At 42.0% G+C, this 520439-nt stretch overlaps 1 protein-coding gene and 2 long non-coding RNA genes across 14 annotated transcripts; 1 reads left to right on the forward strand and 2 right to left on the reverse strand.

The window, feature by feature from the left end:
- Positions 1 to 39163: 39163 nt before the first annotated feature.
- LOC115835084 lies at positions 39164 to 47474 on the reverse strand. Its single transcript, XR_004030002.1, has 4 exons — positions 46890 to 47474; positions 45857 to 45902; positions 39566 to 39598; positions 39164 to 39239 (listed from the first exon to the last, which is right to left on the reverse strand). It is a non-coding gene; the product is annotated as an uncharacterized LOC115835084 (long non-coding RNA).
- Positions 47475 to 53713: 6239 nt separating this feature from the next.
- Positions 53714 to 465161, reverse strand: DISC1 (DISC1 scaffold protein). Of its 12 annotated transcripts, XM_030812687.1 has the most exons (13): positions 465020 to 465161; positions 394832 to 395811; positions 387598 to 387667; positions 335051 to 335201; positions 318005 to 318134; positions 314201 to 314436; positions 290856 to 290910; positions 285773 to 285875; positions 267592 to 267780; positions 133139 to 133199; positions 84066 to 84342; positions 66604 to 66721; positions 53714 to 54749 (listed from the first exon to the last, which is right to left on the reverse strand). In XM_030812687.1, exons 1-13 carry the CDS (start codon positions 465087 to 465089, stop codon positions 54610 to 54612), a joined length of 2580 nt encoding a protein of 859 aa, XP_030668547.1. In that variant the 5' UTR covers positions 465090 to 465161; the 3' UTR covers positions 53714 to 54609. The 12 variants fall into 12 exon arrangements, with proteins under 12 accessions (XP_030668547.1, XP_030668536.1, XP_030668539.1 ...); XM_030812676.1 differs by lacking the exons at positions 53714 to 54749; positions 66604 to 66721; positions 133139 to 133199; XM_030812677.1 differs by lacking the exons at positions 53714 to 54749; positions 66604 to 66721; positions 84066 to 84342; positions 133139 to 133199; positions 267592 to 267780 and adding an exon at positions 273157 to 273233.
- A 14600-nt stretch (positions 465162 to 479761) lies between these two features.
- LOC100581718 lies at positions 479762 to 499820 on the forward strand. The gene is made up of 2 exons (XR_001115699.2): positions 479762 to 479849; positions 499312 to 499820. It is a non-coding gene; the product is annotated as an uncharacterized LOC100581718 (long non-coding RNA).
- The last annotated feature ends 20619 nt before the right edge of the window (positions 499821 to 520439 follow it).

The following is a 520439-nucleotide window of genomic DNA, read 5'->3' on the forward strand; positions in this document are numbered from 1 at the left end:
CGGTGGCTCACGCCTGGAATCCTAGCACTTTGGGAGGCCAAGGTGGGTGGGTCACCTGAGGTCAGAAGTTCAAGACCAGCCTGGCCAACATGGTGAAACCCTGTCTCTACTAAAAATACAAAAATTAGCCAGGCATGGTGGCGCATGCCTGTAATCCCAGCTACTTGAGAGTCTGAGGCAGAAGAATCACTTGAACCTGGGAGGCAGGGTTTGCAGCAAGCCAAGATGGTGCCACTGCATTCCAGCCTGGGCAACACAAACAGACTCCATCACACACACACACACACACACAAAAGAAGAAAAGAAATACCACATGTACCCTGTAAATATGAACAATTATTTTGTGTCAGTTTAAAATAATGACATTTAAAAAAAGTCCCAGGAAGAGATTGCCAAGAAAACAAATACTTTATCAAGAAAATGACACAAGAAAAACCCCTAAGCACATGAAAGACACAAATCTCTCAATGGAAAGCCATATAAATGAAAAAGACCCACGTCTAGAAACATCATATGACATCCCAGGACACAAGGGATAAAGATATGATCATAAAAGCCTTGAGAAAGAGAAAAAGGGAGGTAAAAAATAGTTCTATAATTATAGAGAAATAAGAATCTAACTGATGTTTGCTAAAAGATGTTGGACAGAATCAGAATGGCATCAAAAACTGAGGAAAACAACAATGACAAACTAAGAAAGATAAGGTCTAAATATCACATGGTTTTCAGCAAATCAGGAAGAGTAGGGAAAGGTCCTTTTTAGCATCCTGGGGCATAGAATGTTGACAATGGAAATGCCAAGATGTGCACATAAAATCGTGCAAACAATTTCAGAAAGCAACTGCCATGCAGAAAGCCATACCAAGGTTCCAAGATAAAGCCTCTGTCACAAGAAGACTCCAGGAGGATGGAGAGAAGGAGGCTGTTATTGCAAGTCACTTATTATACTGCAATTTCCTTACACAGGCACATGGTCAAGTTTTAAAAATCTCTTTGTAACTATACTGCAGGGAATTAAGAGTAGTATGTATTTCATGCCTGACAGTGCTAGAGTGAAAAGCAGCTTTCTCTCTCTCCTCTAGGTTCAACTATTTGGGATCGATGTTAGAGAAGGTCCACTGCCCTCCCTGAGGCCTCCCTGATCCTGAAAGAGTTAGAGGTCAGAAGAGGAGAGTGCATTTAGTCTGGAAATTAGCAGCATACTATCACTCTGTATCCCTGTAAGGACATTTTTTTCCCATTGCCAACCATGAAAGTACAGGTTTTCACGTTTTTTAAAAAATTATTTATGCAACCAGACTTTGTTGAGTAGCTACTATGCACCAGTAGTGTTAGGCACGAGAGGTTAAATACTGAAAAAGACAAAATTCCTGCCCTTTTGTAGATTAAAGAAGAAAAATACTATAATTATCCCAAGGATATGGAAAAAGTATTAAATAATATTCAAAACTCATTCATTTATTGTAAAAATTCCTTGCAAACTAAAAGTGGAAGGGAACTGTCTTACCATGATAAATTATATCCATCAAAAACCTATGAAAACATCATGCAGAACAGTCAGACTTAGAGGTCGGGAAGACAGAGACCGCCCCCACATCACCACTTTGATTCAGCACTGCCCTTGGAGATTCCAACTGTACAGTTAGAAAAGAAACAAGGGGTAAAGCAAGAAAAAGAAAAATATTGTCCTTATTTTCAGTTAAAATGTTATCATAGATAATATGAGAAACATTAGGCAATTTATCCAGATTAATATGAGAGTTTAGCAATATGGTTAAATGCAGTTTGATGGTATGCAGTAGGGAACCCGGAAACTGACCTAAGAATACACTGAAATATGATACAGGGATAAAAGTAGCATTATAACTTATAGGTGAAGAATAGATTTTATAATAAAGATGCTGTGATAATTGATTATCCATGTGGACTAAAATAAATTTAGATTTCCTGTCTCACACCACAAAATCCTAAATATATTAAAGACCAAATATGAAACATATAACTTTAAGCTTTTGAAGAAAATACAGGGGAATATTCTGTCACTTCTAAGTAAAAAAAGTGTTTCTTAAACAAAATGGAAAAGACTGACATATTTGAGGGCTTTAAAATTTTAAATGTCCTTATATTAAAAATCATCGTAAAGCAAAAAGATAAGCCAAAGCTTGTAATAAAGTATTCTCATACAACTGGCAAAAGATTAGTACTTAAGACATATAAATATACCCATATATAAGATATACACATAAAAATTTAAATATATAAGGTGTGTAATTGTAGTATTTAAGAAGTATATAAAATTCATCTTAGATATATATGTATGTATGTATAGGTACATATAATGGGAAATGAGCAAACCTAATAGAAAAAAAGGGCAGAACAAATATTTCACAATGAGAAAGCCCAAATGCCAATGAGGATGTGGAAAACTGAAAATTCTCATGCAAGTAGACCTGTAAGCTTGCTCAAATCAACATTGGAGAGTAATTTAGCAATACCTAGTAAAGTTGAAATACGAATATTCTTCAACCTAGCAGTTCCACTTGTATGTATATGACCTAGATAAACACTTGCACATATGTACAAGGATATGCACAAAACTGTTTATAGCAAAGCATTGGGAAAAATCTAAATGGCCATTCCCTCTTCATAGATTGCATAACTAAATTCTCAGATATGCCTATAGTGGAATACTATACAGCAATACAAATGCGTAAAGAGAAACTGAAGCTGTAAACATAGATAATTCCAAAAAGAGAATGTTGAGTGTAAGAAGCTAGTTGCAAAATGTCAAACATTGTATATAACATTTATATAGAGTTCAAAATAAAGCAAAACAATCTATATTATTATTATTATTATTATTATTATTATTATTTTGAGATAGAGTTTTGCTCTTGTTGCCCAGGCTGGAGTGCAATGGTTTTATCTTGGCTCACTGCAACCTCCGCCTCCCAGGTTCAAGAAATTCTCCTGCCTCAGCTGCCCAAGTAGCTGGGATTACAGGCGCCCACCACCACGCCCAGCTAAGTTTTGTATTTTTAGTAGAGATGGTGTTTCACCATGTTGGCCAGGCTGGTCTCAAACTCCTGACCTCAGATCTGCCGCCGCGGCCTCTCAAAGTGCTGGGATTACGAGCGTGAGCCACCGTGTCCGGCCTAAATTATTTTTGATACTTATATACAATAATAGTATAAAAGCTGTGTGGAAATGCAAGCAGCAAAGTCAGTTGCCTCTAGGAAGAAAGACAGGGGCATCTTCAAGGCCCTTGAGACTTCTGCCAACCCGTTTTCACTAAAATTCTTTTCAGGATCCTTTAATCCTTGACAGTCTCCTCAAGGCTGCCTGGTCTCAAAGCCAATGCTACAATGTTTTAGCTTTTTTTTTCTGGTCACGGTAGCACCCCAGTCCTGGTACCAAAATCAGTCCCAGTTACTGTTGTCATATAACAAGCCACCCCAAAACCTAGTGGCATAGAGCAATCCCTTTATTATGCCCATAGGTTCTGTGGGTCAGGAATTCAGCTAGTGCACTGCGCTCCACAATGTCTTGTGCCTCAGCTGGGAAGGGCTTGAAAGCCATGAATGAATCAATGGCTGGAGGCTGAAGTCCTCTGGAGGAGTCTTCACTCCTGTCTGGCAGTTGATGCGAGCTGTTGCCTGGGACCTCAGCTATTGGCTGGAGCAAGTTCACACGGCCTCTCCACGTGGCCTGGACATCACAGCATGGCAGCTTCAGAGTAGCTGGACCTCTTACTGTGACAGAAGACTACAAAGACATGGGCCTTAAAAGAACCAGGTAGATTCTCAATAAATATTTGCTAAGTTGGTAACTCTCATTAAGATATTTCATCTGCTTTTTCTTTGAACAAAGTGACATTATTTTATTGAGTTTACCTTTAAAGATTTGATTTCTCTGGATCAAGATCTTGCTATTCATGACTTTGAGAGAGGGGCTGGCCAAGAAGCAACCTAACACAGTAACAATCCAAAAATGTGTAATGTCTTCAGGGAGAAACAGTGTTAAATAGTTAAAATGATATATGGTAAAGGATCGTGAGTAGTTTAATTTATTTCAATTTTCTTTCAATAGTAACAATAACTCAGGTATAAAATGCCATGAAGTGAAAGTCCTCTAAGAACCTACTATAATGAAAAGCAAAAATGCATGGTAATTAGAGTTTGCATAGAGTTTCAAAAACATTTGTTCTCCGAATGGATGGATATTTTCCTTAAACTTGTATGAATATTATGTGCTTCATAAAGCTTTGCTTTTGCTTAGCATTTTAACCAGGATCTCGCTAGAATTATTTCATATCCAGACATAGCAACTGGTGCAGAACCACAGCAAGGCAATGTCCTACAAGAGAAATGAAGATGATTATTACCGTGTAGCGCTAGTCTATTATTTCATATCCTACTTTCTGTATTAATCAAGGAATGCTAGGTTCTTATTGGCAGTCTAAGCCTTTGACAGAATATTTTTTTAAAGGAAAATTGGAAAATATGAAGAGAACTGTGAAACAGGATGAAATGAAAAGTTGGCAGGAAAGAGAATCTGAGGGAAGAACAGAATAAAATAAAAGAATGGGGAAAAAGATGAAGGGAGAGTGAAGGGAAAGAGAGAGAAAGAAAAAAGCAGGTAATTGAAACATGATTATAAAGGTGTCAAATTGTTTCTGGCAATGTTTGAAGGGAGAAACATCTGTCTCCTTGTGACAGAATGTACTTTTCAGAATGCCCTCTGTATTAAAATTAAAACATGACTGCATGTCATTGCAATGCCCCATCAGAAATATTCTTTGGCGATAACAGTTTATTGGACTAGAGAATCCCACTAATCCTCTCACATCCACAAAAGCATCTGGTGAAAAACAGCCTCAAAAAACATTCAGAACAATCTGATATTTCTACATAAGCTCCATGAAAGGGAGTCTTTCAATTAGTGACAGGAATTACATTTGTGTTACTGCAGATTGTATTCACAGTGTGGAAGTGATTACAGTGTAGTATATGTCCCTGAAAGCCAAATGATCTGCTCTTTTTAGTTTCTGGTATCAGAAAAAATAGCAAAACTGTCCAACAGATAATCCCCAAATCATGACGAGTAATAAATCTGCCTGCTGAAAAATCTTTAAGAAAACTTCCTCTGGAGGGGAAGGAGGAACGTGGGAGGTAAAACCACATGTGCAGAGTCGCTGATATCAAAATTGTAATATTGCTTCCAGCTCAAATTTCATATCTTATCCTTGTTAAAATACAGAAATGAGACAGTGCCGTGAAGGCATCTTTACCAAACTTGAATTTTTAATGCAGCATGGCCTGTGAACCAGACTGAAAGATAACAGCTGGAAGCTGGTACATTCTGGGCAATTGTTATTTTTGAAAAATAGTGGAAGCAATAAGACATCAAAATGGTCTTTTAAATTCTGTCTTCAGCATGAAGCTTCTACCCTAAAGTGGGGGAATATAAAACTCCAACTGACTTTGTTGATTAATGGAAATTTATAATCATACTCCATCACCCCTAGGAAGAACGGGCCCGGCTTTGCGGATAGCAAAAGGGAAACTCAGTTAACCAAATGGGGAAGTTTCCTGCTACTTATCGCTGGGGAGGTAATGTGGGGGGGAAACAGGGGGTATTGGTTTATGGATATAAAATATAAGTACCCACCCTTTAAGGATTCTATCTCTGGTACTTCCTGACACAGATTTGGGGTTGGGTAGGGAAAATGGAACAGGGCTGTACCTTATTTAACCTCTCTGTTTTTCTTTTTTTTTTTTTTTTTTTTTTTTTTTTTTTTTTTTGAGACAGTGTCTTGCTCTGTCACCCAGGCTGGAGTACATTGGCATAATCTCTGCTCACTGCCACCTCTGCCTCCCGGGTTCAAGCGATTCTCCTGCCTCAGCCTCCTGAGTAGCTGGGATTACAGGCACGCGCCACCACACCCAGCTAATTTTTGTATTTTTAATAGAGACGGGGTTTCACCATGTTGGCCAGGCTGGTCTCGAACTCCTGACTTCAGATGATCTGCCCGCCTTGGCCTCCCAAAGTGCTGGGATTACAGGTGTAAGCCACTATGCCTGGCGTCTGGATCTTCTCATGAATCAAATCTTTACCATGAAGCCTCATAGTTAATTCTTATGCTTACTCTTAAAACAGTTCTTGGGGCTCGGCGCAGTGGCTCACCCCTGTAATCCCAACACTTTGGGAGGCCAAGGTGCATGGATCACCTGAGGTCAGGAGTTCGAGACCAGCCTGGCCAACATGGCAAAACCCCACCTCTACTAAAAATACGAAAATTAGGCCGGGCACAGTGGCTCACGCCTGTAATCCTAGCACTTTGGGAGGCCATGGCGGACAGATTGTCTGAGCTCAGGAGTTCAAAACCAGCCTGGGCAACGTGGTGAAACCCCATCTCTACTAAAAATACAAAAGTATTAGTCAGGTATGGCAGTGTGCACCTGTAGTCCCAGCTACTCGGGAGGCTGAGGCAGAACTGCTTGAACCCAGGAGGTGGAGGTTGCAGTGAGCTGAGATTGTTCCACTGCACTCCAGCCTGGGCGACAGAGCAAGATACCATCACAAAAATAAAATAAAATAAAAAAATAAAACCACGAAAATTAGCCGGGCATGGTGGCACGTGCCTGTAGTCTCAGCTACTTGGGAGGCTGAGACAGGAGAATCTCTTTAACCCAGGAGGCAGAGGTTGCAGTGAGCTGAGATGGCGCCAGTGCACTCCAGCCTGGATGACAGAGTGAGACTCTGTCTCAAAAAAAAAAAAAAGAAAGAAAGAAAGAAAAACAGTCGTTGGGCTGGGTGTAGTAACTCACACCTGTAACCCCCACACTTGGGAGGTTGTGGCGAGAGGATCACTTGAGCCCAGGAGTTCAGGACTAGCCTGGGCAGTATACAAGTGAGACCCTGTCTGTACAAAAATATATTTAAAAAAATTAACTGGGCATGGTGGTATGCACTTGTGTTACTGCAGCTACTTGGGAGGCTGAGGCGGGAGGATCACTTGAGCCCAGGAGTTCTAGGCTGCAGTGAGCTATGGAGTGCCACTGCACTCCAGCCTGGGCAGCAGAATGAGACTGTCTTGCAATATATATATATATATGTATTTTTAAAACATATTTAGAGTAAGTCTACAATTACATCCATGTGAATCTGCAAGTCTCACACTTCAAAGAAAAGAATAAAAATATATTTTCTGCCTTACAAACCCTGTCCTCTTCGCCACTACTCCTTGTCCCTCTCTCAGACACACCTCAAACCTGAGGCGTCCCTTAAAGTCCTCTCCTCTTTCACACCATTCACCATTTTGTTGGGGGTTGCCTGAAGTAGCACCCACTGTATCTCTTAAATGTTTTTGCTGCACAAAATTGACATAATTTCCTCATTCTTTGAGTAGAATTAATCTATTTTACTCAGTTTTCCCCAGGAGAGTGTGGCATATCTATGCTGCTGATTTGATTTTTCTGGAAACCCTCCCAGGTCCCCCTCATGTCTCCATGCTGTAGTTTGAAAAATGTAGATTTAGGTAACTCTTTGTTCTAAAGATGGCGAAAAGACAACTAGACTAAGATCCATATAACAATCAATTTTCTGAGAAAATTCAGGTAGGATACATCCCTTAGTAAGTAAATGTTTATAATGCTTCCAAGGATGGCAATCGGTACAGACTCTTACTAGCAAATACTCACTCTAAACCCAAGGCTTGAGGCGCGAGAGTGAGGAGTACTGGTTACTGCAGGGAAACCGGAGGAAGGAATTGCTTTTTAATTGTATAATGTTCACTCTACCAATAATATCTATGGAGCCTCTATTACTTACCACACACAGAAAGTTCATGAACATTTTCTCATTTAGAAAAAAAACTTGCAAATTAAAATGAACCTGCCAATTATTTTTATGCACAAAGTGAAGGGCAGTATTTAAACTCATAAAGATGGATTTGTGTATTCTACTTCCCCTGCACTTACATACACACACACACACACACACTATTACCTTCTATTATTCTCTCTTATGGGAAAGACAGGTATGCTAAGACCCTAATGGATGCTTGTTGATGTTAGAGATTCAGAGGTCAAGGTGGTGGTCATTCCTGGTGTCCTACAGCCAGCTGCCGTGGGGAGAGACGGCAAGGCATGTCTGCACCAGGCAGCCTTTGGGCTTTGTCTGGAAAGCAGCGAGGGAATCCTGGTAGCTTCTCATTCTGTTGCTGCCATAAGGCATCCCTCATGGGTCTGGAGTAGTGACCCTGAGTCGCTGTGGGGCCCCACGTGGCTTGCTTCAGTGAGAGATTTGGTGATGCAGAGAGTCTTCCATGCGTGGCTAAGCAGTGTGAGAAAGTGTTCTCTCCTCAAAAGCCACAGCTTGCTGATACTGTCCTGTCCAGCAGCCACATCCAGGAGAAGGAAAATGAAGATGTCTTCTGATTACAAACCACCACCGTGGTCCTGCTGCTTGAGCAGAGCGTTGACCCAGACATGAGGCTCCTCCTAAGACAGAGCGCGCACACCAAAGCTTGCCTGAAGCAGCCAGGCTGGAGACAGGGGCTCAGAGAGGGGCAGAGTCATCGCATGACCTTGACACCTGCTGAGGCTGAACTAGAGCTCAAGGGACTTGAGTTTGGAATTAGAACTTCCTGGCTGAAAAGGTCAACAAACATTAAAAGTGGCTGTGGTGTATCCTTCTCTAGAGATTTTGGGAAAAAAGACCATTTTTTTTTCTGGGGAATAGCATGAATTATAATCCAGCCCCAAATATGGGAAATGCCTTTAAGGTCTCTTCTGCCATTTTATTTCTACCCTCAATGACTTACCCAGGAGTACATAAAAACAAATCTGAGGCTGCCCAGGTCTCTGTTGCCAAGTCTGAGGACTAGGCACATTGATTTGTCTAGGAAGTAATGAATTCCCACTGTTTTGAAATTTAGACGAGGCCAGGTGCAGTGGCTCACACCTGTAATCCCAGCACTTTGGAGGCCATATTGGGAGGGTTGCTTGAGCCCAGGAGTTTAAATGTTTTTGCTGCACCAGCTTGGGCAAAACAGGAAAACACCTAACTCTACAAAAATAAAGAAATTAAAAAATCAGCTGGGTGTGGTGGCATGTGCCTGTAGACTCAGCTACTTGGGAGGCTGTGCCAGGAGACTGCTTGAGCCCAGGAGGTTGAGGCTGCAGTGAGCCATGGTCAAGCCACTGTACTCCAGCCTGGGTGACAGAGTGAGACTCAGCCTCAAAAACACAATGAAATTAAGAGGATTCTCATGTGCTGTGAATTGTACTACAACAAACTGTACCTTTTAATAACAGAAGATCTGCAGGCTTGGAGTGTTTTGAAAGAGAAGAAAGGTAGAAGATGAGGTTGGAGAAGGGCTTGGGGCTAGATTATGAGGACTATGGAAGGGACTTTGAACTTGAAACAAGGAAAGCAGTCCAAAAATAAAAGTCCAGGTGGGAAATATTTTGGCTTGGACTAAGGTTCCTGCCAGAAGATGAAGAGAAGAGGCTGCATTTGAGATAGTTTTTGAAGTTAGAGCATTCCTGAACTGCCGGTGGATTGGATATTGGATATGGGATATGGGAAGTGAGGGAGAAGAAGGAATCAAGCATGGCTCTAGGATTCTGGATTAGGTAACAGTGTGGACATGTGTACCAGAGACAAATGGAGAAATGGGTGTGCTGTGAGTGTGTGTGCAAACATGTATGTGTGTTGGGGTTAGATTGACAAATCTAATGACATGTCAAGTATGTGATTGGGTGTGGGAAATGCCACCCCAAAATGTGGTGCCTTGGAAATTGAGAAAACAGCAGAAGCTGGAAGGTCCCTCTGACCTTCTCTCACTCCTTTCTCCCTTGAAGTGGGACATAGAAACTAACATTCTCCTCACCCCTTCTTCCCTAAAGCAGACCATCAAACCTAGGAAGGTGACTCTGATCTTCCCCTTTCCTCTGAATACCCTCACGTGTCAGGTATCCTGTTCTATCCCTAGAGGAAAGGAATGTCACTCAGGGACCCCAGGAAGAAACTGAACAAATAGGCCTTTCTAAGTTCCCCCTTTAGATCATACTTTTTTTTCTCCAGTCATACTTCTGCACCACTGTCCATAAAAATACATGGATCTTCCCATTCCTTTGGGAATGGAAGGTACTCTTGCCACATAAGAGTAATGGAATGGAAGGTACTCTTGCCACATAAAACTAATAAAATAAATTTATATGCTCTTCTCTTTTTAACCTGTCTTCTGTTATAGGGGTCTCAGCCATTACTCTCATATTGGGTGTGGAAAAGATACACTTTTTCTCCCCTACATATGCAATTGTATTTTCTGATCTGAATATAAAGGAAGAAATTTAGGCGGGAGGTGAAGATAGGAATAGACTCTGCTTATCTATAATACCTGAAATCTAAGGTATTGATGAAATTGTCCAAGCGGAGACTAAGGAGAGAGAAGAAAAGGAGTAGCTGGGTCAGATCCAAAAGAAAATACACGAGGGATGGAAGCAGAATAGAAGACCCCATATGATACTAAGAAGTGGTCAGAGTGGAAGAAAGAAAGTCAGGAGAATGTAGGCTCACAGGTGAAGGTAAGAGAGTGTTGAGAAGGAGAGGTGATCAGGAATGAGGGTACTGGGAGAGTCCAGAGAAGTAATAAGGAACCCAGTGAGAACTGCTGCAGAGAAGTGCAGTGGGGAGCACCCTGGGCTTCAGTGGAGTTGGGACAGTGTTAGCATGAAGGGGCAGAGATGATGCTCTCTGGAGGGGAATGTGTAAAAGCATAACTGCAGGCCTGGACACAGTCAAGGGGAGAAGAATACATGTTGACTGAGTTCGACGAGATTCCTTTTAGAAGCACAGCTGGAGCTGAGCCTTGAGTGATGTTTAGGATTTCACTTAGCTGAAGGGGAGGAGAGAGATTTTACACATGGGGAATGAACGTGAACAGAAGACTAGACCTACACTTCCAGCACCGTAGGCACAAGCCACATGTAACTCCGGGTTCTAGATGTATGCCTAATTCAAATGCAGATGCACCCTCAGTGCAAAATACACGCCAAATGTTAAGGATTTACTATGAAAAAAAGATTGTATCTCATTTATAATTTTATGTGATTAATCTTGAAAAGGTAATCTATTGGATATGCTGGGTTATATAAAACAGATTATAATAATTAATTTTATCATTTTCTTGTTTTTACTTTTTAAGTGTGACTATTAGAAAATTTAAAATTACATTCACAGCTTGCCGCCTGTTTCCATCAGACAGTGCTGGCCAGAGATGGAATGAGGTCGCGTGACACGAGGACCACCAGAGGAGAGTGTGTGCTCCAGCATAAAAGAAGATGAGTTTGGATCATTTCAGTGGAGTCTAAGTGGAGAGAATTTCCAAATGCAAGCAAAGAAATGCCAGGAGAAGGCTGTTAGAAGTTCCTAAGCAGGAGAAGGGCTCTAATCTATGGGAAATTCAGGCATAGGGGAGTCTGTGTTTTTAAATAATGAGAAAACTAACCCCTTCAAAACCAATCTAAGAAGTCTTCTGTGGAGGGGTCGCCTCTAAGAATAAGCAAGCAGAATGCAGGGGTCCCACGAGCCTTCCTTCTATTCAGTTTCTTTGTCTTCTAGCACTTCAGTCGGCAGACGATCCAGAGCTTGATGTCAGAGCCTGGGGCCTGGAGTCAAACAGTGAACTCACTAGAAGAGAAAGGAGAGCTAAGTCTGTTGGTCAACTCCTGTGCACAAAGCCTGGCAGGAGGTGCCTTATGTCACGGAGTGAGATGATCAGGTGCAAGGACTTGGGAGCCAAGCAGCCTGGGACAAAATCCCAGCTGCCCCTCTTACCTACTGGGTGACTTGAAGTAAGTCAGAGAGCCTCTCTCGGCTTGGTTTTCTCTTTTGTTTAAGGCCTTGAATACTGCACATAGGGCTGCAGTGAGTTCTAATGAGGTCATATATGGGAAATACATAGCCAGGTATGTATGTACACAGGCGCACTGTGACTCTCAGTTAACATTCATTGTTATCATGGTTGTATCCGTTTAACAGCTCTGCAAGGGGAGGTGTTGAGATACCCATTTTATAAGTGAGGGTGCTGGACAAGGGCTATAATCAGAGCATCTTGATTTCAGGCTCTCCTCAGTAGCACCATGGACAGATCACAGGTCGCTATGAAGTTTAACCTGTGCTCACACACATTGGGCCAGCTTGGGGGTGACAGCGGGCTGGTCCATCCCTTCCAGGGTAGATAGCTCCCGAGAAAGAACTGCACTTCCAAAAGAGACTTCCTTGCATCTGAGAACGTCCCCTCCCCACCTCTCCACTCCTCTCTCTCTTCTCTCTCCCTGAAGGCCTAGAACCCAGTTTCTTAAAAACTGGTAATACGTAGATCACGTAGATCGTGTCTTTTTGTTCCTTCATTACTTTGTACTTCACATCTGATGAGTCAGCACAAAGCTTTTCAGTGCATCAGGAGATGTTTATGTTACCCCCTCTCTATGGGAGATTAGGGACAAAGAAGGCAAGAGACTGGCCTTTTTGTGCATTTCTTAGACACTCCTTCTAACCAGAACCTCTGCAGAGAGTGTGAGGCTCCCCATCTTTAAACCTGTATGGTAAGATTTGAGAGAAAGCAACTTTTTTTAGTGTAGAAGAATAAGTATGGCAGTGAGAGTGAAGGCAGTGTGTAAGAAGAGAGAATGACCAAGGGCAATGTAAGTGTGAACAAACCTGCTAGCAAGTGAGTTCCTGCTTTGTGGGCAGTCCCTGAGGCTCTGAGAACGACCCACTAAAGACAGCCAGGCCTGTGGGAGATCCGGTTTTCAAAGACACAGTGTGCAAGGGGGGTTGAAGTCACCGAAGAAACTCTCACCCAACTCTTTATCTCTCCCCACTTGCATTGTATCTGAAATCTTAGCATTACAGCTTTGTAATGCTGGTAAGGTTTTCTTGTTACTTACGAAGATTTGTTAAAAAGCATCAAACTGCTGGGCGCGGTGGCTCACGCCTGTAATCCCAGCACTTTGGGAGGCCATAGTGGGCGGATCATGAGGTCAGGAGATAGAGACCGTCCTCGGTAACAAGGTGAAACCCCGTCTCTACTAAAAACAATACAAAAAAATTAGCCTGGCATGGTGGCGGGCGCCTGTAGTCCCAGCTAGGTGGGAGGCTGAGGCAGGAGAATGGCATGAACCCGGGAGGCGGAGCTTGCAGTGAGCCGAGATCATGCCCCTGCACTCCAGCCTGGGCGACAGAGCGAGACTCCACCTCAAAAAAAAAAAAAAAAAAAAAAAAAAAAAAAAAAAGCATCCAACTGTTCACACTAGCAGATAAAAGAGGGCCAGCTTAGTGATGTTGGTTATATAAAGTATGACACATCCCTCCCATGGCATACCACACATGCCTTAAAGATAGTGATGATGGAGATCTCTGTTGACATGGAAAGATGTTCAGGATATATTGTTTAAAAACAGGTATGGAAGCAAGATTCCACTTTTGCTTAGGAAAAGTCTTTAAATACACAGATGTACATGAGATGTAATTCAATTTACTGTTGAATTACAGATTTTTTTCTTTTTGCTTATCTGTATCTTCCAATTTTTCTATTAAGAACAAAGATTTATTCTGTGCTTTAAAATATTTTAAATGCAAGCCATCTAGTGGTCATTACTTACAAGTTACTTAGTAGGCATTAATTAATAAATTATCCTATTGAGTTCTTGTTTAATTGGCATAGAGTTTCAGTTTTCCAAGATGAAAGAACTTTACAATATTCACTGTACAACAACCTGAATGTACTTGACATTTCTGACTTGTACACTTAAATATGGTTAAAATGGTAATTTTTGTTTGTTTTTTTGAGATGGAGTTTCACTCTCTTTGCCCAGGCTGGAGTGCAATGGCGCGATCTTGGCTCACCGCAACCTCCGCCTCCCAGGTTCAAGCGATTCTCCTGCTTCAGCCTCCTGAGTAGCTAGGATAACATGCAGGCGCTACCATGCCCGGCTAATTTTGTATTTTTAGTAGAGACGGGGTTTCTCCCTGTTGGTCAGGCTGTTCTCAAACTCCCAGCCTCAGGTGATCCGCCCACCTTGGCCTCCCAAAGTGCTGGGATTGCAGGCGTGAGCCACCATGCCCAGCAGATAAATTTTATGTTATGTGTTTTCTACCATAATTAAATATTTTTTAAACCTAAAAAAATGGGGAATAAAGATAGCTGAGAGAAGTATAACAGGGCCAACAGTGGCATAAAGGCCCCCCATTCTCCCAGCACATCTGCAGAAAAATCTTGGCCATAATTCTTTTTTTTTTAACTGGTTTATTGAATGGTCTAAACATCATGGACTTTATTTTTCTTAAACCATAAATTAAAAAAAAAAATTTATTATACTTTAAGTCCTAGGGTACATGTTCACAATGTGCAGGTTTGTTACATATGTATACACATGCCATGTTGGCGTGCTGCACCCATTAACTCGTCATTTACATTAGGTATTTCTCCTAATGCTATAACTCGCCCCCTCCCCCTACCCCACAACAGGCCACAGTGTGTGATGTTCCCCACTCTGTGTCCAAGTGTTCTCATTGCTCAATTCCCACCTATGAGTGAGAACATGCAGTGTTTGGTTTTCTGTCCTTGTGACAGTTTGCTCAGAATGATGGTTTCCAGCTTCATCCATGTCCCTATGAAGGACATGAACTCATCCTTTTTTATGGCTGCATAGTATTCCATGGTGTATATGTGCCACATTTTCTTAATCCAATCTATCATTGATAGACATTTGGGTTGGTTCGAAGTCTTTCCTATTGTGAATAGTGCTGCAATAAACATACCTATGCATGTGTCTTTATAGCAGCATGATTTATAATCCTTTGGGTATATACCCAGTAATGGGATGGCTGGGTCAAATGGTATTTCTAGTTCTAGATCCTCAAGGAATCGCCACACTGTCTTCCACAATGGTTGAACTAGTTTACAATCCCACCAACAGTGTAAAAGTGTTCCTATTTCTCCACATTCTCTCCAGCACCTGTTGTTTCCTGACTTTTTAATGATCGCCATTCTAACTGGTGTGAGATGGTATCTCATTGTGGTTTTGATTTGCATTTCTCTGATGGCCAGTGATGATGAGCATTTTTTCATGTGTCTGTTGGCTGCATAAATGTCTTCTTTTGAGAAGTGTCTGTTCATATCCTTCACCCACTTTTTGATGGGGTTGATTTTTTCGTGTAAATTTGTTTAAGTTCTTTGTAGTTTCTGGATATTAGCCCTTTGTCAAATGGGTAGATTGTAAAAATTTTCTCCCATTCTGTAGGCTTCTGATGGTAGTTTCTTTTGCTGTGCAGAAGCTCTTTAGTTTAATTATATCCCATTTGTCAATTTTGGCTTTTGTTGTCATTGCTTTTGGTGTTTTAGTCATGAAGTCCTTGCCCATGCCTATGTCCTGAATGGTATTGCCTAGGTTTTCTTCTAGGTTTTTATGGTTTTGGGTCTAACATTTAAGTCTTTAATCCATCTCGAATTAATTTTTGTATAAGGTGTAAGGAAGGGATCCAGTTTCAGCTTTCTACATATGGCTAGCCAGTTTTCCCATCACCATTTATTAAATAGGGAATCCTTTCCCCATTTCTTGTTTTTGTCAGGTTTGTCAAAGATCAGATGGTTGTAGATGTGTGGTATTATTTCTGAGGGCTCTGTTCTATTCCATTGGTCTATCTCTCTGTTTTGGTACCAGTACCATGCTGTTTTGGTTACTGTAGCCTTGTAGTATAGTTTGAAGTCAGGTAGCGTGATGCCTCCATCTTTGTTCTTTTGGCTTAGGATTGTCTTGGCAATGCAGGTTCTTTTTTGGTTCTGTATGAGCTTTAGTTTTTTCCAGTTCTGTGAAGAGAGTCATTGGTAGCTTGATAGGGATGGCATTGAATCTATGAATTACCTTGGGCAGTATGGCCATTTTCATGATATTGATTCTTCCTATCCATGAGTATGGAATGTTCTTCCATTTGTTTGTGTCCTCTTTTATTTCATTGAGCAGTGGTTTGTAGTTCTCCTTGAAGAGGTCCTTCACATCCCTTGTAAGTTGGATTCCTAGGTATTTTATTCTCTTTGAAGCAGTTGTGAATGGGAGTTCACTCATGGTTTGGCTGTCTGTTTGTCTGTTATTGGTGTATAGAAATGCTTATGATTTTTGCACATTGTTTTTGTATCCTGAGACTTTGCTGAAGTTGCTTATCAGCTTAAGGATATTTTGGGCTGAGACGATGGGGTTTTCTGAATATACAGTCATTTCATCTGCAAACAGGGACAATTTGACTCCCTCTTTCCCTAATTGAATACCCTTTATTTCTTTCTGCTGTCTGATTGCCCTGGCCAGAATTTCCAACACTATGTGGAATAGGAGTGGTGAGAGAGGGCATCCCCGCCTTGTGCCAGTTTTCAAAGGGAATGCTTCCAGTTTTTGCCCATTCAGTATGATATTTGCTGTGGGTTCGTCATAAATAGCTCTTATTATTTGAGATATGTCCCATCGATACCTAGTTTATTGAGAGTTTTTAGCATGAAGGGCTGTTGAATTTTGTCAAAGGCCTTTTCTGCATCTATTGAGATAATCATGTGATTTTTGTCTTTGGTTCTGTTTATATGATGGATTACGTTTATTGATTTGTGTATGTTGAACCAGCCCTGCATCCCAGGGATGAAGTCCACTTGATCTTGGTTGATAAGCTTTTTGATGTGCTGCTGGATTCGGTTTGCTGTATTTTATTGAGGATTTTCACATCGATGTTCATCAGGGATATTGGTCTAAAATTACCCTTTTTTGTTGTGTCTCTGCCAGGCCTTGGTATCAGGATGATGCTGGCCTCATAAAATGAGTTAGGGAGGATTCCCTCTTTTTCTATTGATTGGAATAGTTTCAAAAGGAGTGGTAGGTACCAGCTCCTCTTTTTACTCCTGATAGAATTCGGCTGTAAGTCCACCTGGTCTTGGACTTGTTTTGGTTGGTAGGCTGTTAATTATTGCCTCAATTTCAGAGCCTGTTATTGGTCTATTCAGGGATTCAACTTCTTCCTGGTTTAGTCTTGGAAGGGCGTATGTGTCCAGGAATTTATCCATTTCTCCTAGATTTTCTAGTTTATTTGTGTAAAGGTGTTTATAGTATTCTCTGATGGTAGTCTGTATTTCTGTGGGATTGGTGGTGATATCCCCTTTATCATTTTTTATTGTGTCTATTTGATTCTTCTCTCTTCTTTATTAGTCTTGGTAGCAGTCTATCAGTTTTGTTGATCTTTTCAAAAAACAAGCTCCTGGATTCATTGATTTTTTGAAGACTTTTTGTGTCTCTATCTCCTTCAGTTCTGCTCTGATCTTAGTTATTTCTTGCCTTCTGGTAGCTTTTAAATGTGTTTGCTCTTGCTTCTCTAGTTCTTTTAATTGTGATGTTAGGGTTGTTGATTTTAGATCTTTCCTGCTTTCTCTTGTGGGCATTTAGTGCTATAAATTTCCCTCTACATACTGCTTTAAATATGTCCCAGAGATTCTGGTATGTTGTGTCTTTGTTCTCACTGGTTTCAAAGAACACCTTTATTTCTGCCTTCATTTCATTATGTACCCAGTAGTCATTCAGGAGCAGGTTGTTCAGTTTCCATGTATTTCAGTGGTTTTGAGTGGGTTTCTTAAGCCTGAGTTCTAATTTGATTGCACTGTGGTCTGAGAGATAGTTTGTTATAATTTCTGTTCTTTTACATTGCTGAGGAGTGCTTTACTTCCAACTATGTGGTCAATTTTGGAATAAGTGCGATGTGTTGCTGAGAAGAATGTATAGTCTGTTGATTTGGGGTGGAGAGTTCTGTAGATGTCTATTAGGTCTGCTTGGATGCAGAGCTGAGTTCAAGTCCTGGATATCCTTGTTAACTTTCTGCCTCGTTGATCTGTCTAATGTTGACAGTGGGGTGTTAAAGTCTCCCATTTTTATTGTGTGGGAATCTAAGTCTCTTTGTAGGTCTCTAAGGACTTGCTTTATGAATCTGGGTGCTCCTGTATTGGGTGCATATATATTCAGGATAGTTAGCTCTTCTTGTTGAATTGATCCCTTTACCATTATGTAATGGCCTTCTTTGTCTCTTTTGATCTTTGTTGGCTTAAAGTCTGTTTTATCAGAGACTAGGATTGCAGCCCCTGCCTTTTTTTGTTTTCCATTTGCTTGGTAGATCTTCCTCCATCCCTTTATTTTGAGCCTATGTGTGTCTCTGCACGTGAGATGGGTCTCCTGAATACAGCACATTGATGGGTCTTGACTCTTTATCCAATTTGCCAGTCTGTGTCTTTTAATTGGAGCACTTAGCCCATTTACATTTAACGTTAATATTGTTATGTGTCAATTTGATCCTGTCATTATGATTTTAGCTGGTTATTTTGCTCATTAGTTGATGCAGTTTCTTCCTAGCCTCGATGGTCTTTACAATTTGGCATGTTTTTGCAGTGGCTAGTACCAATTGTTCCTTTCCATATGTAGTACTTCCTTCAGGAGCTCTTCTAAGGCAGGCCCGTTGACAAAATCTCTCAGCATTTGCTTGTCTGTAAAGGATTTTATTTCTCCTTCACTTATGAAGCTTAGTTTGGCTGGATATGAAATTCTGGGTTGAAAATTCTTTTCTTTAAGAATGTTGAATATTGGATCTTGGCCATAATTCTGAGTTGAGCTAATCTTAATAGTTAGGCAATGAGCCACCCCTATCAGAGTTACAGTGGGTTCCTGCATTTTGGCAAAATTTACTTAGATCCACAACTAATACCAACTTACAAACTTTCCTCCACAGTCTGCATTGCTCTCTAAATGGCAAAGCTGTTTAACTTATGCTAGAGAAAATTTGATTTGGTGTATTAATGTTGATCTGCTTCATTGATTATTCAGCCTTCTTTCTCTAGAGCCACTTTTCTTCCTGGAGCTTTGTAATATTACCCATCATCATACACACTTTGTTAATAAGCAATATTCTCCTGAGCCATTATTAGAAACAATAGTATGAAATGAGTAAATAATTCCAAAATTATACTAAAAAGCCAGAGCAACTGCTAGTACAGAACCATGTGTATTTACATGGAAAGTAAATCGCAGAGCAGTACATGAGTATGGGGAGATGAATGTTCTTGTTTAAATCAGGTGTTACTGAATTGCTAACACTTCTGTGTTACTAACTTGCTAACACTTCTGTGATCACGTGGTCCCATAAATGGATTCCCTCCAGCACTACCTTACATTGAGGCTTCCACACCACATTTTTCTCTTCGTCTCTGGCTGGTTTTAACCGTTCTCTAAACCTATTGGTTAAGCCTTTAGAACTTTATTTTGATATGCTTCCCTTTGCCCTACCCTCCCATTTCAAATTCTGAGTAAGAAGAAAACAAATAAATAAACAGAACGACTACAAAATAGCTCTGTAGATAAGTTTGGTCCCTGATGAGTGCACATTCAACAATACACCTGAACTCTATCCAGCAATTATCATTCTCAAAGGCTCCTAAGCCTTAACGAGCCATCCTCAAAACTCCACATGATTTGTCCTTACTAATGAAATTTTAAAATTCTTCCTTTCTGTTTACTTATCTGGTAATGTTTCTGAAAATTCAGAGCCCTGGCTGTTCAACATTCTTTTCAGTGTTGAAACCAGATGCTCACTAAACTCCATCTCAGCTTCTGTAACTTAAAAGTGTATAGGAAAAAAAAAGTGTTCATCTAATAAGATACTTTGGGAGGCCGAGGTGGGTGGATCACCTGAGGTCAGGAGTTTGAGACCAGCCTGGCCAACATGGTGAAACTCCCCATCTTTACTAAAAATACAAAAACTCAGCCAGGCTTGGTGGTGGGTGCCTGTAATCCCAACTACTTTGGAGGCTGAGGCAGTAGAATCGCTTGAATCCAGGAGGCGAATGTTGCAGTGAGCCAAGATTGCACCATTGTACTACAGCCTGGGCAACAAGAGCAAAACTCAGTCTTAAAAAAAAAAAAAGATACTTGAAATTAGATGGAAAAAAAATCTTCCAAATCCTATCAAACTTAACAAAGTTACTTTAGTTTGTATACATCTTGGGATATTTTGCTTGCTTGCTTGCTTGCTTGCTTTTTTTTCTTTTTTGTCTTTCTTTCTTTTTTTTTTTTTTTTTGAGATGGAGTCTTGCTCTGTCACCCAGGCTGGAATGCAGTGGTGCAATCTCGGTTCACTGTAATCTACACCTCCCGGGTTCAAGGGATTCTCCTGCCTCAGCCTCTCAAGTAGCTGGATTACAGGCATGCACCACCACACCTGGATAATTTTGTATTTTTTAGTAGAGACGGGGTTTCACCATATTGGTCAGGCTGGTCTTGAACTCCCGACCTCAGGTGATCCACCCATCTTGGCCTCCCAAAGTGCTGGGATTACAGGCTTGAGCCACCACACCTAGCTGATATTTTTCATATGTAGATTTTTTATAACTATAATCAGAGTGTACAAATAATTTAATGTCTCTTTTTATTTAATACTATATGAACACTTCTCATGTTGTTTCAAAGTTTGTGAAATATAATGTGTAATGACCAATGTATTGTTTCATTAAGTGAGTTAACTGTAATTTACATAACTACGCCTATATTTCAGTTATTTGGGTGACTTCTAACTTTCATTTGCTACTATAATAACTTGGTACATGTATATTTTTTCTACATTAGATGACTTGAGTAAGATGCATTCTTATAAATAATATTTTTTTTGGCTGGGCACGGTGGCTCTTGCCTGGAATCCCAGCGCTTTGGGAGCCCTAGGCAGAAGAATAGCTTGAGATCAGGAGTTCAAGACCAGCCTGGGCAACATAGCAAAACATTTCCCCCCGAGCCGACATCTACAAAAAATTTTAAAATTATCCAGGCTTGGGGGTGGGTGCCTGTAGTCCTAATTACTTGGGAGGCTGAGGCAGGAGGATCAGTTGAGCCCAAGAGTTCAAGGTTGCAGTGAGATGTGATCATGCCACTACACTCCAGCCTGGACAACAAGGGACACCCTGTCTGTAAAAGAATGAAAACTAAAAATAATAATATTTGGGGGGCAATAAGAGAGGCTTATTTTTGTAGCTTTTGATAGACCTTATAAAACTTTTCTAAAATGATTGTACCATAAGCCATGAGTAACTAATATGAGTTTATCCCCCTTGTCATTTATAAATTTACAACTGAAAAAATATGAAATGCCATTTTTAGACCTTAGACAACAGGCAGCATAGGTCTGTGATTCCTAATAGAAGGGGGCAATTGAGGTGAGCCTCACAATCACTCCAACCTCACTTTCGGAGATACTTTCTGGATGGGAGTGAATAGGAAACAAAGCTTGAACAGAGCACAGTGATTTCACTGAACTGAGAAGACAGATATTGGAATTTGGAGTACTGAAGCAGCTAGAATTTGCAGAGGAGAGTAAGAGAGAGGAGAGCTGTGGGAAGACTGAACTCTAGAAACCTGTACAGGAATATTCCTGAAGCTTTGGTTAAATACTAAGTATTCATGTACAGAGCAAGAAACTACTAGTTCTAGCAAGTAACAACCTTTTGAGATGGAACCACTAAAGAGAGAATATCTACTCGGAAGCTGTGAAATGAACATCTGCTAGATTTTGCACAAGCAGGGAGACATTCAAGACCTCCAGCCAGAGTGTAGTACCTCCTTGAATGCCATGAGCGTTCAACAGAGACTCCAGCAAGATCATGTCATAGAAGTAAATTAATCTAGCTCTAGGGAAAAAGTTGTTTTAGACCCACCCTAACAAAGTTTTAAAAGCACTCCTTAATAGGATAAAATTTATCTCCAAGAGTAAATTAACAGTCTGCCAGAATGAAAGTTGACACTTATTAAGGATAACAAAAAAAACCTGGACACCAAACAACAGAGCATTTATAATGCCCAGCATATTACAAAAACACTGTCAGATATGTTCAGAAACAGTTAAAGGTGGAAAAATAACAAGAAGAAAAAAATGTGTTAATAAAAAATTATCCTGAAATGACAGAAGTGTTTAAATTAATAGACAATATTATAATTATGATAAAGGATTATTACAAATACAATAAAGGATTTAAATGAAAATGTAAAAATAATAAGAGAATAAATAGGACTCAGGAGAGAAATGAGACCCATAAAAATAGAAATTTTAGAACTGAATAATACAACATTTAAAATAAAAATTTATTTCATGGGCTTAATGGCAGATTAAACACAGCAGAAAGAAGGAACAGTGAATTTGAACTCAGGGTTAGGAAAACTATCCAAACTAAAGCAAAACTAAAGCATTGATTTTTTTTTAATGCTGGTTAAACAATGAAGAGGGACTAATTAAACTGTAGGAAAATAGAAATAAGATTAAAATACACGAAATTGGAGTACTAAAAGAAGAAATAGGCATGAGAGAGAAAAATATTTGAAGATGTAATAATCAAATTATTTCCTAATTTAAATGAAAGATTCAAGAATATCAACAAAACTCAAGCAAGATAAACATTGAAAACCACACCAGAGCACATCATACTCAAACTGCTAAAAACCAATCATGAAAATTAAATATTAAAAGCAACTAGAAGAAAAAAGATGCATTAAACTCACTTGAGACACAGTAAGAATGGTTGCTAACTTATCAGAAAAGGGCAAGTCAAAAGGTGATGCAGTGATATTTAAATCGCTGTAAGGAAAAAAACTTTCAATCTAGAAATCCAGCAAAAACATCCTTCAAAAATGAAGGTCACCAGACCAAGATGTAGTAAATGCACTTCTTCCTACTCTTCCCACCAAGTTCTTGTAGAACCCAAACCGAGCAAAAAACCCACCCCCACTAATAACAAAAACTCTGAATATCACATATAAAACAAATATGAGAAGACTTTGAAAGGTGGAGAGAAGAAAACAGATCAGCACGAGATCTCAGACCCTAAATAATGACATGGTAGTGAGTCCTTGGTTTCGTCCCCCACTTATATATCCTACATCAGGTGCTGAAGAAGTAGGTAATGTGAAAACATAAAACTAGAAAAGACAAAAGGAGCCTCAAGAAAAACCTGCTGTGTCTAGACAAAGGATCAGGAAAGGGGGAACATAGGAAAACAGAAAACCTTTAGACAAAAATTGCCTCCTACCCCTGCTGGAGTGCTCTCAGAATGGACTGAGTGAGGAGCCAGTAATTTCATTTCTATCAGCAGTAATCAAACACCCCCATACCTGATATCACTGGGGAGCATTATGGGGATTCTGAACCCTCAGTCTGCAGTAACGAAGTGCCCCTTCACCATCCTTGCCTGGAGTAATGTCAGAGGAGGCCATGTGGGAAGCCAGAACTTTCACCAACACCCAGAATGTTCCTGAACAACCACCCTTGTGTAACTGACATTACGAAACACTGCATCCAGCAACTGTAGAAAACAGTCTTTCCAAGCGTATGTGAAACATACACGAAGACTGACCATATGCTGAGCCATAAAATAAGTCTGGCCATGCCTAAAAAGATTGAAATTAATCTTCCTCAATCAAAAAATTAAATAAGAAATCAGTAACAAAAAGAACTCCAGAAAAATTCCCAAGTATTTGGAAATTAAGCAACACACTTCTAAACAACAAATAGATCAAAGAAAAAATTAAAAGGTAATTAGAGAATATTTTGAACTTAATAATAATAGCACATATCAAAATTTATAGATTGCAGTTGGAGGGAAATTTATAGCTCTAAATGCTTATATTAGAAAAGATGAAGGAATTTAAACCATAGGTTTAAACCATAAGTTTAAAATCCATCTTTAGAGGCAAGAAGAAGAGCAAATTAAATCAATGTAAGCAGAAAAATGGAAATTAAAAAGAAATCAGTGAAATAGAAAACACAAGATCAATAGAGAAAAGTAACAAAACCAGTTATTTCTATGAAATTGTTAATGAAGTGATTAGTAATCTCTTACTTAGAAAGAGAAAAAAACATAGAAATAAAACCTAACACTGGAGGTCCCAGATTTAGAAAACAACTACTACTAGACCTAAGAAATGAGATAGACAGCAACACAATAATAGTGGGGGACTTAAATACTCTACTGACAGCACTAGACAGGTCATCAAGACAGAAAGTCAACAAAGAAACAATAGATATAAACTATACCCTAGAATAAACAGACATATATACTTACAGAACATTCATCCAAACAACTGCAGAATATACATTCTTCTCATCAGCACATGGAACATTCTCCAAGATAGACCATATGATAGGCCACAAATCTCCATAAATTTAAGAAAATCAAAATAATATCAAATATCTTCTCAGACCACAGTGAAATAAAACTGGAAATAACTTCAAAAAAATCCTCAAAACTATACAAATATATGGAAATTAAATAATCTGCTCTTGAATGATCTTTGGGTCAACAATGAAATCAAAATGGGAATTTAAAAATTCTTTGAACTGAAAAATAATAGCGACACAACCTATAAACCTCTGGGATACAGCAAAAGCAATACCAACAGGAAAGTTCATAGCATTAAATGCCTACATCAGAAAGTCAGAAAGAGCACAAATAAACACCTTAATGTCACACCTCAAGGAACTAGAGAAACAAGATCTAAACCCAAACCCAGCAGAAGAAAAGAAATAACAAAGATCAGAGCAAAACTAAATGAAATGGAAAACAAAAAAATAAAAACATAAAAAAATAAATGAAACAAAAAGCAGGTTCTCTGAAAAGATAAACAAAATTGATAGGCCATTAGTGAGATTAACGAACAAGAGAGAAGATCTGAATAAACTCAATTAGAAATGAAACTGGATATACTAAAACCAATACCATAGAAATACAAAAGAGTGGCCGGGCATGGTGGCTCATGCCTGTAATCCCAGCACTTAGTGAGGCTGAGGTGGGGGGATCACCTGAGGTCAGGGTCGAGACCAGCCTGACCAACATGGAGAAACCCCGTCTCTACTAAAAATACAAAAAATTAGCCAGGCATGGTAGCATATGCCTGTAATCCCAGCTACTTGGGAGGCTGAGGCAAGAAAATGGCTTGAACCCGGGAGGCAGAGGTTGCAGTGAGCCAAGATGGCACCATTTCACTCCAGCCTGGGCAACAAGAGCGAAACTCCATTTCAAAAAAAAAAAAAAGAAATACAGAACAGCATTTAAGGCTACTATGAACACCTTTACATGCACAAACTAGAAAATCTAGAGGAGATGGATAAATTCCTGGAAATATAACAACCCTCTAGATTAAACTGGGACGAAATAGAAACCGTGAACAGATCAATAACAAGCAGTGAGATTGAATCAGTAATAAAAAAAAAAATTGCCTCCTGGCTAACACAGTGAAACCCCATCTCTACTAAAAATACAAAAAATTAGCCAGGTGAGGTGGTGGGCGCCTGTAGTCCCAGCTACTCGGGAGGCTGAGGCAGGAGAATGGCGTGTACCCTGGAGGCAGAGCTTGCAGTGAGCCAAGATGGCGCCACTGCACTCCAGCCTGGGCGACAGCGAGACTCCATCTAAAAAAAAAAAAAAATTGCCAACAAAAATTCCAGGACCAGATGGATTGACAGCTGAATTCTATCAGACATTCAAAGGAGAATTGATACTAATCCTACTGAAACTATTCCAAAACTGCAGGCTATCAAATTTTTAAAGTATGCTTTTCATCATTCTTGAGGATAACAGAGATTCTGAACCCTCATATTGTCATCTTTCAAATAATGATGAAAAATGACAAAATTATTTAGATAGGTGGTATTAACTCACAGATTTGTTTTGTACACTATCCATTATCCAAAACTTCCCCTTTTTAACTTTTTTATTTGGATTTTTTCTCTTTAGCTATTGCTTCATAATACTTAACAATATAGATTTTGAATACAGATAATAAAAAAACGTAACTGAAATCTATCTACTTGGAATTGAAGATTTAGCCAAAGTAGTTGGTTGGAAACCATCAAAATGAGTTTAGAGGAATAGCATTAGATGTCATTTCTTCACAATGTTCCCCATTTCTCTGCATTTCCATGAAAATTCTGTCAATGGTTAAAAGTTTCAAAGGCCTAGCATTGTTCATTGTCTCTATTTTTCTGAAACGTAAATTAATCACCTGGTATGAAAAAAATCACTAAGGAGGGAGCACTATTGTGGTGGAGGAAAAATTGACAGTTGAAGAAGAGGAGGATAATTTGGAATTCAAGAATCAAAAAACCCTGGGTACGGTCAGAAAAATAACTTCATAAAAATTTAACTTTGAATTGTCAATCATTTCAGAATTGGAAATAACTTTTTTAGCCTGGTGTATATAGCAGATGCCAATAAATGTTTTATTCCCAGAGAGCTAAAAAAATATTTTAAGTCACTATTTACGCCACACACACTATATCTATAGTAGCTAACACAATGACTTTTGTTTCTTTCCTTATCACTGGCATGCGATTGACTGGCTTAAGTCTAATAAACATCTCGCTGAGGCTGAAGACTTCACACTTTGACGCTCTATCTTTGTACCAACTTAATTAGTCTTCTCACCACTAGAACCACCACTTTCATATACCCATTTTTTACTCACTTTATAAATGAGAAATGGCAAAATGCAAAAAATAAAAAATAAAAATAAAAAAAACGCATAAGCTGAGACAATGAGCAAAGATGACAAAGGTGCCCAAATGGAGCCACTGGCTGGCAGACACGACGCCCACAGCACCACCGCACCGAGGGGTCCCGTTTTCTGCTAATGTGTCCTGGGACTGGCAGAGTCAGTGTTCTAAAGATTGTTTAGAATTTGACAGTGCACTATTTGAAGTCCTTTTGTAATTACGTGCTACCTTTTACCCTCCTCATTTGAAGTATATACAAATAGGAGAGGCAGGGGAAGCAGCAGTCCAGGTTAAAAAAAGAAGTAATCAGTAAGAAAGAACATAGAAACCAGTAAGAAAGAGGTAGGGCTAGGAAAGTACCAGTGAACTGAGGAAGGAGGCCTTCAGCTGTGATTTAAAAGCGGGGAGGATTTTGGCTTTAGCAAACTGAACCTAAATAGGTGTAGATATATAGATGTACATATAAATATACTTATGTACTTATGTTCACATACATGAGTGTATACATACACACATACATGGGGGAAGGGGAGAGAAACAGTTGAGTTTTTCCATAGCTTCTTCATAACTCTGTGTTCCAAAATATTAAGTATTCCCACATAACAAGAATTCAGGTGTGTTTTTTAAAACATCCTCCAACTTTTTCTCTGAATTTTATGTGCAATGAACAGGTATTACTCACGAGGTCAGGAGTTCGAGACCAGCCTGGCCAACATGGTGAAACCCCTTCTCTACTAAAAACAAAAATTAGCCTGGCGTGTTGGCATGCACCTGTAGTCCCAGCTACTCGGGAGGCTGAGGCAGAAGAATCACTTGAACCCAGGGGCTGAGGTTGCAGTGAGCCGAGATTGCGCCATTGCACTCCAGCCCCGGTAACAGTGTGAGACTTCATCTCGAAAAAAAAGAAAAAAGATTTAAATAGAATTATAAAATCATTCATGAAAAATAAATATAAGTAGGGAATGTGTTATGTTTATGTTTTCAAGTAGGAAGACCGTGTTAGGGGTGGAGAGGTCTTCTCTACCTACACAAATACCCCACAGGAGTCTCTACTGAAGCTCATGGGCCACAGAGAAGCCTGATTCACAGGAAGTGCCGATTGCTCCAGGTCAGCACATTATTTAACTTATTCATTTTGAATCCAGTTATATCTGGCTGTAGGCCTGTGTTGCATATTGTTTCAATTTTTCTGTATATTATGTCTTGACATGTTGAAAAACCTTTACGGAGGAGAGAGACAGCCCTCCCTGAGCCAGCTAATTGTCAGAGCCCAGTCCAGCTCCAAAGAAGCCTCTGATATGCAAACTAACCAACATACAGCCACACCTCCTCTATCCCACCCTTGCTCCGCAGGAGGCAATATTCCTCTGCCCTAATCATCCCAGGGCCAGGTGCCAGGCAACTCCCTAGTGTGCCACCCCTATAGCTTAGGGCCCTGTGAAATTATGCAAAGCAGCCAATCCTAAACTGTTCACCCACCTTGCCTTTTCTCTCCCCGAAAACTCCAGAGAAGGTTCTGGCCTATACCTTCCCCTCACTCTTGCCTTCTTCCTCCTGACCATCCTAGCATCTTCCCCACGTGGTTCAGCCTGGCATGGTGTACTTCCTGTCTCTAGAACTGTGAGTATCATAAACTTGTTTTCCTCAGGCTCTCCAGTGTCTCCTCTTGTGACCAGAGCTGGCTGACCATCTCATAAGAGAACAAAAAAGGCCAAACACAGTGGCTCATGCCTATAATCCCAACTCTTTGGGAGGTTGAGCAGTGAAGAACACTTGAGGCCAGGAGTTTGAGATAAGCCTGGGCAACATAGCAAGACCCTGTCTCTACCAAAAAAAAAAAAATTAGGCACGCATGATGGCATGCCTGTAGTACCAGCTACTGGGGTAACTGAGGCAGGAAGATTGCTTGAGCTCATGAGTTTGTTACCATGAGCAATGATTATACCACTGCACTCCAGCCTGGGTAATAGAGAGAGACTGTGTCTCTAAAAAAATAAATAAATTGAATAAATAAATACTTTTTAAATAAAAATTACAAAACAAAACCCTCATTTGTCAAGTTTGGTAAAAGATTCAATCTTGACTACTTTTTGGGGACCCCTCCCTGCTTCCTGCCCCCTTGGGATTTCATGAAAGCCTCCCAGCTAACACAGCCAAGGATACTAGAGAAGGGCTTCTGCTGTTCAGGCCTCAGAGGCTGCACTGCCAGTGCTCAGGCTCTTGGGCATGTGAAGTTGCGAGAGGGACACCTGCTAGTGCTCCCCCTCCCCACTCTCCACTGCCAGACTCTGTCATGGGGACATCACTGACTCCTGGCACCCACCACAACCACCCCACCTTGAAGCCCTGCCATCTCCAGGTTCACAGATCTTCCACCTTCTCCAAGAGAATCTGGAAATCATAGTTTCTGGGAAAATCTCCTCAATACCTTAAAGTTGGCCACCAATTAAACATCTTATGTGCACTGTAGCTGTCTACATGGCCAGGGGTTGAGTTGGCTTGAACTCAGCCCCCAGTGGCCTGGCAATGCTTCCCATGAGCGTGTTGTGGCAATTCCACATTCTCTCTTTTCTGCTGATAAGCTGACCCAGCAAAAGCAGCAGCACTGTTAATTTTTCAGTAACTCATCCTGTTGTGAAAGAAGTATGGGTGCTAACTGCGTGTGTTTGAGGTGCCAGGGAACACCAAAGTCATTATTTCTAAAATGGGAATAACAAAGCCATTGCCTTCTAGACTTTACAAGGTTGTTGGGAGGTCAGACAAGTTGGGATGCTGCAATGCTCTAGATGAATGCATATAAGGTAAAGAAGTTGGGTAGTACCAGGTGGAAGAAGAGAACAGACAGGGAGTACAGGGAGAGCTGCTGGGACTATTGTTGCTCAGAGCCACCCTTGTTTCCTTTACATTTATGATACCTGTTTGCAACAGTGAGCACTGCCATGCTATGTAGCCAAACGGGAAAAGGACAGTCTTTTTCCATGTCATGTAGCTTCAGAATTGCCCCTGTACATAAATGGGATGCATTACCCAGAAAGAACCAAACAGTTCTACGTATCAGCATCATGCTTTATAAATGATGATACACTCATGTCTAATATCCTCTGTTCACTATGGAAGGTCAGGCAGCCATTGTGTGTTTGTCCGTTTTGCATTGCTATGAAAGAATGCCTGACGCTGAGTAATTTAAGAAAAGAGGTTTATTTGGCTCATAGTTCTGCAGGCTGCACTAGCATGGCACTCACATCTGCTCAGCTTCTTATGAGGCCTCAGGAAGCTTACAATCATAGCAGAAGGTGAATGGGGAGCTGTCATGTCACCTGGGGAGAGAGGGAGCAACAGGAGAGAGGAGGAGGTGCCAGGCTCTTTTTAAACAATCAGCTCTTATGTGAACTAACAGAGTGAGAGCTCACTCATTACCATGAGGACAGCAACAACATATTCATGAGGGATCTGCCCCCATGACTCAAATGCCTCCCACTGGGCCCACCTCAAACACTGGAGGTCACGTTTCAACATGAGATTTGGAGAGTCACATTCAAACCATGTTACTGAGTGCGTCCATTCTAGAGTAGAATGCACAGGAGCAGAGACATGTGGCTGATCGCAGAGGAGAGGACCTTGTATCTGTGGCTTAGCCCTCTGGTGCTCAGACAGATAAATGGAACAGAACTGGAGAAATTAATAAAAGAAATTCAGGATATCATATGCACAGAGGCTTTGCTGGCCATAGTACCACTTTGCGTTTCCCGTTCTTCTTTGTTGTTCTGCTATCATTATTTATTCATGATAACAGGGAATTAGATTGTGTCCTTCAGGGGCAGCCCAACAGACGTGAAATGCAGCAAATGCGAGGGTGTGTGTGTGTAAATGTACCTGAAATGGGTATGGGGACATATAAAAGCTTCACAAATCACAAGACTACCTTATATGTTTTATAAAACTTTAACATGTGCAAAGCGCTTTTTTATGTGTTCTTTCATAAATTATGCATGTTGATGAACATCATAATTCTGTGGGATTGGGCAAGGGGGGAAAGCCCAAGGTGTCTAGAGTTTCACATTGCAAGCACTAGCTGAAGGAGTCTGCTCTTTCTGGAAAAGGCCATCAGACCCAAAGAGGATTCTTCTCTGTGCTGCTTCTACCAATCTACTCTAGATCTGTCCCTTCCCCTGAGAAGTGCTGCTGAGGATGAATGGGCCTGTCCGAGGGTCTAAGAAGGACAAGCACAGCAGGCTGGAGGAAGCCGCTGATATTGCAAGAGGCACAGATAATGCTGCTTTGGACAACTGCCCAGAGTGGTGCAACCAGCCAGGGCCAAGGAGCCTCTTGCACCAACTGACGTGAATGGCACCTGTTGGAAATTTGCCGATTGTGCATAAACATGCTTCATGCAAACCAGGCTGGCTGGAACCACTTTACGCCCTCCTCTTCCCCTCACCCTGCTTCCACAAACACACCCAGACACACACCGACTCACACACATGCAAACACATTCAGGCCCTGTGTCCTCCCAAAGCATCACCTGGCATGGACAGCTGGCTAGCTCTCAGGAGGGAGAGTCAGAATAGAACAGAGCAGATGCTAGCCATAGGAAAATGCTGAAGGAGAAACACAGGGCATGCTGAGCCACGGGGGGAAGAAGGAAAGGTGCTTTAGAAACTGCAGTAGCAATCGTGAAGTAGTGCCTGAATCGGGATTGTATACAGCTTTCAGCCAGAGATCTCAGAGAGCTTTACTAGCATCATTAGAGAGGTTATCATTTCCATTTTGGATGTGGGAATGCACCAAGGGAAAGGGGCTGGATCCATTTGACCAAGGGCGAGGAGAAATCCTGATGGGTAAAGAGCTCAAGGTTGTTTCCCCATTAGACTGGTTCAGATGGTTGAGAATCCAGGCTGCACAGCAACCTCAAACATCCCTACCCTGGGCACTCTCAGTGACCCCAGGTTGCAGGACTTTCCTTTCCATTAATAATGGATCACATGCCACAGAAGGGAGGTCTCTAGTCAAGGGTTTTGTCCTTGGTCCCATCCTGCTAAATATTTTAAACAATTTTTTTGTGAAAATAAAACCAACCTGATTATCAAATTGGCAGCTGCCAAAAGTTAGGGGAGATGACACATTTCTTGGATAACAGAATTGCTTTGCAAAAAACCTCTAACAAGCTGGAACGATCGACCTGAACTAACTTGATAAAATTTAAAAGGAATCAATGGAAAGTCCTAAACTCAGGTTTAGAAAGTCAGCTGTACTGACACATGACATGGAAAACTAATAATAGCAATCTTTTTGAAAAAGACTTGACATGTTTAGTTGACTCTACAGTTTAGAGAAAAACTTCTAGGAAAGCTAATGCAACCGAAGACACATTCATAGACATATAGGGTCGTGTAGTCATAGAATATTATTACTGAAGGTGACATTAGAAGTCATCATTGCATGATGGAGCAGAAGTTCTTCAAGGTTAAATGTAAGACTAGATAGAAAGGATATAACATGGGTTCTATCTTGAGCACAAACTCTAATCAATGGGAAGCTGCTGCCTGGAGAACCACTTTTGGGAAGGATTCTGACTTCTTATCTGGGCTCAGCAGAGAGGAGGGCTGGGAGAATTGAGTGATTCTGTCGTGGTCTAGAGAGGGAGTCCCAGGGCTACAAATGTAGGAATAGAGAGCTCCATGGGCCTTCCTGCTCAGCCCCATGGAGCTCTCTATTCCAGTGTGTCCTGTTGCAAGCACCTGCAACTTCTGCCTAGGCACTTTCTCCTGATCTGCGCATGGGGGAGGCTGGGAGTGCTGTGAAGTAAATCCCTCTGATAGATGACAGTGGGAAGATAAATATCCCTAACATCCTCGCCCCTTAGAGGGAAAAATTCTCAGGTGTGCTCTGCAGCCTCTCTCAGAGTTCACCAGCAAATTAAGTCTCAGTTGCCCATGGCAGTCACCATTGGATGCCTTTCTGGTCTGTCTCACCTCCCCAGTCCTCCACAGATGTTTCCAGGAATCACCTCCCAAATAAACCACTTGCACCTAAATCTTTGTCTCAGGATCAGCTTCTGGGGACACTCACCCAACACAGCTTCCTGTTTGTCATTGTTGATAAAACAAAGAAAACAATAATCAACCCAACACTAGCTGGGCGACATGATCAAGTATAGTGTGAAGCACTAGATCACTGAGAACCTGAGGAGAGAGATCAGGATTATGAAGGGTCTGGTGTCTCTCAGCCAATAAAGAAGAACTCACAGAAAAAGGGTGATGATTCTGGGAAGCAGAGAGGGCAGAGGGCAGGAGGCAGTGATTCAGCTACTAGAGGCAGTTGAGCATTGAGGTTATCAACACTGAGTTTGGTTTCACAACCCTGAGTATACAGCTCAGAGGTGCCACCTACTAAATGTGTAATCTTAGTTTTTTTTTTTTTTACCTTTTTAAAACTTCTCTAAACCTTTGTGTCCTTATCTGTAATATAGACATTGTAATCATGTCTACCTCTTAGTGTGACTTTGTGAATTAAATGTGATAATGCCTGACTCATAGTAAGCACAAAATAAACACTAGCTACGTAAGACAAGCAAGACTTCTTTTTAAGCACTTGAAGGCATTGTTAGAGCCAGTGTTTCAATATTAAAATCAATCAGATTCACATTTCAATTAATCAGATCATTATTTTTAAATCATACCGATAATGTGTGTTGTCTGGCAATGAAACTGGCTTCCTTGTGAATGGCCAGGAGGAGGCGAGAGTTGGCTGTGGGTGGGTTTGGGATAGATGCCCCCCTCCCTTGCCCTACTGCCTTCTCTAACCTCTTTCCCCAGCTTTCTTCCTTACCTCCCCCATTTCCCACCCAAGGCCCTAGACTGTTTAAAATCTCCAGGGACTCCTTTGTTTGCTTTCCTTATAAACATATTCCCGGCAAATGCGGATCTCAAGAGGCTAATTTGGTGCCATCTGGAAAGAGCACTTTCGTCTTCCCCAGCACTTCACTTCCAAGATGCATTTGTACTGAGCCCCAAGGCAAGTGGCTGGGCAGCACAGCTTCGGAGGAACATATGGTGGAGGGAAGCCACCCACGGGGATCCTGGAGAGGAGCTGAAAGCGGACTTCCTCTCTCCACTGATTGGGGTTGTGAACAAAAGGTTCATGAAGACTCCTGCAGCAGGATTGAATAAAACCAGTGTCAGGTGGTCACCCTAGAGCAGGACCCAGCCCATCAGGACTGGGAAGCTCACACTGGCTAGATTGTAAAGTAGACAAGAAACTACCTTTCTTCCTAATCCTCATCCATGCCCCCTCCTCCATGCAGTCTACTTTCACAGTCTCTACATACTCCACATTGCTACAAGGCCATTAGAGAGAGGACACACACAACAAACTGTTACTTTATGAGAATATCTAAAATACGAAAAAAGTATTAGTGCTAGATCATACACAAAATACTCCCACCAACATCAAAATTAACAAAGGATTATTGGCACACCATGATGTCAATTCCTCTACACATTTATTACTTATTTAAAAATCACTATATTTGAAAGTAATTTGCAGTTTAGAATTTATCACTTCACAAGAATTCCTGAGTAGGCCCAATGATACTAGATAAAACACAGTCAAACATAAGGGCATTACTTCCATGCTTCCATTGCTAAAGTAATTTTTTTCCATTTAACAAGCATTGATTGATTGTCTACATGCCGGACATTGTTTTACGTGCTGGGGATTCAACCTTAAAAAAGACAAAGTTGGCAGAGCACGGCGGCTCATGCCTGTAATCCCAGCACTTTGGGAGGCCGAGGTGGGCGGATCACGAGGTCAAGATCGAGACCATCCTGGCCAGTATGGTGAAACCCCGTCTCTACCAAAAAACACAAAAATTAGCTGGGCATGGTGACGCACACCTGTAGTCCCAGCTACTCGGGAGGCGAGGCAGGAGAATCACTTGAACCCGGGAGGCGGAGGTTGCAGTGAGCTGAGATTGCACCACTGTCCCCAGAGCAAAACTCCGTCTCAAAAAAAAAAAAAAAAAAAAAAGACAAAGTCTTTGCCCTATGGGAAAATTATTTCAAACATTAAAAAATAATAAATAAAAGTCACTGTGGAATGCAATCCCCTAATGATATATTTGCAATGATTCGGGTGGAAACTATCATAGTCAGAGTACCAACTGGGCCTGCAGAACTCCAAATGCACCAGCCCCAAGTGGCTGCCTTGTCCATTATGTACATTGTTAACTCATAATTAAGGAGAAACAACAATGTAGGGAGAATGTGTGAATCCATGCTTTGAGGCCATGTAAAGAAAAGAGTAGAGACCACAGAGGTAGCGCACCAAGTCATAATACCCTGGAACTCAAGGATGTGTCTTAATTATTTTTATGTTTCCTGCCCCTTGCATATCATAGGAGCTCAACAAGTATTTATTAAACTGAAAAACCTAACATATAGGGCTGGCATTACAGCCAATTTTGTTTTATCCTTGGCTTTTACTGTTGAATATTGTTTAATTCACTGGTTTGCTCAAATTCCCTTGATGGTGCTTGTGCATGAAAAATGCTTACCTGCAGTGAGGCATCCTCTTTTCTCTAGCTTTATTCTTCCTCATTTTATCCTTTTAAAACTTATTTTTAATTGTAAGATAAGTCAGGGCTATTGCAGAAAAATCAGCAAAACTCAGCACAAAGAAGAAGAAGAAAAAATTCTCTTCTTTTTCCTGCCACCTGGCAATAATCTGTATAAACATTTTGGTAAGTCCACTTCTATACCTTTTGTGATGTATAATTGGAGGAAGAAAAAAATATATATCCCCTTACCAAGTGCCATTGTCAATTTACAGGGATGAATGGGGGACTATATCCCACTGGGGGTTTATCTGGCTCTGGGCCATTTCTGTTTGGCCAGATCTACCTACTGCCCAAAGTTGACCACTGAAAGTCGACGGCTGTGTTGTTGAAAAAGGCACAATGTTAAAGGCTGTTTCCTGTGGATCAGGGGAGCTTGGGCTGAGCCTGAAAGCAGGAGGCTGAACAAGGCAGAACTGCCATTCTCCCTCATGAGCGTTATCTCCATTACAGGCAAGGGAACTTCTGGAAATTATGTTGCATTGAAGAAAATATTTTTTTAATTACTGTGGATTTAAATTGTGAACTCTGTGATGCAAGCCGGCATGTTTTATCTAGTAGATGTCCATTGGAGGGTCACAGAGAGAATCAAGTTGCATAGGTACACCTCAGTGCAGGTGAGAGAGCTCACAGGGTTGGAGGGGGAGGTGGTCAGTGCTGAACTTGAAGTGACAAAGCCCAGCTACTTTAGTGAAGATCCCACCACCCCTATTTACCTCCAATGATGGTATCTTCACTGAATTGTTTAGAATTGGAGACTAGAGTGGATTACTGAGCTAGGCAGTAGAAGAAAGTAGGGTCCTAATCCTATGAGGTGGCAGGATTTTTCCAAAAGAAAAAAATAATTTTTATTACTTAAGATAGAGGAAAGTGGATCTCTTTCCAAGAAAAAAAAAAAAAGAGGGCAGATTTCAATACAGGAGGCAAGATTGTGAAAGCGCCCCCATACAAATTTTAACTTCTTGTTTTTCTTCTCTCTTGGACTCCAAGAATAGTCATATTTAGCACCCAGGATAACTTAGAGCTACAATCATTCCCTTTCATTTTTTTTTAACCCTACAGTCACTCAGGTACAGAGTCACAGGACTTAATGAAGGAGCAGTAAATGAAAATGTGTCCTCCCACATCACCCCTTTGCCGAGGCCAGGGCAGGGTGGCAGTGTGTGCAGAGTTGGTCTCTACTCCCAGAGTTCCAGTGATCTCAGATCTTTCTATCCAAGAATACAGTATGACTTTCCATCTGTTTAATTTGGTCCTCATGTCTTCTAGGAGTGTTTCCAAGTTTTCCTTATATAGTTATTAGACATTTCTTGTTAAAGTCATATCTAAGTATTTTATACATCTTTTTGTTATTGTAGATGAGGTCTTTGTTTTCATTATATCTTCTAATTGGTTACTATTTCTGTGTATAAAGACTATTAGATTTCTATATGTTAAATTGTTGGCTAATACTTCAAATACAATATGAAATAGTAGTGACTTTATTGCTCCTGACCTTAGCAGGAATGTCTCCAGTGTCTCTCCATCAAATAAGATGCTAGTCTGGGGGCTAACATGGACAGATATTCAGATACTGTTATATTTTTTTATTTAAGAAATATCTGACTTCTATTTTTTTCAGAGTTTTGAATCATAAATGGGTGTCAATTTTGTCAAATATTTTTTCAGCATCTATGGCTACTTCATATAGTTTTTTTCCCTCTCAGATCTAATAATATGTTGAATTACATTAATGAATTTACTGATATTTAACCAGCCTTGCATTTCTGGAATAAGTTCCACTTGGTCATAATATATTATTCTGTATTATTGAAACTAGTCCATGGTCATAATTTTTCTGGAAGCAAACAGTAAGAAGCGTTTTACTATGTAAATTTATCCATCACACTAAAATAAATGAAAAAGGAATTAAATGATATGCAATATATTTTTCTCCTTTTATATGCTTGTCCTTTATAATTTTCTAAAGATTACCTCTATGGCTCTTGGATAATTTCAGCTAGCGCCTTGAGCAACCTTATATATAAATGATTGGGTTTTGGAGATTTGAGCACATTTAATTAATCTGAGCAATCTCTAACTATATTCTTCCCTCACTCAGTATGTGTGGTTTGCAGAATGTTGCTTTTGACATTAATTAGGTTGCTGATATCCAAGGGGGGGTCTTTTGAAAACTCCTGTATTTTCAGTCCCAAAAGTCTCTTTCTTTTTCAGTTAAGAGGAGTCTTTCCTTTTAATCTTGTCCTGAGTCTAATGCATGAACTGACGTATTTCTATTTTTTTGTCTTTTGGGAAACACCTTTTACTTTTCAATTTTGCTGTTATTGTACTTGTTCCTTGGCTAGTTTGTTTCCTTCATTTCCTGTTATTTTTTGATACATTACTGCAATCAATTATTTTCTGTTTCCAATATTTACTTCCCACTTTTCTTTCTCTTTTTCTTTACTTTTTTTTTCTTTTTACAGAATCTCACTCTGTTGCCCAGGCTGGAGTGCAGTGGGGTGATCTCAGCTCATTCCAACCTCCGCCTCCCAGGCTCAGTTGATTCTTGTGCCCTTAGCCTCCCAAGTAGCTGAGACTGCAGGTGTGTGCCACCACACCCAGCTAATTTTTTTGTGGGTTTTTTTTTTTTGTATTTTTAGCAGAGACAGGATTTCACCGTGTTGGCCAGTCTGGTATCAAACTCCTGACCTCAAGTGATCCACCCGCCTTGGCCTCCCAAAGTGCTGGGATTAAAGGCGTGAGCCACTGTGCCTGGCCACTTCCCACTTTTCTATACTGCCCACTGTTACAGGACTTGTGTACCTCCAATGAGGAGTGGCCATCCTATTCCATTGATGTTGGCCTTGAGATGTACTTTGACCAGTGGAATGCAAGCAGAGATGCTATATGTCATGTCTGAGCAGAAGTGTTGAGCTGTTGCAAGTTTCATAATTCATACAGCCCCAAAATGGTTCTAACAGCCTGGGAAGCCTTTTGTTTTTCCCTAATGATACCACTGTAATGCAAAACATTTTTGGAGCTCCTCTTTGGGAGTTCATTTCAGAACCATTTTTGAAAACCTTTAATAGCTTCATATCTATTTTTTGAAGGCATATGTATTCATTGAAAACAACCTAAAGTCAATCGCAGCCAAGTACATTTTAATGGGAGCATGAGCTTGGACTAGGGAAGCTCTGTATTCAAAGCATGGCTGTACTACTTAATTTCTGTGGCAATTTATTCAGGGTAATCACCTAAAAATGGGAGCAATAACAGTGATAAATATTTTTGGCCACCAGCTTTCATTTCTAATCTCTTCTAATATCTTTCCCATATCACAGGAAAGAACATTTCCCAGGTTACCTTGTCTCCAGGCTTCTTGGAAATGGAATGAGATGCTCTGATGTGAAATTTGGACAGGGAGACTGAACCCATGTTAGCTTGCTGGTGGTGTACAGTAGTGCAGAGATGTGTGGAGCCCAGGCATTACGAGGCTGCACCGTGACCTCAAGGCACTCCCCTTAAACCCACTCACCTTTGTGCTGTAGGTTGATTATGACCATTGGTGAAGGCTTCTTATAATTTCCTAACATGAGCAGTAGCAGCAATTTCCTGGTTCCTCAGGCCACATGGTGAACCTGAAAGTTATTGGTGGCCTTTCCTAACATTTTGTTCTCTAGCCCTTCTCAATTGGAAATTCCTTACATTAAATCACAATCTGTTTAGAACACTTAGCAAGGTTTCCATTTTTCTGACTGATTACTTTTGTCATAGGATTGCTGTCATAAGACTGTCACAGAATTAAATAAAGTAATACATTTAAAATGCTTAAGACAGGGTCTGAAAATATTCTATAGCTATTATTACTATTAGGAAGGTGATCAAAATGAACAATACACCCTGAAGTCAAAAAAGGAGGTGACCATTTAGATGAGATTGGTACTCACAGGTGGTATGAAAATTGGATCTGAAGACAATTTCAGAAGAGGAATTAGGCTCCCTAAAATAAGGCTGCCATCATCTGAAAACTCTAAAAAGAAAGATAGTTATTTAAGTGGATGTTTTGATATATTGGTTCTTAAATAATATATTAATTTTTATTTATTTTTGGAGTATTTTGCTCAGGTTTCCCATCTATGCGAGGGAATGTGAAGGTTGTGAACCAGAGGAAGAGAAGCACCTCCTACCTCCTCCTCCTCCTCTGTCTCCTCCTTTTCCTCCTCCTCCTCCAGAAACCCCAGACACAAGGAAGAACTGAATTGACCAACACCTTCTTGTATTTCCATGAATTTTTCCTTAGGTCCAACAACACCAGACAAAAATCCAACATCACTGACATTTTAGGAAGGGACTTACCTTATTCACATTCCAGGTGGGTCTTCAGGCTTCCTAGACAATAAGGATAGATATATGAGAAATCAGATTGCAGCAAAAGTACTGGGTGTCTAGGTTGAAGATTGGAAGTGCTTAAAGGGAGAGAAAATAATGTAGAAAGAAGGAGGATCCTAAATATAAATGTTCAGGAAGTTGCAGCCTTGTCAAAGATGGACTTTGTTGCCAAGTACCAATTAAACAATTCACAAATTAACAGTGTGATGCTCATCAGCTCAGACTGCTTCAAGGACTGCCTATGAGAATTCTATCATGTTAAACACAAGCTAGTTCTGTTGATGTCTTCTTTCTGTGTCTATCTAAATAGTGAATAATAATACAAGGAGAAAAAGATTAGCTTGAGCATTAGCTAAAAGGTGCTCTATTTTAATCACAAGCACCAAGAAAAGGGAAGAAATATGTTTCTATTTCCTGTTAACATTACTTGGTTTGATATCTGGACTGAAGGAATCCAACATATCCTACTTCTGCGTAGTGATCCATAAGTTTAAGTCTTCTCACCCGTAGAAGGGAGATATTAGTAACTACCTTGGAGGGCTGTTGTTAGGATTAAGTTGATTTGTGCAAATTATTTGAAAGCTTGCTGACCCTTGATCAAAACTCCTCCCAAAAGTGGTTAACACTTGCTGCCTCCCATGATTTCCTCTCCTGTCCTGTGTCCACACAGTCAGGCTTCAGTCCCACATGCACTGGAGCTGCTGGCAAGAACCCATTGCGGCGTCTCTTCCCATTTTTGGGTTCAGTGACGTCATGTTGCTAGCTTGAAACCAGCTCTTTGGGAATATTTATTTCATGGAAATTGGCAAATGCTATAAATCAGGATTTTGGTTTTGTGTTTTGGAGAGCCAGATTACCAGCACACTAACCCCTGCTTTGTCCCACTTTCCCACTGATTCTGCTCCTACCAAAGTCATTGATGACCTATGTTTGGCTAAGGTCAGTAGTCAGTACCTTATCTCCTCTTATTCAAGCTCCCTGAAGCATCTAACCTGGTCAACCACTGCGCTTTCTTTGATTGTTTTCTTCTCTAGAACTCTACAAACCCACTTGGTTTTCCTCTTACCTTGTCAGTTGTGCCTTTTCAAGGTCATTTGTTGGATTTACCTCCCCTACAGACTTCTAAATGTTAGAGTGGCCATAGCTGTGTTCATTGGCTTTCTCTCTCTGTTAAATACTCTTCTATCCTTATTTGGTCTTACAAAGTCCTGTGACTTTAAATATAATCTATAAAACTCCCCAGATCTATTTATTTATTTATTTATTTATTTATTTATTTATTTTTGAGACAGGTTCTTGCTCTGTCACTCAGCCTGGAGTACAGTGGCACAATCACAACTCACTGTGGTCTCGAACTTCTGGGCTCCAGTGATCCTCCCACTTCAGCCTCCCAAGTAGCTGGGACTACAGGCATGCATCACCGTGCCCAGGCATTTCTTTTTTTTTTTCTCTTCTTTTCTATTATTATTATTTTTTTTAGAGACAGAATCTAGCTATGTTGCTCAGTCTGGTCTCAAATTTCTGGCTGCAAGCAATTCTTTCATTTTGACCTCCAAAAGTGCTGGGGTTATAGGCATGAGCCACCACGCCCAGCCGCAATTCAATTTAAACTCATACTGCCTACTCAGCATCTCTGCTTGCATGTCTAATCAACGTCTCACACTCAACATGGCCAAACTACAGATACTCCCCCTCACTCCCACCTGCCCTCCGCAACCTCTGCACAAGTATCTTCTCTTTGCTAAAACCTTCTCTGTCTCAGCCAATAGTTTTGCCATTTGCCCACTTCCTCAGGCCAAACACCTAGGGCTCATACTTGACTGTTTTCCCACACACTCTTAACAAATGAGCGTAATTTATATGGGTAAAGACCAAGATTCAAGGCTAACAGCACAGCTATGAACAAAGGTCCATGTGAAAACAGATGGAAAGTTAGGAATGCAGAGTCATCCCGAGCAATTGAAAGGAGGTATTCGGCCTGGTGCGGTGACTCACGCCTGTAATCCCAGCACTTTGGAAGGCTGAGGCAGGTGGATAACGAGGTCAGGAGATCAAGGCCATCCTGGCTAACATGGTGAAACCCAGTCTCTACTAAAAATACAAAAAAATTAGCTGGGCGTGGTGGCATGCACCTGTAGTCCCAGCTACTCAGGAGGCTGAGGCAGGAGAATCACTTGAACCAGGGAGGCAGAGGTTGCAGTGAGCCGAGATGGGGCCACTGCACTCCAGCCTTGGTGACAGAGCGAGACTCTGTCTCAAAAAACAAACAAGCAAAAACAGAAAGGAGGTATTCAAGATGAATCTGAAAGTATAGTTTGATGACAGATAATAATTGTTCTCTAAAAAAACAATTATTCTTTAGGCAATAGAAAAATCACTGGAGGTTTTTGAGCCTGATCTGATCATTGGTTTAGAAAGATAACTTTGACCATGAATTTAGATGAACAGAAATTTAGAGACAGGGAAACCATTTAGAAACTTACTGTGATTGCTCAAGTAAGAGAAGATAAGAATCTGAACTACAGAGTAGACAGAATGAGAGATAAAAACTTCAACTGCTAAAAGCACTAGGACTTGACTGATTGAATATGAGATGAGGAAGAAGAAACAAAAGGTAATCGAGAGGGTTCCAGTTAGTATCTCCTGGAAAACGGAAATGCTGAGAACCGAGGTAAGGAACAGATGAATGGGTAGGCAGATTGTGGGGAAAAAGAACAAAAATGAGGTTGGTTTTAGACATAATGTGTTTGAGATGTCTATGAGGCAGTGAGATGGAACAGGAACTCCTCTTAGGGGCCTGCTGGGCATGCCCCACCAAGCTTGGAAGTAAAGGAAAATCTTGAGTTCCTTCATGGGAAATGCAAGGCACCTTATCCTTGAGAAGTAAGCGAGCAACCTGAGAAATAAGAAGGTAGTAGTAGCTTAAAACAATTGCCAAGAAAGTTAGTCACAAAATATTTGGTTCCCTACAGAAACTAAAGATAGCATCTTAACATGTCCTCGAGTTATTTTTCAGAAACCTGGACCCCCACCACATGAAGGATGGGGCCTGCTGGTACAGAGACTTCAGATGAGGGAAACTGGGTTCTTCCTGAGGGGCCTGGAGGAGGTTACACCCAGGAGCCAGACCTAACACATCTTCCTACTGACCCCAGATTTTTAAACAAAGCTTTTCTTCCTTAACCAATTACAATTCATAAAATCATTAAATCCACCTATAGCCTGTGGATCCCCACTCTAAGGTATCCTTGCTTTTTAGGTCAAACCAATGTATACCCTCCATATATTGATTTACAACTTTGCCCGCAATCTCTGCCTCCCTGTCCTTAAAAATCCTTATTCATAGCCTGGTGCGGTGGCTCACGTCTGTAATCCCAGCACTTTGGGAGGCCAAGGCAGGTGGATCATGAGGTCAGGAGTTCGAGACCAGCCTGGCCAACATGGTGAAACCCCATCTCTGCTAAAAATACAAAAATTAGCCAGGTGTGGTGGTGGGTGCCTGTAATCCCAGCTACTTGGGAGGCTGAGGCAGGAGAATCACTTGAACCTGGGAAGTGGAGGTTGCAGTGAGCCGAGATCACGCCACTGAACTCCAGCCTGGGAAACAAGAGCAAAACTCTGTCAAAAAACAAACAAACAAACAAACAAACAAACAAACAACTCTTATTCATAAGCCATCTGGGAGTTGGAGTCTTAAGCATGAGCTGTCTGATTCTCCTCACCTGATGCTCTGCAATAAATGCCTCATGTTGTCTCCCTGCAAATCCCAAAGTCAGTGTTTGACTTTGCTGCCCCAGGTTGTTCAGTTCAGTAACAGTGGTGATGGAAATGTCCAGCAGAATCAAAGCTCAGAAAAGAGGGCATAACTGGAGAATGATTAGAGGGTACTGAACCATACACAACTTTGAATTTTGGGTTCAATCCAGTACCTAACATGTGGTGAGTGTCCAATCAATATTGTCAATGAATATTATATCTTTGGAAATAATCGCTATGGAGATGTCGTAAAACTTGTTAAAGCAGATTAAATTGCCCATGAGAGAAGAGATCTAGGACAGAGACTTGGAGTATCCATCTTTTAAGCACAAGAAAGAGTAATCATGCAGAAAGATGGATGTAGGATAAGACTATTGGGAATGGAGTGTCACAGAACCCAAGAGAGAAAGGAGGTTCAACAAGGAAGAGATTAGTTTCCACACTGCACATTTCTACTAAAATGTAGAATGGAATGAGGGCAGATAAAATGCTGTTGGATTTGGCAGATCATGTGTGAAAAGAATTTTAATGAAGTGATGGGAACAGAAACCATACCATGGAGGCTATGGAGTGAGTATGTGATACAAGAGCCCAATGGTGCAGTCATGCCTGAGAGTACTGGGTCCTTGTGAAATATCACAGATGTCTCCATAGTCAAGTTTCATAGTTCTGTGGTAGTGGTATAGACAATAATGAATCTTTCAGCCCTTCTGTCCATGCATATAACCCTCTTGTCATGGGCATGTGGAAAATGCCCATCATGACAGTTCTGTCCAGCTTTCTGTCATGTTTCAAAACCAAACCATACATTTTACCCCAATAACTTTGTGTGGCTGACATGGGGGCATGACGTGTCTGCCTCAGGCAATGTCTGGGGAAGAAAGCTTTCATTCTGACTGCCTTTGTTAATGTTTTTCCTGATTTGGAAAGTCTTTCAGTAATTCAAGAAAATCCTTTCCTTCCTCTACAGGAGAGAGGGATCTCATTATGATTGAGAAAAAATATCAAGGAAGAGTGAGTCATATTTTCTTGATAGCAAAATAAAATGAAAAATAGGGTGTAGGCAGGTTGAGAGCGATTATAGCAATCTTCTTACTGGCTAAGAAGATTTCCCATGACCATCATGAATGAATAATGGTTCTACAAGGAAGAGATTTAACAAGAGAGGGAAAGGGGGAGTAGCGAGAGGGTGGGGCTGGGGAGAGCACCTAAATGATTTAATGTTGGTCCCTACCCTCCCCCACTGAATCAGTTTTTAATTCCCCATGTGGCTGCTCGAATTAATCTCCCCCAGTGATACTTGCTTGAGATCAATCCTTCCCTTGCCAGGGCCATTTTTCACATGTATCTCTTAACTTGGGGGTTTCTGGACCACAGAGTCAGTAAATTTGACCCCAAGCCTGTCTGAGAGAAGGCTATTAATTCTTAGGGCAGACTTTTTTTTCCTCCCAAACCTAAAATTTGGGCTGAGATTTTACTAAGGTTGAAACCTTATGGAAGGAAGGGGTGCCCTGCCTGCCTTTGGAACTTTGTACTGGATATCTGGCATAGGGCTGACTCTGAGGACAAGGACCAGGCCTAAGACGCTGACACTGCCTTGCCCCAGAGCCTCCTGCCTGCTAGTGGGACATAAGGAGTGCATTGGAACACAAAATAAACAAGTTCACTGTGACTTTGCAGACTAGCTGAGAATCTCCCTCGCAGCTCCCTCATTATCAGGAAGGACTCAGATCTTCCTAGGCACAAAATATCCAGATGCCTTTACTCAGGCCAAATCTTAAGGCAAGCATCTCCCTGGTAATTGCCAGCTACTCAAGCCAGGAAGAGATGCCTTTCTACGCTTGTCCTTAAAAGTCAAAACCCTGCCTAGCAAGACAACCCTTTAACGCATGCCTTCTGCATTTCTCAACTTCCCTCATGGGAAACTAATAAATCAGAGATGGTTTTCTGTGCATTGTGTGGTACACGACATTACATAAAGACCTTGTTAATTTTTTTTTTTTTTTCTCACGGGTTGCAACATGTCATTTGCCTCCCTCTGGCCTCATTGTTATTTTCTCATTCTCTCCTCCCATATTTTGTAAGAGTGCATTGATTTATTGCCATTTTCATTTTTTAAAACATCTTCCTCCTACCTCAACAAGCATTTTTCCCAAAGCGAGTATTATCAACTTCCTTCCAGTTCTCCTTGTGTTCCTCTGTCGAGTGTTCTTATTCATTCTATTTATGAAAAAAGGAATTCTCTGGGCCAGACAAAGCATCTGCTGCTTCCATCCAGGCAAAGAAAGACGGTGGCATGGGGTTTTTATTTACTGAAGGCTGGGACGAACGCAGAGCTAAGTGTGCATTCCTGGTGCTCCTGGCTTTGTAGTTGTTACAGATGTTGTTGTCCTGCTAGGAGCAGAAGCCCTTCACAGAATGCAGAAATCAATGCCTGTGCCTCAGCCTTGCTCTTAAGGGTTAGTAAATGAAGAGGGTGTTTTAGAAGCACTATGAACTCACCCTGAAGTTCTCAAGTAATCAGGAACTGCCGCTCTCCCCTTCTCTTCTACAAAAGACATGCAAATACATGAGGTAAGAAAAAGACATCTAAATAATAAAAGCCCCAAGTGGAAAATATTGGTAAAAATTAGGGAAAAGTCATTAAAGTTAGGTAGAGGCAAAAGAGAATGGCAAATCAAGGGGGTTCATATTGAAATGCACCTTTGGGGAATTCACGAGGGACTGGAATCTGCTTTGCCACATTGCTTAGGGGCGGAGGATGTGAAACAGGCAGGGGTCAGGCAGTGGAAGGAGGACTGTGGCTAAGGCCATCCCAAGCAAGCTGTGGCTGGTGTGCAATTCCCCAAATTGGGGAGGTTGCTCTAGACAAACCCTTGAGTGTTTTTGAGTATTTACCCTCAGCTTTGCTGAGCTGAGCAGATTAAATAGAAGTTACCCAAAGCACTTTGCATCTCAAGCATTCAAGTTCTCCCAAGTGTCTGGGACCATCGTGAAGATTGGGGAAGGTGGGTCTACAGAACCAGAAATTGAAAATGCTCCTTTTTATATTAAGAAATCTACCTGAATTACCAGGTACCTCTTGAGAGTCACTTTTTTAGGTTGAGTACAGTGTTCTCGCTTGACTGGGTTGCATCCCGCTTCAGATTGGTTCTGTTCACTCCGTATAGCAGAAATTTTTTAAAAATTTTGAAGTATGTATGTATATGTTGATTTAAAAAAAAAAAAAAAAGATTTTCACATGTATTGACTCTTTTAGAGTTTTTCCACAACCCTGAAAGGGAGGCTTCATTTTGCAGCATCAACAAGGTAATGATCAGCTTAAAATCATACAAATGCTAAGTAGAAGACAACTTCAGTCCAGACCTCTAGTCTTTAAATCCTGGATCCTTCCATGACTCTACACTTTTTATCTGTAGACAAAATAGGAGGAACACAGACCAACAAGAGCAGTATCGAAGGAGATCAATAAGATATAGCTGTAGGATTGACATTGCTCATCGTAAATGTTAAGAATTGTCCAACAGTGACTCACCTGATGTGGTTATTGTGGCTATATTCATGATGAGCAGGAACGCCACAAAATCAATTAAACCAGTCAATATCTGGTTGAGAATTCTCCCTGCAAAGGAATGGGCCCTTGCTGGGGTGGTCATTGTCTTCAATTCTGTTCCTAATGCTAATTTCATCTCAACTATACCACTCTTCTTATCTTTTAGTAGTTTCACTCCTAGGAATCTCTTCACAGGACATAATTTAAAGGAAAGGAAAAGCTACACATATGAAGTTATCATAGCAGCATTACCTGTAACAACAAAATATCGGAAGGATTTAATGTCCAATAATGTGGGAATAGCTAAGTTATGGTAGATCAGTTTGATAGAATATTATGCAGCAATAAAACAATGATTATAATGATTATATAGCAAAATGGAAAATACCATAATATTAAACACAAAAGAAGAATAAAAATGTGCTGGCTACAGTTTGTTGAAAATATAGTTTTGTATGAACAAGGGCTGGAAAAGTGAGAATAGTGGGCTATGCATGAATCTTTAAAAATGATTATTTTATGTTTTCTTATCACAAATAAAAATCAAATAAGAAATAATTTTTAAAAACCTGTTGCTCAACATTAATTAAACTGCTGTGTGTGTGTCTGTTTGTGTGTAGTTTAATGATTTATTGCATGGATTTAAAACCAAGAGTCCCTGGAGTCGACACTCAAAATTTTCATTGCTTGATGGATAATTTTCACTAAGCCTTTAACCTCTGTAGCTTGAATTCATTCATCTATAGGAAGGGCAATTCTTATAGTAGTATGAGTTCAATGTTTCTTGAGTAAATAAATAAATAGACAATGGGAAAAGGTCTCATCTCTGTAGTAAAGGCTTTGTTTCCAATGGACTCAAGAAGCTGTTTTGTCCTATTGTAAAGATGAGGGAGGTCAACTGGGCTGTTCTTCATGCTGGTGTTTGTGGTTGTGTCTTTCCCACAGTGGAAAAGTGTATGTGATACGTACATTTAAAAGCACACCTAAAACTGGATAAAATGATGAGTGCATAAGTAGTTCCTGAGGGACAATGAAGGGCAGAATGTGACTCCGTTTCCCAAGTCTCCATTCTGCCCACACAATCCATCACCTCTCAGATCTCTTTGATCCAGGGCTCAAAGGAAGGAGACTTGATGTTATTCCCTAATCCAGAAGGGAGGGAATGTGGGTTCCAGAGAGTGCTGAATTTTCAGTACTACACCCCCAGATGTAGTTGTTCAAGAAAATGGTCAGAACAAAATCAATCTCTTGCCTTTAAAATGATAAAAGTTTCAGTGATAATCATTCATTTCTGTATTAGTCCATTTTCATACTGTCATAAAGAACTGCCTGAGACTGGGTAATTTATAAAGGAAAGAGTTTTAATTGACTCCCAGTTCAGCATGGCTTGGGAGGCCTCAGGAAACTTACAATCATGGCGGAAGGCAAAGGGGAAGCAAGGCACCTTCTTCAAAAGGCGGCAGGAAGGAGAAGTGCTGAGTGAAGGGGGAAGAGCCCTTTATAAAACCATCAAATGTTATCAGAACTCACTCACTATCATGAGAACAGCATTGGGGAAACTGCCCTGGTGAATCAATTACCTCCACCTGGTCTTTCCCTTGACATACGGAGATTATGGGGGTTATGAGGATTATAATTCAAGATAAGATTTGGGTGGGGACACAAAGCCTAATCATATCAATTTCCTTCTCAACTTAAAATCACCTGATCACATTATGTCATAGGTCATACTTGCCTTTTTATCACCAATATCAGGTGCATACCCTAGCACAGTGCTGGGCACACAGTAGGCAAATAAATAGCAGATGAATCCTGCATGAGCCACAAAAAGACCTGGGCAACCATTCAACAGCCTGTGTGCCCTGCCCTACTTGAGGGTCTACTCTCAGGCTCATTAATTATGATTTTTTTCTTAAAGAAATTATTTTATTTTTGAATAGGTAAATATATGCACACGGTACCAAATGTTTAAAAGAATAGTATAGAGCAGAAAAGTAAGCCTCCTTCCCATTTTTTTTCCACTAAGTTGCCTGGATCCCTTTCCAGTGATAGCTCTGCAGAGACAAGCACATATGTACACAAAGATTTTTTTAGCAACTGTAAAGCATTCCATAGTGTGAATGTACAATAATTTATTTAACCAGTCTCCAACTGATGCAAATGAAAATGTCGGTTGTTTCTCATTTTTGTCATTATAAACAATGCTACAAATGCACACCTGCAATTCTGCACACATGTACTTCTGCAGTTTAAGTGTCTAGACACAGAACAGCTAAAAGGATGAACGGGAGAATGCATATGGGGGCTAACTAGACATCTATTGTCCCATTTGGGATCAGGAAATATTTATAAATTGACTGATGGGAATTTTTAAATGTATGATGCCTTCCTATCCAAAAGCTTAATGTGTCTTTCCACGTATTCAATTCTTCTCTCATGTCCTTTATCTTAAAATTTCCTTCATCTAAGGCTTATGCATTTCTTATATAAATATATTCTTAGCCATTTTCTCTTGCTTTATGTTGCTACTGAAAATGGGGTCTTATACTCGATCTTCCAATTATTGTCTGCAGATATGAAGCCTGTTGATTTTGGTTGTGTTGATTTTCATTGTGTTAATCGTGTAAAAGTTTTTCTACTGATTCTCTTAGGTTTTCAAGCTTACAATAACATCATCTGTGAATATGAAAGCTTTATTTTTTCTTTTCCAAATTGTAACCCTTCTATATTTTTCTTGCCTAACTAAATTAGCCAGTATCTCCAGTAAAATGTTTTCAGTGGTATTATGGGTATCTTTGTCTTGTTTCCAACTCTTAGTGGTAACGTTATTTTCAATTTCCTTAATCTAAGAGTCTGGGAATAGAATATTTCATGATTTTCTGATTTGCTGATATCTGAAAGTAAACACGTGCAATTCTAAAGCATGGCTTTATTATAAATGTTTTGTGTGATGTAAGTAACTGTACAATTAATCATCTTGTAACAGAAAGATGAGATGAATAAACCTGATACATTTTTCTATCATCCATACTTCAAAGGACAAAAAATCATCAAGGTGCACCATGGCTTGGATATCAGCTTTTATTCCGTATAACAAAAAGTAACCTTAATGAAGCAATAAATTATATGACAAAATTCAAAGATTAGATAAGGTGAGGATATTAAAAATAAAAGTATTGAATTACATATACAAGAAGGCATTGACCAGTAAATGCATGCTTGCTTTTCTCCACAACACAGAATTCATAATACTGGAACACTTCTGAAAAACACCAATTGGATGAGGGTCTTCAAGAAAGTCAGCCCAGTGTCAGGCTGTGAGTGGTTGTTCCTAGGATGACTGGGGAATGGTTAGGTTAGGATGATGGTGGGGTGAACAGGTTTGTTGAAGCCTGTCTGAGCCTAGACTTCACAGTGAGGCCTCCCTGGCAGTGTGGAAAGCCTCGTTTGCCCCAGGCTCAGTTTCTTTGACTCCCCAGCCAAGATTTCCACAGTGGCCATGAGTTCTTAACCAGGTGAACAAATAAGTTCCATGGCTCAAAATCTCAAAAGGACATTAAAGGAACTTTAGGAAGAGCACTAGTTAAGAGCATGCTGCCTGTCTCTGACTGTTAGGTTCACTATTACTTCACATTTTACCAGCTCTGTGCCTTAGAAAAAGGGAATCAGTCCTCTTAAGGCTCAGTTGCATCATCTACAAACACCTTCCTTATAAGGTTGATATGGGGATTATAGGATATGACTGTAAAGGCTTAGCATGGTACCAACCCTTACATGTTTCTGGGGTGGGGAAACCAGCCTTACTGCAGGGAAAGACAAGTTTCCAATATTACATACTAATTTGGAGAAGGATCAATTCAGTTTTGAAATTTCAGAAAGTTGTCTGGGTGCAGTGGCTCACGCCTATAATCTCAGCACTTTGGGAGGCCAAGGTGGGGGTGGATCGCCTGAGGTCAGGAGTTTGAGACCCTCCTGGCCAACATGGTGAAACCCTGTCTCTACTAAAAATACAAAAATCAGCTGGGCCTGGTGGCAAATGCCTGTAATCCCAGCAACTTGGGAGGCTAAGGCAGTAGAATAGCTTGAACCTGGGAGGTGGAGTTTGCAGTGAGCCGAGATTGCGGGGCCACTGCACTCCAACTTGGGTGACAGAGTGAGACTCCATCTCAAAAAAAAAAAATGAAATTTCAGAAAGTTGGATGGAACTTGGACTATTACTGATAGACAGCATGTCCTAACTCAGGCCAGTGTAAGAGAAATGGGTGACCATTTGAAAGCCAGCATTCCAGCAAGGCAGACAGTATAATATCACACTTATATTCTCACACCACATCCCAGTCAAATCAGATTCTAACTCATTTTCAGTAGGTGCTTTTGCTTGTGGTCTTGGCTATCTCCAACATAAATTTCTACTATTGTTGTTTTGATAATTTTAAATCTAAGCCCTAACCTCTCTTGGATATTTTTATGTTCCCCTGACAAAAACTGCTGTATAGTATGATTGAGCATACACAGTCCTGTGTCTCCCAGGGTCAAAGTGGCTTAAGACAGTGGGGTTGTCCTGAGAAGGTTGTGTAGCCAGAAGAAGCACTCTGGCCCTTAGCAGACTTTCTGAATGACACTCTAAGACCAAGCAAAGACAACAATGAGTTACAGCACGTGGTTAAAACATTACTCACCTGCCCAAATACTTCAAAATTTGCAGCAGGGAAATGAACACATTATCTACTAGAGGTACCAAAGAACCCTTATTTGGGGTTCAAATAATTCAAGGCAGTTATTAACTTGCAGAATTTTCAAATACATTATGACCTCACAGAATTATTTCATGATGGTGTCTGAGTAATACAAAACAGTTGGGCTAGTGATGGTTAAGATGTCTTGTGTCTGGGAGGCTTTTTAAAAAGACATATGTTGAAGTAGGAATTTGTTATTGGCAATGTGGCCAATCCTGACTTCCCAAGTTTTGCTTCACTGGGATTAATTCAAGGATTCCAAGTGCCATGTGACCAGTTCATAATTTTCTTTAGACACGATTATAAATAATTCAGGAATTTGGTTCATCATTGAAAAATGAAGTCCAGGAACAAGCTAATTATACTTATTATTAAAATATGTAGAGTGTATTTTGCTTGAGATAAAGCCGTAGGGAACACAATCAGCACATTCACATATTGTGTTTTTGCTTTGTTTCCTGGACCCCAGCCAATTGCTGGCTTAAGCAGGGCCATCTCCTTGACTGAGGACAGAAGTGCTGCACAGCATGGAAGGCTGAGCAAAGCACCAGACGCCTTCTGGAAATGCCAGTGTGACTTCAGGAAATGATAAAAATGGTCTCATATCCATGGATCCTAGTGAAGGCAGGAACATCACTATCCCTAAACACATAAATGAGAACAGAAGCACAAACAGAACCACCACTGGATTAAATTTACCAATCTGTGGCAGGTAGTTATTAAGCTCAACACTCTGCAAAAGTGTGAGTGTGGTTTCCAAAGTGATGTAAATCAGCGTTTGGACTGGGACTTCCTCAGAGAATGCAGTGCTGTACAATACTAGATCTATGGGATATGAATAGGAGTTACATGAAAAAAATTCACGATCCATTAAACTTGGGAAGTTTGAGGTTAGATAAAATCAAGTGAGTTTCCTTACTATAAGTTCTCTCTCAGACTAATATTCTAATGTGCATTGTGGTTCTCCAAGCAGATATTATGGTATGGTGTATTTACCAAAGGTACCTGACCGGAGAGGGCACTCCTTTGTTTAGAGAGCATCTCTTGGGGCCACCTTCCTCAGTGCACTTTGGGAAGTGCTGCCTAATTGAAATCAGCCTGTTTTGCAGCTGTCTCAATAGGAGTCCCAGCTGGGCCAAAGAAGCAGCCCAGCAGGAGCCTGAAATACCGTTGCATTACTGAGTACTGCAGTGATTAACTGAGTACTACATTGCCTATATAAGTACTCAGTACTTACAGTACTGAGTACTAACTGCCCCATGTTACTGAGTACTGTGCTGTCCTACTGAGTACTACACTGTGTTACTGAGCACTCCATTGCCTGACTGAGCACTGCACTGCCTTACTGAGCACTGCACTGTGTTACTGAGTATTGCACTGCCTTACTGAGTACTGTACTGCCTTGCTGAGTACTATACTGTATTACTGAGTACTGCACTGTGTTACTGAGTACTGCATTGTGTTACTGAGTATTGCACTGCCTTACTGAGTACTGCACTGCCTTACTGAGTACTATACTGTATTACTGAGTACTGCACTGTGTTACTGAGTACTGCATTGTGTTACTGAGTATTGCACTGTCTGAGTACTGCACTACCTTACTGAGTACTGTACTGTATTACTGAGTACTGCACTGTTACTGAGTATTGCACTGCCTTACTGAGTACTGTGCTGCATTCCTGAGTACTGCACTGCCTTACTGAGTACTGCACTCCCTGAGTACTGCACTGCCTGAGTACTGTATTGTATTACTGAGTACTTCACTGCTTTACTGAATACTGTACTGTATTACTGAGTACTCCACTGTGTTACTGAGTACTACACTGTTACTGAGTATTGCACTGCCTTACTGAGCACTGCACTGCCTTACTGAGTACTGCACTGCCTGAGTACTGCCTGAGTACTGAATTGTGTTAGTACTGCACTGCCCAACTGAGTACTGTATTTTATTACTGAGTACTTCACTGCCTTACTGAATACTGTACTGTATTACTGAGTACTTCACTGTGTTACTGAGTACTACACTGTTACTGAGTATTGCACTGCCTTACTGAGCACTGCACTGCCTTACTGAGTACTGCACTTCCTGAGTACTGCACTGCCTGAGTACTGTATTGTGTTACTGAGTACTGCACTGCCTTACTGAGTACTGCACTGCTTTCCTAAATGCTGCACTGCCTGGCATCGAGTGAAACAGGTTCCACGGGAAAATGGAACAGGCTCAAACATTTTATACAGGTCCCCTGATCCATCCACAGCCTCATTGTGGGTAAATTTCAGAATGTCCTCATGAAACAGAGACTCTCAGGGATCCTTTCTTCAGATGCAATCATTGCCACAAAAGGAAAATTGAAAGGTGGCATATCACTGAGAGGCTGTTGTCTTACCAAAATATCTTCTGGAAATTGCATATTAATTTTTCTAAGATAATATTAGATCACAGGAGAAGTAAGGTGAAAAGCTGTTAACTCCAGACTCTGAGGTTAATTAGCTCTCTTAGATCGTGCACCTGTAGGAATGTGTAACAGGTATGACGACAGTCTTATGCTTGGTTTCCTTTTTATAGAATCTTGAATCAGGAAATATTTTAGTTGCAGCAGAAGGCAAATGGTGCAGGAAAAAGAGACATTTTTCCAGAATTCACCCCAACTTCTCTCTAATGGGGGCTGAGATGAAACTATTCTCAAATCCTGTGCAAGACATTCCCAAGAATGACATGGCAAAGAAATTTTTGAGTGACATTTAGAAGGAAATTCAGCAAATCAGTCTCTCTCTCCATATTCCAATTTGCAGACTCCTCAGTTTCAGACTCATGAGAATGAACATGAACCACCTTTCCACTGAAAGACCTCAAGCCTCTGTATCTCCGTAATTGATTCAGGCACCTTAGTTATGCAGGGGGAGGGGAGAGCACCCCCCCAGGTCCAAACATGGTGGCCCACCTCCCTCCCCCATCCCGTCACTCCTCAGGCTTGTGCTTCCCGGACACCAGCTGTCATGCAGGAAGCTGCAGCTTCTCTTTCCCCCGCCTCCTTTGCTGGCTGGAGCTGCAGGATCATGGCCTGCAGAGTTTCCTTCACCATCTGGAGCTCCCTCTTGAGAGACTGTGGGCACGTTGTTAAGGAGCACATTCGAAGGTGATGGCAGCCCTCTGGGGCCTCCGAGGGATCGAAGAGCGTGTGAGCCTGCTGGAAGCAGATGGGCACTGCCACCTAATTGCAGTTTCAAGTTCTTTCCAATTGTATGAATTAAATATTAATATAAATTTTACACTTTTTCTTTTACGAATGACCGCAATTTTTGCAATGCCTGAGGTATTGACTCTCTCAAGTCAGGTCTTAAAAAGGAAATGGAAGAGTCAGCTCTTAGCCAAGACAGATGGCCAACTCAGATGCTCAATGATATGCGGTTGGCGTGACCATAACTCCGGCTAAGCCCCAAGTTGGGGTGGGGCAACTGTCAGATGCAAATACTCTTGACAGTGGAAAGGGTAGAATGCTTGAAATCAAAATCTCCTTGAGAAATACAGGATTTGGGGTTGCCATAAGTAGGGAGAGGCATACTGGACCAGACTCAGTTACTAACATGGTCTCTGTTCACCATTAACCAGCCTTGTCACCCTATGCAAACCAGTTAAAGCCTCAGTTTTCTCTTGAAATGATGACTTTGAAACCCCTTCAGGCTCTAACCTGCTGTTATCTGTTAGTATATTCCCAGGGACTAGGAAGGGCACTCAAGACTAGATAGAGTCCATCAAAGGGCAAAGAGAGCTTGCTTTTTCTGGGTTGGTTGCTTGGTTCTTTTTTTTTCTTAAGCTGTCGGGCTCTTAGTTTTCTAACCTATAAAGTTATTTCTCACATGGAGAAAACAATCATAGAGAACTTAGCAAACAGTAATAGATAAGGCTGTAGTTCTCTTAAGAAACAGGTTCTCGTCTGGGTGTTCAAGCATGGGAATGTTTAACCAACAGTGGTTTTTCTGTCCATACATCATCCAGTTCATCCTTTCCCTTTTTACCTGTAGTCAGAACAACTCTAAGGCAAATGCAAGATGAGAGTTGGGTTTAACAAGCAAATTGATCTACTTTCATCCAACAGGGACCAAGGGGGAAAGTAGAAATATGTTGACACCACCTAAATATGCTGAAGTCATCACATGAAGCCAGACCACTCCAACAGTACTAGATCAGACGTGGAGGGAATGGGGCTTTGGGAAAGGGAGTCTGACTGTTTACAGACCACCTACACTAAATGTGGTTTTCCCAAAGTGCAATGTCAATGCAACAAAAAGAGAAAAAGACATCCTTACAAACCACTGTGGAAAGCTTTCCCTTTCTTTTTTCTTCTTTTTTTTTTTTTTATGAGACAGAGTTTTGCACTTGTAGCCCAGGCTGGAGTGCAATGGTGCGATCTCGGCTCACTGCAACCTCTGTCTCTGAGATTCAAGTGATTCTCCTGCCTCAGCCTCCCAAGTAGCTGGGATTATAGGTGTGTGCCACCATGCTAATTTTTGTATTTTTAGTAGAAATGGGGTTTCACCATGTTGGCCACATTGGTCTTGAACCCCTGACCTCAGGCAGTCTGCCTGCCTCGGCCTCCCAAAGTGCTGGGATTACAGGCATGAGCCACCATGCCCGGCCTACTTTCTTTTTTGAACAAGGAACTCTAGAGGATCCTGGGAATGATGCAAATGAACCTCTTCTAAGCAAACGTGCTGAACCACCCTGAAAAGTTCTGGCAGTTTTTCACCCTCCTGAAGCTTCACCAGACTCTATCATTTGCGTAATTCACATGCATTTACTACTAGGGTTCTCTCCTTGCATTTGAACTTGAGGAAAATGGGAGTTGGGTAGGAGGGGGCCCAGGGGAGGAAAGAATCCAATATTTACCTTTCTTTCTTTTTTTTTTTTTTTTAAGAGGCTTTGGTTGCTTCCATTTCTTGCATAGTTCTGCTAATCTTTAGTGAAAACATATACCACTTTATACAAGCAAAAGCATAAGTGGTCCCAGACTGAATACCAAACTGGAATTTAATCACAAAGTCATGCTACATCTATGAAGAGCAGGCATGGAGCTTAAGCAGTTTATGAATCCTGACAAACTCCTGAGATTTAATTACCTTTGACATGCAGCCTGGGACTACATGCCACTATTTGTAATGTGCTAAATGATGACAAAGGTTTTTAGAGAGAGAACTTGAACCAAAATGTGATGTTTCTTTAAAAACTCATAAAACTTCTGGCACTGGCAGAACCCACTGAAAAGGTCAAAAATAAGGAGTGAGAAGTTACAAAAGCAAAGGATGAAGTTAGTCTATAACTAAATTAACACATCAGCCGCTCATACAAAAATCACTAACACAGAGAGGTGTCAGAAAACCAGCATTTGAGGAGATAACTAGCTATGGTAAGCTCAGAAAATCAATAAATGCTTAATTATTCTACTTGTAAAATACTGAATCTCGTACCTTCCTCATAGGGTTAGGGTTCAAAGAAATATTTTTTCCTTGTGAGAGTATAGTATCTTTTGTGAGTCATCATGAAATTTAAGGTTTATTTCTTAATATAACAGATGTAACAAATAACAGGCTCTGTCAAAGCAGGGATAGACATCAGAAATCCTAGAAACCTCATTTAATGAGCCTGTGGGGGTCATAATCATTAAAATAATAATTAAAATCACATTTTATTTGCAAAGTACTTCTCTCTAACCAACCTGCCTGTATGATCCCTTACAAAATGTGAGTTACAAAGCATTCTGGATGTACTGAAATGGAAAAGTCCCCAGAAAAAAAAAAATGCAAAATGGGGTGGGGGAAAGCACATTGTAGAATAATTTATATGGAATGATCCTAATTTTGCAAACAAAGACTATTGAGATAAGCCATTTATAGGTCTAGAAAAAGGCTTCAGGAGGACAAAGTAGTGACCTCTAGGAAGAGGCATTGGGAGGGAAACAGCTTTTTTATTTTCCATATTTCTGTGATATTCACAATGGAAATGCATTGCTTTCATATTTAAATCAATATGTCTATAAAAGAAACCACTGGAAACATTTCCCTGTTAAGCAGTTGAGAGAAATGAAAGTGCAGAGAGAGATCCTCATTCTTTCTTTCATTCATTCAAACATTCAAATGTTTCCTGAGTTTCTACTGTGTGTTAACAAATGTTAGGGACACAGCAGCACAGGATTGCATCAAAGTCACTGCCATCATGGATGGCATAAATACCTATGAGTGCAGCAGAAAGTAAACAAGCACCATGTTGATAGTATGTCCAGCTGTGCTGTGTTCACAGTGAGATGGGAGGAGCCATAGGAGGACCTGGAGCAGAGGGGTGACATCGTCAGTTTGGCTGCTACGCTGAGAATGGATTTAAAGGGGTAAGGGCAGAAGCAGAGAGTGACCAGTTAGGAGACCACTGCAACAGTTCGGGCAAGAACCAATCATGGCTTGAACAGGGCAGTGGCAGTGGAGGTAGGGGAGGTGGCTAGATTCTGGATGTGTTTTGCAGATACAACCAAGAGCATATGGTGATAGACTGGATGTGGGATATGGAAAATGGAAAAGGCATCAGGAAGGATGCCCTGATTTTTCATCTGAGCAAATAATTAGAAAAACATATCTGTATTTTATTGAGAAGGAGAGGACTAGGAATGAGCGTTTGGTGTTTTTGGTAGAGGAGGGAAGGAATTGGATTTTAGACAGGGTAAGTTGGACAAGCTTATTAGCCAAGAGAAGATGCTGAGTAGAAAATAGATATAAGTCTGGCATTCATATTCAACCATAAATTTAAAAAAAATGTTTTACAACATTTTCTCACTGACTTACAGAAAAATAAGCTATCTCATTTGATACATCTAAGCAAGATCTTAAGGCTAAGTAGTAGCTATAATCAGATTTTCTGATCACTAATCCAATAAGCTTATAGTTGAAGCCCATTGAAACACTTGACCTTGACCTCAATTGTTGTCAAAGAGCTGAAAAACAATTGGAATTTTAAGCAAATTGAAATTTTAGGCAAATTCCAAAACTATTGAAAATTTAGGCAAATTCCAAAACTAGAATAGAGGTGCTAACTGCACCTAACTGCAAGAATAGGCCTCAAAAAAGGAGAATAATTCTTATGAGGCCTGCGCCTTAGGGACCTGAGTAGCTAAGTGTCTGCCCCCCGTAACAGACATGCCATCAAGTACCTGTGGTATCTAAGAAAATTCGCAGATTCATTATAACAACGTCACAAGGATGAACATCCTAACATCATTAAAACACCTTTGGAACCCAAGGCCATTCTTTACCTCCTTGGAATAGACTATCCACATGGTAGGTAAGCATGTAACTTGTAAAATTGTCTGTGTTTGCAATTAGCAAAGGAGGAAGACAGCAGGACAGGTGCCTTCAGGAATAGATGATAAGGCAATATTGTCATTTGGGGCACCATTTGCAAAAGATTCTGGAATTCTTTAGATGGAGTCTTCTGTTTTTATAAGAAAACAATTGAGTATTTTACTGTCAATGAAGTGTCCAAGTAAGCCTTTCAAAGGCTTAGCCAAATTTAGGTCTTCGGTTCATCTGACCTAGTTTGATTCAAAAAGAAACAACAGTACAAGTTGAGCATCCCAAACCCCCAAATCCAAAATTTGAAATGCTCCAAAATCCAAAACCTTCTGAGCACTGACGTGATGTTCAAAGGAAATGCTCATTGGAACATTTCAGATTTGGGATTTTTGGATTTGGTATGCTCCACTGGTAAGTATAATGCAAATATTCCACAATCTGAAAAAAAGCAGAACTTCAAAACACTTCCAGTCCCAAGCATTTCGGATAAGGGACCCTCTTATCCTTTGAAAGTGCTGCTCCTTTGCTACATTATTTCTTCTTACCACCATTCCTTCCTGGGTAGCCACTACAGCCCATAGTGCTGGAGAATTTAGTACTGGAGACTCTCATGGAAAAGCCATGAGGATCACAGTCTTTTAAGAGCAAAGAGGAAAACCTTGACTATACCCAAGACTTGATTCAAAGGATTTGATGCTTGCACACGGAAACTCTGTGTTGCCTACCTTGTGCCAAGCCCACCTTGTGCTCAGCCAGCAGAAGGACAGCCCTGTGTCTACGCCCTTGCCCTCCCCCACCCACTGTGGGGCTCCAACTCTTCCTCGTCCCACTCCAAAGCCAAGTGAGAGCCTAAGGAAAGAACTGTGACTACTATGTCTGCACCAGCCCATCACACACAAAGCTTTAGATACTGCCATCTTAGGTTCTGGGTTTTCTTTCTTTTCTTTCCTTTCCTTTCTTTCTTTCCTTTCCTTCTTTCCTTCCCTTTTTCTCCCTTCCCTTCTCCCTTCCCTTCTCCTTTCCCTTTTCCCTTCCCTTCCTTTCCCTTGTCTCTTCTCCCTTCCCTTCTTCCCTTCCCTTCCCTTCTCCTTTCCCTCTCCCTTCCCTTCCCTTTTCTTTCCTCTTTTCCTTTTCCTTTTTTCTCTCCTTCCCTCTCTCCCTCCTTCCTTCCTTCCTTGCTTTCTCTTTCTTTTTCTTTTTTTCTTTTCTTTTTCTCTCTTTCTTCTTTCTCCTTCCTTCCTTCCTTCTTCTCTCTCTCTCTCCTTTCTCCCTTCCTTCCTTCCTGTTCTCTCTCTCTCTCCTCTCTCCTCTCTCCCTCCTTCCTTCCTTCCTTCCCTCCCTCCTTCTTTGGCAGTGTCTTACTTTGTTGCCCAGGCTGGAATGTAGTACTGTGCAATCTCAGCTCACTGCAACCTCTATCTCCTGGGTTCAAGCAATTCTCATGCCTCTGGAGTAGCTGGGACTACAGGTGTGCACCATCATGCCCAGTTACTTTTTGTATTTTTAATAGTGGCAGGGTTTTGCCATGTTGCCTAGGCTGGTCTCAAACTCCTGGTCTCAAACAATCCACCCACCTCAGCCTCCCAGAGTGCTGGGATTAAGGTGTAAGCCATCGCACCTGGCCAGGCTCTGGATTTTCTTATCTATAAACTATGTGAGTGGAGCTCCATGATCCTCATGATCCCTCCTCCAGCCCCTCAGCTCTAGGAGTGGAAAACATCTCCAAGGAGGCAGGACAATCTCCCAAAACTCTCGTTACCTTTGTCTGTTCAAGCTAAAATTTGGAAAGCTGAACTAAACAAGGGTCCTACGGAGCTGTGGTGTTTGTGCACAAACCTGGATGTATTTAGAGCACGCCCTCAAGCACCACCAAAAGTAATCAATTGGGCACCATGCACTCCAAATAAGCAGAGAAATAGAATTCCATAAGGGCTTCCCAGACATGGATGTAAATACAACCACGAATAGAATCAGAGTGTCTCTACCTCGTCTATGACTGAGGGGCAGGCAGAACTGCCCTGAGGGCTTTGAAATATCCCAAAAATGTACATATCACAGGTGTACTTCTTTTCTTTTGAAAGTGTGTTGTAGAAATTGAAGGAGGAAGAAAATGAGAAAATTCCTGCTTAAAAATCCAGCTTAATTTGGGAGGTTTTTGGTTACAACATTTGAGCGTGGAGGAGACATTGCACACAGCCAAAATGTTTTTCAAAACATCCTGCTAATTAGGACCCCAGATGATTGTGAAAATGCACTAGAGACTCACACTAATGCTCCTGGAAGTCCCGACTTGACTGGCCGTGAAGTCACACCTCCTGTCCCCTTCTCAGGCACTAGGCATGAGCCACCTCTCCACCACCAGCTCTCCCAATTAATGGTGCAGACTCTTTTCAGACACTCGCTGCCACAGTAGCTGATGGGTTTGTGTTGTTCTTTGGTCATGCTACATGTAATTTGGTGAGCCTGTCAGGACGAGGAAGAGGCACAGGCTCTTTCCTCTCCCTCCTTGGATTTGTCAATCAGTGTCTTCTTGATAAAAGTAGGAGACGCCCATGAGGCTGCCCATAACTCGGATATTAAATCAGGAGGCCACAAGGACCTATTTGGGAACTCAGTCCCACTGCCCACCCCTAACCTCTGTTGATGCCACACTAATAGCCCTTATGCACACACATGGTTTATGCAAAAATTGAGTGTTTTCCACACAAAGAATAAACATCCATGGTAGCATCTGTGGCTTGAATCTTTCTGATGTGGACGTTCAATGTGGGCTTACATTAATCACATTCCAATGTGGACTTAGATTAATTGGGTACCCTCTACCTCACATGCACAGTAGGTTCTGGCAGCGTGCTTAATGGAATCAAACAAAACACTTCACTCACTGTGCAATCCTTCTGTACTGTTGACAACAAGCTGTTTCTCTCAGCCACACTCAGCATTGTATCTTTGATCAAACATGGAAATACAAACCAGTCAGAGTTTGGCTGGAGGATTCTGGCAGCCTCTCTGAATCTCTAGATAAGCTCTAATTTGAAACAACAGCTTTGGTTTGTGTAGGGGACCCTCCGTAGAGCCTTGTAAACATGTCTTTCTATCTTAGGGCGTAATGTTCCACTCAAATTTAAGTGCACTTTGTATGAATTCAAAGACACCTTCTGTGTATTTATTCTCAATCAGTGACAGAACAAAAGACTGGGATTCGAAGAAAAGTCTGGGTTGAAATCCATATCGTGGTGTAGATTTTATCGGAGGGAGGGAGAGAGCTGACTTCAGTACCTAAACCAGTGCTTCTCCGCTTATCACAACAGAGATCAGTGAAATTCTCAAAAAATGTAACATCAGTAAAATACTTTTATTATAGCTTAAAAATTTAAAGTAATTGTGTGTTCCATGGAACAGACCTGTCCATTTACTTATAGGCAATGGCTGCTTTCTGATGGGCCAAATAGGACCATGGGGCTTGTGGCTGCAAAATTCTGCTACTCATCAGAAATGACCTTGTGTCAGCCAAGTCATTCCCAAGCCTTGTTTTTTTTCGACTGTCAAGTAAGGATAATAATCCCTATCTATTTATAGAAGTTTTATTAGAATTAAATGACTTTTCTTGCCATTGCTTTTGGTGTTTTAGACATGAAGTCCTTGCACATGCCTATGTCCTGAATGGTATTGCCTAGGTTTTCTTCTAGGGTTTTTATGGTTTTAGGTCTAACATGTAAGTCTTTAATCCATCTTGAATTAATTTTTGTATACGGTGTAAGGAAGGGATCCAGTTTCAGCTTTCCACATTTGGCTAGCCAGTTTTCCCAGCACCATTTATTGAATAGGGAATCCTTTTCCCATTGCTTGTTTTTGTCAGGTTTGTCAAAGATCAGATAGTTGTAGATATGCGGCATCATTTCTGAGGGCTCTGTTCTGATCCATTGATCTATGTCTCTGTTGTGGTACCAGTACCATGCTGTTTTGGTTACTGTAGCCTTGTAGTATAGTTTGAAGTCAGGTAGCGTGACGCCTCCAGCTTTGTTCTTTTGGCTTAGGATTGACTTGGCGATGCGGGCTCTTTTTTGGTTCCATATGAACTTTAAAGTAGGTTTTTCCAATTCTGTGAAGAAAGTCGCCAAAATTGACAAATGGGATCTAATTAAACTAAAGAGCTTCTGCACAGCAAAAGAAACTACCATCAGAGTGAACAGGCAACCTACAAAATGGGAGAAAATTTTCGCAACCTACTCATCTGACAAAGGGCTAATATCCAGAATCTACAATGAACTCAAACAAATTTACAAGAAAAAAACAACCCCATCAAAAAGTGGGCGAAGGACATGAACAGACACTTCTCAAAAGAAGGCATTTATGCAGCCAAAAAACACAGGAAAAAATGCTCATCATCACTGGCCATCAGAGAAATGCAAATCAAAACCACAATGAAATACCATCTCACACCAGTTAGAATGGCCATCATTAAAAAGTCAGGAATCAACAGGTGCTGGAGAGGATGTGGAGAAATAGGAACACTTTTACACTGTTGGTGGGACTGTAAACTAGTTCAACCATCGTGGAAGTCAGTGTTGCAATTCCTCAGGGATCTAGAACTAGAAATACCATTTGACCCAGCCATCCCATTACTGGGTATATACCCAAAGGACTATAAATCATGCTGCTATAAAGACACATGCACACGTATGTTTATTGCAGCACTATTCACAATAGCAAAGACTTGGAACCAACCCAGATGTCAACAACGATAGACTGGATTAAGAAAATGTGGCACATATACACCATGGAATACTATGCAGCCATAAAAAATGATGAGTTCATGTCCTTTGTAGGGACATGGATGAAACCGGAAACCATCATTCTCAGTAAACTATCGCAAGGACAAAAAACCAAACACCGCATGTTCTCACTCATAGGTGGGAATTGAACAATGAGAACACATGGACACAGGAAGGGGAACATCACACTCCGGGGACTGTTGTGGGGGGGGGGAGGGGGGAGGGACAGCATTAGGAGATATACCTAATGCTAAATGACAAGTTAATGGGTGCAGCACAACAACATGGCACATGGATACGTAACAAACCTGCACATTGTGCACATGTACCCTAAAACTTAAAGTATAATAATTATAATAATAATAATAATAATAAAGAATTAAATGACTTCATCTAAGCCACTGTGGAGTTACTGATTGATTCCTTCAAGCATTTATTACAAAATAGTTGAATCAATCTACCTTGAAACTTTTTGTGTATAAATGGGGTGTTCTTGGAGCTTGTGACTAACATACTAAGAACTGTGAGACAAATGGACTTGGATAACACTTTTGTACCTAAAATCATGCACTTACCCATGGCTACATTAAATGTACATTGTGAATATAGCCTTATTTAACCCCCATAAAAACCTTAGAGGTGTATGTTATCCTGACGTTACATATGGGAACCCTAATGCTTAAAGAGGCATTATCACTTGTCCATGATCCCACTGCTACTAAATCTGGCTTGGATCAGCTATGGAAAAACTAAAAGGATCTTGTTTAAATACTGCTTAACCCCTTTTTTCTCAGGGATCTTTAGAGCTGCCTCCCAGCTCTAGTAAAAATAAGATCCAATTCCCCAGAATCAAACTAACCTTTTAGAAAATTTCACAACAAGAGACCAGCACAGAACCCTGACTGCAGCCCTCAGAACTGCTACCTGAAGACAGAGGTACATCCCGCTCGGGAACTGCCCATCTGCGGGGCTGGGGAACCGGAAACTCCTTCACATCCATTGACTTTCTGCAGCGGGTTGCTCCTCTGTGCCCTGTCATCTGCCCATTCATCTAAGCCACTGTGGAGTTACTGAGTGATTCCTTCAAGCATTTATTACAAAATAGTGGAATCAATATACCTTGAAACTTTTTGTGTATAAATGGGATGCTCTTGGAGAACATCCCATATGGGGATCCCATAAGGGGGTATGGGGAAGCCATACCCCCTTACACATGCTCAAAGATTTGTGACCCCATGAACATGGAATAAATAAAAACGCCATCCTTATTCTATGTTTCTATGCTTCTTTGGGAAACTTTCTGATAATAGCTTAAATACAAGATTTTTAAGAGGCAGGAAATTATGAAGAACAGAATATCTGCTCTTCAAAATCTACCTAAAGCAATGTGAAAATCATTGCAGATTAAGCTGAAGAAATTTTCTGCCCAGCTTAATAAACAAGGTCGAAAATGTAAAGTTATAACAAGGAAGGAAGCGTAGCATTGGATCCATCATTAAATCGCAGATCTGAGTATTTGTGACTAAGATTAATCCTTGGCCATTCAACGCTACTTACACACACACACACACACACACACACACACACACACACACACACACGGCCCACAAAGTATGGTAAAAACTGGAATTCTAAAAAGTAAGACAGCAATGACAAGCAAAGACCAAAATAGCTAAATTTCCCACAAACGCATCCAATAAAAGACATTCTACTGAATAGAAAGATGAATGAATAGGGAAGTGTTTTTAGCTAGAGAAGTGTCAACTTGTGATTAAATAACTAAAAGGATAAAGGGCTGCATATCCCTTCACCCATTGTGTACCCACCTGTTTGCTCTCAGCAGAACTAACCAGTGACAAACTGCGTCCACAGATCAACATAGAAGGGAGTGCTTCATACGGATGCATACCTAAGCCAGTATGTTCTCAGGCCATCTTGCTAAATTAGCAGCTAGTTTTGATGAAGGTGTTTGTAGGTGTGACACGAAGGATATTAAGTCTGGTGCAAGAAATTCTATCACCAGGAACCAGAAAGGACTAAATTGAGTTCAACCATGTGTACGTGGTTAGAAGTTGAAAGGAAATAATCTAAAGTCCTGTTTGCTTTGTTACTCTACTGCCCATTACTAGGTAGAGTTGCTAGATAAAGAAATTCAGAGGTGGATTTAGGACGCTTGGTATTGAAAAAGCTCGCAGGAAAACGAGCCAGGCAACTGTTTTCCTTCACCAGGGCCACACAGAGCCGGCTTTACACTCACTGGAAACTGCATTTTGCTTTGGCTTCCTTGTGTGCACGTCTGAACTTAATTTTTAGTGGTTGGATTTAGCAATTAAAAATACTGAATTGCGGCCGACTGCGGTGGCTCAAGCCTGTAATCCCAGCACTTTGGGAGGCCAAGGCGGGCGGATCACTTGAGGTCAGGAGTTCTAGACCAGCCTGGCAAACATGGCAAAACCCTGTCTCTACTAAAAATACAAAAAATTAGCTGGGCGGGCTGGCGGGCGCCTATAATCCCAGCTACTCAGGAGGCTGAGGCAGGACAATCGCTTGAACCCAGTAGGTGGAGGTTGCAGTGAGCTGAGATCACAGCATTGCACTCCAGCCTGGGCATCAAAAGTGAGACTCTGTCTCAAAAAAAAAGAAAAGAAAAAAAATAACTGAATTGCTTACTGAAAACTAGAGCGAAAACTTTTCATACCTGATAATCTCAGAGATCTGAGGAGCTCTGCACTATAAATAACAGCAGCATCTATTTGTTGCCATCTTCTGAGGCATGAAAAAACTACCTTTTAAAGACTTTCTTTTATAAAATAACTTCGCCTTGCTTAATCTGCAAGATGAAAAGGATATGAATGAGATCTTCATCGTGACTGTGGATTGCTGTGTGAAGTTGATCTTCCAAGTACAATAGCTTCTTGCCTATGTCTTCACACTTTTCTCCAAGTTCTGCAGAAAGGATGTAAGATTCCTGGCGAGAGCGGGGAAAACAAGATCACCTGTTAGAGCCGTGAACACAGACAGTACACAAAGGGAAGCTTCATGGAAAGAGCTCTCCCAGTTTCTGCACCTCAGTCAGAATTGTGCTAGGGCCTGTGTCTCTCCTGGGGATCAAACTTGAGAAGCTGTGAACTGATTTCAAGTTATGACCAAAGAATGAGCTTTGTCTACACAGTTCCACAGGCCACCTCCCTTGTTTGGTCATTTCAAAGTGCTGCTTCCAGTATGTCAAGTCCCAAAGTGGATTTATCAAACAGAAACCCTGAATCTTCCAGCTGTATCAATGGGCAAATTCAAAATTTAACAGGGATTCTGAAAAAGGGGGGAGAGAGGTCACAGGAGCAACTAGGCTAACCTGTAAGGACAAAGGGAATATTCCTTCGAGGACACAGGAATTGATTAGGGCACTGAACATTTGTTTACGCACTGACCACAGTCCCTGAATGTTAGAATTTAAGTGCCATGAGGTGTATATTGCATATACAGCCGCTGCTACCACCACCACACACAGGAGCTTAAAGCCTCGTAAGAGCAGGATGATGCAGCACTTTGGGAGGCCGAGGCGGGAAGATCACAAGGTCAGGAGATCGAGACCATCCTGGCTAACACGGTGAAAACCTGTCTCTACTAGAAATACAAAAAATTAGCCGGGCGTGGTGGCGGGCGCCTGTAGTCCCAGCTACTTGGGAGGCTGAGGCAGGAGAATGGCGTAAACCCAGGAGGCAGAGCTTGCAGTGAGCCGAGACTGCGCCACTGCACTCCAGCCTGGCCGACAGAGCAAGACTCCGACTCAAAAAAAAAAAAAAAAAAAAAAAAAAGAGCAGGATGATGATGTCTTTTTGCTGCTGGCCCTAGAGCCCCTGGCATAGTATCTGGCACATGAGGCACGTAGTTTACATTGATCGATTTGATGAATGAACAGTTAAGTCGTAGAGCTCCTTCCTTCTCTCACTTTTTCCCTTCAAACTTATTTCTATGAGCCAGAAAAGGGCCTTCTTTATGTCACTTTCCTGCACGAAACCACCACAGAGCAGAATCTAAATATGTCTTCATATGACCTCGCCCAAAGCCCATGTTTCAGCTGTATCCCTTCTACTCTCCTAAAGGCAAGCTAAGCTTTGCCAACCGGACAAACCCCGTTGCCCTCTCTCATGCTGTTCTTTTTGCCCATGCATTCTTCCCCACTCTTCTCTGAAACCCAACCTTTCCTTCAAAGGCCCCAGATAATAGTTTCACCTTGTAGTGCAACCATTCTGATAAGTTCTGTGTCCACTCAAGTGAGGTAAGGGCCATGGGTTAGTCATTCATCCCAGGGCCCCAAGTTGAATGCTGGGCATGTAGAAGGCCACAGACTTGTAAAGGAAAACAGTAAACAAGGTTAAGAAAATGAGAACAGAAGATAGAGATTCTTAGAATAAAGCAGGGGGAGAAGCAAGAAATGAGCTCAGAATTAAAACTTAAATGTAAAGGTAATATTTCCTTAACTAAGAGTGAAAAGCTTAGAAGATACACTAAAAAATTTTTGCAGACCAGACGCAGTGGCTCGCAGCTGTAATCTCAGCACTTTGGGAGGCTGAGGTGGGTGGATCATGAGGTCAGGAGTTTGAGACCAGCCTGGCCAACATGGGGAAACCCCGTCTCTACAAAAAATACAAAAATTAGCTGGGCGTGGTGGTGGGCACCTGTAATCCCAGCTACTCAGGAGGCTGAGGCAGAAGAATCACTTGAACCCAGGAGGCGGAGATTGAGTGATCCGAGATCGCGCCACTGCACTCCAGCCTAGACAACAGAGCAAGATGCCATCTTAAAAAAAAAAAAATTGCATAAGGGAAACTATTAAGATATGTATTCAGCTTAAACTACAAGTTTACTACAAAAGCTACAATGAATATCCGACAATAACAACAAAATGCCCAGGTGCGGTAATAGTCACTGTTAAAAAGTCTTTGGGGATTATGCATTATATATTATAATCAGAGTCCACAAATAACAATTAAATCCAGGTATATAATTTGACTTTTGCTATATTAGCTTTAAAATTTACATGCCAATGGCCAAGTACCTTAGAATAAAACAGTGCTAATGGGAAATGCAAATAACTATTGTAAATATTGGAGAAGTCTAGTATATTGAAGAATGAGCTACAAGCTACAGAATGAGCTCTACACATTTACTGCAAGTAAGTGTATATAGAAAAGAAATCTAGTGGCAATAACATACAACTGTGGGAACATACGGACACAATTAAAGGAAGTTTAATGTGAAGCACCCATGAAGGTTTACTCAAAATTGATCATAACAGTGGTGAGAAGACAGCAAATACATAAAAATCACAAATAAATATATATATATATACACACACACATACATATATATGTGTGTGTGTATATATATATATATATTTTTTTTACTGATCCTAAAATAAAATAATCAGTCAAAGATGTGAAATTGAGGGTAGGATATCACATGGAAGTGTAGACACTGGATAATGAGCAACACCATCATCACACATGAAATAAATGAGACACTAAGAAAAACAACATCTGGGAAAAAATGATTGACAGTCATGAAACCACAAATCATACAGGAAGGAGAAAAATACAGTGTTAGCAGGAAAATATATATGACTGAAAACACATTTAAAGAGAGAAAAAGCATAGACTCAGAACAGAAAACCAAGGAATTTAAAACACCCTTAAACGAAATCAAATGACTCAATCTTCATCTTACAGCTACAACAAATATGAAATCAAAGCTAAATTAAACAAATTTAAAATACAGTTTTACGTTTCTCTCCCAAACATATAATTCCTGCCTGTTTTCCTTTTTAAATTATGTGCAGATTGATAGTAATGGCATAAATTTTGGAAAGCAATTTCAGACCACATAACAAGTGCTTTAAATTGTTCATATCTTAGGACCCAATAATTTCCCTTCCTGGAATCTATCAAAAAGAAATAATTTGTTCATTTAAATTGAAATAACTTTTATTAAGCCCTTGTAATAAGCATGGAATAATGCCTATCACATATATATCAAATAGAAATATAAGATTTTTCATGCAAAGATGATGGCATTAAAAGTACAGGAAAGAGGAAATAATTGTTGAACAATAAAGGGAATAGTTAAATAAGTTCTGGTACATTAGATTTGTATTCAGCCATTAAAGTCATTTTTAATAAAAGAGCATTTAATGATGATGAAATAACTCAAATAGGCAAAGCATCAAAATATTTATAATTATTATTTTGTGGGGCACTATTATGGGAAATTTTTATTTTCTTCTTTATACTTTCCTGAACCTTTAATATCTCTAAAATTTGGAAAAAAGTTACCAAAAACCCTAATTCAAACCATATTGAAAAAGGAAGAAATTTACCTGAAATTTTTTTAGTTTTTTTAGAGATTAAAAAACAATGTAGCATAAGGGAACAAATTCAGAGAGCTCAAGTCACCATGTTTGCTAAGAGAAGATCTGACTGGCATTCTTTTGTGGGGCTGTTTTTCCAAGGCACAAGTTACAGGATCTCTCTCAGGCTCGTGCAGCAACCACTAGTTGTTGGTCTGTAAGCTTCTGATTCTGAACTGAGAGGATACTGAATGTGAACCAGGTGGATATGACTTAAGAGATGTATTACTTTACTATAATGCTCTCACTTGGAATCTTGAGAATAGAATTAGTATAGACCTAACCTGAGAATTGGCAGCTGATGAGAGGGTAGATTAATATATTTCTATCAATCTGATGAAAAATTCTGTTCTGTCCAAAGAAATCTGTCTGTCCAGAGAGAGCACGGTGGGATCAGAACCATGGGTATTGGCTGGGTGCGGTGGCTCATGCCTGTAATCCCAGCACTTTGGGAGGCCGAGGCAGGTGGATCACAAGGTCAAGAGATTGAGACCATCCTGGCCAACATGGTGAAACCCTGTATCTGCTAATAATACAAAAATCAGCTGGGTGTGGTGGTGCAGGCCTGTAGTCCCAGCTACTCAGGAGGCTGAGGCAGAAGAATTGCTTGAACCCAGGAGGCAGAGGTTGCAGTGAGCCAAGATCGCACTACTGCACTCCAGCCTGGCAACAGAGGAGACTCCATCTCAAAAAAAAAAAAAAAAAGAACCATGGGTACCAGCTCTGCAAAGTTGCCCAGGTCCTGCCTATTAGCCCATAAATCAGGGACTAGGCAAAACTTCCTTGGCCATTTCCATGCCATGCCCAGGTATGGCAGAGTGTAGGTGTGGTCAGAGCAACACACTTTTCTGGAATATTGCCTCTCCACCATCAAGAAATAGAGTTTATTACTTCTCCTGTTAAACCTGGATGGCCCTTGAAATTCCTTCAATGTATAGAACATAGTGAAGGTGACACTGCCTGACTTGCAAAGTCAGATCATAAAAGGTGACATGTCTTTACAGATCACCCACCCTTCCTCCATGTTGTGAGGAAGCCCAAGCTACATGGACGGGCTGTTTATAGACGTCTGGATGAGAGCCTCAGCTAAAGCCCTAGTCAACAGCCAGGCTTGGGAAGGACTGAAACTTCAGATGGTCCCAGCCCCTGTCTTCAAGTCATTCAGCTAACACCCAGACATTGTGGAGCAGAGACACCCTCCTCACTGTGCCCCACCCCAACTTCTGATCTACAGATCCACGAATATCATAAATAGCTCTTTTAAATCACTAAGTTTGTGGTGATTTTGATGCAGCCATAGTAGCTAAAACAGGGGGCTTACATGGGTTGTCCCTACACAGAACCTCACATGAGTGGATAAAACTACTGCAAAATGCTAGCAGGTAGTGCATCTTCACTAGTACCTAGTTAGGGAGTTGGCTGACTAGATTTTTGAAGCTCACTAAAGTGCTAATGCCCAGACTTGTCTCAGGGAGGGGAGCTCTTACCCATGCAGGGCACTATGGCCATGAGGCTGGGAAGTGCAACAAAGACATTATAACGAGTGGCCACCGCCACTGGTCAGTAATCCCAGATCCCTGACTCCTAGTTCAATGTGTAAGTTATTGAACAGTACAGGCACATATTCTGAGGGGTGTGTGTGTGTGTGTACACCAAGCACAGTCAAAATTTCCTAGAAAATTCCGCAGGAAGACATACCACAGTGAGTCCAACATATCTGACTGCAATACGACCCACAGGGCCTCACTTTCTTCCAGCTTTGGGAGAAGTGGCTTTTTCTTCAGGGGACACTTAGCAGAGCAAGCTGCTCAAATCATGAGAGGCAGATAAGAAATATACAGATTCCTGTCTCCCGGGCCCTCACACTGGCCTTGGGGCACACCCACTGCCTAGACTGAAGGACAACATTGCTGTCTATTTAATGATCATGTCCTCCTGGTATGTGATGTTTATATGTTATGGTCACACGGGATGGCATAGTCTCTGCAGGAAGCATCAAGTGTATTTCACTACTTCTAGTTTTTCCCTTGCTTTGAAAGCACCTTGCTGGAGTATGTTCTCTCAAACCAGTGGGCTTTAGGCCTTATTCTGCAGAGATCCCCTGGTAGGAGGAAAAGGGTTTTTACTGTCAACCCTACCCCAATTTCTAATTTTATCTGTTTTATTTGCTAAGCCTTCATAGAAAGCTATGTAAATAAATAAATAAATAAATAAAGGGAGCTGTTGAAGAGAGTTTGTTTGTTTCTTTTAAATTAAAAGAAACTTTTTTTCAAAGAAGGTGTCTCAGTGAAAGCTTTGGAAGCACTGACATTTCTGTTTAAGCCAAAATAGTAAGTTGTAAGCCAGGTGTATTAATCGCGAGGCTCTGCCTTGGGTTATAACTGCAAGAGAAATGGAACTTCCTTATCTTAACACCATCTTGTTTCCCAGGACAGCAAATGCATTTTCAAAGATCTGCCTCCTTTAAGGCTACTAAGAATGTCAGAAACGTTCCCTGAGAATCTTAATACCTAGAAGCAGAGAGTGCTGCTGGATTTGGTAGGGGTCTTAGGAACCATCCTCAAGATTCAATTCCTTCTTTTACATACAAGAAAAAAGGCTTGAAGAGTCATTTTATTTATTTATTTATTTATTTTTTGAGACAGTTTCGCTCTTGTTGTCCAGGCTGGAGTGCAATGGCATGATCTCGGCTCACTGCTACCTCCACCTCCCGGGTTCAAGTGATTCTCCTGCCTCAGCCTCCCGAGTAGCTGGGATTACAGGCATGTGCCACCATGCCAGGCTAATTTTTGTATTTTTAGTAGAGGCGGGGTTTCTCCATGTTGGTCAGGCTGGTCTCGAACTCCCGACCTCAGGTGATCTGCCCGCCTTGGCCTCCCAAAGTGCTGGGATTACAGGCGTGAGCCACAGTGCCTGGCCAAAGAGTCATGTAACTTGGGCAAAGTGGTGATGGAAAGAAATCAGAGAAGCAAACAGTGAGCGCCTGTGGACATGGTGTTCTCTTCCCTTCTACCCTCAGAACTCTGCAAAGTCTCAATGCCTGGAGGGTTCAGTCTTATTCAAGGGATATGCTCCCTCCGGGACTCAGAGGCATACTGAGTGGAGGTGACAATGATGACAACCATGACAATCTGGGATGCAATGATGGGCACAGGACCCCCCATCCACAAGTCCATAAAATATCAGGCTGGAAGCAGAGAAAAGCTAGCAGGCACATGGGAAAGGTGGCGAGAATGTCTCCTTTCCGAATAAGAACATGAGTATCCAGTCCCATCTCTCCCATCACCTCAGTGGATTCCAAATGAACATATTCTGAACCATGTCCACAACTTCACACACTGAGTGTCTCTCTGTGTGCAATTTGTAACTTTTGCTCCCATTTGTACTTTAAATGTGACAAAAAAGGGAACGCCTGCATGACTGATACTTGATAATTAAAAATACTACCCACTACAAAGCCACTGGGATTCCTAGCAGAAATGGAGTTTTGTAGGATTTGCAATTCTGAATGGATCATTTAAAGTACAGGTTGCTTGGCATTTCAAAGTGTCTTTGAAGACTCTCCAGTAATTTGTCTTGTCAGGTGGTCCTTTCAGCAACTCAAATTATTATTTTTTTCCTTTCTGAACATCCATCCCATCATTTAACCCTAGGAATAATTGTTTTCCCTGTGGGTCAGAATGAAAAGCAGTTACAACAGGTAAATGGTCTGACTGCTACACCTAACACCCCCTCTCTTCAAAACTCTGCAGATTCTACTTCTTCCAGGAACGCTTCAATCCCGAATCTCCAACCCTGCCTACCTCTGGGTAAGAGGAATTCCTCCCTGTGTGTGTAACCGCCCGTCTCCCTCACCAGATGATGAGGTCCTGGCCCTACCTCCGTCGTCCTGCCTTGCTCATAAAAGGTGCTCAGTAATGCTTTTTGAAGTAATGAATGGAGACTCCTGTATCTTAGGAGAACTTGGAAGAAGCTATGCTGTTTTTCAGACTACACTTCCAAGAGATCATTTCACCCAAGTATAAAGAGCCAGGAAGGAAAACCAACAAGAAGAACCTTTCTGGATGCTGAACACATGCCTTTGCCTCAGTGCAGCCAAGAACAGCCTTATCTGGGATAATTTTCTTGCCACAGGGACAGCCATGGGGTCCTGGGGCCCTCCACAGTACTGCTGTACACACATGGCTTTTATTGGCCTCCAATAAAGCCCTACCATCTTCCCTGCTGTCCTTCCACACGGGTATGATTCAGTAGCACCGACTCAGCCAGGCAATATTTCAAATATAATTTGCTTAACTCACTTCATGATCAAAACCCGTAGGCCTGAATGTTTGGGCAGAAATTTTCAGCTGTGTTGAATTAGAGCTGATGTCAAATTTCTGTCCTGCTCACCCAACTCAGGGAGCATGATTTAAAAACAGAAAATAGGATTTCCTTTGTTGGGCAGGATTTTCCCATTAAAGTGACTTTCAAAACACATTTTTCTATAAAAGTGTATACCCAGAAAAGCATTCAGTTGCTAGCCTGGGCAGATGCCTAAACCACACGCCCCAGTGGAAGAACAGTCACAAATTCCATGACCAGGGTCTCCAAGGACATTTTTTACTTAGTTATAGTTCCCATAAACAAGGCTTAAGTCTTTCCCTATGACATGTGGAAGATACCAACATTTAAAATATTAGAACTGGAGCTTATATTCAAAGGGTAGAGAATATATTATGAAATAATAATGGTTGTTTTGATAAGAGAAAGTATCTGGTAACAATATCTCATCAGGCTGTATCTAGAGTGATGAGGAAATCATATTGGAAGAGGAAACTGTTTAAGTTAAATTACTAGGTAGGCAGGTACTACTGTGGCTGCCAATTCTACTTAGGAAAAGCTTCCACACCTAACAGAGCATACATTTGCAGAAATGTTATCATCAGTGGAGATTTGCCACAAATTTGAGCAGACGGGCTACACCTTGGGTTGAGTCACTGGATCAAGATGATTTAAATAGTCTATTTCTTAAAATGCTGTCAAGAGTTATTCTAAAGTGAGGGGCTATGTGAAGTCTGTAAGAGTATCAAGAAATAGAATAAGAAAAATCTCCAAACTGAAGTAAGAAGTACTGCTAGGATTCTAAGATTAATCTGAGAATACAGGCAGTTACCCTTTAGGTCTCTCTTTCAGACACTGTGCTGGGGGCTGTGCTGAGAAGTCCTCAGTTACTTCCACCCTTGCTAGGGATCAGTGGTGCAGGGGAGGGGTTAGTACCTGTAGCTCTAGCATGAACCTCCACCTTGGATACAGTACTCTTTGCTGTGACTCAACTGCTTACCCAGATCCTTATTTCCCTCGGCTGTGTAATAAAGCATCAGCAATACCTATCCACAAAAGTATATTTGCCTATCCACAAAAATATTTAATTCCTGCAGTGAAAGTCACAGGCTACACAGTAAAAAAAAAAAAAAAAAAAAAAAAGGACAGGTGTTCCCTTATGGCCATCAAGCCAACTGTTTACATATTTTACATATTTTGGGGCTATAGCAGTATTTAAGTTTTAAAAAAAATTTTAAAACATAAAATTGAACACAGCACACATACATGCTTACAAGCCAAAAATGCTACTTGAGCCTCATAATGGTTGTTACATTGTGAAGTCTCACTCCTTCTCCTCCGGCTTGAGGTAAACCAGATGTGATTACCACCATTAGTGAGCTTAGCTGATGCATCAAACTATTTCCTTAGTTTAGTATTAAAATCACTGCCTTAAATATGTTCCTTTGGGCTGTTTTCCAAAATATATGCTTAGCAAATACATTCCAGGAATGCGATATGGTTTTCTCTTTCTTTTTAAAATATTATCTACAAAAAGAATATTTACTTCAAACAAATGCCTGCCCACAACACAAAGAATATATTTCACATGTATTTGACATAGATTTTATGGTGTTTGTCTTTTCATATAAATGCCAAGTTCTACAGTCGTGTAAATGCCAATAAGCAGAGAGGCAAAATTGAGACACTAAGGGTCTATCTTTATTACTCTATCTGATACGAGTATTCATCCAAATATTCAAATTATACGGTTACCCCTTGAGTAACTGCGTATTTCTTTGAAAAGCATCCAGATGTCATCAGTGGTAAAGAAAGCATCTGAAATATTTAATCTCTTTAGGTCAGAGCAAGCAATGAATTGTCTTCAAGTATCTGCATGCTTGTTCTGAAGGTGGCTCGGAGAAACAAGCTCTAAATAAAAGTAATTAACAGAACCAAACAAATTGTTAGAAGAAGAAATTGCTTGCTAATTGGCATATGTTAATTGGCCTGTGGTTTCTAGTTTACTTGAAGGGCAACCTTTGAAAAGCTACAGTTCATATTACACGATCATGCAAGAGGATGTGAACTGCTTTTCTATAAGCACACTGAGCTTGATCGTTAAATCTGAATAAAACCAAACTTCATTACAACCCTCTGAGAAAATAATCCATTTGAATCCAAAATGAGATTCATGGCACCGGCTAGTACCTAGAGACAGTCCATTTAATAAAAGGATTCAGATTCTGGGGATAGGGACATCCAACCCTAAGGCCCTTTTGTATAAGAAAATAAAAATGACAAGTGGTTTGAGGGATTCCTTTTAAGGAAATGTGTTCTTTGAGCTAAGAAATATTGAACTATAAAGGGAAACTATGAAGACAGAATCAAATCCCAAACTCCATCCAGGTTCACTTTATAGTAAAACAAATTTGAACTTTAAGTGTTTTTTTGTCAACTGTGAAACTATGAGACTATCATAGTTACTGTTTTTAAATGTCAGCGTTTAATCCTGGTTCTGGATGTCACCCCTTCCAAGTGAGAGCTTGCTTCCCACCCTAAAGTCTCAGGCACCCCTGTAGTTTGCTGGAAAGAGATAGGGATGCTATGGTTGGTGGTATCTACTCTTTCCCTCAAAAGGCACTCAGACAAAGAACAAAGGACCACTCTTCTTTTCTCTCACTGTTACCCAAGCTTGTTGGCCTGAGGTTCCTAATCATATCAGCAAAATAAGATCTGCTCTGCCATAATCAATGGTTCCAGGAGATACCTGGGGGCCAGGTGGAGGAGGGAGTGTGGAATAACCAATGGCTGGCAAAGCAGAAACACCAGCATATTCAGAATGGAAGGCATTAAATGATTCACTGAAAAAGGCAGTGCAATAAGTCTCGGGCAGAGGTAAGATAATTTCACACAGGAGTTTCGTGGAACTCCAGTCCTCATCTCCTGCCTGCTCCTAGGTAGGAAGGGCAGGAATAGCTCACGACCAGCTTGTGTGGGGACCAGAAGCTCCTGGGGGCCAGAAGCTCCTGATTTTAACTGCCCTGGCTGCCCAGTGGTGGGGAAATCAAATGCACTGTAGCTATGATGAGGGGGCAGGGTACTATTTCATTTTCCACATTACAAAAATTCTCAGCTACTCCCAGAACACCACTGAGGATTCAATGGGTAACACCTCCTCTGTTACAAACGCTGAAAATGAGTCCTTGCCATTCAGGCAGAGGCCAGCCTACTATCGATCCCTCAGTCTGCACCAGTGAATGACAAGGAATTTCCAAGGTGAACGGCATCACCAAGAGCGCTGAGGTTGTTTTCCTCAGAAGCGCTGAACTATTTTTTATTAGTGGAAAAAGGGCCACCGTGAGACCCTGGAGCATGGAGCAAGCTTCCACCGTATTCCGAAAGAAGGAGAAGCCAGCAGATCAGAGGAGTCCCCTTCCTTCCCTTGGGCAGGTGAAGGAGGCTGACAAGCTGATGACAGTAATTAACTGAGAGAACCAGCAGGAGCCAGCTCACTGAACAGAAGAAACACCTCTCTTAGCCACCTGCCAGCTTGTCCCTGGACTCTGCTTTCTCTCTCAAATTCAGTGGCCAGGGCCAGGCCAGGGGCAGGGTCCTGGTAAGCCTGTGCACTTCTGTTTCTATTGGTCAAGTTGCCTTTGTTTCTTAACATCTGTAGGACAGTTGTATTTAAAAATCCTAATTATACAATCTAAATAAATACTATGTAGAGCAATGAAATAGTGTGAAAAAAAAGTGCTTGTTTCCATAAAAAGCAAGCTGGAAACCTTGGAAAGACTCAATAACATTTAAGAGAGAGGGAGAGGCTGAGAATTGTTTTGCAAGTGCTCTTAACGTTTCCAGCCCACTTTAAAGACACCAAAAGTGGAAATTGTTAATGATGCATAATAGATGAGGTTTAAACAAGGAGAGTCATGTGAAAAGCCAATCAGCAGGCTCTACAAACAGAAATCCCTGGTCCTATATCGAATGAATAGCAAATGAGAGGGCACATTTTCAGCTAGAAACAAAAAGGTTTAAAATACACATGTATCATCTTTTATGATTCTCTGTCTTTTCTGACTTTGTAATTAACCAACCAATTACCAACCCTGGTTGCATCCTGGTTGCTTCTACTGCTCTGCTCTCGGGAAAGATGGCTGGGTTTGCAAAACTTCAAAATGTAGTGGAGATAGAACTTTTCTTCATGCCCTAGCTCTTTGCTTTCTCCCCAAAGACATTAAACAAAAAGAGCAAAACCAGCTGATGGGTAAGTGAATATTTTTCCCTTGTCAGTTCTTTTCAAAAGTGGGAGAGATATCAAGAGATCACACATTTAGGGATGTGCTCCTTGGAGAGTCAAAGTGAGTTTCCAGCTGTCCCAGGGCCAGTAAGTGTCAGAGAAAAGAAAGAATCAGATCTGGACCCATTATGGCTGAAGAGGAAGCACTTTTGACCAATAGAGACATTTCTAGATATAGAAATCAGTTTAAGACAAGGAAGACAAACATCTTCACTGTGGATCACCTTTTCCAGCTTTTTTTCATGTGAAATTGAGTAAAAAGGAATGGAGATACTTACATTGTGGCTCACAGTGTGATGCCCCGAAGTGTGATACTTTGATATGCTGAGTACTTTGAACCAAAGGAGATTGGAAGGCCTCAGAAGCAAGGTCTCTCTGACCTTCTCTTGCCCTCCTCTCTCACACTCCTTTTTCTCCCTGGATGCAAGCCATAGAAACCAGAATTCCTCTTCCTCAAAGCCAGTCTTAGAAAGTAGGACTCCTCTCCCCCAAAGCAAACATAAAACATAGAAAGGTCACTCTCCTCCTTCTCCCTTGAAGACCCTCCATTTAGAGGAGTCCTGCCCCATACCCAAGAGGAATAAATACTACGCAGAGTGTCCAAGAAGAATCTGAACAGACAGGACTTGCTGGTCCGCTCACCCCCCCAGTCTATAACCATTAGATCACACCCATTTTGTCCAATCACATTCCTTCATAGCTGACTATTCTGCATTAAACCTGAGCATAAAAATAGTTTTCCCTGGGTCTTTGGGTCTTCATTTCTGAGGCCTCCTGTGTCATGTAAAACTCTGATTAAATAAATGTGTTATGTTTTTGTCTTGTTAACTTGTTTTTGTTACAGGAGTGTTAGCCCTTATGATGGCTGAGGAAAGGTATCACACCTTTCCACCCCTAAACTTACAATGCTTTTTGAAGACCTCAGTCTGAACAAATGAGGCTACATGGTTGCGTTGTGTCTTATTGCTAATTCCTTTCATTGCAGCTGTGTTCACACACTGGCTACTCACATACTGCACGCGATGACTCAACATTGCCAGGTCCTCTTTTGGCCTCTTTGGTGAGAGCTACTGGCTCAGAAAGGAAGCAGCTGGGATGAGAAGTCTGGGAAAGTGATACCGTCCAGGGAGCCCATTATGTAGAAAAAGTAGTGGAAACAGAAAGCACCCCGCCGGCTAGGTTGCAGACAGGAAAGAAAAAAATTACACAGGTATTATGGCCATAACAGCCAGTACAAAAGAGCCACTTCACAGCGGAGGAAGCCTGTCTCACTGATTTCCCTGGCTCCTGTCTGGCCCCCATACAATTTCTGTAACATCTATGAACCAAGGCCAACAGCAGCTGATAGTTTCCAGAGTCCTCAGAAAGGCTTGGAGGAGAGCTGTCTTGAAACTGGAAAAGAAAAGGGCTCTTACAATTCGAGGAAGTTCATGCTAAGATTGGCACTGAGCCCTGTTGCTGACTTCCTCTGTAACAGAGTTCAAAGCAAATTGCCTCACCTTAATGGGCCCAGCTGTAAAATGGGGGAATGGTGCTCGGCAGCCTGGCAAGGACGGTAGACCCAGGAAGGTGTTAATCAACGACAAAGCCCTTGTGATAACAAAGTATCACCAGAATGCACATCACCACGTTGGCCAGATAAGCACAGAAAAGGCTTTGAAAACTCATCTCCCTGTGGACCTCTATAAGAAGTCAGTAATTTTTCATGGAAGATTTGGGTCAAAAAGAAATCGACTGCCTTCAGGGCATCAAGCTTCAGCAGAGAAACCAGTATAGGATGGTCAGACCCAGCAGGGAGTTCCAAAGCAAAACCAACCCAGAGCTGCAAAGTGAATAGACATTTTAGCCACAGGATAAATGCAAAGTACCCAGACTTCAATGGCTCCCTAGAAAGCACAGGCAGGAAAACAAAAGCACCTTCCTGATGAGACCCTTGTTAGCATTTCCCTATACCTTCCATAGTCTAAAATCCTGGACCCGAATACAAACGAGATTTTTCCTTCGTTAAACCTTTCTCTGACTGGGTATCTTCCACTAACTCATTGCTCATGTCTACTTCTTGACAAAAAGTGAGTATATTATACATGTAAAGGAAAATTTAAAAATCTCAAGCACCCCCAAACTCCTTATGCAAAAGGGAAAGTTAAGCCTGGAGACTGAGTCATGCAACACCCTCTTCCAAACAAATAGCTGTTAATAGCATTATGCATACAAAAAGCATTCTGGAGATGCTTGTGACTGCCAGAAAGAGTGATAGAAACAAAAGTTAACACAAATTAGCCACTTCTATGTATGCATCTCTCACTTTGAGATGCATCCTTTTATTTAAATCTTCATCACAGCTTCATGAGATAGTTTTCATTATCTTCTCATGTCGTGGTGGTGTTTTTCTTAACAGATGTGGAGATGCGGCCTGTAAGAGGCCTAACTGAGGATCACACCAGACTCAGACTCGAGCCTTGTGCTCTTTCCAGCAGGCCAAACTGCCTTTTGGTAGTCCTGAGACAAAAGCACTGACTCAAACATCTATAGCCCGGTTTTTAAATAGGTAGACATTTAAAAAAACTTTTTAAAATCATTGTTGTAAAGTCATACACAGTAAAATTCACTCTTTCTGATGTAAAGTTATGGATTTAGACATATGCACAGTCACGTAACTACCACCACGATCAAGAGAGAGAATACCTCTATCATCCCGCCCCCAACTTCCACACACCAAATTCCTTCCTGTTGCTCTTGTAATGAGTCCCTTCCCCTTTCCTGGCAACAATGTATCTGTTTTCTGGCCCCATAATTTTGCCCTTCTCAGAAAACATCGTCTTAAAATCCATGGCATTCATGAATTCAAAGAACGGCTGCCCTCTCTGTGAAAATAAATCCACCACTGCGATACAGGAACAGGGAAATGATACCGAAAGCCAGCAAAAGCTATAAGGTCCCCTCTAAAGCATCCACTCACCCCCAAGAAAGCAACAGATAAATATAGGACATCCTCAGCATTTCAGTTGGTGGAGACGATCTGGGAGGCTTTCTGGGGGACCCCTGGAGCACCCAAACAGCAGCCACCACAGGACCTAGGATAAGGCTCCACTCTTTATTCATCCTTGACCCCGAGCTTCCTATTTTTCAACAAACATAGCTCTGTGTTCTTATAGCCAGATAGTCAAATTGACAGGTGCTTATAATCTTATGCAGGAAAACGAATCCTCCTATGCTTGGGAAAGTCTGTCCCCAGAGAGCCTGGAGGGCTCAGGGCTCAGTGGGTAGGGCAGAGGAGGAGGGAGAGAGGCAGGGAGAGAGTGATGGGGTTCAGACTACACTACCCCAAAATATGGCACCTTGGCATTTGAGGAACAGCAGAAGCAGGAAAGTCTCTCTGATCTTCTGCAGCCATCCTCTCCTGAAGCAGGCCATAAATAATTCTCTGACCTTCCTCTAAAGTAGATTATAACACCCTCATCTTTAAAGTGTACAACCTATACCCAAAGGAAAGGAGTATCCTTATCTCTGAAGACACAGCGATGAAGTGAAGAATCCGAGCAAACAGGCCTTGCTAAGCTCCCCCCAGTTTATTGCCATTAGATCGTACTCCTTTTGTCAAATTATACTTCTCCACATGTCTGCTATTCTTCAAACTTAAGCATAAAAATACACTGGTTTCTGTTGCTTTGGGTCTTCATTTTTGCAGGCTCCTGTGTCGTGTAAATTTTATATTAAGCACATTTGTACATTTTTCTCTTGTTACTCTGTCTGTATAGGTGCCTCAGCTGAGAACCTTTAGATGGGTAAAGGAAAGATACTGATTTTTCTCCCCTACAGGAGTAAGGGATCTCTGCTGAATCAGTCCTGGCCTCCAGCAGAATCAATGACCCAGGGAGTCCATCACATATCTGGTGTGGCTTCTGACTGCTCCAAATCGAGTTCCTCTTGGTAGCTCACTTTGGAAAGCCAGACACACCTTCAAAGACTCATCCCCAGAGCCTGCAGTTTCTTCCACCCAGGAAAAATCCCTTGCTTAGGTGGCACTTCCCTCCACCCCAGAATATTCTTTCAAGCCATCCACTTGCAGCAGGTGGTAACTTTTCAACACCTCTACCCAGAGCATTGGAGGCCAGGCTTTGCTGGAGGATTCCACCTGCAGCACCTGGGTTAACAAAAGAGTTCAGATGTCTATAAATTAACGTAGAGCCTGTGACTGGGACAGCAAGGATGCAGAGTGACAGTGGTTGCTTTCTTATAAGACCACGGAATCCGAATATAGGATCAAGGATCAATTTTCCAAGCAGTCCAGAGGCAGTGACTAAGAACACAAATGTCTGCTCTCTGAAGGCCGTGGTCCTGCAGATGGGATGTGAGACTGGCAGGGCTGGCCTGGGGAGGTGGCAATTTCCCCACCCACCAGTGGTGAGTCCTGGCAAAGACCCAGGGAGGAAGCACAGCTAACATCTAACATCAACCATGAGACTTGAAGGCCATGTGTCACATTCCTCCAGCCTCTCCATGCTATTTCCTTTCCACACTCAGAACACCTGGGAACCCGGGCCAACAAAGAGCTCTAAAGACTCAGGTCATGGCACTGAAATGAGGAAAAACTTCCTAGGGCCTTTTTATGGAAAAGACTCTTGTTAGGGTGGGAGGAGGAAAGTGAGGAGTGGAAGGGGAAGGGAGAGAGGAAAGAGGGGAGAGAAAAAGAAAGTTAAATAAAACCATATTTTAATTTGTAATACATATATCTCAGGCCAAACTTTAGTTGTGTTTATGAAAGAAGAACATTATAAACATTCATTATGATCTGGTTTTGGTAAAAACAATTAAGGGGATAAATACATATATTTGAATGTTTCATTCAAATAAATAATAATATATTGTAATATATAGATTCTAAATATATAATTAAATATCATATATGATATATATGATGTATAGTATATATGTTAAATATCATGTATGACATACATAATCTATAGTGAATATAATAACTATATTATATACGACATATATAATGTATGCTATATATGGTAATTCTATATTAGACTGCATATTCTAATTCTAGCCACTAAATTAGAATGAAAATGGAACTAAATATGCCAAAAGTTGGGGTTTTTTGCTCTTCTACATTTCAAACTTCTACAAAAATTCTACTTTATTTTGTAATCATATTCAAGAGTTATTAAAACTTTTAAAAGTTTATATGCTCAATGGGAAGCCCTCCCAATATTTATTGTTCCCATTTGGAGCATGGTCCCAAAGCACCCCTTAGAATAGGGGTCCCCTCTGGAAGGCCATGTGGGAAGGACAGACCTCTTTCTGTTCGCCTCCAGCACAATGCAGAGAGGGGATGAGGTGAGCCTTCCATTCTTCCAGTGCCTGCAAAGGGGTCTTCCTTTTATCCTCGGAGTGGAGCCTGGGGGGATTAGGAGGAGTAGCTATAGAGACAGCTCCCTCTAAGTCATCCATCTGCCTCTCATCTTCTACAGACAGGCTTCCCCTGGCTTCCTGGAGTTGTAGGCTCTGGATAAGCAATCGACAAGCTTCCAAGTCAGCTTCCCACACTTTCCCAAGCAGTGGACACTTGCAGCTGAGACAGAGAGGAAACAAAGACATAAAAATGAACTCAGTGATGTTTCATCATACCAGGTCAATAGCTTGTCTACCTGGCTAAAAGTCAGCTAGTCATCTTATACTTGATGACTTAATTTCACAGTGATAAATTATTTCAACTAGAAGATTCATCAGAGGGACCAAATTCGCACACCATCAAGTCACCATGAAATGTGTTGGTCCTTAGCTGCTTGGTCTGCAAAGGCATCCAAAATCCTATGTATTTTTCCAGACTCAGCAGCCCAATACAACACAATTTCTGCTCATATATGTGTTTCCAGCCCTACTGACTTACTTTGAATCCTCAGACCTGTCCAACTCTTCTAGGCTAGATCATCTCTCTCTGTCCATTCCCCACCAACACACATATACCCAGGCCTTCATCTGACTAAATCATATTATCTTCAGAACTCGGCTTAAATAACCTTTTTGGGAGAAACATTCCCTGCCTTCCAACTGGAAAATATGATGGATCTCTTAGCATTTTTTACTTTTATTTCAGAGTATTTATCACAATTCTAATTATTTATGTGATTATTGTTTTCTTTTCCCTGAGAGCAGGGCTCGTAACTATGTTGTTCTCCACTCTATTGCTAGACTCTATTGTATTAGTCTGTTTTCATTCTGCTAAAAAGAACTGCCCAAGACTCATTAATTTACAAAGGAAAGAGGTTTAATTGACTCACAGTTCAGTGTGGCTGGGGAGGCCTCAAGAAACTGACAATCATGGCAGAAGGTGAAGGGGAAGCAAGGCACCTTCTTCACATGGTGGCAGGAAGGAGAAGTGCAGAACAAAGGGGGAAAGAGTCCCTTATAAAACCACCAGATCTCGTTAGAAGTCACTATCCTGGGAACAGCACTGGGGAAACTGCCCCCATGATTCAATTACCTACACCTGGTCTCTCCCTTGACATTTGGGGATTATGAGGATTACAATTCAAGATGAAATTTGGGTGGGGACACAAAGCCTAACCATATAATTTCACCCCGGCCCCTCTCAAATCTCATGTCCCTTTCAAATTTCAAAACCAATCATGCTTTTCCAACAGTAGCCCAAAGTCTTAATTCATTCCAGCATTAGCTCAAAATTCCAAGTCCAAAGTCTAATCTGAGACAAGGTAAGTCTCTTCTACCTAGGAGCCTGTAAAATCAAAAGCAAGTTTAGTTACTTCCAAGATACAATGGAGGTACAGGCATTGGATAAATGCTCCATCCCAAATGGGAGAAATTGGCCAAAACAAAGGGGCTACAGGCCCCATGCAACTCCAAATTCCAGCCGAGCAGTCAAATCTTAAAGATCTGAAATGATTTCCTTTGACTCCATGTCTCACAACCAGGTCATGCTGATGCAAGAGATGGGTTCCCATGGTCTTGGACAGCTCCACCCCATGGTTTGGCAGGGTACAGTCCCCCTCCCGGCTGCTTTCACGGGCTGGCATCGAGTGTCTGCAGCTTTTCCAGGTGCATGGTGCAATATATCAGTGGATCTACCATTCTGGGGACTGGAGGATGGTAGCCTTCTTCTCACAGCTCCACTAGCCAGTGCCCCAGTGGGGACTCTGTGTGGGGGCTCTGACCCCACATTTCCCTTCCACACTGCTCTAGCAGAGGTTCTCCATGAGTGCTCCACCCCTGCAGCAAACTTCTGCCCGGAAATCCAGGCGTTTCCATACATCCTCTGAAATCTAGGCAGAGGTTCCCAAACCTCAGTTCTTGACTTCTGTGCACCCACAGGTCCAGCACCACATGTAAGCCTCCAAGGCTTGGGGCTTGCACCCTCTGAAGCAACGGCCTGAGCTGTACATTGGCCACTTTCAGCCATGGCTGGGGCACAGGGCACCAAGTCCTGAGACTGCACAAAGTTGCAAGGCCCTGGGCCCAGCCCACAAAACCATTTTTTCCTCCTAGGTCTCCAGGCCTGTAACAGGAGGGGCTGCCATGAAGACCTCTGACATGCCCTAGAGACATTTTCTCCATTGTCTTGGGGATTAATATTTGGCTGCTTGTGACTTATGCAAATTTCTGCAGCCAGCTTGAATTTCTCCTCAGAAAATGGAATTTTCTTTTCTATTGTATCACCAGGCTGTGAATTTTCTAAAATGTTATGCCCTGCTTCCCTTTTAAACATAAGTTCCAATTACAAATCATCTCTTTGTGAATGCATAAAAATGAATTCTTTTAAGAGCACCCAAGTCACGTCTTGAATGCTTTGCTACTTAGACATTTCTTCCACTAGATACCCTAAATCACCTCTCTCAAGCTCAAAGTTCCAGAGATCTCTAGGGCTGGGGCAAAATGCTGCCCATCTCTTTGCTAAAACATAACAAGAGTCACCTTTGCTCCAGTTCCCAACAAGTTCCTCATCTCCATCTGATACCAGCTCAGCCTGGACTTCATTATCCACATCACTATCAGCATTTTGGTCAAAGCCATTCAACAAGTCTCTAGGAAGTTACAAACTTTCCCACATCTTCCTGTCTTCTTCTAAGCCCTCCAAACTGTTCCAACCTCTGCCTGTTACCGAGTTCCAAGTCTCTTTCACATTTTTGGGTATCTTTATGGCATCTTCAACATGGATCATGAACTCAAATACACAGCATGCCCAGCATGCAATGTAAATGTGTGGAGCAGGGAAGGGATAATATAAACCATGACAACTAATATTCAGCCTCAGTGGTAGAAGATAATAGAAAGGAGTGACTTTGGCTAGTTGGGAGTACATATCCCTGTATACGGAGCACATCATCAACTCATCAGCTCAGGTACACTGAAACTATGAGGAATGTAAATTCAATGCTGGCAAAAATTTTGAGTTTTTCTTGGAAAACCAAAAATCAGGAATTTTTAATGAAAATATATATTTTCACCCATCCAGACAGCTTCATGCTAGATATTTTCTACAGACCTATCTTCCATCTAATAACCCTTTCTTCTACTGTCTCGAATCTGCTATTCAATCCACTATTGTGTTCTAAGTTTCAGTTACTTTTAATTTGATTTTCTTTTATATATTCCAGTCGTCTGTCAAAATTCTCCATCATGTTCCCTATTTTCTTGGACATATTAATTAACATTCTCTCAAAGCCCATGTCCATAAACGATGAGATCAGAAGGATAAAAAAGGAATTAGGCAGAAGTAATATTAGAAGAGATTATCAGCTAAGAATATCATGTATTGACAAAGAACATCACACCACACATTTAGGAAACACTACAACTCAGAATAGGAAAAGACCAAAGAAAACACATACCTAGGCCAATCATAATGAAACTTCTAAACATCAAAGACAGAACAAAACTCTTAAAAGCAGTGAGAGAAAAGAAGGCACATTAACTTCAAAGGAACAAAAATATGGATGACAGAAATAGTGAAAGCTAGGAGACAATAAAACATCTTTAAAATGCTGAAAGAAATTCACTGGCAATCTAGAACCATGCAATTATTTGAATTTTCTTCAACAATAAAAGTAAAATAGGCTAGGCATGGTGGCTTACAATGGGAGAGGCATAATGGGACTTCTCATGTACAAGAAGCATTTTATTTCTTGATGGTAGTGATTCCATGAGTGAAAAGTCATCAAGCAGTACATTCATGATGTATGTATTTTATGTCTATGCCAATATAAAATAACAAAACGAGAAAGAAAATATAATAAGAAAAGGAGGAAGGGAGGAAGGGAGGAGGGAGGGACAGAGGGAGGGAAGGAAGGAAGAAGGGAGGGAAGGAAGGAAAGAGGGAGGGAGGGAGAGAGGGAAGGAAAGAAGGAAGGAAGGAGGGAGAGAGGGAAGGAAGGAATGAAGGAAGGAAAGAAGGAAGGAAGGAGGAGAGAGGAAGGAAGGAATGAAGGAAGGAAAGAAGGAAGGAAGGAAGAAGGAAGGAAGGAAAGAAAGGAAGAAGGATGGAAGGAAGGGAAGAAGGAAGGAAGCAAAGGAAGAAGGATGGAAGGAAGGGAAGAAGGAAGGAAGGGAAGAAGGATGGAAGGAAGGACAGGAAGAAGGATGGAAGGAAGGAAGGAAGGGAGGAAGGGAGGGAGGGAGACAAATATATTTGTCTAATATCTACAAAGTGTGAACAATTGGTCTTAAGAAAGCAGACAAAAGGCGCAAAATTAGTATTACTACAGAGAAGCATTCATGCTATTTGGATTTTATAAATATTGGAGTGGCACAGTAAAAAATAAATTAAGCATTCAGCAAAAACCGGGTATTTCATTTTTTCCTTGCTTTGTATTTTGGTCACTCCTTTGACCTCATGTGTAAAGGCTAAAGACTGAAATTTAACTGAAACCATGGAATATTTATGCAGGCGCTATGTATGTTTTAGTCACAGTGCTTTCTTGCAGAGTTTGGAGGGAGGGAGGGAATAGATTTTCTGAGAGATGCACTGGAGCAGGAGTGCAGGAATGGGGTCTGGTTCACACTAGAAAAAACAGTCCTTAGTTGGGGGCACTTTGGTATTTTTCATTTTCCTAATTTTAGCCAATCTAATAGGTAAAAGGTGGGATCTCGTTTGAAGTTGCATTTCTCCACTAGGATCATTTCATAGCCACTCAGATTTTCTTCTGTGAATTATCTTTTTATATTCACTGCCTATTTATTCCTTTCTTGGGTTCCCTATCCTTTTCCCAAGGGTTTTGTTGAAGGAGACATTTTATTACCACTTCAATATCTTTTACACTCTATTCAAGTTTTCCATTTATTCTTCTGTCCATTTTAATATTTTATATCCTTTATATAAATTAATCCTTTTTAATGAATTTCAAATGTATTGGTACATGTTTGTTCATATTTTAAAAAACTATTTAAAAAATTACTTGTTTGCAGATCTCCTTTTCAGTATGTGTTTTACTTATTCTTTTTCTGATTTATCTTATTCAGTCTTATCAAAGGTTTGGTATCTTATTACTCCTTTCAAAGAACTAATTTTTCCTTTGTTAATCTTCATATTGATCTTTGTTCACTATTTCACTGATTTGTTCTTATCTTATATTTCCATTTTCCCCATTTCTTTGGATTTATTATCTGTTTATTAGCTTCTGTAAACACTTAACTCATTTGTTTTCTTTTTCATATTTCCCTCTTTTGAAATTTTAATGTTATAATAAGCATATTTAAAGCTCTTAATTTTTGTCTGAGTAATATTTTAACCATGTCCAATATATGTTTATTTAAATTTTTAATTATTATTTTAAATATACAGAAAAATATGGAAAATAACAAACACTTGTGGGCCTATCACAAAATCTATCAATTTGAAATATTTTTCTGTAAATGCATTATATATATTTTTAGAATTTACAGCATTGTTGTCCAGCAGATTTTACAGACAGCCTTTTCATTATCTTTCCTAATGGTTCCCTTGTTAATTCAAGGGCTGTATAGTGATATGTTTTCTCGTTTCTAAATAGAATAAATTTTTTTCACCTCCCTTTTTGTTAGATTAATATCTAATTTTATTGCATACTGGTTGAGAATTAACTCTATAAAATTATCTGAGGGTTCTCCTATCACCTAGTACTTCATTGATTTTTGAAAATTTTCCATATGTGTCCAAAAAGAATGAGCATTGTGTTCACTGAATGGAAAGTGAAGGCATATTATATTAAACTTTTTATATATGTTTTTCTTGTTGTTTGCTTCATCTATGAGTTTCTGAAATGAGTGTGTTAAATTTCCAACTATAATTCTTGATTCTTCTATTTCCTCCCATAGTTTTATTGGTTGTTTTATGAGTCTCAGATTATGATGTTAGATACCTAGGGGTTCCAATCATTAAATTTTCTAACTGCTTCTTTTCTGTATATGACAATTTTCATTGCTGATATGATATTTTAGCCTTAAAGTCTAAATTGTCTGATATTAAAATTGTTATTCCAACACTCTTTTAGTTCAATTTTACCCAGCTTATCTTTTTACCATTCTATGTTTTCAGTCTATTTGCATATTTTTAAAATGAGTCCAACACAAAACATTTGCTGAATTGTATAAAACCCATTCTAAGATTTTATCTTTGGATTGCTGGTTTTAACCCATGTACTCTCATTACTGTGTAATTATTGGTGTGTTCTCATTGATTTTAGACAAGTCTTTCAATTAAAAAAATTCCCTTTTTTCTTTTTTTCTATTTTCCTTTTTCTTTTTATTAAATTCACATACAATTGTTAAGAAAGAGTATAGAGAGATCTCATGTACCTTTACCCAGTTCTTCATAACGGTAACTCTTTGCAAAACAATAGTGCAATATCATGCCAGAGTACTGACATTGATAAAATCCATTGATCTTCATCAGAGTTCCCATTGTGTGTGTGTTTTCATAGTTTTATACAACTTTACCACTTGTGTAAGTTCAGGTCCCCCTTACCACATTCAAGATACAGAACAATTCAATTATCACATGAATCTCCATGTCCCCTTTTATAACCACACCTGCCTACATCCCATGCCTCCCCCTCCCTAGTCCCTGGAGACCACTAAGTCTGTTACTCCTTTTTAAAATGTTGTCATTTCAAAAATGTTATATAAACAGAATCATAAAGTAGATACCTTCAGGGATTGGCTTTTGTGTGTGTGCATGTGTGCTCAGCATAATTCCCTGGAGATTCGTGTATCAACTGTTAATTCCTTTTTAACTGCTGAGTAGTATTCCATGCTATGTATGTACCACAGTGTGTTTAACCATTCACCCACAGAAAGACATCTCGGATACTCCTAGTGTGGGGATATTCTGAATAAAAGATGCTATGAACATATGTGCCTAGGTGTTTGTGTGAAATTAAATTTTCATTTTTCTGAAATAGTTGTCCAACAGCACAACTGCTGGGTTGTATCACAGTCACATGTTTAGTTTTGTAAGAAACTGCCAAACTGTTTTTCAGAGTGGCCAACCATTTGCATTCTTATCAAAAATGCATGAGTGATCTTGTTTCTTTGCATCCTCACCAATATTTGGTGCTATAATACTTTTTTGTTTTTGCCATTCTGAGAGGTGTGTAATGTTATCTCATTACAGCTTCAATTTCCATTACCCTCATGTCTAATGATGTTGACTACCTTTTCACATGCTTCTTTGCCATCCATATAGCCACTTCAGTGAGGTGTATTTTATGGTTTTTGCCTCTTTTCTACTAGAATTAATATTTTTTAGTGTTGGGTTTTGAGACATTATATATTCTACATATTAATAAATTTGTCAGATATATATGATTACAAACATGTCTCCCAGTCTCTAGCTTGTCTTTTCATCTTCTTCACATGAATCTTTACAGAGCAAAAGGTTTTACTTCAAAGAGGTTCAGTCTATCAATGTTTCCTTTTACTTGACCGTGCTTCTAGTGTTGAGTTTTAGAAATCTTTGCCTTGCCTTAGGTCTCAAAGACTGACTCCTTTTTTTTTTCCTAAAAGTTTTATAGTTTTATATTTTACAATTAGGTCCTTGATCCATTTTAAATTAATTTTTGTATGAAGTATGAGACTTAGTTTGAGTTCATCTTTTTGCCTATGAATGTTCAATAGCTCCAGCTCCATTTGTCAAAAATTCTATTGTTCCTTCATTGAATTACTTTTATACCTTTGCCAAAAATGATTTGAGCATATTTTTATGGACCTATTTTTAGGGTTTCATCTCAATTTATTTATAATATGTTGGATTATATCTCTTTGTATATTTTGCATAATAATTGCTCTGTGTATTACAATATGCTGGTGGCATCACCAACAACTGGCACCAATATTTTACTACTTTAAGTATGCAAATAAACTTCCCTTCCATTTCAGTCTCTACTTTCTGCACTTTAAAATATTATTGCCTGGAGTGGTGGCTCACGCCTGTAATCCCAGCACTTGGGGAGGGCGAGGCAGGTGGATCACCTGAGGTCAGGAGTTGGAGACCAGCCTGACCAAAATGGTGAAACCCCGTCTCTACTAAAAATGCAAAAATTAGCTGGACACAGTGGTACATGCTTATAGTTCCAGCTACTCAGGAGGCTGACAGGAGAATCGCTTGAATCTGGGAGTTGGAGGTTGCGGTGAACCGAGATCGCGCCACTGCACTCCAGCCTGGGTGACAGAGTGAGACTCTGTCTCAAAAATAAAATAAAATAAAATATTATTGTCTTAAGTATCAGATGACATTAAAATTTTTTTCTCAATCACCATAATACAATACATAAAACACATGAGGTAAAGGATAGTCTACTGTGTTTCTACTCTTTCCATTATTCTATATTCCTTTCTCTATCTCCCAGAGAATTTCATCTAGCTAATCTTTAATCTGCTAACAACAAATACATGGTAGTTTCTTCGTCTGGGAATATATTTATTTCCTCTTCATTCTTAAAAGATAATTTTGCTGGATGTAGGATTCTAGGTTAACAGTTCTTTTCTATTATCATTTGTTAATTGTGCCACTTCTTTCCGGCTTCCATAGTTTCAGATGATAAATTCACTGTTATTGAAATTTTGTTTCCCTATAGGTAGTAAATCTCTCTGGGTGTTCTCAAGGATTTTTCCTTGTCTTTAGCTTTCAGAAATTCAATTCTTATGTGTCTTAGTGTGGATTTATTTTTATTTATTCTCCTGGGGATTTGTGTAGCTTCTTGAATCTGTAGGATTGTGCCTTTCACCAAATTCGTGGAGCTTTTAGCCATTGTTTCTTCAAATATTCTTTAGCCTCACTCTCCTTTTCTCCTTTTAGAATCCAATGATATAAATGGTGAATCTTTTGCTATGTCCCACAGAGCCCAGAGGCTCTGTTCATTTTTTTCAGTCCATTGTTTCTTGTTCAGATTGGGTAAATTCTATTAATCTGTTCTCAATTTCACTGAATCTACTCTCCATCACCTTCACTCTACAATTGAGCCTATGCAGTGAGATTTTCATTTCTGTTTTTGTATTTTTAGTTCTATAATTTACATTTGGTTTATAAAAAAATTTCTGTATCTTTGCTGACCTTTTCTAATTTTCTCATTTGCTGTAATAATGAAGCATTTTCATGATGACCATACACAATTCTTGTCACATAATTCCAACATCTGATTCATCTCCATGCTGGTATCAGTTGATTGTCTTTCCTCATCCCAGCTGTGATTTCCTTGGTTTTTGTTATGATGAATGGTTCCTAATTATATCTTGGGCACGTGGGTCATTATGTTAAAAAACGTTGAGTTCCATGTAATTTTTTTATTTTATGAGGGAATTCTGTTTAGCTTTATCATGCAGGTCCCGTCCTACTTTTGTATATGTGGTTCCAATGGAATTTTTATTTTTGAAGCCATTGCAGTGTGGTTCCTTTCGTTTGTTTGCCTTTGAGTTTTGTTTTGGAGTTGGCTGTTTTGTTGTTGTTGCTGTTGTTGTTGTTTGTCTGCTTGATTCATCTGGGTCTATGAGAACTTCCACTGGTCCCTGATAGTGCTAGCTGAAGGGGCAGAAGGGGCCTCCCCTCAGGTCAGATAACTGAATGTCTCTTGGTGGGGGTGTAAAGTCTCAGGCTCTGGAGGACAAGCAGACTTCCCTGGCTGGGTGCCTACTGTGGCAGAATTCCCCTTGCCCCTGGTGGGGCAGGGAGGGGAGAGGAGAACTCTTCCCAGGCTGGGCATCTGTTGTGGCAGGGTCCCTCTTGCCAGGGGCTCCTGGCAAACCAGGTGTCTCTGGGAGGGGAAGGGAGTTGGAGGCCAGCAGGGAAGGAGAGCTCTCCCCTGGCTGCTTATTGTTAGCAGGGCTCCAAATCCAGGGCAGGAATAAACCTAGCTGAGCTGCCTTTGGTTGCTTGGTTGGAGGTCAGGAAATCCAGGTCTAGGTCATCTTCTTTAATGAGGAAGGTATGTAGGAAGCCCTGAAGCTATGTTTTCCCTCTAGTCCTACAGTCCCAAGGCAGATTTCTGTCCTCTCTCACGGTCTTTCAGAGTTCTCATTCAATTAGCTCTTGCATTATTTTCAGGATTTAAAATTGCATTTAGTGGGAAGAAGCAGAGAGAAATGGTCCATGCCTTTTTTCCCAGACCAGGAATCCTCTCTTACTTTTTAAACATTTTACTTTTTTTCTCTTTTCCTACTTTCCACTGGGTGGATCAGATCTTCTTCTATTGGTCTAAAAATTATAGATTATATTTTTGTCTTCTGGTAGTTTCCTTTGTATCTGTAAGATCATATTTATGTTTTTCCATATAAATTTGCTGAGCTTTTCCATTTCTACATCTTCCTCGCAAACAAGAAGAAAAGTGCTTTAGTATATTTTCACCTCACTCTGATTCTACCCCATCCCACCTCTGAATAATATAAACTATATAAATATATAAATATTTACATTTTTATATTTTATAAATATAAAATATATAATATAAAATATATAAATATATAAAATATATAAATTGATATATATTTTGAGGCTGTATTTTAGTTCCAGATTTTTATTAAGATATATTTTTGTTGTTTGTTCTATTTGTAAGTTCTCTATGTCATCAACAGTAAAAAATTTGCTAAGCTTTAGTTGCACACTCTGTGACACAGCTCATACTGTCCTCCTAGACTTTTCATCTTCTTGAAATACTTCCTCTAAGAATATTCCCAAGAAGTTTGTACATGATAAATCTTTTAAGTATTTCCAGGTCTCGTAGCCCCATTTAAATAATGGTTTTATTTAATATTCTTGGTTCCACATTTTGAAAGTATTACTTGATAGCCTCTTGTATTATGTGTTCTATTGAGAAGTCTGAGGTCGATCTAGTTCTCATCCTTTAACAATTAATGTGTTCTTAGAATGTTCTCTCTATCATTGTTTTACACAAATGTTATTACAACCTATTGAGGTATGCCTGTCACCCTTTTTTCTATCCTGTTTTGCACTCTACTAAGCCCATTGGTCCGAGGTTTTATACCTTTTCCTTTTTCTGGGCGCTTCTCAATCTTTCTCTCATGTTTCCTTCCATTTTTCTATTGATTGTTTTCCTTCCTTCTGGGATTCTTTTTATAGGAATGTTGACCAAAAAAATGCTATTCTTCATATCGCTTCACTTATCTTTTAAGTTTTCCCTCTCTCTGATTATTGCTGATGTCCTCTGAGAATTTCTGAGATCTTCTGGCTCGCCAATTGGTTTTTCAGCTGAATCCATTTGGCATTCAATGCATTTACTGAAACTAAAAAAAAAAATTAAACTTTGCATTCTTTGATTTTCCATTTGACTCCTTTTTAGGGCTTCATATTTTATGTCATGTCAACATCCTTCCTTATCTCTGGAGAATATTTGATATGTGTGTTGAACACCTTGTATGTCTACTTCAATAATCATGCTTCATCAGGTTTTAGCCATTCCATTCATTATCGTTCTTTTGTAACAGTTGTCCTCCAAAGCAGTCTTGTTTATTTTCCAAATGAGTTCTTATTTCCTTAGGCATATTTACTACTTAGGCTGGTCTTGGGTCTTTGGAGAAGTGGATACTGCCAAGGCCCTAACTTGTGCAGGTCCCAGTGGGTTCAGGTGGTAGGAGGGTGCAGGGAAAAGAGTCTCTGGGGGAATCATCTGTGCTCCCAGAAATATAGTCTCCCTCAGTTGTAATTACCTACCCCTTGGGGAACAGGGAGGACGGAGATGCTGAAATCCTGGCCATCTGCTTGACCGCCTCCCAGGCAGTGCTCCTCTGCTACTGCTTGTCTAGCCTCAACACCCCGAGCCTCACTGTCAGCAGGGGTTTGTTTCTCGAAGCACCTAGGTAGGATTGGCCTTCCTCAGCAATGTGAAGGAGGAAGAATAGGTCATGTCTGAAAACTCCATGCTGTCATGTGTTTCCTCCCCACACGTGGGCCAAATCACCTTCAGTTACCTGAGGAGTTCTCTGTTATTTTTTATTATGAACTTGACAGATCCATCAACATCTCTCTGGCTTCCATGGTGTGTGCAAGGCTGGATTCAAAGGAAAGAGCCAGCAGCCTAGCTTATCACTTTCCTAAGAAAGGTTTGCTGCTTCTGTAAATAATTTTCTGCAGTATAATGACTGGAATATTGTGACTTTGGGTCTATTTGCTATTTGATGGGACAGAGTATGTGTACCCTGAGTGAGGGAAGTCCCCCAAACTTCTCTTAGAATGCACATGTCGAAGTTTGGAAGCCAGTTTGAGGGGATGCTATGCTGAGTGCTGAGGAAAATATGTAGTTGTAAAATTAGAGTGTAATTTCATAATACATAATAATTTCATCAAGCTTTAGATTTTTAAGATACCTGCTTATTGATCTGTTTGTACTAAAGAGAGTAGTGGTTGATTTTGAAGTCTTGAGAAGCTTTGCTATTTCTGCCCAGGGAAAACAATTAGGTCATTAGTAATAATTATTGAAGAGAATGACTCGTAGCTACTTGAACTGTGTGAGATCTTTGGTGATGTTTTCACAACGAGTAATGAGGCAGCTAGCAGATACAGTTTCAGTGTTTGGGGGTAAGTTCTTGAGAACAGAATTGATATTCACCATTCCTGTTATTCCTGCCAGCTGGAAGTAAAATGGGGTCTAGGAGATTATCTGAGTGTGGCTTGAATCCTCCTGAGACTCAGGCATGTTTATGTTTTTCTGTGGGGTTTTCTATGGGGAACGGTGCTGTGGGAGAGGGTAGGCAGTGAGTTTGTAGCCTTCTACCCATTTTAGGAGAGGAAATACTGAGTTCTGACACGGATGCCTAGAGTTTCAGCTCTTATAACCAAACTCTCTTTCCTGATTTATTAATATGTTCACTTAAAGGGCATTAGTATTTTACTTCATTTCTTGGAAGCTTTGAAAACAACCAGGTCTTTTTATATGATGGTGTAAAATATCTGATATGTGAATGGCCAATAGTACTAAATTTTCCACTGCAAACTGATGAAGGTAGAATAGTCCTCATGTGTCTGTAAGCATGTTATTCCCTGGGCAACTTAATCTACAATTCAGAAAAAAAAAATGTTTTTATTAGAAATGTTTAAGTGTTATTCCTTTGTCTTTTATTTTCCAAGAAAGAAAAAGTAACATTATTTTCCACTGAACTTTTGGAAATTTTAGTCTTCTTCTCCAGTGCCATTTCATAATATGAAAGGAAGAAATGTAATATAAGAAAGAGTATTTAACGAGGAACATGTAGAGGTCATTGTTGGTTGAAACTACCCTCTCTTTCTTGTTTTGCCTTTCCTAATAGAATCTGGTTTATATTCAGGTCTCCCTTGGAACAAAATGGATAGCAACCCCTCCCTGGATTCTTAGTTAGAATGTGATGAGATTAAGGCAATTAACTGATGACAATCCCCTTCATAGTTATAGGAAATATAAATTAGGCAAAACCATTCTTTTCAAAACTCAACCTGCCAGACAACAAGGGACATTTTGCAGAAAGGCAGTGCAGCTATTCATCATCATCCTCATCATCCTCATCCCCATCCCCACTCCCACCACCACCATCATCACCATTGTTAATAATTTTTGGTCAGGTGCTGTTCTAAGGGTTGTACATATATTACTTCATTTAGTCTTCAAGACAACCTCATGAGGTAAGATGGTATTGCTACATTGTAGTGTTTTAAAAACATTACCTTTACTCTTTTGACATTCCTATAATAAAGAGCTGGTGTCTATATCCTCCTCTCTCGACTCTGGGCTGACCTTGGTGCCTTCCTTGGAGTAACCAATGGAACAGAGAGGGAGTAATGCCATCTAACTTCCAAGGCAAGGTAGGAAAAGGCCCTGTAGCTTCTACCTGGTTCTCCTGGGACACTTGCTCTGGGACAAGCCAGCTGTCACGCAAGGAGTCTGTCTAGCCCAAGATTGTCATGCTGGAGGGACTACACGCTTGGTCAGTGGCCCCCTCTGGGATCCCAGCTGACAGCTGTTGCCATTGCCAGCCACACGAGTGAGCCACTGTGCACATTCAGCCCTGGCACAGCCCCGCGCAGAGAAATGCCCAGGCAAGACCTTCCCAAATTTATGACTCACCAAATTGTGAGCAAAGTACAAGGACTGTTTTAGGACAGGTCTCTATTTCACAGGTGAAGAAACTAAGATATCATCAGAAATCAAAGATCTATTCTAATCATTAGTGTAACAAACTTCCCTTTCCTGTTGTGGATAAGCCAATCAGCCTCAGATTTTAAAGTGCTTTCCAACTTTGCAGCCTATTTAAAATTCGAATAATAATTTATTTTCCTGTATCACTCCATAGTATACCAGTGTGAAGAGAGAAAGAGAACACCACCAGGAATAATTAAATTGATAATTATCTGAAGCAAGAATTGAAGTTTTAAGACACAGAATCAAAGTTATCAGGGCTCCCCATCAAATAAGCCCTTCTTGTTAATTTCTCCATTTTTATTCATGGTTTCCTTATACCTGCCATCATCCTGGCCTGTTTGTTGTCTGTGGCCCCTTGAGAGCAGGGATCCTGTCTCATGCCAACTCCTCAACTCCTCTAGTCCAAACGCCCAGCGCTTTGCTGACATAAAGCAAGCGCTCCATGCATGTTAAGAGAGTGAACCAAATGAAGGCTAGAAATCTTGGTCATTTTTAAGCTTTTTCTTTTCCTCAGCCCCAGTACCCTCTTATAGATTATAAACTGAGAATATTGTTCAGGTCTGCTTTTCCCCATTTTCAGTACTACCCCAAATTAAGCATTTTATTTCTTTACTCCAGGAAAACTGCCATTAGTGATGGGCCTTTCTGCCTTCAAATATTTCATACTTCCAATCTATCCCATCTATTATTGCTCCAAAAAATGTGAATGCCTCTTATTCCTTGTGAAATGGAGAGCAAAATTCTCAGAGGCCTTTCCCAAGATGGCCTCAGCCCTACTCTGGACTCCTCATTCATTGCACCCCTGTGAGTTCTCCACACACCCACAAAGTGGACCTCTCACTCTTCCCAGAACAAATGCACAGGTTTCTAATTACAGATGCCTATTTCTTATGCCCTTTCTCCAAAATCCACACCCATTGAAATCCAAACATTTCATCAAGGCCCATCTCAAGGCTCATGTCACTTTAATATAAAATTCTTCCCTGACCTCACAACCACATGTGATGTCACCTTTCTCTGAACCACATGGCATTTTGTAGTACTCTCAAGAGAGGTGTTACATTCTGCCTTGATCTCTGGGTTTTGTCTACAGATGCCTTCTTCTACTGTATGTAATTAATGAGGTTTGAGAATATTTCGTATTCATTTTTTAAAACCCTATGAAGCCTATAGACTAGCAAGATGTCATCCACTATAAGAACTCAATAACGAGCGAACTGAATGAACACTCAGGGAAGCTACGTTCAAAGGACTCCTACAATGAGAAGCACAAAAAAATTAAGTTTAAAAATACCCATCCTGGTAAAGATTAATAGGGTAAAACCCTTTTTTATAAGTGATCCCAGTGGATTCACTGCATTAGAAACTAAAGTCTCAGGGTAAGTCTCAACATGCCACTCTATTTGGCCAGTCTAATATTGGCTTCTAAGCTGCCCAATATCTAAATGAAAATGTTTACATCATTTGACTCTGACTTGAAGTGGGGAAAACCTTTCTAAGCAAACACAAACCTGAAACCCAAAAGCGAAAAACAGTGAAAAATCTAGATACATATCAATTTAAACTCTTATGTGGCTAACGTGCCATAAATGAAAGTCAAAATACAAATGACATATTAGAAAAAAATATTTCTAACATGTTGCACAGTCTATGAGTCAGATTTCTTAACCAGCAAAGAGTTTTGAAAGTCAAGAAGTAAGAAAGCAAATATGCCAAAAGAAAATAAGCAAAAAAGGCAGAGGAAGAAAAATGCCCAGCCAATCAATATATGATTTGCATCCAATACAAAGATGCGCAGATTCGGAGACAAAGGTCTGGGAGTTGTGTAGTTTGCTGTTTTAAAGGTGAGGGATACATCAGCTGCCTTTTTTAGGAAAGTAATTCAGCAATATTGGTCAAAATTTAAAATGCACATGCCCTTTGCACTAGCTATTCCTTTTCTAGGCATTTACTCTACAGGAATATTCAGACAAGGTAAAAGAGACATATAAAAAAGGATGATCATTGCAGCATGAGAAATAACTGGAAACAACCAAATGGAGAAAATTAGAATCAGCCACACTTATTGTTACATATCATACAGCCATTTTTACCTCTTAAAGTTGAAAGACCTCCAAGAAAAATTAAGCAAAAAAGGCAAGGCACAGAACAAAATTCTGTTATGATTCCATTTGAATTTTCTAAAAGTAACAAAAGGACATATATGTCCATACATGAGGGAGATATTTCTGGAAGGAAGCACTTAAAACTGCTAACAGCTTCCTCATGGATGGAGGACAGCAAAGGGGCTTTTCCTTTACATTTTACCCCTTTCTGTTGTGTTTTTTTGTTGATGTTCAAACAAACCACACACACCCTATAATAATAATAAAAAAGTAACATACTTTGTCTACTTATTTTCCTTTTGTAATTCTGCCAAAGCATGCACAGTCCTTAACTTTGGTGCTAAACATCCCCCCTTTGCATAGATATCCCTGTGATGGTTTGTGGGGCTCCCCGTTTTGATCAGTGCAAGCTCAACGTCAGGGAGGATGGGCTTCCTAAGAAGTGCCCTTCAGAAGTACAGGAGCTCCATTGAGTCTTGAGAACTATAGGATAAATGGAAACACATGACACACTAAGGGCAGCCAAGGAATTTTAAAGGGAAGCAGGAGCAAGACAAGGAGAGAGCACTCCGTGTAAATCACCTCTCAGCTTATCCCCTGAATATATTCCAGCGGCTCAACCCAGAAAGAATAGGCGCTGGCCAGACCCTGCACTATAGGTAAAATGCGTTATTCTTCCTGCCTCTCAGAACACACGGCTTCCCGAAGAGGCTCGCTAATAAATGCCAAGAGGGTGGGATGGAAATAGATCTGCTAACGAGCTCTCACCCAAAATATTTTATCTGACAAATGTGTAGGTCAAAGAGTTACAGAGACAATAATTATGTGCAGCTAAGTGGACACATATATCTGGCTGTTGGAGAAAAAAACATATAAATGCCCCCAAACTATTCTAGAACTATGTTCTAGAGAGGACAATGAATAAGCCATGCTGCTATGCACACAGGTGCCACCTGGCAAGGCTGATGGCTTACCATGAGAACTGCAGGACATACAGGCAGGATTGGGGTCAGGTGAAGGCCTTAGGGATGCTCTCCCTCATATCTGGTATTCCCTATCCACAAACCAAAGAAGGGGATGATGTTACCTCCAAACATAGTAACTGCAGTTCAGGACATGTCTATGCCAAAGTTAGGAGCAGGAGAAGGGAAATGTCCCAGCAATGGTCAGCCTCTGTTTCTGATGTTGAAAAAGGAGCAGAGCTAGTGGCCTGCAGCCTCATCAGGGTGTGTCTGCAGGGGAAGCAGAGTCATTTCCGGTGCCCAAACCCAAAAGATGTAAGCCATGCCTACTTCTGGCAAAGAAAGCCCACGCGTGACTCCTTTAAGAATGGCAGCCCACAAGTGCGAGACGGAAAGGCAAGAGGGAAGTAATCTGGGCTTTGTCTGACCTCACAGGCTGTCAGACTGTCACCCCAAGTACACAGAAGCGGTGAGGAATTTGACAACAGTATAAAGAGCAGTGCAAACCAATCACATATGTTTCCTGTCCAAGCAGCCTTATCATCCCTCATCTCCCGCCACCACAGCGTTCCTACAGCATAAACACCTTTAGCTGTGGAGAGTGGTGCCTGGGTCGGGGGGCGTGCAGGAGGACTCTTGGCCGGAAGGAGATGTCTTCAGGCTGCCTGTGCTTCTGCTTGCCTTCCCCATGTCTTTCTAAGACCTTAGTGGTGGCCAGGACTCTCTGATCTATAACAGGGTGTCAGGCCTTCTCTGAGACTGATGGTAATGCCTTGTGTCTGCAGTGATCTGGTTTCCATGAACTGTGAGATAACAGAACCACCAGATAATACTAAGAAATATCCATTTCTCTTTTCCCCCATAACTCAGTGGCCCTAAGTATTACACATACACATAGTGATGTGAGGATGGACATGGCTCACCGATGAAGTGGAAAGAGTTGGAAAGACTGCAGAACCAGTAGGGGAGGAGAAAACAGTGCCTCTTGAGTCCTAGACAAGGCAGTGCTGCAAGTTTTATCCCAGAAGCACAGGGAGATGCTCTCTGCCTGGAAGTCTAGTGTAGAAGCCAGAATGCATAGGTTCAAAGCCCAGCTCCACCGCTTGCAGTCGCACAGCGTTAGGTAAGATACTGAACTCAGTGAGCATGAGTTTCCTCATCCGTAATGGAAGGATTGTTGGACTGTGCAGAGAACTGCACAGGTACTTGATATAACGCACTTAGACCTGTGCACGTCCTACAGCAAGCAGGGTCTAAGTGCTAGCTCTTATTCCTACCAGCTGTCTCACTTCTGCTCATATGCCTGTCTCAACTCGATCTTCCCAACTCTAGTTTCTCACAATAAGCAATTCTATAGCTCTTGTCTCAGGCAATGTCTGCTTTATCCCTTAAAAGCCAGCTCTCTTTGATGCTCTCCCTCACTGCTCTTGGAAAAGCTATTTATTCTTTCCTTTGTAGCAACATAGCATTCTGTACCTGTATTTTGACATGAAGCATTTATTTTAATCATCCATGTACATGTGCTTCCCTCCCAGAGCAAGGACTCTTCAAGATCAGGGCATGCCTATGATAAGCAAATCAGCCAGTAAGTGAACAAATTTCTTAAAGGGTTTTCTTTAGCCTGCATTGCATTATCCTTATGCCATCACCAAAGATTAGAAGAAATCAAAGCACAGACCAGAACACAGAAGTGAGCTTCCAGCAGGACCTGCAGCATGGGTGGACCGTCAGCCGAAACAGCAGGAAGACCTATTTTCTCCATCTCATCTATTTATGGGCCTGACCTGGGTAGGAAAGAATCTTGATAGACATGTTTCAGCTAACTGCTATTACTTCATGGTCATTCTAAAATGTTTGGTACCCACCAGTCCCTAAATTGGGGAAGGAGAAAGCAGAAGACCAGAGTAGCCAGGCAAGGAAAATGATAGCAAGGACTGGCTAATGAGAGCCACACGGATGAAAGGGACTGCCGAGGCTGACATGTGACACCCCAGAGGCTGGTGCTGCTTACATAGACAAGGTCTGGGCATGAAGGTGAAGACCTGGTCAATGTGACAATCAAGGAGCAGTATGGGTCAGCACTGTTGGGGGCACATGGCACTTGGGGGCTCCCCCAGGCATGCTCTCTGCTTCCAATGAATGGAAGTCTCATTGAAGTCCATGGAACTTGCACCATTGAAATTATATGCAAATTGTGTGTGTAGGTACATTTTTTATGGGAAAAGGTTCCATAGATTTTATGGGATTCTGTCTTAGTCTGTTTCAGCTGCTATAATAAAAATGCCATAAACTGGGTGGCTTATAAACAAAAGAAATTTATTTCTCACAGTTCTGAAGGGTGGGGAGTCCAAGATCAAGGGGCCAGCAAATTTGATGTCTGGTAAGTTTCCGATTTCTTGCAGGTGGTGCCTTCTTGCTGTATCCTAACACAGTGAAAGGAACATGGGAGCCCCCTGGGCCCTCTTTTATATGGGCACTAATCAGCACTCATGAGGGCTCCACCCTTGTGACCTAATCACCACCAAAGGTGCCACTTCTTAACATCATTGCACTGGGGATTAGGTCTAAATATAAGAATTTGAGGGAGACAAAAACATTCAGATCATAGTAGATTTTTTAAAAGATTTGTGACTTAAAAAATAATTAACATGCCTATGAATCACTTGGGGAATCTTATTAAAAGGCAAGTTCTGATTTGTAGGTTGGGGAAGTGCCTGGGATTCTGCATTTTTAAATACACCCATGTGATATCAATGTTGCCAGTCTGCAGTCCACACTTGGAGTAGCAAGGACCAAATTGCGGTTCTTTTTTATTTGAGACAGGGTCTCACTCTGAATTTTAACACATGTGGTAACATACACATCACAAGACAAGCTCAGACAGGTATTACTGGCACTTTCTTAGATCCCTTTGAAGTTTAAGACCAGCTCATTGCTAATACCAAAGAACTAGGAAGACTGCTTTAGTTCACAGCCTTCCATCCCAGCTGAGAAAAAGATACCTGGAGTCCCAGGTACCTGGGTCCTTCTTGTTTGTTCAGAAGGAAATCCAGCAAAGAAATATTTTTTTCTTGTCTGGCTTTCATCTATCACCTCTGGAAAACTGTTTAGAGAAGCAAGAATGGTCAATAAACTCATTTTGTTCATAGAGAATTTGTATGGTGCTGATTATTTATGCATATAAAAGATCGGATTAGGCCTTTACAGGCAAATTGCAGACTTGGAGACTGCTGGCAGCAAGTTCCATTGGCAAACACTGTCAATACAAAGTGCATCTTAACCCTATTGTCATGGCTCAGCTTTCAGCTGACAACGAAGGCAATGTGACTGAATAGTTCTAAGGCATTCAGGCTAAGCAAAAAAATCTATCAGGGGCAGGTAGAACCTAGAGCATCTCACAGCTGAATTCTGTATCAACAGCTCTATCCCCAGTACACAAAGTATCATAAAGGCTGCAATCTAAATTGAAGTCTAAAAATAGCACAATAAAATTATTTTCTTCTTTCACTCCACCAGAGAGCAAATAGGCTGACATCAATATCTGCAGGGCACAACCGACTTCTCAGAGTTGACGTAGGGAGAATGATTACACAACCGCCCTTTCTCATGAACAGACCGACTGTCCCAGAAAATAAGGAAGAGAAAGTAATTACCCTGTTGCCGAAAACCAATAATGGATATTTGATTATGATTATTAATGGGGGGAAAAGGAGACAGACCGCTGAGCAGCAACCAACCACTAAGTGAATCAGTATAAGGTTCCAGGAGGGGGATTAATTTTTGTTTTCTTTTCATCTTCAGCCAGTCATTTGAATGAGCCACCAAACTTTAAGCATGGCCTGCCACATCCTTATCAGTATTCAATGCCACTGCACTGTGGTCACGTTATCTTTACTGGATACACCAAGTGAAGTGACAGGCTCCTTGCTATGGGGGATTGTTTTCCTTTGACTCTAAATGTGAAACGGATGAAGCAGGGTAACTGACATGTCAGATTTAGGAAACTCATTTTCAAGGCAGCAGAAAGACATTTTGTAGCAAATATTTACTTCTCTGTTTGTTTCCTACTGATATTGAACATACATGATCTAATCTGAAAGATGCAGGATTTACAACCTCTGTGAACAAAGGGATGTTATGGCTCATTCTAAAGAAAACAACTCCATCAATTCCTTCAGCCCCTGGTGAAAACACTACTGTAGCTTGAAGTAACATTTGTCATAAAAGAATAAAAGGGACCACGAGGAATGTAAGTAGAGATAAGAGTGTGCAATTTCTCTGACTTCATATTGCTCCCTAAAAATCAGTTCCCCTACACTGCCTTACCCATTCATTGAATTCCCAATAGAATATCTGCCTCTAAGTCCACATAAACATGGCAGCTTCATCCAAAGATGACCATTCCCAACTTGAGATCCCCAGACAGGAGAAGCTGGGGACAGGGAGGGGTGAATTAGAAGATGCCGGATGAGGGGACTGATGTGTATCACCCTCTCTGTGCCCGGCAGGGTACGAGGCACTTTTTATGCATTCTTTCATTCTAGTGTACAACTTCACTGTGAAGTGAGTATTACTATTATGATCTCAACTTTACAGATCAGGACACAGGCTGAAGAGCATCTGGTGTTTGCTCAGAGTTGCCTAGCTAACTGGTTGATGGATCCAAGAGTGAATCCCATCCCGATGACAAAACCCATGATCTGATGGCACCAGATTTTCACACATTTTATAAGAAAGATTTCAAAGTCTCCTTTCCTACCTGGGAAACACAATCTCCTATTCTACACTGAAACCAAACACAGCACTTAGGAATTCATGTGACGAGCCATTTTGGTGTCAAATACACAGCAGGGGACCCATAAAGTCACCCTTACCTGATAATTTTTTGTGGTAGGTCTTGCTCATTTTTGTGAAAATACAGAAACACTTTACTGGAGATGACAGAAACAACAATAGTAGCTATAAATGGCTAACAGACATAACAGATATTCATTATTATGTGCAAAACTGAACATTTCCCTGTGCTACTGGTTACAAACAAAGGTTTCAATTGAAAACTATTTCAAAATTCTGTGTACCCACATGCATACACACAAATATGTCACGACACACTTTCTGATATCTAATCCTTATTATTCTTTCCAGAACTCTAACCTTTAGCCTTTTCAATACTCCTCATCCTACTGGTACGAATGGCAGGAAAATGTTAACTGAGCATGTGCCAGTAATGGTGAAAACATGCTTTTCATACCATTCAATCTGCATAATAGCATACTGAAGAGGGTACTGCTTTATTTTCTGTTGTTTTTTTTTTTGGTGGGTGGGGGAATGGAGTTTCGCTCTTGTCGCCCAGGTTGGAGTGCAATGGCACAATCTCAGCTCACTATAACCTCCGCCTTCCAGGTTCAAGCAATTCTCCTATCTCAGCCTCCCAAGTAGCTGGGATTATAGGCATGCACCACCATGCCTGGCTGAATTTTTTTTGAATTTTTAGTAGAGATGGGGGTTTCTCCATGTTGGCCAGGCTGGTCTCGAACTTCTGACCTCAAGTGACCCAACCGCCTTGGCCTCCCAAAGTGCTGGGATTACAAGCATGAGCCACCACGGCTGACCTACTTTGTTTTCTTGTATAGACAGAGAAATTGAAATTTAGAGAGATTAAATAATTTGACCAAGATCATGCAACTAGAAAATATTGAGGAGGCCAGAATTAGGTAATCTGACCCCAAAATCTATGTTCTTGACCCCCTGCTATGCTTTTTCCTCAAACCCCCTTCAGTTCATGTCCTTGCCAACCCCTTACTTGTGTCGGCCCCTAATCTACATCTCCCTTTCCTCAGCTGTCTTGGCCAGTTCTTCATCCAGCTCAAATGCTACGCTTTCTTGGGACCTTCCCTTGACTTCCCCCTTGGGAAGAACTAGTTCTTCCTCCATATATTATTCCTTTAGCTCTTCATGTATGTCTGTAGTGATGTCGTTATCGTGTCCCAGCCATGAGACAACAAGCTCCTTAAGGGAAGGCCAGATGTCTTACTCATCCTCGTACCCCTGGTCCCCAGCCTGAGGTCTGGTGCATGGTAAAAGCTCCATATAGAATTTCCTAAAAGCCCATCACTGGTTCCATGTTTTGTTTTGTACCTTGCCACCTGCGCCCCCCATCCACTAGGGATGAGGAACATTTTATCAAGATCTTCTGAGTGACATCTCTTCAAATCCATAATAATATTTTTGAACTTTCCCCCTTTTCTGTTTTTGTCAAGCTGAAGGAGCCTGAAATCCATCAAACTATACTCAAAATATTATTTTCTAATTACCTCAATCACCCAATTTCTCTACTTTCCTTTGAAAGGTGTTGTATTCTCCACATGTTTTATTCTAATTTGTATTTCCTGGTAAACTTGTACTTTATTTTAAAAGTAACTAAAATTTCTGAATTCATAAAATCTATAAAATAGAGGTGGCTGATTTAATCACAGGACTGACTGCAAAGTTATTTTAAGTATTTATCTTTCCTGATACATTTATCTGTCTGTTCAAAGATCAGCAATGACTTTATGGAGTCTGGGGACAGATTTGGAGTTAGACTGACCGCTCACGTTTGAATCCTGGTCCCATGTCGCACTAGCATGTGATTGTGGACAAGCGATTTAACCTCTCTAAGCCTGTTTTCTTGTCTGTAAAGTGGGAATGATAAAATTATCTATTTCACTGGAATTGGACGAAAAAATTAGTTAAAATGTCAAGCACTAACCACAACCAGTAACTAAATGAATACGATCATCACCACCACTGTGAGGCCCTCAGAGATCGGAGCCATTGCTACTTCTCTATGCCAATTTATTGCCTCTCAGCTCCAAATGTACACTGACTGCTCAGCAAAAAATTAGCTGATCCCTTTAAATATTTTCTTTGCTAGCTGACACAGTATTAAGTTTTGTCAGCAGAGGGAGCTAGAAAGACCTTGCAGGAGGAAAAGGTCCCACCCCATCAACACCCCCCTCCCCCCAACCCTGACCCCCTCTCCCAACCCCCCAACCCCCTCTCCCCCACACCCCCACCCACTACATCCCTCACCCCCACCCCTCTATCTCCCCCCACCCCTCTATCTCCCCCCATCCCTCTATCTCCCCCCCACCCCTCTACCTCCCCCCAACTCCTCTACCTACCCTCCACCTCCACCCCCACCCCACCCCCGGGCCCGAATCAGTGTCTTCTCAGCCAGCTCCTGAAACACAGATGGCTTCTCTAGGCCCTGCTCCTACAACATGCACAGGCCTCTAGCACCCAGCCCCTGAAGCATGTGTTGTTTCCTCTGCTCCCAGCTCCTGTGATACAGTGGCTTCTCCAGCACTCACCCCCTGACTCCTGCAAGCATACGGCTTCCCCAGAACTCAGCTTCTACTGTCTGGGCAGCTTCCCCAGCATCTGGATGCCAGCATTTCCCAGAAGCCCCTTTCGTAGCAGATTGCCACTGGTGAAACAACTCCCTATGAACAACTTTCCTTGGCATCATGGAGGGTGATGAAGAACTTTCAGAAAGTTCTTCCAGAAGGCACTTCCAGCAGGTTACACTGCTGCAGCATGACACTGACTTCTTGGCTATCCAGTTTGCCATGGTCATGCCCTCTCTAACCAGGTCTGGTCTTATCTTGGGGGCAGGAAACCCTGTATCTCAGCCCTGTGGGTGGTGGCTGCTTCGTATATCTGCTGCTCTTATATTTTTTAGACTTGTCCTTACTTCGTACTGGTGAATCCCTCATGACTCCAGTTCTCTGTTAAAATTAATAATTATTTGTATTAGACCACCCCTGTTTAAATTACTAGGTGGTTTCTGTGTCCTGATCTGCCCTTGACTGAAACACACTTTGCCCTCATCTCCTTGCTCTTACGATGTACCCTCCCATGCCCTCAGCTTTCATTTTTTTCTTCACACACTCCAAGGCTGTTCTTATCTTTGAATACGTGTTTTTTTCTGCCTGCAATGACCTGAAATGTCACCAGATCTTCACATGGCTGACACTTGAGTGTTTCCCCTAAGTCGCTTTCCAGAAGCTCCAATCTAAAGTAGTACTGTCCAGTCCCTGCAGCCTCAATCACCAGCTAGCACATAAGCCTATTTTATTTTCTTTGTAGCACCATGATTCTCTGAGTTATCTTGTTCTTTTATCTGCCACTCTCCCTAATGAAATGCAAGCTTCAGGAGAGCAAAGATGGTGTTTCTTTTGTTTATTGGTACCAGAGCTCCAGGGAATAGAATAGTTGCTAAATCTAAAAGTACCTAGTGATGTAAAGATGAGAATAAATAAAGGAGGAAAGGAAGGAAGAGAGGAAGGGAAGGAAGAAAAGAAAGAGGGAAGGAGAAAGGTAAGGAGGAAGGCAGAGAGGGAGGGAGGCAGGAATTCACTATATCATCCCCCTCCCATTCTAATCTAGTTCCCAACCCTAATGCTGCTGATTTAATCAATACTTTGCATTGCCCATTCTCACAATCACCGACGCTTAAAATCCTGGAATCACTACTCTGTTATTTCCCACACTCAGTCACTAAGACTCATTAATTAAAGAAAAAATTGGCCTTACTTCTCTTCTCTCTTCTCTAATAGTATCATCATTCTGGTCAGCTTTCCATGGAATCATGACTTTATTATCATAATAGGTTCCTTTCTGGTCTCTCTAATTTCACATTCCTTTTCCTTTTTAATCTACTCTTAATAGTATTGCCAGCCATCTTTCTAACATACTGCTTTTCATCAAGCCCTTCCACACTTCTCTACATACCAATTGTTACTTGTTTCATCACACTTAAAATATATTTGTCTACCTTCTAACACTCTCCTATGTGGCCAAAGGCCACCTAACAACCTTCACCGACCATCAAACCACAATAACCCTTTCTGTCTGGTCAGACTAGTTCTCCCCAGCCCCATGAACAAGTCATGTCATCCTTGTTCTGGGGCCTTCACTCATAAGCATCTCTCTCCCTCCTACTATTCTGGATAGGCACAGTTCAAACTCTATCCCACAGAACCTTCATGGACAACCACAGGCTCACTGGTCAGCTCCTCTTAACTCCTACAGTCCAAAAAACCTCTGGAATTATTTTTAATTAACGTATGTTTTCTTTTCTTCATCTTATCAAAGGAAATATGTAAGCTCCATCATTCTCTGTGGCTTCAAGTAGAATGCTGAACAAGCAGGGGAAAATGATAAATGAGAAACCATTGTTAGCCCCCAGTTGAGGATCAGTATGAACTCTAAAACCCAGGGGATCTGCATGGTGATTAGCTAAGATTCTGTTCTACTAGAGCAGTCTATGACAGTCATCTGTCCAAAGTCACATTTTCCCTCATTATTCACATATTAAATCTGATATGATACATTTTGCATGCCACTGGTATAGACAACTTATTTTAAAAAAGAAACAGCAATGAAATTTTTCATAAAGATCTTTGTTCTTTTAAACAGCCTCAGGCCAGGCACAGTGGCTCATACCTGTAATCCCAACACTTTGGGAGGCCTAGGCAGAAGGATCACTTTAGCTCAGGAGTTCAAGGCCAGTCTCAACAACATTGCAAGACCCTGTCTCTACAAAAAATTTTAAAATTAGCCAGACATGGTGGTGTGTGCTTGTGGACCTGGACTCGGAGGCTAAGGTAAGATAATTAATCGAGCCCAGGAGGTTGAGGCTGCAGTGAGCTGTGATCATGCCACTGCACTCCCACCTGGGTGACAGAGCAAGACCCTATCTCAAAAATTTAACCTAATATAAAAGGCGATTTTCCCTTCTATCTTCATCTTTTGTACTTTGCATATTTTTCTTCTCTTGAAATTGTTGAGTAAAAGGCTTTCTTTGGGTTGAGAAGATCTCTGTCTTTCCTCACATTTCCACCCCTCAAAAAAAGGACCCCAGGAAAGTAAGAATAAGATATCTTTTAGCTAAATGGTGTCAGTCCCCATCAGTTCAAAGCTTCAGGGCTCTTGAGCAAAGAGAAATTAGTGTTTTAAACTATCATATAACAAAAAGTTAGAAACCAACCAAATGCCCTTCAATGAAATATGGTAAGAAGTTATAGTATGTGCACTTACTGGAACATCAATTACTATTAAAACCATGTTTATAATTATCATGTAGTAACATAGAAAAATATTTTTTTGGCAAACCATCTGGCTGAAAAAAAAGCAGTGTTTCCAAAATCAGTGCATACAATTAATTATGACTGTTGTTCGTTTTGGGGGATCTTGGGGTAGTATACTGCAACTATAACGAGTCAAACATTAATATCATCACAGTGTGAGTCACAAACAGACCCCTGAAAAATCTAAAATCTAAAGAGGATTCTGCTTTCCCATTTTTGCAGGACTGACCCTTTTCTGATAGAATGACTGATAGGTCTACAGTAAGAAAGTAAATAATGGTCTATTTCCCAAGCCTAGGGAGTTTTACTTTCTAAAGCTGTGGTGCCAGATGCAGAATAATGTGTTTAATCCCACACCTTTTGCCTAACCGGGGATTATGAATATATATGGCTAAATTATTAAAAAGCAGTAGAAGGATAAAAATTGAATAAAAATGGTTTTCTACAGGTGGAAGGTAGAAGAGAGAATAAAAGTCAGGTTGGAGACAGAATAAAAGTCATAGTTCTCTGAATGCATCTTGTTTTATACACTTGACTTTGAACCATAAGGTTAGTATTACATATGCTTAAAAATAGCAACCACTAAGTAGAAGGCAAAATAAAACTAATAAGCCTATCGGTGCTTTGAGCTAACTATGCATCGAGTTGGTGGTTTAACTACACTAAGGGGAATTAATTAAAGTGATTTTAAAACTCTGCGATTTAACTGTACATCTCTACTAGAATTTATGTTAAGAACAAAAGAAACTGTAGTTAAATCTTAAGTTGTTTTTAGTTATAGTATTAATAACATCACTATTATTCTTATAAAACTATATGTATCTATATATTACAGTATACTACTAATATACTATTACATGTGTATTTGCATTAGGATATTATATATATCAGTATACTATTACATATACAGAGGATATAATATTTCATATATAGAGAGAAATATGTACATACATATGCTTTTATATATATATATATATTATATATGTCATTATACTGAGGATATTTGGAACCAAAATTTTCAGCATAAGAGAAAATAAATATAAATATAATATAACATAAATTAAGTAAAACCATGTAATATTAACTTTGAATTGAAAATAACAATCTAAACCTGTGATATCAGTTCTTTTGGTAAACAATTTTCTAGATTCGACTAATGATAAGGCCAAGTAGCTCTGAGCATCTACAGCAGTGGTCCCCAACCTTTTTGGCACTGGAGACTGGTTTCATAAAAGACAATTTTTCCACAGATCAAGGGGGTTAGGGATGGTTTTGGGGTGATTCAAATGCATTACATTTATTGTGCATTTTATTTCTAATATATTATAATATTTAATAAAACAATTATACAACTCACCATAATGTAGAATCAGTGGGAGCCCTGAACTTGTTTTCCTGCAACTAGATGGTCCCATCTGGGGGTGATGGGAGACAGTGACAGATCGTCAGGCATTAGATTCTCATAAGGAGCAAACAACCTGGATCACCGGCATGTGCAGTTTACAACAGGGTTCGGGATCCTATGAGAATGTAATGCCACCGCTGATCTGACAGGAGGCGGAGCTCAGGCAGTAATATGAGCAATGGGGATTGGCTGCAAATACAGATGAAGCTTCGCTTACTCACCTGCTGTTCACCTCCTGCTGTGCAGCCCGGTTCTTAACAGGCCGCAGACTGGTACTGGTCCATGGCCCAGGGGTTGGAGACCCCTGATCTACAGGACTTAGAGTATGGTCTCTAAATACCATTTCCTACTAAAAGAAACAAGGGCTTTTTTGGAGTAAACACTGATTTGATATTTGGGACAGTAAATATACAAGATGAGTCTAAAACATTTTGTTACATCAGAAAACAATGAAGTTTCTAGGTTAATGTCAAAAGAGTCTGTAGCCAATCTGAAGGGGCTCTCACTGGCCAAAGATGGGGAAATTTGAAAAAGAATAACTTCTGCAAAGAACTAAAATATCACGAATATATGAAACCATGACTTCCTACTAATGCACATACATTCATACACAAACACTTTTTCATCCTTGTAGGATGCTAGAAAACCAGTTATTATTCTGCAAATGGATGCATTAGGAGAAAGAATTAGACATTTCTCCTGTCTTTCTTTCATAAATTATACCTCAAGATAATCAAATAGAGGAAAGTTTATTTTTTTATATAAGAATTCTGGCTAAAAATGAAAACTGAATGACAGAATTAGATTATGACTATTTTGTAACCCCCCTCATGAAGTAATGAATCTAAGCCATAATCACCAATGTAGGTAAAAAGCTGATCGGGAATTTGATACAAGAAGGATGGAGTGCTCAACACCTCAACTCAGCAACCAACCTTAGCATCACAGGAGGGAGACAACAGACATTGGCTTCCCCGTGTGGTACAATAGAAAGTCACACTATTGATGAAGCATTCTTGGCCATAAAATCAAATTCTCGGCCATAAATATGACCAAGCCTCAAGACCTAACTACCAGTTTATGGAAAATACAGGAAAAAAAAAAACACATGTGAATGACCACAGGAACACATTTGCCAAATTCTGTAGGACAAACAACCTAGTTCTCTCAATATTACAAAGAAGGAAGTAAAGGAAAAGGAGAGGGAACTGACAGATTAAAAGAGACCTAAGACACATTTCTCAATTTGAATAAACCATTTGTTAAAATAAAATTATGAGACAATTAGGTAAAACTGAAACACTGACTAAATAGCTGATGATATTAAAGAATTCTTATTAATGTTTTTAGGTGTGATAATGGTATTGCAGTTATTTTTTAAGTCTTTATCTTCTTGGAAGCATGCACTGACATATTTATGGATTAAATAAAATGTCTGAGATTTGTTTCAAAATATTCCTGTTGGTGCCAGGGTAGGGGTGGTAGATTCATGGCTCCCCAGATATGTCCATGTTCTAATCCCGAGAACCTTTGAATTTTATCTTACATGCCAAAGAGTGTTTTGCAGATGTGACAAGTTAAAGATCTTGAGATGGAGATGATCCTGGATTATCTGGTGGATCTGATGTAATCACAAGGTTCTTATAAGAGGGAAGCAGAAGAGTGAGAATCGGTGTCAGAGGAGACGGTGATGCAATGAAGAAGCAGAGACTGGAGTGAGGCACTTTGAAGATGGAGGAAGGGGCCATAAGCCAAGGAGTGCAGGTGGCCACTAGGAGATGAAAAAGGCAAGCAAATGGATTCTCCCCTGGAGCCTTCAGAGAGAACCAGCCCTGTGGACACCTTGACTTTATCCAATGGACTTGATTATGGATTTCTGGTTTCCACAACTAGAAGAGAATAGCTTTGTGTTGTTTCAAGTCATGAAGTTTGTGACAATTTGTTACAGCAGCAAAAGAAAACTAATAAGGTAGGAAAGCAGGTGGGAGGATAGCTGAAACTAGTTTGGCCACGTATTGAAATTTGTTGAATTTATAAGGTGCATACATGGGGCTCATTATAATTTCTCTAGTTTTGCATATGTTTGGAAATTTCCACAGTAATCATTTTTTTAAGCCTTGCTAAAGGAACTCCTGTTGGACCTCTGGCAAGGTGCTGAATCTCTCTGAGTCCCAGTTGCCTTACATATTCTTGTTAATAATAGCGTTCACCCCTCATTGGGTTGTTAGGAGGCATACAGGACATAATCCCTTTAAAGTATCTAGCAGATTATCCGATGCACAGATCTCTTGATGAAGGTTAGTTATTGATATTATCACTGCCTGTCATTTTCAGACAGTTCCAACAAACATTTGAAAAATGTCTGAATCAGTCTCTCTACCATGATCATTGCAATCCTCTAAAATGTATTTGTGCCGTAAGTATTAAATATTCCATTTTTAAAAGCTCTTGTTTCTGTTTGATTGTTTTGATGGTTTCCCCAGATAGTGAACAACTTTAGCGCCAAAGGTATGGAGTTAAGCCCAATACGGGGGTTATAAAAGAAAGCTCTATCCTAGGAAAGTAACTGGCTGGCCTCTCAGGTTCCAAAGATTCCATAGTCTTTTTCCCCAGGATGAGTGTCTATGCTCCTTGTTTGTTCTTCAACATGCAACTAAGGATCAGAACTCTTATTATCCTATGTAAACTGGGCAGAGATCTTCCTTTTTCTGTCCCAAAGTGACATCATCCTCTGAAGCAGCCACAAGAAAGGTCACCCCGGCTTTTTCAGGAACACATTAGCGGTGACTGTTCTGTGCCCCATTCCTTCACAGAAGCACTGCATTTTCTGCTCAGTGGTGGCAACAGGATCCCTAGCGGGGCTTAAAGTGAGATTCACGGCTGACACCCAGAGGCTATGAAATAATCAGCATTTTCAAAAACATCCCTTTTCCTGTATACTGTTCTCAAGTTAACGTTAGGCCCTGGAGTCATGCTGGAGCTGGAGGTGGGATTCACAGACCCATTAATGAACACTTTGCACCAAAATAGTTAGGTCCTTTGCTCCTGGCACCTGTCCTGGTGAGAAAGGGAAGCACAGTTGCCCGCTGCCTGGCCTCACCTCCTGCCTCAGAAGTCAGAGAACTTAGGAAGAAAGTGCAGTGAGCCAAGTAGATGCTTCATAAGTAAACTAATGAGCATAGGCTAAAATATTTCATTTTTTATTTGAATAAATGTATGCGGTACAAGGGCAATTTTGTTACATGCATAGATTGCCTAGTGGTTAAGTCAGGGCTTTAGGGTACCCATCACCCAAATTATGTATATTGTACCCATAAGTAATTTTTCATCATCCACCCCCTCTCACTCTCTCCCTTTCCAAATCTCCATCGTCTATCATTCCTCTCGCTACGTCCATGTGAACACATTTTTTAACACCCACTTAGGAGTGAGAACACACGATATTTGATGTTCTGTGTCTGGCTTGTTTCACTTGGGATAATGACTTCCAATTCTATCCATGTTGCTGCAAATGACAAGATCTCATTCTTTTTATGCGTTTGTATTTTATGCATTTTATGGATTTCATTGTGTATATATGCCAAATTCTCTTTATCCAATCACCCACTGATTCTATATATTTGCTGTTGGAAATAGTGCTGTGATAAACATACAAGTGCAGGCTTTTGATACATCGATTTCTTTTCCTTTGGGTAGATTTCCAGTAGTGGGATTGCTGGATCAAATGGAGGTTCTATTTTTAGTTCTTTGAGAAATCCCCATACTGTTTTCCACAGAGGTTGTACTAATTTAAATTTCCGCCGACAGTGTATAAGAGTCTCCTTTTCTCCACATCTTCATCAAAATCTGTTATTTTTTGTCTTTTAGATAATAGCCATTCTGACTGGGGTACAATGATATCTCCTTGTGGTTTTAATGTGCAATTCTCTGATGATTAGTAAGTCGAGCATTTTTTCATATACCTGTTGGCCATGTGTATGTCTTCTTTTGCAAAATGTCTTCTCATATTAAAACATTTCTTTGTTGTTTTTTTGTTGTTGTTGTTTTGTTTTCTTTTGAAATTGAGTCTCTCTCTGTTGCTAGGCCTGAAGTGCAGTGGTGCAATCTCAGCTCACTGCAACCTCTGCCTCCCAGGTTCAAGCAATCCTCCTGTCTCAGCCTCCCGAGTAGCGGGGACTACAGGCATGTGCCACCACGCCCAGCTAATTTTTTGTATTTTTAGTGGAGACGGGGTTTCACCATGTTAGCCAGGATGGTCTTGATCTCTTGACCTCATGATCTGCCAGCCTTGGCCTCCCAAAGTGCTGGGATTACAGGCGTAAGCCACCACACCCGGCCTAAAATATTTCTTAAATTCCTCCATAGGCTTTTGAATTTCTTGAAGACAATTACTATATAGATTGGTATTATTGATTCCTTTTATTATAATACTAAGCTAGACTTAAAGAAACTGGCATAAAAAGCACTGGTTAGCAAATCATAAAGTTGACAAAATTAAGTGTGGGTATAAGAATTTAAATTCATGCTTCCACCCTTCTGCTAATTATCTCCAGGTTTTTCTAGGGATTCTTAGTACGGAAGTTAAGCAAACGGAAGCATCCACTAAAGTGCAGATAAACCAACTTTCTCTCTTAAAATCTATGTGAAAAGATCTGGTTATGAGGTGGCTGATGAAACCACATCTCTTGCCAGATTTTTACTAGGTTTATTTTCACATTTTTTGAGGACCTGCACATAGGCTTGTATTTATTTTCCTGACTTAAGAAAAAAGACCAGTAAAATGGTCCAATTAAGAAATAATGTTAATTTTTAAAGGTTGTTGGGTTTATTTTAAATGATATCATATTTCGGCATATTTGTTATTGTGGTTGTTTTCAGTTAAGCTCAAACTCTGAGGTGATGCTGAGCTAAACATCCAGGGAGGGACTCACACCTCCCACTCTTGAGGCCACGGGAAGGCCAGCCCCGCACCCGCGCATGCTGCCCTCCCCATTCTGGTCCCAGACACCCCAATCATGCTTCTCTCCTGCTGCTTTCACTCACTTGACCCTGTTTAGTGTGTGAGCTTTGGAGATGGTGACTTGAGGAGTATGGCTGCAAGAAATACCATGTTGCAAACATAAACATGTACCTCTGTAAGAAAAAAAAAAATCCCCATCAACTCAGAACCACAGAAACAGCCACAGCTCTTCAGAGAAAGATGACATTAGTTTAGAGTGGGAGTGAGAAGGGTCTTCCATATCATAACTTGCCTGCCAATGCTTAAACAGCTGGCTTTTCTAGCTTTTCACTTTTGAGCCCTGAAAACAGAGTACTATCTAGATGGTCTCCTTGCTATTATTATTAATACGACTATTTATTTAAAAAGGATGTCCCACTCCCAATTAGAATTTTACAATCTTTGCTTGTAAATTAAAAAAAAATGCTAGCTCTACTGTTTGGGGCATGGGGAGGGAAACTATAGGCCTAGGAAAAATGCATGTGATCACACAGTGAATACAAATCTGAATGCAGGACAGCCACAGACAAGACGAAACAACTGATGCTTCGGTGGGTTGTTGATGATGTTTATCAACCACATTGTCGAAGATGCTTGTTCTTATGTTTTGAAACCAGATCAACAGCATCCATGATCCAAGTGATGTGGTCGATTTGAAGGACATGGGAAAAGCCTTCCCTGCCTGAAGTTACTCCTGGACCAGCAAACCCTGTCCCTCAACTTGCTGCTTCTAGACCTTTGCATGAGGTTGTAGCCATCTTCCAAATGTGTATTTATTCTTCCTTTAAAGAAAAAGACATTGGCAGCCAGGTGCGGTGGCTCACGCCTATAATCCCAGCACTTTGGGAGGCCGAGGCAGGCTGATCACGAGGTCAGGAGTTCGAGACCAGCCTGGCCAATATGGTGAAACCCCCATCTCTACTTAAAAATACAAAAATTAGCCAGGCGTGGTGGTGCACACCTGTAGTCCCAGCTACTCAGGAGTGTGAGGCAGGAGATTACAGTGAACCCAGGAGGCAGAGGTTACAGTGAGCCAAGATTATGCCACTGCACTCCAGCCTGGGTAACAGAGTGAGACTCCATCTCAAAAAAAAAAAAAAAAGAACAAGACATTGGCATACTAGTCTTACAATTCTCAACATTACAATTGACTGGAATCCATCAAATGAGGCAATGGGGTCAGGTTGTAGAGGAAAGATGAGACGCAGCCCAATATTACGGGTTTCACATAGGGCCTGTGTACCCTATAACTACCATATGGTCACCACTCTCAGTAACAGCTTATTTGCCTTTTCCTAAACCTTATAACCAGTTTCATTTGTTTCTTACTTTTGAGTTCAGGTAGTGCTAGTTCATCAAAGACTGGCATAGCAACAGGCTGAGACATCAATTGCCATTTTCTTTATCTGCCTCCAAAATCCTATGTCATGAGGTCTAGTGGCTGTGATTAACAGTCAGAGTTGGAGATTTATGCATGGAATCTGAAGCCAAACGAGCAGTCAATTTGTTTTCAGGAGTCTGTCTCTTGAGATTTGTATCTCTGGATATTGTCCCACTGAATTCTTCTTAGAGAAGAATCCTTCTTCCTAGGTAGACTAACATAGCTGGAGATGAGAAGCCAAGCTCTCATCATCACAGCTGCTATATAATGCCCTAAACACTCACCACCTGGGAAACAAAGATGGGGCCACATTCATTCTGAAATCATACAGTTACGCTTGACTAAACTCTTCCAGTTGAAAGGCTTCATAGTCACTTACAGATCTAAGGAACCAGACGAAACATACTCCAAGTGAGCCCCTGTCCCTCTGGCAGGCAGAAGGGCAAGACATCTTACAGAAGCACATCTCTCCTTCATGCTCTGATAAGCCACACAAATGAGCACACTTATGCCAAAGCAACCCTCTAGAACAATTTCCATTTGGTAACTACTAGAGCTGACAAATGCCATCAACAAAATAAAAGTAAATTCTACTGAGCAGCAATAAATCAAGAAAATTCTAGAGACAGAGAGTCAATTAAAAGACAGGCTTCAGTTCATTTGCAAAGTGAGACCAGGAAGCGTCATTACCACTCTGCACCGGTGGAACGCATACATTGCAAAACCACAGCTGATAACCAGCATGTTCATTATTTTCCCATTTACAGAATAATAAAGGAAATAACTCAGTCAAATGACTCCGTGTAATTGTCACAGGTCATCATGTTGGTGATTCTCTTCTTTTTCTTAGCCCGCTAAATCACTGTATGATTTCTACTGGGGAATTTTTTTCTGAAAGAAGCACAACTGAAAGGCCCTGCTTTTGTGATGAATGGGAGCTACAGAATTATCTTCTGAGGCTTAGCATACAATACGATCACATAAAATTCTCTCAGCTCGAGAAACTTCATCTTTACATCAGCAGCAACAGAAGGAAAAAAAAATGTTTTCCGCCTGAGGCAGTTGTGATAAGGGATTTAGAACCCATCCTGGTGTCAGCTTCCAGATATAATGGGATACAGCCCAGCACCTAAAGTGTCTCCAGCTCGCTCCCTGGTAACTAATGTTCTCACAGCTGTTGTATGACTCAGGGTGGCTGGAGGGGAAGGGGAAGAGGGAAAAAGGAGCAAAATGAATCATAGAAAATGTTGCATGTAATATTTTGTCTAACCTACATTTGCCACGGCTGCTGCAGAACCGTCAGTAAAGTGAGATAAGGACATTGAGCAAGTCACAAAAATGACTGAACGCTAGAACTGAGCATCTGAGAAATTCCAGGAGGGGTTTTACTTTTATTAATCATGTGTCTGAAGCTAACAGGTTCATACCATGTTAGCAAATTAAACTATCACACAATCTTGACGACGCTTCCTCGAATCATTAAAAAGTCTTCTCATTTAATTAATGACAAATTTGTTATCTACCTACTGGGGTTTCCATTGATACGGCAATTAATTTTTCTTTAAGATTTCCTAACTCCCAGCCAAATGCATCAAAAACACTCAAGCTGTAATGGTTTATCTTGAGTTTATAAAAATCATCTAAGATTGAAAATTCACCATTAATTAATTAAATTGTCTTTTTAAAACTGTGACAGGTGCCTTGAAATGTGCACACTGTGAAGCACGTTGACATATCTGGGGATAATGGGTGCACAGGCTCATAGAGCACCACGGACATAACCTACACAAGATACTGCCTTCCTTAGCTCAGTCTCTTCCTTAGCTCAGTCCATGTAAAAATCACAGCTGAATGTCTCTCTGCCAACTTAAAGAGAAACCCTCTTTCCCCAGTCACTGGGCACCTTGCCAAGTCTCAGACCTTCTTAAATATTGGTTGATTTCTCAACTGATCTCAGTGGGCAGAGTGATCTTATCATTGCTTTACAGCAGAGAAACTTTGGGTTGAACTGCGCAAACCACAGTGGAACCTGTTTAATGAACCCTTTTCTTTTAAGTGATAATCAATCTCCTGTCTATTTTCTATTCCATTAGTGAAAGTCACGGTCATCTTTTTCTTCAGGCTTTCAAAAACACCATTGCATTTGATTAAGTGTTGAATTATCAATGACAAAGAAAATGATGACAGGCAACTAAGACCCCACGGATTCCATCCTTGTAGTGGTACCCAGATTCTTCCCATGCTGCTAAGTCCTGGGAAGAGGGCCCTCACCAGACAAGCCCACGGGGCTTCACTTCTAATCTTCCTTCTTCTTCTTTTCTGTCCATGCCATTCTCTAGGGCAATATTTTTGCTTTCTCCAAGGAAAATACCAGAAAGAAAGAAACAAGTCATCATCATCACTGCCCATCAGAGAAATGCAAATCAAAACCACAAGGAGATACCATCTCACACCAGTTAGAATGGTGATCATTAAGAAGTCAGGAAACAACAGGTGCTGGAGAGGATGTGGAGAAATAGGAACACTTTTACACTGTTGGTGGGACTGTAAACTAGTTCAACCATTGTGGAAGACAGTGTGGCAATTCCTCAGGGATCTAGAACTAGAAATACCACTTGACCCAGCCATCCCATTACTGGGTATATACCCAAAGGATTATAAATCTTGCTGCTATAAAGACACATGCACACGTATGTTTATTGCAGCACTATTCACAATAGCAAAGACTTGGAACCAACCCAAGTGTCCATCAATGATAGATTGGATTAAGAAAATGTGGCACATATACAGTATGGAATACTATGCAGCCATAAAAAAGGATGAGTTCATGTCATTTGTAGGGACATGGATGAAGCTGGAAACCATCATTCTCAGCAAACTATTGCAAAGATGAAAAACCAAACACCGTATGTTCTCACTCGTAGGTTGGAATGGAACAACGAGAACACTTGGACACAGGAAGGGGAACATCACACATCGGGGCCTGTCGTGGGGTGGGGGGAGGGGGGAGGTATAGCATTAGGAGATATACCTAATGTAAATGACAAGTTAATGGGTGCAGCACACTAACATGACACTGGTATACATATGTAACAAACCTGCACGTTGTGCACATGTACCCTAGAACTTAAAGTATAATTAAAAAAAAAAAAGAAAGAAACAAGTATATTGGAGTATCTTCCCCCCAAAATGCTGTCTCTGAGGTCAAGATGATTTTCTTTTGAGCTCCACTGAGGGTCAAGAGGAGAGGCCTTGGAGCTCCCCAAATCTCAGAAGCGATGGGAAACCCTCCCCAGCACCTGAGCTCTGGAGCCTGGGAACTCTGAGCTCTGTCAATCTCAAAAACCCCAGAACAAGCCAGATCCGTTCTGAGAGCAGCAGTGTGCTCTAGGATCCCTGCCACTTGATGGTAGGAACCACTGAAGGCTCTAAATCTTCTGTCACAGCCATTAGCAAGAACTCAAATTACCTCATTTCTTTTTCTTCCCACCCTCTGCAGGAGGTGCTAACAGCTGGCCAAAGGGCAGACAGAAAAAAAAAAAAAAAAAAAAAAAAAAAAAAAAAAAAAAAAAAAAAAAAAAAGCTGAGTGTTTGGATAATCAGGAGGTTTGGCAGATCCTTAATGGAGGGTATTCGCTACAAGCAAACATCTCTCTGCTCCCCACAATTTCACCAGGAAGATAAGGGATTCTCTTCTGTTTTTATAAAATAAAACTTGTTTTTTAATGTAGAGTTTCTTGGTTTCATAATTTCCATGGTGCCATAATTCCTACTAGTACATACTGGTGATCATTGATTAATCCCTTATTATATATAAGAAATAGTTTTTATTTTATTCTACTGTTGTCCCGTTGTTATGACAGAAAATCAAGTCTTTAAGAACTGCATTAACCTGGTAAAGGCCCACAGCTCAGAAGTGGCCACCCTTGAATCTAGACTATCTGATTCCAGAGCTGGTGCTTGAAAATAACAATCCTCAGGAGAGGGGTTACTCAAGAGGCCCCTTCATGAGCCCCTCCCTATATGAAGCTTCCAGATCCACCACAGGGAGTTGGCGGTGGACAACACGGCTGCCAACCTCAGGGGTCTTCACTACATAGGGAAACAGAAACAGGTTTTTGTGTGTGTGTGTGAGGGCTTCTTGTTTTTGTTTTTGCTTTAAAAGTGATGCCTCAAGAGGAAGGACACCTTTTATGTTAATTACTGTGACTGGTACTTCTGCTCAGGGTACCGAGAAGGGAAGAGTCGTCTCCGCCTCCCATGTTGTGGTCTAGATGTGAAGAGGCCAGTTCCAATTCGGGGTTGGTGGCTTCTTTTCTTGTTCTGAAGGAAAGACTTTCCTAACATGGGGAGCTGGAATTCTAGAAGATGGAACTCTGCTTTCTGTTTCTGAAGAACTGCATGCAGATTTTTTGAATTGATCTGAGTACTCTGGAAACTAAATTCCGTCACAAGTGAACATTTCCTGGGAAAGTTATTTCTGAGTTAAAATTCATTACATGGGTTCTTATAGAATGGAAAGTATTATAATGACCAATAGGCCAATGCAGAAAAGTTAATTATAAATTATATCATTTACATTTTACATTGTAAAATGTTACTTAGTTTTATATACATATCAGTCAATACTTGAGTATCTAGAATAGTGAACTACTATGGTGTTGACTCTAATCCCCATCAAAGTGTTACTAATGTTTTTCCTACCTTTGTTTTCCTTCCTTTTTTACTCTTTCTAATTCATGCCATTTTGTTATATTTTATGCATTTTTTTTCTCTGTGCATGTTTAGTTTATGCATTATTATTTTAAGCATACTTAAGATTTTTCTGATGAGATAAGGTAAAATTTAAATGCAAAAATCAATGATTATAAAATTAATGATTTCATTTAACTTTGTAGAATTAAGTGCTTTATATTTTCTTACAGTTTGCATTTCAAACTGACAAGGTAATGTAAATCATTGTTTCTCTTGTAAAATTGGTCAATATAGTCAAATAGCTTCAAAGTTCAAAAGTGTATAAATCCAACAATGAATATTTTATGGAGACTGCTATGGTTTAATATTAGAACATAAGTAAATGAATATTTTTTCAACACTCTCTAAACTGTGTGCACTCATCAGTAAGAAAATTATGAAACTCCAATATTTCTTTCACAAATGGTGTACATGTATTACTACATACATATAAAACATTTTCGAAGATAAAATATAAATAGATGAAATTGAAGCATAAAATAGAAATTATAATATGTTCTTCCCACACTCCAGTAAACTGTTTTGTGTGCAACTGTTTTGGAAACAATTGCTCCAATTTTTGACCCCAGTTCCCATCCTCATTAGATTGAGAGCAGTTGGCAGTTGATAGTCTTTTCTGGCCATGACACACAGGCTCTGGGAGCCTTGGGTGAGGGAACAGACCTTGGTCTTTGAGGTGCTGCTCACCCTGCTGGCCACCTCTGGACATTCATTAGCAGGGTGAGTTCACCTGGCTATCATTCCACATCAGGCTGCCCTATTGGAATTTTAATAATTAAAAAGTGAACATTAGTTTTTAAAAAGAGAACTGGATCATCTTTGTAAAAATACATCAATCTCTAAATTTCAAAGCAAATTTCAGATAAGACCATTGAGTTCTTGATAGTTCCCTCTAAAGCTAAGACGTGCCTCCAAGGAGGTATCCAACTACTTTCTTCTATGTTCAAAACAGAGTTAAAAGATTTTTTGTTTGTCTTTTCTGATGATAAAAGTGTGATGCACACTGGAAACAAACACTTGAGGAACACACTAGAGGACAAGGATGCAGACATCACCTATAATCCACCAAGTGCTCAAGAGTTTGTGGTAAAGCTTCACTAGAGGACAAGGACGCAGACATCACTTATAATCCACCAAGTGCTCAAGAGTTTGTGGTAAAGCTTCACTAGAGGACAAGGACGCAGACATCACTTATAATCCACCAAGTGCTCAAGAGTTTGTGGTAAAGGTTTTATGTTCAACTTCAGAAAAAAAAAAGTAGAGTTAGAGTGAAGAGATTCTAGAAAGAAGAGAAATGTTCACATTAGTCATGCATACAAGAGATTCCATCAGTTAAATGGAACCACTACACCCATCCTCAGGGGGAGGGCTTGGCCCACTTGGTCCAGAGACATGAGTTTGCCATCAGGCAATAATGAATTTCTCCTATACAATGGTTAGAGATATAAGATCCATTTAAACAGGGACCCATCTATAAAGTAAAGACTTCTGAATATTTCATTTGACCCTTTAAAAAAGACAACAGATAATATGTAATAATTGAGAAAATAAAAACTAAAGCAAGGTTTGGCCATAAGAGAAAACAAGCTAGGAGAAAATATTACACTTAACTACTCACCTCTGGAAACAATAACCCTGAAGGAGTGAGAGTAAGTGAGTCAAGGTCTTTAAGAGTCATTTTTTTCTGTTCTATTATATACCACTAAGATTTGATGGCAAGACAAATGGATTTGGGCACTGTATCTTCTCAGATTGCCTTGACTTTCTGAATGTAATAGTTGAGAATATAGTGTCAAGATAGTCAACTTGCAAATAAATTTTCAATGAGGAACAAGATAAAATTGCGATTTATCCATTCATTCTTGCATTAAATACAATTTGTCTGTTGACTACACGCCAAATAGCATGCCAGCCACCTAGAATACAAGGAAAGTAAGGCATGGAAACATTAGAATACCACTTAGAATATAAGAAAAGTAAAGGCTCCATCTACAAGGCGCTCACAGTCTAATAAAATTAGACAGACTGAGTGAATGCAACACATTCGTGTAGGTGGCTACCACTATGGGTACCATGCAGGAACTAGCAGGAGGCCAGAAAGGCTTTAGAGAGAAGGACAACTGTGCTAAGTCGTAAGGGTGAGTGTGAGCACAGGGGCTAGGTCGGGGAGGGCTCTGCAAAGGTGCTGCTGTGGAGTGCAGCTAATGTAGGGAAATGGGCTAGAATGGAGCATCGGTCACCTGGTGCAGGTGAGGATTACAGAGATAAGGTTGGACCAGTAGGCTGGAACCATCTCATGAAGAGCCCAAGGGGCAGAGAGGAGGAGGACATAACAAGGACTGTAGAATTTATGCTGGATGCGAAAGGAGCCTAACAGGATGGTAATAAAGGCATTCTGGCTGTGGGAGAAGAGCAGACTAAACTGTTGTGAGCCAGGAGGGAAGAGAGGCTGTTAGGAGATTATTTAATGGGCCAAGTTGCAGGTAGTAGTGATGGGAATGCAGAGGAAAGCCTCTATGGAATGACCAGGTAACTGACTGCAGCCACCCTCCTGGATATTTGGCTATAGATAAGGAGAAGGAGGGATATTCCTAAAACAGGTGGAAATTGGAAAAAAAAAAATCCACAAATGGAATCTCTCCTTTGTGGAAGGAGGAACACGAATACATGCATCTAACTTATAACTCAGATGATTACAAGGCAAATCCTTATTTAAACATACACTAAAAGTCCTCATGTAATATTTGTCCACTTTTTGCTTTGAGTTATGCAAGATGTGCTTTTGAACCACTGCCAGCATCAGATACTTCCTAACTTTCTAATTCACTTGACATGCTTGATAGAGAGTGGATCGTGAGTCCACCTGAGTTTGCCTCAATATCTGGGTCTTCAGGCCTCTGTATACTTTGAAAGAGTAACAAAGATAGTGCTATCATTTGAATTTGTCCCCAAAATGGTTACTAGCCAGATCTAGGTTTCTTAGCTCTGATCTTTAAGTATATGCTCTCCAGCATTCTAATGGAAAAGGAGCAATCCATTCTGTTCTCAGCTGCTTCCTCTCTAAAATCCTGTAAGACCAAGAGACACTAAACAGTGGGAACAGGTAAAGATTTTCATCTTCTTTAATGGATAACTTGAGATGTTAATCAAGCAGTCACTAAGACGCACCACTGTGTCAGGTGTTAAAATTGTTTTCCCATTGTAAAAGGTTGATCCTCTTGGAAAGGAACTGTGAAGGTGACGGCTTATCAGTGGAGCCCACAGAGTGTCTGAAAACAACCATAACTACTGGGCTCTGTCACAGAGGTCCTGAAGGTCACCAGGCTTTTGCAGCATCCACTCTGGCCTCCTGTTCTGAAGTGGGAATAGAATTGCCTAGTGCCAGAGGGGTTGCAGACTCCCAGCTGCTTTTTCTCCTCCCTGTTCCATTGTTTCCACCATATCAGTTCACACAAATCTGACCCAGGCCTCCTAATAGCTTGAAATAGCATGAAAAGAGCCCTCCAGAAGCAGGCTACAGGAGGGGCCAGCTACCATCATGGTCATTTGAGACTGTGGCAGGATCCTAGGTAGCTAAGGTATGTGAGTCAAGAGGCCAGGTGCAAGGTGGCTTTGCAATGTCAGCATGGCTGGAGAGGCAGAGAAAGAGGCTGGACATGACAAAAGATGAGCCTAGGATGTTTACAAATTATTTGCATTAATTCACATATTTATTCAATCATTCATTCAATACATGTTCATTGGGAACCCCTGTACCATCCAGCACTGGCAATCACTGAGAATACAGTCCTGAACAAGGCAGACTTAATCTTATTGAGGGAGGAGACCACCTCTCATATTGTCTTATGCCCAATCTCTGCCTCCAAAGAAAGAAGAAGTAAAAACTAAAAGGCAGAAATGAAATCCACAAGCAGACAGCCCAGTGCCACACCCTGGGCCTGGCAGTTAAAGATCGACCCCGACCTAATCGGTTATGTTATCTATAGATTTCAGACATTGTATAGAAAAGCATTGTGAAAATCCCTGTCCTGTTCTGTTCCATTCTAATTACTGGTGCATGCAGCCCCCAGTCACGTACCCCCTGCTTGCTCACATCAATTATGACCCTCTCATGCGGATCCCCTTAAAGTTGTGAGCCCTTAAAAGGTACAGGAATTGCTCACTCGAGGAGCTCAGTTGTTGGAGATGTGAGTCTTGCCGAAGCTCCTGGCCGAATAAAGCTTTTCCTTCTTTAACTCAGTGTCTGAGGGGTTTTGTCTGTGGCTTGTCCTGCTACATTATAATACCTGTCAAGGAGCACTTGGAAAGTGAGAATAAATCATTGCAAACACATTACTCAGTCTTGGTGAGTCAGGGAGGGTTGCGCAGAGGAGAAATCTAAACCTTGAAGGCTGAATGGGAAGGCCTGGTGAGGGTGAGGGGTGGGCTGGGAGAGGCCCACCAGGGCACATGCAGAGGGGTAGGGGAGCAAACTATGCCTATGTGTCACGGGCAAGGAGACCAGCCACAGCATCTGACCCTTCTGAAGATGACTTCAAATCCCTAAATATTGGGTTAACTATATGAAATTGTCATTTTTCTAAGTCAAAAATGGTGAAATACCAGCAATTTCACATGGTTCAATCGAATACTTCTCTGGATGATACCCCTTAACCATGTCCCCTTCTAAATTAGTTTCTTTCCAGAAAAAAAAAATGCAATGGCATTGGGAAGCATAAGGGAACAAGTATCAGCTGCAATAGGGTGATGATGGGGTAGTGATGGGTGATAATCAAGTACATGCAGAGGCCACATGGAAGAATGCCATGAACCATGGTAAGACATTTAGGCTTTATCCTTAGGACATCAGGCAGCCTTGTGCAATGACCAGATTGGTATTTTAAGACACTTATTCAAAACCATCTGGAGAAGGTGGTAAGAGGGCAACAGTGGAACAGCAAAGCAGGAAAAGTTGCTATTATGATCAGAAGAGGGGCCCACACTGTCAGTGTGATAAAGGCAGGCAGGCTTGTGAGATACTAAAGAGGCAAGACTGACAAGACTGGGAACTGAGTGAGAAAGGAGGCGGGAGAGCCAGCATGAGCCCATGGCACCCGCCCACCAGGCAGCCAGGTGGGTGGTGGGCTGTGCATTGGGCTGGATGAACAGGAGGAGGAGCTGACATGGAGGGAGAGAGGATGAGTTCCAGGCATGACTGTTGTAATTATGTATATAGGTTTTCATCTACAATTCCTGGCTCGTAACTCCCACACCCACTGTTATTTCTCCCCTAGGCAGTTCATAAAAACTAAAAATATACCCTAATCTCCCCCTGCCTTTCTGTCTTGGAGCTGACCATAAAGAAATTCTCAGCTTTTATACCGGCACCCTGATGTTTTTGTTACTGTAGCCTTACAGGTTAGCCTGAAGTTGGGTAACGTGTTGCCTCCAGCTTTGTTCTTTTTGCTCAGGACTGTTTTGGATATTCAGGCTCTTTTATGGTTGCATCAGCCTTGGGAAAGAATATATGCCCACAACCTCAAAAGCAATTGCAACAAAAACACAAATTGACAAGTGGGACCTAATCAAACTAAAGAGTTTCTGCACAGAAAAAGAAACTATCAACAGAGTAAACAGACAACCTACAGAATGGGAGAAAATATTCCCAAACTATGCATCCAACAAAGGTCTAATATCCAGAATCTATAAGGAACTTAAACAATTTGACAAAGAAAAAACAAATAACTCTATTAAAAAGTGGGCAAAAGATATGAACAGGTACTTCTCAAAAGAAGACATACAAGCAGCCAACAGAAATACAAAAAAAGTTTAACATCATTAATCATCACAGAAATGTAAGTCAAAACCATAATGAGATACCATCTCACATTAGTCAGAATGGCTATTATTAAAAAGCCAAAAAACAACAGATGCTGGAGACGTTGTGAAGAAAAGGGAACACTTATACATTGTTGGTGGTAATGTAAATTAGTTCAGTCACTGTAGAAGCAGTTCTCAGATTTCTCAAAGAACTTAAAACAGAACTGCCATTCAACCCAGCAATCCCATTACTGGGTATAGATCCAAAAGAGAATTAACCATTCTACCAAAAAGACACATGCACTCGTATGTTCATCACAGCACTATTCACAATAGCAAAGACATGGAATCAACCTAGATGCCCATCAATGGTGAAATGGATAAAGAAAACATGGTACATTTATACCACGGAGCACTATGCAGTCATATAAAGAATAAAATCATGTCCTTTGCAGAAACATAGATGCAGCTGGAGGCCATTATTCTAAGCAAATTAATGCAGGAACAATAAACCAAACACTGCATGTTCTCACTTGTAAGTGGGAGCTAAACACTGGGTACTCATGGATATAAAGATGGGAACAATAGATACCGGAGACTGACAGAGGAGGAAGGGAAGCAAGGGTTGAAAACTAATTCCAGGTTACTATGCTCACTACTTGAGTGACAGGATCAATCATACCCCAAACCTCAGCATCACACAATACATCCATATAACAAACCTATACATGTACCCCCTGAATCTAAAAGTTGAATTTATAAAAAAGAAAGGGGGAAAGAAATTCTCTGACCTACCTCGTCTGACTGTAGGTCATAGACCCTCATGTAAGGAGTCTTGCCCCATACCTGAAGGAAGAAACGCTGCACAGAGAAGCTGGGAAATCTGAACAGACAGGCCCTGTCGGGTTTTCCCACTCAGTCTATTTGTGGTAGGTCACACTTTCTGTCCAATCACATTGCTATATGGTTGTCCATGCTTCAATCACGCCTATCCAATGATGTCCCCATAAAAGGCCCAAGAGGAGGGGGTACAGAGAGCTTCCGGATAGCTAAACATGTGGAGGTTCCTTGAAGATGGTGTGCCCAAGGAGGGCAGGAAAGCTTGGTGCCCCTCTCCCGTACCTCACCCTATGCATCTCTTCATCTGTATCCTATGTAATCTCCTTTATAATAAACCAGTAAATATAAGTGTTTCTCTGAATTTCATGAACCAGTCTAACAAATTAATCAAACCCAAGGAGGGGGTCATGGGAATCCCAATTTCTAGTTGGCTGGTCAGAAGCCCAGGCAAAACAACCTGGGTTTGCCATTGGCATTGTAAGTGGGGTAGTCTTGCGGGACTGAGCCCTCAACCTGTGGCATCTGATGCTGTCTCTAGGTAGCTGGTGTTGGAAATGAGTTAGAGGACACCCAGCTGGTATCTGCAGCAGAACTGATTGCTTACTTTTTGGTGGGGAGAAACCCTCACGTATTTCATCACAGAAGCCTTCTGTGTTGATTATTGCATTGTGTGAGAACAGAGGAAAAGCAGTTTGTGTTTTTCCACTCAGAAGTGTTCAACTGGTTCTAATGATAAAAAGAAGGAGGTGGGCGGGCGCAGTGGTGCACATCCCAGCACTTTGGGAGGCCGAGGCAGGTGGATCACCTGAGGTCAGGAGCTTGCGACCAGCCTGACTAACATGGTGAAACCCCATCTCCACAAAATATTAAAAAATGAGCCGGGCATGGTGGTGCTGCCTATAATCCAAGCTACTCGGGAGGCTGAGACAGGAGAATCGCTAGTACCTGGGAGGCAGAGGTTGCGGTGAGCTAAGATAGTGCCATTGCACTCCAGCATGGGCAATGAGCGAAACTTCATCTCAAAATAAATAAATAAATAAATAAATAAGAAGAAGGTAAAGGAAACTAATGCGTGCCTACTACCAATCACATGAATGCTTTACATATGGTATTCAAATTCGCACACCAGCTGGGGAGGTAGGTAGCCTTCCTCCAGTTACATAGCTAAAAAACAAAACAAAACAAACAAACAAAACTGAAGGTGAGCACTTACCTAAGGTTAGGCAGTTTTTATGTGGGAGAGCTGCAATTTAAATGGGTGTCTCTTTACCAATACCCAAGTGCTTATGGCTACAACTTGCTGCCCAATAACCTAATTTAACTTATGGTGTGTGCTGTGCTGATGGCTAAAACAATGGCAGCTGCAGTTGAGATCAAGAAGGATGTGCCAGAAATCTGCCCCGAACACATGGGAGAGGAGGAAGGCCAGACTCAGAGCGGAGCACCTGACCCAGGTGCAAGCTCTCCTCATCCCGCTCACCTCTGCTGACCACCTGTGTCATAGATTCTTCCCAAGTCTAGGAGCATGGGAAGCAGGGAAAGATCAATCAGGAGGTTATAGGACTGCTTTCCAAGGATGAGAATAAATCCTGTAGCAGGCCCTCTCAACATCTCTTAAGGGAAAAGCAGCATTTTAGCTCGCAACAGTGTCCTAGCAGACAAAGGCTTAAGGCATAGCCTATCTAAAGAGTTACTTAACAAATTCCAAAATAGTAGCAAAATGGTCTCCATAAAACTAAATGACTTCCAGGGAAGAAAGCGCATATTCCACTCTAGTACTTGTTGCCTTAATTAGGAACAGATTCTGATGACTGGGATTTATTTTCCTAAGCACACATCCACAAAAGCCAGAAACATCTTGTCATGCTGCAGCATCCCTGACATTTCTCAAAGATGAATTCCTAATTGGGTTTTAAAAAAAGCAACCAGAAATTTTCATGCTGGTTTTGATTCAGGATTCAAAACAGAACCTAAGACGTGCATTTCTATATTATTCCAAACCATGTATAAAGTGCCTTAAAATCCTTAAGACCCCCTTCGAACACTAAAGTTTAAAATAGGGAAAAAACAGACTAAGGAATGAATTCTGAATTTAATATAGTAAAGAAGATTCTTCTCTTTCTTATGGAACATGAAAACTATCCTGTGATCTCTCCAAGACACTTTTAAACATCTTAATCTACTTACTTTTTAAAAGACAAGATGAGGGCTGGCACCTGCTCTTTCACTTATGGGGTTCAAAAAGATTTTTGTGTCTTTCTTTGTTAATTTATTAGAGAAATTGGCCAGCCTTTTTCATTGATTTAACTAAATTCTGTTATAATAAAGAATCTAGATGTGCCACAGAGTCTGAAATACAGAAATTATTATCCTTACCTGCACAGTTTATTCTTAAGTGTTTCCATGTACTTCATAGTATTTTCCTTCACATTTGTTTCTAGGGAAAAAAAAAGGAAATCCAAAGTGAATGCAACTGCAGTCACAATTGAATAAAAACCATTCAACTAAAAGCTCAAAGCCAAAGGATTGAGGTCAAGCCACTAGTAATCATAACATTCTATGTTTGGAAAACACTCAACTCCACTGGAGTGGCTGCCTGAAGTCATGAGTTGGGGAGGATTCTGGGGCTCTGAGTGTCTCTGCAGGAGAAAGTCAGAGGCTGGAGCAACACCGCTGAGCCGGCCTTGCTGTAGTCTTTCAAAAGCAGCTCACTGATAGTCTACCACTGGATGACATGTGCTCTATCTCTTACCTTTCCCAACTGATAGCCATTGGCTCGGTTATCCAATACAGGGAAAGAGAACCTAACAGTGTAATGATTCCCATCCTACAGATGAACAAGAAGAGCCTCACTAGGGGTAGAGGAGGATTGTGGACCCTTTCATTGAGAAATAAACATAAACATGGGATTCTGCCAGTAACTAGAAATCAATTGCTCAACCTCCAATGAGTGATGAGATCAACTACTCTTTGAGATAAACTCAGTGCTTCCTAATTACCAAATGTTGAAGGAATGAATGACTGCTATGGTTCAGCAGATCAAAGAGGCACTTTACGGATAAAAGAGATTTGATATACTTTGAACAAGCTCTCCCCTTTTGCTCATCTGAGGAATGAAGGTGCCTTTCTCTCAAGATGATAACTAACAGACGTGCACACCAAGTGCATGGAAGAACACCTGCAGCCAAAGGGTTTCTAGCAAATGGTGGCTGGAATTATCAATGGTGCTGCCATGTCTGTTATTAGTAGTATTATTGCTATTGTGGGTTTTATCACTGTTTTTATTCCAACCTTTATTCTGAAGGGTTATTTATGCTGAAGGGCTCATGTACTCTAAAGTTGGGGAATGTGGAAACACAGAGGCCAGGCTGCCCAGATTCATGCTACTGGAGTGTCTGGGGATTCTTGGACTTCTATTTCAGTCAGTGTGTATGTGTAAGGTGAGGGACTGTGAAACTGGAAAAAGTACCCTGGCATTCCTCATAAAGAAACTAAATATTTAGATGGAAATTAAAACAATTAAACATTCTGGTTCATTAGTCCATAAAAGGTAAAAAGAGACATTTACACAATGAAAACAACTGTTTAAGTTGGTAACTCTTTTTATTGACTTATGCTGGTCTAACACACAAACTTAGTTGTGCTAGCTGGAGTAATTATTGCAAGTTCTGAATGCCCCAACCAGAAACGCCCTCTCTGTTTCACATCCCATACATATTTATGTGCCACACACTGTTCTAGGCATGTGAGATAGCTCAGTGGACAGAAGAGGTAAAGATACCTGCTTCTGTAGTGCTTCCATTCTGGCAGCGAGGGATGCTAAAGAATAAACATAAAAATTCCATAGAACATTAGAAGGTGGTAATGACAATAAGGATTTAGAGGAAAAAAAAAAAAGACAGCAAGTGAAATGGGGCTGTAGAGTAGTGAGGGAAGGCATCACTGGGGAAATGACACTGCATAAAAGTTTGCAGAGGGAGGGAAGAGGGAGTCAACAGGCATCCTGGGAAGAGGGAGTTAACAGGCATCCTGCGAATGGAGTAGGCAGTCTGAAGGCCCCAGGGCAGGAGCACATCTGTGTGCTCCAGCGAGTGTGGCCAGAGCTGAATGTTCCATGGGGAGAAAAGATGAAGGCAGAGAAACAACCCTGGTCCAATCACACATGCCACTGTGGTAGACTATAGTCTCAAAATGGCCACAGCAATATTTCTGGTACCACACACTCTTCCAGAACCTTGCCACTCCCTATCAAGAGGTAAAGTCTATTTCCCTCTTCTTGAATGTGGACAGGCTGTGACTGCTCCAACCCACTGAGTATGATGCAAGGGATTCTATAACTCTTCTGAGGCTAGAGTCCAGTTTCTGCCCGGCTCTCTGTCCTGGGAACCCAGCCGCCATGTTGTGAGGAAGCCCAAGCCACATGGAGAGGCCCTGTGTAGGTGTTTCAGCTGAAAACCTGGGTGATGGTCTTAGACTACATCCAGCACCAACCTCCAGATACCTGAGTGAATGAGCTTTCAGGTGGTTAATGTCTTTGAGTCTGAGGGACCCAGACATCACAGGATGGAGACAAGTCCCTCACACTGTACACTGTCTGAATTCCTGACTCACAGAATTTTGCACATAATAAATGGTGATGTTAAGTCAGTAAGTTTGGGGATGTTTTGTTGCACAGCTGTAGTAACTAGAAAGTCACCGTCAGGATTTTGAGTGTTCTGAGTGGAATGGAAAAACACTGTAGAAGAAAAAAATGAGATTGACCTACAGCAACTATGTTGAGAATACACCATAAGGGAGGATGGGGTGGAAGCAGAAAGACATGGAGGAGGTTAGTGCAATCATCCAGGAAAAGATGATGGAGATGTGGAGGAGGAGAAGTAGAATATTTTTTCTCACCCATCACCAGGGTCATGGCTGACACCCCTAAAACAAAAGACAGGTTAACAAGAGAAAGGCATGACAAATTTATGTGACCAAAGTTTTATGTGATATAGGAGCCTTCAGAGATGAAGATCTCAAGACCCAGAGAAAACTGTCTATTTTTGTGCTTAGGTTCAATGAAGCATATGAAAAATGGACAGCTGTGTAGAAACGTGATTGGACAAAAACATGATCTAATGGTGATAAACTGGAGCTTAGCATGACTGTTTGTTCAGAATCTCCTTGGCCTCTGTGTAGCATTCCTTCCCTCCATGTTGGAGGGCAGGGCAACTGTCACATAAGGGTCTTATGCTCACCTTTCAGGGAAGGTAAGCAAGAGAGTCCCTTAAGATCAGCTCACACAGAAAGACAGCAGATGGTCGGAGTGACCTTTCTGCTTCTGCTGTTTTCTCAGTTTCCAAGGTGCTGTACTTTGTAGTATCATGTTCTATGTCCCAACAGGGACTTAAACTAGAGCATTAGCAGAAGTTAGTGATAAGTGGGCAGATTTTAGATATATTTTAAAGGTAGAGACAATAGCTTTCCTGGTGGGTCGAATGTCAGGTGTTAGAAAAAGAAAAGTTGGCTGGGCACGGTAGCTCATGCCTGTAATCCCAGCACTTTGGAAGGCTGAGGTGGGTGGATCACCTGAGGTCTGGAGTTCAAGACCAGCCTGGCCAACATGGTGAAACCCCATTTCTACTAAAAATAGAAAAATTGGCGGTGGTAGGGGGGGGGGCGGTGGGTGGGCGCCTGTAATCCCAGCTACTCAGGAGGCTGAGACAGGAGAATCGCTTGAACCTGGGAGGTGGAGGTTGCAGTGAGCCAAGATGGCGCCACTGCACTCCAGCCTCGACAACAAAGAGCGAAACTCTGTTTCCAAAAAAAAAAAAAAAAGTCAAGAATGACTACAGATTTTTACCCTAGGCCACCAGAAAAAAACAGAAATTGCCATCAACTGAGATGGGAAGAATGAGAAGTGAAACGGGTTTGGGGAGACAATAATTTGGCTTTCGATTTGTTAAATTTGAGAAGTTTATAGACATTCAGTGGAGATGTCAAGTGAGAGGTTGGATATCTGAGTCTGGAGTTTGGGAAAGTTCTGCAACAGAGACATTTGGGATTGGCATTTGAAGCAATGAGACTGGACAGTATCACTAAGGAAGTGGGAGTAACTTAAGAAGCCCTTGCTGATCATACGTGATGCGCCATTTATATTGTGATAGCACCTTCTATCAAATGGACAAAAATGGACACACCCCCTGAGGAGAAGAAAGCCATATTCTTATGTTTAAAAATAATCTAGATGTCTATCAAGCTAATCACTTTGTTAAGCAACTGAATGCTAAGTATTTGCCTCATCTCAGTGTCTGAAGCACCAGTTAGTGACACGCTGGACTTGCACAAGAACTTCCAAGCAAAGCCATGGGCTTTTCCACTTGCCTGGAGGCTGCCATCTAAGGAGAATGCTATGTTGAACTATTACTTTCACTGGACCCAACCTCTCTCCCAGCCAGACAGCCTAAAAGTACCTCGCACATATTCACTAAGTTGACTCACAACCTTCAAGACAGGCCAAGACTGTAGACAGGGAGTTTAGATTTTAAACTTCCTAATCAATACACCCACAGACACACTGACTGAGAATAGAGCTCACCTTTTCCTCTCTTCTTACTCCCCTCCTCTTCCTTTCTTCCCTACCATTTTAGGTCCAATAGAACAGGGACCTATGAGAATGGTAATGGTAGTAAGGCGAGGTTCCAAGAAGCAAAGAGGGCACTCAAAGAAATGCTGAATACAAAAGGAAATGCTATGAAACAAACAAGACCAGAGGACTGCAGGCCTCCTGATCCAGAAGAAGCAGGAACACATTCACTGCTTCTGTTTATTAAGGGAATCTGATATTCAGATTCAGGCCATAATAACAGAGTGGAATTCATACAATTAGTTTGATGAATCCAATTAAACGAACACTTGGATTAACAGATTGATAATTAAATGCCATAAATCAGTGAAAACAGTAGAGTGCATGAAACACACATCACGCTACAGGAGTTCAATCTGGGTCCTCCTTCATGCAAGACCCTATACTTGGCACTAATTAAATAGAAAAAGGACATGGCTTCCAGGGACACAGAGCTAGCTGTGGGACCAGCCTCTTTAACACTGATTTCTCACTGGAGTGCACAGCAACATTTTCCATAAATATTCATCATAACCAATAATCCAAAAATATCCCTATGAGTCTGATGGGAAAAAAAAATAACCAAGCTACCCAGCAACAGCTTTTTCAGGGTAAACACGGAAGTTGGAAGGTAGAAGAATGTCAACACGGAAGGTAGGAGAATGTTAAGTGGGAGGAAGTCCAAGAGGTTTCAATGAATTGTATCCCTTGCATAAGGGGACAGCAGTATTTGACATGAAAATAGCACGGGAAATGAGTAACACCCAGGCAGACTTGTTATCAGATTGAATGGACCAGTGATTTGAAGAAACTCCACCACCCTCAATTAATAAGGAAAGCATCCTCAGACGGGATCAGTACGATACGATCTCACCTTTGAAAATGGAAGCCAAAGGGACCTCCCCAGTTTAGCATTAATGGCAAAGTTTGTCAAACATTAGCCACGTTATTGGAATTTTCTAAATTAACATGAAGTACCAAGTGAGACCTGGCCTACATTTATGAAAATAAGTCATCAGACTTCAAAGATCAATATTCAAGAATCAATTTAGATAAAATTAACTCCCACTTAGTAAAATCTTTCAGAAGGAAGATGTGAAAGACAAAGGAGAAATTTTAGAACTCTGAGAAATTTTCAAATATCTAAGGTATTATGCTGTCTTCGAGTGAATGAAAGAACCTTTGTTCGGATAATTAAATCATGCATGAAGATGAAGAGGTAACATAATCCTGAAAAGACCCAGGAAAGTCAGCAATACAGGAAAATGGACTTGAAGCTGGAATGTCTTGGCAGGTAGGATGGCATAAGATCGTGTAAGTCCTTGAAAGATGGTAGATTCTTTCCATGAAGTCCTATGTGAGTGGAATTTCACACTGAAGGGCAAAATGGAAATATCAACCATGAACCCCTAAAACCTAGAGTTTTGTCTGCTCATACGCACATGATATTGACTGTCACATTGGAGACCCAGTGTGTGGACACACATGATATCAATTTAGCTACCATTTTACTGAGCACTTTCTTTTGCAAGACCTGTTTTAAACACCTTATTCTAAACATGAACTAAATAATAGTATCAATGAAGCAGCTCTATCATTATCACCATTTTACAGTTAGTTAAACGGAGCAGCAGTAAGGTTCAAAGTCACACTGCCAGTAAGGGATAGTTCCAGAGCTCATTGTTACAAAACACATGACTTCAATTTTATATAACATGAGAGCAGTCAGTGCACACTGAATGAATGCATGTGAAATCTCAGCACCAACAAAATGAAGCAGGTGTTCAAAGACAGTAAATTCAGTAGAGGCCAAAGGCTGTGCTGTAAAAAGTCAGTTACAAAGAGTACTGACCATTGCAAAGACCAGCCATCAATAAATGAAAATCTCATTGTTTGTAAAATGTAGGGAAGAACACTACTAATATATCAGCATAAAATAAATTAACATTGCGTAAAATAAGTTTATATATATATATAAAAACATATATATATGAGAGAGTGAATAGGCCAAGGTGATTTCAAAGTAGGTTGCAATGAGAAAATGATTAACAACTTTCTAGAGCATATATCTACATTGGCTCATTCTCCCCAGTGAGAGGTTAATTGTGTGATTTTACTAAAAGATTTTGATTTGCATGTATAAATTTATTTATTTGCAGCATTTCTCTGCTATCACCTATCTGTGGTAGTTCTAGTTTAGCTAGAACTCTCAAGAGAGGATTTCTGAGTTCAGCAGAGTTCAGTCCTTCCCAGGCTTTTGACTACACAATATAAATTCTCTAGATCCAGAGCCAAATAAATGCATCATTACCAAATTAGCAAGGGATTCATTTCTCATTGCCAGGGCATCGTTCAGTATGTTGTTGTTAATTCTCTGTCTTTTTTTTCTCTGATGTTGATAAGACGTTTACAGAGAGAAGGAAAATTAACAGATATGAGTCCTACTGATTTAATAAGCAGTAACAGGGAAAGGGTTTCTCTTTGGAGTTATACCTGACTGTCATTCATACATTCATCTAATGTTTTTTTTTTCTTTCTTTTTTTTTTTTTTTTTTTTGAGACATTGAGACAAGGTCTTGCTCTGTCACCCAGGCTAAAGTGCAGTGGCGTGATCACAGCTCACTGCAGCCTTGAACTCCTGGGCTCAAGTGACCTTCCCACCTCAATCTCTTGAACAGCTGAGACTTGAATAGCTGAGTCAGGTGTGAGCCACTGTGCCCAGCTAATTTTTTTTTTTTTAATTTTTTTTGTAGAGATGAGGGTTCACTTTGTTGCCCAGGCTGGTCTCGAACTCCTGGCCTCAAGCAGTCCTCTCACTTCCACTTCCCAAAGTACTGAGATTACAGGTGTGAGCCACCGCACCCTGCCTCTAATGTTCCTTAAATGCCTAACACATGCCAGATTCCATGTTAGGCACTGGGGCCACAGAGGTGAATATCATGCTGCCCGTGGGCTTAAGAAAATCAGGCTTGGTAACAGAAAGAGTCACATCAGTAGATGACTAATAAAAGCAACAAGTTAGATTCAATGATAAAAGCAGCAGCCATTCTCAGAGCGTCATGGAGGGAGATTTGGCCCAGCTTGAGGGGGTTTAAACATGACTCCCTGAGGAAGTGACTGAGTTAGAGATCTTAAAGGATTTTCCATGCTAGCTGATGCAGGAGGAGGCATGGATAATCCAAAACAGCAGTTGCACATAAAATAAGATTTGTGTTTTAGAATAGCAGGCATTTCATGTCATATCATTTTACCTTCCCAATTATTTCCAAATCATTTCCCTCCAAGCTTACATTGTGATTACTAGATATACTACATGATCCCACACCAAAGGAAGACAGAGTAGCTACAGGAAATCCGCCTGTCCAAAAGCACAGGCTCTGAGCTTCCATCACTGCCCTAATAGCCACATTTGAACGTGGAAGTAAGATTAACTCATTCTTCCAGCTTTTCACCTTTGAGTAACACGAGTGAGAATGTTGAGTTATAGTAAGTAACTTCATGCTGGCAGAGGTACCCAAAGAACAGAGAGTGAGAAAGTGTTTTCAGAACTGAGACATCATCCTGTGACTCAGTTGTCCATGAAAAAAGTAAAATCAATTATTCTGAACTATGTTGATGCCTCCGCTTCCACTGTTTTGTCCTGTGGGGTGGTGTGTGGCTGTTGCTTCCCAGCAAGTCACCACCCTCAGAGAGTTCTGCCCCATTGCCCTTGAACCCTGGAGCACATCTCAAAGACTCGTCTGTCTTGATACTTATGTAGGTAGACACAGCTCCTTGCTTAGACAGGAAGAGAGAGTGGGCAGGAAAAAGGAAAGGAGAAATGAGCAAGGAAGCTCCACCAGGTTTAAAAATGTTTGCTATGTGGCGAGTGCTTATAGTAGATAAAGCCCAGTTACCGATTTTACCTGCTGTGCCTGTCACTAGTTAATTGGGTATCATCTAATATGGTAATTCTCACTTTCCCAGTTCAGACCTGCTCCTACATGCAATCTCCTGATGCCCTTGAAGCACACAGCCTAATAAATCCACACGAGTCAATGACAAAAGAAAAACCAAATGCTTGCGGTATGGAAAGCAGGTCAGTAAAAAGCTAACACTATCAGTTCCAAGCAGGTTCATTTCACAGCCTCCCACTCACGTGCCCTTGTCAAATGCTTTTTCTAAATGGAAAGACAGGCTAAGTTTTCTCAGCAATCCCTGCTGACAGCAGCAGGCATATTTGGGTTTGCTTTCTTGCTTTCTGGCGCATATAACTGAAAGAGTTGTGACCTGGAGATTAATTTAAAGTATTTTAAAAATTGCTTAGAATGCCTATTTACTGCCTTACCTAGTAGAGTGCAACTGAGAATATGCAGTCTCATTCTTTGATTCTTTCTCCTGTTATTTCCCTGAAATATGGGCATAACACACACACACACACACACACACACACACACAGAATTTTTTTTCATTCTTTTTGATAGACAGAAGAAGGAAGAAAATTTGGGACTTTGTTTTAAAAGTGGAATACTATCTTCTTAAACAACTTGTGTTTAAAACAAGCCCCAATCCACATTTGATCTTCTTAAGCTAGGAAAAGTCAGCTCACACTGAGTGCTGGCAGGATGCTTCATGTGCATCATTATTTTGTTTAATTCTCACAATAACTCTCTAAATCCCTTTTGAGGATAAGGAGACTCGGGCTGTGAGAAGTTATTTCAAGGAGTAAATAAAAAATTCAGACCCACTTGGGTTTTATGCCAAAGGCTCTGTTTTTATAAATACACAATATTGTTGCCCAGTTGTGATGAAACATAATTTATGAATTTCACTGAGGGAATTTCGCAAAAGGAAAGAATTTACTTTTCCCTCTAAAGCAGAGGCTTTTCATATGCAACTGTTAAAAGACACACGAGCTTGTGGGTCTGATGGTTGGTCTGAGCTGTTGCTGTTGGGAGAGATGCTGCGACACTAGCAGGAAGATGTAGTTTGTGCTCAGTGGCCAAGGATGGTGCCCCCGTAAGGCAGCCAGATCCGGACTACGCAGTGTTTTCCAGGCTGGAGGTGCCCTCCTCAACTGTCTTACGAAGTTCCCAAGTAGCCAGCCCAAATACGGACTGCTCCTTACGCCAAATGGATTTGGCAGGAAAAAGGCCATATTGGCCACGCAGAGGCACAAAGTGAGGTCAGAACAACTTCCCATTTGACGAAAGCCTTTCGTTGGCTATAAAGTTCCATTCATCACTCCAGGCCTTACTCCCACCTCAAAATACACACATGCTGTCCACATCCAGGCACTGGCCCTCACCTCCACGTGGCCTCACGATGCCTGACTGGGCACCTTTTGCTTATAAATGTAGTCTCATTAGAGGCCAAAGATGCTAAGACAACATGCCCCGGCTAGTAAGACACACACAGAGGTCTCCTCTCCTTTAATATGCAGGTGACAGATACATGGGTGATGAACAAGTATGTGTAAAAAATTAACACAGGAAGGCCAGGCACAGTGGCTCACGCCTCTAATCCCAGCACTTTGTGAGACCGAGGCGGGTGGATCACGAGGTCAGAAGATCGAGACCATCCTGGCTAACATGGTGAAACCCCGTCTCTACTAAAAATACAAAAATTAGCTGGGCGTGGTGGCATGCACTTGTAATCCCAGCTACTCAGAAGGCTGAGGCAGGAGAATCGCTTGAACCCGGGAGGCGGAGGTTGCAGTGAGCCGAGATCGCACCACTGCACTCCAGCCTGGGAGACAGGCTGGAGTCTCAAAAAAAAAAAAAAAAAAAATTAACACCGGAAAAATACAAATGATTGAATATCTGCTTCAATCTAGAATAGCCCTTGGACCTACCCAAGAGGGGCCCCTGCCCTGGGCATCATGATAGAGAACCCTCACTTCCAGATTCCTCCAGACTGCCCCTCTGCATGGTGAGGCAGTCACATGGCCAAAAGATTTGCCCCTTCAATTCTGGTCTGTGTTCTTGGTACCCAGAACATGGGAATTTCCTGCCCAAATGTCCCTGGGAGCACTTCTTTTTTTTTAAATTATACTTTAAGTTCTGGGGTACATGTGCAGAACATGCAGTTTTGTTACATAGGTATACATGTGCCGTGGTGTTTTGCTGCACCCATCAACCCGTCACCTACATTAGATATTTCTCCAAAAGCTATCCCTTCCCTAGCCCCCCACCACCTGACAGGCCCCGGTGTGTGATGTTCCCCTCCCTATGTCCATGTGTTCCCATTGTTCAACTCCCACTTATGAATGAGAACATGTGATGTTTGGTTTTCTGTTCTTGTGATAGTTTGTGGAGAATGGTGGTTTGGAGCTTCATCCATCTCCCTGCAAAGGACATGAACTTATCCTTTTTTGTGGCTGCATAGTATTCTGTGGTGTATATGTGCCACATTTTCTTTATCCAGTCTATTATTGATAGACATTTGGGTTGGTTCCAAGTCTTTGCTATTGTGAATAGTGCCACAATAAACATACGTGTGCATGTATCTTTATAGTAGAATGATTATAGCAGAATGATCCTTTGGGTATATACCCAGTAATGGGATTGCTGGGTCAAATGGTATTTCTAGTTCTAGATCCTTGAGGAATCGCCACACTGTCTTCCACAATGGTTGAATTAATTTACACTCCCACCAACAGTGTAAAAGCGTTCCTATTTCTCCACACCCTCTCCAGCATCTGTTGTTTCCTGACTTTTTAATGATCGCCATTCTAACTGGCATGAGATGGTATCTCATTGTGGTTTTGACTTGCATTTTTCTAATGACCAGTGATGATGAGCATTTTTTCATATGTCTGTTGGTTGCATAAATGTCTTCTTTTGCAAAGTGTCTATTCATATCCTTTGCCCACTTTTTGTTGGGGTTATTTGTATTTTACTGGTAAATTTGTTTAAGTTCGTTGTAGATTCTGAATATTAGCCCTTTGTCAGATGGATAGATTGCAAAAATCTTCCCCCATTCTGTAGGTTGCCTGTTCATGTTGATGATAGTTTCTTTTGCTGTGCAGAAGCTCTTAATTAGATCCCATTTGTCAATTTTGGCTTTTGTTGCCATTGCTTTTGGTGTTTTAGACATGAAGTCTTTGCCCATGCCTAGGTCCTGAATGGTATTGCCCAAGTTTTCTTCTAGGATTTTTATGGTCCTAGGTCTTACGTTTAAGTCTCTGAACCATCTTGAGTTGATTTTTGTATAAGGTGTAAGGAAGGGATCCAGTTTCAGTTTTCTGCATATGGCTAGTCAGTTTTCCCAACACCATTTATTAAATAGGGAATCTTTTCCCCATTGCTTGTTTGTGTCAGGTTTGCCAAAGATCAGATGGTTGTAGATGGGTAGTGTTATTTCTGAGGCCCCTGTTCTGCTCCATTGGTCTATATATCTGTTTTGGTACCAGTACCATGCTGTTTTGGTTACTGTAAGCTTGTAGTATAGTTTAAAGTCAGGTAGCGTGATGCTTCCAGCTTTGTTCTTCTTGCCCAGGATTGTCTTGGCTATGTGGGCTCTTTTTTGGTTCTGTATGAACTTTAAAATAGTTTTTTCCAATTCTGTGAAGAAAGTCAGTGGTAGCTTGATGGGGATAGCATTGAATCTATAAATTACTTTGGACAGTATGGCCATTTTGATGATATTGCTTCTTCCTATCCATGAGCATGGAAAGTTTTTCCATTTGTTTGGTCCTCTTTTATTTCCTTAAGCAGTGGTTTGTAGTTTTCCCTGAAGAAGTCCTTCACATCCCTTATAAGTTGTATTCCTAGGTATTTTATTCTCTTTGTAGCAATTATGAAAGGGAGTTCATTCATGATTTGGGTCTCTGTCTCTAATTGGTGTATAGGGATGCTTGTGATTTTTGCACATTGATAAAAACCTGAGACTTTGCTGAAGTTGCTTATCAGCTTAAGAAGATTTTGGGCTCAGATGATGGGGTTTTTAAATATACAATCATGTCATCTGCAAACAGAGACAATTTGACTTCCTCTCTTTCTATTTGAATACACTTTATTTCTTTCTCTTGCCTGATTGCCCTGGCCAGAACTTCCAATACTATGTTGAATAGGAGTGGTGAGAGAGGGCATCCTTGTCTTGTGTTGGTTTTCAAAGGGAATGCTTCCAGTTTTTGCCCACTCCGTATGATACTGGCTGTGGGTTTGTCATAAAAAGCTCTTATTATTTTGAGAAACATTCCATCGATACCTGGTTTATTGAGAGTTTTAGCACGAAGGGGTGTTGAATTTTGTCGAAGGCCTTTTCTGCGCCTATTGAGATAATAATGTGGTTTTTGTCATTGGTTCTGATTATGTGATGGATTATGTTTATTGATCTGCATATGTTGAACCAGCCTTGCATCCCAGGGATGAAGCTGACTTGATTGTGGTGGATAAGCTTTTTGATGTGCTGCTGGATTCAGTTTGCCAGTATTTTATTGAGGATTTTCACAACTATGTTCATCAGAAATATTGGCCTGAAATTTTCTTTTTTTGTTGAGTCTCTGCCAGGTTTTGGTATCAGGATGATGCTGGCCTCATAAAATGAGTTAGGGAGGATTCCCTCTTTTTCCATTGTTTGGAATCATTTCAAAGGAATGGTACCAGCTCCTCTGGCTGTGAATTCATCTGGTCCTGGACTTATTTTGGTTGGTAGGCTATTAATTGCTGCCTCAATTTCAGAAATTGTTATTGGTTTATTCAGGGATTCCACTCCTTCCTGGTGGGAGGGTATACGTGTCCAGGAATTTACCCATTTCTTCTACATTTTCTAGTTTATTTGCATAGAGGTGTTTATAGTATTCTCTGATGGTAGTTTGTATTTCTGTGGGATCGGTGGTGATACCCCCTTTATCATTTTTTATTGCAGCTATTTGATTCTTCTCTCTTTTCTTCTTTATTAGTCTGGCTAGTGGTCTATCTATTTTGTTGATGTTTTCAAAAAACCAGCTCCTGGATTCATTGATTTTTTGAAAGGTTTTTCTTGTCTCTATCTCCTTCAGTTCTGCTCTGATCTTAGTTATTTCTTGTCTTCTGCTAGATTTTGAATTTGTTTGCTCTTGCTTCTCTAGTTCTTTTAATTGTGATGTTAGGGTGTCAATTTTAGATCTTTCCTGCTTTCTCTTGTGGGCATTTAGTGCTATAAATTTCCCTCTACACACTGCTTTAAATGTGTCCCAGAGATTCTGCTATGTTGTGTCTTTGTTCTCATTGGTTTCAAAGAACATCTTTATTTCTGCCTTCATTTTGTTATGTACCCAGTAGTCATTCAGGAGCAGGTTGTTCAGTTTCCATGTAGTTGTGAGGTTTTGAACGAGTTTCTTAATCTTGAGTTCTAACTTGATTGCACTGGGGTCTGAGAGACTATTTGTTGTGATTTCCATTCTTTTGCATTTGCTGAGAAGTGTTTAACTTCCAATTATGTGGTCAATTTTAGAATAAGTGTGATGAGGTGCTGAGAAGAATGTATTTTGTATTTATGTGATGGATTACGTTTGTGATGGGGTGGAGAGCTCTGTACATGTCTATTAGGTCGGCTTGGTCCAGAGCTGAGTTCAAGTCCTGAATATCCTTGTTGATTTTCTGTCTCCTTGATCTGTCTAATATTGACAGTGGGGTGTTAAAATCTCCCACTATTATTGTGTGGGAGTCTAAGCCTCTTTGTGGGTCTCTAAGAACTTGCTTTTTGAATCTGGGTGCTCCTGTGTTGGGTGCATATATATTTAGGATAGTTAGCTCTTCTTGCTGCATTGATCCCTTTACCATTATGTAATGCCCTTCTTTGTCTCTTTTGATCTTTGTTGGTTTAAAGTCTGTTTTATCAGAGATTAGGATTGTTCACTTCTGCTTCTTAAACTCAAGCAAGCCTCTTCACCAGCTTAGGCTTCTGAGTATGCACAGTATGGCCAGTCTGTGCATCCCTAGGCCTGAGGATGCAGGGGGCTGGCTGTGTTAAGCGTATGTGGAAGGAAAGCGGGTGGAAAGGGGCTGTGGTGGGTGGGCTTCCCCAGAAAGCTGATCCTGAGGTAGAGTTTAACACACTGGATGTTTATTAGGAAGTCTCTTCCGCTTACCACCTGTGAAAGTGCAGAGAAGAGGCAGGATTGCACAGAGCTGCAAAGCATACCTGACAAATGCCCCAGCCAACCCACAGGGAGCTCAGGAGCCAGGGAGCCCTTCTTCCGAGTTAGCACAAGGGACAAGGCTTTTATGCCTCTGCATTGATTGGATACTAGATCCAGATGCAACTTTGGACAAGGCCATTTTCTTTAGCACCCACAAACCTGAAAGAGGCTGACAGCTGGGAGTAGCTGCAGAAAGCAGACCCCTCCTTCCAGAAGAAGGATCTGGGCAGTGCATCCAAGCCCCCACTGCAGAGCAGGCAGACAAAACTCAGACACACATGTTAGAGTGTCTGTGCACAAATCTGCAAGACAGTCATGGTGAGTGACAACAGAGATGTGCAAAAAATAGAGCTGGAGGCTGGGTTCAAGGGACCAGTGCTCTAGCACCTCTGCTTTCTAATATAGAGTCCAAGGAACTCAAGCATTCTAAACTCATACCTGGTCTCCTAATCATTCATCATTAAGAAGTCATATTTGTGGCCGGGTGTGGTGGTTCACACCTATAATCCCAGGACTTTGGGAGGCCAAAGTAGGTGGATTACCCAAGGTCAGGAGTTCAAGACCAGCCTTGTCAACATGCTGAAACCCCATCTCTACTAAAAATACAAAAATTATCCAGCCGTAGTGGCACGTGTCCATAGTCCCAGCTACTCAGGAAGCTGAGGTAAGAGAATAGCCTGAACCCAGGAGGTGGAGGTTGCAGTGAGCCAAGATTGCACCACTGCATTCCAGCTTCTGTGACAGAGTGACACCCTGTCTCCAAAAAAAGTCATGTTGTCAAGTCATATTCTTTGTCAACAATCATGTTCCATTTCATTTTCAGTATTTTATGATGCTTTGACATCTTGGGGCCTTGCTGACTCTAGAGGGACTGCTCCTCCCAGGGTTATTCCTAGAAAGAGTAAACAACTAACCTGTGAGCACGCCCTTGCTAGGATAACCAAGAAATCCAGAACCCACACCCATAGCCACCTCCTGTACTAGGCTCTCACACGCTGGGCCACTGTCCTTTGCCACTGGCGTTAGATAACTAGGGACATCCCCTATACTCCAGAGTCCACTGAAATTATTCAAACTAGTTAATCCCAGGCCTGGTTGTCCTGCCTTTCCCATTCCTTCTCACAGAAACCGCAATAAAGACTCTCGCCCACATCTTCCCCTTCACTCTCTCTACCTCCTCACCAATGCTGGTGCATCACCATGTGGCCTGGCATAGCATGGCATGTCCCAGCCCTTGGAAACTGTGAGTAACAAACTACTCTTTTCAATGGCAGCTGTCTCCTGATCTGTTGTTCTCATCATGCCTGAATAATACATTTTAAAGCATCAAAGTAGGACAATAGAACATGCTATATTTAGCCATTTACTAGACTGATTTATCTCTGAAAATATGCAGATATATGGTACAGGGGCCTTGGGCTGTATCATGGCCCCAGCCCCACATGTGTTAGTGGTGAGCCTGCTTTTACCAATATCTGCAGTTGATTCTAAAATGGACAAAGGAAGAGAAAAAAGCAAGCCTTCTTAGCTACGAGCATGACATTATGAAGGGGCTGAATTTCAACCTTTTCAAACTGGTCCACAGGGAACATAATCCTTGATCTCCCACAAACCCCAGCAATGTGTGTCATGAGGCTCCCAGACAGCACTTTTCCTGGTAGAAGCAGGAAGGAGGCAATGCCCGATGCTCAGCACAAGGACCTATGGGTGGCTGGGAGTGTCCCTGCTGGTACCACTCAGAGTATTCAACATAGTTTCCTGATGCTAAAACGTGGCATCTCTGGCCATGGCGTTTTCTTTTCTTTTTTTTAATTTCATTTTATTTTTGAGACAGTCTCACTCTGTTGCCCAGGCTGGAGTGCAGTGGTGCAATCTCAGCTCGCTGCAACCTCTGCCTCCCAGGTTCAAGCGATTCTCCTGCCTGGGCCTTCTGAGTAGCTGGGATTACAGGCATGTGCCACCACGCCCGGCTAATTTTTGTATTTTTAGTAGAGACGGGGTTTCACCATATTAGCCACGGTGTCTCAAACCCTTGACCTCAAGTAATCTGCCCGCCTTGGCCTCCCACAGTGCTGGGATTACAGGCGGAAGCCACTTCCCCTGGCCTGGCCATGCCATTTTCTGTTTCCATGCAGCACAGCTGGGAAATAGAGAAGGTTGAATGCAGAGCTCTGATGGAAACTATGAGTGCTGTCTTCTCCAGGGCCACCCAGCAGGTTCCCTCTTAGGGGAGAAGCCTACACCTCTCCTGCACCTTTTTATACTTGTCCTTCTTCCTGGAAGTAGATCCCAGAAAAGCCTGCTTGATACCTGCACTGGCTTTCCCTAGGTCTTGAATAAAATCCAAATCCTTCCCAAGACCTTCAGGTGGTGCATGGTCAGCCTTGCTTGTTTGTTCCCTCTTTCCCTCATCCCCTGGTTACCTCGTTCCCTGGCCCCCAGATCACAGGTCTGGTTTTCTCATCTCCACTGCGGGAGCTCTTTCCCCATCCTCTGTCTGGCATGCTCTGCTCCCTCCCTGTGGGGGCGGCTTGCTTATCCTTTAAGCCTAGTCTTAAATGTTCCCGCCTTAGAGGGCACTTTCCCCTACAGTTCTTGGCTGGCTGCCACCCTGATAATTTGCTCTCTGATCCTTTACTGGTACTTCTGCAGTCCTTTTAACAATTACATATTTTTTGTTTTTTATTTTTGTCTTTCCCATTGGAATTCGAGTTTCAGACCAGGTGCGGTGGCTCATGCCTGTAATCCCAGCACTTTGGGAGGCCGAGGCGGGCAGATCACGAGGTCAAGAGATCGAGACCATCCTGGCCAACATGGTGAAACCCCATCTCTACTAAAAATACAAAAAATAGCTGGGCATGGTGGCGTGCACCTGTAGTCCCAGATACTCGGGAGGCTGAGGCAGGAGAATCGCTTGAACCCGGGAGGCAGAGGTTGCAGTGAGCCGAGATTGTGCCACTGCACTCCAGCCTGGTGACAGAGCAAGACTCCATCTAAAAAAAAAAAAGAAAAAATTGAAGTTTCATGGGGAGAGCACCCCATGATGGGCTCTCCATACAAGTTTGTTGGATTATCTATGAGCTCTCCTACCTCGCTTTGCTGGCCTTGCTCCTGGAATCTCACTGTTGCTTTATAAAGCAGAAAAGGGAAGGTAAGAAAGCCTCCTGGGGATGAGCACAGGCAGTGGGAATGTGGGAGCTGGCTGAGTGTTATGAATCAGCAGAATAGGGGTCACTGGTGTCTTATACGCCCAAGCTTTGGTGTGAATACTCAGCACCTCCTGCCTGCAAGAAGCCCAAAAACTCTCATTGCAGGCATGCAGAGCAGCCCAATGTAGGGATATCTGTGCAATCTGAAGGCTGCCGTACCAAATCCTAACCCAAGAACTCAGATTCAGGACTGTGGGTGAAGGGGAGCCTCCCACCCACCCATCTGTTCACCTGCATGCCTATGAGAGCAGGTGTTTGTAAGCCAGCGTTCTGTGCACCCTGCTAATGCCCATGTCTTAATCTGCTCCCCACCTGCCGTCTGATGGGTGTGGCAGAGCTGGAGGAACATGTCAGCTGGAAAGCAGAGGGAAGAATGTTAAAGCTCCCCACTGTGATACACCCGAAAGCTGGCCACGGCCAGCCTCTCACTGCAATCAAGAACGTCATGGAGCAGCAAATGTTGAGGCAGAGTCTCAATTTCAGTCTTTGGCTTTAGAAATTGTATTTGGGGTAATGCTAATGTGAAAACTGCATGTATTAAAACAAAGTGCAATAACACGCAGCATCTCTAACAGCTTACAATGAGTGTCTTCTTTCCTTTCTCCCCCACCCCCTTCCTTCCTCTCAAATACACCCTAAAAGAGCACAGGGTCTAGGAGAATTTAAAAATAGACTCACATGGATTTCAAGTGGAGTAAACTAAATGAGTCCAATTTTCTATGCCTTTCATTTTAAATTATGTGCTGAATGTCGGGAAGCATAAGATGTAAGTGAGGAGAATACGACATTTAAAATCTAATTTTCAAAAATTGGGTCCTAAGGCAGAACAGTGCAAATGCATTTACACATATAATTGCGCCTGCAAATCAATACTGGCAGAACAAGTGTCCCCCTTGGCTCGGGAGAGTGCCTGGCCAGGGCTCACCAAGCCATGGGAAACCAATTCACTCACTCAGCAGGTATGTGCTGAGTCCCTGCTAGGTGCCAGCTGGTGCACTTGATGCCCAAGTGGATCGTACTCTCCAGCTCATGGCCTCAAGAACCGTGCAAACTAGCGAGAGAATTGCACAGGTAAAGCAGTCTTTACCACACACAGAGAGAGGGAAGGACAGAGGCCAAGATTGAATAGCAGTGAGCACCAAGAAAGGCACTTTCTCAGTGGAGGTAGAGGTCAGGGAGGTGTCCTGTCATGGAGGAGGGAAACAGCGGAGTTGAAATATTAAGAATAAGCGGAGAAAGCCGGGCGTGGTGGCCCATACCTGTAATCCTAGCACATTGGAAGGCTGAAGTGGGTGGGTGGATTACCTGAAGTCATGTGTTTGAGACCAGCCTGGCCAACATGGTGAAACCCCATCTCTACTAAAAATACAAAAATTAGCCAGGCACAGTGGCACATGCGTATAATTCCAGCTACTTAGGAGGCTGAGGCAGGAGAATTGCTTGAACCTGGGAGGCGGAGGTTGCAGTAAGCTGAGATTATGCCACTGCACTCCAGCCTAGGTGACAGAGCAAGACTCCATCTCAAAAAAAAAAAAAATAGAATAAGCAGAGAACAGGGCAGGTAGTAGGAAGGAATGTCAATGGTAAGGAGCTCATATGCAGGGGCTTGGAAGAAGAGGGAGGATGGGACATATTAGGGAAGTTGACTGTCCAGGCTGATTGAAGATTAGCATGTAAGGAAGGCAAGAGAGGATGAGAGGGGAGTTTTGAGAAATAAAGATGGAGGCAGAAAACTGAGGGCATGACAAGAAACGTGTGTGAATCCCTGTAGAAGTGTGGATTTTCTCCCACAAACAAAGGGAAGCCATTCAAGGGTCCTACAAAGGAGAATGATATGGTCAGTTTCTTAGTTAATTACAGATGGAGAAAGCGGGTTGTTAGGAAAGGTATTTAGGAAATAGAATTGACAGGACTTCGTGTTAGGCTGGAGTCATTCATTTATTCATTTATTCACTCAACAACCACTTATTGAGCAACTACTATGTGCCAGGCACTATTCTAACAGCTAGAGCTATGACAGTGAAAAAACGGTATTAGATAAGTGGATATTTGTAAAAATGCTTAGAGCAGTTCCTGACACTTGCAAACCACTATATTACTACTTGTTAAATAGAATTAATACAATAAAACACATATGTGCTGACATTCCAAGAGGGAAGACAGCTAATAATAAGCAAAGTGGTAAGTAAACATATGATACGCTGATGCTGATAAGCATAAAGGACAATTACATGTAGGAGGGGGGCTGTCATTTTAAATTGGGTGGTCAGAGGGGACCCATTTGAGATGCTGCCATTTCAACCAAGACCTGATGGAGTTGAGATTACACAATGAATAAAACAGAGAGGAAAGAATCCAGACTGACTCGAGGTTTCTGGCTTTGTCAGCTGGCAGAGTTTCTAACATGTAGGGTTAGATGTGTTTTTAACACAGCCAAGCAGAGTTGCCCAACAGAAGAAAGTCGTGAGGCTTTGGGATTCAGCAGAACGGGGAATAGGGACCGGCCGTCAGTTTACAGGGTTAATTGAAGCTATTAGAATCATAAGACCATTGGTGGCGGGTGGATTGGTTTTATCGCTGTGGTACTGCACTGCCACACATTTAGCAGGTTAAAACAACACAAATGATTGGTTTCATGGTTCTGTAGGTCAGAGGTCCAACACAGAAGGACTCGGCTGGCTCTCAGCTCAGTCTCACAGGTTGAAACCATGGTGAACACAGGGCTATGTTCTCTTCTGGAGGCTCTGGGATTCAAGCCATTTCTGAACTCGGTCAGGTTGTTGGCAGAATCCAGTTTCCTGTGGCCCTAGGCTGAGGTCCTCTTCTTCTTGTGTGCTGTCAAGAGGCCGCCCACTTGCCCTGGCTCATGGGCCCCCCTTCACCTCCAAAGCCTGCAGTGGCATGTCATCCAGCAATTCACACACTTCAAACCTCACTGTCACTCCCTCTGTCTCATGGCTCCTCCTGTGCCCAGCCTGAGAAAGTCTTCCACTTGTAAAGGCTCATGTGATTAGATTGGGCCCATCTGGATAAACCAGGATGCTAGGATGCTCTCCCCACCTCGGGATCCATAACCTTCCTCACGTCTGCAAAATCCCTTTAGCCTTGTAACATCCATCTTCACCGGGTTCTGGGGATCAGGGCATGGACATGTTTGGGAGGGTCATTATTCTGCCTACCACATCAGGCATGTGGAGGGAAAAGAAAACCTGGGTGGGGAAAGAACCAAAAGAACAAAACCTTAAAACGACAGGATGAGAAGGAAGGACCAGTAAAGAGAACAGAGATGGAGTGGTCAGGGAAGCCAAGAACCCCTGGGAGGAGATGTCTATAGAAGCCAATGAAGAATGAAGTGTTTCCAAAGCCATCAACTGGATCAGATGCTGCCAAGAAAGCTCGAAGAATTGAGTGGGATTTGCAATAAAAAAAAAAGATTATTTGTGATCTACAGCTGCTTTTATGCACACATGCACACATACACGCGTGTTTAGGAATCCCTCTTTCAGGTCGTTCCCTACCAAGCTGCTGTGCTTCCCCATCCCATCGAAGCCAGGTCCCCTTCGGTCCCCTTCAGTCCCCAAGCCTCCCCTGCCCTCTGAGATCTCCAAGTGCCCTGTCAGCTGCAGCCTGGACATCCCCCAGTCCACTCGCCTCCACACAGACCCAGCCAGCAGAGCCGCACAGAAGAGACCACATTCCAGTGCTGTCACCATGGCCGGGGGCCAGGACCTTATCAGTCAAATAGATGTGAGCCTGGTTTTGAAATAATCAGCCTGGCTTTATCCCACATGCATGCTGGCCCTCGTGTTGCATAAAATGAAAGCTCCATGTGCAGAGGAAGCAGAGAATCAAGTCTTTTCCTACTAAATCCTCTGAGATCGATCCCCCTGATCTCTGAGAGCACTAAATGCCTACGGAAAATCTATTCTCCAACCCCCACAGTTTCCTGGTATTTGTTTTAAGTATTTAAAAAGCATTAGGCTTGACACCGGTATGGCTAATAAGTTAATGTCCTAGATATTTAGGAGGAGCTAGGTATAAAATTATTGGCTTAAAATGATCCCAGAGAAACCATTTCTTCTAACAAGATCATAAAATGCACTTTCCCAGTGAGTCATATATAACTGGCTCAACTATATAATAAAATGGGGATACAGGTTTAATGGAAGACAGAACCTGTTCAACTGCAGATTAGAGTGTAATTTTTGTCTCACACCGCTGTGTGTTTAAGGGATTGTAGTATCTTTTTTTCTGATACTCTTTCTGTCATGAGACTCAGAGATAAGTGAGTAGTTTCTTGTTATCACAGGGACATGTTATAAATATGTCAGTTGGAGGGTGACTCCTTTGACCAAAAAGAAGAAATTATAGGAAGTTCAAGCTCAGTTTTTGATTGTACAGGTAATATCACAAAGGCCTTCGTTGCTACCTTGGAATCTCATTAAGGTTTAAAAAGGAAGAGAGTTTCAAAGGATTGTGAAAATATATTTATTCTGCTTAAATATCCAAAAATAAGATGGATAAAACTCCTATGGGCTCCTTCTTAATTACAGGTATTGAGATTCAGAGACATAAAGGGCAGTGTCCTCAGCCACCATCATATGCTGTCACCATGTGACAACAGTTCCCAGGATCTTTAGAGACAGGTTTGTCATCCTGTATGTAAACCTAGCCCTGAAACTCACTTCTCTGCCAGTTTTTCCTCTGTATTAGTTTAATTATGCAACTCTTCATGACATCTACCTTCCACAAATAAAAACATTCAAACCTCTTTCAAAATGAAGAATGCAATGCTGTTGTCTCACTATTTTTCACGGTGTGGGTAGAGAGAGTGCAGGGGTATGCGACCTACCCTACGCCGTCACATGCCACCTCACCTGCAGAGAAGCAGCGCTATATAACTGACCAGCCTAGAGCAGGGGCAGCAGAACTAGGAACTGGGGCTGGATGCTGGGAGAACTAGGTATTGGCTGGATGCTGGGAGAATACGGGCAGGATGAAAATGGTGAATCTATGAGAAAAAAAAGTGGAGTGGAAAGTGGCTGGGCCGAACGTCCAAGGTCAAGGCCAAAGAGGTGTAGATGACCCCAGGGCCGTGAACCAACCAGGGTCTGAGCCTGAAGAGTGGGAACCAGAATGTTGGGAGGTCAGCTCAGGGTGGTTCCTGGGGTCAGACTTTCACAAGTTCAGGACGTTTCCTGCAGCTGCCTCTCCCCAACATGGACACACTTTCCTCTCTTTCAAAGGGGCAGCCGTCTAAACCTGGGATGGCCAGTTTCCTCCTGCAGTTTAATTACGTTGGGAAGAATATAGGAACCACTTAGGTGCTAGAGAGGAGGATGCAGTAAAAAGTTCTATCCACAACTGCAGTCATATCACATGCACATGTAACTTCCATACGTTCAACCAGGTGCACTCTATGTGAATGTTTTATGCAATAAAAATTCTGGATAATTCTATTTTGCATGTGTGTTCTATTAAGTGTTGTCCATTGTGCACTTCCACATTTATATTACTGAAAATACCCAAACACACAAAACCTTGTGTACTTTATGGGCAACTTGAGGAATTTTCAAGGGCAATTGTAAATGTGCTTAATTTATGCCTTAGGTGTTAGCTTTAGACGCCAAACCCTGTATAAGGTACGAGTCCCTCTACTCACTGAACTGGCTTTTTAAGCCCATCCCCTTAACACCAGGATTATATAAGGATGCAATTGTTTAAAAAGTGTTTGCGTGGCTTTCCTCATCAAACAGTTTACACTGATTATGTTTCCTGAAGTCATCTGTTGCTGAACAATTTTATATCACAGGTAGAGGACAATATGTACATTTGTAAGACATTCCCAACTTTCAGTGTAAGCTTTCCTGCTTTGGAAATTTTAGTCTGTCAATTTTGAGAAGCACTCTAATAAAATTTAGTGCTTTCCTCCTTCCTCACCACGCCCCACGCCCCCCACACCCAATCTTTTGTGAATTTACTTCCTTTGTATATACGAGATTGTTGGAAAAAATCAGTGCTGAAAAATGCAGGGGACCCACCCCAACCAATGGCGTTTCCAAATGTCTTGTTTTCCCCTGTTAGATGTCACTTGCATATTAAACACTCACAACATGCCACAATCCTCTGAGGCTTGGCTCAGTGCTCCACAGAAAGTCCATGGAGCAGACTGTATCATCCTGCTGTATTAAGATGTTCAGAAATCTCTTTAACACAATCCTTCGTTGTCCCATTTGGCAAGAGCTCCCTCGGAATGTGAGCACACAAGGGCTGTGTCATTTATCTCTCTGGCTCAGTCCCAACCACAAGTTAATCCCTGCAGCCTGTTCAAACAAGAGCAGGAGGCTCTGAGATAAACCCTTTCTTCGGTTTTCACCAAACCGCTCTCTAAATCAACTCCAGTGGAGGATGCACAACCCAGAATTAAGCTCTGCCCCTCAAATGAGGGGAGGACTGGGATGCCCTCTGTTACCACCAGTAACCTTTGGGTTATCTCTTCAGAAACGGAAGTCAGGGTGTAATTATGAAATGGAACAATTTGTCCACCTGATCAAAATGAAGAACATGCATTTTCAATAATTTTATTAAACAGATCATTCACATTAAGAAACCTAATAATCATTGATTTAGCTGTTTTTCATCCAACTAGGTAACAATATATACGTTACATATCTTACAACTACAAAGGATTCCTATTTAAGAAAAATTAACACTAAAAGGATTTTGCTTTCATAAGTTTCATATTTCTACCGTGATTTGTGTTACTTAAAAATGATTATTTGTTTCTTCACTTATCTGTGCCATGTGGTGTCCACTAAACCACAGCACAGACACTTTAAGAGCCGCTGTTCTTGGGCTACAAGGACATTAACACGCAGTCTCCACAGCATGGCCTACACACCCTGGATACACACGGAAGCTGAACAGTAACTATTCCCATAAAATACAATGCTGAGTAGCTGAGACTTCCACACATTGTAAAGGAGTTTATTTCAATATTTAACTAACCAAAGTAGAATTGGATGCTGGGTCAAAAGGAGAGGAAGGAGATGCAGACAGAGATGACGACCCTGAAGAAAAGGGTGTGTCTAACGCTGCTGGGAAGCCCTCACAGCTATTGCTGCACAGTCACCCCCCTTTTCCTGCCTGAATTCTCTCTCCCTCTTCGCACTTTCTTCGCTGTTGACTCCCTCTGCCCTTCCTTCCAGTGATATCGTGGGAGAAATTTCAGCCTTGTCGAAGGTTGAAAAGGTGAGTAAATATTGGGTTCTTGGCTTCAGCCTCCTCTTCAAGTCCTATGTTCACAACAATAATTTTGTTGGAGCCTGGACCAGGGAGCCTGTAGCAGAAATAGCAAGTCATGTTTCCAAGTAGTGCCGGTCTCAAGGGAGGCTCTTGGTGTCCCACCCTCACTCAGATTTGTGGAGGACAGGAGGCTGGGCCAGTGACAGAACTCTGACCAATGAAGGAACTGCTCCATTTTGCCCCATACTTTCGGGTTGTAATTTTATCCCTACTTAACTCATGACACCAACTCTTCCCCACCAATATGTTTGGAGAGACATATTTAACTTTAAAAGATGCCAGGTTAAAATGAGGTTGGAAATTTTTTTTTTCTGGAAATTCACGAATGTCCTTATAAAAATCAGAGATATGATAGAATGTCACAATACTAGGGATGAGAACAAATGTTTTAAGAAGAGGTAGCAAGTGTGCCATAATCAAAATGGCAGATGCTTTACTCATACCACACCAGGCATGTGGAGCGAAAAGAAAACCTGGCTGGGGACAGAATCAAAAGAACAAAACCTTAAAACAACAGGATGAGAAGTTGCCTTAGAGGTTGTGATAAGTGGCTGGATTATTTATTTTGTGCAGGATAATTATTAGGCATATTATTATCACTAGATATTTGTTTCTACTTTCAAAGCAAAAACCCAAAGCTCCTCTTGCAATTGAAAGGCTGTTAGTGTAAGTGGTTAAGAGCAAGGCTAGCCGAAGTTAATCTAGCATAGCCTGTGAACTCAGGCTAACCTAGGTTAACTTCACAACTTACCAGCACAGTCAACTGAGCTTGGGTAAGATAATTAGCATCTCTACACCTCATCTCCTCTGAAAATTGGGACAATACTATTACTTCCCTCATAGAGTGTCTATAAGGAGTCAAGGAAATAATGGGTACTCGACAATGGTTAACTATTATCATCGCTGCTGCTGTCATTGTCATCATTTTTACCCTCAACACCATCACTGTGGTGATGCTGGGGTGGTACAGGGCCATTAGCCTCCATTTCACATATGATTACATTGGATGTTTTTATTGGGAGTATAAACTGGGCTTCATTTTGAAAGCAACTACACAACTAATTGGCGCTCTCCAGGGTTGACAATTAGAGGCAAAATATGATTTTTTTCATAGGCTGCCAGATTAAAAATTTTGAATTTTAGGATGCCAACACTAGCTAAACAGTCAATGCATCTACGACAGGATACATTATTCAATTTTAAATTTCTTCACGGCCCCAGTCACCCATTGAGCTTAGAAGAGACATAAATGATTGACTCCTGGAGAGGCAGTGGGCATGATGGAAAGAGGATGGCTGCACAAGTCACACAACCCCAGAAATGCCATGTACACTGACTAGAATGTGAATGGTACCCCTGGAGTAACACAGTACCCTTGAAGCAGAGTGAAAGAGCATAGCCTTTGAGGTCAAGCAAATTGAGATTCAAACCCAGCCCCTACCATGAACTCAGGCATGTTACTAAACCAAAGCTCCATTTCCTAATTTGTAAAATGGAAATAATAATCCCTATGTGTTAGGTTATCATGAGGATTAGAAACACTAAATATACAGGGTCTAGCAGTGTGTTCACAGGTCCTCAATAAATAGGAGCTATTAATAGTACCATAGCTATTACTTCTATCATTCTATTGGTTCTAATATCAAATGTGGGACAAATATTGGTCTTAAACTAGATCAGTAGTCTCCATGTATTTTTAAATAATGGCATTTCCCACTAGCACCTTTCCTCTTGCAGCTAAATCAGATGGTGCTGATTATGCAGCCCTAAGAGAAGACAAGAGACTCATTGTCATTTGGTAGGTTATTTTGCAAGATTACATCTTCCCCGGTAGGGCTACTTCTCTCTGCATAACTCCAGAGGCTCCATTTTTATGATCTGCCACACCAAAGTCCTGACACTGAGTTAATGCTAGAGACTGTGCTTGCAATTTAGGACACTGCCACCAGGTGTCAGTATTGAGCAAAAAACACGTATACAAATAGTCTGGCTCCCCACGGCCATGAGCTGGTGAAAAATATCACAAGTGGGACCAGGGGTTGGTGGCTCACACTTGTAAAACCAGCACTTTCAGAGGCCAAGAATGGAGGATTGCTTGAGGTCAGGAGTTCAAGACCACCCTGGGCAACATAGTGAGACCTTATCTATAAAAAAATTTTTTTTTAATTATCTGGCATAGTAGCACACACCTTTAGTCCCAAGTACTCAGGAAGCTGAGGCAGGAGGACCACTTGAGTCAAAGAGTTTAAGGCTGCAGTGAGTTATGACTGCAGCCTGGGTGATAGAGTGAGACCCTGTCTCAAAGAAAAAAAAAAATCACAAGCAGTGTCAAAACTGAGCTTTATGGTAGGTCCTCAAAGGATGGTAAGGTCATCATGTGTCAGAACAGCACACATATTCTGTGCTCTAGAAACACTTCTTAGCAGACTGGTTCGTTCATTCACTCACTCATTCACTCAGTGAGTCCACAAATATTTATTGACCCTGCCAGGAACCAGTGAGTCAAGTTAAAGTTTTATACTCAAACCCTCTCTAGGTCAGTATGTCATGAGTAAGTCCCTAGGGCATCTCCCGGTACATGGGCATGCCAACACAAATGCACCAGAACACTAAGTTGCTGTGCAGACTCACCCATACATCCACCTAAGGTTAGAGCAATTCCTGCCAAGCCCAGGTCCAGGGTGAGTCAAGGGCTCTGAACACCACTGACTCAGAGAAGTCAAGCCTGGTGTGTCTTCTTTCATATTAAGGACTACCGGGAAATCAGGATGACCTTAAAGCACAGGTGGTCCTGCTCCCCTCTGGTCAACTAAGAACCAACTCCATCTCCTGGGGGTCCTTCCGGGACTAAACATGACCCCAGGACTTGGCCAGAGTGGGTCTTGAAGACAATGTCCTAGTTTGGTAACAAACATACAGAAGTGGACCAAAAGCAGAATGACTGGCAGAGAAGTGACATGCCCAGCCTTGAGTGTATCAGTTGAGCTGCAGAAAAGGTCATGAATGGCTGCTTAAGTACATATAAGGAGCTAAGAGTCAATCTCGAATGGTAGCCTGGCTTCTGGGCCTCCACCCACACCTCTGCTCACAGATGAACCCCAGAAACTAGACTTGCATCTGGCTTGCAATCTTGTACATCTAGTCTCCAAGCCATCAGCTCTACATGTATTCTGTTCTCCTGTAGCCAAACAGCTGCAGCGAACTAGACAGCATTGAGTTTGCACCCATCTATGTTGATGGGTGCTTTGTCCTTGAGTATCTTGAAATGCTTCCCCAGCTGCCCCCTGCTCAGGAATATGAAGTCATAGATAATGGTTAGGATCTCAGATCAGTCACAAAACCCTTTTTAGAGGCTATGTGAGCCATATGGGGTAGAGGTTCGGAGGGCTGCTCCAGAGGCTCCCACTGCCTGGCTTGAATCCTGACTGTCACTTCCAGGCAGGAAACTGTGGGCAACAGACTTAACATCACTGTGCCAACATCATTTATTGCAAAGTGAAATTAAATAAAAATGAAGGCAGCCACCTCTCACCGTTAGGGTAAAGATTAGATATGCTTAATGTGTGCAAAGCACTTACAGCGATCCCTGGCCACACGTAAACAAACACACAGGAAATGTTAGGGTGAAAAGAACTCTGAGGCAGAAGCCCATCGACCCTCCCACTCCATCGGGAACTCTGTGTGTGTCCCTGAGTCCACGAAACTTCCCTGACCTCACATGTCTCATCTGCACAATGAAAGGGTTAAAGGACAGGATCTTTAAGCTCCTTCCAATTCAAAAATCAAAGAAAAATAATAAGGGGAACATTTTCTGAAACTCTCTATTAAATAAATACTTTTCTTTTTGATTGATGCTTGATCATGAGAGCCTGGTTGATCCCAAAGTCCTTGCTTGTATCAGCTCCCAGGGGTTTTCGGGCCATCTCTCACTCCAGGCTTGATGTCCAGGGCTAACAGGGTCGATCCCACACTGCATGCAGATGGCACCATGGCCCCTGTGTCACCCAGGCTCCTAGTGTCATATTAGCAGCCAGGTTTGAGCAGCTCCTGCAATCCCTCACCCCTTAAATACTACCAAGCCTGGGGGACATCAGAAGTACAGCTCTCCTTCAACAACAACAATGGTTGAGTGTCCTCCTTTCAAACAACTTTTTCTTGTCAGTCTCAAAAGAAAACCAGGATTACTCTTCATTTGTTTCTTTCTTCCTATCTGGTTGTTAATCCTTCAAAAGCCCCTTTTCTGTCCCCTAAACTCCTTGAGCCACAGTGGGCTTCATGACCCAAATTAACTACAGAACAGTCTGCAAAAATCATCTGTTTGCTTGTCCAGAGCACCTTCCCCATAGCATTTTCCAAGAAAGGCTGATGACTTGCATATTTAAAGAGCGGGCTTGTCTATGCTTGAAGCTGCGGCCGTGCTCCGAGGCAGCGCAGTGCCACGAGGGCTCGTTAAGCCTGGGAAAAATAACAGCACAGCGGCAGACTAATAGACGACAGCATGAATGATTTAAGCCGTTTTCGGCGTCTCAGGGTTAAAAATACATTCTTTTGGCTGTGAGATTGTGTATTGTGGTCAACACTACTCAGGGACAGGATTTCCATATTTTGTCAGGAGTGGGGGAGGCGAATAGGAGAGGAAGGATGAAAAGAACAATACTGTTACTTGAGGTTGGCTCCATGAAGAGCTAACTATCCTAAATATATCTGCACCCAATACAGAAGCACCCAGATTCATAAAGCAAGTTCTTAGAGACCTACAAAGAGACTTAGGCTCCCACACAATAATAGTGGGAGATTTTAACATCCCACCGTCAATATTAGACAGATCAACGAGACAGACAATTAACAAGGATATTCAGGACTTGAACTCAGCTCTGGCCCAAGCAGACCTAATAGACATCTACAGAACTCTCCACCCCAAATCCACAGAATATAGATTCTTCTCAGCACCACATCGCACCTATTCTAAAATTAACCACATAATTGGAAGTAAAACACTCCTCAGCAAATGCAAAAGAACGGAAATCATAACAAACAGTCTCTCAGACCACAGTGCAATCAAATTAGAACTCAGGATTAAGAAACTCACTCAAAACTGCACAACTGCATGGAAACTGAACAACCTGGTCCTGTATGACTACTGGGTAAGTAACGAAATTAAGGCAGGAATAAATAAGTTCTTTGAAACCAATGAGAACAAAGTCACAACATTGTAGAATCCCTGGGACACAGCTGAAGCAGTGTTTAGAGGGAAATTTATAGCACTAAATGCCCAAAGGACAAAGCGGGAAAGATCTCAAATCGACACTCTAACATCAAAATTCAAAGAACTAGAGAAGCATGAGCAAACAAATTCAAAAGCTAGCAGAGGACAAGAAGTAAATAAGATCAGAGCAGAACTGAAGGAGATAAGAGACACGAAAAACCCTTCAAAAAAGATCAATGAATCCAGGAGCTGGTTTTTTGAAAAGATTAACAAAATAGATAGACCGCTAACCAGACTAATAAAGAATAAAAGAGAGAAGAATCAAGCCTGCACATTTCAAACGCAGGTGGGCACAGCCTTCCATACTGAGGATGCCTATGCAGAAAATAACCAAAAATCATCTCCTGCTCTAACTGCCCTTTCACTGACGCTGCTTACTGAAACGCGCTCCAACAGAACAAGAATATTACCTTGAGAAACACTGTGTAGAACATTTGTTTAAATATCATATCATCCCTATCTTTCTATGTGCCTTGCCTCTCCAGTTTTAATAGCTGACAGCAGAGATCAAGTCTTATACTTTGTCCTTTTCTATGCCTTTCAGGGCCCTTCACTGAATGGGTGTTTGCTCTAAATTAATGGAATAAACACCAGAATGGGATGTTAGGGAGACTATAGAATAAATCTCTCAAGAAAAGTTTCCTAAGTCAGAGTGCATGCTCACTTTGTAGGGTGGCTTGGATACAGGTCTACAGGAGAACTGCTGAAGGGAGTTCCTAGGTACAAGTAGACAATGCACATCCCACCCTGGAATTGCAAAAGACAGAGTGGCCTGGAGGGGTAGCCCCCTGGAACTATACCATCAACTTGTGATGAGACAATGGCAAGTGGTCCAGCCAGGTATAGGTGTTGGGAGACACTTGAGCCTGCTCTGAAAAGGTCCTGATCAAGGGGGTCCAGCATTTGGAAACTAGTTCATGGGCTCCTTGCCTATCTCCTTTGTTGCATAAAAATCCACGTGCCTGGCTCTCATCGCATTTTACCAGGGCCCTCTACTTACTTGTGTGTCCTCTCCATCAATGACTTCCTTCGTATTCTAAGTACTTGGCATGGTTCCTGGCAAAGCATGGTTACCCATAAATAGAACACAATGAAGGGCAACCCAGGAGCAGGGAATGTTGGCAAGGTAGGCAGGTGGATGAGGGGTTTCAGGGAAGGATGGCTTTCACAAAGAAAGAACTACATGACACAGGAGAGTAATATGGAGTCCCCAGTTCTTGAAGCATTGTACACATTACCAAGGCAGAATTTGATACCAGAACATGATAAAGTTCCAGCTAGTTCAGCTACTCTGGGAAGAAATGAGGTCTTGGGAAGCTGAAGCATCAGGCTATGCAGAAATCTACAAATAACAAAAAATAACCTGATGATCCTGCTTTTTAGTGTTCTTAACCTAGAAATGTGTGAGAGTGCCTCATGCTTTGGGTCAGGATTGGTGTTAGGCTTGTAAGCCAATACATGGCTATAAATGGAAGTTGCACGGCCACAGGGGTGGAAACCCAAACAGGGAATGAGAATGCTGAGCCTCTCCATCCTCTGTGACTCAAAGAAAAAGGGATTCGCCTTTCTAGTTGGAGAGCAACTAGTTGGAAGGACAATCCCTGTACTATCACCATCCCCAAAGGCTTTGTGAGTGGGTTACAGAAAAGCACTGCAACCAAAACTTTCACCACAGTGAAAGCCACGGTACCTAGAAAGCATCATTGGACTATCTCGAATTCTAAGTAAAAATTCCAGGAAGCCAATAGCCTTCTGAGAAAAATACATGAAGTGATGAAGACAATGCTTCTTCCCCTTGGGAAAATCTCATTCCTCAAATCTGGCCTTCTTTAAAGGAGGTCACAAAGGGAGCATGAGAAGTGAATTCACATTTGAGGCCTCCCTCCACCTAAGCTCTTAGTCCTTAGATTTAGTGGAGGAATAAATCTCTGCCCTTGCCTTTAAATTCAAGGAGCTTCCCTTGTCTTTTGTTCCCTGAGCTTGTCTTCTGTTGCTTGTAAAAGTGCTATTACTGCCTCATCCTCCCTTTCAGCCTGATCTGTTAATATGTGGACTCAAAGTAGCCACTGAAAATGTCAGTTCATCCCTGTACCGGATCAGGCACAGATATGACAGCCTGGGACCAATCACCAAGTTTACAGAAATGGTGAGTCACAACAGCTACATCTCTAGATCCAAATGTCCTGTGTCTTAAGTACAGCAAGTTGTTCTGGTGAAAGAATGTACAGTGAAGACAGGCTTCTGGGAAGAGCCTTTGTTCCTGCCATAACCGACGTTGCAATACTTGATCTGGCATTGTGAGTCTTCCTTTCCAGAATTTTGTATATTATACAAAATATAACACATGGATAACACACTAGTGTTTTTTTATGTAAACCCACTTTTGATAGGGGTTCGAACTGTAGACATTCTACTGATCCCAAAGGTATTAATTTGCTTATTCCATAAAAAGCTTTCTGTTTTCTTAAGTCCATCCACAAATGGGATATGTAGAAGAGCTTTTACTTTTTCAGCAAGTTAATTTTCAGTAAGTTAACTGAGAGCAACAATCTTGGGTTGAAAATATTCATGGCAATGGAATAACTAATTCTCTTCAGGAATGCATAGTTCCATGCTGATAATCACCACAGTGGCAGTCAATTGCTAGCACTCAGTGTTTATTGTGGGTGAGATACGGAATCAGTTGCCTAATGCTGCTGTGACAAAGTATCGAAAACTGGGTGGCTTAAAAGTACAGAAACTTACTCTGTCATTGTCCCAGCAGCCAGAAATCCAAAGTCAAGGTGTTAGTCCAGTGGGTTCCTTCTGGAGGCTCTGAGGGAGAATCTTTTCCGTGCCTCTCTCCCATTCTGGTAGTTGCCAGCAACCCTTAGCATGCCTTGGCTTGAGATGCCTCACTCCCGTCTCTGCCTCCATCTTCATATGTCATTCCCCATTATGTGTCTGTGTCTCACATCTCCCCCTCCTTTCTCATAAAAAATACTAATCATTGGATTTAGGGCCCATCCTAAATTGAGGATGATCTTATCTCAAGATCCATAAATCTGCAAAGATCTTAGAATCCAAGAATGGTCACATTCACAGGTATCAGGGGTTAGGATTTGGACTTATCATTGGTGGGGATACAATTCACCCCATTACGGGCTTAATAGGAGGCATGTTACATGTGTTGTCACCGGTGGAGGGAAGCTCTGAGGTCATCTTGTCCCACATTTTCATGACCTGTGAACATCTAGGTAATATCCCTGGTAGCAGCCATTCAGCTGCACTTGACTCTCTCCAGTACAAGAGAACTCTGAATTCTATGACAGAAGCCATTCCAGCCTCAGTCAACTCTAGTGGTTCTAAAGACCTTCCTGAGTGCACAGCATCACCATGCAGGTGGTAGTTCTATCATCATCGTCACCGTTTTTCAGATGAAGAAACTAAGGTTTGGAGTCAGATGTGACTTTCTAAGATCGTGCAAGCAGTGAGCAAGGCTTGAAGTTCTGTGTTCGGGTTGGGGCCCGTATTTTTAACTGTATGCCATTCTGATTTAGCAAGAAGAGGATAGGGGAGCAGTCAAAAGTTTCCAGATGAATTCTTTAGTCCCTCAGTAGCACCATAAACACGAACCTCTAAGTGCAGAATCACCTCGCCACATCCAATGCAATTTTGCCCTCACCTTATCCATAAGACAAATGCTGGAGTGACTGGTGCTAGGTCAGTAACTGGAACAAAAGAATCATTAAAAAAAAAAAAAAAAAAAAAAAAGGCCGGGCGCGGTGGCTCATGCCTGTAATCCCAGCACTTTGGGAGGCCAAGGCAGGTGGATCATGAGGTCAGCAGATCGAGACCAGCTTGGCTAACACGGTGAAACTCCATCTCTACTAAAAATACAAAAAATTAGCCGGGCATGGTGGCAGGCACCTGTAATCCCAGGTACTCGGTAGGCTGAGGCAGGAGAATGGCGTGAACCTGGGAGGTGGAGGTTGCAGTGAGCAGAGATCATGCCACTGCACTCCAGCCTGGGCGACAGAGTGAGACGCCATCTCAAAAAAAAAAAAAAAAAAAAAGATTGTTGCAAATATCCTTATGTTGCAACATCATGGGCAATAACTTCACTTTTCAGGATAGCCAGAGAACTCCTATCTCTAAAGGAGAATCCGGGTTCTCAATATCACCCGATCTTTTCTTGCCTTGAATTGTTCACATGACCACATTATCCTCATTTCACCTACACAGATATATTCACACCCACCCCCAACGCACTCTGCTGAACATCGCACAAAGGCTTCAATAGATTTTCCAGGAGAAATATTTTTGTCCCGTAACTATGGCACTCATATGTGCCTTCTTTGACAAGAAAGCCCCCTCCACTTCCGGCTCCAACATAATGAACAAATACACAGCCTCCTTTGTATGTACAGCTGTTCGTGCTCGGCCACAAAGGGCCCAGGAGCAATACGTGTGGACTGTCCTCCCAAGAACAGATGGGACCCGCAAAGGAGGCAGGCTTTACCCCATGCCTTTCTTTTCCAGGATGCCTGTATTCACTGGGGAAAAAGTTCACCTTTTTCACTTTAAGTGTATTTGTATGACAAGCTCTTTAAATTCCGTGATTCAATCATTATTGAGCTTTCAGGGAGAATACAGAGATGTTGAAATAAGCGACCCTTAAGCCCATAATACAGAAGAGAACAAGTAAAGGAACACAGCAGGACTTGTCAAATGAATGCAAATGAATGCTCCGTTGTACAACTTCAGAAACCGAGCACATAGCCCCTAAGCTCCCATCACGCCTCCTCTGGTGGAAACAATTCTCTGGCCCCAAAATGAAGCTGTTCAGAAGCAGAATTCTTGTTTCTGGTTCTCAGGCTACTCCAGTTGGCACCATTCTATGCCATATACAAAGGCGCCATAGGAGGGTCTTGAAAGCCACAGCACTAACTTTCAGCATCTCCTCTGCATGATGGAACACATGGAATCACACACATCCTAACAAAAACCAAGTCTCAGCAGAGACGTGTTCTTGGGAATAAGCCCTAGGAAACAGCGTCAGCGTGCCTTGTACAGGGTGAGTCTGAAAGTGTGCAAGTGTTTGTGAGAGGTCTTTAGTGAGGAAGCCCATACTAGGTGAGGTAATATCCGCCTACAGCAATCAGTGACTAAGGATTCCTTTCTAGGCCCCAAGCCAAAATGTTGCAGAACAAAAAGAAAGAGAAGGCCAGTTTTTGAAACAAAATTTAAATTGTCAGCAGCTTCAAACACCTGGTAAATGGGTAAGCTGGAAGGGAGTCCACAGGAGGGCAACTGGACTGGGCCCCAGGGAGCTCAAGTCCAAGATTTTACTACCTGCCAGGAGGGCTCAGTGGAAACGGATTTCTTTTTTTTTTTTTTTTTGAGACAGAGTCTCGCTCTGTTGCCCAGGCTGGAGTGCAGTGGCGTGATCTTGACTCACTGCAACCTCTGCCTCCCCGGTTCAAACGATTCCCCTGCCTCAGCCTCCAGAGTAGCTGGGATTACAGGCGCACGCCACCACGCCCAGCTAACTTTTTTTTTTATTTTTTTGTATTTTTAGTAGAAACGGGGTTTCACCATGTTAGCCAGGATGGTCTCAATGTCCTGAGCTCATGATCTGCCCGCCTCGGCCTCCCAAAGTCCTGGGATTGCAGGCGTGAGCCACCGCGCCTGGCCCAGACTTCTTTTTTGAATCAGTATGGTATGTTAAAACCATTTTGGCTTTTTTAAATGTATAAATATTGTATTTTCTCCAGTTGGGAGTTTGTGGCTTTAGTTCTCAGTGCCACTCAATGATGTTTAGAGGTTGAATTTTCTAAATGAGGTGAAAACACAGAAGGTGCTCTGAGGAGCGCCTGCTGGAGAGCATCCTTCCTTCCTGGGGGAGCTGGGCTCAAAAGGCCTTAAGGCCATCTCACCTGGAACCCAGAGGGAGGGTGCACTCACCAGGACATGTCCCCCTCCAGCCCTCCAGGGTTATCCTGGCTGACCTGGAGGGCTGGGTGGGGTCATTCTCCTGCCTCAGTGATTCCCAAATGTGTCACTGTGCACCCTGTGTTCCATCCAGAAGCACCACCCCACAGGCAGCCGTCTAGCCAAGTGGTTAGGACAACTATTCCCACTGGAATCAGGATGTCCCAATGCCAAGCCCTGCTCTGCTGCTTGCCAGACATACCCCCTTGGATGAATGTACCTTATCTGTGCCTCACATTCTTCATCTGTGAAAGGGAATAATATTAGGACAAGCTTCGTGGGCTCAGTGCGAGGATGAAATGCAATAATACAAGTAAAAACTGGAGACTAGTACCTGGAACACAGTAAGCAGTTCATACATGTTAGCAACTATTGCTCTCTTTCTGCCATGAAAACTGCTCTGCAGCTCAACAGCTAAGACAAGGTGCATGTCTGTCAGATGGTAGATATTTCATAGCAGGAGCTGTAACTGCAGTATTTCCCTTTACCTCTCATGGTGATTCCATTGAGGAGGCATTCATGCTATTCTTTTGTCATGGATGAGGAAACTGAGACTGAAGGTATGTGACTTGCCCAAAGTGCATGGCAGAATCAGGATTCACCCAAATTCCCATGCATCAGGGACAGTTTTAGGTGGCCGCATTCTATTATCCTCAATCATGTAGAAATTATCCACTAACTGGCTTTCTCTGAGTGATTAAAAAAAAGCAAAAAGGCAGATGTTGATCAAAGGGTAAAAAGTTTCAGTTACGCAAGATGAATAAATTCTGGAGATCTACTGCACAGCATGGTGACTCTATGCAATAACAATGTGTCATATACTTGAAAACTGCCCAAAGAGTAGATCTCAAGGGTTCTCATCACACTCCAAAAAGAAAGGTAACTAGCGAGGTGATAGACATGTTAGTTAGCTGGATTGTGGTAATCATTTCACAGCGTATGCATACATGAAATCATCACATTGTATACTGTAAATACATGCAATTTTTATTTGTCCAGCTTACCTCAATAAAGCTGGGGAGAGGAGCAAAAAGGACAAATAGAAATAGTTTGAAATAGGACACAAGCAGCCAGTGAGGATCCCAACTTGTTTCTTTAAGTTGACTTTTTGAAGAATCCAATCATGATATAATTTCATATATTATAAATATATTCATAATATAAAAGTACGATATCATAAAATTATAATCATAATATGATTTGCTCTATAAGTGCTGTAATAAGTGTGAATTTACCAGAATAAAATGGAAAAGAGGCAGATCAAAAGGAAAGGTCAGTATCTCTATCACCCTTCCCAAACTGAGAACAAATTGTAGTTGACTGACAAATTTAGGGTATGTAGATGTTATGGTGCCGACATTTTTCCATGTGCTCTTCACTGTGCTGGAAGTCTTGGAAGTCATATGTAAGTTGCATGGGAAGGTATGCCACGGTCCTTGGAGCCCTGAGCCAGTGCTCAAGCACAGAAAGCAGTCCAGTTGGCTGGGCGCAGTGGCTCACGCCTGTAATCCCAGCACTTTGGGAGGCTGAGGCAGGCAGATCACGAGGTCAGGAGATCAAGACTATCCTGGCCAACATGGTGAAACCCCATTTCTACTAAAATACAAAAAAAAAAAAAAAAATTAGCCAGGCGTGGTGGCACATGCCTGTAGTCCCAGCTACTCGGGAGGCTGAGGCAGGGGAATCACTTGAACCCGGGAGGTGGAGGCTGCAGTAAGCCGAGATCACGCCACTGCACTCCAGCCTGGGCAACAGAGCGAGACTCCATCTCAAAAAAAAAAAAAAAAAATAGCAGTTCAGTCCTAGGGCAGTGGTTCTCAACCAGGTAGCATTACCCAATAAAATAAAACACAACATGCCCGGTTAACTTGAATATCAGATAAACAATGAGTAATTTTTTAGCATAAAAGTATGTACTAAAATTACGTGGGACATATTTACACTAACAAATTATTCCTATGCACCAGTATTCATAGCAGCATCATTCACAATAGCCAAACGTGGGAAGCAATCCAAATGTCCATCTATGGATGAATGGATGGAGATGTGGTTCATTCACACAGTGGAATGTTATTCAGCCTTAAGAAGGAAGGAAGTTCTGACACATGCTGCAACACAGGCTAACCTTAAGGACATTACACTAAGTGAAATAAGACAGACACAAAAAGGCAAATACTGTATGATTCTACTTACATGAGATACCCAGAGGAGTCAAATGCATAGAGCCAGAAAGGAGAACAGAGGTTGCCAGGGGCTGGGAGAGGAGAGGATGGTGACTTAGTGTTTAATGGGGACAGAGTTTCAGCTAGCAAAGATAAGAAAGCTCTGGAGATGAATGGTGATGATGTTTGCACAACAATGTGAACGTCCTTAATGACACTGACCACCTACAAATTTTACCCACTTAAAAATGGCTAAAATGGTAAGTCTTATATTCTGTGTATTTTACCACAATAAAAACAACTTGTATGGTTTATCTGAAATTCAAATTTAACTAGGCATGCTGTGTTTTCATTTGTTAACTCTGGCAGCCCTATATCCCCAGGGGACATCTGGCAAGGTCTGGAGACATTTTTGATTGTCACAACTGAGAGTGGGGGAGGGGAGGCACTGGCATCTAGTAGGTAGAGCCCCGGGTGCTGCTCAACCTCTTACAATGCATGGGGCAGCCCCCACAGCAAAGAAGTGTCTGGACTAAAACGTCAGTAGTGTCGAGGCTGAGAAGCTCTGCCCAAGAGAGGCACCAGGGAAACCCTCACACGATTTTCCTTAAGACCTAAAAATTTTAATTTAAGCCACTGATTGCAAATGACAGATGTCCAAAGGAAAACACAAGTACACAGATCTGATTTGTATCAAGGCACACCTGAAATTATTTGCAATCATTTTGCCCATATTTTAATACACAAAATTCTGTGTACAAAACCATATTCTGTGTATAAACAAGTGTATTGTGGGACAATAGCTATTACACATAGCTAAAAATAGCAGCCCTAACAGAACTCATTTTGGCTGAGTCCTATACAGATGAAGAGCTTATCAGAAAAAAAGGTCTTTCTGTCCAGTCTCAGCATCAGTATGCTTGGTGAGGCACTATAGCCACAAAAATAAAATTAGGAGATTAAACATGAATTTAAACCAAATCCCCACAGCAAAGTTCCCTGCCTGGGCCAGAAAGACATGCACTTAGACCACTGTGACAAAAACATCCACAGGAAAGCCAGTGTGCCTGGGAGAAACTCAGCTATGCCCATTTGACCTGACATTCACTTACTAAACCTTTTAAGCATAGGAGGAAAAAGAAATCCACCCAAAACTTGAAAGCAAGCATTGTAAAGTCTTAAACCTGTTTTTGACTATTATAGTTGATAACACATATGAATGGTGTTTCATTAATGCTGACTTAAGAATCAAAGTCAAAGTAGCAGCTTCTTGTCAAAGCTGTTTTAAGAACAACAACAAAACAAGATTAGTGCCACTGAGCTGGTATAAATTATACTCGTGATGCGTCAAGAAAAATCAATCAGTGAGGACAAAACTGGTATTTTCTGCTTCTTAAAAACCATCAGGTTTCATCCATCAACGAAGACTTTGAGTGCAACCAAACAGGTAAAATATGAGGGAAAATAAATGATGGACGAGTTAAGCACTAGGACTGGAAAATTATAAATTCTTAAAATTGAGGAGCTTCATGGAAGGTTATACTTGGAAACTTCTTTACAGAAAAACTCTATTGTACAGGGAATGGAATGTAGCAAACACATACAGGGGAAAGGAAATCTAGAACCAAAATTAGGTCACAAAAGAATATTTGCAACTGAGATTTCCGGAGGTGGGCGCTGGTGCACGAAGCCTTCCAGGTATGAAACTTTGCCTTTGTTTTCTTCTCACTTCCTTCACGTTCCTTCCTTCCCCCCATGTCTCTTCCTTCCTGCTGGGCTGGTTCTCACAGCCCTTGCAAGCATGCAAAGAGTCACTAAAAATATCGAGGAATCCTCAGAGCAAAAGAGATATTTTTCTCCTAACTGAGAGTACTGCAAGATAATTGTAGGTGAAATACAAAGTTTAAAACCATCTTCAGATTTCACAAGTGTTGTATTCCAAAATAATGTTCTATAACCAGTTACTTGCAAATGTACATCTAACACAGACATGTTCTATGCACACAGGCACCGTGAGAGCTGCCATCTCATTTAATTGGAATGCAACCATCAACAAGGTCCTCGTACCTCAAACACAACCCATAACCAGGAAGTAAATCTGAAAGGCCTCTTGGAGACCAACAAAGAGGTCAGAGAGTGTATGTATGAACGTTATTGACGGGCTACCATTCACGTCAGAGTCTATCCTCTCTAATCTCCCACGAAATTCCAAATCATCTTGGTTCTCTCATTTCTAAGATCCTAACAGATGAAAACAAACAAATTAAAGTAGGAAAAAGCTGAAAGAGACAGAAACACTGCTTGCTGGCACAAATATAGCTCATAGCCTGGAAGGAAGGGATAGGAGAGAAAAGGGAAAATGATGAAGAGCCGGCACAACCTAAAACACCACAGTCCCTGCGGCCTTCTAACTAAGGGACCATAGCCACACACCACTCCACAGAGAACATGACTGTGAGGACAAAGCCACAAACATGCATCAGATGTTCTAGTTCCAATGCTAATTTTTGCTGTTTTAGTGTTTGTAGTGTAACTACAAGCCATTCAGCCTCCCTCAACCTCAGCTTCTTCAATCATGAAATGAAGATAGTCAAGTTGCCTTTCCAGATCTCCATGTTGAATATGAAAGCAGTCTAAGAACTAAAGTGTGATAACATGTACAGATGAAGAATGTTGTTTAATTAATAACCAGTAGACGTACTATTTACCCTAAGTCATCAAGAAGAGGTTAGATTATAGTCCATGTCCAGAGGTTAGATTATGTCCTTCACGGCGGGGAAGAACAGTGATGGGTAGGCTCTCTGCCCATCTTGGGGTCAGCTGCCATGCTCGCCCCACTCCTGCCCCATCACTGGCTTCCTCTAGCATGCAGTGTGCTGGAGGAGACAGCCTACAAGATCCAGAGCAGGAAGGAACTGTCAGTCCTGGCGCTCCCTCGTTCTATGTAGCCTTGGAAAAGTGAACACAGCACTCCTAACTTCACTTTTCCTCATTATAAAAACGCCTGCCTATGTGATTCTTAATTGAACATTATTATATTTGGAGCCACTGATACTACGTAAAGCATCTGAAGACTCTAAAACACTCCCCAAATATAATAGCGATCGCTTCGCTTCGTATTATTCAAGGCATAAGGCAATAGCACGTACCTGGATTCTCTTTATGGAAAGTAAGATATAATGCATTCAGCGAGAATGAAATACACTCCTCAAATTTGATTGCATCTCGGTAGAAGATAATGCCTTTCAAACAATCTGAATTATTTAGTAATGCTGCAGGGAAAAGATAGGAGGATTGCTCGGCAAGTATGTTAGAGAAATGAGTCCTTCAGGAAGTGGAAGGAGTTTTGAAATCCTAATATTTCCAACACTTAAGGTTTTTAAAATTTTGTTTTTAATGGTTTAATGACAAAGTATCTGTATTTTAACATTATGATAATTCCTTACAAATTTTCCATTTCTATTTCTATGTCATACCCCCAAAGAGGGTGTAGATGGCCCAACTAGTTACTAAGAAAGGGCATTTTGGAGACAATGGAATCCGTATAAAAAGTAAATCCTATAAAGGTGCCAATAAAGTTTATAACTGGAGAGGAGGAGCTCAAGGGACAAGATCCCAGCAGGGAGGGTTTCTAAGTACACAGAAACTTACCTGCCCAAAGGCCCACCCAAATGCTAGTGCTTGGCCAGGTAGGTGTCACCCAGGAATAAACTTGTCCAACAAAGTTTAGCCACTGGAGCCAAACTGAATTTATCTTCTCAAGGAGAATAAACTCATTGTGCACAGAATTTGCATTGCTAAGAAGAGCAATGGATTAAGTAGAGCCCTGTCAACTCTTCTGAACTTTCTAAACACAATTTAGATCGTGGGTATTTGAAGGAAAGAAAAAAATGTAATATCAAATAAGCCTCAGGTTAAATGCAATGTGCTTCTGTAGGTCACAGAAGGCAGGCTGCGCCATGCAAATACCATAAGGGAAAAATGACAGAGATTTGAGACCTAAAAAGTAAGAATGCCTCTAAGAAATTCTGACCTGTTGATGCTACAAAGCCCCCCCTTGTAGAAGTCAGTTAGGTAACTTACATTTACAAATTGTCTACTCTTCCTTATCTCAACTTTCTTAAAGGAAGTTAGTGAAACTTCCTTCACTGTGTATATTCTAAATTGTTTCATAGAAAAGAGCTATGCTTGGTAATCCCGTAAAAGCAGCTGCTTTCAGCTGTATAATCCACCCCCTGCAAGAAATACCCCTGGGCTCTTGCAAATACAGATTCATGTCAGTCAGGTCCACTGAGATCCACGACCTTGCAATCCCCATGATCTCTGGCTGTGAAGGCTGAGAAGCAGACTGAGCCTGGGCAGAGCCTGCTGACGCCCTCCAATATCCCTTCTCTTCTGCATCCACATAATAGTGGGTTTTTTTTTTTATTTTTGTTTTTGTTTTCTGAGACGGAGTTTGGCTCTTGTTGTCCAGGCTGGAGTGTAACAGTGTGATCTCGGCTCACTGCAACCTCCACCTCCAGGGTTCAAGTGATTCTCCCACCTCAGCCTCCCGAGTAGCTGGGATTACAGGTGCCTGCCACCACGCCTGGCTATTTTTTTGTACTTTTAGTAGAGACGGGGTTTCACCATGTTGGCCACGCTGGTCTCAAACTCCTGACCTCAGGTGATCCCCACCTCAGCCTCCCAAAGTGCTGGGATTATAGGTGTGAGCCACTGCGCCTGGCCCACATGACAGTGTTTTGAGCCAAGCTTCCCAGAATACATCTGTTGGCTTCCTCTGCAGCTAGATATGGCCCTGGCCAAAGACCCATGAGTGGGAGTGTCATTGGGTAGCTTCTGGGTACCTTCCTTAAGGGACAACATTCAGATGTCCCTTATGCTTTGTCCCTGCTTTCATCCTGCTGCCTAGAGTGTGATGTTTCTATAAGCCATGAAGCTGAAGCCACACAGGAAGTAGAAAGATAGAAGCTGCACAATCCCCTGAAACCATGAGGCACCAAGCCAGTCCTGGACTGCCTATCTGTGCTTTCATATGAGAGAAAAAAAAAAAATCAAGTATATTTTAAACAAATATTATTTGGGGTTTTCTGTCAAAACTAAACCTAATGCTAACAACTATAATGTCAAAAACAAGTAGAAGAGATGGCTGGAGGCATGTAGTTTGTCAGTGTAACACATTTCCTCTTTAGGCAGAAGAATCTAAACAAAACAACCTCACTAGAAAGAACATAAATGCTTTTCAACTACCAACTCCTTGTTGCCTCGCCTATTTCATTCTTTATTAGCCCTCTTCTGCAGCCAAGCTAGGCTCCTGAATGGTACCAGGAGAGTATACACAATTCTCACATTCCTGTCTTGACTATCATTTCCTCACCACCAAAAGTAGCCTCTCATTTTGTCTTTGCCAATACATATTGATCACATCTTGCAAAATGTAGGACAGAAATGTCGTGGACCTATAGTGCAAGTTGTTTTTCTCCATTACTGTCCCACCCTGGGGGAAGTCATCCCTTTCCCTCCACATAAGTTGGAGATGACAAGCATGGCTCATGTCCCTGTATAATCATGGGGACGGATGTGCCATCCAAGCTGAGCCAGTCAGAGTCTCCCCTGAGACAGACAGGAACTAAAAGAAAAATATTCCTTCCTGTGGTGGGGACAATAAGGCAAAGGATAAAAGTTGGAGGCCACCAAAAGCCACCTCGATGGCCATTTTCCTTCCCATATGGTGTGACCAGTTTGCAAAAGAAGCCGAGCAGAGCTGTGACAAGGATGACCAGTCAACCACCCAATAGATATTCTCTCCATCATAGCCAAGCTTTTATCCAACCCCTTGTACTTAGCTGAAATTAAATAAATAAAAATAAAACAGAAACAACTAGATTTCATCTCTGCTTGCAGACAGGGTTTCCAGGGGACACAATAGTGTCCAATGGGATGTAAGTGTGAGCTACTGGTTGAGCTTCTGAGAAAGCTACTTACTAGAGAAATAGACTCATCTCCTATGCACCTTTTCCTCGTGAATTCACTCTGCCTGGAACACAGATGTAATGTCACAGGTGGGGCAGCCATATTGTAAACAGAAGGCGACAAACTGTGCAAGGGATGGGCGGAGTGGAAAGATCAAAGGACCCAGGGTCTCAGGGACTCTCCATGCCAGCCCTGGGCTGTCTCCCTCCAGAACTCCTTCCTTGTTGCAGGAGAAAAATAAATCCTCAAATTGTTGAAGCCACTGGGTGGGGGCTTCTGTCACTTAGAGCTGTATGAAATTCCTAACTGATGCAGGATCTGTCACACGGAAACAGAATGTCACAAGTAACAGAACCAAGATGGAAAAATGGCTGAGGAGAGGAGATGGACACTCAGCATGTGGACACTAATGTTGCTGGCTGGAAATCTGGTTTCTTGCATGTTGGCAAAAATGTGAGGAAACGGTCACCTACTGCACCCCGGAAATACTACTTGTCAAAGGAAGCTGTGATACTGGGGAAATCAGAAAAAAGAGTCAGAGCATTGGCATCTGCAGTTCCTTCTTGACATGAAAATGAGAAGTAAACTCAGATGACTGCTGGCCAGGCTGCAAGCCCGGAACCAGGGCAAGGCATGAGAGGTCCCCAAGACACTTGTAAAGAGGCTCTCACCCTCAGGTGTCTGTCCCGCATTTCCACAACCCTGAGAGTGACGCCTGCTTAAATGGTGCAGCCCAGGCACCTCGCCTGCCTCACCCTTATCCCGCCCTGCCCCGCTACAAGCAGGGAAAGAAGGAAATGTACAGAAGGAAGGAAATACAGCCCTTCCAGTAGACTCCCTTGGCCTCACCAAAGCCTGCAATACATGCTAGCTAGTCCCAAAATTTGAGGTCTTCATGGCTGAAAAGTGTCCATTTCCACTATACCCCAACATGAAGCATTTATAAGCATTAGCCATAATATGACAGCCGTATCAAGAAATAAAACTTGTGCCCCACCAGCCACAGGGGGCAAGCTAGATGGCAAAGATGGGATTGATACTGTCCTGGGGGAAGGACAAAGCACGCAAGCAAAAACAAGACTCTTTCTTGGGAAGCTGAGGCAGGTGGATCTCTGGAGCTCAGGAGTTCGAGACTAACCTGGGCAACACAGTGAAACCCTATCTCTACTCGACAGAGCAAGACTCCGTCTCAAAAAAAAAAAAAAAAAAATATTGTAAAAAATTAGCTGGGCATGGTGGTGTGTGCCGTGGTCCCAGCTACTTGGGGGGCTGAGGTGGGAGGATCGCTTGAGCCTGAGAGGTGGAGGTTGCAGTGAGCCAAGATGGCACCACTGCACTCAAGCCTGGGTGACAGCAAGATCCTGTCTAAAGAAAGACAGAAAGAAAGGAAGAAAGACAGAAAGAGAGAGGAAGGAAAAGGAAGGAAGGAAGGAAGGAAGGAAGGAAGGAAGGAAGGAAGGAAGGAAGGAAGGAAGGAAGGAAGGAGACTCTTTAGGCTTAAAAACGACATCGAGACAAAAATTTTAATGTAGTTACACTTCACTCATGGGATTGACTGGAAGGATATAAAACAGAAACTCCCTAATTTTTTTTCTTTCTTCTTGTGCTTCCTTTTTTCTTCCCTAATACATATGCAGTTCCTGTTTTACCTTCAGGGAGCCAAATATAATTACTAAACATGGTCACAATATCTGCCAAAAAGCATGGTGGAGCAATAAAAAAAGGCACCCTCTAACCTGAATGGCTTTAGAGAATCTACTTTATCAGTTACAAAGCTTTAGGAAGGACAGTGCCGTCACAATCACCCAGCTGTGAATATCTAGCACACTGGCCTGAGTTTTCTTTTTAGTTTAGTTTAGTTTTGTTTTTGTCCTTGCTTTCACACATAGCTGCCTTATCACTGGGAAACACCTATATTCACCCTGGACTTACTCCATATCCCACATGCGTAAAGCACCCCCTGGGATATTTTCAGATCCCCAAAGTCACACACGTGAGTGAATTCAGTAATAGTAGGGATGCTATCCTCAAGAACAGGCAAAAATATCAGGCATTGTACTTATGTCTCTCTCACTGATTCATGGATCTAAATCCATGCCCTCGGCTGGGCATGGTGGCTCACGTCTGTAATCCCGGCACTTTGGGAGGCCGAGGCGAACAGATCACCTGAGGTCAGGAGTTCAAGACCAGCCTGACCAACATGGAGAGACCCCGTCTCTACTAAAAATACAAAATTAGCCCGGCATGGTGGCGCATGCCTGTGGTCCCAGCTGCTCGGGAGGCTGAGGCAGGAGAATCGCTTGAACCCGGGAGGCAGAGGTTGTGGTGAGCTGAGATCACACCATTGCACTCCAGCCTGGGCGACAGAGTGAGACTCCATCTCAAAAAGAAAAAAAAAAAAGCCATGACCTCAGTGAATTCATTTTTAAACAATCACAGAGCAACAGAGAAGTTGCAAATATAGTACAAAGAACTTTCTATTTCCTGGACCATTTGAGAGTTGTTGACCCACTGTTCCTCCACCCTTGAATACCTTAGTGGATATTTCCTAAAAACGAGGATATTTTCCTAAATAACCACAATATAACCATCAAAATCAGGAAATCGATAATGATAGATTACTACCATCTAATACTCAGGCTTCATTGAAATGTTGCCAAATGTCCTGATAATGCCTTTTATAACAACAAAAGTGTCCCCCATGCCCCTCAGAATCACACATTGCACTCAGTTCTCATGTCTCTTAGTCGCTTTGAGTTGGGAATAGTTCTTTAGTCATTCCTTTATTATTTTTTAAATTAAGACAGGATCTGGCTGTGTTGCTCAGGCTGGAGTGCAGTGACACAATCATGGCTCACTGCAACTTCAACATCCCAGGCTCAAGCGACCCTCCCACCTTAGCCTCCCAAGCAGCAGGAACTATAGGTGTGCATCACCACACCAGGCTAATTAAAAAAAAAAAAATTGTGGAGACAGGGGTCTCACTATCTTGCCCAGGCTGGTATCAAACTCTTGGGCTCAAGTGATCCTCCCAGCTTGGCCTCCCAAAGTGCTGGGATAATAGGCATCAGCCACTGCGTCCAGCCTGGCCATTCCTTGACTGTCTTGACCTTGGCTCTTCTGAAGACCACAGGCCAGTTATTTTGTAGCGTGCACCTCCATCTGAGTTTCCCTGGTATTTACTCATGATCAAACTCAGGTTTGCATTTTTGTTGGGAATATCCCAGATCTGATGCCATGGTGCTCTTGTAGCTTACTGTGGTGGCTAAGGACTTTGACTTGTCCCATTGCTGATGATAACGTTGATAACTTGATTCAGGTGCTGTCAGGCTTCTCCACCGTAAAGTTATTCTTTTCATCTTTGTATTTAATAAGTATTCTGAGGGGATGTAATTGGAACTATGTAAAAATCCCATTCCTCATCAAACCTTCAGTGTGTTTATTTGCATGTGTGTGGACTCAAGATCTTTCTATCTTATTCACTGGGCTATCATCCACTAATATTATTACTATTTATTTTTATGCTCGATTTATGCCCTGTTTGGCAGTGGGAACCCATTCTGGCTGAGTTTGGGATCCTTTTGCATGTCCCCCATTTTTTGAGCTTTTCCTTGCTTTCCAGCACCAACAGGGCTCTAGCTCAGTCTGCACTTTCCCTGCTTGTATTCAGCAATTGCTCCAAAGAACTCTGGTTCCTCTTAGCAGAAATGAGTATTTAGAAGCCAAGAACTGGATTCTAGGGGTGTTCATTGTTCTTGGGATGTCATTGCTCCCAGACTCTCTCAGTGGGCAGAGCTGGGAGTAGACATATAAATGCATGTGTACATACACACATTGCCTTGATATTCCTGTATCTATCTGTGTATTTAGGGTCACGACGATACTCCAGTTTTACTCTCATAACACAGGGTTCCTTCTAGTTTTGTCCCTTTCCTTATTTGTAACTCTCTTCTTCACTAGTGAGACACCAAACTTTCAGAAGGGACCCCACAGAAGGGACATTGCAGTTCCCCTCACCAGCAGTGCTTACCTTGCTCTACCTGACCTAATATATTTAGGACTAAATTGCTAAATTGTTCTAGAAAGAAAAGGAAGAGAAGCGAGGGGACAGAAAAAAGGAAGAGAGAGAAGAGCTCCAATAAATTTTTGAGGGAAATGTAATGTTAGAGGAAGTCTGGCCTGGAACAACATATAGCTGTTAATCCCAAAAATAATTTCTGGGCTGCCAAACCTGCACCCACAGGATGCGCAAAGCCTCCAACTCAATACCTACCTCAAAGGTGCCATAGATGAAGATAGATGAAGATACCAGGACAGAAGCATGGATCATTGAGGAGAGAGGACTGAGCTTCCAGGCTGGTTAACCTTGAAATTCACTCCTTGCAGGGCCAGCGTCCTGGCTCCCATGCTGCCTGAACTACACCATCCCTTGCCTGCTCCAAAGCAGTAACTGCTTTTGCAGTTTCTTCTGTGCCCAGCCTGACTCTCTATAGTCTCTTGACTGCAGCAACAGAACAATCTTTTAAACACATGAGTCAGATCACATGACTCTTCTGTTAAAACCTCTGAAATGGTTTCCCATCTTAATCACAAAGTTTCTAACCTCCCATTATACTCAACCCCACATGATCTGTTGCCCTTTTCCTTGCTGTTCTCACTTTCCCAGCCCTCCTCTCTCCAAGTTTCACTCGAGCCTCCTGGCACCTCCTCACAGATGCCCAACACACTGTGGCCTAAAGGCCTTGAGGCTCCCTCTGCCTGGAACATCCCTCCCCATAAATCCACACTGCTCATCTGCTGCTTTTGCAGAGGCCTCTGCTCCAATGGCACCTTCTCAGAAAGGCCTTCTCTGACCACAAAGCCTAGAATAGAGCCTCCCCACACACGCAATCCTATGGCTTGAGGTTGATGTTTCTTCCTAGCACTTGTAATCACTCACACGTAGTATTTTTTCACATATTAGATATTTATTGCTTATTTATTTGCCTGCCTTACTCCATGTAAATCTACAGTCTTATAGGCTGTTTGACTATAATGGGTTAAATTGTTGAAGTCCTAACTCCTAGTACCTGTGAGGGTGACCTTATTTGGAAATAAGGGAGGTCTTCACACATAACATTCACTAAGAGGAGGTCATACTGGATTAGGGGAGGCTCTAAATCTAATGACTGGTATCCATCTAGAAGGAAAAATGGGCCAGGCATCATGGCTCACATCTGTAACCCCAGCACTTTAGGAGGCTGAGGTGGGAGGATCGCTTGAGCTCAAGAGTTTGAGGCTACAGTGAGCTATGATTGCACCACTGCACTCCAGCCTAGGCAAGAGAGTATGACTCTGTCGAAAAAAAAATGAGAGAGAGAAAAGGTGGAGGACGAAGAGGAGGAGGAGGAAGAGAGAGGAGAAGGAGAAGGAGAAGGAGAAGAAGAAGAGATAGAGAGACACGGTGATACACAGGGAGGGAACCCACAATGGAGACAGAGATTGCTATGATATGTATACAGGCTCAGCATCCTTCATTCAAAATGCTTGGAACCAAAGTGTTTCAGATTTAAAATACTCCAATGAGCATTTCATTTGAGCATCATGTTGGTGTTCAAAAAGTTTCAGACTTTGGAGCATTTCAGGTCTCAGAGATTTAGATAGGGATACTCAACATGTACATATCAAGGACTGACAAATCAAAGCCTACAACCTGGAGCTAGGACCGCTCTAACAACACCTCGATTTCAGACTTCTGGCCTCTAAAACTGTGAGAAAATACATTTCTCTTTGGAGTAATTTATCATGGCAGCCCCAGGACACTAAGATAATGTTTTTTGTTTTTTTTTTTTGAGACAGAATCTCACTCTGTCACCCAAGCTGGAGTGCAGTGGCGCGAATTTGGCTCACTGCAACCTCCGTCTGCCAGGTTCAAGTGATTCTCCTGCCTCAGCCTCCTGAGTAGCTGGAACTACAAGCATGCACCACCACACCTGGCCAATTTTTGTATTTTTAGTAGAGATGGGGTTTCATCATGTTGGCCAGACTGATCTTGAACTTCTGACATCAGATGATCTGCCTGCCTCGGCCTCCCATGTAGTGATTATTATTTTTATAATAACCATTGTACATCCAACTACCTAGAATACTGTCTGTCACATACTATGCACAAAAACAAATAATTGTTATATGAATAAGTGAACAACCTTAAAAACCTATGCTATCACCCACTATGATCATCAATTTATCCAGGGCCACTGCTAGCCTCTGTGGTGCCCATACCTTGCATCTGTGCCAATCAAGAAGCAGTGTCCCTCTTTAAGACACTTCACTTCTTTTTGTTGAAAAATAATATTGCCATAACGTACTGATTTTATGAGGACAAGACCTAATATGTATAATATGTATAATAAATATAATGTATAATATGTATAATATGTATAATAATGTATAATAAATATAATAAATATAATATGTATAATAAATATAATGTTTAATAATTATTACGTATATGATAAATATAATAAATATTCAAAGTGACTGGTATCCCATGAAATGTGGGGCTCTTGTTCACTGTTCAACCTCAACAACCATACACAGTGGCCCTGATCCAGGTGCATAGCAACTGATACAAGTACTAAGGTCAGAATTAGAATTCAGGATAAGATGCAAGGCAAAGGCAGCAAGAAGTCACACCCTTCTCTTCTGACAGAGAGATTCTAGTTGCTCTGAGAAACAAAATAAACAGGAGGTAACCTATGAACAATATTAAAGCAATACATTGCATGATTAAATATATAATAATAAAGTACAGTTTGGAAAGTAAATGTGCAAGTGAACAAGAAAAAATAGGGTCAGAAGATGATGGCATCATTGCATTTGGGTCAGAAGCAGAATAACTACCACACAATTTGTCAGTGTCTGCAGTGTGCCATACAAGCCTGATTTCATTAAAGGTGCACAGAGCTTCATGGGCTGAATGCTCCCAATACGCTTCAATATCAGCATCCTCTCCAGTGAGAATTAATGAGATTTAGCGATGTACCCCAATTAGGTAGCTAAGAAGAAGCAACCCTGAGATATGAACTTGGTTCTAATTGTTTGCAAAGCCTGCATTTGCCATGCATCATGCTGTTATCTAAGAACAAATTTTAAGGAAATTATGGACAAGCAAAATTGGTGAAATTAGAATTTTCTAAAATTAAATTTACTCAATTTTCATTTCTAAATAAGAATAATACCATGTGCATAGCATTATGACATCTACTAATTATCCCCGTGCACTATATCTAACCATATTCTGAAATTGATGTTTCTCTGATAGCCGTTTGAAGACAGGCCAGCCATTTGCAAGAGAATTGGCTCACTGCATGACTTAGTGCACCCCAGTGGAAGCAATAACATTTGAGAACTATCTGCAGCAGTTACTGCCAATTGGTTTATTCAAACCCACTCCAGTCTACCATTCCACCCCCAAAACATGTTTTCTCTACACTAGAGACTTAAAGCGAAGGACTGCACTTCCCATATTGCCTTGCCATTGTCTGTATGTGGCTGACTTCCGCCCCACAACCAAACCCATGGCAGACTAGAAAGGTGGTAATGAGCATCCTGAGGCAGCAGCTAGAGTAGATTTTGTTGCATCTAAGAAAATACACCTATTTTTCAAATCCTGTAATGTATACGCTTTGATGAATGAAACTAGTCTGAAAATTATCATTAATTACTGTAGGCATTAGAAGACTACCAGTTGCCTTGTCTAACCTCCCTGTCCTTCTCTTACCCTAGGAGATCAGCAATAGCATTGAGGAGCTCTTTAAAAATGAACAAAATGCATCTGGCATGCACAATTTTTCCCATGGCAGAAGAGTAAGTGATTCCTTGCAATGCTCTCTGAAACAAGCCATTGATTCTCTTCCTAAGAAAGTAACAAAAGAATATGGCCTTATACCGAATATAATGGTTCACAAACCCATAATTCTTCACTTGGTCATATTACCAGGTGACCTTGGGCAAGTCATTCAGCAAACTAATGTCCCCAAGGAACTCTCTCAGTTTTGTTTCTGAAGGACAAAAACGAAAGGTTTTTCTACTAGTGAACCACTTAGGCCAATTAAGAGAATTATTTGTAGCCTTCCCTCAGATCTAACGACTTTTTCTAACTGCACCCACTGGTTCTTGTGATAAAATTTATTTCTTGCAGAACAGCAGTGACTTAAAGCCCCACTGCAGTGGTATTTTTCCATGAATGGGGAATGTGCGCTAGCTTGCAGATGGACAAAGAGAATCTGAGCTAAGATTTTTTTAGGAGCTTCAGTGTCAGCTGATAATAGCGATCTCCTGTTGCGGGGCAAGGAGGAAGAAAAAGATTAAACTATAGTCCCTGCCGAAAGCAAACATGAAAGGCAGCAGGGTGCAAGAGAAATTTACATCCCAAACACAGGCTAGACTATTCAGAAGACTGCATCTTAAGTTACTGCTATAATAAATAAAATAATTTTATTTGCATTGCACAGCTTCAGAAGCTTTTACTCTGGGAACAAAATCTCTATCCTAGATACACTGAAATCACTTATATAGTCCCATATAAATCAGAAGCTCCAATAAATCTAGTTGTATGTATTATGTGTCTATTTTGGGAAGCAGGGGAGTAGAGAGGGGTATAAAATAACATAGAATGGAAAATCTCTGCATTTGATCACTGTGGACAAAACTATTTGTACCATATTAGCAAAAAGTACTTTTCTCTTTTATTGGCAATTACTGGATTACATGACAGACTCGCCAGAAAACAATAATCAAATGCTTATGCTTAGAAACTAAAAATACACTGGGGTGATTGGGATATTTTATCTCCAATTTCAGCACTAATGATGATGATTATTAAAATATATGTATAAAGAAATCAAACCTCAGGCTTTGATCGGGAAGGGAGCAAAGCTCTAAGTACTTATTGCTATAAATTTCATCCTCCATATTAATCAGATCATCCAAACCAGATGCAGCATTTTAATTAGGTAAAACTTACAGCCACATTGAATAACAAAAGGAAAGGCATAGATCAAAGCATAGACCAAGACCCTTTTGATGAGTCAAGGGGCCAATGTAGAGAACCTGGAAGGAGGTCATGGCCCACACTCACCCAAAGGCAGTGGTTCTCAGAATGTGGTCCCCAGACCAGCAGCATCTGTGTCTCCTGGGAATGTCTTAGAAATGCACATTCTCAGGCCTTACCCGAGACTACTGAATCAGAAGCTCAGGGACCCAGCAGCCTGTGTTTTCAACAAGCCCACCAGGTGACTCTGATGCACACTATTGTGTGACAGCTACTTTCCCAGAGCCCCAAATAGGGAACAGAAGATGGAATTCTACCCTTTTCCTGACTTTTTGGAAACTAGTCTGAAAATCCTCAGGAGAGACAAGCAGACTGTAGCTAGCTGGTTGGGAAATCCACACTGAGTAGCCAGTGTTCTGAGGATTTCCTGGTAAGATCTGTCCTCCACTCTTTCCATTTCATCTAACTATTTGGTTTTCTTTTGGTTTGGTTTCGTTTTTTTGTTTTTTGTGGGGTTTTTTTGTTTTGTTTCGTTTCGTTTTCTGTTTTGTTTTGTTCTTAGACAGTCTTGCTCTGTCACCCAGGCTGGAGTGCAGTGGCATCATCTTGGCTCACTGCAACCTCTGCCTCCTGGATTCAAGCGATTCTCATACCTGAGCCTCCTGAGTAGCTGGGATTACAGCCATGCACCACCACGCCCGGCTAATTTTTTGTATTAGTAGAGATGGGATTTTACCATGTTGGCCAAGCTGGTCTCTAGCTCCTGGCCTCAAGTGTTCCACCTGCCTCAGCCTCCCAAAGTGCTGGGATTACAGGCATGAGCCACCACACCCGGCCTAGTTATTTGTTAATGTAGAACATTCAACAACTCTTTCCAACCTTACTTGTTGATTTTCAACCTCAATTCCCAAATGATATTTTGTTTTATGGTGTTCTGTTTACTTCAAAACTTTCCATGGTCAAGAAGTAAAAGTCCAGGTTTTTCTCCTCTTGTCATCCCATTCAAGTTCAATTAAAGAAAATCTTCGGTCAATCAAAACATCCTTCCCTTCACTCACTCTGCCCAGCATAGACTTCAGCCCTTCCTGGGCAAGCGTCCTTCACCTTCCAGAGTCTGTCCAGCTGCATGGACTCCAGAAGTGGCCTACTCCTGAGTTCCTTCTGAACATGAAAACAGTGACAAGAATATGCATTCTTCCTAGAATCAGTATATTTTTAGGGCCCAAGTATACAGACATTTGTACGGATGGGTTATTATGTGTAATTGTAAGAAATATTATTATAACCATTGTTAAACATTTGCTGGAGGTCAAGGTTATAAATGACCTAAAGTGAATATACGTAGATTTACCTCTGTGCTCACACTCCTGTGTACATGTGATACTGCTTTGGTTCACTTGATTACATCTTGCTGTTTTGTCTAATGTGGCTGTATCTTTCTCCCTAGTTCTATTATAAGTCTCTTGAGGGCAGCAACCACACCTCTCACTTCTCATGAAATGCAAATGTCCTTAAAATGAGATTCAATAAATGCTTGCTCATATATATTTAATCGAGGGCCACCTCTCCCCTGCCCCAGGAATGTGCCTCTATAACACTATTTTGGTGTTTTAGCACTTGAGTTTTGAAGCTAGATTTTCTCTGATTTTAAGAAAAAAACCTAAAATAAAACATCCCTAGCTTAAGCTAACCCTAAAAGAGCAAATGACAGACAAAGCTCTATCTGTTCTTGAACATGCCAGTGATCAAGTGTGAAGTAAACCAGGTGTTTCAATGCACCGGGAGGCCCTGTTACTACAACAGCACATGGTGACCAGCTCAAAATCAGATGGGCAACTTAGTGTCAGAGCATTGACAGCAGCTCAAAGCAACAGACTCTACAATAAATGGCTGTAAAATGCTGCTGCAAAGAAGTTTTTCAGATGCTACAAATAGGCTGGATGTTGTTACAGAAAAAAAAAGAGAAAGAAAAAGACGATTTAGTCCGTGCTGTATGTGTGAAAGAAATATTTTGGCCTTGTTCCATAAATGATAACTGAAATACTCTCTGGACCAGTCAATTCATCAGGGGAAGATAAAATAACCTGCCACTGTAACCCAGAGAGGAGAAAAGTAAGGATAAAAGATCAAAAAGCTCCATTCATTTCAAGGAAAAGACACAGTGACAAAGAAGCTATAGCAGGGTTGACTATTAATTCAAGACCTCTTCTTATTCTGGCAGAAGCGTACCCAAGTCAGTTCACTGAGGTTTGGCTGCAATATGCCCTCCCTCTGTTGCAAGTGCTCAGCCCTACAGCCTCCGTCTGTTGAAATCCCACTCATCCTTCAAGATGTACCTCCAATGTCACTTCCTTTCTGAAGTCTTACCATGCCCTGCCAGGCAAACTGAATCCCCACCTCCCCCTTCCTGCTCCTTCTTCACTCCTGCTGTAGCGTTGGCCCCGTGGGTTCACGTGTCTGATTATGTATGTTTCCGGATCCCATAATAGTCAGTGATGCCAGAAGGGTGGGGACCATTGCTCAATTACCTTTGTTTTACTCACAGAATGTGACAAGAGGCCAGTCACCTTGCACATCAGTATTCAAAAAAATCTTCTATGGAATTGTTAAACTCAATTATAGGCAGGACTTCACTTCCCAGCAGTGGAGCCTCTATTTGATGTATTTTACAGGTATAATATTTACAGAAAGACATGGTGCCAGACACTATGTTGGTGCTTTAGATACAATCTTCTTCAGTCTGCCACATTCTATGAGGAAACTGGTGCTCAGACAGTCTAAGAAAACATAGCCCTGAGATTTAAAGCAAGGGTCACCACAGAAGATATTTTGGGTCCCTGAGCCACTTATACAACATCTATAAGCCTCAAGTCCGGCTCTATGAAACTGGAATGATTATATTTTAGTGCTTTAGCCCACTTTCTAGAGGAGCATCAGAAAGATGAAACACTACAATTTTTAGAAGAAGGGAGAACAGTGAAAAGCATAAACTGAAGTGGAAAAAAAAGTTGCATTTGATATATTTCTTTTTCAAAAGTGTCAGAATCGGCATATAATTTGTATCTCCTGAAGGAGTAGCTGTCAGTAGAAGCCATACCTAGAGTTCTGTCCTGACCTCTATGAAGAGACAGCTTTAAAATGGGCAGCTATTTTATGCCGATTATTTAAATACCATACCCCTGTTGCAAAGGCCTGCCCCAGACCCCAAGTTCAGGGAAAATGTAGGGTATGTCAGGTTGCCGCATCCAGGAGGCCACTCTCATGATCATTCCCTAAATGTTTCCCATTGAATGCAACCCCAGATCACACCATACCAGTAATTTCATGGAAAATGATGCAGTCGGCTATGAACACTCATCATTGGTACGATGAAACTCATAGGAAGGGGGAATGTAGTGGTAGAAAGTTGCCGTGACTCCACACCAGCCTTTTGGCCTCTGGCATCACATGACACCATTTCAGCCTGTATGATGCTAGAGAAACCCCAGAAAACAAGGAATTACTGAGTTACGACAATAAGCCATGAACTGTGATGTGTTCTAGACCAGGGAGCAGCATGAAGGGATGTGTATTTTAGAAGAATCACTGCATTGTAGGAAATGAATTTGGGGCAAAGGTGTACTGTAAGACAAGGATGAGAGGGCGAAAACCGGTTCTGAGGCAACTGCAGTAGTTCAGGTAGGTGAGGATGATGCCCAGGGAGTAGAAGAAGATGGAAAACTTCCCAGTTATTTTATGAGACTGGTACAGCCTTGATTCCAAAACTGGAAAAGGTAGTATGAAGAAACAAAATTACAGTTAATTCCATTTATTAATATGGATGCAAAAATGCTTTAAGAATTAGTAAAAAAAAAAAAAAAATCTAGCACAGTTGTAAAGAATAATAGAGTTCATCCCAGGAAAGAAAACAAAAATTTAATTTTTAAAACCTTATTGATCTGAATTTACAACATATGTGGAAGTAAAAGTATGACAACTGTAACACAAATGACAGGAGGGAAAAATGTAAGTATGCTGTTGTAAAATTATTTATCTCTCTCATATATATACATATATATACACACACACATATATATGAGGGAGATATATATATGGGGGAGATATATATAGTGATATATAGTGTGTGAGTGACAGTACACATATAAAATATTTATGGGGCTTTATATTGTAAAAATTTTAAATATATTATTCACTAGATATACATACACATAAAGTGGAATAATATTGTTTGAATGGAAACTATGACAAGTTAAAGACACCTAGAATGAACCCTAAAGCAACCACTGAGGAAAATAAAACAAAGTGGGACAATAATAATTCATAAAAAGAGATAAAATAGAATACTAAAAAATACTCAGTTCTAAAGGAAGGCAGAATAGAGCAAAAAAGAAAAAAAAACAGATGGGACAAATAGAAAACCACTAGCAAGATAGTAGACTTAAAGTCAAACATATTAATCATTATATTAAATATAAATTGATTAAATTTTCCCATTAGTAGTCATGACAACTTTGAAGACAAAGGATGTGTGTGTGTTTGTGTGTATGTGGTAGGATGGAGAGAGAGAGAGCTGTCATACCACATATCAGAATGTCCTCTAATGCTATAGCAATTGTAGTGTGGTATTAATTCAAAAAGAGACAAACAGATCAATGGAAGAGTATGGGGACTTATAAAAAGATGCACACACACACACACACACAACAAATGGCACACAAATCTGTAGAGGTTATGATGCTATTAGATACTGATTGATATGTAAAAAGACAAAATTATACCTCTATCTGACACCAAACACATCAAAAATTCCAGAAGGAAATTTAAAAAAATGTTTTTAAAAAGTAAAGCTACAGAACAAAACTTTTTAAATTAGATGAAAATACAGAAAACATTCACATGATCCTGGGAGTAGGAAAGAACTTATTAAACAAGAAATAGAAAAAAAGGAAGGAAAAGATAAAGTCATCTTATTTAAAAGTTTTAAAATTTTTCGTATGACAAAAACACTGAGGAAAAAAAAGACAATCCAGAGTAGAATAGTAGAATATACAACATTTGTGTATCTGTAATATTTTCTTAATTAAAAAGAACAACACTAAAAATAAACTCATAGGTTGACTTGAATCAAATGTGGTAAAATGTTAGCATCTACCATACATGGGTGTCCACTATGTTTTTTTCTGTACCTTTCTATATTTCTGAAATATTTCATGTTAAAAGTTAAATATCAAGAGACGAATTAGACATTCATATGTTCATGGAGTGAAATCTCTGATCACTATTATATCTTTACTCTGGGACCATTTTAAAGTTTATATTAGAAGATCATTGTTCCTTCCCTGTCTCCAGCCAGTGTATGCAATACCACACCCAACATTTCTGGTTCTCCCTTCTTTTTACTTCCCATACTTCCATACTCAAAACTATGAATTCCCATACTAGTATACACATGCTGGTATACACATTGTGGTATGTGGTAAACTACTCTATCCCTCATATCATTTCTAATAAGAAGATCCTTGGAAGCCACTGCAGGGCTTCATGTCTTCGTGGTATTTTTGAGGTCATAAATGACCATCAGTGGTAGATTGCATTCATTGTTCATAAGTCCTCCTTCTCTCCTTTCTCTTCAGTACAGGCAGAGTAAGTGTCATCTCCCCATGCCTTTGGATGTGACCAGGTGGCTTGCACTTGCCAATGGAACACGAGCGGTCCTAACATACGCCACGCCCACCCAGAGGCTTTACATGCCCTTGTGTGATTGTCTTCCTATCCTCCTTCCTCCAGTCTACCATGAGAATAGCATGACCCACAGGTAGCCCAGTCTCAGAATTACTCAAAGTAGATCTGACCCAACCCACAAACACATGGCAAAGCCACAAGATGACCCACAAGTCCATGAGCAAGAAATACACGTTTTCATATAAACAACTGAGATTTGGGGGCTGTTTGTTATACTACATTATCAAAGCAGGAGCTAATATATAACCTTTTATTAAATTTCCAAGATCATTTTCTATCCTATACTCTGTTATTTTATGCTGAGAATTTTAATAATTGCCTGCTCAACTAAGATAGTCCTCTTTATATTGCATTTAGAGCTTTCTAGACTATCGAATTTTATTAACCGCACATATACACATAATCCAAGGTCTTTTAAACCTGAGTTCAAGTTTTTTTTTTTCAACCTTATGTCCTGCTATTAACTTCTCACAATCTACCCTCTGATTTTATTGTGATTTTAATTTTTAATATGCCACATTGTTTTTTGTTTTTGTTTTTGAGATGGTAGTCTTGCTGTGTCACCTAGGCAGGAGTGCAGCGACATGAACACAGCTAACTGCAGCCTCAACCACCTAGGCCTAAGCAATTCTCCTACCTCAACCTCCTGAGCAGCTGGAACTACAGGCACCAGCCACCATGCCTGGCTAATTTTTGTATTTTTTAGTAGAGATGGGGTTTCACCATTTTGGCCAGGCTAGTCTCGAACTCCTGACCGCAGATGATCCACCTGACTCAGCCTCCCAAAGTGCTGGGATTACAGGCATGAGCCACCACCCCTGGCCTGCCACATTCTTAAACATTAACTTAATAAAGCTTCTCCATCATTTGCATGAGATATTCCCTACTCTAGGAATTATCTTTCTCATCTTTAGTTATTTATTTATTTATCCATCAAGGCTCAAATCAAATATTATTTTTCTTCTATGTTTGTCTATCCTGATGCCCCCAAAAAGTGTACTCCATATCAGCAGACTTACCATTTTTTTTATAATTGCCTGTTTTTATATTCATTTCCCCCACCGGATTCCATCAGAGTGAAGATCACGTCTCACTTGTTTTAGTACCTTATTTGTTTACAATTAGTATCATCACCCTCCTCTCTAACGTAGTTAATAATCTTTTCACAGGTGTTCTTTAGTCCTCACAGGAAACCGGTGAGCTTGTATCTTTACCTCTATTTTATTGGTGAGGACACCAAGGCACCACAGAGTTCAGCAGTTTACTCAAGGACACAGTTTATAAGTCAGGGAGCCACGAAGGCACTACTTGGACACCACACCCCACACCCTTGACCGTCATACATGCTGCCTCCCACAAAACTGCTTGCTAAATGAATGGATCCAGCAAGAATTCTCTGTGTTTCATGTTTAATGGGAAAAATCATTCCCAATAGAATCAATCTTCTTGAGGAATGAAATTACTTTTGTGGAATCATATACTGCTTCTTCTTTCTGACACCCACCTCCTCCACCTGTGGCATTAACACTATCCAACATTACGTGGCCATTCCCAGGTGTGTCAATAGTTTGTCAAGTATCAGCATTTTTCTCTTGGTAGAGCAATCAATGCCAGCAACTGTTCTAAGGTGGTGATGGGGCGGGAGACTCTTTCAAGCAGGGACTTTCTCTTTGAGGTATTTGGAACCTCCAGCCAGAAATATTCTTGGCAATGGGGTCAAACAATTCACCTGATCGGCTGACTCAGGAAACACCTGTAAAGATACCTGTGAAACATCTGTTGAGCTAAGACTGGAGTCTGCATTGTAGAAAGGGAAGGCCACAGGTTATGGGTACTTCTCAAACATGGAATCTGTCCACAGATCCATCCAAGTCCACATGGATATGTGGTGCTTTCTACCAGGAAGAAATAGTCTGGTGGGTATAATATCATTTTTTTAATAATGTTATCTTGACCCAGCTCTCAGGCCCTGCGTAAAGGCCAATGGAACAGCAGGTGACGCCCACACCTCCCAACAATCCCTCTTATTGGGATCTTACACTCAGGACCACTATCCCCTGCCCTAATCACCCCAGACCAGGTACCAAACAACTAGGGGCAGCCCCTATATTGCAGAGCCCACTGGAGTTATTCAAACTAGCCAGTCCTCAATGGGCTTGCTCTCTCTTGGCATTCCTTCCTGCAGAAACCACAGTAAAGTCTCTTGCCCATATTTCCCTGCTCCTTCTGCCTCCTGACCCACCCTGGTGCTTCCTCACATGGCATGACACAGGATCTGTGAGTAATTAACTATGTTTTCAGTGGCAATTGCCTCCTGATCTATTGGTCTTATTCCACCTCAAATACCCTACTAACACTATATGTTAGACCAAGCTTGTCCAACCCGGGGGCTGTATGCAGCCCAGGATGGCTTTGAATGTGGCCCAATACAAATTCGTAAACTTTCTTAAAATATTATGAGATTTTTGTTTTGCGATTTTCTTTTTTAACTCATCAGCTATTGTTATTGTTAGTGTATTTTATGCGTGGCCCAAGACAATTCTCCTCCTTCCAATGTGGCCCAGGGAAGCCAAAAGATTGGACACTCCTGTTGTAAACAGTAGAAGGCAGGGTTTCGCCTTCAGCCAGAGGACAAGGAAGCAGCAGTGTTGAGTAAGTCAGTGGGAGCGTGTCTATCCCTCAGTTTCCTAAGGCTTCCGTGCAGCTATCAAACAGATGGTGAGAGACACATGTGCCACGCTTAGTCCCACTCTTTGTCATGGGAGGAAAATGTGAGCATAGCATTAACTATTAAAAAAATTAAAAATGCTGAACACAGCACCCAAAGGAAAAGAACAGGAAACATAATCAGCATGAGAGAGAATACATTCTTAGGAGGAATGATCAGTAAGTAAGAGATGTATCTGAAATTACGAGGATACGGTATCATTTATTTACCCTTTTCATTGCAATTAAATACACATTACATAAAATTTACCATTTTAGCCATTTTAAGTGTACAGTTTATTGGAATCAAGTATGCCCACACACTATTGTGCAACTGTCACCACCATCTACCTTCAGAACTTTGTTATCATCTCTAAAACCCAGCACCTATTACACTTAACTCCCCATTCCTCCCTCACCAGGGCTGGAGCCCCTGGCAATAAGCATTCTACTTTCTGTTTCTATGTATTTGACTATGCTAGCTATCTCATATAAGTGAAATCATATATGGTGTCATTTTTAAGGAATTTCAAGTACTTACTATTCAAAAAATTTTAAAAACCACAGTGATGTGCCTTTTCTCTTAGACCTTTATTTTTGCTTTACGAAAGTGGATTTGTGCTTGATCAATACTGCACAGACGGTTCCATATTTTATGTGTGCTCAGTATATGATTTCATAGGATCTTTACTGAAAAAGAAATTTCCATCCCTGTATTTCAGCAAGTCACTGTGTTTTTTGCTTACCCACGATCAGAGCCATAGAAGGCACAGATCACTCACACATACAGAGTGAAAATATGCAGAGTTTATATTAAAGGTCTGTGCAGCAGAGCAGCAACTACACAACTTACTGCACACCTTGAAAAGTCCATGAGAGAGGAAATAACATTTTTAGCAATTCAAAGAGAAAAACACTCTCTAAGCACATTCTGGAGTCTAGGAGAAGCAATGTCTCGTAACAGCAGCCCCCAAACCCAAGAAGTACTAGAACAACAAACACAGAACAAACCACACCTCCCTTCGGTATTAACCAATTTAAGTCTTTTGAGCACAACCCAAATTATAATAACTACATGTGACAGCAACATTGCTTTTCTAAAAAGCTTTTGTGAAGGTAATTTTTGAAAGGAGCTCCTGATATTTGTCACAATTGAAGTCGTCAACTTCAGCTCACATAGTGCTGTCTATGAAAGCCCCTACATGTTTTACAGAGAGAGAGGGAGAATAAGGGCAGTAGATGAGAAGATGAAAAAAAAAAGAAGGGGAGAACTGTGTAGATCGAAGCGTGTGTGGTAAGAAGAGCTCTAGATTGAGTGTCAGAAACTCAACATGTGAGATCCAGTGGGATCACTTCCGCTGTGAGTGCAGCCAGGCCCCTTCACCTCTCAGGGTCTCCAGTCCCTCAACTGTAAAACTGGGAAGGATGCTCCTAAAGAGTCCAGAAACAGATTAAATCTCTCCTTATCTAAAAGGAAAACTTGTAATTCAATCACCAAACATACTGTCTAGTCGCTTTCAATAAGCAGTGACATTTGCTGTTTTATCACACCAGCGATGATGGGAAAATGATACTCTACATACAAAATACTTTCTTCTCTGGCTTCAGTTTTCCTATCACTCAATCTTCCTCTCAATTTGATGTTTCTCTGAAGGCACAAATACTCTAAGTCTTGCCTAGGCTTCAGTCTTAGTCTTGGTGGCAGGTACCCCGCCTTATGGACAAAGGTGGCTTGTCCTGCCCATATGCTCATGTCATTCCACCTGGATATGGGGACACTGAGGCTGGAATAGGCAAACAGTCATCTAGAGACAGACCCGGAACTCTCAGTTCTTGTTGTCAACTCAGGTGCTTTCTGCCTAGAGACTCCTGGAGGACTCTGCTTACTGAAATCCACAAAATCTACCATCTGAGAGTGTCTTCTTCTGCAGGAAGAGTGCTCAGAACACCAGGAAAACGGCCCCAGTGCCCCCAGGAGCCAAGGTGGAAACATGTCTCCCATTCAGAGATGCAGGGATGCTCAGCCTCCCTCAAAGAATCGCATATGGAGATGTGGGGCTACAGGACAGCAGCAAGCTGGCCTCATCGGGAATTCTATCTTTTAAACCAAAACTCAGGGGAAAGTGCCCAGGAGGAAGAAAGAAGCATCCTCTGGACCCCTGAGCAGGAGGGTGGGTCACCCAAGGGCATGGGTGCTCAGCAGCAGCAGCCCTGTGAATGGGGGCACTGGGGTGGACACTCATTTTTTTTTTTTTTTTTTTTTGAGACAGAGCCTCACTCTGTCACCCAGGCTGGAGATCATCATCTTCTCATGAGACAGGGTTTTCCTAGCACCTCTTGTCTCCCTCCCCTTGCTCACTTGGCTTGCCTGCTCTGGTATTCAGACCACCCCCACATCCACGGTACCTTCCTATCTGCTGATCCTGCAAACAGCCTCCGCCTGAGAGCCCAGGGCCAGCACGCCTTCCAGATGCCGTGCAGATGCTCTTCTTGACTCATAAATCCATCCCTGTCCACTATCGCATAAGAACTCCCTCAGTACCCTTCCCAGATTGCATTCTGCTCCACTGCTTCCCCCAGAAGTAACTATTTTTAGGGACTTATCACTCCCATCATGGATTTATCCTTTCCCTTCATATGTATGTGTCCTTAAGACATATGGAATGCTGCTTTGCATATTTTCAAACCAAATAATTGGTCTCATACTGTGGGCATTCTTCTGGAACTTGCTTTGCTCACTGACATGATAAGATTTATAGGAGTTGTATCCATGTTGGTGTGTGTAGCTGTAGCTCACTCACTTTCACAACTGTATAGTGTTTTGTTATCGTAATTCACTTATTCATAAAATAAATACTCCAAAAATGAAACAAGGAATAATTCATCTTTAAAGTTAAAGGGCCTAAAATTAGAATGGCAAATAGTAGTTGTCAATCCTTGCTTTATTTTCCCCACTTCCTTGAACCAATTTGATGTCAGGTAATTAGTTTAAATCCTCAGCAAATTCAGTTACATTCATTTCTGGAGTGATAACTTACAAATAATCCCATGTTTTAAACAACAGAAACAAGTTTTTGTAGTAGAATACAGAAAACTGGACTAATGTCCAGGTCGTAACTGCCCAGTCCTGTAGACTTAATGGTATAACTCACAAGTTTGGGAGAAAAGTGTGGGGATAGGGATTATACATCCATCTAAAGGATATACCAGGATTCAGATATTCTGCAAAAGGAACTCTTTACATGAATGGAGCAAATCCATCTGTCTACGAATAAAATAGCCCAGTCTGGCACCTTATGTTCATCCTTCCACCTTCAAATGGAAAAGAACAAGTCAACGCTACATAACTCCTTGGTGCCAGGGAGAACTGAGGTTGGCAAGTGAAGAAGTCAAGGCACTAGGATAAACGGGAAAATGGGAGCCACAGAAGAAGCCAACACTTTGAAGACATGGCTGGTCCATCTGTCTTTAAGAGTTGCTTCAAGAAGGAACCAGCTGTCTGATATTGGAGAAAGCAGAATAATAACTTGCACTTAAAATAAAATTATATTAGCAAGTAGTCAGGTCTGGGCCAGGCACAGTGGCTCACGCCTGTAATCCCAGCACTTTGGGAGGCTGAAGTGGGTGGATCATGAGGTCAAGAGATCGAGACCATCCTGGCCAACATGGTGAAATTCTGTATCTACCAAAAATACAAAAATTAGCTGGGTGTGGTGGCACACACCTATAGTCCCAGGTACTCGGGAGGCTGAGGCAGGAGAATCGCTTGAACTCGGGAGGTAGAGCTTGCAGTGAGCTGAGATGGAGCCCCTGCACTCCAGCCTAGGTGAGAGAGCGAGATTCCATCTCATAAAAAAAAAGAAAGAAAGAAAGAAAGTAGTCAGGTCTGTTCTGTCTTGCTTATTTCCAAATCATACCCAATGTCTTCATCCTGTTTTATTGGCTTTTGAAGTTGAGCACTGAGTATTTCAAATCATTCTGTAAAACTTACCACCAAGGGACAAAGTAACAAAACCTTAAGGAGAAGCACATATTGTTTGTATTTCATAAGACACATGTCTGTAGATACACGTGCAAACTGGACGGATTCAATTCAGTGATGGTATTTAGAGCCTGGGGGAAGGAAGAGTGAAAAAATGGCATTTCAGTTGCCCACAATGTATGTCTTTCCTTATTCAAAACTCAGACATGTTTTTCTTTCGTGGAAATTCTTTCCTTAACAACTAACCTCACCTGGAATTTATATCCACAGAAACTACCCAAGAGTTTTGAAGATTTACCACTAGCAAACCATAAAGAGGAAGCCATGTCAGTATTATTTAATAAGTGAAATCACTATGAGGATATTACTCATTGCTATAGGGGAGTGCTATGGTTTCAATGTGTCCCCAAAGTTAATGTGTTGGAAATCTGATCCCCCATGTGGTAGTGTTAGGAGGTGGGACCTAATGGGAGGTGTTTGGGTCATGGGGGCACCACCCTCTAGAATGGATTAACGCCATTACTGTGGGAGGGGGTTCATTAGAAAAGGACAACTTGGCCCCCCATTGCTTGCTTTCTCTTGCCCTCTCTGCCTTTCCACCTTCTGCCATGGCATGATGCAGCAAGAGGCCCTCTGTTGAGCCAGCCCTTGATCTTGAACTTCCCAGTCTCCAGAACGATGAGGAAATATGTTTCTGCTCTTTATAAATTACCAAATCTATGGTGTTCTGTTATGGCCACAGAAAACAAAGACAGAGACTAGGACAACTCAGTGGGAATCATTTGATCTTGCAGTCTTAGCTCCTGCTTTTAGCTCGAGCTCCATACAGTTCTTCCTCTTGCTACCACCTCTTTCTCTACCTCCTCCTCTTTTCCCACTGCCACCATAGACACTATTAGAAAATTCCTCAGAGTCTCATTCATAAAATGCATATCCACAGGACTGACACACGGACTGGTTCAGAAGAGATCGAGAAAATAGTGAAACAAACCGCAGACATAATCCCAGACTACCCACATAAATGCAGTAGCATGAGAAGGTACTTGAAAGAGGGGAGACTGGATTTAATCCTATGATCTTCAGCTGAGGCTTTCATTGCCCAGCTGGGGTGCTTCGAATCTACATCAGGCTTGAATATCTGGCTTCACATTTTCAGGCAGACAATAATGATCACAGGAGTATTGTGGGAACTCACTCCCCTACGACACTCCTTCCCTCACTCTTATCTCCATAGCTCAAAAATGCTAAAACTATAAACTGTGATTCAGCGTTCAAAACTTCTGTGGTCCTGTCATAATAACAGAGGGTCAGACACTAGGGGCAAGACAGAAAATCCAATTAATCCTTCCCCCATGGGCAAACAACCTTATCAGATATTTTCCTTTAGCCCTAGCAGAAGTTTTGCATGAGAGATCCCACCTGTCATTTTTTTCATATGTTTCAGAACAAAATCTCTGAGGCAGCATTTTTATTTTAACTTGGAGGTAAGTTTTATTATAAATGTCTGTTATGACCAGCTGGTGTCAAACCACTGGTTTGCTAACTAGACATCAACTGAAGAGGCTGCCTTTCCCTCTGTTTCACGAAAATGAGCATGGTGAACTATTAATAACAACTTCTAAAGCCAGTTGGCCATGGATCAGGTGGACCACGAAAGGACAAAAAATCCTGGGGGAGACAGAAGAGAGGAGGGGACACAGGAAAGCCTCTCCTCATATATTCCTGCACTGAATGCATTCTTTCCCCCATCCCAGGTTAATTCCTCCTGTAAAACTGGATAACACAAAGACAGAACCCAGATGATATTCTGGTTTTCTTTTTTGTTGTTTCCATCTTTTATTTTAGGTTCAGAGGTCCATGTACGATTTGTTATATGGGTAAATTGCATGTCATGAAGGTCTGATGTACAGGTTATTTCATTACCCAGATAACAAGTATAGTGCCCAATGGGTGGTTTTTCAATCGTCACCCTCCTCCCACCCTCCAATCTCAAGTAGGCCCCACTGTCTATTCTTCTTACACACCCAAAGGAAGATAAATTGTTTTATCATAAAGTCACATGCATGCGTATGTTCATTGCAGCACTATTCACAATAACAAAGACATGAAATCAACCTAAATGCCCATCAATGGGCAGACTGGGTAAAGAAAATGTGGTACAAATACACCATGGTATACTACACAGCCACAAAAAAAAAGAATGAAATCATTTCCTTTGTAGCAACACGGATGGAACTGGAAGCCATTATTCTAAGCAAATTAATGCAGTAACAGAAAACCAAATACCGCACGTTCTTGCTTATAAGTGGGAGCTAAACATTGAGTACATGTGGATTTTCTGATTTTCCTGTTATCGTATTTGTTATATTAACATAACAAATGTTATCAAATACCAACAATGAGTCAGATGCAAAATTGTCCAAAAAAAAAGCTGGGTTCTCTCACACTCGGGGGTTGTCACTGCAGAGCAGGAAGTGCACCATCACCCCGCACTGAGTGGCTGGGTCCTGCGTGTGGAATTCAGCTGCCCCGCCCCAAAGGAGATGATTCTCATCTCTCAAAACTTAGATCTTGAATGTGAACTGCCATTCCCCTGCCACCCACCCTGGGCAAGGGACCCTCAGGATTTAACACGTCAGAGCACCAGGCATGTCATTTATTTAGCTGGCCATCTTTCATTGGCATTCCGACGCTTCCTCCACAGTAAGAAGCCGCTCTTATTTCTGAGGGGCTCTCAGGTGAGGCTGGCAGAATTCTGGAATTCACAAGCAAGGTGGCTAACCCTGAATGCATCATGTTTCTCCTGCACCTGATCGTTTTCCTCTATCCTACCCTCAGTCAATTGCACCATCCCCATGTAGTCAGAGAAGCCAGCAAGTGAGACTCATCCTGAAATCCTCATCCTTACCTTGAATTTCTCTCACCAGGCCTCGGGCTCCCTGCCTGTGGCCTCACCTGCTTCTAACCTGCACCCAGCTGCCCAGCACAAGTCTGACAATATCACCTCCCACCTTGCTGAGACCAATAGTGGCCCCTTGAGGCCTTTAGGAGAAAGCTGTTTGGCTTGGCACACCGACTCCTCATGTGGGACCCAGCACCTGGCAACTCGATGCCTCCTCTCTGACCTGTCCCACATGGCCACCCACTCACACCAACCTCATCACAAGTCCCTGTGCAACAGCTGGCACTGTTCCTTTCATTAGGCCAGCCCCTCTCCACAGCACTACCACTTACCTATGGGAACGTGAGCTCCCGACAGCAAGGGGTTGGTGGGGGGAGGGTTGGGTTTTTTTTTGTTCATTGCTGAATTTCCTACACCTAGAACATTTCTAGGTACTTATTAGCAGAAATCTAATTAATATTATAGAGAGAATGAAGAATGAATGAATGAATGAATGGTTATTCAAGACCCAGATTAAGTATCATTTTTCTCTTGGGAGCATTTCTTGATTCCTCTTATTAATCTCAGCAATCAAATCTGTTGCCCTTCGCTTGCACATCTCTTTCTGCCCACATCAGCAGTGGGCGCCTGTCTCATAGCATCTGTTGCTCTGTGCTAAGGCAGCTCCCGTGTGTCTACAGCACTGAGCGACACATGAGCCTCTTGGGAGCAGAACCGTCTTGTGCTTGTGCTTGTGCTCTCTCCAACCCCCACCCATTCCTTCTTCTCCTACATATCTGATACCAACAACCAGGTGCCCAGCCCTGTATCCTGTGTGTCATAGACATCCCTACAGGCCCATCATTACGCACAGTGATGAACACATAATAGACTGTCCACACATTTCAGGCCATTCCACGTTCACACCTAGATAAGGAAACTTTTGCCCTGGCTAATCGCAGCCTGACTTCCAAGGGCAGGTCCAAATGCACACCATCCATTTGGCTCTTTCCTGCAAACCTGACTAGCGACAGTGATTAAACCTTTCTCACCTAAAAACTTAAAAACCTTTTCATTGCATAGACAGCAAATAAGGTACAAATTACAACATGCAGGTGCAGTAGTATGATGCAACATGATACACATTATGTTTCATATCTAATACATTTTGTTGATTCGATCCACACCCGGAGGATTTATGTAAGGAGAAGTGAGACAAAGAAACCAATAAGCGCAGTGTGTGAAATAAACTGCTGAGGTGTGGGACAGAAAAATCAAACACATTTTCTCTGAAAGATTTCCAAATCTAATTCCTGTCGACTATGTTTCTCCTTTCTTGTGCCTGAATGAATGAGACAGGATTGAGGGGATTCTGGAGATCACCTCATTTGAGGTGACAGGAAACATCGCCGTGTTCCAGCTGAAAGAAGGATGCTTCTTTACCTGGCCGTTTCTCATGGCTCCAGGGAATATTTAGAGGTTATCTCTTCCCTTGCTATAGGGACCCTGACTACCAGTGCTGCAAATAAATCAGCCTGAGATGGCAAGAATAGTGCATTCACCCAAAAGTTAGCTGTTGAAAATCGCTATGCCCATATTTACTCTGTCTAGCTAATCTGTGCCCGCGAAGCCTGAAAGAAGAGCCAAGTCCTCTTGTGGCTGCTGTGCCCTGGGCCCACAGCAGGGAGGAGTGGAGACGGGCTGGCAAGCCTGGGTGCAGACCCCGAGTCTCTACCGACCAAGCATGTGACCTCAAGCAAGTTCCTTTATGCTCCTGAGTCTCAGATGCTCATCAACGAAGCAGAGTGGAAAATCAGACCTGTGCAGGCTGCTGTAAGGGCTAGATGTGAACTTGCAAGGACATGGCACACAGTGAATGAGAGTGATGATGATTGTCATGTTCTTGCTTCAAAATTTCTGGGTGTTCAGAAGCCTCATGTGATGAGAACATTTTCACTGGCTCTGGAAACTTTGACTGATCAGCATAGCTTCCAGAATGAGACACGAAATGGGCACTAGTTACAGTCACCTGCCCCAGTGCATGGTGAAGGAAGGGGAAGTGCTTGTCTTGAAGTGGGACCCTGGCTGGGAGTGTGGATGGGTTGAATTATGTGCCCCCCCTCCATAAAAGGTCTGTTGGAGTCCTTAACCCCCAGGACCTCAGAATGGAAACTTATTTGGGGATAGGGTCTTTAGAGAGGTAATCAGAGTTCAAATGGGATCATTAGAGTGGGCCCTAATCCAATATGACTGGGTTCTAATAAAAAGGAGAAATTTGGACACTAATACAGACACAGAGGGAAGACCATGAGAAGAGACAGAGGGAGAAGATGGCCACCTACAAGTCAAGGAGAGAAGCCTGGAACAGATCCTTCCCTAGAGCTCTGCAATCTTGCCAATGCCTTGGTCTCAGACTTCTAACCTCCAGGACAGTGCAACAATGCGTGTCTGTTCTTTAAGCCACCCAGTTTGTGGTCTTTGGTTACGGCAGCTCAAGCACACCAATGCAGAGGCACTGTTGCCAGGGAAAGTCCACTCTTGGCGACTGTGAAGCCCTGCAGCAGAGACCAAGGTATCTCTCTTCTCTTGCCCACAGCATGGTGTTGAAACCATCCCTATAAACGTTTTTTAAATAAAATTCATCAGGGAAGAAAGAGAGGAGAGAAAAGAAAATAAACCCAGCTTGCAGCATACTCAGTGTTAATCATGAGGCCAGCCTGGGCTCCAACCCCTTCCTCAGAGCTGTTTGCTGCCTACTGTCTTGGAATCACATAGACCCTAGATCACAGTTCCCCTTAACTGCTCTATTGATAACACCTTGAACATCATGAAACGTTAAGTTTTTCCTATGAGATATTCCTTCAGGTCCTGCATTCTGAGGAAACGGCTGACTCAGCTGGTCTGAGGGATCCCTTAGGAACTGACCCACCCAAGAATAGTTTCCACATCCCAATGATTTCACCCCCCACCTTGCCTTGCTCTCCATGATCCCCTTAAAAACTCCAGCCCAGAACAACTTGGGAAGATGGATTGGAGGGTCTCCTCCCCTCTCTGCTCGGTGCCCACTGACCTTTAACTCTTTTTCTGCTGCAAATCTTGCTGTCTCCATGTAATGGGTCTATTACTGTGCAGTGGGTATACGAACCTGTCAGTCCTATAACAGTGTTATCATCTCTGCCCTACAAATAAACACATGCCTAAGAAGCTTTAACTTGAAATAAAATCAAGAGCAAAAATTTTTTAAGTATTCAAACTCTAATTTGAATAACTGCTCTCAAACTAAGAAATGATAAAATGAGACATTCTTCTCACTACTCTCAACCCAGGTGACATTTCCTCATTGCCTTAGTCTGGTTTTTATTGCTATAACAGAATACTTGAAACTGAGTAATTTATAAAGAAAAGGAATTTATTTCCTACAGTTACAGAGGTTGAAAAGTCCAAGGTCGAGGGGCAGCATCTGGTGAGAGCCTTCTTGCTGTTGGGGACACTGTAGAGTCTCAAGGTAGCACATGGTGAGAGGGCTGAGCGTGCTAATGTACTATATTCAGGTCTCTCTTCCTATTATAAAGCCACCAGTCCCACTTACAGGATAAACCATTAACTCATTATTTCATGAATAGATTAATCCACTCATAAAAGCAAAGCATTCATGATCCAACCACCTCTTAAAGGCCCTAGCTCTCAATACTGCCACATTGGCGATTAAATTTCAGCATGAGTTTTGGAGGGCACAAACATTCAAACCATAGTACTCACCCAGGTTGCTATAATGACTCTCCAGTTTGCATGTCCATTGGGACTTCACTCTGAGTCCGGACCTCTGTATCTAATTGCTTCATAGATTCCCACTTGGACATCGCTAATGCACCTCAAATTATGTACTCTTAATGCACTAGAATTATGATCCACACCTCCCCATCTCTGATCCACCTCCAGAGTTCAAACACTACCATCTAACCAATCATAGACCACCCATCTGTTTCCTGCCTATGTCTTGAACAGGGTCATTCTTGTCGTCTCTCCCCTCTCCGGCCCACCATCTCCCCACCCAAAACATTCCCTGGGCCCATCAGCCATTTCCCCACCCATCTCTCCTGGGTCCATGTACTTCTTTCCATCCTGGCCTTTCCCTGTCTACTGCTTGCCTGACCTACCATCACAGCCCCCACAGGTCCTTCCAGGCACTCCTGCCTCTTTAGCCCATTCTGCTCACAGGAGGCCATATGGTCTTTGAAAAGCACAGATCTGATCATATCATTGGCTATAGCAAACCTTTCAAGGGAGCTCTCATGCATTGCTGGTGGGAGTGCAAATTGAAATGGCCGCTTTGGAAAACTGCTTGGCAGGATCCATTAGTGCTGAATATATGCATACCTTAAGTCCCAGAAATTCCACTCTTAGAAAAACACCCAAGATCAGGTGAAACAGAATCAACAAGTAGCTCATAGTAAAGTCTGAGCATCCCTAATCTTAAAATCTGAAACGTTCCAAAATTTGAAACTTTTTGAACACTGACATGACACTCAAAGGAAATGCTAATTGGAGCATTTCATGTTTCAGATTTTCAGATTAGGAATGTTGAACCAGTAAGTATCATATAAATATTTCAAAATCTGAAAAAAAAATCGGAAACACTCCTGATCCCAAGCATTTCAGATAAGGGATACTCAACCTGTAGTACTGTTCCAAACAGCCAAACACTACTCAAATGTCCACAACAGCAAAACTGATCATTAAATCATGTTATATTCACACAGTAATCTATGGCTATAAGTAGCAATCTGGATGAGTCTCACGTTGTTGAGTGAAAGAAGCCAGGCACAGAGAATACATATGGTATGACTCCCTTTATATAAAGTTTCTAAATGGTCAAAATTAACCCAGTATTGTTACCAGTCAGGATAGGGTTGCCTTTGGAACATGCTGGAGACTTGGAAGGGCTAAGGGTGACTTTTGGGGGGCTAATAATGTTCTGCTTGTTGATTTGGTACTGGTTGCATGATGTGTTCACAATGAAATTCACCCAGCTCACCCCTATGGGTGCTTTCTTGCATGCGTATTACACTCCAGTAAAAAAGGCATTTAAAAAAAAATGACAATGACATTGACAACTTTCCATTGCCCTTTATATAAAGATGAAAGTCCTTCACTTGCTTCAAGAACCTGCTTGGTCTGGTTCCTGCCTGTGTCTTGAACCCAGGGCTACCCCTCTCAGCTCCCCATCTCTGCTGACTTCATTGGTCTTTTCTCCATTGCTTGAAGCCAGCAATCCCCTACGGCCTTGCAGTCTTTGCACAGGTTGCTTGTTCAGATGGTCTGGTGCTCTTTTCTCCCCATCTGTTACTACTGTCCCTCAGATCTGAACTTGTCAATTCCTCAGGGCGGTCTCTCTCTGCCCTGCCCCTAGCCTGGTCAGGTGCCCCATTTCACACTCTTGTACCTTCCTTCATGTCACTTGTCACAATTTATAATTGCCTATCTGTGTCTTTGTTTTAAGTTTTCCTCTCCAACTAGACTATGGGCCATGCAGTCAGAGTGCCTATCTGTCTCATTCATCACTGTATCTGCAGCACCAAGCCCAGCACCTGCCTGATAGAATATGCTTAATAAATATTAATAAAACAAAAGAATGAGCTGTTTTAAGATATCAGTGTCATTTCTTTGCATCAGACATCTCAAAAGACTATTTTCTGAAGTTATGAAGTTTGATTCTTAATGTCTAATTCCTTTCTGCTGCAATTTGAGTTCATTTATCTTCATCTTGCCCTCAGTGAATATGAATTGAGATACTTACCACTCAATTTCCATTTACCATGCACTCATTTTATATCTTTGAATTTAGCTATTAAGTCATTTTTGATTTTCATCTGTTCAGTCGAAATAAGCTGATTCCATGCACATCAGTCATTCATTCCTATTCTTCAGTTGTGTTTTTCGTTTTAAATGTAAACACAACCATGCAAAGTTACATGGAGGAAGAAAACTGATCTGAACATATATGTTCTACCAATAGGTTGATAGTGGGCAGCAGTACCATACAATCTCATAGAGTATACCTAAAATAATATTAATACCTAACATCCATTGAACACCAATGGGAAGAGGAACCAGAAACTCATGGTACTCAAGTATTTACTTGAAAGCTGTTTAGTAAGAACCAGAAATAGGACTTGAATGCAAGCAGCCTAACTTGAGTACCTTAACCTTTACTTGGTGGGATTACATCAATATTTATTTTTTTCCTCTGCCAACAAGATAAAAATACAAAATTCTGGATGCGTGTAACTTGACTTTTCTTTAAACAGTAAAGGAGGTAAGTTATAGTCCCATTGTACATTGAATTTAGCCATTACACTTACGTTGATTCACTAGTACATGACCTTTTTCTCTTGGTGTTCAAAACCATTAACAGTGCTTGTCAATAACCTACATCAGGAATATACGACAAAGATGGCTGTGGACATCCAGTAAATTTTCCTGGCTGTACAAGGTTGGCCTCTGCAGTAAGAAGGTGGGCTCATGTGAGCCACTCCTGAGAATGGTAGGTGTCACAGAGCTCTTGATAAGAAATGGGTCCTCATATTAAACTAAATCTTTCCCTTCTAATTTTTAGTTCTTTACTTGTTGAGGAGATTTCCTTGTGACTGCTGACTTGACCCATTGATCATGTAACCCCAGTCCACTCTCTCTCCAGAGTGGCCCTTTGGATGGCTATGATATTAGTACTGTTCTGTGGCTCCCATCAGGCCTGTCTCCACCCAGGTGGAACTATTTAGCAGTGGGCACCCTATACACACCCTGCCCATTGCCCTAAGCCTTCGCTTTACCATTAACAATGAGGGTGGGAGGCAAACAAAGAAAGGTGGGAGGGACAAAGTAAATCCACACACCTGTCACTGAGGCAGCAGCAGGAAAGAATCACTCATGATTACCCCAACTGTAGCCTGCCCACCTCTGTTTTGGCTTCAGAGACAGCCTGCTATGGCCCCTGAAAACCATAAACCCTCCTGAAGCTCATTTGCAGCACTGAATTCTAGGATTCAGGAATGCTAAAATGAGTGGAGTGTTCAGACACAAAGCTTTAAAACCCAGATTGCAACTATCACAGGTCAGTGACAATTACACCATTTCTGCAAAAGGCAAGCCTGCTCTGTAGGCTGCAGCCACTGTTGCTACCTCTTGTTAGGAACTTAAGATGTTAAAAGACATATGAGATGGGAAGGTGTATTAAGCCATTCTTGCATTGCTATAACGAAATACATGAGGCTGGGTAATGTATTAAAAAGAGAGATTTAATTGGTTTATTGTTCTGCAGGCTTTACAGTAAGCATGAGGCTGGCATCTGCTCGGCTTCTGGGGAAGCCTCAGGAAGCTTACATTCATGGAAGAAGGCAAAAAGAGGCCAGGCACATCACATGACAAAAGCAGGAGCAAGAGAGCAAGAGGGGAGGTGCCACACACTGTTAAATGACCAGATCTCATGAGAACTCACTATCACGAGGACAGTACAATGCGGGGGATAGTGCTAAACTATTCACGAAGGATCCACTCTCATGATCCAGTCACTTCCCCCCAGGTCCCCACCTCCAACACTGAAGATTACATTTCAACATGAGATTTGGGCAGGGACACACATCTCAAGTATATAAGAGGGGATCCTTCAGAGTGTCCTTGCTGTATATTGGGGCTCTTGGGCCTTTTACAGCCCACATTTATCAGTCATTTCCAAATAGAAACCAGTTCAAGAGCATTTCTAGGAAGCTGAGTTAATGGGCTACACGATGGCCCCATTAGCCAACACATCCTAGCCATTCACATACCTTCTGGTACAGCTTGCTTTAGGCTTTTTCCCTCTTTTGTTCTCTTTATTTGTGACCCCACTTCCCAAGCCAAACTGTGCAGGGCAATTGTGAACGATCTAAGTTGTCCATTATAGACCTTAGGAGAAAGTTGGAAGGAAGGAGAAGATGACAACACCTGCTGTCACCAAACAGGAGAGTGAAAATGACCGTGGAGCCTTGTACTTGGTAATTCAGAGGGAGTACAGTTTAGTTCCTTCAAACTAATATGTTTAAATAATGATAGACCTAGGTGTGTTAGAGGGAAATTTATAGATCATCTCAGTTCTTTTTCTCATTTACAGATGAGAAAACAGTGAGGTGAAGGCCAGGGAAGTGAATTGCCCAAGTACCCAAGGGGTGGTCAATACTGCTCATGATTTCAAACCTTGGTAGGCAGCTGGCCATCCTCGTAGCAGCAGACATTGCCAGAGCACCCAGGCAGCAGGACGAGGAGCCCCCAGCTGGCCGACACTTGGCTGACAAGTAGCCTTCACTCACTAGGGCCGGGGGCTGGTGGCTCATGTCCCCACACTCAGCTGACAGGTGGCCTTCACTCACCAGGGCCGGGGGCTGGTGGCTGACATCCCCACAGGCTCAGTTGCAGAGTCTTCTCTTCTCCCCATCACTGACCATAGCATCCTAGATCACAGCATCCTGGATCATCTCCTCCAAACATCACAGACATAAGTGTTTGTCACAGCCTTAATAAATATGCAGCTTGCCACAGACAGCACAGATTTACAAAGATAGAGATTGATTTTTCTATCAATGTTGATATCCATGGGTTAGACAAGTGAGAGGACAGCATAAGGTTGGTAGAGAACCGGATGGCCACATCCTGATGATGCTCTGCCTGGATCCCGAGGGCTTATGATGTCTGCACTCTAGTTTCTGATGGAGATTGTTTTCACGTCTTCATTGGTATCTCACTTAATGCTATGGTATTCTTAATAATTCAAATGGTTAATACAGGGTTAAATTGTTTTATTGTTTTGAAGCAGAGGACTATGAAAACAAGTGTTTTTGAATGCAAAGGACAAAAATCAGTGAGAGTGAGTTAGGAAGTCTTTGGCCAGGCCATGTGTTTTAACATCACATTTAAGATTAATGGCCGGACGTGGTGGCTCACACCTATAATCTCAGCACTTTGGGAGGCCGAGGTGGGCAGATCAGAGGGTCAAGAGATCGAGACCATCCTGGCCAATATGGTGAAACCCTGTCCTACTAAAAAATTAAAAAAAATAGTTGGACACGGTAGTGTGCACCTGTAGTCCCAGTACGCCTGTAGTACCAGCTACTCAGGAAATTGAGGCAGGAGAATTGCTTGAACCCAGGAAGCAGAGGTTGCAGTGAGCCAAGAACGTGCCACTGCACTCCAGCCTGGCGACACAGTGAGACTTTTTCTCAAGAAAAATAAAAATAAAAAATAAAAGATTATTTAAGGCCAAATGCAGTAGCTCATACCTGTAATCCCAGCACTTTGGGAGGCCGACAGGCAGGCAGATCACCTAAGGTCAGGAGTTCAAGACAAGCCTGGCCAACATAGTGAAACTCCATCTCTACTAAAAATACAAAATACAGCTGGGCATGGTGGTGCATGTCTATAGTCCTAGCTACTCGGAGGCTGAGGCAGGAGAATTGCTTGAACCTGGGAGGCAGAGGTTGCAGTGAGCCGAGATCACGCCACTGCACTTCAGCCTTCATCCTGGACAACAGAGCAAGACTCTGTTTCAAAAAAAAAAAAAAATTATTTAAGATGCCCTCTTCCAATGATAGAAGTCATAATTTGGGGATTCCAATTACATTTTCCACACAGAACCCCTCTGACAACTTTCTCTTCTTAGAGTCAGTCTCCCATGGCAGTGAAGATCCATGTCTTTTGCAGTTCCTCAGCTCTGCAGGAATGATCTAATTATGAGGTTGAACCCATTTTCCTTGGCAGCTGGAAATTTGTCATCTGAATTTTCCTTAATGATCTTCCTAACCTGCCTTCTCATTAGTAAACTTGTCCTTACAATTCCTAAACCCTCCCAACTCATTTCCTCCTGTGAGTGCACCACCAGATTTTATAAGTACTCTATTCACTTTGGTTTTCAAATCACTAATTGGTCCCTTGTATAAGACCCAATGCTATGGAATGCAGGGGAGGGACACAGGAAGGGGCGCTAGTCAAAGGACATCACAGAAAGGGGCTGAAACACAAGTCTTTTGACTGCTATCAGGCTGAAGTCTGCTTTGCTTCTGATCTGCAGCCCTACTATAAATCGTTGACCTCTTCTTGGCTTTGAAATGGAGATTAGTAGCCTCGCATGATCCTCTTGTGCCTCTCTTACCGGGGCACTGATGGGAAAGACTCCCAAATCTTTCATAGTGACTCAGTATCAGATAAAGGGTTTGTTCTTCCCAAGGTCTCCTTAACATGGCCACCTTACAGCAGAAGCTCTTGTCGGAAATCTGGGCGCAGAGTCGGTGCTTGGGAGATTAGGCCCTGGAGATGAAGGCCCTTGCAGGGCTGCACAGAAAAGACATCAGGCCTCCCACCATCTTCTTCCACAGCAATGTCTTCTTCGTGGAATAGACAAACTCTTGACGGATGCCTGGAATACATCTTTATATGCGGTAGTGGGAAGCTACATGCAACCGGAGATTATTTCAGAATGTAAAAGGAAAAATTAAAACTGAAAGTGTATGTCAAAGCCAATTTCTTAAATAATCGCTTATCTGGGGTAAAAGGAACCTGCCTCTGAAATATGCACTTATCTTGAAAACAGGCAGGCACCCCAACAATAGATCATGTATGGAAAATGAGTTGAGTAGATGAGTAATTTAACGAGAATTTTCTTCAACTGGTTTCCAAAGCATTGTGAAGACTGTGTGCCTGTCATCTGGATTGGTTTAAAATAAAACTCAGTTGATTTTTTTTTTTAAGAACAGATGGAAAGAGGGACACAAAGGCAAACAGTATGCAAACAACAGCAGAATTTTAAACAGGAGTGGGTAAAGAAATGGAAAATAAACAGAAGTCTAGGAAACAGCTATAACTTCAGTCCTAGAAAGGCATTTTCCAATCTATGATGTAGACACTTTAAAGCTGAAGCATCTCTGTGACTCCATCTGCTGCCCAAGCATCAGACTGTGGGGTCTTTTAGGGACCTAGAGAGTGCAGGTATCACTAGATCGGGGTCAAACTTTCAGGAGTATTTGGTTTCATTAAATCAATAAAAGGAGTTAGGAGTAATAAGAAAGTTTTCAAGCAAATGGAGAGAAATAACCTTACAAAGAACCACATGACACATACATTTTTTTTCATTACTAAGATGGGAGATTAAAAAAACAAAGAATGAAAGAAAGCCAATGTTGAAGGGACTGAAGTACTTACATAATTCAATAGGGTAAGTGATCAAGTACTAAAGTGAAAGTTCTCATTTTTGAGATATAGGTATTGATCTGCCCACACAATCACATCCCCGTGCCTTGCATGCATCAGGCTGTCTTCACACTGTTCACCGACTGAAGGCTTCCTGCTGCTGCCCACAGAACTGTCCCAGTGCACGGCTGAGGGCCTCTGCCAGGCAGAGTCCCCAAGAGAAAGCCAGAGGAAGTCCAGGTGTCCGCTCTGGTACAGAGATGGGATTCTCCAGTCTCTGAAGGTGAATCTAGCGCACACAGTCCATGGCTTTCCTTTGAACTATGATAGGTGAGACACAGACCAGAAAGAGTTGCTGGGAAATGCCACATGCAGGATCCGGCCAGGGTGCCACCAAGCCACCCTGGAAACAATTCAGAGCTGGTCTCACCAACCTTGACCCCACACGCCACACATACCACATGTATGCACCCCAAAAGCAAATTCAAACATTATAGGGACCCAGAAACTCCTGGAAAATCACACTCTCCACAGACAGGTGCACATGAGAGGCCGCAATTTAGGGTGGGCTGACTTCCTTTAAGACAGAAGACAAAGAGGTGGAGATTAACACATGGTTGGCTAACTATGGTAGAACCTGCTAAGAGGGTTGTCTATACTTGAACTTCAGAAATAAAAGCCACCAGCCACAGATCATTTGAATTCAACTGCACTTCCACGTCAACGACACAATTCTAGTCAAAGAGAGAACCCACTTAGCACTACGGGCAGAAGAGTGTGTGGCTGTGTTCACTGTTGGTGCCATCCAAGTAAATGTATTAATTAAAGTAAGGATAATTGTGATTCTTCCCCAAACCACCTCCCTATCCTTCTCCCTCTGCCCAGAGTGGGTCCCTTCCCCAGAACCTTCTATTATCTCTTCCCGCATTAGGTGCTGTCCTCGGAACCTGCCTACACTCTGAGGAGAGAATGGCGACTAATAGGCAATGCTCTGCAAAGTATATATGCATTTATAGCCTAGTCCAAAAGGAGTCTGTGACTCTAGACTTTCCAGCACCAACCAACAAGAAAGGGAACATCACAAGGCCCTGGGCTTGCTGCATCAATGAGTGCAGTCAGCTTAGAAGCTCCTTTGAGAAGTAGAGACCCGCACAGAGTATCTGCCCCGTTCCACACAGGTCCAGCCCCCACCACATCCCCAACAGTGCACCCCCAATAGCTGGAAGAAGAAAAATGCTGGGTACATATTACGAAACTGAGATTCCCATTTATTCTCAGAAAGTGCATTACTAGAGCAAAATTAAAGTCATGATCGTTCGAAAATCAGATAAGTTTGAAGAAAATATTTATTCTTTAAAATATAATCTAAATTAGTTTTTAAATTAAGTCATTTCACCAGGCATATCTCAGTTTGTGGAGGAAATGACAACAGCATAATAATTTTGGAAGGAAAAACTAATGGCTAATCTCTAAAAACAGAGTCTGTAATAGGTTAATAGGCTGGCAATAGTGAAGATATGTCTATCATTCTCGTTTGTCTTCTTGACCATGTTTTGAGGGCTTTTTGGGGGGCTGTCAATCTCCCAAGCCCCCAACATGCCACAGTTTGTGCTCCACTGATCAAGCTGAAGCCTTACGGAAACTGATGAAGCCACAGCTGGGCAGCACACCCTGGTCCAGCCGCCTTCCCACTATGAGCTCAGGATAACACTAACAGACAGCTCAGGCCCCTCGGAGATGTAGGTCACAAAAGCCAGCACACGCTGGCCAACTACTTATCACAAGCTGCAAATCTATTACACCTGAGATCTTTGGATGCATTATAGGGAAAAGAGGGGAAGACAGGTATCTCTAATTAGAACCTTTTGCCTAGCTCATCTAAGAAAGGACTTTAAATTGTAGTGGTCCATCACTGTTTTATTCTGACCATTTAATTGGAGGCCCATGGGGCTCCATGCACTTATCACGCTGGCCCTTATCTTACCTTCTTACTAAATAGAGCACATTGGCCTTTGCCTCTTGGCGTCCTGCCTAGGAGTGATGTTCCCGTATCAGGAGCTTCTCCTGATGATTCCAGGCAAAATGGTGGCCAAGTGTTCAAACCTCGTCTTCTGAGCCTTCCTCACTCTCCCTTTCTTGTATCCTGCCCCACCCTAAGAACTGACCTGTCTCTAGGCCCCCTGTACCTTCAGATCTCCTGTAACCACTGCTTACAGGCTCAAGTAGTGCCCCCAGAGGTAGTCCCTTTGCTAGCTTTTTCCTATTTAAAGTTCAGCTTTGTGTTCTGTTTTTCATACATGGGCTCTCCCCAGGTCTAAAGATAGTAAGAATTTTATCTAGAAAAAAATATGACTGCTGAATAAGGCAAGACCTCTCTCAGGAACCAAGGCCCAAACAACTTCATCTCAAGATCATCACGAAGAGACTCTGCCATAGTTTAGATACTTGGCCCCTCCAAAGCTAATGTTAAGATTTGCTCCCCAATGTTTAAGGTGGAGCCCAACGGGCAGTGTTTGAGGCATAGGTGCAGGTCACCCTTGAACAGATTAATACTCTCCCTCAGGGGTGAATGAATTCTCACTCTATTAGTTCCCCCAGAGAGCTTGTTGTTAAGAAAAGCCTGTCATCTCCTCCTCTTTCTTGCTTCCTCTCTGGCCAGAGATCACATGGCCAGAGAGGAAGCAAGAGAGAGAGAGGCCCTCACCAGATGCAGATGCCAGTGTCATGCTTCTTGTACACCCTGCAGAACCATGAACCAAATGAACTTCTTTTCTTTATAAATTCCCCAGCCACAATTATTCCATTATAGCAACACAAAATGGACTAAGACGCTATTCATTAAGTGGAAATGGATCATCATAAAGGTCTTCATCCTTGTCATCTCTAACACAGGCCTGACTTGTATTTTTGTTAAGGGCCATTTTTACTTTTTGCACTTCACACTCAAGACAACCAGCAAGTCTGTTCCTGAGTTAAGTATCTGTAAAGACAAGAGACTCCCCGGTGGTTGTCTATCTTTCAGGCATCTTCTTCTCCCAAACCCAACCATCTGCTTCTTTCACCACTTTTCATTCACTCATTCATTCAAGCAAGCTGATATGTTTGACATGCTGATATGTAGTCTGTGTCCCAGACTAAATGTCTTCAAGATCAGCACTCTCTATCAACCTTCTGACGCTTCTCATTATGGGTCCAGCAACTTGGCTTCTTCCTCGCATTCAGGGCAGCAGGGTGGGGGGCAGTACCTACCCCTGCTCTTGTCCTGATTATTATTACCCCATGATTGCATTTCCCCATTGCTCCTCTCAAAAAGGTATAACCGGTAACTCTTTTTAATTTTTTTTCCTTTTCAGAGACAGGGTCTTTCTCTGTCACACAAGCTGGAGTGCAGTGGCACAATGACAGCTCGCTGAAGCCTCAAACTCCCGAGCTTGAGCAATCCGCCTGCCTTAGCCTCCTGAGTGACCAGGACTATGGTTGCTTACCATCATGCCCAGCTAATTATATATATATACACACACATATATACACATATATATATGTGTATATGTGTGTGTGTGTATGTGTATATATATATATATATATATATAAAAAATAAAAAAAAAAAAAAAAAAAAAAAAAAAAAAAAAAAAAAAAAAAAAAAAAAAAAAAAAAAAAAAAAAAAAATATATATATATATTATATATATATATACATATATATATTAGAGATGGGATCTTGCTATGTTGCCCAGCCTGGTATTGAACTCCTAGCCTCAAGTGATCCCCTGTGTCAGCCTCCCAAAGTGTTGGGATTATGGACATGAGCCACTGCGCCTGGTTTGCTGACTCTTTCTAAAGGCCCTAGATTTCATTTCATGTTATCATCTTCTTCACCCCTCTCACAAAGAGAAAAAAAAATTAGGTTTGATTAGGCTGCCAGCTGTTTTGAGGATACATAGTTAAAGGCTGGTCTAAGCACATCCCAGGACTGGAAACTTCCATGACAATGGCCTTGAAGCTCAGTATTGCCTAACAAAACCACCGGCAAACCCTTGAGAAGGAATAAAGAAAGAGACGAAAAAGAAAATAAAGGAAAACGATGAAAGAGGGAAAGAGGAGCTAAGGACAGAGTGGAAAAGGGGAGGGAAAATAGAGAAAATAAGGACTAAGAGTGAAAACTGGAGACAAGATAGGAAAGCAGAATCTCTTCTGATCTAAAAACGGGAGAATGGAGGGTTTGGGGCAGATGCCACCGAGCACTCTCCTTTGCCCACCTGAGAATACCAGCCACATGCATGTGGCTTCTTCTCAAAAGCAGAAATAACTGTTTATTTTTTTATGCCTCTGAGTGGGACTGTCCTCTGAGGTTTTGTTTTGCTTTGTTTTTTCTTGTCCCCCAGTCAGCTAAGCAGGAGCTTTAAAACACACTCAATGCCAAAGCACACTTATTGCAATACAAATGGAAGATTAGCAGAGGAATGCTAAGGGGAGAGTGGCAGCTTTTTTCTCTCCCTTGCCAATAGCCAGGTTTGAAGTGCTCTGCTCACCTTCTAGAGATAGTCTTAACCAAGCTGATGATTCAGGCTTGGTGAATTAAAAAGACTGTGTCCTTTCATGAAGCCATACATAGTGCTCCAATTGTTTCCTAACCAGGGTTTCCAGTTCTTCAGTTTATAATCATTTGCAAGGACTTGAAACTTTTCTTTCTAAGCAAATCTAACTGTATGGGAAGATCTATCAAGAACAGCAGAGGAAAACTGCTGACTTATGGGTAACACGATAATAACATATGGGCCACAGGGCTGTGTGCCCAAGACTCATCCTTTTTTTTAAAGCTTGAAAATGAATTCCTCCTGTCCTGCACACTCAGGAGGGTTTACTAGCAGGCTCATTAATTAAAAGCATCTATGTATCTGATGGGGATGCTTCCATGGCTGGAACAGGCGCTCTCTGCTCCTCCTGGGTACCCCATTATTCCCTCTATTATTATTATTTTTTAAACACAGTTCCAAACCACTTTTTACAGCCTCCAGGGTCTAGCTATGGGAAGCCTTCCACGAATCAGCCCCAGTTCTTCTGTGCTGACTATTCTCCTCTGAAGCAAAAGAGGTACATCCATTGCATGTTAAACAATTACTTTCTTTAAATCTTTCTCATTTCCGATCACGTGGAATGGCAGTGTGATAGCTAACCAGACATGTGAATAAGTCATGGAAGATTTTTTTAAAGCAGATTTAAATAAAATATCCCTCATTATGGTGCTTAATTCCATCTACTGCTAAGAAGACAGCCATCTGGAGCATACCAGCAAGGTGGGTATTAAGGAGGCACGCACACCCCATAACGTAACACTGAAGCAGAGGTTTGACGCCAGGCCTCAAGAAGACTGGTGATGCTATCAAGGAGGAATGTAATTGTGTTGATTTATGTGTTATTTTTATTCTGTATTTTAAAGGAATGAAGACTGGCTATCCCGAGGTGATAAATAAGGCATTAGAAATGGCATCTTTCTTTTGAAGTTTGTCCCACGAAGTTATACCCTCCTGCGGCAGAGGATGCGCAGACAGTAAGCTTTGCCACAGCGCCCTCTTGTGTTCAGAGGGCCGCAATGACAACATTTCCTCATGGTAAGAAACTATTATCACTTTAATTACAAATTAATTATACCCTTTCATCAAGGTTGAAGGAAGAATCCATACAAAGCATGACGACTAGAAAGTCGAAGACATGCTTTCTTTTCTTTTTTTCTTTTTATTGTGACACCATTTCTCTTCAATGCCCTTTCAGTTAATAGTAGTTGAGTGTTGGGGGCTGAAGTCAGACCCTCTGGGTTCAAATCACAGTGCTCTGTCCCGCAGGCTGTCCTCGGGCAACTTACTGACTCCTCTGTGTCCAGGACTCTGCATCACAGTACTTACATCCTAAGGTAGTAGTGAATATTAAATATTAAGGACTTCAAAAGTGCCTGGAGCCTTGTAATAAGTGTTAGCTGTTGGTCATTATCATTGATGTTTTTTTTTTAATAAATCAAAGAATTGTTCCATTTCTGCTTGAAGTGACTTCAGAGATAATTAAGTCCAAGTTTTTCATTTTGTAGATGAGAAATCTCTGGTCCAAAGGAGCAAAGTGAACTGCCTACAGTTGCCTAATTATTCAATGGCAGAGCTGAAACTGGAATTTAAATCTTCTGGTTCTCTAGGGCCCGGGTTTCTGTCTTTTCTGGAGAACAGCTCCCATAGGAAGCTCTTTTTGCTCTGCAGGTGCAGAGGGTGGACTTGCAGGAACTTCCTGCAGGGCCCAGGGGTGATGTGGGCCGCTATGGGAAAGGCACTGAGCCACACTCACACACCAGGCTCAGAGGTCTGGGTACAGGAGTAATGAGTTGAGTAATCCCTGTCCTTTTTTGCCATGACAATGAGATCGATAATCCAAGACTTAGAGAACTGGACGATGTGAACTATAGTCTGCCTAGAAATATTGGTCTCAACCACTTTCAGAAAGACTAAAATGACCACACACATATACCAAAAATCTAATGCTTGTGAATCTGTTTTTAGAGTACCAGATTCCTAAGCTGCCATATCTTCTGAGATAATATCCAACTCCAAAGGCTGAGCTTCTGAGAGGGCCTTATATGAATATGGAACTAAGAGGCATTCTGGCTGCAGAACTGACTTCTCTCATGCACTGTTTCTGTTCATTTTCTTTCTAAAGAAGATATCATATCACAAAAGGACAAATGTCGTGTGATTCCACTTACATGAGGCACCTAGAGTAGTCAAATTCAGAGACAGAAAATAGTACAGAGGTTGCCAGAGGCTGGGGGAAGGGAGAATGAGGAGTTATTATTTAATGGGTGTGGCCAATATTGCCAAGGAAATAGATGTCAGTCTACAGATTAGTTAGTGTTTACACTTTCAAAATTCAACCTAATGTTTACTAGGCTAAAGATTATTTTATCTTGAATTAAGACTCATAATACAACACAGGTTAAGCCTCCCATCCTGGGTGATGATCCCTCCCAATCTCTGAGATTTCTTAACCTCCTTTTGATTTTCTGGCATCACTGAAAGCCTAAACACAAACCAGTGTAACACAATCACTGGCCAATGTATCAGTGGTCTTTGGCAAACATGAAGAGGTGGGCATTAACGAATGATACTAGACAATTCTCTTCCCCTGCAAAGACATGTGGACTTCAAATAGGAAACATCAGCATATAGCAATTGTCAGACTCCCAGGCGGGCATGGTTGTTTGGAAAGAGCTCTAGAGTGAAGACCAAAAGACGGGGTTCTGGCTCCAGCTCACCTACACACTTGTAGGACCTCAGCAAATGGAGTGAGTTCTCTGGGCCTTTGCTTGCTCCTCTGTAAAACAGGGACTCAATAGGTGATCTCTAAAGTCCTTCCGTGATCATTCTGTGACCTGAGCCCAATACCGCTCCAGGTCTACCACAGCCGTGGTGTGGAGTACTATTCATAACTACATAATTGAGAAACTTTCAAAGGAGATTTAATTGTACTAAGACTACCATGCAACCAAATAAAATAATTAGACTGCTACTTTCTCTTTCTGGGATAATCTGATATTCAGGATGAGAGATTGAACATAGGATTTTATATATCAAAACAAAAATAAAGTTGGAAGGAACAATATACAAGAATTTTTGTATAAGGAAGCCTTCTTAACATCTACCCTTTCTTTTTAAACGGTCATCACGTCGTTCAGTACCAAAAAACGGTGTCCACCTCCTCGGATTTTTTGTTGTTGTTTTGTTTTGTTTTTGAGATGAGTCTCCCTGTCGCCCGGGCTGGAGTGCAGTGGTGCGATCTTGGCTCACTGCAGGCTCCGCCTCCCGGGTTCACGCCATTCTCCTGCCTCAGCCTCCCGCGTAGCTGGGATTACAGGCGCCCACCACCATACCTGCTAATTTTTTGTATTTTTAGTAGAGATGGAGTTTCACTGTGTTAGCCAGGATGGTCTCAATCTCCTGACCTCGTGATCTGCCCACCTCGGCCTCCCAAAGTGCTGGGATTACAGGCATGAGCCACTGCGCCCGGCCCACCCCCTCAGGTTTTCTAATGACACTACCAATATATAGAAAACAGAGACAATGCTTATGAGTCTCTTATAACTGAAACTCTTATAAATGAAAGATCAAGGTGCTTGTTATACAAACGAGATATAGGGAAGCCTGATGTAGGAAAAAAATGAAAACTTCTAAAATTCCTTTCTGTTTTCATCTGAAAATTTGCCCTCAGAAATGAGAATAATGAAAAATTGCAAGTATCATTTTATAAATGATGAGTTGCATGTGTTTTTATTGTTAATTTTGTGTGATGAAAACTATGTTTCACCTCCAATGTTCATACACTGCTAGCTGGCTATACTCTGCAAAAGGATTTATGAAAAAGATCTTCATAAAAAAACGTCTATAGTACCAGCCAGTACAGCCCTTTTGTGTGGAAAGGCACTAAACAGAACTCCCCAGTGCAAGAGCAAAGGGCATTTTTCTCTTCAGGGGACACAGCGATTTCCTCCAAGAAAAGGAAGAATTGAATAACCGCTTTGATTCTGAGTTTCCGCTCATGGACTTCTGATCTACACTGGTCCTTTTCCTCCACATTGTTCCTCGAGAAACTGGCAGTAGACTAGACCTTGGCTCCAGCATCCTTTCATTCTTACGGAGATGAGAAACCAGGGACTCATTACCCTACTTTCTTAAAAAGCCCAGGGCAAAGAAATGGATGAACTCACCTAGAGATTCTGATATTGGAGAGAAGTTGCCATCTGTCCCATGACAGTTTTATGAGAAGTTCAATCTACCCTAAGAGTCTGAAAGAAACCATATTGTCTTATTAAAAGCAATGGTTCGAATCTACCTGAATTCAACGTAAAACTATGCTTTTGTTAAAAGAATGTTTTAGGTCGGGCGCAGTGGCTCACGTCTGTAATCCCAGCACTTTGGGAGGCCAAGGCAAGGTGATTGCTTGAGGCCAGGAGTTCGAGACCAGCCTGGCCAACATGGTGAAACCCCTTCTCTACTAAAAGTACAAAAATTAGCCAGGCATGCTGGCAGGTACCTGTAGTTCCAGCAACTGTAGAGGCTGAGACGGGAAAATCGCTTAAATCCGGGAGGCAGAGACCGCAGTGAGGCAAGATCGCACTACAGCACTCTAGCCTGGGTGACAGAGTGAGACCCTGTCTCAAAAAAAAAAAGAAAAGAATGTTTTATAAACTATGTCAATCAAAACTAAATTCTTGATAGTTCTGTATTTTCATGGCAATGAGCCTGCAGACCCTGAGAAGACATTACAAACTATGCACGTGCTGAAACTTGGAGCTTATCTGCAAGCTCATGAAGACATGTTGGTCTTTTATTATCCCTTTTATTACCAAAATGGGGTGACTGACTTTATTATACAAAAGCCATATAAGTCCTTTGCAGAGTCAGAGACTAACTCTGTCACTTATTTGCTATGAATGTGGGCATTTTTTACTTACATGAGCCTCGATTTCAACAAACTGAGAACAATGTCTACCTTCAAGGTGAGAAATAAACTAATATTCATAAAGTATTCCCAACTGTGCCTGACACACGAAATCTCCAGCAAACAGCAGCTGCTGCCAGCATCACATCATCAGTCCATGGTGCAAGTCATTTTGAAATGATCACATGATTTGAAAATATTACCAAACTAAATGTCTTTCCAAGTGCAGCAAAGATATCCAGATGTTTCCCAGGTCACCTGAAGTCACCATTATTAACCCAATAAATGGCCAGAGACACTTAAATCCTCTCTAAGTGAAGAATGAAGAGGTCTTTCTAGTTCTGATTCTATAACATTAAGTAAGGGTTGTCTGGATACCACCGTTAAGTAACAAAATATTACAAAGCAATCATACCCCAGATACTTCATTTTAAGACAGAAATGGCATCTGAAAATCAGAAGAAAAAAATTTACCAAGTTCTTTCATAAGCAGACTATTATTCTTATCCTCAAATAACTAAAAATTACCTGCTAAAACTATGGAAAACCATCGGAAGTAGTCATTTCTTGAGTACACTTCTTTGGAGTCCAAATATGACACCACTAAGGGAATCCTCACAATGGGAAACAGTTGCCATGAGTGATGAGAACACCAAGAATGCTCAGCTCAGAGGCAGCATTCCATCTCTGCTCTGACTAATAATAGCTGCTGGAGCTATTTCCAGCCACTTAGGCCTCTGAGTCTCAGATGCCTCATGTATAACACCATCTACTCTACAGGGTTGTTTTGTAAATCAGAAATGAAATAATGATGATAAAGCTTTTTATCATCTGTAAAGTAATATAACTGTTGTCAGGTATGGTGGGTGCTGGAGCCATCCTCCTGGTGAGAGCCAGTTGATAAACTTTCAAGAATTTTGTGAGCCACTTGTTAAACCAGAAATAGCTGGAAATCAGCCACAGTGGGAGATTTACACTATGGAAATGGCCAGACGTTGCCAGTCAGGACTTTTTTTTTCCTGGAGAACTGGTTCCTAAACATTTAACAGCACGCTATTGGTCCTAGTCACTGCTGTAAATAGATATAAAGCTTCCTAGGCCTACAGATGAGTGAGCAAACATTAATGGCAAAGTAATCTACTATGAGGTGATATCTCAATCAGATTCTTAAAACATTCATTGTATGAGCAAAGCAAGAAATAAGAGAGCATACTAAGAGATGAAAATGGAAACCTCTTGTACATGCTGTGGTCTGACCTTGATATTGAATGGCATCATCAAATTGCATAATCACTAAGATCTACCAAAACATAAAGCAAGTTAAAAGCTAAATTTACTCAAGATATAGTGGCTACTGTAGTGAAATCAAAAAGAAATAAATACAAATAACTAAATAATAATCAGGCTCTGAGAAAAATTCAGTCAAGTATGTCCTTTCTAAGAAAAAAACTTCCAAAACCACAACAACCAAAAAAAAAAAAAAAAAAAACTTGTCAAAATCAATGACAGAGTCTGGGTGCAGTGGCTCACTCCTGTAATCTCAGCACTTTGGGAGGCCAAGGTGGGAGGATCGCTTGAGGCTAGGAGTTCAAGACTAGCCTGGTCAGCATAGCAAGACCCCATCTCTAATAAAAATAAATAAATAAATAATAAAAACAATGACAGAAAAGGCTTTTAACCCCAAAATGTAAGAAACACTCCACCCAAAGGACACTCTCAGTCATGTCTCATTGCATCTTTGTTAGACAGATAACCAGTCCCACCCTGATGGATTTCAATTCATACAATGGCACCATCACAGAGCCCAGATGAAGCTCCTGTTTCTGATGTTCTTCAAGGACTTTCCTGTGCCGACATTCACAGGAACAGAACAAAACTAAGTTGAAGACTTTCTTTAGATAAAGGAAATAGAAAAAAGATTGTTTTTACCAATACCATTTGAAGGCAAAAGTGCCCTTGGGGAAAAAAAATTGATGAGGGACAGAATCATCTTCAACTGCTAGGTCCAAAAATGCAGTCTGCAATTCTGCCAAACTCATCCCACACAGGACTCTGCTGGCACAGGTTACTCTATAGCAAGAGGATGAAACTGGCTTAGATTAGAAAGATTTGCCCCAATTCAAGGAATGAATCAGTGAGAGATAAAGGGTAGGGAAATGTGTCTCATTCAAGCCAAATTTCAGTTTTTCCAAGTGCAAAAAGATAACAAAAAATGAGAATTGTGGGGAATGGAAAATGCCCGATAGTGAAAAGTCTGAAGATAGGAAAGAATAAACTCAGCAGCCGGCAAAAATATGATGACATGGAGCCAGGAGGGAGAAAATGTTGGCCCTTTATTTTCTTAAATTCTTTCCTGAAAACGTGGGCTTTTCATATCTGCTTAACCCTGAGAAGGCTCCAAACACACACATGGTAAGACATTATACAAAATATTTTTTGATATATAGGTTTCTAATCCAAAAATCTGAAATTTGAAATACTTCAAAATCCACTATTTTCTGAGCACCAACGTGATGCTCAAAGGAAATGCTGATAGGAGCATTTTGGATTTTGGATTTTGGATTTTTGGATTACAGATGCTCAACAGATAAATAAGCAAATATTCAAACAAAAATCCTAGATCTAAAACACTTCTTGTCCCAAGCATTTTAGATAAGGGATACTCAACCTGCATTATTATGTTGAATGTGTCTTTGGCTTAGAGTATTGTCAGTTTTTCATAAACTAGAAAAATCAATCAGATGCCAAGATTCTTTAAAGTTTTATAGATTTCTGGAATAAAACCCTAAACTATTCAGAGTTAATTTAGTTTGCAAACATGAAACTGTATGGAAGAAAAAGACATCACTCCATTTCTCAGTTTTTTACCCTTGATTTCCAATTTTCTGTGGTACAAGATCTCTACCTAAATCCACATTAAAGCACTAAATTTAATCTCCTTCCATCACTAAGCCTTTTACAGAGTATGAAAACTGGAAGCCACCTTGCCATGGGAACCCACATTCTCTCTGACTGACAAACTTTGTACTGCTGGAACAATACATGGACGGGAAAGAGGAGCCCCAACAAAAAGCTCAGATCATCAACCCTCCAAGTCCTCAGTTTTCAACTAATACAAAATCTGGCAGGAGAGCCCAGGCTTCTTTACTCTCTGGCACTCATGCTCTCCATCATCTACCGGTGCTTCTTGTGTTCTTAAGAAGAAAAACTCAGTCAAAATGCAAAAGAAAAGAAAAAGTGGTTACATAGAAATCCACTTTCAGAAAAAGCCAGAAGAGATTTTGACGTAACAGCAACAAAAAATTTTGAAGTTGGCATCCAACGGATGTTACAGACTTATGTTTGTGCCCTCCCAAAATTCATCTGTTAAAATCCTAACCCCCAAAGCGATGGTATTAAGATGTAGGGCCTTTGGGAGGTGATTAGGTCATGAGGTTAGAATCTCCATGAATGGAATTAGTCCCCTTACAAAAGAGGCTCCAGAGAGCTCCCTCACCCCTTCCAGAATGGGAGGACATATTGAAAAGGCACCATCTATGAACCTGGAAACAGGCCCTCACCAGACACCGAATCCACCACTGCCTCGATTCTGGACTTCCCAGCCTCCAGAACCATGAGAGATATATTTCTGTTATTTATGAGCCACTCAGTCTCTGGTACTTTGTTACAGCAAGCCCAAATAGACTAAGATAATGGAGATAAATAGAAAAGAAATAGAGCAGGGTGGACAGACCTAGATCATCAATGAAGAAACAAGTGAAAATGTGTCAGATAGACGTGGGGCACATTGCAAAATTTTTTTTAGTGGGGGGATTATACAGGAAACTAGGTATTGTTTTTAATCTGAATTCTCAGAACCAGAAGTATGCTGGTTTCCAAAATAGGTTGATGAGATGCAGCTCCCATAGATGAGACCATGAGCTCAGACACCATTCCCCAGAGCCATCTGAGGATGAGTGGGCACTCAAGAGTTATAGGGTGTATTTTAAAATAGAAATTAGCTTCTGGATTTTGCAGACTTTGCCAGAATACCTCTGACCAATCAATAGCATTCACAAGGGTGACCTGGCAATTCATCAACGTTTTACATTTCCAGACCCCATCTCTGAGGTTTCCACTTTCCCCAGATACTTGGAGAAACCTGGGAATGAGGCAGGAGTTATTAAAATACTAAGAAGGCCAGAAGCAGGAAGGTATGGAAACTTCTACAGCACTCCCCAGAGAAACGGAACATGAGGAAGAAACTTGGGCTTTGCAACATCTTTTTTGAAAGTAAATAGAAAAAGGAAGACTACAGGAATCGACTCCAAATTGTAACCTTCAGTGGAACAACAGAAAAGGTTGTCTAACCCAGCGAGTGCGTGGAATAGTAAGTAGGAAGGTTGAGAAAGAGTAGGGAGACAGAGGAAGACAGCATGCAACACAGACCGGAATGAAGACGAGCACCCTTGCCACCTCCAGAGACAGGCAGAGCTCACGACGCAAGTTCAAAACAGTGCTCCCTCCTCTCAGTAAGGCTTTCAAAAAAGATCCAGAGGAAATTAACCGGTTTTATCCACATGGAAGACTGATAATCAGCCCTAAATGAATGATAAATTGACCAACCATTGGAATTACCTGGAGAACTCTGAAAAACATGCTGAATCTAGGACCCACCATGGACCTAGGGCCCAGCAGGTGGCCTGGATGCTTAGCCAAGGAGGAGAGCCACGGCTATAAACAAGCCCTGACTTAATGTCTTGGAAGACAAGGCAAGAAATTCAGTGAGGCTATATTTTATGGGGCAACTGAATTATTAATTGAGTTAGTAAAATCTGTTTTATTTTGCTTTTTTGGTGAAACAGCTGAACTGACACAAGTGGTTGTTTGCTTGGATGTTGCTCCAGGCTCCATCCACAATTGTGTTTAGCCCGGCAAGCCACTGGAATGAATTTCCCAGCTGCAATTTAACCCAGGCCTATAGCGGCAAGAGTTAGCTCATGTTCTCCTCCCTATGCTCAAGTGCCTTCAGGGAAATTTGACTTCAAGGTGGGGTGGTGGCAGGAACTTAGGTTTCTCCTCTATAAACCTTTTAGAAAATGCTTGGAAGTCACAGCCATAGAAACCAAGCACCATTCTTGAATGCACTAAGGGGCCAGATTCCGGGTAGCCGGTCCACATTCTTTCTCAGTGTGGCCCGTCTAGTTCTGACAATGAGAAGTCATGGCTGCATTTGGACTGTGCTGATTCCAGAAGAAAGTCAAACAGACTTCAGCTAACTTCAAGATTCTCTGTAACAAACAAACAAACAAATAATTTTTTCAAGATTCTAATCATTCTAGGTTATTGTTTGCCTGTGTTAGTTATAAAATCCCAGCATCACAAAAAATACTTGACAAGGTCCATGGAGAATATCTAGCATAACCCTAATTTTTGCTGTGAGGAAACTGAGGCCCACAGTGTTTAAATGGCACAGCAGGGATCTGGGACAAAACCCACATGTCATGATTCCCAGGCCAGTGGCATCTCCAGATACCTGGAGTGCCATCAATGACACTTATCCAGATAATCAATTATAAACATTTTAAATCATTTAAATAGATCAGAGTTTTCCTGTGTTAGACAGGCTATCCGTGTCAACACATGACTTCGAAATGTGTGAAAAAGTAAGAGTAGTACTTTAATTTCTGAAATAAATTTGTACTTGGGAAAGTGGGGCTGACACTGGAGCCTGTAGTTCTGGAAGGTTCCCTAGAGCCGTTGCCTTTCTGTCGTGATCAAAACTCACAGAGTGCCTTGACCACTCTGCAACCCAGACAGCTGCAGGTTTTTCCCAGCAGGCTTGAACCCAAACCAGGGCCTTGAACATTCCCACACATTGATAAAGGTATCTAAGCTTTTGCCCAAAACACTGAAAGAAACTGGCCCTGACCCTCAGCCAAATTCCTTAAACCCTCATGTAAACTCCATCCCCTGAGCACCTCGCCGTGGACGTTTCTAGGTGGAAGACCCCTTTTTTCATGCTGCCGCCGCAGGATTGCTGCAGCCCACTCTGCCTAAGTTCCCCTAATGAATGCTTTGGCCTCATCACTCCGGCTTTTACTGCTTCTTTCTTTGGAATCTCAGTAGGCCCCATCTTGGGAAAGTTTGGGGCACTCTCTTGTGGGGACTCCCCTGCCACCACCTTTGGGGTAATTCCAATGACGGGTTCAGCAGGATGAAACAGGTCACAAAATGAAGCTTCAAGAGGATATGAAGGAAAATATCATGACTTCAGTTCCCCACTGAGCAGCACTGGGAACCATTATCATTGCAGCCTGCTCATGCAGGGCAGGCAAGCACCCTGGGCCGCAGCCACATAAAGAAATGGCAGGGGCAGGTTTTCAACTAGAAGGTCATGTGCCTGAGCACAGGAGAATTACCCTGGAGCAGGGACATGAGAGAAAATCAATGCATGGGAACTAACTGGGCTGCAGTCACTAAAAGCACCTGGAAGTAAGCTCATCCTTAAAATAAATATGACAGATTTCCACAATATCCACAACATTGTTTCAGCGACTTTTATTTCAAACAGCATTTCATTACCAACTGCATTTTAATGGGCACCCCGAGAAGCAGAGGGGAAGCAGAATAGAGGAAGGGGGAAAGGAGATGATTAACTGCTCTTATGCTCCTGGACTTGCCACCTTCTTCCTGCCTCTTCATTGCACAGTTTCTGGCCTGCATTTTACCATCCACATGCCACAGGATTCATTATGTTCCAATATACTGTGACACATAAATCTGCAATCCAACCGAGAGCTCATAAAGGTCACCATCCAAATTGGGCAACCCATCTCCCATCTGATCATTCTTGCAACTAATGAGCTGTTTAGGCTCACACAGCTTGACAAACATTTGTATGAGTTTATGTTTGCTGAAGCCTTTGGCATATGCACGTCAAGCCAAAAACAAAGCTAGAAGTGTCATCGCCAGATAGTCACCCGGAGAGTGGCAGCCACGACGTTCACGTTTGAAGTGCCATTTTAGGATCCAAACTTAAACAGTACAGGAGCTGTTTGATTTGGATATCACATAAAATTAATGGCCTAACTAGCAATGAGAACCTTTTTTGGAATATGCATGTGAACATATTCAAGGAAGAAAGATGTGCCTAGGGTTTTTTCAGACTTTGAATCAAGTCCCAAATTAGAGACTTGCTTTTGTGGGCTGTGAAAATGGACCAACTGAAGAGAAAGAAGGGGAAACGTCACTTCTCTTTGGATATAATCACCTTTAAAGTCATTTCGTGGAAAGGAAAATAAGTCATACTTAGGAAGGAGAGAACATAAGGACTCTTGGTTTAAGGGCATGAGGAACATCTCAATTGCTCATCCTCAACCCCTGCCCTCCAATATTTGTGGTTTAGGCTTTATGTTGTAAATGCAAGAAAAGGGACTACTTCATGAAGAGAGTTCAAAAAGAGAAGTGGGATTTCAAGTTTGGGAAGGAGGATTGTAATTTGTGTGTTTGTCTTAATGGAAATTAAGTTTAACTGCTTGCATCAAATGGGGAACATTCTATCACTGTGGATAAAATAACTTGAGATCATTTATAGAAAGTTATTTTTGTCTTTTTAATGTGCTGTTTAGTTGACAAAAATTGTATGTATTATATACATAACATGTTATTTTAAAATATACATGTTATATAGAAAGTTATTTAAATATGAGACACTGTTTTGTGATTCTTTACAGTACAGTGTAAAGGGAACAAAGACACTTAGAATAAGGTGTAAGTTTTCAAAAGTGTCATACACAAATTTAAGGATTCACAAAGGACGCTGCATCAACATTGAAAACCATAATTTTCTTCACTTTTTAAACTTCTTTTATACTTCCACTAAATAAATTTCTTTCCTTACCTAGAATTTCTTATTTTTCCTTTGATATTTCCTTACATTAAAGAATTATTGTAGGGGCCAGGCACAGTGGCTCATATCTGTAATCCCAGCACTTTGGGAGGCTGAGGAAGGTGGCTCACTTGAGGTAAGGAGTTTTAGATCAGTCTGGTCAACATGGTAAAACCCCATCTCTACTAAGAATACAAAATTAGCTAGGCGTGGTGGCGGGCGCCTGTAATCCCAGCTACTCAGGAAGCTGAGGCAGGAGAATCACTTGAACTCAGGAGGCAGAGGTTGCAGTGAGCCGAGATTGCACCACTGCACTCCAGACTGGGCGACAGAGTGAGACTCCATCTCAAAAAAACAACAACAACAACAAAAAGAATTACTTTAGTTTAGTTCCTTAGTTTCTTGTATCACATACCTCCAAGTACAGGGTGATACACTACACACCACATGGGAGAGACATAACTTTGAAGTCTAGGATACAAACTTGAATCTTTTCAGAACATAACAACTAGAGGAGGCCTTGCAGGGATTTAACAACAGGAGGAGAGGCTGACAGCAGGAAGAGCACATGAGAATTCATAGTTGTAGCTAAGTGTTTTATTAGAAATATACTGCTCTATATTTTATATAAAAGAACTATATGGAAACGGATATTAGTAGGTATATTTGCCAGGAGTTTTTCACATATTACACATATTTAACAATTTAACAGGCATTTTACTTTATAAAAGTTTTACAATTCTATATATCACATCTATCATATTTCATATTATCACATATATCACTTCAGTTGTCCCTCAGAATGACTAGAAGAAGATTTCATGCTCATTTTATAGATGAGGAATTTGAGGCTCAGAGAGAAAATAATTAGAATGACTTACCCACAATCCCTTACTAAGAGGCCAGCCGGGATTAAAACTCAGGCCCACCAGGCAACAAAGCCCCAGCAGAAGCTAGCCTCACGTTGTTGATTTATGTATTTGTGAGTTGGTTATCAGCCCCAGGGTCATCGTGACCCAAGAATCCCCTTGGGCCACCCTAGACTGACCACCCCACCCAGGTGGATGAGCAGCTTGGCCCTTCATCTAGGAGATTGCTACACTCATCTCAATCCTATGCAGTAAACAACAGATTATTATTGTCAGTTTAGCTGCTAAAGAAGGTTGTTTAGGGCGGTATTTCCAGTCTCATCAGGGCCACTGGGACTCCCCAAACTTTAAGTTCAACCACAAATTCAGGGATACAGGTACAGGAGATGCCAAGCCTGCAGCGAGCCAGGACAAGGCAGCTGCTGTATCTTGGCCCTGGGTCAACCCTGGAACCTATCTGTAGCCTGTCTTCAGCCTATTTCAGCCTACTGCTCTGAGTGGCAAGTTCCTCACCAGTCAGCCCTTAAAACAAGAAGCCAGTACCTTCCTCACCAGTCAGCCCTTAAAACAAGAAGCCAGCACCTGTTCCCATTCCACCCTCTCAGTTCGGAAGCACTTTAATGCTAGTACAGTCATGTACCACTTAACCACATTTTAGTCAGCAATAGATCGTGTAAGTGATGGTGGTCCCCTAAGATTATAATGCCACATTTTTACTGTACCTTTTCTGTTTAGATATGTTCAGATACACAAATACTTACTGTGTGACAATTGCCTACAGTATTCAGGACAGTCACATCTGCACAGCTTTGTAGCCTAGGAGCAATAGGCTGCACCACGTAGCCTGGGTGTGGAGTAGTAGGGCGCACCATCTAGGTTTGTGTAAGTACACAGTATGACGTTCACACAATGGCAAAATTGCCTAACGATGCATTTCTCATAACGTATCCCCATCATTAAATGATGTATGACTGTATTTGATTATTTTGTTTCTACAAATATTATTCTCTTCAGTCCTTTTTTAAAGGGCAACGGTAGTTTATTAAGGTCTAAATACCTCCAGAAAGAATGTTAAAGGCAAACATCAGCAAAGATGTCTAGCAGGGCTTCAATGCATCCTCAAGCAGTGTTACTCTTAAAAGCAGAAAAAGAGTAGAATGCATTTGGTTCTGTTTAAAAATCAGATCCAGAGGGCATTTCCTAACTGCAGTCTAATCTTTTAGAGCTGCTATAAGGTCAAATATTGGGCCCAAATCCATAGCTATGTGGCATAATCCCTTGTAAATGACAAGATGAAATTTACACAGTAAAGAAACTTCAACTTAGTTACAATTCTATTTCCTTTTCATGTTAAAAACAAAAATCCCTGACTTCTTTCTACTCAATATCATTTACAGTCTGAACAATGCATTCTTCTCCGCCATCTCTCTCCCCAACTTCATCCGATATGGAAGATGGAATTGGCACCCATCTTCATTATTACAAAGCTGATGCATTTAGCCCTTGATATCAATGCCAGTTTAGGCAGAGAGGGAACCTCAATTGAAAGATAATTATGGCTGGTTGAAACTGTGAAGCCTGAGGAATCAGAGACTTAATAGCCACTCCTGCCCTGACTTAAACAAGACCAGGAGCACGTCCTCCAAATGTTGATATTTGAATGCTTTACAAAATATTAGGAAAGTTAATAATGATCCTGACTGTCTCTTGGGTTAAGGGTAATGCATCTAAGAAAGATGCATAGAAAAGCCACGTCTGATTTTATATCCTTCATACCCTTGCTGTGCTCACCCCTGTGAGTAGTTCTCCTATATCACCTTTACTTAGCAAGGCAAAGGGAAGTGAAACCAATGAATACTTTTGGAGCATTCCACATCTAAAACCTGAGACAAATAAGCTCTGAAATAAAGATTCAGAATAATTGAATCAATGAGCAACTCCAAATGTCACCTTCAGATATTCTGAAATGAGATATTACAGAGGAAAAGTAAAATCGATTGAAATTTGTTTTTCTCAGTCAGGACTTTGGAGATGAGCCGACTGGTGTTTAATCCCATGCTGCCCCTCACTGGCTGCGTGATCTTCAGCAAGTTACCGAACCTTTCAAAGTCTCCATTCCGTGACTGAAAAATAGGAAGAGCAACATCCCTCCCTCACAGTGCTGTTCCTGCTGTAGCAATAGAAGGTCCTGGACAGGTCCCATACCTCACAGGAGCCAGACCTCCTCCTAAGCACCCTCTCCCATGAAGGAGAGTGTGTGAGCCCTTGGTAAACCTCTCACCTTGTGCACCAAAGCTGTCCAGGTTAACACTTTGCTCCCTTCATTCCAAAGACAATGTCCCAATTTTATATTCTAAGCCTTTTGTAAAACAGAGGTTCAGAAGAGTGGGGAACTCTGCCTCCTCAAATGCTCGTTCTTCCACCAGTCATGCCGCATTCCCGCTCAACTGGCCCACGTGAAGACCAGCCAGCCTGGCTGCCCTTCTGTCCTCACTTCTCATGGCCCTTACATGTGAGATGCTCCATGACGACGCATCACGGCCAACTCCTCTCCCCATCTCTGTCTCCACCACAGCCTTTAGCACCTGTAAAATGGGGACACCTGTGCTGGGGGAGTCCCCAGTCTTCTTTCAGGTCTGCAATTCCACGTGAGGTGTGAAATGATCTCATTTCCACCCCCTTCGGACAGGGGTGAATGTGGGCCTGAGCCTGGGTTTGGCTATGTGAGTGACTATATTCAGTTTCCTGCTGCTCAGGGCTGACTGTTTTATAGCAGGTTTTGCAGCATATTTATCGCCCCAACTCTGCGAGAGGAAGCTCAGTAGGTACAGGTAGTCATCTGCACATTCAGGTTCCTCAAGGACATAAGAGTTAGAGAAAGGCGGCGAATTACCCACTCAGAACAGTGCCGTGAATCTAAAAGTCAAGAGCCACCCATATACCACTGGATTCTTAAGCACTTAAAGTTGCCTTCGAAAAACACAGTTAAAAAATATACTCAGAAGCTCTTGTCATCCACATGCCACAGATGTGTGAGGACATTTATGGTAACAACGACTAACATATGGATGAGAATGTACAGTAAGTGCAGAAGAAGCACTCAGTAAGTGCTCGTCCTGTGGAAGGCAGGCCCCCTTTAGAAGTCAGGGGCATGCCGACCTCTCCAGGCACGTGATCCTGGGAAGCACCGCTGCCCTTGCTGTGACCTTCACACCCTGCCAGTGCTGGTTTCCCTGTAAGAGTGTCTGAGATGACTAGATGACAGCAACAGCCTAAGGAAATCCAAAATTAAAACAATGAGCTATTTGTGTTCCCACTTCTACTGAAGGCTGGCTGAACAGATAGCAGAGAGCCAGAGCGTCGGACTTTCCCAAAAGGAAGAGATATCAGGGCAATTAAAAATTAAAAATGAACCAAAGATGTACCCTTTAAATAGAAGTGGCCCACTTTACCACTTTAAAACAATTCTGATAGAACATTATTTTGCTGTTTCATACAAGACAAGTTTTCTTCTTTTTCTCCTTTTTTTTTAGTGTATAGAGAACTCCAGAAACATTTCTTAACAGCAACAACTTAGGCTGCATTCGTACAGGATCGATATCTCTACAGTGTATTTTTTTACCTGTCGCCCTCCACACAATTATTTCAGAACATTCCCTGTCAGGTTCTACTTTGTGCTCCGCACAACTTGGGAAGATTTTCATCACCCCAAGGACATGTGAGAGAAATTTATGGTTTACTAGAAGGTTCAGCAACTCAGGCGCTAGCATTGTACAGACAGACACGTCTTTCAAAAGGCAACAGATTTAATTGATGGTCAACTCTGGCGTCATTGGTAACTCGCTAAAGGCTGTCTGTCATAGGATCCTACCTCACGCCTCCGTCTGTTCCCTGATTTAGTGATCAGTAACAGTAATGCCAATGGGGACACAATAAAGACAGCCGAGGGGAAGACACCCCCATCATCCAGGGACCCTTCCACCCTCCTCTGTGCCCTGTCACATGCACCAATTATGCAGTCCTGCTCTTGGCACACTACCAGAGTCCTCTGTAGCTGGGGGCCCAGCCCTCCCACAGGCATTTACTCTTTCACAAAAAACAGCACAAATCAAGATTAATTAAGATAGAGAAACCTCAAGCAAGCAGAGATTTAGTGACACTTTGGACACCATGGTGAGTGCTATGGAAACTTTTTAATGTACCGAGTCTGTCTCATGCTTGCAAAGTTCTGTTCAAATCAAACCACTGAATGCAATAAGGATCGAAGACACTAGGGAACAAGATGGAAAATAAGACCCAGTCCTTGCTCTTAAAAATCTTACAGTCTATAGGAGAAACTGCATATGTGCTCATGAGAATATAAAATCAGTTCCTGAAGAGAACTGCAGAGTGTTATGGTGGTGAGAAGACAAAGGTTATATTGAGGATCAGAAAAGGTATCCGACTCTTTCACGAGCTTGTATAATAAGTCACAACTCACAGTGAACTGTGTCATGCTTTGTCTTTGACCTAAAATCATACACTTGGAAAGAACCTAAAGGATCATTTGATAAGCAAAATGGTATGAGGGAAACACACACACACACACACATATACACATGAAAACACACACATACACTACACCACACACACACACACACACACACATCATCATCACAGCCCTGCTACTGGCTTCTGGTTATTGACCTGGGGACCTTGGGCATGTTGTCTAACCTCTCTGAGCACTAGTTTCCTCTTCTGTAAAATGAGGATAGGTTGGCCGTGGTGGCTCACGCCTGTAATCCCAGCACTTTGGGAGGCCAAGGCGGATGGATCACCTGAGGTCGGGAGTTCAAGATCAGCCTGACCAACAGGGATAAACCCCGTCTCTACTAAAAATACAAAATTAGCCAGGCATGGTGGCACATCCTTATGATCCCAGCTACTCAGGAGGCTAAGGCAGGAGAATCACTTGAACCCAAGAGGCAGAGGTTGCGGTGAGCCGAGATCACGCCATTGCACTCCAGCCTAGGCAACAAGAGCGAAAATCTGTCTCAAAAAAAAAAAAATGAGGATAATAATTCCACCTTGCAGGATTGTTGTGATAAGTAAACGTAACATATATCAAGAAGCTCAGCAGGTACACTGTGTTCAACAAATAATACCTCCTGAGATTTGGACTAGGTTCCTCCAAAGTGAACTTCAAAAGACTGTCAGTTCTTGTCTTTTAAATACTCGCTCATTTATTGTTTCACTGCAAACATTTACAGTAAGGCCTCTATGTGCAAGACACTGCAGAGTATGAATATAATATAATCCCTGCATCATGGGATATGATCTAATGGCATAGTTTGATACTGCCCAAAACTTGATCCAAGACATCAGGCAAAATATGCAAGGGACAGGGAAGAAAGGGGGCATTGACACCCATCTCCAAGTCACCTATGTACAAAAACTGAAGATCTGTGAGGTTAAGTAACTGGTTGAAAGTTGCTGTGTTTTTTTCTGGACAAACTGAGAAGTGATCGGGATCTTTTGATGACTAGTCAACTCCCAAGGTTATCTTTGACCCTGTAGACAGACCATCCTGGACACATCCTAGAGCCTTGCTACACAAAGGAGAGGCAAGGACAACAGCAATAGCATCACCTGGAAACTCGTTAGAAATGCAGATTCTCAGGCTACCCAGGACGTCCTGAATCACACCTGGCATTTTAACTAGCTTTCCAGAAGGTTCAGATGGATGTTGAAGTTTGAGAAGCACCACCCTAGAGGAACTTCAAAAGACTGTCAGTTCTCGTCATTTAAATACTCACTCATTTATTCACTGTTTCACTCAGCAAACATCTACAGTAAGGCTTCTATGTGCAAACACTGCAGGGTATGAATACAGTATAATCCCTGCATCATGGGATGCAGTCTAGAGGCACAGTTTGATGCTGCCCCAAACTTGATCCAAGACACCAAACCTGTTATGCAAGGGACAGGGAAGAAAGGCGGCATTGATACGCATCTCCAAGTTCTCCAAGTCACTGTGTACAAAAATACCATCTGCTTGTTAAAACAATCAAAGTCACAGACAGGCCTGGAGTCAGACCAGCCCTGTTTCTCTCTTTGCCCAGGGGAGGGACCTCAGGCAAACTGCCTCCTTTTGATGAATCCCACCTAAAAAAAAGAGTCTTGGACTTCAGGAACATGCAGATTCTTCCCAGCTCTCTTCATGTCTTCCTAACTCTTCTGGTTTTATTCATTCGCTTGGCAAATATTTCAGTGACACTATCTGCTGGGGATTGCTTCAGTGCCGGGGACTTTGGTGACAAGATAAATGAGGCCCTATCAGCCAGCAATAAGTATCACACCGAGCACTGAGACATGGTAATGAGATCTGGCATTGCTGGGTGGCTGCTTTCCATTGGATGGTCAAGGAGGCTTCTTGGAGGAACAGGATTTAACTTGAGGCCGAAACAGCACAAGGATAGAGCCATATAAAACTAAGGAGAAACCATTTTAGGATGAGGGAACAAACCCTGAAGGTGTGAACAAGCTCGGTGCATCTAGACATGTAAGGAAGGTTCCAGCATGTGAAGGAGAGAGGAGGGAGAGGGATCCAGTGAGGTCTTACAGCGACGGAGGGTCTGGCCACATGAGGCTGAGCAGCCAAGGTAACTTTCTGCATTATTTTCTGTGTGTGACTAGAAGAGTGCTAGGCAAGGATCTGATTTTAAATTCTCTTCTTATAAAATGAGGTATGGAATAGGCTGCTATGGACTGAACTGTGTCCTCCCCCAAAACTTGTATGTTGAATCCCTAATCCCTGGTACTTCAGAATGTGACTTTTTGGAGACAGGGTCTTTAGAGAGGTGATAACATTGAAACGAGGTCAAGAGGTTGAGCCCTAAACCAGTCTGATCGGCGTCCCTATGAGGAGAGGAGGACACAAACACACACAAAGGGAAGGCCATGTGAGGGATGACACAGGGAGAAGACGGCCGTCCACAAGCCAAGCAGGGAGGCTTAGGGAGAGACCATTTGTGCTGACACCTTGATCTCGAACTTCCAGCCTTCGGAGTTGGGAGAAAATAAACGTCTGTTGTCCAAGCCACTCAGTCTGTGGTTTTCTGTGGCAGCAGGCCTAGCAAACTAATGTAAATTTAAGAACAATGATCTTTATAATAACACAGAGAAAAGAGCAAATTCTCCTGTACTTCTCTAATTGGCGCATGTTCTTATAAATGCTGGCTTAACCTTTATAACTCTCTCCAAATCTTAAATTGGACTTAAAAGTCCTTCAAGCTAGTGATCTAAACTCTAGTTCTGCTCAATCCCAGAGTCTTTTTCCAACAGTTCCTGAACTAATCACAGGCAAATACCTGAGTTTCCTTATCACATTATCCTGCCTGAGTTTCTTTCGGCTAGGAAACAAAACAAAAAAACTCATGCTGTTTCTTCCGGTTTCAGTTAAAAGCCTCCACCACTTTAGTTACTATGTTGCCTTAAATTCTAAGATGCACTGTCTTTTTCATTTTTCAACATTTGAAAAGTAAAGATGCGATTTGGAATTGATGTGAACCTGCAACGTGACTGTCTACCTGCCTTTGTCAAATCCAGGATGCATCAGACAATCACTGGCATTGCAGAAGCAAGAGAATGCGACGATTTTCTGTTCCTTTTGAAAAGGTCGATGAAAAGCTAGGACAGAGGCTCTTTTTCCACCTTGAACTTTGGCAGTTATGTAGCAGCAGAGATTATAGAAAAAGTATAGCTCTCACTTAGGAAGGCCAGGGTCCAAATCCCTGGATGGCTATGAAGACACTGCCCGCATTCCAAGGCAGACAGTATCTTCACAGTTGTCCCGTCCTGTGGGCCCCTCCGTGGGCTTCGCCCTACTGCCTGGATCCTCCATCCCTGGTTACCAAGCTCTGCATGCCCAGTTCCTTCTGAAAGCTGCCTCCTCCTCTCTGCCCTAACAGTGACCTGGTCATCCCTGGAGGGTCTCGTGGCACCTGCAGCCACTTGAGTGCAGATGCTCACTCCCCACCCCTACCCAAGCAGTCAGTGTCCTCCCACATCCCTAACGTGGCTCTACCTTCAGGTATAATCTGCTGCTGCTTGGAGGCTCAGGGCGTTCAGCTTCACCCCCAGCTGTCCTTCTTGTTGCTCTCATCTGGGACATCCCCCTTCTCTGGGGGCCTTGATCCTGGACCTCCACCTCCTCCCCACCCCAAGCCCTGCCACCATCCTTGCATCACCAGGCTGACACCTGGGCTTCTGGGTCCTTGGCCTCACTGTCCCACCGCACTTCACCTTCGCTTCATCTGCACCCAAACTGAGCCGCCGAGCTCCCAGCCACCTTGCCACCACTTTTCCCACACACCAGTTATTTCTGCCCCTGTTCCACGACCACATCCAGCCACCCACCCCTCAACCTATCACTTTCCCTTCTTTATCAGCCCCCAGTGTAGACAGAGCCATCCATCACTTCACTCACCTTCCTGCCACCCCGTTCGGCTCCCGAACCCAGTTGCGTTTCTCCTCTACCTGCCTGGAAACCCGCCGCCTGGTGTGCTCGCTCTTGCCATTCCCTCTCCCTGAAGCAGGCTGCTGAGCACAGCTGGGGAAAATGCATGATCTCAGGGACACTGTCCCCAGAAGTCACTGGGCCACCTTCAAAATGGACACCAAATCCACCTGGCAATTCTGTGTTCCCCGTGCCAGGTCTCCCCACCTTCAAGGCACCACAGCAGACCTTTCCCCACTCTCCTCAAACCTCCCCGCCACCGACCTTCCTCCCGTTCACTCACTCACTTGCTCACTCATGTATTCATTCAAAAATGTTTGTGGACACCACAGCCAAACCCAGTCCAGAGCTGGCACCAGGATGTGGCTCAGTCATTCATCACCCTTCTCTGCTTTCTCTTTGTAAACCAAAAATAAAATTCTAAGTTCCTCAACCATGTGAATGGACTTCCTCCCAGGCCAGAGAACTCTAAAATTTAACCAGAAAGACTGGCTCAGGCTATGACGGGAGGTAGGGTCGAACGTGCCTCAATATACCCTCCGGTATTAACATCAACACAGACGTTACATCTGATAATAAATATTTACAATCTAGTCTCTCCGAAGCCTGCCACCTGGAGGCTTCAGCTGCATGAGAAAACTTGGTCTGCACAACCCCTTATGGAAACCCAGACATTCCTTCTTACTGATAATAACTCTTTCTTTTCGAGACAGAGTCTTGCTCTGTCGCCCAGGCTGGAGTGCAGTGGCACGATCTCGGCTCACTGCAAGCTCCGCCTCCTGGGTTCATGCCATTCTCCTGCCTCAGCCTCCCGAGTAGCTGGGACTACAAGCGCCCGCCACCATGCCCAGCTAATTTTTTTTTTTTGTATTTTTAGTAGAGACGGGGTTTCACGTGTTAGCCAGGATGGTCTTGATCTCCTGACCTCGTGATCCAACCGCCTCGGCCTCCCAAAGTGCTGGGTATTGATAATAACTCTTTCGACCAATTGCCAATCAGAAAATTTTTAAACCTTCCTATAACCTGGAAGCCTCCCTGCCCACCCAACTTGCTTCAAGTTGTCCTGCCTTTCTGGACCAAACCAATGTATTTCTTCAATGTATTTGATGTCTCATGTCTCCCTAAAATGTATAAAACCCAGCTCCATGAAAACCCTAAACCACAGGGTTCAGAGAGCTTCTGGGCTGGTGAGCCCATGGCAGTGCTGGGAGGTGGCGCACCTGGAGGGGGCATGGAAGCTCTGCGCCACCCCCATACCTTGTCCTGTGCATCTCTTCCATCTGGCCGTTCCTGCGTTGTATCCTCTACAATAAACCTGTACACATAAGTAAAGTGTTCTCTTGAGTTCTGTGAGCCACTCTAGCAAATTATCAAATCTGAAAGGAAGGGGGGCTATGAAAACCATGGGCTCTGCACACAAGTCGAACAGAGCTAAATGGAATTCCTGGACAACCAGTTGATATCCAAAGAGTTAGTGTGTCCCTAAAGTCAGGGGAACCCCACAAACAAAAACAATCCGTGCTCCTCACACACTCCTGCCGGTCCTCCCTCATCCTTGACCACAGTCTCTCATGCTTCTTTGTGGCTCCTTGTCCTCTGCCTGTCCCCTAAAGATTAATGTTCTTTAGGATACTCCTTTGCACCATCTTGTCTCTGCACTGGCTTTTCCCATGCACTCTCATCTATCTGCACGGCTCTAATTATAATCCATATGCTGAGAACAGCCAAAGCCCTGCCGTCGGTCAGCTCTCCTTCCTCAGCTTTACAACCAGCTCTCCACTGAACATCTCCACCTGGATGTCACTCAGAAACTTCAAATTCAGCTGGCTCAAAGGAGAAGTACAATCTCTTCCAAATCTGCCGTTCTTATGGCCTTGATTCTAATGAATACCCACCCACCAGTGGTCCAGGCCAGGAAGCTAAGCTTCTATCTCATCTCCTCCCTCATGATCACCTTGCACCTCCCGTCTCTAAGCATCCACTCTCAAGTCCTGTTGGTTCTCATGGCTGAACACCTCTGCAATGTATCCCCTCCTCTCCATTCTCACAGCTGCTCTTCTGTCACCTTCCTCTCTTCTGCCACTGGCCTCCCTGCATGGGGACGGCCCTCATGCCCAGTGTGGAGTGGATTCTCTCTCCATTCTGCAGCTGGACCCAGTGTGGCCTTTTTTTCCTCCCCCTAATGCAAATCTTATCAGATCACTCCCTGCTTAAATCTGTCCAAGTGCCTCCTATTGCTCTTAGGACCATTAAGCTCCTTAAATGGTATACAAGCCCACCTGGTCCCTGCCTAATTCTGGAGCTGAAGCTCTCCCCACTCCTCCACCCCATTGAACAATGCAGCCCCCCTAAACTTCTTGCGGTCCCCATAAGGAAGCTTTTCTCTCTCACCTCTAATGCTTGTTCTTTCTTCTGCCTCAAATGGGCTTTCCATACTTTTCTCCATTTTAACTTTTACATATCCTGAGTAGCAGCTTAGATGTCATCTCTTCCAGAAATCTTTCCCTGGCTTTTCATACCTCCCCATCATACACTTATCTGACTGTACTGCCGTTGTCTGTTTTCTGGTAGTGTCTCCCAGTGGGCTCTAGCATTCTAGAGGACCAGGATGGTACTGTTAGGCTCAGCACATGTAACCAGCTGCAGACACAGCCCGGCACGTAGTGGCTCACTATAAAAATTAGTTGAAAGCAAGGACAGATTTATCATGAATCTAATGGCACATGAGCCTCAGGGTCCCCCACTTTCACGAGTTCCCTTCAAACCCTGTATCCAATTTTGAATCATAATTCTATATATTTTTTTCTTTAAATAAGACCCATACTCAAATTGTGTAAGCTCCAGTCCTCACAAAACCTGGTGCCACTGGTTACATAAATGAATGAGGTGGAAAGTGAGGCTCACAGAAGTGAAACAGCCACTCCATCTCATGTCCCTCTGACGTGGCACAATGAGGATCTGAATTCACATGTGTCTGACACAACTCACACTCCATCCAGTGTGCATAACAAGCAAGTCGGGTCATCACTCCTAGCCTCAGCTTCCATATTTAGGCAGGAGAATGTTTGCTGCATGGGATGTCATAAGGAATAACTCAAATAATATCTCCAAAGTACCTACATAGGAGTTGGCAAATGAATGATTCTAAAATATCAGACTGTTCGATAAATAATACTTTAAAATACCATACACCACAAGTCTCACTCAGTTCTCAAGTTCAGTATCTGTTGAAATGGAGTTCTAACTCAGCAAACCTTTACTAAGCCCCTATTCTATGCAAGGATTACAGGAACTGGAGGCAGAAGACTAATAGCCTCAAAAAGGCTGGGCGCGATGGCTCACGTAATGCCAGCACTTTGGGAGACTGAGGTGAGAGGACTGGTGAGAGGGTTGCCTGAGACCAGAAGTTCAAGGCCAGCCTGGGCAACAGAGAGAGATCCTATCTCTACAAAAATAAATGTTTTAAAAATTAGCCAGGCATGGTGGTGCATGCCTGTAGTCCCAGATGCTTGGGAGCCTGACGTGGGAGGATCAAAGCCCAGGAGTGTGAGGCTGCAGTGAGCCATGGTTGCACCACTGGACTCCAGCCTGGGCAACAACACAAGACCCTCTCTCAGAAAAATAAAAATAAAAAACAACAAGAAAAACTGGCACAGAGGCTAGGGAAATAGATATTTAAACAAATAATTACAAAGTATGCAAAAAGAATTAAATATCTTCATCGTTTTTACTGTTTTCTAACCTTAACATTTTGCTCTTTTTGTGTGTGTGTCTAAAGAATTATCTCTTGCCCTCTGGTCTCAGGTTGACTATGTAGTTGATTAACAATTATTAATAATTAACAATTCTACTCAGCCATAGAGCAGCCTTTGGTTACAACCTGAGTGATTTTTAAGGAAACTAAGTTAAAGCTGTGAATTGAACAAAAACTGAATAAGGTTTTTAAGGGTGTCAACACACAAACCCTCTAGGGAGGTGGTAGTTCCTTGAAAAGAAGCCAAATGTAACTTAGCCAACAGCACAAGAGGTCAGAAAATATTCAGTAGGCAACTCCGTCTCTGATACTAAGCATTTAAAACATTTGCACATTTGTAAAAGTTGCACCAGCATGATGCACAGAGCAATGACACTGACCGGCGAGCTGGAAAACTGAGATACAGCCTGGACGAGAGCCTGAGAAAGATCTACCACCCACTCTGTGACTCCTTGAGGGGTGACTCGCAATGCTGTGGAAATTCAGGGTCTGGGGCGTGCACACACCTGGCTTGCGCCAGGCTTTGCCCCCTGGAAGGTATGTGGGTTTGGGCCAAACCTCACAAAGCCTCTGCTTAGTCAATAATAATAATAGTAGTAGATAATAATGCACTAATACAGGTACAGGTTGAGTATCCCTTATCTGAAATGCTTAGGACCAGAAGTGTTGTGGATTTCAGATTTTTTTCAGCTTTAGGAATATCTGCATTATACTTACTGTGGAGAATCTCTAATTTGAAAATCCAAAATCCAAAATGCTTCTATGAGCTTTTCCTTTGAGCATCATGTCAGCCCTCAAAACTAGTTTCAGATTTTGGAGCATTCCGGATTTTGGATTTTCAGATTAGGAATGTTCCACCTGTAATAATAACATCAACCTCATAGAGAGGATTAATGAGATAAGACAGGTAAAGCATATGGTAAATGAGCTATACGTTTTCAAGTTTTTAAAATTTTTTAAAAATTTACACGCGGTAAAATTCACTTGTTGTACAGTTCTATGGGCTGTAACTTGTAACCATCACCACAAACAGGATACAGAACAATTCCAAGGCCCCTAAAGAATTCCCCTGGGCTGAGGCAGAGCTTGCAGTGAGCTGAAATCGTGCCACTGCACTCCAGCCTGGGTGACGGAGCGAGACTCCATCTCAAAAAACAAAACAAAACAAAAAACAAATAAAAACAAAACCAAGAATTCCCTTGGGCTGTTAATTTCTAATCAGACCCTTCCCCAGCCCCTCTCCCAACTCCTAAACCCTGCCCCTAGAGGTCTCTTTTCCAGAGCATCATATGAATAGGATGCTACAGTTGTAGCCTTTTGAGACTGGTTTCTTTCACTCAGTACGACGCATTTGAGATGCAGCCAGGTTGTTGTGTATATTAATAGTTTGTTCCTTATTACTGAGTCGTGTTCCATTATGTGAAGGTACCATAGTTTGTTATTCTGTCCACTCAGTGAAGGACATTTGACTTGTTTTCAGTTTTAGGCAATTATGAATAAAGCTGCTATAAATATTCATTACAGTTTTGTGGGATTAAAATTTTTATTTCTAGAGGATAAATAAGTATCTAGGAGTGGAATTGCCAGGTCACATGGCAAGTGTAATGTTTAACTTCATAAGCCACTGCCACTGTCTTCCAGATGGCTCTACTGTTACATCCCCACCAGCAATACTGACACATCCCACCAGAGATGTACGAGCAATTGGCCTGCTCCACCTTCTTGGCAGCACTTGGTGTTGTCAGTATTTTTTATCTCAGCTATAATAGGTCTGCAATGTTTGGGTTTTTTTGAGATAGAGCATTTATATGAGACTGTGTTTAATCGTCGACTTTTGATATGGTTTAGATGTTTGCCCCCTCCAAATCTCATGTTGAAATGTGATTCCTCAATGTTGGAGGTGGGGCCTGGTGGAAGGTGTTTGTGTCATGGGGGCAAGTCCCTTATGCATGGCTTGGTGCCCTTTCTGTGGTAATGAGTTCACACAAGATCCGGTTGTTTAAAAAGAGCCTGGCACCTCCACCTCTCCTCTCGCTCCCTCTCTCGCCATATGACACGCTTGCTGGCTCCCCTGCCCTTTCCGCCACAATTATAAGCTTCCTGAGGCCTTGCCAGAAGCAGATTCCGGCACTATATTTCATGTACAGCCTGCAGAACCACAAGCCAAATAAACTTATTTTCTTTATAAATTACCCTGTCTCAGGTATTCCTTTATAGCAATGCAAACAGACTGACACAACTGTAATACAAGAATGTTCAGGGGCAGTGGAGGATACAGAAACCAAGTTATTTTAATGGCTAGCCACGACCTTTCAGAAATCTTGAAAACCCCAGCCTGGTGAAAAGGTATCTCATGGTTCGGCTCTGTCTGTCCACTTCTCCAGCCTCATCTCCTATCATTCTCACTCTTATATACTTCAGTCCATCCAGATCAATAATCACATAAACTAATATTTATTGAGTCCTTATGATATGCTAGGGCACTAAGCCAAGATTGTTACATGTATTATTACTTCATCTACTCATGGTCCTAAGAGGCCAATATCAGTAGTAGTAGTATTTCTACTTTACATGGGAGGAAACATACTCAGAGTGATTGGCAAACTTTCCCAAAGTTACACAGTTGCGAAGTGGTAGGGCTGGGATTGGATCCCTGTCTCTTAGATGTGCCACGTTCCTCTGACCTCTGAGTCTGTGCTCTCCCCTTCCCTAATACAACACTATTTCTGCCCCTTCCACCCCCAAGCCACGGTGCATGCCCTGCCTCCTCTGTGAGGCTCTCCCCAGCCCCTCGAAGGCATCCTTGGTTGTCCTTATCTCTGCTGTCTTGACACCCATTGTTTATTGCTTCATTTCATCCTTCAACACATCACACCCTATTTGCTGTGTACATGTGCCTCCTCCACCAGTGACTGCAAACCTCTTGAGGTCAGGAATCATATCTTGTCACCCTTCCACTCCCCAGTGCCTATTACAGTGACTGGCACCTGAGAGGCACTCAACACGTGTTGTAGGAGTTGAGGAACAGCTAAGGCTTCTGAAAGAGAGGCCAGGCGGTGACACAAGGGTCCACTGCTGCACAGGTGTTTTAAATATAAGCTCACAGTCCTACAAAATGCATCCATACAATGAGCAAAAATGTAGAAGCAAAAGAAGGGCCTCACACAAACTTACATGTAACTCTTGATATAGACTCTCAGATATCCATCCCTATCAACAACAAACAGAACGTGAGGTGTAATGCAAGATGACAACAGGGACATTCACCCAATGTTAACAGCTTTAGGCCAAAGGGCAAAAAACAAGAGAGTGGAAAAGAGAAGAAAGGAGTCCTTTTCTATATTCTTGCTACAGTTGTTCTCCTTCCTATTTACATAAGCATGGAGGGGGTTTTTTCCTCCACTTATGTGTCTCAGGGCTATTAAAACTGTTTATTCCTCCCTTAGTCTATCACTCTCAATAAAGAGGATCATTTTTAATATTAAAAAAATAATAAATTCATTTGCCTGGAAAGTTCCTTGAGGAACATGGAGTCATCCTTTTCCTCTGGAAAACCTGAACACAAACCATTCCAGACAGATGGGTGATTAAGCAACCAGAACACAGTTCAAACACAAAGGCCAGGAAGAGGCAGCTCTCTGCAGTGTCTGCATCCCATGAATATATGTTAAATTCATAGATTAATTTTTTACATTAAAGCATTTTAATAGTATGAAATATCAACAGTCAAATGCTTCATGGGCCACAGGTTCTTCTCTAGTATTTTCCCAAGTGAGAAATTTCAAAACGGTAGAGACCATGGCTGTGCATTAATGAATCCAGGACTTTTTATCTTTCTTATCTATTGATAAATGTTTGCAAATTCTAAAGGCTTGAATAGAGAAGTTTAGCCCATCTTAGAGAAACGCCTCTTAGAGAAAAAAAAAAAGGCATAAATGAAAGGGCATTCATACAAAGAAGTATATTAATATTTCAATTGTGGTAACCAAATTTGCCATTTCCGAGCCAGGTTAGGAACTATTTTTTTCCAGCATCAGTTCCCATGACCCACATCCACAATGGCATGCTTCAGTTTCCCAGGAATTATCTGCTTTGGTTCTAATGTAGGTTTATCCCTCTACAAGTTCCGTAAGAAAACATTACTTGTGCCACCTCCTCACCTCCTCCCTTTCATTTCATCTTTGCCCCATCATTTCTTCAGGGTTCGCATGTAGAGAGTTAAATACAATAACTGTTTCCATACTTTAATGCAGATAATACGTTTTTCGAGTGAGGCAGAAAAAAAATATATAGATCAGAAATACGCCAGTGTCTTAATGACAAATTTCTTTATTCAGTGGTTTGGGGACCTCATCATGTAATGCTTCATGGAAGAGGGTGACTTCATATAATTTAATCAATGAAAGGCAGAGGAGAATTTGCTTTAGGAACTTCTATGGCCATATATCATGTAAAGGCAAACAATAGGCTTGTTCTGTGTTTGGTAATTAGTTGTAAACAGCTACACTTTGGGATAAAAAATATCATGTCTCCCCTTGAATTTGCATACAAGTGCCTTAACACATTTCACGGTGACAGCCACAAGCTGGTTTATATACCTAATGGAGCCTGGCAAGACAGGATGACCTTTCTAATTGTCATTATGAGAAGCACAATTGCAAGTGACTTTGAAACATATGGTAAACTTCATTATGCTAAAATATAAAAGCTTCTACTTTGGGGCTCACGATTAATATTAATGTCAGACCTCCTGAGAAAAAAATGTACTCTAAATTTTATATTGTATAAAACCCTCTCAATACAAAGAGAGCATTTATTTATAGTCTTCAGGCTTATTCATATAGATGCTATTAAATATTACATTAGACGTGGCAAAATAGAATGAATAATCCTGAAACATTAAGGGAAAGATAATGATTACCTTCCCAGCAGCAGGTCAAGTGCCATGCAGGGTGGGAACAGAGAGACTGACTATAAATATGGGTCCAATGAGGACAGAGGAAGTGTATACAGGACAGTCAGTGGGGCCTGACTCAGATCACACGGGGAGGGGCGGGGCAGGACATCCTGGGAAGTTAAGGTGGTCAGAGAAGCTGTCCTGATTAGGCATGGAAGGAATGTAGGAAGTGAATGTGTGGATAGATAAGGGTATGGGATAGTCCAAAGGTGGAGAGGAGAATGTGAAGGTCAACGGAAGCAGCCAAAAGCCATGGGAAGACGTGGTTGGGTTGGCGGGAGAATGACTCCCAACAGCTGCAACAGGTAGAAAGGTGCCTTCCTGAATCCGAAATCATAGAAATTTCTTATGATTTATGATTACACATCATCATTGGAAAAGGATCTTTGCCTTAATACCAAATGCTGCATATCATCTGTGCAGAGAAGGGCAGGGAACTATTGCAAACCCATTTTTCATGCCTCTGGTGACAGTTTCAAAGGTCATCCTGTCTGGCATCCTTCCAGGACAGCGACAACCTTTCTCTACCATTTCTTTGAACCCCCTCCCTTAAACTGCAGCTTCAAGGGCCACAGACACCATCAAGACACTATCCGTTCACCTATGAAACAACAGCATGCCTCTGGAAGGAAAAAAAGAGTCTTGTAAGCAGGAGTTGTTTTTATAATGGATCAACTTAAGAAAATGGGAAATAATAAAGAAAAAAACGGCCAAAGACAGTGAAGTACAAACATGAGATGCATCCTGAAAAAAAATAAGGTCATGGGTAGAATACTGAGTACTTCTCTCAGTTTCTGTATTTTAACAGTGGAGAAAATGTAAAATAATACCGTTCACAGATTTACTGAAAAAAGTGAAAGTGGTTTATTAAAGTCTCAATTGCGGCAGTTCCCTGAATATCACATTTATTTCAAAGGCCAGGTCCAACGCATATTAATACACAGAGTGGAAACAGGATGACTTTACTCAGAAAGATCGGTCTATGTTGTTTAGTACACCATTTGCACCCTAATGCCTTAAGAAGTTTAAAATCCATTCTACACCGTTATCCCAACATGATATTATGTTTTATACTTTGTTCTTGGTCCACTATTAATCATGATGGGGGTTAATTTCATTAACACACACACACACACATACAAATAGGAAAAAATGATTCATAACCATATTATATAAAGAGAAGGTAACCACTAGGTGCCTCCTTCAAAATAAAACCAATAGACAAAGGACATAGGCAACACACTGTCAGGCCTCTGAGCCCAAGCTAAGCCATCATATCCCCTATGACCTGCACGTACACATCCCGATGGCCAGTTCCTGCCTTAACTGATGACATTCCACCACAAAAGAAGTGAAAATGGCCGGTTCCTGCCTTAACTGATGACATTATCTTGTGAAATTCCTTCTCCTGGCTCATCCTGGCTCAAAAGCTCCCCTACTGAGCACCTTGTGACCCCCCACTCTGCCCGCCAGAGAACAACCCTCCTTTGACTGTAATTTTCCTTTACCTACCCAAATCTTATAAAACAGCCCCATCCCTATCACCCTTTGCTGACTCTCTTTTCGGACTCAGCCCGCCTGCACCCAGGTGAAATAAACAGCCTTGTTGCTCACACAAAGCCTGTTTGGTGGTCTCTTCACACGGACGCGAGTGAAATTTGATGCCGTGACTCAGATCGGGGGACCTCCCTTGGGAGATCAATCCCCTTTCCTCCTGCTCTTTGTTCTATGAGAAAGATCCACCTACGACCTCTGGTCCTCAAACCAACCAGCCCAAGGAATATCTCACCAATTTTAAATCCGTTAAGCGGCCTCTTTTTACTCTCTTCTCCAACCTCTCTCACTGTGCCTCAACCTCTTTCTCCTTTCAATCTTGGCGCCACACTTCAATCTCTCCCTTCTCTTAATTTCAGTTCCTTTCCTTTTCTGGTAGAGACGAAGGAGACGCATTTTATCTGTGGACCCAAAACTCCGGCACCGGTCACGGACTCAGGAAGACAGTCTTCCCTTGGTGTTTAATCACACGGGGATGCCTGCCTGATTATTCACCCACATTTCAGAGGTGTCTGGCCATGCAGGGACGCCTGCCTTGGTCCTTCACCCTTAGCAGAAAGTACCGCTTTTCTGGGGGACAAGAACCCCCCAACCCCTTCTCCTTCACCCTTAGCGGCAAATACCGCTTTTCTAGGGGGCAAGAACTCCCCGACCCCTTCCCTCCATTCTCTACCCCTTCTCCGCTTTTCTGGGGGGCAAGAATCCCCCATGCCTTCTCTCCGGGTCTCTACTCTCTCTTTTCTCTGGGCTTGCCTCCTTCACTATGGGCAAGCTTCCACCCTCCATTCCCCCTTCTTCTCCCTTAGCCTGGGTTCTTAAAAACCTAAAATCTCTTCAACTCACACTGGACCTAAAACTCAAATGCCTTATTTTCTTCTGCAATGCCACTTGACCCCAATACAAACTCAACAGTGGTTCCAAATAGCCAGAAAACGGCACTGTCACTTTTTCCATCCTACAAGTTCTAAATAATTCTTGTCGTAAAATGGGCAAACGGTCCGAGGTGCCTGACGTCCAGGCATTCTTTTACACATCAGTCCCTCCCTAGTCTCTGGTCCCAATGCAACTCGTCCCAAATCTTCCTTCCTTCCCTCCCGCCTGTCCCCTCAGTCTCAACCCCAAGCGTCGCTAAGTCTTTCTAATCTTCCTTTTCTACAGACCCATCTGACCTCTCCCCTCCTCACCAGGCCAAGCTAGGTCCCAATTCTTCCTCAGCCTCCACTCCTCCACCCTATAATCCTTTTATCACCTCCCCTCCTCACACCCGGTCCGGCTTACAGTTTCATTCTGTGACTAGCCCTCCCCGACCTGCCCAGCAATTTACTATTAAAAAGGTGGCTGGAGCTAAAGGCATAGTCAAGGTTAATGCTCCTTTTTCTTTATCCCAAATCAGATATCATTTAGACTCTTTTTCATCAAATATAAAAACACAGCCCAGTTCATGGCTCATTTGGCAGCAACCCTGAGATGCTTTACAGCCCTAGACCCTAAAAGGTCAAAAGGCCATCTTATTCTCAATATACATTTTATTACCCAGTCTGCTCCCTACATTAAATAAAACTCCAAAAATTAAATTTTGGCCCTCAAACCCCAAAATAGGACTTAACCTCTCCTTCAAGGTGTACAATAACAGAACAGAGGCAGCCAAGTAGCAACATATTTCTGAGTTGCAATTCCTTGCCTCCACTGTGAGACAAACCCCAGCCACATCTCCAGCACACGAGAACTTCCAAATGCCTAAACCGCAGTGGCCAGGCATTCCTCCAGGCCCGCCTCCCCCAGGAGCTTGCCACAAGCGCCAGAAATCTGGCCACCAGGCCAAGGAATGCCCACAGCCCAGGATTCCTCCTAAGCCGCAGCCCATCTGTGCGGGACCCCACTGAAAATCAGACTGTTCAACTCACCTGGCAGCCACTCCCAGAGCCCCTGGAACTCTGGCCCAAGGCTCTCTGACTGACTCCTTCCCAGATCTTCTCGGCTTAGTGGCTGAAGACTGACACTGCCCAATCACCTTGGAAGCCCCCTAGACCATCACGGATGCAGAGCTTTAGGTAACTCCCACAGTGGACGGTAAGTCCATCCCCTTCTTAATCAATACGGAGGCTACCCACTCCACATTACCTTCTTTTTAAGGGCCTGTTTCCCTTGCCTCCGTAACTGTTGTGGGTATTGATGGCCAGACTTCTAAACCTCTTAAAACTTCCCAACTCTGGTGCCAAGTTAGACAATACTTTTTTAAGCACTCCTTTTTAGTTATCCCCACCTGCCCAGTTCCCTTATTAGGCCAAGACATTTTAACTAAATTATCTGCTTCCCTGGCTATTCCTGGACTACAGCCACATCTCATTGCCACCCTTCTTCCCAATCCAAAGCCTCCTTTGCGTCCTCCTTTTGTATCCCCCCACCTTAACCCAAAAGTATAGGATACCTCTACTCCCTCCTTGGGGACTGATCATGCACCCCTTACCATCTCATTAAAATCTAATCACCCTTACCCCACTCAATGCCAATATCCCATCCCACAGCATGCTTTAAAAGGATTAAAGCCTGTTATCACTCGCCTGTTACAGCATGGCCTTTTAAACCCTATAAACTCTCCTTACAATTCCCCCATTTTACCTGTCCTAGAACCAGACAAGCCTTACAGGTTAGTTCAGGATCTGCGCCTTATCAACCAAATTGTTTTGCCTATCCACCCTGTGGTGCCAAACTCATATACTCTCCTATCCTCAATACCTCCCTCCACAATCCATTATTCTGTTCTGGATCTCAAACATGCTTTCTTTACTATCCCTTTGCACCCTTCATCCCAGCCTCTCTTCGCTTTCACTTAGACTGACCCTGACACCCATCAGGCTCAGCAAATTACCTGGGCTGTACTGCCACAAGCCTTCACAGATAGCCCCCATTACTTCAGTCAAGCCCAAATTTCATCCTCATCTGTTACCTATCTCGGCATAATTCTCATAAAAACACACATGCTCTCCCTGCTGATCATGTCCGACTAATCTCTCAAACCTCAATCCCTTCTACAAAACAACTCCTTTCCTTCCTAGGCATGGACAGGGCAGTCAGAATTCTTACACAAGAGCCGGGACCGCACCCTGTAGCCTTTCTGTCCAAACAACTTGACCTTACTGTTTTAGCCTAGCCCTCATGTCTGCGTGCAGCAGCTGCCGCTGCTTTAATACTTTTAGAAGCCCTGAAAATCACAAACTATGCTCAACTCACTCTCTACAGTTCTCATAACTTCCAAAATCTATTCTCTTCCTCATACCTGATGCATATACTTTCTGCTCCCTGGCTCCTTCAGCTATACTCACTCTTTATTGAGTCTCCCACAATTACCATTGTTCCTGGCACGGACTTCAATCCGGCCTCCCACATTATTCTGGATACCACACCTGACCCTCATGACTGTATCTCTCTGATCCACCTAACATTCACCCCATTTTCCCATATTTCCTTCTTTCCTGTTCCTCACCCTGATCACATTTGGTTTGTTGATGGCAGTTCCACCAGGCCTAATCGCCACTCACCAGCAAAGGCAGGCTATGCTATAGTATCTTCCATATCTATCATTGAGGCTACCACTCTGCCCTGCTCCACTACCTCTCAGCAAGCCGAACTAGCTGCCTTAACTCAAGCCCGCACTCTTGCAAAAGGACGACGCGTCAATATTTATACTGACTCTAAATATGCCTTCCATATCCTACACCACCATGCTGTTACATGGGCTGAAAGAGGTTTCCTCACTATGCAAGGGTCCTCCATCATTAATGCCTCTTTAATAAAAACTCTGCTCAAGGCCGATTTACTTCCAAAGGAAGCTGGAGTCATTCACTGCAAAGGCCATCAAAAGGCATCAGATCCCATTGCTCTAAGCAACGCTTATGCTGATAAGGTGGCTAGACAAGCAGCTAGCTTTCCAACTTCTGTCCCTCACGGCCAGTTTTTCTCCTTCACATCGGTCACTCCCATCTACTCTCCCACTGAAACTTCCACCTATCAATCTCTTCCCACACAAGGCAAACGGTTCGTTGACCAAGGAAAATATCTCCTTCCAGCCTCACAGGCCCATTCTATTCTGTCGTCATTTCACAACCTCTTCCACGTAGGTTACAAGCTGCTACCCTGTCTCTTAGAACCTCTCATTTCCTTTCCATCCTGGAAATCCATCCTCAAGAAAATCACTTCTCAGTGTTCCATCTGCTATTCTACTACCCCTCAAGGATTGTTCAGGCCTCCTCCCTTCCCTACACATCAAGCTCAGGGATTTGCCCCCGCCCAGGACTGGCAAATTGACTTTACTCACATGCCCCGAGTCAGAAAACTAAAATACCTCTTAGCCTGGGTAGACACTTTCACTGGATGGGTAGAGGCCTTTCCTACAGGGTCTGAGAAGGCCACTGAGGTCATTTCTTCCCTTCCGTCAGACATAATTCCTCAGTTTGGCCTTCCCACCTCTATACAGTCTAATAGCAGACCGGCCTTTATTAGTCAAATCAGCCAAGCATTTTTTTCAGGCTCTTGGTATTCACTGAAACCTTTATATCCCTTATGGTCCTCAGTCTTCAGGAAAAGTAGAGTGGACTAATGGTCTTTTAAAAACAAACCTCACCAAGCTCAGCCACCAACTTAAAAAGGACTGGACAATACTTTTACCACTTTCCCTTCTCAGAATTCAGGCCTGTCCTCGGAATGCTACAGGGTACAGCCCATTTGAGCTCCTGTATGGGCACTCCTTTTTATTAGGCCCCAGTCTCATTCCAGACACCAGACCAACTTGGATTGTGCTCCAAAAAACTTGTCATCCCTACTGTCTTCTGTCTAGTCATACTCCTATTCACCGTTCTCAACTACTCATACATGCCCTGCTCTTGTTTACGCTGCCGGTTTACACTGTTATCTCCTGGTGATATCTCCTGGTGCTATCCCCAAACTGCCATTCTTAACTCTTAAAGTAAATAAATAATCTTTGCTGGCAGGACTATGCTGAATCTCCTTAGGCACTCTCTAATTAGATGTCCTGGGTCCTCCCAATTCTTAGACCTTTAATAACTGTTTTTCTCCTTCTCTTATTCCACTTAGTTTTTCAATTCATACAAAACCGTATCCAGGCCATCACCAATAATTCTAAATGACAACTGTTTCTTCTAACAACTCCACAATATCACTCCTTACCACAAAATCTTCCTTCAGCTTAATCTCTCCCACTCTACGTTCCCATGCTGCCCCTAATCCCACTCGAAGCAGCCCTGAGAAACATCACCCATTATCTCTCCATACCATCCCCCAAAATTTTCGCCATCCCAACACTTTACCACTATTTCATTTTATTTTTCTTATTAATATAAGAAGACAGGAATGCCAGGCCTCTGGGCCCAAGCTAAGCCATCATATCCCCTGTAACCTGCACGTACACATCCAGATGGCCAGTTCCTGCCTTAACTGATGACATTCCACACAAAAGAAGTGAAAATGGCCTGTTCCTGCCTTAACTGATGACATTATCTTGTGAAATTCCTTCTCCTGGCTCATCCCGGCTCAAAAGTTCCCCTACTGAGCACCTTGTGACCCCCACTCCTGCCCACCAGAGAACAACCCCCCTTTGACTGTAATTTTCCTTTACCTACCCAAATCTTATAAAATGGCCCCACCCCTATCTCCCTTCGCTGACTCTCTTTTCAGATTCAGCCCGCTTGCACCCAGGTGAAATAAACAGCCTTGTTGCTCACACAAAGCCTGTTTGGTGGTATCTTCACATGGATGCGAGTGAAACACACAATGAAAAAAATTAGGCCAGGCATGGTGGACCACTCTGTAATCCCAACACTTTCGGAAGCCAAGACAGGTGGATCACTTAAGCCCAGGAGTTCAAGACCACCCTAGGCAACATGGCATAATCCCGTCTCTACCAAGCCAGGCCATAGTGGCGCATGCCTGTACTTCTAGCTATTCAGAAGGCTGAGATGGGAGGATCACTTGAGCCCAGCAGGTGGAGGTTGCAGTGAGCCAAGATAATGCCACTGCACTCCAGCCTAGGTGACAGAGTAAGACCCTGTCTCAAAAAAAACTTATAAAGGCACAAAAAAACAAGTTGAATGTATTAGTCAAAGATATGCAAAAACAAGGCATGAATTAAATACCACTCTATTATTGTTATTATACTAATAATATTTTAAAAAATAACGCTTATTATTAGAAAGGATGGATTGGTAGTATCAATTAAATTGCTATAACCCTTTTGCAAATCAATCTGCATTATGTATGAAGCCATAAAAATGACTGCATTCTTTGGGTCATTAATCCCAATCTTGGCACTTTATCTTCAGAAACAAATTCATGAAATAATCATTAAACACCTCAGAATAAGGAGGTAGTCAAGTAAGTCACAGTATATTGATTCTTGGACTGTTATGTACATAACAAATAATAAACTGGAATACTATAGCGCAACCAGGGACACAGAAGTATATAATGAAGAGCATGGCTCTGAAGTGAGACAGATGAGTCTCATTCCAGTTCTTTACTTCCCATATACAGAAACTTGAGCCACTCTGTTAATTCACTGAGCCTCAGTTTCACACATTGGTAGATTGGGAATAATAAATTTGTCTCAAACTACAGTTATGAGGATTAATTGGTGCCATGCTCTCACTATTGTCCTATAAGGTTAAGGACAGACAGAGGATGTAAAATTGCATCCTCTTTCTCCGTACAGGTGTGTAAAAAGCTTTCCTGTGCTGCAAGCACAGAAGAGAATGCAAAAAAGGCAACCAGGGGCTCTGTTATAGAAGTTGTATGATAAACATTTTTCATTCATTTCAAAAATTTTATTTTATGCTAAAGGTATTTTTTGAAATAAATTAAAATTTTATCCTAGAGTAACTCCAGAAGTTTCATCAGCTTTGACTTCAGAGAATTTCTCTGCAATCTTTAGGGGAGAATTACTTCACTTCCAAAGACTGACAGATTTGCAGATTCCAGACCACTGGGGAATGTCAGTGTTTGGTGACCTTCTTAGGCAGACATGAAGTTGGTATCCAGCCACTACTGTTACTCAGTTTCTGTAAACAATGGAGTTGGGTGAAGGGTATGCAGACACTTGCCAAATTCCAATGTATGTGTCTCACCCAACATAATTGGTACATATGAAGCAAAGTAGAATGCTGGATCCAGGTGAGAGTTAAAAAGAAGCCCAAAATTTCAGTCACCTTGTCCAAACCAGACAGACCTCCATTCATTAACAGACCATGCAATTATAATATAATTGCATTTGGTTCTTTCTTGGGGAAGGAAAATATCAGATTTGGGGAGACTTGAAGTGTAAAGCAGTCATAGTAAACATAGGAAAAGAGAGATATTCATAATGGGTTAATACACCAAAAATTAAACATCATTTTAGCAAATAAAATGTGTTTATAATTAAACCAAAAAGCAAAGTGTGTCATCAGTTGTTAAGGAGTTATTATGACTCCAGAAAGTATAATGTCAAAAGAAAAATAAAACGACATTCTATGACTCTGCAGGCTTGTGGAATATAAGCATGCCTGCCTCATAAATTTTTGATGATGCCAAGTCAGTAAATCCTTAAGCAATTCCTGATGGTTTCTGTACTGGCCATAAATATTAAATTGCAGTGCATTCACTCAGGGTTGTCCACCCCTACAATGATCCAGCCCTCCCCAGTTACAGAAAAGCCTCAACGGAAAGTGGATTAGACACAGTGGCCATCCCCAAGTCCAAAACACAACAGGACTAAGGGCCCAGGGCAGCAAACACTAGCTCCTCAAAGCAGTCAGGGCAGGAAAACATTCATCAGCATACTCTCTCTCTTTTATAAGAGCTCAGAGAATCTGAAAAATCAAATTAGCAACAAGTGATGATCTCTCCAGTAAATACCATCTCTCTTGGGTTGTTAACATATGGCAGCTTCAAAGAAAAAGTACAGAGCTGAAATGGCAGGAGTGTGTACAGGAAGCCATAACTCATGAAAATGCCAAGAAGGAAAACAAAATATTTCTCACCAAATTAATCATTGAAAAAACTGTGACCACATAAAAGATGTCATATTTAGCCAAGTAAAATTAAATTCCGCAAAACCTCACAAAACCAAATTTGGTTTATAAAGAATCAACCTTCATTCCTGAAAATCCTAAATTATATCACAGTTTAAATGTTGTTTTATTTGTGCTGGGCGCAGTGGCTCATGCCTGTAATCCCAGCCCTTTAGGGGGCCGAGGCAGGTGGATCACGAGGTCAGGAGTTCAAGACCAGCCTGGCAAGGATGGTGAAATCCCGTCTCTACTAAAAATACAAAAAATTAGCCAGGCATGGTGGCAGGCACCTGTAATCCCAGCTATTCGGGAGGCTGAGGCAGAGAACTGCCTGAACCTGGGAGGTGGAGGTTGCAGTGAGCCAAGATCGTGCCACTGCACTCTAGCCTTGGCAATAGACTGAGACTCTATCTCAAAAAAAAAAGTTGTTTTATTTAACTAAAGTTCAAAACTCACTCAAAAGAAGCCTAGAAAGATTGACATCACATGTTGCAAATTGAATGCCTTGTAATCAAAAGGATGACAAATTAGTAAATTCTTAAAAGCAAACAGGGCTTCTAACTACTTCTTTACCAGAAACTGAGTAATGTATCAATCTAATAACCAATGCATTTACTTATAGAAATACAAAGGAAAACATTGACATTTCAGCATTTTAGAACAGGAAGTAGAAATAGCAACAGTTCTTTGAAAATATACAAAAAACTGGTTTGAAGTCAACAAATATGTATCCAATTAAATTGCTATAGTTCAACTTCTCTCTGATTTATGGTAGTATGCCAAGTTTCTCCTAGTCACCCTTCAAAAATAAAGAATTGAGGTTTTAATACAAAAGATACGAGCTTCATAGGGTGATAACCTATAGAACCTCCTACTAGTGAGTTAAATTATCCATCTGCTATAGCAACATGGCAGATAGTGGATTATCATCTCAGGCACAAAATATAGGGAGGGTGCTTGAAAACTTCAAAAATGAAAAAAAAAATACCCGTCTTTTCAGGATGTTCAACATCATCAATAGATGACTTTTTGCAGACTTTTGTTTTGTAATTATGAATCTGTGAGTGTGGTATTTAGGTAGGGCGATGAGGTTGCGGGATGGATAGAGCCTGACATTAGGAATCAAGTTCATAAAGAACATAAAGCAATGTCAAAGGTAAAATGGCAGGTAAGAAGGATTCAGATGTTGGCCTTGCCCCCTGAAGGCTCTGTGGCAGGATCCTTCCTAAACCTCAGCTTCTTCATCGGTAAAACAGAGATTCCAGTGGAGCTGGTACCACAGCAGTCCAGAGGATGAGATGACTAAAGTGTGTCAAGTCTTAGCACAGTGCTTAGTTCTCAACTGCTTGAGAAACAAAAAGAAAGGGATAAGTCTTTGTTACTAAAAAGAGGGTGACTTCATGCAAGGGATCATTCCTTTCCTTCAAAGAAAACATTAAATCCACAATAGCTGTAGCTCATCCGTGCATACAGAAATCTGTGCCCAAGAAATACATACTGAATACACACAGCAAAGATCAGTGGAAGAAGAAATCTGCAAAGAACTTATATTTAAACTTCTAAGGATCTATATGAAAGACAATGTGAATAATAGAATTTGGTTTTATTAATTCCAGGTAAGTTCTAATGATCACGACAATATATTTTCAAATCATTGGGATGATATTAAAACATAAAGCATTAGGCTGAAGTTGTGCAGTTAACTGAGGGTGGTACCACTCCTACCTGGGGGCATTGAAAAATGGGGGTGGGAAGAAGAGTTGGATGCAGACAATGACCAGGGATGTGAAATATTCTGCAATACACGGTAGGGGCCCCATGCAAAAAATAATCCCCTCACCCAAAACATAGCAAATAGGCTCTTCTTTAAGATCATAAAGTTCCACTTACCATCACTCTTAGCTTAATCTTCAGGACATTATATGAGTGTGTGTGAGTACATGTGTCTGCCAACATTATCAAAGCCCAGACTCCATATGAAATGTACAAAGAGACTCTAATAGGCACTGATTAGTAAGAATAATCTACAAAGCAGAAAATCTGGCCGATATTTAAGAGACACATGTACCCACCCTATTACATAGAGTCAAGTTTCTGCTCTAAACGAATTAGCATGTTAAAAAAAACTGCCTGTTGCAATTTGGTACGAAATATAATTGAAAACATCATTGTATTTCCACCCAGGGGGTAAGTGACTTACATATTTTAAGGGAGTATAGAAACAAGTAGAGAGACAAGTGAAAAAAGATGTAACAATAGTAGGGACTTCTAAAAATATATATGGATAAAAGTGGGAAAAGGAGATCAAAACTGGCTGAGAGCAAGAAAATAAATGAACAAAGTATAAATTGAATTATGGAAATTCACATACAAGGGGCTAGAATTAAAAGGGACCTCAGTAGCCACAGGGACTATCTAATTCATCTCTGGACCATGAGGGCCTGCCACAGCGCCTAACATATTGTAAGTACTCAATAAATGCTTGTGGGAAGGAGGGAGGGATGGATGGATGGATGGATGGATGGATGGATGGATGGATGGAAATGCAACTTCAGGATCTGGTTCTACAGTATTATATATGAAGCAATTGAGACTCAGATAAAATTCAGTGACTTGCTGAAGATTATTCATTCATTAAGCCTCACATTCTGATGTTATATATATCAGGTGCTATGCAGATGATTAGGGAAGGGCAGGACTGAGATTAAACTGATGCCCCCTACATCCTAATCCAGGCTTTTTCCACTGTATGGGGATGCCTCCCAAAAGAATTATCACAGCGACTTAATAAAGGAGGGAGAAAGTTAGTTGCAAATTTCAAGCTTAGAAATTCACAGGCAAAAATGGCTGAAGGGAAGTAATCACACTAATAGTGATGCAAGGATGTAATTGGAAATGAAAAAATGGAGAGAAATTAAAAACACAAACATAGATTTAATCAGGGTCCTGATAAAGTGATAAAGTAATCAATAAGGCAAATCAAAGATAAATGATTAGAGATTTAAAACCTCAGCCTATCAGAAAAACTTGAGGGAAAGGATTTTGAATTTTTTTTATTTCTTCCAAAAGATCCTATTTGACATATTTTTTTAATCTAAATGACCGAAGATTTCGAATTTGGAAAGGCAGACACATATCTATTTCCCATATAAACATCTACATTTCTTGCCACATAGCACCGCAACACTCATCTGGTTCCAAAGCAGACGGCTTGGCCCTCTGTTATCAAGAGCACTATCACCGTTCTGGCCTGGAGAGCTAACTTGTCTTATACATAGGTCTTAGCCAAAGCTCAGAGGAAACAAGTGACATTTGGTGAGTATACAGGATATGTTCTCCAGCCACTTTTTAGGTACTACGTTACATCTCGGAATAATGCCAGAAATTGGAAGATGCCGTATTTAAACTTCACTAGCCCAAGCCCTAATTCACCTCCATAGTTTAATACCTTAATGTTTCTTAAAATGTGAGGGATCTTAGAACGACCCCTTTTAAAATCTGCTGAAAAACTGGATCTTTTTGTGGGAAAAACTGTACATACCTACATATCTAAAATGTATATGTGGTTTCAGTCTCTCCTGTCCACAGTCCCTCCTGCTTTGAAGGGATCCCCTAACATGTTTTTTCCTAGAGGTAGTTGGTCACAACCATTGGATAACATGCTTATCACCTGAGTGATAAAATATTCTGGACACCAAACCCTGATGACATGCAATTCACCTGTATAACGAACCTGCATACGTACCCCGAACCTAAGATAGAAAGTTTTAAAAAATAATAATACAAGTAAAAGAGCTTTCTGCATGTGTTACAAATCTGCTCAGGAGGACTTCCCACTATGCTTTCAAGAAAATTGTCTTGAAGAATTTAGCATCACTCTGAATTCCCAAAAAACTCTGTGCTTTTCAAGGTGCTTTTGAGGAAGAAGGATGGTGCTTCAACTGTCTTTTTTGCTCTGACTTCTAGGAAGTTCATTATCACATCATATTCTCAATCAAATAATTAACACTTGACATTGGCATTTTCTTCTGCCTTTGTTTTTAAATTTTATTGTTGTTTGTTAATTTTATTGTTTTTATCTTTGTTATATGTATTGTCCCGGTTCTCCATTTCCTCCCTCTCCCTGCCAATAAAAGAGACCCATAGATTTTATTCTTTTGTTCTACTTTTTCATGAATGTTTCTTCTACATATATCTGATATATGCGGAAAAAAAGAATTACTGCCTATATATGGAGAACTTGTAACTCACAAGATTTCTAAACTAAAAGACTTTTCTTAATAGGTGTGAAGTGAAATTCTGCAAGTAGCTGCATCCGGGAACTTCAGAGTTAAACCGATATCTCAGTATAATCTGTCACTGCTATAGTTTCTTTTCTTTGACCTCCAAACCTTATGTTGAAATTTGATCCCCAGTGTTGAAGGTGGAGCCTAATGGGAGGTGTCTGGGTCGTGGGGGCAGATCCCTCATGAATACCTTGGTCATCAATGAGTGAGTTCTCACTCTATTAGTTTCTGGGAGAGCTGGTTGTTAAAAAGAGTGTGCCATGTCCCTTCTCTCTCTCTTTTTGCTTCCTCTCTCACCAGTGAGCTGCCCACGCCAGCTCCCCTTCATCTTCTGCCATGAGTGGAAGCAGCCTGAGGCCCTCACCAGAAGCAGATGTTGGCACTATGCTTCTTAGACAGCCTGCAAAACTGTGAGCCAAAGAATTCCCTTTTCTTTATAAATGACCCAGCCTCAGGTATTCCTCTATAGCAACGCAGATGGACTAAGACACTCATGCTTCCTTTCATCACCTATTTCAAGCTCAAAAATTATGAGATTGTGCCAAGAATTAGGGCAGGATCTTGTCATTGTGAACTTACAACTTTTCTATCTAAAGCAAAAGGCCCTAACCCCAAACCGTAATTGGAAAGGTGCCTCTACTCCAACCTCACTATAAACTTAAATGTTTATAGTTACCCTTCAGCTGCCCCTTCCCTGCCTCCCATTCCCCTCTTACTCACCGAAAGACAAATGAGTTTAGGCTGGGCACAGTTAGCCATCGTTCTCAGAAAAACAAAATCTTGCTGCTTGGTATTCTCACTTAGAATCCTTTCACTTAGCTTATGGATCCCCCTACACAGATTCCTGACAGCTCACTGGGCCAGGGAACCAGCCAGATTTTTGAGCTACATCTGCAGTATCTTTTCTACTCAGAAAGCTGGCATAAGGTGGGAAAATTCATTAACATGCTAATGATGTCCTATTTAAAATTCTAGTCCTGATTATTCTGTGATTAAATCTCTCCCTTTGACGTCGGTTTCCTTTATAGCTGAGTTACAGTGCAAAATCAACAATATTAATAAAGTACAATACAGATTACCAATTTATACACAAGGGATGGTGAAAAACTGTTGCATAAATCTGAGGGCTGTCCTTTTTTCTTGAAAAGCAGTGGTAGGCTGGGCGCGGTGGCTCACGCTTGTAATCCCAGCACTTTGGGAGGCCTAAGCGGGTGGATCACCTGAGGTCAGGAGTTTGAGACCAGCCTGGCCAACATGGTGAAACTCCGACACTACTAAAAAAATACAAAAATTAGCTGGGCGTGGTGGTGGGCACCTATAATCCCAGCTACCTGGGAGGCTGAGGCAGGAGAATCGCTTGAACCTGGGAGGCAGAGGTTGCAGTGAGCAGAGATCGCACCATTACACTCTAGCCTGGGTGACAAGAGCAAAACTCTGTCTCAAAAAAAAAAAAAAAAAAGCAGATGTAGCAAACTGTAAAAGTTGCTGATATTTTTCATTCCACCCTTCTTTAAATAAACACACACATTGGAATCCACAATGATTAAATGTTTATAGTTAATTTCCATAAATATTCAAGGCTTGAAAGATAGATTTAGCTTTTCCTTCTATTTCACCACACTTAACATTGCTCAGAATTCAAATGTGTTATCCTGAAGTCTTAAGAACAGCTGACAGGAGTTAAAGCACACTTCTTTATCATCTCTTTATAGAGATTGTGTCTTGGCGACAAAAGCCAATGGATTCGGTGATGAGGTCTGTCTCCCTTTGCCCTTGAGTACCTTAGCATATTTCAGTTCCTTTTCTACCACCGTATTGTTCTATCTGCTGACACTCCAAACTGAATATCCAACTCAGACAACTTAAGCATCTTCCAAGAAAGACAAACTTATCACTACCCTCATTAATTTGGAAAATGAATAAAGAAGCAGAAGATTCAAGGTCCGGATCTGCAATCCAAAATGCAGGAAGAGAGGACTCATTCATGTGTCATTTTAACATCTGGCCCCAGTAAATGAACAAATATTGATGGTATAGTATATTTACTATTTTAAAAGACATCATGCTGGACACCAAAGCAGTACAGTGAAACCTAAGAACAATGTTCTGACCTCAGTGGACTCACAATCTAGCCAGAGACACAAGATACAATGATATTTTAAGTGATGCGTGCAGCAAATTCATCTCAGGTGCATCATTAGAGATACACTTCACATCATTAAGAGGTCTCTGTATGAGAGACACTGCTAATTGTTCCCTAAGACTGCAAATCTCCCCTTTTGCCACAGAAACAGAATTCAGCACTTTAGTGGGGCACATTGCTGCCCAGGGTAAGGACAGCTCCCAGCCCCTCTTGCAAGTAGCTGTTACCATATAACAAGGTTAAGGTCACAGGGATGTGGCCGTAGCAGAGATGTGTGCAGATTTCTAAAAGGGTACTTAAAGGGGATAGATGAGCTCTCTTCCTTCTTTGTTTTTTTTCTGACTGGACTTGGACATGCATGTGGCTGGGTCAGCCAGGTTGGACTGAATGGCACGTGTTGTGGGGCAGAGAAGAACAAGATAGAAGAGTCTGGGTTCCTGAAAAGCAGGGTGGCTTGATCATCTGTGAGTTGCCTTTTTCCCCCGAACACTGCATTACACAACCATTGTTGGAAATCAAAATCTTTTTTAAGAATACTGCTGGAGAGGATGTGGAGAAATAGGAACACTTTTACACTGTTGGTGGGACTGTAAACTAGTTTGACCATTGTGGAAGTCAGTGTGGCGATTCCTCAGGGATCTAGAACTAGAAATACCATTTGACCCAGCCATCCCATTACTGGGTATATACCCAAAGGACTATAAATCATGCTGCTATAAAGACACATGCACACGTATGTTTATTGCGGCACTATTCACAATAGCAAAGAGTTGGAACCAACCCAAATGTCCAACAACGATAGACTGGATTAAGAAAATGTGGCACATATACACCATGGAATACCATGCAGCCACAAAAAATGATGAGTTCATGTCCTTTGTAGGGACATGGATGAAGCTGGAAACCATCATTCTCAGTAAACTATTGCAAGGACAAAAAACCAAACACCGTATGGTCTCACTCATAGGTGGGAACTGAACAATGAGAACTCATGGACACAGGAAGGGGAACATCACACTCCGGGGACTGTTGTGGGGTGGGGGGAGAGGGGAGGGATAGCATTAGGAGATATACCTAATGCTAAATCACGAGTTAATGGGTGCAGCAAAACAACATGGCACATGGATACATATGTAACAAACCTGCACATTGTGCACATGTACCCCAAAACTTAAAGTATAATAATAAAAAATAAAAATAAAAAAATAAAAAAAATACAAGTCAAAAAAAAAAAGAATACTACATATTGCTCATTTCTTAAGTGGTTTCATTCTCTAAGGCTAAAAAGAGTCATGGTACATGCATGCATATGTGTATGTGCATAAGTACACTCTCCTTTGTACTTCCTCTACATTTAAACTTGAACACAGAGCTCCCTCTGAATTTTTAACCCTCAAAACACAAAAAAAGCTGAATATGGACTTTGGCCCAGTTTTATCACATTTTAATAAATAAAAGCTTCAACATATTCAGGAATTCATTATTTGTTTCCCACACTCTCAAACCTAGATTGTTAATTTGGTTCACCTAAAGCCAACTTACCTCAAATTGGTTAAAAAAAAATTAAGCACGTGTAAATCAATATATAGGGAAAGGGTGGCTGATCCAGCAAAATCCAAGTGTAAAAACATAAACAGAGGCTTCACAACAGTAATGAGCCATCTGCAATTTAGAATCATCCATGGTAACAATCTCTCATTCCATTTGTTTATGTTTTATTCATCATTGTGAAAATACTTAGTGAAGTGACAATGATGAGATTCAAAAATACTGCATGGTTTTTTTTTTTAAAAGAGATATTAATGGCTTTCAAGGGCTCAACTATTCAAATGAAAATATTGCTGGACTAAATTTGCTCAAATATGTTCACTTCCTCTTTATTCTTGGATATAATATATTCTTCATTTTGTGACAAAAAATTATGTGGTGATAACATGAGAAATTCCGTAGTTTCCATTGTTTATACATTTAAAAAATCAATAGCAGAACCCTACTTCAAATGTACAATCCTCATTCCTATCATGACAGAGTAAACCAGGCTGTGGTGTCTTGGGTGGGCATGTTGTCATTCCTTAGTACTACAGTTATTTAGCCTCAAACGTACTGTCTCTAGTTACATATATGGCAAAAACAAGTCTTGACCTTTAAGAATGAAAAGAAAAAAGATAAGTACTGAGTTGTTAAGCCAACTTAAGGGTATTCATTACAAAGAAGACAGAATAACTACTGAACATACTCTTTGATTCAAATATCTCTATGAAGAAACCTCTCTCTACACAAATTGATGGGCATTTTAAAAGAAAATTTATTCATCCCAAATTGATGCACTTAACTTCAGCTAGCTGATTTTATATTTCTCAAACTAGCTTATAAATACTAGTCTTCATTTACTTCAATTTATGGAATATTTACAAAAGCCCTATTTCAAATCTGGTTCCTATCAGCCCCGTTTTTTTCTTATTTCTTCTTAAATAAGCGTACTTTGTAAAATACAGCCATTTATTCATACATATATTTCTTTCATTTGTTTTAGTAAATGACATGTATTTAAGAACCATTTTTTAAGAAAAAAGTTTTTACTATCTCAATTTGCACTGAACCAGCGTGTTCTGAGACCATCCCTCTGGGTGCAAATCTCAGAGTAAGCTCAGTTACTCTTAACAACTGGAAAAGGAAACAACACAGGAACACTTGAACTCCTCTGACAAGCAGACATTTTGGCTAAGGCAGCATTCACATCTTCTACATCATCCTTCCTGGGGAAAGAAGCTCTCAGAAAAGTCCACACATAGAAGAGCCACTTCATGGTCTTCCCTCAATTTTCTCAGATCAGCCTGATTTAGTCTATGATTGTGCAGACTAGGAGACGGAGCCAAGGGACAAAAGGAAGATAATTGTCACACAAAGAAAATGCTCAAGACCTTGCCAAGGGAGAAATTGCTCTAAATAACAACAAGGCTATTAGCAAACACAGGGTGAGACAGGGAACAGAAAAAGAAAAGATGTCACATGTGAATATGAAAACAAAAGCTGACAAGTAATTCCATTCAGTTTGCCAAGGCGCCTGCCAAAAATGTCCCCAAGGAAAAGGGCCATGTGCTCCATGACGCTCTTCACAGTGACGTTCGCATAAAGGACAGAACATCCTGCCTGGCCACAAAACACAACAAATGCCATCAATATCTGGCCGGGGAACAGTTGTGCACTACCTACCATAGGCAGTCTCCTGGTGCTCCACTTCTCTTCTCAGTCTGTCGTAATCTTCTTTAAGACTTCCCAGCTTTTTGACATTCCTGGAACTCAACACCAGCAGCTTGCTGAGGAGTCCCTCCAGCCCTTCTCTCTCTGATGTTAATGATCTAATCTCCTCGGTGAGGTCTTTAGCTGTACAGAAATGGTTTCCTACAGCACATTGTGGGAGAGAAGGAGGGAAAACAAGCTTTACAGCATCCGCACACATGGAAGACCTAGCAGCAGCTAATGTACGTTCACAGCATGGGCAAAGAAACTGCACTTTGAGATTATGTACAATTTCCTTAGCAGTCCTCTGGGGAAAGAACCTGGAAAAATACTGCTCTCCTTAAACTGGAAAAATCACCAGTCTTTTTTATCACCTTATTCTTGTTATGTCCATTTTAGGAGGAGGAGGAGAAGGAGAAAGAGGGAGGGAGGGAAGGAAGGAGAAGAAGAAGAAGAATGAAGAAGAATAGGAAGAAAGAAGAAGGAGGAGGAGGACCAAAGCAGCCCTTAAAAAGTGAGTCTTCACCAAGTTGGTGAAGCCATCTCCCATAAAGTATGATGACACAACAATGTCCCAGTGGAATCCAGAGAAACCACAACGTGTCACTCCATTCAAATAACATACAAATGTCAAAGAGATGACATATTATAGCAGTGTGGAAGGGGACTGGGCCATATAATCAGAGTTGACCTAAATTAAATTCCTCCCCTGTTTACTCAAATTGTGTGACCTGGAGCAAGAAAATTAGCACATCTGGGGCAAATTTCTTATAAAATATAATTGCAATAACACCTGACTCATAGGTAGTTAGTTACAAGAATAAACAAGAAATTCTGTAAAGCACTGAGAAAAATATATGGTAAATTAAATGTAGCAAGGTTGCAGGATACAAGGTCAATATACAAAAATCAATCTTATGTCTAAATAACAAAAAACTAGAAGATTTTTTTTAAAAGTACAATTTACAAAATATTTTAAAACTCATAATACTGAGGGATACCTTCTTTAAATATGTGCAAGAGCTCTACGGTGAAAGCTATTTTTCAAAAACTGCTGAGACAAATTAAAGACAAATAATTTAAAAGATACACTGTACACATACACTGGAAGTTCAATATTGGTAAGATTTCAATTTTCCCCACATTGATTCATTGATTTAATACAATTCCAATCAAAATTTTATGAGGTTCTTTTGTAGAAATTTATGTGCTTATTCTAAAACGTCTAAGAGTGAGCTGGGCATGGTGGCTCACACCTGTAATCCCAGCACTTTGGGAGGCCAAGGTGGTGGGTCCCTTGAGGTCAGGTGTTCAAGACCAGCCTGGCCAACATGGCGAAACCCTATCTCTACTAAAAATATAAAAATTACTCTGGCACAGTGGTAAGCACCTGTAATCCCAGCTACTCAAGAGGCTGAGGCAGGAGAATCACTTAAACCCAGAAGGCGTAGGTTGCAGTGAGCTGAGATCCTGCCACTGCACTCTAGCTTGAGCAACAGAGTGAGACTCCATCTCTAAATAAATAAATAAAATCTAGAAGAATGAGCCCATGAGTTTGAGGCTGTAGTGCACTATGACTGCACTTTTGAACAGGCACTGCACTCTTGTCTGGGCAAGATAGCAAGGCCCCACCTCAAAGAAGAAGAGGAAGAAAGAAGAAGGAGGAGGAGGAGGAGGAGGAGAAAGAGGGAGGGAGGGAAGGAAGGAGAAGAAGAAGAAGAATGAAGAAGAATAGGAAGAAAGAAGAAGGAGGAGGAGGAGGAGGAGAACCAAAGCAACCCTTAAAAAGTGAGTCTGGTTTCAAGACTAATGCTAAAGCCACTATAAATCAAGGTAACATGGCATTGCATATAGATAAACAGATTGATGGAACAGAATAAACAGTCCAGGAGTGGATTTACACGTATACTGCCAACCAAAGTGCCAAAGCAAGTCAATGAGGAAAAGAAAGTATTTTCAATAAATGGTGCTGGAACAACTAGCTATCTACATGGAAAAAATATTAACCTTGATTCATACCTCAAACCATATAAAAATTTAATTAAAGGTGGATCACAGGCCTAAATGTAAAAGTTAAAACTATGAGGCTTCTACAAAAAAATATAAATGAATATTTTATTGACTTTGGAGTAGGCAAGAACTTCAGATAAGATACAGAAAACACTAACTATTTTAAAAAGGATAAATGGCCTTTATCAAAATTTAAAACTTCTCCTTATCAAAAGACACAACTGAAAAATGAGAAGACAAGTCACAGACTTGGAGAAAATCATTGCATTATGTTTAACTGACAAGGACTTGAATACTACAACTTGACAATTAAAACACAAACGGTGCCATTGAAAAATGGGCAAATGACTTAACAGGCATTTTACAAAGTAAGACACACAAATGGCCAATAAGCATATGAAAAAGCATTTGACACCATTAATTATTAAGAAAAGAAAAATTAAAACCATAAAGATTCCACTACAAGCCCACTCAAATGTTTCAAATTAACTCAACTAAAAACGTCAACATTCACAAGGGTATGGAGCAACTGGAACTCTCACGCATGTAAAATGGTCCCTTCAAGAAAAGTTCTGCCAGTTTCTCATAAAGTTAAATGTATACCTACCTTTTAATCCAACAATTCTACTTCCAGGCATTTACACAAAAGAAATGAAAACATGTCATCAAAAATATTTGCACTCAAATAAATGTTCACAGTGTCTTTATGAAGCAACCTAAATGTCCATCAGCAGGAAAATGCAAAAATAATACTATAGCTATGCAATGAAAGACTACTCAGCAATAAAAAGAAACAAACTTTTCATACGTGCAGCAACATGTATGTGTCTTTTTTTTTTTTGAGACAGAGTTTCACTCTTGTTGCCCAGGCTGGAGTGCAGTGGTGTGATCTCAGCTCACTGCAACCTCTGCCTTCCAGTGTCAAACAATTCTCCTGCCTCAGCCTCCCAAGTAGCTGGGATTACAAGTGCCCACCACCACACCCAGCTAATTTTTGTATTTTTTAGTAGAGACGGGGTTTCACCATGTTGGCCAGGCTGGTCTCAAACTCCTGACCTGGTGATCCACCCGCCCTGGCCTCCCAACGTGCTGGGATTACAGGCATGAGCCACCACGCCCGGTCAACATGTACGTGTCTTTAGAAAAGATACAAAAGAGTAGTGCCACATGATTCCATTAAGTTCTAGAACAGGCCAAATTAATCCATGGTAGAAGATATCAGAACACAGGAGGGACGATGATGACTGGGACAATGCAGGGTGTTGTTTCTTGAGTGATGAAAATGTTCCATCTCTTGGTAGGGCTGTTCGTAACACATGTGTCAAAATTCAAGAACTGTAAACACTTAAGACCAGTGCATTCCAATGAATGTAAACCATACCTCAATTAAAAAGAGGAAAAATTAAGAAATTTTTAAGCATGAACATTGAACAATAAATTAATAAATATATAACATTAATGAGTGTCCCATAAATTAGTTAGTGTTAATTGGAAAATCCCCCTGTGTTTTCTAAGAATTTATAGTAACCATAATCACAATAATAGCTACAAACTTTCTCACCTTTAAATGTCATCACAACTTTAGGAAACAGGTTATATCTTATATTATTATTATTATTTTACATTTTAACATCTCTGAAACAGGGATGTGTCCTACAGTCACCATCAGCCAGGAAGTAGTCAGAATGCAGTGGTTATAACTGGATTGTTTTCCCTGGCCTGGCTGACCATCTGCAACCCCCTGGTGTTTCAATGTACAAACTATTTTAGGACCATCTGCGTACTGGCTGTTGCCTGAAAATCTTGTGTTGATGTAGATTTGTAAGACTGGGAGGCCGGGCGCGGTGGCTCACGCTTGTAATCCCAGCACTTTGGGAGGCCGAGGCGGGCAGATCACGAGGTCAGGAGATAGAGACCATGGTGAAACCCCGTCTCTACTAAAAATACAAAAAATTAGCTGGGCGTGGTGGCGGGCGCCTGTGGTCCCAGCTACTCGGAGAGGCTGAGGCAGGAGAATGGCGTGAACCCGGGAGGCGGAGCTTGCAGTGAGCCGAGATTGAGCCACTGCACTCCAGCCTGGGTGACAGAGCGAGACTCCATCTCAAAAAAAAAAAACAAAAAGACTGGGAAAGCACCAGCATTCAAAACTTGAAGAAAGGTGTTAGCAGTTTCGCAGACAATCCTACAGAAAAGAGTTTATTCTTGGGGGAGAAAAAGTTGCCTCCCAACAACTTCAGTGGTTCAGAGGATGATGATGTGTGGGGAAACACGAACCTCGACAACGCTGAGTCCGAATGTGTTTCAGAAGACTCAGACTGAATAAGAAGATGCCAAGGAAAACCTTAACCAGTTTATTTTCCTTTTTAATGAGTGATATGTGATTTTTCAAAAGCCTAAATACATCTAAAAGAGCTATATCAGTAAGTATAAGATAAAAATTCTAAACCATAGAAAGTACTGTTACTGCTTAATTGACAGCAATTTTTCCTTCTTTGTAATATATAAAATAATGGGTGCTTTTTATGTTCACTGAAATTCATATTGTTATCTCTTTTTACAGCTGGGAAAGCGGAAATCTGGAGAACTAAAATATCTTGCTGAAGATCACAGTGCAGTAAACCATAGGGCAAGTTTCCAACTCGAACATTACCCCAGAACACCTCCTTTTAAACATAAATTATGTTGCTAACTTCTTTATTGTTACTTAATAGGCAGATTTCAAACTGATACAAATGTTGAAAATGATACAAAATGTTTTCCCACCTTAAAGGCATTCTGAAACCTAACACATATCATCTGTCACTGAAGTCCATAGTTTCCAATGCCATGATTGGATAAAGACCCTATTGAGACTCATGTGTTTGTCTCTCACTGTTTAAAGCAACATGACAAACACAAAAGAGAACAAGTACTGCTCCTGCTCTCCGGGAAGTTACCATAAAATAAAGGGGATAAGGTGCCTTCCAAAGAAAAAGCAAATACTAGGAGAGGTCAGAGGAGAAGAGAGATTATTCCAGAAGGATAGACTGAGGCAGATTTCTGGAGGGAAGAATATAAGAGTCCCAAAAGAAGAAATAGGAACTGTGGTTAGAGAGCAATGGGCAAGGGGTAGGAGGTGAGACTAAACGCACAAGGAAGTTCCTTCAAAACAATAGTGCCCCAAATGCCAAGCTGATGGGTTGGACCCGTTTAGGAAAAACTCGCAAAGTCCACAGGAGAGCAGACTGCACTTCCATGAGCTTCAAGTTGTAAACAGTAACCTCAAATAAAACTTTTCCTGGATCAGTAATTTCCATCCTGAACAATGGCCAAGTCAAGGAAGCTGAGGATCGAGCCCCCTACCGCATGCCACAAAGAACCTCAAGGGACCCCACGCTCTGGGGAGCTCGCGGGAGGACCCGCACAGAGGTGTGACTGCGTTGGGGCAGGGTGGCCACATGTACAATGTTGTATCTTCCAATGTTCCTCCTTAGGCTGTGCTTATGAAGTCCCAACACGTCTTCTGGGCTGTGTTTTCAACCAAGAGAGTTAATAAAAAGTGGGATGGGCACCAACTATGCCTCCAGAGACACCAGGCAGAATATGCCACAGCGTGCCATGTCCTCCTGCAAACAGTCAGAAAGAAAAGATCTCTGAAAACAAATTGGAAGAGACTACATATACAGAGCGAGTGCCGGTACAAAAGTTTTGCTGCAAATACACCCTCTAATCCCTTGCAACCCATTGCAAGCTCTAGAGACCAGTGCCCTTGGTAAAACATAGAAGAGATCATTAATTAAAGCCTGGGCCCTTTCTTTGATCCTGAGGAATAAGGCTTGGGAAAATGCACAGTGATAAAAGTGAACATTTTAAAAGAGCAGAATGAGTGTGAATTCCCAAAGAGACCATTCATATCAAAACCCAAGCCATGAGAAAATGCTACAATGCCCTTGATTAATATTTTATAGGCATTTTGACCTCAGATCTAATCCCATGAGGCTTAGACCAAGACCTTGCTTGATGCAGACCTCTCTGACTTCTGAAATTGGTCAGGAGCTCAGTGATGAAAATTTGGAAAGTCAATGCTGATACCTGAAGAAAGTCCCATCAGAGATCTGTGACCTGAATCTTCATAATTTTCACGGGCCCTTTCTAAATGCCACAGGAGGATGTGTGTGGAGAAGAATATGCCACCTATGGCATCCCAATATACCTGTGCCCGCCTGCTCTTCAACAAGGGAATGAAACCTGGGTATTCTCATAGGTTTTTTAAAGCACTTATCAACATATTTTATTCTGCAAATAACACAATTTAAATCTCTAGGCATCTGCTGAAGCTGACTTTACCCACTCTGTTTTAACATTACTTATCCTCAGCATCTCTGAATTCAAATATCAGCCAGGTGTGGTGGCTCATACCTGTAAGCCCAGCACTTTGGCAAGCCAAGATGGGAAGATTGCTTGAGGAGTTGGGGACCAGCCTAGGCCACATAGCAAGACCCCCATCTCTACAAAAAAATTTAAAAATTAGCCAGTCATGGTGGTATGCACCTTTAGTCCTAGCTACTTGGGAGGCTGAGGTAAGAAGATCACTTGAGCCCAGGAGCTTGAGGTGGCAGTGAGTCATGATTATACCACTGCACTCTAGCCTGGGCAACAGAGCAAGACCCCATCCCTTAAAAAAAAAAACTGCCCTCTGTACTTCATAGTACCTGGGGCATTTTGCATAGTTCTTCCTTCACCTGAGGTCATTATTTGAGAATCCAATTTAGAGATTACAATGCTCTCATTACATGAATTGTCTCATTTAATCTTCCCAACAATCCAGGAAGGGGAGTCTCTTAATGATTGTCCTTGATTTCCAGTTAAAAAATCTAGACCCAGAGGTAACCTTGTGAAGGTCACAAAGTTTCAGAGTTCTAAGATCCCATGTGAGATTGCTGAACTTGAACTTGTTTCTTCTGATCTCATGTCAATAAGTGACTTAGTCAATAGCTGGATAGAAATCACCACTAAAGTGAGAGTACATGGTGGGGGTGGGGGGGATGAATCCTGTGCCCACATGGGCCCTTTCACCTGCCCCATCCTCAGGCCTCTCACCTGGGGTACCCCCACACACATGGCACTTTCCTGAACTCATGGACATTTCAGTTTGTAACGATCCTCCTAAGATTATCTACTTTCACCTATCCACATTTGAACTATACTCCTTTAGTGGAAAAAAAGAAATAAAGCCAGTGCTGCGAATGATCAAACTCCAGAAATAGTAGAGTGCTATATAATCTGTCTTGCGTGACACCAGATCTTTCAAGGAACTGCAAGCTCAAGTGCACAGTTCAGCAAGATCAAGATCTACCTTTGTCTTTCAGAGCCTTCCCTTGGCCAGGTCAAGGATATCCGCTGTGAGCCTGGGCTGGCTGAACCAAAGGGCAACGGAGGCAGCCAACGAGCCCCAGCCAACTTCTCCCCTCCCCAACCCCCTTCTCCCTGGAGGTCCCTTCAGCTAGAATTTGCCATTTTCTGTCAGGGTTGTGCATTTCTTCCAGTCACCATGACTTCCTGAGATAGCCAAAAGCATTTCCTGTGAGCAGAGCCCCATGGCTGGCTTTGCACATCAAACATTTCAGACAGCCATATATTTCATAGAATACAAGGGGAAGATAACACTGGACACACAGAACTTTCCAACAGATTGAGAAAATGTGGTGCCTGGTGACTGACTAAATATACAATCGGACAACAGCCAGGCCATAGCAAAAGATGGAACTCTGATCCACAAGGTGCAGCAATTTTCCCAGAAAACAATACCCCTACCTACAAAAAGCAACCCCGGAAGCCGGCCTGCTCTAAGTCAGACCTGCTGAAAGCCAAATTGCTCTCTAGTAATTATCCAGGAAGCTAAATAATAACTTCTGTAACAACTGGCCCAAAATGTTCAGGACTGGATTAATAACTGATGGCTTCCCTAATTTTTGTCCCCGATTCCAACTTAGGACTCACCAGAGAAAGTCAAATATGCTCCCCTAACCAAGCACACAGGATGTTCGCTTCTAGTGAGCCGCCTCCAGCTTCCCCACATCGATAAACTCCAATCAGGGCACACCTGAAGCCTTCGCCTTTTTCCACTATAAAGCTCTCCCACTCGTCTGCCCACCTTTGAGTCTCTGCCAAATTGCAAATGATGGTGTCTGACTCCCTTGCTGTAGCGAGCTCTGCATAATAGCTTTTGCTTATTCTCATTGGGTAGGTCTTCATTTCTTTTCACACCGGATAGGCATCATCTTTGAAAACATCTTTATTGGGTCTCTTGTCTCCCTCCTGCAGCCACTGATCTAAATCATAGACTTTTTTAGAAAGAGGGAAAATAGTAAAGAAAGAAAGCGATTGAGTTGACACTCCCAGCCACTGTCCATACCCTGAATTTTGTTTTTCTGCCATATGTCAAGTGGCCTCTCCTGGACCATGGTCACCATTTCTCCTGCTTCCCTGCAGCTGTGGACACAGGAGCGCTGTGTAGGTCTGACCTTGAGCACCCACCCACCCCAGTACAGAGCCAGCCCCTGCTGTTCTGAATCAGTGCAGTGACCACTTAGAACACAGTGCCCATGCCTCTGTGATCAGAACTGCTCTTTCCAGTTCCATACAATGTTAAGAACCCACTTAAGAATGTTTTAATCATTCAATAGTTTTTCTTGGTATATAATAAAAAAGTGATTTAAATACAATCTATTTTATTTTAGATTATATCATTGGGGTTATTTTACAAAGTTACCTTTAAATACTATTGTAAATAAAATTAATAACAAATAAGCAAAATTCTTACTTTTCCTTGTTTGACAACTGACATGGTCAATTTAATTTCCTTTAAATTAATTATGCAAGAAAAGGATATTTCCTCAAGAAAATTTAAAATTATATATATTTATTGGGTGGGTGCCAAATATTCATTCATTCAGAAGAGGGAAATTTAAATCCTTGTTTCTAAATTTAAGGAAAAAACGACTTTCATTACTCGATGTGTGAAATTCACCCATTTTGTGTTTATCTAGAAAATCTAGTTTATTGTTTAAATGTTCTTATTTTCCCCAAAATCATCAGTTAGGAGAGAAGATTTCAAGCTGCCATTCAAATACAGCTGTGTGCAATGAATACATTTTGGGTATAGATAGTTTTTATTCTCTATAAATGAAATGCCAAATTGGATAGAACCATCCTTTTTTTAAAAAAAAAAAAAAAAAAAGGCTTTTGGAGTATCAGAGACATCATCTTATGTTATTTTAAAATAAATAATTATTTGAGCTGTTTGCTTCTTGGAAACAGGTAACAAGAGGGCAGGTGAGATTAAAAAAAAATACATCCAAACTGAGGTGAGACCAAAGACAGCCAATCTAATAACCAGGCAGAGGTCTGTGCCTGTCCTGGGAAGATTCCCTCCCCAGGCTCCCTCATTGGCCACAGGAGCCCACTTGTTGGGCTGCCAACTGGTTCCTATAAATTCTAAGGTAATTAGAATCATGTGGTGACTCTAACGGGAATGACACAGCTGCCCAGGCATTAGAAGGAAACCACACCCAATGGCTCAAGCCAGCGGCGAGAGATAAAAACTTAGAGGCATCTCCCCTGACTAGCAGACTGGGCTCCCTGCTTCCCCACTGCTTCCTTTAAACAGGCCATTCACACATTTGCCTGAAAACTTACAGTGACCCAGGCCCTACTCCCTATACACACTGCCAGTTGCCATGTGCCTTGTTTCTCTCTCTCTGCATGACGCTTCATTCCTATCTGGAGTGGCCCAGGGACATAGGACTGCCCTCCCGACTCTCTGTGCCCTCCCTTCCCAGGATCTGTAAATTACACTTTTTGAATTTGTTTCCTACTGCGGTGTATATTGCATTTGCACCTTCCAACTGAAGAATAGGGGATGCCCCAAGCCAGGTTTTAACTGGGATGCCCAAGAGAGCACAAGGTTGGGCTCCCAGAGCCAGAGCAATGGACAGGTAGGCATAAACTGAACACAGGAAAGGCAAGAGCCACAAAGACACATAAACAAGTTTCCCAGGTGAGGAGCCCCTGGTCACAGGTCAGACAACTAGGCATTGGGCCATCTACCAGGTAAAAGAAGCATCCTATGAAAGGCACACAGTAAATACCATGTCCATCTCCCCTTCATTTCTCCTTAGGGCAGGTTGCTAGCTTCTCTGGGACTGGAACCTCAGTTTAGCTGGGGGCTCTCAGAACAGACAGCTAGATGAATTAAACAAGGAAGTCTCTCAGCCTCAGGCACATCTTCCAGGACAAGGAGAAGGCCAGGGGAGAGTAAGATCAGCAATCCTACAAGATGTGCTTCCAGGCCAAGGCCAGGTTGCCATTGCAGCTACTTACCCACGGTGCACGTTGGGCCTGGAACTTCTGGGTGTGCAAAGATGTGACTCAAGAGTCCATCTGCCAGCAGTAAGCAGGGCAGGCCAGCTCTCCTGTCACTGGTACGGTGGTTCTAGCCCTCGCAGGACATTAAAACCACCTGGAAACTATTTATGAAGGTTCCCATATTCAGGAACAATCCCTAGATATTCTGACCGAAGGAATTTGGTGCTGCCTGGGTACCAGTATTTTTAAATTTCCCCAGATGATCCTAACATGCAGTCTGAGTGAAAAACCCAAGTCTGATGGCTACAGGAATTTAGAGCTTCTCTGAAACACACAGGGAATAACACCGGGGCCATACATTGGAAGTCCTTCTGTCGGGAATGCAAAGAAAAAAGAAAAAGATGGCCAACATCTACCATTTTAAAGAGATTCCAGCAAGCCTATTACTAAATGCAGGGCTGCCTCTGCATCTGGAAGCAGCTTGGGTGCTCTGGATATAATTCTTTTTTAAAAGTTTTTTTCACAGCTTTTATAGACTACTTAAGACTGGCCTTCATCTTATGCCAAAATAGCAGGGCTGTGTTTGTTTAGCTTCAAGATTTTCAGGTCCAATTGATTAAAAAAGGTGAATGAGAAGCCTGCCAACACACAACGAGGCTGTCACCCAGGCAGCTGCTGCTGCTGGCTTCCAGCGTCCAGAAGCTGGAACATCAGCCAGCTCCAATCACCTGACAGAGGATGGATCCGATGAGAAGGAGGACCGGGGCTCAAAACCAGACATACCCACTGGAGTCAGGGCAGGAGACAAAAATCCTACCAAGTGAAGGAGGTATGAAAACAACAGATTCTAGGGATCAGCAACCAACAAATGACGGTCCATTTTTTGAAAAACAAACACTTCTACTGGCTGTCTTTTGAGTGCCAGGCATTAAACAAAGTGGAAGAAAAAAATTGGAGGGTGACTCAACAGATGGACCAGATCAATAATGAGGGGTAATTTGAGCAGGACAAGGCTGGAGCTGGAAGTGCATGCAGGATGCCAGCATCAGAGCAGCCAGGCATCAGAGAGCCAGCCTTGACTACTCGCCGGGCCTCAGGGGCTGAGCCTTCGTCCCAGGGCAAGGGAGTGGCCAGAGCTTGGCTGGCCCCGTTCCAGATGAGGACTGTGATACCAGTCAGGTCAACGAGCACCGATAGAGGTAGGGCCCAATATAAGACCGTGTCTCAGAATGGTGCAGACCCACAGTCCAACACACAGGAAGGATGCTTGTTGCTAAGCCTTAGACACAGGAACTGGAGGAGGGTTGAGGGCCCCCAGCAGGGGGAAGGCAGGCACGGCATGCAGATGGCGGACACAGACTCAAGACACCAACTCTCATCGCTCCAGGTCCGTGGTTTGGAAAGTCCTAGCCCCATTCTAGGGAAGGAAACAGGCCCAGGTTTCTGATGGGGATGGGTAGTAGCCACAGAGCACAAGTCAGCCGCATCCACCACACACTTGCTGTAGTGCCACACTCTCGGCCCTAGAGGGCACCAACGCTTTCCCTTCGCTCTGCCCCAGGGCCAGGGCCAAAGCCATCAAGTCCTGGGCAGAGGGCGGGAGCGTTCAGTGAGAGTACAGAGGTTAAAGAGCTGTCTTTTTTGAAATCTTCACTCTCACTTCCTTTCCAGGCAGCCAGTTCAGCAAGGTGGGTCTGGGGCTGCCTCCTGGGAGAAGAGGCCTTTCACCCTTGAACCCTGCAGGACCTCAGTTTGTCCCAGGGCAAACCTCCTACATTGGGCAGTTAGGTCAGACCTGCTCCAGGCCTTGGAAGACTCTTCTCCTTGGCTTCTCTTACTGCACTGGATCCAGCCAGGACACTGATCAGACCTCCAGGGCCCAGGTTAATAACATGTGGCCCATGTCTGGGAGAGAAGCCAGCAGGTCTCCCAGGCTTTTGAACTCGGAGCTGAAAACCAAACAAAAAAACAAATCCTCCCCATTGACAAGTGGCCCAGCCTAATTGGCCAGTCAGGAGACTGCACAGGCACTGAGGCCAAAGCTGCCTTGGATTAAGAGGCATGGATGCCACCGCTGCCCTTTTACTACAGGTACACTGGCCGGGAACCTGCAGCACTGAGTGACACCTGATCAGAGAGTCACCTCCTGGCTGGGTCTCCCCCAACTCAGATGCATGGCTAACAATCACTAGCTAAGCATGTATTCACTCTGTGGAAAGTGACGTCACGTTCATATATTTATTATCTCATGCACTAATATACTGATGTTCCACATTATTCTAATTCACTACCTCACTTAATTCTTACAACAACCTAATGTGATAGGTAATATTATTATTAGCTCCATTTTATAGATGAAGAAACAAGACCCGAAAAGGTTAAATAACTTGCCCAAGATCATTCAGCCAAGTCATGATAAAGCTGCACTTGAACACACACTTCTCAGATTCCAAAGCCCAAGTTTCTCTCTACTAACTGTATGGCCCCTGCACTCAAAAACTGAGAAATCTCTCTGCCCTGGTGAGTTTCTTCCTCTAAGTCAGTATGCATAGAGCTCAGGGCTGTACTTTCCTTCTCTAGTGATATGGCTTGGATCTGTGTCCCCATCCAAGTCTCATGTTGAAATGTAATCCTCAATGCTGGAGGTGGGACCCCGTGGAAGGTGATTGGATCATAGGGGCAGTTTCTCATTAATGATTTAGCACCATCCCTTTTGGTGATGTTGTTGCAATAGTGAGTTATCACAAGGTCTGGCTACTTAAAAGTGTGTGGCACCTCCCCCACTCCCCTCCTCCTGCTCTGGCCACATGAAGTGCTGATTTCCCCTTCACCTTCCGCCATGACTGTAAGTTTCCTGAGGCTTCTCCAGAAGCCAAGCAGATGCTGCCACACTTCCTGTACAATTTGCAGAATCATGAGCCAATTAAACCTCCTTTCTTTATAAATTACCCAGCCTCAGGTATTTCTTTACAGCAGTTTGAGAACTGACTGATATGTCTAGGAAGGACAGTAACAACAGAATCCACTTTTGCTATCTGCTTTAAACCAAACTATTCTCTGCTGAACAGGAAAGTTGAAACAGAAATAGAAAATGGAAAGAAAAGAGGTGACTAAAACACATTTAAGGTGTGTACAGGTCAGTGAAAACGGAGAGAAACAATGGGCTTTCTAAATTACTTTTCTTAATGTGTATTACACCATACTCAACTGGATACATTAGTATCATCATGGTTCTTCCAAAAATCAATAACTACCTATCTGTAGTAGATTTCCTATACTAGCCTACTTTTCTTCCTTTTTCCATTTCTAACATCCTAGTTAATTCCATGACTCCCGAGGTGTTACCACATCCATCCCTCTGTGTACAACATGGCCGGATCACGCTTCCTAAAGTCTGGTTTTAATCATGTCACTACTCCGCTAAAACATTGTAACGGCTCCCTAAAATGCTCTTATCCTTAGCCTACAATTCAGAGCTCTGTGTATCCTGGTCCTAACCAACTCTGAAGAGCTACCACAATACTAATCCTATACCTGGGCCAATCTAGACTACTCCTCCTCCTGAAGAAATAGCTGAGCTTTTCCTCCACATTCAGCCCAGGCATATCTAGCTCCACTCCACTGTGGCCAGTGGGAGAACACAGCTATCAAAAAAGAAGAGACATTGAGCCAGGAGCTCATGCCGATAATCCCGTGACTCCAGAGGCTAAGGCTAAGGATGGCTTGAGCCCAGGAATTCAAGGCTGCAGTGAACTATGATCTCACCTCTGCACTCCAGCCTGGGTAACACAGCAACACCTTGTCTCAAAAAAAAAAAAAAAAGGAAGGGGGATCTTGTCCTGTTCTCTACTGCAGCCTCAGTGCCTAGAACCAGATCTGACATTTCATAGATGCTCCATGATATTTTTCTTTTCAGTAAATAAATGGAACAGGCCATTTCCTCTGACTGAAAAGCTCTCTGTCCAGGTCTTCAGTTCTCAAAATCCTTCTGTCTCAATAAACACTGTGGCACTTTTTAGAGCATGGCACTGAAACTCCTTGACACACCTCCCACTGAGACTTGTTATAATGGCCCTTCCCTTGAATCAGCACACCAGGAATGCCGGACCAATAAAACACAATGGAAGTAACACTGCAGTGGTTATAAAAATATGGCCACCAAATTCTTTAATACTCCTCCTTTGGGGTAAAACCTGTTTCCTTCCCCTTGCATGTGGGCTGAACTGAACTTAGTGACTTGCTTCTACTCACTAAGCAGAAGTGATGCTGTGTGACTCTGAAGGCTAAGTCCTAACAAAGCCTAACTGTGGCTTCTTTTTTTTTTTTTCTTGAGATGGAGTCTCGCTCTGTTGCCCAGGCTGGAGTGCAGTGGCGTGATCTTGGCTCACCACAGGCTCCACCTCCCGGGTTCACGCTATTCAGCCTCCCAAGTAGCTGGGACTACAGGCACCTGCCACAACACCCAGCTAATTTTTTGTATTTTTAGTAGAGATGGGGTTTCACCGTGTTAGCCAGGATGGTCTCGATCTCCTGACCTCATGATCCGCCCACCTCGGCCTCCCAAAGTGCTGGGATTACAGGCGTGAGCCACCGCGCCCAGCCTCTGTGGCTTCTGTCTTATTTGCTCTTTCTCCCTCAGATCACTGGCTCTGAGGAAATCAGCTGCTATGTTGCAAGAGGTCCTATGGCACAGCTCTTGTGGCAAGGAACTGAAGCCGTCTGTTAACAACACATGCATGAGTTTGGAAGCAGATCTTTCAGCCCCAGCCAAGCCTTTAGAGGACTGCAGCTCCTAAGTGTGTCTTAACAGCAACCTTATGAGACCTTGAGTCAGAGCCACCCAGCTAAGTCACTCTGGACTCCTGTCTCTCAGAGACTGTGAGAGATAAAGGTTTGTTGTTTCAAGCTATGAAGTTTGAGGAGCCACTTATTACACATTAATAGAGATGCATACCAGTTTCTGAATTCAGACCTTAAGAATAAGAAATTTCCATTTCCTTTCTCTTGGGACACTTGCTCTTAGAACCTAGCAGCCATGTTGTAAGGAAGCCAAGCTGCCTATAGAGAGGCCCACACACAGAGCACTCAACAGCCAGATCATATGTATGCACCATCTTGGGCGTAGATTCTCCCGCCCCAGTTGAGCCACCCTAGCTGTCCCTGCCAAGCCCTGCCCAAATTGTATTTCCATGGGCAAAATAAATAACTGGTAATATTTTAAGTCACTACGTCTTAAAGTGACTTATTTTTTATTATGCAGCAGTAGATAATGAAAACAGATTTTGGTATCTGGATATGGGATGCTGTTGTAACAAAATCCTAAAATCGAGGCATTGGTTTTGGGACTTGGTAGGAGGCAGACGCCTCATGGGCCTCAGTGAAGGATAAAAAAAAGTAAGAAAAATATGTTAGAAACTAGAAAAAAAAATCCTTGTAGTGGCAAAAAAGTCACTCAGTTACCAACTGAGGCAATATAAAAAAGAGTCCCTAATAATTATAATTAGATATCCAAGGAGATTTCCAGACAGAATACAGAAGTGCCCACTGACCTCCTGTCACTGCCTGTGATGAAATGCAAGACAAGAGAGATGAGTTAAAGAATAAACTGTTACATGTAAAGGAGCTAGATCTGGCCAGGTTTGAAAATGAAACTAATTTCTTAATCCTACTCTCTGCAAATGGCAAATAATTCTCAAATTAAGAAAGAACCTCAGGCCATAGATCAAAGTTAGGATGGATGTATTAGTCCTTTCTCATACTACTATAAAGATACCACCTGAGACTGGGTAATATATAAAGAAAATAGATTTAGTTTATTCACAGTTCCGCACGGTTAGGAAGGCCTCAGGAAACTTACAATCATGGCAGAAGGCAAGGGGAAAGCAAGGTACCTTTTTCACAAGGTGGCAACAAGAATGAATGCAGGAAGAACTACCAAACACTTGTTAAACCATCAGATCTCATGATAACTCACTCACTATCATGAGAACAGTATGGGGGAAACTGCCCTCATGATCCAAATACCTCCCACCAGGTCCCTCCCTTGAATGTGGGGATTACAATCTGAGATGAGATTTGGGTGGGGACACAGAGCCAAACCATATCAATCAGTCTATAAATCTAAGAGAGCGAATCATAAAAACTTGAAGACAGACAAAAGACCCCCTAAGAATCTTAAGGGCCTCCCTTAAGATCCTCTCTATTCAATAGGGCTTTTAAGAATCTTACTTAATGGAGTGAGGGTTTGCCCATTCTGAAGGTATTGAAATAGGAGGAAACAGAAATAGCATTATATGCAGGAGTTGCAAAAAAATGTTGACCACCTTATCACTAGTATCACCCATGGGGACAGCCCACTGACTGAAAGGCCCATCCACCAAAGAGCATACAGAGCAATCGGAAAATAGTGAGGTCAAAAGGTCAGTTACCAGGAGGGTTAATTCAGGTCATCCTTCAGCAGATCAGGCCTCACCAATTTTCTCAGCTGACCAAAGAGCTAAAACAGGAAACCTGCCCCATATGCAATATACCATCTTAGGCATTTTCCCTGGAGTCTGAAGAGAGATTGTTCACACTGGAGTGAGGCTATCTCTGCTGCCTGAACTATACATTTCTTCCCTTGGGCTTAATACAGACTCATCCACCTGTATTCCTGGGAAAGATATATTGATTAAGAAAGGCAAAAACCCTAACTCAGAAGCAAGATTGTGTTCAATCTTCTTTTTTTTTCTCTCAGCAAATGGGCCCATAATTTCAAGTAAATGGCATGTGAAGTTGTTAAGAGCCAAGCCCCACATTTGCACTGCCATGTTCTACTGGTTGTAAATAATACGCGTGACTGCACCAGGGACCAAATTGCTCATTAGCTGCCAACATTAGTTGTTTAATGATCTGAGGAGCAGAAGCTGCCAATTATTGTATTCCTTCTTAAAATACCATTTAAAACCTATACATGTAATTATTATAACTTTTCGTTAAATTTTTATGATTCTTTTGAAGCTGATGAGCTCTGGGTCCATTCAACCTATAAAACTCAGAAAACTTTTTGAAGCTGTCATTACGTAACTGGGTTAAAAATCCATATATAATACACCGAGAGAGGGCCTGGACTTTAGCCCCAGACCTGCCACTGCTTAGCTAATTGAGTGACCTTAACCAAAGGACACATCCCACGGCCTCAACCTCCCCATCAGTCCATTCGGATCACGGTCTCTCTCCCATCTACCTAATATAGAAATTGTGAAAATAAAATAACAAATACAGAGGAGTGTTTGAAAGCACTAATAATAGGATAAGATACTGTTTTCAGAGACTCTTGATTTCAAGCTACTAATTAGTGGAAAAATCAATTCCTTACTAACTGCCAGAGTAAGAGGGAGCATAATCCTTTGAGGATTCGCCAAGTTTCTATGACCAGATTTTCAAACTGAGGACATCAATTTGTCTCATGCTATCATCCTTCCCCCTATAGGAAGGGTCTGATCATACCCAATAATCCTCATTCAGTATTTACAGATACACAATGCTACATACACATCTGCTAGAATCATATGGCACACAGAGTACATTTAGTCTCTAAACTCTTCAAGAAACAGGAACTGGAAATCCCAAATACGGTACTCACATAAACAACTTGTGCTATATTATGTGCATATTAGTGAAACTTCCCAGAAAAGCTTTCAGATGTCTGAGAATGACATAATAACAGTAGAATGTACATCGAGGACAAAACACGATGCACTGGTGGCTGTCATTATTTTAGTTGGACAGCTTCAACGTCTCCTACACTGCCAGTTACCTGATATGGCATGCATTTTGGCTTCAAGCAAGGCTGGTAGTTGGGTTTCAATATCGTTAACTTTCTTCCTCAGGGTGCTGCAGAATTTCTCACTCATACACACCTAGGGGGAGAGAAATGACCAGGAATCATCATTTATTCAGCTAAAAACCAGAAGGCAGTGGAATAGCCAGGTCAGAGATTTCTGGGTTTGTAAGTAATTAAAAGGGGTGATGAAAAGTAATTGGAGGATAACGTTCAAAAAGCAAGCAATGGAAAGCGAAAGACAAAAAAGAGAGGGAGAAAGGGAGGAAGGGAAGAAGGGAAGAAGGGAGGAAGGGAGGAAGGGAGGAAGAGAGGAAGGGAGGAAGGAAGGAAGAAGGGAAGGAGGAAGGGAAGGAGAGTGAGAAATAAGGAAGGAAGGAAGGAAGGAAGGAAGGAAGGAAGGAACAAGGGAGGGAGGGAAGGAAAGAAGGAAGGAAGGAAGGAAGGAGGGAGGGAGGGAGGGAGGGAGGGAAGGAAGAGGAAGGGGAAGGGGAAGAGGAAGGGAAGGGAAGTGGGGGGGGAAATGGAGGAAAAAGAACAAAAATAAAGTGAGCAATGGCGTATTCCAAGAATATGCCCATCATCACCCCACACCTAATTACAAAACTGATAGGAGCTAACCCAACAGAGAGCAACCACAGGTTAACATAATTGCATCACTCCTGCCTCCTGCCTTCTGCCTTCTCCAGGCCTTTGCCGAATCCTCCTGTCTGCATCACTTTTGTAGTCCCAGGTGGTTTGGCTCACTCATACCCTTCGAGACTGCTCAGTTGCTGCCTGGGAGGAAAGGCCTTACTGATTACCCACCCAAAATAGCAACCTCCCTTGGCCCTCCCTCCGCTTGATGTTTTTCCACAGCTTCCTCTCAGATGATACACCATGTACTTCTATTCCTTTGTTTCCACATTGTCTGTCTGCTGGGATACGAGCTCTATGTGAGCAAGGACTTTGCTCTGTACCTGGCACATAGTATGCAGTGTTTTAATAAAGATATGGCCATTGAGATGAAGGTCAAAGCTGCAAGCTAAATTACTAGTATTAATAGACACTGTTTAGGGAAACTTTGAAGACAGATAGATACTTGCTGGAAAGTCAGATTTGAAAAATAGACAAGTAACTCTCAGTGAGGTTTGAGAGTTTTATCGTGTATTTTCCCATGACATTCCAAACACATCCTACAGTTTTTTTTCTTTGGTTTTTCAAAAATAGCAAAAATCTTAACTCTTAATTTCTTTTTCCAAATGTCTTCAGGTTATCTTTTATTTTGTTGGAGGCTAAAACATCACATCACATTTTTTCCCTTTTTGAACCCTTTCAACAGTCTCAAGACTTTGCATATGCCAATGTTATCTAGACTCAGATTAATGAGCTACCTAGACAAATTTAATTTCCCAGAAGAATCTAGGGTTTGTTGGACACCATCAACTTTAAATGTTTTCTTACATCAGTTTGAATTGAGATTATTTTTAGAGTCAAAGCAGACCTCATCCATCCTGCCTAAAATATTCCACTATTTCTCTCATGGACTTCCATATGTTCTATTCAGTGGCTGTAATTTTCCAACATCTTTTTTATAAAAATCATTCTCTGGATGAAGATGACAGTTCGGTAGCCTCTAAACCAAAGCCTGCACTGGTGATGTTGGGCATACACATGTCCAAAGTAATTAATTCCGAGACCCTTTCAACAGTCTTGAGACTTTTCAGGATGTCAGAACCAGAGTTAAAAGGAAGATATCCCTTCCCCCAGCACCAAGTCTTAGTTTGGCTCAAACCCAGATGACTGGCACATCTCATCCTATCCATTTAATAATGTCATCTGAGGTCTGAGGGCATTTCCATTAACTCTGTAACACCAGCCATAATTCTTATGTCTCATCCAGTCTATGTCCAATATTTCTGATTTTAGTGAACAGTATTTGTTAATCATAATTGGGTCAGCTTCTCCTTTGTTGAGCAAATCTATCTTTCAAGCTGTCAATATTAATACTAAACAACCTTTCTGAATCTTCTTATTAAATTGCAATGTTCATTCTTTCAGGCTCTGCTGGATGTAATCTAATATCTACCAATCTCCAGATATCCCATTTATTTCCAACTGTTTCTTCCATCTCATTTATCCCTTAATTACCTTTGGTTTGGGTAACCCATAAGAGTTTAAGAAATGTAATGAGTGCAAGGAAGGTTTCATTTCTTTCTGAGACAGGAATCTAAAGAATATCAGGTAGGGTTGTGTGTGTGTGCATGTGTGTGTGTGTGTGTGGCGTGTGTCTAACACACTAGAGAAAGAAAGCTATGCCAAGCTGAGACCTTTAGCTCATGGTCACTGGTCAATCTAGTTTAAAGTAAAGAGAAAGGTGTTTTGTGTGACTGGACAGTTACTCTGTGGACTAATATAGGCCCCTACCCACAACACACACACACATTCATGTCTGTGCACACATACCTATCCACCTCTGCACACACACATACACATCCCCAGAAAACCTGTGTATCCTTTTTATTTACAAATAAAATTGGACACCAAGGAACTCATTATCAAATGGGGCTTTTATGTTTACATTTTAAAATCAAAGATGTGAGTTCCTTAATTTTATGGAAAAGCGAAGTAATTATAAAGTTTTATAAATGTATTAGAGAAGGTATGTGCAATGGTTGGAGATGTTTTTGTCCCCCCAGAATTCATAGGTTGCAAGTCTAACTCCCAAGGTGATGGCATTAGAAGGTGGGGCCTTTGGGAGGTGATCAGGTCATGAAGGTGGGGCCCCCATGAAGCGGATTAGTACCCTCATAAAGAAGCCCCAGAGACCCCGCCTTGCCCTCTTTCTTCCATGCGGGAATACAAGAAGAAGTCAATCGTCTGCAGCCTGAAAGAGGGCCTCTCACCAGAACTTAACCATGCTGGAACCCTGATCCCAGACTTCCAGGCTTCAAAGAGATGGGAATTAAATTTCTGTTGTTTATAAGCCACCCTGTCTACAGTACTTTGTTATAGCAACTCAAATGGAGTAAGACTGTATGCAAACAAAGCAAACCATTTTTGATATTTGGGAAAATCTAAGATCTTTAATAGCAGTTGGAAATTTTCAGCAAATCCTAATATTGGGTGCATATCAGTATATGTGTGTATCCACAATATACAGTGTCATACACACACACATATAAGTACCATCTGCATTATATAATAGGCACACCTGTATCCTCAATGTTGGTGTACAGATGCATTCATATTACCCATACAGTATGTTCTGAAGATAGTGAATAAACTCAGACCCAAGACAGTCCTCCCATCTTCTAATTCTACATAGAAATCAGGACGCACCTGATAAACAGTAGAAAATGTAAGAAAGGCCAGGTGTGGTGGCTTTTGTCTGCAATCCCAATTTTGACAGACTGAGGCAGGAGGATCGCTTGAGCTCAGAAGTTCAAGACCAGCCTGGGCAACCTAACAAGACCTGGTCTCTACTAAAAATCAAACAAATTTAGCTGGACAAGGTAGCATATGTCTGTAGTCCCAGCTACTTGGGAGGCTGAGGCAGGAGGATTACCTGAACCCGGGAGATCAAGGCTGAGTGAGCTGTGATCACGCCATTACACTCCAGCCTGGGTGACAGAGCCTTTGGGTGAGCAGAGCAGAATCAAGCATTTCTGGGTCCCTGGCTCCGATGCTGTCTTACAGGCACCACTTGTTCCTAATAGGAAGCTCTCTTTGTACGCAAGTTATAATTACCCATCAAACCTGTGGCTCTGTGACCTTTAGCAAAATCACTGGGTGTTGTTTTCAGAAATAAATTAAATACAGAAACGGAGAAAATGCACAGAGTAACTGTAGACATTTTTGCCAACAACACATCCCTGATTTTGGCTTAGCTGCGGTGATCCCTTGGCGTGTTTCCTGATCTAGGGTCCAAGAGTTTTTTTCCCTGGGCACAGAGACCGGAAGAGAGTCCTTCCAGGCCAACAGGCTCTCAGCTGTGTTGCTCTCTGCTCAGCAAGCTGTCGTTTTTACATTTCGACCATCGTACAACCACCCCTGGTTCCCAGACCTACTGCAAATAATGAATGATTCATACCCAGTTCTCTGCCACAACATTTAGTCATAATTCACAGAGTAATTGATCCTGTTTCTCAGTCTGTCAATAACTTGGCCAGGTATAAATACATATGAGAAGGGCTTTTGTTTTGTAAACTGTGGTTATCCTAACTAATGAGGACATTGACTATTTAATTTAATTGACTGTGCTCTCAGGGAATAATGAAGACATATTCTGTCTATACACAAACCAAGGTCTTGCTATGGCAGTATAAACGATGGATAAAGCAGGCAAAATGATTGTCAAGCCAACTGAAAAGCTTTAAAGAACAAAGAAAAAAAACAGTCACCGACTGTTCCATTTGTGAGGAAACCAGACATTGCCCACCTGGGAAGAAAAGTAATTAATTTCTCAAATTACTACCATCCTGAAGGCATTTTTTTTTTCTTTGAGATGGAGTCTCGCTCTATCTCCCAGGCTGGAATGCAATGGCACAATCTCGGCTCACTGCAACCTCCACCACCCGGGTTAAAGCAATTCTCCTACCTCAGCCTCCTGAGTAGCTGGGATTACAGGCACCCTCCACCACACCCAGCTAATTTTTGTATTTTCAGGACAGACGGGGTTTCACAATGTTGGTCAGGCTGGTCTCGAACTTCTGACCTCGGGTGATCTGCCCACTTCGGCCTCCCAAAGTGCTGGGATTACAGGCATGAGCCACCACACCTGGCCCCAAATGCATCTTTAAGCAAAGGCTTTCAATATGCATAGTGGCAGTCCTTTTTGAGTCCCTAAATTGACAGCTCCTTTTGTAGCAAAGGCCAAACCAGTCCATTTCTGGGGTGTCCACAAGTCGAGACCTCCACTATGACAGAAGCACTCTCTCCTGGCTCTTTTAACTCAAAATGGCTTGACAAAGTCTACATTTTTTTGCAGAAGCCAGGTATCCTATGATCTAGACGTAAAATCAAGTCAAAGGAAAACTTCATAGGCTTCTTTGGAAAATGGGAGTATAAAGGTACTTACCTTAGTAGTGATTTCTTTAAGTGACAAGTTGAGGGATTTTATTCTTTCCTGGAGGCTGGAAGAATTAAAAAGAGGAGATTGGTCTTCTTGGTAACCACAATTCAATACAACTACAGTTAGGAACACTGCAAAAAGTGAACCTTCCACTGGTCTGGTGGATGAAGAAGTGCAGGAGGAAAGATGACGCCAAATTGGCTCCATTTGACTACGGAATAAATATGGTGCTAAGAAGCAGACCTTTCCTCCCTTATTGTGCCTTACTAAAGCTAATATTACAATTTTATCATGCCCAGAGTGTACCTCTACTGATAATGGGAAGAATAGCCAAGGTGTGCTCCTGGCAGCAAAGGATTAAAATCTGCATTCCTATAACCACCCTCCCAGAAGGAAGGTCTACACTGAGTAGTGTCTCACCAGCAGGGAATCAAATAGCATCTATTTGGGTAGATCATGCAGTTCAGCAAATATGTACCCAGTGCCCTCCGCATTCGGCATTGACGTAGAGCATAAAGGAGGGACACATATTTAAAGTATGTCTGAGATAGCACCCCCTTAGGGTTGCTATCTCCCGCTTCTCTTTTCTCCGCAGCACTTTTCACCTTGACATATTTATTTATTCACATAATTTCTCTCTCTCCCACTGGAACTTAAGTTCCACGAAGGCAGCGACTGTCTGTTGTGTTCACTCCTGCATCCCCAGTGCTTAAAGAATTCCTGGAGCTTGTTAGTAAGCCCTCAGTTGATACCTGTAGAATGAATGAATCAATGCAATTAAGAGTCAGATCTTATTCTGAAAGTTGTTACCTAATGGAGAAGAAACACATGCATGCAATTCCCTATAATATAAAGCAAGAGGAAAAAATTACTATAAGGGGAATAGAAAATCAATACTAGGAGAAAACTGCTACATAAAAGCTATCACCAGGCAGAATATTGTCTGCCTTGAGCAATGGGGGCAATAGCTTGTGGAGCAGTTTAGAACGAGGAGGTTGGTGGGAAAGCTTACCAGAAGAGGTGAAAAGTGAACTGGGCCTCAAAGGGAAAAAAAAAAGAGAATGAAATTCTAGCAAGAAGATAAATCTAACTGGACCAAATGGTTCTCACAGGTGAGTTGTGAAAGATAAACAGGGAAATGACTATTTCTGGTAGGAAAGGAGAGGGAAGGATGGGGTGGGGCCTATCTGTATCTATAATGTTTGCTTATTTATTTAGTTAGGGGCCAGGCGTGGTGGCTCACGCCTGTAATCCCAGCACTTTGGGAGGCCGAGGTGGGTGGATCACCTGAAGTCAGGAGTTCGAGAGCAGCATGGCCAACATGGTGAAACCCTGACTCCATCTCCAAAAAATAAAATAAAATAAAATAATTTAGTCAGGGAAAGAAAATCAAAGTAAACATGGAGTAAATTCTACTATTTGTTTAATCTTAGTGGTGGATAAATGAGTGTTGTATTTTTAAATGTTGAAATATTTACAATTAAAATATTTTTAAAGAAATATCAAGGGCAAGCTCTAGTCAGTATTAAATGCCACACTAAGGAGTTTTGAGTTTTATCCCTCAAGCAATGAGATATCATTCCGTTTTCTAGCAAGAGAGCAATATGAAAGCAATGTTTTCATCTTTTAGAAAAATAATTGGGCGGCACTATGAGAGATGATTTGGAGAAAGAAAGTCTGAATGTGACAAAACCAGGCAGGCCGTTCAGCAGTGTAAGCCAGTCGTGGGATCCAGGGGCCATGCAGAGTGACAGAGGTCAGAAAGGGGAGAGAAGAACAGGACTGGATTATGTGGATGCTCAGAGCAGTGAGAACATCCACTGTAGCGTTTTCCACTCTTTCATGCATTCATGAACTCATTCATTCTTCAAATATCTATTCCTGCCCTCAACCACTTAATGCTGCTAGAAATGCCAGAAAATATAATAGATGCTAGAAGAGGAGTGATTACTTGAATAAATGATGACCTGCAAAAGGAAAGGTCACGGTTTCTGGGGTATGTGTGGGGAGGGGAAGGGAAAGGGTGCAGGGCGTCAGGAAATCTTATACCCTGGGTTGCCAAGTATCAGAGCTAAGCCACCAATTTGCTGATTTTTGTTTGTTTGTTCTTCAACTGTAAGAACTATATTTTGATGTTATCACATCCACCAATTTGCCATTTCTGAATATAAGCAAACTCGTTTCAATTGTAAATGCCTGGGAACTGGTGGGGGTCTGTACTAATCAGTCATTACCACTGTAGACCTACTTTCAACAGAGGAGGGTTTTCCAGTCCAGCTGAGATCAGCCCAAATGGAGGAAGTGAGGGTTGACAGAGGTGGGGCATGTGACACCAGAGTCTTCAGAATTCAGGACTTGCCATCTGACAAAAATTAGTGTACTCAGTCAGAGCAGTAGAAAACAACGTTTGGAATCCTGCCTGGAGAATGCTAGACTCTGGCTGGCTGGGGATTGGATCTTTTGAGAGAACATAAGTCAGAGTGTCACACAGACATGGAGATTGGGGCAGATGAAACCACTAGGGTGGTGAGGAGAGAAGGACAGAGGGCATCCAACATGGACCTCTTCCGGTTCTTCCTCTGATTCTAATAGCAGCACCAGCTTTGGGTGGCTAATGCCTGCTGCCCAAACTGAAAACCTTCCTTGGGCAGAAATGCACTTTCCCTTGCTGGGCTCGTGAGAGTCCATTCAACAAATACATTTTTAATAAATGGTTCACCACATCATTGAATCTATATGAGCATTTAATAGTATATTATCAGTAGGTGTTCCCAACCACACACAAAGACTAGCTCATGCATTAACAGTTCAGATAGGTAGTAGATCCTCTTACTGATACTGAAATTTTAGCTGACCAAAATGGCAGTGCCTTTAGCTAATGCCCAACATATCACACAAAAAGTAGGTCAAGTACTGTCTTTCCAGGGGTTGACACAGTTTACTGGTCTGGACTCAGATCTGGCCCTATCCCAGAAAGAAAATTAGTCTCCTCTCAGATATCCAAGTTAGAGGAAGGAGGCAGTGATGCAGATAATTGAATGCATTGTTTTATATTTAATTTGATTTATATTTAATTTATGCTATATTCCTTTTTGCAACAGATTTACCTTCCCAATTATGTTTTGCTCAGGCTACTATTAACATTAGTTGTATCCCTGGGGTATATACAGAATAAAAGCAATTGTTGGGGCAGCAGACGATATGAGGAATCTATATACTATGCTAGTGGGTTTCAGGCTATTTACAGTAGAAGAATTCTCTCAAACCAAAGTTTACACAGCACTATAAAATATAATAAAGATAACAGGGAATCTGTTTTTATTGAAGTGGGGTGTCTGGCCTAGGGTACAAAGATGTCACATTAGTCCCCTAAACACACACACATGTTGCTGCAGCCATCACACTGTGGTCCCCAAACCATAATTCCAGGAGCAGGAATACAAACCCAAAACCAGAAAATAAGACCAGTTCAATGTTGATAAGCAAGAGTTCCGTGTACTTTAATGAGTAAAACCAATCCCCACTTTTTAAAAAACTTGCATATTATTCATAACAAATAAGAACTATCCTCTCAGATGAAATTATGCCTTACCTTGGAAACACACAATTTATCCAAACAAATTAGCAAATACATTTTCAGAAACACACCAGACCTAATTTACCCAAATGAGTATCTTCATTCAAAGTGGCTGCCATGGAAATAATAGGGTCCAACATTTATTGAACACTTACTATGTACCAGACACTCTCCCAAATTCTTTATGTAGATGAGCATTTTAAATTCTTGTTATAACTCTATGAAGTAGAAACTATAACTATCTACATTGTAAGGCAAGAAAATTCAATCAAAGAGACTAAGAGAGGTTTAAGTAACTTTCCCAGGGGTAACCAGCTGGTAATTATGGGAGATCAAATGGTAACCCAGGCAGTCTAACTATCTGCTTTCCTAACTACTGAACAATACCAACTACCGCTCTCAGAAGCTGTGTACCTATTTAAAATGAACTGTCATCATCCAAATTTTTGGAATTCTATTTTAGAATTTTGTTCAATGTACAATATAATCAATATCATGATTTGTAAATACACATTATTCTTTACTCACAAACTGGTGTTCCAATCATATGACCAAATTTCACCCTCAACAAATGAAACCTTACAAAAATTGAGACTACTGACATGAATGTGCTGCACAGAATGCACATCAGTAGCAGATGGGCCTGGGGGTGGCTGTGGCAAAAGAAAATTAAATGCAAAGGTGCCTGTCACCGGTTGAGTTGCGTCCCCCAAAATTCACAGGTTAAAGTCCAAATCCCCAGTACCTAAGAATGTGACAATGTTTGGAGATACGGCTTTTCAATAGGTGATAAATTTAAAATAAAGTCATTAGGGTGGACCCCAATCCAGTATGACTGGTATCATTATAAGAAGAGATGTGGAGGGCCAGGTGTGGTGGCTCACACCTGTAATCCCAGCACTTTGGGAGGCCAAGGTGGGCAGATCACAAGGTCAGGAGATCGAGACCATCCTGGCTAACAGGGTGAAACCCCGTCTCTACTAAAAATACAAAAAATTAGCCGGGTGTGGTGGCAGGTGCCTGTAGTCCCAGCTACTTGGGAGGCCAAGGCAGGAGAATGGCGTGAACCCGGGAGGCGGAGCTTGCAGTGAGCTGATATCATGCCAGTGCACTCCAGCCTGGGAGACAGAGCGAGACTGTGTCTCGAAAAAAAAAAGAAAAGAAAAGAAGAGATGTGGAGACAGACACACGTGGAGGGAAGATCATCTGAGGACAAAAGAGAAGACAGCTGTCTGCAAGCCAAGGAGAGGAGCCTCAGAAGAAACCAACCCTGCTGACACCTTGATCTTAGACATTCAGCCTTTAGAATTGTGAGAAAATAAATTTCTGTTGTCTAAGCCACCCTGTCCATGGTACTTCATTACAACAGCCCTAGCAGACTCATGCATGTAGAATTTTCCATTTCTCGTGGTATGATGAGTTATATGTATTATTAGGGCACCACACACTGGTGCTTCATGATCTGTGTAAAAAGAGTTGCTACACCATGTAGCAGCAGCAGCAGGTCCAACAGAAAACACGGCAGCTCTTTTGTTTTCTTCAGACTGACGGTTTTTCAGTCTGCCCAACTGGGATACTGCAGGCTGCTACAACAATAAATGTGTGTAGAACATTACCATTCTTGTCTGTAGTTTAGGAGCTAAGTATTATGAATGGTGGCTCTAAGAAAATGTTATGTGAGAATGTCTTTGATTTTTAAAAATGATTTTTAAAATCCATAATAATCATTTTTAAAAATGATTATGGATTATGATTTTAAAATTATTATTTAAAAATGATTCATTAGAAATGAAAAAGAGCTCCCTTCAATACCCCTGCAATATCACAAACAGAATGCAATCACTGGTGTCAAAAATACAAGTAATAAAAATTCAATCTGGGGAGGGACAGATTGCTTTTCAGCCGTAACTAGAAGGGCAAATGGAATTTAAGTCAGTAACAGTCACTAATCTAGATAATACAAGCCAAGACTTGGTCAAGGGCCAGAATGAGACATTTATACAGGAGGATACAGCCAGGCAATTTTGGTTCAATGACTTGGGAGTGAGAAACTATTCTAAAGATAACTGATCCGACCAAAGAACTGTCTCTACTTCTACCACTCTGCTCCAAGCCACAGGCACCTCTCCTCTGAAATGCTGCAATCGTCTCTGAACAGTTCTTCTGTGTTCACCCTCACTCCTCTACAGTCTGTTCTTGAGATGTAGCCAGGGTGAGCCTTCACAAGCATGTCAAATAAAATGCCACTACTCACTCTATCACAGCTGGGTCGAGCCAAGTCTGCAAAGGCCTATATGGCCCATCTCTCATCTCGTCTCTTACCTCCTCTCCTACAGCTCCCTTCTTTGCTTACTCCACCCTGGCCACAGAGGCCTCCTGACGGATCCTCAAATCTGCTGTGGCTGGTGCAGGCTCCATTGCCTTGACCTTCTGCCCCAGCACACATAATGGGCCAACCCCCTCCCACCTGCAAGTCCTTGCTCACCTCTGATCCTCTCAGTGAGGCTGGCCTGACTACTCCATTGACAGCTGTAAATTTCACATCCACTCCTCTTCCACCCCAATCCCCAAGTCATGTTCATTTTCTACTAATCTACCTGTAACTTACTAATTCATTATGTTTGTTATTTATTTCTGCCTTTTACTACTAGAAAAAGAATTTCATGTGGGCAAGGATCTTTGGAGAAGTACTTGACATGCTTGGCACACAGTGTGTACCTAATCAATATTTGATTAATGAATGATACTCACATTCTTGTCTTCTAAGAAATAAGTGGGGTGGGGTGGGGTGGGGCGGAAGCATCCTCACCTCTGTTAGAGGCACACTCAAACCACAGGATGGGGAGTGGCCCCATCTTTATCCCCATTTCCCACCACTGCCCCCTCAGGATCAGGGATTAAAGGCTGCAGCTGCTCTTGACTGTATGGCTGGGGTGGAGCTTTGCATGACAGAGAAAGAAGAGGTTAAAAACTTGGAGTCAACTCATGAGATGTCCTCTCTTCTTTTTAAATTCCATCTCTCAGAAGTCTTACTCTGGTTTATCTCTGTTGGAGGGTTTCCTTTCACGGGCTATATTACGTGTTGAATTGTGTTCTCCGCAAAATTCGTATGTTGACGTCCTGACCTCCATACCTCAGAATGTGACTGCAGTTGGAAATATGGTCATTGCAAATGTACTTTGAGTTAAGTTCAACCATACTCCGACATGACTGGTGTCCTTATAAAAGGGGAAATGTGGATTCGAGGACATGCATAGAGGGAAGATGATATAAAAAGACACAGGGAGAAAATGATCGTCTACAAGCCAAGGAGAGATACAGATCCTTCCCTAACAGTCCCCAGAAGGAAGCAACCCTGCTGACACCTTGATTCTTGGACTCTTTTTTTTTTTTTCTGAGACGGAGTCTCACTCTGTCACCCACGCTGGAGTGCAGTGGTGTGATCTCAGCTCACTGCAACCTCCACCTTCTGGGTTCAAGCGATTCTCCTGCCTCAGCCTCCCAAGTAGCTCAATTACAGGCCTGCGCCAGCACACCCAGCTAATTTTTTTGGCATTTTTAGTAGAAATGGGGTTTCATCATATTATCCAGACTGGTCCCAAACTCCTGACCTCAAATGATCCACCCACCTCGGCCTTCCAAAGTGCTGGGATTACAGGCATGGGCCACTGCGCCCGGCTGATCCTTGGACTTCTGGACATGATAAATTTCTGTATTTAAGCCAGGTGGCTGTGCTGCTACTTTATTATGGCAGCAAACTAATACAGGCTGGCATGGGAAGGAAGACAATGTGGAAGGCCACTCATTCCTGCCTCTTAGAATGGTAAGACCTAGAAGTCTGGAAATGAGGTGTAGGCCTGGGCAAAGGGCACCAGTGGTCTCATCTGGGAGCCTGCCTCTAGCAAGTGCCAGATGAGTTCTCACTGCCAACATGCTGCCAAGATCAGAAGATGGCTCCAAAAATTCAGAGTGATTGTGCTTAGAGCATCTTGCTCATCTTTCTCAAAAAACTACAGCTACTGCTATAACGTCAATGTGTCCTCCAGAATTCATGTGTCGGAAACTTAATTCCCAAGGCAACCGTGTCGAGAGGCGGGACCTTTAAGTAATGATTAGGTTACCAGGAATCTGCCCTCATGAATGAATTGATATCATTACTGGGGGAGTGGGTTCCTGATAAAAGGGTGAGTTTGGTCCCCTCCCCTTCTCTCTCTCTCTCTGTCTCTGTCTCTCTCTCCCCCGCCCTCTCTCGCACACGTGCTCTCACTCTCACTCTCTCTTTCTCTCTCTCTCTCTCTCTCTCTCGCCCTTCTGCTTCCTGGATGGGAGGTTGCAATAAGAAGGTCCTTGCCAGATGCAGGCCCCTCAACCTTGGATTTCCAGGCCTCCAGAAGTGTAAGAAATAAATCTTCTCTCTTTATAAATTACTCAGTCTGTAGTAACAAAATGGGACTAAGACAGCTGCATTGGGCATCTATTTGGTTAGAGAATCCCATGTCCCAATCTAATAGCAACTAACAACTATTTACTCGATTTCTCCAGATCCTGTCCCTTAGGAGGCCTATCTCAAGAGCCTTATGACATACTTAAATCCACACCCTCTCTTAGTAAAACTTCCAATACTCACTTTAGATCCAGGCAAAAGAATGCCTTCCTTGCTCTCTGCCACATTAGAGGGCTCTGTCCTGACCCTCCTTACCCTTGAGGGGAAGGGTAAACGGGGCGTCAAAGGTACACGCCACCCAAAGCTGGTTCAGGCAGCCAAAACCAGAAGTGCCTTCCTGAAGAGCCAGGAGGCTGCATCCTGCCAGGGCCTCTTCTCAGAGCACTGCTCCAAAGGGTGGACGCAGTGCAGTGGGCATACCTCTAGGCCCAAGCAGTAGTCGAGCACAGGCTACCTTGAAGGGTGTAGATATTACTTGGGCATACAGGCTAGGTCCCCATATAAAACCTACCATGGTGTGGGACAGGTGCAAGGGTAGGAAGACAAAGTGGGAAGTTCCATTTGACCCCTTACTCTGGGACACAATGTCAGGCAGGCCTGGATAGACCCCTTTAATGTTATATCCTAAAGAAACCACCTCTCATTCCATACAATCTTTGGTAGTTTATTACCCGTTCCTCATACCACCAGTAACCCAGCCATAACCACCTTAGCACCTGGCACTGGAGGCAAAGCCTTGGCTCTCAGCATTAGAGGCACACCCAAGGTGACAACCACACACCTGCCCCAAAGATGAGCCTTTGAAGAACAAACTCTGTTCCTGTTCTTATCTGGACCGCTGCAGAAAAAGAATATTAATGACACTTAGAGAATTACACCACTACCCCACTAACTTTCTGCAAGACTTTGAACAAGTCACTTTCATCTAGGGCTCGATTTTCTCAGTTGCAAAATGAGGAAGTTGGACTAAATTATTTCTAAAATCCTTCCAGGTCTACTATCCCATATTCTTTAACTGCTCTATCATTCAAAAATCTTTTACAGCCTTTTTTATTTCTAGATATTTAGAGAATCTAAAAATCACAAAGGTTTTATAAAGTGCCAGATAACATTGATAATAGAGACAGAAATATACAGGAGACACATGTCGTTTTTTACTCTATAATAGAGTAATAGAGACACAAATATACAGTATATATTAGACAGAAATATAATAGATAATAGAGATATATTAGATATTAGAAATATAAAATAGAGACAAATATACAGGATATACATGTCGTTTTTTACACTAAGTGAGGGATGTGTTTTTCAGCTAGGAAGCTAACTGTGCAAAGGGTCTGCTCCCTGCAGACAGTTGTCCGCCCCTCTTCGTGCCTGTGTATACGTGGCTTTATACTGAAGTTCCACTTTGGCAAAAAGCTACAGGAGATGAGAAATATCAATTTCATCTCTGAATAGCCTTCTCTCTACCCTCTCCCTACATTCCCTATCCCATCCCCTGTTTCTTGTTTTGTAAAAATCAGTTTAAGAATGAGAGATTATTACTAAAGCAAACTACAAATGATGGAAAGAGCAAAATGACAGCTATCTTAGCATAGGCGCCACGTGGGTCTTTAATTAAAACACACTCCACAGCCAGGTATGGTGGATCACGTCTGTAGTCCACACACTTTGGGAGGCCAAGATGGGCAGATCACTTGAGCGCAGGAGTTCAAGACCAGCCTGGACGATATGGTGAAAACCTGTCTCTACCAAAATAATAATAATAATAATAATAATACAAAAATTAGCCAAGTATGGTGGCATGTGCCTGTGGTCCCAGCTACTCGGGAGGCTGAGGTGGGAGTATTCCTTGAGCACAGGAGGCTGAGGCTACAGTCAGCTATGATCACACCACTGCACTCCAGCCTGGCTGACAAAGCAAGACTTTGTCTCTAAATAAATAAATAAATAAATAAATAAAATAACACACACACACAAAGACAAATCTGTTGACATTAATAATCTTGCCTATGACTGCTCATTCCCCTCACCTTCTACCAGAGGGCAAGTGGATAACAAAATGACTGTGGAAACAGCTTTAGGAAATTCAGGTTTATCTACTTGGCCTTTTTCTTTCCTTAGACCCTTCTATCCTCACAGCTGATAATGTCACATGGCACCCATCGGACATTCATGGAGCACAGAGGCACAAATGCCATGAATTCCTCTAGACTTCGGATGATCTTGTAAAGGCACAACAGGGAACGTAAATTCATCAGAAGCAAGCCATTCTATATGGCTGTCAAAATGACTCAAGCTGGTTATCTGAGACCTTTACTTCTGGGAAAGCCAGTGTGGTGCAGTAGAGAGAGATTTGAGCTGAGAGGCAGGAGCACCAGGGCCTCTGCTGGCCATCCTTGCCGCCTTTGGCAAAGCACATTATCTCTTTCCAGTTCGGTGGTGACTGAAGCCAGAGAGTTTGCTGGACTCAAGCCAGACACTCACCTTCGTGCTCACCAACTAGCTCATCTTTTGAGGATCATGGGAGGAATGAAGTATAGAAAGACCATTTAATAAATCATGCAGACATATACCATACCTGTATTATAGTAAGAAAATATTTTAGAGTAATCTGACCAAAATCAGGCCCATAAATTTTTAACAAGGGTGGAATAAATATATTTAGAGTTTTTCTCTCTGGCCAAGGCAAAGGACATTAAGTAAAAGAACCAAAGAAAACTAGGCCAGGGAAATACTTGAATGTTTAGTTCTTTGATTCTTTCTCTGAATATACATCACATCATGACTCACATTCTCCCTGACTATTTCTCTGAATTTCAAGGATCCTGTGTCTTCAACTAGGGTGCTACACTCCGTTATTCCGAGTCCTTTCAGTAAAGTACAACTTCTCCAAATAACTTAGCAAACTGAAAATGAGGTGTCACTTTTTTTTTTTTTTTGAGACGGAGTCTCGCTCTGTCATGAAGGCTGGAGTGCAATGGCACGATCTCGGTCGCAACCAATGCAATGGCAGTGCAACCTCCGCCTCCCGGGTTCAAGCGATTCTCCTGCCTCAGCCTCCTGAGTAGCTGGGATTACAGGTGCGCACCACCATGCCTGGATAATTTTTGCATTTTTAGTAGAGACAGGGTTTCACCATGTTAGTCAGGCTGGTCTCAAACTCCTGACCTCGTGATCTACCCACCTCGGCCTCCCAAAGTGCTGGGATTACAGGTGTGAGCCACTGTGCCTGGCCAATGTCACATTTTATGAGACCATGAACTCTTTTTAATAAGATGCACCCATGTAACTCATATCATAAGGGATAACGGAGGGAGAAAGGGAGAGAAAAAAAATGAACATAAGGATTTCTGATCTTTTCTTGGAAAAGATTTCCTGTGATCGAGGTGCTGATGCAAAGGCAGTGAGCAGAGGAAAGGAGTAAGCCCTAATAGTGAATTTGCTGAACTTTCCAAATTGGCACGTATGAGTAAGGTTGCACACACACACGTTCACACCCTCACCCTGTGCCATCTCTGGCAGGTCCCCAGGCTTACTGGGAAGCTGTGCCTGACATCACAGCATCACAGCATGCATCGAAGTCCAGTTTCATCAAAAATCACAGCTATATTTTTAACTGATGAACTTGGTATTTGGCTTATCCAAATACTCCAAGTATTAATTCAACCAGATCTTTCTCATTGCCTCAAACAATCTTATTCCAAACTGAAACTGTAATTCATGTGCCAAAAACATTTTGACTTACAGACATTTGTCTGTAGGAGACTTTGGTGGTTTAATAATGAAAAAATGAGAACAGGAATCAGAAATATGAACAGCCTTATGTCCAGATCATAATCATTCTCCTTTCTACCCCTTCCTCACAAGTTCTTTAATGATTCTTTTTTACAATAATAAGGAAATAAATAACCAGCCTCTTATTTTTGGAGACTGGTAATCAAGTCAGCTCCATATTTTCAACTATTCTCATAACCATGATGTATTTAAATGTTCAAACAAGATTTCAGTACTTGGGCTCTGGAGCTTTACCCAACCCCCAAAAACTCATGTGAGTTCAACCCATTAAATACTACAATTTGATCTAAGGGGAAAATGATACTACATCCAGGCTTATTCTGTTAACTGATCCAAAGGCAACTCATATTTCCATTTCAATTACTACCCTCCCTTTATTCTGATTATTTAATAAGTAATGTCCAGTTGCTCCCATGGGAGCAACTGAGTTTTTAAATAAATACCCAGAACTGCTTGCATTTATTCATGTATTTATTTTTATTTTTTGAGACAGTCTTGCCCTGTCACCCAGGCTGGAGTAGAGTGACACGATCTCCACTCACTGCAACCTCCACCTCCCATGTTCAAGTGACTCTCCCACCTCAGCCTCCCGAGTAGCTGGAACTACACAGACGTGCCACCACACCCGGCTAATTTTTGTATTTTTTTTGGTAGAGACGGGATTTTGCCATGTTGGCCAGATTGCTCTGAAACTCCTGACCTCAAGTGATCCTCCCACCTCAGCCTCCCAAAGTCCTGGGATTACAGACATGAGCCACTGTGCCCAGCCATTTGCATTTATATTTAATACTAATTTTTAAAATATATTCTTGCTTCTCCCAAATTTCTAAGTATTTATACCTTCCATAACTACAAAGTTTGCCAAAAACGTTGTACTTTCTGCTGTGGGTTTATTCTTCTTTTCTGAATCATCTTTAATTAACTAGCGTCTGGCTAAGAATAAGCATATGCACAGCTCAAGTTTGCAGAGACAATTTTAACCTCACATTTCTCTCAAGCGTCTCTCAAAATCTGTTGACAAAGCAACAGATCAGCCTGATTCCTAAAATTGGGGAATATTGTCGATTTCATTTCCTAAAATGTTTCTGTGGGTAAACTAAAGATGGACATACTTTATTGGATAAGAAATGCAAAAATAGACCACTGGTAAACAAAATGAATGAACAGCAGGAAAAAAATCCAGTTCACTAAGGGAGAAATTGCATAAAGAATCCAAACACCAATATCAACATGACTCAAAGAGGAAGCTAAGGAAATTTGCCAAAGAGGAAGTACAAAATAGGAATGACAATGAAAGTCAAGATGAATGCTTAACAATGATCTCTATATAAGACACAGCACCCCCCACTGAAAGCAGCTACAGGAAACCTAGAGGTTCTGTCTGGCTTTGGTTTAGGTCATCTTAGCAGCCTAGCTATCAGCACAGGGTAGATTAATCACCCTGACACAGCTCGAAAAAGATGTGCTCTTAGGGCCAGGCGCGGTGGCTCACGCTTGTAATCCCAGCACTTTGGGAGGCCGAGGCGGGTGGATCACGACGTCAGGAGATCGAGACCACGGTGAAACCCCGTCTCTACTAAAAATACAAAAACAATTACCCGGGAGAGGCTGAGGCAGGAGAATGGCGTGAACCCGGAAAGCGGAGCTTGCAGTGAGCCGAGATTGCGCCACTGCACTCCAGCCTGGGCGACAGAGCAAGACTCCGTCTCAAAAAAAAAAAAAAAAAGATGTGCTCTTAACTGATTAAATTCTCAGCAAGCAATGAGCTGGTATTTCCAACCTGGGGATATTCCCAGCAGTCACTGGAGAAGGGTCTATCTGAGCAGAGCTAAATTACCTTCTGCTGGAAGATTCCAAAACTTCTGCACTTCTCCCAGAGTTTCAGCTCAAGGTCTGAAGAAGAGTTTAGCCTGACATACTAAATTAACATCTGAAAAGTTAAAGCAGGGAATAGTAACGTACAACTTACAAAAAGGAAAGAATAAGAGAATTTGATAAAGGGAACAGAAGATTGCAGAAGACATGTAAATTACAAAGAAATTAAGTACAGAACAGTTCTCAAGGTGATAATAATGGAAACTAAAAATTGAAATCGACTAGGAGAAAGACTTAAAATAGGTCACATGCTTTCAGGTTTGTGAGAGTTGACTTGCAGCTGCAATATTAGAACTAGCTATGATCATTCTAAAATGACTATCTCGCATCTTTGATAATCTATGGGGCTCCAGTTGAAAATAATTAAACTAATGCCTAAATTATATAAAAGAGAAATGGATGAGTCTACAAATCACAGGCCTCCAAAGAGCTACCTAAACAATAATAATACTAAGAATAATAGACTCGTGTTGTAAGCTTCTTAAAGAAAACAAGTCCAGAGAATTTGTAAAATATTAAAATACAACATTATAAAATACATACCCATTTTTTCACCCTCCTTTGTTCTAAGTTACTCAAAAATCAAAGTAAACGTTACTGTAGCACAAAATAAAGTCTTTTTTTACATCTGCAAGTAAAACAGAATTCCTCCCTTGAGTTTCTCAAATACAGCCTGTTAACTTAAAAATCACACAATTTATCAATTTAGAAAGGAGAGCTTTATTTCTTAAAAGGGGGTTACAGCCTGCAAGGTTGCAATTCTAACAGGCTGGGAAGCATAGCCTCCAGCAGAAGCCATTAGCAGGCACTTTAAGGGAGGGACAGGTAAGACAGGAATTTACACAGAATAGGTTGACCAAGGCCCAGCATGGTGGCTCACGCCTGTAATCCCAGCACTTTGGGAGACCGAGGTGGGCGGATCACGAGGTCAGGAGATCGAGACCACCCTGGCTAACACGGTGAAACCCCATCTCTACTAAAAATACAAAAAATTAGCCGGGCATGGTGGCCAGTGCCTGTAGTCCCAGCTACTCAGGAGGCTGAGCCAGGAGAATGGCGTGAACCCAGGAGGCAGAGCTTGCAGTGAGCTGAGATGCACCACTGCACTCCAGCCTGGGCGACAGAGCGAGACTCTATCTAAGAAAAAAAAAAAAAAAAAAACAAGAATAGGTTGACCAAGTATACAAAGTAAACATATTCCACAGGTTATAGCAGGAGCTACGAATACTCATGAAGGTGGTCCTAATGCATGCATACTGAATAAGCACACATGTTATATACAACTTATGTTCACCTTAGGGTGGAGACTTAACATTTACATGTATTACAATTAGGCCCTCTATGTAAAAGGTCTCTTCAGAACACAAAGGCACTCAAGTGTCTCTGTAAATAGGCCAGAAGCAGTCCACAGTTGGTCTTTGTACCAGAAGAAAGTTACTGAAGTCAGTCTCTTTTCTAATGAAAGCTGCAGTTATGGCTGGTGGAAAAGGGAGTCAGTCAGTAAGCATCTGGCGGTGGAAGAACTGCTATGGTTTTAAGATAGCTCATCTCTAGGACGGTGCTTGTTTAGCTGCTAGAGAAAAGGAAAACCCAGGTGGTAGTCAGAAGGTAGTTTATTCTTTAGGTGCAGGGGTGTGTGACTTATCCCTGCCTGGCATGGCCTTAGGTCTTGTTTATAATTTGGTATCTTACTGCCACCGAGAGTCTGTTCCATCAGTTCTTATGATCTCGTTTTAGCATTGATGCTGGTCTGTTGTTATGTCTAAGCTACAAAAGGGAGGGATTATAAAAAGGCAAATCCGACCTCCCGGCCCATCAGGGCTGGGAACTCAGTTTGTATGGAGTCTCCGGGGTCTCCTTGGCCAAGAGGGAATCCATTCAGTGGTTAGGGTCTTAGGATTTTTTTTTTAATTTACAACACAATGAAAACTGGAAATAGGGGTCCTGTTTTCTTGGGAACCTACATTTCCTGGTGAGCAGCATCTGTACCCAACCAGATAGGGGGGATTTTCAAATCTCTTCCTTCTTTTCCAACCCTCTTCCTCCTTTACCAGATTATAGTCTGGTAAACTTTTCCATGTTGCCTGTAATGACAACTTTCCAGAAGAAAACAGGAGGATACACAATGGTGAGGGGAGGTCTAAGCTCTGAGCCGCAACAGCAGTGGTTGGAAAGCAGGCTTTGCTCAGGTCCATGCTCTAGGGACCAGCCCTTAGGAAAGTGCCAGCTAGAGCACCGCGGCCTGTGGATGATCACAGCCTGCCCAGGGAACTTTAAACAGGAACTTAACATAGAGCTCCTAGGAATAGAATTATGAGGGGTTTTTAGGCAGCTTATTTTAACTTATTTCATAAAACACTAAAGTGCAAAGTATTGCAGAACCAGAGAGGACCTTCCACACCATCCAGTTCAAACCCTCTTTTCACAGACGAGTAATACCAGTTCCTCTAGCCCTGGGGCGGGGCCTTGCTTTCCAGTTTCTCTTCCTCTCACATTTCTTTCTTTGGAACATCTGACAGACCTCTCTGACTTGAGACAGTTGCCTGTTTGGTCTTCCCAGGCTGCCTATTTGTAGATACCCCTTGGCTCCAATCCAATCAGGCAACACTAGGCACACAGAGACAACCATCCCTGGCCTGGAGGGACATCCATTCTCTTTTCCTTGGGCCCACAGACCCATGCTCTGCTGGGCTAGACTTCTTTCCATTGCTGGGCTAAGCACTCTCTCCAAGCCCTGGTCTCTCCCAGGCCATCAGCGTGAACCATCTCTGGATTCCCTCCGCATTAAAAATTGGCCAAAGACGTGAGGGCACCGCTTTTACAGCTATGTGAACTTGGACCCTCAGCAGCCGCCATCTGCAAAATGGGCATAAAAACAATATATTGTCCAACAAACCTTATAGGGTTATTGTAAGCAAGTATGACAGCTTGTAAATAACAGAGATATTAAAATTAGTGTATGAGTATCATCACCAGTCTAACTAAGAAGGACAGACAGGATAAATTTGAGGAGAGAGGGCACACCTGCAGGGAGGTCCTGAACACTGCAGACGTCGCCTAGGCAGAGAAGCCTCACTCCAGGCACCCATCTGGCCAGCATTGCTCACACACTTCTGTCTCACTGCATTTGCTGTCTTGGCAAATATTTATCTGCTTCGTGAATTCCTGGGAAAAGCAAGATGTCTGCTTTACTTTAAAAGGGGGGTAGGGAGGAAAAAAAAACCCTGTAATCCCAGTGACCCTGGAGGCTGAGGTGGAAAGATCACTTGAGGACAGGAGTTCAAGTCCAACCTGGCAACATAGCAAGACCCCCAACTCTACAAAAAATTAAAAAATTAGCCTGGCATGGCGACATGAACCTATAATCCTAGCACTTGGAAGGCTGAGGCAGAAGGATCACTTGAGCTCAGGAGTAAAATGCTGCAATAAGCCATGATCGTACCACTGTACTCCAGCCTGTGGGACAGAGGGAAACCCCAACTCTAAAAAAGAGAGAAAAGTCCTTACCAAAAAGGTGGGGGGGGGGGGGGGAATCAGAATTTCCTAGAAAAATGCAAAGCTCTTCTCTTTCTCCAGACGATTTCTAATGCTCTCAGTGTCCCATCCTGCCATTGTCTTGGCAAACCAATCAGGTAGAAGGCAAAGACAGAGGAGAGAGAAAGACAAAGCCCAGAAGTGGAGATTAAAGAACAACAATCTTCACGAATGGAAAAGCAGCTTGGAGACTGCTGATATGCTGCGGGGATATTCTCTGCAGTCTCTGCATGACTCCAGTTTGGTGGCTGCCTCGCACTACCCCCCGGGGCAAGAGCATTAATGGGACCCCTCCCACACAGCTGCCTCCAGGCAACCCTCTTTGAGAATCTCTACCAGGATCCTAGATTCGGGATCAGTTTTCCAATTCAGGCCTTGCTGTTTCACTGTCTCCTCACTCTAATAAGATATGTTTCTGAGGGAAAAGAGGAACTATTGATTTTTTTTCCCATTCAGTTGTGAGCTGGTGAATTACATTATTTCAAATCTCACTTGCAAGGAGGACTGACATCAGCAGGGACTGCGTGTTGTGGACTGAGCACAGGTGTGATGAGGATGCCTGCAGCACCCTGCATAATCAGTGCCCCTGGCCAGGGAGCCCTGGGCAGTTTAGCTAGTGGTTGGGGGCACGGATACCGCAGAAGGCCTGGCTCCTCTCCACCCGCCAGCCTCCCCAGCCAAGCCCTGCTGCAAGGCTCCCAGACTCTCCAACCAAGGCCCAGCCAGCCCTCCTGTAACCAGGGGTTGAGTTTGTTTCACACTTTGTGCCAATGGTTTGTAAAAAGATGTGACATGTTTCTTCCAAATGCACAACAAGCAACAATTCATCCATGAGCTGCCAGAACACATTTGACACGAAGCATGAAAAATCCAAGGAGCTGAGGAATGAAGAACTCAACCCCAGATGAATACAAGCCAGTCAAGCATTTCTAAAGAATGTTAGAAAGCATCCTAGGCAGCCCTCCACATCATCACTGTGATTATTACTATAATTATTCCTCCCTCACTTTGCAGTTAGCCATATGCATGCTACATGAGGTCACAGGCTGCCCTCCCCTGGTTTTCCAGACACATAAAACCAACAAGAAGCCAGGGGAGGCTGAGCTAATGGTGCTAGAGAGAGATGAGCTGCAAATCACCATTCTCCTCAATTTATGCCAAATAAATAGATGGAACCTCACGCCCCACACGGAGGGATGTGATCCACAGAAAACACTGGACACTGTCACCTCCTCCCTGTGTCCCCCATCTTTTCCCTCTCCTCTCTCCCCCACCCCCACATCACAATCCCATTACAGAGAATGGGAGTGCAGTCGCAGGGGGTGGAACAAGAACCATGGGTTTCATGTGGGAGGAGAACCAAGCTCACCGGGTAAAAGTGGTTCTTCTAAGACCCTCACATCAAAGGAAGACTTGCAGGAAAAAACAAGGAACTTGTTTTAAAGCAGGAGGCTTGAAATCCCAGGGATGAGAGAAATTCAAATGAACGTATCTTTTAAGTGGTTCCTGTGCTTTCATGCACCCCTGCTCTGTCAGCTTCCATACTGTGGAGCTCCTCATTCTCCAGTGCTTAAAAAGGGTTCTCCTTTTGTTCATTGGAAGAAAACCATTTTTGTTGGCTCTACTCAAAAAGTGTCTATGATGTCTCTGGGATAGTAACACTTCATCTCCTCCTGCTAAGTAAGTTATTTGATCCAGAACACAGACACTGGAAAATTCAAATGGCTTCTTTGATTTCTATTATCACACCCAAACCGAAAATCATTGGCTGTCCTTGACCCCAGCACATGCCCTCTACTTCTAGCCCGTCTCTGACATTGGCCAGGGGGTTCCCAACAAGCCACAGTCAGAAACAATGGCCTCCCATGCAAGCACATAAGTCTCCACCAGTGATACATCCAGAAATGCCATGTGCTATTAGGAAGTTTATTTTCGAGCTGTTGGGTTGTTGTCCACGAAACAAAGCATATCCTTCCCTTTGCAACTGCATGTTAGAAAGTTGAGTAAATTACAAACAGACAGCACCCTGAGTTTGTATCTGGCCTCTATGAAAATCCTTATAGATGATGATAACATTCGTGATGTTGAGTGATCTGTTTCTCTAGGTTTTGTAACAATACTAGTCTCTGCAACGTCTCTTTATAAGACTTCAAGGTTTTCCTGTTTCACAATTTGTCTGGCTCTCTCCATCTGGCCTAAGAAGAGCCTATTCTCATGAACAACAAAGGCAGCTATTGATGTATGTAAGATGGGTTCATTTGGCTAAATATACCTACTGGATATTCTCCCTAAGTCAGCATTTTCTAAAAGACAACCAATACTTCATAGCAAAAATTAGGTTAACAGGATCATGTCCAATTAGTTAAAAATACTGGACCAAGCAATCTCTCTGACCTGTTGAGCCAGCTGGCTCTATACTGGCTTCTTTCAAATGCTTCACTTCTGCAGATCCATGCTGCAGCCCATCCGCTTGGAAAAGACATGTCTTCCCTCTCAAATGGAAAGCCCAAATATTGATGATGGGTTTTTCTAGTTGATGGTTACGGCAGGGAGCAGTCTGATGCCTCACCTCCCTACGGTGGAAGACAGGAAGCTGACCAAACAAAATGTGCACCTACACAGCCCACACTGCCCTCCAGATGGGGCAATACCTCCCTGCATCTCAAAGTAAATTAGACTGATGCCAAGGATCACCTCTTGAGAATCACCCAGATAATGAGGATGTCTCAGGGTGGCCACGAAACTCCAGCCAGTGCTGATGGCCTCTGCTCACCATGAGTGTTCCATGCTGCAGGCACCTGCGTAACTCCCTCATCGCAGGAGAGAAAGGTCATGTTATTAACTAGTCATTAGATTGTCCAGGCTTTCTGTACCTTTTAACTGCTCTGGTTTATTCCTACCCTCCCATGAAACTCTTCGTCCTTATATTACTTTTATTTTTTCTTTGAGACAGGGTCTTGCTCTGTCGCCCTGGCTGGACTGCAATGGCACAATCATAGCTCACTGTAATCTTGAACTCCTGGGCTCGAGCAACCTTCCCGCCTCAGCCTCCTGAGTAGCTGGGACTACAAGTGCACTCAATCATGCACGGCTAATTTTTTTACTTTATTTTTTTATTTTTGTAGAGATTAGGTCTCAAATTCCTGGACTCAAGCATTCTTCCCGCCTTGGCCTCCCAAAGTGCTGGGATTACAGGTGTGAGCCACTGCTCCCAGCCTCATCCTTACATTCCCAAGATCTCCTCCTACATGAAGCCTTCGTGGTTTCTGAAAGTCCTTGAGATACCCAGGTTTTCCTATAGTCACCTCAGCACAAAAACGTGGCAGCCTGTTCTTGACCTGACCTCTGTAACCTCAGTGGGAATGTTCAGATTGGGGGATGGTAGATTCTCCCAGAGGACCCCACAGACAGCAGTGCCCCACGTTCAAGATCATCCTCATATATAATTTCCCTAACAGCATCATAAAATCAGAAAGGCACAACTTTTGAAATGCCTTTCAAGAACCTACCCAGTTGGCCGGGTGCAGTGGCTCACACCTGTAATCCCAGCACTTTGGGAGGCCAAGGCAGGCAGATCATGAGGTCAGGAGATTAAGACCATCCTGGCTAACATGGTGAAACCCTGTCTCTACTAAAAATACAAAAAATTAGCTGCATGTGCTGGCACGAGCCTGTAGTCCCAGCTACTCAGGAGGCTGAGGCAGGAAAATCGCTTGAACCTGGGAGGCAGAGGTTGCAGTGAGCTGAGATCACACCACTGCACTCCAGCCTGGGTGACAGAGAGAGACTCTATCTCAAAACATACAAACAAACAAACAAACAAATAACCTATCAAAGCACTAGACTACTCGGTAAAAGTCACACATTCATGCCTTCTCTGTGACTCATCCTGATTAAAAGGCAAGCCAGAGGATATGGGTAGAAAACCAGACCAAGTCCTGGGCTCAGTTCTATCAGGCAACCACACTGTGGAGCTCCTAGTTTTAGATGAGGAAAGAGAATTAGTCATGGAAATAGCTTCCTTGGCTCTCTGGAAGGAAACCATCTTTTATTGATTCAGGCCCAAAGACAGCCATAGTTGTACACAAGATGGTCTCTTACTAGCTACATCATCAGGGAAACTTTCTGAGTTTTTGTTTCCTCGGTTGCAAAGTGAGAATAACATAACAGCCTACCCACCACACCAAGGCAATAGCTGAAGAATGGTTCTGAAGGTGCAGGTGGGAGAGAACAAGCCGTATTCGAGGGACCAGTTTCATTTGGATGAAAACCAGCGACAATCCAAATCTCTTCCCCCTCTCCATGGGCATGAGCCATAGGTTTAGAGTTCTGCCTGGAAATATTTGGGATAGAAGGGGAATGGGAGGAGATCTTAAGTAACTCCCTAGAATAGCATGTGCCGCTTGCTTTTATAGGCTGGATAGGATGTGATACATGTGGAAGACAGAACAGTCGTTCACTAAATACAGTAAGATATATTTGGACGGGTAGTTTGAAGGCCTTCAGAAGACTGAAATTTCCATTGTAAAGACGACCACTGGAAGCATAATAAAGTGCTTAGTACCATCCAGACTCTGCTGAGAATTTTCTATGTATTACCTCGGTTCATCCATGTGATAGCTCTATAAGGTAGAAATTATTATCATCACCCCTTCCCTCAAATCAGCCAATAACAGGTTGAGTGAGGAGTTAACCTTCAACCCCAGACAATCAGGTGGCAGAGTCCGTATTCTCAGTCACTACAGGTGGTGAGTTGTAGGAAGTCTTTTCTTCAGCACAGGGGCCAAGCCGACCACTGCTCCCCCTCCTGGCTCTACCCACATAGCACTTGCAGTCCTTACTGCTCATCTACCCATTCAGGTGCCACTCACTTTTTTGTCCAACATGTGTAAGTGTGCATTCTGTATGTCTCAGAAATGAGAGTATGAGCTCTTGAAGGGCAAGAAAGACTGGGTGCAATGGCTAAGACCTGTAATCCCAGCACTTCAGGAGGCTAAGGCAAGAAGATCACTTGAGCCCAGGAGTTCAAGAGCAACCTGAGCAACATAGAAAGACTCCACCTCTACAAAAAAATAAAAACAAAAAAATAGCCGGATATGGTGGCCCAAGCCTGTGGTCCCAGCTCCTCCAGAGGCTGAGGCAGGGAGGATCATTTGAGCCCAGGAGTTCAAGAACAGCGTGGGAAACATAGAGAGACACCATTTCTGCAAAAGACTTTAAAAAAAAAATAGCCAGATGTGGAGGCTCAAGCCTGTGATTCCAGCTACTCCAGAGGCTGAGGCAGAAAGGACCACTTAAACCCAGGAATTTGAAGCTATAGGGAGCCATGATTGTGCCACTGTGCTCCAGCCTGGGCAACAAAGCAAGACCCTGTCTCTTAAAAAAAAATAAACAAAGGGCAAAAAGTAGATGTGTATCTTATAGACATTCCACGATACAGAATACAGGGATGATTCTCACTCCAGAGTAGAATGGAGAAGACCAGGCTTCAAATGAACCGGAGTGTAAATACCTGTTTTCTCTCTTACTAATTAGGACTTTGGGCAAATTATAACCTTCTTAAACTTTTTTTCCTCACCTGTAAAATGAATATAACAACAGAAGTAACTCATAGAGTCAGCTTATAACAGTGCCTGGTACATGGTAAGCACCCGATACATTTTAGCTACCAGTAACAATCCATTCTTCCAGATGGGAACTTTGTCATTGGGTGTCCCTCTCTCAATAGCTTGCCTCTTCCCTTAGTGAGAGGCATAGTTCATCCAGATGATCGTCCTCAGCAAAAGCTGGCATTAGGATCTCTAATCAATTGAACTCCAACAGTTCTCAAAGGGAGAGAGGGTGTCCTGAGGGTGTTTGGAAACGGGGAGGGTGCATATTGGAATGGGGAGGGGCGCTGGCATTTAGTGGGTTGAGTGGCCAGGATGTGAAATAACTTGCAGTGCTCAGGACTGCCCCACACCATGAAGAATTTTCCCACCCAAAACACTAATGGTGCTTCCACTGAAAAATACAGACTGCTCGGGAAATGTTTAGAGGTGAAAGACAGCAGACAAAATCATTCCAATGAACAGGTCAAAGAGGCGAGCGACCCCAAATCAGTTAGGAAATCACCAGTACCTCCTTATGGTTTCCGGTGGCTCTGCATGGAAGGGAATCTGACTGGCTGAGGCCAGGGTGTCCTGCAAGGCCTTGCTGACCTCCTGCAGCTGACCCAGGGACAGCCGGCCCACCAGTGGGGTCAGGTCGCAGCCCTGCCACTGGAGTTGCTGCTCTTGCTCCTCTATTTCCCGTCTCAGCTGCTGATCTTTGGCTTCCAGCACAGACATCCTTGCTTGGAGAGCTTCGATTTCTTTCTGTAGAGAATGAGGAGACAAGATTTTATCAATTAACCCTGCTCACGGCAAACTGCTCTGAGGATAATGACTCGTTTAAATGAGAATTGGCCATATGCACCAGAACCACAAAGCTCCCCTTCTGAGGCAGGCAGATTTTTGGAGGTTTGCTGAACTGGAAAAATCATGCCAGCTTTATATTTCTAATGAGTTGGCATAAGGAAAAACATTCCCTCCCGAGCATTAAATAACTATGGGGGGTGAGCCAAGAATTTGACTTGGAAGAACCCAGCAGATACATAAATGACTTACTTCATTTTGGATGGACGAGTTAGGACACAGGGCAGGGAGCCTCATGCACCTGAGGTCTGAGCTAAGCAAGTAACCCAGCCACAGACCAAAACAAGAAATGCAAGCGGCCCTTTGTTAGTCTGTCCCCAAACACAAGAATTCAGAGTAGAGAGAAAGGTAAAAAATGGCTTCTCAAGTCTACAGGACTGAGAGAAGAATGAGATGCTGCAGATGGTGCCATGCGGTCTAAAGTTCATGAAAATATAAATAAATGTAATTTCTACGAATATAGCAAACTGAAATCCAAATAATCCATAAAATATCATTTAATATTAAGGTCAATTAACTAAACAAGCAGCAGGTAATGAAAACCCATCATGTGCACAGTGTTATAGTAGAGCATCATCTCACTGCCCATATGATTCTGAATCAAAAATAAAACTCTTAATTAACATCTCCCATGTTTTGTGCTGATAAGAGTGCAACTCTAATCCTGGGTGTCTCCCAACCTCTTATTCACGTTCTCTCAGCCCCAAGGTGCATCACCTACAACTTCTACCTCCTGAACCCACTTCAAGTAAGGGAGTGGGGAGAAGAATTGGGAGTTACTAAAGAATGTCTACTATCAAGACATTTTAAGAAAAAAGTAATGCCTCAGTGTCCCCAATTGCTCCAAGATTACAGTATTACTGACAAAGTCTCTCAACTAACCTCTCTACCTCCACCTTTGACTTCCTCTACCCTATTCTTTTCTTTTTCTTTTAGTTTTTTTAACTGGTAAAACACACATAGCATAAAATTCACCATCTTGAGCATTTTTAAGTGTAGAGTTCAGTGGCATTAAGTACATTCACATTGTTGTACAACCATCACTGCCCTCCATCCACAGAACTCTTTTCATCTTGCAAAACTGAGACTCTGTACCCATTGAAAACTAATTCCCCATTATTCTCTCTTCCTCCAAGTACCTGGGAATCACCATTCTACTTTCTCTATGAATTTTACTCCTCTAGGTAACTCATACAAGTGGAATCACACAGCATTTATCCTTTTGCGACCAGTGTATTTCACTTAGCGTAATGTCCTCAAGGTTCAACCATGCTGTAGCGTGTGTCAGAATTTCCTTCCGAGACTGAGTCATATCCCATTACATGTACATACTCCTTTTGTTTATCATTTATCTGTTGATGAGCACTTGAGTTGTTATCACCTTTTGGCTATTGTGAATAATGCTGCTATGAACATGGGTGTGTAAACATCTCTTTGAGTCTGTGCATTCAATTTTTTTGAGACATATATATATATATCCAGAAGGGGGGGTGGCTGGACCACACAGTGAATCAATTTTTAATCTTTTCAGGAAGCTGCATACTGTTTTCCTATTGTCTTACATCCTATTCCTAATACAGAAGTCAAATTATTTACAATGTGGTCAGATCATGTCACTTCACTGCTTAACACCATCCAGTGGTTCCCTGTTGCCATCTGAGAAAAGTCCACATCCTTACAAGGCCCCTTTATCTCTGACTTCCTCCCCAAATCCTCCCCCTCATTTACACTGCTCCAGCCACATGGGCCTCCAGCTGCCCTCTGAACACAGGAGGCCCACTCCCACTCTAGGCCTTCATGTTGGTATTCCCCTGCAGGATCCTCTTGCAGAAATTTCTGCAAGGCCTACTCCCTCTCCTCTTTCAACTGTTGGGTCCAATCTCACTTCTCAATGAGTAGACTCCATCCTCCACATCATCTTAGTCTACTCTGTGAAGCTCTTATCACCCTATAACTTACCAGTTGTCTAATAGAGGTTTTATTATGTTTATCACTTATTGTCTATCTCCCCATTCTCACCCCTAGTGGATCAAAAGCTCCCCAGGAATCTCAAGCATTTCAAACAGTATCTGGCACTTAGTGAACCCTCAATAAATGCCTGTTGAATAAATGAATATTCAAGTACCTTTCCCAGGGTGCTTCAAACACTAAGTGCCCAGGGCTAAAATTCTTTTCTGTACACTCTGACTTTCTCAGGAATTGTGTAGACCTTTAATTGGCAAATGTTATTAAAAATCAAAAACTAGATTTCACATTTTCAGCTATCCAAACGTTATAATGATGCACATTGACTATGTAAGTGCTCAGTTAATGGGGGAAATAGTTTCAAATAAATTGCCCCGACTTTTTCCTCCCTTTGCCACCTTACTCTTGCAGTGACCTGGATGGGGCAAATTCAGATAACACGAATACTCTATGGCCGGAGCAGAGATGGGAAGCCTCCAGCCTAAGCCAGGATTTGAACTTGGGTGTTGAAGACTTATGCTCTTCCCATGAAGTCACGTTGCTTCTAATCAGTGTGTCCTCATGGCTCCCCACTCATGCTTCACAGCTCCAGGCTCAAGCAGGCATAGACCCTGTTTCAAGATTCCCTGCCTCTGGGGTGCCCTGTCAACTTCCAGAGCTCTGGCTTTAACTCAGTGCTGCACCCAGATTTGTAGCCCCTCGATGATTCTTAGCCAACTTGCATCCTCTGTTCTGGGCCAACCTTGGGCTTCCACGCAGCCGGCTAATCATTCCAGATGTGCCTGCCTTGCTCAGCCCGGACTTACAACTCTGTCTCTTAACAACTGCAGCTCACAGTCTACCATGATAGGAATTTCCATAAAGGATTTTCACAGCACAGATGTCTTTCTGCCTTTCAAAGGAAGCTTCTAAAGGTCAAAATGATAAGAAGTGGCAAATTGGCCTGGCAGACAAGAAAAGCATATTCAAAAGGTAATGAGGAATATCGAAAACAGGCACAAATGCTGCTGAGCTTTCAACCCTCGTTTGTAATGAGATTCCTACAAGCCCTCTAGTCATTCCCACCATCTCTCCTTTTTGTACTCCCCGGCTTGACAGCCAAGGCTCTAATTGCTACACTTAAGGAAAGCCAAGACCCACTTGGCTGCATTTGGCTTAAATGGATAAGAAAAATGCCGGCTGGGCACGGTGGTTCATGCCTGTAATCCCAGCACTTTGGGAGACTGAGGCAGGAGGATTCTTTGAGCCCAGGAGTTCAAGAGCAGCCTGAGCAACATACTAAGACCTGATATCTACTAAAAATAAAAAAATTTAGCCAGGCATGGGGGTTACACCTGTAGACCCAGCTACTTGAGAGGCTGAGGTGGGAGAATCACCCAGAAGCTCAAGGCTGCAATGAGCTATGATTGCACCACTGCCCTCCAACCTGGGCAATAGAGCAAGACCCTGTCTCAAAGAAAAGAAAAATGCCATCATATTTCTTGAAGATCTTTCACCTGCTCACCTGTAGCTGCTGCTTTTCCTGAAGAAGCCAGTCTCGTCTCGTGATGGACACATGCAAGCTGTTCTGAGCAGTGGGTTCCAACAGCCTCGGCTCCATTCTCAGTGGGGTGTGGGTGTCATCTCCGCTGGCCCTTAAAACAACACATACCTATTGGTACAGGTATGCGGAAGCTGAAATCCTCATGTTGACAAGTATTTTAAGAGTAAGAAACTCCACCAAGTGGCCCCCATCTGTTCTCATACTTAGGAGGGTACTTACCTGTTTTTAGGATGAGCTCCTTAATGTAAGTTTCTACCTTAATTACAATCTCTTGTGATTTGTGCTTTTTCTCCTTAGTCAGAATACTATTATGGGACCTGCACTGTCCGATAAGGTAGCCCCTGGCCACATGTGACACATGGTTAGCCCAAATTAAAATGTGCTAAAAGTGTAAAACACACACCAGATTTTAAGGACTTAGTATGAAAATAAAGAGTACCAAATAACTCATTAGTAATATTTTTAAGTTCATTACATGCTGAGATAATATTTTGGATATATTGAATTAAATGTATTGTTAAAATTAATTTCACCTGTTTCTTATTAATTTGGGGGAAATATAACAAGATCTTTATTCAAATAATTAGGAGTGTTGAATTCACACTCACTACTTCTGAAATTCACCAGTTCCCTTGCCTTTACGGCATCCACCCTTCCTCTGCTCACTTAGAATCTGCCGCTTTGCATTAATGTTTGAGTCACTAGTCAATGAGAAGGTTGTCACTGAGGGTTTCAGAAGATTTTCTCCCACAATCAGCTTTAATCACAGAGAAATACACTTCTTGCAGAGCCCACATCACATTTTTTTTTTTAATTCCCAGCACTTATCACAGTGTTGAACTTAATAAAATTAGGCCAAGAGTTCTAGAAAGTGCAACTGAGCTCCTGGCAGAATTTTCACTTGATTAACTTTCTTCTTAATTTTTTTTTTTTTTTTTTTAAGATAATGTCTTACTGTGACACCCAGGCTGGAAAGCAATGGTGCAATCTCGGCTCACTGTAACCTCAGCTTCCTGGGTTCAAGCAATTCTCCTGCCTCAGCCTCCCGAGTAGCGGGGACTATAGGCGTGTGCCACCATGCCCAGCTAATTTTTGTATTTTTAGTAGAGACAGGGTTTCACCACGTTGGCCAGGCTAGTCTCGAACTCCTGACCTCAAGTGATCCTCCCTCCTCTACCTCCCAAAGTGCTGGGATTACAGGCATGAGCCATCGCACCTGGCCCTTAATCTTTTTTAATGTGGCTACTAGATCATTTAAAATGATCTAGCATTTTATTGGATAGCTCACACTAGATTTTATTGGATAGCATTGCCTTGGACTATCCAAACAGGGCCAAATTCCAGAGCTGACCTTGATGGAGATTAAAAGGAGGGGTGACTGATTTGCAGATGCTTGGGTGCAAGCTTCTCAGAAAAAATTTGCTAAAAGACTGTCAAAACCACTTAAAATATTTTAGGCTCCTTCTCTTATTCTTGCCGGAGTTGACATATTCGGTGACAGTGATGCTAGTGAAAATGTGGCACAGGTTTGGGCCTTACGTTGGTGAGCTATCTTTACAGGAGACTTGTTGGTATTTGTCACCAAAGAATGACAAATTCACCCTTAAAACAATCCATTTCTAATGGAATGCAGGTGGGCAGGAAAACAATTTACCCTAAGCAAAACTATGTCAACAATTCAAGGAAGCTATGTCCAGGAAAACACCATCAACTAAAACTAACAAGCGAACGACAAGTTGGGAAAAATATATTGCTACACATATGGCAGAAAAAGGGATAATATTGCTAATTTATAAAAATTTATATCAAATTATGAGGTAAAAGACAAGTGCACCAACCAGAAATTCCAAAAAAATGGAATACGGCTGAGCGTGGTGATGCACACCTGTACTTCCAGCTACCTGGGAGGCTGAGGCAGAGAACTGCTTGAGCCTAGGAATTTGAGACCAACCTGGGCAACATAGCAAGATCCCCCACCTCAGAAATAAATGAAGTGTTAAAGAAAATGATTATTTTTTTTTGTAGGGGGGACGGGGTCTAGCTCTGTTGCCCATGCTGGAGTTCAGTGGCATGATCTTGGCTCACTGCAACCTCTGCCTCCCAGGTTCAAGCGATTCTCCTGCCTCAGCCTCCAAAGTAGCTGGGACTACAGGCACGCACCACCACAGTCAGCTAATTTTTGTACTTTTAGTAGAGACAGGGTTTCACCTTGTTGGCCAGGATGGTCTCGATCTCCTGACCTCGTGATCCACCCACCTCGGCCTCCCAAAGTACTGGGATTACAGCCATGAGCCAGCAAGCCCAGCCTCCAAAGATAGTTTTAAATGAAAATCCAAACAACATAAAACATCATCTTTCACCTAACAAACTGGCCTGGCAAAGGTTTTCCCAAACCATAAGTCTTTGGTGAGAGTAGGGAATAAGAATGAGACTTAAAATTAAATATAACTTGGGATTCTACATTCCCACATCTAAGTACTGATTGCATGTAAATAATCATAGTTTTACACAAAGATTAGCTAGAAAAATCAGGTTTTTTCTTAGTATCCCAAGACTGAAAATTAGAAAATACTCTAATCGTGCCCCAGCATCAGGACCTCTTAGCAACGCTAAGCAGCCACTAAAATTAGGTCACACAAGAAGATATACTGGCCTGCAAAATGTTCACTATTTATTGCTGTTTTTTCTAAAGCAAGTTTTATGGCAAAAAGTGTGAAATGAACCACTGTAAAAATATTAATAACATGTATATAAAATAAAAGAAAAACATTCACCAAAATGCTATCAGCTGTTATCTCTGGGTGGTGGAATCACTTCTTTCCATTGATCTTTCTAAAGTTTCTATAGTGACATGTATCATTTTTACAACTGTAACATAAAATGTTTGCCAACACACACTAAGTAGCTACACTTTTGATTTAAATATTTTAACATACCAATTAGTCTTGTGGCTCTTGAACATGTCTGTGTTTTAAACAAAGCTCATCAATAACATCACCTTCAAGGTCATCCTCCCTTGCAGAGGAGCAGGTATCTGTAGCTTCTGACACTTGGAGGCACAAACTCAGCATCCTAAACAGGCCAAATTAAACCTATCCCCTCCTTCCGCAGCATCTCCCACACAGCTAGATCTTGTCTGCCACCTTTGTACTTATTTCAGGGCTCAATGAGGAGAAGCGTGAAGCTGCATGTTCGTATTTATATATTAACACAGGGTCGCACTGCCTCTGCATTTCTTAGAAAAGAAAATGAGTAACTGATCCTAATATATGTTGTGCTATGTTTGTCTCCTTTTACTCCTACCCCATTTCATTCATTCATTCAGAAAAAGAAAAAACATTACTGAGCTTGCCTGGTATGTACGATGGATTGTGCTTGGCTCTGGGGACACAATGGTAAACAGTTCTTGGTTCTTCCATGGAGCAGGAGAGACAAATGCATCAACAGAAAAATTACAAAGCAATGAAGAAATGGGCAATTGCAAGGCATGGACCAATGATGGTAGACTTTAAAGCTGGGGGAGACTCTTCCCCCTTGCTAAGTCTTAACTTGACACTTACAAAATAAGTGAACCAACCAACCATGGTGCAATGAAGCAGGCTTCATATATTTAGAAACAATACTAGAAAATGTGTCACCTCAGTTTTTCTAACTTAGAAAACAGCGGTTACAGAAAAAGGAACCTTGCTTTTGTTCCTAAGTCTACCAAAAAGATCAGATTCTCTGAATAATCTTAAAGGTCACTTATTGTAACATATGATGCAATTTAGAAATCTATTCTTTGTTTCATGTGCTTAAAGGCAAATAACAGCAGCAGCAAGAAAAATGTTTAAACTGATAATGATAAAATAAAGTACTATGAATCAAGAATGTACTGTTCACCAGACGTTATCTTTTGATCACATTCGCTTCTCATTACACACCTAAGATGAAGATGCTATTATACCAGTTTTGCTGATGAGGAAACCGAGTCCCGGGGGGTCAGGGTCTAGCCCATTGCCATGCAGACAGCAGGAAGCAGAATTTAGGAGTCAATGCAGATCAGGCTGAGTCCCAGGTTCCTGCTCTTTCCCAGATACCACAGGCCATTAGGTTCTAAGCAAGCCCAGGAACTTCCATCTCCCCTGCCTTCCAGTCACGTCCACACATACCCATTGTTTGAGTCCTCTTGCTGGCTATCAGCAGGGCAGTGCAACGTGGAGAGTGCACAGCATGTGGAGGTGGAGGCCACCCTTTGGGTCTTGGTTCTGCCTTTTTCACGCTGTGTCGCTGCGCTTACCTAATCTCTCTGAACCTTACCTTCTTTGTTTTTAAAATGAGAATGACAGTGATGATGATAACAAGAATGGCTTCCCTGTGGAGCGAACTATGGGGAACAAATTGACTTGATAAATGACCACTGAGCATCTACTGTATACAGACCCCACCCTCACCCTGGGGCTGTTTGGGGATGGAGACAGAACACCTCCATCCTCAAGAAGCTTGCTGTTGATCTCCCCAGCATCTCAATGTTTGCATCAGGAAAATGAACACTGTACTCATGTCCAAAGCACCCATTTTCTATACAGAGTAAGAAAGATGAAAGATGTGGGCCAGGCATGGTAGCATAGGCCTGTAATCCCAGTACTTTGGGAGGCCGAGGCAGGAGGATCACTTGAGCCCAGGAGTTCTAGTCCAGCCTGGGCAAGACAGTGAGACCTTATCTCTACAAAAAAAAAAAAAAAAAAAAAAAAACTAAAAATTAGGCACAGTGGCACGTGCTTGTAGTCCCAGCTACTTGGGAGGCTGAAGTGGCAGGATCACTTCAGCCCAGGAGTTAGAGGCTGCAGTGAGCTATGATCATGCTGCTGCACCCCAGCCTAGGCAACAGGGCAATCAATACCAAGAAAGAAAGGAAAGGAAGGAAGGCAGGAAGGCAGGAAAGGCAGGCAGGCAGGCAAGGGAAGGGAAAAGAAAGAAGAAAGAAGAAAGAAGGAAGAAGGGAAGGAAGGAAGGAAGGACGGATGGAAGGACGGACGGAAGGGAAAGAGAGAGAGAGAAAGAGAGAGAGAAAGAAAGAAAGAAAGAAAGAAAGAAAGAAAGAAAGAAAGAAAGAAAGAAAGAAAGAAAGGAAAGAAAGAAGAAAAAAGAAAGAAAAAAGAGAAAGAAAAAAAGATAAAATGTGTCTGAGGATATTTACATGCATCAGAAGAAATGTCTGGAACAAAACCATCCCACTACTATCAGCTACTGATGTCTGTGGGAACGAAACACACTTCCTCCTCCGGGCTCCAGAGTCTCAGCCTGTTTGCACAGTTCCTCGTTCCTGACTGTGAACCTGGAGGGAAGGGATTGAGCTCATCTCATGGTGAGGACCCCGGTGCCCAGCACTTAGTAGGGGCTTGGCAAATATTTATAGAATGATTCAATGAGTCTGTGTCCTAGAAAATCCAGAAGTCATTTATATTCACTTTTCTATTGCATTGGATCATTTCTTTGCACTAATTTATTCCCCAATTTGCTCTGCTTATGCTAATAGTATGAGTTTCTTGAATTTCCTAAATAGATACCATCTGGGTCAGGATGAGAGTCATTGAAGGAAATCAACACAGAATTGAAAATTAGCTACAGAGGAGCTACAGGTGGGTAACTGGGAATTCTCTATATTATCATTAATCACATTCATTACTTAATCCATAAGAAAATCCCCTGTGATTAACCAAAACTCCTCTGTCTGTCTCTCATATTCTTACTCCAGGTAGAGAAAGGGATCCACAGATGGTTGAGTGATGGCCCCAGGACACACTGTAGCTCAGTAATGAAGCAAGGGACAGGCTTCTGTCTTTCAAATCTTCTGTCCTCTGAGTCAGGCTTCCTCTCCGTTCTGCAATGTTGTCCCCTTTACATTTAATAATTCTCAATGTGTAATCCCTGATGTCACTGCAAATTAGCATTGCTGCTGTAAACTAATCAGTATGCAAAATGAGCAAATCCCTCAGGGGCAAGAATTAAAAACATGCAGGGTAGAATGTTAGAACAGCACTCAGTGCCAATGGGGATGCAGATGTCCAAGATCACACCCAGAACCCACAGTTTCATACAGGTCTCCATCAGCACCACCCCAGTACTGGAAAAATCTTGGCCTTTTCCATCAATAATTTAAAGGAGGATAAAATCCATTCATAAAATAAGATCCTACATCACAGAAAAAATTAGCTCCAAACTGCACAGGAAAAATGTTTTCATTCCATTGATAATTTGTACCATGTGACTGTTTGAATGCATATTTCAGGAATATTGAAAAAATGAATAAATCATCTAGGTGTCTGTGGTTCCTGTGCCAGCTTGTTAAGGGGTGCATGCCTGTGATGAGCCTACATTGCCACCTCCTTCCCAGCCCAGCACTCAGGCCCCCTGGGCCCTCTAGTGCCCTTGGCATTGCTCGAGAGGCCACCTTCAGAAGGCTTTGCAAGTGAGAATGTTGACGGGGCAAGGAGAAGCCAGAAAATCCACCTGTGAGAAAATCCTGCACCAGAACTGCTCATGACAGTGCTGTGGTTTATGCATCTTCACATGTAACACAGGAGGTCCTTCTCTGAGACCCTAATGTTGTTAGAGTACCAGAAAAATTGCTTTGTGCCACTGCTGGAATCGCAGAATTTTAGTCTCAGAAAGGACCAAAACTATCAAGGCCAATGTTCTCATTGTCACAGAAAAATGCAGTCCTGAGGGAGTGCCACCTTTCAGATGACTATTTCTGGCAACAAGAGTTGGGTACGACTCTTCTGATTAAGGTTGCTAATCGCTGCTCCCTACTGATGACTATCCTATCAAATTTACGTCACATGGCTTGTGTGTCCCATCTCTCCCTCTTTGGGAAGATGGTGATAAAGAAGGAGTTTGGGCCAGTCATAGAACCAGTGAAGTGCACTTTATACCTAGAAATAGCTTTGCTCATCCAATAAACGATGCCCTAAATTACCAAGGCCATTCTGAGAGCACAAAAGAATGTTGTAAAATTGCCAGAGACAATACAGGTACCTTTATAATTCTTCCGTATATATATGATTTGGGTCTAAAAAGGAAGGAGCATGGAGAAGTCACATTCCTTGGGAAACTGACTTTTGCTGCTTTATACAGTCTTATCCCACTCATAGAAATGACCACCCGGCAAGAGAGACACATGAATATTTATTTGGGTTCATAATAGTTATGCCTGATGCCACTGGCCTCAGGACAGACTTCACTTGAGTTTGAACGAAGAGGGTGATATGGAAGACCTTTATTTGGGAGCTTTTATTTATAATCCTGTAGTTCCAAAACAAGTTCTGAGAAGTCCTCTGTGGCTCACAACCTATTTTTCCCCTCTTATCCTTTCTCCCTTCTCTTATTGAGGCCATGACTAAGGGTCTGGAGTTGGTCTCCTGGGAGTGGGACACAGGGCACGCCACTGTCTCTTGTGGTTCCCCATCTCCTGATCTGATTTGGGGTTCAGAAATATATCCTGGTTTGTTGGTAATAACAAATATTTTTTTCTTAGCAATGAGATCTTGCTCTGTCAGCCAGGCTGGAGTGCAGTGGTGTAATCATAGCTTGCTACAGCCCCAAACTCCTGAGTTCAAGCAATCCTCCTGACTTAGCTTTCCAAGTAGATAGGACTACAGGTATGCACCACCGCATTTGGCTAGTTTATTATTATTTTTTTTTAGAGATGGGGTCTCACTATGTTGCCCAGGCTTGTCTCAAACTCTTGGTCTCAAGCAATCCTCCTGCCTCAGCCTCCCAAACTGCTGGGATTACAGGTGTAAGCCACCATGTCCAGCCAGTAATGATAATTTTCATGTTGTATCATAGCCATCTCAATTTATATCCTGGGTAAAATGTGTCTGTAACAGCTATTTTCTGGTCTCATACAGTGTATCTTGATTCCAATCTCAAGGGCTTAGAGCCGACCATCACTGAATTCTGTGACACTGAATGCTGTGCTAGTCCCTACATGACAACCAAAGGGAAATAAAGAATCACCTGTTTCAAAGGCAATTGAGGAGCAATTGGTCAGAGGAAGAATGACTCTGTCCAAAAGCATCATGGTGCTGCACAACATTCATCTTCTCCGTTCCCATCTCAAACGAAGTATGCTAGTGGGAAATATGTGGACAGGCAAACTGGGGCTCTGCCTTGATAAGCCCCACTGGAAAACCATGATAGACCTTTGTTTTAAACTTTGTTATATTTTGTTCGCTTGAGTTTGAGGTTATCCACTGGGAAAAGGTCTTTGATAAAGGACATTTTGTGTGTACATGCATACAAACACATACATGCACACACACAATTTCGGTTACAAATAGGACCAGTTTTCATGTACATAGATCCAGTGGAAAAATGCACAGGGTGTATAGTTAGAGAAATGCAATGTATTCATGAGAAAATTATCTTCCAAATATGTGATGATAGTAGGCCAACTCTCTCTCTTAGGAGAAAGGAAAAATAACTTTCCTTTGATTGGGTGGAAGACACAGTAGGAACAGATGCCTCTCTCTTCTCTTCTGATCCCCGTTGTCACAGGATATTGAGGTAGAAATTTCCTGTTGCTCCAGAGTTGGAAACTAAAGAACGTAGACCTAAATGCTCTGCATTCCGAATCTCTGATGATGGAGTAGGGCGTCCTACCCCTGGGGCTGCTCAACCAGCACCTCTGCAATCAACCACCACTCTCAATACCCACCCACCTGTTGGCCATGTAGGAAATGGAGTCTTCATGACAGACGTGTTTTTCTCCCCTACCCCATGTTTTGCCTGTCCAAACCCAGCCCGTATGGGAGTAAACTCTTCTACTCAAACCCAGTGGAAAAAAAAAAATCCACTAGATTCACTCATAAAGATTGGGGGTGCCCTGCAAGAAGGAAGACTGACATCTAATACTCCAACGTGGATATCTGTCTATATTTAGGTTCTCTTAACAGCAGAGCCTGAGACAGGGACTTGAGTACAGGTTGTTTTTTGAAGAAGTGATTCCCAAGAAACTAGAGTGAGAAGGAGGAAAATTCAATAAAAGGTTCATTGTGGAGCTGGTCACCACATGGGCAAATGGAACCCAATGGCCAAAAGGTTCCTAGTAGTAGGAACCTTCTAGAAAAGGAAAAAAAAAAAAAAAAAAAGCATGGAGCATGCCTTATCCACCCCCACCCCTCCTTACACAGGTTCCGAGAACACCTGTGCAGACAGGCCTGATAAACCCGTTGGGTGCCTGAGTGGAAAGCCGACAGTGAGCATGGTTCCCAGTTGTGCAGGGAATCGGAGGGAGGCCAAGGGATCGGGACACAGGGCACCCACACTGTCCGCTGCAGCATTGTTTGAGCAACTCACTTCTCATGTGTCAGTGCCCCATAAACCAGGGATAAAGGAATTAGAGAGACCTAACAGGGCAGACAGGGTCTATTATGTGGTGGTCTGAGCATACACCATTTGTTGTGGCAAAGATGCATTAACTTCCCACAGGAATCAAGAGGACATCACAAAAGTTATTCCTCCAGCAAGCAAATCCGTTGGGCCAGAGGACCCCACAGAAGAGGGGTCAAATGATTTGAGTACCGATATCTGCCCTCAGAGGAACCTGGTTAACCCCTGAAGATAGTTAAAACTCTCTTGGCTGCTGGCAAGATCTGAACACCCAGGGTGCTCTTCTACACGAGTTCAGAGGATTAAACAGTGTTTCTCAAAAGCTGAATTAAATGGTGATTTTTAAGAACAAAGTGACAACAAAAATAATAAAACACAAAGTATCTGACTGTATCTGGATGTTTACAGCTTCTTAAATCTTATCCTAAACTAAATTTTCTTAACCTGGGAACCAAAGACCCTCTAAGGAGTGAACGAATAACTCAGGAGACCTGTGATTCTCCTGAAAATATACTCAATAGTTTGCATATATGTACATGTGTACACGTGGTTTTGCTATAGAGGAAGTCCATAGCTTTCATCAGCTTCTCAAAATAAATAAATACTTGATCCCAAAAAGGTTAGCAGGCACTTATTTGCGTTATTAATTAGTATTTAAAATTGTTCGTGTTGATACAACTATTTTATTTCTACAGGAAAAGCACCACTCATTCAAAAACATTATATTTCCCCCTTGACTCAGAGAGCCTGTGAGAGCGGTTTCTGTCCAGGCTCTGGGCTGTGTGGCCTTCAGCCTGACACCATGGCCCCCTGGTGGTCACTGTGAAAACTGCAGTGGGTAGCTGGCACACTGAAAGGCAGGTTTTAAAAAATTATTAGTAACTAGGTAATTGTGTTAATATGCATTAGAAAAATTTCAGAAAGTTAATTTCAACTCATTATTTTCTAGTTATTGTAATAATAAGACAGGTGGATTTAGCAAAACAAAAGCCAAGATAAAACATAAATAACTGAACTTTAGAAACCAGCGATCTAATTTAACCCCCTCATTTTCTGATGAAGGGAGTGGAGTTTGGAGAGGTTCGACAACTACACCAAGCCATATTCAGCTGGTTGGTGGAAGAGAAAGGACCAGAAATGACCTCCTATCAAGGTTCTGTCAAGATTCTGTGCAACTCCTTCTTGCTGGCAACTCTCTCTCTCTCTCTCTCTCTCTCGATATTCACATACACGTTTGTGAACCTATATATAGCTACATATGCATATATGTCACATTCACACATTCAATGAATACAGAATACAGATTACGGGCCAGACACTATTCTAGTCTCTAAAAATAGAAAGATAAATATAATACAGTCTTGTCCTCAAAGAGCTTATCATCTGTCAGAGTAAACAGATATTCAAGAAACAGATTTAAGATCTAAGCAGAAGTGAAGTCATTCAAGGTATGCTGTCATTCAAGGGGCAGGCAGTGTGACTGATGAGCAGAGCTTTGCAAGGATATTAGTTTCACTAAGTCTGGAAGAATGGGCAATAGTTGGTAACAACAATGGGGCATGAGCAAGATCATAGAATCTAGAAACATTCAGAACATGGGGGTAACATACAATACTTCAGTAAGTGTCTATTGCAGATGCTGGTAATGTCTAGTTAAATGCTGGGCAGCTGGGCAGGGGCTGGATTGTGAAGACTTTTAATGTCATGCTAAGCAACATGAATTTTATCCTGCAAGCAATGGGGAGCCATTGAGCATAATGTGATACTTCTATCATGGCCTTGTGGAAGATGAATGAGAGGCGGTAATAATGGAACCAGAAATAGCAGCAAGGAGACCACTGCAATAATCCAGATTTAAAATGTTAAAGACCAGAACTAAGGCACTGACGTGCAGGTGAGACAAGTGAGTGGAAATGAGAGAGACAGACAGTGGACACAACAGGATTTGGTGACCAATGACTGTGGGGAGGGATGAAAAGGGAGGATCCAGAGATGCCTCAGAGTCCTTGCTTGGGTAATTGGGTAAATGGCAGTGAAAGTCACTCAGACTGGGGATATAGGAGAAGGAACTGAATGGGGAGAACAATGGCAAATTTAGTTTAAAAGATAGCAAACTTAGTAAAAGGCAAGGATAAAGAGAGAGTAATGTTAAGGATAAAAAGATACTAAATTTAGTAAAAATAAGGGATATGCTCAATAGAAAACTGAATTGTGGATTGGAATTCTGGAGATAAATCAGGGCTAGAGATAGAAATTTGGGAAAAAATAATATAGAAACAGTATCTGAAGCCTCAGAGCATTTGAGACCACCGAGAAAGAAGATACAAAGTGAGAAGAGAGAAAAAGCTAGAACAGAAGACAGAAGAACAACAATATTAAAGAGAAAGGGGCCGGGCACGATGGTGCATGCCTGTAATCCCAACACTTCAGGAGCCCAAGGTGGAAGAATTGCTTAAGCCCAGGAGTTTGAGACCAGCCTGGCCAACAGAGTGAGACTCTGTCTCAAAAAAAAAAAAAAAATTAAGAAGAAAGGGAGAGAAGGAGCTCATAAGACATTAAGAAGAACGGCCAGAAATGTAGCAAGAAGACCAGGAAGGGTGAAATCATGAAAGCCAAGGGAAATGGGAGTTTTAAGAATGAATTTATTAAAAATTCTAGACACTGCCATGATACATAGCAGAATAAGAATTGAAAAATGTCTTTTAAATTTAGCAAATAGAAAGTCACTGCTGACGTTGGTAGAGATTTGAGGAGTGATAGAGATAGAAATCAGGTCACAGTGAGCTCAAAAAGTGAATGGAACATAAAAGCATAGTATACAGACAACTCCTGTGAGGAAAAGGAAAGAGGATGATAGTTCATAAAGTAAGCCAACAGTTAATATTGGCTTGGTAAATGTTTAATAAAGACCTATACTTTTCTGGGGGCCTTATTAGGTCAAACCCCACAAAATGTTTGACAGGTTTCAAACAGTCAAATGTAAGAGATGTCCTTATGGTGTAACCTAATATAATTAAGAATGCATGACACTGGCTTTTAGTTAATCATATTCTATCAAAAACTTAGGCATGACCACAATAAAAGTATTACTCTCTGCTACGGTTTGGATCTGTGTCCCCACCCAAATCTCATGTTGAATTGTAATCCCCAGTGTTGGAGGTGGGTCCTGGTGGGAGGTGATTGAATCATGGGGATGGATCTTTCATGAATGTTTAGCACCATCCCCTGGTGTTCTCGTGATAGAGTTCTCACAAGGTCTGGTTGTTTAAAAGTGAGTAATACCTCCCATTTCTCTCTCTCTTGCTGCTCCAGCCATGTGATATGCTAGCTCCCCCTTCACCTTCTGCCATGATTGTAAGTTTCCTAAGGACTCCCCAGAAGCCACAGCAGATGCCAGATCATGCTTCCTGTACATCCTGCAGAACTGTGAGACAATTAAGCTTCTTTTCTTTATAAATTACCCAGTCTTGGGTATTTTTATAATAATGTGAAAATGGACTAATACAGAAAATTGGTACCAAGAAGTGGGGCACTGCTATAAAGATACCTGAAAATGTGGAACTGGCTTTGGAATTGGGTAATGGGCTGAGGTTGGAAGAGTGTGGATGGCTCAGAAGACATGAAGATGAGGAAAAGTTTGGAAATGCCTAGAAACTGATTGAATGGTTATGACCAAAACGCTGGTAGTGATATGAACAGTGAAAGCCAGGCTGACAAGGTCTCAGATGGAAATGAGAAACTTATTGGGAACTGGAGTAAAGGTCAATTTTGTTATTGCTTAGCAAAGAACTTGGCTGCATTGTGCCCCTGCCCTAGGGAATCTGTGGATCTTTGAACTTGAGATTAATGATTTAGGGTATCTGGTGGAAGAAATTTCTAAGCAGCAAAGCATTCAAGATGTGGCCTGGCTGCTTCTAAAACCTATTCTCATATGCATGAGCAAAGAAATGGCCTAAAGTTGGAACTTATATTTAAAAAGGAAACAAAGCATAAAAGTTTGGAAAATTTGCAGCTTGGCCATGTGGTAGAAAAGAAAAGCCCATTTTCGAGGGAGGAATTCAAGCAGGCTGCAAAAATTTGCATAAGTAAAAAGGAGCTGAGTGCTAATAGCCAAGACAATAGGGAAAAGGCCTCAGAGGCATTTCAGAGACCTTCATGGCAGCCCCTCCCCTCACAGGCTTGGAGGCCTAGGAGGACAGAACGGTTTCATGGGCCAGCCCCAGGGCCCCACTGCTCTGCACAGCCTCAGGACACTGCTCCCCACACTGCTGTCAGTTTTTCCAACTCCAGCCATGGCTCAAAGGAGTCCAGATACAGCTTGGACTACTGCTTCTGAGGGTGCAAGCAATAAGCCTTGGCAATTTCTACATGGTGTTAAGCCTGCAGGTGCACAGAGTGCAAGAGTTGAGGCTTGGGAGCCTCTGCCTAGGTTTCAGAGGATGTATGTATGGGAAAGTTTGGTTGTCTGCTGCAGGGCAGGACCCCTCATGGAGAACCATTACTAGGGTAATATAGAGGGGGAATGTGGGGTTGGAACCCCACACAGAGTCCCCACTGGGGCACAGCCTAGTGGGGCTGTGAGAAGGGGGCCACCATCCTGCAGACCCTGGAATGGTAGATCCACTGGCAGCTTGCATCCTCAGTATGGAAAAGCTGCAGGCACTCAACTCCAGCCTGTGAGAGCAGCTGCAGGGTCTGAACCCTGCAAAGCCACAAGGGCAGGGCTGCCCAAGGTTATGGGAGCCCACTCCTTGCACCAGTGTGCTCTGGATGTGAGACATGGAGTCAAAAGGAGATTATTTTGGAGCTTTAAGATTTAATGACTGCCCTACTGGGTTTCAATTTGCATGGGGCCTGTAGCCCCTTTCTTTTGACCAGTTTCTCTCTTTTGGAACAGGTGTATTAACCCAATGTCTATATCTTGGAAGTAACTAACTGTTTTTATATTTTACACACTATCACAGGCAGAAGTGACTAGCCTTGTCTCAGATGAGATTTTGGACTTTTGAGTTAATGCTGGAAATGATTTAAGACTTTGGGGGACTATTGGGAAGGGATGATTGTATTTTGCAATGTGAGAAAAACATGAGATTTGGGGAGAACATGGGTGGAATGATACGGTTTCGATCTGTGTCCCCACCCAAATCTCATGTCAAATTGTAATCCCCAGTGTTGGAGGCAGGGCCTGGTGGGAGACCACTGCATCATGGGGGTGGATACTTCACGAATGGTTTAGCACCATCCTCTGGCACTATTCTCATGATAGAGTTCTCATGAGATCTGGTTGTTTAAAAGTGTGTGGCACCTCCCTCTTTTCTCTCTCTCTCTTATTCCTACTCTGCCAATGCAATGTGTGTGCTCCCCTTTCATCTTCCACCATGATTTTAAGTTTCCTGAGGCCTTCCCAGAAGCTGAGCAGATGCTAACATCATGCTGCCTGTACAGCCTGCAGAACCATGAGCCAATTAACTTCCTTCACTTATAAACTACTCAGTCTCAGTTATTTCTTTATAGCAATATGAGAATGGACTAATACACTCTCCATCCAAATTGCAGGTATGGCTAAAGAGACAATAATATAGCAGCCTTTGCCAGCCCAGACTTAAAAGGCAGCACAGTGCACTGATTCAGGGCCAAGATGCAAGCCAGACAGTTGGAGTTTGTGTCTCCCTCAGCACTCACCTGCTGGTGGATCTGCCTAAGTTTCTTAGCTTCTATTGGACCTGGTTTCCTCATCCTAAAATTCAGGTATAGATGTAGATATGGATCTCTATACACATAGATATCAATATATAAAATAATACTACCCCCTAGAATTGTCATGAACATTAAATGAGTTATTTAAATTAATGAATGAGCAAACTGTAGTCTATCCATACAATGGAGTATTATACAGCCTTGAAAGGAGGAAATTCCGACACATGCTATCAGATGGATGAACACTGAAGACACTATGCTATGAGAAATGTCAGTCACAAAAAAGCAAATATTGTGTGATTCCACTTGTATGAGGTACACAGAGTAGTCAAATTCAGAGAAATGGAAATTAGAATATGGTTGTCAGGTACTGGAAGAGGGGAAGGGATGGGGATTTATTGCTTAATGGGTACAGAGTGTCAGTTGGGGAAGAGGGAAAAGTTCTGGAGATGAATGGTGGTGGTGATTGCACAACATTATGATGTATTTAATACCACTGAACTGTATACATAACAATGGCTTAATCACTTAATCACCATCACTTAAGATGGTGAATTTTATGTTATCTGTATTTTACCACAATTTTCAAAAATGGAAATAAATTAAATGAGTAACTTCTAAAGCACTTAGTAACTGTTATGAAAGTGTTTGTTAAATAAATAGAAACATAATAAATTAGCTAAATTTATTGTGCCTCAATTTTTGTGCCCTATTTTTACATGCTAAAATTCTCCCAAGACTGGAGTAGATGACAAGAAATAACCCCAAAGATAAAAGAGTGAGAGAATTACATAGAAAGTCAATTTGGGAGTGGCCTCATGTGTGAAAGAAAGAGGAACATGCAATGTTGCAATGATGTCTCAATGTCAGATTAGAAAATAATGAAAATGGTGAGGTGAAATTTACTCTCTAATGAAGAGAACCATGAAAAAGTTCACTAAGCAAATAGTTACAAGGAAGCACCTACCAGGTGCCATTCACTCTGCTACATGCTACCGGCAAAACTGAATATAATTGGTCTCACTGTGCAGGCAGGCTTCAGGGAGGTACCGAGATAAACTAAATGTATAATACCATGTACACTTAATAGGAATAGGCCAGAAAATCTTGTGATTGTCAGGGCCAATTGGAAGTGGGAAATAAAGTGGAATTGTTGTGGCCATGTTGATAACTAAGTGGAAACAGACCTGAATTGTGATGAGGCTCATAGCATTCATAAAACACCTGTTCCCTCTCAGCCCTTTACCTGGGGAGAGAGGGAACACGAAGGTAGATGGAGCAGTGGTTCTCAGCCTTTATAAGCACGCCAATATCTGGGAGCCACCCTTGCCTCCCACACCTAGACATTCTGACTTAGCTTGCCTGGGGAGGAGCCTGGACATTGGTAGGTTTTAAATCTTTCTAAGTTATTCAAACATGCAGCCAGGACCACAAGCCACTGGATCAGAAGCAGCAACTGCTCTCTATATATTACTGATCTCAGAAGAGCCTTGGGTGACACAAATAGCAAATGCTGCTCAGGAGCTGGAGGGCAGAGTTAGGATTTTCATCGCTCGGTCAGAGGGGAATATCTGTTTATCTTATAGGCTTAATATGATCACAGGACACCAAGCTGCCTCAACAAGAGGAAATTACCCCCACCTTCTTAGAAGGGTAGTTTCCCAAGAGATGTTTCAGACCTGGGATGCAGCTGCACTTGAGAAGGGTCTCTCTCTGTCAAGTGGCAGAAAAGTCTTCTTTCTAGAGAAGCATGACCCACATGGATCATCCCTCACTCTGGAAGAATCCCCACCTTCCCAACCAACAAAGGGCCCTTCCCAGGAAAGGCAGCCAAGGGTCTCTACATCTAAGCTCCTCCCAGCTCTTCACTATGTGGGAGCTGAGAGGTAGGAAAAAAAAAAGGGGGAAATGGTGACAATAACAAGTACTCACTGCTGAGTGGCCCCACAGCGCAAGGCAGCCTGGACTTGTGCTGCCAGGTGACCCAGGAAACTGCTAAGAGCTGGCTGCCTTGAAGGAAGTTGAAAGTGCAGGCTGATTTTCTCTTGTTTCAGGTCTTCTAATCTTTGTTGTAACGTTTCAGCTGGAAACCCAAAATGATGAGAGAGAGGGAAAAAGAACTGTGAAATGCAAAATAGATAACCCCTGTGTCTCTTAGCTCCAGTTGTAGTGAACCTTTGCCTTAATGACATCATGAGAAGGTTACTAGTTTCTAGGCCAGCACTTTCATCTCTCAGTTGGTACTTCTAAGAATCTTCTTTGCACCAACAAGATGGCTCTCCTATCTTTTATTCTTTTAACTCTCAAAGGTCATTGTTGGCATAGTGATATGATGGTCACAATTATGATCTTCACACAGAGGGATACTTAATATTAATTATTTTAAAAGCACAGTGAGCATTTTGGGGAAAAAACTAATTTTAGTGAGTTTTATATAATTACTTTTTTAAAAAAATTCAGTGCCCAAGTTTTGATTTTAACATTTCCTCAGAAATTGCACATCCAGACAAAGCCAGTCACAGTTACTAAAGCCATAGAAGTGATGTTCGAATTCTACCATGCTATAGATGACTATATATCCACTTCTGTTGTAAAGTAGGAGTTCTATTATATTTTAATGACCTTAAGTCTCCTAGCACAAGGTATAAATATAGAATCCTTGTAATACAATTTAAAAAAAATAAAAATAAACTCCAGATCATTTGGAACAGTGCTGTCAGCAGATGGTTGATTAGAGATGCCTGGCACTCTGCCTGCTCTCCCCCCACCCCACACACCAAAAAAAGGACCAAGGCAATGAATAAACAGCTAAGATTTGACTGGAGTGTTGAAGGGAGGGTGCTGAGGTACAGTGGCGGAGTGAAGATGCAACTGTGATGAATGGCAGTCCAGAAAGGCAGCATGCAGGCACTCAGCCTCTGCAGCCCTGTATCCCCCGCTCAGATTGAATCTGCCTGGAGTCAGGAGGGACTTCTCATTGCATGGAAGAGATAAACAGAAGGACCTCATCAACTCCTATTGACAGAGCAAACACCTACAGTCCTTGCAAAAGGAGAATCTCACAGTTCTTGCAAGCCCTGAGTCCAGTTTGGAGAGCTGCCAGGAATCTGCACAGCTGCATTGCTCCAGATTAGAAGCATAAGGTATGCACTCCCTACCCCTATCCCACACTCTCTGTTGAGCCTTTAAAGAATAATTAATACCAATTCTTCTTAAACTATTCCAAAAAATTAAAAGGCAGGGAATTCCTCCTAACTTATTCTACAAGGTTAACATTACTCTGACACCAAAACGAGACAAGGACACAACAACAAAAGATGCCAACATCTCTGATGAAGAGAGACACAAAAATTCTCAACAGAATGTCAGCAAACAGAATCAAACAACACATCAAAAAGATGATATACCATGATCAAGTTGGATTTATCCCAGGAATGCAAAGTTGGTTCAAAATATGCAAATCAATAAACATCATACATCTCATTAATAGAATGAAGGGCAAAAATCATATGATCATCTCAATAAATGCAGAAAAAGCTTTTGATAAAATTCAACACCACTTCATAATAAAAAAAAATTCTCAACAAATTAGGTATAGAAGGAAAGCACCTCAATGTAATAAATGGTGTATCTGACAAACACACAGTGAACATCTTACTGAATGGGGAAATGCTGAAAGCTTTTCCTCTAATAAATGGAAGAGCACAAGGATGCCCAACTGTCACCAGTCTTATTCAACACAGCACTGGAAGTCCTATCCAGAGCAATTAGATAAGAGAGAGAAATAAAAGACATTCAAATTGGAATGGGGGAAGTTAAATTGTCCCTATTTGCAGATGACATGCTCTTATATCTAGAAAAACCTAAAGACTCTAGAAAAAAAAACTCTTAGAACTGATAAATGAATTCAGTGAAGTTGCAGGATACAAAATTAATATACAAAAACCAGTGGCATTTCTATACATGAACAATAAACTAGCTGAAAAAGAAATTAATAAGGAAATTTCATTTACAATAACTACAAAAATATTAAAATACCTAGAAATAAATTTAACCAAGAAAGTGAAAGATCTCTACAAGGAAAACTATGAACCAGTGATGAAAGAAATTGAAGAGGATAAAATAAATGGAAAGGCAGCCCATGCTGATGGATTGTAAGAATTAATATTGTTAAAATAACACTGCAATCCCTATCAAAACACCAATGACATTTCTCACAGAAACAGAAAAAAAATCCTAAAGTTTGTATGGAACTATAAAAGACCCCAAATAACCAAAGTAATCATAAGCAAAAAGAACAACACTGGAGGTATCACACTACCAGACCTCAAAATATACTACAAAGCTGTAGTAACCAAAACAACATGGTACTGGCATAAAATTAGATACACAGACCAATAGAACAGTATTGAGAATCCAGAAATTAATCCACATATATACTGTCAACTGATTTTTGACAAAGGTTCCAAACACTAATTGGGGAAAAGAAGGTCTCTTCAATAAATGGTTTTGGGGAAACTGGATATCCATATGCAGAAGGATGAAACTAGACCCCTGCCTCTCACCTTATATGAAAATCAACTCTAAATGGATCAAAGACATAAATATAGGACCAAAAATGATAAAACTATGAGAAGAAAACAGAGGACATGATCCTGGGAAAATATTTTATGAATAAGATTTTAAAAGCACAGACAACAATAGCAAAACTAAACAAGTGAGATTTTATCAAATTAAAAATCTTCTGCACAGCAAAGAAAACAATCAACAAGGCCAGGCCCAATGGCTCACATCTGTAATCCCAGCACTTTGGGAGGCTAAGTGAGGAGGATCACTTGAGCCCAGGAGTTTAAGACCAGCCTGGGAAACATGGTGAAACCCCATCTCTACACAAAAATACAAAAATTAGCCAGGTACGGTGGTGTATGGCTGTAGTCCCAGCTACTCAGGAGGCTGAGGTGGGAGGATCACCTGAGTCTGGGGAAGTCGAGGCTGCAGTGATCTGTGATCATGCCACTGCACTCCAGCTTGGGGAATAGAGTGAGACCCTTTCTCAAAAAAATAAAAGAAATAAACAATCAACAGAGTGAAAAGACAACCTACAGAATGGGAGAACATGTTTGCAAACTACCCATCCAACAGGGGATTACTATCCAGAATATGCAAGGAACTGAATCATCTCAACAAAAGAAAAACAATCTAATTTAAAAATGGGCAAATAATCTGAACAGACATTTCTCAAAAGAAGATATAAAAATGGCCAAAAATATATTTTTAATGCTCAACATCACTGATCATCAGGTATATGCAAATCAAAATCACAGTGAGGTATCATCTCACCCCAGTTAGGATGGCTATTATCAAAAAGACAAAAATAAATAAATAACAAATGCTTGTGAGGATGTGAAGAAAAAGGAACTCTTATACACTGTTGGTGGGAATGTAAACCAGTACAGCCACTATGGAGAACAGTATGGATGTTCCTCAAGAAACTACAAATAGAACAATCATATGATCCAGCAATCCCACTACTGCACATTTATCCAAAAGAAAGGAAATCAACATCTCAAAGAGACATCTACACCCGCATGTTCTTGCAGCATTATTCATATTAGTCAAGATATGGAATCAATCTAAGTGTCCAACAACAGATGAATGGATAAAGCAAATGTGGTATATATCCACAATGAAATACTATTCAGCCATTAAGAATGAAATCCTGCCATTCTTGGCAACATTAATGGAACTGAAAGACATTATGTTAAGTGAAATAAGCCAGGAACAGAAAGTTAAACATGTTTTCACTCATATGTGAAAGCTAAACTGAATTTGTTTAAATCCGTTTTGCATTGCTACAAAGGAATACCTGAGGCCGGGTAATTTGTAAAGAAAACAGATTTATTTAGCTCATGGTTCTGCAAACTTTACAAGAAGCTTAGTGCCAGCATCTGCTTCCAGTGAGGGCCTCAGGGAGCTTACAATCATGGCAGAAGGCTAAGGGAGAGCAGGCATGTCACATGGCAAGAGAGGGAACAAGCAAGAGATGCCAGGCTCTTTTAAACAACCAGCTCTCATGTGAACTAATAGAGTGAAAACTCACTCATTACCATGGGAAGAAAATCAAGCCATTCTCAGGGATCCACCCCATGACCCAAACACCTCCCAGCAGGCCCATCTCCAACACTGGGGATCACATTTCAGCATGAAATTTGGAGGGGACAAACATCCAAACTGTGTCAGGCTTGATCTCATAGAAGTAAAAGGTAGGATAGAGGATATTAGAGGCTGAGAAGGGTGGGGGGAAGTGAAGGATAGGGAGAGATTTGTTAAAAGTTACAGAATTACAGCTAGATAGGAGGAATAAGTTCTAGTGTTCTACAGCAATGGAGAATGAATATCGTTCACAAGGGTATATGTTAGAGTTTCGAATAGTCAGAAGGATGTTGAATGTTCCCAACACAAAAAGATAATGAATGTTTAGGCCGAGCGTGGTGGCTCATACCTATAATCCCAGCACTTTGGGAGGCCGAAGCGGGTGGATTGCTTGAGCTCAGGAGTTCAAGACCAGCTTGACCAACATAGTGAAACCCCGTCTCTACTAAAAATACAAAAATTAGCCAGGCATGGTGGTAGGCACCTGTGATCCCAGCTACTCAAGAGGCTGAGGCAGGAGAATCACTTGAACCCGGGAGGTGAAGGATGCAGTGAGCCGAGATCTCGCCACTGCACTCCAGCCTGGGCAACAGAGGAAAACTACGTCTCAAAGAAAAACAAGAAAATAAATGTTTGAGATGAAGGATATGCTAATTACCCTGATCTGATCACTATATATTATATGTACTGAAGCATCACTATGTACCCCATGAATACGCACAATTATTATTTGCAAATTTTTTAAATGGGGGAAAAATCAATTGACAAAAAATAAAGATATTAAATTTTTTAATTAAAAATTTTTTAATTACATATTGCATAATGCTCAAAGAATGCACATAAATAGAATGTTATACAAGTTATAAATATGTTGTGTTTATCAGTGGCTCATTATTAAAAAGGATCTCTGGACTACTGATTTTCATTTCTTTTACACGGAAACATTGAGAGGAGGATTCTGTAGATACTCTTTAAACAATTGTTTATCACTTTAACAGTTAGTGTTTTTTCCTAAGTTAGTTAATAAAAACTTCTCTGTCTATCTAAAAGGATTTTGATCCATGGGTGAATTGAAATGTATTTCTAAAATGCAGGTAAGACTGATCTTTACGTAGCTTTTTAATTGTTCTGTGATGAGTAGGTCATGGAAAAATGAACTTTTGCTATTTGTTGGGATTCTCTTACTGGCCCTTATGTGACAAGTTTTGGTTGTCTCTCACCCATTACATATATTCCGCCTTTGTTTCTTATGGAAAAAAACTATGCTTTCTGGCACCAAAAAAAAAGTTTATTCCATTTCCTTGGCTAATAAAGTGTTGGTATCAAACTATTGAAACATTTTAAATAAACTGCAGAAATTGGAATCCATTCTAATGAGAACTTATCTTCAAAATCCAATGCCCAAAGAATTAGAAAGTTTCGCATAAAACTATTTCTGCAGAAATGGAAGGACTGGGTTTTAAGATACCATTCATCAGAGCTTCCCTTCTGGTGGTCCTTGGCAGGCTGGTGCACTGAGACCTTGATCCTCTTCACCCTGGGGCAGTGGGTGGGCCCTAGGGCAGCTCAACATCCCAAGCCATCACCTCGGGCCATGAGCACTTACTACTTAACCCCAGTGTGCAATACAAACATTATCCTTTTTTACGCCATAATGAGAAAATGTTTTAAGAGTCTCTACCCTAGATCACAAAGACTCCTTTATGTTTTTATGGCTCTATAAGCCATTTTCTAAGGAGGCCATTTCGATAAGACTCAAGTCTAAATTAAAACACACTTTTCAACAAGCTTGTCATTTTGAACAAAACCTTTTGTCATACACCAGCAGAGGGTAACATGAGTCACAGTGTGCCTCTCAACCTTTTTCCTGCCCTGGCCCACCCCCGAGGCACACACCTGGGTACCAAAAAGGTAGAGGAAAGGGCAGAAAACTTGTGTCTCTGGGGCTGTTAAGCGAAAGATGTTCACATAAACTTGCCATATGCATTGAAACCTATAGCCAGAAACTAAGAGCATTTACCAACAATTCATTCTAAGGATACTAGAAAAGGTCATCTGTCCAAGATTAAGTCCCAGGTAATTAGCAGATGTCTCAGTGTGTGCCAACTTCTTCAGAAGTTACTGCGGAAGCTAATTCAGACACCCCACTTAAAATATGCAGTAGAGTCTGGCCTGATAAGACCTTCTAGGATAATGCTGAAATGTACCCATTCCTTAACTGACACCAAGCATTCATACGTTTCTATGATTTCTTTCTTAATACTTTATTTCTTGTTCTACAAAATCAAAACTTTGGTGAAATGCAATAAAGTTCTTGAATTATGTGTTCTAAAATAGCAACCTGATACAGTCATAATGTATGTAAAGATGCATCCAGATCTGTTCCATAGGGGTTAGGAGAAAACCTGAGTTTTCCCCAACCCTGCCACTTCTAGCTGTCTGACCTTCAAGTTACTTAACCTTTCTAAGCTTCAGTTTCCTGCTCTGTAAAAAATGGGGTTAATAATAGTATCTACATCATAAAGTCTTCTGAGGATTAACTGAGATAATCTACGCAAAGCATTTAGCATCATGCCTGGCAATTTGTAAGTGTTCAAAAGGATTTTCTATTATTAGTCATACCATTAAGCACTGTCTTCAAATTCCAAAAAAATTTAAAAACCCAGTCTAGCCTCCCTCTGCTATCCACCACATTCTAAACTATACCCATCCACTGCCAGATGAAAAGTTCTCAAAGAATGCAGGCTGATCCAACAAAATTAAACACTGGAAATGGTAAACTGGCTGCCAAAAATTACACTCACAGTGAATTCCAAAGGAAGATATAAGTTATCGCAGAAAATATCTGTGATTAGCTATGTTCTATGCTGCCACTCACCTTCAAAAGGGTAGGCATCAAAAGCTACTATTTTCTCTCTTTTTTTTTTTTTTAAGACAAAGTGTTGCTCTGTCACCTACGCTGGAATGCAGTGGCAGCCTCCAACTCCTGGGCTCAAGCAATCCTCCTGCCCCAGCCTCCCAAGTAGCTGGGACTACTGGCATGTGCCACCACACCTAGCTTTTTTTATTTTTATTTTTGTAGCTAAGGAGCCCTGTTATGTTGCCCAGGCTGATGTCAAACTCCTGGGCTCAAGCAATACTCCCACCTCAGCCTCCTAAGTAACTTGGACTACAGGTATGTGCCACCAGGCTCTGCTTTTTAAATTTTTTTTTTTTCAGAGATAGGGTTTTGTCATGTTGTCCAGGCTGATCACAAACTCCTGGCCTCAAGTGATCTTCCTGCCTCAGCCTCCCAAAGTGTTAGGATTGCAGGCGTGAGCCAACATGCTCAGCCCCAGTTATTTTTTATCTTATGATTAGAAAAGGGCATCAGGATGGTCACCAGCAATTGTATAGCTTCAGTGATGATCTCCAATTTCTAAATTATCTCCTACTCCGGCCTCTCTCACAGCTCTCAGCTACTGGGAGCTTCCACTTCCGCTGCCAGCACCACCTCTGGTTAGCATAAGGGTGCCTCCTACCTCCATTTTGATAAAAGCTAGCTCTCTGGGTTCCCCGAATGACACCCCTATTCACTAGATATTCCAGGCAGAGGGAGCTCCCAGAGAGTGCAAAAGACATGAGGCAAACACACGCTTCAATATGTAAGGAACACTCCTAGTAGGGCGAACCAAGGGGAAAGTAGTAGATGAGGGAGAGAGGGTACGAGAGTGGGCTTGATCTTCAGAGCCACGTAGGCCGTTGTAGCAGACTTTGGTGTTTACCCCAAGGGAGATGAGAGCCACTGAAGGGTTCTGAGCAGAGGACTGGCACGATCTAGCTCATGTTTAACAGGATCACCTGGCTGCTCTGCTGGGAACACATTGTAAAAGGGCAGAGCCCAGAAACCAGTCACAGGGTCATTGATGTTCCCCAGGCAAGACCTAAGGGTAGCCAGGACCTAGAAATGAAAGTGCAGGTGGTGAAAGGTGGTCGGATTCAAGATGTTCTCTGACAGATCGGACATAGGGAACCAGAAAAGCAAAGTTGCTGTGAGACAAGCTGGGAGCAGGGTTCAGGGGAATCTGCCGTTCCCATTGCCAGAGTCATTCTTCCTCCACATCCAGCCCAGGCTAAGTCTACCTCATCCATCAGATCCCAGTATCTCCTCCGGTCCTGCCAACCCTCCAGGTAGGCTCCCTGCTCCACCAGCTCCCTCAGCACATGCAGGTTCTCCTTGACAAGCCGCCACACCCTCACCTCCACATGTTCAAGGCCTCATGCATCCACACAAGAGGCGCCATGACACAGTGTTGGTCATTGTATAGTGACCTGCACCTGGGATGCTGCCTGGCTCACAGCAAATGTTCAAAAAATGTGTCTGATTACAATGAACTTTAGATTCCCTTGTTTTCTTTCTTGTTTTTTTATGTTTTTCATTAGCCACTTTAAACCCTTTTCATTAGCAACTAAATGAATATAAGACATAAATCTCATCAAGTCTTCAATCAAGTTCACTGCCTACCTACCTAGCAAGATGTTACTCTGCCTTGCAAGGGCACTATCCCATCCAGGCCTTCAGCTTCAGATCCTTTGATTTGTCCTCTTCCTACATTTTGTATCCTCGTTAGTCTCTCCTGGTGTTTGACATATTCACATCTTCTCCATTTCTACTGCCCCCAGCCTAGCCCGAGGTGTCAGCACTTCTGCAGGGATGAATTACTCTCTGTCTAATCTCTCTCACTCCTTCCGTGGTTTCCACACATCACCAACAGAGCGACCTTCCTAACACTCAGATGTGCACAAGCTGATAAACAAAATGCAGAAACATCTGCTAGAACCTGGCATTACTCCAAGCACTTTTGTACATGTTACAGGTTGAGCATCCCTAATCCAAAAATCTGAAATTTGAAATGCCCCAAAATCTGAAAGTTTTTGAGGGCTGACATGATGCCACAAGTAGAAAACTGCACACCTGACCTCATGTGACAGGTCACAGTCAAACTGCAGCCAAAACTTTGTTTCATGCACAAAATTATTTTGAAATTTAGTATAGTATTAACTTCAGACTATGTTATAAGATGTACAAAAAACATAAATGAATTTCAGATATAGGCTTGGGTCCTATCCTGAAGATATCTCATTATATATGTGCAAATACTCTAAAACCCCCCAAAATATTGGAAATTTGAAACACTTCTGGTCCTAAGCATTTCATAGAAGAGGTACTCAACCTGTAATACAAAATGTTCTCAAAGGCCTGGAGGACTGCATGTGAGCTCCAGAACAAAGTCCAAACCTCTGCCTCTGGCATTCAGGACCATGAGTGAGCTTGCTCAGCCTCCCTGTCTCTTCTCCACGCCAGCACTCTGCTCCTGAGTCATGTGGGGGAGGCACAACATTGGAGAGAACACAGAATCACAACACTAAGGATCGGGGTACCCAGATCCGGGCAACAGCTTTGACACTAACTGTGCATATCCTATTTGACAAATCACTTACCCCACTTAAGTCCCAGAGCCTCATGTGCTAAATATGACCAATACCTCCACAAGATGTTTTTAAATCATGATTGTTACAGAACAACAAAAAGGTGCATCACAGACCTCGTTGTCTATGTCAGTTTGTGATGCTATTACGGAGTACCATAGACTGAGTAGATTAAACAACAGAAATGTATTGCCCAGAGTTCTGGAGGCTGGAAGTCCAAGATCAAGCTGCCAGCATAGGTTCTGATGAGAGCTGCCACATTGCAGGCAGCTGGTTTTTCTCATGGCAGAAAGGGAACAAGCCACCTCTCTGGTTTCTTCTTATAAGGGCACTAATTCCATTCATGAAGGCACTGCCCTCATGACCTAATCACCTCCCAAACACTCCACCTCCTAATACCATCGCATTAGAATTAGGGTTTCAACACAGCAATTTAGGGAGCACAAACATTCAGTCCGTTTCACACCTCACCTCAAAGGGGGAAGGAGGAAGCTTTACCCAGATTGGCAATCTTTGTCCACGTATACAGATGATGTGAAAATGGTTCCTCTGGGAGAGGAGAGTGTTTGAAAATGATTGACAAGACTTTTTCACCTTTCAAATGCCATATTTACTTATTATTTCATGTGTCACTCAATTAATAATGCTTTGGGTAAATCAACATTGCTAGACTGTTGGGCTACAGAGATGAACAAGTTACGTTCCTGGCCCTTGAAGAACTCAGTGCCCGGGACTGGGGTCAAAATCATAAATGGGCCTTCTCTTCTCTTCCTGTGCAGAAAAGGTGGCAGTAAGCTGCCCCACTGGTAAGTTGGGAGCCTGTGCAGGAGCACACAGGTGGTCCACTCACCAGCACCAAGGATACAGGGGCTGCCACACAGAGGCATCTGGCAGCACACGTGGTGATGAGCCTGCCAGGGCCTGGGGTTGAGGCACATTGAGGGGAACATAGCAGCAGATGGGGAAGACAGCTGGGATAAATGAGAGATAGGTTAAATGGAGAAATATGTAAATAAATGGAGGAGTTAAGGATATGAGGATAAAGAGGGCCAGATTCCTGAATATTGGAGAATGTTCATATAATCATGGAAAGGGGGAAGGGTAGAAAAGATTCTAATGACTTGCACTGGAATTGGAAACATTAGCATAAACTACTAGTTTTTAATATGCAAACTCACAGGTGAATATGGAAATAGCGAAGGAAGCATATGTGTGCATTTACATACATTTTCTATATTTACCTACTGAGAAGGCCTATAAATAATGACATCTCAGTAGCAATGAGCACACCAAGCACACAGATCCTGATTTCTAAACTCCATCCATCCATACAAGGAACCAGAGCTCCTGGGAGAAATGGCTGAGGCCAGGGCTGAGGCAGGGGCAGTACAGATGTGTCTACATCATCCTGTTGTACAAAAAATTAAGAAGTATTCAAAGGCTGATGGGGACATGTCAATAGAACACAAGAGACACCTTGAAGAAGTTCCTCTGGTCAAAACCTGGGACAATTTGAGAATCAAAATAAATAATAGTAAAAAAGTACAGCCCATTGAATAGAATAGGAACCAACACATCCATGCTAATAGAATGCTGACTAATGGAAAGGAATGATGAAATGGAGGTTTGATGGGGAGTAGGCATCAGAATAATCGTAGACTATCATGCCCACAACATACTATTCAGATATCAAAGGAAACATGGGAACTTAGTGCTGGAGAAACCAAGCAGCCACAGCATGATGGGGTGATGGAGGTTACCATCCACAGTGGCGGAAGGGGTCCACACTGTGTGACACCTGATGTGAATGCACAGCATCATTTCCAAGAGGTTCTCGTTAGGGTTGCTTGACCTGAACCCGGTCATGAGGAAACATTAGAGAGACCCAGGCTGAAGGTCTTCCAACAGAATGTAAGGTCTACACTCCTGAAAACTTTCAAGGACATGGAAGACAGAGAGCGATTGAGTACTAAGGAACTGCTCAAGCAGGAGGAAACTTAAGAGCTACCACAACTGCATGCAATGTGTGTTCCTGAGTCAGAAAGGAGAATGGAGCATCACTGGGATGCTTGGTGAAATGGAATGGAGTCTGTAGACTGGAGAAGAGTGTTGTATTAATGCTCACTTCATGACTTGGAGGAAGCAGCAGGTTGGTTGCATGGGAGAGTGTCCTTGTTTGGGGGCATACACAATGGGGTACTTAGGAGTGACGGGGCATCATGACTCACACCTGTAATCCCAGCACTTGGAGAGGCCAAGGTGGGAGGACTGTTTGAGCTCAAGAGTTCGAGACCAGCCTGGGAACATGGCAAAACCCCTTCTCTACAAAAAATTAGCCAGGTGCAGTGGCACATGCCTGTATTCCGAGCTACTCAGGAGGCTGAGGTGGGAGGACAGCTTGAGCCCAGGAGGCAGAGGTTGCAGAGAGCCAATATCATGCCACTGCACTCTAGCCTGGGCAACAGAGCAAGCCCTAACTCAAAAAATAAAAATAAAAATAAAACTGCAGCTTGCTCTCAAGTGGTCAGAAAAAGGTTCTGACAATGGGTGTGTGTATCCAGCTCAGGAATGAGCCAGCTCAGGCATGAGAACGAGGGAGATATGTGAGCTCTTTGTAGCATACTTGTGACTTTTAAGTGCAGAATTATTTCAAAATAAGTTGTTTTTTAAAACATTAATATATATCCCCAGCACTACAAGTGCTGTATTTGTGACCTTTCTGTTCTAAGTCCCCTCATTTGTGTGAATCCTATTGTGCCTTTAAGAAAACCTCCTCTCCTACTCTCCTTTCTCTGTTTGGCTCAGTGGTCAAAAAAACATAACTCACCTTTCTCTGACTTTTCTTTATTTTAAATCTCTGCAGTCTTTCTATAGACATTGTTAATGTGATTTCAGTTTACAGCTCAAGGTTTAAGACCAGCATGCTGACAAGTGTACTGCACACAGCAGGTGCTGAATAAATGTGGTTGAACCCATCTGACTAACAGAACAGCAATAATATCAGAAATATTACTTGCATTTTATAAGCATGGCTGAATAGTAGAAAAAAAATAACTCAAAATTAACAAAGGAAGATATTCCTAAGCAGTAGGCAAAGTAATGCATTGAAGAATATGTTCCAATTGATAATATACATTCTATTTATGAAACAGACATGTTTTACTCATAGGACCTCAGCAATAGAAATGTTAACCATCATCTCATTCTATTCTGAAGCAAGTGGATGTTATTTTTTATGCTACTGCAACATATTTGCTAATGTTTAATTGAAGGTCAATGCTCATCTGTTATTCTTTAGCACATCAGTAATAAGCGACTATTACTTGGGTGACAATGAGGAAACAGAATGAAAGAAAAGTGCTTTCTACATCTATGAATAAATAATCAAATAAGCATTTATAAGCAGCAAGAAATCTTCACACATAAAGACATCCTGCTAAATAGATTCGATTCCCACTGCCTTGTTGTGTCTGCAGGATGACAGAATATATAGTGTAGACCATATTCTTAGAGGCTATGTAGCCATTCTAATTCTAAGGAGGGCTTTTAAAGCTACAAAGCAATCAACATCTTCATAAGTCATTTTTCTTTGGTTTTTACATAATGGCCAATAAATGAAATTCACTGAGAGCTGAATATTCTAATTCCACATTACCATACACATGATGTGCGGATGACCACTTTGCAGAGAATTAGACTGTAATAAAATGTATTTCAGACTAACCTGAGCACAGCTGAGCCAGTCTTAGACATTTCAGAACACTGGAGTTTGTTGAGTTTATTTTCATGAAAATCAGCCACGATTGGGGCACTGAAGACTTCAAGCATAATAATCATTTTTGAGCATCTGCTACATGCCCAGAGCTACATGTATATTCTTTCACAACAATTTGCAGAGTAAGAATACAAATGCAGAAAGTGAAATTCAGAAATTTTAAGTAATTTTCCCAAAGCCTCACAGCAAGAAAATAACAAACACAGAATCTGAATTTGATCTTTTTCGGTGCTAACCTCTGGGCTTTTGCTATTACGTTTCCCAAGAGCCATTCCCAAAGCAGTACCTTCCCCTATAGTTTCCTCCGTGACACAGGGGTCTTGCTTATCTGTTTGATCTGGGTCCCTGAATACTGGGGGATCCACAAGGCAGAAACAGAGCCTCATTCAGCTCTGTCTTGCCAATAAAAAGCTCAGTGTCAGGCATGCAACAGCCACTGGTGAATGCTGAATAAATAAATGAATGGGGCTGGGCACAGAGGCTCATGTCTATAATCCTAGCACTTTGAGAGGCCAAGGCAGGAGCATCACTTGAGCTCAGAAGTTCAAGACCAGACTGGGCAACATAGCAAAACCCCATTTCTACAAAAAATACAAGTAAGTAGCCAAGTGCGGTGACATACACCTGTAGTCTCAGCTACTCAGGAGGCTAAGGTGGGAGGATGGCTTGAGCCCAGGAGGCAGAGGTTGCAGTGAGCCAATATCACACCACTGCACTCCAGCGTGGGCAACAGAGCCAGACCCTGACTCAAAAAAATAAAAATAAAATAAATGAATGAGTGTTTCAGTTTGGATGAGGAATAAGATAAGCATAGAAAATAGCAACAATTTTATGAGCACTGCTATGTGCCAAGCACATTGCTACATATCATTCATTTTATCCTCACAATGATCCCATGAGAGTGGCTACTCCCATTTTGGAAATGAAAGACAGAAGCTTATAGAAAGTTTGAGAAAATTTTCAAAATTAGTCACACAGCGATGTGGATTCAGAAATAAAGCCAAGGTCTGTCTGACTCCAAAACCTATGTTCTTAACCTCTGTGTTCTTTCTACAGGAAAGATTCTATCCTTTCACTGTGACATATCTGGAAATACATATTTGCATGCTTTATACAAATGCAAACTATTCTATCAACTCATTTTCCACCATGTCCACCTCTTTCCCATAGGAAGTATTCAGTAGCCAAAAGAAACAAAAAAAAAAACCTCTCCAAAATGGAAACAGCCTCAGATCCAATTCTAGAGGAATGGTTAAGTAAATTATAGTATATCCACTCATAGAATGGTATGCAGTAAGTCAAAGAACAATTAGGAAAACAGGAAATATTTTAATATTACAAGATAAATCAGGATACAAAATATGTAAATATTATCTATACTTTTTATTAAAAGTATGTTTTTTAAAAAGTCCTGGGAAGAACTAAGAGTTTTGGCAATCAATCAGTCAGTGTGATTTTGAGTGACTTTATCTCAATTTCTCTACTTACAAAGCCAGCTACAAAATTTGAGCTATTTATTGTTTAGAAAATTATTGTATTACTAAAATAACCTACAGGTTACTTATGCTACTCTTTGATTTCTGCATAAAAATGAAGATTTGGTTTCCTCAAATTCTTAATGCTAAACAGCTTAGGGTAAGCTTGGTTTCCACAGCTCATAGATCTTTTCAGGGAACACCAAAGAGGATTTTTAGAAATGCTGTATTTTAAGCTTGCCCAATGTGTAGAAAGAAGACTGGGAAATCATTTTGTTGTGATATGAAAGGAAAAACAAACCTTTGGAGATGATACAAAAATTTTGGAAGACAAGCAATAATTTAACTGTGATATCTGCCCACTCAGCACTTAGCCTATTGCCTTGTTCTTGATACATATTTGTTGCTTTGCTGACACATTTCAGTGGGATATGTGGTTCTGAAGCAAGTGTTCTTCCCAAGCAAGAATTTGCCAAGTAAACTAGTTAAGTTGTGAATGACTAAAATAGAAAAAGTACTTACACCAGGTCTTGAGTGTGTCATAAGACTGGCAAGCACTAGCAAGCTCGTGTGTGTGTGTGTGTGTGTGTGTGTGTGTGTGTGTGTGTGAGAGAGAGAGAGCACGTGATGCCAACAGGCCTTGCAAACATGCTTAAAGTTGCAATTTATAGACAACACAGAAAACACACAATTTCTCAGGATCACAAGCTTCTGAAGAAAGAGCTTGATTATGGGCACCTCCAAAATACTCATTGCTCCACCACTTCAAAGAGATTCACAATAAAATGTTCTTTCACCAAATGTCAATCATCAAATGTCCCAGGGAAGTAAATGATCAACTGAATTTTTGCTACTTTTAATTAAACCCTCAGATTTTCAGAACTATACATTGTTTCTACAAGTATGTCTTCACAGCTGCTATGGAAAAGTGAATCACTTATATATGTGGCCCACGCTTATGGTTTAGACTCAGGGATGGAGGCATCTTCACTCACAACTATCCAGACAAGAGAAATGAGTTTGTACACTTCTTTTTAAGTGCAATGGAAAGTGCTCACAAACATTCCCACCATCACCAACACCACCACTACGGCCACCACCACCACCAGTCAGGTCATCATCATCATCACCACTCCTACTACCCCCACCACCACTTCAGCCATCACCACCACAATACTCCTACCACCAACACCACCACTTTTACCATCACCACCCCCCAACCATCATGACTGTCACCACCACCCCTACCATCACTACCATCATCACCATAACTCGTACCACCACCACCACTACTCATGGCACCACCACCACTCCCACAATCACCACCACCACCACTACCACTCCTACCATCACCACCGCTACTACTTCTCCCACCACTACCTCTACCACCATCACTCCCACCATCACCAGCACTGCCACAACCACCACCACTCCTACCATCACCACAACTACCACCATCACTCCCACCATCGCCAGCATTGCCACAACCACCACCACTCCTACCATCACCACAACTACCACCATCACTCCCACCATCACCAGCACTGCCACAACCACCACCACTCCTACCATCACCACTACAACTACCACCATCACTCCCACCATCACCAGCACTGCCACAGCCACTACCACTCCTAACATCACCACCACTTCTACAATCACCACCATCACCACCACTCCTACAACCACCACCACCACTTCTACAGTCACCAGTACTCCTACCATCACCACCACCACTCACTACCACTACCACCACTCCTACTGCAATCACCACCATTCCTACCATCACCACCACTCCTACCATTACCACCACTATGACTTCTCCCACCACTACCACTACCACCATCACTCCCACCATTGCCAGCACTGCCACAACCACCACCACTCCTACCATCACCACCACAACTACCACCATCACTAGCACTGCCACAACCACCACCACTCTTACCATCATCACCACTACAACTACCACCATCACTCCCACCATCACCAGCACTGCCACAGCCACTACCACTCCTAACATCACCACCACTTCTACAGTCACCAGTACTCCTACCATCACCACCACCACTCACTACCACTACCACCACTCCTACTGCAATCATCACCATTCCTACCATCACCACCACTCCTACCATCACCACCACTCTTGCCATCACCACCACTCCTACCATCACCACCACTCCTACCATCACCACCACTCTTGCCATCACCACCACTCCTACCATCACCACCACTCCTACCATCACCACCACTCTTGCCATCACCACCAACACTCCTACCGTTACCACCACCTCTACCATCACCACCACTCCTACCTACCATCACCAACAACACTCCTACACTCTTCCTCAGCAAGAATTTGCCAAGTAAACATCACCACCACTCCTACCATCACCACCACTATCACTCCTACCACCATCACCACCACTCCTGCCACTACCACCATCACCAACTGTACTACAACCACGACCACTCCTACCATCACCACCACCACTCCTATAATCACTACCCACTGCTTCTACCATTAACACCACTACCACTCCTACCACAATGACTACCACCACTCCTAACACTACCACCATCACCAACAACACTGCTACAACCACCACCACTCCTATCATCACCACCACCACTCCTATCACCACTACCACCGCTTCTACCATCACCACCACTGCCACTGTTCCCACTACTTACACCACCAACTCATCTCTCACATGTACTATCATCAGCACCACGACCACTGCTACTATCACCTCCACTAGCACTCCAACCACTATCACCACTGTCACAATACTACTATCATGGCTCCTACTTATTAGTAGAAAGAGCAAACTATCCAACTTTCTACCTGTTTATTAAGATATATGCACTGAAAGCACTTACTGGAGAAAGAGGAACATTCCTTAGATCATATCCACGTAGCCATAATACAGAGAACCCAATGGAAATAGCAAAAGACAAAATGCCACTCAGCCACACAATGAAAAACGTCAAAAAGGACACACATTGAAATATGAATGGTGGCTATGTCTACAAAGGATCTCTACAAAGGATATTTTTCTTTTATTTATACTGTATATCTCAATGCCTACATATTTTTACAATGATTATGCATTGTTTAAATAATTTTTTAATTTCTAGTTTCAGAAATGAAAGATAACTTCCAACTGGTATCTTGAGGCATTTCTAAGTAGGATTCTGTCTGGGATCGATTTGCATAAATTATGAAACCAAACAGAGATGAGTCTGAATTCCTGCTGGGGCACTTCTTGTCTCTGTGACCTTTCTGATCAATACACTGGACACAACGTTGAAAAAAAATTCATGATGTGATGTATGAGAAACCCTAGGCACATAGATGGCTAGTTATCATTATCTGTCAAGCCTTGCTATGCTATCAAACTCAACTGTAAAGTATGCACTCACCCACCTTTCTCATGTAGCCTTCAAGTCAATACAACCTTGGAGAGTCCTCATGACAGTGGAGGGCAAGACAGGACTTTATGGCTGAGCAGGGGTCCAAGGTATTCACACTATAGGGTCAGGATTTAAGAGCATGAGTTCTGAAGAAGCTGTCTCAAGTCAAACCTTAATTTTACTCTTTACTAGCTGCATGATGTTGAACAAGTCAGAACCTCTGTAAGACTCAGTCTCCTTGACAGTGAAAGGGACAGTGAAACTAGATCTACCTGGTGACTTTGTTGTAACTGTTGAGAGCAGAGTGTCTGGCTCAGGGTTTGCACAGTGTCAGGGAGAGCCATTGCCTTGGCTGTGAGGCAGGGGAAGAAATATTCCACTTAAAGACGCTTTATAAGTCAACTTGCTAAAATTATGCCCAAATAGAATATGTGCTAGGAAAGCAGCTTTTGGAAAACTGAATAGACTATATCTCTTGGTGGCACTTCTCAGTTAATTTGGAAACTTTTGCAAAATTCACAGCTCTTTCAGTGCACAAAATTAACACAACATTGATATATTAATAAAAATATAACAAAGTATTAAGAGTGATACAGAAGTAGGAGGTGGGGTTCAGACACCAGGCCTAATTGAGGACTGGTTAAAACAGGGAGGCAATGGAAGCACCTTTTCAAAGACATGCCCAGCGTGCCATGTTTACCATTGCCATGGCAACATCTGAGTTTCTGCCCCTTTCTATGGCAATGATCCAACAATGCAGAAGTTACCACCCTCTTCCTAGAAATTTTTGCATGAACTACCTCTTAATTTGCATGTAATTAAAAGTAGGTATAAATATTACTGCAGAACTGCCTTTAAGCTGCAGGAGGAGCAATCACAGAACTATAACACTGCCACTTCAGTAAAGCTGTTTTCTTCCACCACTGTCTTGCCCTTGAATTGTTTCCTGGGCAAAGCCAAGAACCCTCATGGGCTAAGCCCCAGTTTGGGGCTTGCCTTTCCTGCATCAATACTGCCTAAAAACTGGGCTACAACAGAATATCGTTTCAAGGTCCTTTCTTAATCCTTAAAATATTAAAGTGAAATTCAGGAACCCAAGCTTGGAACCCAGAACTTCCATTTTCCCATTTGGGGTTATACAGGGAAATGTGATAGATCATGCCTACACACAAAACTGTGATTTTTTTTTAGCCATTTAAAAATATGTAAACTCTGAAAGAGAAACTCTTATTTAAAATGTAATGGCAGGCTGTCCTACATAAAAATAATTTTACACCATATTCTTCATTTTAATTGAATTTAGACATATATTCAGTCATCACCAAAATGGGTGAATTACTTAGGCTAGGACTAACTCACTTAGCAATCTAGGTGCGCAGCTGATAAATGACCAATTGTGTGCACTGAAAATTGAAGTTTATTAGGTATAGTCTAACTAACAGAGAAATTAAAAGAATAATTCTTTATAGCATACTATCATATCCTACCCCAGCCTACCAACAAGGCCATGGGAAATTTCTGGCAAGTAATCATCCAACTTATACATTCAGCCAGTGGTTCTTGGGCCAATTCCATATTAACAGTAACTTTGTAGAAACTGCACTATTAAGAAATATTTTATTGGGTGCTATGTTCACTAACTACATTTGGGGTGACAGGATCAATAGAAGCCCAAACCTCAGCATCGCACAATACACCCTTGTCACAAACCTGCACAACATGTACCCCCTGAATCTAAAGTTTAAAAATAAAAAATAAAAATAAAAGGTCAATGTGAGTGGCCGCAGGAATGTGGGGAAAAAAATAAAATTCAAATGGTCACTTTTTTAGTTTCTCCTTCATTGGCTTCTTTATCCTTCTCCATGTCTATAGTGGGTTTTGGACACTGGAAACACTATTGGCACTGAGGCTATTTTTGGAATCATACAAATGAACGAATTCAAATGCCATTCATTATTTCTCTCTATTGGTTTTTGGTTGCAGTCAGTATTCACTATTAAACTGGACATGGCATTTAATTCATTCCTGTGAATAGATTTTTCATGAGTAATTTGCTCTGCTGGTGTTTTCACAAAAAATTAGCTGGACGTATCTGCTTGTCAGTGCTCAAAAACCACAGGCTCTCTCACCCTTTTAGTGGTAATCGCTGCAGCCTATAATCTTTTAAGACATAATTGTTTTTTTATAGAATATTTTTCAGCTCATTCATCTATAATAGAATTCAGAGTATTAGAGGAGCACTATTGAGCAATCACCATCATCATTATTTTTTAAAATATAATTCAAACCACATTGTTGTGTATATCCCTTTCTGGAATGGACAAATGGAACACACCAGTGTTAGGCCCAAAGCCAAGGGGGTTGTACAAAATTGGTCTCTGGCTAATGACATGGCAGCAGTAACAGCTTAAATTCTTTGAGTGACGTAAAGGTATCAAGATACAACAGCTAGTCAAAAAAAAAAAAAAACCCTAGAGGATTAAATAAAATATTTCCACTAGCCTGAGCTATTCCAATTTGGATGAAATCCAATCAGAAGGCATAAAGAATGCTAGAATATTAGTTTCTTGGAACAAAGCAGAATTAAGCTATTTTCTTTTGGCTGAAGAGCAGCAATACAAATAAAACAGTGACCTTCAATTCAAAGGCAATGTTAATAGAGAGAAATCACAAAACAGCAGCCAGTGATAAGAATAACTAATAAAGAGCAATGCTTCTAGCACACTGTGAACCTGCGTATGTACTGGACTCAAATATGCCTCTATACGATTCCTCAGGGATCTAGAAGTAGAAATACCATTTGACCCAGCCATCCCATTACTGGGTATATACCCAAAGGATTATAAAACATGCTGCTATAAAGACACATGCACACGTATGTTTATTGCAGCACTATTCACAATAGCAAAGACTTGGAACCAACCCAAATGTCCAACAATGATAGACTGGATTAAGAAAATGTGGCACATATACACCATGGAATACTATGCAGCCATAAAAAAAGGATGAGTTCATGTCCTTTGTAGGGACATGGATGAAGCTGGAAACCATCATTCTCAGCAAACTATCGCAAGGACAAAAAACCAAACACCGCAGGTTCTCACTCATAGGTGGGAATTGGACAGTGAGAACTCATGGACACAGGAAGGGGAACATCACACACCAGGGCCTATTGTGGGGTAGGGGGAGGGGGAAGGACAGCATGAGGAGATATACCTAATGTTAAATGACGAGTTAATGGGTGCAGCACACCAACATGACACATGTATACATATGTAACAAACCTGCACGTTGTGCATATGTACCCTAAAACTTAAAGTATAATAAATATATAGATATATATGCCTCTATAAATACTAAGGAGAAGCTGAAAGATACACTGCAGAAGGCTCTGCAGGACACATTTTAGAAGTACCTTCTCAAACTCCTCAGATGCCATGCAGATTTCAGAAATAAAATTTTGTTAAATGGGAACATTTTCCAGAGCAAAAATGCAATAGTAACAGAATGCAGATGGAAGAAAGACCTCAGGTCCTTGGTAGAACAAACTAAGTTCACCATGTGGTTTCACATGTCAAGCAGTCACATCCTTGGCCATTAGGCTCTTCCCTGGTTAAGTGTATAACTCCAAGGATAGAGCTCCAAGACCTCTGAGCTACAAAAATAATAGTTGGCAGCTCAACGACTCTTACTAGGTATTAAAGCCTAACTCCTGGACCCAGATGGGAATTCCTGGTAGGTGCTATCCAGGAGCATGAGGACTAAGCCAGAGTCCCCTGAAGACAGCGGGCAATTGTGCCTTGTTGGCAGCTGCCTCCCCAGCACCTACCGCACTGTGTGCTGTAAAAGGCAGTTCCGATTTGTAAAATGAGTGAGAAGACAGTCTCACTTTAACAAGAGACATTCTCTTTAGACACTTTAAAAAACAAATCTTGGCTTTATAATGCTTTAAGCTAGCATCTTAAAGATTAACCTCATAGATTGCACAAAATGTGATCTGAAAGATAAACCTCTAAAGATGAATAAAATGATCAGGTAAACACTGTAAGGGGATGCAGCATGATTCCTCCCTCTTTGTATGAAATCCTCTAGTATACGAAAAAAAAATCAAGTTTTAAAACTGATTTATCTGCTTAAGAGTCAGGAGACCCAGATTTTAGTCCTGGATTCATCCTAAACCATCTTATAATATAATTGTAGGGTTTTTTCTTACCACCCCCCTACACCCCCACCTTTTTTTTTTAGACAGTCTCACTCTGTCACCCAGGCTGGACTGCGGTGGTACAATCATAGCTCACTGCAGCCTCGAACTCCTGAGCTCAGGCGATCCTCCCACCTCAGCCTCCCAAAGCGCTGAGATTGCAAGGCATGACCCACCACAACACCAGGCCCTATTTAACCCCTTTAAGAGCCACTTTACTCATCTCACATATGAAAAATAACACTAGACCAACTCGTGCCACCAGATTATTGTAAAATGGCGAGAAAAGAATGCCTGTGAAGAGTTTTGAAAAATACAAGTAGAAGAGTTGTTACAAAAGTAAAAATGATTCCAAGAGATCGCTGTCATGGATTCAATTGCTTCTTGATTTAGATTTAATTCTACTCAAGGGGCGTCTCTCTGAAACTCAGCCTATATTTAGTGAGTCCCAACACCTAGAGGACGGTCACATAGAAGAGGAATTAATGGCCAGTCTTGCCCAGGGTTTACTTCTTCAAAATGTAAAATGTCCATCCCTGCCCCCTGTCCTAACTCACTCTCTGTCCTCCATTCACACATGTAGGACATGAAGCAGTCTCCCTTTAGGGCCCCAGGAATCAGTGATTCTGAACCATTTGGAAGTCATTAAGCCCTCTGAGGAATACTGGGACATGTTGATATACAAAATTCTATCTTATGCAATAGCAAAAATATCAGTAACAGAAAATAAGAATCCATTATAAGTGTGCAATGCAAAATTAGACTGAGAAGCACAGGCGTCCATGAAAAATAGAGAAAAAGCAAACTATAACACGAGAGATGATAGAGAGTTTCTGAGTATTCCACGGATAATCATTTGCTATGAGTTCATCCATTTTATCATCTTGCAGACACCTGAAGACAAGCAGGACCAGGCATGGATGAGCTGGTGTTTTAAGAAAATAATTAGAATATTGCTAATTACCAAGTACTGACTGCATTACTATGCCAGCCTTATTCCGAGGTTGATTCTATTAGCTTGAGAGCCCTCTCTTAATGAATAATCCTGAATAGTTACACCCCAGATTCTTGCAGGGGAGGGTAAAATCTCACTGCAGACCCTTATTTGTCCATCATAGGCTAAGAGAGAGATCATGGATGTGATTATGGATATGATATTTCTAGAAAGATGATGCAGTCCATCCATCTCTCTTCTCTTGATATTCTAAAACCACTTCCTGAATTAAGACAGAGCAGTTAAGCAGCATGCTATGGAACCAGATCATGTGGCCACTTATAAAACTGCCTTTGCCCAAACACATTCTGGAGTGATACTATCAATTTATAAGAACTGGCCCCTGTTGTGTCAACTGCTTTTGAGAATATTGTCTTTTACATTATGTAGGGAGGGAATACAGCCCATCTTCCCTGCCCTTAGGTATCCATGAGGAGGGGCTTTCCCTGTTGCCCCACTGTTTTCACCTGTCCAAGGAGATAGAGTGAATTTCCCCATTGATAAACTGGGACGTAAGACTGAGCATGTGCAACTCAGTGCTTCCTCTCTCCCTCCTTGGTGGAGGCCAGGTGACCTTGGGCAGCACTCATTTGCTCTGCTCCTCCAGAAACTCAGGTTTACAAGGCCAGGCCTCAAAAAAAAAAAATGTGCCTGCAGCTCATCACTGCCCACAGCTGCATGGGCAATTCTTGTTCTGGGGTTTGGTATTAGGAAGCCCATTGTTGCCACATACCCAAGCCACTTTCTGTAATGTTATGTTATCAGGAACAATGCTGATATTGAGATTTCCATCTTCTTCATGCCTTCATGTTGTCTCTCACTTGGTTCATAAAATGGAAAAGCAAAATGTTATTTTGGGGCTATGCGTGTGATTTAGCTATTGTCTCTCCCCTCTAAACATATCTTTTTATCTTCTGTTTTGTGATGCTGAGGCTGGACCTCTGTAGGCCAACCATGTTTCTGACTTTGCTGTCAGCTCCAAGGAGACTGCAAGGCTGGAGGAGGAAAGGGGATGTGCTCCTTCCTGTCTGCTCCCTGCTTTCAGCTTCTTGCTCCTATCTGCCACTCCCTAACAATGCTAGGCTACACCATTTCAGTATGCAGTTTCTCCAGCATTCGTAGGACCAGTCTCATTCCCTCAAAGACACCACCCCCAAGACCAGCCAGTGTCACCCTCTTGGGCGTATGGACCCAGCCCAGTAGGGCCTTCAGCCAGCTCAGGCAGCACTAACTGAACTTTTCTCAGCAAACGGAAAATACCAACAATGCGGGAGAGGCAAGCCCCCAAACTGGGGCTTATCCCAGGAAGGTTCTTGACTTCAACCAGGAAAGAATTCAAGGGCGACCTGGTGGTGTTAGACAGCAATCATCTTAATGAAGGGTACTGCTCCTCGCAGAGCAGGGCTAACTCACAGGCAGCATGCACAGAGTCAGCAACATATGGGCTCTTGGAACTGTGTTTATTCCCACTTTCAATTACGTGCAAATTAAGGGGTGAGCTAATGCAAATTGAGGGGTGGGTTATTTAGAACTTTCTAGAAAAGAGGCAGTAAATTCTGGGTTGTGGCCATGGTATTTGTAAACTGTCATGGGGCTGGTGGGATGTCTTATGCTAATGAGCAATGAGGGCAGCTAGGATGGCTTTTGTCGCCATCTGCTGGTTTCCGCCAGTTTCTTCACTTGACCCTGTCTGGACCAGATCCTGTTTGGATCAGGAGGCTTGTGAACACAAAATAAGTCTTGCCAGTTTCCTACCTCACCACCATTAATCCAGGATGTATTCTATGGGCGCAGAACATGAGAATCACTAGAGCTGATCATCAAGAAGGACTCGAGCATCCCCACGAAGCCCAATCACTGGGGACGTCACTGTGGTTGATGCACAGCGAGGGCTGACTCCCCCTCCCTGCTTCCACACCACTGTGACCCTCTCTGTGGTCACACAAAGCCTTAACAGGGCATGAGGGAGTGCCTCACTGATCCTGGAAACAGACAGCGACCCTGTAGGTCCTGGGGAATCTCTCCTATAGTGACATGGACAACAAAGAGCACTAATGGATGTGGACCAAATCCTGTAGAGAAAGCCAACAGTACCTGGTTAAATGGGAAATGGCCTTTTCATTTGTAACAACAAAGCTATGCTAGACACTTGGCTCTCAGAACCACCCTGACAACTACCCTAACCAAATGACACTTGAGAATGTAAAATAACCATTGACAACCAAACGCCAAATGCCAAAATTTGAGTGGAGATAGGCCACAGTTAAGAATAAAAGACACGGGGCACGTCACTGTTTAAGGACAGACTCTGAAGCCAGGTCTCCTACTGAAGACTGCTAAGATTAGGAATTCCAGGAAAAGTTTGCCCCTGTGTCTATACACAGATGACCAAAGGAAGGAAGAAGAAAAGAGAGACTGCCTTTGGGGGAAGAGCTAGGCTCAAGGCTGTGACAATTCTTTCCCTCCCCTCTCCTGCAGCACAGCGGTTATTGTACTTGCACGCTGGTTCCCTCTCCTGGGTGAAGGGCTGCAAGACAATCACCTTGAAGTTTGGGGATGTCTACAAGAAGGGTCAACTTGTATCACACTTGGGGCTGTGTTTGCAGGGTTCTAGAACCCACAGGCCACTTCACTGCCATCTTCAAACATAGTAAGAAGTCCTCAGGAAGAAATCAGGGTGGAAGAGTCAGGATAAGAGAAAAGGCTCTTCTAGAGGCCTGCTGTTTCATGAGAAACCAGGAACTTCTAGGTCCCCGAGGACACATGCAGGCAGGCAGGGCCGCTGGGTATCCCAGGAGACAGCCCAGGGAAGCAGCCCTGCCCCCTTCCCCACACAGAGGATATGCCAATTGAGCATGCAAAGCCAAATGAAGTACCAAGGCAATTGTTCAAAATACTGGTCCAATCCATTAGCAGGTGACAATATCCACTTAAAGGATGAAGACCAACATTCGCTTTTAATGAACTAGAATAGAACAAACATAATATCAGAGTGGGCTGCATTTTTGTTCTATGTATATACAGGGTCATGGTGAATTTCCTTCCTGGAGTCACCATCACAAACTGTGAAAGCCACTGACCTAGGGAATTAATTGTCCAGACGTCGGCACTGGGCACAGTAAACTTGCCACCAAATGCTCCCAGTTGTTTGGGTAAGCAGATGTAGCCCACCCCACAACCAACAAAAAAGAGGGAGGAAGAAGGGAGGGAGAGAATGAAACATCAGTTCTTGCCTTTCCTCACCCCAACAGCCCCAGTGGCTGCAGAAATCTGTCTGCCAGGTAAGGGAAGGAGAGATGAATGGAAGGCTGAATTTGAGAATAACACTAACAGTGGCTGACAGTGTCATAATCCAATTGATGAGACAAAAATCACCAGAGCAGACTGTTATAAGACAGAATAGGACCAATATTTTAAAATGTTTGCTCTGGATAGGCCATCAGAGAAGTCTGATATAGCAGACATGCTGTATGAAATTTAACCTTTGATGTAACCACGGGATTGCACAGAAAGAATAACGCTCACTTAAACCGGACCAGAAATAAGTTCTGTACAAAGAGTAAGGTCATAGCCAGCGCACCTGATCTCACAGCAACAATTCTGGAAGCAAGGGAAGAAGATCATCGCCATTCTACAGACCTGAGTTTACAGGTCTTCCTGCAGGAGCTTCCTGCCCAGATGCTCTGCCTGCAGTTACGGTTGACCCCTGAACAACACAGGTTTTAACATGTGAGTCCACTCATAGGCAGACCTTTTTTCAATAAATACAGTCTGTATCAGGGGGTTCCAGATCCTTAATCCAACATGGATCAAAATACAGCATTCGCCAAGTGTAAAACCTGCAGATATGGAGGGCTGACTTTTCATATCCACTGAAAACAAGACTTGAGTACACATGGATTTTTCTATCTACAGGTGTCCTGGAATTAATCCCCCATGGATATCAAGGGACAACTGTAGTACATATTGCCACCAAGGGGAAAATAATTCCTTCATAATGGTCCTAAAGGCCCCTGAAGTTTAATTCCCATAACTGACATTAATCATAGCATATTTTTCCATTTGCTTTTGGGTGGTTTTTTCCCCCCTACAAAAATCTAATTGTCCCAACACAGAATAGCGGTTTTTTCATGCCATGACAGGGGACTGGGAAACATGTGGGAGAAATGGTACAGTGGGCAGAAATGCCCCCTTGGTTTTTTTCAAGCCCATGGCTAGCATCCAAACAGCTGCTACCCTGAAATAATGTTAAAAGGGAGAGGAACATGATGCTACCCTGATCGTAAATAAGCATATTCTTCCACATGGGTCCTCTTTTTCTTTTCATGATGTCTAAAGAAGTCATGATCTACGCTGTGTGGATATCTATTTGTCTTGCTTTGTTTAAATTTGGGAAGTTTCATTAATAGGAGTTTGGTTCAGGATGTTGAGGCTTCCGTGGTGGATCCAAAGCAATTGGTTCCAGCTGCCAAGAAGAAAATGAATACCTCTGAATGGAATGGACACAGAATAACATCCTTGACTGGGACTAACAGTGTTTGAAGGACTGCAATGTTTATGCTAGAGACACTTGTTCCAGTGTGGATAAGTAGAAAGATCTATTTCATAGAGCAGTCCAGGCAGAGCTGTCCGCATTCTACAGAACCCCATTTGTATCAAATACCATGGTCATTCCAGGTTAAGCACCTCTAGCATACTGTGTTTTTTACTCAAAAGTCAAGCTTCTATCAAACACGAAAAAGAAGCCCGGATTTGGGAGGAATCTCTTCCTTTCTCTCAACAATAGTTTCCAAATATTGGAGATATCATTTTTGAAAGTCCTTAAGGCAGTGCTTTTTTTTTTTTTTTCGAGATGGAGTCTTGCTGTGTCGCCAGGCTGGAGTGCAGTGGCGTGATCTTGGCTCACTGCAAGCTCCGCCTCCCAGGTTCATGCCATTCTCCTGCCTCAGCCTCCCAAGTAGCCGGGATTACAGGTGCCTGCCACCACGCCCGGCTAATCTTTTGTATTTTTAGTAGAGACTGGGTTTCACCATGTTAGCCAGGATTGTCTCGATCTCCTGACCTCGTGATCCTCCCACCTCGGCCTTACAAAGTGCTGGGATTCCAGGCGTGAGCCACCGCGCCCAGCCAAGGCACTGCTTTTCAAGAATTTCTGTTTACTTCTTGATTTTTTTTTCATTGTTTGTTTTTCTTTTTTTCTTTTTTTTTTTTTTTTAGCAACGGAGCCCTTTTTGAGATGAAATCTTACTGGACTAATAACAGATAGAAATCGAAGGACTCTGGATGAAGCTTCCCTTTCAGCCTTCCCTAAGGCATCTCTGACGCTCCTCAGAACACAGTTTGAAAAGCACAGCCTTCTGGTGTTCTGAAGAGAATACATGGATCCAAAAATGTTGAACAGCTATAAATATCAGCAACCCCAGGTTGCCAAGTTTTTGTTGCTGCCCCAAGTCCATATGATATCAATGAACATTTCATTGTATAAGGTCTTTAAGAAAAATAAAAGATTTATATCTTTGATACAGTTTTGATATATCTGATTTCATAAATATGCATCAAATATTAATCTCAGCCAGATTTACTTACTTGGAGCATGAAGCCAAATCCTCAACTGTGGTACTAAGGATTTTATTAGAATTCTAACTTTCCAGAGAATATTTTCTTCTAATTTTTTCTTTCCTAAAAACTTTTTTTCTTTTTTTGCCCATCTGTAGTGTGGAAAAGAATAAAAAGCAGATAACATTATCCACAATACTCCAACCAGGGACAGCCTGAATTAATATGTTGACATAGCTCCTTTCAATCACCACAGTTCTTATATGTATTATTTCCTCTGTTTCTCTCACCAGCCCAGCGAGGTAGGTAGAGCTAATGTTATTGTACTCATCTGGCAAATGAGGATGTCATTTCTCACATCAGGACAGACCTGGATCTGGAAAAAAGCTGGGAAAAGTTCCAGAATGGCATGCCCATTTTCCATTGTCAATTTTCATGATCCATATCCACAGGTGCTGTTCACCCCAAATGAAAATGTAACCCTTCCAGTGACTTCCTGCAGAGGTAAAGTAAATTACCTGTGGTTATCAATGCAGTCAACGTCAGAACTAGGTATGCAACGTGAGGTGACTGGTAGCAACTTCCTCCAACAAACCTGTAAACGAAACGACAACACACTTCCTACCTGCTGCTCAGAACCACTTCTGCCCTGTGACTATCTGGGAGAAGGAACAAACTTACGAACTTCACATTTTAGCCCTCATGCAGAAAATCCCCAAGGGAAAAAAAATCACCCAATGGTAGAAAACTAAAAGTAGCCAAGTTTAGGGAACGGCAAAAATGAAGCATTAAAAAAGCTGAGAAGAGGCCGACTGCAGTGGCTCACACCTGTAATCCCAGCACTTTGAGAGGCCAAAGTGGGAGGATCGCTTGAGGCCAGGCATTCAAGACCAGCCTGTGCAATACAGTGAGACCCTGTCTTTACAAAAAATTTTTAAAATTAGCCAAGTGTGGTGGCATGCACCTGTAATCTCAGCTACTTGAGAGGCTGAGGCAGGAGGATCGCCTAAGCCCAGGAATTTGAGGCAGCAGTGAGCTATGATCATGCCACTGCACCCCAGCTGGACAACAAGGCGAGACCCTGTCTTAAAAAAAAATTAAAAAGAGAAAAGAAGAAAACATCCTGTGGTAAAAGCAAGGAGCAAAGAGGAGAGGAAGAGAGCTTACAAAGACAGAAAAGTCAAAAGACTATAGTGGGGTACATGCGAGTAACCAAGTCCTTGGCAATGAAAATTCATTATGAGCAAATCTCACCTCACAATAAACTCCCAGAGGAACTAATTACACTAAATGTTCTGGCCATGACTTAGGGAGTAGTCATCTCTAAGGCACCGTTGGGTATATGGAAGTTGCCAAGCTCTGTAGCCAACAGGGGCTGCTTCAGTGTCTGTCTCCTGTCAGGTTAGTGTTCTATCAAGCCTGTCAGTTGCAACTTATTTTGTGTTAGGAGACAAGCTGGCACATTGTATAAAGGTCAAGTGGAAAACTGTCCCTTCTGCTACATCGCTGTCATCAGCTACTAAAGGTCATTCCGCGCAATACATGGCTGTGACGGAAAATAACTTTGTTTGTCTACTGTGACATATGAAAAAGTCCCTCTGCTGTGAGCTTTTTGGTTTCTCTCTACTCTCAACAGGCATCGAATTACGTGCACTAAGGTTATCTAAGAAAATGATTATCTAAGAAAATAATCAGTTCGCAAATAAGTTTGAACAAAAAAACACAAAGAGATTAAAAAGCCTATCTCTAGCATATCTAAAATATCTAAATATTTTACCGGTGAGTATAATTTAACAAACATTCATTCTGAATGATATATAACCCAAATATTTAGCATGCACCATCTCATTTAATTCTCCAAACAACCCTATTATCCCATTTTATAGATAGAAAAAATAAAGCTTAGAAAGAATAATTTGTCCAAGCTTATACAGCTAGCAAATGGCAGAATTAAACTTTGCAGTCAGGTTTTTAATGAAGTTGACCCGAAAAGCGCTAATACTTTATAATTCTATTGTTAGTAGAATTATCAGCTATTAATAATGTAACAATGATAAGTGATAATAAGATGAATTCACTTGTTCATCCAACAACCACTTCTTGAGAGGCTACTTTGAGCAGGCACTATGCTAAGTGCTGGGGATAAAAAGTAAAAATGAGTAGGGTCTCTTTCTTTCCCCAGGAGGCTTACAGTTTAGCCAAGAGGACAGCCAATAGCTATACTAAAACACAATATGTATGAGGATAGAGAATATACTGAGCACTCAAAAGAAGGGGCACAGAAACCAAGTCTTTTTTGTTTTTTGGAGACAGGGTCTTGCTCTGTCACCCAGGCTGGAGTGCAGTAATGTGATCATAGCTCACTGCAGCCTCGACCTCCTGGGCTTAAACAATCCTCCAGCCTCAGCCTCCCACGTAGCTGAGACTATAGATGCACAGAACCATGTCTGGCTAATTTTTTATAGACATGGGGTCCTGCTATTTGCCCAGGCTGGTCTACAACTCCTGGCCTCAAGTCCTTCCACGTCAGCCTTCTAAAAAGCTAGGATTGTGACATGAGCCACACCATGACCAACCAGAAACCAAGTCTGAATGACCTAGTAGGAGAAGGAGGTGGTAACTGCAGGCAGAGGTACTAAACAGTGGACAAGGCAGTACGCCTGCGGGAACTACTGAGGGACTAAAGAGAAAGTTGCGGCCGGGCACGGTGGCTCACGCCTGTAATCCCAGCACTTTGGGAAGCTGAGGCGGACGGATGACCTGAGGTCAGTAGTTCAAGACCAGCCTGGCCAACATGGAGAAACCCCATCTCTACTAAAAATACAAAATTAGCCAGGTGTGGTGGCACATGCCTGTAATCCCAGCTGCTCGGGAGGCTGAGATAGGATAATTGCTTGAACTCAGGAGACAGAGGTTATAGTGAGCCGAGATTGCACCATTGCACTCCAGCCTGGGCAACAAGAGCAAAACTCCAACTCAAAAAAAAAAAAAAAAGAGAAACTTGCTTGAAGTGGGGAAGGAATGGCAAAAAAAAATGAAGTTAGAAAACTAAGCAAGGGCCAGGGCAAGAAGCTGTTTATGTCAGGCCATATGTAACATTTGTCCTGATAGTGACGTTAGTCACAAAGAGAGATGAAGTAGAAAAGCAATCGTAAATGAGTTTTAGAAAGAAGACTGGTTACAACATGAAGGATGATTGGAGAGGGATTGAAGGATGATCGAAAGATGATTTGGAGGGGGATGAAAATAGAAACCAAGGACCCATTAAGAGGCGAGTGCGTGTGTCCAGACAAAACTTACGAGATCAAAGGACAGAAGGAAGAGATATTTAGGAGATAAAATCGAAAAGGTGTAGTGGCTCATGTCCTGGGAGAGCTGAAAGTCCACAATGACCCCCAGGCTTTTTTTTGCTTGACTTGCCATTCATTGTAATAGGGGATATGGCAAGAGGAGCTGGGCTGAGATATAACAAACATCGGGAACTTCTAGAGGGATGGTGGGAAAAAGATAGTCTTTAGATCTTAGTTTGGACATTCTATACAATAGTATTGGAAAATAAAATGGTGCCATGAATTCAAGTCTTTTTCTTATTAATGAAGAGATTTGACTGTCAAGAAACAAATGGACAATGAAAGCAATTCTCATGCTACGACAAGCAGGCAAATGAAGTAAGGAGGTCATGATGCGTTCATACAACACATAGAATTATTGAATGGTGCTCAGTCTATGGGACCTGGAGACTTTTGGCAATGAGAAGATTGCTGGAGTGATCTCTCTTCTTCACGGCTGCTTATTTTCCAACTCCACTCAGTACCTACTCTGAATACATGACCCTTGCCACCTTGACCCACTTGATCTACCTTTCCTCATCGATAAGCAAAACTGAAATGGCCAATGCAGGCCCCCACGCCTATGGCTCAGTGAGACAGAGTCAGCAGAGGGAGGCAGGCCTTGGCTTTTCTGACCAGTTCAAACTGTAGCAAGGCTCCAGACTCCAGATCATACACAATCAGCCTAGAGACCCCCAGCTACCACTACCAACACCAAAGCAGAAAAGAACAATCCCTCCTATAACTTTCTACCCACTCGTGAGATGCCCTTTGGTCCTGCCAAGGGCCTGCCTTCCTCCAACTGAAGACCTTGATAAAACTTCAAATATTTATATACCATAAAGGTTTTTATTTCCAAGACTTGCAGGAAACTTACTCAAATTTCCCTAGAGAACTTTTTTTTAATGGGCCACAATTCCTCTCCCAAAGACAGGACCTCTAGAGCCGCTGATACATTCACACCATGCTTTGAAGCCCTCGTTGACTTAGGAGTAGGAACTGGGCCAAGCAACAGGATGAAAGAACAGCCAAAGACAAGCTGCAGAGCTTGCTAAATCTGGAAGGAACTGCCACTCAAGATTTTCTTCTGGCGTGCCTCTCTGCCATCCAGAACGTGCTGGTAGTGGATTTGATGTTGATTTTTTATTAGACAGGATGCAAGATTTAATGAAGTGCCCGGACAGTTTATAAAAACAAATTAGCTGTCCAGTCCATCACCCAGAGCAAGGAGTTCCACGAAGGAGCACAGGCACCATCTCATTGCCATTATGCAAAGGAAATGGACTCCATGTTTGTAAATGACCATTTAAATGGAAAGATTAAATGGTTACCTGAGAAATGCACCTTAGCCTTCTCTGCCCATGAGGGTGAAGGCCACAAAACAGCAGAGACCCACAGAAACATAAGCAGAAGACAGAAAGCTTTCAATCTCTCTTTCTTCAGTCTTGTCTTTAGTATTCCATGTATGTCCCATTTTCCTCCTTCCCCTTTCCATTTTTTTTCCTTCCACTCTCAAAAGCAGGATTGCCAGTTCTTTCAAAGCCCAAGCAGGGTTTCAATTTCATTTTCTCAATGTCATCCAATGTCATGCAACAAAGCATCAGGCAGAAAACGAGATTCAAGGTCATGAAATTTAGACTGCAGATAAAAAAAAAAAAACAGTTTGCCATACAAAGATGTGAAGAGTAGTCAAGCTTTAAATGCTTCATTATAATTTGCATGTTTTAATATATATTGCTTTACTTCATTTCCAATTTTTTTTTTTTTTTTGCAGATTGAAAGAAATCAGGCTATGTGCAAATAAGCTTCTTATTGCCAAATAGAAAAGAAGCCAAATCATTCCATCTTATTTTCTGCATGCTATTGGCACTAACTGCTGGCAGGGAGATTTTTCAGAAGCATCCACACTTTACACAGTGTTTTCTAACATGTAGCACCCGGGAGTAGGGGGTAAGTGGTAGGTAGAAAAAGAAAAGGGAGCAAATAACTCTTCAATACCTCCAGGCACTGTGCAGGCATCTCACGCACATCATTATCACATTTAACCTTCCACCCACACAGCAGGATAGGTATTATTATGCCTAGTTTATCCAGGAACAAGCCAGCGCTCAAGGACAGAAGACAAAACAAAAGTGTGCTGCGTGGCCACACTGACATTCTTGTCTCCTCACCCAGTCCCCCTCCATTCCCGGCTGAGCTGTCCTCATCCAGAGGTACAGAGACAGTTACTAAACGTTTCACGGCTCTTTGCTTGGAAACTATACCTCAACTAACAATATACTAAAATTTAAAACTAAATATGTAAATAAATGCATTAAATTTTTCACAGCTCATGAAGGTGCTTTTAGTACTGACTATCCCAGGCTGATTAAGAGTTGATTATTTCTAAATGGCACTTCATGTAGACATAGAAGAGTTAATTCTGCCAACTGAATTCATCAATCAGTCAATTCAGTGAGAAAATGTGGTCCAATCAGTCCCAGAGTATATATCTGTGATAACCTATTGATGGGTTGAACTTTTCCTGAGCCCAGCACATAAAGCTCCCGGAAAAAGCCACAGTCAGAGACAATCAAAGGTTACTTTGCTCCCCGGTAAAGATCCGACAAAAGTCTCTGGAAAATCTGTTGCAAGAGGCGCCTTCAAGCTAACATGTAAGACCAGGTTTTGGGATGGAAATGACTGTATTGACCAAATGAATGAACTCTGTAAGGAGCGTTTTCATTTTAATCTTCTTTAGATATTTTTAACATCCCTCATTTTTAAATTCATATGCTGCTCTCAATCATTCCTAATTGCTTCGTGTGTGCATGTTTCACTAGGCAATAAGCATACTAGCTACTATTTTTATCTGTGCTGCACCAGTTCCCCCATCTTCTCCTAACAGATGTACCCACATCATCACAGAGACAGACAGGTAACCAGGCTTGGCTAATTACAGTACCTCATCCCTTTGGTTATAGTCATTGGTGGAAGGAGTCAGCATGTAACCCAATCCTTTGCTGAAGGTTTTCATACTGGATCTAAGAGGGGAAGTCTCTTTTTCTTCTCTAGTAGTGGTGTTGTTAATTCAAAAGTCTTCAATTGCCACATGGAATAAAGTGGTGTGATCATTTTAAAATATGCCCACAAGTTCTTTGACATTCTTCCATCAAAAAAATGGTCTAATTCTTCTCCCCTTGAAGATGGGACAACTTTGATGACTTGTTTCAAATGAATCCATGTGGTGGAAGTAACAGCATAATTTCTTAAGATAGATTCATAAAAGATGATAGAGCTTCCTCCAGCATACTCTGTGTGCGCGCGGGTGTGAGAGACTCCTCCATCTCTTTCTGTCTCTCTCTCTGTCTCTCTCCCTATATCTTTCTCTCTCAATCCCTCTCTCTCTTTTTCTGTCTCTCTTCTCTGTCTCTCCTTGTCTCTTTCTCTCTCTCCTATCTCTCTCTCTCCTCTGTCTCTCTCTCTTCTCTTTCTGTCTCTCTCCCCCATCTCTATCTCTCTCTTTCTCTCTGTCTCTGTTTCATACATACCTGTGAGTAGAATTGCTGAATCATATGGTGATTCTATGTTTAGCTTTTTGAAGAACCACCAAACTTTTGTCCATAATCATTGCACAATTTGGAGTTAAACTTTGTGTAAATTGTGAGACAGGCGTCCAACTTTATTCTTTGGATGTGAAAATCCAGTTGCCCCAGCACCATCTGTTGAAAGAACTATTTTCCCCCGTTGAATGAACATGGCACCCCTTGTTAAAAATCAATTGGCCACAGATATATGGGTGTATTTCTGGGCTATTTTACATTTTTCAATGTAAACTCTATTTACATGTTTCAAGGTAAAATCTATTTTACATGTTTTAAAGTAAAAGTCTTTCACTTCTTTGGTTATGTTTATTTCCAAGCATTTTATTATTTTAAATGCTATTATAAATAGAATTATTTCTTCTTTTCCATTTGGGATTGTTCATTCCAGGTAGATAAAAACATGACTGACTTTCACACCTAAAAGTTTATAGAATTTGTTCATTAGCTCTAGCAGCTTTCTTGTGGATTCTTTAAGATTTTCTACAAATAGGATAATGTCAACTGCAAATAGAGATAATTTTCCTTGTTCCTTTCCATTATGATGCCTTTTATCTATTTTACTCTGACTATAAATTGCAGTGCAATGTTGAATAACAACAGTGAAAGCAGGCATCTCATCTTGTTCCTCATCTTGAGAAGTTCGAAGTTAGCTATCAATTTTCATAAATGTTTTTTATCATGTTGATGAAGCCCCATATTATTCCTAGTTTTAACAAATTTTTTATCATGAAAAGGTGTTGGATTCTGTCAAATATCTTTTCTGCATCAACTGAGATGAGCGTGTGTGTGTGTGTGTGTGTGTGTGTGTGTGTGTGTGTGTGTTTCCTTCATTCTATTAATGTCATGTAATTTTATGTTGGAGCACCCTTGAATTCCTAGGATAAATTCTACGTGGTCATAAATTCCACTTGGTTGTGGTGTATAATCCTTTTAATGTGCTGTTGGATTCAGTTGCTAGTATTTTGTTGAGGATTTTTGCAGCTGTATTCATAAGGGATACTGGTCTGTAATTTTCTTTCTTGTGATGTCTGCATCTGCTTTGATATCAGGATAATGTTGGCCTCAGAATGAGTTATGAAGTCTTCCCTTCTCTTCTACATTTCAGAAAAGCTGGAGAAAAATTGGTTTAAATTATTCATAAATTCTTGCTAGGATTAACCAGTGAAGCCACCTGATCATGGACTTCTCTTTATCAAAGATTTTTGATTATTCACACCATCTCTTTATTTCAAGATTTTCTATTTCTTCTTGAGTCAGTTTAGATAATTATTCATACCATCTCTTTATTTCAAGATTTTCTATTTCTTCTTGAGTCAGGATAAAAAATCCTATTTTATCCATTTTATCTAGCCTAACCAAGGAATCAAAAGACCTCTACAAGGAAAACTACAAAACGCTGCTGAAAGAAATCATAGATTACACAAACAAGTGGAAACACGTCCCATGCTCATGGATGGGAAGAATCAATATTGTGAAAATGACCATACTGCCCAAAGCAATCTACAAATTCAACCCAATCCCCATAAAAATATCACCATCATTCTTCAAAGAATTCAAAAAAACAATTCTAAAATTCATATGTTCCATACGGAAGAGCCCACATAGCCAAAGCAAGACTAAGCAAAAAGAACAAATCTGGAGGCATCACATCACGTGATTTCAAAATATACTATAAAGCCATAGTCCCCCAAAACAGCATGATACTGGTATAAAAATAGGCACACAGACCAAAGGAACAGAATAAAGAAACCAGAAATAAACCCCAATGCTTACAGCCAACTGATCTTCAACAAAGTAAACAAAAACATAAAGTGGGGAAGGGCACTCTATTCAACAAAGGGTGCTGGGATAATTGGCTAGCCACATGTAGGAGACTGAAACTGGATCCTCATCTCTTACCTTATACAAAAATCAACTCAAGATGGATTAAGGACTTAAACCTAAGACTTGAAACTATAAAAATTTTAGAAGATAATATTGGAAAAACCCATCTGGACAATGGTTAGGCAAGGATTTCATGACCAAGAACCCAAAAGCAAATGCAATAAAAACAAAGATGAATAGCTGGGACCTAATTAAACTAAAGAGCTTTTGCATGGCAAAAGGAACAGTCAGCAGAATAAACAGAACCCACAGAGTGGGAAAAAATCTTCATAATCTATGCATCTGACAAAGGACACCCAGAATCTACAACAAACTCAAACAAATCAGTAAGAAAAAAACAAACAATCCCATCAAAAAGTGAGCTAAGGACATGAATAGACAAGTCTCAAAAGATATATAAATGACCAAGAAACATAGGAAAAAATGTTCAACATCACTAATGATCAGAGATATGCGAATCAAAACCACAGTGTGATACCACCTTACTCCTGCAAGAATGGCCCTAATCAAAAAATTAAAAAAAAAAAACAGTAGATATTGGCATGGATGCAGTAAACAGGGAACACTTCTACACTGCTGGTGGGAGTGTAAACTAGTAAAGCCACTATGGAAAACAGTGTGGTAATTCCTTAAAGAAATAAAAGTAGAACTACCATTTGATCCAGCAATTCCACTACTGGGTATCTACCGAAAGGAAAAGAAGTCATTATTCGAAAAAGATACTTGCACGTACATGTTTATAGTGGCACAATTCACAATAGCAAAATCATGGAACCAACCCAAATGCCCATCAATCAGTGAGTGGATAAAGAAACTCATACACACACACACACAAACACACACACACACACACACAATGGAATACTAAGCAGCCATAAAAAGGAATGAATTAACAGCATTTGCAACGATCTGGATGAGATTGGAGACTGTCATCCTAAGTGAAGTAACTCAGAAATGGAAAACCAAACATCATATGTTCTCACTGATAGCTAAGCTATGAGGATGCAAAGGCATAAGAATGATACAATGGACTTTGGGGACTTGAGTGGAAGAGTGGGAGGTGGGTGAGGGATAAAAGACTACAAATATGGTGCAGTGTATACTGCTCGGGTGATGGGTGCACCAAAATCTCACAAATCACCACTAAAGAACTTACTCAGGTAACCAAAAACCACCTATCCCAGTAACTTACAGGAAAAAAAAAAAAAAAGCCAGGCACAGTGGTGTGCACCTGTAGTCCCAGCTACTTACGATGCTTAGGTGAGAGGATTGCTTGAACCCAGGAGTTTGAGGCTACAGTGAGCTATGAACATGCCACTGCACTCCAGCCTGGGTAACAGACTGAGACTCTTGTCTCTCTCTCTCTTTTGCTTTTTTTTTTTTGGAGACAGAGTCTTGCTCTGTTGCCCAGGCTGGGGTGCAGTGGCACGATCTCAGCTCACTGCAACCTCTGCCTCCCAGGTTCAAGCGATTCTCCTGCCTCAGCCTCCCAAGTACAGGCACCCACCACTACACCTGGCTAATTTTTGTATTTTTGTAAAGATGGGGTTTCACCATGTTGGCAAGGCTGGTCTCGAACTCCTGGCCTCAGGTGATCCGCCTGCCTTGGCCTCCCAAAGTGCTGGGATTACAGGCGTGAGCCACTACACCCAGACTTGGCTTTTAAAAATTAATTAATAATAATAAAGTAATTACTGACAGAGGACTTAGTTCTACTGTTTTATTTATTTTCCACATATCGTATACATTTTTTGTCCCTCATTTCCTCCATTACTGCCTTGTTTTGTGTTTAGTTGATTTTTTTAGTATTAAGCCATTTTATTTCCCTTTTGATTTCCTTTTGTGCATATTTTATTTGTGGTTGCCATGGGGATTACATTTACATTCTTAAAGTTATAACAATCTAATTTAAACTGATACCAACTTAACTTCAATAGCATATAAAATCTTTGCTGTTACATAGTTCCACCCTTCCTTACATTATTATTGTCACAAATTCCATCTTTTTACCCTGTGTGCCCAGTAACATAGATTTATGACCTTACAAATAATAAATTTTCTGTAGTTGTCTTTTAAATCACAAAAAAAATAAAAAGTGAAGCTATAAATCAAAAATACAACAATGCTGGCTTTTATATTTGTCAATATATTTACCTTTACTGAGATCTTATATTTCTTCATATAAGCTGCTGTCTAGTGTCCTTTCATTTCAACCTGTAGGACTCCCTCTAGTTTAATTTCTTAAAGAGCAGGTCTAGTGCTAATAAGCTTCCTCAGCTTTTTTTAAAATCTGAGAATGTCTTAATTTCTCCCTCCATTTTTGAAGAACAATTTTCCTGCGTATAGAATTATTGATTGACAATTTTTTTCCACACTTTACTTTTTTTTATTTTACTTTAAGTTCTGGGATACATGTGCAGAATGTGCACATTTGTTATATAGGTATACATGTGCCATGGTGGTTTGCTGCACCTATCAACCCATCATCTAAGTTTTAAGCCCCACATGCATTAGGTATTTGTCCTAATGCTCTCCCTTCCCTTGCCCCCTCTTTCCACACTTTAAACATGTCATCCGATTGCCTTCTGGCCTCTACGATTACTGATGAGAAAATTGCTGTTAATTTATTGAGGATCCCTTGTATGTGGCAAATTGTTTCTTTCTTGCTACTTTCAAGATTCTTTATGTCTTTGGCTTTTGACAGTTTAATTATAATGTGTTTCCATATAATCTCTTTGCATTTATAGTCCATCGAGCTCTTGAATTTGTAGATTCATGTCTTTCAACAAATTTAGAAAGTGATCGTCAGCCATTATGTCTTCAGATATTCTTTCTGGCCCTTTCTCTCTCCTCCTTTTGAAACTCATATAGATATGTGTGTGTATATGTATATATATGTGTGTGTGTATATGTGTGTGTGTGTGTATATATATATATATATATATATATATATATATATTTGCTTCATGATGTCCTAGAAGTTCCTTCAGTTCTCTTTACTTCTCTTCATTCCTTTTGCTTTCTGCTCTTTAAACTCAATAATTTCCATTGTAGTATCTTCAAGTCCACTGATTCTTTCTTCCACCTGCTCAAATCTTCTGTCAAACCCTCTAGTAAATTCTTCATTTCAGTTTTCAGTTTCCAGCTTCAGAATTTCTGTTTGATCAATTTTCGTAATTTCTATCACTTTACTTCTCATTTGGTTCATACATTGTTGTTCTAGTTTCCTTTAGTTCTTTGTCCATGTTTTCTTTTAGTTCTTTGGACATCATTAAGACAATCATTTTAAAGTATTTGTCTAATAAATTTGATGTCTGGGCTTTCTCAAGGATAGTTTCTGTCCACTTATTTTGCCTCTTTGAATGGGCCATGTGTTCTCATTTCTTTGTATGCCTTGTGATATTTTGTTGAACATTGGGCACTTAAATATTATGATGTAAACTCTGGCTATCAGACTCTCACCCTTCCCCAGGGTTTGCTGTCTTTTTATTTTTGATGGCTATAATAGTCCATTTGTAGATACTTTTCCAAACTTCCTTTCCCAGTCTTTGCAGATTGGCTCTGGGGAACTCCTACAATACTTACTCAACCTTACACCTAACTCAAGGATCAACCTGAACTGAAAGCTTAGGGTCTTCTCTCCTCTTTCCTGAGCATGCATCTTGCCCCAAGTATATGCATGGCTTTCTATATTTTCCTGTATACATGGTGCTTTTGAATGTCCTAATTTCCCACAGAATCTCTCCCAGCTTTTGCACCTGGACTTTAGATGGTCTATTGTACACCTCAACCAGTAATCTTTTGCCCCAGGTTTTTGCAGTTTGTTAGTTCACTTTGAGCATTTGCAAGCAATGCCTGCCATTTTTCCAGCCTATGTTCTGAGTTAGGCTAAAAAGAGATACATGCCTATGTCAGTCCTTAAGGTAGCCCCCAGACAGTTAGAACAGATATCCACAATAAGTAAGGTCTTCTCTAGTCCCACTGTAATCAGGGACCAGGGTCCTACACTGGGAATGAAGGCCGTCATCATCAAGAGAACTGTCTTGATAGAGAGAAGGCTGGGACAAGAGCAAATAAAAATGCTACAAAGTTTCCTACCGTTTTCAAGTGGCCTTTTCTTTATTCAGTGTTTGCTTGGTTGCTGTAAACTTTTGCCTATTTTCCAGAGTTCTGACCATGTTGGTTCTAATGGTTTCTGTTTGTTTTTTGATGTTTCTGTGGAGAAACAAAGTTGGAGCTGCAAACTCTACCATTTTGCTAACATAACTCTTTGACACTGTTTTAAGTTTTGTGGTGGTTATGCCATATATAAGTTGGATGTGGCTGCTGTAACTAATTACCACAAACTTAAAGGCTTAAAACAAAATAAATTTATTCTCTCACAGTTTCAGAAGCCAGAAGTCTGAAATCAGTTTTACCGAGCTAAAATCAAGGTACTGATGAACTGTATTCCCTCCCAACATTCTTCCAGTGGCTGCTGGAATTCCTTAGCTTGGAGCCACCACTCCAATCTTTGCCTCTGTGGTCACATCATCACCTCCTCTTCAGTTGGTCCAATCTCCCTCTGCCTCTCTCAGACATGATCTGATGTCATATAGGACCCACCTCAGATAATCTGGGATGATGTCCTCATCAAGGTCTCTAATTCAATCACATCTGCAGGGCCCCTTTTCCAAATATGGTAACATTTATAGGTTCCAAGGAGTAAGATGTAGATATCTTTGGGGAGAGGTGGGTATCATTCAGCCTACCACATGCAGCAATGATAACTAAAACAAGGGGTTTGAAAGAATAAGCCACAATACAGAGAAAAAAGTGAAGGACCTGTTCGTTCTGATCACTCTTGCCACCTCTGGTCACACGAAATAATAAGTCCTCTTTTCAGCTGGTATTAGGTTAATTTGTGTCTCTGCCTATTGAAATATGTCCTCATGGCCAGGCGTGGTGGCTCACGCCTGTAATCCCAGCACTTTGGGAGGCCGAGGCGGGCGGATCACGAGGTCAGGAGATTGAGACCATCCTGGCTAACACAGTAAAACCCCATCTCTACTAAAAATACAAAAAAATAATTAGCCGGGCATGGCGGCATGTGCCTGTAGTCCCAGCTACTTGGGAGGCTGAGGCAGGAGAATGGCATGAACTCAGTGGGTGGAGCTTGCCATGAGCCAAGATCACGCCACTGCACTCCAGCCTGGGCGACAGAGCGAGACTCCGTCAAAAAAAAAAAAAAAAAAAAAAAAAAAAAAAAAAAAAAAAAAAAAAACAGAAAAGAAATATGCCCTCACACAAAAATAAACATTAATTCTAAAAAAAAAAAAATCAATTCTAATGGTAGCTGAAGTTTCACATATTTGTACTATTTATATTTTATTCCAACTAGGCTGTATACTCCTTGAGGGTGGGTTTTTTTTTATGCATAGTTTGTCCCCCATGGCATGGTAAATCTGGAAGATACTCAGTAGATGGTTGTTTGTGTGAAGGGATACCATGGTATACTGGCCTAAGAGCCAGGCTCTGCGATTAAACAAAATGTGAAAAACACCTAAGTTCACTTGTGGGAAGAATCAACTTACTTGTGTCAACAAGTCTGCTTTTTTTAAAAAAAAAAAAAGTTTCAATCAAATGTCTACATATGACCACAATGACCACAGATAGTCAAACTAAATTATTCAAATTTTGTGGAAATACCTGAATGTGTTTAGTATTTAGCTCTGTCCTGAGCCCTTTAGGCTTCCTGTTTTGGGCTAAATTATGTCCCCCTGCAATACTCATATGTTGGAGTTCTAACCCCCAGGACCTCAGAATTTAATTGTATTTGGAGACAGGATCTTTAAAGAGGTCCATTCAGTTTCAATGAAGTCACAAGGATGCATCCTATTCCAATATGACTGGTGTCCTTATAAAAAGAGATTAAGGCACCAATGCATACAGAGGGAAGACTGTGTGAAGACACAAGGAGAAAATAGCTGTCTGCAAGCCAAAGAGACAGGCCTCAGAAGAGACCAACCCTACTGACAACTTGACATAGATTTCCAACCTCCAGAACAGTGGGACAATAAGTTTCTATTGTTTAAGCCACACAATCTGTAGTACTTTGCCATGGCAGTCCAAGCAGACTAAGACATCCTTCCTGTTAAGGGTAAATCAACCATTTGCACCAAATACAGAGAGAGTTTGGACCTAAAATTGTTGTAATAGGAAGGTACATGTCAATTTGGGGGTTTGCATCTCATCATTAGCACATCCCTTTCATTTCTATTGAGTTGCTTGTTTGTTTGTTTGTTTGTTTTTGAGACAGGGTCTTGCTCTGTACCCAGGCAGGAGTGCAGTGCAGTGGCACAATCATAGCTCACTGCAGCCTCAGCCCCCCAGGCTAAAACAGTGTTCCCACCTCCACCTTCCGAGTAGCTGGGAACACAAGTGCATGACATTGTGCTTGGCTAATTGTTTTTGTCATTTTTTTGTAGAGATGGGACCTCACAGTGTTGCTGAGGCTGGTCTCAAACTCCTGGGCTCAAGCAATTCTCCTGCCTTAGCCTGTCAAAGTGCTAGGATTACAGGTGTGAGGCTCCAGATGATCGAAGCCACATCCTGTCTGACCACCTTCTATGGAGCAGCTGAGGTCTTAGGGCCAAGACCTACCTGGGATCCCAGGCAGCCTCTTAGCCACTCTTAAGAGGGCAGAAGAAGCACTGAAAACCTATGGGAGCAGCTTCAAAATCAGTCTTCTAAGTGCAAAAGAGACTTCCTGAACCACATTCCGCTGCATCAATCAGACTCTACATGAAAAGCTTATGTCTCTTACAGATTCTCATAGGCAGATGCATAAAACGTGAGTAAGATGCATCCACTGTTGGCACAACTTCCTGCTACAGCTCAGCTAGTAAGAAGTCATGTACAAGTGTCAACTAAGAACCATTTAGGGAGAGGAGGTAGAGGAGAGAAAAAAAATTCTTTTGGCTTGGCTTGGTGTTTTGTATTCAGCAGCACATCTAACCTTGAAGCTGTCAGAGTTTATCATGAATAATGCACCTGAATAATGCACCATGACAACATTCCATGTGATCCTTACAGGACAGACTGATGTCCTCATGGGCAGGGAAGGCAAAGCAGCGTGGTCCCATTCCCGGAGAGAAACACACCATGACATGGCAGTTAGGAAGGAATGTTCATGCCACCGTGCTACTACCTCCAGAGCTGCAGGGGTTCCAAGAAATCCTACCAAGACCTAAGAAAGAGCCGAGCGTGCACCCAGATGCAACACCAAGGAGAAAAGGCATCACCGTGAAATCACATTTTATGCTGTGAATGTGAAGGAAGTGCATCAGATGCCAATAAACTTTTGCATCTGTGCACAAAACTAAAATCTCAAGTAGGTGTCACTTGACTCACTGCATGCACCCTTAGAACTCATGAAAAATGCCAACACTTAGACCTGCAAACACAAATGGGCAATGCTCAAAGTCACCATTGGCTATGATCTCTGCCTTTAACCTACAGAATTGTAAATTCTCCTGTAAACAGGAAGAGAAGCTAAGACAATGCAATCAAACTAAATAAATGACATTTTGTTCATATTCTCTTCCTATGGTATTTTTGTCTTAATGTATAGCCAGCCCATCTCCCAATTTTTAAGTTTTTACTTAAAGTAAGAGGAAGCAGATATACAAGCTTATACTCTTCTGAGAACAATGCTGAAGATTAACACAAGAGCTAATTTCCTAATTAGCCCTTGTTTTTTAGATAAAAATAGACTAATTTTTTAGATAAAATTGTGGAAAATTTTCCTGCTCCCTCCCAGTGTAGAGCGCTCATCTGTTCCTGTCCTCACTGTCATGTAAATAAGAGCTTCCAGAAGTCAGAAACTTCCTAGCTAAGTTTTGTCCTCAACTGTCTACAAAGCTCAGTCTTCCACAGTGGGATACAAAATGCTCTAGACCCAGCAGGGATGGGAGACAAATTGGTAAAGTGGCCAGAGCACACAGCTGGTCCTCCCTCTCAGCAGCTTCCATGACCTCGACTGAAAAGCAATGATAGTGACAATTCCTCCCACAGTAATCACGTGATGTAATCAGGCAACGAATGGGAAAGTGCCCACCATGGAACAGACCTGCAAAGGGGGTCATATGTGGCCACCCAAAGAGCAGAGATCTCAAGAAATTTTATTTTTCACAAATTCCGATGTCCAAACATCTCTTCATCTATTGAGGAAATCCCAGTATTGTTATGTATACACACAGTGCTTACACACAAAGTCAACGTTGTTATAATGCACTTTCATGCAGTCAAATTTCTGATGTCCATGGAGTCAGAAAAAAGTCTGTCTCATTTCTCAGAGAGAGACCAATTTGCCTTCTACATTTGTTTTCTCTGGGCCCTTGACAATTGGATGGTGCCTGCCAACATTAAACACAGATCTTCCCTACCTAGTCCACGCAGACTCACACTAATCTCCACGGAAATACCCTCAAAGAAACACCCAAAATAATGCTTTACCAGGTTTCAAGGTATTCCTTAATCCGATCAAGTTGACACTTAAAATTAAGTCCACAAGTCCACCCCTTGTCAGCTTGGCACCTATATGCATCTTCTTAAACCATACCTAATTTCCAAATAAAGACAATAAAAAGGTAATAGTTACACCTACCATGATGTAACTAACATGATGCAACTAAAAACTCACTAAATCCTTTCCCCACAATTTGGCTTTCAGAATTCCAGCATGTGGGATTTTAATCTTTCAGGATTGTGATTTTTCAGGATTGCAGATGTTAGAGATTTTAGACTTTAGGGATTTAGACTTTAGGAATTTGGGGTTTTAGGGATTTAATTTTGGGAGATTTCAACATTCAGGATGATGGCATTCAGGATTGTGTCTTTTGATGTTATGATTGGCACCAGAGCAGCAGCTATCTAATAAAACAAACATATCATAAAAAGAGGAAACATACAATGCATTTCTTTTACTCGGTTGCACTATCTTGGCTTCTTTTACTTGGTTGCACTATCTTAGCTTTTTTTCTTGTTTGCAGGAGAATTTACAATTCTGTAAATTAAGGGCAGAGATCATAGCCAATGGTGACTTTGAGCATCTCCCATTTGTGTTTGCAGGTCTAAGTGTTGGCATTTTTAGTAGGTGCTAAGGATGTAGTGAGTCTCATGACACGTGCTTGAGATTTGTGCTGTTGATTTGGGTTTTAATCAACAGATTTTGTTAGTATACCAGGACAAGGTGATATCGCAAGCAGATTTCACAGCAAAGGAAGGGAAAGCTCTATAGAGCACAGACAAGAACACTCCAAAGTCCCGGTGTGCAGGGAGGGAGGGAAGTGCCTTGTTCAAGGGAGCCGGAGGTGGAAATTGCACCAGTGGTCATGTTTGCTTTTTTTTCTGTGCAGACATTATAAAATGACAGTTTTGCTGGACCTGTCTCTCTGAGCAGATTTCAATTGCAGTCCACTTTTTAAGTCAGAAAGCAAAATGATACAGGCTGCCAAGAAAAGCATTTATGCTCCATGGGCCCCCAGATGGCATCCACGTCCCATTGATTCTGGCAGTCCTGAGGATATAGGAATGGCCGATTCTATTCAATCTTGTTTTCTTCTTTCTAGACTGGAATGAAATGCAGGAAAAAGGAAATCTTTGGGGTTGTGCTGTGTTCAGTCACATCAATGCTTCTGTGGCAGGGATTCTGGTTGCCACAGGCTCCTGGAAGCCACTGAGACACCAAACCCTGTGGGATGTGTAAGGCAGGTTCCCTGTGAAGGAAAGGGGTATCTGGTTGGGTAATTTGCACGCCATCACTGAAGAGTAACTGAGGTTAGAGAAATCTTGCTCAAGACATAATTCAGAAAAAGGGACATTATGGTAATTTAGACAAAAGCTGGTCTCACCCTAGAGTGTTTTTATGCTTGGCCTCTGCCACCATCATTTTTCTTTCAATGTCTGTCATTGTACATAAATGTTTATTATACTAGAATTGTGTCATAATGGATACGAGTTGAGACAAAGGATAGAGAAAATAATACAATGCTGGCACTTTTACTCCAAGAAGGAAATTCTAAACAAGCAGAGTGAAGCCAGCTGCACAATGTGACAAACGGTCATGTTGATACAAGTCACTGAAATGCTGAGTTCCCAAAATTGTGTTCCTTCCTTTTTACAATCTCTCCTTGCTCATCGGAAGTGGAGGTGATCATGGTCACTGGTGGACATGGGACACGAGCAGCCAGGGGGATATTATGGGGCACAAACAGGTGCAGGAACAACTAGAACAGTAACCACATGGAAACTTGTTGCCCACGCCCACCTTTTCTCTGTCCCACCCATGTCAGAGCTGGAATCCTTATCTCCAGTATTGACCACAGTTCCTCTCTCTGCAGGACCCTGAGGTCTCAAACTTGCCCCTCAACTGACCATAAGCACGGGATAGGCATTAATGCAATGAATCTAATGAAACCTCTCGGAGAAGGACGCTATGCAAATACTATTAATGAAAAGCCTTATTCTTTTTCTCCCAAGCCCTCCCACCTTATGCAAGAATATAAGGAAATATTAACTTTACTTCCCTAGTGATGGAGAGATGTAATTAGAGCCTGAGAAGGTTTTTCCACAAGGCATTAGTGGGGAAATTTGCCAGCACTTTGATGAGATAAAACATGGAACTCTATTCTGTGCCAACTGCTTCTTTCTTTGGAACACAAAGTCATTTTTATGAGTGAAACTAGAAAGAAAGAAAGAGCAAAAAAAAAAAAAAAACAAGAAAAACCAAGGGAGATAAGGTCATCCTCTCATTTCTTCTGGAAAACCTCTCAGATTCTGGCAGACCCCTTCCCCCGAGACAGCGCAGGGCTGCACAGCTGCTCCTAACAGAGAAAAAGGAGCAAATTCAAGTAAAAACTATGAAAAAAAAAAAACTCAACAATTCTTAAAATGTTTAATAGTTACCCTCAATAAACTATATGAGAGAAGAAATTGTATTCAAATCTTATTTGAACAAATCTCATAACAACAAATTCTCTACCTTCATGTCTTCCAAACTTTCCTAATGACTTAGTGATCAATTTATAATAATTTACCGATCACTGTCCAAGCACTGAGACCTTTTGTGATCCATTGCAAACCATAGTCAGTTGCAAATCTCCTTTCAAGCCCGACTTTGGGATGGTGGCTCATGGTAACAGTGCCCTTTCTCCCTCTTCTCTTTGCTGGAATGCCCTGTCTACTGCATCAAACCCATCCTTCAGGACCCATCTAAACTGCCTCCTCCTCCACTGCGTTGATTCTTCACCCACCCCAAGAGATCTGGCAGAAGTCATTTGTCCCTTTTGGGGACTGTCTTTGTCTGCCTTTTTTTTTTATGGTTTATTTTTTTTTTTTTGAGATGGAGTCTCGCACTGTTGCCCGGGCTGGAGTGCAATGGCATGATCTCGGCTCACTGCAACCTACGCCTCCTGGGTTCGAGCAATTCTCCTGCCTCAGCCTCCCAAGTAGCTGGGATTACAGGCGCCTGTCACCATGCCTGGCTAATTTTTTGTATTTTTCGTAGAGACGGGGTTTCACTATGTTGGCCAGGCTGGTCTCAAACTCCTGACCTTGTGATCCACCCGCCTTGGTCTGTCTTTATTTTAAGGGACATATTATGTATAGCTTTATTATTCTTACTGTGTATTATCCAGTTTCCTCTCCTGGACTGCATACTCCTTGAGATGCAGATCTTGAGGACGGCATTCAGTATGCCTTAAACACGGCGTTGTTTTGATTTCTTATATGCCATTATTACTCTAAGTGTGGCTCACAGGCTCGCAGTATGCGCATCATTTGGGAGATCATTAGAAATGGAGTCTCCCACTTCACCCCAGTCCTACTTAATGAATCTGCTTTTTATGGGTTTTTTTGGTTTTTTTTTTTTGAGACGGAGTCTTGCTCTGTCGCCCAGGCTGGAGTGCAGTGGCACGATCTCGGCTCACTGCAAGCTCCGCCTCCCGGGTTCACGCCATTCTCCTGCCTCAGCCTCCCGAGTAGCTGGGACTAGAGGCGCCCGCCACCATGACCGGCTAATTTTGTTTTTGTATTTTTAGTAGAGATGGGGTTTCACCGTGTTAGCCAGGATGGTCTCGATCTCCTGACCTTGTGATCCGCCCGCCTCGGCCTCCTAAAGTGCTGGGATTACAGGCGTGAGCCACTGCGCCTGGCCCAGAATCTGCATTTTAATCCATTACGAACCCAGGTTATTCACAGTACATTAAAGTCTGAGAAGTGCTGTTATATACGATGGATACTTAATAGGTATTTTTCACATAAGCCAATTTCTACGCAAAGATCTTCCCCTTCACCCACTCCCACCCCCCATCCTGGGCACTGCAGATGAGCTGAGAACTAAGCCCACCTTCAGGTGGCAAGAGTGCTTTCTCCTCATTCACTCTAGCTTGCCCTCCATAGCCTCCATGCATTCAGACAGCAAGTCATTTATTAATTAATTCCCTCACACCACATTTACTGAGGGCCTGCCTCTTATATGCCAGGCATTGTGCATATTCCACAAGAACATTTACCTCTCAGTGCACTGAATCGGGTTTATGGGATTGGGAAGAAGACAAGGGGAGTGTCACGTAAATCATGTGTCCTGTGCCTACCAGGATGCTTGTCTGCTGCACAGATTTCTGGTGGATCAGGAAGGAAGCAGCCCATAGACTTAACCCCTCTTCCAGGGCTCGGCTGGCTGCTGCCCCCCAGGCCTGGTTCTCACTAGCATAAACTCTGCACCAGTGTTTTCTCAAGCCTCAGGACACACCCCAGTCACCAGGAAGGCTTGGGAAAACACAGAATGCTGAGCCCACCCTGAAACTTCTGATTCAGTAAGTAGTGAGGTACCAACAAGAACAGAAAAAGGCAGAAACACTAAAGAAGATGCTTGTATTCTTTGAGCTTCCCTGATGAGGTGTATCCTCTCGAACCCCATACCCTTAGGTGTTGCAGAATGTTTGGCGAAAAGATTAAAGAAGTGAGGTCTCCATTTAATTAAGCCATTGAGAGAACCACGTCTAGAAAGTTCACCAGGTCCTAAGCAGGAGCAGGGGACAAACTAGGGCCTGATTGGCCTGCTTTTTCACTGCATTGTAAGTTTTATGTGTTACAGTGTCATTAAAGGTAGAGAGATCAGGACTCAACCCATAGTAATAAAAATAAATCTGTGTAATAGTGGGAAGCTTCAAAGCTGGATGTAATTATCTCTCACAGATGAAACCCAGCGAGTGAGCCCTGGCCCAGGAATAGCTCATTTTCTCCCTGCCTACAGCTGTGCCCGGGCTGAAGCCACTGACGCTGGGCTTGAGGGGGGCCTTCCCCTGCCTCCGACTTGCCTCTTCTCTCAGGCACCTCATCCTCCACCCAGTGTTATTATGAAATCAAGTGGCCTGTAGAAGGAGGACTGGGAGAATGTCAAGAGTCCCTCCTCTGTCTCCAGTCCTTTCTCCCTTCCTCCCATGCCCCGTGACTTTCTAAACCCAACTGCAATGGATAGGTAGTGAGAACATGCAACAGCATTTCCTAGAACAGGATTTTCTACCTCCTTTTGGAAATCACTTATCTTATTCCCATAGTGCCCTAATTCCAACAGTCTATGACATATACAGTAAGAATGTTATATGGGCTAAGAAGGCTGAAGACCCATGCCTTAAGGCTAACCAGCTTCCAGAAGAATCCTTAAACCTACATTCCATTTCCATACCAATCCTGGGTGTCCTAACTTGCTCAATAGCAGGGGTATCTATCAAGTTAGTAGGTGCCTAGGGGAAGCCAGATGTCATTTTCAGCCCTTTCTCTTTCCCACACCCAGCAGAAATTGGTGTGAGATCTTGCAATGGAGCATCTAAAGTTTTCAGGATTGTTCCCAGGACAACCATACCTGAAAGCTTTCCTTTGACTCAGTCTACCCTGTGCCCATTCAACCCCCATGTCAGTCCTCATCTGCTTCCAGCCCAACTTCTATTTTAGTGCCTCATTTTAATTGGTTTTTTGTTTGTTTTCCTGGCCTCAGATCAATCCCTCTATCTCTGGTCTGATGTTGTAACTTCTCCTTTTTATCTTGGGTATTTTAGGCCATGTATGTGGAAATTTGATGCATGTGACCCCCTTTGGCACAGTCTGACATTTCTCAAATTCACCTCATTTCCTATCTCTGGTTCTGAAAATTATGAAGTCAGAAAGCCCCATGAAGGCTTACGTTTACTGGCATCACAAGGGCAGATACCATGTCTGTCTTACTTTCCTATTGCCTCCCATATTACCTAGCACATAATAGGTGTCAGACAAATATTTTTTATGAACAAGTGGATTATAGATATATCACTCCATGGGCAGACAGGTGGCAAGCTAATATAATTTTTATTGTGCGAGTATGCTAAGTGTTTCTGGACAATTGATAAGGTTATATTTATAACCCAAAGGATTAATGTTCATGAAGTACATTGAAATCCACAAAACAATAATGCTGTAAAAGCGTCAACTATTCCCTGGTGGAGATGATCAGAGGAACAGATTGTACAATTCATTTGGGATTCAAAAGGTAGACATGAGTAAAGATGGAAAGAAAAATGAGACATGACGAGAAAACAATCAATAAACAAATTAAAACTCACCTTTATCATAATCATCATTCTCAACTGCATCTTCTTGAAGTTTCTGAAGTTTTAATCTTAAGGATATTACCTATGTTGGTTTAAAGGGAAAAAAATAAAAAATTACAATAGAATTCCAGCAAACATTTTTGTGAAAACTAAGAACATTTAGAAACTGTTTCAAAACTGAACTTCTTCATTCTCTCTTTAAAAAAAAAACAAAAGTGCACATTTTTTCAATGCCAGATGCATTAGTTTCTCCAAGAAAAGCCTACGTAAAGAAAAAGTGTAATTTGAGCATAACATCCACATAAAAAGTTAACATGTTATTTTATTTTAAACAAAAACATCACACTGTGCCCTTATCTGCATGAAGAAATGCATAATGAGAAGGAATACAAATTTCCTGACCAAATGGTCTCTGTTCTAAACCTCACATTTAAATTATGAAGGTAAACACACCGAAATTGGGAGAGAAACCAAGAGTAAAAGAGCATGAACTTAAGCTCAGCAGGCCGTCCTGAAGGCTTGAGTAAGAAGGATGGCAAAGCTCTCACAAAACCCTTCTGAGAAGCCCTAAGGTTCAAATATTTTCCATTACAGGAAAGGGCAGTCTTATTTAACCCACATGGAAACTCAGTGATCCAGTTACTTCTCTGAGTGTTAGCAATGGGTTGATTTAGCATCATTGATATGGTTTGGCTGTGTCCCCACCCAAATCTCATCTTGAATTGTAGCTCCCATAATTCCCACATGTCGTGGGAGGTAATTGAATCATGGGGGTGGGTCTTTCCCATGCTGTTCTCAAGATAATGAATATGTCTCATGAGATCCGATGGTTTTATAAAAGGGAGTTCCCCTGCACAAGCTCCCTCACGCCTGCCACCGTGTAAGATGTGCCTTTCTCCTCCTTTTCCTTCCACCATGATGGTGAGGCCTCCCCAGCCATGTGGAACTGTGAGTCCATTAAACCTCTTTTTCTTTATAAATTACTCAGTCTTGGGTATGTCTTTATTAGCAGCATGAGAACTGACTAATACAATCATTGTTCTTCTCAACAGGAGACCCAAAGATTTACTGACAATGAATTCTTGGCCTACCAATGAATGGATTTGGGCTTGCTCCCTGAAAAACATCTTCCTCCCATTCTTTGCCTGGCTCACACCTACATTTCCTTCAACCCCTAGCACAAGTGTCGTCTCCTCCAGTCTGTGTTAAATGTCCCTCCTCTATACCTCCATTGTGACCTGTACTTGCTTCTATTCATAGACCCATTCAACAAATATTTACTGAGTTTCTCTTAGGTATCAGGCCCTGTTTGTATTGTGTTGGTGTACCAAGGATACATCATAAAATACTTAGCCCTCTAGACTTACATTCTAGGCAAAAACATAATACAGTCGGCCCTTGAACAACACAGGGATTATGGGAACCGACCCCTGCCCGACACAGTTGAAAATCTGTGTGTAACTTTTGACTTCCCCAAAACTTAACTACTAATACTGTTGACCAGAGACCTTACCAAAAACATAAACAGTTGATTAACACACATTTTGTTTGTTATATGTATTATATACTGTATTCTTACAATAAAAGTAAACTGGAAAAAAGAAAATGTTATTTAAAAATCTTTGAGAAAAAAATTCAGCATTGACTAGATGATGAAAAAAATCATAAAAAACAGAAAATAAACTTTCTATTCATTAAGTGAAACTGGATCATCATCAAGGTCTTCATCCTCATCATCTTCACCTTGAGTAGGCTGAGGAGGAGGAGGAAGAGGGGCTGTCTCAAGGGTGGCAGAGGTGGAAGAGAATCTGCATATAAGTGAACCTTGCAGCTCAAACCCGTGTTGTTCAAGGGTAAACTGTAATCACTTAAGAAAGTGATTAATGCTATGAAAAAGGAAAAGGGAGAACCACGTTACGGGGATCAGGGATGCTGGTAGAGGGTGGAGGCTGCAATCTGAAATCTGATCTCCTTGAGATGGTGACATTTATGCAAAGATTTAAAAGCAGTAAGGGAGTGAACTATGAGGCTGTCTGGGAGAAAAAGATTCCCACAGAGGGAAGAGCCAGTATAAAGGCTCAGGCAGAAGTGTTTCTGGTAAGAAAGCAAGAAGTGAAAGTGAAATGAAAAGCAAGTGGGAGCAAGAATGCCACTGGATCTGGGGCAGATTGATGGAAGGGAAAACTGTAGAGAATGAGGTCACACAGGTAATGAGGACTGTGTCAAGAAGAGACATGAAGACCATTTAAAAGTTCTGATTTTACTCTGAAGTTCATGGGGCGCCACTGGAGAGTTTGAGAGGGAAGAGCACATGATCTGACTTATGTTTTAAGCAGTTTCACTCTGGCTGCTGTTAGTAAGAGCAGAAGAAGGGAGGCCAGGTAAGAGGCCATGAGAACATTCAGGAAGGAGATGACAGGAGCTTGGATGATAGTGAGGATGGTGGCAATGGTGAAGATGGTGAGATGTGATCTGATTCCGGATATATTCAGAAGATCACTGGTTAAATACAGAGCCAACAGGATTTGCTAATACATCACAGGTGGGGTCTGAGGAAAACGCACCAGGATGATGCCAAGGTTTGTTTTGTTTTCTGTTTTTTGGGTTTTTTTTTTTTTCTGAGCCATTGGAAGAATGGAGTACTTACTGCACCAGGTTATAGCCATCATTTTGCTTTGTTTGGTTTTATCTGTGCACATCGTTCGACCTGGAGCATCTGGAGGGCAAGAACTATTTTGCATCCATGTATAAGATGCTAGTACTTACCCCTACTTGATTTTCCACTGCTTTGGGCACATGGAAAGAGTACAAGTGCCTCTCTCCTTGTTCTGCTGAACGGGGTATGAGTGGCAGTGATGGGGTTACCTCTATGCTGAAGCATTTGATCGCTCTTGTAGGACTCCCTAACATTCTCTTCCTCATGTCTGTGACTAAGGGGGCCATATGTTCAGATGTTGCAGGCTGGGTTCTTGAGTGACTCTATGGAACAGAGCCCCCCAAAAACCTCTGTGGAACATGAAGCATACGCAAAAAACACAATTTTGTTGTGTTGAGCCTCTAACGTAGCGCCTGTTACTAGCCTATCCTAACTAATACAATCTCCAAAGCCTAGCATAAGGCATTGTACTAGTTGTCATTGATAAACGCTTTCTGAATGAATGAAAGAATGAATGAATAATCATATTAACCCCTTTGTCCTTGAATTGCTCTATATTACAACTGCAAAGTTACCAGTAACTTAGTCCTATATATTAGGGAGAGAAGAAAGCCTGTGTGAATGGTTTGAGGGCCACATAAAGCTATAGCATTACCACTGCCACACCCAAATGATGGTATCGTTAAACACTTATTAGAACAGAAGCCGAAGAAATGCAGGAAACAAGGTCAGAAAAAAAATTCATTTACAGCCAAAGCCCTCCCCACGATGCCCGCCTCGTCCAGTGATCTCTATAAGGCCCTGAATGGACTGCTCTGGGATATGTCTGAATACCCATCTTTGCTGGAGGCACAGCCCCAGTGGCCATGTCTTGCACGGTGCCACAACCCTGCCTGTGGAACATCCTATAATGCTCTGCAGGCAGAGTCCTTCGTTTTTCACCAGTTTCCATGGCCTTAGGTGGAGCCTACCTTGCAGGGCCCACTCCGCTGCCCCTCCTCTGCATGCCTGGTCACCAACTGTCTTTATTACCATCTTCTCAGTCCCATGCAACCCCTGGAAATCTCGCTAAGCAGCAATTTCTAAACAGCGTAAAACATACACAGTCGATTCTCCTTATTCACAGTACTGTAGTTACGTTCTATAAAGTTTCTGTGAATACGGAATTAGGGAATAATGAAGCATTGCTCCTAGGAGAAATACAGGGTAGGTTCCCGTGAACCCCTGGTCACAACACATTCCTCAATCAATCAACACATAACCTTGTTCTATGTGTGTTTCTGTTTAAAAACACCTTATTTAATATGTATTATTGATCCATAAGCATAAGCATTGTACTCTGGCCAACAGCACTCTAACTCACGCCTGAATGAAGTTTCTGGAGCACCCATATCTTCTGCATCAGGCCCATCACAGCCTTCTCATGCTTAGGAGCACCAGATGGTATTAGCACTATACTTGGGGAGCATTTGCAATAGTGAACTCACCAATAAAGAGCGCAAAAATGTAAAAAAAGATGGCATTAAATAGACCACAAAAAGGATACTAGTTTGTAGTGTGAGAGAGAAGGTAGAATGTCATCTGGTCTGAACTTGTTTGACCTAAGTAGGAAGCGTGTACATCAAGTGACCCAAATATTTTGCCACTCTGTGCAGGTTCAAAATTACCACCAGGCATGGTGGCTCATGCCTGTAATCCCAGTACCTTGGAGGCTGAGGCAGGAGGATCACTTGAGGCCAGGAGTTCAAGACCAGTCTGGGCAACATGGTGAGACCCTCATCTCTACCCAAAAAAAAAAAAAAATTAGCCAGGCATGGTGGCATGTGCCTGTAGTCCCAGCCACTAGGGAGGCTGAGGCAAGAGAATCACTTGAGCCCAGGAGTTCAAGGTTACAGTGAGTTATGATCACACCACTGCACCCCAGCTTGGATGACAGAGACCCCGTCTCTTAAAAAATAAAATAAAAATGAAAAATGACCATAAAAGTGCTGTGAGTACAGATTTTGGAGTTAACAACAAATTTTAGCAAGTAGACAAATTCGCACGTATAGAATCCACAAACACTGAGGATCAACCATCTTTTAGAAGAAGCTGAAACTTAAATTCCTGAGATTCTCATTTTTACTTAAGTAGAAAGGAGAGGAGGTTAAGGAATTAAAATATAATATCAAAAAGGCCCCCAAACACTAGAAATCCTACTCTTTCAGAGGATCTTTTTGGAGATCCTTCACCCAACCTTCTGCCCTGTCCCGAGGGCCTCAGCCGCAGCCCCAGGGAACAGTCTGGGGCCTCTGCGTAAGCACCATGGGAAAACAAGTCCCTGGGCAGCCCGCCTCATCACAGACAGTTCCCACTGTCAAGAGCTTCTTCCTCCTATTGAGGCAAACTCTGCCTTCCTGTAAGTCCTAGACCCTGGACTGAGTTATTCCTGTCATTCCCACTACTCTGTTAATTCCGCTCCCACACAACAGATACTCAAGTACAGCCTAGCATTACTTAATGACACAGATGCATTCTGAGAAATGCATTATTAGGTGACCACCATTGTGTGAACATCATAGAGTGTGCTTACACAAATCTGGATGGTGTAGCCCATTATACACCGAGGCTAGATGGAATAGTCTATTGCTCCTTGGCTACAAACCTGTGCAGCATGTGACTGTACTGAATACTGTAGACAAGTGTCACACAATGGTAAGGTATTGTTGTATCTAAACATATCTGAACATAGAAAGGGTACAACAAAAACACGGTATGATAATCTCATAGAACCACTGTCACATCATATATGTGATCCGTCATTGACCAAAATGTCATTATGCAGTATATGAGTGTAATTGAAGAGAGTGTCATGTTTTTCCCTGCCCAGCTGTGGGACTGCCATAGACAACAACACTTACACTACAGAAAAAGTGTGTCCAGGTTCTACCATTTGAGATAAGATAGGAATTTAATTTGAGCTATGGGCAGAAGGGAGAGCTTCATTTGCTTTTGACTCAAACTCTCTAAATTGGAGCTATTTCTCTAATGATGACAATGGTCAATTTCTGGGTACTTGCTAGATGCCAGGCCCTGTCTGAAGCACTTTGCACATATAATCACATTTAGTTTAATTAACTGGAGAAGAGAAACACCGCAGGAAGGTAGACCCTCTTGCAAAACCCAGGTGAAAGATAACAAGGATCTGAGCCAGGGCAGCGGCCATGGTGATGAGAGACAGATCAGCAGTAGGACTGAGAGGGATTGGAGGCTGGCCAGATGTGGAACGAGGGAGAGGGAGGTGTGGAGGATGGTTGTGGTTTCTGGCCTAAGAAACTGGATAGATTCTATGCATTGGAATCAACCAGTATTGGAGGCCCTTCAGAACGAGTTTAGGGGAAAGACAAGGGCATTGGTTTACGCAATGACTAACCGGAAGACTCCACACATCACCCAGAATACAAGCCTGCATCTCTGCTCTGGCCTCACTCCCTCTCTGCATAATAAATCAGAGGGCTGGGCTGAGATCCCTGAGGGGTGAAACAGGGCAAACAGGGACAGGGCTAGAAATATCAGACTATAGATAAAGAACAGAAGGTAGATGCTCTTTCGGGGAATGAGCGTGAACTTCTGCAGATTACTCCTCCCAAATGCCTGAGGAGTGGGTGCTCCACTTCCCTACTCACATGAACACATCCACACACACACGCAGAAACACATGAATGTGCACACACACACAAATACATACACTCGCACACGCATGCACAAACACACACATGCACACACACATACACACGCACACACATGCACACCTATATGCACACACACACAAACACATATGCACACAAACACCAGGATTAAAACACAGTCTGGCAATAGATGAGCCACAGAGCATCTCTACCTGGGCTTCTCTGGGAATTTTTGTGGGTAGAGGAACCCTGCCTACTTCCAACTATACCCACCTCTCAGATAAATGGATAGACAGCATCATCGTAAGGCTGGGCCTTAGATGTCTCCAGTTTGTCCTTATTTCCAAAGCAGCCACATTCTCATTTGAGCCTTAGAACAATCCTATGAGTTGGTGTTATCTCTAAATACAGAAAATGAGAGCCAGAGAGGTTCAATGACCAGAAGCGAAGTCTCCTGACCCTATGTAAGGCAGTGGCCACTGCAGCAGGATGGAAGGGAATGAGTGAAGCAGATGAAGAGCAGGATGGCCCTGATACAGGGCATCCCCATTTTTGTATCTCTCAACTCCTTCCAAACATCACCCAGCTCAATCTCCCCTGCCCCCGGTTTCCTGTCTCAAAGCAGAGCTGGGCTGCATGAACCACGTCTCACCTAAGCCGGGGCCTGCAGAGGAGCCTGCGGCCCAATGGAGAGCAAATCTGGGCACCTAAGTGACAGAGAAGACAAAAAGGAGAGTAGATTTGTGTCCAATTCAAACAGACAGAAGTGCAGCAACATCCTGTGCAGCTGGCTCCAAAAGGAGCTGCTGCAGCTTCCAGGAGGAAGTCAGTTGAGCCCAGAACCCCTCATTTCCTGCCGTCTGCCCAGTGCTAATCTGAGCTCACGACAATCTCGGGCCGCAGAGGTGAAGGAGACACTGACCTCCATCTGCCTCCGGTTTCTCAGCAGGCAGTCCCGCAGCACTGGCTCCCATTTCCTGAGCAGGGTGTCCCAAGAGTGGGCATCCCCCGAGCCGCTGCTCCCATCACCACCACTGCCAGCCAATGAGGGATCCAGAGAACTGGAGGAGCCAGGGTCCATGTCCGGTAAAGAATGCATGTCACGCTCTGGCCTGGAGCTGTTCCCTGTGGCCTGGGCCGAGTCCGCCGAGACCCGTGTGGCCAAGAGACTGAAGGGCCGAGAGAGACATCGAGGGTCCTCGTGAGGCCCGTCCAAGCTGGCAGCTTTGGCTCCCATCTCCTGGGGGCTCTGGCAAGGGGACTCGGCCTCTCTGGATGGTGGGCAGCCTTCTGCTTCTCCACGTTCCCCAGCAGAGCCAAGCGAGAGCCGAATAAAGCTAAAGCTTGAGGTAAAGGCACTGTGAGAGCCAGGAGGGGTTGGAGTGGCCTCAGGGCCACAGCCAGGGCTGCAGCTATTGCTACTCAATTCTGCTGATGGCAGAGAGCCTGCTGCCCAGACACGCCTTGCTCCATCGCTGCAGGCTGCCTCCCAGCTGGCGTCCAGGGTCTCAGAACTGTCCATGGCTGCACACTCTTGCTGCCACCCAGCATTCCCAGGGCCACACAGCCTGCTAAGCCTGTCGGGCAATCTGGTGCCACCTCTGAGCTGAATCCCAAAGTGTGCGGAGGTTCCTCTCACAGAGGTCACAGCAGGGGCTGCTGCGCTCTTGGAAACAGGGCTCTGGACCAAGAGGCCTCTCAAGTCAAGGCCACACTGTCTGGCCCTGGACTCCGAGTGGTGGGACTCCTCGCCAGACACCCCTCCTGGGACCCGAAACAGTGTGCCCACTGCTGGGGAAAGGAACCCGATCCCAGGCCCTGTCGAGCTTCTCATGTAGCCCGGCCTCCGTGCCAGCCGCCGCCTCCGAAAGCACGCTGCAGGTGGTAAGCAATCCTGGCTGCCTGGGAAGAAAAGAAAAAACAGCACCATAAACATGCAGATCTTACTGGCCCAGCTGGAACTGCATCTGGAGAACATCCCTAGGTTTAAAGGTCATCTCTCAGTACACCTGTCAAAGATAGATGCTGGCTCCGTGGTCCCAGGGCTAATCCATTACGTAAATCCTGACAATCCTCAGGAAGTGTTTGCCTGGAACATGTAGAAATCAACATAGTTTCTCAGCTCCTCGGTTTAGCAGAGCAGCTGGCACTGCTGTACACTGTGCCAACAGGTCAGCATGAACACAACCTTGGCGGCTCCTGAACCCTCCAACATCTTGTCTATTGGTCTTTTATGGCACATCAGTACTCTCATCCTGGAGTGGGCCTGGAAAGCAAATGATGTGAAAGTGGAATGCCAGAGCATGCCTCTAAATGAGATCCAACCATTTACTATAGCTATTCATTGAACAACATGTGAATGTTCACTAGCTGAGCTATCCATGTCTCTGCAAGACTGATCTGTTGCTGCAGACCATGGATAGCTGGCCGTGCCACAATGCATGGTCATCATCTCATCTCACTCAGTGGATGACAGGAGTCCTGCCTGATGTGTTCTCCAAACCAGTGCTGCATTCCCTTCCCAGCTATGCTATAGGAATAGGAACAATAACAAATGCTGACGCCTCATTGCCTGGTTCAAACCCTGATTGTACCACTTGCTGGTTGTGTGACGTTCCAAAAGTTACTTAACCTCTCTGTGCCTCAGTTTCCCCATAAGTAAAGTGGTGATATTAACAGTAGCTCTCTCATAAGGTGGTTGTGAGCATTCAACTAAATGAGTTACTATTTGTAGACAGCTTAGAACAGTGCCTGGCACATATGATGATAAGAGTGATTAAAATGTTGTTATTTTTAGATTGCATAGCATTTTGCTACTCATAATGTGTTTTAATTTACATTAATTTCATTCACTCCCGACCAAAACCATGTAAATCAATCAGACCCGAAACTATAGCTTCCTTTTATATTAAAGGCAACTGAGATTCAGAGAACTTGACTTTCCAGAATCCCCTGCAAGTAGCCAAGTGACCAGGCCAAAGTCTCTTGACTCTACTGGCCCACACAGAGCTCTCATCTCAGGACCCTGCCACATTGCAAATCAGGCATGAAAGTAAAACCAGGCAGCACTAGGCAGAGCTGCAGTCATACCATGGCCTATGGCGAGAAGTGGAACAAGGCTTCACTCCAGGCCCACACAGCCTGCTTTGCTTCCCAGAACAGACACGGGCTTGGAATCTTTATCCTGTTAAGCTGAGATCACTAGGCATTAAGCATCCCACTGAGCTACGATCATGGCACATGCCAGCTCCTAAAAGGGGTGGGGGTGGCATTGATAATCTCTGGGGAAATGAGCACAATGACCTCCAGCCCCCTATTTCCTGACTTGAGCATCTGAAGATAACACAGCCCAAGACTTGCTCACACAGTGACTTGCTCTTGCCAACTACAGGGAGCCCCAGAAGGGCTATTGCTGCCTGGGGTGCACAGAATTCCAGAAGCTTGCAGGGAAGGGAGGAATGGAAGCAGGGACCATGAGGTGGTGGTGGAGGAAGTCAGAGTAAAGAAAGGAAGGGAGGCATTTAACACTATAACCCTAGGAGATCGGTACTAGTCCTATTTTAAAAATAATACAGCCAAAACTCAGAAAGCCTTACTTTGCCCCAGAACTCCCGGATCATGGTTTCCCAAAGCCTGGATTTGAACTGAGGCTTGTCTCGTTCCAAAGTGCACGCCCTTTCAATTCCCTTTGCCTCCAAGTGTATCAGTTAGGGCGACAGCGTAAAATGTCAGGAAAGCAGAAGAAACATTTCATTTTTTTCTTTCTTTCTTCAAGACAGAGGCCATGCAAGTTGAAGCCAGTAGAAAAGGATGGGATGAGATGTACAGAAGGAATCCGTCATCGGAGAACGTGAAGCTCCCTGCAGTGTCCCAGCCTGACCGGCAGGGGGAGCAGTCGGAACAGGGTGGCCGGGCGTTACGAGCCGGCAGAGAGAGGGCCTCAGGGACACGCACTCATACCCCCTGCAAAGCAGGCATAAACGTTCTCCAGAGAGCAAAGAATCCGAAAGGAAGTTAGAGAAAACACTGAATTCTGGCTTCAATTACCAAAGGAAAACAATTCAACAATTTCGAATCATGAAAAATGAGTCCAGTGAAACCTATATTGTCTGTGGTTTAGACTTTTAACTATTTTTTTATGTACCAGTCATCCAGATAACCCTTCCGAAGTTAAAAGGGCTAAGTAGAAAATAATTTGTTTGAAATTTCATTTCTTTTCCAAAGCCTGAGGGCACTTCAGCATGAGTAGCCTTTTCTTTTTTTCTTTTTTTTTTTTTTTTTTGAGACAGTCTCGCTCTTGTTGCCCAGGCTGGAGTGCAGTGGCACGATCTCGGCTCACTGCAACCTCCGCCTCCCAGGTTCAAGTGATTCTCCTGCCTCAGCCTCCCAACTAGCTGGGATTGCGGGTGCCTGCCACCACGCCCAGCTGATTTTTGTATTTTTAATAGAGAGGGGGTTTCACCATATTGGCCAGGCTGGTCGCTAACTCCTGATCTCAGGTGATTCCTCTCCCCGCGCCTAGGCCTCCCAAAGTGCTGGGATTACAGTTGTGAGCCACAGCCACCGCGCCCAGCCCCTGAGTAGCCTTTTCTAAAACCACTCAACCAAAGGTCCTGAAATCCTGCAAGCCAGGTTCCAGTTGCAGCACAGTGAGGTTACCCACTGTGAACCCTTGTTTCTACCGGGGCCCTGGCAAGCTGTGATGAGCCGGGGATCAGAAGCAACAAGCCCAAGAGGGCAAACATAAGAGAGGTGTTTACCAAACGTGGGAATGAGATATGGGAACCACCTGGCTTCTGCACCCTGCTGAGGGCTCATGCAAACCATCCCCTAGCCACTGGCCTTCCCAGAAGGTGGCCCGAATAGCAAAGACTGTCATACACTATGAATCCTAACCCTCAGAGGGTAGAGGGCAGATCCGGAGGGCACTGCTGGAATCTGCCAGAAGAATTCCAGGAAACCCATATAAGGCAGGAATGAAATCTGTAGGAAAAACTCCCAGTTTCCCATAATGCAAGGCCATTTTTTCTCACTCTTTTTTTCCTCTTTTTTATTTTTATTTTTTGAGGAAACTAATGACATCCCCTGTGACCAGAATCAATTCTCACTTACATATCCAAGTCGTGCCATCACACCTTGCAGTTCAGTAAGGATTAGGATGCATTCAGACCTTGGAGACAAATACTCCTTTCCTAGCACGTAAGTGCAATCAGCTCTGGAAGGAGGTTCGAAAGGGCAGGAAGCAACATATGCCAAGGTGAAGAAAAAGCCCAAAGTGCAGGCAGGTTCTGAGAGCCGGTTAGGAAACAAGCTGTGCCCTCTGTGCTCTGTGAAACCCAGAGATGCCTCGTTCTACCCATCTAGTCCAGGAATGAACGACTGAGCAGGGAAAGGGAGGCTGGCACAGCTTTCTCTGCTCCTCCAGGCCTCTTGTTCTGCAACAGATCAATTCTAGAGGGAAGCACTGATGCCTTACTTCCTCTCTGAAGCACAGACCTCCTTGCCCTGGTAATATATGACCCCCATCTCCACCTTACTGAGCCCAACAAGCTCTGATTGGAGGGAAGTGAAAGCAGCTTAGAACAGACCCAGATGTCAATGGGTCTCTATATACAGTCCAAATAGGATGCCTGGAAATATATGTTTACCTAGCTTAGAAGGAAAATTGAGGCAAGCCAATATTAACCAGCCGGATCGGCAAGAATCCTGTCAGTCCTCCCTCTTATGTTCTCCCTTCATCTATCCAAATCCTTCCCAGCCTTCAGCTCCCAATCCCTTCCCCATCAGCTCCCTTCTCCTGATCACCCAGTCAACAGGGCTTCACCAGTTGTCCATATCACTCATTCCCTCCATCACTCATTCCCCCCTACGTATTGTTAACACCCAGCACTGTTAATTATTTTCTGTGGTGGATATGAATTGTTTCCAGTTTATACTATACAGAAGTTTCCTGAGGTCCTTATAATTCCTAAAACAATCCTAGTTTACAGTATATCAGAGAAGAAATTAAAATACACGTTGGCCAGACAATATTCATTTTTAAATACGAAATCTTAAACATGCAGTTTAAGAAAACATGATACTCAGTTTTTGTCCTGGAGCGGTGGCTCATGCCTGTAATCCCAGCACTTTGGGAGGCTGAGGTGGGTGGATCACTTGAGGTCAAGAGTTCGAGACCAGCCTGGGCAACATGGCAAGGCCCCATCTCTACTAAAAATACAAAAATTAGCCTGGTGTAGTGGTGCATGCCTGTAATCCCAGCTACTCGGGAGGCTGAGGCAGAAGAATCACTGGAACCTGGGAGACGGAGGTTGCAGTGAGCTGAGACCACACCACCGCACTCCAGTCTGGGTGACAGGGCAAGACTCTTTTCTCAAAAACAAAACAAAACAAAAAAATGACATGTGGGCTTGGGCAGGTCACTTGGCTGCCCCGTACCCCAATGATTCTAAGGTCTCCTGAAGGGAAAATGCTGGGACCTCAAGACTGCTGCAGGGAATGCACCAAATAGCAAGAGAAAGAACACGATTTTACAAAACATGACTTGCATATAAATTTATAGTGGAAGCATAAAGGAATATATTCTTTTCAGGGAAGGAATTTTAATCCCATCTGTCATGGTTGGGGTGTAAGATCTTAATACATTCAGGCTAACCAAATATTCAGAACCATAAAGAAACAATATATCCCTCTGGATTAATTTGTTTCCAAAGAATCAGAATCCAGTAATAGGTACTAAGCACAAACACTCTACTGAGCCAAAGTCCATCCTCCTTTGATAATTCAGAGAGCACTTAAGGCTTCTGAAGTGCCTTCAGGTCACTGTAATAAGCATCCAGTGAGCAAGGCAAGCTGGGGGTGGAATAAATCAACCTGTACTGTATTTCCAATTTACTCATGTAATCCATTTCCATAAAACAATTCCTTATTGAACACTAGATGATTCATGGGGTGCGGACATAAACAAGACACCATCCCTGCCCTCAAACTGCTTATGATCTAGCAAGGGATGTCAGACATACAAAAACTGTTACAAGAATTGAATGTACTCTTTCAATCATGGAGGAAGGAGAATTCAATTTGAAATTAAACTAATGGAGGAACCTGGTTAGCTCAGTTGGTTAATGGTTCTAAGGACTTCCATGAGCTCCAAATTATGTGCCACCCCATAAAACCACCTCATGGGATTAAAGGGAAGAAGGGTGCTGCATTTGGTGAAAAAGAAGTGAGGGCCGTCACAAACACATCTTTAATTTCTACCAGAAACAAAAGGTTTTTTGCCCTTTGAGAAAATGAATGCCACAAGTCGGTCCTGATCCAGACACATTTTGTGAGTTAGTTTGAACTCAGAAGCACTAAGGAAGGACAGGGTTACATCCAGAGGCCTGATCCCACAGCTCTCCTATTAATAAGGTGGCACAGAAATACTAGAAATAGAGTAGCAAACCCACCAGCCATTGTCCATGTTTGCAAACACACACACACACACACACACACATTTGTACATACTCATACAAGCACCAGGGTAAGGAACAAAGAGAAGGTTCTAGAACTGACATGGAAGAGGAATTATCACACTCTTCTCTCTTTATTCCCAGAAATGTCAACAAAAACATTTAAATGTAAAATCTAATTTATCCCTACTTTGCTAACTGACCATTTCTGACATTTTAGAATGTATGTGGGTTTGGAATTGACCTCCCCTACCATTTCCTGAGGCTTCCATTGAATTTTCCCTATGTTTTTTTTTTTTTTACTTTTCTTTAATTTTATGTTAGGTAACATATACCTAACATAAAATTACCATTTTTACCATGTTTCAATGTATCATTCAGTGGCATTAAGTACATTCACATTGTTGTACAATCATCACCATCCTGCACCTGAAGAACTTTTTCACCTTCCCAAACTGAAACACGGTACCCATTAAATATTAACTTCCCATCTCCCCCTGCCCCAGTCCCTGGTAACAACCATTCTACTTTTGTCTAGATTTATTCATGATTAATTCAACAACCTGGGCCTAAGCTTGGCCTAAAATTGGAAGTCCAACAGAAAGTGCATTTTCAACAACACCATCCATGTGCATGAAGGAACACTGTTGGGGGAGCATACATGGGTGATATAAAAATAATACAAATCTTATATGGTTTGGCTGTGTCCCCACCCAAATCTCATCTTGAATTGTACTCCCATAATTCCCATGTGGTATGGGAGGGGACCTAATGGGACATCAATGGAATGATGGGGGCAGTTTCCCCCATACTGTTCTCATGGTAGTGGAAAAGTCTCATGAGATCTGATGGGTTTATCAAGGGTTTCTGCTTTTGCTTCTTCCTCATTTTCTCTTGCCACCACCACGTAAGAAGTGTCTTTCACCTCCCGCCATGATTCTGAGGCCTCCCCAGCCATGTGGAACTGTAAGTCCAATTAAACCTCTTTTTCTTCCCAGACTCAGGTATGTCATTATCAGCAGCATAAAAATGGACTAATGCAGTAAATTGGTACCAGTGGAGTGGGGCGTTTCTGAAAAGATACCCGAAAATGTGGAAGCAACTTTGGAACTGAGTAACAGGCAGGGATTGGAACAGTTTGGAGGGCTCAGAAGAAGACAGGAAAATGTGGGAAAGTTTGGAACTCCCTAGAGACTTGTTGAATGGCTTTGACCAAAAGCCTGATAGTGATAGGAACAATAAGGTCCAGGCTGAGGTGGTCTCAGATGGAGATGAGGAACTTGTTGGGAACTGGAGCAAAGGTGACTCTTGTTATGTTTTAGCAAAGAGACTGGCAGCATTTTACCCAAGAGACTGGCAGCATTTTACCCTTGCCCTAGAGATTTGTGGAACTTTGAACTTGAGAGGGATGATTTAGGGTATCTGGCGGGAGAAATTTCTAAGCAGCAAAGCATTCAAGTGGTGACTTGGGTGCTGTTAAAGGCATTCAGATATATAAGGGAAGCAGAGCATAAAAGTTCAAAAAATTTGCAGCATAACAATGTGACAGAAAAGAAAAACCCATTTTCTGAGGAGAAATTCAAGCCAGCTGCCGGAATTTGCATAAGTAACAACGAGCCGAATGTTAAGCCCCAGAACAATGGGGAAGACATCTCCTCGGCATGTCAAAGGTCTTCACAACAGCCCCTCCCATCACAGGCCTGGAGGCCCAGGAGGAAAAAAAGGTTTTGTGGGCCGGGCCCAGGGTCCCCGTGCTGTGTGCATGGGGACTTAGTACCCTGTGTCCCAGCTGCTCTAGCCGTGGCTGAAAGGGGCCAACATAGAGCTTGGGCCCTGGCTTCAGAGGGTGCAAGCCCCAAGCCTTGGCAGCTTCCACTTAGTGTTGAGCCTGCAAGTGCACGGAAGTCAAGAATTGGGGTTTGGGAACCACCACCTAGATTTCAGAACACGTATGGAAACGGCTGGATGCCCATGCAGAAGTTTGCTGCAGGTGCCGGGCACTCATGGAGAATCTCTGCTAGGGCAGAGGAAGGGAAATACGGGGTTGGAGCCCCCACACAGAGTCCCTACTGGGGCACCACCTAGTGGAGCTATGATGGTAGATCCACCAACAGCTTGCACTATCCACCTGGAAAAGCTGCAGACACTCAGTGCCAACCTGTGAAAGCAGCTGGGAGGGAGGCTGTACCCTGCAAAGCCACAGGGGTGGAGCTGCCCAAGACCATGGGAACCCACCTCATCCTTGGATCAGTGTGATCTGGATGTCAGATCTGGAGGTCATTTTGGAGCTTTAAAATTTTACTGCCCCACTGGACTTCGGACTTGCATGGGCCCTGTAACCCCTTTGTTTTGGCCAATTTATCCTATTTGGAACAGCTGTATTTACCCAATACTGGTACCCTCATTGTATCTAGGAAGTAACTAACTTGCTTTTGATTTTACAGGCTCATGGACAAAAGGGAATTGCCTTGTCTCAGATGAGACTTTGGACTGCAGGCTTTTGGGTTAGAAGTGCCTTTTGCCAGGCCGGGTGTGGTGGCTTATGCCTATAATCCCAGCACTTTGGGAGGCCGAGGCAGGCAGATCATGAGGTCAGGAGTTCGAGACCAGCCTGGCCAATATGGTGAAACTCTGTCTCTATTAAAAATACAAAAATTAGCTGGGCATGGTGGCGGGCACCTGTAGTCCCAGCTACTCAGGAGGCTGAGGCAGAAGAATCACTTGAACCCAGGAGGCAGACGTTGCAGTGAGCCAAGATCGCACCACTGCACTCCAGCCTGGACAACAGAGCAAGACTCTGTCTCAAAAAAATAAAATACAATAAAATAAAATAAAGAAGTGCCTTTCACCTCCTGCCATGATTTTGAGGCCTCCCCAGCCATGTGGAACAGTAAGTCCAATTAAGCCTCTTTTTCTTCCCAGTCTCGGGTATCTCTTCACCAGCAGGATGAGAACTAATATAAAATGTATACAAATATAAATCCCAATGTGTATATGTCTATACACAAATATACATATGAAATACTTATAAACACATATACACAAAGAGAAGGGTAGACATCGCTATGAAGATGGCACGAGAGAGAGGGAGAGTTCTATGCAAGTGAAGCAGTCCTTCCCACTCCCTTTCAAAATCCACCAACCGAGCAGGTCAATCAAGGAATCGCCACAGAATCTTGCACTGGGCTTGCTGCCATCACATTCACCAATGGATACCATTCATCTCTTTGCCAGGCGGATGGTTTTCCTAGGCATGATTATTCACCAACTGCTCTTTCTTGGAGAGGCGAGCCACTCTACTCTGTTGGGGCATTTCAGTCATCTGGAAAGCTGAGTGGACTGCAGGTACAGACGCCAACAGGTCTGCAGGCCACCAGGAGTTCCACCAGAGGCAAAGCTCTGTCACTGTTTTCCTGTCAGCCTCCTGATCACCCAAAGGCTAGAGGTTTGACTCCCGGGTGGCATTCCCACAGACACTACTTCCTTACAACAGCCTCACAGTCGGAAGGGATGAATCCCACACTGAATTGGCTTTTTATTTAATTGTCTACAGTCTCAGCCCAGAATCACTAAAACTGGAATGACTGTTCTGCTTGGAACAGTCTTTTAGCACAGGAGATAGATACGTGCTAAAAGTATAAACAAAAGCAAAAGAATGATAAACCAGTCTTAACAGGGAACAGGACGTGATGTGCAAGGGACCTCGAGGGTAATGTTCCATTTTTAAGCCTGCTGGTATTTACACAGGTGCCTACTGTATTATTCTCAAACAATACATAGGAAAAATACATGCAATTATATAGTAATTCAAGGATAACGTTCCATTTCTTAAGTGGTGGTTACACAGGAACTGATTGTATTATTTTCAAACAGCACATGTAAATCCTATGTGTAATTATATATTAAACACATAATTATATATACAGTTTTATAACTGTGAAATATTTGATAATACTTTTTCAAGTTGGGTGCATATATGCCCCCATAGTCCCAGCTACTCGGGAGACTGAGCTGGGGGGATCACTTGAGCCCAGGAGTTCAAAGCTGCAATGAGCTGTGATTGCTCCTATGAATAGCCACTGCACTCCAGCCTGGGCAACTTAGCAAGACCTCGTCTCTAAAAATTAATTATCAATTTTTCAAAGTCATGGTCCCTGTCCTCAATGGAGCTCATGGCCCCGTGGGAAAGACAGACATGTCAACAAGCAGATGCAGACCAGGCTGTGAGCAACTCCACTGCAGGAGGCCAGGAAAGTGAACTGGAAGGCTGAGGCTTCCCAAGCCAAAAAGGAGGGTGAGGTCATTGCCGGTGGAGGGAACAGCAAGCACAGTGTGAAAGGCAGTGTTGAGTGCAGCCAGCTTGAAGAAGTTCAGAACCACTGGGACTTGGGTACAGACAGCGTGGCAGCTGTGGAGGATGAGGCAGATGACAGGATGGCAATAGGCCCAGGGTGGCTTCCAGGTGGGGACCAAGAGGACAGGGCCAAGGCAGGACCTGAGCCACAGGGAAGAGAGGTGGAAACACATGCCATGCAAGTGGGAAAGCCAGGAGGGTTAAATGAGGCCGCGTAAGAAGGCAAATCCTGAAAGAAGAAGAGGGCTTGCGAAAAAAGTGACCAGAAAACACCCAAGGAAACCACACTGGGATTCCAGGAGGGGTTGGTCACAGAATACAGGCAAATTACATGCATCCCAGATGTGCCCAGGAGGATAGCTTGATCCCGGGAAGGCAAGGCGGCAGTGAGCCACAGTCATGTCATTGCACTCTAGCCTGGGCAACAGAGCAAGACTCTGTCTCAAAAAAAAAAAAAAATCATGACAGTATCTTTTAAAACTTCTAAGGTCCAGATCACAACCAAGACTGATGAAATTACAACATCGAGGGATGGGCCTCTGGTATTGGTGCTTCTTGACACTATCCAGGTGATTCTAGGGGGCAGTCAGGACTGGAAAGCTTTGTTTTAAGGAAAAGTCCTATTTAACATCCTAGTACACTTGGGATTCAAATGCATCATAAACTTAACATTAATGATGCTAAAGAGGTTGTTGCTTTGCAGAATATTCTCTCTCCCCCAATCTTTTTCTATTTCTTGAATGTGGTTTTAGCTACAAACTACTACAAGTAGAAAAAGTATGGTCTATATTTAAAATTTGTCCCCATACCTCTGTTCTAAATCTTCTACCCTACAGAGGATTTCCCCTTTCCATTAGACAATGGGAGTCCTGGGCCCCTCAAGGAAGGTGACAGGTGGCACCAGCATCTCACTTTCCTCATCAGTAATGAGGAGAAACAGGCCACCCAGCAGTTTGACATCCAGCCCACTTCGTGTTTAAGGGTCAAAAACCATGCATGTGACATACAGTGTGGGATCCTGGATTGGATCAGGGAACAGGAAAAGGATACTGGTGAAATCTGAATAAGATTTGTAGTTTAGTTCATTGCACCAATGTTCATTTTTGAGTCTTAATCCATGTACCATGATTATATAAGCCCTTACCATTAGAGGAAGCCGGGTGAAAGGAACTTTGTGCTGACTTTGCAGCTTTGTGATAAATCTATAATTATTCCAAAATAAAAAGTTTATCTAAAAAAAATGTATATGCACACAGTTTATGGACCTGGACTTAACAGCAGAAGACGAAATTTAGCTCTGCCTCTTATGAGTGAGCATGGTCAGGTGACTAACCTCTGCATTGCTTCCATTATCTCATCTGTAAAATGGGACTCCACCCCTAGGATAGCTGGAAGGATAGATGAGATTATGACTTTAACTGCTCAATACCATGCCTGGCACAGAGTCACTGAAGGAAACCAAAATAAGCCACTCCAAACTATGCTGCTTTGGAATATTGATTATTTTGAGCTGAAGCCACTTGAAAAACAGCAAGTGCAGGGAAAGGTTTTCTCTGAACTCCCTTTATCTGCTCAAAACAGATGCGCCAAAGGGAACTCAGTTGTCATGAATTCCCTTCCCGGAAGTTTCATCAACCAGGGAAGACGGATTCGTATTGCAGGAGAGGAAACTAGGAGTCGACACCACACCCAGAAAAACTTTGTCACAAACTCTCCTATCTTCCATCTGCTGTTCTAACAGCACATTTTTAAAAATCACAACCTATATCCTCCTCCCCTTCCCCTATGAAAACAGTGTATAAGCTCTCAAATCTCACCGTTTTTTGGGGTATTCACTATTTTTTCCTGTGATGCCCCCCATGCACATAATATTAAAAATTAATAAATGGGCTGGGCACGGTGGCTCATGCCTGTAATCCCAACACTTTGAGAGGCCAAGGCAGGTGGATTACCTAAGGTCAGGAGTTCGAGACCAGCCTGGCCAACATGGTGAAACCCTGTCTTTACTAAAAGTACAAAAAATTAGCAGGGCATGGTGGCAGAGGGCACTTGTAATCCCAGCTACTCGGGAGGCTGAGGCAGGAGGATCACTTGAATCCAGGAGACGGAGGTTGCAGTGAGCCGAGATCGTGCCATTGCACTCCAGCCTGGGCAACAAGAGTAAAACTCCTTCTCAAAAAAAAAAATTTAATAAATGTCTATGCCTATTCTCCTGTTAATCTATCTGTTGTCAATTTCACAGACCCAGCTAGGGAATCTAGGAGGGTAGAGGAGAGGTCTCTTCCCCTCCATTGCCATTCAATAACTAGAGTTATTTTCAATTCATGAATAAAGATGAGGCAAAGGCACCTGGACCTGACCACCAGGGAGGTGGAGTTCAAGGCCAAGGTAAACCAGGGCAGCCTCAGCTCTGACCATAAGCTTTTTTTTGTACTGATGAAGTTCCCCAGGGGACCAACGTGGTTTACACATACACACACACACACACACGAGAGCCCAGCACGGGATCACACAGACACTCTATCTATGTTCTCCATTGACCAATACAGTCTCAACTCTCTGATCCAATTTTTCTCTCCTTGTTATGCCTGGATCTCTCTTTCCCAACTGAAGCAAGTGGCTGAGGAATTCAGCAGCAAAAGATTCATAAACCATGTGGAAGGGTATGCTTCAAAATGCATCAAGCAGCCTCTCTCCATTGTGCTATTAATTCTCCTAAACGATTGTCTTTTTCTTTTAGTGTAAAGTGCTACTCCAAAATCTGATCACCATCTGAGCCCCCCTCAAGAGTGCTGCTAGCTACAGATGGGTGTCTCTAATGAATTTTTTAACTGCTGCCCTAATAAAATATGGATGAACCAGAAGGAGCCCTCTGTGTAGCTGTTATTTCAAAACAACTAAACAACTTAAGTTTCTGCCTTATTTTTTTGCAGCAAAGAGCTGCAAACTCTCGTATCCACCCTAGCAAAAGATAGCTTCTTTCATGCCAGTCCATCTGTAAAGTTCAGAGTTACCTTTTTAATGCCACATTTTATGCATGGACTTATTTTCATGGCTTTCTAAGTGCCCCATTTTGCATGCCAACTTAGATAAGTGTTTATTTTAAAAATGATCCCAAATTTTCAGTATTTCACACAGAAACAGCACCCTGGAAGCTGGAGCATCTTTTAAGTAAGTTCTTACTTTGTGCTAAATGTTTATAATACTCAGAATGTAAGCCCACATCAAAGCTTTGTGCCACTTTAAATGCCTGACCTTAAAAATAAAACCATTATAAAATTACAAGTGTCCTGCTCTATGGTCTTACTAAAAAACAAGGGGATATTCAGTATTTTTTTTCCACAAGTTAGTATTGGAATGTAGTGCACTGGTGGGAGGGAATTTAAAAAACAGCATAACACGACTCCTATGTTATAGTGATCCACACTCTCAATAAGCTGATGTTACAATAACCTGCTGCTATATGCACGGGGGCAGGTGCCGAGCGTGACCTGTAACTTACCTGGGTCTGAGATATAAGAAAACATTTATAATAGGATACAGCTGTCTTTTATCTATACTTGAGGACCCTTCTTTTATAAAATTTCTCTGGTCTCATTTCATATAGAGACATTATATATAGTTTCCAAGTTTTGGTTTTCTGTTTGTTTGTTTGTTTGTTTGTTTGACAGAGTCTCACTCTGTCACCCAGGCTGGAGTGCAGTGGCACGATCTCGGCTCACTGCAGCCTCTGCCCCCTGTGCTCAAGCAATTCTCCTGACTCAGCCTCCCAAGTAGCTGGGATTACAGGCATGCACCACCATGCCCGGCTAACTTTTGTATTTTTGGTAGAGACGGGGTTTCCCCATGTTGGCCAGGCTGGTCTCAAACTCCTGACCTTAGGTAATCTACCCACCTCAGCCTCCCAAAGTGCTGGGATTACAGGCATGAACCACTGCGCCTGGCCTTGTAAGTTTTAAAAGGCCATGACTACATACAGAAAGCTCAATTCTGTCTGATGAATTCAAACAGCATTAGCATTTGGAGTTGATGAAAACTAGACAGGGGCTGGACTGAAGTTAACCTTTGTGCTGCCTACAAATAAAGAGGCCGTTTAAACCAATTAATACCTTATGGAAGACGACAGTGGGAAAACTTAGGATGTTTAAGAGAGCAAACTGTTTTCAAGTACTCGTTTACATTCAAACAGTGCACACTAATTATAAAGAATTCTCATCTCTTCTTGCCTCTGTAATGCCTCTCCACTACAGAATCATCTTGAACAAAGCAATACATTTTACTGTTAAGAATAAGTCTCTGGGGATGCTTTAATGCTTAAATATCTGAAGTGTGCTTTAGTTATAACAACGTTTTCTCATTGTGGAAAGCAACTAAACATTTTTATTAAGTGCCTCTTAAAAGCTTTTGTATCCAAAGTGGCATATTTTATGATTTTTAAATTATTAAAATGAGGTGCTACTGTCTCTACCAATCGTTCCTCTCAGATAGCTATCACTTAAACTCTCAGATCAGGGCCGTCTGCCAGAGAAGGCAGGAAGCAGAGGTGCCGGCTGCTCCCCTGAGGGCTAGGATTCAGAATATGGCAATGAGCTGCTCTTAGATATCTCAGCCAGGCACAGACCAGCATGGAGCTAGGTGCCCACCCGGTCGGAGACCAACCAATAGAAAATCACTCATGCAGTCCAAGGCAGTGCTTGCCAGGGAGGTGAGTGTCCCTCGGGGACTGGAAGTCAAAGGCATCAAAGATGGAGAATCCCCCGACAGGCACAAACTGGCCAGGAAGCTGTGACATTGCCTGGCTCCCTAGAATTCAAGTCACCCACGTGAACCCATCTTCACGATCCGCTATCCATTAGAAAAAAAACAAATGGCAGCATCCCAGGAATGACAAGACTATTAAGAGACAGAGCAACGTGGCCAGGCGCGGTGGCTCACACCTGTATTCCCAGCACTTTGGGAGGCTGAGGCGGGCGGATCACAAGGTCAGGAGATCGAGACCATCCTGGCTAACATGGTGAAACCCTGTCTCTATTAAAAATACAAAAAAAAAAAATTAGCCAGGCATGGTGGCAGGCGCCTGTAGTCCCAGCTACGTGGGAGGCTGAGGCAGGAGAATGGCGCAAACCCGGGAGGCAGAGGTTGCAGTGAGCCAATCACGCCACTGTACTCCAGCCTGGGCGACAGAGCAAGACTCCTTCTCAAGAAAAAAAAAAAGAGAGAGAGAGAGACACAGCAACATAGTCAAGAGAGTTCTGAAGTTAGATTTGGCTTAAGCCTATCTCTACCCCTCTTTGACTTGCCCAAGTATAACTTTTCCATGCCTGTTTCCTCATCTGGGGAAAGTTCATTTTAATATCTTCCATGCATGGTAGTTGGAAAGATTGGAGAACATGAACTCAAGCTCCCCTAGAGAGCCTGTGCCCTGAGGCCCTTGTCCACACTGCCTTCTCTCGGTCTATAGATGATCTTATGGCCGCTGACTTCAACCATAATAGTGGAAGCAAATGTCTGCACCACACGGAGCTGCCCACCTGGCGAGCAGACAGAAGAGTTCCTGTTGCTTCTCACCACGCTTCCCTGGGATCTGGTGGGTATAAATAACACATTCGTCCTCTTTGACCTCCCGTTTACCATTCCATACTGACCATCCCCCTCTGTTAACAGTCTTTCTTCAGACAAGACCAATACTATGTATTAGATGTCAACTTTTTTATTTACGATCTCATTCCAGTCTTGCCTTCCTGAGATTACACTGCAGTCACTTTGGAGCATAGGATGTTTACAGACAAGCCCTGAGTTACTTCGGTAGATGACTAATCTCATCATTATGTATGAGGTTTACCAGTTTAATATTCACGGAGAGGGTCTTACAGCAAATCAAAGTGTTGTTTTTTGGTTGTTTTTGTTGTTGTTGTTGTTTTTCTTTGAGACACAGTCTTGCTCTTGTTGCCCAGGCTGGAGTGCAATGGCACGCTCTTGGCTCACTGCAACCTCCACCTCGCAGGTTCAAGCGATCCTCCTGTCTCAGCCTCCCAAGTAGCTGGGATTACAGGTATGCGCCACCACGTCTGGCTAATTTTTGTATTATTAGTAAAGACAGGGTTTCGCCATGTTGGTCAGGCTGGTCTCGAACTCCTGACCTCAGGTGATCCACCCGCCTCGGCCTCCCAAAGTGCTGGGATTACAGGCGTGAGCCACCACACCTGGCACAAAGTGTTGGATTTTAATTCAGTCAGTTCCCATCTGGGTGATCCTTAACAAGTTACTTAGCCTGTCCAGGTCTCAGTTTGCTCATCTGTAAAATGGGGATAATTCCCATACCCTGAAAGGCTGTTGTAAGGATACAATAAAATCATGAAATGTTTGTTCTTTAAAAAACACATTTTAAATTTGTGGCAGATGACGTTAAATGCTCAATAAATTTTAGTTTATTTCCCCGAGTTGTTCTGAGCACCCGAAGTGATTCCTTTATCCCGATAACATTTTGGAATTTTCCAGCACAGTCTTTAAAAAGAGAGAAGAGCTACGAATTTTCTCCCTTTTTCCTTCTTTGTGGGAGGAAAATCTGTTCATCAGTTAAAGTAATATTATTCAATGGTCTGCTTCAGACTTAGTTTTTTGGGGCTTTTGTTTTGTTTTGCTTTTCTGTTTTATCTTCCTAAGAGAGTAAAATCAGTAAAGAGAAAATAAATGGGTGTGGGCGAACAGAAAAACAGATAAGTCAGTAGAAGTTTACAAACTATCAGGAAAATATCATCTAAGCTATAGGCAAATTCTGACACGTATAAGAAACTCATGAAAATTTTAATAGATCTGTATTTTACATTAGAGTTACAGAAACCTTCTACATGTGTGCACTCTGACCAGACACTACTTTAACAATCTCTCCTTTTCCTTAAGGGAGAGGTTAAGGGGAAAAGTGATATTTCACACACTCTAAACACTCAAAATCAGTTTTTCCCCTGCTTCTTTGTTTACCTTCTCAGTCTCTGGACTAGCTTTCTAACCCCTGGCAACATCCAAAGGCCTATTTCTTTTTTAAAAGGGGTATTTAATAGCTAAAACAAACTACATAAGTCTGTTTTTCTCTAGAATGAGCTTTAAAACTGGAGTTAGCTCTTGCTGAGGGAATAGAGCTTTCTTGGTACACAGCTTATTTTGAAATAAATGAGGCAATCCTGGATAATAAATTGGCTTTAATTCACTTATTAAACTGAAGGAATGTGAAAATGAGATTGGTAAATTGCTGCACTGGTCTTTGAGGAATTTGGGAGAATAGGATACCTGTCAACACACTAGAAAGACAAATGTTGAATTTATTTTATTTAAACAGGAAATAAGAAATGGGGAAAAGACAATAGTATTTCTTAAGAGCTCTACTGTGGGTTAGGCATGGTAAACTATGAGAGAGGTAGAGGTCATAGATGTCTGGATTTTACCAAAAGGATTTAAGACGCGGCCTCTCCTGATTTCCATGTGTAGAAGTGGAAGCTGGAGACACCGACCGGTGGGACAAGTAGGTGTATTTGTAGCTGGGGAGTAACAGCTGCAGGCCAAATGAGTCTAAATCCTAAATGGTCACAGGGAAGTTCCCACAGGGCTCTTTCCTTTGACCTGTCCTCTTCAACATAATGGATGATAGCATCGGGACCTAAATATGTTCCAAAGGGTTGAGACTAATACACCACTGTTATATATCAAGACAAAGTAGAAATAATTTAACTAAACAAAGAGAAAGGAGTACAATATACCAGCAGACACTGGGCGCAGTGGCCCACGCCTGTAATCCCAGCACTTTGGGAGGCCGAGGCGGGTGGATCACCAGGTCAGGAGTTCGAGACCGGCCTGACCAACATGGTGAAACCCAGTCTCTACTAAAAATACAAAAATTAGCTGGGTGTGGAGGCGCACGCCTGTAATCCGAGCTACTCAGGAGGCTGAGACAGGAGAATCGCTTGAACCCGGGAGGCAGAGGTTGCGCCATTGTGCTCCAGCCTGGGCAACGGGATGGACTCCATCTCAAAAAAAAAAAAAAAAAGAAAAGAAAAGAAAAAACAAATACAATATACCAGCAGACTGAGCTATTTGGAACAGAAAAATCGAGCTCATGGAGGAAAAGATGTCACATATTGGACAAGGGAGTAAGAAGGACCTCGAAGACAAGAGAAGACAAAGACAGAGAAAGCCCTCATCCAGAGAGCCTCCAAGGGATGAGGGCAATGGCGCACATGGGCCTCTGTGGCTGTCCGTCACAGCAGCATCTTTAAGGATGTGGCCCAGTGGTACACTGGTGTCTTCTAGGGTCTCTCAGCCACCTTGAGAGACCTACTAGCCCAGGAAATTTTGATAGTAAATGTACATGTATGAGGGAGAAATGTACAAATAGCATCTCTATCTGATGATAAGGTGAACTATTTTCTTAGGGTCAAAAATCAACTTCCAACCGGTTCACAATAGATCCTCCTTCCTGCTTAGATCTTTGTCTCTGAGGTTGAGTGTTAACCACCACAAAGGCAACAGAGCTAAGCCACACTAAAATGTGCAATAGGGTAGGGCAGGGGAAGAGGCAGGGAGAGAAACCCCAGGACCCAGCGATAATCCCAAAGCAAAAAGATGTGTCATTCTGGCAGGATCCACCAAGAGAGCGCTACACTTTGCGGGCGGGAATAGCCTAAGGACCAATAAGCAGGACACACGTGGATGCCTCTGAATCTGTATAAAGCCCATACCAGCTGTGTGCAGAGTATCAAGGGTCTCAGCTTTTCATTATCAATAACATCTTTTAAAGAGATACTTTCTTTTTACACACTTACTGTTGGAAGTCTCTCATCAGCTTTGTTTTAAATCCACCAATTCAGAGATTATGCTTGTGGGCACATTTTCAATCATACTGCTATTCTTGGGAAAAGACCAGACAGGATTAAAATCCTTCCCAGCCTCCAAAAGAGCCCCAGTGACAGCAAAGGTAAGTCTGGGCGGGGGCAGGAATGGGGTGAAAACAAAGGGACATCCGGAACACTACACAAATCCTCGCTCCTTCCAGGTGAGTTTTAAGGTTATCTGGGGAATTTTTTTCTGTCATCAGGCTGTGTTGTTATATTGGCTACAAGTTCATTTAACTTTGCTCTTAGGCAGAACTACATACACATGGCCACGAAGGCCACACAAAGCTGCTTTTCTTACAACTTCCTACAATGCTTAACCTAACAACAGGTACTCTGTGTACCCAACAAGCGCTTTAATGTACTGCAGAGAGCTGCTTTGATGATGACTGAGATCACCGAGCTGAGGCTGCACACCCGGGTCACACCTAGCCTGGTGATGAGACAAAAAGAAAATCAGTTGTTTCTCTGCACTTCATATTTTCTTTGTGTTCAAATTAGACAGGACATTAGAAAATACATTGTAAACTCCAAAGTGCCATAGAAATGAAATGTTTTACTAATGCTACTTTCTACAATTGATAGCATGGTCTTATCCCAATAGCTAGGGATCAAATATTATTATAGTAACAGCCAAGTGACTGCCCACATTATTCAATTCCCATTACTCTTCCTCCCAAAATTACAAAGCTTCAAAATGGCACATATAACAGATGTGACGCAGAAAAAAATCAGAGAGGGATTGGAAAAAAAAATCAAAAACTAGCTTGACAAATCTGACATAATCTGATGTCCATTTACGCATCATAAATTCACTGAGCACTTACTAAGTGCCAGACATATTCTAAGCTCTTAACACATTTTATGTCATTTAATCCTCTCCAAAGCTGAATGAGGTAAGGATCATTATCACCTTATTTTTCAGATAAGATCACTGAGGTTTATAGGAGATAAGTAACACAGCTGGTTAGTGATAGCTCCAGGACTAGATCCCAGGAAGTCTGGCCTCAGTCCTACCCTATTCTGCACACAACAGGCACTGGCTTTTTATACGAGAGTCTGGGATAAATGCACGTCTTAGAGCATAGGACTAAACTCCTAAGAAGTCCTATATCGCCTCTTTTCATAGTTGCCAGTACTCAAATGTGAGCCCCAGAAGTAAAATTACTCAATGATGTTTGTTGTTTATCTATGAGACATTCCAACCTTTCAGAATAAGCAGACTACTAAGAGCTCTAAGAGAAACATGACGCAGCCGAAGTGTCCAAACATCACTACCTTGAATTAGGTACAAAGATCTTCATGCTTCCCAGTTCTTCAAATCTTTCCAAGTTGAAAATGTGCTGTAGTCCATTTGGTTTCAAGTAGAGCCTCCTAATGAAAGATCTTTTCTAGTGAATGGCATCAGACTTAATCTGACAGCCATACAGAATTTACAGGTTACGTGGAAGGAAGGAAATCTCTGGAGAAAGTGACCAGGTCAAACTGGAGTTAAAAATAGCCAAGAAGAAAGCCAAATGTGGTGTCGCCTACCTATAGTCCCAGCTACTCAAGAGGCTGAGGAGTAGCCCAGCCTCCTTGAGCCCAGGAGTGCAAGGGTATAGTGCATTATGATCATACCTGTGAATAGCCACTGCACTCCAGCCTGGACAACAGAGAGAGACCCAGTCTCTTAAAAAAAAAAGGAAAGAAAAGAAAGAACTAGCCAAGGAAAGGATGCTGAGTGAGTCACTTTCCCACCTCCAGGGGACAGCACACCAGTGACGGAGTGGGAGATACGTTGGAGGAAGTAATAAAGCACTAAAACTGCAAGTTATTTAATTCTTTATAATGAAAACCGATTCAAGTTCAGACTTAGGGCAATATCACCCTCACTCAGTCATATTCAGTTATCTTTCTTGAGTGGCAAAGGAAGGCACAGAATTAGAGCCGGCTTCAAGCCAAGAACCATTGCACCTGACCCTGGGGTAAGCCCCAGGGAGTCCCCCTGCACTCACCAGAGGTCACTCATCAACTTAGCTTCATGGACAGCTTGACCAGAAAAAAAGAGGTTAGAAGCTTCTGCACCAAACTAGTTAGGCATGAGTGTGGTCTGGGGGTCAGCTGCATCAAAATCACCTGGGAGGTCTGTGGAAATGCAGATTTCTGGGCTTCTTCTCACCTCTCCCAAAACAAACCCCCAAGTCAGGGAGTTAAGGAACAACAGGTATCTTTCCCAAGTGCCCCAAGACATTAATTAGTACAATAATGCCAAGGCAGACAAGGTGGGTAAAGTACAAGTACTTCTGAGACTGAAAAGGGAGCTGTCTGAAAGGCAGAAAATTTCAAAGGACATGTACAAAGATCCACAGAAGGGAAACAACCAGGAGTAAGCCCAAAGGGGTCACAAAGCAGTAAGAAAAATGTCAAGAAGACCAAGGGCCAGAATGAGCTCCACTTCCTGTAAATATACTAATGACAGCATAAAGGTGTGCTTCAAACAAACACACAAACAAACGGACCAGGACAAGAAAGTCAACCAGGCAGGGAAGTGCCCAGTATCTAGGGCACAGTGATAATAGATAAGAGAGAAGACAGGGCAGAATGACATAGCTCAAATTCTCAGCCTTCATCTCTCTTAAAGAAAATGATCTTCAGATTGAAAAAGATAGTGGTAGCATAATTTAGGAGGAACTGAAGCCCAAGAGCGGTAAAAAGATAGAAAGAGAGTACCTAGCCATTTCAAATGAGTTCATGTCCCCAACTGAGGTCAAATCGGTCAGGATCTAGTACTAAAAGAACTGACAGACATGATGACAGAAATGTACTCAACAGACCTTGAGAAATCATGGGCTTACTGAAGATTAAAGATTGACAAGTATTCTGGTTTCAAGAAGAGAAAAAAAAAACAGAATCTAAGAGGTACAGACTAGTCAGCCAGTTATATATTCTGGATACAATTCTAAATGAATAATTAAAACAATCCCGTTATGAGCAAAACAAATCAGGCAACCTCTGGCACAATATAATGGAATAAAGACAGTTAATAACACCTCTGTGAAACCCACTGAAATGAGCAAAGTGATTGAGAAATTGGGGAGAAAATTTTATTGACAATGCATCTTATGATCACTTCAAGACATCTACTTTGTATCCAGCAGGGTTATAAGCATTTTACAAATATTAATTCAGTTCATCTCTTAGGAGTGCTATTACTAACCTCCTTCACAAATGAGGAAAACTGAGGAATCAAGAGGTTAAGTAGCTTGCCCAACCTCACATGGCTAGCAACTGGAAAAATTTAAATTAAAACCCAGGCAGTTTTCTCCATAACTATGCTCTTAACACTATATTGCTTCTTAAAACCATGAGAATATCTGCCAAATACTGTAAAATGTGGATAAAATTAATGGCAGACACTAAAACCAATACAACCTTCTCCAGTTCATAAGGAGTGTTTTTCCAAGGTCCTTTACTCAGGAGAATGGAGAGTTCAAGCATGTGTTGGGCTGGGGAGAAGAAGGCAGCTATTGGCCAACTATTAATCTGAGCTATGGTAATGTTAATTTTTTTATGATAACCTAGGAAGATTTACCATAGTCCAGCTGATGCCTGCCTGGGTGTTCTGCTCAGTTCATTCATAATATGAAGCCATCTCAGAAGCAGCAAGAGGTACAGTTACAGCTGAAAATAGAGTCAATGGCATGGAATATCAACTTGAGAAAATAGCAAAATGCAAAGGAAAAGGTAAAAAAAAAAAATGAAAGGGAAGATGATATATACACAAGGCAAACAAAAGTATGGACAATTGGTGTCCCTTGAGAAGAAAAAATAAATAGGAAACCAAACTAAACCTACAAATAAAATATCACACAGCTCCTAAAAAACAAATTGAAATATTATGACCAACACCAAGATGTCCTGGTAAAATCACTGAAATCCAAAGAAAAAAGAATGAATCCTAACTGATTCTCTGAGAAAACTCAAGTCATGTACAAAGGGCAAAATTAAAGCTGGCTTCCAAGGCAATATTCAACGCCAAGTAACACTCCCTATATAGTTTGGATGCAGGCAGGGAGCAGGGCGTACTCAAGAATTTTATACCCAGCCAGGTTGCCAGACATTATAAAGACAATAAAAAGTCATTATTTAACATGCATGGATTTGGATACTATAACAACCATAGGCTTTCTTGATTAAAAATCTCTAGATGGTGAAATCCCAACAAGCAAGCAATAAATCACGACAATGGACTTGGGAATGGCAGGGCTCTTTTATGAAAGGACTACTGGGGAGTGCTGGATCCTTTTTTTTTTTTTTTTTTTTTGAGACTTTCACCTTAGCAGGAGAATGTGAGTCAATGGTACCCCATGCCATGCCATGCCCTTGTGACTCTGAAAATCATCTCTTGGACCACTGTGTTGCACATCCCACACCTGGACAGGAATGGCTGCTTGAGGTGAAAAATGTTCCCAAGCGATCTATAAAGTTATTCTAGTTTATACCCACAAGAAGGAAGACAGGAGTTCAACAGGAAAACACATGTTATAATATATAAAGCTTAAGCTAGTAAGTACAGTATGCTGTACTATACAGCATAATGCCTATAGCTAACAAACACTGCATTGTATACCTAAAATTTGCCTAGGGTAGATTTTATGTTATATGCTTTTACCAAAAAAAATTAATCATAGTAATAATAAAGAAGAAACTTTGGGAGTTGAGGGACATGTTTAATGATTGGTTTCACAAGTGGGATTCACAGGTGGTTTTCACAAGTGTGTTGTACTTATCCTGAAACTTATCAAGATGTATGCTTTAAGTATGCACAGCCTTTTTTTTTTTTTTTTTTTTTTTTTGAGACAGAGCCTTGCTCTGTCACCCAGGCTGGAGTGTAATAGTGCAACCTCGGCTCACTGCAACCTCCACCTCCCAGGTTCAAGTAATTCTCCAGCCTCAGCCTCCGAAGTAGCTGGGATTACAGGCACCCCCCACCAAACCCAGCTAAGCATGTACAGCTTTTTTTATGTCAATAAGACCTCAATAAAGTAGTTTTAAAAAAATAAGTAACATTGGCAACAACGGAAAAAGCATCTTTATAAATGCTAATAATATTTATTTTTTTAATGTCCTACAATTTACAAAGCACTTTTATTTACATCATTCTACCTAATCTGTTCAAAGTAGTGACTATTCTGTCCTTGAGATAATTCAACAGAAGCATCACTCAGGACAGACGATGGCTAAGGCCCTTTCCAACGCCAACAGTCTCAATGTGGGCTGCTTTACCACCTTGAATTTGAATTGCTAATTTTTAAAAGAAAGGGAATTTTAAATTAAAACTTTAACCCATGATCAGTAAGAAGGCTGAATTGGATTTACTGAAGTAGAAAGCAATTTGATTTTAACTCAACGAAGATGAAGCACATCCAGGGGAAGTGAACACAGTAATCACTCTGGGTGTGTGTGTTAATATGACAACACATCATAGGAACGAAAGCACTGCCCTGCAGCTTATCAGGAACAGGAGGGCTCAGGAAAGGTCACTGAAGGTAAGGAAGTATTTAAGCCTTGAGTCTGCAATTTAAAAAGAGGTAAACTCCAATGAAGTCAGACAGACTGTAAAGCTCAAGTGTGCAAATTAAACTTTTCTTCCTACCTCCTTTGGCAACCTTTGGACTGCCCCAGATTTATCCAAACCGAAAAGAATAAGACCTCTGTGGTCCTCTTGGGTACCTTAAAGTTAATGGAAATAATTTCACCAGTTCCTCCTTCTTTTAAGGGGTAGTAGATCCAAGCTGCTCTGTAAGGACTTCCTTCAGAATACAGGCTCCTGTCTGAAGGGCCAGGCTGTGCAAGGAGATCATAGCAGGGAAGCCAGCTGGTTTACCTGCTTTGAAGGTACCACATCTTAGCTACATTGTTTGAATATTCACCTGGAAATACATAAACATTTAAACACAAATTCCAGGAAGCCCAGAGGGTTTGAGGCACTGCCATTTTGAATTTAAAGGGAAAGAACAAGGCCCTCTCTGAGAACTCCTAATCACCTCAGCAACTTCCTCCTCTGCAGCCAGTCCTGACCTCTCCTCTCCAGATTCTACACGTTGCCAGTCCTCCTCGGAGCCCATTACAATGGGGTGAAGATGAACGCCTTTTTCCTTCACTAAGAACCCTTCATTTTATCCTTCAAGCTGGAGAGGTCACAGATGTGTCACGTATTGAAATGGCTGGGAGAGCCTATGCCATCTGAAGCGTATGTAGGGAGGGGTGGGCAGAGAGGCTGGGCAGCCGCCTGGCCTGTGTCTGTTTGCTTCTCTCAGCTTATTTTGCATCATACCATTATTTGTTAAAAGATAACAGTTCTATGTAATGATAAATTTTAAGACGAGATTAGATATTTTCTAAGGGTTTCTTAGCTGACACTGATTGTCATATTTTATTTATGCGCCAGGGAGAAGTTCCCATGGCCCTTTAATTAGATTAGCTCTAGAATTTGCCATATTTCTCTCAGAATTCCATCTGTCTCTCCTTATTATCCTAGTCTTTAAATCTTTCCCTGGAAAGATTAATTCATACTGTGCTTTTTTTTTTTTTCTGAGACAAAAGCTACATGACACAAGATGGCAGACATTCTACAAGATACAAGAACAGCTCATAATGGCTTTTGCTTTAATATGACATGAAAAGCTTGGGGTTGTAGTTATCAATAAACTCAACCTGAGTGAGCAGTGGATGTGATGTGGGTGCCAAAAAAAATAAGCATTACCTTGGCTTGCATTAAAGAGATCTAACATTTGGATTAAGAGAGGTAAAGACCTACTGTTCCCTGTCCTACTAAGACTACATATGGACTATTCCTTTCCTTTCTAAGCACCACCTTTTAAGAGAAAAGTGCCAGAAAGGCAATTAGTGTGGCATGGCCTTAAGTGGAAGTGAGAGCCCTTCCACACCCACAGAGGGTGACGATGCAGCTGATGAAGTGCCACTCTGAAACAATCTGGATGGTGGCAGTGGGAGGAAGAGATGCAAAGGAAAAGAGGAAACTCTGTAGAACTAGTTCAGAAATCATCAGGAGGGTAAGGAAAGTAGAAAACCTATTGTACAGTTGACCCTTGAACAACATGGGAATTAGGCATCAATCACCTGCACAGTTAAAATTCACTGTAACTTTTGAATCTCCAAAATCCTACCTACTAATAGGCTATTATTGACCAGAAGCCTTATTGATAACAGAAATGGTCAATTAACACATATTCTGTATATGTATATATTCTTACAATTAAGGTAAGCTAGGGAAAAGAAAATATTAAGAAAATCATAAGGAAGAGAAAATGTGTTTACACTACTGTACTGTACTTACTGATATTGTAAATTTACATTGTCTGCTTACAAGCTGAATCATCTGTCTGAAATGGTGGGCAACCACAGTGCAGATCTCAATTTATAGCACATATCAAGCAATTCAGCTTTTACTTGTAATGTCATGACTTTTCTCTGCTTTTTGGGAGCACTTCCAGCATCAGTAGTGGCACTTCGTATGAGTCCCGCTGTGTTACTCAAAGTTTATAGTATTGCTCTAAACACACAAAAAAATGTGAGAACTGAAAGAGATAACTTTCATTGCAATATGCAATTTACTGGAGAGAGAAACTGCTCATGCACAGACGGTTAGCATCACATGGCATTCTAAGTGGATACTTCCAACACTTGAGCTCACCACAATAGCAATGTAGGTGGCAATACAGCAATTATTACCATAGTACCTTATGTATACAGTTAATTGTACGCAATTATGATTTAATACTGCATTTTCATGTTGTTTATATTTCTCTCTGCTGCAAAGGATGCCATGTACAGTCTGTCTGCATACGTTTTGATAAATTTTTACTTTTTAGAATAGATATGTGTATCATTTTATGGTAGTAAATGATAAAATAGACTAGTATCTACATATATTTTATGCATTCATGACATAGCTTTTTCTTTTTTTATATATATTTCTAGGATACATGGTTTGTTTGCGAGTTTTTTCAAGTTGCCACAAATCTCCAAAAATATTTCTAATATATTTGCTAAAAAAAAAATTCATGTAGAAGTGGACTCACAGTTCAAACCTGTGTCGTTCGAGGGTCAACTGTATTAGTCTCCTATTGCTGCCATAACAAATTACTATAAATTTAGTGGCTTCAAGCACCACACATCTATTATTTTACAGTTCTGGAGGTCAAAGTGAGTCTCACTGGGCTAAAATCAAGGTGTCAGTGAATTCCTTGGCTTTGGTCCCTTTCTCCATCTTCAAAAGCAGTTGAGCATCTTCAAATCTCTGACTTTGACCCCTGCCTCCCTCTTTCCTTTATGGGCACCCTGTGATTACACTGGGTTCACATGGACAGCAAAGATAGTCTTTCCATCTAAAGATCCTTAACTTAATCTCATCTGCAAAGTCCCTTTTTGTCATGCAAGGTAAAATATTCATAGGTTCCAGGATTGGGATGCAGACATCTTTGGGGGGGAAATTATTCTGCCTACTACAACTATCATTAGATATGGGGGGATGTGGATAATGAAAGGCTTGAACTTAGATCTCAGGCAAGATTAAATTCAAGAACTGAAAGGTAAATATTGTAGATGTTTAAAAATAACAAGCAGTGGAGTCAGGGAGATCTAGGTTCAAACCTTGACTCTTTCATATGTGAGTTGGGTAATTTTGGCAAATGACTTAATGTCTCTGGGTCTCAGTTTCCTCATCTGAAAAACAGGGATAAGCATAGCTTCTCCTTAGACTGTTGTGATGGTCAAGCTAGATATAGATAGATGGATGGATGGATGGATGGATAGATAGATAGATAGATAGATAGATAGATAGACAGACAGACAGACAGATATGGCATTAGCACATGAAACTGAAGCTCACAAAATTAAACAGTTTGGCCATATCTATCCAACTTAATACCTATGATGCTTCTATTAGCTAATCCTTAGGATTAAGATCAGTATTTGGGCCTAATTTAGGGAGACATCTGTTAATTCATTAAAAAAATAAGATGCTGCGTCTATATAACAGTAATCATTGCCAGAAACTTAAAGGAGCATTAGCCCCCATGGAAATAAAGCTCTGGTTATGGAGGAGACCAAACAAATAGATTAAATATAGCTACATGTGTCAAATAAATAAGTATCAAATGTGATGTGCTAAATGAGTGGTATAGGTATATGCAACACGTGGCGGGTAAAGGATGAAAGTTGTTAATCTTAGCTCATACAAAAGGCTTCCTAGTGGGGATGGAGGTTGAAGGAAAGCATCAGATTTCAGGCAGGAGGGTGGAAAGTGATACAACCAAAGTGAGAATGTTCATTGCAAGTTGTAGGGGCAGTGTAACTGAAGTAAGAATTCACATAAAGTACAAGGGACTTAAATGCCAGCAGGAAACAGGAAGTAACTGAAGACTGCAGATGCCCAGGATGTCCACATCAAAGTGACGTGGAAATCATGAAAGAGGCTGGACTAGCCCACATACTGCATTATTCAGGCATTTTATTGCAGAGTTGTCTATTACTCCCTTCATTTCTGTCAACATTTGCTTCGTATATTGTGGAGCTCTGATGTTTGGTGCAATATGTTTTGAATTGTTATGTCTTCTAGGCAAATTGACCCTTTTATCAACATATAATGTCCTTTTTTCTTGTAACAATTTTTGACTTAAATTCTATTTTATGACATGAGTGTAGACACCGAAGTTCTCTTTTTGTTACTATTTACATCTTGTTCTATACTTTCACTTTCAACCTTTAGATCTAAAGTGTTTTTAGATCTAAAGTGGGTCTCTCATAGCATGCAGTTAGATCATGTTTTTCTTTAATTCATTCTGCCAATCTATGCTTTTGACTGGACGTTTTTTGTTTCCTTGTTTGTTTCTTTTGTTTTGTTTTGTTCTGTTTTAAGACACAGTCTCGATTACTAATATGGAAGGACTTACTTTTGCCATTTTGCCTCCTTTATATCTTACAGTTTTTTTGCCCCTCATTTTCTCCATGACCAGTTTTCTTTGTGTTTAGTTGACCTTTTTTTATAGAGGCACATTTCGATGCCTTTCTCATTTCCTTTTGTGTACATTCTACAGATATTTTCTTTGTGGCTACCTTGGGAATTACATATAATATCGTATAGTTATAACAATCTATTTTGAATTTATACCAACTTAACTTAGGCATACAACAGCAACAGGCTGGAATCTGCCTGACATAGGTCCGAGTTTCCGGGGAGAGGGGCAGCCACCATCTCTTTGTTCCAGTAGACTTGGCCTTTCCAGCCTGCCAGCTTTGGAGAATACAAATGGTCCAGACGAGGAAGGGCCCCCCACAACGCAGCACAGCTGCTTTGCCACACTGTGGCCAGATTGCTTCTTTAAGTGGGACCCTGATTCATTCCTCCTTACTGGGAGGGTCCTCCCTGTGGGGGCTTCAACTACTCCAACAAGGGTTCTGTGAACAGAACTCTGATCTCTCCCTCGGATGAAGCTCCCAGGGGGAGGGGCGGCTGCCATCTCTGTGGTTCAGTGGACTCAACCATTCCAGCCTGCTGGCTTTGGAGAATACAAACAGTCCAGATGAGGAAGGGTCTGCCACAATGCAGCACACCTCCTCAGACAAAAAGCAGCAAGACTCATCTTTAAATGGGTCCCTGATACCATTCCACCTGACTGGGTGAGACCTCCAAACGGGGGTCTCCAGCCACCTCTTACAGGTATGTTCTGGCCAGCAACAGGTCAGTATCCCCCTGGCACAGAGCTTCCAGAGGAAGAAGCTGGCAGCCATCTTTGCTGTTTTGCAGCCTTCACTGGTGATATCTCCAGGTACAGGAAAAACCAAGGCAACTAAAGTCTGGAGCAGACCCCCAGCAAACTGCAGCAGCCCTACAGTAGAGTGGCCTGACTATGAAAAGAAAAACAAACAGAAAACAACAACAACAAAAACATCAACAAAAAGAATCCCACAAAACCCTATTGAAAGGCCAGCAACCTCAAAGATTGAAGGTAGATAAGCCCACAAAGATAAGCAAAGAATCAGTGCTGAAAACTCAAAAAGCCAGAGTGGCTTTTCTCCTCCAAATGACAGTAACACCTTGCCAGCAAGGGAACAGAACTGGGCTGAGGCTGAGATGACTGAACTGACAGAAGTAGACTTCAGAAGGTGGGGGTAATAACAAACTTCACGAGTAAAAGAAGCATGTTGTAACACGATGCAAAGAAGCTAAGAATCATGATAAAACAATACAGAAGCTGATAGCCAGAATAGCCAGTTTAGAGAGGAACATAACCAAGCTGATGGAGCTGAAAACACACAACATGAGAACCTCACAATGCAATCACAAGTATCAATAGCAGAATAGACCAAGTGGAGGAAAGAATCTTAGAGCTTAAAGACCATCTTTCTGAAATAAGACAGGCAGACAAGAATAGAAAAAAAAGCATGAAAAGGAATGAACAAAACCTCCAAGAAATATGGGATTATATGAAGAGACCAAACTTCCAACTGATTGGGATACCTGAAAGAGACAGGGAGAATGGAACCAAGGTGGAAATCACACTTCAGGATATCATTCAGGGGAACTTACCCAACCTAGCAAGATAGGCCAACATTCAAATTCAGGAAGTGCAGAGAACCCCAGTAGGATCCTCCATGAGAAGATCAACCCCCAGACACATAATCATCAGATTCTCCAAGGTTGAAATAAAAAAAAAAAAAAGTTAAGGGCATCCAGAAAGAAAGGCCAGGTCACCTACAATGGGAAGCCCATCAGACTAACTGAGGACCTCTCAATGGAAACCCTACAAGCCAGAAGAGACTGTGGGCCAATATTCTACATTCTTAAAGAAAAGAATTTCCAACCCAAGATTTCATATCTGACCAAACTAAGGTTCATAAATGAAGGAGAAATAAGATCCTTTTTAGACAAGCAAAGGCTGAGAGAATTCATCACCACCAGGAAGCACTAAATATGGAAAGGAAAAATTGTTACCAGCCACTACAAAAACACACTGAACTACACAGACCAGTGACACTATGAAGCAACTACATAAACCAGTCTGCAAAATAACCAGCTAGCATCATGATCACAGGATCCAATTCACATATAACAATACTAACCTTAAATATAAATGGGCTAGGCCAGGCACAGTGGCTCACACCTGTAATCCCAGCACTTTGGAAGGCTGAGGCAGGCAAATCACCTGAGGTTAAGAGTTCCAGACCAGCCTGGCCAACATGGTGAAACCCCATCTCTACTAAAAGATGGCAGGCAACTGTAATCCCAGCTACTCGGGAGGCTGAGGCAGGATAATCGCTTCACCCAGGAGGCAGAGGTTGCCATAAGCCTGGACTGCACCATTGCACTCCAGCCTGGGTGACACAGAGTGAAACTCCATCTCAAAAAATATAAAATATATATATATTTTGGGCTAAATGCCCCAATTAAAAGACACAGAATGGCAAGCTGGACAGAGCCAAGACCCACTGGTGTGCTGTCTTCAAGAGACCCATCTCACGTGCAAAGACATACACAGGCTCAAAATAAAAGGATGAAGGAAAATTTACCAAGCAAATGGAAAACGGAAAAAAGTAGGGGTTGCAATCCTAATTCCTGACAAAACAGACTTTAAGCCAACAAAGATCAAAAAATACAAAGAAGGGCATTAATAATGGTAAAGAGTTCAATTCAACAAGAAGAGCTAACTATCCTAAATATATATGCGTCCAGTACAGGAGCACCCAGATTCATAAAGCAAGTTCTTCGAGAATGACAGACTTAGACTACTTAGACTTCCACACAATAATAGTGGGAGACTTTAACAACCCACTGACAATATTAGACAATTAATAAAGAAAAGACAATATTAGAAAATTATTAAAGATAGTAAGGACCTGAACTCAGCCCTGGATCAAGTGGATCTGATAGATATCTACAGAATTCTCCACCACAAAACAGCAGAATATACATTCTCCTCATCGACCTATGGCACTTACTCTAAAATTGATCACATAATTGGAAATAAAACACTCCTTGGGAAATGCAAAAGAGTTGAAATCATAACAGTCTCTCAGACCACAGCACCATCAAATTAGAACTCAAGATTAAGAAATTCACTCAAAACCACACAACTACATGGAAATTGAACAACCTGCTCCTGAATGACTCTTGGGTAAATAATGAAATTAAGGCAGAAATCAATAAGTACTTTGAAACCAATGAGAACAAAGAGACAATGTACTAGAATCTCTGGGACACAGGTAAAGTGGTGTTAAGAGGGAAATTTAGAGCATTAAATGCCCACATCAAAAGCTAGAAAGATCTCAAGTTAACAACCCAACATCTCAACTAAAGAACTAGAGAACCAAGAGCAAACAAACTCCAAAGCTAGAAGACAAGAAATAACCAGGATGAGGGCATAAGTGAAGAAGACAGAGACACGAAAGACCCTTCAAAAAAATCAACAAATCTAGAAACTGGTTTTGTGAAAAAAAATAATAAAATAGATCACTTGCTAGACTAACAAAGAGGAAAAGAGAGAAAAATCAAATAAATACAATAGAAAATGTTAAGGGAGAAAATGTTAAGGGAGATTTCTCTAATATTGTCAGTGGGTTGTTAAAGTCTCCCACTATTATTGTGTGGAAGTCTAAGTAGTCTAAGTCTGTCATTCTCGAAGAACTTGCTTTATCACAGAAATACAAACAACCATCAGAAAATACTGTAAACATCTCTATGCACATAGACTAAAAAATCTAGAAGAAATGGGTAAATGCCTGGACACATACACCCTCCCAAGACTGAACCAGGAAGAAATTGAATCTCTGAATAGACCAATAATGAGTTCTGAAATTGAGACAGTAATAAATAGCTTACCAACCAAAAAAAGCCCAGGAACAGACAGATTCACAGCTGAATTCTACCAGAGGTACACAGAAGAAGGGGTATCATTTTTACTGAAATTATTCCAAAAAATTGAAAAGGAGGGACTCATCCCCAATTTATTCTATGAGGCCAGCATCATCCTGATGCCAAAACCTGGCAGAGATACAACAACAAAAAAAAGAAAACCTCAGGCCGATATCCTTAATGAACATCAATGCAAAAACCTTCAATAAAATACTGACAAACTGAATGCAGCAGCACATCAAAAAGCTTATCCACTAGAATCAAGTTGGCTTCATCTCCAGGATACAAAGTTGGTTCAACATATGCAAATCAATAAATGTGATTAATCACATAAACAGAACTAAAGACAAAAACTACATGATTATCTCAATATATGCAGAAAAGGCCTTCAATAAAATCCGGCATCCCTTCATGTTAAAAATTCTCAATAAACTAGGTATTGAAGGAACATACCTCAAAATAATAAGAGCCATATGTGACAAACCCACAGCCAATATCATACTGACTGGGCAAAAGCTGGAAGCATTCCCCTTGAAAAACAGCACAAGACAAGATGCCCTCTCTCGCCACTCCTATTCAACATAGTATTGGAAGTTCTGGCCAGGGCAATCAGATAAGAGAACAAAATAAAGAGTGTTCAAATAGGAAGAGAGGAAGTCAAATTATCTTTGTTTGCAGATGACATGATCCTGTATCTAGAAAACCCCATCATCTCAGCCCAAAAGCTTCTTAAGCTGATAAGCAACTTCAGCAGTCTCAGGATACAAAATCAATGTGCAAAAATTGCTAGCATTCCTATACACCAACAACAGGCAATCAAAGAGCCAAATCATAAATGAACTCCCATTCACAATTACTACAAAAACAATAAAATGCCTAGGAATACAGCTAATAAGGGAAGTGAAGGACCTCTTCAAGGAGAACTACAAACCATTGCTCAAAGAAATGGTACAGGACACAAACAAATGGAGAAACATTCCATCCTCATGAACAGGAAGAATCAATATCACGAAAATAGCCATACTGCCCAAAGCAATTTATAGATTCAATGCTATTCCCATTAAACTACCATTGGCATTCTTCACAGATTTAGAAAAAACTATTTTAAAATTCATGTGGAACCAAAAAATCCCAAATGGCCAAGACAAAAATAATCAAAAAGAACAAAGCTGGAGGCATCACGCTACCCAACTTCAAACTATACTGCAAGGCTACAGTAACCAAAACAGCAGGGTATTGGTATAGGAACAGACACATAGACCAATGGAACAGAATACAGAACTCAGAAATAAGACCCAACACCTACAACCATCTGATCTTCAATAAACTAGACAAAAACAAGCAATGGGGAAAGGACTCCATATTTAATAAATGGTGCTGAGAGAGCTGGCTAGCCATATGCAGAAAATTAAAACTGGACCCATCCCTTACACCATAAGCAAAAATCAATTCAAGATGGATTAAAGACTTAAGTGTAAAACCCAAAACTATAAAAATGCTGCAAGATCTTTCCTGCTTTCTCTTGTGGGCATTTAGTGCTATAAATTTCCCTCTACACACTGCTTTGAATGTGTCCCAGAGATTCTGGTATGTTGTGTCTTTGTTCTCGTTGGTTTCAAAGAATATCTTTATTTCTGCCTTCATTTCATTATGTACCCAGTAGTCATTCAGGAGCAGGTTGTTCAGTTTCCATGTAGTTGAGTGGTTTTGAGTGAGTTTCTTAATCCTGAGTTCTAGTTTGATTGCACTGTGGTCTGAGAGACAGTTTGTTATAATTTCTGTTCTTTTACATTTGCTGAGGAGAGCTTTACTTCCAACTATGTGGTCAATTTTGGAATAGGTGTGGTGTGGTGCTGAAAAAAATGTATATTCTGTTGATTTGGGGTGGAGAGTTCTGTAGATGTCTATTAGGTCCACTTTGTGCAGAGCTGAGTTCAATTCCTGGATATCCTTGTTAACTTTCTGTCTCATTGATCTGTCTAATGTTGACAGTGGGGTGTTAAAATCTCCCATTATTATTGTGTGGGAGTTTAAGTCCCTTTGCAGGTCACTCAGGACTTGCTTTATGAATCTGGGTGCTCCTGTGTTGGGTGCATATATATTTAGGATAGTTAGCTCTTCTTGTTGAATTGATCCCTTTACCATTATGTAATGGCCTTCTTTGTCTCTTTTGATCTTTGTTGGTTTAAAGTCTATTTTATCAGAGACTAGGATTGCAACCCCTGCCTTTTTTTGTTTTCCATTTGCTTGATAGATCTTCCTCCATCCCTTTATTTTGAGTCTATGTGTGTCTCTGCACGTGAGATGGGTTTCCTGAATACAGCACACTGATGGGTCTTGACTCCTTACCAGTTTGCCAGTCTCTGTCTTTTAATTGGAGCATTTAGCCCATTTACATTTAAAGTTAATATTGTTATGTGTGAATGTGATCCTGTCATTATGATGTTAGTTGGTTATTTTGCTCGTTAGTTGATGCAGTTTCTTCCTAGCCTCGATGGTCTTTAAAATTTGGCATGTTTTTGCAGTGGCTGGTACCAGCTATTCCTTTCCATGTTTAGTGCTTCCTTCAGGAGCTCTTTTAGGGCAGGCCTGGTGGTGACAAAATCACTCAGCATTTGCTTGTCTGTAAAGTATTTTATTTCTCCTTCACTTATGAAGCTTAGTTTGGCTGGATATGAAACTCTGGGTTGAAAATTCTTTTCTTTAAGAATGCTAAATGCCCACAAGAGAAAGCAGGAAAGATCCAAAATTCACACCCTAACATCACAATTAAAAGAACTGGAAAAGCAAGAGCAAACACATTCAAAAGCTAGCAGAAGGCTAGAAATAACTAAAATCAGAGCAGAACTGAAGGAAATAGAGACACAAAAAACCCTTCAAAAAATTAATGAATCCAGGAGCTGGTTTTTTGAAAAGATCAACAAAATTGATAGACCGCTAGCAAGACTAATAAAGAAGAAAAGAGAGAAGAATCAAATAGATGCAATAAAAAATGAAAAAGGGGATATCACCACCGATCCCACAGAAATACAATCTACCATCAGAGAATACTACAAACACCTCTATGCAAATAAACTAGAAAATCTAGAAGAAATGGATAAATCCCTCGACAAATACACCCTCCCAAGACTAAATCAGGAAGAAGTTGAATCTCTGAATAGACCAATAACAGGTTCTGAAATTGTGGCAATAATCAATAGCTTACCAACCAAAAAGAGTCCAGGACCTGATGGATTCACAGCCCAATTCTACCAGAGGTACAAAGAGGAACTGGTACCATTCCTTCTGAAACTATTCCAATCAATAGAAAAAGAGGGAATCCTCCCTAACACATTTTATGAAGCCAGCATCGTCCTGATACCAAAGCCTGGCAGAGACATAACCAAAAAAGAGAATTTCAGACCAATATCCTTGATGAACATTGATGCAAAAATCCTCAATAAAATACTGGCAAACCGAATCCAGCAGCACATCAAAAAGCTTATCCACCATAATCAAGTGGGCTTCATCCCTGGGATGCAAGGCTGGTTCAACATACGCAAATCAATAGATGTAATCCAGCATATAAACAGAACCAAAGACAAAAACCACATGATTATCTCAATAGATGCAGAAAAGGCCTTTGACAAAATTCAACAACCCTTCATGCTAAAAACTCTCAATAAATTAGGTATTGATGGGACGTATCTCAAAATAATAAGAGCTATCTACGACAAACCCACAGCCAATATCATACTGAATGGGCAAAAACTGGAAGCATTCCCTCTGAAAACTGGCACAAGACAGGGATGCCCTCTGTCACTGCTCCTATTCAACACAGTGCTGGAAGTTCTGGCCAGAGCAATCAGGCAGGAGAAGGAAACAAAGGGTACTCAATTAGGAAAAGAGGAAGTCAAACTGTCCCTGTTTGCAGATGACATGATTGTATATCTAGAAAATCCCATTGTCTCAGCCCAAAATCTCCTTAAGCTGATTAGCAACTTCAGCAAAGTCTCAGGATACAAAATCAATGTACAAAAATCACAAGCATTCTTGTACACCAATCACAGACAAACAGAGAGCCAAATCATGAGTGAACTCCCATTCACAATTGCTTCAAAGAGAATAAAATACCTAGGAATCCAACTTACAAGGGATGTGAAGGACCTCTTCAAGGAGAACTACAAACCACTGCTCAATGAAATAAAAGAGGATACAAACAAATGGAAGAACATTCCATGCTCATGGGTTGGAAGAATCAATATTGTGAAAATGGCCACACTGCCCAAGGTAATTTATAGATTCAATGCCATCCCCATCAAGCTACCAATGACTTTCTTCACAGAATTGGAAAAAACTACTTTAAAGTTCATATGGAACCAAAAAAGAGCCCGCATCGCCAAGTTAATCCTAAGCCAAAAGAACAAAGCTGGAGGCATCACGCTACCTGACTTCAAACTATACTACAAGGCTACAGTAACCAAAACAGCATGGTACTGGTACCACAACAGAGACATAGATCAATGGAACAGAACACAGCCCTCAGAAATAATGCCACATATCTACAACTATCTGATCTTTGACAAACCTGACAAAAACAAGCAATGGGGAAAGGATTCCCTATTTAATAAACGGTGCTGGGAAAACTGGCTAGCCATATGTAGAAAGCTGAAACTGGATCCCTTCCTTACACCTTATACAAAAATTAATTCAAGATGGATTAAAGACTTACATGTTAGACCTAAAACCATAAAAACCTTAGAAGAAAGCCTAGGCAATACCATTCAGGACATAGGCGTGGGCAAGAACTTCATGTCTAAAACACCAAAAGCAATGGCAACAAAACCCAAAATTGACAAATGGGATCTAATTAAACTAAAGAGCTTCTGCACAGCAAAAGAAACTACCATCAGAGTGAACAGGCAACCTACAGAATGGGAGAAAATTTTTGCAACCTACTCATCTGACAAAGGGCTAATATCCAGAATCTACAATGAACTCAAACAAATTTACAAGAAAAAAACAAACAACCCCATCGAAAAGTGGGCAAAGGACATGAACAGACACTTCTCAGAAGGAGACATTTATGCAGCCAAAAAACACATGAAAAAATGTTCATCATCACTGGCCATCAGAGAAATGCAAATCAAAACCACAATGAGACATCATCTCACACCAGTTAGAATGGCGATCATTTAAAAAGTCAGGAAACAACAGGTGCTGGAGAGGATGTGGAGAAATAGGAACACTTTTACACTGTTGGTGGGACTGTAAACTAGTTCAACCATTGTGGAAGTCAGTGTGGCGATTCCTCAGGGATCTAGAACTAGAAATACCATTTGACCCAGCCATCCCATTACTGGGTATATACCCAAAGGACTATAAATCATGCTGCTATAAAGACACATGCACACGTATGTTTATTGCGGCACTATTCACAATAGCAAAGAGTTGGAACCAACCCAAATGTCCAACAACGATAGACTGGATTAAGAAAATGTGGCACATATACACCATGGAATACTATGCAGCCATAAAAAATGATGAGTTCATGTCCTTTGTAGGGACATGGATGAAACTGGAAAACATCATTCTCAGTAAACTATCGCAAGGACAAAAATGCAAACACCACATGTTCTCACTCATAGGTGAGAATTGAACAATGAGAACTCGTGGACACAGGAAGGGGAACATCACACTCCGGGGACTGTTGTGGGTTGGGGGGAGAGGGGAGGGACAGCATGAGGAGATATACCTAATGCTAAATGACGAGTTAATGGGTGCAGCAAACCAACATGGCACATGGATACATATGTAACAAACCTGCACATTGTGCACATGTACCCTAAAACCTAAAGTATAATAATAAAAAAAAAATGCTGCAAGACAACCAAGGCAATACCATTCAGGACATAGGCATGGACAAAGATTTCATGATGAAAACACCAAAGCAACTGCAACAAAAGCAAAAACTTACAAATGGGATCTAATTAAACTAAAGAGCTTCTGCACAGCAAAAGAAACTATCATCAGACACTTTTCAAAAGAAGACATACATCCGGCCAACAAACATATGGCAAAAAGCTCAACATAACTGATCATTAGAGAAATGCAAATAAAAACCACCATAAGATTCAATCTAACACCAGTCAGAATGGCTGTTACTAAGATGTCAAAAAACAACAGATGCTGGTGAGGTTGTGGAGAAAAAGGAATGCTTTTACATTGTTGGTGGGAGTGTAAATTAGTTCAACCACTGTGGAAGACAGTGTGGTGATTCCTCAAAGACCTAGAGGCGTACCATTTGACTCAGCAATCCCATTACGGGGTATACACCCCAAAAAATATAAATCATTGTGTTATAAAGATACATGCATGTCTATGTTCATTGCAGCATTTTTCACAATACCAAAGACATAAAATCAAACTAAATGCCCATCAGTGATGGACCAGATAAATAAATGTGGTGCATATACACTATGGAATACTATGCAGCCATAAAAAGGAACAAGATCATGTCCTTTGCAGGGATATGGATGGAGTTGGAAGCCATTATCCTCCAGAAACTAACACAGGAACAGAAAACCAAACAACACCTGTTCTCATCTATAAGTGGGAACTAAATGATGAAAACACATGGACACATAGAGGGGAACAGCACACACTGGGAACTATCAGTGGGCGGTGGGTGGGAGGGAGAGCATCAGGAAGAATATCTACTTGATTCTGGGCTTAATACCTAGGTGATAGGATGATCTGTGCAGCAAACCACCATGGCACATGTTTACTTGTGTAACAAACCTGCACATCCTCCACATGTACCCACGAACTTAAAATAAAAGTTGAAGAAAAGAAAAAGACAGAACGAACAATCCTAAAATTCATATAGAACCACAAAAAAGAGCACAAACAGCCAAAGCAACCCTAAGCAAAAAGAACAAATCTGGATGCATCACAATAACTGACTCCAAATTATACTGCAAGGCTATTGTAATCAAAATAGCATGGTATTGGTATAAAAGTAGATACATAGACAAATAGAATAGAATAGAGAACCCAGAAATAAAGCCAAATAGTTACAACCAACTGATAGTCAACAAAGCATATACAAACATAAATTAAGGAAAGGACATGCTATTCAATAAATGGTGCTGGGAAAACTAGATAGCAACATGTAGAAGAATGAAACTGGATCTCTATCTTTCACTATATACAAAATCAACTCAAGATGGATTACAGACTTAAATCTAAGACTTGAAACCATAAAAATTCTAGAGCAAAACCTAGGAAAAATTCTTTTGGATATTAGCCTAGGCAAAGAATTTATAACTAAGACCCCAAAAACAACCACCACAAAAATAAATAAATAAGACTTAATTAAACTAAAATGCTCCACACAGCAAAAGAAATAATCATCAGAGTAAACACACAACTCACAGAATGGGAGAAAATATTTGCAAATCATGCATCCGACAACAGACTAATACCCAGAATCTACAAAGAACTCAAACATATCAGCAAGGGGAAAAAATCCTTTTAAAAAGTGGGCAAATGACATGAATATACGTTTCTCAAAATAACATACACAAATGGCAAAGAAACATATGAAAAACTGCTCACCATCACTAATCATCAGGGAATGCAAACTAAAACCACAATGAGAAACCATCTTATCCCAACCAGAATGGCCATTTATTAAAAAGTCAAAAAACAAGAGATGTTGGCATGGATATGGTAAAAAGGAAAAGCTTATATACTTCTGGTGGTAACATAAATCAGTATAACCTCTATGGAAAACAGTATGGAGATTTCTCAAAGAACTAAAAGTAGATCTACCATTCAATCCAGCAATCCCACTACTGGACTACGTACCCAAAGGAAAAGAAGTCATTACATCAAAAAGACACCTGCATGCATATGATTATCACAGCACAATTCACAATTGCAAAGCTATGGAACCAACCTAAGTGCCCATCAATCAATGAGGGGATAAAGAAAATGTGGTATATATACACCATGGAATACTAGTTAGCCATAAAAAAGAATGAAATAATGTATTTTACAGCAACTCAGATGGAACTGAATGCCAGTATTCTAAGTGAAGTAACTCAGGAATGGAAAACCAAATACCATATTTTCTCATTTGTAAATGGGAGCTAAGCTATGGATACACAAAGGCACACAAAGTGATATAATGGACTTTAGAGACTCAGAATAGGGGAGTGTGGGAGGGGGTGACTTAAAAGGTTACATATTGGGTACAATGTACACAACTTGGGTACACTAAAATTTCAGACTTCAGGAATATACAATTCATCCATGTAAGCAAAAACCACTTGTACTCCTAAAGCTATTAAAATATTTTTTTTAAAAAAAGAATTTGTTGGTTTGCAAGCATAAATGAAATGGAATAGAGTCCAGATGTTTGTCCAGAAAGTTCTGAGTGTAAAGCCTTGGAAAAAATGACTGCTTCTAAATTCTGAGGAGTAAGAAACAAGATTGAAAAGGCTTTTGAGTGACACAGGTCAAAAGATTCAGCCTTGCAGCAAAGAGCTAATTAAGACCTTTGCCTTCCCATCTGACCTTGAAGGCCTCAAGGAAGTCACCATCTCATTGACAGAAAAGGGTATTAGGGTAAGAAAGTAATATAATAATTCAAGCTTGGTAATAATATCTAGGAAAAAAACTTAGGGATTTGCTATTGGCATAAAAAACTTTAGGGAAGAAAACAGAACAGAAGCAAGTAATCCAAGCACAGAAAGAAAAATACTGCATGATCTCAGTTACAGGTGTAATCTAAAAAAAGTCTAACTCGGAAATAGAGAATAAAATGGTGGTTAGCAGGGGCTGGGGCAAGGGTAGAAGTGGATGGGAAGATGTTGGTCAAAGTTTACAAAGCTTCAGTTAGACAGAAGGAATAAGTTCTTGAGATTTACTCCACAGCATGGTGACTATAGTTAATAATAATGCAATATATTTCAAAATTGCTAATAATTTCATACCACACACACACAAAAATTTCATACCACACACACGTGAAATGATGGATATGTTAATTAGCTTGGTTTAATCATTTCATAGTGAATAAATATATGAAAGCTTCACATTGTACCCCATAAATATGTAAATTATTTGTCAAAAATAAAAGTAATTAATTTAAAAAAAAAAGAATCCTATCAAATTTTTGACATAAATGTATGGCCAAAGAAACCATAAGCCTGGACTAAAAATAAAATTTTTTAAAGGCGTTTCTCTATTTGAGCCTTGAAACAACAGCAGGGCACTAGAGGGCTGCAAAGCTGTGTACCCTCCTAAGGTGGTGGACTCCCCTGCAATCACTTCAAACGTAGCCATTGAGAATAAAGTGCAAGAAGGAACTTGCCAGGACAGAGCTGGGGCCATGGAGACCAACTGAGAAGAGACTGCCTTTTCTGGCAAAATCAAGGTCTAATCAAGAAAGTTCTCCCACCCTCTGGTTGAGAACCTCCACCTTGCCTACCCAACTGGATTCCATTGTTGCTTTGGGCCTGTGATGACTGTGCTGCTCGCTCTTTACCCTGATCTAAATGGGAGCTTCTAATGTTATGATGCTTCCCTGCTTCACTGAAAATTGGGAGGCGCTAGGGAGGAGGCAAATAACTTTATTCTCTTCTAGTTCATAAGTCATCAAACCACAAGGATCCTCATTTAAATGTGATGGGGAAGAGAGCACATCACCCAGAGATCCTGAACAGTGACTGAGCAAGCTGCCAGAGCTGGATGGGACTTAGGGTCCCTCACTCTGGGAGGGGTGTGTTCTGTGTGTGAGGGGAAAAGCAAAACAGGAATTTGGTAAACAGTAGGGGAAGCTCTGTTAGAGACTGGCTAGTATTCACCAAATGTATTTCCTTTCCTCCCACACACACAGATGAGTGACATTTTCCAGCCTCCCTTGCAGTTTTGTATGGCCATGTGACATTCTGGCCAATGGAATGGGGGCAGAAGCAATATCTGCCACTTCCAGTTCTGATCCATTAAGACCTCCTGTGACACCTTCTTCAATCCCTCTTCCACTATCAGCCAGCTAGGCAGCAAGGGCCAGGGCAACCTTGCAAACCACATGCTGGAGAAGGCCTAAGTCCCTGCATGGCCATGCGAGGCACAGCAGCCCCTCCACACAAGCCTGGTGTCTCAAGGTAACCATCAGCAAATGGAGAGAACCTAAACTTTACATAAGGAGAAATAAACTTCACATAAGGAGAAATAAACTTCTGAGGTGTTAAGCCACTGATATTTCAGAATATGTGCTTTAGAACTAGCATCACCTTAAATACAAAAACTTAATACTGGCATGTTCTAAAGATCAAACAACTATGAACATTCCAATTTAATGTAACTAGGTGAGTAAATTATGGTGTCAGCATGGAATACTGTGTAACCATTAGGCCGGGCACAGTGGCTCACACCTGTAATCCCAGCACTTTGGGAGGCCAAGGTGGGCAGATCACCTGATGTCAGGAGTTCAAGACCACCCTGGCCAACATAGTGAAACCCCGTCTCTACTAAAAATATAAAAATTATCCAGGTGTGGTGGTGGGCCCCTGTAATCCTAGCTACTCAGGAGGCTGAGACAGAACAATTGCTTGAACCAGGTAGGCGGAGGTTGCAGTGAGCCAAGATCGTGCCACTGCACTCCAGCCTGGGCAACGGAGCGAGCCTCCATCTCAAAAAACAAAAAGAAAGAAATAACAGTGTAAAGTCATACTGGCTGACATGAAAACATATCTTGGCCGGGCGCGGTGGCTCACGCTTGTAATCCCAGCACTTTGGGAGGCCGAGGCGGGCGGATAATGAGGTCAGGAGATCGAGACCACGGTGAAACCCCGTCTCTACTAAAAATACAAAAAAACTAGCCGGGCGTGGTGGCGGGCGCCTGTAGTCCCAGCTACTCGGAGAGGCTGAGGCAGGAGAATGGCGTGAACCCGGGAGGCGGAGCTTGCAGTGAGCCGAGATTGCGCCACTGCACTCCAGCCTGGGCGACAGAGGAGACTCCGTCTCAAAAAAAAAAAAAAAAAAAAAAAAGAAAACATATCTGTGCTATACTACTAAGTGGGAAAAAATTAGGTTGGAAAACAAGATGCAACATAATCCCATTTCAGTAAAGTTGTATGGCTCTGTGAACCTTCTAGAAGGATGTTCCCTAAATCATTAACAGTGAGGAATATGTGACTTCAGTGATCATTTCATCTTCTCCCATACATTTTTCAGGCTTGTTTGACTTTTTACAGTGCCTATGTTTTTAAATATAAAAACAACAAAGCTATGTTTGAGCAGTAAATGTGTAATTTTTCCTCCAGTTGACCCTGTAATGTCCATTTCCTTTAAGAGAGTTTTCCCATTAGTACTGAATATTCAATATTGAATATCCTGAAACATTACTTCAAGCAAGTTGGAAAACCTACAGGTAAGAAAATAACACAATAATAATGATAATAACACAATAATAACAATATAACACGATAATAACAATTTTGTGTAGGCTCAGAGCACATCTGCACATTTCAGTTATTCTCATTCACGTATAAGAAGTGACATGATGGATTCTGTTCCAAGATGGCCAAATACGAACAGCTCCGGTCTGCAGCTCCCAGCGTGATCGATGCAGAAGATGGTGATTTCTGCATTTCCAAGTGATGTACCTGTTTATCTCATTGGGATTGGTTGGAGAGTGGGTGTAGCCCACACAGGGCAAGCTGAAGGAGGGCGGGGCATCGTCTCATCCAGGAAGCACAAGGTGTCGGGGGATTTCCCTTTCCTAGCCAAGGGAAGCTGTGACAGACTGTACCTGGAAAATCAGGACACTCTCACCCAAATACTACGCTTTTCCAACGGTCTTAGCAAACAGCACACCAAAAGATTACATCCCATGCCTGGCTCAGCGGGTCCCACACCCACGGAGCCTTGCTCACTGCTAGCTCAGCAGTCTGAGATTGACTTGCCAGGTAACAGCCTGGCAGGGGGAGGGGCATCTGCCATTGCTGAGGCCTGAGTAGGCAAACAAAGTGGCTGGAGAAGCTCAAACTGGGCGGAGCCCACCGCAGCTCTCCAAGGCCTGCTTCCTCTGGAGACCCCAGCTCTGGGGGCAGGGCACAGCTGAACAAAAGGCAGCAGAAACTTCTGCAGACTTAAACGTCCCTATCTGACAGTTCTGAAGAGAGCAGTGGTTCTCCCAGTACGGTGTTTGAGCTCTGAGAATGGACAGACTGCCTCCTCAACTGGGTCCCTGACCCCTGTGTAGCCTGAGAGACACTTTCAAGTAGGGGCTGACCGACATCTCATACAGGAGGCTGCCTCTCTGGGACAAAGCCTCCAGAGGAAGGATCAGGCAGCAATATTTACTGTTCTGCAATATTTGCTGTTCTGCAGCCTCCACTGGTGATACCCAGGCAAACAGTGTCTGGAGTGGACCTCCAGCAAACTCCAACAGACCTGCAGCTGAGAGACCTGACTGTTAGAAGGAAAATTAACAAACAGAAAGGAATAGCATCAACATCAACAAAAAGGACATCCACACCAAAATCCCATCTGTAGGTCACCATCATCAAAGACCAAAGGTAGATAAAACCACAAAGATGGGGAGCAACCAGAGCAGAAAAGCAGAAAATCCTAAAAACCAGAGCACCTCTTCTCCTCCAAAGGATCACAGCTCCTCGCCAGCAACAGAACAAAGCTGGACAGAGAACGACTTTGATGAGCTGACACAAGCAGGCTTCAGAAGGTCAGCAATGACAAACTTCTCCGAGCTAAAGGAGGACATTTAAACCCATCACTAGGAAGCTAAAACCCTTGAAAAAAATTAGACAAACGGCTAACTAGAATAAACAGTGTAGAGAAGACCATAAATGACCTAATGAAGCTGAAAACCATGGCACGAGAACTACGTGACGCATGCACAAGCTTCAATAGCTGATTTGAGCAAGTGGAAGAAAGGGTATCAGCAACTGAAGATCAAATTAATGAAATAAAGCAAGAAGAGAAGTTTAGAGAAAAAAGAGTAAAAAGAAACAAACAAAGCCTCCAAGAAATATGAGACTATGTGAAAGGACCAAATCTACGTTTGATTGGTGTACCTGAAAGTGACGGGGAGAATGGAACCAAGTTGGAAAACACTCTGCAGGATATTATGCAGGAGAACTTCCCCAACCTGGCAAGGCAGACCAACATTCAAATTCAGGAAATACAGAGAACACCACAAAGATACTCCTCAAGAAGAGCAACCCCAAGACATATAATTGTCAGATTCACCAAGGTTGAAATGAAGGAAAACACGTTAAGTGCAGCCAGAGAGAAAGGTTGGGTTATCCACAAAGGGAAGTCTGATGACTAACAGCAGATCTCTCAGCAGAAATTCTACAAGCCAGAAAAGAGTGGGGGCCAATATTCAATATTCTTAAAGAAAAGAATTTTCAACCCAGAATTTCATATCCAGCCAAACTAAGCTTCATAAGTGAAGGAGAAATAAAATCCTTTACAAACAAGCAAATGCTCAGAGATTTTGTTACCACTAGGTCTGCCTTACAAGAGCTCCTAAAGGAAGCACTAAACATGGAAAGGAACAACCAGTACCAGCCACTGCAATAACATGCCAAATTGTAAAGACCATCGATGCCAGGAAGAAACTGCATCAACTAACAGGTAAAATAACCACCTAACATCATAATGATGGGGTCAAATACACACATAACAATATTAACCTTAAGTGTAAATAGGCTAAATGCCCCAATTAAAAGACACAGACTGGTAAATTGGACAAAGAGTCAAGACCCATCAGTGTGCTGTATTCAGGAGACCCATCTCACATGCAGAGACACACATAGGCTCAAAATAAAGGGATGGAGGAAAATCTACCAAGCAAATAAAAGCAAAAAAAAAAGCAGGGGTTGCAATCCTAGTCTCTGATAAAACAGACTTTAAACCAAAAAAGATCAAAAGAGACAAAGAAGGCCATTACATAATGGTAAAGGGATCAATTCAACAAGAAGAACTAACTATCCTAAATATATATGCATCCAATACAGGAGCACCCAGATTCATAAAGCGAGTCCTTAGAGATCTATAAAGAGACTTAGACTCCCACACAATAATAATGGGAGACTTTAACACCCGAATGTCAATATTAGACAGATCAACCAGACAGAAGGTTAACAAGGATATCCAGGACTTGAACTCAGCTCTGCACCAAGCAGACCTAATAGACATCTACAGAACTCTCCACCCCAAATCAACAAAATATACATTCTTCTCAGCACCACATTGCACTTATTCCAAAATTGACCACATAATTGGAAGTAAAGCACTCCTCAACAAATGTAAAAGAACAGAAATCATAACAAACTGTCTCTCAGATGACAGTGCAATCAAATTAGAACTCAGGATTAAGAATCTCACTCAAAACCACACAACTACTTGGAAACTGAACAACCTGCTCCTGAATGACTACTGGGTACATAATGAAATGAAGGCAGAAATAAAGATGCTCTTTGAAACCAATGAGAACAAAGACACAACGTACCAGAATCTCTGGGACACATTTAAAGCAGTGTGTAGAGGGAAATTTATAGCACTAAATGCCCACAAGAGAAAGCAGGAAAGATCTAAAATTGACACCCTAACATCACAATTAAAAGAACTAGAGAAGCAAGAGCAAACACATTCAAAAGCTAGTAGAAGGCAAGAAATAACTAAGGTCAGAGCAAAACTGAAGAAGATAGAGACACAAAAAACCCTTCAAAAAATCAATAAATCCAGGAGCTGGTTTTTTGAAAAGATCAACAAAATTGATAGACCACTAGCAAGACTAATAAAGAAGAAAAGAGAGAAGAATAAAACGATGCAATAAAAAATGATAAAGGGGATATCACCACCGATCCCATAGAAATATAAACTACCATCAGAGAATACTATAAACACCTCTATGCAAATAAATTAGAAAATCTAGAAGAAATGGATAAATTCCTGGACACATACACCCACCCAAGACTAAACCAGGAAGAAATTGAATCTCTGAATAGACCAATAACAGGCTCTGAAATTTAGGCAATAATTAATAGCCTACCAACCAAAAAGAGTCCAGGACCAGAGGGGTTCACAGCCAAATTCTACCAGAGGTACAAAGAGGAGCTGGTACCATTCCTTCTGAAACTATTTCAATCAATAGAAAAAGAGGAAATCCTCCCTAACTGATTTTATGAGGCCAGCATCATCCTGATACCAAAGCCTGGCAGAGACACAACAAAAAAGAGAGAATTTTAGACCAATATCCCTGATGAACATTGATGCAAAAATCCCCAATAAAATACTGGCAAACTGAATCCAGCAGCACATCAAAAAGCTTATCCACCATGATCAGGTCAGCTTCATCCCTGGGATGCAAGGCTGGTTCAACATATGCAAATCAATAAACGTAATCCATCACATAAACAGAACCAACAACAAAAACCACATGATTATCTCAATAGATGCAGAAAAGGCCTTCAACAAAATTCAACAGCACTTCATGCTAAAAACTCAATAAACTAAGTATTGATGGAATGTATCTCAAAATAATAAGAGCTATTTATGGCAAACCCATAGCCAATATCACACTGAATGAGCAAAAACTGGAAGCATTACCTTTGAAAACTGGCACAAGACAGGGATGCCCTCTCTCACCACTCCTGTTCAACATAGTGTTAGAAGTTCTGGCCAGGGCAATCAGACAAGAGAAAGAAATAAAGAATATTCCATTAGGAAAAGAGGAAGTTAAATTGTCCCTGTTTGCAGGTGACATGATTGTATATTTAGAAAACCCCATCGTCTCAGCCCAAAATCTCCTTAAGCTGATAAGCAACTTCAGCAATGTCTCAGGATACAAAATCGATGTGCAAAAATCACAAGCATTCCTATACACCAATAACAGACAAACAGAGACCCAAATCATGAGTGAACTCCCATTCACAATTGCTACAAAGAGAATAAAATGCCTAGGAATCCAACTTACAAGGGACATAAAGGACCTCTTCAAGGAGAACTACAAACCACTGCTCAATGAAATAAAAGAGGACACAAACAAATGGAAGAACGTTCCATGCTCATGGATAGGAAGAATCAATATCGTGAAAACGGCCATACTGCCCAAGGTAATTTATAGATTCAATGCCATCCCCATCAAACTACCAATGACTTTCTTCATAGAATTAGAAAAAACTACTTTAAAGTTCATATGGAACCAAAAAAGAGCCTGCATTGCCAAGACAATCCTAAGCAAAAAGAACAAAGCCGGAGGCAACACACTACTTCAAACTATACTACAAGGCTACACTAACCAAAACAGCATGGTACTGGTACCAAAACAGAGAGATAGACCAATGGAAAAGAACAGAACCCTCAGAAATAACACCACACATCTATAACCTGATCTTTGACAAACCTGACAAAAACAAGAAATGGGGAAAGGATTCCCTATTTAATAAATGGTGCTGGGAAAACTGGCTAACCATATGTAGAAAGCTGAATCTGGATCCCTTCCTTACACCTTATACAAAAATTAATTCAAGATGGATTAAAGATTTAAATGTTAGACCTAAAACCATAAAATCCTTAGAAGAAAACCTAGGCAATATCGTTCAGGACATAGGCATAGGCAAGGACTTCATGACTAAAACACCAAAAGCAATGGCAACACACGCCAAAATAGACAAATGGGATCTAATTAAACTAAAGAGCTTCTGCACAGCAAAAGAAACTACCATCAGAGTGAACAGGCAACCTACAGAATGGGAGAAAATTTTTGCAATCTACCCATCTGACAAAGGGCTAATATCCAAAATCTACAAAGAACTTAAACTAATGTACAAGAAAAAAAAAACCCATCAAAAAGTGGGCAAAGGATATGAACAGAAACTTCTCAATAGGAGACATTTATGCAGCCAACAGACACATGAAAAAATGCTTATCATCACTGGTCATCAGAGAAATGCAAATCAAAACCACAATGAGATACCATATCACACCAGTTAGAATGGTGATCATTAAAAAGTCAGGAAACAACAGATGCTGGAGAGGATGTGGAGAAATAGGAACGCTTTTACACTGTTGGTGGGAATGTAAACTAGTTCGACCATTGTGGAAGACAGTGTGGCGATTCATCAAGGATCTAGAACTAGAAATACCATTTGACCCAGTGATCCCATTTGACCCAGCAATCTAAATTGCCCCAAAAATTTAGAATTGGGGCAATAGCAAAGTTGCTATTTATATACGCAAAGAATTATAAATTATGCTACTATAAAGACTCATGCACACTTATGTTTATTGCAGCACTATTCACAATAGCAAAAACTTGGAACCAACCCAAATGTCCATCAATGTTAGACTGGAGTAAGAAAATGTGGCACATATACACCATGGAATACTATGCAGCCATAAAAAAGGATGAGTTCATGTCCTTTGCAGGGACATGGATGAAGCTGGAAACCATCATTCTCAGCAAACTGTCGCAAGGACAGAAAACCAAACAGCGCATGTTCTCACTCATAGGTGGGAACTGAACAATGAGAACACCTGGACACAGGGTGAGGAACATCACACACCAGGGCCTGTCATGGGGTGGGAGGAGGGATAGCATTAGGAGAAATACCTAATGTAAATGACAAGTTAATGGGTGCAGCAAACCAACATGACACATGTATACCTATGTAACAAACCTGCACGTTGTGCACATGTACCCTAGAACTTGAAGTATAATAATAAAAAAAAAAAATTAAAGACCAAAAAAAAAAAAAAAAAACCAGAAGTGACATGACATAAACTGCCTGGTCTCCGCCCTCCTAACCCTGGGACATCAGGCAGACCTTGAAAGCTGGATATTGTCATTTGGGAGGTGAGGAGAGGGCAGTGCAATGAAGGTCCCTGCTGTAAAGGCCCTGGTTTGACTTGTACAAGGAAGCAGTAAGGTGCAGAAAGGAGCGTCAGTGGGAGCTATGGCCAGGCTTTGAAATCTTCCCCAGACCAGCATGATGACTGGTGTGCCTACCACTGAGCTCCCTGCCCTCCAGTTAGCCAGGGTGAAAGAACAACCAATCCTCTTCTGACACAGATCTCTCTGTTATTAGGATCACAGAAAAGGTGGCCATGGTGACAATCCTGCCTTTGGGGTTTAGGTCATAGATGACTATACCCATGCTTAAATAGTTGTCATAAAAATAGAGTTTTGAGCAGAAATGTGGATTCAGAAAATAGATTTTTAGAAAAATTAAACTACCAATAATGTCCACAGTGAACAGAAAGAGGCTGGTGGCTGAAAATCTATTTAAGGGCTACTGCGACAATCCTGCATGCATGATGAGGATGGAAAGAGAAAGGAAGAATTCAGTCACAGGATCCTAGGGTGCAAACCCAGGCCTTAAGCACCCAACAGATTCACAGAGTCCACGTGCTAAGTGCAGGAAAACTGAGACCACTCCAAGTATCTCAAGCAGAAGAAATTTAATATAGGGAATTTGTTACAAAGATCTAGAAAGAACTAGAAGAGAACAAAGGAGAAGGAGAGGGCAGGAGTAAAAAGGAAAAGGAGGTCATAGCTAGACACCCATCATTAATGCTCCTAAATGATGTCCCTCGGCCTGCTCAATCTGCTGTACTGTTGAGGAGGTTGTGCCAGTTGGCTCTGAAGCCACCAAGGAAGTGCTACATCAACTAAGATTGGAGCCCCAATAAGGGGGTTACCTGCAGGGTTGCTGATGTTCCAACTCACCCCTTCCTTACTATCACTACAGCAACTGCTTGCAATGGCCTCACAGTAAAACCCAGAATCAGGAAGTTTTTCTCTCCGTCTTACTGGTCTGCCACCAGTGCCTCCTATTAACAGAATTTAATAGCAAACGAGCTGGCGAGAAAGCCTGGGATATGTAGCTTTCTAGCTCCTAGCCCTAGTAGTAAAGAGCAAAGCACAGGAAGGTAAGTGAAAGGCCAGCCTACACTCTTACCCGTTGTTAACAAATGTGCATTCTGAAGGATATGTACAGGGCAGTGGTGAGGAAGCAAGGTGATGGGGAGGGTGGGGGTTATAGTCCTTGCCTTCAAGGAAAATCCTAGAGAAAATTTAGAATTGGGGCAATAGCAAAATTGCTCCTCTGACTCTATGGCAATCAGATCATTGAAATTAAATGGAAATGACCAAGTTGGAGCCAGATAAAGCATGCCATGTGCCCTCTCCAGAATTCTGTCTGCTACACTAAAAATAACATCTTTTTCTTGTTGACAGAATTGCAGCTAGCACATATGGTACCACTGTGCAAATTTTTAAAAGGTATCTTCTCTGGGGTGGTAAAATATAAAAAGATGTCCTCTTAGGGAGGGTAAATTAGAAAAAGGTGGCACCTCTGATGAATTAGAAAAAGGCTCGCCATCCTCAGCACCAGGGCTCCATCCACCCCTCGGCTAGTACCATTGTGTGGGACGTCACCTGCACAGCGGCAGGCTGCAGGCCACCTGTAATATGCTACCGTTTGCTAAGCCCTTTTATGTCTCATCTTACATGATCCTCACAATAGTCCCAGAAAATAAGCATTATTACTTCCTATCTTACAGATGAAGAGAATTAAATAGCTTATTCCCAGTCATATACTTAATAAGTGACACAAGAGCTGGTAGAGATGTGAAATCTAATAATAGCTTCTCAATAATAATATTGAGTGCCTACAGTGAGGCAGAAACTGTATGTACTTGAAACTCTATACATCTGACCCGCAGTCAATTCTCTTAACAGTATGAGGTAGCTAGTATTCTTTGCATTTCACTGGCCAATTTTTGACTGCTAGGAGAACAAGGACATCAGGGTCCCGGGGAAGCCCCCCACCCCGTGTATACAGTGTGTGTGCCCAGTCCCCGAGCCACCATGAAAGGCATTCTTTCATTTATTTTATTTTTTTACTAGTTATTGCCTCACTCAAAGGAGGCCTAAACACAGTGAGATCTGAAGGGACAAGGAGACTGAATAGGAATATCTGAAGCTGGGATTTCCTGTGGGTTTTTCTACGAGTGAAACAAAAAGCTCCTTTGACTCTGGCTCCTTCGGGGTTCCAGAGAACAAGCTGGCATTATCTCTGCACTGAAGGGCCTTTGACTCCCACACTCACTGCAGACAATGCTAAAAGAACACCCAAAGGATTAGCGAAATGGCCTGCCAAGTCCCCAACTTTACAGAAGCTCTCCCTTGGTGGAAATAGCTCACAAGTGACAGCTCTGAAAATTTACAGAGAGCCGGCAAGGTTTGGTGGGAAGGCAATAGACCGAGTCCTCATCCTCTGCTGTTCCATTGCATACTCGGGTTGGGTACATTTTCGTAACAGTTTTATTAAATAGATTTTCACTGTGACTATTTCCTCACTGGAGCTAAAACACCTGAGAAGCCAAGGAAGAAGGAAAACTGTGTTTAGAGAGAAAGGCAATGACAGACGCTCTGCTGAGCTGAACTTCTTTTAAGGTTAGAATGCCCTCTTTGGGTATGAAATTATACCAGCAAGAGCAGGGAATTTTCTGAGCTGGAAGAGATTCAGAAACACCAAAATCCACACAATGTCCTAATGGAGACTTGTATAGAGCTTACATTTTATATAGATGAAAATGTTACATAGGTAAAACCAAAATTCAATTGCACACTGAAAAAAAAAAAAGATTTACTGGGTGTAAAAATGTAACTCCTGTAGCACAGCCAACCTATATGTGTTATTACACAGCCTTCACTGTCCATGATACATTTGGTATCAATCATCCACACTGAATCACCTCATCGCCAGCAGCACTAGAGATACTCAGAGCCCAAGACAGCATTCTACCCACCAAAAGAATAGCTCACCTTGATTGTCATTGCTGGTTGGTATTTAATGGGGAACCTTGACAGTTCCAACCCTTTTCCTTCAGGCCTATCAGTGAAAGCAGTTGTCCAGTTAATCTCGTAAGACCAGCAGGGTCTCCAGAGCATGGACAGACTACAGGGTAGGTTATCATTTGTCCTAAGGCTGCAAAATGTAGCATCACAGGATTCATCCGAAAGGCATAATCGGGAGAGTCTATACTAGTCAGCACTCCGATGAGTGTAAGTCAACCAGGAGAATCCAGGGGTCAGACCAACGATCAAAAACCAGGGAGGGGCCCAGCATGGTGACTCATGCCTATAATCCCAGCACTTTGGGAGACAGAGGCAGGAGGCTTTCTTGAGCCCAGGAGTTTGAGACCAGCCTGGGTAACACAGGGAGATCCTGTCTCTACAAAAAATAAATAAAAATAAAAATAGCCAGGCATTGTGACACACTGCTATAGTCCCAGCTACTTGCAGGGCTGAGATGGGAGGATCACTTGAGCCCAGCAAGTAGAGGCTGCAGTGAGCTGTGATCATGCCACTGCACTCCAGCATGGGCAACAGAGAGGGAGACCTTGTCTCAAAAAAAAAAAAAAAAAAATACCAAGGGGGTCTGGTGAGCCCACAGTTTTGGAAGCTGAGTTTCGAAGGCACTCCCACTCAGAGCATACTGCTGTGTTGCTTTATGGAGAAGCCAGCCTGCACTCACATTCCGGGAATGTGCTGAAGCTGGGGGTAACAATACAACCCCATGATGTCTTGTGCTCATCTTCCCCAAGACACTCTCGTGTTCATCTATTCCTCCCTTATGCAGCGCTGTGCCTGGTGGCTCAGAGACCAAAGGCAGCATATCAGCAGCCTGTCTCAAGAAACAGAGGCAGTGCAATAGTAACTGAGGCTAAGAACTGGAAATGGAGAAGGGAAAGAGGGAAAGGGGAGAGAAAGCAGCAAAACAGCTATTAAGCACAAATCCATGATGCATCATTTCTAATTCCAAAATCCCAAATTCTCTGAGAACCTCAAGCTTTCTCTAATTCATCTGGCAGTAATCTGACCTGACTGAACTCACATGGTGGCAGAGCCTCATGTGCACAGATGTGAAGCAATTTAGAGTCTTCAGTTATCCTACTTAGTGGGAATAAGCATCTGTTTTGCTGTAGAAACACTAATGTGATTCAGATAACATTATATATCTGTAGAAACACTAAATGAATCAGATAACATTAATCCACTTGGACCTGGATTAGGACAGGAGGGAGCCACAGATCACTGGACAAGCAATAAAGCCAACAGATTATAGGCAGGACTGGCTGCTGGGGACCATACAAGCAAGTTTATAGCAAAAGCAGTTCTCTACACATAAATGATAATAGGTTGTGACAAACACTGATCAAATTGGACCTTCACTGCAACTCTGTAAATTGAGGGCTGATATTATTATCCCCATTTTCACAAGGGAGGACACTGAGATCTAGAGACACTAGAGGACTTATGCAGGACCCTGACCCTCCTTCCCCATCCACGTCCTTTCCACCTGGCCACTCGGCCGGTTGTGGTTAACTATCACTTACCCACAACAATAACAAGCAAGTTGAAGTATTTTGATCACAATTTAAATGACGTTTGCCTTTGGAATGTACCTCTGTGCTTCCAGGAGAAGAAGCATTTGTCCAGTGTTTCAGGAATGCGCCATACTTCATGATAAATGATGAAGGCAGGAGGTGTTGGGAGCACCAGAGGTGTAAGGGTTGGCTAGGGGGATGCTGTAGTGCCCCATGCTTCATGAGTCCCCTAAATCCACTCCAAATTAAAATCATGATGATGTGCTTTGATATGGAGAATGGACATTTTTCTCTCACAAAATGTGTAGATGGAGGTTCCTTTAGAGATTTTTGCCACTTTTGGCATGTTGATCTTGAACATGCAATCTACATGAAAAGTGTGCTTGTGAGCCCAAGCAACATGAAGACAAGTGCCTTGTGCTCCTCTTTCTAACCCAACTGTTACCTAATCCTCTCCCTGTGATGTTTCAAGAGCCACTCCTGGTTGGGGGCAATTCTGCCTACTCTTGCATGCCATGGTGGCTATATTACACATGCTGTTTTAAAGCAAACCAATTCAATAAGTCTTTATTGTTACTATAAGTCTAACACGAATTATAAGAAGGCAAATGAGACAAGGTTTGTCCTCAAGAAATTTACCCCAGACTAATACAAAGACATATCCAAAACAGTGGATTTCTCTCCACTAAATTCCGGATGATTCACACTTCCCTGCTCTGTGATGATTAATAATTATTCATTTTAATCAAAGACAGTCTCCTAATTTGGACATTGTCTTTTAAAAAGGATATTTTACTCATTAAAAAAGAGAATAACGAGTAAACACAGCAATAGGTAAAAAATAGGCTGGTATAAAAATAGACACATAGATCAATGAAACAGAATAAAAAACCCAGAAATAAAGCCACATATTTACAACCAACTGATCTTTGACAACATTGACAAGAACATACACTGGGCAAAGAACACCCCTTTCAATAAATGATACTGGGGAAATTGGATGGCCATATGCAGAAGAATGAAACTGGACCCCTATACCTCATCATATACAAAACTAAATTCAACTGAAGATGAATTAAAGTCTTATAAATAAGACCCAAAACTATAAAAATACTAGAAGAAAACTGAGGGAAAACTCTTCTGGACATTGGTCTACTCAAAGAATTCATGACTAAGACCTCAAAAGCACAGGCAACAACAACAACAACAACAAAAAAATAGGCAAATGGTACTTAGTTAAACTAAAAAGCTTCTGCAGAGCAAAGGAAATAATCAACAGACTTAAGAGACAACCTGCAGAATGTGAGAAAATATTTGCAAACTATGCATCCAACAATATCCAGAATACGCAAGGAACCCAAACAATTCAACAACAAAAATAATTCCATTAAAAAGTGCGAAAAGGACATGAATAGACATATTTCAAAAGAAGACATACAAATGGCCAACAGGTATATGAAAAAATGTTCAATATTACTACTAATCAAAGAAATGCAAATTGAAACCACAATGAGATGTCATCTTATGCCAGTCAGAATGGCCATTATTAAAAAGTCAAAAAATAACAGATACTGAAGAGAATGCAGTGAAAAGTGAAAAGGGAAATTTTATACACTATTGGTGAGAATGTAAATTATTAAAACCTCTATGGAAAACGGTATGGAGATTTCTCAAAGAACTAAAAATAAAACTACCATTTAATACAGCAATCCTACTGAGAGGTGACCGCATGCTGGCAGCCCTCACAGCCCTCGCTGGCTCTTGGCGCCTCCTCGGCCTTGGCGCCCACTCTGGCCACGCTTGAGGAGCCCTTCAGCCTGCTGCTGCACTGTGGGAGCCCCTTTCTGGGCTGGCCAAGGCCGGAGCCGGCTCCCTCAGCTTGCGGGGAGTTGTGGAGGGAGAGGCGTGGGCGGGAACCAGGGCTGCGCGCGGTGCTTGCGGGCCAGCGCGAGTTCCAGGTGGATGTGGGCTCACTGGGCCCCACACTGGGAGCGGCAGGCCGGCCCCACCGCCCCGCCGCCCCACCGCCCCCCACCCCGCCGCCCCGGGCAGTGAGGGGCTTAGCACCTGGGCCAGCAGCTGCTGTGCTCAACTTCTCACCGGGCCTTAGCTGCCTCCCTGCGGGGCACGGGGCAGAGTTCAGGACCTGCAGCTCACCATGCCTGAGCCTGCCCCCCTCCCTGGGCTCCGGCGCAGCCCCAGTCTCCCCGACGAGCGCCGCCCCCTGCTCCACAGCGCCCAGTCCCATAGACCACCCAAGGGCTGAGGAGTGCGGGCACACGGCGCGGGACTGGCAGGCAGCTCTACCTGCGGCCCCCGTGCGGGATCCACTGGGTGAAGCCAGCTGGGCTCCTGAGTCTGGTGGGGACTTGGAGAACCTTTATGTCTAGCTAAGGGATTGTAAATACACCAATCAGCACTCTGTATCTAGCTCAAGGTTTGTAAACACACCAATCAGCACCATGTGTCTAGCTCAGGGTTTGTGAATGCACCAATCCACACTCTGTATCTAGCTAATCTAGCTAATCTAGTGGGCATGTGGAGAACTTTTGTGTTGACACCGTATCTAGATAATCTAGTGGGGATGTGGAGAACTTCTGTGTCTAGCTCAGGGATTGTAAACGCACCAATCAGCCCCCTGTCAAAACGGACCAATCAGCTCTCTGTAAAACAGACCAATTGGCTCTCTGTAAAATGGACCAATCAGCAGGATGTGGGTGGGGCCAGATAAGACAGTAAAAGCAGGCTGCCCAAGCCAGCAGTGGCAACCCTCTCGGATCCGCTATAAATCTTGCTGCTGCCCACTCTTTGGGTCCACACTGCCTTTATGAGCTGTAACACTCACCGTGAAGGTCCGCAGCTTCACTCCTGAAGCCAGTGAGACCACGAACCCACCAGGAGGAACGAACAGCTCCAGACATTGCCGCCTTAAGAGCTGTAACACTCACTGCGAAGGTTTGCAGCTTCACTCCTGAGCCAGCGAGACCATGAACCCACCAGAAGGAATAAACTCCGAACACATCCGAACATCAGAAGGAACAAACTCCGGACGTGCCACCTTTAAGAACTGTAACACTCACTGCGAGGGTCCATGGCTTCATTTTGGAAGTCAATGAGACCAAGAACCCACCAATTCCGGACACACTACTACTGCGTATCTACCCAAAGGAAAATAAATCAATATATCAGAAAGATACCTGAACTCACATGTTTATCACAGCAATATTCACAACAGCAAAGATATGGAATCAACCTAGATGTTCATCAACAGAGAACTGGATAAAGAAAATACAGCATACATGCAAAAGAGAAAACAATTCAGCCACACAAAATGAAATCATGCCTTTTGCAACAACATGGATGGAAATGGAAACCATTATCTTAAACAAGTCAGACACAGAAAGACAAATGTCACATGGTCTCACCTACAAGTGGGAGCTAAATCATGTCCACACATGGATGTAGAAAGTAGAATAACAGACAATGGAGACTCAGAAGGGTGGGGATATGAGGGGTGAAGGATGAGAAATTACTCAATGGGTACAACGTACATTATTTGGGTGATGGACATCCTAAAAGCCCCGACTTGACCATTAGGCAAACTATTCATGTAATGAAGTTGCACTGTACCCCATAAATTTATATAAATAAAAAACTAATAATTTGACCCAGCAATCCCATTACTGGGTGTATACCCAAAGGCTTATAAATCATTCTACTATAAAGATACACGCACACGTATGTTTATTGCGGCACTATTTACAATAGCAAAAACTTGGAACCAACCCAAATGCCCATCAATGATAAACTGGGTGAAGAAAATGTGGCACATATACACCAAGGAATACTATGCAGCCATAAAAAAGGATGAGTTCATGTCCTTTGCAGGGACATGGGTGAAGCTAGAAACCATTATTCTCAGCAAACTAACACAGGAACAGAAAACCAAACACCACATGTTCTCACTCATAAGTGGGAACTGAACAATGAGAACACATGGACACAGGGAGGGGAACATCACATACCAGGGCCTATTGGGGGGTAGGGGTCAAGGGGAGGGAGAGCATCAGGACAAATACCTAATGCATGCGGGGCTTAAAACCTAGATGACAAGTTGATGGGTGCGGCAAACCACCATGGCACATGTATACCTATGTAGCAAACCTGCATGTTCTGCACATGTATCCCAGAATTTAAAGTAAAATTTTTTTAAAAATTTTAAATTAAAATTTAAAAAGCAGAATAAAATTTTAAATATAGTGTTGATATAAATTCATACCAAGATTAACCAAAGGGAAAGTAACTCCCATAAGATATCTCATTTTGTTTCCACTGAGCCTGTTCTGACTCCTTGAAGTGGGAAAAACAGGAGTAATAACAATATCTTTTATCATGTATTACCTTATGCCTTTCAAAAAAAGTTTCAAAAACACAATAAATATATGAATGAATGCACTTAGATAATCCCAACTCAGAGTCAAGAAAATATATAAAAGTTAAATTCAAATGATAGAATTTGTCCATTTTTCCATTCAAATTACAATTTAAGTCAAGTAAAGAAAGACACACAAAAGCTGCATGATTAGGAGGGAGTGCAGCGCTCATCCTCCTGTCCCCAAGGCCGATTAGCCAGCTGGGTGAGAGATGAGATCATGAGTTCTGGGTCAATGAGTCACTCCCCTTCACCATTGCCCCCAGACACAAACAGCTGCAGGCTCCGAAAGTGTATGTCCACCCTACGGAGCTGCTACCCTACAGAGGAGAAAATGTGGGTGAAAGTAAGCAAAAGCAACACCACAACCATGAAATTAACTCAGTGTTCTACAAATGGAGAATTATATATCCCTTTCTGAATGAAGAGCAGCATATTTCATACACAGTGTGGAAATCAACATTGAGTAAATTGTTTTCAAAATTGTCATACCTAGGAGTAAACCCAGCAAAAGGTAAATTATAAATTAAAGGAGTCCTTCTTTCTTCCTCCATCTATCCATCCATCTAGCCTGTAAGGTATTTATTAGGCATCTACTAGGTGCTAAATACTTCTTAATGATTTTGGTACACCCCGATGTGCCCAGTCATTCTGATGAAACAATATCCAGAAACTTCATGAGAATTAATTCTCTTTTTTCCACGGGACTATAGGCTTCTCAATGGTGTAGACAACACTATCTATTTAAATTTACATATCAATTTATATATATACAAACGTAAGTATATATACATGTTTTATATTCAAGAGCTATCATAGTATCTGACTGTATAGTGTATGCATCTCAATAAATATTTAAACTGAACTGAACTTCTGAAACTCTTGATTGGTTTCAAAAGATATAAAAATAATAGACTTGGTTAATCTATGCATTGGATTAATCCATCCTAAATAAAATTAAGAGTTTGGTCTAATCCAGTGAGAATAGAGTAAACCATAAGTGTACTACATAGATGAGGGAGTAAGGAGATAAACCAGAACTGAAACCTTGAGCTGAGGAAGTCTACATTGGAGTCAGAAAAACAGGTTATATCCATAACAAACTATAACAGAAGAAGGAGAGAGCAGATGATTCCAGAGAACCAGGGAAGGCTGAGAAGCATTATTGATTTGCTAGATGGTAAATGAGGGATGACATTTTGATTTGTTCAGATTGGGAGCAAGGAAGATGGGTTCTGTAATATTCTCAGTGGGCAGAATAATGTGCATGATAAAAAGGCCAGAGTGTCCGTTTTAAGTGTTTAAGGCTTGAAAAGAGATGCTAAGAATTTGCTTGGGGGGAGATAATGAGTCTCTGAAAGCCCTTTCCACAGAGGAACAATAACCCAATCAGATCTGTGCTTTGTGAGGACTGTCCTGGCAGCAGTGTGCAGGCCTGACTGGAAGGAGTTACTCAACAGAGACATAATGACATAATCCAGTATCAGAACTGGGAAGACACAGGAAGGCCTGGAACACCTTCTGAAGAGGCATCCTGGGTGTGGCTGTTAGGCTCTAAGGCCTAAGAATACCAGGCTCCCTTAGTTCTTCTCTCTAGACTGGATGGCCCTTGAGAATGATCTACATTTTTGTTTTGGGGGAGTTTTTTCTTTTTTTGCTTTTTTTTTTGAGACAGGGTCTTGCTATGTTGTCCAGGCTGGAGTGCAGTGGCTATTCATAGGCACAAGCATAGCGCACTGCAACCTTGAACTCCTGGCCTCAAGCAATCCTCCCACTCCAGCCTTCCAAGGAGCTGGGACTATAGGCATGCACCACCATGCCTGGCACTCTACATCTTTAAGTACCCTGCAATGCACAACACTGCACTGTGTATACAGTAGATGCTAGTGTTTGTGAATGAATAAACACAATGGAAGAAATTAATGGATAAGTTAATGTCTCTAGGAGATAATTCTATAAACTAAGGAACACAAAATGATTCATAGAGTCAAGGTAATTTAAGGCCCCCAAATCTACTGTTTAAATTGAATACAGATGATCTATCCTCAAGGACAGTGTCTCACATTTCATTTTGCTTGGCCTGCAGCTATAACACAAGACGCTAGGGAAACATTAAGACTTGTACTGAAATATGCAAACTTTTTTTCTTCAGAAGATTTGTGATCCCAAAACAGCTTTTGCAACTCTAAGTTTCCAGTGTAGCAGAAACATTAGAACCCCGTTTTATCTCTGTATTTACTTTTTTTCTCACTTGACCATTGTAAAATAATCTTCCTTTTCCTATCAGTGTTGGAGTAAGATGAGGCATGCTTTCACTTATAAATGCAAAACACGCACATTCTCCTGTGTTAAAAATAAAGTCCAATAATCAATCCACTCACAAATCAAGAGATGACAGGTACAGGCCGGGCGTGGTGGCTCACTTCTGTGATCCCAGCACTTTGAGAAGCCGAGGCAGGCGGATCACTTGAGGTTAAGAGTTCAAGACCAGCCTGTCCGACATGGTGAAACTCTGTCTCTACTAAAAATACAAAAATTAGCTGCACGTGGTGGGGCATGCCTGTAATCCCAGCTACTCGGGAGGCTGAGGCAGGAGAATTACTTGAACCTGGGAGGCGGAGGTTGCAGTGAGCCAAGACTGCGCCGCCGCACTCCAGCCTGGGCTACAGAGCGAGACTCCATTTCAAAAAAAAGAAAAAAAAGATGACAGGTATGAAAAAGAAAAGTTAGGTAGGTGTACATGTCCAAAATGCAATTTCAACTCAGATTCCACATTCAGGACACAACTTACTCATTAAACTTTAGATACTTCACCTTTCAACCTGTGAAAGCAATTAGTCTCCATGCAGGGCCACCTGTCAAATGCACGTTTCTATTCCTGGTAGATTTGTTCACCTGGGCGAACATAAATGTGTTAATGATTAATATCAATCCTAGACATGTACAGCTCTGGGGAGTTAAAGTAGCTACTACATTCGGGCAGATGACTGCAAAGAAGCTATCTAGGCTTCCTGAAATGGAATCACCTGGACGAGGGAAGGAAGCAAAATGTGAAAGCCCAATGAGCAGGGAAGAGGAAATTTACACCGTAGCTCAAATCCTGCACAATCCCAATCCTGCAGGACAACGATCACAGCATCATAGCGCTGGAAGGGTTCCCATTCATCATCCCACGCAGCCCCCTCCCCAGTGCAGAACCCCCATGACAGTCACCCTAGAGTCATCCAACACTGCCCTACATACTTCCAATGACAAAAAGCTCTCTGCCTTTCAGGGTAGCCTATTCCATCAATGGATAACTATTTTTAGCAAGTTTTTAATTTAGTCAAAAAGTGATACCTTTCTAATGTGTGGCTCTCATGCTAATTCTAATTCTGAACCAAGTAGGCACTCAATAAACGTTGAATGAATAAATAATGAATTCATGAACAAAAAGATTCTTAGGGACCCATTGACATTTAGTGTAACAATAGTAATTACTTGAAAATCTACATGGTTTTTTGTCTGTTTGTTTTTTTTGACGGAGTCTTTCCCTGTAGCCCAGGCTGGAGTGCAGTGACACGATCTCGGCTCACTGCAACCTCTGCCTCCCAGGTTCAAGCAATTCTCCAGCCTCAGCCTCCCGAGTAGCTGGGATTACAGGTGCATGCCACCATGCTCAGCTAATTTTTGTATTTTAAGTAGAGATGGGGTTCTGCCATGTTGGCCAGGATGGTCTCAAACTCCTGACCTCAGGTCATCTGCCCACCTTGGCCTCCCAAACTGCTGGGATTACAGGCATGAGCCACTGTGCCTGGCTGAAAATCTAAGTTTTTAAAAGCCATCATGGCTCAAAAAAAGGGATTCAGTTCAATTCACTTAATGTATCTTAAGCAGGGATGAATTATACAGAACTATGAAATGACACAACTTAATGAAAAGAGTTCTAAGTAAAAGAGGAGGAGCCAGGTTCTAACAATCACTCTGCTGCTGTTTCTCACTTTTCTCACCTGTAAAATAAGAAGGCCAGATTACATGATCTCTACTACCACTTACAACATTCAATACTGTACAGTAAATATATGATTTATCTTCAGAGATTGCTATTCTTCATCTTGAGGAGTTTACTGTCTTATTTGCATTTCTCTGAGAGTTCAAACTCTGAACTCTGAAAATAAAAGGTGAAAGCCCACCCATGACAGACAAATGTTGTGGCTGAACAGGTAGAATTTTATCCACATTTTTTTATGATGAGCAAGCACAAGGCCATGTGGCTGGAACATTAACCTGAAGCTGACATGAGAAAAATAATGTGGGGCTACTTATTTCAATCACAGTCGTGCATCACTTACTGACAGGGACACGTTCTGAGAAATGTGTCATTAGGTCATTTTGTCATGCAAACATCGTAGAGTGTACTCACAAAAACCTAGATATTATAGGCTATGACACACCTAAGCTATATTGTATAGCTACTGTTCCTAGGCTACAAACCTGTGCAGCATGTTACTGTACTGAATACTGTAGGCAGTTGTAACACAATGGTAAGTACTTTTCCATCTAAACATATCTAAACATAGACAAGGTACAGTAAAAATACACTATAAAAGATGAAAAATGGTACACCTATATAGGAGGCTTATCATACATGGAGCTTGCAGGACTGGAAGTTGCTCTGGGTGAGTCAGTGAGTGAGTAAGTCCATGTGAGGGCCGAGGACATAATTTTATGCTACTGTATTTATAAACGCTGTACACTTAGGCTATACTAAATTCATTTAAATTTTTTTCTTCAACAATAAATTATCTTGAGCATACCATAACTTTTTTTACTTTATATATAATAATTTTTTAATTTTTTTAATTTTTTGACTTTTTTATAAAAACACTTAGCTTAAAACACAAATCCATTGTGCAGCTGTACAAAAATATTTTTTCTTTATATCCTTATTATCCTATAAGATCATATTTTTAATTTTTTTTTACTTTTCAAACTTTTTATTAAAAACTAAGACACAAACACACACACCAGCCTGGGCCTACCCAGGGTCAGGATCATCACCATCTCTGCCTTCCACCTCCACACCTTGTCCCATTGGAAGGTCTTCAAGGTAAAAATACGCATGGAGCCATCATCTCCTATGACAACAATGCCTTCTTCTGGATACCTCCTGAAGGACCTGCCTGAGGCTGACTTACAGTTAACTTTTTTTTTACTAAGTAGAAGTACACAAAATAACAATAAAATGTATAGTAAATACTAGGCAATAGGAAATTTTCAGCCCCAGTATAATCTTATGGGACCACTCTCACATATGTGACATTGACAAAACGTCATTATGCAAGGCATGACTGCACTTATTTTGATACTATGTCTCTACATACATAGTTCTCAGTAGCATCATTTGTTAAATAAGGATGCTGACATCTTACCTGCCAGAACACAAGGAGTTTAGCCAATTGGTGTTTTGAAGCTTCATCTGACAATAAGTTCTGTGATTCTGTTTATAAGTCAGTGACCAGTGACCCTAGTGACTGGAGGGAGCCCCACAATGTCTAGCATCCATTTCTGAGTCATGACAAAAAGCAGGTGGCCAAAGGGGAAATGGGGCAGGGAAAGGAAGCAGATACAGGACCAGTAGTCATATAAGAGGCTGTGCACACCATGTGAGCCCCTGACTACCTTCTACAGTTAAATGTCCATATTTCATTCATTGCCCAGCCACAGTTCTCCCTTCCTGCTTCTACTTGGTGTGAACATTTGAAAGCTGATTGCAAAGTCTTGGCTCAAGAGAAACAGCTGGTGAACTCTGGTTTTTAAAGAAAAAATGGATTCTGAATGGCTAAAGCATCTGGAATTTTAAAAATTACGTGATTGTTGCACACAAGTCATTCGCTAAGGAATTTTTACCACAAAGTCATTAAAGTTAGGAACTAACAATGGAAGACTCCTCGGAGCTAAAAGTCTTATATTACTAAATGGTGCTGACTGAAAAATGGCTCTTCACCGGTGGTTCCAGCTGTGCCAGGAGGGGACCCTCCTCAACCCAGGGTGGCTGCCAAGGGAATCTCTGGAAGCAGTGGGCTCTGCTTGGATTTATGAGAACACAGCATATAAACTCAATTACCATCATGATTATCAAAAGAATGATTCTGGCCAGGTGCAATGGTTCACATCTGTAATCCTAGTACTTTGGGAGGTCAAGTCAGAAGAGTTGCTTGAGGCTCAAGGTCAATCCGGCCAACATAAGGAGATTCCATCTTTTTTAATTAAAAAAAGAAAAAAAAAAGAATGATTCTAATTCTGGTCTAATGACCCTAACCTAAAATAATACCTATTTTTGTACTCAGAAACTTTGTGCACTAGTCTTTAAATCTTGTTTAAAGGGCCCAGCGCAGTGGCTCACGCCTGTAATCCCAGCACTTTGGGAGGCTGAGGCGGGCAGATTACAAGGTCAGGAGATCGAGACCATTCTGATCAACATGGTGAAACCCTGTCTCTATTAAAAATACAAAAATTAGCTGGACATGGTGGTGGGCGCCTGTAATCCCAGCTACTCGAGAGGCTGAGGCAGGAGAATCGCTTGAACCCAGGAGGCAGAGGTTGCAGTGAGCTGAGATCGTGCCACTGCACTCCAGCCTGGCGACAGAACGAGACTCCATCTCAAAAAATACATATATTGTTTAAAGGTCACCATTGTACCCTCTCTTTGCTCCCAAGGTCCTGTGTCAAACTTTAGCCAAAACCACAATAAAATTCAAATATCAACAATTTAGTCTCTAATCCTTCTCCAATCAAAATTTTTACATTTAAAAAAAGAAAAAGCTTTAATAAGCATAATAAATTGGCTTTTTTCCACATTAATGTCATAATGTTTGAGCAATTAGCAAGTACTATTTTTGTCATTTAACAAAAAACAATAATAGTTTGCCTCTCACTTTTTGGATGGATACATGCATCACAGAAATGGGTTACAAGGGCAGAGACACCAAGCTATTTGTCTACCTTGGTGAGATTACAGTATTTTTTAGTGTTCACTTACTTGTTTGTAGTTTTCTGTGTTTCCTGTAATGAGCATGCATTGCTTTTGTTAAAACAAAAACCAATAAGATAAACTTAATTTAGGAAACAAATAAACTAGGAATTGTTTCTGCAGCACAGAAACAGAGCATTCATGCTCCTCTCAGAAGTTTCTGCCTTCTTTTGGAGGCATCTTGGGTGAGCAATGAACTTCCTGCAGAAAAGTCTTGGGGCCCAGCCCTGCAAAGTAACCATGACACCCAATGCCTCGATTTCTGGTTACACCTCATGTGCTATCCTAAGGGTTCTGGCAGATGCGTGTGGAAACAAAACAAAACAATCCAGATACCACTTTAAGATTTGCAATGAGATCTTGCAACCTGTTCTTTCAGTGTTTTAATAACTTTTCTGCAAATTGTCATCATTTGTTTTACAAGAAGATAGTTTAAAGTATATTTTATAAAACAAGTCTGAAGGAAATTAAAATTATGCCAAAGCCTCTTTTGCCAGGACTAACAATTCACTCTTACATTTTGGGTCTATACATATGCAGGATGGAGGTTGGGCCTGTTGGCTCATGCCTGTAACCCTAGTGCTTTGGGAGGCCAAAGTGGGAGGAATGATTGAAGCCAGGAGGTCGAGACCAGCCTGAGCAACATAGCAAGACTCCATCTCTAAAAAAAATAGTTAGCTGGGCATGGTGGCATGCGCCTGTAATCCCAACTACTCAAAAAGCTGGAACAGGAGGATCTCTTGAGCCCAGGAGTTCAAGGCTACAGTGAACCATGATTGTGCCACTGCACTCCATCCTGGGTGACAGAGCAAGACTCTGTCTCTTAAAGAAAAAAAAAAAGTACCTAAATTCTAATAGAGGTCTGTTCTGAATCACAGCTCCACTCTATAATTTCAGTTTGGCAAGTGGCCAAGAACACAGTTGTGAGTGGCACCCACACCAGGGTTCTAATCCTGGCTTTACGCTTAAGAGCTCTGTGAGCTTGGGAACCAAGCAGGGTGACCCTGAACCTCAGCTTTGTCATAGGGAAATGAGGACTGTAATCCCAGTCCCATAAAGATGTGGGGAGGATTTCATCAAAGGAATTCATAATAAAATGTCTGGCACATTGTAAGTTCTAAAAACCTGCAGATGTTACCGCTCCCTCCTAGTACTATCATGTCTTATATGTGCATAGTGACTCATACTCCACAAGGTGCCTTCAGATCTTTTGCCTCATTTGATCCTCAGGCAATGCGATCAGTACAAAAGGCAGTAATTACTACTCCCATTTTTCTTTTATCTTTTTTGTAAACAGATGAGAAAACAGGCTCAAAGTCAAAGAGCCCGAAAAGCGGGTGTCTTGTGCAGGGCTCTTTTTGCTCTGTGGCACAGAACTGAACCTCAGAGGACTTCATGTACCATGCCCAGCACAAGAGAACTACATGTGTTTTTAAATGCCTTACTATTCCTACATTAATCAAATCAAACTGGTATTCTCACATTACTCCCAATTATTTAGATTTTGCCTAGGAAAAATAGCAACCAAGGTTTTTTGAGAGTGCACTGGGTATCTCAGGCATTGGGCGAGGTGCTTCACTTCCACCATCACAGTTAAACCGCATAACAACCCTATGAAGCAGGTACTGTCATAGTCTCCTGCATGTCCAGGATTGACATGCAGGCAGACTGTCTCCAAACCCCGGTTCCTATGGTCCTAGTGCTGTCCAACTCAAATTTGTCCAGTTGATGATAAAACTTTGCAAATTGATTTCCCATACAACAAACCTAACGACACATGGAGGCCAGGCTATGAGTGTTCTCTTTTACATTTCAGGAGACTGAGGCTCTGAGAGGTTAAGCGACTGACCCAGCCCTGTCCTCACCCAGCAAGGACACAAGGCAGCACTCCCTAACTCCAAATCTCACTGTCTTTGGAAAACCTCACGTTTTAAGAGTGAGAAGGTAGAAGTCCTGTCATTGTTGAAAAACAACCATCCACAATCATCACTAAGAGTTGACAGCGAGACCCGCGCTCCAGGCGGTGGAAACCGAGCAGTCTCCGGCTTGGGCCGTCCTCGTTACCGTAGCCAAGTAGGAAGTGGGCGGTGACACTGATTTCAGAGCAGCCCCTAGGGAAGGCACAGGCACCAGTTCCTGGTCCCGCTCCCAGCCTCCTCCCTCCAGGTCCCCGAAGAGGTGGAACCCGAGATCCAGCTGGGTCTTGGGGTTAAGGCGGGCGGGACGTCCCCTGTCCCGAGGGGGCGCAGGCTGGGGCGCACCGCAACGAGAGTGCGGCGCAGGTGTCCCAGGACGGATACAAACCCCAAGCACGCCCCTGCAACCTTTCCTGGTCACCTGGACACGCAGCGGGGGCGCGGGTCAGACTCCTACAGTTTCGCAAACTGCGGGTCCGGGGGATAGCTGCACAGTCCTGGGTCAGGGACCTGGCCCGGCTCGGCGCTGGTGCCGGGCTGGCAGCCCAAGACTCGCTCTTCTCTCAACCCCGCATGCCTCGCGTCCTGCCTCAGTTTCCTTCACCTCGAAAGGGGTTGTTAACAGAGGCACGCCCTGACCTACAAGACTTCCTGGGGGCCAGAGCGCGCCCTCCCTGCCAGGACCCCCCAGGACGTGCTAGGACTCTGTGGCAGCTCGCCTACCTGCGCGGTGGCTCACGCCGCCGCCGCCGCCGCCGGCGGCTGGGGCGCCCTGAGGACCCCTGCCTGGCATGCGCCCCGCTGCCAGCTCCTCCCGCTCCGCCTGGACTGCCTCCTGCTCGCTCCCCGAGGCCAGAGGCGGGGGGAAGGGAGCAGCGCGCTGGACGGGAAGTGGGGAGGGGGCTGGCGACGAAGGGGGCGGCTCCTTTCTTCTCCTCAGCAAGTCCGCTGTTTCCTTTCCAGCATTGGCCCCTGACGCGCGCGCGCGCGCGCGATGCTGGAGCGGGCGGGGCCAGCGGCCCTCACAGCCTGTCTCCGGGATCTCAGGACCTCAGAAAGTTTGCTTTCACTCTGACTCATTTCTGGAGGAAACAAGAGGGGAAGTGCAGGAAGCCTCCAGGATGGGGTACAGGAGGGCGCCTTCCAGACGCATGATTTAAGAAGTGACCACACAGTGATGGAGAAGATGGAGGGATGTGAGGGGCTCATTTATACAAAGTGGGGGCGGGGGGGCGGAGTGAGGATGACTGATGACCCTGGAAAGAGATGAGTGGGAGCAGATGTTTAGAAATGAGATGGGATTCCAACTTCTAGCATCTTCCAGCAGCTCCGGGCTGGTTCCAGGACACAGGCTGGTTCCAGGACACAGGAGTCCATGCAAGCTCCTAGGCAACTGACTCCCCCTTCACCCCTTCTCTTTGGTTCATTCAAGGAAGCCACTGGAGCACCCCCTAGGTAGCACCTGCTATAGAACAATGGGTACAAGGAAGGGGGCTACACATGGGCTTTTTGCCCTTAAGCAGCTCACTTCCGGACTAGAAGGAGAGCACGTGCATAGAAAACCAAATCACAACATGAGATAGAATGTGCCATGTGCCAGAGGCTTGGCACAAAACCTCTTGCAATGGTTCAGGGATAGGAGGGAGAACTGTGAAGAAGAAGGGTTGGGGAGACGTTCTGCAGGAATGGGAAGGATCTCCTTAGAACGAGAGGAGTTAGAACTAGAGGAGGGCTGAGGTCCTTCAAAAGCTGAAGATCTTAAGACTGAAAGCACACAGTCGTACTTAAAATCAGTGTGTTTGCCCGGCATGGTAGTGCACTCCTGCAGTCCCAGCTACTCGGCAGGCTTAGGTGGGAGGATTGCTTGAGCCCAGGAGTTCAAGGCTTCAGTGAGCTATGATGGGGCCACTGCACTCCAGCCCAGGTGACAGAGAGAGACCCCCCACACCCCCACCACATCTATAAAAATAAATAAATGTATGGATATCTAAGGCCAGGCACTTTGGGAGGCCAAGGTGGAAGGTTCACTTGAGTCCAGAAGTTTGAGATCAGCCTGGGCAACCTAATAAGACCCTCTTTTTTTTTTAACTTTTAAGTTCGGTTTGTTACATAGGTAAACTTGTGTCATGGGTGTTTCTTATACAGAGTATTTTGTCACCCAGGTATTAAGCCTAGTGCTCATTAGTTGTTATTCTTGATCCTCGCCCTTCTCCTACCCTCCATCCTCCAAAAGGCACCAGTGTGTGCTGTTCCCCTCTATGTGTCCATGTGTTCTCATCATTTATCTCCCACTTAAAAGTGAGAACATGTGGTGTTTGGTTTTCTGTTCTTGTGTTAGTTTGCTAAGGATAATGGCCTCCAGCTCCATCCATGTCCCTGCAAAGGACATTATCTCATTCTTTTTTATGGCTGCATAGTATTCTATGGTATATATGTACCATATTTTCTTTATCCAGCCTGTCATTGATGGGCATTTAGATTGATTCCATATATTTGCCGTTGTGAATAGTGCTGCAATGAACATGTGTGTGCATGTGTCTTTATAATAGAATTATTTATATTCCTTTGGGTGTATACCCAGTCATACGATTGTTGAGTCAAACAGTATTTCTGTCTTTAGGTCTTTGAGGAATCACCACACTGTCTTCCACAATAGCTGAACTAATTTACACTCCCACCAACAGTGTGAAAGTGTCCCTTTTTCTCCACAACTTCTCCAGCATCTGTTATTTTTTGACTTTTTAATAATAGCCATTCTGACCGGTGTAGATGGTATTTCATTGTGGTTTTGATTTGCATTTATCTGATAATCAGTGATTTTGAGCTTTTTTTCATATGAATGTTGTCTGCATATATGTCTTCTTTTGAAAAGTGTCTGTTCATGTCCTTTGCTCATTTTTTAATGGGGTTGTTTGGTTTTTTCTTGTAAATATAAGTTCCTTATAAGATGCTGGATATTAGATCTTTGTTAGATCACAGTTTGCAAAATTGTTTTCCCATTCTGTAGGTTGTCTGTTTACTCTGTTGATAGTTTCTTTTGCTGTTCAGAAGGTCTTTAGTTTAATTAGATCCCATTTGTCAATTTTTGCTTTTGGCATCTTCGTCATGAAATCTTTGCCCATGCCTGTGTGCTGAATGGTATTGCCTAGGTTGTCTTGCAGGGATTTTATAGTTTTGGGTTTTACATTTAAGTCTGTAATACATCTTTAGTTAATTTTGTATAAAGTGTAAGGTAGAGGTCCAGTTTCAATCTTCTGCATATGACTAGCCAGTTATCCCATCACCATTTAGGAAATTCTTTACCCATTGCTTGTCAAAACCCTTTCTATAAAGAAAAAAAAATTTAATTAGCCAGCACAGTGGCCTGTACCTGTAGTCCCAGCTACTTGGGAGGCTGAAGCAGGAGGATCACTCTAGCTCAGGAGGTCAAGGCTGCAGTGAGCAGTGATTGCACCACTTCCCTCCAGCCTGGGCTAATGGAGTGAGACCGTGCCTAAAGAGAGAGAGAAACAGAGAGAGAGAAGCCTCAAATCCTGCCTGAATTTTTAGCCTAGCAGCCTGCCCTTCAAATTTCAAACTTGCTAGACCTTAAAATCAAGTGAGCCAATTCCTTAAAATAAATCTTTCTCTTCGTTTTCTCTCTTGCCTCTTTCTCTTTTTCTTCTCTCTCTTTCTATCTCTTTCTCCTCTCTCTCTTTATCTCTCTCCGTTTCTCTCTTTCGCCTTTCTCTGTCTCTCTTTCTCTTCTGTCTTCTCTATCTATCTATCTGTCTGTCTGTCTTCCTGTCCTCCTCCCACTTGCTCACTCCTTTCTTTGGGTCCCCTCCATTAGTTTCTCCCCTTCTCCCCACCCCTTATCTTGGACCTCCCCAGAATTTAATCCATGGCCTGCTTCTCTTCTTGAGCATCCCTCATACTTGACCTTACTCATCCCTCTCATCTACTTCCAGGGTTTCAACCACCTGGTGAAACCTCAATCAGAATCCCTGACTGCATCCTGTCTCCCAAACTCCAGATTCATATTTCCAACTTACAGATTCTGCTGGGTTCTCGAAGTTAATATCACCAAAACGATTCTCATGGTCCTCTCTAGCACATTCCCAAAACTGCTGCCTTTCCTGTATTAAACTTTTCTTCAAGATAGCTTTACTCTCTTCTTGTCCCCCCAGCCAATCCTACATCCCCCCTCACCTTCGTCCCTTTCATTCAGCCATTGGATCCTGTCCTTTCCACCTCAGAACTGTCTTTTGTATCCATTTCCTCCTGTCCATCCCTCACTAGCCCTAAATTAGACTGAGCTTCATTGTATTTCCAACTGCCCCCTCAACAGCACCACCCTCAACAGCACCACTTGGTTGTCTAAGAATCCATTCAAACCAACCGAATTGAAAACCATTCCCATTCTTTTCCCCTCGATTCTGTACTTCTAATTGTGTTCCACACCTCCACCACTGGTCCTACCAACCATCTCATTAGCCCTGTGGCATAATCTGGAAGGCATCATACTATGTGGTTAGGAGGATACGCTCTGCACTCAGATAACGGCACCGTATCCGAGCTCCACTACTTCTCAGCTGTGGACTTTGAGAAGTTATTTAACCCTCTGCTAAGTCTCAGTCTGCTCATCTGCAAAACAAAGGTGATGGTGGTACCATAGAAGGTTGCTGTGAGAGGGTCTGATATATGGTCTAGAGTGGGGCCCAGGCAATGGATTTTTTTAAGTCCTCCAGGTGATTCTAAAGCACAGTGAGGGTTGGGACCCCCTTGTGTAGTGGTAGTATGGACAGATTTGTGGTAGATGCAGAAAGACTGATTAGGAAACAGGTAGGAGTTCCAGGTAAGAGACCATGAGCATTTGTAATGAGGATAGAGAAGATATGGCTGGCTGAGCACGGTGGCTCACACCTGTAATCCCAGCACTTTGGGAAGCCAAAACAAGTGGAATGTTTGAGTCTAGGAGTTCAAGACCAGTCTGGGTGACACGGTGAAACCCTATTTCTACAAAAAAAAAAAAAAATTAGCTGGGTATGGTAGCATGCACCTGTAGTTCCAGATACTTGGGGGGCTGAGGCAGGAGGATCACTTGAGTCTGGGAGGTTGAGGCTGCAGTAAGCCATGTTCATGCCAATGCACTCCAGCCTAGGTGACAAAGTAAGACCTTGTGTCAAAATGAGAGGAGAGAGAGAGAGAAAGAGAGAAAATGGGGCCATATTCAAGAGACACTTAGGAAGCAAAATTATATGAAACTTGGTAACTAGATGTTGAGGGTAATTGAGAGGAAAGCATCTAAAATGACTCCGGCTTTTAATTTAGTTGACTAGGCTAGGTGGATATGGTTCCCAAATATGTTTGTTCATTATAAGCACTTGGGGAAAATTTATATATTTTTTCCTAGCTGTTATGTATTATATATTCCTAGTCTTATCAAAGACCTCTGTGCAAGATTATTCTATTTTCACCTTGATTATTCTGGGAACTATGTTTTGCAGAATCACCTTCCCTGAATGGATCCCAGCTACACTTGGCCAAAAGCATAATATTTTGGAGGTGGCAGTGAGCAGTAGTCATTTTGTTCTAAGGTTACTGTTGGTTGGAGACAGTCAGAGACAGATACAAAGGTGCTGGTGGTTTCCAGTTTGCCCTATCTCTCCCTATTCCATGCCCAGGTCTCCTCCTCAACTACTAGCTCCATGGGCCAATAGCAGCCCCAGGATCCCTATGAGATGCTTCTCTGCACATTCACAGAGGAAGCAGACACAGAACCATCAACCTTCTGTAGATGTCTATACCAGCCCCTTCACAGTCCTCCTCCAACAGCTGTACATACATAGCTCCCAGATTTTCTGTAAGCCCCAACTCATTCACCCACACAGGGCTAGTTAAACACCTTTCTCAGATCCTTCATCTCCCTTTTTAGACTTCTGCTTCTCCAGCTCTTCTCACAATTGTGTGAGGTCTAATTCCTGTAATACATTCCTTATTCCACAATACTCATAGTGGTTCTCCTTCTCCAATTGATCCCTCACTGGTAAACCTCCCAACTCCAAATCTCTGGTGTGGGTACTAGAGCAGTCTTCCTTTAGTTTTTTGACAGCTTTCTCATTCCAACACAATGCTGTATTAATAAGCACTCTTAATTGCAACTAACCAAAACCAATATACTCTAACTTAAGTAAAACAAATTTTGGTGAGGAAACAAGAGTCATTTCATGGAGCCTGAAGGCATAAGGAAGCTGGTCTTCTGGAAACACTAGAGCCAGGTCTGGAAAGCCAGAAGGACCCTGGAAGTCTTGCTCATCCCTACTTTTTTCTGCACATCTGCTTCCAGTTGCTTCCGAGTTTACCTGTTTGTAATCCAGCCACATGAAGAGCTTGACCCTCTTGGAGCCGATTCTGGATCTTTAGGAGCAAGATCTTAGTGAGCTCAGTAGGTCGGAAGTCCCTCTCTCAGGTCATCAAGTGTAACTGAAGAAGTGGACCCCATAGGAACACAAGACAACCACAGCCCCCAGGAAACCAACCCTGAATGAGGGGTGAGTGGAGACCATCATTTTGGACAGCCATCCCCAAATGTGCCTACTTTAAATGTCATGGTGAAGATTAGACACCATGAATCCTGCTGCCTGCAAATAAACAAATGACATCTATAGTTTCCCTCTGCTTCTAAGTTCTGGCTGCTAACACATGTAAAGGTTGTCCACAGAGAGGATAACGAAGAGCAAATGATGAAGGGATGATTGTTCTATCAATCTTTTAAATTTAAATTACTGGACAACTCTTTCTTGTGGATACTACCAAAGTCTTCATGAGATTGGAAATGGAGTAATGCCATGCTGACACAATCTGAGGTCATAGCCTAGAATCTTTGCATCATTAGCAGGATCGGCAGTTGCTCTGTTGTATTGAAATTATGCATATCTACAGATCACATTTACACAGTCAACGAACATGAAATACTAGAGGTATGACATTGTAGCCAGAATCTAGGAGCTCAAAGGAAGTAAAGTGTACAACTCTTTTGCCAGGTAACAAATACTGTATGATTCCACTTATATGAAGTAACTAAGTAGTAAGATTCCTAGAAACAGAAAGTAAACTGATGGCTGCTTGGGACTGGGAAAGGGGGAAATGAAGAGGTGTAGTTTAAAGGATACAGAGTATCCTTTTTAAAAAGTTCCCTAAAGTAAAAGGTTCTAAAGGGCCGGGCGTGGTGGCTCATGCCTGAAATCCCAGCACTTTGGAAGGCCGAGGCGGGCAGATCACAAGGTCAAGAGATCAAGACTATCCTGGCCAACATGGTGAGATCCCATCTCTACTAAAAGTACAAGAAATAGCTGGGCATGGTAGCACACCTGTAGTCCCAGCTACTCGGGAGGCTGAAGCAGGGGAATTGCTTGAACCTGGGAGGCAGTGGTTGCAGTGAGCCGAGATCATGCCACTGCACTCCAGCCTGGTGACAGAGACAGACTGTCTCAAAAAAAAAGGTCTAAAGATCCATTGCACAACAGTGTGAATAAATTACTACTACCGACCTCCACACATAAGCGTGGTAAATATGATGGATTTTTTTTTACCACATTTAAATGGAAATAAAATATTATCACTACCAAAAATTGTGTTTAAAAATATGGAAATCTCTTAGAAGTTTACTAATAATAACTCATGGACACTTACAACATGCCAGACACTATTCTGTACAATTTAAACTTGTTAAAGGCATTTCACCTTTACAATAACCTGATTTCATATCCATTTCTAGACGAGGTAACTGAGGCATAGAAGGTTAGAACTTACTCAAAATCTCAAACATAGTAAGTGGCCGAGCAGGGATTTGGGCCCAGGAAATCTGGCTGTAGGGTCCATATTCCTACCCACAATCATATACTATTCTCTCACCAGAGAAAATGGCATTTTCTGATGCCTGAGTACAAACTGTCACTCTCCATTCATATAATGAGACTTATACTTAGCTAATAAGTATGCTGCGTTTTCATGCATAATATTATGTCCCCCTTCCCTTAATTTTATTCCCAGAGGAAAGTGAGATGGGAGAAGGTGGGCTATGACAATCATGCTTTATATACAATCAATGTTCCTTTTCATCTCCCCTTCTAAACTGTAAGCTGTTTGAGGGCAAATGTCATGCCTTATTCATTTTCGCATCCTGTCTGGCCACAGACTTGTTGGAATGAATGATCTAAATTAAGATTCTGACTCTTGACAGGCTGGTTGATTTATCTCTCAAGTGTCCTGCAAATTCTCTGAGTATGGCAATGATAGATACTCAAGAAAATTCCCATCAAGTTACATAACTAGAGTTAAATAGGAAATATTCTCATTGAGAACAATAACAATGCTCAAACAATTCTGGGAAATTTAATTGTTTAAAGGAGATCTTTTCTTTAAAGAAATGTGAATGAATTGGGGAAAAGAAATCAGTCTTAAACTCAGGAAATGACATTAGACAACATGAAGACTCTCATTTGTTAATGCCTGGAAATAGGAAGTTGGTTCCGTTTCAAATACCATCAGATAGTGGCCATGCCAAAGGATGTTATCCTAGTGTTAGGCTAAATATATAATGTAAATAACCTTCCTTTTGCAGTGCATATTGTCTTAAAGCCACAATAGTGAGATAATTCATGGGAAACTGGCAGAGACGCTGCAGGCTCCCGCTCTAGACCTGTGATCCCGAGATGCCTGAAACTTGTGGTCATCTTTACCTCCCAGTGATTAGCCTCCGCTAGAGATGTGGCACTCAAAATGTGTTTACATGGTCAAACAGCCAAAGCCATTAAGGAAGGGCACGTTAATTTTACTCTGCCTAAAGACCTACCACTCAATGGTTTAAACCTGTTTCTGCCAGTTTACCACATGTAATATAGGAACTGCTAACCCAGAATCTCTCCAGTCAGAGATTTATTCACAATTAAATAGTTCACCGTGGGACGAGTGCTCCTCGCCTGGCTGCTCGATTTTGAATAAGTAGACTTTGTTCTCTATTCGTGTCTACATTTACTCCAACTTCCACCAAGGAAGAGATACTCGCCCCCCTCTCACTGTTTATCACCTCAGCCGTATCACCTATCATTCCTAGGTGATAGGCACCAGCCCTCTCTTTCCATCTTTCACATTGATTGTCTCGTGTGACCCTTGACAGGTAACATTTTGTTACTCTCACAGCTCTCATATACAGGGGGACAACATGAATGGCCATAATAATAGGTGGCAACCTTATTATCATTAGAAAGCGCAGCAATTTCAAACCTCTTTTTCTGATTTTTAATCTTCTGGCCAACCTCTCTTCATTGGTTTTCTGACCCAATCCTCTCACAGCTGATTTTTATGTTGTCTGATCAGCATAAATTCCTGGCTTGCGTCTTCTTAATGAGAGAGGGGGACCTCCCCGTCCCCCAAAACTGATGCACATTACAACCATCAGAAGCTTTTAAATGCCCCAATTCAACAGCCACATTAGAAGATCTCAGGAGGCTCTGCAGGCAGTTTCAAAGACAGTGTCTGTAAGTGGACCACTGCCCAAAGTCAGGAGTTCGTCTCATTAATGAAGTGCTTGACCTTAAGCCACTCACATTTTTCCCATCCCGTCCGTATTCCTCATGTGTTACACAGTGAGTAAAATAATCGTGTGCTTTAATCTTCTCTTGCAAATGCTGTTAATGGTCAGGTCTCTGTAAGGCTATTCCAGGGGAAGAAAAATTCATGCCATTCAGCCAATTTGAAATTTGAATTCAAGAATTGATTAGGGGTTCTTTCTCCAATTAAATGTGTGTGTTTGGGGATACATCACTTAATTTTCTAGCTTCCTTCTTTGAAAACAAAGGGGAAACCACGTGAGTGGCTTTTAAACTTTTGTTTCATGGCTGGTTGCTAAAAACTTAAGAAAAAACAAGAAGGTGAGATATATAATGACACTAACATTTTATTTTGCCATGTAAATTTACTTTTTTTTTTTTTTTTTTGATAGAGTTTTGCTCTTTTTTGCCCAGGCTGGAGTGCAATGGCTTGATCTCGGCTCACTGCAACCTCTACCTCCTGAGTTAAAGCAATTCTGCTTCAGCCTCCCGAGTAGCTGGGATTACAGGCACACACCGCCATCCCTGGCTAATTTTGTATTTTTAGTAGAGACGGGGTTTCACCATGTTGGCCAGGCTGTTCTTGAACTCCTGACCTCGGGTAATCTGCCTGCCTCGGCCTCCCAAAGTGCTGGGATTACAGGCGTGAGCCACTGCACCCAGCCATACATTTCTTTAAAAAAAAAAAAAAAAAACTTCTACCAACTACCATCGCCACCATTTCATAAAGAAAAGCCTTTTTTAACCTCAAAAAAATAATAAATATGTGATAGAAGCTAGCACAGTTCCTTAAAAAGAGTGAATTTTGCTTTCTCAAAAGCTCATTTATCCTGGTTTTTCCTTTCTTTTTTATTTTGCCCTGGCCGGTGAAACTTCCACAGTAGGTAGAATCAGTCTCCAACGGTGGTCTTAGGGACCAACTAATGAGACAGCCCCTGAGCTGAGGAAGCCAGAGAGCTTCTCTTTTCAGTGTGATGCATAGAGTTTGCAAAAATAAGCTCATGAATATTATTAAGCTTTATGTTATGAGAATGCTTACCCATTTTCAAGTATAAACCTGTTTGTAATATTTTGAATTTTGGATTTGGCCTTTCAGAGGATAAAACTGGAACATAGGCATGAGAACTAAACTACCAGTAGCCACAGAGGCACTCACCAAATATTTCTGAGTTGCTGGCATCCAGACACATAGTGAGAATGCCTTCCCAACCTCTTTGAAGCTGAGGATGGCCATGTGACTGGCTTAGGTCAGTGAAATGTGAGCAGAGGAGATATGCTTCCCATCTGGGCGGAAGCTTTAGAAGCCAGTGCTTGATTCATCGCTCTTTTTCTGCCTCTGTGTATAAAAGTAAGTCTTCAGATGGAGCTTCTGTCAGCCTCGATCCCGAGAGCCTCTGTGAGTAGGATCTCGCCTGTAAACTTCTATAGAACATAAAACACGAACGAGAGAAAAGGAAGCATACATTGAATTAAGCTACTGAGATGTAGGCGTCTTTGTTGCCACCAGATAACCTATCTCATCTTGATTAGTCTACCAAAGTTCTCTCAGTTCTGAAAGCCTGTTACGTGAATGGCCACACGATGTCTCAGGTCGTAAGTTGTGGAACTGCTTTCACCAACAATACTGTCATCAACAACACGTTCCTCAATCATGCCGCCTCCCCCAAATCCTAACTAAAGTAGTTCTAATATTGAGCAAGGCATTATTCCAGAAATGAAATCCAAGGCTTGGCAACAGTCAGAGCACATGAGGGCAGGATCATGACAACATGGGGAAGAGAAGATTTCACGGGGTAGAGCACTCCTTGGGGGATTTCCTTGCTCTAGGTTGGAATCAGAAGGTTAAAAGACTTCCAATCTGGTTCCAAAACGTTTTATGGGACTTAAAGAAATCTTAAAGGGGAAGAGGAGACTTTTCTTTCATCCTTCAGGCATCTGAGACTATGGATACAATGGCTGGAGCTCTGGACGCCATCTTGAACCTTGAAGACAAAGCCACAGCTTAGGAATGGCAAAGCAGATAACTGGAATTAGTCTGGTTCCATGACAACTTTGTGGGGTTGCCATATCCGCCCTGGATTGCCTTCCTTTAGATTTCCTTTATGGAACAGGGAAAAATTGTTACCTTCTTTATGCCACCATTAGTTGTTTTTCCTTATATGAAGCCAAGCCTAAATGTAACTATTATATACCATTTTTTAAAATTATTTGAAAGATACTGTTTATCTCTTTCTTTTTAAATTTTTTGGCTTTTTGGATTTTTACAATTTAAAATAATGTATATAATTTATTTTAAAAGAAATATGAGGGCTGGGCGTGGTGGCTCACGCCTGTAATCTCAGCACTTTGGGAGGCCAAGGTGGGTGGATCGCCTGAGGTCAAGAGTTCGAGACCAGCCTGGCCAACATAGTGAAATCCTGTCTCTACTAAAAATACAGAAATTAGCTGGACGTGGTGGCAGGCACCTGTAATCCCAGCTACTAGGAAGGCTGTGGCAAGAGAATTGCTTGAACCCGGGAGGTGGAGGTTGCAGTGAGCCAAGATCATGCCACTGCAATCCAGCCTGGGCAACAAGAGCAAAACTCCGTCTCCAAAAAAAAAAAAAGAAAAGAAAAAGAAAGAAAGAAAGAAAGAAAAATGAATGTACTAAAGAGGCATTCTTTTTATTAATGTGTGAACAGAGCATGGAGCCCACTGGTGTGAGGAACTGACCTTGGGGAGCCACCTGGATTCCAGGCTGCCCTCTTTCATTGTCTGAAGCACAGCTCTGATGCATAGGGGTGGGGAGGGTGGCTAAGGAATTTTTACTTTGATCATCTTGGTCGGGTTTTGAAGGCTTTCGTTACCTGACCCTCTCTTCACAATGGGTTGCCATCTCCAAGTCTTTGGCCTGAAACCTCTGAGGATATGATTACCACTTCCCTTCACCTTTTGCCTATTGAGAAAAGCAACCACTACTTCTTTTGCTCTGACTCCAGTCAGCTTTTTGCGCTTTCTCAAAGAACAATGAGTCGTTACATCTCAACTAGACTTCTAAACAGCCAGAGTTTGAACTGAAGTGTATGTATACGTGGTACATAAGGAAACTTAGGGGTCTGAAAGTGCATCATGAAAATCTTGAGGCAATATTGAACAACTTCCTTTTTTAATCTCCAGGGATCTATTTAGCCTCTGGGTTTTTAACCTTTCAATATATCATTTGATTGGTAGTTACCCGTTCCTGAGGGCCACTCAGGTGAGGAGGCTCCAGCAAGGGTGTAGAAGAGGATGAGAACACATCCCTGAGGCCATGCTACAGTATGTGAGAACAGAGACTGAAGACCAGTGATGACCACTGGAAATAGTTTACAATTCCACTGTGTTAGTCAGTTCTCATGCTGCTAATAAAGACATGTCTGAGACTGGGTAATTTATAAAGGAAAGAGGCTTAATTGACTCATAGTTCAGCATCGCTATGGAGGCCTCAGGAAACTTATGATCATGATGAAAGGGGATGCAAACATGTTCTTCTTCACATGGTGGCAGGAAAGAGAAGTGCAGAGTGAAGGTGGGAAAGCCCCTTATAAAACCATCAGATCTCGTGAGAACTTGCTATCACGAGAACAGCATGGAGGTAACTGCTCCCATGATTCAATTACCTCCCACCAGGTCCCTCCCACCACACATGGGGATTAATGGAACTACAATTCAAGATGAGATTTGGGTGGGCACACAGCCAAATCATGTCATCCACCAAAGATATTCCTTGCTCCCAGGTCATCTTCCACCACCCATCTGCCGAGCTTTGCTTAGTGATTGACAGCCAACTTTATCACCAGCCTGGTTCCCATGGATTTGGAAAGGTCAATCTGCAGCTGCCTACCCCTCTATCAAAACAACTGAATGTGAATTCTAAAGCCAAGTAGATATTCAAAAAAGTTATCTGTGCAAAATTCTTTCCATTCAGGCATATATGCAAGAACTGACTCTAATGACATAATGCATTTGAACAGCTTCATATGTAGCAACCCTCAATCATTGCTAGCTTCTATCTTCCCTTCCCCTATTCTGCTATTATTCATTTCACTATCCCAACTGAGAAATAAGATAGTTTAGTCGAAGTTTGCATGAAGTATTATGAAAAGGCTTTATCATCTTGTCAGGAAGGCATTTTTTTCCATTCATTCTTCAAAGGAAGTCATTCTCCCTAACAATCAAAATCATCTATTTTCTTTACCTGTCTTCCAGGAAATGACACCGAATGAGCTAACACTACTGGGGAACGAATAGCACTGACAGCCCTTGAGGCTCTTGCAAAAGCACTTGCCCAATGAAATGTGCACTCACCCACAGCTCCAGCTGCCCCTCCTGTACAAGGTCAATGCCAGAAGCTCATCTGACTGGTTTGCCCCCAGGGCCCTTGAAACAGCAAAGCTGCACACCGTGATCAAACCACAGCCCTTCCCAGGAGACGCTGACTAAAGCACTTCATTCATTGAGAAGATTTTGTCCTAATCCAGAGGCTTTCCACCTTCCTGCTCATGAAGAGCTGATTTGGAATATCCCATGATTTGCTACAGATGATGGTTCTAGAAGCACTGCCTGAGCACACCAAGACTATGTGTTGATATCCTCATAGACATTAAATCCATGGTTTCATCTCTTTGGTTACTGTTGCCGTCAACCAACCTATGCATTTAATTAGCACCTCCTGGATACACAAGCAGTGCTAGACATTGCGGGGGATGCAAAAATTAGCTGGTTGCTTGGCGGCAAAGAGAAGGGAAAAGGGATGAATAGACAGACCACAGGAGATTATTAGGGCAGTGAAATCATTCCGCAGAATACTGTAACAGTGGATACACGACATTATGCATTTGGCAAAAGCCATTGAATGTACAACACAAAGAGTGAACCCTAAGTAAACTATGGACCTCAGTTTATAGTAATGTATCAATATTGGCTCATCAGTTGTAACAAATGTGCAACCCAATGCAAGATCTTAATAATAGAGGAAGCTGTGGGGGAAGGGGAGGGAGTATACAGGAACTCTGTACTTTCTGTTTAGTTTTTCAGAAAACCTAAAACTGCTGTTAAAAATAGTGAAACCAAGAGGCGGAAGTTGTGGTGAGCCAAGATCGCGCCACTGCACTCCAACCCAAGCAACAAGAGCGAAACTCCATCTCAAAAAAAAAAGAAAAAAAGTCTATTGGTCGGGCACAGGCACGGTGGTTCACGCCTGTAATCCCCGCACTTTGGGAGGCCAAGGCAGAAGGATCACTTGTGTCCAGGAGACCAGCCTAGGCAATATAAAGAGACTCTGTCTCTATAAAAAGAAAAAATAAAATCTGTCAATTCAAAAAAATAACAGGCTACTTGAATAGATGAGACTGGCTCACACGTAACAGAGGACATGCGATAAGGCAGTAGGTAAGCAGGTCTGCAGTGACATGGTTCAGGATCCCAGGTGCAATTATTTCTTCCACTTCCTGCGATTCCTCACATTTTAAATTTTAAGGCTGTGAACTTCACAGCAATAAGGACCAACTAAGAATAAGCCTATGAAATTGGCTTGCACACCATCCAGCACTGTACATATCTAAATAAAATCATAAATAAATAAATGTGTTCTTTTTAATCCTAACCTTGGAGAAATTGAGAAGAGAAAATGAAACACACATGAGACAGGTGATAAGGAGAACACACCTGCCAGTTTGAGAAAAGCCCTCAGCAGCATCGGCCATTTGGCAGTGGCGGCAAATGGAGTGAGCAGAGACTAAATATCTGCATTCCACTGGTGGCCATGATAGTAATAGAAAATGCGTAAGGCGAAAGTGTTCTCACAGGACCATACAGGGAAGTGAATCATCCTGGATCACACATATCTGAGATTCTGAGCTTCACACCTTGGGTCAGATGTGTGTTGTCAGCTGAGAAACTGAGCTGTAATCTTGAGCATGAGCCAGACGCCTTGACAGATGGTAAGTACCTGCTCCTCTGGGCACCCATCATCTAAGCAGCCTGGCAGAAGGATCCCAGCTCCCTGTGCCCAGCTGGTAATCTTCTTATGTCCTGGGGCTTAAGGAGTGATAGCCCTTTGCAATTGTTCTTTCCAGGCAAAGCTTAAAGCTGAGAAGTCTGCTTTACACTTAATTGTTTATAGTAAGAAAGACAGATATGGATAGACAGACAAGCCAGGGATTGGAAAGGAAAACTGACAATATCTGACATTGCTTATTATTAGAGTTTCAAAGCATTTTCTCATCCATTTGCTCTTTTGATTATTACAACCAACATTTGGGAAAGCAGGAAGGAATCATTCCAATTTTATAATAAACCAAAGAAACTGAGATGCAGAGAGTTGCCCACAGCATGGCTAGTAACAGGCAGTGCATCCAACAGGATTGGATTGCCCAGCAAACTTTCTGCACCCGAAAAAAAAATACAGGTTCTGCCTGCAGGGGTCTTGGCTCTTTGGGGAGTACACAGAGACACGTTTTTTAAAGTTACTTAGAACTTCGGAGGAGGCAGAAAACCACTATGGGCTCAGGTGGTCTTTGTGAAAGAGGAGAGAAGACAGGGAGAGTCTCTCAGGCAAGAGGAAAATTGAGAGTCAAGCCACATGGCTTGTCTAACAGAACGCTCAATCTGCAGCTGACAGCTCGTCTTGGCGAGAATCCAGAGAAGGCAACTTCAGAGATGAAGGTGAAGGCCAGGTTGTGAAAGGCCTTTAATGCCAGGCTAACTAAGGGGTTGAGCTTTTTTCTCATCACCAGGAAGGAGCCATTAAAGATTCTGAAGCAGGGAGGAATCTGTACCAACTAGGCTTTAGGGGAAAGATGACCTTGAGGGAAAAGAGAGGCGCAGGATGAGGAGCCCAGGCACGGGTTGGGAGGACTGGAAGTGGTAAGGCAGGAGAGAGGTGGTAGGAAAGTAGAAGGGAGTTGGAGTGGAAGGAATTGGGAGGAAAGGACCACAGTGCAAGGCAGTACGAAGAAATAATGGCAGCCCTAAAGTTAAGTTTGAGATGCGGGCTGGATGTGGTTGGAAGTCCCTAGCAAGTCATAAGAGATGATGGGCTGATGGTCAGGAGAAAGGTCAAGAGACATTTACCTGCGTGGATATGATCATTGAAGCATTAGGAGGGATAAGAAGGTTGAATGGGAACGGAACACTGAAACTTGGGTCCTACCACCTTTAAGGAGTGGGATCAGAAAGGCAAGCAAGAAAAAGATGTAAGAGATGGGAAGAGAAGCAGAACAGAAGGAAGGCAGCACTCCCAAGAAGTCTTCCCAATCAGGCCCCTGGCTCCAATTGTGCCCGTTCCCTTCTTTACACCAACTTCCTCCCGTGTCTAAGCTGGGTTCGTGTCCCAGGTCCTGCCACACTCCAGAAGTGTAGTATCAAGTTAGAGACTTAGAGACATCTGCGGAAGTTTACTAGTCTTGTGACAATCCAGAGCGAAGTCATGAAAACCACACAAAAAATAGTTTCAAAAAGGAGATGTGGGACTGGGCACTGTGGCTTTGAGAGGCTGAGGCAGGAGGATTGCTTGAGGCCAAGAGTTCAAGAACAACCTGGACAATGTAGGAGACCCCATCTCTGCAAAAAATAAAAATAGAAACTAGCCTGGCTCAGTGGCATGTACCTGTGGTCTCAGCTATTCGGGAGGCCGAGATGGGAGAATTGCTCGAACCCAGGAGGTTAAGGCTTCAGTCAGCTGTGATCACGCCACTGCACTCCAGCCTGGGCAACAGAGCCAGACCCTCTCTCAAAAAAAAAGTGGGTGAGGGGGGAGATATTGGGCAACAAGAACTGCAAAGACAGAACAACTAGGAAGGCAAAAGAGAAGAACTGCTTCAAGGGAGCTGTTTCAGGTAGACCTCCAGGAGCAGAATGAAAAGGTGAAGGTGCTAAGGAGGATATGGATGGCACAGAAGCAAATGTCCAGCATACTCCCTACTCTTTCAAGAAGTTTTGCAGAGAAGGGAGGGAAAGTGTGGGGAGGAATTGTCAATGGAAAGCAAGAGAAAAAGAAGATTCTTTTTTTTTTCTGAGACGGAGTTTTGCTCTTGTCACCCAGGCTGGAGTACAGTGGCGTGATCTCTGCTCACTGCAACCTCCGCCTCCTAGGTTCAAGAGATTCTCCTGCCTCAGCCTCCTGAGTAGCTGGGATTACAGGCGCCCGCCACCATGCCCAGCTAATTTTTTTTTTTTTTTTGGTAGAGACGGGGTTTAACCATGTTGGCCAGGCAGGTCTCAAGCTTCTGACCTCAGGTGATCCCCCTGCCTCAGCCTCCCAAAGTGTTGGGATTACAAGCGTGAGCCACTGCACCCTGCCAAGAGAAGGTTCTTTCAGATACTGTAACATGGTTATAATTAGGCAGAGAGTCTCAGCCCTTCAGCTGATAAACAACTTCAGCAAAGTTTCAGGATACAAAATCAATGTACAAAAATCATTGGCATTCCTATAAACCAACAACAGTCAAGCTGAGAGCCAAATCAGAAAGGCAATCCTGTTCACAATTGCCACAAAAAAAGAATAAAATACCTAGGTATACAGCTAACCAGGGAGGTGAGAGATCTCCAACACTGCTCAGAGAAATCAGAGAAGACACAAACAAATGGAAAAACACCCCATGCTCATGGATAGGAAAAATCAATATTATTAAAATGGCCATACAATCCAAAGCAACATACAGATTCAATGCTATTCTTATCAAACTACCAATGACATTCTTCACAGAACTAGAAAAAAGAAACTACTTTAAAATTAATATGGGGTCAGGCACAGTGCCCAGTGCCTGTAATCCCAGCACTTTGGGAGGCTGAGGTGGGTGGATCACCTGAGGTCAGGAGTTCGAGACCAGCCTGGACAACATGGTGAAACCCCATCTCTATTAAAATTACAAAAATTAACCGGGTATGGTGGCATGCACCTGTAATCCCAGCTACTTGAGAGGCTGAGGCAGGAGAATCGCTTGAAACCAAGAGGCAGAAGTTGCAGTGAGCCGAGATTGTGACACTGCATTCCAGGCTGGGCAACAGAGTGAGACTCCAAAAAAAAAAATAACAATAATAATAATATGGAACCAAAAAAGAGCCTGAATAGCCAAGGCAATCCTAAGCAAAAAGAACAAAGCTGGAGAAATTATGCTTCCTAACTTTGAACTATACTACAGGGTTACAGTAACCAAAACAGCATGGTACTGGTACAAAAACAGGCACATAGCTCAATGGAACAAAATAGAGAGCCCAGAAATAATGCTGCATGCCTACAACTACCTGATCTTCAACAAACTAGACAAAGACAAGCAATGGGGAAAAGACTTCCTATTCAATAAATGGTGCTGGGATAACTGGCTACCCACATGAAGAAGATTGAAGCTGGACCCCTTCTTTACACCATATACAAAAATCAATTCACAATGGATTAAAGACTTAAATCAATTCACAATGGATTAAAGACTTAAATGTAAAACCCAAAACTATAAAAATCCCACAAGACAACCTAGGCAATACCCTTCAGGATATAAGAATGGGCAGAGAGGCTGAGCACAATGGCTCACGCCTGTAATCCCAACACTTTGGGAGGCCGAGGCAGGTGGATTGCCTGAGCTCAGGAGTTTGAGACCAGCCTGGGCAAAATGGTGAAACCCCGTCTCTACTAAAATACAAAAAATTAGCTGGGTGTGGCAGTGCACGCCTGTAGTCTGAGCTTCTCTGGAGGCTGAGGCAGGAGAAGAATTGCTTGAACCCAGGAGGCGGAGGTTGCAGTGAGCCGAGATCGTGCCACTGCACTCCAGCCTGGGCAATAGAGTGAGACTTTGTCTGCAAAAAAAAAAAAAAAAAAAAAAAGAATGGGCAAAGATTTCATGACAAAGACACTAAAAGCAATCGCAACAAAGGCAAAAATTGACAAGTGGTATCTAATTAAACTTAAGAGCTTCTGCACAGCAAGAGAATCTACCAACAGAGTAAACAGACAACATACACAATGGGAAAAAATACTGGCAAACTATGCATCTGACAATAGTCTAATATCCAGCATCTATAAGGAACTTAAATTTGCAAGAGAAAAACAAACAACCCCGTTAAAAAGTGGGCAAAGGACATGAACAGACACTTTTCAAAAAAAACATACATGCGGCCAACAAGCATATGAAAGAAAGCTCAATGCCACTAATCATTAGAGAAATGCAAATTCAAACCACAGTGAGATACCACCTCACACCAGTTAGAATGGTTATTATTAAAAAGTCAGAAAATAACAGATGCTGCTAGGCTGCAGAGAAAAGGGAACATTTATACACTGTTGGTGGGAGTGTAAATTAGTTCAACCATTATGGAAAGCAGTACGGCGATTCCTCAAAGACCTAAAAGCAGAACTACCATTTGACCCAGCAATCCCATTACTGGATGTATACCCAGAGGAATACAAATCATTCTACCATAAAGACACATGCACGCCAATGTTCACTGCAGCACTATTCACAATAGCAAATTCATGGAATCAACCTGAATGCCCATCAATGACAGATTGGATAAAGAAAATGTGGTACATATACACCGTGGAATACTAAGCAGCTGTAAAAAAAGAACAAGATCATGTCTTTTGCAGGAACATGGATGGAGCTAGAGGTCATTGTCCTTAGTAAAGTCACACAGGAACAGAAAACCAAATACCACATGTTGTCACTTATAAGCAGGAGCTAAGTGACAAGAACTTATGAACACAAAGAAGGAAACAACAGACACTGGGGTCTACTTGGAGGTGGAGGGTGGGTGGGGGGAGAGGAGTAGAAAAGATCACTATTGGGTACTGGGCTTAGTACCTGGCTGATGAAATAATCTGTACAACAAAACTCTGTGACATGAGTTTACCTACGTAACAAACTTTTACACGTACCCCTGAACCTAAAATAAAAGTTAAAAAAAAATGGAAAAGAGGGTAGTCCTTACCGGGGTAGGCAGAGGGAGGAAAAAGCCCTTAAGAGAAAGATCAGCAAGCTAAGGAAGAGGAGGAGGTGTGCAGGCTGGGAGTTGAGCCCCACTGCGCTCCTCCTTTATGGGGTAGCAGCAGGATGCAGGAGAGATATCAGCCTCCCAAGCATCACTTCTCAGGAAGGCAGCAGAGCTAGCCCCACTAACTGCAATACTATGACAGGGATTCTGAAAGGGCATTCCTCTTATAATTAGATACCTAGGTACTGGGAGGCAAATAAAAATCATAATAAAAGGCAACAGTAATGAGTTTACCGGCCAGACACGGTGGTTTATATTTTAATCCCCGCATTTCAGGAAACCAAGATGAGGCAGGAGGATCGCTTGCGCCCAGGAGTTTGAGACAACCCTGGGCAACATAACGAGACTCTGCCAAAAAATTAAAATCAACAAAATTAGCCAGGTATGGTGCCAGCACCTGTAGTCCCAGCTACTCGGGAGGCTGAGATGGGAGGATCACTTAAGCCCAGGAGTTCGAGGCTGCAGTGAGCTGTGATAGCACCACTGGACTACTGCCTAGGAGACAGAATGAGACCTTGTCTCAAAAAATTTTTTCAACATTTTTTAAAATTAAGAGCTTACCTATTGTCTGTTACCATTATGCCAAGGGCTTTACTTTGACCATTTTATTCAGTTCTCAAAAGAATGCTACAGATTTAGTACTGATGCAATTGCCCCCATTTCACAAATGGGGAAACTGAAGCTTTAAAGAGGTTAGATACCATGCCTATGTCTAGGATGTAAGCAATGGAGCTGGACATCTTGGTCCTAACCATGGTTCTTGGGATGGCTTACTGCCTCCCAGGGTGAGCTGGAGTAACTGGAGTAAGTGGACCCAGACAGGACAATTAAGCATTCCTAAAAGTGGAGCATTTAGTGCGTGCAGTGTCTTGGTGCAGCATGAAGGCCAGAGAAGATGCAATGAGATAGATTAGTGTCGGGTCCTAGCTGACTGAATGGCATTTTGATCCAATATTTTAAAAATCCCTGGATTCTGTTATAGGGGCTCCTCACTTTAAGGAAATCTGATATTCAAAATCGAAACTTAAGTAGGAATAACAGCTTGTTCATTGAGCAGCTACTGTGAGCCTTGGCATCACACCAGGAGTTTTCTAAACATGACCTCAAAACTGCACAATTCTGCCAGGTGAAATTATTTAGCCATATTCCCAAGCCACGCACTATGAGCTGAGTTGTGACTCTCCAAAATTCAAGTGCTGAAGCCCTAAGCCCCAGTGCCTCTGAATGTGACTGTATTTAGAAATAGGATCTTTAAGGATGTAATTGGGTTAAAATGAGGTCATTAAGGGTGGACCCTAATCTAATATGATTGATATTCACATAAGAAGAGGAGATGAGGACACAGACACACCCTGAGGGGTGACCACGTGAGGTCACAGCAAGACAGCAGCTGCCTGAAAACCAAGAGAAGAGGTCTCAGAGGAAACCAACCCAGCCAACACCTTGATCTCAGACTTCCAGCCTCCAGAACTGTGAGACAATACATTTCTGCTGTTTAAGCCACAGTCTGTGGTACTTTGCTATGGCAGTCCTAGCAAACTAATGCCCCAAGGAATCGAGTCTGAAAGCCTAGTTTTTGTCCAAAATCACAAAGACTGTGTCAGAGCTAAGAATGCAGTCTGTGCTACTGCAAAACTTACACAACAGAAGGGCCCTTTGCTCTACCAGAAGGTTCGCTCCAGGCTTCTGAGTATCAGCTACACTGTTTCATCAAAACACAATTCATTTGACAAAAGCCACTTGCCCTTCTGGCAAAAGAGATCTCAAGCAAAGAAAATTCTGCTGATTTCACTCATGCCCCCTTTGTAGATGGTGATGTTTCTATAATGAAGCATTTAAAGATTCTGCTCCCATGTCAGAAAATCTGGATGGGCTGTTATATATGAGAGAAAAACTATGTTTGCATATTGATCAATGAATGAAAACAACCTGAGAAATGGGAACCATTTGATTTGGTGAAGTAGGAGCAAATGAAGTAAATTTTTAAGTAATGTTTATTTCCCATGTTATATAAGGTTATCTGAAAAACAAACATTTAAAATTTTTCCTTTTAAACTTTTTTCACATTCATATTTAATACTCCTTTTGCACTAATTGCCAGAAATTAGCACCCCTCAAAACTTGTGTGTGTGTGTGTGTGTGTGTGTGTGTGTGTGTGTGTATTTTAGATTGAGTCTCATTCTGCCACCCAGGCTGGAGTGCAGTGGTGAGATCTCTGCTCACTGCAACCTCTGCCTCCCCGGTTCAAGCAATTCTCCTGCTTCAGCCTCCTGAATAGCTGGGATTACAGGCACGCACCACCATCCCTGGCTAATTTTTTGTATTTTTAGTAGAGATGGGGGTTTCACCATGTTGGCCAGGCTGGTCTCGAACTCCTGACCTCAGGTGATCTGCCAGCCTTGGCCTCCCGAAATGCTGGGATTACAGGCATAAGCCACCGTGCCCAGCTCTATTTATATTTTAAAAAGATCTTTATAAATTTAAAAACTTAAAATATATGTTATAAAATTATCATACACATGTGATAATGAAAATTCAAATAGAATTTTAAAAATTCAAATAGGACCAAAGAGAACAAACTAAAATATAAGTGATTGCCCAAGAACCATCTTTAAGCATCTCTGGGTTTTAGTTCTTGCAATGATTACATCTCTTTGTGACACTGTGTTATTTTGATCTTGACATTTTTAAAGAAAACATGGATTGACAGATACAAATGTCTTTGCGTATGTCAAAATACTTTTAAAAATAAATAAAGGGGAAAAGAGCCTCTCAGAAATGGCCACTAGGTGGTAGAAGTTGACTAAAAACTGCTTTATTCGGTAGCGCCATCTCGATTGCTCCCCGCGACTTTTTTCCTTTAGGGAGAAGGGATTTCTTCAGGGTCTTCTGAAATATCCAACATCTCCTCCTCCAGCCCCTTTGCTTAGACTGCCTGTAGCCATTTTAGACTGCACACAAATGGAGATGACAGAAGCAACCTCTCACCTTCCAGAGAGCAGGACAAGATGAAGAAGGAAGATCTTCAAAAGTGAAAGGTTAAGAAAGACAAGTACACACCCATACACACACACCAGTCCTACCAAGGCAATGGTGACAGCAGGAAGAGATGGCTGCTCTTCCTCCAGAGCAGCTGTGATGCAGACCCACCTGTCACCCAAGAAGGAGAAAAGTGAACAACAGCTTCTGTTCTAGGGGAGCCTGAATTAACTCATTAAGTCGAAATTTCCAGAATCTCTTTGCACTTTGGTCTGTGCTGTTGTATGTAACACATGCTCAATAAAGACTTATTGATTTGACTTAATCTCAAAACCACATTTCTAAAGCACCAAAGGACTATTTTTGATTCATTAGATGTTTCTTGAGCTCACACAAGTGCCTAAACAACAGGGGAAAAGTCCTAAAGATAAATAAAATAAGAGCCTTCTGTATATTTTTCTTTTTTCTTTTTTTTTTTTTTTTTTTTTTGAGACGGAGTGTCACTCTGTCGCCCAAGCTGGAGTGCGGTGGCGCAATCTCAGCTCACTGCAAGCTCCGCCTCCCGGGTTCACGCCATTCTCCTGCCTCAGCCTCCCGAGTAGCTGGGACGACAGGCACCCGCCACCACGCCCGGCTAATTTTTTGTATTTTTAATAGAGACGGGGTTTCACCGTGTTATCCAGGGTGGTCTCCATCTCCTGACCTCGTGATCCGCCCGCCTCGGCTTCCCAAAGTGCTGGGATTACAGGCGTGAGCCACCACGCCCGGCCAACCTTCTGTATATTTTTCTATATGACCAAAATGTTTAATGATTCTAAAAACTGAGAACAAACACAAGCAAACAAGTCAAAGGAAGAAAATGTTTAAATAAGAAAAATAAATGGGCCGGGCGTGGTGGCTCACGCCTGTAATCCCAGCACTTTGGAAGGCCGAGATGGGCGGACTGCTTGAGGTCAGGAGTTCAAGACCAGCCTGGCCAACATGGTGGAACCCCTGTCTCTACTAAAAATACAAAAATTAGCTGGGCATGGTTAGCACCTGTAATCCCAGTCACTCAGGAGGCTGAGGCAGGAGAATCGCTTGAACCTGGGAGGCGGGGGTTGCAGTGAGCAACACTGCACTCCAGCCTGGGTGACAGAGCTAGACTTTTTCTCAAAAAAAAAAAAGAAAGAAAGAAAAGAAAAATAAGTGTCAATAACCCCTTCACACAAGAATTTTACTCCTAGAAATTTATCCTTAGAAAATACGTCAATAGAGGCAAAAACTACAAAAGTGAAACTATAAATGTAAATAGCCAGTGATTAACAGTTAATGGTAACATTAGTTTACTAGATCATTATCTAACCTTAAAATCATTTTGAAGACTATGAAAAAATGAGTCACGCATACTAAGTTTACGGGTTTTTTTAGACATGAATATAGCTAAGTTCACTAAAAGGCAAGCAGACTAAGCAAAATAATGTGTCTTCATAACAGTATGCTGATAGTAAGATCCAGAAATTGACTGAAGCACTGTGTTTTCATAAGAAGTACTAAGGATTCAATCTCCCAGCCCATGGCCCACAAATATGATATGGTTTCACACTATGGTTATCTTTTGTTTATTATCTTTGTTTTACAGTTGCCATAGCAGTAAAATTTATTTTCAATAGAATTATTAAAGTTTTCTTTGCTAACTAAAGCTTATTTTTGTTTCAAATTTTAAGCCTGTAATAAAATGTAGGCATTTATAACCATATAAACGTCCTTCTTCTTGGGCAAGATGAGGGGTTTATTTAGCATGGCAGAGTCCAGGTTCTTTTGGCAGTCGTGGGATAGACTATGCCATCCCAAGGATAAAATCAGCTATTTATGCCAATGTTTACATGGGAGAATGAGTGACACTTAAATTCACGCTCTTAAAAAAAAAGAAAAAGTGATCCTCTTCTGGATGTTATTTGCGTAGATTTTGGCAAGGAAAACTGAGCTTCCTTGGGCTAGGTCCAGAACCTGCAATCCCAGGACCTCTGCGAAGACCTAAGGGCAGCAGAGGTTGATTAAGCCCAGCAGAGAGATCTATTTCCTGGCTGATTCACAGACATATCCTTCTAAGTCCTACAAAGTCTCAGAGTGTGCAGAGGAGGAAAAGGAGACAAGTTCTGCTGAGAAGAAAGCTAAGGGGTTCTCCATACCTTTCCCATTAGGCTGGAGCACTGACACTGACATCATTAGACCAGCAACCTTATGACCACTGAGTTCCCAAATCTTTAACTTCAGCCTATACATTTCCCCCTAAACGCTTTTTGCTTTAAAATAAAGAGAAATGTATATAATGTGTCTGATTCAGTGGTGCTTTCATATATATGCCATATGTCTTATATATATTTCTCAAATATGTATGTATATATACATTTATGTACATATAATATATATATTCATATTTATATAAAGCTATTTAACTGCTTTAAAAGGACAAGATAACCCACCAGAAGTTTTGTGATTATGATAAAGTGGAATTAAGTCAAACTTTGGTCTTTCAAAATAATAGACAATCAATAACCTGAAATTAATAACTTTTCATTTACACCTATACCAAAATAACATATTCATAAATATAATGAAAAAGACAAGAATGTAGAAAGTGTGTGTGTGTATGTGTACGTGTGTGTGTGTGCATGCACACTCACTAAGAATATGTAAACTGGGTGGGAAATTAGTCTTAAAAGAAAAAAATTTGGCCGGGCGTGGTGGCTTACACCTGTAATCCCAGCACTTTGGGAGGCCAAGCAGGCGGATCACGAGGTCAGGAGATCGAGACCATCCTAGCTAACACAGTGAAACCCCGTCTCTACTAAAAATACAAAAAATTAGCCGGGCGTGGTGGTGGGCGCCTGTAGTCCCAGCTACTCAGGAGGCTGAGGCAGGAGAATGGCGGGAACCTGGGAGGCGGAGCTTGCAGTGAGCCGAGATCGCGCCACTGCCACTCCAGCCTGGGCGACAGAGCGAGACTCCGTCTCAAAAAAAAAAAAAAGAAAAAAATTTTTTAATTTGAAGGAAAATATAAACTCAAAAAAATACATATTATTATTATACATTCCCTCTGATAAAGCCTAGTAATCAGTTTAATAAAGGAATATATTGAAAGAGATGTTTAGTACAGTATTTTAAAGCTTGTTTAAGACAGCAAATTCTTTGCAAATGGGAATTAGAAGCCAGGTGCCTATTTCCAGGAAAGAGAGTTCTGTATTGAAAAAAACAAAGGACGTATGTGCAAATAAATAATCACTTCCATTAAATTGAGGGGTCAGAGACCAGCTTGGCAGCTGCAACAAAGAAAAATTTGTCATCAAAACTCTTTGGCCCTTCATTCCTAAAATAAATTTGGAGCTAATTAGCTTTCAAGACTTTTCCGGGTTTTTTTCCACAGTGACAAGACAAAGAAACAGACTTAAGATAAAAACCAGATGTCAAAGTTTACTGGTCATTTGTTCATGTACATTATATATTTATATGTCTCTGTCACTGTTAAAGTTGAGGTTTGGCAAAGTTCCAAACACAGTAGGTGAAATAAACTTTGTGGGCCTTATTCTGATTGTGATTTGCCCTTCGATGTGGAAGATACCATATTCTAGCATGGCTGAATTCCTCCTGGTCTGAAATGCATTTTACTACTCTGTTAAATGTTGCTTAGTACAGATCCCTTTGGCTGCTCTTACAATACAAAGCAATTCTGTAAAGACTTCCAGAAATCATAGACAGCATATAAATTACATCAGCTCTTTTCCATCGGTATTAGATCTGCCCACAGTGACGACACTCTGTTTCCTGTCAAATGGTGAATCTGGGCTACTCAGTACTTGCCTTTGAGAATAGAAGAGGAAAATATAGCTATACTTTTCCCATACATATATCAATGAAAACCCAGGAGAAGGAGAAATGAAAAGATAAGCAGGACACATTCAAGTTTTTCAAGGACCTCTGTTTAATTTCTGCAGGATCCTGAACCCATGTCTATCTTTGGTTACTAAATAATAAATGTTAAGCTCCACCACAAGCAAATGCGTTTACAACAAGAGGTCTCTATGCAACTAAGAGCCATGGTCAGCAGCTGATTCAAGATCCCAAAATACTGTACTAGACAGCTCCTTGAGAAGGTGCCGGATGGAAGGAAAGGGTAGATAAAATGTATTTGAATAAATGAATTTACATTTGAATAAATATTTTTACTACAGGCTCTAGAACTTTCTTTACTCACAAATTTAAATGAGATGTGGCTAAAGGCACAATAGGACAATTCTCTTACTAAACGGTTTGTACCTCCAGGTTTCTATACAAATAGTCCTTCCCTCAAAAAACCGGCTAGGTTTCTGAGTGTTTCTCCGTTAGGGTAAATATGACATACCATAGTGTTTGACTTACAGTTCATGGAGTCATCGAGGACACAGAGTGTTTTTACTTTTTTGTTGTTGTTCTTCAATTATCTGTCTCCTCATAGGATCTACTTTAAAGTTCCAAATCTACCAAGTCTACAAATACGAAATTTCATCCAGTCAACTGGCATCCATTTTCCTTTTTTTTTTTTTTTTGAGACGGAGTCTCCTCGCTCTGCCCAGCGAGTGCAGTGGCGCGATCTCGGCTCACTGCAAGCTCCGCCTTCCCGGTTCACGCCATTCTCCTGTCTCAGCCTCCGGAGTAGCTGGGACTACAGGCGCCCGCCACCACGCCCGGCTAATTTTTTGTATTTTTAGTAGAGACGGGGTTTCACCATGTTAGCCAGGATGGTCTCCATCTCCTGACCTCGTGATCTGCCCGCCTCGGCCTCCCAAAGTGCTGGGATTACAGGCATGAGCCACTGCGCCCGGCCTCATTTTCCTAAGAGTTTTCATGGGAAAAGACGTTATAATTTCCTTCTGTAGTTTCTCGAAATGTTACAGAGCACACTCACAGACAAGACATTCTTGAGCATACACAAGACTTTAGACGAACTCTCCCACACACCAAATTTCTAGCTCATTTTTCTAAACTCAGAAGAAATAGAAAAATTGTTGTATCTTTCACTGGACTGCTTTTTCTGTTACTGGAGTTCATTTGCAGTGATCACAGTTAGGGGTTGGTTGGTGAGATAGTTTGGATATTTGTCCCCGCCCAAATCTCAGGTTGAAACAGTAATCCGAAATGTTGGAGGTAGGGCCTGCTAGGGGGTATTTGGATCACGGGGGCAGATCCCTCATGAATGGCTTGGGCCATCACCTTGGTGATAAGTGAGCTCTCATTCAGTTCACACGCAATCTGGTTGCTTAAAATTGTGTGGCACCTCCCTACCCCAACTTGCTCCTGCTTTCACCGTGTGATGTACCTGCTCCCCTTCGCCTTCTGCCATGATTGAAAGCTTCCTGAGGACTCCCTGGACTCCAAGCAGGTGCCGGTGCCATGCTTCCTGTGCAGCCTGTAGAGCCGCGAGCCAATTACACCTCTTTTCTTCATAAATTACCCAGTCTCACGTATTTCTTTATTGCAATGCAAGAATGGCCTAATACAGTGGGGTTTTGGTGGGCAGAAAGGAAATGAATGACAGCTTCATTTCCAAATACAACAGTCCCCGCTTATCTGAAGTTTCACTGTCCATGGTTTTTAGTTTACCCTTGGTACAGTGCAACAAAGCATTTTGAGAGAGAAAGAGGCTGCATTCACATAACTTTTATTAAAGTATACTGTTATAATTCTATTTCATTATTAGCTATTGTTGTTCATTTCTTACTGTGCCTAACTTATAAAGTAAACTTTATCGTAAGTATGTAGAGGAAAAAACAGTATGTCTAGTGTTCAGTAGTATTTAAGGTTTCAGCCAGCCGTTGGGGTCTTGAAACATATCAATACCCCATGGATAAGGGAGGCTGCTATAGCTTCAGAGCAGACACTTCTTTTATGTCAATCCAGTGCACAATTACCCCTTTTCTCCAAGGTCTGTCCCCACACACCCACTAGCTGAGTTCCTGGCAGCCCTTCTATATTAAGAGACCTACGTCCCTAACCCAGCTGTTTCTTGGGGACTATGGAATTGTGATCTCTGTGTTTGGCTGAAACTACAGTGATATAATCTTGGAAGAAAAGAATGAAGCAGATGAGGCCTGGGAATTCCTGATGGCTTCTTGCTCCCTGGGTCTTGGCCCTCAGGAATCCAGATATCCTTCCCCAGCATCCTTCTAATAACTCCCTTTTTGAGTAAAATAAGTCCAAATGGTTTCTATGTGAACACTGACTAAGAAAGACTATATTTGTGCCAACATATTAAGTAATTCATTTTGTAAGGACTATTTCATGTACAATGCAAATAAAGAAAGGAGGCTCAAACATTAATAGAAGAGTATTTAACAATTTTTAAAGGTATAAATGTAGCATTTATTCCTTCCACCCCCACTCCCCAAATAAATAGCCCAGTGCTGATATATTAATCTTTATAATAACATTGTCACATGGCAAGAGACATATTTCTTTCCCCCCACCACCCCCCGTTAAGAAGACTGAGTCTAGGGGAGGGAAAGCATTAGGAAAAATAGCTAATGGATGCTGGGTTCAATACCTAGGTGATGGGTTGATCTGTGCAGCAAACCACCATGGCACACATTTACCTATGTAACAACCCTGCACATCCTGCACATGTACCCCAGAACTTAAAATAAAAATTTAAATTAAAAAAAAAGAAGAGGCCGGGTGCAGGGGCTCACACCTGTAATCCCAGCACTTTGGGAGGCCAAGGCAGGCGGATCACGAGGCCAGGGGATCAAAACTATCCTGGCCAACATGGTGAAACCCCATCTCTACTAAAAATACAAAAATTAGCTGGGTGTGGTGGCACACATCTGTAGTCCCAGCTACTCGGGAGGCTGAGGCAGGAGAATTGCTTGAACCCAGGAGGTGGAGGTTGCAGTGAGCCAAGATTGCGCCACTGCACTCCAGCCTGGCAACAAAGTAAGACTCCATCTCAAAAATAAAAAAATTAATAAAATTAATTAATTAAAATAAAATAAAGAAGAAGACTGAGACTGTCAGACAGACTAGAACCCACGATTTCTGACTCGGTCCGGATTATTTCCATACACAAGTTAAAGCATGTGGACCACAAAAATAAAAGTCTTTACAAAGACACTGGGGAAAAAAAATGTTCATATGTAAAAAAAAAATTAGGATATTCTGGGGGGAAAAAGGGCTGGGAGTACAATTTGCATATTGACTAAACCAGTTTTGTAGCAAAGCCAATAACTGTCTTTGATTTGTTTGTTTGTTTTTGTTTATTCTCCCATGGTGCCTTCAAAATATAATTATGGAGATAATTTCCTCTAGCCCTGAATGGATACTTGGGCAAATCTCATGACTTCTGCATTCACTCTTAGATAATGGATGGTTCTACAGTGTTAAGATCATAAAATCAGCAATGGTACAGGTTCAGTCCAAGATATTAACAAGCCATTCAGTCCTCATTCAGAGTCCTTCTCTTCTTGGCTAAGTGAGGCCTAAAGACTGCCTGCTTTGGAGAAGAAGGTGTGGGCGTCTTCTCTTCTCCATTCTCCCACTAGCTGCTGTTTGGGGCCCTTCCTGGGGAGAGGCAATGGATTCTACTTAGCTAGGTGGCTCCCTGCACTCTGGGCTTGACACAGTGAAAGCAAACTCTTACTTCCATGAAACAATTTCATGGGCTTTTGTTTTCTTTTTAATTACCCAATTGCTGAGGCCTCTCACCTAATTCTCAGGCTTTGAACAAAACATTCCATTCCCCAGGCTGCTTTTCCCCACTGTGCACTCCACATGGCTTCATGCTGCTGCAGACTCCACCCTTCCCAGTGGCTCCCCAGGCAGCACTCACAAACTGCTCTCGCCAGCTCTCCCGCGGAGGGGCCTACTCTGGGGGACAGGAAATATTGAGAGCCCTTGGCCTTGATATTCCAGAGGTAACAACAGCACGCTCCTGACCCCACTGGTGGTTGGTGAACCTGCCTCTTAGCCCCTCCACTTCCTAAGGTGTCAACCCCATTCTGAATGTGCCCCAACTTCAGCAAACACAAATCAAGCTCATGGACAATCCTACTGAAGCCCTTTCCCCAGCCATGGGCGGAGTGGAGGAGAAGAGGAGTCTGGAGACAGGGCATAAATACGCCTCCTCTGGCTATACTGGAATCCCCCTCTTTTTCATTACTTTGTATGTGGTATTACATACAACATAGAACTTAGCATTTTTACCATTTTCAAATGTATAGCTCGGTTGTATTAACTATATTCATGCTGCTGTGCAACTATAACTGCCAAACAATCTCCAAAATTCTTTTAATCCTCCCACACTGAAACTGTGTACCCAGAGTTTCTAACATGAACTCCCCCACCCCCGACTCCCAGTCCCTGGCACCTGCCATTTGAACTTCCTGTCTCTATGAATCTGACTGCTCTAGGGACCCCATATAAGTGGAATCATACAGTATTTCTTTTTGTGACTGGCTTATTCTACTGAGTACAATATCCTCAAGATTCATCCATGTTATAGCATGTGTCAGGATGGAATAATATTCCATTGTGTGGAAAGACCACACTTTGTTTTTCCATTCATCCATCAATGGACAATTGAGATGCTTCTACCTTTCAGCTATTGTGAATAATGCTGCTCTGAACATGGGTGTACAAACATCTGTTCTCATCTCCTTATCTCCGACCCTTTCTAAGTTTTCCCCATGTGGGGTTCAGTCTTACACTCATTTTTGTATTTGTTGTCCATTACACATTAGTGTCTCAACTGATATCACACAAAAAGAAACACATCTAACATTCTGTTAGGTCAAGACCCAAAGATAACCTTAGGCTCTATTCAAAGTCCTCTAACTTTTTTTTTTTTGAGACGGAATCTCGTTCTGTCTCCCAGACTGGAGTGCAGTGGCACGATCTCAGCTCACTGCAACCTCCACTTCCCAGGTTCAGGTGATTCTTCAGCCTCAGCCTCCCAAGTACCTGGGACTACAGGCACGTGCCACCATGCCCGGCTAATTTTTGTATTATTAGTAGAGACAGGGTTTCATCATGGTGGCCAGGCTGGTCTCGAACTCCTGGCCTCATGATCCGCCCCCCACCCCTTGCGCTCCCAAAGTGCTGGGATTACAGGCGTGAGCCACCGTGCCCAGCTTTAAAGTCCTCTAACTTTAAACACTGCACAGGTCTTACCTCTCTGGGGAGGTTTTCCTCTGGAGGCTTCTGTCTGCACTTCTTAGTTAAGGTTTCGATTGGTCCCAGTCAGCTCTTCAAAAATACAACCACACATTAACATAAAGTTACCATGTGACCCAGCAATTCCATTCCTCGATACACACCCAGAAGAAATGAAACTATGTCCACATAAAAACTTGTAGACAAACGTTTATAGCTAGCATAAAACTCATGACAGCTGAAAAGTGGACATAATCCAAACGTCCTTCCACTGATGAATGGATACTCAAAAATGTGGCATATCCATTCAATGAAATACTATTTAGCAATAAAAACAATGAAGTACTGATACAGCTACAATATAGATGAAACTCACATTAAGTGAAGGAGGCCAAACACACAAAAACATACATATTGTATGATTCCATTTATATAAAATGTTCAAAAAAGGCAAATCCATGGAGACAGGAAGTAGATTAGTGGTTGCCTAAGTCTGAGGGGAGGGAACGGAGAGTGACAGCAAATGGACACACGGTTTCTTTCCAGGGTGAAGGAAATAAAGGTTCTAAACTTAGACTGTAGTGATGATTGCACAATTCTGTAAGTTTACTAAAAATCATTGAATTATAATCTAAAATGGATGAATTTCATGATATATAAATTATACCTCAAAAAACTGTTTTTTAAAAATATAACTCAAATATGTAACAAGTATAATTCATGACATCAAAATACAGTCCGTTACTGCATAGAATCGAAGGCAAGAACTTTCTATGACAAAATATTCACAGTGACTATCTCTAGCGATTTCACGATAACATTTTTTTTCTGTTTCTTAAGTGTATTTTACAAACTTTCTGCACTGACTATCTGGCTTTCCTGACAACAACAATGTGGCGGCTGCTGCTGCTGCTGTTGTTGTTGTTTTAAATAAAAAGCATGGGTAAATTGATTTATAAGCTTGCAGTGGGGAAGACCTTTCAAAATAGGACAGAAAAGCCAATAGCCTAAAGGTACTCTGCCAAATTTGCCATATGAAATGTTAAAAATGCTGCTGCAGCAAAAACCAAACCAAACAAAAACAAGAACTAAACATAAAGTTAAAACACAAGACAAATTGAAGAAAACATTTATAAAATACAATGAAAGACAAAAGACTAATTTTCTTAATTTATCAAGCTCAGCCAAATCAGTAAATGCTGAGCCCAATGGAAAAATGAGCAAAGAATATGAATAGGCAATTGACAGAAAAAGGAATATTAACTGTCATTTTACATATGAAAAGATGCTCAACCTTGTTCACTTTGCGGTGAGAGTATAAACTTGTATGATTTTTTTTTTTTTTTTTTTGAGATGGAGTTTTGCTCTTGTTGCCAGGCTGGCATGCAATGGTGAGATCTCGGCTCACTGCAACCTCTGCCTCCCAGGTTCAAGTGATTCTCCTGCCTCAGCCACCTGAGTAGCTGGGATTACAGGAATCCACCACCATGCCCGGCTAATTTTTGTATTTTTAGTAGAGATGGGGTTTTGCCATGTTGGCCAGGCTGGTCTCGAACTCCTGACTTCAGGTGATCTGCCCACCTCGGCCTCCCAAGGTGCTGGGATTACAGGTATGAGCCACCAAGCCCAGCCAAACGTGTATGATCTTTTTTAAGGGCAATTTGACAAACTCTACCAATACCTTTTTAAAGCATAGTTCCACATTGTGCAACTTGGCCCTTCCACTCCTATGAAATTACCCTGTCGATTACACCAACAAAAATATTCCAAGATAGACATAAGCATATGTTCATTGCAATGTGGTTATAGTGAGAAAACTAAACCCTGAATATCCATGAGTAAGGAATAAGCTAAATAAATTACGCTACCTTACAAATGGAATTCTATGCACTCTTAAGAAGTATTAATTACATCTAGATGTGCCAATGTGTAAATCTCTCTGAGAAATAGGAAGTGAAAAAAGAAAAAAGCAGCAGAATGAATATGGAAAAAAATCTATGTTCTACAAATTTTAAAAGATAAGTATACACATACACAAATATTTTTTTTCCAGAGGTAGTAATGGTTATCTTTGAAATGAAGGACTGCTGGAAAGAAAGTCTATCTACCTTTCATTTGAACTTTCCCGTGCTGTTTTGCACATTTTAAGGCTGTGCCTGTAATTTTTTAAATGTTCACAAAGGCTAGCTAGGAGGTGGGATTATAAACCATTTCTGTTTTCTTATTTTTTACTTATCCATATTTAAAAATAACTTAATGGATTTGTTATTTCAACAGGTTATTCTTTTCTGCTTGACCTCGAGTTACAGAGATGCCAGATGAAGTCAAAGAGGATACCAGATGCAGCCAGGCTGCTGGGGAGGCACGTACGTCTGAGCCGGCCCAGCACAGCTGTTCTCCAGGGCAAGGCTTGGCCATGGCAGCTGCCCCAGCGCCCGCATTCAGCCCAACCCACCAGGTCACCCCAGTCCAGTCCGTGGTGCTCAGATCCCCAAGCAATCACAGGTCAGAGGCCGAAAGAACTATGTGAATGTGTACAGCGATACTGGGCACATGCTCTGAAAGAAGAGAAACCGAAGCACGTCAAGGCACAGCGTTCAGAGGAGGGGAATGACGGCAGGGTCTGGGTGTGATCTCTACCTGGACTCTCTTAGAAGCTCCACTATCCTCTTCTCCAGTGATTTGTCTTCCCATTCCAGAATTTCTTACCTTAACCTACTCAGCCTGAGTTAGATAAGCATCTGCATGCAGAAATAAATAAGTGGGGGAATTTGTACTTCTTCTGCGATTAGCGTGCATTATTTTTCTCATCATACAAATCTGTTTTTAGAAAACAATAAATGACGGATATAGGCCCACCTACACGAAGGTATGCTTTCTACTGGAGTCCGCAGAGAACTTCAGTCAGATCTGTTTTGCTCCCACCAGGTAACCCACATTCTCCACTTGGAAAGAAGGGCAGACGGAAGCAGGGAGATTAAGGACATGACCACTGATGGGGGACTTTGAGGACTGGCTGCACGTTTCTCCTGGATAAGAGCTGGGGTGGAGGGTAACTTACAAGCAGAGGGGGCGAGAGAAAGGGAAAGAAAGAATACCGGTGTGTGCATGCTTTTGGGTCTATTTAACTAGATTCTCCCAATTTCTCTTCCATCAATCTTTATAGGATTTGCTATGTATTTGCACTACTCAGCTCCATCCTGTTGACTTTATCATTTTCTCACACTGAATCACGATTCGTAAATTGAGGAAGGAAGCACGGATAAGTAGGGATGGTGCCACACTACCTCTCAGGCTGGGCGCTAGAGGGCAGAAGCTTCCAGGAAATCTTCTCAGGCAGATCCTCACTTCTAAAAATGCCCAAGCATCTACAACACTGGTGAACCTGGAGAACATTATCTTAAGTGAAATAAGCCAGACCCAGAAGGACAAATACTGCATACCTCACTCGTGTGGAATCTAAAAAAGCGCCGAGCTCACCATAACACAGAGTAGTAATATGGTGGTTCCCATGGACTGGGGGATGTTGGTTAAAGGGTACAAATTTTCAGTTATAAGGTGAATAAGGTCTGGAGACCTACTTTACAGCATGGTGACTATAGTTAATGATAATGTGTTGTGGAGTACGGTGGCATGCCTCTGTGATCCCCATTACTCCGGAAGCTGAGGTAGAGGACTGCTTGAGCCCAGGAGTTTGAAACCAGCCTGGCCAATGTAGTGAGATCCTATCCCTAAAAAAGGGGAAAAAATGTATACTTGAAATTTGCTAAGAAAATAGATCTTAAGCATTCACACCACACACAAACAACATGATAGATATGTGAATAGCTTGATTGTGGTAATCATTTCACAATGTATACATATATCTCAAAACATCACATTCTACACCTTAAATGTGTACAATTTTTTTTTGGGGGGGGGGACAAAGTCTCTCTCTGTTGCCAGGCTGGAACGCAGTGGCACGATTTCAGCTCGCTGCAATCTTGACCTCCTGGGTTTAAGCAATTCTCCTGCCTCAGCCTCCCAAGTAACAGGGACTACAGGCATGCACCACTACGCCCAACTAATTTTTGTATTTTTAGTAGAGACAGGGTTTCACCATGTTAGCCAGGATGGTCTCGATCTCTTGACCTCGTGATCCACCCGCCTTGGCCTCCCAAAGTGACAATTTTTTTTTTTTGAGGCGGAGTTTTTTTGCTCTTGTTGCCCAGGCTGGTGTGCAATGGCATGATCTCAGCTCACTACAATCTCCGCCTCCCAGGTTCAAGCGATTGTCCTGCCTCAGCCTCCCCAAGCAGCTGGAATTACAGGCATGCACCACCACACCCAGCTAATTTTGTATTTTTAGTAGAGATGAGGTTTCACGATGTTGTCAGGGTGGTCTTGAATTCCTGACCTCAGGTAATCCACCCACCTCGGCCTCCCAAAGTGCTGGGATTACAAGCGTCAGCCACTGCACCCGGCCAAATGTGTACAATTTTTATTTGTCAATCATACCTCAATAAAGCTAAGGTTGGGGGGTGGAGATGTTGATGAAAGAGCCTTTGAATGCAAAAACGTTTAGGAATACCTTGACCAATTAGATTTGTTTGTATTTTCTTTTTTTTAATCTGTGCACAAGAGTGACATAAAAATGGGAAAAAAATCAATGTCTAGCTAATTCTAAAACAGCTCTTTCAACACGTTTACAACAAAAATTCTATGAGATATAAAGTATTTAGTGATTTTTTAAAAAACGCCCAAGGAGGGAAACACTCAACAGCCAATCGTGGCCACTATGGTCTAAGTGTCTAAAACCATATCATCAAGTTGCTCGCTGTTCTATCAAAGTTCTGCCTTATGATGGGAAAAAACAATCTATGTTAAATTCAATTTTGGCCTTGTTTGGCTCGTTTGCATGGGTTATCTTATGTAGACTTGATTTCCACAAGTGCTACGTCGGGGTCTTGGCTCCCAACTCTCTGATGATTCTTTGGCAGTGTCCTTCTGAGCAATATTTGTTTCTCTACAGGATGAATGCTGTCGGTGTTAGCGCTGAGAACCAGAGTCTATTCAGGATGGAGGGTGTATACAAAGGAGGGGGATCTGGGGCACAAAGAGAGGAAACTGGTCCCCGTTCTTTAGTTTGCTCCCCATTCCGGCCTCGTTTTAACACAAAGGCAGGCGTTGTTGACAGATGTTGTAGGGGACACAGGGAGGTCTTCCACTTCCTGGTTTCAAACTGAACTCCACGTCACCTTTATCAAAATTCGTTGAACAGCCCCCTGAACTTTTGACCTGATCCTCGCTCTCTTTGTTGTGAGTCGCCATCTGCGGGGTCTCTGCTCCTGGTTGTGACACCTCCTTAGACATCTTCTGGCATCTCTCCTATGGGCACCACTACTTGCCCACAGTGGCTGTCCTAACAATATCTCTCAACATTTTAATTGTCACCTTCTAGGTTAGCCCCATTTAAAAAGAGGTTTTGTTTCGATCATGCCTCTGGGATGTAATAGCTCAAACCATGGAGTTCCCTTTGCGCCTGCTACCAAATCATGTGGCTCCAGGAAATTCTGCGCTTTCCCACCATTTGCTGTTAATCAGTAAACTCCAAAGTTCCTACTACTCCTGGCTGGGGGATTCAAAACAAGCCCAAGGCAAGATTCTTACACACACTGAGAACAACAGAAGAGTAATTCAGACTGAGATTTTAGGACAATAATTTTTAAAGTTACTTTTTGAATAAAATAAACAACCATGCCCGTAAAGGCCACTGTAGTATTATCTTAGCTAAAAACTGCACAGAAATATAGATAATTAAATGACTGGGCCCTAGGCTGGGCGCGGTGGCTCAGGCCTGTAATCCCAGCACGTTGGGAGGCCAAGGCGGGTGGATCACGAGGTCAGGAGTTCGAGACCAGCCTGGCCAACATAGTGAAACCCCGTCTCTACTAAAAATACAAAAAATTAGCCAGGCGTGGTGGTGGGTGCCTATAATCCCAGCTACTTGGAAGACTGAGGCAGGAGAATCTCTTGAACCCAGGAGACAGAGGTTGCAATGAGCCGAGATTGCGCCATTGCACTCCAGCCCGGGGCGACAGTACAACATTCCTTCTCGGAAAAAAAAAAACAAAAAACAAAGACTGGGTCTTCAGTTAAAAGCGATCCAAATATACCTCGGACATTCAGACACTGCACTAGAATGTAATCATCACTAGGTGATCATCAGTACAGACGATGGCTGGGCCCCCAGGTTAACCAACAATGATTTAAGTTTCCATGAGACAAAGGTTAGTTGTGCTAACTGGTTTCCAAACAAGGTAAAAAAATACCACACTAGGAAAACGCTGTATCTCAAACAGTAAAACGATTATGTCAAACCTCTCCCTCTGCATTATAAACGCCATTTGCATTACAATGGTACTAAACTGTAAAGAAATGTTCTGTTTGTTAGATGAACTACATGTGCTCTGTTTCAAATCACATACTAATAAAAGTGATCTAGGCCAGGTGCGGTGGCTCATGCCTATAATTCCAGCACTTTGGGAGGCCAAGGCAGGGGTATCGCTTGAGATCAGGAGTTCAAGACCACCCTGGCCAACATGGCAAAACCCCATTTCTACTAAAAATACAAACAAATTAGCCAAGTGTGCTGGTGCACACCTGTAGTCCCAGCTACTTGGGAGGCTGAGGCAGGAGAATCACTTGAACCCTAGAGGAAGAAGCTTCAGTGAGCTGAGATTGCACCACTGCACTCTAGCCTGGGTGATAGAGCCAGACTCCTTCTCAAAAAAAAAAAAAAAAGTAATCTAGTTCTTTTGATAGATTTGCATAATTCTCTAACTAGACTACAACTGATTCCCCTTAAGAAATGTCTGTAGGCTCTCTATGAAAAACAGTTTCTTTTTTTTTTTTGAGACAGTCTCACTCTGTTGCTCAGACTGGAGTGCAGTGGCAGGATCACCGCTCACTGCAGCTGTGACCTCCTGGGCTGAAGTGATCCTCCCACCTCAGCCTCCCATGTAGCTGGGACTACAGGTGCAAACCACCAGTCCTGGCTAATTTTTTAATTTTTTGTAGATTGGGGTCTCGCTAAGTTGCCCAGGCTGGTCTCAAACTCCTGGGCTCAAGCAATCCTCCCACCTTGGCCTCCCAAAATATTGGGATTATAGGCATAAGACAACTCACCAGGCCTAAAAATTAGTTTTTTTTAAATCCAACTTCCTATGTAAATTGTGTTACTACTTTATAGGATGCTTACTTTTTCTTGAAGGTGTTTTATTTCCCCCATGAACCTGTCAGCATCTTGAGAGAAGGGACAATGAGTTATTTTTTCTAATTGTACAGCTCAGCATTTTGACTAAATGAACAGCAGTGCGTCTGAGGGTTGGCCTCCCGTGCTGAGGTCTTGTCAGTGGCTACCAGAGGCTATGCGAGCCCCTGCTCCAGCCAAGTGCTTCCCCTTCTCTCTCCAAGTGGATCCTAGATTGGCTGAATTTATGGATCTGTTCCTGGCATTCCCAGGGACGTAAGATCCCCAGGAAAAGGCAATGACCTGGCTCATCATCAAATCAATTTCTTGCTTCTGATATTCTACTTCCCTTGCCTGAACCTTTGGCCAGATATTTTGCCCCTTTGACACTGGTGCTTGGAATTGTTTTGTGGCTTACTCCCTCTCTTCAACTCTTGCAGGATCTCTGTCCCCTGAACACTAGCATTAGGTTTTGAAATGTTCTTATAATTCTTGTATTCACTTCTTTATGGCATCTTTCTGATTCTCTGATATCATGCTGCCATCATTAACTCACTGTCTCCCCTGGCTTTGTGATAGCCACACTTTCTCTCTTTCTTCTCTCTCTCTCTCTCTCCCCCTCTCTCATCCATTCTCACCCCCTGGGTTCTCAACCTGACTCTCAAACCCCATTTTGTCCTGACTCCAACAATGATACATAAACTTATGAACTTCAGTGCAGGCAGATAGGTACGTAGAAGAACTTTGGATTCACCGACATTTTAATGAAATCTTGCCTCTTGCTCTTTGGAGGTATAACCTAGCCTGGATGCCCAAAGGTAGCCATAGTGAAGAAATGTAAGGCCCCTAATAAACATCTATCCAGCATCTGTGCTTAGCACTATGGATTTTATAACGACAAACCACAGACTTTACAAATCTTACAATCTAGGCCAGGTGCGGTGGCTCACACCTGTAATCCCAGCACTTTGGGAGGCCTGAGGCAGGAGAATTGCTGGAACCTGGAAGGCAGAGGTTGCAGTGAGCTGAGATCGAGCCACTGCACTCCAGCCTGGGCAACAGAGCGAGACTCCGTTTCAAAAAAAAAAATATTGGCCGGGCATGGTGGCTCTGGCCTGTAATCCCAACACTCTGGGAGGCTGAGGCAGGTGGATCACGAGGTCAAGAGATCGAGACCATCCTGGTCAACATGGTGAAACCCTGTCTCTACTAAAATACAAAAAATTAGCCAGGCGTGGTGGCACGCACCTGTAGTCCCAGCTACTCGGGAGGCTGAGGCAGGAGAAGCACTTGAACCCAGGAGGTGGAGGTTGCAGTGAGCAGAGATTGTGCCACTGCCCTCCCACCTGGCGACAGAGCAAGATTCCATAAAAAAAAAAAAAATCTTACCATCCAGAAAGAGAGGAAAGGCAGAAAACCATATGCAATGTGAGACAGTTCATGAACAAAATACAAATCTAGCGAGAAGTTTCAGAAAAGGGAGGGTTATGGGTTGAATTGTGTCCCCTTCTCATTATTCACACACTGGAGTATGAACACCGAGTCCCAATCCCCAGTACCTTAGAATGCAACTTAATTTGCAAACAGGGTAATTGCAGATGTAATTGGTTAAGATTAGGTCATACTGAAGTAGGGTGAGCCCTAATCCAAAATGATTGCAGTCCATATGAAAAGGGGAAGGAGAGAGTCACCCATGCAGGGAGAATACCATGTGAAGATGAAGACAGAGATCAGAGATGGTTTCAAATGAGTTTCCATATCTCATTGATATTAATAATGTCATTCCTGTGCTTTAAGGACTAACACTAAGAAATGCAACCAGAGCAGTTCTGAGACAGATGTCAGAAAACATGGGTTCAAGGAAAGAGGTCATGTTGATCGAGCTTTTTTTTTTTTTGTGCGTGACAGAGTCTTGCTCCGTCACCCAGACTGGAGTGCAGTGGCGCGATCTCGGCTCACTGCAACCTCGCCTCCTGGGGTCAAGCGATTCTCCTGCCGCAGCCTCCTGAATAGCTGGGATTACAGGCATGTGCCACCACGTCCAGCTAATTTTTGTATTTTTAGTAGAGATGGGGTTTCACCATGTTGGTCAGGCTGGTCTCAAACTCCTGACCTTGTGATCCACCCACCTCGGCCTCCCAAAGTGCTTCGATTACAGGCATGAGCCACCCCGCCCAGCCAATCTAGCTTTTTGAAAGTGGCAAAGCCACTTACCTCCTCAGTGCCTCAGTTTTGTCTATAAAAAGATAGCATCATCCCTACCTTTTTTTTACCCTCTCAAAAATGTGATGAGGGTAAATGAGATGAGATTAAAAGATGTTTATGTGGGGAAATAATTTAAAAACAGATAAATACAGGCTTTGAGCAGTAGAAACGTGTGTGTGTGTGTGTGTGTGTCTATGGATACACATATACATATCCATAAGTACGTGTGTGCCATTAGATGGCAGCAGGAAGCTAATTGATAACAAAGCTTCAGCCAAGTTTTTCCCTTTATCAGACAGATTTCCTGTGACTTGGTGTCACTGACTCAGTCTCAACAGGATTCTCTGTGTCTCTTTGTCTTCTCTTTCTCCCTCTCTCTTTCCTCTCTTTCTACCCTTTCTTCCTCTCTCCCCAACTTAAAGAAAATACCTTTTATTAAATTATGAAAAACGCCAAATGTTCACAAAAGAAGAATAGTACAATGAGCCATCAACCCAACACACAAATTCAACAAATTCTGCCATACTTGCTTCAACTATCCATCCATCCTTCTCTCCTTCTCTCCCTCCCCACTGAATTTTAAAGCAAATCTCAGACTTCATGGTTTTCCACCTATATATTTCAATATGCATATGTAAAAATTATGTCCATATCCATACATAATCAGAATGCCATTGTGAAACTTAATAACATTAATGATAATTTCTTAGAATCTTATCATGTCTCTTTTCAATGCTTTGAAGCAAGAATGATGGCCATATTTTACATAATTTATAATTTAGCAAATAGAATATTTGAATAATAAACCAATCCATTTTGAAGGCTTCTGATATAGCACTCTGTTAAAAAAAAAAAAAAACTACTTGAGAAAAGTACGGATTGACTATATTGGAAGTTGCAAGGCCTGAGGAATGTTTTCCCATGATTTTAGTCCCTCTCATCAGTGTTCTATGCCTCAGTTCTGGTAACCCCAGAATGACGCTTTCACCTGACAGTATTCTAATGAAGATTAAAGAAATAACATCTGTTAATCTCATAAAGTTCACTGAGGCAGGATGGGGCTGGGTGCCAGTAAATGGAGCAGATAAATGATGTGAGGCATCTACACTTTATTTTTCATGTTGAAAAGTCATCATAGAGAAACTTTCTCCTTTGGTGCACGTACTAATACTTCAGAGCACGTATGAACTATGGCAGGTAGGAAAGTCACGCCAGAGACTACCTCTTAGTAACCTTAGCAGAAAATTACAGCGCAATGCCTACAGCCCCGAGAAGAGACACATATAAATCCATTTCACACCATGTAGAGCTTACATAACTGAATCAGAATTTTAAAAAAGGAATCTGGTTGCTAATTGTTCCAGAAGAAATCAACTCAATTTTTCAGTAAATACCAAAAACATTCATAAGACCTAGGTATTCTACTTTCAGCAATTTATACTAAGGAAACAAACATAGATGGAGGCAAAGATGCAGTTTCAAGGACATGTGTGTCAGTGTTGTTTATAAAAACAAACTTTTAAAAAATAACTCTTAAATATTCAACAACAGAGATGGGTGAATAAATTGCATTATAGAACCATGATGGGATACTTTGTAGCTATTAAAAATCACCTGGTAGGAATACACTGATTAACATGTAAATGTTTTGATAATATCTTTCGTGAAAAAAAATCATGCTATAAGATAGTACAGGCTGGGCATGGTGACTCACCCCTGTAATCCCAGCACTTTGGGAGGCCGAGGCAGATGGATTACTTGAGGTCAGGAGTTTGAGACTGGCCTGGTCAACATGTTGAAATCCCATCTCTACTAAAAATACAAAAATTAGCCGGGCATGGTGGTGCGTGCCTATAATCCCAGCTACTCAGGAGGCTGAGGCAGGAGAATCGCTTGAACCCAGGAGGCAGAGGTTGCAGTGAGCCGAGATCATGCCACTGCCCTCCAGCCTGGGTGACAGAGCGAGAATCCATCTCAAAAATAATAATAATAAAATAAAATAATATCATATAAACGGCATCAATTCCTCTTTAGTTTAGCTGTATTTATACATGTGCATATATGCCTGTGCACACACACACACAGAAATGAGATAGAAAGACATGGAGTAAGCATAATGCTAATAGTAGTTATCTCTGTAAGCAGAATTACAAAATTTTTTTTTTTTTTGCCTCTAGGTTTTTCTATAATGTGCATATAAAAATTAAGTAAAAAATATTTTTCTTTCAAAAATTTGACTACCAGATCTGGTAACATGGAAAACTGACCTAAAGCAGAATGCCACGTACTATAAACACGAAGAAATAACAGATACAAGGAAAATAGAAAGAAAAGCAAATCCCTTAGAAACATGGAAGGAATACAGATTGGGATGCACATTAATTAACAAAGCAGCTGCTCACAGTTGAAGGCAAGGTGGAGATGAGGTCAGTATTCCCTGATAACAAACCAGACAAAGATGAATACTAACACAAAAATCCTCAACAACGTACCAGCAAACTGAATCCAGCACATAAAAAGGATTATACATCACGACCAAGTGAAATTTATCCCACTCATGTGATATTTGAACATCAATTAATGTAATAGCCATATCAAGAGAAGAAAGGACAAAAACCGTATGATCATTGCAATAGATACAGAAGCACATGATAAAATCCAACACTCTTTCAGAACTGTAAATTATCTGGGTGATGGGGTGTGTGGAGAAGATCATCTGTGTTATACTGTAATAGCTGCTAGAGTAATCTCACATACACCAATAAGGAGCTGTCACCATAATTAAGGGCTAGTTACTGTTGTTAGTTGCACAATGATGAAGTTCTTTTGAAAATATTGGTTAGCCCACTTATATGTGAAAAATGCCCTTTCCGCTTATACACAAGAAAAAAATATTCAGAAAGTTATTTTTGGCCTTGCTATGTCAAAAAGTCAATTGTACAAAGATCTACGTGTTAAACCTAAAATTATAATTTTAAAAGTCTATTAAAAACAAAAATGTCATGCATTTTTATTATCAGTTATTGCAGAGGCTTTAAAACTGTTGCAAGACCATATAGTATATATTAGCTTTTATACTGCTAATGCACAACTAACAGCTATAAAGTATTACTGATAAAAAATTAAGATTATCTAAGGAAAAAACAAAATTATTTGGTGCGGCCATCTTACATGCTTATGTCTCCTACACAAAGCTAAATATCCTAGCAGTGATGTAATGAAAAATTACATCTTACTGTTGATACATGTATGCTCTAGTACACAGATGTCATTTTGTTGTCACAGCACTACAGTGAAATACACAAAAAATGAAATTCACATAATGACTTAAATGTATTATATGTTAGAATTGACAACATAAACTACTTTTGCTTTGAAATGATGTATGCTTCAGTAAAATCATATTCAAATTAAAAAAAAATCCAACACTCTTACATGATAAAATGCTCAACAAACTAGGACTAGAAGGGAGCTTCCTCAACCTGATAAAGGGTATCTATGAAAAACCCACAGATAACCTCATAATTAAAAGACTAAAAGCTTTCTCCCTAAGATCAGGAACAAGACAAGGATGCCTGCTTTTGCCACTTCTGTTCAACATTGTACTGGAGGTTCTAGACAGAGCAATTAGGTGAGAGACAAAAATAAAAGGCATCAAGATTGGAAAGGAAGTAAAGCTATCTGTATTTGCAGATGACATGATTTTGTATGTAGTAAACCCTAAGGAATCTGCTTTAAAAAAAAAAAAAAAAAAAAAACTATTAGAATAGGCCAGGGGTGGTAGCTTACGTCTGTAATTCCAGGACTTTGGGAGGCCGAGGCAGGTGGATCACTTGAGGTCAGGAGTTCGAGACCAGCCTTGCCAAAATGGTGAAACTCTGTTTCTACTAAAAATACAAAAGTAAGCTGGGTGTGGTGGCGTATATCTGTAGTCCCAGCTACTTGGTGGGGCTGAGGCACAAGAATTGCTTGAATCAGGGAGGCGGAGGTTGCAGTGAGCCAAGATATCACCACTCCACTTCAGCCTGGGTAACGGAGTGAGACTCTGTCTCAAAAAAACACAAACAACATCAACAACAACAAAACTAGGCTGGGCACGGCGGCTCATGCCTGTAATCCCAGCACTTTGAGAGGCTGAGGCTGGCAGATCACCTGAGGTCGGGAGTTCGAGACCAGCCTGACCAACATGGAGAAACCCCGTCTCTACTAAAAATACAAAAATTAGCCGGGCATGGTGGCACATGCCTGTAATCCCAGCTACCTGCAAGGCTGAGGCAGGAGAATTGCTTGAACCTGGGAGGTGGAGGTTGCGATGAGCCGAAATCGTGCCATTGCACTCCAGCCTGGGCAACGAGAGTGAGACTCCATCTCGAAAACAAACAAACAAAAAAAAACTATTAAAATGAACAAGAACACTGTCCATGAATGTTCTTAGCATTATTCATAAGAGCCAAAAAAGTGGAAACAACCCAAATGTCCATCAGCTGATGAATGAATAAATAAAATGTGGTGTATCCATATGACAGAATATTACTTGGCAATAAAAAGAAATGAAGCACTGATACTTGCTGCAACATGGATGAACTTTGAAAACGTGCTAATTGAAAGAAGCATGCTAGGCCGGGCGCAGTGACTGATGCCTGTAATCCCAGCACTTTGGGAGGCCGAGGCGGGTGGATCACGAGGTCAGGAGATCGAGACCATCCTGGCTAACACAGTGAAACCCCATCTCTACTAAAAAATACAAAAAAATTAGCCGGGCGCAGTGGTGGGCGCCTGTAGTCCCAGCTACTCGGGAGGCTGAGGCAGGAGAATGGCAGGAACCTGGGAGGCGGAGTTTGCAGTGAGCAGAGATCGCGCCACTGCACTCCAGCCTGCGAGACAGAGCGAGACTCCGTCTCAAAAAAAAAAAGAAAGAAAGAAAGAAAGAAAGAAAGAAAGAAAGAAAGAAAGAAACATGCTAATTGAAAGAATGGAATTTTATGATTCCATTACATGAAATGTCCATAACAGGCAAATATATACATATAGAAAGTCGATTAGTTGTTGCCTAAGGCCACGGGGGTGAGGGGGGTTAAGAGTAATTAAGAGTGGCAGGTAATGGATATTGGTATCCAAATTTTGATGGCATCAAAATTTCTCATAAAAAGGACAACATACTCTCAACCATAGACCAGGATAAGCTATCTGTAAAGAACTACAGAAAGGAGAGAAGGGGGAAAGAGCAGTTTGGGGAAAGACAATCTAATAGAAAAATGTCAAGAATATAAGGGCAAGTAATATATAGACAAAATCTGGGTGGCAAAAGTTTTCATTGTAAAGATATTCACTATTAGATTAAACCTCATTAAATTGCCAATACTTGATAGTTTTAGCTCACAAAAATGCGATTTCATATAGGTGAAATTAGTAGCAGTAGGAAAATTAACAATTCAGAGATACCACCGGCCAAATGTGGTGGCTGACATCCATCATTCCAACACTTTGGGAGGCCAAGGCGGGAGGATCGCTTGATGTCACAAGTTCAAGACTAGCCTGGGCAACATGGTGAGACTTCATCTCTATAAAAAATAAGAAAATTAGCCAGGCACAGTGGCCTGTGCCTGTAGTCCCAGCTACTAGGGAGGTAGAGGCAGGAGGATGGCTTGAGCCCAGCAGTCTGAGACTGCAGTGAGCTATGATCACACCACTGCGCTCCAGCCTGGGCAACAGAGCGAGACCCTGTCTCCAAAAAAAAAAACAAAAAAAACCATTAAATATCCATTAGATTGACCATCAGGACTCACAAAATTATGTGGAAACATAAACTATTAGACAGTTGTAGAAGAAAGCTTAGATTGGTAAAAGCACTTTGGCAATATCTAATAAAGTGGAACATACATATACCCCTAAGACCAAGCAACTTCACTCCTTCACAATCTTCCTAGAGAAATTCTTACATAGTTACACAAGGAGATAAGCCAAAGATGTATTACCCAGAGTTCTCCAGAGAAACAAAACCAGAACCTAGAGAGAGAAAGAAAGAGAGAGAGAGAGAGAGTGTGTGTGTGTGTATGTGTGTTTAATTATAAGGAATTGGCTCACAGGATTACAGAGGCTGAGAAGTCCCAAGATAGGCAGGTGGCAGGCTGGAGACCCAGGAGACCCATTGTTCAAGTCCAAAGGCCTGAGAACCCCAACAGATGATGTTATTAATACTAAAAGCCAGCAGGCTCCAGATCCAGGAGCTGATGTTTCAGTCTGAGTCTTTTTTTTTTTTTTTTTTTTGAGGCAGAGTTTTGCTCTTGTTGCCCCAGCTGGAGCACAATGGTGCAATCTCGGCTCACTGCAACCTCTGCCTCCCAGGTTCAGGTGATTCTCCTGCCTCAGCCTCCCAAAGTAGCTGGGATTACAGGTGCCCGCCACCATGCCCAGCTATTTTTTGTATTTTTAGTAGAGATGGGGTTTCACCATGTTGGCCAGGCTGGTCTTGAACTCCTGACCTCAGGTGATCCACTTGCCTCAGCCTCCCAAAGTGGGGGGATTACAGGCATGAGCCACCATGCCCGGCCAGTCTGAGTCTTAAGGCCAGAAAAAACCAATGTCTCAAGCAGCCCGGGAAGAGGAGTTCCCTCTTACTTAGCTTTTGTGTTCTATTCAGGTCTTCGATTGATGTGCTGAGGCCCACCCACATTAGGAAGGGCAATCTGCTGTATCCAGTCTGCCAATCCAAATGCTAATCTCATCTGGAAACACCCTCACAGGCACACCCAGAGTAATGTTTGGTCAAAAGCTTGGGTGCCCATAATCCAGTCAAGTGGACACATAAAATTAACCATCACAGATACTCACTTCAGTATTGCTTATAATATCAAAAACTTGGGCCAGCCATGGTGCTCACACCTGTAATCCTAGCACTTTGGGAGGCTGAGGTGGGTGGATCATCTGAGGTCAGGAATTCAAGACCAGCCTGGCCAACATGGTGAAACCCCATCTCTACTAAAAATACAAAAAAAAAAAAGAAAATTAGCCGAGCATGGTATCAGGTGCCTGTAATCCCAGCTGCTTGGGAGGCTGAAGCAGGATAATCACTTGAACCCAGGGGACAGAGATTACAGTGAGTCGAGATCACACCACTTCATTCCAGCCTGGGCAAAAGAGCGAGACTCTGTCTCAAAAAAAAAAAAAAAAAAAAAAATCAAAAACTTGGAAATAATCTAATTGTCTATTTATTCTACAAATACTCACTAGGCACTGATTATATGCCAGGGACCATTCAATATGTTCGGGATACACCAGTGAGTAAAAAAGACAAACATTCCTCTCCTTGGCGAGGTTACATATTAATTAAAGAAGACAAACAATAATCCTACTACATACATAGGGTATATATTACTGACGTAATACAGGAAAGCTGCTTTCCACAACTTCAAGGATACCATTCATATCATATTCTATGTAAATGCCACCCTCTGCAAATGTGTAAGGCAAGAGTGGGGTGGGGAGTGGGTGGCAAGTGACAATTTAAATTAGAAGATCAAAGTAGGCATTATTAAGTAGGTGACACAGCACAAACTTAAAAGAGATGAGGGAATTATTGTGCAGATATCTGGAGGAAAGAGCAAACCAGGCAGAAGAACCAGACTGTGTAAAGATCCAAAAGCTGGAGGCTGGTAAGACTGTGAAAAGAGCCAAGGGGAGAGGGTTAGAATAAGATGAAGTGGAGCCAGGGGTAGATTTATAAAGTCATGTGGGCCACTGTAAGGACTTGTGGGCTTTTTAGTCTGAATGAATGAGCAGCCATTACAGAGGTTTAAACAGAGGAGCAAAGTGATCTGACTGCATGTTAAAGGGATCACTCTGGCTACACTTACGGGGAAGCAAGGATGGAAGCAGGAAGCCACTGCAGTAATTCAAGTGAGAAATGGTGATGGCTTGGGCCAGAATGATAACAACAATGTTGGGTTCAAGATATATTTTGAATATAGAGCCTATAAAAATCCTGACAGATTGGATGTGGAATGAGAGTTAAAGAGAAGACTCAAGGATAACTCATATTATGCCTGATCAACTGGAAGGATGAAGTTGCCATCAACTGAGAAGCGTGTAACCCATGGAGCAGGGTTTTTTAAAATTTTTATTTATTTATTTTTGAGACGGAGTCTCGCTCTGTCACCCACACTGGAGTGCAGTGGTGGGATATTGGCTCACTGCAACCTCTGCCTCCTGGGTTCAAGCAATTCTCCTGCCTCAACTTCCTGAGAAGTTGGGATTACAGGCATGCACTACTACATCCAACTAATTTTTCTATTTTTAGTAGAGACAAGGTTTCACCATGTTGGTCAGGCTGGTCTCCAGCTCTCAACCTCAGGTGATCCATCCACCTCGGCCTCCCAAAGTGCTGGAATTACAGGCATGAGCCACTGTGCCCAGCCATGGAGCAGGTTTGAGGGGAGAAGACAAGCTGAGTTCTGAACATGTTTACTTTACAGGTATATTACACATTCATATGAAAATGCTGAATTGAGAATTAGCCATCTTGAGTTCTGAATTGGAAATTAGACAGGCATCTTGAAGAGATATCTGAGCTAGAGTTGTTCAGTGTATAGATAGCATTTTTTTTTTTTTAAATAGAGATGGGGTCTATGTTGCCTAGGCCAGATTACAATGGCTATTTACAGGCAAGATCATAGTGCACTACAGGCTCAAACTCCTGAGCTCAAGGGATCTTCCTGCCTCAACTTCCCAAGTAGCTGGGACTACAAGTACACCACCACTCCCAACTAGATAGTATTTAAATCCATGAGACTGTATAAGACCACTGAGGGGTCTGATGTAGCTAGAGATGAGATTCAAGGATTGAGTCTTATTAGAAGGTTAAGGCCATGAGAAGGAACCAGTAAAGGAGACCGAGAAGCAGCTAGTGAGACAAGGAGAAAGACCAAGAGTGTGGTGTCTGGAAGCAACTGGGAAAGTGTCAAGGAGGAAGGAAGGGCCACCCATGTCAAACGCTGCTGACAGGTTGAGTAAGATAAGGACAACAGGTTAAATACTGGACTAAACAATAAAAGACATCTTGAGAAGAGCAGTTCTGATGAAACATAAGAGACAAAAGTCTGAGCGAGTTCAAGAGAGAATGAGAGGAGAATCAGATTTGGAAAGTACATACATCTCAGGCTTTGTTGCAAAGGGGAGCAAGGAAATGGAAGACAGTTGATGGTGAAAAGGGGAAGATAAAAGGGTTTTAAGATAGGCAAAATAAAGTGTTTATATGGTAGCAGGGAGCTGCAATAGAAAGAAAAAAAATGATCATTCAGGATAGAAGTGAGAATTGCTACAGTAGTCCTTGAATAGGTAAGAGTAGGACCTAATTCACAAGTGGAGAGGTTGGCTTTAGAGAAAAACACGAATACTGGTAGGCAAGAAGGCAGAGTCTGTGAGTGCAGGTATTGGTAGGTCAGTAGATGTGATGAGATTGTGGAAATTCTCCCCCTTGTTACTTGGATTCTCTTAGCCATTAGCCAAAAGGGAGGGTGGGGAGGAGCAATGGGAGTTAGACGAAAGAGACAATGCGAAATATGAAACAGTCATCAATGAGAGTGGAAGAATGAATAGACTAAGGAAACACAGTATGATTGTCAGGCAGTATTCGAGACCCACATGAAATTCATGGTCATAAAGTTAAAATGGGGCCAGTCAGTGTGGTTGTCTATTTTTCCTTTATTTTCTTCACTGTCAAAGGGGCAGGGAGTAGCTGGAGGATGGATTTAATCTGAGCTGTAGCTTTTCCAATGCGTATGATGAAGTAAGAGGGGAGCAAGGGAGTTGAAGACGTATGAAAGGAGTGGTAATGACTGCAATGGAATTGAAGCTGGGTTATAAAAGAGACTGCAGAGGGGTTAATGAGCAGGTGAAAGATAATAGGATCAATGGAGTTAAGGTCCCAATGGGGTCTAAGGACTGTTGAAGCTGGGATACTGGAAAGGAGTAAACTTGAAAGATGAGAAGTGATAAACAGAATGGATGCATAAAATTGAGAACATGAATTGGTAATGTCGGGGTAATGGTAAGGTCTTGAGTATAATCATGAGAGTGAGTAGCAGGAGCTACACTCATCAAGAAAGAAGAGTGTGGCCAGGCGCAGTGGCTCACGCCTGTAATCCCAACACTTTGGGAGGTGGAGGCAGGTGGATCACTTGAGGTCAGGAGTTCGGGACCAGCTTGGCCAACATGGTGAAACCCCGTCTCCACTAAAAATACAAAAATTAGCCGTGTGTGGTGGCTCATGCCTGTAATCCCAGCTACTTGGGAGGCTGAAGCAGAAGAATTGCTTGAACCAGGGAGGTGGAGATTGCAGTGGGCCAAGATCATGCCACTGCACTCCAGCCTGGGTGACAGAAAGGAGGGAGAGTAGTCTGGGGTACATCAGATTACAGCAGAAGGGAAACTGATAAACTGGTCTATCAGTTTATGCGAGTGCAAGTGATAAACCAATAAAATGATTTATCAATTAAATTGATAAATGGATTAACTAGAATTGTCAGCTAAAATGGATTAACTAGAATTACACACATTGATGCATATAAATCTTAAAAGCACTAATATTGAATGAAAAAAATCAGTTGCAAAAAGATATGTACACTGACATTATTTATATGCAAATTTTAAAACCAAACAAAACATAAACTGTTAATAGATAGTTATATAGTAAAGTTATATAGGTAGATAGAGTAAAAACATGAAAATGTGTATCAGAAAAATACATATTTCAATTTCTAGTTGGTAGTTGCCTCTGAAGATGGCAGGGTTGGAGTCAGATTCCGTAACATTTTAATTCTTTAAAAATAGCCTGAAATAAATGTGGTTTTAAGTTTAAAGCAACTAGTTGTGGATACTTAGGAAACAAAGTTTCCTGTGTATTCTCACTGTAAGCTCATGACCATGAATTTCTTGTGGGTCTCTTACAAGGCTTCACATGATCTAACTCAAGATCCGGAAGTGATTCCAGCAGCTATTCTCACTGTTTACTAAAGTTTCTGGGCCGGGCAGGGTGGCTCACGCCTGTAATCCCGGCACTTTGGGAGGCCAAGGGGATGGCTCACAAGGTCAGGAGATAGAGACCATCCTGGCTAACACGGTGAAACCTCATCTCTACTAAAAATAGAAAAAATCGGCCAGGTATAGTGGCACGCGCCTGTAGTCCCACCTATTCGGGAGGCTGAGACAGGAGAATTGCTTGAACCAGGGAGGCAGAGGTCCCGCCACTGCACTCCAGCAACAGAGCAGGACTCCATCTCAAAAAAAAAAAAAAAAAAAAAAAAGAAGACAAAGTTTCTGGCTTCTCTGGCCTACCTTCCACAAACCTACATATTTTTTCATCTCAAATCCTCCTTAGAAAAGATTGAAACAAGATTAATAATAATAATACCAACATTATCTTTGGTTTTAAGCTCTTTACATCATAGAAAACCTAACAAATGTGCCACTTCTATTTTCAGGCTTGCTCACTGATTCCCATTTGAAAGAAAGGGACCCAACAAACACTATTGTCAATTTGTATGTATTTTTCTAGAGATACTCTGTGCGTTTTAAAAATATCCATATTTTTAATTTTTTTCACACAGTTGTGACATGTACAAAATTTGATTTTTTTAGTTAAAATAGCTTGGATATCTTTTCATAACCATACATGCAGAGCTGTCTCATTCTTTTGTTTTTTTTGAGACGGAGTTTTGCTCTTGTTGCCCAGGCTCGAGTGCAATGGCGTGATCACGGCTCACTGCAACCTCCACCTCCCAGGTTCAAGTGATTCTCCTGCCTTAACCACCCAAGCAGCTGGGATTACAGGCACACGCCACCGCACCCAGCTGATTTTTGTATTTTTAGTAGAGACAGGGTTTCACTATGTTGGCCAGGCTGGTCTTGAACTCCTGACCTCAGGTGATCCTCCCACCTCTGCCTCCCAAAGTGCTGGGATTACAGGCATGAGCCACCGCACCTGGCCTGTCTCATTCTTTTTAATAGCTTTACAGCATTTAATTTATAGTTATGCCATAAATTATCTAACTTGTTCTCCATGGAAGGACATTTATATTTCAAACTTTCTGATACTTGAAACAATGCTGTAATGAGTATTTTTTGAATATATAAATTCACAAATGTATGAATACACTTGGTAGATATTGCCAAAATCCCTCCATATAGATCAACATTGATTTCCACTTTTCACAGCAGCATGAGTGCCCATTTCTCCCAGGTCAACAGAGTGTTCTTGAGCTTCAAACTGTACCCCATCTGATAAAAGTGGTAATATAGTTTAAATCTGTATTTCTCTTATTATGAGAGAGATCAGCCATCTTTTCCTATGCTTAAGAACCATTTGTATTTTATATCTGAAAACTGTCAGCATTCAGTCAGGAAAACAGAAGGCACTCAAGTATTACACTCAGGAAAAGATTGAACCCAGGTGCTTCCAAAACACTGGAAGGGCTGGAGGAAAGGAAGGTCAGGGAAAGCTGCCAGTGAGTGCAGGAAATCAAGAAGTCACAGGAATTGCAGGAAATCACAGCTGATGATCTCAGCTGCCTGCAGCACTGAAGCAGGTGATTAACAAAATGCAGAAGGTCCTGCAGAACCTCACGTATGCCATCTGAACAAGCCTATATATGCCTGCCCGCTGGCTGAAGGAATAAGGGCTTGTTTCTCTTTTGCCTTCCAAATAGTACACGTGCCTCTCATTAGTAGAATGAAAATAAACCCTCTTAGCAAGAAAATCAAGGAAGTGTGGTTTCCAGGCTTCCAGCTCCTACAATAGAGTTTGGAAAGCAAGTCTGAAGTTGAGTATGAATGGGCAATGCCCAGTACAATCCATCCTTTTGGTTACTTGGCACTCATACACTCCCTGCTAGCAAGGTTTAAACTTCCAAACATCACCTAATGTGATGTAATTGGGGCATGATAAACTTTTTGCTAAAGGAGAGAGATAAAGTCCTGTCAGTTCCTATCTCCATCTCTGATATTTATTCCTTTTAGTGCAATACAACTCGCCTTTGCCATACTATAACTTGAAGGCTAAATTAAAAGGTTAATCAACACTAAACACCCTATATAAAAATAACAGAGGCCGGACTTAGTGGCTCACGCCTGTAATCCCAGCACTTTGGGAGGCCAAGGCGGACGAATCACCTGAGGTCAAGAGTTCAAGACCAGTCTGACTAACACGGAGAAACCTCGTCTCCACTAAAAATACAAAATTAGCCGGGCGTGGTGGCGCATGCCTGTAATCCCAGCTACTTGGGAGGCTGAGGCAGGACAATCGCTTGAACCCAGGAGGCGGAGGTTGCGGTGAGCCGAGAGCGTGCCATTGCACTCCAGCCTGGACAACAAGAGTGAACTTCGCCTCAAAAAAACAAAACAAAACAAAACAAAACAAAAACGAACAAACAAAAGAACGGAGTAAAAAGGGAGGGAGGAAAAGACACAAATGGCCAATATATAAAATATACATATTACAAAGCAAGGAGAAAATAAGCATTGTGGCTAATGTCCTTGTTTCTGCATCTACTCCTGAGGTGATAGTTGCTATTTATGACTTCTACTACCCATCCTATGTTCCTTTTCTCTGTAGTCAAAACTTCAGTTAATTGAGGGTTTTTTTTTTACCTGGTGGGTGACCCAAATCTTCATTCCTGAAGAGGCAGTGCCATTAGGATTCTGCCTGTTTGGTGTTGCTAGTCTTTTATCCATTTTACCTCCATGCATGGAAGTACTAAGAAGTGTCCCAGAGAAACTCCTGTGTGTGTGCATGCGTGTGTGTGATATCAGGTAGACAGAGGCAGCCTTAGAGGCTTTTGTGAGCATTATGGATATGGAAAAAAGTTTTGTATTTTGAGTTCTGTCATGTTTCTTAAAGCAACAGTTAGGATTTGGAAAATGCAACTGCTTATATTATTCAAAAGATCACTGACAATGGTTACAAACAAGACCTTCC

This window comes from Nomascus leucogenys, chromosome 5 (assembly GCF_006542625.1).
Source record: "Nomascus leucogenys isolate Asia chromosome 5, Asia_NLE_v1, whole genome shotgun sequence".
In the NCBI taxonomy this organism is placed as follows: Eukaryota; Metazoa; Chordata; class Mammalia; order Primates; family Hylobatidae; genus Nomascus; species Nomascus leucogenys.

Excerpts from the sequence above, each read along its gene's own strand:
- DISC1 (XM_030812687.1), bottom strand. The coding sequence starts at position 465,089 with ATGCCAGGCAGGGGTCCTCAGGGCGCCCCAGCCGCCGGCGGCGGCGGC. Across the intron at positions 318,135-335,050 it reads CGCTGTGGGGCCACTCAGCA|GGCCAGCGGAGATGACACCC; the intron begins GTGAGTACTTGT and ends TGTTGTTTTAAG. Across the intron at positions 267,781-285,772 it reads CAAAATGCATGCCATATCAG|GAAACCATTTCTGTACAGCT; the intron begins GTAACTGGCAGT and ends AATGTGCTGTAG.